This window comes from Lepidochelys kempii, chromosome 3 (assembly GCF_965140285.1).
Source record: "Lepidochelys kempii isolate rLepKem1 chromosome 3, rLepKem1.hap1, whole genome shotgun sequence".
NCBI lineage: Eukaryota > Metazoa > Chordata > Testudines > Cheloniidae > Lepidochelys > Lepidochelys kempii.
Window position 1 is genome coordinate 95101883 of NC_136382.1, and position 535277 is coordinate 95637159.

Sequence of the window (535277 nt, forward strand, 5' to 3'; positions counted from 1 at the left end):
CAGTCACGTACCCTTCCCCAGCAGAGTGGGCTTGTGGTTTTGGTCTCCCAGAGCAGCTGGCAGAGAGATAAACCACTGTGGGAGTGGGGGGAGGGGGCGGGGGACACCCTAGCCAGTGGGTCCTGCCCTGTGCCAGGATCAGCTGCTATTCCTGGCTGGGCTGGGGGCAGGGAAGGATGGAACTTCCTCTTCCCCTACAAGAAGCGGCCCCCAGAAACCTCCCCCAGCTGCAGGAAGCTCTGCATCCCCCCTCTCTGCTTCCTGCCCCATCACTCCTCAGCCGTGGAGGAAGGGGTAACTGTACGGGGAGTTGGTCCCCCATCTGCCCAACCTCCATGCATCCAGACCCCGCCATACCCAGACTCCTCCACCAAGCCTCACCCCTGCACCCAGACCTCTCCCACTGAGCCCGCTGAATCCAAACCACCCCGCTAAGCCTCACCCCCTGCATCTGGAGCCACACCCCTGCACCCAGACCACCCATTGCTGAGTCCCCTGCACTTGAATCCCCACCCTGACAAGCCTCACCCATCTTGCTCCTGGCCCACCCCAGCAAGCCTTCCACACCTGCACCCCTACCACACTGAGCCTCAACTAGCTGTACCGAGACCTCTCCCCCAAGCCCCATCCCCCCCACAAAGTTCCCTCCCCCCTGTTGAGCCCCAACCACCTTCTCCTGGACCACCCTGCAGAGAATCATTCCTCCTGCACCCAGATGCCCTGCCGAGCTGCCCTTCCCAGATTGCTCCACACAGAACCGTCTCACTCCACACCTGGTTCCCCCCACACTAAGCATCTCCATACTTTGATCTTGCCAGGCTGAGCCTGCCTGCCCCACACCTGGATTGGGGGCCAGGGCTGGATGTGCGTGCAAGATTCTGTCCCTCTTGTTTGCTATCTTGCTGCACCTGGCGTGGAGGGGCAGGGTCCCGAGGGTGTTTCTGGGGCAGGCTTGGCCATTGCCCTATGTCACCACTGAGTCTGTGTCCTGAAAGGCTGCAGGGTGACCTCCCACCTCTGTGCAGCCAGTGGCCTGTACTCCCCACTGCCATGCTGGAGTCTCCACATTTATTTATTGAGAAATACAATATGAAGAATTTGTAATTTTTTGGAGCAGAATTTCCTCAGAAGTAGTAAAGGATCTTGTGGTGAACACATCTGGTATGTATCTCTCTCAGAATTAACTCTGTAGTCAGTCTCCATCTGATACAGAAGTCTGACCTGGTAGTAACAGCCCTGCAAACTACCGTGTACAAGAAGTACATGACAGAGTTCACGAAGGCGGCCCTCTCTACCTGCACCAAGCCACACTGAGGTCCCTGGGGCTCTCTGCAGGCATGTGTTCACTCATGCAGAGCCAATTGCAAGGTCTGGACCTTAGATAGCAATGTTTATGTACAATAGTCATAGTTGTCATGTTCATATTATTATATACAAAATCCGCTACAGTGGGATCAAATGGAAATGTGCTAATGTAAGTAAGCCTTGCTTCTACATGGAGGACAGTTTGCTCTCAACTCTGTCATCATTGTGGAGTACCAAGTTTGGATTGCAAAGTCATATGAAAACATGTCACTGGTTTTGAATGCTTCAAGAGAGATGCTTTCCCACAGAAAACTGCATCTCTGCCTTAATTCTGTCTTTATGCCATTACATGAGGTCATGCATTGCAGCTACTTTTCCTTGTGAGTTCAAAATAAAATAAATAGTTTGAGCTGCACAATGCTTAATTCCCCTTCCAAGACCCCTCATGCATTCAAAGTCTCTTAATTATTTTTTTCTTTCCCTTCTGAAGGTAGGCTGGGCATGGGAAGATCTTGTCCTTTTGCTCCAAGCTCAGAGTGAGTTGTACCAGTATCTCAGGACTTCCACAACTTTCATTTCTGTTTCAGGCAGAAGACTGTTCCTGTGTTGCTACAAATGAAGCATCCTGTTGTGAATGTGCCTGTGAAATCCCTGCTGTTTTGTATGTTCAGCTGATAAACTACTTTCAAACTGCTTGGGGGAAAAAAACAGCACTCCACATAATAAGGCCCAGTGCAGACTTTGGCTCTGTACATTCTTGTCTGTGTTCTGCTTGGAGAATGATCCCCAGTTATTCCGAGTCAGGTGCACAAAGCACACTTCTATTTGTATAAGAACATGTACTTTATGCTTAGGAGCTTCGCAGTAACTCAGCTGCTTGTGTAATTATATTTTGTTCAGAGATAAACAATATAAAAACCCACATCTGTTTACAGTGTAGTCTTAAAGCACACATTTCCACGAAACAACATCAGCAGCAAGAAACAATTAAATAATAATTTACCCATGAAAACTGACTGCAGGTCAGATCATCAGCTGGTGTAAACTGGCATAGCTCCAGTGAAGTCAAGCTGAGAATATGACGCTATGTATCTTAAGCTATTTCTAAAGATAAAATATTGCACCGGCTGCATATTACATTGGGTGGAAGGGGCTCAGACATTTTTTATGAACGTGTGTGCAGGAGGGAGGGGGAAGACTAAGCAGAATCCCATGTGTGCCATATAAAATTACTATAAGTAGCTTTTATTTTCATCCTTTTCATTGTAGTACTTATCCAAGCCTTTGGTTGTGCAGTTAATTTTGATCCTATTCCATTCTGTTCTGATTCTGATACTTGTTTTGTGCCCATCACTGTGGTATTTGACCTTCAGACAAAACCTCCTAAAATATGCTTTTATAATTTTTATTTCAAATCATTTTTCACATATATCCTTAGTGAGGCTTCATCACCCATTACTTTGAAGAATTATCGACTAAATTAGCCAACTGAAGTAAATGGGGTGAGAATATCATGAACTTGAAACAAACTGTTTATGAACTCCACAGCTGGTCCAGAGTTATATGGGGTACCGTTTAATATGTCATGAGAACCACACTCGCTTTATAACCCTGGAAAATGCAGGGCCCCCAGGTGCTGAGGACCAGGCCTGTCAAATTCCACTTTACTGTAAATCTGATACTAATTCATTTATCTAATTTTTTAGTTTTACTCTCTTAATTCTCAACTCTTTTAAAATTATGAGTTATTAGCTTTATGAAGAAGGCAGTCTATTCCTTTTAAACCTAGTGGAATATCATTTAAGGTTTTTTTCCACCCCTGGCAGAAATCAGTCCCTTGAACAATACAGCCTTTTGTTTGCTAGAAGCAGAGTAACAAATGAATTATGTGTAACAGCCATCCATAGTGCTTTTGTTTAATCCCCATTCAGTCTCTACACATTTAGCATTGCTTCTAATGAGGCTGCCTGAACTATGGTAACCTCATGGCACTTTGTAAGCAAGAGAAATTAGATGGATCAGTCCCTTCTAGGGCTCTGTTATGAGGTAATGGGCTTTCATGACAGGATTTATTTTCTAGGTGGTGGTTCTCAGTGAGAAGACGCTGCAGGCACAGGGAGCACTTATTTACTCCATAAGGCCAAGTTCCGGGTCTCTGTGAATGTGACGCTGCTTTCCCACAGCCCAGTTCCAGTTGGTTGCAAGTCTTGAAATACAACCTTTCTTGCACATGACCTCCCCTTTGCTCCCCTTCCAAATCAGTCTCATACTGGAATGATTGACTATCCTTTATAAAATACTCAAGAAAGAACTGTTTCACTCACAAATCACCCCAGCATGCAAGCCTGGATCCACACAGAGAAAATGAATGAAAAACCAAATATCTCACATCAGAATTAAAAGCCCCTTCTTCATTTCCCCCTTTCTAATGTATGGAGATTTCCTCTCAGGAGCTAAACATTTTCATTCCTATGGGTATAAAAACACTGTTGGCAAAAACAAGCAAACATAAAAACCCTTCTATGTGTTCACTGAAGGCATATGTGGGTTATATGTATTTATATACCTATATATAAAATTGTTGAACACTTATCAGTAGAAAACAGGCTTCAGGTGCAAATGTATTTAATGTTCAGATCTTTCTTATGTTAATAAAGCCTCAAGATTTTTATCATCTCTTGTTTCTTCCTTCCTGCTCCTGGTCAGTCATTAACAGTAACAACAAATGTGTTATTTCTCCATGGGAAATTTTATTATACCTGATTTATATCAACAGCAGGTATTTATTAAAAAGCCACCTGGCAGGCCTAAAGGTCCCACTGCATTTCTTTCAATAGACATTTACTACTTGTTACATGCACTTCATGTTTTACAATCTTTTTAGTCTACTTGGTGCTTAAATGTCATCATGAGGGTTTACCTTTACCTACAGGCTCATTAAAACCAGTTGTTAAAGTTGTGGTCTGAGCAGCTAGAGGAAAGCAGGAAGGGGAAGTCAATGTGATAGGCTGCACAAAGCAAATGCTGGTGGTAGAAGGAATATGCTTGCAATGCAGGGGTCTCAAAGCAAGAGCAAAGCATCAAACTTTGAGTAGGGATAAAAGGGGACTGGTGAGTGAGTTTTCAGTTCCCACAACTGGAAGGGAGGATTCAGTAGTGAATTGCCTTCCTTTCTGTCCTGTTGTCAGCAGGAGAAAATGAGGTCAGGCTGAGCATTGCCATGTCTGAACAGAGTCCTTAGGGTATGTGTGCACTGTCGCTAGGAGTGTGCCACCCAGCCTGGGTAGACAGATTCACATTAGCTGCTCTCAGTGCAAAAAATAGCAGTGTGGGTGCTGCAGCATGGGTTGTGGCTTGGGCTAATCGCTTAAGTCCAAGACTGGCGGATCCCCTGGATCTAAGCTCAGTGTTTAGCTCAAGCTACTGCCGGGGCCCCACTGTCCACACTGTTATTTTTAGCATGCTAGCTTGAGTAGAGCTAGCATGAGTCTGTCTACCTGGGCTGGGAGTCCCAGTCCCAGCTGCAGTGTAGATATACCCTGAAAAGCACGTGGCGTCGAATAGTAGCTTCTGTTACTTGTAGCTTTTGGTAGCTAGCAGTGGTAGTCTGAATGTTAGTACAAATGAAATTAGTAGCAAGACCATAAAGTTGAAGGTGCCTTGGAAAAGAAGGGATAGGTCTTGGAAGACAAGTAGTGAAAGATAGTGAAAAAAAAAAAAGGCTTGTAGATGGGAAGAGAAGTTAATTCACAAAAAGAGCCTGGAAGGAGAAAGATTTTGAAATTTTCTGGGGTGTTTTATTTAAACCAAAATGAAACATTTTTCAGTTTTTGATTAAAAAGTTGGCGTGTTTCAGCAAAATATTTAGAAGAAACCCAAGCACTTTTCAGTTCTTTCAAATATGGTTGCAGAAAATACTTTCCATTTTCCAACCAGCTCTAATTTCAAACTTTTGATGGCTGCTATTGCTGTTGCTGTTGCCCTCATTTGGGGTATTTTCCCCTACTGCCTTCTGTATTAAGACCTACTTCAGTTATTGAGAGCTATGAGAGAGTGTGTGTATGTGGTGTGATTTTCTTAACTAATGATGGATGAATCTGAAAGGGTCAGTCTGGTAGTTTGGTTTGCTCTGGATATGTTGGAATGTTTATTCAAATCTTTGAACATATTGAAGCCTTTGAAAATGAAGTCCTGGAGAGTGATAAACTTAAATGAAGAAATTCCCATGGACCCAAAGGATACATAAGTGGTATACAAATAAATGGGGCCTTTATCCCCTAAAATTTCAAGGCCCTTCAAGAACTGTGGGCTCCCTCAACAGACTCTTCCTCTCAGCCATCAGCCTTTCCACCTGGATGGACACGTTGCCTGTTCTCAGGAACAGGGAGGTGAACACAAACCTATTTCCTTAGCATGGGGGGGGGCAAACAGAACAGCAGTGGGAGCTGCTAGTCTCATACTGAGGGTGGCAGATCATGAAAGTGAAATGCTCTGCTCTCCCAGATTCTAGCACTCCATGGATTCTAATTTAACCTGCCACTGACAGAAACAGATCATCTAACCTCTGCTAACTCTTACAATAGAGGTGCATGGGGCTGAGGAGATGTCGGGCAAGAAGGAAGAGCAGCTGGAGCAAGGCAACCATTCCTCCTTTTCTTTTTGCGGATACAGACTAACCCGGCTGCTACTCTGATTCCAGGATAGAGGCACTGTTTGGAGGCTATGGGAAGAAAAAGGGCTTCTTGATCAGTACTGTCTCATTATTTCCTTGTACTCCCCCTGTCTGTCTGTATCTGTTGTCTCTGGTCTTACACAGAGGGCTTGTCTACACTTCAAATGTATTTGGAGTCAGCTTGAGATGTTTCACATAAAAACAAAAATGTTTTGTTTCACATCACCTGGTGTTTTAATCCAATTTACCAAACCCGTTTTGGAAGTGGGTGGATGCTTAGATGCTGGATGAGTTTATCTTCAGCGAAGTAGGTGTGGATGCATCCGCATTCCATAGTAAGCATTGTGTATCTGCCAAAGCCTCCCATTGATATCCCATACTCCTTTGCTGGCTATCTGGGTCGCCTGTCTGTGTGCCAATGTGCACTCTACATATAACCCACATATTCCTTCAGTGAACACATAGAAGGGTTTTTATGTTTTCTTGTTTTTGCCAACAGTATTTTTATACCCATAGGAATGGAAATGTCTAGCTCCTGAGAGGAAATCTCCATATTTTAGGAAGGGGAATGTACTCTCCATTGCTCCATTCCATAGTAATATGAAAGCACTGCCTAACCTTCTGTGTATACAGACTACTTGCACAGCAGTTGTTGCAGAACACTTAACACAGACACACAAAAACATGCAGCAAGTTACAGCAAGAATGTAGACATGCCCTTAGACTGTAAGCCATGTGGGGCAGGTACTGTCTATTTGTACAGTGCCAATCACAATGTGGTCCTGGTTCATGGCTAGGGTTCCTATGTGCTACAATAATACAAATAATAATAATTATTAATAATAATGATTAATATTTTTCCTTGGGAAGAGTAAAATCAGAATTTAAATAATGGTTCAGGCGTGAGTGTCCGAAAAGGCTGTAGGTCTACTTGTTCATTTTTTCAATGAACCAGCCTGCAGATACCTATTCCTGGAAGTGAGATATCGGATGGCCTAGAAAGCCACCAAGGAAGTGTCAGGGATGGGATAGCTTCCCCCTGAAATGTAGAATGACAATGTGCTTTATTTTTAAGAAGCCAAAGCATGCAGGGCCACTAAGATACATGCAGCAGGCACTGCCAGGGTGCTCTTGAGAGATGGAAGGTAGGAACTGTGAACACAAATCAATTCTGAATTTCTTTCAGGGATCTGATGCCTATCAGGGGACATTTGGAATGTTTTTTTATTAGTCTTTATGGTGTGGGTGGATGGGGAGGGCACAACTGTTTTTGTCTGAGTCACAGAGATGGTTTGCTCGGTTGTATTTTATTGGCTACTTATATTCGGACTATGTTTTAATTAGCATGAAGGCATCCAGACTAAATGGATGGCTATTTATTATTTCTATTTTAATTAGAAATAAATGAATTAATTTCCACCTGTTAATGTTATTGAGTTTAAGCTTCAGTCTGGAGATGTTCTGGGACTCTGAGAGATACCCTGCATTGATTAAACTGAACTTTGCCAGAGATCTATTATTCAAGAGAAGACAACACAATATGATATCAAGTTGTATTCAGAAGATTCTTTAGAATCCAGCAAAAGGGGGCAAGCAAAAGGGGGAAGGATTCGAGGGACATACAGTGCATTTGCAGGCCCCCTTTGGATTAAAGTCTGACAACCTTTTCTGAAAGTGGAGATTTGGTTTTATAGTGTCAATGTCTTGCCTCTCCAGAAATGAGTTGCAGAGATTCATTTGATTTTCCATTTACAACAGAACTGTTAAGGGACTGCAACTCTAGCTATTGTGAGCAGTGAATGCCTAGATTCAAATGGGCCACCAATGGAGTCAGCTTTTGAGATGCTAGAGGGGGAGAGGGAATGGGATGAAAAGGTGAAGTTATTTAACACACATAACAAATCTCAGCAGAATGGTCAACACATTGTACTGACTATCTTCTGGGTGTGAGACAGCCTCTTATATTTAATAAGCCTTTTCTCTCTGGAATGTCTAGCAAGGTCATACAAGGAGAGTGTGAAAACTGTAGAATTTCTTTCCATAGTAACCCATTTATGACCTATGGTAATGAGAATGTAAATAATTTTCAAAGCTACAACTGAAAAGCCATTTATGAGAAATCACCAGGTCATTGGAGAAATGGCATCCGAAGAAAGGATTTTTGCATTTTAACATCATATACATCATTGGATACATGTGTGATGGGTATTCAAACCCCACACTGGAGAAGATGGGGTTAAGGAGCTGCTCTGGGCTCAGGTGGTCCTGCCCCACCACACCTGCAAAGCCTACATAAGCTGGAGGGAGAGCTTAAAAAGGGAAATAGAGTAGCTCAGTGGCAGTCAGGCAGGGGAGGTGAGCTGACTTGCACTTTGAACTCCTGGGAAGGAGCACAACAGGAGCTATTGCTCCCTGAAGCTTGGAGATATCTGACCAAACCTGCAAAGGAGGGATTGGTGACTTTCAAAGGGTAGAAACTTCATTTTGTATTCAGTTCTTTACCCTGGGGGAAGAGGGAGCACAGGTAAGAGGCGATTTGGGGAGGCAGCTGCATAGCACCCCAAGGTGCAGGTCTTAGCTGCCTACCTTTGGGTCCTGGATTGGAGCCTGGTAAAGAAGGTGGTCCCAGGCTCCCTTACCAGCCCCTAAAGATGGCATAATGACAGCAGCTATCTGTTGGTGGAGTACCTACTTGGGGAAGACCCTGAAGGTGCAAGAGTCCAAGAAGAAGTCCTGAAGCCTTTGCTGACTTCTGAAGTTGTCCACAGTATTGGGCTCCTTATGTGTACCCCAAAAGGGGTGAACTTGAATGTGTGACCTGACTATACAGCTGAGTTGCTAAAAGGACAGACTGCCCGCATCTGGCAGAGCTCTAGCGAGAAAGGGGAATGTTCAGACAGAAGACAAGGTGTCACACCCTGTCATGACCATTAGGAAGCACTGCTGGTGAGTGTCCCCCTTCACAACACGTTTAGAAAAAATTAAATGTTTTAAAAAAATGTCATGAAGAAAGAGTAATAAACCATTTTTAAACCCACATCCTGTAAGGACACTATAAGGAGATCATGGCTAGGTGTCTTTTCATTTCTGTGTTTAGTATCGTACCTCTAATGGGAAAACTTCTTTCAGAATCTTAGAAAGAAAAAAGTGAGACTTGAAAAATCTGGAAATCATATGTATGCAGATCTTTAAATTACTAGGTGTATAGAATTGTCAATCAACATACTGTTCAACATTTTGAGAACTCAACAGTCTTCAGCAGCCAGACAGTCTGGGTCAGAGCCTCAGCTGATGTAAATCTGCATACTGCTACTGAAGTCAATGGAACCACACTGTTTTACACCAGCAGAGATCTAGTCTTGTGTGTTTTAATATATCACAATTTTTCTCTTACCCTTTAGTGGTCTAGTGGTTAGGTTTCCGCACTCTCACCACTACGGCCTGGGGTTTGATTCCCAGTCAGGGAAAGCCGCTTTTCAACAAAGGTCTCCATTCAGTTCCTCAATTGGAAGAACTGCTGGATTTTGATAAGTTCAGGGAGGATAGGTACATCAATGGCTACTAGCCAGGATGGTGTCTCTAGCCTCTGTTTGCCAGAAGGTGGTAGTGGATGACAGGGGATGGATCACTTGGTGATTACCTGTTCGGTGCATTCCGTCTGGGGTACTGGCATTGGCCAATGTTGGAAGACAGGATACTGGGCTAGATGGACCTTTGGTCTGACCCAGTATGTCAGTTCTTATATTCTTATGTGCTCTCTTCCCTGATCTCCCCCATTTTAAAAAAATGCTACTCCTTCAACTATTAAACTGAAGAATCCTAGACTACTTTTACCACACAATCTGTACAATCTCCAGATTAGTATAAAAGCTGGAAACAATCTCTGAGCACAAGATTCCCTTTGGTTTCATGCTTCATTGATGCTTTGTTAGCCTATGAATGCTTTCCCTTTAGCTGTCTTTGTGAGGACAGCTTGGGCTCAGATGTGATTTAGTTGTAAGCTGATTGCTGTTCCATATGTGGACAGAACATGGCCAGTTTGGCTGCAGCCAGTCACTGTGGGTTTTGCACCTTACATCACTATCAGACGGCGGCTAAGCCAGACAGCACCAAACAGTCTCCTTGTTGTTTTTCTTCTTTTAATGGAAAAGAAGAAAGCCTGGGAAAAGTGCGTAGATCCCCAGACCTTTCTTGAGAACAGATGAATATTGTCTGCATGGTAATGAAGAGAACAAAAAGAATGTGTAGTTCAGGCCTCACAAAAGCAGAGTGTAGACTAAAGAGGAAGAAACAAAAATGGGTAGGGAATACTGGTGAGGAAATAACCTATTCACAGTTCCCAAATACTATTTATCAGCAGAACCTGTTGAGATTGTCTACGATGTCAAGCAGCCAAAACTTTGCTTTGATTGCTTGTTTTTCATAGCAGCAACATTAGCAATTCATTTTGTGAAAAGTCTTATATGTACTGAGTACATAAGTGTACAGCAATTATAAAAACAGGATTATATTTTTAAACTAGTGCACGAGCTCTCCAGTAATATACTAATAACAATTTCCCACCCAGAATGAGCTGAATAAGTGTCTGCTTCACTTTTATCATTGCAGGCTTCTGATGTTGCTTTGAAAGAAAGCGACACCCAGTTTCTCCTGCATAGACTTGAAATTCACAATAACAGTAACTCTCTTGTTGTGACTATAGCACTTTTGTTGTTGTTTCTTTCAACTGTGGAAAGTGTATTGAAGGGACGCTAAATCAAAGGAGAGAGTTTTGCATTTTGCATTTTGTTCTGAAAGTGGTGAGCTCTGTAGCCATTCTTATCGCTTGTGGGAGTAAGTTCCATAGTCTAGATCCAGCTCCTTTGGAAGTTCTGTCTCCTGTACTCATGTCAAGCCTCTCCCTACCAGCTGATGGTTTCATTGTTCTAGTGCAATATAGTTGTCATGGGAAGCCACAGTCATGAAAGAAGAAGCAATTTCTCATTTAGCTACGACCAGTCCTATGAAAACCTTTGAATTTCAGGACAAAGACCTCAAACTGGAATATGTATGTACTACAATATGAAGCCAGTGTGGTGAGCAGAGCATTGAGGTGAGGAGCTCAAAGTGACCTGTATTGCTCAACAGCAGGGCAGCTGTGTTTTGTACCAGTTAAAGCTTTCTCAGAGTGTGTGATTCCTTTCTAGAAGCCCCTCTCTTCCATACCCTCTCTCTTTTCCCAGCTTACCTACTCTGGCGGCATGCTATGCTCCTTCTTAGTCTGCCTGACACTTGTCCGCGAGGATTATTTCTCTAAAATATCCCACCTGTTCAGTTCCCCTCTGTTAATAGCCATGGTAGGGTTGCTAGAGTACACAACACGTTGGTAGTCATTGGAATTTTAAGCACCATGTTATGCAGACTTCCCCTCAGAAATGCTAGACAATATGCTGTTTAAAATGTGGGTGGCTGCCTGGAGTCTCATCTGCACTAGTGTTCCCATTGTCAGTGGAATTTCACCAGTGGGGAAATGTTGGGGGGGAAAAAGCCTTTCTGGCTCCCTTGTTCATCAACACAATCCTACATTTGTTCAGCATTGCTGAGCAATGTAAGTTTCCACTGCAGTCATTTAGTGCTACTGCCATTTAAAGACATAGTTGCGTCATGCCTGCACTTCCACAGAATTTAAAGAGATGAGATGGGTGAGGTAATATCTTGCATTGGACCAACTACTGTTGGTGAGAGAGACAAGCTTTTGAGCTTACACAGAGCCCTTCTTCAGGTCTGGAAACCTACTCAGTGTCACAATTAAATACAAGGTGTAACAGATTGTTTAGCATGAGTAGTTAACACATTTCAAGGAACCATTCAAGGTGAAGTGGCTCATTAACATCCCTCCAGTCAAAGAGGGAAAAGGAAGGGGGGAAGGCAACATGCAGGGGGGAGGGGAGGTAGTGGGTTACACATTGGATTTATGGCTTATTACAACAATGTCTCTACACTCAGTCCATGATTCTTAGTGTCTAGCAAAGTTATGAATTTAAGCTCCTAGCTCATGTTCTGAAGGTGTTGTGCAGAGTTCCTATGAGGACTAAGAGGTCAGATGTGGAGTGATTGCTTTGTGAAAAGTGTTCACCCACAGATGTTATGGTGCTTTGTTTATCATTTTCCTGTGTGAGTTCATTCAAGAGTGTAGTGATTGTCTGGTTTGACCCATATAGTTCTTGTTGTAGCATTTAGCACATTAAATGAGGTACAACACATATTGTGATAAGCATGTGTAGGACTCATAGATCCTTAAAGGGGTGTTGTGGTGGGCATTGATCACTGTAGCAGTGGAGATATGTCTCCAGGTTTTCCATCTAAGTCCTGGTCTACACGTGGAAATTAAATCAGTCTAACAAAGTCACTCAGGGGTATGAAAAATCCATATCCCTGAGTGACACGTTAAACTGACCAAAGCCCCAATGTTGACAATGCTAGGTCAAAGGATTTTCCCTTTGACCTAGCTACCACCTCTCGGGGAGGAGATGGAGTATCTATGACAACGGGAGAACCTTTCCTGTTGGTGTAGGTATTGACTTCAGTGAAGCATTAAAGTGGTGTAGCTGCACCATTACAGTTGTGCCACTGCAGTGTTTTAAGCGTAGAAAAGCCCGGACGTTTCCCAGACATGAAGAAGAGCTCTGTAAGTTCAAAACCTCGTGTCCCTCACCAACAGGAGTTGGCCCAGTAAGACGTATTATCTCACCTCCTTGTATTTCTAATATCCTGGGACCAACTTGGCTACAAAAACACTGAATACAGAATTTAAAGCCATTTCAGAACAAAACCTTATACATTTTTAGTGACTACAAGTACTTGTCAAGCCTATGGAGTTCCACTGTATGTGTAATTTACCTGAAAGCATTTTTTTCTCTTTACTGTTCAGTTGAAAATAACCCAAATCTTCCACTTAATCAAACAAGATATCCCTCACTGGTAGATGTTGAATGATGTGGTGGAGGTTTTTGCAAGAGGGTCACCACAGGAATATATCTGTCAGAACATCAGTCCACCAAGTCTGGTACCATAATTCCAACAATGGCCTGTACCTTATACTTTAGTTTCCTCTTTCTCCAGTAAAGCACCTACCTGCTTATACAATTTGCAGGTGAGAGCAGAGAGATCTAATGCATGGATCTGTTTAGCTTTACTTTAGCATGCATAATTACAATGTTACTATTGGTTACAAATTTATCTGGCCCTTTAAAAAAAAAAATCCAGCTACAGGTAAGAGAGCCCACATCCATATGTGCTTCTACAAAGAACGACCTGAGTGTCCCTTAGAATGTGTAGTGCACCTCTGCCAGGCAGAAATTGGGAAGAATTGTGTCAGCATTTTAACTACATTGTGGACTTAATGGTCATTAATTATGGTAATGAGTGCACAGCGTTCAGTTTTGTCAACAAAGATGAATTGTCCTCTCCCAAAAGGAGCCAAGTTCTGGTTTCTCTGGGAATTAAGCAGGTATATTAAAATTGCAGTAGATTTTTAGAAGTACTATGAAGTTTGTAAGCTATTATCCAAATGTTTCAGTTCTTTCATAGCTTCCGTTCAACCTCCAACAGTCTTAAAGACAGACAAGAGCAAGATTTGATGACTATATTTATACATGTTAATAAATGACTTCCACTGAATTAGCAATCCCTGAAAGTACAGTATAATATAAAAAGACTAGCATCTGTCTCTTTCTCTCTCTCTCTCTCTCTCTGTTTTGTCTCTCCGAGACCTCCTATCTCTTTTGTTAGCTTTTGACAATTATATTTTTCTATACTTGGCAGGTATACAATTAAATCCAAAGCAGAAGTTATGCTATTGGTTCAAACATCTAATATAGGCTTCATCAAGAGCTCTTTACCCATTCAATTTAATATGAAAACGTAAATCAGAATCCATGTTTTGTCAGTGTATACAAAGAGTAAGCATTGAAGCAGTAAGCAATGAATCTGAAATAATAATTTTACTACCAAACTTACATTTGGGGAAAAGCTTTGCTGAGATTATGGATCAATGTGTAACTCTTTAGTGCCCTCCCCTGTTCCAGTTTGGAAATGACTTTCACTTGTCAAGAAGTTAAACTCTTTTGTTGTTAAGGAAATACAATTCTCCTTTTACTCCCCAAAAGGAAATATTATTGAAGACACTTAAAAAAAAAAAAAAGAGTAGCTTCCCTACTACCCAAACATCAACTCATTAGTTCTTCAATCCAAACATCAACCTCGTAATTCTTCTGGAAGTGGAGAAAATCAAGAATGCCTCATTCAACAGGAGAGAAAATCTTATAGCACTGAGATCTCAAGGGATATCAGTTTCTTATTTTGAAGTGTTAGTATTGGTAGTTCTTTTAAACGAAACATTTGACAGATGCAAATGAAAAAGCAGAATAACAATTAAAATTCACTACTCTCCAAGTATGTCTGAAAGAATTCCATCTGATTTTTTTTATAGCTGCAGGTATGTATGGCCCTTTACATGCAGGTAAAAGGGCAGAGCCATGCCCTGATAAGCTTATTATCTAAATAGACAAAATACAGATAAAGGAGGAATGCAACTATATATATATATATATTTTTTTTTTTTTTTTGAGTGGAGGGGATGACAGGATGATGAAAGAATGAACAAAAATATCCACTAGATCTGTTAGGGCGGTGATTCCCAAAGTGAGGTCCCTGGAAACCTGGGGGTCTACCGGGGTTTATGTGGGGTTCTGTCCCTTGAGCAAGGCCAGAACACATTAGAATGGTGTTCAAGCACTTTTGCCACATGGAGGATTCCATTTTGAGAACAAAATGGCATCCTCCATGCAGTGTCACCTCACATCCACCATGTGTGAGAGGTCACACTGGCGGGGGCATTGCCATGCTGGCAGGGGTGTTCCATAGTACTGGAAATGAAAGGGGCTCAGAACAATTAGACAGATTTCGAAGGGATTCTCCATAGAAAAAGGTTTGGGAACCACTGTGTTTGAAGATTCCTGGAGACTTACTTCATTATTGTATCAGGGTGAAATTCACTCACAGTGTGGAGGGTGAGTTCAAGATCTCCACAGCACTTAAGCCCTGAACAAGGGCTGCATTACAATAGACTCATCGACTTTAAGGTCAGAAGGGACCATTATGATCATCTAGTCTGACCTCCTGCACAACGCAGGCCACAGAATCTCACCCACCCACTCCGTAATAAACCCCTAACCTATGTCTGAGCTATTGAAGTCCTCAAATCATGGTTTAAAGACTTCAAGGTGCAGAGAATCCTCCAGCAAGTGACCTGTGCCCACACTGCAGAGGAAGGCAAAAAACCCCTAGGGCCTCTGCCAATCTGCCCTGGAGGAAGATTCCTTCCCGACCCCAAATATGGTGATCAGCTAAACCCTGAACATGTGGGCAAGACTCACCAGCCAGATACCCAGGAAAGAATTCTCTGTAGTAATTCAGATCCCACCCCATCTAACATCCCATCACAGGCCATTGGGCATCATTACCGCTAATAGTCAAAGATCAATTAATTGCCAAAATCAGGCTATCCCATCATACCATCCCCTCCATAAACTTATCAAGCTTAGTCTTGAAGCCAGATATGTCTTTTGCCTCCACTGCTCCACTTGGAAGGCTGTTCCAGAACGTAACTCCTCTGATGGTTAGAAACCTTCGTCTAATTTCAAGTTTAAACTTCCTAATGGCCAGTTTATATCCATTTGTTCTTGTGTCCTCATTGGTATTGATCTTAAATAATTCCTCTCCCTCCCTGGTATTTATCCCTCTGATATATTTGTAAAGAACAATCATATCTCCCCTCAGCCTTCTTTTTGTTAAGCTAAACAAGCCAAGCTCTTTGAGTCCCCTTTCATAAGACAGGTTTTCCATTCCTCAGATCATCCTAGTAGCATTAGGATTCCATATCTGGAACAGCTATGAAAGAAAAACTGAGCACTGCTGCATGCTGCAGAAAGTCTGAACGCCAGTCCCACATAAGCTGATACGGAAGGCTTCAATGAGAGTAAGGGTTGGGGAAGGGCTGAGGGAGCCATATTTTCCTGGAGCTTTGGTGGGGAGAGGGACTCTGCACCTCTGTTGGCCCTATGTTAAGGAATGGGTATCAGCTCCCCATAATCTCTATACTGTACCCCCATAGAGCCTCAATACTCAAGATTTATGCAGGTGAGTGGAGTGGATTTCACCTCTAGAGAACAATATCAGCTTTAAATAAAAGATTCCTTTTAATAAAGAGCCATTCACTATGTATATTACTGTGGCCCTATCAAATTCACGGTCCATTTTGGTCCATTTCACAGTTGTAGGATTTTAAAAATAATTTCATGATTTCAGATATTTAAATCTGAATTTCACAGCATTGTAGCTGGAGGGGTTCTGACCCAAAAGGGGCTAGTGAGGAGGGGTCCCAAGGTTATTGTAGGGGCGTCATGATATTGCCACACTTACTTCTGCTCTGCAGCTGGCAGCGGTGCTGCCTTCAGAACTGGGCAGCCGGAGAGCAGCAACTGCTGGCCGGGAGCCCAGCTCTGAAGGCGGCGCCGCCGCCAGCAGCAGCACAGAAGTAAGGATGGCCTGGTATGGGGTTGCCACCCTTCCTTCTGCACGGCTGCCTGCAGAGGTGGGCCCTCAGGCAGCAGCCTCCGCTCTCTGGCCACCCAGTTCTGAAGGCAGAAGTGTAGAAGTAAGGGTGGCATAGTATGGTATTGCCACTCTTCTGCACTGCTGCTGGCGGCAGCTCTGCCTTCAGAGCTGGGCACTCGGCCAGCAGCCGCCGCTTTCCAGCCACCCAGCTCTGAAGGCAGTGCAGAAGTAAGGGTGGCAATACCACAACCCCCTACAATAACTGTGCAACACCCCCCACCGTCGTCCCCCCCCCACGCACAATCCCCTTTTGGGTCAGTTTGAGAAACACTGGTCTCCCCTTGTGAAATCTGTATAGTATCGGGTAAAAGTACACAAGACCAGATTTCATGGGAGAGACCAGATTTCACAATTCGTGACACATTTTTCATGGCCGTGATTTTGGTAGGGCCCTAGCTATAACATTTCATGAATGCTACCCTTCTCTCCCCCTCCCCCATCCTCCCCTTAAGTGTGGAATTCACTAATGAATGAAGCTTGCAGCCTCCAGCCTTTTCTTTCTCCCTTTTAGATAACCGCTAACTGGTCTATAGCTTTGGCGCATTGTATCTGAATCACAGTAGCGACCTCAGAGGTATGAGCCTATCTTATAAGTGGTTTTTTTTGTTTTTGTTTTTTCCTCCTGTTTCATTTGGTCCATAACCCTTTTTTTGGATAATTCTGGCATTCTTATCCTCTTTGATAAGGAGAAATGTAAGTCCTATTTCTCATTGTCTTTCATTGTGTTATGCAATATGTGCTAATAAGATGCTGTCCATCTGTCTTCCTTTTGTACATGGGATCTTGTAATCTACAAGACATTTATGTGGGTTAGTTTGCCTTCATATGATGTAAAGATAAGTAAATGGAAGTAAGAAAGACAATGATTAGAATATATAGATCATAGATTTCTTCATCCCCCAAATAATCTGATTTAAAAAAAGAAGAAAGTAATCCTAAAAGCAGAGATTATCCAAAGCAATTGTGAACATTGCTCCAAAATCTTGTGTATTTTGGGTTAGTTTTTAAAATAGTTTTATACATTTAATACAATCCATTAGAGCCCAATTAAAAAAAAAATCCCAAATAGCTTGCCTGTTGGCCTTGTTTGGGAATTAAGGTTTTCAGACTGTAATTGGAAAATACTCAACTTCCAGATATTTGGGGGTGATCATGCCAATGCAGGACTTAAGGGAGATTTCCTAGTCTAGTGAGAGCAGTCCAGCCAATGAGTGCGTGAATTTAGACTATGGCCCTGACCCTGCAATGATCTTTGTGCTAATCTGTGCAGACCTCATTTTAGGATTGAGGTCTTAGTCACCAACCTAGTGTGTGTACACAATATTTCAAAACTTTCAACATTACTCTGAACTAGTTGTCGTCAGTGGCCATAAATATCAGTTGGCAGCAATTCTAGCAGTATGTTAAGGGCTCTTATAAAGTGGATGGTGATCAATTGTTCTCCATATGCACTGTGGGTAAAACAAGAAGCAATGGGCTTAATCTGCAGGAAGGGAGATTTATTTTAGATATTAGGACAAGTTTTCAAACTATAAGGTTAATTAAGCACTGGAATAGGTTACCAAGGGAGATTGTTATATCCCTGTCATTGGAGCTTTTTAAAAAAAGGTTAGACAAAGACTTGTTAAGGATGATCTGGGTATATTTGGTCTGCATCAATGAGGTGGGGTGGATTAGATGATCTCTCAGGGTCCTTTCCAGCCCTACATTTTCTATGATTAGCCAGAAGAAACAGCATTTCTTAAAGGAAAAGGCTTTCCAAAAAACACAAAGGGATCTGACGATGTGAGGAAATTGTTTAGATCAGTGGTTCCCAAAGCTGGTCCGCTGCATGTTCAGGAAAAGCCCCTGGCATGCCGGACCGGTTTGTTTACTTGCTGAGTCCACAGGTTTGACCGATTGCGGCTCCTAGTGGCCGCAGTTCGCTGCTCCAGGCCAATTGGGGCTGCGGGAAACGGCACGGGCCAAGGGATCGGCTGAACCTGCGGACGCAGCAGGTAAACAAATCGGTCTGGCGCGCCAGGGGCTTTCCCTGAACAAGCAGCGGACTGGCTTTTAGAACCACTGGTTTAGATGACATTTTAAAGCTGTTTAAAATTGTGGGTTTAAAAATGTTCTCTTTAGAGATTTGAACTTTGTTTATTATAGAAAGGAGGGAGTTTGAACTTCAGCTCACTTCCCCATCCATCCATCCACGGTAAAAGGCTATAATGAAGATGATGAGGTAGAAAAAGTATCTCACAAGCGTCCCTGACATTACTACCAGCATTTGACTATGTTCTTACAGGGTGAAGTTCACCCTGTGCAGAGGACCTATACAAGATTTATGTACCACTTAAAAATAGGCAAAATAGGGCATTGGTCAGGAGCGGTCCAAGACCTTGTGCTGGTCTTCTGCAAAAATGTAAATTTCACCCCAAATCAGTAACATAATATGGACAATCAAAGGTTATATTTGCAGCACTGAATTTTTTGTTTGTTTGACAGAAATGTCATAGGGCCAGATCTTAAACCTATTGAAGTAAATGGGTATTTTCCTACTATCAATTCCACTTGGCCAGGAGACTCCATCCCATCCTGACAGATGATAACCTGGCCTTTTTTATACTTGTTTTAATCACCTTTTGTCTGGACTTGGGCATGAAGCTATCAGCCCTTAGGAAATTTCAGCCAGTACAAAATGCTGCAGCATAGGTGAATGTGAGGCCATCAGACCTGTCCTCCACTCCCTACACTGGCTTCCCATAGAATATTGAGTCAAGTTCAAGCTTTTGATGCTTATCTTCAAGGCACTCAATGGCCCAGTCAGGATATCTAAAAGATCACCTAAAGTTCCAGCATGAGGACTTTGTTATGTGGGCACAGTTTTGTTCTGCTGGCGCAATGGTGCTTCCCACAATAAGAGTAAAGCTCATCTGTGCAGGAGACAGTGCAATGAACTCCCCTAAAAACTATAGATCATCACAAACCTCCCCACCTTCTGCTCTAAGTGCAAGGCAAACTTCTCTTACCTGCCTTCTGTAACGTAAACACATAACATGTACATAACAACAAAACAGAAACCTAACAAAACACTCCACTGCAAACCCAATTCCTCCCCCCTGCTCCCCACACAAACTCCCTACCCCCAGGAAGAAGATGAGAGAACAAACGACATGTGACAGATATTAGTTGTGTTGCTTAATGCTCTACTGGAAGGTGCTTGGATGCTATTGTGAAGAATGGTAGAAATCTATATAGAATAGGATAACATAGAATACATTTGATTGAAAGCAGGATCAGGACCATAGACCTCACATTTACATAGTTATACAATTTTTTTTTTGGAGACCAGTTCAAAACTTCTTCTATTCATATAGTAGATAGCTTGCTTATAAAGAGCATATTCAATGAGGCCTTCAATGACATGGGCATTTTGTTAAGGATCCACTGATTAGGCTGAAGAGAAAAAATCTAATCAATTGTTCATGGGTAGAAAATACTTCATTTGGTTGTCCAACAATAAATGAGGCTGTCCCAGATTTTAGGCAGTGTTCTTGTTCTCAAGTAAATGAACACACTGAAATATTGTTACTGCTGCCATCATCTAAAGGCTTTTCTCAGCATTCTACTTGTTCTATTTTGAAATATTGTGCCAGTTCTCATTTGTACTTTCTTGTTTTTAGTTTCTCTGACTCTCACTCACTTGATTTTACATATTTAGTTTTGTCTTCGTTTCATATGAATGGTGATGCCACTGTCACAATCAGTCTGAGACTAAATCAGCACTGACACTATATACAAATGTATTTCAAATAAGTGAAAATGCTATCATTTGGATAGCATTGTGGACAACCTCCCTCTAGTGTTCAGAATCTAGATCTGATCCTACAGAATAGTTTTTGCTTAATATTGTCTGTTGTGGCTCATTGATTCTGTCCTCAAATATGTTTTTATCCTTATCTCCCTTCATTTCAGTAGTCAATAGTCTGGAGCTGCAAAAAATCAACACTTTAGCCATTCATTTATTTTTATATATATTAGAGTAATACATATATTAGAGTTATCGATTTATCCCAGTTAACTCGCACGATTAAAACTGTGATTAATCACAATTTTTTTGAGTTAATTGCATTTGTTAAACAATAGAATATCAACTGAAATTTATTAAATATTTTTGGATGTTTTTCTACATTTTCAAATATATTGATTTAAATTACAACACAGAATACAATGTGTACAGTGCTCACTTTATATTTTTATTAGAAATATTTGCACTCTAAAAGGATAGACAAAAGAAATAGTATTTTCAATTCACCTCATAAAGTACTGTAGTGCAATCTCTTTATCGTAAAAGTGCAATTTACAAATGTAGACTTTTTTGTTACTCAACTGCACTCAAAACCAAAACAATACAAAACTTTACAGCCTACAAGTCCACTCAGTCCTACTTCTCATTTAGCCAATTGATAAGACAAACCAGTTTGTTTACCATTATGGGCGATAATGCTGCCCTCTTCTTATTTACAATGTCACCAGAAAGTGAGAACAGGCAATTGCAATGCTGGCTAAAAAAATTCCATTCAAGGTATCCACGTGCCAGATATGGTAAACATTCGTATGCCCCTTCATGCTTCAGCCACCATTCCAGAGGACATACTACCATGCTGATGACACTTGTTAAAAAATAATGTATTAATTAAATTTGTGAGTGAACTCCTCAGGAGAGAATTGTATTTCTCCTGCTCTGTTTTACCTGCATTCTGCCATATATTTCATGTTATAGTAGTTTCGGATGATGACTCAGCCCATGTTCATTTTAAGAACACATTCGCTGCAGATTTGACAAAACGCAAAGAAGGTATCAATGTGAGATTTCTAAATATAGCTACAGCACTTGACCCAAGGTTTAAGAATCTGAAATCTCTTCCAAAATCTGAGAGGGATGAGGCGTGGAGCATGTTTTCAGAAGTCTTAAAAGCGCAACACTCCTAAGCGGAAACTACAGAACCTGAACCACCAAAAAAAAAAAAAATCAACCTTCTGCTGGTGGCATCTGACTCAGATGATGAAAATGAACATGCGTCGGTCTGCACCACTTTGGATTGTTATCAAGCAGAACACGTCATCAGCATGGATGCATGTTCCCTGGAATGGTGGTAGAAGCATGAAGGGACATACAAATCTTTAGCTCATCTGGCATGTAAATATCTTGCAACGCCAGCTACAACAGTGCCATGGGAATGCCAGTTCTCACTTTCAGATGACATTGTAAACAAGAAGCAGGCAGCATTATCTCCTGCAAATGTAAACAAATTTGTTTGTCTGAGAGATTGGCTGAACAAGAAATAGGACTGAGTGGACTTTCTAAGCTCTAAAGTTTTACATTGTTTTACTTTTGAACAAAGTAATTTTTTGTACATAATTCTACATTTGTAAGTTTAACTTTCATAAAAGATTGTACTACAGTACTTAGGTGAATTAAATACTATTTCTTTTTTTACAGTGCAAATATTTGTAATAAATATAAAGTGAACACTGTACACTTTGTATTGTGTTATAATTGAAATAAATATATTTGAAAATATAAAAATATCCACAAATATTTAAATAAATGGTATTCTATTATGTTTAACAGTATGATTAATTGAGATTTTTTTTTAATTGAGTGATTAATGATTACTTTTTTTAATTACTTGACAGCCCTAGTATATATACTAGGAAGAGAGCCAGGGATCACTGAGACCTAATTGGCTGATAAAGTCTAGTTGGGGGAGTAGCTGGGCTAGGTTTATAAAGCAGGAAGCTGGCAACAGGAAGGGGGCTGCAGGGAAGTAGTTTGCAATCACTCCTTGGGAGAAGGGAGGTGTGTTTAAGGCTACAGGGATCAGTAGTCTGTAGCTACTCCCTGGGAGGAGGGAGTTTGAGCTTGTACACCTGGCGGAGTGGGGCGAGAATGACTAAAAGCTGTGGGAAGGAGCAACACGGTCTGAGGGAACCCACAATAGTCCCTGGACTGGAGTAGTGTGTGGGCCCAGATTCCCTATTGGCCACTGGGAAAGTGGCACCATCAGGGTAGTGCCATAGAAGAATACTGGTGACTGTTTGTGTGGAAGGACTTTGGGTAATCCCAGGAAGGTGAAACCACATAGTGACCCAGCTGGAAGGCTGAGCCATGAAGAGGAGTCAACGACTCCTGGAGTGAGAGGAGCTGCAGAGGGTGAAAGACAGTGTGACAGAGTGCAGCTGCAGGAAGGGGCATTGGCCTCGAACAGCTAATCCTCAGAACCATCAGGAGGCTGTGCCATCAGGCAGTGAGTAGAGCTCCCATCACAGGACCCTTCAGCTGGGTTGGTATTTTGTAAAATGAAACCCACAACATTCTGAATGCAGGTGGTTCTGTCTTGTTTTTCATAATTACTTCAAGTATTATCAAGGCATTTCTTTTTCTCTCTATTATGATATGTATTTTTATGTCTAGCATGCTGTGAATGTTAAAACGTTTTGCATTTAAAAAATCAAACATACTGTAAGAAAAATATGAATTCAAACATAAATGCAGTAGGACAGAGATTATACAGTAAGAGAAAATACTACATTTAATGATTTGATTCACTGTCCCAGAAATTTTCTAAAAATATATTCATTTCTGATAGTATACTCATTCTAATGCAGTTGTATTCTTAGATGGTCTACTACATCTTGTTTTACAATTTGAAGTTTCAGTAGTATTCAACCTGATGCAAATATCGCTTCACATCACAAAACTTTACATCTACATCTGAGTGCTTTAGAAGTACTCAGAATATTCTGATATAAAATCAAATAATCCATTGTTTCTAGAAGAGCAAAATAAGTCTTTAAAGCACTTAATATATTTTACATTAGTAATTCCATTTAAAACTGTTTCCGATATTGTAACCTTTTACATTTTCTTTGCATAAAGCTACTAATTGTACAACACAGGAACAACAAAATTATTCCACATGTTAAAATATAAATAGAATATTTCCAAAATTATTACTATTTTGGATGATTTAGATATTACTACAATTAAATTCAGTATATGAATTATTTGGAGTATTTATGTAGGATTGATTAAATAAATGTTTGAGAACTAAAACTGACCATTGGTAATTTTACCAATGGGAATAACTCCTAGTGTTCGGGAAGTGGAAGGCCTTCTGTATCATTACCAGTCCTTTACCATATGGATTTCTACTGATCAAAGTAGCATTCATATGGCAGAATTATAACAAATGTTTAAAAAAACCTGTACTCAAATTTGTTCAGTGCTTTAAAAGCTCAGCTAAGAGGAAATACTATACAAAATATACAAACTTTACATTTTAATTGAAAGCTTAGATTTTCAAATACACACAGCATTCCCGAGCCTCCTATTGCCATTGTTTAAAATTGCTTCTTGGAATAGTCTAGGGCCAGACACTGCATCTCAAATGCGTTCATCAGTTTCTTAAAACCAACATAATAATGTGCATAACTACAGGAAATGGAAGAGCTGCATTTTAGATTGCACTAAGATCTAAGTAAATTCAACTAAATGTTCAAAATGGAACTTTAGCTGTGTTTCAAAAGCAATACAGTTAATTAGACATAACTATATTCCGATCTCCGCTAGAGAAAACTAGAAGCTGAATGTTTGTTTGGACATGGTGGGAAAGCATACAAGCCCACTTCAGTGGGGCTAGGATTTCACCCCTTCCATTTTTAATAGAATTCAACATTGTGAAACCTTATGTGATATGAAGCATTTTTACCAAGTGAATCAGGTTGAATCCTATTCAAGATGAAAGCACTTGAACTTGATGCCTTTAAACACCCTTTTGCTGAACTGTGACACATTTGGGACAGTGGAAGTATGGCAGTCCCTTAACCAGATTGTAAACTAGTGTCTTTAAAATCTGCTATGGAGGGGTGAAATCCTAACCCCACAAAAGTCAATGGGAATTTTGCTATTGACTTCAGTTGCATCTGGATTTCACCCCACATACTCTATTGGTAAATATTTTTCTTTATATATTGATCAGTAGCATTCTTTTTACTGTTAAATCAGTACGGGTGAAAGATTCGGGGTAGGGGAGGAAGATTTAAGTCTCGGACATTAGTCATACATCTATTCTATCAAATGCAGACATGATAGTAGAATAGTGTTTAAAAAAATAAACTACACCCAAATTTGTTCAGTGCTTGAAAAGTTCAGATTTTAAACAGTTGGGGAAACACCCAGACAACAGAAATAGAAATAAAGAGAACTTTTGGATACATGCATGATCAGTATGAAAGCACTCAATCTTTATACAATCAGGGTCAGATCCTCTATCTGTCAATATGTGGAACTCCCTATTGAAATGAACACTTTTTTTAAAAAAGCATATGACTCACAGTAAGAACTAAGTGAGAACTCCACTGTATTCAAGCACTATCAGAGTCAGAAAATACCTGCAACCATAGAATGGTTAGATCTGGCATGATTCATGTTTAACCTACTTATGTAATGTTTTTCTCACTGAATATATGGCATGATCAGGGTATTTATTAAGTGCTTGAAGGCAGAAAAAAACAAGTTACTTAACATTTGGGGACGTTGCATTATTCAGTTCTTGGAATCTTGGAACCTAGACCTTTGTTATTATGGTTTTATGTAGCATTAATACTGTAAGATGCTTTACAAATGCAGATTAAGACAAGGTATCTGCCCATGTTTTCACACTGTGTGCTTGCAATGAGATAGCATTCGTGCTTTTTTAGTATCCTTTTCTGGATTTCAGCAAGATCTACTTTCTACATTAATCAGTGAAATAGTATAGATTCTAGGTGACCCATTTTCAGTTTATAAACAGAATACAATTGCAAAATGGTGCACTTAAATAAAACATTGTGAAATCCTTTAGGCCATAATCCTATTGAAAATGATCAGTGCATTTATGAGACACACCCAGGTTAAGGGTGAAACCATTTTAGTGTAATACAATGCAGAATTCTAGACAAGCCACAAAATGAATGTATTGCAAACCATCTTTTTTAGCACAAGAATGATTGCAATTTTTCTTTTTAAGTCTTACTAGATCCCTTTATGAAGACTTCCATTGTGATGGACTTCTAAAGCCATCTAGTCAAATGAATGGCTATTAATCAGTTCTCTCACTTTTTCTCTCAGGTCATAAGATGCTCTGGCTATTTTTCTAGAGTTTTCAACAGCAGCCCCCTTGTCCCTTAAAATTCTATTGGTTTTTTCTTTCCTTTTGATGGCTTCCTGAATTTCCTGTAGGTGACATTTTTCATCATCTTCAACTTTTTGTTTTTGAAAGTGGTGGTTTCTTTCTTTTAAATAGTTATTTTCCTTGCTACTTTGTGCTTTGTCTTGGATATTTTTAGACATAATTTCTCGGGCTTGCTGGATCTTCATCTCCGCTATCTGCAGCAACATATTTTTACGCCTTCTTTTTTCTTCCTCTGTCTCTTTTGCTCTAAACTTGGCCAATAGGCCTTGTCCTTCATCCCTTAGAGATTTTTCTTTTAATTCTTTGTTCCTTTCTTCCATCAGCTGATCAAGGATTTCTTGAGATCTTTGAAGCTTTTGTTCTATAGAAAGCCTCTTATAAAGCTCATCAGCTTTGACTTGGTGATCCATTTGCGCTTTCAGGGGCCTGGGTCTGTTTTTTTCATAATGGTTCAGATCTTGACTCCTTTTCTTCCCCTCCATTTCTTTCAACAGTCTTTTTTCAAAGGCCTGTGCCATTTTCTCCTTTAATAGATTATAGTTGTGCTGCTTAGCATTCTTCTCAGCCATTCTTTTAGCTCTCAGTTGCTTTTCTTGACAGTGTTTCCTGTACTCAGCCTGGACTTTAATTCTTTCACGTTTTTCCTTCCGCCTCATTTCTTGCTCCTGGGCTAGCTTCTCCGACTTCTTGTGCTGTAACATCATTTCTTTCTCTCTGGCCTTCAAAAGCTGTTGCTCCTCCAGCCTGAGCCTAGCTTTCCTGTGCTCTCTGTCGCTTTGCCACTTCTTCAAGCTTTCAGCAAGATGGTGCTGCCTTTCTTTTTCCAGGTTTGATTTGATCTTCTCCTTCCCTCTCATCTTATCCCAGACATCAGAGGTCTTCAGCTGCCTCTCTTTCAGCTCCTGCTCCTCCCGATGCTTGGCCAGCATCAGAGCTGCAATCTTTAGGTCCCTTTCAGGGATTAAGTCCTCATATCTCTTATCAGTTAGATCCTGGAGGCTGACCTGGGGCTCTCTCCTTCTTGACCTCGGGGGATGGTGGACGCTGTCATTGTGGTAACGGTTTTCAGCTTGTGTATCCTCCTCATCCTCATCTTCATACTGTCTGGCAAAGGAGTGCACCAGGTCACTCAGGCTTGGGCTGCTCTCACAGGCCTCCTGCCAGCCCCGGCTTTTGCGCTCTTTCTTCCCGGGTTTGCTGGGGGCCTTCTCCAGCTGGCAGGAGGAAGAGGAGGCGCAGGCGGAGAGGGGCTTGCTGGCCTCAGAGGTGAAATCCGGGCCATACTGCCGGCTCCTCTGCACAGGGCTGGCCCACCGGTCTTCCCTGAGCACCTCCTCCAGCCGGCTGCCCCTGCCCGAGCGGCTGCTCTCGGGGTGCCCCGGGCAGTCCCCCCGGAAGAGGCTGGTGCAGGAGGGGTTCAGGGAGGTCGCATACCCTTCCCCCGCCGGGGGCACATGCCGCTGCCAGGAGGAGGCGCGGCGTGACGGGTGGGGGACCCGGCTCTTCTGCCCCTTCCTCAGCCCCGCTTTCTGGTACGTCGGGGCCAGGCTGCAGCCCCCTTCCCCGCCCGCCGTCTCCGGCTCCGAGCCGTACGGGTCCAGGTCGTGCGGCGGCGAGAAGCGGCCCGAGCCCGGCCGCGACATCTCCGAGCGGGGCGCGGGGCAGCCGGGCTCCGCGCGCTGGAAGCTGCGGGGCGCGGGCGGCTTCCTGCTGCCTCTGGTGGACTCCCGGTCACTCCGGGAGACGCCCGCGGGGAAGCGCCCGCCGCTCTCGGCCCCGAGACACCGCCCCGGCCCTCGCCGCCGCGGCCGCTGCATAGCCCGGCCCCGGCTCCCGCCCCGCGGCGCGTCTGCACAGTGACCGCCGCCGGCGTCACAATGGGCCGGCAGCTTTTAGCCCCGTGCCCGCCTCAGCTCACCGCACACACCGCCCGCACCTGCCCCAACACTGCCCCAGCCCACCGCACACAGCCCCCCCCCCACACACCGCGCCCGCCTCAGCCCACCGCACACACCTGCCCCAACACTGCCCCAGCACTGCCTCAGCCCACCACACACACACACACCCAGCACCTGCCTCAAACCACCACACAGACCTGCTAGCATCTGCTTTAACCCCCACCAACACCTGCTCCAGGCCCACCACACACAACCCCCCCCCCCACACACAAGCACCTGCCAACCCATCACACAGTCCCAGCACTTGCAAAACCACCACACACAGCTTCCCCCACACAGTAGCACCAGCCCAACCTTGCTGATGGCAATGGGCCCGAAGGCATAAGGGCTGCTGCATGACCCATTTTCTCCAACTATGCCCAGAGATGCCACATATGCATCAATTACAGAAGCAATGCAGGAACATCTCTCCCCTATCTCACTGATCATAGCAGAATTATATTTGTTACATCAGTGACACCAGGGAAGTGGAGAGTCAGTAGCATAGTTCATGGCTACTCAAAGGAAGTTGTCAGAGCACTGACATCTTGAACAAACATTAAGCGTTGCACTGCATGACCAATTTGTCTCTGGATTATGCAATGACCAGTATCGGTGCTTACATTCAAAAAGGCTAAACTGGATTCTCTGAAATTTAGTGTGAAGTGAGAAGTTCACCTTCTGAACTGGTGAGACAGAAGATCATGAAATGAAAGGAATTTCCATGTGGCCATTGTGCATACACTACACATGCTGAGAAGGATTGCAGGGCACACCAGGTCATCTGCAAAAAGTGCTAAAAGAAAGGATACAACACTGACCTGTTGCACAGGTCGGTGACCACCAACACAGAGTAATCATCCATCCACAAAATCACCTATAAAGACTGAACCTAGGAAAGGACTGAAGTCAGGAATTCATAATGTGAAGACAGAACTCTAGTGACACTGACCAAGACCTAATATTGCATGTGTTATCAGGAGTCAGAAATGTAATCTGGATGATACCCTTGATCCTACCAGAATGGGGCTTGATACTGGAGGTGCCATCTCACTGATTTCTGTATCTACCTATTTCCAGATATTGTCACAAGTTCCTCTGGAAGAAATCTCTGTAGTTTTGAAGACTTATGTCTTGGACTAACTTTTCTAAGGTACACTCCAAGTGAAAGTTCAATTCAATGGGCAATAAGATGTTTTTCCCTCGTTTGTATCTGAAGGAAAGTATCAACTATTATTTGGCAGATCTTGACTTAAGCTAAGGTGAACAGAGATCAAGGTGATCAAAAAAGCACCTTGAAACTCTCAAAAAATACTGGATGGACACATCAAATATTTGAAAAAGAACTTGGGACAGATAAGCATGTATCAGGGAAGCTCACTATTAAGTCTGACAGGCAGTCAAAATATTGCAAGCCCAGAATTGTGCGTTATGCTCTGAAGCCTCTGGTGCAAGCTGATTTGGACCATTTAATGAACACCAGAGTCTTGTCACCAGTTTCACATAGTGAATCGGCTACATCCATCGAACCAGTGATCAAGAAGGATGGCCCAGTCCAAATTTGTGGAGATATCAAAGAGAGACAGAATCAATTTTATATCCAGACCAGTATCCATTATCTTGTATTGAAGATTTGTTTGCTTCTCTCAGTAGTGGACAGTGTTTCAATAAATTGTTTTAGCTCAATTCATACCTACAAATGGAGATTGATCCGGCATCTTGCAATTATCTCACAATCAACATGCAAAAAAGCTTATTTTGGTACAACAGGAGGCGCTTAGGTAGCACATTTGCACCTGTTGTGTTCCAGAAAGCCATGGATGAGTTTCGAAGGGACTGAATGGAGTTTGCAGCTATTTGGATCACATCCTTATTGCAGAAAAGGATCAAGAGGATCATGTTTGAAATTTGGATGCTGTATTGCAATATTTGGAAGACCATGGACTGAGAGTACATTGATGCAAATGTGAGGTTTTTCAAATATTCAGTTGAATACTTTAGACATGTAATTGATGCTATGGGCTTCAGGAAATTACTAGAGAAAGAGAAGGCGGTTCTTGAAGTGCCCCCTCCAGAGAGTGTGTCATAGTTACATTCATTCTTAGGACTGCTTTACTACTACAGTAAATTTCTACCTAAGTTGGTGCCTTTACATGAACTGTTACATCCTTCAGTCCATTTCCATTTTTTCTTTGCTTGTAAGTGTGTATTTATTTAAGGACTCAAAAGAAGCTGACATCAGCTGAAGTTCTTACACACTTTGATGCCTTGCTACCATTGCAATTGGCTTGTGATGCTTCACTATATGGAGTGGGTGCAGTTCTTTTCCACTTTTTCCCTTATGGCATTGAGAAACCCATTGCCTTCGTTTCATGAACACTCACCACCCCTGAGAAGAACTAGGTGCACATAGAGTGAGAAGCTGTCAGCATTATCTTGGGAATTGGGAAGTTCATACTTATCTGTAAGGTAGACTTTTTACTTTGCTGATAGATCATTACCCTTTACTTTCAATTGTTTGACTGAAACATTGAATTCCATTATTAGCTGCTGCTCATATGCAATGATGGCTACTTTGAGATCATTCCTATACTGTTCAATTCTTTAAAGGGACTCTGCACAGCAGTGCTGATGGGCTGTCACCCCAAAAATTTGAAGACAGTTTTATATCAATTTGATGAATAGGTTACATATTGTTAGCTCAGACACCTACAAAGAAACCACTAACGATGATGTGCTTTCTCTTGTGAAAGGAATGGTATTACAAGGTAGTGCTGAAGCATAAGAAATTCTCAGTTTACACAATTCATGTCATGCAATCATGATACACAGATAATTCATTTTGACATCCTATGGGGAACGCAAGAAATCATTCTGAAATCACTTCAATCTCAGGTTTTGGAAGCTCTTCACAGTGGTCATTTTGGCATTGCAAGAATGAAGGCCATAGCCTGGAGTTAGGTCTGGTGGCCATAGATCAGCAACGATATTGAGAAGAAGGTGAAGTGCTGCACTACATGTTGGCAAATACAGCATGATTCTGGCCCAGCTCATCTACACCCTTGGTTGTGGTCTCAGTGTCCTTGGACATGTATTCACAAGGACTTTGCTGGATCTTTAGAATATGTTTTTGGTCATAGTCAACACCCATTCAAAATGGCCAGAAGTTTTAAAAATGATTTCTGCTAGAGACAATTGGACTTCCTTGTACCAATTTGTTTAGCCAATTTGGTTTACCATTACAGGTGGAGAGTGACATTGTACCTCAGTTCTATTCTGAAGAATTTCAGAGGTTCCTAGTTTCAGATGGAATTCAGCACCAATACTCTGTTCCTTACCTTCCTGCTATGAACAGACTAGCAGAACTCTTTGTAAAAACACTCGAGTCAGTTGCCTTAAGACCTCGGCAGAAACTGGACCATTTCTTGCTTGTCTACAGGACATACACCACATGCTACTACCCTGGAGTGACCTGCAATTCTTTTCTTGAAGCGATTTTGCATGCCTGTTGGGACTTGCACCATCCTGATATTGTCTCACCTGGGGCAAAATCTCAAAGTATGCACATTGATGTGAGACTCATCATTCTTCAAGCGGGAGACTTAGCGTGGACTTGTAGTTATGGTTCTGGAGTGAAATAGGTACCTGGAAAACTTGTAAAATGCATGGGACCTGTTTCATTCATGGTAAAACTATCTTATGGTGTTTTATGGAAATGACATGGACCAATTACAGCCTTGACAAGTGTTAGAGGGCTTATTCCTTCACCCACTTACTTCCCTGGTCCTTCTCACATGAACAGAGAGCAACAATACCCGAAGTCCAAAGGTGCAAACAATTCGATGTTTATTGGGGTGAACTTCCAGCAAGCATGATTTCAGTTTCCTTCCCTGGTATCCTCCTTCCCAGCTCTGACACCACAGAGCCTTACACCTGTGTCCCTGTTCCCATTCCTACCCTTAGCCAAACATGATTCCAACTTCCTTACTCCCATTCCCATCTCCCCCTTTAGCAAAACATGATTCCAACTTTCTTACCCCCATTCCCTGTTCCCATCTCACACACCCACATGTCCACCCCCACCCACACCCAATCACTTCCTCATTGACTACAGATTATATAGTAAAACTTGAGTTCTGCTTAGCTATACCTTAACCAATCATTTTCCTGAAATTTAACTAACCAATCCTAACATATTGTAACATGATTATGTAACCAATTATATCCCACCACCTTAATTAGTTTACACCCAGCAAAATTAATTATACAGCAGACAGGAACAATCACAAAACCAGACAGAGATTATACAGACAAACAACAGCAAAGTGGGAACTATAATGACAAGACAATACAGAAGTGAGGATTTCACATCCCAGCTATTGATAAGTGAGTTCTTGCCAGACAGGATGCTATCAAACTAAGTTTCCTTTTACATTTTCTAGGCATTTCCCTTTCTCTGGAGGTGATAGGAACTATCAGGACAGGATTGTATTCCTAACAGCCGAATAGCACCTTATTTCAGTGTGACTAGTTTGGAATGTGAGGATGTGACTGTTTGCTTCCCAGCTTATGGCTGCCTCTGCTGCTTAGCCAAAGGCCTTAGCCTAAGAACAGGGCCTCAGACTGTCACAGTAAGAGAAGGCCCTTACAGCAGCAGACAGTGATTTTGATTCTTTCTTTTATACCTCTATCACTAGCCAAGTGATAAGAATACACCTAAATTCTTAGAGTATAGGCCTTTACAGACAGGCCTGAATATCTATATCCTAACAAGAAGTACTAGAGTCCAGGGATGTTGCAGTAGGACTTTCTATTCCTCCAGTTGAATCTCCTCCATTACATTCCTCCTCCTCCATTACAGCTCATAATTTTGATGACATGGTAGGAGAAATTTTGGTACCAGATCCAGTTGATTCCTTACCACCAACTGTTCGTGTTCACGACATTGCCACACTACCATCCGAAGAGAGTGAGAACCATTTGTGTGCCTGTATTTATAGGGTTTTAGTTAGTGAGTTGCTGTTCCAGGGCAGACAAATCCTTGCAATTTAAAAGTCTCTGGTAGTCCATCTGCAACTTTTAGTTCAGTTATACAGTGCTTAGTGTTTAGCCATGTAACCAATAAGGTATATGTGTTTGGAAAGTTTTTATAAGTAGGGTTGGAGGAATGTGATGCGCTGTCCTTTTAAATGTTTGAGTACTTTCGCCTCCTCAGTGCAAAGCCTCACTTTTGTGTTAGTTTAAATTTTGCAGCTAGAACAATAAATTGAATACAGCACACAACTTTTTCTATCTCCTTCTCTGCTGACTCCAAATATAACATGCTGAATTCCTCCTTTGCTGATACTTCAGTTCCCTCTGACTGTTCACTGTCAGTGCAGGCCACAACTGACTTTGTGCTTGTATGATGCCAACATGGCTGCTTCCCCCTCAGAGGGCACTGCTTTGTCTGCAGCATCTCCAAAATTGCAGCTGCCTCCTCCTTTGTTTTTATGTTTTGTTGCTTACTGCCTCTCTCTTGCTGGCCGGCCCATGCTACTCCTGCAGCAAAAGCAGCAGTCTGGCAACTTGTTTCTAGGTGAACTTTTATTCTTGTTCAGTCAGTGAGACCACTGGACACTCATAGGATAGAAGATCTTTACTGCCATTGTTATAGTTGGACCCAGCAGAGAAGGATATAAGGGGAGCTGATTTAAACACAACTATGATTATCTGCTGTGGTGACTCTTATTATTCTGGCAACAAACTGGAACAAATGAAAGTAAAGCTGTGCACAGAGTACATTGAAAGGGGCAGGGCATCCGCAAAGATGGAATTTACTGTGTAGTGAGAAGAGCATTGGGGTGCTAAGCTCTTAGTAGCCAGTGTTTTTAAAGGAGGCAGGAGGCAGTGTTTTGAACCAACTGAAGGGGTTTTTAACTCCACATTCTCATTCTGAAGTACAGTGAGAAGCAGATTAGACATCATGAAGCTGTGCATGACTGACCAGGTTATCAGTCTACAGTTAAGGGGCACAACTTTGTTACAAATCCCAATTGGAAAGGGCCATATTTTTACATCTATTTCTAATAGTGAGCCATTTTAAAATGTATTTTAATATTAGAATATTTGGTTTTGATCTGTGTTGACAGTCACTGCACTGTAGGTACTCTGTGCTATGTTTTAACATTCTCTTAAACTTTATTGACTTTATTTCCTATTTTCTTTGTTCAAAGAAGCCTGGGTATAATCAGAAATCTGTGGTAATTGGTAATTGTATATTAACTTTAGACTCACCTTTTTAGGCCATTTGGACACTACATGCCTACATCAAAACTTTGATTAGGTTTACTTATATAATGTCCTGTTTAAAGTATGATTGAAAACTGCTGCTTTCTGGATTACACTGGTATGTCTCTTTTATTCACGCAATTTGTTAATTGTGGAAAACTCAAGTGAACAGTATTGCATATTCACCACCCTGCCTTGTGTATGTACAACACTCTCGTCTGGTAGCAGATAGAATGTTTCATAAATAAACAGATTTCTAGTCACTCTTTAAAGTGACAGAATTTGCTCTTTGGGTTATTTAGCATCTGCTAGACATAATGTACTTGAGAGCATAGAGCATATAGAGAATAATGTAAATGAACACAGACAGCCTTCTAAAACTATTTGTCCCAGTTCATAAAATGAATTATGAAAATGCAACCTATGCAAATCAATTACTGAAAGGACCCATTGCATTGTATAGATTTCAGTAAAAAAATCACACACACAAACAGGTGAAGAGAAAATAAACTACTTCTGTTATATCTACACCTAAGGGTTGGTTTTCTTTCAAAATTTGATACATCCTTTATAAATACAATGTACTCCTTCTTATCCAAATAGCATGGGGAATATGGATTTTATTCAGTTAACTGGGAATCTGGATAATCGAAAGGTCAAGAACCTTTCAACATTGGGACGGGGGCTCATTGTCCTCCTAGGGGTTTCTGCTCTGCCCCACTCACTCACACTCGTGACAGAAGAACCGCAGTGTACTCCCTGCGCTGCTGCAGAGCCAGTGATACCTGATCCCTGCAGGCACCCAATCCTTGCAGGTGTAGGGTGTGGCTTTCTGTGGTCCTGGTGGGTCACAGGAGAGATCCCCTAGCCAAGACTCTGCTTTGCCACACCCAGACTGCAGCTTTCCCTGCACTTTCTACCTGCTGAGACTGGCCCTGCAGCAGCACAGCGGGCCCTCTGCAGCTTTGCTGTCATGGTACCTCTTGCTCAGTCCCATGACAGCAGGGCTGCAGAAGGCTCTCTGCATTGCCACAGAAGCCATTCATAGCAGGGTGGCCTCCCCTGTGGCCATGGGCGACAGCTCCTCCTCCTTGCTGCAGTCCTGGCCAGGGCCTCTACTCTATTATCTGAACCTCTGCATTATCCAAGTCCCTTCCTTGTTCCGCAGCATGAGATATGTGCTGCTGAGGGCATGTACTTGTGCTAGTGGACAAGGAAGGGATTTGGATAATGCAGAGGTTTGGATAATAGGGTTTTTGGGTAAATGGGATTATACGATAGAATACGTCTCTTCTCCAGAATAAGCAAGCCAAATTCTTTTAATCTTCCCTTATAGGTTGTTTTCTCGACCTTTAATCATTTTTGGTGTTCTTCTCTGGACTTTTTCCACTTTGTTCACATCTTTCCTGAAATGCAGCACCCAGAACTGGACCCGATATTCCAGTTGAGGCCTAATCAGTGCGGAATAGAGTGGAAGAATTACTTCTCATGTCTTGCTTACAACATTCCTGCTAATACATCCTAGAACGTTTGCTTTTTTACAAGGGTGTTATACTGTTGACTCATTTAGTTTGAGTGTAGATCAAAGTAATGGTTAGATGTATAAGAGTATATTGGGTGTTTAAACTTCATGAAAACTGAGACATTATTTGCATTGTTTTTACTTATCTGTTCCTGTTATAATGTAATAAACTTTTACATTGTGTATACCCTTGTAACTAAATAACCCATCAAAGAAATCTTGTGAAGTGATAATGAAGGTCTCTTACAGAAAATGCTAGTTTCAAAGCAATTGGCCATTATGTATGATGGTCTAAGGTCAAAAGACAAGCCCATGTGGGTAGCTTGTCAACTTGTGTTGTCAGAAGAAGCTATAAATATGGATTCAAAGAAAGATCTTATATCTCTGAACTGTTCGGACTCTTACAGAGAAATGCACCAGATGCAAAGAGGAGATCCCCAGAGACTGTCTGGGTACCTTAAGACTTTTGGGAAACTGGCGGTTTGTTACATCACTGTCACCATTTAGAGTTACAAACTGATTCACCTGTACATATATTTTGCTTTAACCTCTTTTTTTTTCTTAGCTAATAAACCTTTCATTAGCTTACTACAGAATTGGCTGCCAGTGTTTTTGGTATAAGATCCAAAGTGCCAGCTGATTTAGGGTGAGTGCCTGGTCTCTTGGGACTGAGAGAAACCTGAAATGATGTGATTGTTTTGTTTAAGTGGCCTTTTATCACAAAGCTCAGTTTGTCTGAGTGGCAAGATAGTCTGGAGAGTCTAAGGGGACTGTCTGTGACTCTGTGGTAAGACTGGTATAGTGAACCAGGAGTTCACAATTGTTACTGGCTTGGTGAAATTTAAAAGTCCACCATGAGGCAGGCACTCACAGTTGTGATCCATTCCAGACAGCATGACAGGTCTCATACCCTGGGGCCCTAAAAGACACACATGTATAGGAGCATGGTCAGCTCTGACCATAGTACCAATACCACCATCAGAGAGAGAATGGTCAAGTCTTGTGACTCTAAGAAATAGTCCAATTTTGAATACGTTGAATGAGCTGCAGAACACCGCCCCCCCACCCCCCCGCAATAATCTCTGGCTGTAGGATTACCCAGCCTCCACACATTGTGGGAGCAGGATTTTATATTTGTACTATAAGAATTAATGTATGGTTTGATCATCCTGCCGGCCTCCCTTTTTGAATAGCAGAAAGGAATGACCCTCTGGAACATTGGTAGAAACGCATCTGACAGACTGCCAGTGTCTGTACTGATGTTAAAGCAGGGACAGACCAGAATAATCCTTATGACTGATTATGGTCACCCTTTTGTTTTAGGGTAAGTTATGTCTACTATGGTTTCCTATATTATAAATTAGGCACTCTAGTTAAATATACATTTCTTTGTTTTAAGGTTTAGTAAGTAAGAGACAGGATCTTGTATTGTGTCTGTTAATGAGATTAGAGGAATGTTGAAGGCCCAGGCCACAATGAACTGTTTTGATTACAAGTCTTAGTAAGGTTTAATTTACAATGCCTTTCTTGCTCAACATAAAAACTGCTGTATACCTTTGAAGGTCTCTGTAAAAGACTGTTTGTGTGAATGAGGAATGTATGCATCAGGAAAAGATAAGGTGTGAAGGCCATTGTTGTAGCCAGATCTTACAGATCTCCTCAAAAATAACAGTGCAAAGAAGATCCAGTGGACTAAGGCTTGTGAAGAGGACTTTCAAATCCCTAAGGCCCCCCTCTGCTGAGAAACAACCTTGTATAGCCCTGACTTCACCAGGGATTTCTTGTTACAAACTGATGCTTCTGATGTGGGATTAGGGACCTTCTTATCCCAGGAGGTGGAAGACAGCGAGCACCCCATCCTCTACATAGCCAGAAATTGTTCTCAAAGGAGGGGGCTTATTCTGTAATAAGAGAGGCCTGGGTTATGTCATATGCTCCAAAGGCATTGCTGAATATCTGGGCCAAAGAGTTTACTGGCTTTATCTCTGTTTTACCTCTGTATTTGGCAGTGGGGTGACCAATGCTGGAATACTGTGTCGAGTTCTAGTGTCCATAATTCAAGAAAAATGTTGATAAATTGGAGAGGATTCAGAGAAGAGTCACAAGAATGATAATAGCACTAGAAAACATGCTTTACAGCAATAGAGTCAAGGAGCTCAATCTGTTTAGTTTAGTCTCTAAGTAGCTACATGGGGAACAAATATTTAATAATGGGCTCTTCAATCTAGGATAGAAAGGTTTAACAAAATCCAATGGCTGGAAGTTGAAGCCAGACAAATTTAGACTGGAAATAAGGTATAAATTTTTAATGGTAAGAATAGTTAATCATTGGAACAATTTTCCAAGGGTCAGTGTGGATTCTCTATAACTGACAATTTTTAAATTGAGATTCGATTTTTTTCTAAAACATAGGCCCTAGGAATTATTTTGGGGGAAGTTCTATGGCCTGTGTTATGAAGTAGGTCAGACTGGATGATCACAGTGGTGCCTTCTGTCCTTGGAATCTATGAATCCTCAAACTTACATCCCTGTATTAAAAGATGATAGAAGCAAATACATGCTATTTTAAGGTCGTAGTATTAATATAAATGGTGCATTAGAACACAACATTCATAAAACTAATGTAGGTGCCACTGTATTGGATGGTCGTCCTGTTAGTGTACAAAATGGAAATGGAGTTACTAGTGATCAAAATGTATTTTTAAAAATGTATAAAACTGCTGTCTTTGTAGCCTGCTTATTTGTAAGATGCCATATTTTCAAGATGTATAGTAAAAGCTGTCATTCAAACAATCAGTGTTTAGAAGCTTGAATACTAAAATAACACAAAAAGAAAGGCCAGGGATTTTATTTTCTTATTTCTGGAAATCAGAATGACTGATTGAATACAATGGTCTATTTTTTCTCACATTTGTTTCTAACATATCAGTTTAAGTAAGAGGAAAATCAAGGCCAGTATTCCACTGACACAGCATAGGTTACATGTTGTGATAAATGAAGAGGGGGGTAGCTTCCTTTTATGGACCCAGCCAGCCCGTTGGAGAACTACTAAAAAGGATTTTATAGCTATTTGCTTTACCTGTAAAGTGTTTAAAAAGTCTCCCTGCATAGGTAAAAGGAAGCAAGTGGGCACCTGACCAAAAGAGCCAATTTTTGGAAGGCTAGAACTTTTTAAAATTGGGAAAACTTCCCCTTTGTCTGTCTGTGGTGTTCTCCCGGAAAGAAGAGACAGAGCAGTTATGCTGTAAAAGCTTGGGCCAGGTATGAAAAATCATTAAATCGTACCTAGAAACTACTCATTTAAAACCCCAGATATGTAAGTAGATCAGGAAATGTCTAGGAAGACGTGATTAGGTTTATCTCTGGTTAGTTCTTTTTGGCTTGTGGACTCCTCTGTGCTAACCCCAAATGCTTTTGTTTTGCTTGTAACCTTTAAGCTGGACCTCAAGAAGGTTATTCTTGATGCTGAATTTTTGTAAGTTTTTTTTTTAAATATAGCAATAGCCTGAGTTTTCAAATATATTTTCTTTGTTTTTAAATAAAATTTACCTTTTTTAAGAACAGGATTGGATTTTGTGTCCTAAGAGGTTTGTGCACATGTTTAATTAGCTGGTGGCAACAGCTGATTTCTTGTTTTCTTTCTCAGCTCTTCCCCAGGGGAGTGGGGGTGAAAGGGCTTGAGGATACCCCACAGGAAGGAATTCCCAAGTGCTCCTTTTTGGGTTCTCCAGGGCTTTTTTGCACTTTGGTGGTGGCAGGATCTACCCATCCAAGGTCAGAGAAAAGCTGTAACCTTGAGAGTTTAATACAAGCCTGGAGGAGCCAGTATTAATTTTTAGAATCCTTGTGGACCCCCACCTTCTGCACTCAAAGTGCCAGAGTGGGGAATCAGCCTTGACACATGTACATCCCAAAGTGAAGTTGGTTATTGTGGATCACTGTCACTCTGTTAATGTTGTTTAGGAGAAATCTCTTGTGTTTCACCTGCATCACTTGGTAGATCCTGTCATATGGCTGTTTTGCAGAACTTTAAGTGTAGAAATTACTTTCTTCAATATATACTTTGAGCTGCATTTAACAGGCCAGAAAGAAATGGTTGCAAAAGTCAGGCCACAGCAGGGATGTATCGTTCACAATATACTCAAATGTTGGGATGGAGGGTGTGAATGCATTAAGGACACTTGACGACCTTTCTTTCTCCCTAATGGATAAATTAAGCAAATGGATCAGTTACCATCTGGTGTGAGAAAAACCAAAGGTGAAATGTTTTCAAGCCTCTAAACAAAAGTAAGGTTCAGAATGGACTGTGCACATCACATATGGAAAGCAGATAATTGCAAGAGTAAGAAGAAAACAAATGTCTGACAAGTTTCACAGTAGAGAAAAATAGGCTAGATCATTAGCTGGTGTAAATAAGTATATCTCCATTAATTTAAATGGAGCTACACTGATTTACACTAGTTGAGTCCCTGGACCAAGGAAGTTTTATGTTGAACTATCACTGAATGCTAAAAAATATACTTCATAGAGGTGGAGTTGACTTGTAAAATTCATACCTGACTTTCGCAAAAAAGAAAAGGAGTACTTGTGGCACCTTAGAGACTAACCAATTTATTTGAGCATGAGCTTTCGTGAGCTACAGCTTTTGCGAATACAGACTAACACGGCTGTTACTCTGAAACCTGTCATACCTGACTTTCTTCAAGATATACTTAGTCAGGGTTTTACTTCAACTCATGGTAGAGAAGAGGTTAGCTCTAATGATCAGATCCAGATCTGAACTTCATCATAGCTTGATTGAGTTTGGGTCCTCCTCTATTTTCATTGAGAGGTAGATACTACAGAGCTTGTTCTTACATCTGGCTCAATGCCGACAAAAACTGTCTACTAGAACAAAATGAAGTTTCTCCCCCTTGATGATAAACTGATATGAATGATGAAAAGATGATGACCAGATACTCAATACAATTAACAACAACAAGGGGGAAAGAATGAAAGCTAAAATAGGGAAAGAACAGGTTAAATTTTAGGTAAGTTAGATGTATTCAAGTCAGCAGAAATTCATCCTAGGGTACTTAAGGAATTAGCTCAAGCAATCTCAGAAGTGTTAGCAATTATCTTTGAAAACTTGTGTAGAATAGGTGAGGTCCTTGAAGACTGGAGAAGGGAAAACATAACACCTGTCTTTAAAGAGAGAAACAAAGAAGACCTGGGGAATGATAGACCATAATCTTGATATCTGGCAAGCTACTGTAAAAACATTAAACAATGAATTTGTAAGCACTATTATAAAAAGGAGCCAGCATGGATTTTTCAAAAACAAATGAAGCCAAACCGACCTAATTTCCTTCTGTGACAGGGTTGCTGGCCTAGTGGATGGGAGTAGTAGATGTGATATCTTGATTTTTAGTAAGGCTTCTGACACGGTTTCACATGACATTCTCATAAGCAAATGAGGGAAACGTGGTCTAGATGAAATTACTATAAGGTGGTGTCACGGGAATGGAGGCTTTACTCCCGGCTGGAGTGCCTCTTTCTGGATGCATCTGCGGATTAGCTCGCCAGGCCAATGCCCCTTCCTGCAGTTGCATTCCATCGCTTTCCCTGCCTTGCTTGCTTGGGACTTCACTGCTCCCACTTCATGGGACCCACGGTCTCAGGCAGTCTTTCCTCCCACTGCTCCTTAATGGTGCCACTGCCCAGGGGCTGATAAGGGAATCCAGGCCCATTCTCTACAGTGGGTTCCAGCCCATGGACCCTACCACAAGCAGTCAATGTCTGCACAGTCCTGAACCATACTGGTATATCCCTAGGCTACTCCCTATCTTGCCTTCTCTCACTCTGAGAGTAACTGCTGTTTCTTTCTGCAGCTCCCTTCTGCTCTCAGCTACTGGGCTTTATACAGGCCCCTCCTGTTCCTGTCCAGCTGAGCCTCATCACTAATTGGTCCTTGCTTCCTGGCTCCTCCTCCATGTGCAGCCTAGGTGGTTAATTGGTCCACCTGGGCACCTTAACCCCTTCCGATCTTGTGTGGGTCGGACAGCTCATCTCAGGTGGGTGCACAACTTGTCAAAAGACCGTACTCAAAGAGGAGTTATCAATGGTTCTCTGTCAAATGGGTGGTGGGGGGAGGATGTATCTAGTGGGGTCTCACAGGGGTCAGTCCTGGGTCTATTATCAATATTTACATTAATGACTTGGATAACGGAGTGGAGAATATGCTTATAAAATTTGCAGATGACACCAAACTGTAAGAGGCTGCAAGCATTTTAGAGGACAGAATTAGAATTCAAAACAGCCTTGACAAATTGGTCTGAATTCAACAAAATGAAAATTTATTAAAGACAAGTGCAAAATACTTAATAGAGGAAAGAAACAACCAAATGCACAACTGCAAAATGGGAATAACTGGCTAGGTGGTAGTACTGCTGAAAAGGATCCTGGTGTTCTAGTTGAGCACAAATTGCATGAGTCAACAATGTGATGCAGCTGAGAAAAAGGCTAATATCATTCTGGGGTGCACTAACAGAAGTGTCCTATGTGAGGAACAGGAGTTAATTGTCCCGCTCTACTCTGCACTCATGAGGCCTCAGCTGGAGTACTGTGTCCAGTTCTGTACACCACAATTTAGGAAAGCTGTGGACAAACTGGAGAGAATCCAGGGGAGAGCAACAAAAATGAAGGAGGGTTTAGAAAACCTGACTTATGAAGAAAGGTTAAAAAATCTGGGCATGTTTAGTCTTGAGGAAAGAGGACTGAGGGTGGGTCTGATAAGAGTCTTCCAATATGTTAAGGGATGCTGTTAAGAGGTCTGTGATCAATTGTTCTCTGTGTCCATTGAAGGTAGGCCAAGAAGAAATGGGCTTAATCTGCAGCAAGGGAGACTTAGGTTAGATATTAGGAAAAACTTTCTAACTTGAATGGTGTAATATGCTTCCAAGAGAAAAAAGAAAAGGAGGACTTGTGGCACCTTAGAGACTAACAAATTTATTTGAGCATAAGCTTTTGTGAGCTACAGCTCACTTCATCGGATGCATGCAGTGGAAAATACAGTGGGGAGACTTATATACACAGAGAACATGAAACAATGGGTGTTACCATACACACTGTAACGAGAGTGACCAGGTAAGATGAGCTATTACCAGCAGGAGAGTGGTGGGGGGGGGAAGGGTGGAAACCTTTTGTAGTGATAATCAAGGTGGGCCATTTCCAGCAGTTGACAAGAATGTCTGAGGAACAGCCGGGGGAGGGGAGGGATAAACATGGGGAAATAGTTTTACTTTGTGTAATGATCCATCCACTCCCAGTCTTTATTCAAGCCTAAGTTAATTATATCCAGTTTGCAAATTAATTCCAATTCAGCAGTGTCTCGTTGGAGTCTGTTTTTGAAGTTTTTTTGTTGAAGAATTGCCACTTTTAGGTCTGTAATGGAGTGACCAAAGAGACTGAAGTGTTCGCCAACTGGTTTTTATTCTTTTACGTAGAGACTGTCCAGTTTGGCCAATGTACATAGCAGAGGGGCATTGCTGGCACATGATGGCATATATCACATTGGTAGATGTGCAGGTGAACAAGCTTCTGATAGTGTGGCTGATGTGATTTGGCCCTATGATGGTGTCCCCTGAATAGATATGTGGACACAAGTTGGCAACGGGCTTTGTTGCAAGGATAGGTTCCTGGGTTAGTGGTTCTGTTGTGTGGTGTGTGGTTGCTGGTGAGTATTTGCTTCAGGTTGCAGGGCTGTCTGTAAGCAAGGACTGGCCTATCTCCCAAGATCTGTGGGTGATGGGTCATCCTTCAGGATAGGTTGTAGATCCTTGATGATGCGCTGGAGAGGTTTTAGTTGGGGGCTGAAGGTGATGGCTAGTGGCGTTATGTTATTTTCTTTGTTGGACCTGTCCTGTAGTAGGTGACTTCTGGGTACTCTTCTGGCTCTGTCAATCTGTTTCTTCACTTCAGCAGGTGGGTATTATAGTTGTAAGAACGCTTGATAGAGATCTTGTAGGTGTTTGTCTCTGTCTGAGAGGTTGGAGCAAATGTGGTTGTATCTTAGAGCTTGGCTGTAGACAATGGATCGTGTGGTATGGTCAGGGTGAAAGCTGGAGCCATGTAGGTAGGAATAGCGGTCAGTAGGTTTCCGGTATAGGGTGGTGTTTATGTGACCATCACTTATTCGCACCATAGTGTCCAGGAAGTGGATCTCTTTTGTGGACTGGTCCAGGCTGAGGTTGATGGTTGGATGGAAATTGTTGAAATCATGGTGGAATTCCTCAAGAGCTTCTTTTCCATGGGTCCAGATGATGAAGGTGTCATCAATGTAGCGCAAGTAGAGTAGGGGCATTAGGGGACGAGAGCTGAGGAAGCGTTGTTCTAAGTCAGTCATAAAAATGTTGGCATACTATGGGGCCATGCGGGTACCCATAGCAGTGCCGCTGATTTGAAGGTATACATTGTCCCCAAATGTGAAATAGTTATGGGTGAGGACAAAGTCACAAAGTTCAGCCACCAGGTTTGCTGTGATATTATCAGGGATACTGTTCCTGACGGCTTGTAGTCCATCTTTGTGTGAAATGTGGGTGTAGAGGGCTTCGACATCCATAGTGGCTAGGATGGTGTTTTCAGGAAGATCACCGATGGATTGTAGTTTCCTCAGGAAGTCAGTGGTGTCTCGAAGATAGCTGGGAGTGCTGGTAGCATAGGGCCTGAGGAGGGAGTTTACATAGCCAGACAATCCTGCTGTCAGGGTGCCAATGCCTGAGATGATGGGGTGTCCAGGATTTCCAGGTTTATGGATCTTGGGTAGCAGATAGAATACCCCTGGTTGGGGTTCCAGGGGTGTGTCTATGCGGATTTGTCATTGGAGGTTTTTAAGAAGGGGTTGGACAAACACCTGTCAGGGCTGGTCTAAGTTTACTTGGTCCTGCCACAGTACAGTGGACTGGACATAATGAAGTCCTTTCCAGCCCTACATTTCTATTATTCTAATTCTATAGAAGATGCTATAATTGCTGTTGCTAACATTTGTTGAACAGTTGGAAATTCAAGATGCCAAAAATTGAACAAGAAGAGGATTTGGGCGATTATTATAACTGCAATTAATTTTTCTAGTGTGAGATCTTCAACCCACATGAAGTTTGCCACTTTAGCCACACATTTCCTGTCAAAGCTGCTCCATGAGAGCAGGAAGCATTCTTTAGGGAGTTGTCAAGGTTCCTTCCCCACTCTGAATGCTAGGGTACAGATGTGGGGACCTGCATGAAAAACCTCCTAAGCTTATCTTTACCAGCTTAGGTCAAAACTTCCCCAAGGTACAAAATATTACACCCGTCGTCCTTGGATTGGCCGCTACCACCACCAAACTAATACTGGTTACTGGGGAAGAGCTGTTTGGAAACGTCTTTCCCCCCAAAATACTTCCCAAAACCTTGTACTCCACTTCCTGGACAAGGTTTGGTAAAAAGCCTCACCAATTTGCCTAGGTAACTACAGACCCAGACCCTTGGATCTTAAGAACAATGAACAATCCTCCCAACACTTGCACCCCCCCCTTTCCTGGGGAATGTTGGATAAAAAGCCTCACCAATTTGCATAGGTGACCACAGACCCAAACCCTTGGATCTGAGAACAATGAAAAAGCATTCAGTTTTCTTACAAGAAGACTTTTAATAGAGATAGAAGTAAATAGAAGTAAAGAAATCCCCCCTGTAACATCAGGATGGTAGAGACCTTACAGGGTAATTAGATTCAAAACATAGAGAACCCCTCTAGGCAAAACCTTAAGTTATAAAAAGATACACAGACAGAAATAGTTATTCTATTCAGCACAATTCTTTTCTCAGCCATTTAAAGAAATCATAATCTAACACATACCTAGCTAGCTTACTTACTAAAAGTTCTAAGACTCCATTCCTGGTCTATCCCCGACAAAGGCAGCATAAAGACAGACAGACCAGACCCTTTGTTTCTCTCCCTCCTCCCAGGTTTTGAAAGTATCTTGTCTCCTCATTGGTCATTTTGGTCAGGTGCCAGTGAGGTTACCTTTAGCTTCTTAACCCTTTACAGGTGAGAGGATTTTTTTCTCTGGCCAGGAGGGATTTTAAAGGGGTTTACCCTTCCCTTTATATTTATGACAGGAGTCCAGTAGGTGCACTCAGAGGCCATCACAAGTGTGGTAGTGGGAAATTGCACTGAGATCAAACACTCTAGGGATTACTTTGTTGTTATTTTTCCCCCAAGACGACTGTATTTAATTTAAAAAATCTACTCTTTTATATGATCAAGATGTTTTATAAGAAATTCCAGCAAATGTAGAACTACCATGGAGCTGCATTTTACCGCTTTCGTAATAAAGATATTTTAAATGCAATTTGATTCTGAGAACACTCTATAACTGCAGTAGAATCATTTGAACTTGATTTAGATTAGGGATTTTATCTCAAAGTAGATCCTATTTGGCTTCATATGGTAGTGCTGGTGGGTAAGGTTCTAATTATGTTACTATACTGTGAATGGTTGGTTGAGACAAAGAAATCTCATCCCCATCAGTGATGCATTCAGTCCAGCAGTTACTCTTGTTTTGAATTGGGCCTGGTAGCCTCTAGGGTTAATGACTGACATGTCAGTGTGTTGACATGAGCCAGCACCAATTCTCTGGTCTGACACCTCTTCTACCTCTGAATATTAATGATGAGTGAGCCAGCGGAACAAATGAAAAGTACACAGATCCCTCTGGGCTCTGTGCAGCTGCTCCAAGATGACAGCAGAACTTGCCCAGGAGGGGACACAAACCCATAAGGCCATCTGGTAATATATAGTAAACTTAATCTGTTCATTGGCTTGGCCAAATATTTGGCAAATCAAAAGCTGACAAGAAAGGATTTTGTGATATTTATGCTTAATGTAATAAAAGCATCACAGAGAGAAGCAGCCTCCATTGATGTATCATGCCAGAATAGACAAGATTATGAGATGGGAGGGTGGGGTAGAAAAGTTTACCCCTGATTTAGTCAAGTACACATAATGGTAGACAAAGCTAATAATTAGTACAGAATTAAAGTGCAACAAAATTAAGTTCAAATAACGTAGCGTATCAGATATAACCTTGGTGTTTGTGGGATTATAATTCAACTTCCTAAAACATCCGGTTGTGCCCAGTTCAAGAAATCACTGCAATAGAGCACCCTCAAATCAGTGATGAATGAGCTAATCATTGAGATTTGGCTGAACTGTATGTATTATTCTTATACAATATTTTTGAGAGGAACAGTATGCCTTGGAATAGTATGGATCTGTAATATGTAATGTTATTACATATTGGAACAGTATGCAGTGTTATTTTACAGATTCATACTACTGACTGCCTAGTGAGAGTCTTAGGAATAGTAGTTACAGTGCGTGCCCAGTCAGTGGATTTTTAAATGTCAATGTCTCAGCCATCCTTGTTTTGATTGTTCTTCAAGTAAAAATGATCTCATCAGTATTATGGCATTAAAGATTCCTTTTCCTCCACCAAAACATGTGCTGTGTTTCAATCAGCAGCACTGTTGCAGTTCTGCAACAGCAGATAGTTTGGTGAATGCCAACGGAGATACAATGCAGAGCTTCTCATGGTGAATTTTCCATCTACTGCGCAGACAAGTCATTTCTTTGATGTCCTCTCTGTCACTTCTTATTTTTCCTGTATGTCCTCCTGCCTGTTCAAGCTCAACATTTCATAAACTGAACTCCTCCTCTTTCCTTTCAGAGTCCCTTACCTCTTCTGTAGCAAAGGGTTACTGCCATGTTTAGTTCAGCTCCTCTTTCATCTCCTATAGATACCATCTCTACATTTTCCTGGTTGTATCTCCACAATAGCTCAAAAATCCACCTGTTCTTTTCCATTCACACTGGAAAATCTCACATCCATTGATTATTACAGCTTCCTTCTCTGTACCCTTGTCCACTCGTTCCCCTCCAACCTATCCCAGACTTTGCTAAAAAAATTATCTATTTGCTGCAGAAATAATTTAATTTGGCCCTTCTTAAAATTCTTTCACTGGTGTCCGTTTACTTCCCAAATTAGATTCAGGTTCCTCATTCTCATTTTCAAGGCCCTTTGCAATTCATCACCTTTGTACCTCTTAGTTGTTAGATCCTTCTGCTCCCTCTCCATCTCCCCATTCTTCATTAGATCTGCTTGCCTGGATGTCCTCTTTATGTTCTTTTCCTGTTTCTACCTCCTTGGCTTCTTTCCTGCTACTCCTTATTTCTGAAACTCACTCCTTGACCCCCTCTGCCACTTCTGTTCCTTTCCTCATTCAAGTCTCTTATCAAAGCCCATTTCTTCCTCACACTATTTTTGTAGATGTACATTTTTTAAACAAATAGATAATGTTTAAAAATTGCTTTGTTACCCCCTCTGCAAGGTGGCTTCTTAGGTTACATTGCTTCCAATGGGTTTAATAAAAGTTGTTGGTTTTAATCTACAAAGCTTCTTATAATATGAGTCCTGTGTATCTGAAAGATTGTCTCTTTCCTCATCTTATGCCAGAGCAATTGAGATCAGCTTGGGTGCACAAGCTTACAATTCATAGCTTTATATGTCTTGGAAATGATGCTATTGCATTCTCAGTAGCCTGCACTATGGAGCTCAATTCCCCACATATGTATTGGGGAAGTATATGACATGTTTTGGCCCTCAAGATACATTGAGAAGATTACCTGCTATCTAAGATATTAATATTGGGTGAACAAGGTCTAAATTTGTGTAGGATACAGTGTATTCCAGAGCCAGAATCGTTGTTGTCCTGTGACCCTCAGAAAAATATATTTTATACCACTTCAAAGAGGCAGGTGTAACATCCAGCTTCCCCCAGGTTCAGGAATTAATTTGACTATTAGTGTTTCGATGTAGCACATAAAATGTGATGGGTTTTTAAATAATTGTATATACCCACAAAGTCCTATAAATGCATTATAGAAATAATAATTAAAATAAACCATGAGAAGGACTGCAATATTTTATTTTAGAAAAAAATATATAATTTAAACCATTTAAAGCTAGTAAGAATACTTGTTTTTTACATTGTTGAATCGTAAAAAGAGCTAACTGATTATTTCTGAACATTTCCAAAGAAAATCACTTGTGGCCTGTAGACTGAATTTTAGCCTAGAGCAGTATTTTTTGTTTAAATTCGTTTTTACTTTTTCAGACATAAATAACAAACTAATTCATGATTGTACTATAGATATATTCATCCAGGGTCCATAAAGAAGGAGGAACAGCAATGCACAGGATTTATAATGACAAGTCACTGATCAATCTCACAGAAAAGCAAAGAAGGATTTTTTCAATCATGGTTTGCAATCTGGAGAGCTGAACTTTCCCTGCATAGCTAATAGAAGACAGCAAATCTCCAAATGTTAGAATAATTGTCAAATTCCTGTTTGTTAATGTAAGTACATTTTCCCAGCTTTGAAAACATATCGTCCATCCAATACCCTTGGGCAGGGGTACTATCCTCTTCATTAGGAATATTTGCAGGGCAGGGGTAGATTCTATTACATATTTTGTATCATACTAAGCTTTGGAGCTCACCCAAACATCTTTATAGTCTCCTTGCAAAGTGTTCATAGTTCCCCTACTTTATCTTTGTTGCATCTTAATTAGCTTCCCAACTTTCTCTCTCTCCTCTAGGCTTACTTGGGTCCTATGGCAGGGCTACCCTCACCTTTGAAGCCTGATATGTTCTATTAGCCCTGCCCTGCCACACCTGGGCATGGTGTGAGGTTTTTTTGGTTTTGTTTTGTTTTTTTAAGAGGAGGAAAGGCCCAGCTGTAGGAGAGTGACTGGGGACGACTGTTTGTTTTCCCCTGAGGGTCAGGACCCTTTGTAGGGGGCTGAGTGAGGAAGAGACCTAGGGTAGAGCAGATATTCTCTCCACTGGATGACCTGAGGGAAAACAGATGTGGCTGTTATATCTCTTTTGATAAGGGCCTTGTAAAGTAACCTGAGTGAGCCTAGGCCCACAGGCAGGGCTAACATTTGATATTTGTGCATCACTTGAGCTAAGGGTGGAGTAAAGAGGACTTGTCAGCATAGAGTATTCCTAAATTGTTACAGCACAGTTCCACCTCCATCAAAACACACTTAATTCTAAGTGTGAGTAGTCCCACTGAAGTAGTCAAATGGCCTTCTCACAGCTTTAAAGTTAAGCATGGACTTAAGTGCTTTGCAAACATCACTTCTACTGTAACTTGTGGCTGTACGACTCTTAATTAACGTGGTCCTGACAATAAAATCCTTGTTGCAGCCCATTCAGGTTTCTCACACTAGCCTGTGTGAGTAGGTTGTTAAATGCGTATACATGTAGGTAAGCCCATTATTCTGTCTGCACAATATTCACAAAGGAAAACTACACAAAAAACCTGGCAGGAGAACAGAGTTCACTCTCTGAAAGCCTTTATCAAAACAGAAGCTCTAGAGACCTCAAACAAAGAGACATTATTACATCAGCAACAAATTATTGAAGCCAAAGCTGGGTCAGTCACTTATTAGATGCTGACCTGACAATTGATGGCTGAAGAGTTTCTTCTATAAGGAATATATTCAGAAGACTCTCCTGTTCTGAGGGCCCAAGCAGAGAAGGTTATGTAGATAGATTAGGCCTTTAAATGATTGTCCCTCTCTCTGGCATGAATGACAGTGGTCATGCTGATCTGTGATGGACATTCTAATATCACGGAATACACCCCAGTTGAGCCATGAATGGTTGACATCCATTGTCAAGGGTGTTTGAGGGAAAGAGTGCATTCCAGAATGCAGCTGACCGCAGCCCAGAATGGTCTCAGCTGTCCCATCAATGGGACTTACGCACATGATTAAGTGCTTTGCTGAGTTGAGATCTCAAATAAATCATCATGAGGCTGCAAGAAGGAATGAGGGGTCACTGTTGAAGCAGAACAGGAATGGAGTCAGGGCCATTGCTCCTTACATTAAACTTCTCGCCCCATATGGGAGCATGTACATGACAGCAATATACTCACTGCTTTCAAGAGAACTGCTACTCTGCTACTCGGTATTGAAGATGTACACAAATGCCAGTAATGGAGATCTGTATGTGTGATACCCAAAGAAAATTGGATAATGATAAAATATATTCTGAAATATGGTTAAAGAAAAGACAAAATAAAACAATACAGTATGTGTGCTAGAGGGAGAAACACTGCCCCTCCCCCCCATACTGTCTTCCATTGCTTAGTAAATATGTTTTGTGGTCTGGGGCCCTTTCAGGATTGCATCTAATACATTAAATATTGACAGTTATGAAGAGACTATTTGGAGTCATAAATGAAAATAATTTATTTGCTGGATGACTGGGTAAGATGATCTCTAGAGTTTGTAATGAAAGAAGAGAATGCCATGCACCAGATGAAAGGAATCTGTAGTAAAAACAAAGTAGAATAGGAGAGGGGAGGAGAAATATTATTTAAATATTTCGTTATTAGGTTTTTTTAATTGAACCTTAGTGGTCACGAGAGGCACTTTTGGAAAAGGAAGCTATCAGTTTACTAGCAAAACCAAGTATCAAAGGGGTAGCCATGTTAGTCTGTATCCACAAAAACAACGAAGAGTCCGGTGGCACCTTAAAGGCTAACAGATTTATTTGGGCATAAGCTTTCGTGGGTAAAAAACCCACTTCTTCAGATGCATCAGTTGCATCTGAAGAAGTGGGTTTTTTACCCACGAAAGCTTATGCCCAAATAAATCTGTTAGTCTTCAAGGTGCTACCGGGCGCCCCGTTATTTCAGCAAAACCAAATCACTGCAGGTTTCCCCCACACTGAACTACCTATTTGTCCAATGGCACAGTATTTATTCCTGTGAAGTTCAGGCATGTAGGGCCACTCTACACTACTATCCCTGGCCAAATCGTTCCTAACATTTGGTCAGCTTTTTGACTGCTACTGCACTTTGAGCAGATGTTTTCAGAGAATTATCCACGATGACTTCAAGATCTCTTTCTTGAGTGTAACAGCTAACTTAGACTCTGTCATTTTGTATGTCCCAGATACAGTTGGATGCATTGTCACAATGTACTGCAGACGTGCCTGCTGACATCAGAGGATGCATGTCTGCAGGGGGGCTTTGGCACGAACCTGTCATGTTTGCACCGAGCAGAGATGGCACCAACAAGGCATCTACAGCTGAAAGTAAGGTAGGGACTTTAACCCTGGTGCTGAATACCCTGGGAAAGATCTCATCCCAATGGGATGGGACGGAGGTGCAGTAACGTGACCCTTTTCCTGGTCTACCAGTACTGGCTTCACTCTGTACTACCCAAAGAAGTTGAGTTTTTCTCAGCAACATCCTTTGCCTCGGGTAGCTAGGTGCAGCTGCTGCTCTGCATCTTCGCTGCCTGTGCTTACCATCATTTTCAGGGTTCACGTTGGACCTGTCCACCACGCATAATGCTCAAGGCGATATTTCGGACAAGCCTTCATTGCTGATGGCATAGCTCCAACAAGCAATCCCCTACTTCAGATGTAACACTCACTCCACCATGATGAGGTACTAGTCAGACTTGGGGATAGGGGGAGGAATCCAATGATCTACGACAGTCCAGCAAAATTCCAACTTGGAATGTTGCAACTCTTCACAGGCATGGTTATCAGGTCACTGTCTCACACAAAACGGACAATCTTTGAATATCAATCACAGGACTAACAGAAGCAAGGCTGATAGATCACGGACGTCATGAGGTGGAAGATTCTTTACTTATGTATTCTGGCAGCCCCAATCATTTATATGGGGTAGCAGTGCTACTGCAAGGTGAGGCCATGTCCTCCCTGACAACATGGACGCCCGTGTCTCCTCATTTACTTACTGCACATCTTAAACATCAGCACAGTTACCTCACTTTTATAGTAGTCTTTGCACTGACAGAGGAATCTGTTGACTCAGTTAAATATAATTTCTATGATCAATTGGAACATCAAGTATGCACAGCTCTTCCACACAAAAATCTCATGATCCTGGGTGACCTAAATACAGTTACTGGCTTCCTTTGAACTGGGTTTGAACAGGTGATTGGTCATTATGGTTCAGGAACACCCAACGATAACTCTCGCCACTTGCTTACATTCTGTGACTCCCAGAATCTTTCCATTCTTGGGTCATGATTCAAGCGACGACGCATACGCCAGATGTCATGGATCTCTCATGATGGTGTCACTCAGAAGGAGCTGGACCACATCATTACAAGCAATAGGCATCTCTTCACTTCATGTAGAGTATATTGTGGTGCGGAATGTGCAGCGAACACAGATCACCACCTAGTGGTCGCCTGTATGGTGCTGATGCTCCAATGAGCAGGTAAACCCTCTGCGATGATGAAGAAGTTTGACATTGATGCACTCCATGTGCCAGGTTTAGCCAACAGGTTTTGTATTGACATCAACAACAGATTCTCGGCTCTAGCTAATCTGCCAGATGACGTGGAGATTTCCTGGTCCCTGTTCACTTCTACTCTCAACCAATCTGCTGAGCAGATGATTGGCTATAGGCATTCAACACGCCAACCATGGCTATTGGAGGAGGCCTTCCAGATAATTAAATTGAAGGCCACAGCCTGCCAGCATGGTGAGAAGCGCATTTGTAATCAGCTGAAGCAAAAATTTAACACCTTGGCACTCCGCGAGGCATATTATAACCAAGTGGCGGATGATGTTGAATTTGGCTTAGCCAGGGGCAACTTGAAGCCAGCATTCCATGCCATTTGCAACTTCAGCAGTCAAGTAGTAGTCACTACAAATGGCATCCTGAATGACAGTCAAGCCCATCTATGTAAATCAGATGATGACATTCTCTCATGCTGGGTGGAACATTATCATAGTGCTCTGAACCACCCTCCAGCTGCTGTTTGCTCAGAGCTGGATGATCTGGCAGTCATTGCAGTTCCAGATCCAGACATTTGTACTGATGTACCAAGATTGGATGAAGTGAAGTGTGCCATCTCTAAACTAAAAAATGGACACGCAGCTGATGCTGATGGCATCCCCTCAGAGCTGCTAAAATGTGCTATTGATCCTGTAGCAAAATCGCTTTTGGCCATATTTCGTCTGATGTAGAGAAGTGGAACCCTGCCAACCACCTGAAAGGACGGTATAGTGATCTCACTCTATAAGGGCAAGGGACCGCGCAGTGAATGTAAGAGCTGCAGGCCGATCACCTTGCTCTCTGTTCCAGGAAAGGTGTTTGTGCACGTTTTGCTGGCATGCCTGGAGCCTTTGCTACACCAGAAGCGTAGTCCCCAACAGTCAGGTTTTACGAGGAAAAGGTCCACATTAGATGCCATTTTGGCCCTTTGCTTGTTGTTGGAGATACCTCACGAGTTCTGCATGTAGCGTATGTTGATCTTAAGGCGGCATGTAATTCAGTAGACCATGTCATGTTATGGAAGACCTTAAAGGGCATAGGTGGACTTGATTAGAGAGCTTCATAATGGAACCACTGCCCGTGTTTGTCTGGGGAACTGGATGTCAGAGCCTTTTACATCAGTATCTGGTGTTAGGCAGGTTGTGTTTTGGCCCCTGCACTCTTTTGTCAGGCAATGAATTTCATAATGCAGCATTCCATCAGGTCCATAGGCATTGAGTTCGGTAATCTCTCACTCACCGACCTTGACTATGCTGATGATGTTCTTTTACTACAGAGCCCCAACAGGTTTTCTGAGGCACTCCAGCATATGGAGTAAGAGTCAGTGAAGATTGGTCTCCATGTTTCATGGTCAAAGACAAAACTGCAAAATCTAGGACCAGGTCCACCCACGACTCCAATCTCTTTGAACAATGAAACCATCGAATCAGTTTCCAGCTATTGCTATCTGGGTTCCATACTTACCAGCTCCTCCAATTCTCACACACAGTTTCTCCATTGGATTTGCATTGCAGCATCTGCCATGGGCCGTTTACAATTGATATGGAATGAACATCATCTTGCTATGATAACTAAGTTCAGGATTTATTTGAGCTCTATCCTTCCCATACAGTTGTATGGCTGTGAAACATAGACACTACGTCTTGCAGACTGGACAAAGCTGGAGGCTTTCCACACAAAAGGTCAATGTCATATATTGGGCATAAAGTGGAATGACTTCATCTGTGAGGCAGATATTTATGGTCATTTGGGTCTACAGACTACTGGGGCCATTGTCTGCAGGTGGTGCCTTACGCTTTTCGGAATGTCGCAAGGATGCCACAAGACGTTCCAGCGAACACCATTCTCTGGGTGGCTTGTAACATCCAGGATAAAATTCCTCCAACCGAGGGGTGGAGGCAGCCCAGAGACAGACCCCCTATTACATGGGTTCATCAAATCTGTTCCGATGATGGACATCAAGCCTTAGCGGTTGTGCAGGAACGGACCAAATGGTGAACGATTGCTATGGCCGACTGGCTGGCTAAGCATTGAAGAAGATTTTGTATGTATAGTTGGAATTATGTTTTTCTAATGTTAGTTACTGTGCACTTATCAACACTGAATTTCACCTGCCACTTTCTTGCCCAGTCACCCAGTTTTTTGAGATCCCTTTGTAACTCTTTGCAGTCAGCTTTGGACTTAACTACCTCGAGTAATTTTGTATCATCAGCAAATTTTGCCATCTCATTGTTCACCCCCTTTTCCAGATCACATATGAATATGTTGAACAGCAGTGGCCCCAGTACAGATACTTTGGGGACCTTACCACTTACCTCTTTCTACTGTGAAAAGCGACCATTTATTCCTACCCTTTGTTTTCTACCTTTTTAACCAGTTACTTATCCATGAGAGGACCTTCCCTCTTATCTTATGAGACTGCTTACTTTGCTTAGGAGTCTTTGGTGAGGGCCCTTGTCAAAGACTTTCTGAAAGTCAAAGTACACTGTGTCACCTGGAACACCCTGGTGCACATGCTTGTTGACCCCCTCAAAGAATTCTAACAGATTGGTGAGGCATCATTTCCCTTTAGAAAAGCAGGGTTGACTATTCCCCAAAAAACCATGTTCATCTGTGTGTCTAATAATTCTGTTCTTTACTATAGTTTCAACCAATTTGCCTGGTTCTGAAGTTAGGCTTACTGGCCTGTAACTGCCAGGATCACCTCTGGAGCCTTAAAAAAATAATCAATGTTACATTAGCTTTCCTCCAGTCATCAGGTACAGGGGCTCATTTAAGTGATAGGTTACGTACCACAGTTAGTAGTTCTGAAATTTCATATTTGAATTCCTTCAGAACTCTTTGGTAAATATCATCCGGTTCTGGTTACTTATTACTGTGAAATTTATCAATTTGTTCCAAAACCTCATCATCTTTGAGTGCTGCTTTAGTACCTTGATTGTCCAGTGGCTGCACTGATTCTTTGGCAAGCTTCCTGCTTCTGATGTACTTACAAAATTTGCTGTTATTGTGACAGAATATACCCCTATATTTACACCCTACACACTTTTGTAATAATCTTTGTACCCAGTATGCCTTGTAAGTTATCCTTTGAAAACTCATAATTTGCTGGTCAGTATTGTCCTGGTAAAATATGTGTGGCAACATTGTGTGTAAAGTTAAAAGATTCCCCTGTATGGTGTTCTTAACACATGTTCCAAACTCCACAGTCCTGCCCAAACAGAAGTTAGCAAACTGGTCTGTCCTAAACAAGTGAATGTGTGCTCTGCTTAATTTGCATCTAAGCACTAAACAGAGTCATCAAGCAGGAAGGGAAACAAAGAAAGCTTAAAAAAACAAAACCAAACAAACAAAGAAAACACCAGCAGGGAACATCCTTCCACATAGACTCTGTGTCCTAGTGCCCAGCTGGAAATGTTTTCCAAGAGGGGGACTGAAACTATAAAGAGAAAAGAAATATCCCAAAGGACCCCCCCGTCTCTCTCACTGCCTATCGTATTCACTGGTTTCAGAGTAGCAGCCATGTTAGTCTGTATTCCCAAAAAGAAAAGGAGTACTTGTGGCACCTTAGAGACTAACCAATTTATTTGAGCATAAGCTTTCATGAGCTACAGCTCACTTCATTGGATGCTAAATCTCCCCACGGTATTTTCCACTGAATGCATCCGATGAAGTGAGCTGTAACTCACGAAAGCTTATGCTCAAATAAATTGGTTAGTCTCTAAGGTGCCACAAGTACTCCTTTTCTTTTATCGTATTCACTGCAACTGAAGAGATAAAGGAAGCAGGTATTGTACTCTGGGGGGAGGATTCCTGACCTCAGAATTTGGTCAGAAATCTGCTGGAGCATGTGGTGAGAAACTTTGCTTGAATTAATAGTTTAAGTTGGACACTAGTAAACATCTTATCTTTATTTTTTTGTAACCACTTCTGACTTATGCCTCCTTACTTGTACTCACTTAAAATCTCTTTGTAATGAATATATTTCTTTTACTGTTTTATCTAATCCAGTGTGTTTAAATCGAAGTGTCTGGATAACTATTTGAGATGATAAGCTGTCATATTATTCCCTTAGAGGAATAATGGACTTGAAATATTTGTTCTATCTAGGAGAACGCTGAGCAGTACTTAACATACGTGTCTGGGGGGAAATCTGAGATGGAGTGGGTGTTGGGTCACTCTACAGTATAACCAAGGCTGGTGAGAGCCAGAGTCTAACCCAAGTGTGGCTGGCAAGCTGCAGTTACACACAGACACTCAAGGCGTGGCTTGTGTGTTGTGAGTGGCCCAGGCGGGAGCTTCTTCAGCAAGGCATTGTAAAGCACCCAAAGGTTGCAGGGCAAGGGTGACAGAGCCCGCCCCCACCACACACACACACACTGGTCTGGATGTACCCTGGTATGTCACAATTTGTTTTTGTGTCTTTTGCTAGTAGCTCTTCAAATTGGATACTGTCAACCATATCCATAAATGCAGTATACAAAGGTTCCTATTCACCACAAAATGCATGTTATGTGGAATCTGCTCCATAGAAAATTCTGTCATAGCACCTGCTAAATCTAGTTTCAAGTCAGCAACAAAGAAATCCTTTACACACTGGCCCCAAAGAACAAAATTTGCAAGCTTGGGTAAAGCTCAGCTGATATTCTTCTCAGTCACAAACCACTCCTTTGCACAAGTCCATATATACTAGATGAAGTCAGAAGGATGGAAATGAACATGTTCAGAGATAACAACATTAGGGGAGCTGCAAAAGATTCTTAAAGGGAAACAATTAGGAATCTAAGTTATTTTTTCCCTCATAACCAGAGGCTTGTACTGGTTCTTGCCAGGTCACTTGCATATTTTGGGCATAACTCCATTCTTCAGAGACCTGAACTGAGATTAAGAGATCTCAAAACTATCCCTTTTGACATTTATCAGCTACTATGTCACAAACTATCAGAAATGAGTCTCTTGCAAAAAATTAAGATTTTTGTCTTGGCCTCCCAGGACATAAAAAAGCACACCTTCACCTCTAACCTTTGCAGTTATACCCCCATATGCTCTTTCAATAATTTTCCTGTCCAGTGCACAATTTTTTTCCAGAATTGGGCTTCTTTGCTTCAGTCTCCCCTATGTATTGCTGTCTGACATAGTTTTCAATACACACAAAGGGACAGGTAGCCTGAGAGATCTGTAGAGTTTACACAATCCCCTGCTGTAATGGATACTCTGTGAACCCTAATTCCAAATTAATGATTTTGTTTCCTCCCATCAGACATAGGTGATTACTGACCTGGAGAGATTGATTCAGGAGGAAAAAATTAAAAGAGCGAAATATGAATGGCGTGGCAATGTTATCACTAAGGCAGATAGGACCATGATAACAGCCTGCAGAACAATCTTGGGCAAGGAAGACTAGGGCCTCCAAGGAAAGGAGAGAGAAAGAGCCTCTAAGTATGGTCTTGCCAGTGGTGGCTCATTCTGAGTGTTCCCCATGCCACTATAACCATTAGGGTTAAGGGGACACACATGGCCATTTTACATACTGCTTTGAATTTAAAGAAGTCATAAGAACATAAGAATGGCCATACTGGGTCAGACCAAAGGTCCATCCAGCCCAGTATCCTGTCTACCAACAGTGCCCCAGAGGGAGTGAACCTAACAGGTAATGATCAAGTGATCTCTCTCCTGCCATCCATCTCCACCCTGTGACAAACAGAGGCTAGGGACATCATTCCTTACCCATCCTGGCTAATAGCCATTAATGGACTTAACCTCCATGAATTTATCCAGTTCTCTTTTAAATCCTGTTATAGTCCTGACCTTCACAACCTGCTCAGGCAAGGAGTTCCACAAGTTGACTGTGCGCTGAGTGAAGAAGAACTTCCTTTTATTTGTTTTAAACCTGCTACCCATTAATTTCATTTGGTGGCTCCTAGTGCTTATATTATGGGAACAAGCAAATAACTTTTCCTTATTCACTTTCTCCACACCACTCAGGATTTTATATATCTCCATCATATCCCCCCTTAGTCTTTTATGAGTCTTACCTCTTTTATGGTCTGTAAGGAGTAGGGAGTTCTCTTACCTCTCCCCATTAAGCTTGGGAGAGAGTAGTTCTTCTTTTAGTTTTCCACAAGATACAAAGAAAAGAGTTTTTCTCCTTTTCCCACCAGAGTCTGGTGGCTGCTGGGGGGAGAGGTCTTTTCTTTTTTTTTCTCCACAGGGCAAAGATAAGAAATTGCCTGAGGTGTATATATTCTTCTCTCCTCCTTTCCTCATGTGTTTGAAGGAATAGGTAAGGTCTTTCTAACTCTCTCCTAGCACAGGGCTGGTGTTCTTAGCAGCAGTCGTAATGAGAGAATAAATATTTGCCCATCTGAATGTAGCTGGAAATTATTTGGCTGAATGTAAATGGACAAATATTACTGATGTTTAGGAGATTCACAAGCATTATATTCGTTCTGGCCATTCCAACTATTGTACCATATGTGAAAGGCAAGATTAATCTTCCTCCCCTGGAGCAAAAGATGACTTACATGGTGGGACCTGGCAATGACAGAAGTCAGAACAGTTAACCAGCAACAAACGAAAGCATAGAACTAATTTCTCTTATTTCTGGATATTGTTACAGTAAAACAGAGTGCTCTGATATAAAGAAGACAGAATAAATAGTTTTAGAAAACTATGTTGTAAGAACAGAGGATCCTCTGAAAGGAGCACACACTTCAAGGAGTGTCTCAGTACTTCCTACAGCTTTGTTCCAATCTTCTCATCCTGTCTATGTTAGAAGGCCTTGCTGTCTTTGTTACAGCATTTGGAAAGCAATGAATGTACGAATGTGATTTATAGACTTGCAGCACAGACAAAATTGTTACTAACTGGATCTTGGCATACTACCAAAGCTTGGCTGCCAAAGGAAAAATGTAGGCAGTGTCTGATCACAGCACTGATATGGTTTTCTTTAAGAGTATGTTTATATTTTAAGAATGTTGGCTAAATATATGGGCCAGATCCTCAGCTACTGTAAATCAGTTACTTCAATGGAGCCACACTGATTGACACTAACTGAGGATTGTGCCCATTGAGGCTAGTATGTCTGAGGAAATTGAAAAGTAAGTTGCTGGTGTCTAACTTTGCGGTTCTGGAAACAGAGGAGTGGGCATTATCATCATTCGCTAGTAAGCAGTCACAATGACAGGAAGAATGAAAGAAGCAGAACCATGGTATAGCTTGTTTGTGCTCACACATATATTGACATTGTACATATCCTATTATAGATGGCTTTTGTTGACCAAGTTGAAGGGATGACAGAGGTATAACAGGATGCCCATATATTTTAGCTGGTCTTCACTATTTGGCCCCTACGTCAAGGATCAGCTTAAACTAAGCCAGTGACATTATGTCCTATACTTTGATTTTTGACTGTAAGGAAGACTGGGAGGACAGCATCTTATGAAATCATCTGATGGAAGTCTGCTTTCTCTCTTGTGGATTTTGCCTTCGCAACCCACCATCTAATGCTTTTGGAGAAATACAGATAGGCTAGTTTTAACACTGTAGAGTCAAGCAAGAACTTTAGTGTGATGGAAGATATTCATTAGAATAAACTATTATCACAGAGATGTGAAAGCAAAGTGTCAACCCTCTGTGTGGGTTTTGGCTGAGATTGGCAAGAGCCTTGTCTACAAGTCTACAGATTTATTTTTAGTGAATAAACCCTATCAATTTGAAAATCAGTTTGCTAAAATCTGTTCTATAAAGGTACTTTGAAGCTAAAAGAACTGGATGTTCCATTTACATTAATATCTTCCTAAACAAACAGAACCTGAATAAGAACATGTTCTCTCTCAAACTAAATCTTTTGTGTTCTAGGGTATTGCTGAGATTAGAAGAATGTGGGGATTTGAGTAAAAGACTTTTAATGTACTCACATACTTTGCGCTATTCAGTAGCTATTTTGGCATATTTTTAAAAATGGATGTTCAGATAATTAAGATATTAATATCAATATCTCCAACTATAAGTTGAGTTTGGTAGGTGATGTGACAGATATTGCAACCCCACTCAGTGTTGTTGGAGTCTATTGTTTTTAATGAGTGGTTTATGTATGACTGTGTTCTACTTCTTGGGGTAGGGCTACTACGGCTCCTCCAGGAACTAAAAACAGTGGGGGGTGATTAAGGAAAACCAGCCAGCTTGCAACCCTCCCAGAGGGGTGGCATATCTTGGGGAGACTCTCATATTCTAGTTCAAACTGGATTCTCCACAGGCAACAGACAAAGAAAGGAGTTTTGGATAAATAGTCTGTGTTTAAATTGAATCAAGCTCCCTCAGGCCTAGTTTGATTGCTATATTTGGGGGGGGGAAGCGCACACATGTGCATGCTGAAGCCATTTCCCTTGGTTCAGTGGCTCTCTCCCCCCACCTGGAGTGGTACCTGGGCTGTCATTGCTGGGGGTGAGGTGGGAATGGTCTGGCTTAATGGGGGAGCATCAGCTGCTGCTGGAGGCCACTCCGGCACCTGCTGCTGCAGGGATGTTACTGCTCTGGTACTCCTGTGGCTGAGGGGATGTCACCATGCCGGGCTCCTGCTTCCTCCTGCCTATTCCCATATCCCCTTCTCCTACCCCATCCCATCCCCCATCCCCTTCTCTTGCCCTCCCCTATGCCATCCCCTTTCCCCACTGTCTCTTCCTGCAATTTCACCCCTGTCCTCCCTGTCCTGCCCCCACAGGCACTCACCATTCTACAGGAAACAGATGGGCACTAGGACCCAGAAGGCAGTGTCCAGCTGCCAAGGCAGCAACCCACAGGGCAGGAGAACAGCTGCTTCATCCTGCCACCTCCTCTGCTCCCCATGAGCTGAAATGTGCCAGTGAGGTGGTGGTGGTGGTGGTGGTGTGTGGGGGGGTGGAGGCGCAGCATGGGAAGAACAGAGCCACCCCCCACAGTCTGAGCAGAGCAAGCCCTGCAGGGCAGCTTGGCACTTGCAGAAATCAGGGAGGGGGGGAGTGGTGCCTCACCTCTGTGTCCCCCCCAGACTACTCCCCTGTAAGGCCCTCTTTCTGATCCAGCAAAAGGACAGGACCCTCTGTCCAAGTGGGGGCCCCAACCCTTGCGGAAGGGTTGGAATTACTTGACCTGCTAGAGCCCTGTAAGATTGATGGTTGTCAGAAGGGAATGAGACATGGGTCTCTGCCCAAGAGAGGTGATTGCTGGTAGCCAAAAGTTTTAAGAGGTTGCCATTGAGGGAGAAAACAGGTGCAGCAGTCACCCAGAAACTGTGACAGGTGAAACACAAAGACAAAAAATGGCAAGAACTCACTGATCTTAAAAAATGCAAGAGGTGTATGCAACTTGATGATGTCACTATGTGTTCATTTCAAATTGTAATCTTCTGGGGACTCTCCAGCAAAACACAGTGACCGTCTTTCCTTAAATATACAAGTTCATCTCCCACTGATATCCATGGGGGCTACATGCCCATAGTGGAGGGCACAAGTTTGTTCTAAGAAAATCTAAAAGTTACTCAATATGAAATATTACACAGAGTCCTCCAGTATAATTGCACTTCATATGAAATGCTGAATATGAATGAAATTTTGAACCAAAATCACCCTGTAGCTCAAAATTTTGTCGCTTTTAGCAACAGAAGTGGATCCAATAAAATATCTTACCTCACCCAGCTTGTCTCTTAATACACAAATATGAACTCTTAGTAGAGCTTTTCTTTTACAGTACATACATTGGATAAAATTTTGAAAAGCAACTAGTGACTTTGGGTGATTAAAGAAACCCCCCACTTTTCAGGGTAGAACAACACTTTAGCATTTATGAAATATTGTATAGAAAGTAAAGTTGCTTGGCACATTTTGAGTTAACATTTTTTATTTGAAAAAAAGACATTTCAGCAGATTTTTTTGCAAAACATATCTTTATTTTCTGACCACCTCTAATATCACAGAGTATTTAGTGACAGAACATTGGTTAACTCCCAGAACAACCTAGCTTCTCTGAATATGGCATATTTTTCTCTAGTTAAATTATGATTCCAGGACTTCTTTTATGCATAGCATGTGAGTGGAGTAGGATGCAAAAATTCCAGTCTAGCTATCACTTAAATTCTGTGATATCATCCACTATCTAGCCTAGGAAGCCAAGTGAGGCAGACACATACTGCATATACCAATGGCCTCTCATGTGGAGGCCTAAATTTACTCACTTGGATCTGGAGTTATTATTATTTAGATGAGAAATGCTGGATTATGAAGCTGATCCACATTGATCTCTTCTTAGGTTAGAGAAAATACATGAATTTGCTCTACAGTATTTTTGTCCTTCATTTTGGCTCTGTATTACATTGTGTACTATATTTAGGCTTTGGCAAGGTGATAATTCAAAATGTGAACCTTCTGTTGAACTAATAGATAAAAAGTAGCATTTGGATGTTGAGTCCATAAAAAAAACCCAAGGAATGTACTTTGGAGTTTCAGGATGGGGCAAAGCATGCAAATAGAAAATCAAAATGCCAGAAATGCATGTCTGTTCTCTTTCTCTAATAATAAATACATAAAATACATATACATAAAATTGTTGCTAATACAGTGGATCAAATGGAAAGCACCAAAGGCAAGGATCCTGGGGCACTTTTTTGAAGCCAGGCTGTCTGAAGTGTTAAGTTCTCAGTGGAAATCTGGGAAACTGAAAATAGAGCATTGACCTTGAGGCTGGCTGATTGGAGTCACCTTAGAGCCGTGATAGTCTGGTTAAATAACTTTCAGGACTAATAAATGCTAGCAATGACAAAAGGCATGTATATGGCAAGTGACAGAAAAGAGATTCAGTCTTTCAAGGCTTCTTTCAAGTAGTGCTTAAAGAGTGGGCAGAGTTTTACAGGGTGCAACTGCAACACTACACAAGGACAGACAGACAGACACACTTTGACTTATCTTGCACTGGTTTTGGCTGCCTTTCAATGAAACAGTAACTGGTTTTACTGTGGCTAATGCAACATGGGTGATCCTCAGACAGACCCAAAAAGGCTCCTCTCTTCCCAGGTACAGATAAGCCGATTTTCCCCAAATAAAAGCAACTTATGCAGTTCTTATGGTTGTGTTCCAACTGTTTTCTGGGTCAGCTGCTTAAAACATAAGCATCTGTGCCACCAAATGGGAAAGGACAAGCAGACATTTCCATGTGTGGCCTTATTTACATGTGTCTTACACTTTCTTGTGGTAATGAAAGAAACAGCTGCTGAAAGCAAAAGTAATCATAGTTACTACTCCCTGAAAGAATTAGCATGATTTGTATTTTAGAATATTTGTTTTACTACAGAACCTAGATAATAATAGTAAACCGCAACAAAATTTTCTGATAGCAGTTTCGATGGTAACTGATGCTTGAAAAAATGGAAAGTACATAATAAGCCTGAATGAATTAATCAAATATAGGTGTCAGCATTTGTCCATATGGAGAATTAGTGCATGGCAAGCTGGGGTGTAAATCTAGAGTGCACTAGCCTGCCATGCAGTAACTGGCTGTGTGGACCCTGCAGCTGCACTCGACAAGTTCAATAGTGTGCTTTGACATACTGCTGTTTGAACCAAGCCCTCAGTTCTGCAGCAACTTGTTCACAGCAGACCTGACTCAAAGATCATTAAAGTCAGTAGGAGTCTTTCTGTTGACTTTGAAGGCCTTTGGGTCACACCTAAGAGGAATCCTTATTTATACAAGTAGTCTGTGACAGGGTTGGGACTCACCACCGCAGTGCCTCCTTCTGTTCGTCCTTGGGAATTAGCTGAGTTCATGCAGAGCACCCTCTGCCGGTGGTGTCCCATCCATCTCTCGCCCTAGACTAGCATCTTGACCTGAGTTGCTCCCAGCTTGTGGCATCCTCTTCAGGACACTGCCCTCTGGCAGTGCCCACTGCTCCGGTCTCACCCCCTTTTCTCAGGGCCCACAGCCCAGCAAGTACCAGGCAGGAATTCCCTTCTGCTCCCTCACCTGCATAGCACTGAACTGTCCCTGGTGCTAGTCTCCTCACACAGGATTCAGACCTTCCAGGGCAGCCTTTATATAGGGCCTAGCCTAGCCCTGATTGGCTGGCTGTAATACTGGCCCTGATTGGCTCTCTAACAGGCCCTCCCTGATTGGCTGCTGCCTTGTGCAGCCGCTTTGGCATGTTGTATCCCAATCTGGCATGGGGGTGGGGCACCGCCCCACCACATAGTCCAATTTATGTAAGTATTTCTATTCATGTGTAATGATTGCTCACCTTGAGAAACATTTAAGACTCTTAGCAAAGGTATCATTCCATCTATATAAACAACAGAATACATTTTTGGAAATAGGATTATGCTTTCTGGATATGTGTGCTTAATATCATCTTGTATCATCTGTTTTTGATGTATCATTGTTAGTATTTAAAATGTATTCTTATGCCCTGAAAATAAAATGGAAGAGAATAAAATAGTAACATTGCTTGTTAACTATATTTACCTTTTTTTCTTGTTTTTACAGAATATGTTTTCCTGCAGAGCAAAGCTTAAAAGGCAAAATAAAATAATGCAGTTTTCAAAACAAAGCAAGTTATGTTGACTGGTGCCAAACAATTCAGAAGGCTTATGTGAAAAGGGAAGGGAAATCCATATTTTTCTTTCTGAGGCAAAGCATGTTTCTTTTATTTCCGGTTCTCTTCCACAATAACCGCAAAGACTTTGAAAGTCTTCTGTCATTTTGCAGGCAAATAAAGGGCACAAAACATTCTTGCATTCTAGTTCTTTTTTCCCCTTGTCCTTTTTCTTTTTTAAACCAAAAACACCTGTTTAAAAAGGAGATGTAATCCTCTCTTAGGGTGAAATATTGGTCCTATTGAAATCAGTTGGAGTTTTGCCATTGACTTTGGGTGGTCAGGATTTCACTTTTATTCCCTAGCATCATGGTAGTTGGTCTAACTACATGTACATAAGAGCAGGTATAATTGATTAAACTAGTGCTAAGGTGGCCATTGCTTCCATGCCTTACACCTTTAGTGCTATTTGAAAACAGAAAAGTATGAAGGAAGGGATTTTCAAATGTACCTAGCTGATTTTAAGGGCATAAAAATTGAAAATCATTGTAGAGCTTTTGAAAAATTCACCGGAAGTGTTTAAGTGGTGAACAAGGCAAAACAAGTAGAAAAAAGTCATCAAGTATAGTTCCTTGGAAAATATGGCTTAAGGCTGGAATTTTCAGATACCTGGGGAGGTAGGTACTGAAAGTCAATGGGAGTTAGACACTTAGGTGTAGATCTTCAAGCATATTTAAGAGCCTAACTCCCATTGAAATAAATGGAAGTGAGTCACCTAAATAGCTTTGAGGATCTGGGCCCTAACCCTCTTAAGAGCCTTGGAAATCTCAGCCTTAAGATGAGACACTTGTGAGAAGCCATCCAGAAATGGGCTAAATAATGCCAAGAGAAAAGTTTTTATTTTTGGTTAGCTGCCAAGACTTCAGAGGCAGTTCTTATCTGTGGAAGTCTATACACAAGGGAATTCTCTACCACAAGAAAACAAGTTTAGCCCAAATCTTGCTACCTTCAGAATGAAATACAAGATGCGTCTCTTGGGCTAAGCCTTCCCTCCAGAATGTCACTGCAGTAGAATCTTTCATGGAGGTAAAGAAAGAACATCCATCAGAAGAAAGCAGAGTAAACAGAGGATAAATGGCAAGTAGGGTCCTTATAGAATGAGCAGATACTTTTAATTTGTATATGTAGGGCATGATCCTGTCATCATTCCCATCAGTGGAAAAACTTTCATGCTGCAAGATCAAGCTCATAGTGCTTTAAAACTACAGTGATGGACACAAAATACCAATGATAGATATGGTACATATACAAAATAAAAAGAGTAAGGATACATTGGCACTCAAGATACTGCACTAGCCTTTCATCTTTGGAGAATGAGTAGGATAGAACATTAGGCTGTTCACCTCTGGTACAAAGGAAATGGATCTGGTGTCTTCTTTGTGGTTCCTTTTGGATTTTTGTTCACCTCAAAAATTCATCAAATAATTTGACACAGGTCCCTGCCAGGACTAGAATACTGAAATGGTCATAGATCAAGATTAAGATGGGGGACTTTTTGTGGAAGCTTGCATATTGTCTGGTTAGTGTCAGGTTCATTTCAGTGCTATCAGTCCATCAGTTTACTAAGAGCCAAAATATACATAACATTTAAGAATGTAGAGATTGAGATTCAAGGATTATTAAATAGTTTAACAGATTTGAATTCTTACACATCCCCTCAGATTTATTGTCTGAGTAGCAGATAGTGATATGGTTAAGTGTGTATATTTAGATTTAGTTCCATCTGCAATTTTCCATAGCCATGGGGCACTATATAGTAGATTTAGGACCAAGTTTTAAAATGTTGCTCTTTTGTATGAATGTATCGGTGCACATTTTCTTTTGGAAACTGTCACTTGTACAGACAACTGATAATATTTGCTCCTCTACACTTCATTTGCACATTCAGCATGAATGCAAATGGTGTTATGCATGTTCTTGCACATACAATGTTGCACATGCACAAATTGAGGCCAGGCAATTTGACAATGTGACTTATAATACTATTAGCTTTGAGTCTTTTTTAGGCTTTAAGTCATTTCAGGTAGCTAGTCCCATTGAATTTAGTAGATGGACTGAGGTGTTCTCCCTTTGGAAGAGGTCTTCTAAAGGTGTTTCTTTTTGCTCTCATGTATAGTGATGTTTGTAATGTCACTTGTTTTATGAATTGCTCAAAATGTTAGCAACTAAATTAATATTTTCTGCTTTGTATTTGGCAGTGTGTTCTGTACTGTAAAAGCACCCTGATAATACCACTTGCCACTTCTACAGCACTTTATATTTCAAAAGCAGTGTGCAAATAACGTATTCATCTTCACAATGCCTCTGTGAGGCAATTAAATTGTATTCCATGCATTGTACAGAAGGGAAATGTGGGCAGGGAAACTGAGAGACTCTCCTGCAGTAACAGTGAATGAATGGAATACTTGTGGCACCTTAGAGACTAACCAATTTATTTGAGCATGAGCTTTCGTGAGCTACAGCTCACTTCATCGGATGCATCCGATGTAGTGAGCTGTAGCTCACAAAAGCTCATGCTCAAATAAATTGGTTAGTCTCTAAGGTGCCACAAGTCCTCCTTTTCCTTTTGCGAATACAGACTAACACGGCTGTTACTCTGAAACCAGTGAATGAATGGGATTATAATGTAGGAGGCCCTGGCTCCCAGCTCTGGAAAATTTTCAAAAGCATCTAAGTGACCCAGAAGCCTAAATCCTATTGACTTAAACACAGTTGATCATTTTTCCCAGCATCTTCTTTTTTCCCCAGAGTATGAAGGCTGTGGGGCAAACAGTTGTTTTTGGGGTCTGTCCAAAAGAATATTGTGTTTTGGGTTTCATTTTGAACTGCTAGTTGTGACTCACAGAGATGCATATTTATTATATTCCTGGAACATATATGTAGGAAACCACCCTTTGCAACTGGAAAAAAAAATGCACCTGCCTTTGAGAAAGGTAATGTTCATATTTCATTTCCTCTAGAGACAAATTTGACTTCAGGGGAACATGATAATATGAAAAAGGACTAAGCAGATTATTACAAGAGCATGGGGTTGTCTTCATATAATTCCAGACATTATTGCAAAGTTGAAATGTTAAATCTCACATTGTAGAGCAATGGATATAGATCGAGGGCATCCTGGAGGGAAATAAGACTGAACTAATGAAAGTTTGTGCTCTCAGTAGTATGTAAAGAATTTCTACAATATTATCCTAGCTAAAATAGTGTCTTTAGGTGATGTGAATGTTATCACAGATAGACATTTGAGTACCCTTCTGAAATCCTGTGGATAACATACATATCATTTGTGTCTGAGAGAGTGCAATATGGGTTTTCAGCCATGTCTGTCAGACTGGTTGGATAATATCTTTATTTCATTAGACTATTAATAGTTGTTGAAATCTAAATTAATTTGCACATTTATTGTGTCTTTGTGATATGGTCTGCTCCTCACACTCACCCTGAAGGAGTTAACATAGGCCAGATGGGCCAATTAACCTATTAAGCAGAAAACCGAGGGACATTTAGGCTGAGAGGAAAGTCCTAAGGAAGGGAAGCTCACCTGTGTAGGAACAGGTGAGGCTTCTGTAAAGCCAGGGAGCTGGTAGCAGAAAGGGGCTGCAGTCACTGTCCTGGAACAAGGGAGAAAAAGGGATTTGGACCCAAGAGGAAGGTTTTGTCTAGCTGTCTAGCAGACCGGGGTTTAACTAAAAGGGCAGAGAATGAGTCTGGGATAGGCAAGGTAGGAAGTAATCCAGGGGAGTGGCAGGAGGGTTCATAATATTACAGACATTAGCTTGCCCCTGTGCTGGAACCCAGCCAGTGAATGAGTGGCACAATCTGGGCAGTGAACTTGAAGACAGTCCGGGTCCATTCATTCTAGCCATTGAGGGAGTGGCTCAGTCAGGGCAGTGGACTTAAGGACTGCCTGGGACAGTGTGGAAGACTTAGGCCATGTCTACATTACCACTTATGTTGGCAAAACTTGTGTCACGGGTATGAAAAAACACACCCTGGAGTGACATAAGTTTCACCGGCATAAGTGGCAGTGTGCACAGTGCTATGCTGGCAGGAGAGCTTCTCCCACTGACATAGTTACCATTGGTCCTTGAAGGTGGTTTAATTAGGTCAAAGGGAGAGTTCTTTCCCATTGGCATAGAGCGACTACACAAGTGATCTTACAGCGGCCCAGCTGCATCGGTGTAGCTGTGCCACTGTCAGGTCTCTAGTGTAGACATAGCCTTCAATCGCACCCCAGAAGCGGAAGACTATTGTGACTTGGCTGGAGGGCTAAGCCATGAAGATGAGGTATGGCAGCTCCTGAGGAGCAAGAGAGGAGCTGCAGAGTGAGTGAGAGAGAGAGACGATGAGCCAAAGAACTGTGAGAAGAGGGTATCAGGTTGGCAGAGCTAATCCCCAGCTATAGCCAGAAGGAGGCACCACCAGCAGAAAGTAGAGGTCCCCATAACAGTCTTGTTGCAGGTTTTGGGATACAGATACTAAAGCAGGGGTTCTCAAACTTCATTGCACCATAACCCCCTTCTGACAACAAAAATTACTAATCAACCCCAGGACGGGGGACTGAAGCCCACCTGAGCCCCGCTGCCTTGAGTGGGGAGGCCAAAGCCCAGTCTGCACTACCCCGGGCCAGGAGGCCAAAGCCAAATGCCAAGGTCTTTACCTCCAGGCAGGGGGCCTGTAACCTGAACCCTACTGCCCAGGGTTGAAGACCTCGGGCTTTGGCTTTGGTTCCGGGTGGTGGGGCTCGGGCTTCAGCAAGTCTAAGACAGTCCTGGCTACCCCATTAAAATGGGGTCATGACCCACTTTGGGGTCCTAACCCACAGTTTGAGAACCACTGTACTAAAGCAATGACATTTGATTAACTTCCTTCTGAAAGATCCAGGGGTAAAACTGTCTTTGAATGATCACAATAAAGTTTATGTCAAGAAGAAATAACCTTTGACAGTAACTGTGTTACTGTGGAAAAGGCAACGAAATATAGATACAAAGATGTGTGTTTTAATAGCTTTCCGAGTTCATAGGAAAGAGATCATAATTACAAATCAAAACTATATTACAAACTATTATAGTAATCAGAAAATGTGTTATGGCAAAAAGGACATTAAGTTACTGGAAAAGTTGAATGTACTAAAATTAGAGCCACTCCTCCTTGATCGTCACGTGGATAGCTGAAGTGAGCATAGTATTTTCCCAGCAATTTTTTTTTTAAGCTGGGCAAATTCCTAAAAAGGCTGAACAAGAGGGAAGCACTTTCCACTGCCATTATTTTCATAAAGGATAAGTTAAAATTAGCTGCATTAAACCAGCTTTCAAATGGTATAGAAGAAAAATTCAAATTCTTATCGAGATGTAACTGCTTGGGTGACATGGTGACAAGATATCTAAGTTCTTAAGCATCTAAGTAGCAATGAATAATTTATAACAGACTATAGGCTTGGTGCCATGAAGCAAATTGTCCCTAAGGATGTTCCAGTGGCTGCAATAATAGCTATATAAATGCTTTTCACATAAGCTGCCACAACTCGTGTGAACCTCTTTGCTGGCTGCTTGTGTCAATGAAGAGTTCTTTAAGGGGATTTTACTTCAGCTCTTCAGATACTTCATTGTTGAAACTGCCTCCTGCTCATGAGAAAACCCAACTCTTCCTGGGGATCTTTTTCAGCTCATCATTATGAGCTATGCATTACCTTAGTGTCCTTGCCACTTCATTCATTTTGAATCTCCAGCTATTTACCCATATCTGTCTACTTTTAAGTCCACTGACTCCTAAACTTTTCTTTTCCAGAGTTTCTTCCATCCACTATACGGTGCAAACTTTTTACTTTATTCCCAGTGTTTGAGATTACTCATGTTCTGCAGTAAAAATGACGTAGGTTATTAGACTCAAATAACACAGTCTCTCAAAGAACAGAGGATATGCAAAATCTTTTCTTGGGTGATTTTTAAGTAATACTACTCAGAAAGGAAGCTTTTCCCCTGCTACCTAATTTCTTCCTCCCTATATAAATACACTTTTGATCTCCATAATCAGTGAATACTAAGCTATTTTTTGAAAGGACAATAACATCCCTTCAGGCTCTTTTAACTGAAATTGCGGGTGTCCCCATTGCAAACCATCCAACCTCCAGAGCTCCTAGGACATGCTGACCACTCCATCCAGCCAAGTACAAGCCATATAGCATAATCTACACCAGTGTAAATTCAGCTCTCCTATGATTGACAACCTAGCTCCCACATGCATCTCCCATAACACATTTTTTCCCTACATTTACATGTAAAGTATTGTGTCCTTTGCTTCCATTTACAATGAAGATACAACATGACTTGATTACACTTTCCTTGCTAACAAATCAAAGCAATTAGAAATGGGAATATTGACAAAGTCATAGTTTTCTATTTCACTTCCAACAACTGCAAGATCAATAATTTCTCCATTGTGTCCCTCAGCAGGGTTTCTGAGATATATCACTAGCACCAAAACTGGCATCATCACTTTCAAGAATTCAATTCCAGACTAATTGTTACTAATGTCTCCTTTTTTTTACAATACAATGTACCCTACATGTGTTCTTGCACAGCAGTGTATACTTATTCTTCTCTTCCTTGTGTCAGTAAGTGCTTAGAAAATGTGTTACATTGTTACATACAAGAAAAGATAAACATGCCCTGGATTGATCAAAATGATACATCCTGTAAACCACTCACTGTGGTTTCTGAATGGAGACAACGTTGATTTGGCCGGGGGTATGATGTGTAGAGAAACTATTGCAGGAGGCGGTACTGGTGTAACCACTCTATTCCTATTGGTCCATTCATCTTCTATTAGCTACATGAGACTTTTATAGTCCCATTTTCACCATGCTTGACTCAAGTACAAGACTGAAAATCTTTCATTACAAGAAGAAAAGGAGTACTTGTGGCACCTTAGAGACTAACCAATTTATTTGAGCAGAAGCTTTCGTGGGCTACAGCCCACTTCATCGGATGCATAGAATGGAACATATAGTAAGAAGCTATATATACATACAGAGAACATGAAAAGGTGGAAGTTGCCACACCAACTCTAAGAGGCTAATTAATTAAGATGAGCTATTATCAGCAGGAGAAAAAAACTTTAGTGATAATGAAGATGGCCCATTTTCAGACAGTTGTCAAGAAGGTGCGAGGATACTTAACATGGGGAAATAGATTCAATTTGTGTAATGACCCAGCCACTCCCAGTCTCTATTCAAACCCAAGTTAATGGTATCTAGTTTGCAAATTAATTCCAGCTCAGCAGTTTCTCATTGGAGTCTCAGAGTAGCAGCCGTGTTAGTCTGTATTCGCAAAAAGAAAAGGAGTACTTGTGGCACCTTAGAGACTAACCAATTTATTTGAGCATATGCTTTTGTGAGCTGTAGCTCACGAAAGCTCATGCTCAAATAAATTGGTTAGTCTCTAAGGTGCCACAAGTACTCCTTTTCTTTCATTGGAGTCTGTTTTTGAAGCTTTTCTGTTGCAAAATTGCCATCTTTAAGTCTGTTACTGAGTGACCAGAGAGGTTGAAGTGTTCTCCTACTGGTTTTTGAATGTTATGATTCCTGATGTCAGATTTGTGTCCATGGCAAACTAGATACCATGAACTTGGGCTTGAATAGAGACTGGGAGTGGCTGGGTCATTACACAAATTGAATCTATTTCCCCATGTTAAGTATCCTTACACCTTCTTGTCAACTATCTGAAATGGGCCATCTTGATTATCACTACAAAAGCTTTTTTCTCCTGCTGATAATAGCTCATCTTAATTAATTAGCCTCTTAGAGTTGGTGTGGCAACTTCCACCTTTTCATGTTCTCTGTATGTATATATAGCTTCTTACTATATGTTCCATTCTATGCATCTGATGAAGTGGGCTGTAGCCCATGAAAGCTTCTGCTCAAATAAATGTGTTAGTCTCTAAGGTGCCACAAGTATTCCTGTTCTTTTTGCGGATATAGACTAACACAGCTGCTACTCTGAAACCTGTCATTACAAAGTGTGTTAACCCCCTGCCTCTCACAATGTATACTGCCTTCTGCAGTAGTGTTTGCTGAGAAAATCCCAAGAATACTATACAAATTGAAAACAGTATTGTTTTCAAAGTAATACATTCCTCTCTTGCTCTCTGCCAAATCTCCAATTGTTTTAGAGCTTGTGTTAACCTACACAGTTTGCTTGGTGGAACCCGTTAACACTTGTATAACAATTATCTGTACTGAGATGCAAAGGCGAAATATGGTTAATGGGCCATGAGAGCTGCTAAGAACCAGCTAAGATCATCTAGATGTATTTATGTGCTTGCAATACAAAAGTCCAGCCTGAAGACACTTTTTCTCACCTAAGAGAGATCTTTTTCCTTTTTGCTAATAGTCTAACTGGCCTCTTTCTAAGTAACTATGAGTGGAAATCTCAGTCTATCCCCATTTGTAACTATCACTGCTGCAAGGAAACTTACAACTAAAAGAGAAGAGAACAATAACCAAGTCACAAATGATTGTGTTGTGTGGCTGTAATGGAGTCATGCTACTCATTGCTCTGCAGCACCTCCTTGTGGTTCATCTGTGGAATTCTCACTTCTGTCTGCACCCTGTCCAGCAGTCGCTCAGCCTGTTGCCTCAGTCACTCACACTGCAGTCCCTCTCTCACTCATCAGGAACTGAAGTGTCTCTCCTACAAGAACTGACGTGTCTCTCCTACAAGCTTACAAGAAGTGGAAGGTTGGACATATGACCAGGGAAGAGTATAAAAAGAGTATAAAAATATTGCTCGGGCATGTAGGAATGAAATCAGGAGGGCCAAATCGCACCTGGAGCTGCAGCTAGCAAGAGATGTCAAGAGTAACAAGAAGGGTTTCTTCAGGTATGTTCGCAACAAGAAGAAAGCCAAGGAAAGTGTGGGCCCCTTACTGAATGGGGGAGGCAACCTAGTGACAGAGGATGTGGAAAAAGCTAATGTACTCAATGCTTTTTTTGCCTCTGTCTTCACTAACAAGGTCAGCTCCCAGACTGCTGCACTGGGCATCACAGCATGGGGAGTAGATGGCCAGCCCTTTGTGGAGAAAGAGGTGGTTAGGGACTATTTAGAAAAGCTGGACGTGCACAAGTCCATGGGGCCGGATGAGTTGCATCCGAGAGCGCTAAAGGAATTGGCGGCTGTGATTGCAGAGCCATTGGCCATTATCTTTGAAAACTCATGGCAAATGTGGGAAGTCCCAGATGACTGGAAAAAGGCTAATGTAGTGCCCATCTTTAAAAAAGGGGAAGGAGGAGGATCCTGGGAACTACAGGCCAGTCAGCCTCACCTCAGTCCCCGGAAAAATCTTGGAGCAGGTCCTCAAAGAATCAATCCTGAAGCACTTACATGAGAGGAAAGTGATCAGGAACAGTCAGCATGGATTCACCAAGGGAAGGTCATGCCTGACTAATCTAATCACCTTCTATGATGAGATTACTGGTTCTGTGGATGAAGGGAAAGCAGTGGATGTATTGTTTCTTGACTTTAGCAAAGCTTTTGACACGGTCTCCTACAGTATTCTTGTCAGCAAGTTAAGGAAGTATGGGCTGGATGAATGCACCATAAGGTGGGTAGAAAGTTGGCTAGATTGTCGGGCTCAACGGGTAGTGATCAATGGCTCCATGTCTAGTTGGCAGCCGGTGTCAAGTGGAGTGCCCCAGGGGTTGGTCCTGGGGCCGGTTTTGTTCAATATCTTCATAAATGATCTGGAGGATGGTGTGGATTGCACTCTCAGCAAATTTGCGGATGATACTAAACTGGGAGGAGTGGTAGATACGCTGGAGGGCAGGGATAGGATACAGAGGGACCTAGACAAATTGGAGGATTGGGCCAAAAGAAATCTGATGAGGTTCAATCAGGATAAGTGCAGGGTCCTGCACTTAGGACGGAAGAACCCAATGCACCGCTACAGACTAGGGACCGAACGGCTTGGCAGCAGTTCTGCAGAAAAGGACCTAGGGGTGACAGTGGACGAGAAGCTGGATATGAGTCAGCAGTGTGCCCTTGTTGCCAAGAAGGCCAATGGCATTTTGGGATGTATAAGTAGGGGCATAGCCAGCACATCGAGGGACGTGATCGTCCCCCTCTATTCGACATTGGTGAGGCCTCATCTGGAGTACTGTGTCCAGTTTTGGGCCCCACACTACAAGAAGGATGTGGATAAATTGGAGAGATTCCAGCGAAGGGCAACAAAAATTATTAGGGGTCTGGAACGCATGACTTATGAGGAGAGGCTGAGGGAACTGGGATTGTTTAGTCTGCAGAAGAGAAGAATGAGGGGGGATTTGATAGCTGCTTTCAACTACCTGAGAGGTGGTTCCAGAGAGGATGGTTCTAGACTATTCTCAGTGGTAGAAGAGGACAGGAGAAGGAGTAATGGTCTCAAGTTGCAGTGGGGGAGGTTTAGGTTGGATATTAGGAAAAACTTTTTCACTAGGAGGGTGGTGAAACACTGGAATGCGTTACCTAGGGAGGTGGTAGAATCTCCTTCCTTAGAAGTTTTTAAGGTCAGGCTTGATAAAGCCCTGGCTGGGATGATTTAATTGGGGATTGGTCCTGCTTTGAGCAGGGGGTTGGACTAGATGACCTCCTGAGGTCCCTTCCAACCCTGAGATTCTATGATTCTATGACTCTATGATTCCTTCAAGGCTTAGCTATCTGGCCAAGTCCATATCATCCTCCCCTTCTGGGGTATTATCAGAGTCTCCTTCCTCAAAGTCTCAGGCAGTCTCCATCTCCTCTGTGCTGACTGCACCACTTTAGATTGACTGCCCTGTACTTTGGATTCCAGTCCACTGACCCTCAAACCAGCAGTTTAGGTCTATCCCTCTCAGACCTTACTGCTCCTTCCCTGGACTGCTTCTTACTCTGCCTTTCTTGGGCTCCTACTTTCCCCCTTATATCAGAGAGTGTGACTGCAGGCTTCCTCACTGCAGCCACCATCTACTGCCAACTTCCTCTCTTTATAAACCCTGGCCAGCTCCTCCTGCAGGTGGACTTAGTCAGAAATTAGGCTTTAGCATTCCCTGGTTTTCCTGCAGGTGCAACCTGTAAGTTAATTGGCCTAATTTGCCCTTCAGGTCTTGTGTGGGGTGGACACCCTATCACAGTCATATAAAGAGAGTACTTTGTGTATGGCTGTGGTAATAATATATCCTTTCATTCCATGTATCATAGATATCCAAGCACTACTTACTCATTGCTTTTCCACACTTGAATTATGCAGTTATCTCTAACTCATGTATTAATAAGGCATATTCACTGCCAAAACGGTACAGTACTTTCTTGAACCAAAGAAGTCTAAAAGGAATTGGACCATATAACCTGGTGGTTCTCAAGTTATGGTCCCTGGACCGTGGTTGATTGACAGAATGCTTGTGGATGGTCTCATGTTCCTGGCTCTCCTTCTTGTTTCCAGTGTTAAGTAAATTAAAAGATTCCTAAAAGTCCATATGTTTTCCTAATATCACTTTTCCATATAACCAGTTGCTGTAGCTAGCAGGTGGACATTATGCAACTGAAAGTGGGGAGACAGTTTGCACAGGAGTAGCGGTGGTATGTGTGATCACTAAGAGGTATAGAGCAGCTTCACAATCCCATCACTATTAAAATATGGTCCAGACAACAAAATAGTTAAGAACTCCTCTTATAGCCCATTTCCTACCAAGTGTAGCATGGTTTTCTTCACAATTTTCTAGTCCTTTGTCCAGTCTAGTTTTAAATATCCTAAGCAATGGGGGACTTCTGCCACATCCCTTGGGGAGACTATTTCATTAACTGTCAAGAAGTATTTCTTGAGTTTTCAGCCCAAATGTTCTTTGGCTTTATTAAATTACATCAATCCTAGGGCTTGTCTTCACTACCGGAGAGATTGATGCTGCTGCAATTGATGCAGCGGGTGTTAATTTAGTGAGTCTGGTGAAGACCCATTAAATCAATGGAAGAGCGCTCTCTGGTTGACTCCGGTACTGCAGCTCCCCGAGAAGATTAAGGTAAGTCAACGGGAGAGTGTCTCCCATCAACCCAGCGCAGTGAAGAAACCTAAGCTATGTCGACTCCAGCTCCGTTATTCACACAGCTGGAGTAGTGTAATTAAGGTTGGATTTACCCTGGTAGTGTAAACAAGGTCCTAGTTATAGCTCCTTGAGGCACCCTATCAAGTCCTCTTCCTCCTTGCTATTTACACCTTTAGTGCTTGTAGATGATTAGCATATCTGGACAGTGTATGCATGTCATTTGCACTTTTGAATTTTTGAGGAAAGCCTTGTGACCGGGGTCCTAGTGGGGGCCAGCTATGCTTACTCAAGTACGGTGAACTGCAAAGATTGAGGCAGACAGCCCCATAAAGCTGGTGGATATTCCAATATGCTGTTTTAAATTTACCAAGACAACATAAAACAGCTTCTTTATTACCTTACTGGTTACTCAGAAATCCAAACAACACAGTTCCCTTAAAGTGATCCAGCCTCAGGCCACCAACCAGGTACCCACATCAAATATGATGAAAATTTCTGTATATCTTATTCCATCATATAAAAGAAAAGATTCTATCAGTCCCAAAGTATTGGACACATTACCTCCCAGGTTATTGAATATTCCAGATCTTACCCAAATACACACTGCAGCCAATTCTCATTAACTAACTTAAACTTTATTAAAAAAGAAAAGAGAGAGAGTATGGTTAAAAGAGCAATATACATACAAACATGAGTTTAATTCATTTAGGTGCAGAGCCATAGCAGGGATGGTAAGCTTTGTAGTTGCAAAGAGTTCTTTTAGAAATAGTTCATTGATTATAGTCCAATGTCCAAATATCATATTCAGGGTGTACCAGCATAATTAGGACCTCAATCTTGAGACTCAAACTTCCCCTGATGAAGCCTAAGCAGATCTGAGATAACAGAATCAGGACCCAAGGATCTTTTATCCAATTTCATGTTCTTTTCGACAAGTTGGAGTTCAAAAGGTAATTAGCATGACTTTGAAGGAGGTCCATCATTGGTACTTAGCTATAGAATTAACATAAGGTAAATTACTTGTTCCTCCACCATTCACAGATTATTTGCAATACATCTCAAAGAGAGATGAATACAGAGATATCCCATGTTTACAATTCATTTAAATGCTAGGATGTTCTTTTGATCTCTGAATTATCAGAATACACCATAGACAGGGACTGTTGATTATACTGTGGATCCTACTCAGACATATGTAAATACACAAAAACGCAAACATTATCACCCCACATGTCTTTTGAGAGTTATTTATTTTGCAGAATGTTTAACCCTTTCTAGCCATATGTCACAACCTCGTTCACCGGGGAATATGGCTCTTGTATGCATTTTTAGTGATTTTTAAAAAAAACCCACTAACCTATGATTTCAGGGGAAAGTTTCAAAGGCAAAAAGGCAGTTAGGCACCCAACTTGCTTTGAAAGTTTAATTCCAGTTCGTGCCTTTGAAAAAATCTCTTCACAAGACTTTCCCTCTCTTTTTCTGTTACCTCTGCTGTCATAACATCAAGTTGTCAGTTTGAGACTGGCAGAAAAAACAAACAAACCAAACCAATACATACCAAAAATGCAGTTTTACAATTAAACTTGAGACATTTTTAGGATTGTCTCCCTTGTTTCCTTTTCTATAATTTTGTTTCTATTATTCTGACAAGGACTTCTGTAAAAAGCCCAAGCCACCAATCTGAAACTGACAGGAACAGTGGAATAAATACCCAAAGAACAAATTATTTTGACAGAACTAACAGGACTGTGTCATCTCTTGGAATCACCTTTCACTTTTCTTTGTGAATTTCTTTCTGCTGGGTTCTCTGTATACACCTCCGTGTCAGCTGAAGGTTGTCAGACATAAATCTATGAAGACAAAGAAAAGAAAAACAAGAGGACACATTTGAGGAGGAGACTGTTTTTCTGACCTAAGATTAGTTTAAAATGCAAACACAAACATTAATTTTCAATGGTGGGAAAGTGGTCTGTGGGTTCCTTGACTCCTGATTGATTTTGCTACTTCCAAAACACAAATCTGTTTCCAAGTGCTCCTTCCAGTAAGCTGGAGAAATATCTGCAGTAAGGACCTGATCCGAGACCCACTTCAGTGGACACTGTATCAGGCCTGGAGTCAGCAGAGGAGTGCTCATCCTTGCTGCTGTTATGAGTTCTTTCGAAAAGGTACATATATCAGTAGCTTTACATGTATTTGTTGGTGGTCTTGCCTCCGCCCAGGGGGCTGGACTAGATGACTAGGTCCCTTCCAGTCCTACATATCTATGATTAATATAAAAAGCCCCATCTACTGTCATGTAAAAATCTGTAGCATTGTTCATAATGATGTAAGTTCTGAAAAGTTGTTATAGAAGTCACATGGCTTCATGAAAGCAGCTCTTTACAGGTATTGCTGCTGCCATCGCTTCTACTATTATGGAGCCAGTGCTGCTTTTGAAATAGCTCCTCGGGCAGAAGAATATGTTAGTGGTACGACTGTCTCTGATAGGTCAACAGTTCACAAGAGTGGCCCAGTAAGTTTAAGTTGCAACGTCCAAGTGAAAAGGAGGTGAGTGTACAGTGAAACAAGGGATCACAACTCAGAGATGAAATCCTTAATTTTGATAACACAGGGAATGCATTACTTAGCAATCACCGGTCATTTTAATGTTTTGCCATCAGGACTGAGCCTGTAGGCCTGTCTCAAATACTCAAACCTCACCTTCAAAAAATGGAGCGTTGGCCTGCTGCTTCATTATCTTCCCTGCAGTAGTAGCCATAGCATGGATCCTCTTCTGTAGCTCTTCTTTGTCATGCATGCTTTGAAGCCCTTCACTGAGACATATTAATGGCACTGGTCATTTCAGCCAGGTATGCATTTTCTATTTATAAACCACCAGTTGCCAGCAGTATGTGAGAGTGCACAATTTTCCGTATTCCTTACCCAACAGGAAGTAACTGAAATAGGAGTGTGGTAACTACTAATAAATACTGACTTTTTAATGGCAGCCACTGTATCAAGTTAATTGCTGATACTCCTTGTTGTTTTCCACTGTATCAGCGTATAGGGCTCATGAATGTAAGAAGTCACAGTGTGAAGTGTTGTGGTTCCGTAAGTATTAGGATCAGAGAGGTCAAGGCTAACTTTCAAAATGGCTTCAAGCAGGCCCTGAAAGCTGCACCAGCAAGCAACATTTGCCTGAACAAACTGGGCAGTTGGGGGTGAGATTCACAAAGGCACTGAGATACCTAAGTCCCATTTTCAGGCACCACTGCAATCCACAAGACTCCTGCCTAACAACTGCCTAACCTTGTAGGCACTAAACTTACTCAGTGCCTAAGCTTTTGCCTCTGGACCTGTGCAACACAGCCTCACTTAAGTCTCCCAGGCTTCTATCTCCTGCCTAACCACATGCAGTGCTGCCTCCCTCTAGGCATCTGGTCACCGATCTCCAACCTAAGTGCCAGAACAATGAACAAACCTGGGAAGATAGGCATTTGGCCACCAAAGTCACATGTGGGGACCCAATCAGCAGGTGTATTATCATACACACTGTAAGGAGAGTGATCACTTAAGATGAGCTACAGTGTGTATGATAACTCCCATTTTTTCATGTTCTCTGTGTATATAAATCTCCTCACTGTATTTTCCACTGAATGCATCCAATGAAGTGAGCTGTAGCTCATGAAAGCTTATGCTCAAATACATTTGTTAGTCTCTAAGGTGCCACAAGTACTCCTTTTCTTTTTGCGAATACAGACTAACACGGCTGCTACTCTGATTCCTCAGTTATAGGGCTTTCAATATCACTTTCATAACTTACGCTTCACTCCTCAATTTCTTCTGCACTGGGAAGATTGCTACTGCCTGAAGCGTGGTCTATGTTGTTCTGTTTCAGATATTATTCCCATCAAATTTGCCCCTTGCTGCTGACTAGATTGCAATTGAGCTTTTTGCTATATTGAGCTCTTGAAGTCTTCTTCAGGGGCATCTTTTATTTTCTATGGGGGAAGACAGGTGGTATTGGGGAGAGCAAAGGTCTATTTTCCCCAGTCTTAGAAAATCATCAAACATTACTTGTTAAGAATGGCAAAAGAAGTAACATTATTTCTTTTATACTATTGCATAAAAAGGGATTTGATAGATATCTCTGGCGTCTCGTTAGGTATGCCTTTATTAGTCACTACTTTCACTCTTCAAGTCTTAATACACAAGTACACTTTCACAATTACCCAAGTTTTACAATATCGCAGCTGGGCTCTCACTTCACTTCATTTCATTCTTACATCTCACGGACTGACTGGCAACACCCTGCCCCTTATATCTGCGAGGGCATGGCTGACAATCTTCTAGGAGGTTCAGGGAAAATGTAGTTCTCAGAAAGTCTGGAAGGTTCCATGCGATTCTACAAAGGTCCAGAACATTCTAGGTGGTTAGTGACGAATGAATCCACACGCAGAATACCTGAAACATTTTATTTCAAACATTCTATTTTCCCTTTTGTCACTAACAACTAAAACAGCAACCGAAGACTGGGGGACCCAAGCCCCCATACCCCAGGTGGTCACCTGGGTGGCCTGCCCCTAAATTTGGCCCTGATTTAATCTTCTCTTCCAGTATTACCTCAGACTGGCAGACATGCACTTTTTACATGACAGATTAATTGTTCCAACCTAAAATTAACCTCTGGAAGATTTTCTGTTTCTGTTGTGCCTGGCAGAGTGGAATATTTATTTTTACTTGTGAAGTTTGGGTCTGGTGCCACCCCTTGTATCCTCTAAGACTATGGAAATGTGTTGAGCACTTTTGAAAATCTGGCCACTTAGGGTCAATTTTTCAAAAAGCATCTGAATGACTTCAGAACCTGAGTCCTATTTTCAAAAGTGTTTTGGGCACTTCAGAGCCTAACTCTCATTGACTTTCATGAAACTTGGACTCCTAAATTCCTAAATTGTTTTTGAAAATGGAGTTTAGATTCCAAAGTCATTTAGGCACTTTTGCAAATGTTACCGTTAATCCCTGATCAAAGCACATGGGCATGTAGTTAACTGTAAGCACATGCTCAAGTGCTTAGCTGAATAAGCATAGATTAAAGCATATGTATGAAATGGGCTATCTGAACGTGGTGAAAATTAAATACATTTTTTAGACAAGCTCAATAATAACAGGATGCAAGCAAACATCACAATTAACGGCCAAGCTGTAGAGCCAGTAGACGAATTTAATTATTTATCATACATATCCAACCAAGGAGGCTGGGCCAAATAAATTAGAAGACTAGGGATGTCTCGCTGAGCCATGGCCTCCCTTATGGAAGTATTGAAAAACTGTGGCATCTTTAAATCTACAAAGGTTTGACATGTCAAAAGCATAATTTTTTCCATAGCGACTTATAGATGTGAATTTTTGGAAACTAATGCTGCTGACAAGAAGAAAATAGAAGACTTTGAGATGTGGTGCTGTTGAAAACTCTTGCATATGTCTTGGATGGAAAAGAACCAAACGTTAGAAATATTACTGGAGAGAAGCAAACTATGCTCTTGGAAATGAACAGGCGCAAACTTATATACTTTGGTCACATCAGATGGAAACAACTTTGAGAAAGTTATCATGGAAGGAATGGTGGTGAGTCACCATAGTAGGGAAATACCAGCAATGAGATAGATAGACAGTGTGTGGTGGATCACTTGGAGATCAGCTGCTGAGTCTGTGAAGGCATCTGAAAATTCTGCTGTGATGTCACCAGTGTTCAGACATGAATAAATGGACTTTAGTTACTCACTTGCTAGAAATTAAGCTTAGATTTACCTGCATTGCTGAATCAGGACTTTATTGGTGCCTGATAGATGAGCTCTTTTGAAAATCTGGCCTTATGTGTGTAGCTGCACTATGGTAAAATCAGGAGCAGAAATGCTGCTGCTTCTAAAACTTAGAATTACTTACTTGCAGCAGTAGGAACGGCCCGAAAGCCTTGATCCCTTTCCACAGAGGGAAAAGGCATCAAGGAACCCCTGGTGTAATTACTTCCTTATAAGCCCATCCATTATTTCTTTTATCTAGTTACACATTCTTACATTCTTGTTACAGCTCCTACACTCCTCTGTATATTAATTTTGTTAAACAATTTCATTCTAAATGAGAATTAGCATCTCTGAAGACATCTTCAGTAAGAACCTCTGCTTAATTGACTTATTTTTGTTTCAAATCTGGTAACTGATTTGTAGTACTTGTAGAACTGTTGTGATCCTAATTTTTAATTGTACGAAGTTTGGGGCTAAAGTGACTCTAAAAGCATCAAGGAAAAATAATAGTTTATAAATGCAACAGGAAATAGGCTTAGATTTACATAATGGATTTATTCACCCGTACCATTTTACAGAGGGAAAAGTAGGGATGCATAATAAATAAATTACATCATGCCATCAATATGTTACATTTAACTACACTGCTGGCTCTGTTTTTCTTACTGTTTAGGTTGGGTGACATTGGAAAACACATGTTTCTTCATTACGCTATTTTAAATGGGTTGGTAAATCTGCTTTCAGATGACAGTAAAATCCCTTATTGCTTCTAGCAACTCATTTATTTTAGAACAAACCTTTCACATTTTTATATACAAGAATTGAAAATAACACAAAAGCACTGTCACCGTGAGCCCCTGCTGTGGCCCATCTGGCTCAAGGAGAACATGTCCAAGGCTGTATTCTTTAAGCATCCTCTGGTTTCAGGCTGCCCAGCTATGTGCATCTTTCTTAATGTCCCTGTTCTGGATCCATTCAGTCCAGGAAGGGCCATCTGTTTCAGTTATTTTGAGGACATTTCGGTCTTTGTCTGTACAATTCACAGATTTTTATCAAAATGCTTATAACAGGAAGCTTGTGAATTGCACTTTACTGTGGTATAGAGTGGTTGAAAATTTTTGAATGACAATTTTTTAAATAGAAAAAGGGCCTTTGCTAAAAATGAAATGCTCACAGAGCATTTTTTGTTCTGGGAATTTTTTTTTGGACAAAAATCAAAACCATTTTTGTTTTCTCTGTCTCCTCCCCCCCTCACTGATTTTTCCCCTACCCCCTGCCTCTTTTTCAGTGATAAAATAGAAAAAGGGATCAAGGGGGTGTGGGCTGAGAGAGGAGAAAGTGAGGAAAGAAACTGAAAAGCTCCAAATTATTGAAAATTTTTAGGAAAAAAATTTGCAAAAAATTTCTAAATCAGTTCTTTTTTAAAAAAAATTGAAATGTTTCAAAATATTCAACACTTGTAGCAATTTTCTTCTGTTTTTCAATCAGCTCTACTCTGGTATCTAGATACAGGAATGGTGAAAACCAGGATAGTAGGGACCACTGATGTATGGGTGTTTGCCATTGCAAAAAATAGATATTTTACAAAATGTGGTGTTTTCTTATGATAGGTCGCAACTAGTGTGCATAATGGGCCTGATGTTACAAGGTGCTGAATAACTTCTTCTTGTGTTGACTTGGATGGGAGTTTGGGGCACTCATCACATTCCTGTACTCCTGCGTTGGTTTACTGAGAAAGGTGTTATCATTGCTGTTCACTGTATATACTTCTATGTTTACCTGTTTCTTTACACAGTGATGAGTATGTTTTGAGTATCTGAGTGCTATTTGTTCACTGGATAGAGGATTTGGTTAACTGATTGGGGGAAATTGATTTAATTTAGAATTTTGGGTGGGTTTTTGGGGTAATTTAGATCACTTTTTTCACTAGCTCAGGAAAATCTGAATCTGGCTCAGATTCACAGAGCTGTTAAGGCTCCTAATTTCCTTTGATTTCAATGGAAGTTTGCCACTTAAACACCTTTCGTAGGTCTGGGCCTCTCTCCTTGCCCTTACCATCCTTTCCATTGCTTTTCCTCTTTTGCCTTTGTACCTCTTTAAGTTTTGGATTTTTAACTGGATAATCTTGCAAAGAAAACAGTGTAATATTGGATTGGGTAAAAGAACTATGTACGTGTTGTAGTCTTTCATGCACACCCAATGACTTTTAAAGCTTAATAAAATTTATTTGCATACTAAGGGCCCAGTCATGCACTCCTTTCTTAAGCAAAGCTCACATTAGCTTCAGTGGGGGGCTAGATTCACAAAGGGATTTAGGCACACAAGTCCAAAATGTAGCTCCTCAAAACCATGGCATAGCTGCTACTTAACCAGGTAGGTGCCTAAAGTCCCTAGGAGCCTAAGTTTCTGCTGCTAAAGTCCCTTAAGTACCTAAACATCTGCAGCTGGGCATGCACATAGGCACCTCAGTCCTGTTGCCTGGACAACTAGCTCACTCCTAAACCCTGGTGGGATCCTCAAACTAGGCATTCCTTATCTATCTCAACTGTGGGGCCCAATACAGTAGGTGTGTTTAGAGGCTAACCGATCAAACCTTGCACAAAATGGCATAGGAAGAGGGAGTACTAATACCTCCTTATAAGTTGTAGCTTAGTGGTTAGTATAGTCACCCGCATGTGGGAGAACCAGGTTCAATTATTATCTCTGCCAGATGTGGAGACTGGATATGAACCCATAGTTCCCCCTCTTAGCTGAGTGCACAAGCTATTGGGCTATGTCCTCTCAGTCTCTCCTTTTGAAACTGTTCCACTTTGTGTAAGTAGTCATTGGAACAGGGACTTGAATTTGGGTCTTCTACAGCTTAAGGGAGTGCTCTAACTGATAGGCTAAAGGTTAGAAGGGTGCATCTACTTCTTTGGGTTTTTTTTTGTTTGTCTGTTTTTGTGTGTTTTTGTTTTGTTGCAAAAAAGGACTTTGGCAACTAACTCCAGGAGAGGGTTCATAGCTGTGTAGTCCAAGCAGAGGGAGGAGTTTTCTTCCAACCCCGATTTATGCACCTAACTTCCTTTGAGGAAAGAGGCCTTAGACCACACCCTTCTCTTTAGCATTTTCTATTGGCTAATTTAGGCAAATCCATGCTCATCCTGCTGGCTTTTGTGGATCCCATTCATAGGCATCTAACCTGCCTGTGCATTGTGTAGGGAGCTACAGCACCTAACTAAGGGCTGGGAATTGAGTTAGGTGTTGCAATGCTAAGGAGCTAGAGCTAGGAGTTTAGCCTGAGTAAGAAGTGCAAGCTCATGGTGAAAGACACCAGGGAAAGACAGTAGTCTTCACTAAGGGCTAAATCCAATTTTAAGAAGCAGAGTATTCCTTTGTAATATAATGAATTCAAAGAGGAATGGCCTGTAGCTCAAGGAAAACTGGGAGTTTTATTTATTTTAATTAAATGGAGGCTCTTTTCCCTTAACATTTCTGTTTTCAGAAAACTCAACCAAAAAGGAGTGAGTATAACTGGAGTATAAAACCAAAAGAAACAGCCAGATAAAGAAGAAAAACAAAATTCTGGCACTGCAACCAGGACTTGATCCTACAAAGATATATGCATGTGTTTAATTTTAGAAATGTCAGTAATCTGAAAGGATTCAAAGAGATTTGCATTTGCAGGATTGAGGCCTAATTTGGGATTGTGGTTTTTCTGTGTATTTCTATAATCAGAAAACCACAGTCAAAAGAAGCCGTGTTTGAGTTGTCAGAGTGCAAATCATCATTGAAAAAAAATCTTAACAGAAAACCATGTTCAAATGTCTCAAAACTGGCCAATCTGAATTTTACTGAACTTTCCAAATACATCAGAAGTCACTTTTAGGCTGAGAACAAGCAAGAATCATTCTCCACAAAGGGTCAATGGTTTCCCCAGCAGTTGTGTGTTTCTGAATTAAAGAATTTACAATTAGAGGGTCACAGGGGCTGCTATAATTTACCATTGCTGAACCCCCTTTCTCCATCCCATACACACTGCCAAGTAGTTCTGGATTTCTCTTCTAAACTTTCCTGCCGCAAATGCATTTTTAATAACCCAAAGCCACCAATGTGTGGGGGTTGTTTTGTTTTTTTGTAGTATCTCAAATGCATTTAGAAGAGGGATGGTTCCTGTAGGAACTAGACACTAATGAGTGTCAATATGAATCGAAATCAACAATAGCTGCTAATTCCACTGCAGTTCGGCTCTCTGTACACAAAAGAGTGGGAAGGACTAGATGGGTTGGGGGAAAGGGAGGGCAGGGGGGCGTTTCTCAGCTGCCGAAATATAAATATTCCATTGCAAGAGGCCTGCTGGTGGCCCAAGGAGGGGCAGGGGAGCAGGTGCAGGGGGGAACCGGGGGCATGGGCTGGAGCGATCTGGGGGCTGCTCTGTGGGTTTTTCTCTTTCTCCCGCGGACAGCAAGCAGGGGGAAGGGCGTGAGCGAGAGAGGGGCTGATCTGAGCTGGAGTCACCGGCAGCAGCCGCCTAGGGAGCCCTGATTGACGCAAACCTGCCAGCAGCCGCGCACTGAACACGAGGCAGAGCCGCAGCAGCCGCACAAGAAGCCGCCGGCTTGCTCCAGCCCAACACAAAGGCGGCGGCGGCGGCGGCGGCGCGGAGCCCGCGCTCTCTGCAAGCGGAGCCGCAGCATCGCCCCGGCCAGACACCAGCCGGGCTCCGCCGCAGGTCCTGGGCTCCGGGCTCCGGGCTCGGCGACTCTGCCTCTCCTCCCAGCTGCCTAGCTCCGGGCTTGCCGGCGAGAGGAGCTGCTGTTGCTGATGGATGCCGGGAGGTGCCGCATTGCCTAGGTTTTTGTTTGCCTGGCGAGCTGTCTTCCCAGCCCTTTTTTCCTTGCTGCTAAGTACCGTGCGTTTTGCAAAGCGATTGAATTCAGCCGTCCGGGAGAAGGAGGAGGATGGGCTGGAGACCAGTCCCTCCGAGGCGGCGTGCGGTGCGTGGGAAGACCTGGCTGAGATAAAAAAAAAAAGAAAAATAAATAAAATAATAGAGCGGGGGTGGGGGAAATACAACAACCAGCACCAGATCCTGCGGGTACCATCTGAGATCGCTGTGTACGTAGGTGGGGAGAAGGAAAAAGCCCACCCCAAGCCATAGGCAGTTTTTTTCTGGAGTCCTTGTCTGCGCTCAAGAGGATCTTTAAATATAGACCAGCAAACGAACGACATGTAGCTTTTTTCCTTTTCTTTTTAAATCAAAGAAAAATGCCTCTTAACCATGGCAGTCCTTGGTCTTAAATAAATGGTCCTTCTTTTGGAAAGCAACCTCTACCGGGAACTCTCAGTTTGAGGCACCACCTTTATTTAATTTATTTATTTATTATTATTATTATTTATTATTATTGGTGTTGTTTCTCTAGTGACTGCAGCATCAGGGGTGAGATCACTGTTTGCACGGGGGAGGGATAAAAACCTCATCCCAAATCCAGAGAGAGTCCTTCATCCTGCTTTTTGGACTCGCTCTCTGTGATCATGTGGCTCTTAAAAAACCACCACAACTGCAGCTTTTTATTACACCGATAAAATGCCTACTTAACCAAAGGGGCAAACTTGGGTCTTCTGGGGGAAAGAACCCTCCCCCCTTCCTGGAAACTCTGCTGGGGATCCACTTTATTAATTATTATTACTAGCTGTTGCTGGGCTTCTTCCCATAGTGATTTGCAGCAATAGGGTGTTTGTGTGTGGCGTGGTGTTATTGTTATATTGGCTTTTCTCTCTACAGTGACTGCAGCATCAGGCTATTGGGGTTCTGGGGGAACGGTTATTTGCCAGGTGGAAGAGGGGTCTCATAAGGGACAGGAGCAGCAGGTTGCTGGGGCTAGGGGATACATTCTACAAGGAAGAGGAGCAGCAGGTTGTGGGGAGATTTAGGGAGGGGGGTACATGTTCTAAGGAACAACTGCATCAGCCTTTTGGGGTTGTGTGGGGGTGCATCCTGTAAGGGAAAGGAGCACAGTTAGCAGCGACAGAGGAGGGAGCAGCACTATGACTCATTTGCAGGCAGGTCTGTCCCCAGAGACGCTGGAGAAAGCCCGGCTGGAGCTGAATGAGAACCCGGATACCCTGCACCAGGACATCCAGGAGGTGCGGGACATGGTGATCACTCGGCCAGACATTGGCTTCCTCCGCACAGATGATGCCTTCATTCTACGCTTCCTGAGAGCCAGGAAATTTCAGCACTTCGAGGCATTCCGCCTGCTGGCTCAGTACTTTGAGTACCGGCAGCAGAACCTGGACATGTTCAAGAGCTTCAAGGCCACTGACCCTGGCATCAAGCAGGCACTGAAGGATGGCTTCCCCGGCGGGCTGGCCAACCTTGACCACTATGGAAGGAAGATCCTGGTCCTGTTTGCTGCCAACTGGGACCAGAGCAGGTAAATACTGAGCCCAGACTCTAACACATGCCCCTTCCCACCTGGCTGAGATGCACTCATTCATTAACCCACCCACCGCCATTGGACTGCATATCTTATGGTCCTAAAAGCTCATGCTTCAGGGTTTCAGTTGGCCACCAGCCAGGGTCAGGAAGGGACTCTTCCTCCCAGTGTATTCTGGGTTTTTTTGGGGTGGTGGTAGTTGTATCTCCTTCCTCTGAAGCATCAGGAATGGCCACAGCTAGAGATGAGACTTTGGACAGGGTGAGCAAAGGCTGTGAGATGGCACCAAGCATTTTCTCTCTCAGGTGCTTGGCTGGTTCATGTGCTCAGGGTCTAACTGATCACCATATGTGGTACCTGTAAGGAATTTTCCCCCAGGTCAGATAGGTAGTGACATTGGCGGGCCATCACCTTCTGCAGCGTATGGGTGCAGATCATGTGCCAGGATCATCTGGGTGTATCTTCCTTAATCATTTCCCTGCCATTGCAGGGGCCTTGGACACTGGTGCACCTAAGTCCCTCCTGTGGCACAGAACAGTCTAGTCTCCTTTGGGCTGTAATGCTTTTGGTCTGATTTCAGTTGTTGAGTTTAGCATGTAGGTGCTGAGTGTTGGTGGTGGCCTGTGATATACAGAAGGTTGAGATGATCTGGTGGTCCCTTCTGGCCTTAAACTTTATGACTTTATGATTGAAACCTCCCCCCACCACTGATGAAATCCAGTAGTTACAGGATGATGGGGAGGGCAATAGGGACACACCCTGCTTTACACACAGCAGGACTGGACCGCAGCATGGAGCAGGAAAAAGGAAATAGCGATGACACATTTTGACTTAAAGCTCCCTCTGTGCACTGCCCTGTATATTCAGGGCGGAGGATAGGGACTCCTTTTTCCCTTATTGATGGATTAGGCAAAGGACATGCTCCTTGATTTACATTCCTCTGCCTCTTCCCCAGCTGAAATAATGATGCATTTAAAAGAGGCAAAACAGATAATTTGTCCAACTGGCCTGACAAATATTTATTAGATCTTGTCTCAGCTCCTTTTGCTTAAGCACACAATACATCTCAAGTAATGAAAGAGAGGGCTGCTTGGTAGTGCTCATTTGCATATCAGTAATACCCACAATGCTCTTCCAGCTCAGGGCTAATTCCCATTTCTGAAGAGGAACTGAAAAGTCTGGACGCACATGAAGCTCAGGCTCTGACTACTTTTCCTCAGCCAGAGAAGGCAAGATTAGTTACTGAACCATCTAATTATGTATGTGTCAGACTGATGTTAAACATCTCTTCCCTTCACCTCTCCTACTCTGCATCTGACGGTCTCCTTGGTGAAATTATCAGTGAGATGGGAGGGGTCTTTATACAAGTTTTTTGCCGCAAGGTTTCAAAACTGAATGAGGCTCCAAGGGCCCTAAAACTGACTGTGGTCCGTTCTGGCGTGAGGATGGCTTAGTGAGCTCATGCAAGTGCTGTGTATTATTATCAAGGCCGGGTATGTGAGCAACGGGCAGCGTGTTCTGTGGGGGGGGGGAAATTGGTTTAAAAATGCATCACTGGGGATGCTATACATAATTTCCTTCTGTTATTGGTGGATCACCTATAGCCTTCAAATTACAGGCAGTTTAAACATTGTTTAACTTTCAATACAGATCTATTCATGGATTCCTTAGGTGCGAACTATTTATGGCCCACTCCTGCAAACTATACTCCTGCGAGTAATCTCATTAAAATCACTAAGGTTACCCAAGAGAGCAAGTACTATTGATGTGTGCAAAGGTTGCAGGATCAGGCACTGCCACAATAATAATAATAAATAGTTACGTCACTATAGCTCCTTACCCTGTAACGACAACCTCAAGCCTTTTCTTAAATTAAGAAGCTGGTAATATCCTAAAAGAAAGAGCAAAATGACAGGAATAAGTGGAAGGACATGACAAGTTAGACATCTTTTTGAAGTTGTACTTCTGCTATGATGAAATTCTCTCACCAATCTAGTCTGGCCTGTCTCGAGTATGATCAATTTTCTTCTTCATAATTGCACTCTGGTAAAATAAGTTTTATGTGGAAATACGCAGAGCACTAGTTCTTAGTCAAAGTACAAAAAAATAGCACTTGTTAATCACTTGTTTTTAATGTGGCAAGAGTGGGTTTATTCTCCTGTATTAATAGTGAGATGTGTTCTTATTTGATTTAAATTACATGAGATCATCTGGGAGAATATTAAAAAGACAAAACATAATTACAATTTTATGTAAGTTTAACTGAACACATTATTATTTATATTACAGTCGTAGTGTGACTGAGATACCCCAACTGAGATTGAAATCCCACTGTCCTTGCCCTAAAGAGAGAGTTATTTGTCCACAGGGATAAGACAGACAAAGGGAGGAGAACAAAGGTACAGAAAGGGGAATTGACTTGCTGAAGGTCACACAGCAGGTCAGTGGCAGATCTGGGAATAAAACTTAGATTTCCTGACTCCCAGGCGAGTATCCCATCCAAGGGACTGCACTGCCTCCCCACGAATGCAGCTGACCTGATATTCATTTAGTGCCTGATCCTGAGTGGTGCTATGCACCCGTCTCTCACATTGATTAAGCCCTTAATGCGTTAACAGTACGCAAACCAGTGTGCTTTTTACTTATAACAAGACTTTTCAAAAGCTTCTGTTCAATCAGTGAATTTCCTGCATACTTTCTTGACTAAATTAACAGTGCGCTACAAGCCAATAAATATAATTTATCATATGTGTGCAATTTATTATAGCCAACATATTAACAGTTCCAACTAAAAAGTGACAATTGTTTTTTTAAAATGAATAACAGCCACAGATCAGAGGATTTATATAGCATCAACAGTCATTTATATAGTTCCAATTACCATCAAACCAATTAAAGGACTTAGGAATAGGAAAAGAATGAAACAAAACATTCCTATGAGAAAACAAGCCCATGTGCCAAACAAGACATTACATTCACTAAATTAAAGCAGGGCCTGAAAACTCTACCAGATGCCCTACAGTCTGAAAGACTAAACCAGAAACCTATAAAAAAGATGGGGTGAGGTTCTAGTGCAAGGATTAAGGGGAATGTCTTAGTGAGCAGTCCACCACTTCTCTCAGCAGTTGGGTAGGGAAAAGGTGATGGGATTCCTACCAGGGGCTGTGCCTGGGTTGTACATAGGGCTCAATCTTTCATATTAACTTCTGATTAATATGAGGTATATGATTACATTTGGATAATAGGTGTATAATTTATCTATTTTATGCTTCCAACTGGTTGCTGGAAGGGAGATTGTCTTCTCCTCCCGCACCCCCCAGGCATAGCCTTTTGATTGTTGGGAGCAAGGATCTCTATTATCTTACTCCTTCCAAAAATTTTCTGGCTATTGCAGTGGGTGAGGGCTTTTTTTTTGTATCCTCATCCTCCACTACCCTTTGTGGGTATTTTGGAATATCTTCCTAGATAACTACCACTAATGTTTGCTTCAACTATCACTCAGAGCTTTCCCAAGAATGGCAGAATAAAATTGGCATTATTCCTGTCAGTTTCACAGCTGTCTGCAGGGTTCTGAATATCAGCGGTGAAATTGACCAGACTTGTTAATTTTACTCTGCTGTCCCCTGGGGAAATCTATAAGCTGAATCAAAGGCACTGGAGCGGTCTGTTGAGGACTCAGGAACAAGACACTGCACGGGTTCACATTCAAAAGGCTGTTTTCACAACCACATGGGTTAGAAACTTTTTTAAATGGCAGCTTAAATTCCTCAAACATTAAAGGCTCATCCTACTCTGCGACTCCCTAGTCACCAGATGAGTTAGCAAGTAGATTTTTGAAGCGATGAGTTGAACAAAATGTCAAAATAATTATGCAAATAAATAGTAACACTACTTGGATATTAAGGTCAGTCTATGTGTGAAATAATATATTTTTTTAAAATATGAATTATAATTAATGAAAACACTATAATAGAAGTTTGTTACTCTGGGTATTAATGGCAAATCCAAAAGATCAAAGCTGTAAGATCTTTGGGGCAAAAGCTATACTTCCCTATGCTTTGTACAACGTCTAACACAGTAGGCTTTTTGATCTTGATTGCGGCTTCTGGGTGCTAACACAATAGACATAAAACAAAAGATTTTTAACTTTAGCTGACTTTTATGAGGTCTCCTCTTTTGTCAGTACCCACACCTGTACCCAGATTGACAAGAGTCAAGGAGATCTGAGGCATCTCTTGTAGTTGAGTTGTCTTGCCAAAACCTTCTAAAATTATCTACCATTGTTGGTTAACTAGATACTAGATGCTAGAGACTGAATGAAGTGATTTTTTTTTTGGAGCAGTGACTTTACAAGAGCTTCTTTAATGGAAGCCTTCACCAGCCAGGGTGGACATGATTCTAAAAGGTTGTGGTATGATTATATTCCCAACACATCTAGTACCTCAGGAAGCTACACTGACCTAAACTCAAGTGGAGACCACTTTGCATCCACAGAAGCAGACTGAATCCACACAAAATTTCCTCATAATGGTAGGGACTCACGTCAGCCATAGAGCTAATGCGACATCTCAGAGGAACCAGACTGTCTGCTATTCAAAACAAATGGGAATTAGCTGATGCAAGATTTGACAGATGCTATGGTAAAGGCAAAGAAACTCTACTTTGCTTCCCACATAACTCTGGCATAAGATGTTAAAAACATCTGACATAGGTGATTTGATTTGACATAAGACTTCTGCTACCAGTGATCTAGCTGTCTTCTTTCTAGTTTCAGTTGTTGCATGAGGATGAAGCCAGGGCACAGGATGGTTGCTCTTCTTCCTCCTCCTCTCCACCCCACCCCAACTTCTTGCAAAAAATGCCATATGCACCTAATTCTAAGCAAGGGTTCACATCTGAGAATCCCATGCCAAGAGAGCTGCTTCCTTCCAGCCTATATTGTAGGTGCTGAATTCTGTGAGGGAGTGAAGTTTAGGACACACCCCTCTCCTCAGCATCTCCCATTGGTTGGCTTAGGCAAGGAGCTGCCTAGCTTGCTTGTTTTTTGAATTATATTCTTAGGTATCTGTCTCTCTCCATTCATTGCACATAAAGCCTGGGCGCCTAACTCAGGCCTTGTGTATCTCAGTGATTTCCTAGGTGCCTAAAAATTGGACGTTGTGATGCTTTTTGTGAACCTAGCCCACAGTGTTCATTCAGTACATGATCACCTGTTTCCAGCTTTGTTACTTTTAGCCTAGAAAAACGTATCAGTATTGTATAAATCATGGTTGTATAAATAGGAGGCAATAAATACAGTTACTAGTGAATTCTAGATTATTTAAAAGAATTAGTTACACACTACTAGCTACTGTATGTCATGTGAGAGGCTATATGAAAAAGTGTGACTGTCAGCCATTAATAAAACAGGATTTATTTCTCCAGCAGTGGGGTGCAGGTTAGCTCTAGGTTATTGTAAAGCCATACATCATAGCAAATCAGACACAATGCACATTGCTCACCTGAAACCACTGTCGCAGTAATTGGAAAACTGGGGTCAGAGGAAAATAAAGCACTCAATGTCCCCTCAATAAACAAACACCCTGAAAGCTGAAAGGCCTGGAGGTCAAAATAACTTAATCTGCTGGAGTCTTTGGGTCTTGCTGTGAAGAATGGGCACATGCTACTTAGCACGCACACTGAGCTGGCCAATGGCTGTAACAGTACAGATCGGTGGAATAAAATGATGGCTTCTTTCTTTCACGCTGTACAATGGCAGTAGTTAACAACTAGCAACTGCAACAAATCTCATCTCGTTCCAGTTATATTTTGTGCTAATGCTTGCAGTTGATGCTACTTTTCGTTTTTGCTTTGTGACATTTCTCTAGTTAAACTGAAAGTTATCTGAACACTGCACATGGATCTTAGCAGTACAACCCAGGGGGTAGGATGGGCACCTACGGAGGCTTTTATAAATCCAAGGAAATCAAAGAAATTGTATATAAAAAAATTGTAAAATTGGGGGTACGCAGAACACTAAAATATCAGCCAAGTCTCAAAATTCCCATTAGTTAGCTTTCTTTTTGCATCTCTTTATATAATACTTTTGATGTCAAATTTTTATGTAACTAGAGCTTAATACATTTAGACTAGTGCACCTGTTTTTGAACAATGCTTGACCAGTGCAGCACCAAAGTCAAGGGTTTTTTCATAGGATCTGGGGAGGAAGAAGCATTGATTGGGGCGATGACAAGAAAAGGAGAGAGCAGGCAAGCAATAGGGAGGAAAGGGAGAAAGAAGAAGAGAGAATCAAGAAAGAAAAGGAGTGGTCAGGAAAGAGACAACAATTAATAAAGGGAAAACATAAAACAGGAAAGGGGTGGGGCTGTAAGGAATGAACGTGTGTGTATTTATCAATCTGCAATGAATAGAGGAGACTGAAGAAAGATTGGAATAAGGAGAGAGGATAAAAAGAGGGTAAATGAAATTAGAGAGAGAGAAGGTCAAAATAAATGTAATCCCATGAGAAACACATTTTAGGTTAGCAATACTTAAACAGTTCATTTTGGAGGGCTCTGTCTCAGGAAATGCTTGATCAAATGGCCTCTGAGGTGCACCACAAACTCTACCCGGGCCCCTGAACTGGCCTAACAGTTTTCAAGCTGTTCAGATTTAGAGAGGATTCAAAATTCCTTTTTAAATGGAAACAATGTTGCAATCTGAACTACGGAGCTACTAATGGTTACTCCATAATACATCTTCTAGAGCTGCCCAGGTAAATTAGTCCACAAATATTGCATTATGGATTGAAGAATGTATGGAACAAGAATATTTGACTAGCTTTTGAGGTGGTTGAAAACTGGATGGGGGGGCAGGTTATTCATCCAATGATTTGACTAACAACTACAAAATAGTTATCCAGCTCTACATTCCGTTACATTTCCTAATAAGTCCCTGGAAAATGTTAGGAAATATGCAAAGATAGAATGTTGTTGCATGGGACTTGAATTAGTTTGTTATTGGCTACTGGGTATGTAGCTGCATGATTATGGGTATCCAGTTTTTAAAAAAAAATTGCATGTCTCAGTGGCAAGTAATTTTCTACCAACCACAGTCACACACACTTCAAGTCCAGATGAGAATGGAACATGTGGTATGGTTCATCATATAGCAGGACAAGTCTGTCACAAGCCTGTGACAGGACTTCAGTTTACATGTATTGTGTAGAGTGGACTAGAGATGAAGCTTTATGCAAATAACTCCGTGCTATGTAACAACTGTAATATAGCTCCTTTATTCGTATTTCATTTTATAGAGCTTTTCTGCTTTGACTTTAATACACAACTTGCAATTTGCAACACCTAAGGTTTCTTCTATCATGTTGGATTTAGATTTCTGGGTAGCCTCAGCATTTGCTCAGAGTAAAAACTGTGTTAAGTGGCCTATAATTGGTGCTTAATTTGTAATGAAAGAGGTGCCAGGGCACAAGCTGGGCGGCCAGAGAGCAGTGGCACTGGCTGGGCACCCAGCTCTGTAGGCAGTACCGCTGCCAGCAGCAGCACAGAACTATGGCATGGTATGGTGTAGTGCCACCCTTACTTCTGCACGGCTGCTGGGGGCGGTGCTGCCTTCAGAGCTGGGTGTCAGAGAGTGGCAGCTGCTGGCTGATAGCCCAGGGCTGGGGTTATGAACTGCCAAGCTCACAGATGCCAGAGTTCAGCCCAGCAAAAACTAAGCACTGCCCATAATGGATTTTTCTTTCTTTTGTGATTTTCAGCAATGTAGCTGACTTAAGTAATATAGCAAAATCAAGAAAGAAAGCCCAGTATAGATAAACTATCTTACCCTGGCATTTTGATTATCTCTTATTTTCAGCTAATTTCCTATCAAGGTGGTGTTTTTTTTGTTTGTTTGTTTGTTTTTAAAACATGAACAAGTTCCTGAATGGTTCTAACTTGATTTATTTTATTTCATGGATAAATTGGGTGTCTTCTCCTGATAGCAAGTGAAAGCATTTTCTGGTAGTTCTATCATTGTTCTTCTTCATTGGAGGGAGAAATCCTTGCCTTTTTCAGCTGAGAACCATGAAATTATAAGTTTTATAGGCCAAATTCTGAGACTCATACTCACATTGAGTACCACCTTAATGGGACCTTTTTGTGGAATAAGGTACTATAGAATGTGAGTAAGGGTATCGGAATCTAGCCCTGTAGAATCACCGCTCCTTCAACACTAGGGGTGAAATCCTGACTCCATTAAAGTCAATGGGAATTTTGTCATTGACTTTAGCAGGGTCAGGATTTCACTCTCTGTGTCATGATAGCTTAAGGGTCTGATCCAGCAAACAATATATATGTGGCATTCTGGATCCCTGACAGACTTGCTTTGTAATGGACTAATGTGTTCAGAAGAAATGTTGTCTGTCCCCCTGAATGAAAACAAATCTCCGCAAACCCAGCTCAGCCCACTGGAGACTTGGGCAGCATCTTGGCATTTAATGTAAATGAGCTGCCCACATTCACGTGGGATTGCGTAAACCAAAAGGGTGCCTACCATTTTAAGGATGGCATATTCCCAGTGCATGGCCCCAACGGAAGAGAGAGATGCCCTAGCCATCTTTAAATACCTTATGTACTACAGCTAGTCAGATAACCTTTTTGGTGAACATTTTCATGGAATATTTTCTCTTTTTCATCAAAATTTTAACTTTTCTGATCATCCCTAATACAAGTTAGTGTGCCCGTGGAAGAGTATGCCTGTGCCTCTTCCATTCCCCACCACTGGAAAGGAGTGCGGGACACTCTGTCAAAGTGGAGCTCTCATGCTCCCAAACAAGAGAGCTGCAGCTGCTTCTACAGTAGAAAAAAAGTGGGAGTCTTTTATAGTGCTTGTGCTACCAACAGTGCAATATAGACCGTACTGGGTGTTTTCAAGACCACTTTGATTGGGTGTCCTGCACCCCTTTCCAATGGTGGGTTAGGAGACAACTACATAGGAAGATGCATGATGTCTCAGATTAACATATACATATATCTATCTGTCTGTCTATCTGACACACAGGATTTGATGACATGGTGGTAAAAACTTGGTGCTTGGTCTACTCTGTGGTTTATACTGAGCTTTGGGATAGAGCTGACAACTCAGGTTCCGTTTTTATTTTTAAATGTTTCCTCTTTGACTGAAAGCTCAGTGGTTTGAGCATTGGCCTGCTAAACGCAGGGTTGTGAGTTCAATCCTTGAGGGGCAAAAATTAGGATTGGCCCTGCTTTGAGCAGGGGATTGGACTAGATGACCTCCTGAGGTCTCTTCCAACCCGGATAGTCTATGATATGGCAGTTAGGCTGGGTGGAGTCTATCGCTCAGCTTCTGGAAAGTGGCCAGTTATGGGTGGCTGTGGAATGCTGAAAGTCTCAGCCCTGCAAAGGGATCTGCTGTAGTCAGCTCCTATGGTCATGCAGGGCCCCACTGACTCCAAGAGGACACGTAGGGGTGTAAGAGTCCATGAATAGCTGGTTGAAATGTTTTTGACCATTTTGCATCAAAAAATGGAGTTTCAAAGACTGCCTCCCCCCCCCCCATGGAAAATTTCATTTTATGGAAACTTTTTGTCAAAAAAATAATTTTTTTTGGCAAAAATTGAAAAATTTCACCTTTTGCAATCTTTCATTTGGAAATTATAAGGCAATTCCACTTTTCCCCTTTTAAAAATTTCCAGTGGAAGTAAAGAAAGAGCAAGTAATAAAGTGAGAGAGAGAAATTGGTTTTTTCCCCAGATTTCTCTTATTACCATGCCCGCTTTTTACCAGCGTGGAAAAAAAGGGGGAAAGTTTTAACATATAATAGAGAGTGGGATTTATCTCGACAAAACAACATGAAAGATTTCAAAATGAAAATTTTTCAAAATAAAAAAAATCATGAAAACAATTGAATTAAATGAATAATGTTTAATTTCTTTCAGAAATTTTCATGAAACATGCTTACCATTTTCCCGTTTGTTTTTTGGTTTGCTAGCAGATCTCTTTACAGACCTGGGGCCTTTACCAGTATTGTTCAGCTTGCAGAATAATTACAAGGGAAGAACCCCCTAGCAGCCTACTCTGGAAAGTCCACAGTTTTTGTAGGCCATACTAGGCTGTGACTCAGAGAGACCAAATTTAGGTGGTGAGATCAGCATGGAATTATCATTTCTATTGCATGTTTATTTATATAGGAATCTTTATATTTATGTGTGTGTGAAATACATCATTATATTCTATTTCTAGATGCAGCGTGTACACATTGTGCAATCTCTCTGTACTAAAATTTAATGTGTACCGTAGCAGAAGAAAATGATCATCAGATTCTAAACTGAGTATTGAAACTGCCTTGCTAGGGGGTAAAAGTACTCAGAAGGTGATTAATTAAATCTTAATAGGCTGACATTGCCTTTAACCAGAGATGTTCCAAAGCAGTGGTGTGTTTCTTTTTTTGTTTTCATGAAGAGACTCTTTTGTTGTGCTTTGAAAATTCTACAGTGTACTTTATGGATCTGAGAGTAAACAATAATGAGAGAGAGAGGTGTTGAAATTCCCTTTTGTTAGCAGTTGAAGACTGGGGAGTTGTAATCTCTACCTTTGGAAAGTTATGCCAGGGAACATTGGGTGCATGTTTGTAGTGTCGGACTGTAATGATCTTCCATGCAGCTATGATCTTAAAACAATAGAAGTTGCACAGATCTTACAGTGTATACATTTGATAAATGGGAAAATAATTAAGCAGATCAGAAGGTTGTCACTTTCTATGGGAAAATTTACATTTGTTTTGGCAGTTTATATTTTTGCTGCTTATATTTGATAGCTGATTTTATCCAAGGTTACCTATATGGTAAATATAAAATCAAAATCCATCCTTTGGTTTACGTTTGATAAATAACATGAGAGGAAATGATTAGAAGTTTTTTATCTCATGTTTTTGCATGCCCTCATCATTCCCTTCTGGTTAGCCTAACCCAGTTCACCCTCTATTATCGACAGGTACACACTGGTGGATATTTTGCGTGCCATACTTCTTTCTTTAGAAGCCATGATTGAAGACCCTGAACTTCAAGTGAATGGATTTGTTTTGATTATAGACTGGAGCAACTTCACCTTTAAGCAGGCCTCCAAACTCACACCAAGCATGCTGAGATTAGCTATAGAAGGCCTTCAGGTAAGGTTTCCTTTTTCACTCCTTACTCTATTTCCTTGGCTCCAGGTTGAAAACCTGCATATTCAAAACAAACAAAAGAGGCACATTTGTTTAAAATAGGGACATTTTCGCCTTTTGAGATAATCGGGTTGCCTCATCATTTTAGACAGCACTAATGAACTCTTGGTCTGCCCTGGCTCCCACAACAGGAGTTTTGTCATTGACTTCAACGGCAGTAGAATCATGCCCTAGTACTTGGTCCTGCAAGGTGCAGGGCACTCTGGTTTCACATCTGACTTCACTGGGACTGTGCCCTGGCTTAAAGTTAAGCAGGTGCTTAAGTATTTTTTGGATCAGGATCCAAAGTGCTCGGCGCATTGGAGAATTGAGACCCTAAATATTTACTGTAATTTACAGCTGCTATAGATGCTGATCATTTTAGAGCATTATACTTGGCCCAGAGACCTTGTGAAGGATACTACACAACTGCCAGTTGTTTTCTGTGGTCTTTAATGACTGTTAAAATGAAAAACTGTAATCTGTGAAATAATTGCTCCCTTGAACGTAAGCAGGAATCTTTATGGAAAAATACCTATGATTCACCCTTGTGGCAGTGTGCTTTGCTTTTATAAGGCCATATATTCCTTTTCTTTGTTTTTTTCTGATTTTAATTATTTAAACATTTTCATTACTTATATAAAACAAGAGAACAACCTTATCTTTGCATTTTACTCACTTGGATATTGCTAGCTTTGCAGGAACTGTGTAGTGCTGGGTCAAGTTTTGATCTAATTCTTGAAATGCCTTAACCAGAGCTCAGTCTACTACCACATTGGTGAATGGTGAGAGCTGAGAGACTGTGATCCTGATTTTCCCCTCACTTACTCTGGTGGAGCTCCCTGGTCTTGACTGGAATGCAACAGTGTAAGTGAGAGGACAATCAAGCCCCATATATGAAACAGTGAGCTAAAATGAACAGTCTGTGTGTAAGCTGGGCTGCGAGGACAAAGAGCAAAGATGCAGGTTGGGTTGTTATGCTTTGAACAGAAATCACATAAAGTGACTCTGTGGCACAAGGTATTTGAGAGACTAAGGGCACCGTGTGTGTTTTATTTGTGTGGGGGTTTTCCTCTTGTTTTTGGAAAGTTTGGATTTAGTATGTGATTTTTATTTTGCAATATCAATCAGCATTTGAAATAATTACGGGGGACAACTAATGAGATAACAGGAATGGGAGTGAGGTCATAGGGCTAAACGAAGGGAACCTGACAGGGACACCAAGCAGAGAACCCCGGACAGTGCCCACTGCTTCTTGAAGGTGTCAAGGGAGCCAGCGGACGCCGCCCAGAGGAACTCTTTCCGGATGCGTGAACGGAATGAGGAGCGGAAATAGGCCCCACAGTTGTAGCAAACCCCATCAGCCAGCCTTCTCTCCCTGGTTTTGTAGATGGCCATTTTGGCCAGGGCTAGGAGGAGGTTGACAAGGAGGTCCCGCGATTTTGTGGGGCCATGGATAGGGAGTGTGTAGATGAACAGGTGAGGGGAAAAGTGCAACCAAAAACGTAATAGGATATCCAAGAGGAGCCGGAATAGGGGCTGCAACCTGGCACACTCCAGGTACAAGTGCACCAGGGTCTTCCTCACGCCGCAAAAGGGGCAGGTGTCTGGGAGGGGAGTGAACTGCGCCAAGTACACTCCCGTGCTCACAGCTCCATGAAGGATCCGCCAGCTGATGTCCCCAGTGGGCCTCGGAACCAGGGTGGAGTGTAGGCTGGCCCACCGGGGTTCCTCACCCTCCAGAGGTGGCAAGAGGTCCTGCCATTTTGTGTCAGGGCGGGACGCAAGGGTGAGGACGTGAAGAGTGTGGCGCTCGAGGACGTGAAGAGTGTGGCAGGTATTTTCTTGGCGCAGTCCAGAACCAAACCGGCTGCAAGTCATGCAGCTGGCTCGCGGTAAAGGGGTGGGATGGCCTGGCAGGTCCATGGGGCAGGAGCCCGATGAAAAGGTCCGTAGGGCCTAGAGTGGAGGGTGGGCTAGGCATGTCCTCTCGCAGGACCCAGTCAAGGAAGACCTGAGCAGTGGGCGGTAAAGCGGCCCTCACCTCCTGAAGTACGCGCTGGGGAGTGTGAGGCATGGAGAGCCCCATGCGCCGAGCGAGCGTCAGGGGATGCAGCCAGTCTCTCCAGTCGTAGTCCAGGAGGTCTTTGACTCTGGTGAGGAGGGAGTGAGAGGCAGGCATCATCCCCATTTTAATCACTCTTTACCTGTGTTTCCCATCTATAAAGTCAAAAGTTCCCATTAATTTTGCATGCCCAATATAACATGCCTATGATCTGATTTTTTTCAGACAACTTAACATTTAACTCAATTCAGATGTTTTGTAACTTCTGAATGCTTGACTTTGCAACATTATTAATGTGTTTTAACATTTTTGGGGGTGAAATTTCTTAGGTTTTAAAAAATCAGACTGAAAAACCCCCAAAAGTCCATCACAGAGCATTATAAGAACACCCTTATCGGTCATCAACAAGGTTGGAACCTTTAGATCTACCACATAGCTTCTTCCTTAAACACCTCTTCACTTTCCACCCTTACGCTGCCACAACGTCTAACTGGATTGTAACGGGGTGGCTTGCCGTTGGGCTGGAGAGCCTGGGGCTAAGCCAGCCCTGGTTACAGGCTGAGCCCCACCTGAGATGAATCAGGTGATTCAAATTTAAAAGGCAGCTGGAAGCAGTAAGAGGGTTGCATGGTTGGGAGAAGTAGCTGGGATGTCTGGAGGCATGACAGTAATCTCAGGAAATGGGGCTGTGGAGCTGGAACTGATGAATGACTTTGTGTTTGTTTTGGGACTTTTGAGTTCTGTTTTTGACGAAGTGTGCTGCCAGCCTGCTTAAGGGTAAACTAATGGATTTTGGGCTGAGAAGGTGACTGGAAGCTGAGTGAGTTCTTAAAGGGGCCCTGCTGAAGGGGAAATAGAACTGGTGGTGGCCAAGGTGCTACATGGTATCTAACACCGCGGACTCCAAGAAATACAATTTCATTCATAATATAGCACTTTGCTGACTCCTGGCATAGGTATGTTATGGTGTTAATTAATTGTCTTCTATGCTCTATCTGTTTGCGTGGCTCTCTTGCCTTATCAGCGCTGTTATGTTGTGGTCACACCAGTTATAGACACAGTTGTATGCTTTAATAATTTTCCAAGGACCAGTGAGACCACAGAATTACTGATCTGAATGTCAGGTGCTGCTTATAGCCTATGTACGCAATGAGATTAGAACGTGTTGAAATTCAATATCTTTAGTCAGTCAGGAGAAGCCATGCCTTCTCAGTAACAAACTTGCAGTCTGGGTTTCCCTTTCTTACAGTATGTGGCCTGGTTGACATTTTTATTTATAGATATTTCTATTTGTATGATTTTTTTTTCCTGTTAGAAAAAAAAATGAGTACTTTGCACAATTGTGACCAGGTGACCTAGTGAAATCTAGGAAGTCTGCGTTACAAAAATAGGCCAGCTTTAGTGTACAAGGTCTCTAACAGCAAATGAAACATCTATGCCACCCATTTGGTGGTGATACCCAGGTACTAAGTTGCATTTGTCACCAACTTTTCGCCACGTACCTACCCTCAACTCATTCCTCTGGTCTATTACTAATGCTCCAAATTTCTGAGAAGCTTTCAGAATGCCACCATTCTTTTTAGAGATAAGGTGGGTGAGGTAATATTTCTTGTTAGGCTAACTTCTGTTGGTGAGAGAGATGATTTCAAGCAACACAGAACTCTTCTTCATGTCTGAGAAAGGTAATAAGTGTCACAGCTAAATACAAGATCAAACAGTTTAGCCTAAGTAGAACAGGAGTACTTGTGGCACCTCAGAGACTAACAAATTTATTTGAGCATAAGCTTTCATGGGCTAAAGCCCACTTCATTGGATGCATACAGTGGAAAATACAGTGGGATGATTTTACATACACAGAGAACATGAAACAATGGGTGTTACCATACACACTATAATGCGAGTGATCAGTTAAGGTGAGCTATTACCAGCAGGAGAGAAAAAAAAACCTTTTTGTAGTGATAATCAAGATGGGCCATTTCCCGCAGTTGACAAGAACATGTGAGGAACAGTGGCAGGGGGGTGGGGAGGGGGAGAATAAACATGGGGAAATAGTTTTATTTTGTGTAATGACACATCCACTCCCAGTTTTTATTCAAGCCTAATTTAATGGTGGGAATAGAATGAAATGTGTCTGATTTGATAAAGGGGTGAGCTGTTGGCTATGATAGGGTTCCTCAGGAACAACCCTTATCTTAGTCAAAGCACATCGGTACATGATAGGCATGTTCACTATGTAGCTACTCCCCACCCCCTTGAACTCCCATCCAAAAGTGGGTATGCCGCCCTACATTCATTCTAAGCGTCTATAAAATAGCTTAGTAAATTAAGAATCAGAGCCAAGGCTAGAACCCACATTAGTTAGCTGCACAGTCAGTGTGTAACCCACAGGGCCTCCCAGCCAAGCTGTTGAAGCTTTCTGATCCTTAATTACAATATCTAAAACTGTAGTAGCTAATAACACTTTTCCATCTGTAGCTCTCAAAGTACTTGGCAAAGGTGAGTCAACATTGTCACAGCTGGCCTAATGAAGTGCAGACACCTGAACCAATTTGTATGAGAGGCAATAAGCTAAGTCTGCAATACCAACTTGGAGCCAAGTTTCCTAAGTGACTTGTCACAACTTAGCTACTGCCAGTTCCTTCACTGCATCATCCAGAAAACATACCTAAGCAGACTTCCCCTTAGGCTCTGGTGGCACTTGGGAGGTGGGGTGAGAGGAATTCAAGAGGAAGCAGCATTTTACCTGGAGTTTCCTTTTTATTTATGAAAAGTAGTCTTGGCTTGTCGGAAGCCCATGAAAATATTCTGTTGCCATGGCTCTTCATCAGCTGTACTGCCAGAGAACAATGTCAATTGTTCAAACAATACGAATATTGGAAACATTTCATACTTCTTGCACTTGAAAACTACCTCTACATTAGCCAATGTTAAGCTCTAACCATGTTTCACTTCTCTGATTGAACAAATTAAAACCGAGATTGCCTAGGCTGAATAATGTTAGCAAACAAATGGCGCTGATTAGGCCATCAAGTTCACATTTCATTGAGGTGGATGGGGTGCTGCCGGTATTGGAAGAAGAAGTCCTTATGGTTCAGGCTTAGGGCTGGGAAACAAGAGCAGGGAGTATATTCCTGGCTGTGCCACTGAATTCCCAGGTAACCTCTGCCAATTCAACAAAGCACTTTAGCATGAGCTTCTGACCTTCCTGACCATACAGAATTATTTCCTGCATTATAGTTTCTGGTGTCTTGATTTTAGAAGGCCAAAGTAGAGCTGGGGGGAAAAAATGGGAAAGTGTCTCCAGAATAGCCAATAGACTAGTGTTTTGGGTACTCACCTGGGATGTGGGAGAACCCAGAATCAAGCTCCTGCTCTTTCTGATTCAGGGACTTTAACCTGGGCCTTCCTTGTCTAAGGTGAGTTCCCTAACCACTGAGCTATTGGCAATTCTGGGGGCCTGCTTTCTCCCTGGCCAGAACCGTCTCCAATTTATCATCCTTCTTGAATTGTGGGCACCAGAACTGAACACGGTATTCCGGCAGCAGTCACCCTAGTCATAGATTCATAGATATTAAGGTCAGAAGGGACCATTATGATCATCTAGTCCGACCTCCTGCACAATGCAGGCCACAGAATCTCACCCACCCACTCCTGCGAAAAACCTCTCACCTATGTCTGAGCTATTGAAGTCCTCAAATCGTGGTTTAAAGACTTCAAGGAGCAGAGAATCCTCCAGCAAGTGACCCGTGCCCCATGCTACAGAGGAAGGTGAAAAACCTCCAGGGCCTCTTCCAATCTGCCTTGGAGGAAAATTCCTTCCCGACCCCAAATATGGCGATCAGCTGAACCCTGAGCATCTGGAATTGACAACAATATGACATACCAGCATTTCGCTCAGAACTCTTCTGGCACTCCAGTGATGGAGTAGAGCTAGTCACTTCATTGTGGCGTATGTCGGAGCTAGCTTTCCTGCTGTAGCGCCTCCATAGGTAAGGTGGAGTTCTGCTTCTAACAAGGGGTTGCTTCTAAAGCAGGGATTCAACCTCCTTGTTTTGTAGGAATAATTCAGTATGTCTTCATCAAATTTATCACATCACCTGTGACAGGATTTTCAGGTAAATAATTACTTTGCCAAGTTAAAATGATTTAAAAGTGAGCCTCTTTAAAAAAGCTTGAGTCGTTTTGGGGCACCTGTAGCTGACAATTTGATACTCAAGTTTCAAACTTGCCACCTTGTTAAAACTCACTGAAAACTGTGCTATGCTCCTCAGTCTTGAAAGGGGACTCTCTGAGGGTATGTCTGCACTGCAGCCTGCTTCCTAGCATGTGTGGATTGACACATGCTAGCTCTAATTGAGCTCGGGTGCTAAAAATAGCAGCCTGTCAAGGTCCCTTCCCCACTCTGAACTCTAGGGTACAGATGTGGGGACCTGCATGAACCCCCCCACCAAGCTTATTTTTACCAGCTTAGTTTAAAACTTCCCCAAGGTACAAACTATTTTACCTTTTGTCCTTGGACTTTATTGCTACCACCACCACGCATCTAACAAACATATAACAGGTAAAGAGCCCGCTTGGAAATGTCTTTCCTCCCAAACCCTTTCCTGGGGAAGGCTTGATAAAAATCCTCACCAATTTGCATAGGTGAACACAGACCCAAATCCTTGGATCTTAAGAACAATGAAAAAGCAATCAGGTTCTTAAAAGAAGAATTTTAATTAAAGAAAAAGTAAAAGAAACACCTCTGTAAAATCAGGATGGTAACTACCTTACAGGGTAATCAGATTCAAAACATAGAGAATCCCTCTAGGCTAAACCTTAAGTTACAAAAAGACACAAAAACAGGAATATACATTCCATTCAGCACAACTTATTTTATCAGCCATTTAAACAAAACAGAATCTAATGCATATCTAACTAGATTGCTTACTAACTCTTTACAGGAGTTCTGACCTGCATCCCTGCTCTGGTCCCAGCAAAAGCAACACACAAATAGAGAGAACCCTTTGTTTCCCTGCCCTCCAGTTTTGAAAGTATCTTGTCTCCTCATTGGTCATTTTGGTCAGGTGCCAGCAAGGTTATCTTAGCTTCTTAACCCTTTACAGGTGAAAGGGTTTTTCCTCTGGCCAGGAGGGATTTAAAAGTGTTTACCCTTCCCTTTATATTTATGACACAGCCTAACTGGGGAATACACTGGTGGTGTCGTGGGCAGCTACTGAAGTATGTAGCCAGGGAGTCTGGGCAGGTTTGTACTCAAGCTGCTGCCCGCAGAGCTATAACTAGGCATTTTAGCGCCCAGGCGAGCAAGCATATTTGCACCCCCTACTGGTATTTTTGACATTTTTCCACCCCAATCAGAGGTGATACATAACTGTTGATAATGTGGGGGCACAATTTAAAGGTTCAGGGGGCTAGCCCACAGAGGTTTTCAAACTGTGGGGTGTGCTCCCAAGAGAAGCGAGGCTGGATCGGGACATGCCTCTACGGGAGCTCGGAAAGGGAGTGTCACCTTCACCTCCTGACTCACCTCAAGGGTCAACCAGCCTGTCTGGGTTGTAGTGTGTAATCAAAAATATTCGGGGGGGGCATATGACCCCCCAGATACCACATTTGAAGTGTACACACGTGTTGCCTCTGGTCCCATTTTTCTGCTCCTCCGGCTTTGTGCCCTGGGTGGCTTCTCCACTCACCCGTCCTATTTATGGCCCTGGCTGCCCTTGCTACCCCCTCTCACTCTGTCTACACTGGTATCTTTAGTATGCTAGGTCAAGCAAAACTACTGCATGTGTCTACCTGTGCTGGAAAGCATGCTCCTGGCTGTGGTGTAGACCTACCCTTAGGTATATAGTAGAGGGGCCAGGAGCCTGGTGGGACATTAAAGGGAAGAAGAGTGCAGGGAACCAGGGACAGTGGATGGATGTGAACAGAGGGGAGCGGGGGATTGTGGGTCATGGAGGTGAGGTGCAGTGGAGGCTTGAAGGGCTGGGGGATGGGGAAACAAGTGTCTTATCCACCCAGTTAAATTATAAATGCTTGTACAACTTCACTTCATAAGCAAAGAATCTATTTCCAGTATATAAACACATGCACTGTACTACAATGTTACTGATGTACCTTTTTTGTTTTTGGAATGAGTAGATACAAAAATCAAGACCCAGTCTTGTGAAACCATACACTTACATATACTGGCAATATGACTGAATCAACCCATTGCATACCACCAAGCTACTCCAGTTTTATTCATAAAAATATTTTTCTCTTCCACCAGTGCATCACACTGTGGCTCCAGCAGTGGTTCTCAACCAGGGGTCCGGGGCCCCCTGGGGAGATGCAAACAGGTTTCAGGGAGCCACCAAGCAGGGCCAGCACTCTCTGGGGTCCAGGGTAGAAAGCCAAAACCCCAACCCGTGGGGCTGAAGCCCAGGGCCCTGATCCCTGCCACCTGGTGCTAAAGCCGAAGCCTGAACAATGTAGCTTTGCCCCTTTTGGCATGGGGCTCGAGGCAGTTGCCCTGCTTGCTACCCCCTAATGCCAACCCTGGCTTTTATATGCAGAAAACCAGTTATTGTGGCACAAGTGGGCCGTGGAGTTTTTATAGTATGGTGGGGGTGGAGGGCTCAGAAAGAAAAAAGTTGCAATCTCCTGGCTTATAGAGTGACTGACCTTGGGACTAGAGTCCTTTCAGAAACTTTACTGCACATGTAAGCACGATATGAAGCCAACTGTGTACATCAACAGCATATTTCCATTGCAGAAAAGAGACAAAGTTAAGTGACAGTTACTGATGAGAATGGGGAGGAGAATTATCCGACAGTGAGGAACTGGCTGAATCCCTTAACTGTTCACTTCCAGATTCCTTAATATTTGGGCTTTTTAAGAGCTAGTGGGGGTTTTATTTGGAACCATTTATTATTGATTTGGGGCATCATCTGGACTCTGTTGAGGCCCACTTCCAACCTTGATTCTTTCTTGAAGCTTTTCGTTTGGGAATATTGAGCTGTTGATTCAAACTTCCACATTTCCGTTAGAAAACCTGAGGGCATCTTCATACCTTTGCTATTAATATACTCAACCCTATTGCTCACAACAAGGAACCTCAGGCAGTGAGTGCGGGTGCAATATAATGAAAACACTGAAGAGAAACTGACCACCCTATATATAGCACGTTAATTGATCGCGGTAGCCATGGAAAGGGGAAACTTCAGAGAAAATCAATGCAGGATCAAATGAAGGCGACACTCAAACCTCTGAAGAAACCAGTATGGAAAGCCAATTAAAATAGAATCCATTTGATGACACATGGGAACAGCTAAGGCCATGTGTGCTCTTATTGTAAGTGGTAGAAATGAAGCCAAAATAATTGGACTGTCACTACCCTTCATATACACTTTCTTCTCCTGCCCAATTATTCTTTTTGATGAATCATGTTACCATTGTATGGTCTTGATGTTGCTTTTCCCCTCCTAAATGTCCTCAGCTGCAGGCTTGACAACCTGTTGCTTTTTTGCAGCAGACTCTGATGTCCCAGAGGTGACAGCAGCACCGGATAACTGAATGGTGCAGTCTGTTGTCTCTGGCTTTGTGGAACTGCAGTGATGACTGAGGAATACTGCCAGGGTCTGGGCACACTGCTGTCATAGATAAGCAAATGGAGAAGATGTTTCTATTAACACTTTCATTTCTGTTCCCTTCAGCCAGGTACTTCCTACTATAATAGTAAAGGCTTGTATACCTTCTAATATTTGTTACTAGTGCCCGTCAGAGGTTGCGTGAGAGCATTTGTGTGTTTGCCTTCAGTGTACTGTTTGTGTGACTGGCTAGAAAAGGTTAGCAGAATCTGCAGGAAATTTTGTGTTTGTGGGGGGCGGGTAGGGTGTTTTTGTTCTGACCCTTTAATGGATAGACAACTGGGACTCAAAAGGCCTTGGTTTTACTCTTGGGTCTGCCACTGGCTTGCTGGGTGAGCTTGGGCAAGTCACCTTGCCTCTCTGCCTCAGTTTTCCCATCTGTAAAATGGGGTCAATGATAGTAACATGCTTTGTAAAGTGCTTTGAGACCTACTGATGAAAGTGCTATATAAGCTAAGTATTTATTTTTTCACCAGCCTTACTGGCTTGGTATGGGGCTATTTGCCTCTGAATATTTGTTACTGAGTATCCTATAGAAAGATGGAGCCAGTAACTCCTAACTGCTGCATGGTTATTGTAGTGATAGTATCCTCCAAACACGAACATCCAGCTACGCACATGCACTGAAGCAGCCTAAAGAGGTGTGTTTGCTTTTTATATTTGTACCCATAAACAGAACAAACAGAACTGTATTTAGTCTAAAAAGGATGACAAGAAGTGAGTGAGGGAACAAATCAAATGTTTGTGCCTCATATGCATAGTTGTCTAAGCTAGAAACTTGTACCTCCTTTCCCTTGACACCTAAATGTGATTGCATTGAAATGGGTAAAAACTCAAAGTTGTTTCTATTCACTGAATTTTGTGAAATAAACTTAGCTACTGTATCTTTTGAGAGACTTGCCATATGTTTGTCTTTTCTAAGTGACACCCACAGACATACTATCTATCAAACAGATACATAAATAATTCTCTCCTGTTTTTTCTCAGTGGTGTTGAATGGTAAAGAAGTTAATCAACTATGAACAATTTGTCCCTCTTCACTAAATTGATATTAAAACCATCAAGAAACTGTATTAAAAGCATTTCACTTTCTATTCCGCCTTGGTTAACTGAGTTTGTGCCTAGGTAGCATTGAGCAGCCCCTTAGTTATGCTGATGAATAATAGTGGAAATATTGTCAATTATCAACAGCTCTTCAATTTTTCTGTAATCCCACACAATTCCTAATGATGTTAACAGTTGCCATGGTGAGCCTTCATCAGACAGTCTCAATATTTCATTAAATCACAAAACAGGAAGGCCAATATAGGAATTACATTTTTAATTAAAACTGAGATTTTTTTTTCAGCACTCTGTACAGTTTAAAGAAGGAAAAGATGGTAGGGATATAGGAAGTCTCATTTCAGCATAACTGTTACCTGTATGTTTGTACCCCCTTCAATCTACATGCTAGAATGATCTACATCTTCAAACAGTATATGTGGAAACAGGAACCAGTGAACTGCAGAGCACCATTTGGAGTGGGGAGGGAGGAATAGATTTTATTGCACCCCTCCCCCGCATCCAGATTTGAGCGAGTGGTTTGGGCAGGGCTCCAGTGCCACTGAAGTTCAGCCCAGGGAAGAAGTGCTTGGACAATGGCCCGGGTAGCCTCCACACCAGACCTAATGGAGCAGCTCTGAAGGCAGTGCCTTCACCAGCAGCAGCAATCCCATACCAGGCCACCCTGACTTCTGCCCTGCTGCTGGTGGCGGTGCAGACTTCAGAGCTGGGCTCCCGGCCAGCAGCTGCCCCGCTCCAGCTGCCCAGCTCTGAAGGCAGTGCAGAAGTAAGGGTGGCAATACTACAAACCCCCTACAATAGCCTAGCGACCCCCTTTTGAGTCGGGCCCCCCCAGTTTGAGAAACAATGACTTAAAGGCTTTGCCATTTTTAAATACATATTCATGCTTTGTTACAACACGGGAAGTTTAAGATTTCAGTATCTGAAACCATGAAATTCAAATAACTTACCGCTTTGGGTAGCACTAAGAAAATATTGTCAGGAACAGAAAAGATCCCTTCATCCCTCAGCATTTCTGTGATCACGTATCCTTGAATGCAGTATGTTTGTAGTTGGAGTTTTGTACTTAGGAGCAATGCTGCCTAGGGACTGTGTCGGCCTTTGAACCGTTAGAAAGTTCTGGGCCAACTTGCTCCATGCATATAGCTCCTTTTCTTTCTGCTCTTTGTCCCTCTTTCTTTTTCCGCCTCTTCCCTTACTTCACAAAGTGAAGATAAAAATAAACTATTGGAGTTTCTACACATCATGTTCTGGCCTATGTTTTAATCAAATTAATTCATTAATTTTAAAAGAAACCCATTTGGGGGAGGTCTCCATGCTTAGATACCAGGCTACTTTAGACACACCTGGGAGAGTTTGTTTTTGCAGTGGGCCTCATTGAGAGGACATTCATGAATGAAGAAAAAATAAATGGGGTAAGTATTTAGCTCTTGCTAAGTCTTCCCCACTTCCAATTGAGACCAGCCTTTATTTTTTTAGGTTTTGCAACAAGCATCTTTGCACTCCTCCCCACCCCCGCAATAATTCCCCTTGTGTGGGAGGGGAAAGAAAAATTAAATTTTTCTCCAAAGCCTCCCCATTATCCTCCTTGTAATGTCTCCTTAACACTTCTATCATGATGCCTGCAATACTCTGAACACTGGTTAGGCAGCTGGTGCGCAGTGGTCACTGCTTATTATAATAATCATGATTGGCTGTTAATTTGTATTTTTCTTATCTCATATCCACATGTTATTGCTCATTGTATACTTGGATGGTAAGCTCGTCTGGGTCAGAGACTCTCCTTTCATGAAATGAGTATGCATAGTGTAATGGGACCTGAATCCTGATTGGGGTGTCTAGATGCTACTGCAATACAAATAATAAAGTAGTCTAATCCCTGTAGGATGTTTTGGGGCCTGGGTGTGGAGAAAAACATAACTGGGTAAGAGATGAATTATTATAATGTGGTTGTTCTTCATGAAGAATATCTTGTATTTTACAGTTATTTTCATTCTGCATTCCAATCCCAACAGATTGTTTAAATGTAAGTTTCCGCAATAGACTATAATGGCTTTTAATGAGATGAACATCTATGTGATATGCATCTTTTTTTAAATAGGGATTTATATGGTAGATGGGAATAGCTCCAAATCTCCATAAATATGTATTTAAACAATAGCCTCTAATAGCTTCAGAATAGCCATTAACGTCTATCTAATCAATAATATAGATCATTAAAAGTACTAACGTAAAGACAAATTTAAGAACTTGTAGAAGTCCATATGTTTCCATTTTTATGAACTATGTTTATTCTTTAATTGCATTTAATTTTTTTAAAGTGCTCTTGGTTTGGCTGGGAGATTTTTGCTGTGCTGTAACTAACTTGCAGCTGCCACTGGGGAATGCCTGTGAAAGATGCTGTACCTCAGAACAAGTTACTTGTTGGATCTGAATATTCTTTTTTTTTTTTATACACTTCTATGGGGCAAGTCCTGCTCCCTCACTGGAGACTGTGCAGGGCTCTTGATGCAATGGAACCAGTGCAATTCTGGACATGTGCAAGATCTGGGGAGTCTGACTCTTGGGGAAGACAACTTTGGGAGTGTTCTGTCCCTAGGCATGCAGCCATATTGTGGGGGAGGAACAGAAAAACAAGATTGAAATGAAACCAGTGGATCTACCAACGCTTCTTCTCCATGGATCTTCCCAGTCAATAGTGTTTATGATGACAAGCCTATATTTTGTATGACTACAAGGATCACATCCTCCATCAAAGAAATACAGTAATCTCTTGGGTGGAATGCAAATCTGTTTAACAGTGTATAACTACTCCTTAAGGTAGTTTGACTTAAAGTAAAGAATACTGTAGCACAGTGGAGACTATAGGAGGAATTTAGGTAGGCAGAATGTGATAATACAAGTTGGAATTTGGCCAAGGCATTGAGGCTAATGCCCTATATCTCATACAAAGGGTACCATGGGATCTTTCACAACCACAAGTGGTCAAGTCCTCAGTATGACATCTCATCTGAAAGTAGGCAACTCCAGCAAGCCCAGTACCCTTGTAACACTGATTTGGAGCATTATCTCAGTTGTGTCCAGAAGAAAGAGATGTTAGGGGGCTTATTCCTTCACCCACATACTTCCCTGGTCCTCCTCACATGAACAGAGAGCAACAATACCCAAAGTCCAAAGGTGCAAACAATTTGATGTTTATTGGGGTGAACTTCCAGCAAGCATGATTCCAGTTTTCTTCCTTAGTGTCCCCCTTCCCAGCTCTGACACCACAGAACCTTACACCTGTGTCCCTGTTCCCACTCCTGCCCTCAGCCAAACATGATTCCAATTCTCCCCCCCCTCCCATTTCCCCCTCCACTCACTTCCTGATTGACTGTGGACTATATAGTAAAACTTGAGTTCTGCTTTGCTATACCTTAACCAATCATTTTCCTGAAATTTAACTAACCAATCCTAACATATTGTAACATGATTATAAACCAATTATATCCCACCACCTTAATTAGTTTATACCCAGCAAAATTAATTATACAGCAGACAGGAACAATCACAGAACCAGACAGAGATTAGCAAAGACAGACAAACAATAGCAAAGTGGGAACAAATGACAAAACAATACGACAAAACAATGACAAAACAATACAGAAGTGAGGATTTCACATCCCAGCTATTGATAAGTGAGTTCTTGCCAGACAGGATGCTATCAAACTAAGTTTCCTTTTACATCTTCTAGGCACTTCCCTTTCTCTGGAGGCGATAGGCATTATCAGGACAGGATTGTATTCCTAACAGCCCAATAGCACCTTATTTCAATGTGACTAGTTTGGAATGTGAGGATCTGACCATTCGCTTCCCAGCTTATGGCTACCTCGCCAAAGATCTTAGCCTAAGAACAGGGCCTCCAACTGTCACAGTAAGAGAAGGACCTTACACCGGCAGACAGTGATTTTGATTCTTTCTTTTATACCTCTATAACTAGCTAAGTGATAAGAATACACCTAAATTCTTAGAGTATAGGCCTTTACAGACAGGCCTGAATATCTATATCCTAACAAGAGCGCCACTTACTGAACTGCCAACACCAATTCAACAGCACTAACTTTCCCACCAAAATATTAACTTAGTTTTGCCTTGTTTAGTTTGTGAATTCTGACATGATCATAGCTCAAGGTGATACAGTTTCAGGCAATAACATTTTTTCGGAAAGCAAAGCAATCTATTTGGCAGCTGAGGGCTTTGAGCAGTGAAGATGTTTTGGGACATATATAACACTTGTAAATTGTTCGCTTCATCGCGTAACTGACCAAAATATAACTACATGGCATCCAATTTCTGATCATAAGATTGTTAAAATGTTTTCCCCTGATGCATTTATGTTTACATTTAAACAGAAACGTTACAGCTTTTGAGAATGCATGGGATCTTTAATTCAAAGCAGGTTTTGAAATACAGCTATACTGCCTCATAGGAGTTGTTGTTCAGTTGCCTTATGTCCCCATTTTGAACCATGGCCAGGGGCTCCCATGATGAACTGCCTCTTCTCTCCACAAGGAGACTCTCTGGCAGATCATTGGATGTGGAGTTCAACCAGAGAGTCCAGCCTATGGAGGAGAATGGGAGATTGAGTCACCAAAACTGCAACTCCCATGAAGTGTAGCAGCAGCATTTCCAAATTTAATATATTCCAGTTAAATTTTTTGCTTTCCCTGTGAAAAACCCAGTTTTGACCCATTTTAATTCTATGGTTGCCTTTTGCCTTTTGCATATTGGCAGCTTTAGTCTGTGAAACTGGAAGTCTTTTTAACAATACAGCTTGCTGTGAGGACTTAAACATCTGCCTCTGGCTTGATCCAAGTTAAATGGGACATTTCTTTAAAATATATATTTTAATAAACATAAATCCAATGACCCTGCAAGCTATGCCAGTGGGAGTTTTATCTCTTGGTACAGCCACGCAAGCTGGACAAATCAGAGAATAGGGACCGGTGAAAAGCAGTCCACAAGCATCCAGGTTGGGGATTGAGCTATCAGCTAACAACCGATCGTCGTTTTAAAAAGTTATCTCATAGAAACAGAAGAAGGTAGCCATTTTGGCAAACAACATGATTGAGAGAGCAGGGTCTTGTATGTACATGTGCAACACCTGTGGAAATGATTCAGAATAAACAGAAACCCAGGTCCTTATGTCTAACTTTATGCCTAGCATCTCCTATCAATAGACAAGCAAGAAATAGTATTCCTTTGGGAGGAGAAACAGCGTGCTACGCCCGCGATGCTAAAACATGCTGTATATGCAGGACCGGCTCTAGGCACTAGCAAAGGAAGCACGTGCTTGGGGCGGCACATTCATAGGCGCCGACTTTACCCGGCGCCGGCGGGCGCTCATGCCCCTCGCCCCCAACTCCGTCCCTTCCACGCCCCCATTCCAACCCCTTCCCCAAATCCCCGGCCCCACCTCCTCCCTCCAGGTGTGCCGCATTTCCCCTCCTCCCTCCCAGGCTTCGCGTGGCAAGCCCGGGAGGGAGTGGGGAGAAGCGGAGCGGTGGTGCGCTCAGGGGAGGAGGCGGAGCAGAGGTGAGCTGGGGAGGGGGGTCACAGGGAGGGCTGCAGGAAGTAACCCTCGGGGGGGGGGAGAGAAACCGCTCCCCACCCCAGCTCACCTCCGTTTCACCTCCGCCTCCTCCCCCAAGCACACCACTGCTCCACTTTTCCCCCTCCCTCCCAGGCTTGCCGTGCGAAACAGCTGTTTCACGGCAAGCCTGGGAGGGAGGCAGGAGAAGCGGAGCAGTGGTGGTGTGCTCAGTGGAGGAGGCGGAGGCAGAACAGAGGTGAGCTGGGGAGGGGGGAGCTGCCGGTGGGTTCAGAGCACCCACAGAGTCGGTGCCTATGGGCACGTTTCCAGGGGCGGCATTCCAGCCAAAAAGGGGGGGGGGGGGAACCAAAATTGTTTTTGCTTGGGGGGGCAAAAAACCGAGAGCTGGTCCTGTGTATATGTCAGCAGGTTCCTCTGCATGAATAATCACTGAGTATAGTTAACAGTGCTGGATTTTAAAATGATTTGATGTACCTTTCAAATAGAAGTTATTGTGTATCAGAGAGTCTAAATAAATAATCTGTGCCTTTCTTATTTCTCTGCATCCAGGTGGTAGGTAGTGTCCTTTCTCATGGCTGGTGTTCTGCTGAGTAATTGCCCTTTTGCTTTGGCTGTGTGTGCTAGGTTTTGGTTTTGGGTGGATTGTTTTGTTTCATAAGCATGATCTGGTTGTTTCCCTTTTTACTGTGGTAACATCAAATTTGTCGTGTGTGTGTGAACTATGTAGATTAAAAATTAAACAGCTACTTTGATACATTGTTGATCTACCAGTAGAACGCTGAGGCCTGCCTGCTCAATCTGGTGTATAGATAGGAAATTCTATCTTCATGTCTTATGCGGATAGTCTGACATCTGAAATCATTAATCTTTAATTTGTAGTAATCCATTAAGTGTGTCTTTTTTTTTTTTTTTAAAACAAATTCTTAGGGTTGCCAGGTGTCTGGTTTTTGACCAGAAAGTCTGGTTGAAAAGGGTACCTGGCAGTGGTCAGCATTGCTGACGGGACACTAAAAATCTGGTTTCTGCGATCAGCTCCCAGCTGAGAGGGCAGAAAGACCAGCACCTGCTAATGGAGAGCCTCAGTGGCAGCTACAGGGGGCCTCTCGCTGCCCGTGGAGGTGGCTCTGGCTGAGGAGGGGGCAAGCCAGGGGCTGGGGAAGGGGAGCACCTGCAGGTTCGCACTGATGCTGCAAGCAGAGTGGGTGAGGTGAAGGCAAGCTCCAAGCACACTGGAGAGGCCATGGGAAGTAAGAGGGCAGCCCGCTACCAGCAGGGCGCAGATGTCTGGAGAGGGCCATTTGGAGAGCAGCCCCTGGTCCCGCTCCACTAGGGTTACCAATTTTGGTTGGACGTATTCCTAGAGGTTTCATCACATGACATATTTAATTAAAGATTAATCTTTAATTCCTAGAGACTCTAGCACAATCCTGGAGGGTTGGCAACTCTACTCTCTGCTCGCCCCCCACTGTCCACAAAATGGCTCGGGCTCCGCATGGGGCTGCTTTCCCTAAAGGGCTGGGTTTTGACTCCCGGCTTCATGCATGGTGCAATCACCATGCAGGTAGGAGCCCGGCTGCCCCTGGGCGCCACTCCCTGGGAACTCGGGAGCCTGCTCGCTCCAGGTGGCTGAAGTTGGCAGGCTCTGCCGCTTTGCAGACCACCCACCCTAGCTGCAGTCAAGGAAGCATGGTAGCCGGGGCCCCAAGAGCTCCTCGCCATGGGGTGTGGAGGAACCAGGAGTGGAGGATCATTAAACCCCTCGGGAGAAGCGGAACCAATATTTCCATGTAAGTTTTCTTGAGCCAGCCACGGCGAGCGGGTTGTGACTACAAACAATGGAAAGTTCCCAAGATGGAAGTGAGCAGCCCTCTGCCCCCAGCTTCACAGTCCCAGATGGATAGGGGATGCCTGAGCATGTTTAGGACTGTCCCGTGCCTTGGTGTTGGAGGTCTATGGGAGCAGGGAGTCAGGACTCCTGGGTTCTCTCCCTGGCTCTGGGAGGGGAGTGGGGCCTAATGGGTTAGAGCAGGGAGGGGCTGGAACTAAGGGCTCCAGAGCTCTATTCCTAGCTCAGAGAGGAAAATGGTGTTTTGTGGTTAGAGAAGTGGGGGGACTGCGAACCAGGACTCCTGGGTTTATCCCTGGCTCTTGTCTCTGGGAGGGAAGTGGGGGCTAGTGGGTTAGAGCGGGGAGGTGGGGAACGGCTGGAAGTCAGGACTCTTGAGTTCTACTCCCAGCTCCTCCACAGACTTGTTGTGTGACTTGTGTGAGTGGCTTATGAAGAGAGCCTCCCCCAACCCCCAACAGGTAACTGGTGGGATGGGGAGAGTGCGATGCTTCCCGGGGTGGGGTGGAACCTTGAGGGAGTGGGTGGAGCAGGTTGGCAGGACCTCAGGGGCAGGGGGTGTCCAGTTTTCAGAAATTGGAAAGCTGGCAACCCTATTTCTACATGGTCCATTATCTTGGATGTTTCAGTTTGGTAAATGGAGGTATAATGACTTTTGCTATCTATTTCTTAAAATAAGATCTGGTAATACAATTCATGAATTTATAAAGCTTAGAATTAGCACGTCGGACATAATTTTTTTTTTTTTGGTCTCCTATTGTGACCTGGCTGCTGCTGTTGCCTGACTAAACCTCTTCCTTGCTTGGTGTGTTGTTTTTCCTCCTCCAGAGGTATGAGAGTAACTCTGTGACATGGTCTCCAGATTGTCTTGCCACCTTCCTCCTCCATCAGTGGACAGATTGAAACAGGCCATGTCTACTCACATCAAGGCAGAGTGGCTCTGATTTTGTTTCAGCTTGTCATATGGCTTCACTGATAGAGGGTGCAGCCGATGAAAATAATTCTGTCTGCTTAGTTACGAAGGGAAGGTTCTTGAATGATCAGTTAAAAGATGATAAAACTCATTCAGGATTTAATGTTTACTATCATAGTTGCTGCAGGGAGGTCTTCTCTTCTGTCAGTCTTTTTTAATACTTGTGCCATTCATCGAGCTTGGTACATGAGTGCACATGAGTCTTCTGTTATATATGGTGCAAATCAGCACTACTGGTATAAAACTAATGTAAGTAGAGAATCCCAGGATTTGGAATAAACCATCTACATAAATATTATGTATGCATATTCTCTCCACCAAAAATATGTATATCTATACTGTGCTATGTCCACATATATACCATCCTGCATATTGAATGCAGACCAAAAGTAGCTGCTTGTGAGTTTCAACCAGACATTATATAAACAAAACTTATAAAATTATAGGGAAATATTTGGATCCAAATATTATGGAAAATTGCTGAGATGATATGCAGAAATAATAAATGAAATCCCATATTTTTCCTGTGATTTACTTACACGGTGTTTGTAAACAAATTGTATGTGGTGGGAATCTAGTTAGAGCTCTACAAAATCCATTAAATGTTTAAAATTCATTCTGAAATAAATGGACTCTTCATGAAATACTGCTTTTCCATTTTCTTCTTTCCTATCTCCCTGTGTGCAATTTTTGGAAAAGCCTGGTTGGAAGGGGCATGTTATATTGACTTGAATATTTTATATTGCCCTGCATGTAAGTAGGGACACATCTTATGTATTCCTCCCCAAATTAACTGCTGTTTGGTCATTTCCATTCTCTTCTCCATTCCCCACTATTACTATATCTTTCTCAAGTTTCTCCCATTTCATTATCTTTTCATTTTGCCGTTATCAGAAGCTCTTTGTTTCCTTCCTTGCTAGAAAGTGGAAATTAGATGGCTCATGAGATTGGTATATTATAATGGGATATAGAGACTTTCACCTCTAGGTAACCAATTCAAATTTTATACAGCTAAATTCTGGAACAATCACAGCACAAGGTAGAGGCTATCTGTGGACTCTGTAAAATGTCCTTAGTCTCAATGGACTGGGAAAATGTCCAAATCACTAAAACCATCACAACAATTGGCCCCTTTTGAGTAGCCTCAAGCAGAGAGATCAAAGACTGCATGTTCATGGTGATAAAAATATTCCATCTTTCATAGAGGTGGTCCCTTTGGATCAGAATTGAGGCACAGAGGTGGTGTAATGAGAGAAGACTGAATTGCATTTTATCTGTCTATTTGATATGTATTTTGTTGAGAGAGACTTTTTCGTCTTTAGCAGTACCAATATGGCACCTTTCATGAGCAGTAATTTCACACTGATTATTCAAAATGCTAGGAAAACATTGTTGCTATATTTATGCACAGTGCAATTTTCAATAAAATCTGCCTGCTATATAATTTAACAAGATATTCACAACTAAAGCTAGGTGGAAAATGGAATTTTTTTCCCCATGAGAATTTTCCTAGGAGAAGTCCCCCATTGGAAAATATCCTATTGATAAATAATTGTTTTCCCACAGGAAAATTAAAAGAAATTTGTGTGTGGAGCAACCTGCTTTTCCCCATTTTCTTACCATTTTCCAAGTAGCAGAAGTGTGAAAAGTTGTGGTGGGGTTCTACGTTGCAAGTAACTTTTCGAGAGCGTGAAATGCTGAGACAGTTGAAGTGAGAAACTCACTTTTTTAAAAAAAGAAAAGGAGGACTTGTGGCACCTTAGAGACTAACAAATTTATTTGAGCATGAGTTACAGCTCACTTCATCGGATGCATTCAGTGAAAAATACAGTGGAGAGATTTATATACACAGAGAACATGAAACAATGGGTGTTACCATACACACTGTAAGGAGAGTGATCAGGTAAGGTGAGCTATTACCAGCAGGAGAGCGGGGAAAAAAAAATCTTTTGTAGTGATAATCAAGGTGGGCCATTTCCAGCAGTTGACAAGAACGTTTGAGAAATAGCGGAGGGTGGGGCGGGAGAGATAAACATGGGGAAATAGTTTTACTTTGTGTAATGATCCATCCACTCCCAGTCTGTATTCAAGCCTAAGGTAATTATATCCAGTTTGCAGATTAATTCCAATTCAGCAGTCTCTCATTGGAGTCTATTTTTGAAGTTTTTTTGTTGAAGAATTGCCACTTTTAGGCCTGTAATGGAGTGACCAGAGAGATTGAAGTGTTCTCCGACTGGTTTTTGAATGTTATAATTCTTGATGTCTGATTTGTGTCCATTTATTCTTTTACGTAGAGACTGTCCAGTTTGGCCAATGTATATGGCTGAGGGACATTGCTGGCACATGATGGCATATATCACATTGGCAGATTTCCTATTTGATATCAGTTTTGTTTTTTTAATTTTTTTTAATTCTGCAGTTTTTGACCCACCTGTCTGGATTGGAAAGGTGCTCAGGGTACCAAATAAAATATCACTACTGTCTAAATCTTCCAGATGAAGGCTTTTTCTTCTACAGTAATTGTGGTTTTTGCTTCAGCCCTGGATAGCTTTAGATATGTAAGTGTATAAAGGATCAGGACCTTAGTGCAGATATCTGGGGACACTACAAATATTTTACAATATACAGCACACATTTCACTGCAATCTATTTGGAATGCCTTGTTGTTTGGATATCTTCAATGAAGGTTTATGTTTGGGAGCAGGTCTAAGGTTTATCCATCCCTAATGTGGGCAGTGGTGGCTCTCAGTTCCCAGATTAGTTCAGATTTTCTGCTCCGGGGAAAAAAAATCCTTGGCAGGTGTTAACGTTTTGGACCAGTCCAAATTTTTCAATTGTTCCCCTGTTTTTCCTTCAGTTTCCTGTTTAATGTCCTAAAAATGAAGCTTGGGAACTCTGTGCCTTATATCGGGCAGAAACGTTCTAGTGTCTTGATCAGGTTTCCAGTACAAAGATACAGCATATATACAGATATTGCATAAAAAGTATATTGTAGTGTGCTGTTAGACACTGCTTAAAACTGTATTGACTCCCCTCCCTCATCCCCTGCCCCCCACCCTACCCCACCCCCCCAAAAAAGATGGACTCTTCTGAATAGCTGTAGGAGATCTGAATTTTTGTCTGCAGGAAGAATTATCAAACAAAGCACTGATAGTTAAGCTTTTAATAATGTAATATGGTAATTTTGGGCTTGTGGTTTATTAGAATTCAGTTGCCCCCAGTTTTGGCTCTACGTTCCACAGGGCTGGTCCAGCTGGTCTCCTTCAGATGCTAGGGCTCTGATTCATCAAAGCACTTTAACACATGCTTAGCTGGAAAAGACATGAATAGACCCATTGACTTCAAGGCTGAACTGGGGCCTAATCCGTCAGGTACTGCACTGTACTTCTCCGAGATGGCTGGCACCCAAGGAATTCAGAATGCAGGCTTTGGAAAGACCCTTTTTCTAATATGAAAGAAAGCTGAGCTTTCCTATAGATAAAGGTGCTGATGCAAAGGGTGGGATTTTCAAAAATTCCTAGAGTTCTAATTTCCTTAACTCTAACTGATTTTCAATGAAAGGTGGGTACCTTACTGTGCTTTTGAATATGACTCATTATTACCTGCATTATAGTAGTGCCTGCAAGCCCAGTCAAAATAAGTGGGCCCTGGTGATAGGCCTTGTACAAACACACAGTAGGTGACAGTCCCTGCTTCCAAGAACTTACCATCAAATTTAAGGCCTGGTCTACACTTAAAAATTAAATCAACCTAGCTACATCTCTTGGAGCTGTGAGTGCATAGTTAGATTGACATAACCCCGGTGTAGATGCAGCTAGGTCAACAGAAGAGTTCTTTCATCAGCTTAACTACCTCTTCTTGAAGAGGTGGATTACCTACGCTGATGGCAAAACCCCTCCCATCAACGTAGGAAGCGTCTATATTATGGTATTACAGTGGCACAGCTGCAGCTGTGATAGTGTAGACATGCCAAAAGACAAGATGCAAAGTGGTAACAAGTAACTGGGGGTGGGGAGGAAGGGTAGAAAGAGAATTAGAGTAACAGTTGTGGGAGCATGGGGTAACAGACTTGCTGTGTGCACACCTTGATGGTGTTGAGACGTTTCAAACTGAATAAGAATTAAATAAACAAATATCAGTAATACCTGAACACTGGTGGCATAAAGTCAATTGAGCACATCCAAAGAGGATGATTACGTCCACACGCAGTTGAAGTAGAATGATCCTGGTTATTTGTCCGTGGACCCAGGCAGTGTGAGTTATGGGTAGCAGTCTTTATTTCTTCTCTTTGAGCCTATGCATATAGCGATAACAGCAAAATCTGAACTGAAGAGAGTACTGAACTAGAACACTGTGCCAATGCAACTAGAGAGCAGAAACCTGGCTTCTCTGGCATGTGCCATGGCCTAGAAGTTGAAAGCAGCAGGTTGCTGGAAAAGAAGCATGTAAAGACAGACCATACAAATTATGAGAAGCAGCAGGGGGTGGGAGGGGCAGGGGGAACCACTATGCTGTGAGTAAATTAGGGTTCCTTGGACTTGGATCTGAAAATGCTGTAATAAGGCAGTTTGTTCAGGACCATTCCCCTTAACTGTCTTGGTGACCTTAGAGAAGAGGCTAGTTATCATAGAATACCCGGGTTGGAAGGGACCTCAGGAGGTCATCTAGTCCAACCCCCTGCTCAAAGCAGGACCAATCCCCAATTTTTGCCCCACATCCCTAAATGGCCCCCTCAAGGATTGAACTCACAACCCTGGGTTTAGCAGGCCAATGCTCAAACCACTAACAGTCATGATCAGGCAACCTTACATGAAAACATGTAGGGCTCTATCTTTTATCTGACCGCACACTATTAACAAGCATGTGTAAGCCTTGGCTCATTAGGGCTGTGAACAATACTAATTAGCAGTACTACTCATCATACATGGAATGACTGTATTTAGAATTGATTATTTATCAGATGTGTACTTATCTTGCACTATTCCACACAATCAGTGATGTTTCTCAGTGGTTAATATGAAAAAATCCACACAAACAAATGTAATTAGTTGCCGGTGTTGTGAATAAAGGAAGAGATTAAGTACACTCTGCTTAACCATTCAGTTATGCTCCATCAGCTGGCTAATCACTTCTCCAGTCAAGTGCATAGCTTGCTTCGTGGCTCCTTCCTAGATACATGTCTCTTGTCAGTTTTTGGCATGGGATTTCTTTTTCATAGAGTCCATGAAGAATGTGATTCCTGGGTTACAGACAGCTCTGCTGCCATGCAATATGTCTCTAGGGGCACTTGCAACTGTCACCGTGTCTGTGACTTAACATATATAAAAACACAGGAATCGTTGATTTGGAAGAATTTCTCACCTGCTGATTTGTAGGATGGCCATCTGTCTGATGGATCCCTGGTGTAAAAGTTAGTTATATGTGAGTAGTGCCAGAATGTCAGATACATTTCAAGCTCCAGAGCTACACTCCTTAATACACCTGTTCTTAGTGTTCCTCCAGCATCTGCTGCTACTTATGCTGCCTCTTTCTGCTCTTATAAGGCAGTATGTTCTACTGGAGTGAGCATAGGACCTGAATTCATGAGTTCTAGTCCCAGCATTGCTGCTAACTTGCTGTGTAACTTTGGTCCAGGCACTTGAGACTTAAAAATCGGAGTCTAAGTCACTTTGGAAAATGAGGCTTGGAACCCTAAGTCAGTAGGGCATTGCAAGGCTGAGTGGAACACCACCTAAGTCTTTATGGGTTCCTCAAGTTTTGGGTGCCCAATTGGAGACACATTACAGGTGCCTGATTTTTAGAAAGTACTGACCACCTGCTTTCTGAAAATCAGGCATCTCAAGTTGGGCACCCAGAACTTGAGGTACCCAAAATCATAAGTCACTTAAAACCCCCCTCACCCCCCCAAAAAAACCTTAAAAATCGTTGAAACCCTTTGAAGAAATCTTCAGTAGCTCTAGGGTATGCTTACTTGCACAGTGAGACAGCAGCTACCATCTCGTATCCAATGACATCGATTATGTCAGTGTTACTCCACACATATCCGGGGCCTTCAGCATAACCAGATTCAAAAGGAGGAGGAGGTGGTAATTGCATTGCCCTAAGTGGCACCTTCTCCAGATACTCCTTTTATCTGCAGGGAATACAGTGACTTGACAGTTACCCGAAGGATCAGGACGTGATCCATTTTGAGCTAATGTTGGATTACATATACCTGTCATACTGAACCAGAGCATGTGCATAGATACCTTTTCATTTAGGAACTCCTCTGCCCACTACTTGGGGCATTTTCTAAGCAATAAACCAGAAATATTTAATAAACTCGATGATGACTGATACACCCACCCACCATGCTTATTCACTAGTCTGAGTGTTTCTGAGTTTGTTTTGGTGAGTGTAACTGTAAATGGGGGGGGGGGGGGGGGAGGAACAACAGAAATAGTTATTCATGCACTGAAGTCCTGTGTGGCTAGCTTAGTTCAATGTCTTACATATCTCCTGCATAAGGATAAGTGCTTGATCTTCTGAAATGTTCTGGAAGATAATGGAAACAGTATAGGGACCATAGGTAGTATTTCCTACCTTTTCCTTGTTCCATTCCACCCTTTGTAACTCCATCCCCCACATCACACATGCCTGCTTTGTCTGAAGACCTGTTCAGTAGCTCTTGCACAGTGGGACCCAGCATGCTGCCCTTTGCTTCTATGCTGGAATGGCAAACTGGATTAACTGAGTTCAATTTCCTGTGGATATGTAGAACCCCCTGCAACTACTGGGGCAATGTCACCAAACAACTTTTCCTTCCAAAATATTTCTTCTAGTTTCTCTGATATGTGGATAATTTACTATCTTTTAAACATCACAATGTATCTTTTCAGCATGGTATATGGGGATTTATTTTAGTGACAAGGTGTATTAGGGATCCAAGTTCTCACTCATTCTGCTGTAAATCTTCTCCGTGTTGGCAGGACCTAGGTGTTTGGCAAAATGTGTAATGATCTCTTTGTGGCACAGCCTTTCTGTATATTTATGACAGTTCTTGCAGACTTTCCTGAGGAGCTGTGATCATCATGTGTGTACATTTGACTTCTGAGTTGTGGAAAGACAGGTGTCAAAGGTATAAATAACAGGAGAAGAAAGGATTGGGTAGCATGCAAGACTTTAGAACAAATTTGAAGGAAAGAATAATTAAAGACTAAATAAAGAAAGATTCTAAATAAATAAATCTAAATAAAGAAAAGAAAAAAAAGGGAAATTTAATAGATTAAATCTATCTGGACTTCAGTGAAGGATTTGACATGGTACCATATGGGAAATTATTAGTTAGTATAAGAATTGAAAGGTGGGTAAGGAAGTGACTGAAGGGGAGATGTCAGTGGGTGGTGCTGAAAAGAGAACTTTCACCCCAGAGTGAGTTCACTAATGGAGTTTCTAAAAGATCTTTCCTGGGACCAATCTTATTTAATATTTTCATTAATGACCTTGGGACAAAAAGTAGGAGTGTGCTAATGAAATCTGCTGATGACCAAGTTGGGAGGTATCAGTACAGAGGAGTATCAGAGTCTTTTACAGGAAGACTTGGATGACTGGAGTAGTAAGTGCCCAGTACAGAGTGCCAGGGCCATGCATGTAGGGACTAAAAAGTACTTCTGCTATCAGCTGGGGTTCATCAGTTGGAAATGACAGAGGAGGAGAGAGACCTGGGTGTAAGGTGGATCACAGGATGAATGAGCCACTAACATGATGTGGCTGTGAAAAAAAGACTGGATCAGGCAACGGACATGGGTTGCAAAACCCAGTGAATTGAGAGAGACTGGGGACAGGTGTGTGTACCTGGTAGTGTGTGACTCTTCTGAGGGCCTGAAACACTATTTGGCTCTATTAGGAGTCCTAGGACTGTATTAGGCAAAGTACTTACAGTGGAGATAGGGAAGTATTAATGCATTGTACAAGGCAATGACAAGACTTCATCTGGAATACTGTGCACCGTTCTGGTCACCCATGTTCAAGAAAGATGATTCAAACTGGAACAGATGCAGAGAAGAGCTACTAGGATGATTAGAGGTACGGAGGAGAAGAAACTAAAAACTTGGCTTGTTTAGCCTAGCGAAAAAATAGGTTGACATGGGATATGATTGTTCTCCATAAATACATTGAGAAGTAAATCCCAGGGAGGTAAAAAAGCTATTTAAGATAAAGGACAACGTTGGCACAAGAACAAATGGATGGATATACACTGGCCATTAACAAATCCAGGCTCAAAACTAGAAGATTTCTAACCGTCAGAGGAGTGAGGTTCTGAAACAGCTTCCCCATAGGATTAGTGGAGGCAAACAACCTAACTCATTTTAAGATGGAGTTTGATAAATGTATGTATGGGATTATATGCTGGAGTTGCCTACAATGGACACAATGACCCAGAAGCTCCCTTCCAATTCTGTGGTTCTGTTTTAGCTGTTTTCATCCCTGGAGATTGAGCCAGATATTGTGATATGGAGCCTAGTGATTTTGATCAAATAAAAGAATTAAAGAGTAAAGGAATTTAATAATTGCTTGGGCTGAGATCTGCAAGACTGACGAGGGAATTTTGTGTGTTCGTGCATGCACGCGTCCTTCCTTTGACGTTACTGGTTGTGGTAAATGGTACCTTTTTTGCTTTTATAAAGATGAGACTGGAGTAGGGACTCACTCTTTATAGTATGGGTCCATCTTGAGTGGAGCTTCTGGGAGGAACAAACCACCTCTCATGCTGCATTTTATTCTCTCACAGGATCAAAAGTCCTCTTAGGGCTAAAGAAGTTTCTCAGAGCTCAGCTGGTTTTTCCCTCTGGGGATCTGAGAACTGGCTAACATGGGCATTCTGCACAAGACAAACAAATGATGAAGTAATGAAATATAGTAAGGATTCAAGTGAAAGCTATTATATAGCTCATCAATGTACCTAAATATTATCTAGTGTAAAGAAACCGGTACTCCTCCTGCAATGTTTTTATATATATATATATATATATATATATATATATATATATATATATATATATACACATACACACACACATATAGGTGAAACTGGGAGGCACTTGAAATTATTGGTTTCAGAGTAGCAGCGGTGTTAGTCTGTATCCGCAAAAAGAACAGGAGTACTTATGGCACCTTAGAGACTAACAAATTTATTAGAGCATAAGCTTTCATGGGCTACAAACCACTTCAACGGATGCACTGAATGAAACATATAATAAGAATATATATATATACATACAGATAAGTTGGAAGTTGCCATACAAACTGTGAGAGGCGAATTTAGTTAAGATGAGCTATTATCGGCAGGAGAAAAAAAATTTGTAGTGATAATCAAGATGACCCATTTAGACAGTTGACAAGAAGGTGTGAGGATACTTAACTTAGGGAAATAGATTCAATATGTGTAATGACCCAGCCACTCCCAGTTTCTATTCAAACCCAAGTTAATTGTATCTAGTTTGCATATTAATTCAAGCTCAGCAGTTTCTCATTGGAGTTTGTTTTTGAAGCTTTTCTGTTGCAAAATGGCCACCCTTAAATCTTTTACTGAGTAGCCAGAGAGGTTGAAGTGTTCTCCTAACGGTTTTTGAATATTATGATTCCTGATGTCAGATGTGTATCCATTTATTCTTTTGCATAGAGACTGTCCAGTTTGGCCAATGTACATGGCAGAGGGGCATTGCTGGCACATGATGGCATATATCACATTGATAGATGTGCAGGTGAATGAGCCCCTGATGGCATGGCTAATGTGATTAGTCCTATGATGGTGTCACTTGAATAAATATATGGACAGAGTTGTCATCGGGCTTTGTTGCAAGGATAGGTTCCTGGGTTAGTGTTTTTGTTGTATGGTGTGTGGTTGCTGGAGAGTATTTGCTTCAGGTTTGGGCGGCTCTCTGTAAGCGAGGACTGGTCTGTCTCCCAAGATCTGTGAAAGTGAGGGATAATTTTTCAGGATAGGTTGTAAATCTTTGATGATGCACTGGAGAGGTTTTAGTTGGGGGCTAAAGGTGACCGCTAGTGGCATTCTGATATTTTTTTTGTTGGGCCTGTCCTAGTAGGTGACTTCTGGGTACTCTTCTGGCTCTGTCAATCTGTTTCTTCACTTCCGCAGGTGGGTATTGTAGTTGTAAGAATGCTTGCTAGAGATCTTGTAGGTGTTTGTCTCTGTCTGAGGGATTGGAGCAAATGTGGTTGTATCTTAGAGCTTGGCTGTAAACAATGGAGCGTGTGGTGTGGTCTGGGTGAAAGCTGGAGGCATGTAGGTAAGTATAGCGGTCAGTAGGTTTCCGGTATAGGGTGGTGGTGTTTATGTGACCATTGCTTATTAGCACAACCTCTTGCACCTATGCCTAATGCAAGAGGTGTAGCTTAGACATCAGAGGGAAGTAGACTATCCCAGTAGCTGGGCATATGCACACACATGGACATAATGAACTCGGTGGCAATATTCCAGAACAGGGATAGTGAAATCACTTGCCTCTTCAAGTTTTCTTTCTGGCAGTAAAAGGGAGGGTGTCTGTTGCCTGCTATATCAACTTTCAAAAATAATATGCATACTCGATCATATAATAGTATTGCAGTTTTTGGCCCTGAGAACCAAAATACCGCATGCAAATAACCATACAAATGAATTCTCCACCCTCTTGTGTTTCTTTAGTAAAGGTGTCTGGCGAAACAGCCAAAACCAATTTAGAAAGAAATGGTTGGCTCAGTACAGAAGCTTGCTCCATATACTTCAGCTCACAGCTTCTGAATATGTGATGAGAACAAGGCTCATAAATATTGTATGATCATGTTTAATGCATTTTAATCTTGCAAAATGTAAACAATATTGTATACATTTTGACTTGCAGCTTAGGTTTACATTTGATTTTTAAGACTGGAACAAGGAAATAGGAACATTTCTACTGTATTTCAGCAATACTGACAGAGATGGGAATGTGTTGCACTACTATTAAGATTAAAGATAAATGAAATTGAATGGAGAAAGGCAGGGGAAAGCATGTTGTATTGGTGGATTCTGGGCAGATCATAAACGTGTAAAGTATACCTAGGGGACAAAAATGCCCTCTTTATTAGAATGCTGTTCATAGAATCCTAGGAATGCAGGGCTGGAGGGGACATCAAGAGGTCATCCCAGTGCTATGAAGCCCTTTATAATCATTCTGTCAGGAAATTGTGTGCCTAAAAGTATTGCTACTCTGGAATGGAATGTTGGACCATCATTGAGTGGACACCATTTTGGAAAAGAGTTCTTTAAGGTTAAGTAAGCAAATGAATGCATTTCAGCAACAGAAAATTGAGTTGACACACACAATATGTCTTCTCTTAAGAATCTACTTTACTCATGATGTATGTTTGTTTTATGTTCTATAGGACAGTTTTCCAGCTCGGTTTGGAGGAATTCATTTTGTCAATCAACCATGGTATATCCATGCCCTCTACACAGTTATACGGCCCTTTTTAAAAGAGAAGACGCGGAAAAGGGTATTCTGTTTGTTTTTTATATTGTTAAACAATTATAGTCTGCAGATGTATCCTAGTGTATTGTAAATAGACATGCTCAAAATCTCCAATTGGTATTTGTGTAATGTATTTCAATATAGCTCTTAAAGATTTCTGTTATGAAGGGCTTCTCTCCTGCCTCCAAAAAAAAAAGATTTAAAAAACGACTTCTGGGTTTTTTTTTTAAATACGTAGTGCCATATTCTTCCCTGATGCAACTGCATTGACATCAGTGGAGTTACTCCAAAGATACGACTGCCGCCAAATGCACATACTGTATAAAATGTTCAGTATAAATGCCTATGGAAAGGGATTTGTGTATGTGCATACCACACTAACTTCTGAGATGTAGTTTTAATTTGCCTCATGTACATCATTTGTAATTAAATCAGAGTTAGATTGTCTGGTTTCACCCATATAGCTGTCCTGATCTGTGGGGAGCTTGCTTCTGAAGTTGAGCTATGGAGTGGGGACAGGGTGTTTGAAGGCCAGAAGAGGGTTGGGGGACAAATAGGGGTGTGCAGTCAATGGGGTTCTTTTTTCCTGTGTGGAAGTAGGCTCTCTTGGGGTATCCTTACACAATTACGACCATATCCTGAAAAATCTTTTCCAACCCTCCTCTTCTGGACTTCAAACAACCCCCCAGCCAACTGGGCTCATCAGAAGCAAGCTCCCTACAGATAACAGAATGCCAACTGAGTGTAGTACTTTGCACTTGTCCTTCTTGAAGCGGAATCAGACCCTGCCATAACAGATACAAAACCTACAGACGTATTTCCACTGCTGTGATGACCAATACCCCCCACAACACATTTTTCAAGATCCATGGGTCCTACACATGCCTATCACATGTGGTGTACCTCATCCAGTGCATCAAATATCCCAACAGCAATTATGTCAGTGAAACCAGACAATCACTATACTCTGAAATGAACTCACATAAGATGTTTTTGTCTCATCGTTTTTCTATCACACATGGACAAACACCTTTCACAAAGCGATAACTTCACATCTGACCTATCAGTCCTTGTCCTCAAACGGAACCTGCACAACTCCTTCAAAATATGAACCTGGGACCTGAAATTCTTAGAAAGTCAGAGCTGTAGAACTGGAAAGGACCTTGATAGGTCATTGAGTTCAATTCCTTGGACTTAAGTAAGATTAAGTAGTATTCTAGATCATCCCTGACAGGAGTTTGTCTAACCTGTTGTTAAAAACCTCCGGTGACGGAGATTCCATAACCTGCCCAGGTAACCTGTTCCAGCAGTTAACTACCCTTACGGTTAGGAAGTTTTTCCTAATGTCTAACCTAAATCTCTTGCTGCAACTTGAGTCCATTACTTCTTGTCGTGTCCTTGGTGGTTAAGTAGAACAATTTATCACCCTCCTGTTTATAACAACCTTTTACTCACTTGAAGATGGTTATCATATCGCGCCCCCCGCCCCAGTCTTCTCTTTTCCAGACTGAACAAACCAATTTTTTTTCAATCTTTCTTTGTAAGTCGTGTTTTCTAGACCCTTTAATCATTTTTAACGCTTTCCTCTGGACTTTCTCCAATTTGTCCACATTTGTTCTGAAGTGCAGCATCCAGAACTGGACACAATACTCCACCTGATTCCTGATCAGTACTGAATAGACTGGAAGAATTACTTGTTTCTTGCTTACAACACCCCTGCTAATACATCCCAGAATGTTGGTCACTTTTTTTTCAACAGTATTACATTTTTGACTTCTCTTTATTTTGTTATCCACTATAACCCCACTGATCCTTTTCTGCAGTACTCCTTCCTGAGCAGTTATTTCCCATCTTGTATTTGTGTAACTGATTATTCCTTCCTGAGTATAGTACTTTGCACTTGTCCTTCTTGAATTTCATCGTATTTAATTCAGACCCTTTCTCCAGTTTGTCAAGATCACTTTGAATTCTAATCCTGTCCTCCAAAGCCCTTGAAATTTTCCCAGCTCGGTATCATCCACAGACTTTATAAGTGTACTTTCTCTGCCATTATCCAGGTCACTTATGAAGATATTAAATAGAACCAGATCCAGGACCTCCAGGGATCTCTCTGTGGGACCCCACTCAACATGCCTTTCCAATTTGACTGTGAGCCATTGATAACTGCTCTCTGAGTACACTTTTCCAACCAGTTTTGCACCCACCTTATAGTAGGTTCATCTAGGCTATATTTCCCTAGTTTATTTGAGAAGTTAATGTGAGACAATATCAGAAGCCTTACTAAAGTTGAGATATCAGGTCTACTGCTCCCCCCGTCCCCATCCACAAGCCTTATTACTCTGTCAGAGAAGGAAACTGGGTTGGTTTGACATGATTTGTTTTTGACAAATCCATATAGACTGTTACTTATCACCTTATTATCTTTTAGGTGCTTCACAATTGTTTTGATTATTTGATCCATTATCTTGCCTGGTGCTGAAGTTAAATTGACTGGTCTCTAATTCCCTGTGTTCTTTTATTTCCGTTTTCCAGCCCTCTGGGGATCACTCCCATCCTCCACAAGTTCTCAAAGATAATCGCTAATAGCTCTGAGATCTCTTCAGCCAGTGCTATTCTACGATGTATTTACTCAGGCTCTGCTGACTTCAAGACACCTAACTTGTCTAAATAATTCTTAACATGTGTTTAGACTCAGATCCTACCCCATTTATACTGATGTTCACTGTTAGTCATCAGATAACTGTTAATCTTGTTGGTGAAAACTAAAACAAAAAAGGCACTCAACACTTCAGCCATTGATATATTACCTATTATTTTCTTTCCCTGCTCATTAAGTAATGGGCCTACCCTGTCCTTGGTCTTCCTCTTACTTCTAATGTATTTGTAAAATGTTCTCTTATTACTCTCTTTGTATCTAGGTAGTTTAATCTCATTTTGTGCCTTGAGCTTTCTAATTTTCTCCCTACATGTTTGTGTTGGCTTTTTTTTATATATTGACTCTTCATAAATTGACCTATTTTCTAGTTTTTGTATGACTTTTTGAGTTGCAGGTAATCTAAGATCTCCTGGTTAAGGCAATGTGGTCTCTTACCATACTTCCCATCTTTCCTGTGCATTAGGGTAGTTTCTTCCTGTGCCTTTAATAGTGTATCTTTAAAAAAAACAAAACAGAAAACTCTCTTGAATAACTGTTTCCCTTGACTTGCTTCCCATGGGACCTTACCTACTAATTCTTGGAGTTTTTTCCCTCCTACAATTCCTTAGAAACATGAACACTTCATTTCATGATAACTTTCGCCCAAGCTGCTTTCCACCCTCAAATTCTCAACCAGTTCCTCCCTATTTTTCAGAATCAAAGGTAGAACAGCCCTCTCCCCAGTCACTTTTTCCACCTTCTTCAATAAAAGTTGTTCCCAGTGTGTTCTGAGAACTTGTGAATAATTTTGTGCTCCTGCAGTATTATTTTCCTAACACATGCCTGGGTAGTTGAAGTCCCCCATCACCACCAAGTCCTGTGCTTTGGATGTGTGGGGGTTTTTGTTTTTTAAAAAGCTTCATCAACATCTTCCCGGTTAGGTGGTCTACACTGGTTCTCCGCCAGTGGTCCATGGTCCCCAGCAGGTTTCCTGGGATAGGCCTAGTTAGGAGGTCTATGGCACTGGCTCTCAACCTAGGGGTCTGTGGCCCCCAGCAGGTTTCAGGGGTTGGCCAGAATAAACTGGACTTCAGCCCCGGACGGGGGCACTTGGGCTCGGCTTCAGCCGCAGGTGCAGGGCTCGGGAAGGGAGCACCACCTCCACCCCCTGACTCACCTCAGCAAGCCACCCAGCCTGCCTGGTTTGGGGGTGCAAAACCAAAAATTGCAGAGTCAGTGCAGAAGAGAGCTCTTCCCCTGTTATTGGAAGGGATTGCCTCACAGTCATTGACAATGCAAGGAGGCAGCGGCTCTCCAAGGAGACACATCACTGCTCTGCCCTGCTACATCAGCACTTGTAATTGTGACACGCACACACACACCCATCCCCCAGATGTGTCACCTCTGGTTGGGGAGCTGCAGGTTTGAGTCTTTAGATTTAGGGGGTACCTGGGTAAAGAAGGGTTGAGAACCACTGCCCTAAACCACTTTTGTTTCTGATAGAACTCAGAGAATGTTTGAAGGCTAGTTGGTAAACGTCAATATTAATTTCTTATGGAATTACAACACTTAAAGAAAAAATATGTATTGGATTGTGTCTTCTCATTTTTTGTATGCTTGTCTTCTTAGGCACTTGATCTTGCAAACTCTTTAAGTGGAACTGTTCATATGCTTAAAGTGATTCACCTGTGTATTTGTAGGCTCATAGACACAAAATGATAGCTCAAGGCAGGGATTCTGTCTGCCTCTGTTGGTACATCACCTAGCCCAATGGGACCCCAGTATAAACATTTATTTCCAGTTATAATCATTATATTATTTTGAGCTGTGTTGATTTGTGTCACTTCTTTGGCTTTATCCTCATATGTACAGATATTTCTGCATGGTAATAATCTCAACAGTCTGCATCAGCTAATTCATCCTGAGATCCTACCTTCTGAGTTTGGAGGGATGCTGCCACCCTATGACATGGGCACATGGGCGAGAACTCTGCTAGACCATGAGTATGATGATGACAGTGAATACAGTGTGGATTCCTACAGCACTCCTGCAAAAGAACTAGAAAAAGATCTCTCTCCCAAATCCATGAAGAGGTTTGTTAAATCAGCTTCTGGTGGTGTTAACACTTCCCAAATTCCTTATAATAGTTGTTCTTGATGCCACAGATAATTTCCCCCAAACAATTTATAATCTGGGAAATCATTTGAAAGAAGTCTGCTACACTGATTTTCATAATAATCATAATCGGTGTAATTTCTACAGTAGGTGTACATGGCACTTTATAGATAAGAAACGAAGGTCCCTCACCAGGTTGCTTACAATAGGTTAGACTACATAAGGACCAAGTAGTGGGGAGAAAAAGAGAGAACAGAAAGTGCCAAATCTCTTGGTATGCTGCGATTTCTTTGTGTATGTAGTGTAATTTGTTATCTTACAGTTATATAGCACGAGGACAGGACCAACTGGAACAAGTCAGTTTTTTAGGAAAGAGCTGAAGGAGACCAAGAGGGCTTGGCACATTAGAGGAGTGATAGTATGGAAAAGAAGTGCAAGACTGCAAATGGAATGATAGGAAGGCAGAGTTGTCAGAGTGCAGGGCATAGGTGGGTAGGAGTCGCAAGAAATGAGAGCAGAAATATAGGCAGGAAAGAACAATGTAGAGCCTTGAAAGTGAGGATGAGGGGGCAAAATCTGCTTTCAGCAACTGGTTCAGATTCAGACTTGAAGATCTAATTCAAAGAGTTTGAGTTTGGTGTAGAAAGAGAGAGGAAACCAGGGGAGGAATTTTAACAGAGGGAAGTGTTTTCAGAGTTGTGGACAAGGAAGATAATTTTGACTGCAGAACATTGTGTGCATTGGAAATGGAAGGGATGAGAGCTGTAGAAATAGAGAAAAGGGAAGACGTTAGTTTATTATTATTTGTATATTGGGAGAAGCGATAATTCTCCCTCACTTTACAAGTTTTATGGGAGTAGAGAAGAATGAACCTGAGAGACAGAGACAATGATGGAGTTATTAAAAGAGATGGAACAAATAGGATGGTATAGGGCTTGGGTGGGTGAAGATGAGAAATTTGGTTTAGCTTGCACATGATTAATGAGGAGTTATGAGACATAGATAGTTATGCAATCTTGGACAGAGGGTGAGAGCAGAGGTGGAGATGTAGATCTGCAGGACTCATCGTTATAAAGATGGTATCTGATGCCATGACAGCAAATGATCTCACCTAAGGGGGTGAGTATAACAGGAGAAAGTCAGAGGGCAGACCCCCGGAGGCAAATCTCTAGTGTAGACTAGAGAAGCACAGCAATGAATTGACTGACTTTCTCATTTTGTTTTTCTAATGTAGAATATGCATCTATTTTCTTCCCATTTTATTCCTGGCTTGAAAAACCCTTCACTTTTAGCCTCAAATGAATCTTCAGATTCAATGAACGGTATTCTTTCCATCTGGGTAAGTGTTGTAGACACATGAGAACAGGAGAGGGTATTCAACAACAACAAACACTTTTTATTTCTGTGTGCATGTAACTTAACTGAATGTGTTGCATCTGAAATGCACGCCTTCAGATTTCTGCATAGTGCATCTGCAGTGTACACTGGAATTCTCCTTCCCAGGCTGTTGAATACAGAAAGCCCTAAGTGCAACTTCTGCAGAAGAGAGGAGCAGTCAGGATGCTGGACAGAAAGCCCTGGGGCTTTGGTGTATTAAATATAAAGTTGAGGTTAAGATAGAAAATGACAGAAGTAAATAATTAAATTCAGAATTAAGGCTGATGCCCTCTCCTTGACTGACTTGTTTTGCCTCGGTATCACACTGGTATGGTATCCAACAGCACACATGCCTGATTTGTTTTGCCTTGGTATGCAGCAGCACACACTGTTGTCTGACATCTCTAGTAACAAGAGAGCAAACGAATAGTGGAGTGACAGCCGTATCTGAGTTTCCTGGCTTTTATATGTATCTCAAAGCCAACTATTTTCTTGTTTAACTCCTTTTGCTATTTCAGTAACTATTGCCCTCACAAACTAAAATCCTGCCAAGAATGTCATTACTCTGTCATTCAGCTTGCTCCTATACACCTTGTTTAAATCCATAATGTATCCTTCAGAAATGCCTGGGAACTCATTCAAGTTCTCGGGGATTAGGTGAACCAAACTTGAGAAGAAGGATGATCTGTTGGTAAAGAAACCTGAGTTCTAGTCTCTACTAAACTTCCTGTGCCAAATTCTCATTTGTACTAAGGCTCCTTTGCAACTCAGCTTTGTGCTTCAATTCACCATCACTAAAAGGGGGGTTAACAATACCACCCTATTTCACAGGGGGGCTAGAAGATTTTTTTTGAAATATTTAAAATACCTTCCATCTAAGGAAGAATGATTACAGAAATGAAAAAGTGCTGCTGTTGTTACCTTGATGTGTCACTGAAGTACCACAGCATGGAGAGAGAGAGAGGTGCTTTAAAGAAGCAATAAACATTGAGAGATGAGTACAGCAAAAGCAGCCACAGATTTTTAAAGCTAACTTCATTGATCTGGATATTAAGGGGAGAGGTTACATTTTACTGGAACATGTCTTTCCCTTTGAAGGCTTATTCAGGTTTTTTGTGGGTTTTGGGTGGGGGGCTCTCTCCATGCCCATATGTGGCTTGACTGAAGTCAGTACATATATGCCCTCAGTGTCCTCATCCTCTCTCTCATTTATAATTATTTGGTGACAGTCATGGTGCCTTTCCCTGCCACCGCAGGGCCCAACAAATTTCAATGGCCAGCGTGAAAGGGATGCTGGTGATGGATTCTTGGCCCCACCCACTCCATTCCCACCTTGCTCACTTGCTTACAGTGGCAAATATGGGGTATACAGCTGGTTGCAGGGAGTGGGATGGAGGGAATGTACACCCTTGCAAGGCCACTAGAGTCAGGGCATCATTAAACCCTTAAACAGCATAGCAAGAAACTAGTGAAGGGTGACTGTCATCTCTGTATTCTCTTCCAGATTGTAAGCATGTCAGCTCTGTGTCATACTTGATTGTTTACTAACTTCATGAGCAAAAGGGTTCACTGAAATTCAGTATGGTTCCTTAGAAATGACAATCGCAATGCCATCTGTGTCAGAGGGTTTTTTTTTAAATTGCCTGTTGAGGAAGAGTGAAATATAACAGAGAAATTAGCCTTGCACTCAAGCACACCAACTTATTAACACTACTGAAGGGTTCTCCTCCTGAACCTGGGGACAAGTGCCGAGTTCCAGCATGTACTTGGGAACAAGTGCATTATTTTATTATTACTATTATTAGGTAAGAAATAAATATTCATGTAAGAATAGAAAGATAAACAAAGGGGTCTCCAGAAGATATTGTAGTCAAACATTTTTATATTTTCCCGTTATTTGTGAGCTATTTTGCCTACACCACTTTTCTCTTTCTTGTTCCTACCTTGTATATGAGTGCATGCATATACACTCAGACACATATAGGGTTATGTGTCTGCCACCAAAATATTTCCTCCTTCCATCCCACAATGTGAAGGGTCTCTCCCAAAAGTACAGGAAGTTGTGACCGAGGACAGGCAATATTTCAATGCCATGCCACTGATAGGTTTAAGGGATGAAGGTAGAAACAGCGGCTTTATACAATTGGAAAAGAGAGATTTCTGTTTTTTCATTGGGAAGAATTATTATTTATTTACATGTATTGCAGTAACAGCCAAAGACTTGAACAGGATCAAGACCCCATTGTGATAGGAGCTATATAAAACAGACAGAATTCCTGCCCTGAAAAGCTCACATGATTATTATTATTTATTGACTGTACTTGACGAGAAAGATAGACCAAATTCTCTCCTGGTGTAAATGCATAACTCTGTTGACTTCCTTGGAGCACTGGTTTACACTGGTACAGCATTTGCCCCAGTATGTTTTATTTTTTACCATGTAAGAAGTGCAGGATTCATAGTGTTCTTAGCTTCTCGTTAGGTGCCTGAGTTCTGTAAATGGTATAATAGGGAACTAGACGGCTGACGCTTCACAACCTTTACTGGCTTTTGAAATGAAGTATTTTGGTTTTGGAATGAACATGTAAGGCTGGAAGCCAGACCTTTTCTGGAAGTGATGCTGTCCAGTCTCAAAAGCCCAGCAGGGTGAAGGCTAGTTAGTACATGGATGGAAGGTTTCAATGGAAAACCCAGGGAGCTGCAGAAAGTAGTGTTAGAAAGTGCCATCTACCAAGCTGCCCCCTTAATCAAGGCTGCAGCAGGGTATTCTAACACCAGCTTTGCACTTTTATATTCCCTTCCATCTGAGGATCTCAAAGAGCTTCACAATTATCAGTGACTTTAGCCTTACAATCCTTCCCTGGTTAGCCCTGTAAAGCTGATAATGGAGGTTGAGGGATGTGTTATCTGCTCTGGGAGGCCTACTGGCCACGGCAGGACTCAGTGGGACTGGCTTAGTGGAATGCCCTGCCGGGTGCACTTTTCCCTTCTGAACAGTAGTAGAAACTTGTGCCTCTAACTAAAATGTGCTACCAACTGCAGTGTTCCATTAGCCAGCAGGCTCTCACTCTTTGGAGGAGTAGGTCGGTACATGAGCTGGCAGAGTAGACAGCTTGCACTATATTGCGTGCTAGGGAGAGATCCTGCCTTGTTGCTCTGTTCTCTACTCCTACATCAGCAAACCAGCACTGGCCCTTCCCTGCATTTGTTTCATGAGGGTATTTCTGATCACTTGCTGTGATAAGATAGTTATGCCGCCTGTACCATTATTTCTGAGCCCTTTGAAAGAACTGGTGTACTTTTGTTTGTCTCAATCAAGAAAAGTCAAAACATGTTTTCCTTTTACAGATCTCAGTCAGTCGTAGATCCTGGGGTGCCAAAACGTCTGGATAAAAACGAGGAGGAAAACATGCAGCCTCTGCTTTCACTGGACTAACGGTTTCTGAGCATTGAACGTGAATTGGGGTGGAAGGCACTGCTTTTCAGCAGCAAGCAAACCATTGGGAAGGCATGTACCAGCTGGAATTCTATTTATTCATGTTAATGTAGCATAATGTAATCAGGCAGCAGGTTATGCTAGTCTGTCTAAAATATGGGTGCCCTGGGTTGAAAAAAAAAAAAGAATTTATTCTGTAAGTGCCAACTTGTTTGTAAATATTATGTAATCTTCCACTTTGAATTTGTAAGTTATGGTAGGCGAGTAATATGGAAAAGTGATTATTAAAATTTGTCTGTGAAAAGCACTGTAAAAAGGGAACACACACACATGGGTAATTAAGTTGTTTGTCCTTTCTATAGGAAGCCATCTTGCAGCTATCATATTGACTGTTTTTTTTTCTTTTCCCTGTCATGCTCATGCAGCATTCAAAGATAAGGGAGAATATAAGAACTTGGAGATAGTGTTGTAACCAGTGTGGTTTTACCTATCTACAGGAATTAATTTCACCAGTAACCTTGTGGTTTTGGGTGGTGACTTGGGATAAGTCATGCATTATCAGGGAAAAGAGGTAACAGATGAGCAGGGAACAAATGCCTCTCTTGCCCTGTTGTTTGGCTGTATGGATTTGTGAGTTTTTGTTCTGTTTAGTTTACAAGAGAAGTTTGGGGGTTTGGAAGCTGCTTGGCTCATTTGCCTAATTTGGGGCTTTCAGTGTGTGCCATATTGCAGTCACTTCTGTTGCATATTGTGTTCACTTCAAGAATTTTTCCAGAACATTCTCCTCTCTTGGAGTGAAAAAATATTCATCCCAATGCAGTGTAATAACTAGTATTTTGAACTGCAGCTGCAGACTCAGGGTTAATTATGAAACCCTGTGCACTCGGTGACTGAATACATATATATTTTTACCAATCTCTAACAAACATATAAAGTGGCATTGTTAGACAAGTATATTTAATCAAGGGTTTATAAAAATAAATCATACCTATTCAATGTACTTAGAGATATTATAGATTGTATATTGAGACTGTGATCATTAACATAGTAGAATCTTATGTACAGCATCCCACTTCAAGCACGGATTAATATGAATGAGGCATAGTCAAGCTACTCAACATAGACATTAAAGACATTTTTGTTTCGGTTGTGGTGTAATTGTATATATGAAACATGTGCCATATTACAGAAATTCTCTTACCTCATAAGAGCAACCAGTTTCACTATGGACTGAACCAAGCCATCTGAAATCTGGGGGCTATAGGTTCATGTCTGTTGTGTTGATATGCATATGCATCAACATAAGAATGTGCCCATGAAATTAAAACTGCACTCAGACAAGGATGGGAAGACACAGGAAAGCTAAGACAATACTGCTGAATAGTAGGGGTACTGTAGGAACATATCAGAATCAGTTAAGGTATTCTTACTTGATCCCTAACAGCTGGGAAGAACCTTGGGATCCCCTAGAAACACCAATATTGAGGTGTCTGTGATTCAAGGAAGATCTTCCACTACAGCAATGATGACTTTTCTATTTAAAACGCAAAGATATTATTCACAGGTCACATATCATTTCCAGTGGTGGCTTTAGAGCAAAGAATTAATATAGAATTTTAAGTAAGAAATCCCACAAGAGAACTGTATCTTTCAGCACTAAAGCTATAAAGATACATGAATGTTGGTATTGTCAGAAGTTTGTCCTGCCCTTTCCAAAATGGCATCCTCTCTTTTTACCCAGAAACCACCATAAGTCACCTGACTAGTACAAGCAAAACAGAATCATAGAATATCAGGGTTGGAAGGGACCCCAGAAGGTCATCTAGTCCAACCCCCTGCTCGAAGCAGGACCAATTCCCAGTTAAATCATCCCAGCCAGGGCTTTGTCAAGCCTGACCTTAAAAACCTCTAAGGAAGGAGATTCTACCACCTCCCTAGGTAAAGAGAGACAGCTTTAGTACTTACTTATTGATTGATTAGTAAGATTGCTGAGAGGTATATGTCTGCACTTAATGCTTCAACATGTGATTATATTCCAGGAATCTCTTTGAACAAATCATTGCATTTCTACACACAAACTATACCCTGAAAATATAGTTATGAAATGAACAATATACAGGGCCTGAATTTCAAAAATGTTGAGCCCTGACAGTTCCAACAGAAGACTGTGGGAACTGTAGGTGCTCACACCTTTGAAATCCACCATCTCCCAGATTTTATAGAAACCTCATTTTCAATGGTAGAAACAAGTGTATTTATTACTATTGTTACCCTTTTAACAGACTACGGAACCAAGTTATGAATTCTGTGCTATTACGCTATCACAACCAGAGTAACACCATGCGATATATCCAACTTACACCCCGAAGGCTCATAAAGATGCCATATTTGGATGTATGCTGCACATACTGGGCACTCAGGGATAGCAAAATCGTATGTTCACATAAATCCTGATCTTGAAATCCTTACTCAGGCAAAATTCTCACAATAGAAGTTTTTTCCTGCACATGGGTTTCAAAGTTTTGCTCAGAGTTAATGTTCCTTGTCTCATCATAACTAAAGATAGCGATGGTCCAAATCTTGGTTGAAGCTTTGTGGAGACAAGGCCAGATCCTGGTGTAAATCAGCATAACTCTTGATTTTAATCTACACCAGCTGAAGTGCAGGCTCACTAGATTCTGTTAAATGTAGGAATGAGATCATTTGCCTCTTAAATCTTTATGAAGCTTCATGGTAGAAAAATATGTAACTTTATGAAACTTCTTATACCAACTGGCTAATTGTTTTTTGTTTTTAATTCTTTACAGGATGCACTTAACTGCAATTTATGTAATGTGTTCTGATGCCTAATCTAGTCCTTACTTTAATGAGCATTTATAGATTCTTTCCAAAAAGTAAAACTAGGATACAGTATAGTGCTTACATACTGGAGAACTCATCCTTTTGCCAAGAATCAAGCTAACCTTTCCATGAAAGAGTCTCATTACTGAAGAATTGAGCTTCAGTGCATTTTGTTTGGTGTCTATGTCTAGCAGAAGCAATTTCATGTTACAGCAGCAATTCCTGACACTGGATAAGAATCTGAGAGTGAATAAGAAAAAAACAATTGTTGCACAAAACTTTTCACTTAACTTGTCAGCATCTACAGAGAAGGAGTTTCTAGCTTCTGCTTCTTGTAGAAAATATTCTTTAGCAAAAGGAAAGCCAATTTTGTCTAAAAATAGGGTTAATTTGTAATAGTTTTCAGTCCATTTTTCAGTCTAAATTTCAGCTACCTTCATGATTATGGAAGATGGATGATTCGTTTTTGTACTGTATCATTAATGCTTTAGTTGTATAACTTCAAACATAGGTTGGAATCTTGTGTTCCTGCTTTTGTTTGTTTGGACAGTATTAACCCAAGTTCTGTGCTATTTTGCTTAAATGTCAGGAAAAAAAGAAATCTTTCATGGAAAAGGAATTAGATAGCAGTATTAAATGCAGCTGGTCAGGTGGTTAAGTGAAGAAGACATATGGTTTAAAAATGATAGTTACAGGTCTTAAGCAGGCTTTAATAATTTCCCTTAAACTATGTCTCTGTGTGTAAAACTGATGCTTGTAAAATACTGAGAATTCATGGAACCTTTTGTGCTCAAAAGACCTAAGCCAGTACCCAAGGAACTCAATGGGGATCTTTTTGTTCACTTCACTGAGCATTGGATCAGGTCAGAGTAACCTCTTATAAATACCAAAATTTACATGGTTTCTCAGATCCAAAAGTGATTACATGTAACATGGTTTTTATTTCAGTTACGTCCCAGAAGGAGCGTAAGTTCCTTGTACAATATAAAAAAGAATTGTTTTAGACTCCAGTGAGTATATTATGCCTCTTCACAGAAATAAACCATTGTTTTAGTTTAATCAAGTCTACATGCTGAAGGAAATATATATTTTTGTGGTGTACATTTACAAGCATTGTTTTACCTCAGTGCTTTACATGGAGAAATGTCCTCTGTGCTGTTTAATCGCAAGCTCAACAAATTCTAAGTATAGCACTAGACAAAATTATACCTTTCCTTTTTTGTTAGTCTTCTTACTTAGGCCTATACTATAATGGTGACTAAAAAGGTTTCCAAACCTTCTGAGAACCATCATGCAAAAGGGTTGGGAACACTTAACAAAAAGAAAGACCATCTGACTGCATGTCCTCTTCTGCTCTGTTGGTTTTGGCATTACCTCAGGATTTCAGGAAAGGGTAGGTTTGGGGAAGCAGGAGAAGAAATGCCCTCAAATCAGGCATCAGAGATGGATGTGATTTTCCTTTTAAAAACAGAAAAACCCTTCAGTTGCTTTTGGGGGATGATTTGTTGGGATATCACCAGTGCTGGGTAGATGGCCGTAAGGTAGATGTCTATGTGAAGGATAAGGGAAAGCAACACATGGGGTTGGCCTTGAGAAGTTACTTCATTTCAGGGCTTCTAGTCTGGTATCATAGGAGTGGAATGGCATCTTATTATGATATGAAAGTATTCACATCATCCTGCATATCGTATTGTGCTGGCAGCTTAGCCTGCATTTTTGTGGTACTGAGAATAGTGCGTTTCATCCATAGATCTCAAAGAGCATTACAAAGGCAAGTAGATCGTTATACCCTTTTTTTTTTTCAGATAGGGAGGCAATGGGAAACAGAGTTAGACGTGTGCGGTTCCTAAGAGAAGGCATATATATGGTACTGGTATATGGTAGGAATGATATTTTTGGGGTGTTTAGCTCACATTAATATCTCAGTAATTTAAACTGCCCCTATTTTCGTTTGAGAAAATTATCAGATGATTAAATCTCAAATTTCCTTAGAAATTCCCTAAACATTCTAGCTTGAAAGCCTTCGAACCCAGAAATGACCTGCATTCCAACATTCCTTGGTGAATTAGGGGCACAAATAGATATATACTTGCTGCTGCAGAAATGAAGAAGAAAATGTTTCCCACAAACTGTTGTGGCCCTAACCCTTGATTGCCTTGAGAACATGTAACAGGCCCGTACCTGGGATTTAAATTTAGCGTACATATTAACGTTGAGATATCTTTCAGCCAGGTTTTCATATCTTAATTCTCCAAGAACATGTCCATATCAGTTTCTGAGATCCTGACCAATTTTTCCACATAGGGGTTTAAAACCACAAAACGATATTGGTCCCTGGTTGGATGATTATCATACAGCCCAGCATACAGTTTTGTCATTTTTATCTTTTCCATAGTATGGCAGTTGTTGATGTATGGTCGAATCACAGCTTACAAACTCTCATTACTTTTTCTTTCATGCCTCAGTGCTACTTGTTCCTTGTGAATAAATTGGTTAAATTTATACCAAATGATGTTTGGGAGGATAATAATGGAATAAAGGTTCTACACCGACATTCAGAATAATTTTATGTTGTGGTGGCTGTCCACTCTTTTGAATGATTTGCCACCTGAGTTGTTAATACTGACTTTGAATGGGACAGAACAATTACAAACAAGCAAGGAAATTCTGAAAAGTGAGCTCATGGAGCGGCAGGGACGGATTTGACTTTAGTTTTTAATAATACAGCACAACAAACTGGTTTAAAGTGAGGCCAAAGTATTTTGCCTATGAGAGTCCTTCCACCAAGCCAACTACTTGCTTGACCCAATGACTGGGAGTGCATATAACTACTGTATTGGTTTGGTGCCAAAACAGATCAAAAAAGCACATGAATCAGAAAGATTCAGTGCCATTCATTCACAAAAAGACTTCTCCAAAAAGTTGTAACAAACAGTGTGCTATTAACTCAGAAGTAGATGATAGCATTTGAACAGAAAACAAATGACAGGTTAATAAGGTGCCTATTTTGGTGTGGAAATGCTGTTACATTTCCAAAGAGAAGTTGCTGCACCATGAACAACGCTCGGTATTGCCCAAATGCAAGGATTTCAAATTGGGTCCCTTGCTTAATAATAAAAAAAAAAAAAAGAGAAAAAGCAGGAGAAAAGGTAATACAAAAAGATAAAATAAATATATTCAAATAGCAGCAGTCCCAAACTTACAGCAAGATGGATGTCAAAATGCTGTAAAGAAACATTTTGTCTGAAGGATTATCGCTTCCAGTAAATAGAATATAGCTTTTCTTGTGCCCTTTGCCCATGTTTCTGGACTAGCAGAGTTCCGTTTTTGCTCTGTTTGGTATTGATGGAGTTTCCTGAAGCTTCACAAGATGGCTTTAATTACAGTATATAATATGAAACTATGTTGCAATGACTGATGGCCTGTGGATGCTATGTAATGGTTATAGGGTCCACAACTGCAAAGGGGAAAATATTCCTTCTCTCAAGGGGAAAATTCCCACTTTGTACAGGCCCTAGGAACCTTGAACCCAATTCAACATCTGTTCTTTTCTCAAGTATTTAGGCTTGGTGACTCTCCCCATCTCAAAAAGAAAAGGAGTACTTGTGGCACCTTAGAGACTAACCAATTTATTTGAGCATGAGCTTTCGTGAGCTACAGCTCACTTCATCGGATGCATGCCATGGAAACTGCAGCAGACTTTATTTATACACAGAGAATATGAAAAAATACCTCCTCCCACCCCACTGTCCTACTGGTAATAGCTTATCTAAAGTGATCATCAGGTGGGCCATTTCCAGCACAAATCCAGGTTTTCTCACCCTCCACCCCCCCACAAAATTCCACTCTCCTGCTGGTGATAGCCCATCCAAAGTGACAACTCTTTACACAATGTGCATGATAATAAAGTTGGGCCATTTCCTGCACAAATCCAGGTTCTCTCACCCCCCTCCCAAAAACCACACACACAAACTCACTATCCTGCTGGTAATAGCTCATCCAAAGTGACCATTCTCCCTACAATGTGCATAATTAAGGTGGGCCATTTCCAGCACAAATCCAGGTTTTCTCACATCCCCCCCACCCCCATACACACACAAACTCACTCTCCTGCTGGTAATAGCTCATCCAAACTGACCACTCTCCAAGTTTAAATCCAAGTTAAACCAGAACATCTGGGGGGGGGGGGTAGGAAAAAACAAGAGGAAATAGGCTACCTTGCATAATGACTTAGCCACTCCCAGTCTCTATTTAAGCCTAAATTAATAGTATCCAATTTGCAAATGAATTCCAATTCAGCAGTTTCTCGCTGGAGTCTGGATTTGAAGTTTTTTTGTTTTAAGATAGCGACCTTCATGTCTGTGATTGCATGACCAGAGAGATTGAAGTGTTCTCCGACTGGTTTATGAATGTTATAATTCTTGACATCTGATTTGTGTCCATTTATTCTTTTACGTAGAGACTGTCCATTTTGACCAATGTACATGGCAGAGGGGCATTGCTGGCACATGATGGCATATATCACATTGGTGGATGTGCAGGTATACGAGCCTCTGATAGTGTGGCTGATGTTATTAGGCCCTGTGATGGTGTCCCCGGAATAGATATGTGGGCACAATTGGCAACGGGCTTTGTTGCAAGGATAAGTTCCTGGGTTAGTGGTTCTGTTGTGTGGTATGTGGTTGTTGGTGAGTATTTGCTTCAGGTTGCGGGGCTGTCTGTAGGCAAGGACTGGCCTGTCTCCCAAGATTTGTGAGAGTGTTGGGTCATCCTTTAGGATAGGTTGTAGATCCTTAATAATGCGTTGGAGGGGTTTTAGTTGGGGGCTGAAGGTGACGGCTAGTGGTGTTCTGTTATTTTCTTTGTTAGGCCTGTCCTGTAGTAGGTAACTTCTGGGAACTCAGACTAACACGGCTGTTACTCTGAAACTTCCCATCTCAGTCACTATATAGAGTAAATGAGCTCTTCAGTATGACTTTAGGGGTCAGTGTGTCTCACGAAGTAGACAGGTCCCTGACTGACTAAACATCAAAGACCTGGGGGAGTAAGTATTGTGCCCTCCTTGGTTGACAGCTCCATTTCAGAGGTCATGAGGCAGAGAGGCGGCAAAGAGACAAAGTACCATTGAGAAAAAGAAAAGCCAGGTGCCCTGCGAAAAGAATGGCAAATTAGGAAATGGAAGGGCTGCCCCAACAACCCTAGTGTGATGGTGAGAGAGGCCTTCCTTTTACTTTGTATGCTGCACAGCAGTGGTCAGGAGGGAGGGGAAATGTTTTCTCCTCACTCTAACACAATACCTTATTTTTAACCTTGACCCGTATGCCAGTCTGAGTCTTTTCTTATCTCATCTCTTCTCTCTATTTCTGCTGGAATATTTCCCAGCAGCCTATGCAGTCATTTATAGCAGGACAAACAACCAGGCCTGAGATTCTCTTGTAGTGGAACAAGAGAGCTGGAGATCTCTTTTGCATGAAATCAGTACCTGGGCCTTCCCTGTTTAAAAGGCTGCAAATATATATGGGGTGGGGATTATCCTTAAACACTTAGAAAGATGCTCGAGCTCTTAGGAAGCTATAGTTGATCTGTCTCCGGTATTAAGCAGTTCTGCAAGTGATGTTAATTGGGCTTGGAAGGATTAGATTTTTATCAGTAAGTGTCCGTAAATGTTGATTTCACTGTGCGCACACAAACATGAAAAATAATTCGATTGATGATCATTGAAATCTACAAATAGGCAAAATAAGAAAAATGGTACTTGAGAACTTATTTAGGAACAAAAATCCAGTGATTTTTAGATGCCTGATTTAGGCTTGTTTCAAATGGATTAGTAACTGAATAGTAAAAAAAGGTAGTATTTGTTGTATATTTTGACAGTTGATGTTGACAATTTGTGTTTTAATGGGTTATAAAGCTTTAAATTGTTGAATCTCAACATTTAGTGTCATTAAATAATTGTCTTCCCCCCACCCCCAATGTCCCACAATTATGAAAATTTTATTTGATAAAAATCTTTAAAAATAAACATCAATATTATCCATTGAAATTATGTAAAAAAAAAAAAAGAGTAGTACCAGGCTTAATGATGATGATAGATATTAGTCACTCAGATGCTAGATGACTTAAAGGAACACTAACAACTTTGAACATCACACTTCTGTCTGTAAAAGTATTACCTATTACTGTTGCAAGTAACACCGAAGATTACTGTAATTGAAATCAGGGCTTTCCCTCTTCTCTTCAGCTTCAGAACTCGTTTGCTTCGTACCTTTGACAACGCTTCTTATATAATCACCCTCACTGTTTTCCCCTATATGTGGTTTTTCATGAGATTTCTTTGGGTCTGTCAAAGAGCAACAGGGGAAAAATATATATTTTAAATAGGAAAGCATTTGCAAAACCACAAACATTGGCAAGGGGATTCAGAGACAGGTGTAGTACCTGAAACTGCTTCTCTTTTTGCAGCTGACTAGATTTCAGGTTGATAGTGCTTCTTTTAAATTGGTTCTCCTCCAGTTTTTTCATTCTGTAGACCATATTGCAAAAGAGATACTGAGATCCTTTCCCAGGACTGCAACTTTTCTCCTTCCTGCCCCCTCCCATCCCTATACCATCTTGGGTTCTCAAAATATTTCATTGAGTGAATCACTGAGGAACAGGGCTCCATAGTCCACTGGTGATGTGCAGACAATAGTTTTGAGAACTATTTTAAATGTTTCCCTTATATAAATCTATGGTAACAGGGTGAACTGGTAAGTTTATAACAATAGCTGACCTCATCCACAGAGGAATACAGGTAAGGTTCCAGCTAAGGGTCACTAAGGCTCTCGTGTTCTGTACTTCTCAAGTAGCAGTAACCACTAAATACATTTTTCTCATGTAACAATCTACTTTGGAGCAATATAGAAAATACGCATCAGCATCATATCAAATATACAAATTACAGAACTAATTTACAAATAGTGCTTGTATCCTTGGGATAACTTTGTTTTTTATTTCATAGCCTAGAACTATTAGGATTCGGTGGGGGGTCTGAAACTTGTAATGCCAAGACAAAACTATCGATCATGTTCTCTCTATATATATTTTCAGTAAAAATTCTTTTCACAAGTGGTGCTCCGGTTTGAATTTCATTCCTGGGCAGTAATAACATAGTTTTGTTTTTTAATCTGTTGTGTTCCGCCCTATAATCTGCAGATTTAACAATTTTGTGAAACATTGTCACTGTTTATATTGTATATTTAAATATCATCAGTTCTCTGTGATCAGTGGGCTACTTTGGAAAGCGAACGCCTTTAAATCATTGTTGGTTACTAAGGAAGAATGACATTCTGTTAAATAAAATATGACCAAATGAAAATTAAAATACATATATTTTTGTTTGTACACAAGGGTGTTTGTCAGCCTGCTTGTGCTAAAATGTGTGAGGAGGAAATACTTTGCTTGAATGGGTTGTAACTGACTTATGTTAAGAACAAGGAGATATAATTGAGTGGAAAAATCAACATTTGTGTTAACTCTGGTGATACTGGATGACACTTTAACAATTCAATAGTAGGTGCTGGAGAGGTGGCACATTTTCACATTCACAATACTGTTATGTGCTGACACTTATTGGAAAAGTGTGCAATCTGGTCATCAGTATATGCACAGATGAAGAATGCCAGGAAATGTATCCCAGGAATAGGTCATGCTTGTCAATAGAACTAGCTCCTGCATCTCTCAACCTGCTCCTTCCTACTTCGCTGCTGTGTACCGTATCTTATCTTCCTCTCACATTTATTGGCGTTACATCTGGGTAGGAGAGCCAGGAAGGGCGGAGTCTGATGTGACACCACTTTAAAGTTAGAATAACTCCACTGAAGTCAGCTTCTCCAAGACAATGATACCGTTCCTATGAAAAGGCAGTCACAACATAGCAGTAGTGAGGAGGTTGAAACAGTGTTTGCACAACATCATCATCACTCCAGATCCTCTTGATTCGTCCCAGATTCCAGGGTGCTAGTGATGGCTGATTTTTTAAAATGTAGTCATGTTTTTGGCTGATGACTTCAAGCATTTATCTCATGTCACTTTTGCAGTCCTCTTCCCTTGAAGCTTATGGATATCTAATCAATTTTTTTTAACTTCTTTTATCTAGGTTTTTACCACGCAGAGATCAAAAAGCTACTCTTTGCAATTTTACATTGTGACTGTAAGCTCAACCATATCCTATATTTAATGATGAGCTTCAGCAGCATTCCTTGTTTAAATGTTGGTAAGGTACAATTTCCAAGGGTCAGTTCTGATTGCCTGGTTACTTTAAAAAAAAAATTATAACATCCTCATTACCCTTCCAGACTAGGAGATGCAATGGTGCAATGATGCAATTGCCACACCAGTGTTTCCTGCCTCCGTTAGAACTGCAACAGTCCAGGATAGTACAGTGGAGAACCTTGTTTTGAACAAATGCAATTGCAATGGTACTGGCAAGCACTCCTATGTGAGGTCATAAATCATGATACAAGCATGGCAGATGCATGCACTGCCAAAATTCTCTAATAGAGGCAAGGATTTACTTTAGCCTTATCAGCTGCATGAGTAACCTGATGATGCTGGTTCCATTATCAGTGAAGTTCCTACATGCTGGGCTATGGAGAAAAATAAATTTAACACATCAATACTTCTTCAGCGTACTTGTACACGGTTGGCTGGTTAAGAGCATTTTTAGTTGCTGAACCTTGACTAATCACCCCTTCCCTCTGGATAGATTACCAGACTGTTTTTTTCCCCTTCATCTATTATCTTAAACAGCTGATGCTAGCCAGCCAGCTCGACACCTGAAAGAATATCCATCTGATAACATTATCATGAGGGCCAAGGTGGGAGATTTTTTAAGGACATCAGTCCTCAGTTAATGGGACAAGTTGTTGTCCCTCCTCCCATATCCACATAAGCCTCTGCTCTATTTACTTGTACACTTCTTTCATGTAATTTTAATGATGCCTCACCCACCCCAAGCTTGCAGAAGAGAAGTCAGATTATTTCCTTGTAATGAAAGTTTGGTTTGTGTGCTATTTAAAAAAAAATCAAAAAAATCAGTGAACCAAATTGTATTTTCCAATGAAGCGCTGGTGACTTAGTAATTTTATGTGCTATGAGCAGTCATTTGATTGAATAGTAACATTTTAACCCCACATCCTTCTATCAGATTATTTTTTTCTGTGGTTGATAATAAGCCCTATACTAATTTTCAAAAAAATTGAAATCTAAAAGCAAATTTACTATGTCTGTGTTTGCACCTGTTTTGTGCTTGTTATTCTCAAACATTCTGGGTAATTGAGTGTTGTTTGCATGAATGTTTATGGAACGCACATTCTAGGCTTGTATGCTTGAGGATATGTACAAACTGGTTGATTCTTATATGGGAAGAGACATTGCTTGACAGAGCAGGGAACCAAGTTCTCAAAACACCACTCCAGAGCTCTGATAAAAAGATGAAACAAGAACATAAGAATGGCCATACTGGGTCAGACCAAAGGTCCATCTAGCCCAGTACCCTGTTTTCTGACAGTAACCAATGCCAGGTGCCCCAGAGGGAATGAACAGAACAGGTAATCATCAAGTGATCCATCCTTTATCACCCATTCCCAGCTTCTGACAAAGAGAGGCTAGGGACACCATCCCTGCTCATCCTGGCTAATAGCCACTGATGGACCTATCCTCCATGAACTTATCTAGTTCTTTTTTTTAACCCTGTTATAGTCTTGGCCTTCAGAACATCCCCTGGCAAGAAGTTCCACAGGTTGACTGTGCACTATGAAAAAATACTTTTTTGTTTGTTTTAAATCTGCTGCCTATTAATTTCAATTGGTGATCCCTAGTTCTTGTATTATGAGAAGGAGTTAATAACACTTCCTTATTTAATGTCTCTACACCAGTCATGATTTTATAGACCTCTATCATTCCCCCCCCCCCCAGTCATGTCTTTTCCAAGCTGAAAAGTCCTAGTCTTATTAATCTCTCCTTATATGGCAGCCGTTCCATACCCCTAGTCATGTTTGTTGCACTTTTCTGAACCATTTCCAATTCCAAAATATCTTTTTTGAGATGGATCTACCACATCTGCATGCAGTATGCAAGATATGGGTATACCATAGATTTATATAGAGGCAGTATGATATTTTCTGTCTTATTTTCTATCACTTTTGTAATGATTCCCAAGCCAGACCTCACCCATGGCTGTGAAGAAGGAAGTTTACTAATTTATCTGGGGAGGGACAACTTTCCCACTTCCTTTTACTACAACCTTCAGGAATGCTGAGTGACCACCACCTTCATCTCATTCTGTCAGGGCACTGCTAGTCACTGGCCTGTTGCCTCGATCTACAAAAAGTTCTCAGAATGGGAAACTCCTTCTGCTTTTCCCTCTCCCCTGTCCTGAAGCAGTGAGAATGGGGAGCAGTTCACTTTTTCTGAGCTCTGGTCCTGAGAACCATCCCAGAAACCCTTGCATGGTTAACCCACTCAACCAATATAAGTGTCAACAATTTTTTATTTCCATTGTTAGGGGATAGTCACATATAAGACAAAGCATTTTACAAAGTTTTAAAATTATGCCAGATGAAAATGTTGGTGATACCAAAGCATTGTGTTTCCCTTGGGTTTTTTTGTATGTTATATCACACTTTTGCTGCTGATGCCATGCTAACTAGAAATAGCAAGAACAGTCTGACAGCTTGAAGTGATCTAGATAACAAAGTATTACCTACAGCAGAGAAACTCTCCTGTGTATTGGTCTATCAGCTGGAAATTTTTTGCCCATAAGGGTTTTACATTATTATTAGGTCCACTTAATGGTCATATTACAAAGGCCTAAAGAAGAAATAAAGAGTGAGCAGCATGTTTCCACAAAGAATCGGGGGGGGGGGGAAACTAAGAACACATTTTGTGTTTGCTTTTTCCTGCCTGCGCTCTGCATTTCTTAGAGATGTTGCTTTCTTTTCTTATCCTTTAAAAATCATAGCCTTTGCCCATGCCCTATTCAGTAACATAAAGATGATTTTACTTTTAACTATACAAATTCCAGGTGCATAGGCACTCTCAAACCTAATAGCAGCTTATGTTCATGTCGTGCTTTTCCTTCTAAAGAACCCCACAGCATTTATTGACTAAACCTAGCCTTAGAGTAACCCTACAGGAGGGGTGAAAGTGTTCGGGAAAGCTTTGCAAGGAGACTGTTGCGGGGTTTCCAGTCCACTCTCACTTAAAGAAATGAGGTTTGTAGCCTCCCTCAAGCATCATGATCTTCAAATCCCGGAAGTTAGGATAGTAGAAGACATGGAAGGGTAGTGAAAGCTGCTAGGAGTTTATGTAAGTCAGTTAGGCTTGGAATCAGTATGCTGTGGAAAAGGGATAGCAGCCTCTTCTCAAATCTGTAGACACGTTCATTTCTTGTGGATGGTATTCTGTGGACTTGCAGGGAAAGGGGGAATATGCTGCAGTCATTGCTCCTTCTCTTCTGCTGGTTTCAGGGCCATTCTGCCCTTTAATTCTTCTTCATTGGCCCCCTTTGTGCTGCAGTATGGAAGGAAATAATTAGAAGATAATATAATTGGAATTGCTTCACTCTCCAGTGAAATTGAGCTGCCTCCCTGTGATTTTTTTTTCTTGTTTCATTTGGGGTGTGGATGGGGTGAAGAAAGTGGATCCCTTCCTCCACTTTTGCGTAACTCATGGAATGGCGTTTATGTAATCTAGCGGACTCTGAAAATCATTTTGACTGTATTATTCAAAGTTCAGCTGTTTGAAAGGATTAAATGTGAGAATCTCAGAAATGCATAACAATGCCAATTTTCTGTCTAGTTTCCTTTCCCTGGAAGCACCTTATCAGTGTAACATAAAATCCAGGTTGACAGAAATTTTACACCTCCGCAAAGATAATAAAATGCAAATAGCGTAGTTTAGCTTGAATATTTTCCCCTAGAAAATATAATTTTACCTTCTCATTATTTTCCCTTAAGCAAGAAATAAACACAAATAACATGATTGCTCTCACTTTGGGCTGAAATAATAGGTTGCTGATTACAAATGACCAGCAGGAACTGGCATGCATGAGCTGAATGCTATATAACTGGGCGAGATAACTGCCCGTTGCATTTCACCACTGCATATTTATAGAACATCAATTTATAGAACATCAATTGAGGTGGATGCAATGGGGCCTCTTTAATGGGAGGAAGTGGCAGCAACGAAGTTCTCAAACAATGAGGGACCAAGGAGGCCAGGCAAAGCATAACTCTGATTTGGGCTTGAGCCCCCCAAACCTCTTTTTTATAAATTTTGCCTTCAGTGAGGTACATTTAAGTGAAGAGAGGATTCCATAGGGTCTCTCGCTGACTGACATATTAGCCCTAGAAAAAATAATCAGTTCATTTACTACCATCTTATATTGAAGTCAGCCTACTAAAAAGCCTAGTTGGTGATTGCACCTTCTTCTTTATAAATTTGATCAACCTTCCTTATGCTGATTTACCTCCATGATGTCTCCTGGCAGTGAGTACCATATTTCAGCCAGCCTGTGTTTGATGGAACGTGACTACCTTATGGCAACATAGTTCTCCACATAGGGATCACCAGGAGGTGTCTGGCTCAGGAGAGAAGGGAGGAGCTTGAGCCCTTGAGCTTCCTTCCATTCCCAGGCTTTAGGGTTTTAATACTAATTATTGATAGGTACATTTGAACAAGGTTAAGAGCTTTTGTCTTCCTTCTTGGTCTCTAATTCTACCTCCAGCCTTCCTTTGTATCTAACTAGATACTTCTCTCATCACTTGAGCCCATCCTCAGCTTCCCCCAGCCTACTCCTAGCCAGGTCCCTCTGGTGGTGGGGTGGGCACTTCACTTCAGCAGCTCCTCTAGCGCAACCGAACCTCCTTTGGGGTTGTGTAAGCAACTGATTGGGCCTTCATTAATACCGAACGTTTTGAAAACATTTCACCCTCCTATAAGAAGTTGCTGGAAATGGGCAAAGTTGAGGGGCAGAAGGGCAGAGAAGAGAGACAATATTAGAAAGAGGTGTAACAGGAGAGGTGATCCAGCTTATAAGCCATATGTGAAGAATAGAGAAGTGAAGAAAATGTTACCTTTAAAAAATTTTAAACTTTAAATTAATTTTAAATGGTTTACATATTATTTTCAAAAAGTGGAACAAAATATTTCCTCCCATCCTGCCACTATGAACAATTTGTCATGAAAAGATAGAGAAATATTTTTAAAATGAATTTTTAAAAAATTAAGTAAGTCCTGATCCTTCAGTTTCTCCCAAACATAGTGTCATTGATTTCTATGGGATTATGCATGGGAGTAAACACATAGCAGTGACTGTTTGCAGGCTAGGGCCGAAAGGAAGTATTTGTATTCTAACAGCATTAAGACTCTCAAGTGGGTAATTTTATTTGTCCTATAATACAATACATCCTCCACTGGTCAAAGGCAGGAGTGCTGCAGGTCCTGCTTCACAAAGCAACTGATCTGTATATTTATGGGTCACTAAAACACAGGCCTAGCATGTTTAATGATATGATCAAGCATGACTGCCTTTTGAATTACCATACCATGTGCACATTTAATACTAAATTAACATCTTGGGCTATAGTACACTGTAATATAAATTTCCTTTTTCTTAAAAAATAGAACCCTCTGATTACAGCCCCCCATTAAGAATTTAGGGACCCACTGCCTAGATCCCACCAGAGTCATTTTTTGGGGTACCATATATTTATCAGCGGATGAGGGGGCATGTCCCATGAGAACTCTGTCTCTGTTCAAGTAAGGAAGAAGCTTCCTTCTAGAAGCTTTCTCAGGACTGCACAGTACTGTTTGCTGCTTGATAATTTTGTATATAGTAGCCTGGGCAGGATTTTCAAAGCTATCTAGGTGCTTACATTGGAATCTGTTATTCACCTAAGTGAATGTAGTTTTCAAAGGGGGCAAGAGGCGTGGCCAAAGCCTCGAGGTGCTTAGAATTGGCCACATCCATAGTTCAAAGACTCGGTAGCCAGTTGGGTTTGGTTGGACTGTCAGGGTAGATTACAAAAGGACTTAGGTGTTGTGATGCTGAGCATGCTCTAGGAATTATTTTGGGGGAAGTTCTATGTCCTGTGTTTTACAGGAGGTCAGACTAGATTATAAGAGAACAATGGTCCCTTCTGGCCTTGGAATCTATGACTATAGTCTGGTGGTCAGCGCACTCACCCATGATGAAGACAATCTAGGATCCAGTCCCGTTGCTCTAATGACTCTTTACTTATTTATTGAAGTGGAACAGCTTCAACGGGAGAGTTTGAGGGAGCCCCATATCAGAATACCCCACGCCCCAGTGGTTAGAACACTAATCTGAGAGTTGACAGATCCCTGTTCCACTCCTTTCTCCTCATCAGCTGGGAAGTGATGGGACTTGAGCTGCTTGTCTCCAACATCCTGAGTGAGTACCCTAACTACTGGGCTAAAGGTTATAAGGTAGGCCGTTGTTATTAGATGTGCTCTGAGCCGATCTACCAGATCAGGCCCCTCACGCAAGTTAAGCAGAGGAACACCCATCTTCTCCCAGAAAATGGAGGTAACACAGTTGCCTAGGGAACTTTGACTGCAAAAATGTATGTGCTGAGTGAATGTAGGCATCTACAGTGCTTGGCAACAGCTGAATAGGGGTTTTGTGAAGACCACTGGTGCCTAAATCTGGGACTTTGGGACCTAAAATGGCAGTTAGTCACCTTTGTGAATCTAGCCCTCAAATGCATTTAGGCACCTAATTTGTCCTTTATCCTTTGAGGATGATACCATTCATCTATGAACCTATGCAACTTTCAAAGGGGGAGGGCACAAGAATGAGACTGGATGCCTGGAGTCAAATTGTGGGGATAGTTGAGTCCAAGTCATTTTCAGAATGGATGTGGGTAGCACAGGGAAAATATGGAGCCTGAAAGCCAGATGTGGTCAGACCATGTCTGTCTCATGCGGAGCAGGACCAGCTGGAATCAGAATCTACTTTCTAGTGGCTGTTGGCTCAGTGCCCTACTTAGCAATTTTAAAGCTCCTCCCCTATATCTTTTAGGGCTTCTCTTGTTCTTACAACACACCAAGCAAGTCCCTGACTCCTGGAGCCACCTGCTTATTATCCTCTCTGGGCCAGATTCTCCTTCTGGCTCCATGAGTGCAAGTTTCTATTCCTGTGAGGACATACTGTACCATTCGTGCCTGCTGCATTCATGTGGAAGGGTGAACTGTGACAACAATTAAAGTGCTGGGTGGAACAATAGTTTCTTGGCTTGTTATGAGATTTCTGTGATAGGGCCGTCTAAGGTTAATGAACAAGAAATAAATGGTGCCAGCAGCGGTTAATAGGCGATTTAAGGAACTAGGAGACACAGCAGGAAAAGGAAATGCAGTGCACAGACTAGCTCAAAAAATGCCGGCATTCCTCTCAACAGCAGCAGATGGCAGCTCCCCTGTTCCCAGCCCAAGGCTTTTATTGGAAATCAGTAAATTCCTTCCTTTGGAAAAGTACTAATCATAACAGTCCATTATATTTCACTGATTTTAGCCCAGTGCATATCCTCCTGGTCTCATATTTACTACTGATTTAGGATGGCTGGCATCTATTTCCAAATTAACCAGACTGAAGAAGCTGAACTTTTACTGAGCGTACAGTCAGGCATCAAGGTGCTGTATGCTAATCACAGTTTTCCTCTCGGAATACAGTAATCAGATCTGGGACATCTGGCAGTAGACCAGGCTTTTATTCCACAGGAGTGGGGAGAAAATTAGTCATAAATACGAAGGAGTGAGGGGAAGGGGAGGGGGAAGTCCTGCTCACATACAATAGATTAGAACAACATAGCCTCAGATGAAAGAGAGAGAGAGAGCAGGAATACAACAATGGTTCATCTCTGAATGTGTAAGCCAATTGGAGGTGACAGGTAGAAAGACCTTCTGAACCACCCTTCCTGCCCCCCCACTCCACATTCTAGGAGCTTGGTTTATGATAAACTTGCCATAATGTGCAGCCTCTTGTTTCTGACTGCTGTGTCCTGAGACTGAAGTGATGTATGATGATACATAAAGCAAGGAGCACGGCCCCTTCTGAAGGTGATTTTACTGTTTCATATCTCGGGGAGTAAAGAAATTATTTTTTACAATTAGTTTATCACCATTCCCTTTAAATCCCTCAAGTGCAAGAGATTAGAGAAGCCATTACCTGAAAGAGTGTGTGCATGCATCCTATAAATAGGGTAAGCTAGCATTCCTCTCAGATTTCTTCACTTATCCCTCTTAGGGCCACACACTTAGAAGACATTCCTCCATTCTCAACTGAGGCATCCCATCTAACCAGTTTTCTCCCACTCATGGAAAAGGAAATGATGCTTCATCTTTGATCCATAATCCTTAGTGGGCTGCTTCTTTAATGCTATCTTAAACATAGAACAGCTCCTGCACATTCCAGAAGTTGAAAAAGCCACTGTCCTGCATAGATAGACCAGCGCTGTTCTGCTCTACAGTACAGTAGGAGACATACAAATGATAAGGGCAGGGAACAGCAAATTACTCCAGGTAAGAACTTTTTTCTACAGTTAATGAGACAATGTTGTGTGTGCAGCCTTTCAGAACCAAATTAGCTCTGATGTTTTCCTACTCTCATAATAAACTGTCTTTACTAGGAGAGGTCTCCTCTGGCTGCTCGGGCAGTCTTGCTTAAATATGCCATATCTGTGTCCATTTCAGGCCTAGCCAAAAACTGCAGAGAGTTTGAGCAGCCTGTAGGAATGGAACTTTAAACTTTGAAAAAACAGAGGACCACGTACAGTTCAGGACAGCCTATCTGTGCCATGGATGTAGTACCCTCTCCAATTAAAGTGCTGGGTACTGTCTCAGTGTGAAGGGTGCTATATTTGGACTCAGCAGAGAAGGATATAGGCAGACAAAGAGGAGTTCATTTAAGCACAGCTAATTACTGCGAAAACTTTTATTGTTCCTGCAGCAAAACTGAAACCAACCAAAAAATAAGGCTTTGCACTGGGGAGGGGGACAGTGCTCAAACATTTAAAGGGACAGGATACCACAAAGGGGAACTGGTCAACTCCTGGTCAAACTACTGTGCACTAATCTTCCACAGTCTGATGCTGGAAGCATCATAAGAAGTTGTCAAGGAGATTATACCACTGAGATTGATGCAAAACTGGCCACTGACTCAAAGAGCCAGTTAGGTGACTCCCTGACTGCTCCTGTTCTCGGTAGCTCTCAGTGGAGGATCCGTCCCTCAATTTCCTGTATATTTGCTATCTTCACAAATATACTTGCTCGTAAATGCATTCCTGAAAATATTCACTGAAAGGGGACACAAAACTTAAGCAAACAGAGAAAATTAAAAAAAAATTCAACATTCACTATTTCCCCACCCCAATATTTGTCCCATATTAACGGTAAACAAATGACATCAGGAAATAAAGAAGCTATTCCAGGAACAGGCAGTCCATTGGTTAGTTATAACGTTAGACCAAGACAAAAATGTAAAGGGACTCCTTAGAAAATAACAGTTAACAAGAAGTATTGCCTGTGTATAAATAAAAGGTACAGAGGTAGCTCCTAAAAATGTTTCATCTTTACCTAAGCTAAATAGATAAGGTTACCTCACTATCTACACTACTTTCCTGTGATTCCCTGTACCTTACTTACTGTAAGAAATACCTTAAATACTTCAAATATTGAGATTATCAGACTTCAGAGACTTATTTAGGATCAGATTCTGCCATTCCTACTCAAATTGTGTAGTTCCTTATTCTCAAAACAATCCCACCGATTTCAATATAATTCAGGTAAGATCAGGACCTTAGTTAGCTAAAGCAATCAGAAAGTTATTGAGGGCCACCACTGTAGAAGGAATAAAAGATCTGTAAATTTACCTAGCCTGAAAACTAAACATGCAAAATAACAATTTTATTCTCACCAGAGATGTACCCTGTTTGCATTCAGAGCCATAACATTGACCAAAATATGTGTTTTTACTACATTTTGCTCTTATTCACCCTAGAACCAACACATCTGAAATCTATTCCAGATTGAGCATCATTAGTACCGTGACAGGGTCGGGCCAGATGGCTGTAGGAGAGTAATAGAAGGCCCCAGACTAAGTAGGTCCCTTTTCCCTGGGTAAGGTAACAGGGATGGTTCCAGAACAATCACGAACCTTCTGGAGACAATTAAGACAGGCTGATTAGAACACTTGCAGCCAATCAAGAAGCTGCTAGAATCAATTAAGGCAGGCTAATCAGGGCACCTGGGTTTTAAAAAGGAGCTCACTTTAGTTTGTAGCGTGCGTGCGAGGAGCTGGGAGCAAGCGGCACTAGGAGCTGAGAGTGAGAACGCAGACTGTTGGAGGACTGAGGTGTACAAGCATTATCAGACACCAGGAGAAAGGCCCTATGGTGAGGATAAAGAAGGTGTTGGGAGGAGGCCATGGGGAAGTAGCCCAGGGAGTTGTAGCTGTCACACAGCTGTTCCAGGAGGCACTCTAGACAGCTGCATTCCACAGGGCCCTGGGCTGGAACCCGGAGTAGAGGGCGGGCCCGGGTTCCCCCCAAATCCTCTCAACTCCTGGTCAGACACAGGAGGAGTGGACCTGGACTGTGAATTCAGAAAAATGGCCAAGCTGAGGCTGCCGTGAAGCTCCAAGGTGAGCAAATCTGCCAGTAAGCTCAAGACCCACCAAGGTAGAGCAGGAACTTTGTCACAGTACAAAAGTTTTCTAAATCCCAATTAGAGAGCTAATCAGTTACATCTGAGTACTCCCTTCCCCCCTTCTTCTCCCCCCCCCCACACACTGAAGACCATGGAATTACACAGGTGTTCCTCAGGATATAATCTGAAGGTAATGGGGTTGAATTGGTTTCACAGGGAATTCAGTTTGGCCTGCAGAAACTTTTACTGGTAAGACTGTGCAAGAAGGAAAGAACTCAGCTGGAACTTCAGATCCTGAATTGAATGTTCAGGGGTCAATATTATGAAAACAATGTATTTTAACTGTTAACCGAGGACAGTTTCATCTCAATCACTGACAGACAATATAAATGGAACCCCATAATACCATTAACCCAGAGCCACTTTAAAAAATATAATCACATTAAAAATCTATCAACATAATGGTTAATGAAATGAGAAGTGAATGTCAATTGTAATTATTTGAATGTGTCTATTGTACCATATTTTCTGTTTTCCTAAACATCATTTTTCAGATTATTTAAATCCTGCTATCATAGGAGTTAAAATACAGAGTTAAGTTATACCACTGCAGAGCTACTTAGGTTTTTTTTTTTTGTGGGGTGAGGGGGAAGTATTTTACCCTGTGTTAAATTGCGTGGGAGAGAAAGAAGTATGGAAAAACAGTCATTTAAGTTCAAATATTTGGATGAAAACATTTAAAGAATTTTTAAAGAAAATAGGTAGTATTAATTTGGTAATAAGGAGGGAAATTGCCTTTATATGCTCATATTTATGTTGAAAGTCCAGTAAGAGAGTCTTTGGAATGATATTCCAATTACACATTTGATCTACTATTTTTTTCTTCATTTATCCTACCTGAAGAGGTGCCTGTTAACTGAAAGCAGTAATTTTATCACGCTTATAAATATTAATAGGTCAGAAATAACTATTAGGGTATTCCTTGTTAATTGCTATATTATACAAAATAACAGCATGCAAGGAAAATCATGCAGACTTTTGGGGACAATAATAATGTGTTATCAGATCTATCCAGCCATCTAAATCATAATTTTAAAATATACTTCCATTCTGTCACACATCTAACAGTTTTATGAGCTTTGTTGTAATTTAATTCTGCTGGTGTTGGAGGATTTAGAGTGATTGTCAAACACTATTCCTTCAGGTAATCATTGTCACTTGAATGGAGGGGAAGGAAATGGATTTAGATATAATAGGAGTTACACCAAAGATTAATTTGGCTCCTTATACAACCCAGCCTTAGTTAACAGAAAACAAGATCGTAAAATTTTGTACTTACCAAGGATCTGAACTACATTTGAGAGTTTAAACTGGTGCCAAAGACTTTGAGGCAGATTGTCTCCTATTCCAGAGTTCTGCTTAGCACAGGAGAGGAGGGAAAGTCAGGGAGCTGGTTTCAGATCCTTGGTTCTGAGAGTCAACCCTGCTCCCGAAGTCACTTAGTGCTGCTGCCAGGCTGATCAAGCATCTGGCTTATGGTCCCCAATGAGCCCCTAAATTACTGGAGGACTGGTATATCAGAGCTGCGCCTCTTCCACTTCCCACTCCTTACTTCCTGCCCCTGCCAACATGGCTCCCTAGACTGAACTGTAAGTTCTGTAGCAGGTGCACTTGTGCCATCATACAGTCCCCCTTTGTCAGGGAAATGCTCTGCTGGTGATTTGCAGCTCATTTTCCCTCCTGTATTGTGCAGAGGGGCCCAATCTCAGTGGGGAATCTGGCCCATAAGGCTGAGTACTGAAATCTGAAGGCATGAGCTAGACTGTTTTGTCACATTAATAATTTTGTGCTAGGTTCTTGCAAACCCCCTGCTTCTTCATGGTCAGATTTTCATGTTAGCATTAGCATGTGGGGCACCTTTTTAATTAACTATAACAACTCAGTAAACAGAGTGCGTGTCGTTGTAGACAGATCAATAAAGATCTCTGCTCAATGTGCAGCTGCAGTCAGAAAAGCAAACATGATGTTAAAATGGATAAGGAATGGGATGGATGATGATTCATACAAAAATGTCATTATATAAATCAGTGGTGCATCATCGTCTGGAATACGGTTTGCAGTACTGGTCACCACATCTCAGAGGATATTGTGGAAATAGAGGGCATTCAGAGAAGTGCAAGAGAATGATAAAGGGCATGGAAGAACTCGCTTATGAAGAGAGATTGAAAAGATTGGGATCATTTTCTTTAGAAAGGAGATTAAGAGAGGACATCACAAAAGCATATATAATAATGATTTGTATAGAGAAGGTAGATTAGTAGCTTCTGTTCTCTCTGTCTCATAACACAAGAGCAAGAGAGCATCTAATGACATTAAAAACTTATACTTTTTCACATAATGTTTGATTAAACTGTGGAACTCATTGCCACAGGATGTTATTGAGACCAAAAACATACCAAGATTGGATATTTGTAGGGATAACAAGAATATCCAGAGTTGTTACAATTAATGTTAATAAATTTTGGGAGAGATATTAAATCTCATGCTTCAGGTTTCAGACAATCTCTAACAATTAGGAGGAGACTCATATGGGGAGCATATTATCTTACATCTGCTTAATGCAAGGTTTCTTGCAACTTCTTTTAAAGCATTTGGTGCTGGCTACTGTCAGAATCAGGCTATTGGACTGGAGGGACCGGCGTCTGATGCAATAAGTATTGCAAATCCTGTGTTCCTATGGACTAAGCATTACATTCTAGTCCCATTGATGTCAATGGGAGTTTTGCTATTGACTTCAGTGGAGACCAGAATTCACCCCAAATATTTTCTCATGTCTAATTTAAATGTACAGATATGCATGCTCATATCAGGTATTTGCATGCATGCAGAGCCTGTCAGACACATAACTGGCTAAATGTGTGTACAAATACCTGATTTGTCATCGCATATCTGGTATTTATGCACATAGGTCAGGCATCCATAAACATCTACATCTGACTGACATTGAAAATCTGGCCCTTAGTGAATTAAATGAAACCCTAATTGAAAACAAAGCTTCATGCTGTTCAGACACACAAATGGAAATGCATGTGCATAGTACAATCTGTAGGTCCCAGTCATAAATTTATATGGTACTACTGTGTTTACTTTATTACTGTCAAAAGTCTAATATACGGATTAGATTGTTGCAGAATAGTGTCTATAAACTGAGAAATGAGATAGGGTATGTGAAACTGGCAGACCAGGTGCCAACTCTTCCCAAGGCTTTAGGCCTCAGCTGAGCACTGACAAATTAATTGCTGGAAACCAGTCCGTTTCACTTAGTATGGCATATTTGAATGAGTAACTGGGGTAACTGTGCATGCAAGTAAGGTAGGTTTTTTGCTTCTTTGAGAACCAGAATAACACTTTGACTCCCCTGATGTTCAGCATGTGATTCTGACTAAGTTTGTATATTTTAGTAATTACTTATCCTTCTGTTGGTCTAGTAGCACGCACATTATTGGTTTACATGGATATCATTAAAAAAAAATCACAGTGACACAGTCAATTACCATCTCTATTTTTTTCTTGACCCTTTAAATCAGGGATTATTTTTATAAGCATAGTGGCTCAGTAAGTTTTTCTCTTTGATGGGGTGTGTGGGAAGAAGGAGAATGTGTGGTTCAGGAGATTTGTAATGGACAACAGAACCCCTATGGAAGTCATAGCGTTTTGAATAAACAGGCCTGATTCTCTTCTTATTTACACCTATTTCACATCAGTATAATTCTATTCACGTCACCATGGTTATTCCTGATTTACACTTGTGTAAATGCATGGAGAATCAGACCCCAGGACTTTAACTGTTTGAACACTGGCTAATCTAGGTAGTCAACACTTTTGGGGACTGGACAATTCTCACAGTTGTCAGGGCAGCCCCTTGAAATCAATGTGATGCAGGGGAAAGTGTTTCTGGTCATTCTATTCTATACTGTAAAGTACCTTGTACCTCCCTCATCACCGTAGTATCTGAGAGCCTTTGGAAAGTGGACCTGGCTCACTCAAAAGAAGCCAGACCCAACCTCACCTCCCTATTCCCTCAGCCTGCTCTCCTGCTGCCAGTTTCTGATACCATCATCAGGATATGATCCAGCACGCTGGAGGTGGCCCAGATCAGGCGGTGAATATGGGAGCAGAAGGGGCGTAGCGCTCCACAGTGGGATGAGACAACAGACGAGGGTCTGGAGTTGAATTCATCTACTTGTAATCCTTCAGTGGAGGCCCATCAAAACAAATATGTTTGTCATTAGGGCTTAAATAGTTAAAGATGTTGAATTTTGCATACTCAGACTCAAAGTCATAGGTATATTGCATAAACTGTTTTTCATATCTCTTCAGGCCTCTGAAAAGCTGCATCATTAAGAACGTATTTTCATCATAAATGAATTTACCCCAGAATGCTTTTCAAAATACCAGACAAAACACCCTGCTGTTAGAAACTCAGTAGCATAATTTTCATGAGCAGGAATCTTTTTATACTGTGTCTGAATGCTGCTTTAAATCCCTTTAGAGTAAGCACAATTCTTCCTTATGAGAGCATATCTACTTTGGATGTAAGCAATTAAATTGCAACGATGGTTTAGTTTTCACAATGATGCTGAAGACGAAGACAAAACTTGACACATGAGATTTCTTGCAGTGCAGTGGTGTCACTGTGGAAACATTTCTGCTCAATTTGCAGGTGAGGACAATCTCCATGTGATTATTTCAGGGAGGCAATGAGAGCTGAAGCACAGAACTGAGTTGCTTCTTACTGAGACAGATAGAGTGCTGCTTCCCTTCTAACTCTTTAGTGGGGATATAGCCAGGGCTCAGATATCACCACCACAAATTGACATCTTCATTCTCTTTTATATTATACAATTGTATGCACAGGGCCAAATCCTAGTCCCTGCTCTAGCAGCACAAAGCCAGTCTCCCAAGGATTCCTCCTGTGTGTATAAATCTCCAGGTGAGGTAAGGGGTCATAACAGTTCCCACGCCACTGTCCTTCTAGCCCTCAGCATAAGAGAGATGTCCAGGAGAAAGAGGTTGTGGTCAGGGCATCTCTATAACCTCAGCAATCCTCAACTGTCAGAACAGCCCTTTTGCACAAAATAGGAAAACCCTAAGACTGCTTTACTTCAGGCCAGGAATAGGTCCTGTGGTTGGATGGCTCCAGGATCAGGGGGACCATAAATGTGGCTTAATTGTGTCTTTGATATCTCAAGGGTGAGCAACAATCAGAGTTTACTACACAGTCCAGAATCTGGGCTATAGCACGTGTAATACTGTATAGACATTTTATCATATGCTTTGGGTTAAAAAAAAGTTTTTAACATGTCATTTGTTTTCAAGAATTAAGTTAAGTAAAGCAAATCATATGGAAGACTGGTGTCACTTAAAAGGGCCATTGTCAGGTTTCTACACCCCCAATTTGTCTGTCTTACTCAATTTTAGTCATGCCTTAACTCCTGCCCATTCTTTTGCCTCTGTGCATAGTAGCACCACGTTTTTTGTTTTTTTTTCAGAGAAGGCCACTGCTTTCTAAAGAGCCAATGTTAGGTTGCTTTGCGTATGCCATCAGCTACAGGTGTAGCAAAGTTTTTTGGGGGGAATAAGAAGAGGGTTGCTCGTTCTACCATTTTTGTCCTCCTCCATTTAGGAAATATTTATTTCCCATATTTCTACTATAAATTGAAAATAATACAACTTTCCTGTTTACTTTTTTTATTAATGCACTAGCATGAATGGTGCCCATTAGTGGTACCGGCAGTGTTGCCCATTTACACAATTTTATTGGCCATATTGCTATATTTGGTATTTTTCTTAAACCCCAGTTCCTGCAGTTGTGAGCTGGAGCTTTTCAGTTAAAAAATAAATGAGTTTCTAGCACTCGTGGCTGCAGAGAAAAGCATGCGAATGTGGCTCTAATGTAGCTTATAGAATCCACATCAATAAAACAAACAATAAGAATCCAAAATGCATAGGTGCTGGAATTAGTGTACTGGGTGCCACAGCCCCCTGGCTTGAAGTGGTTTCCATCATGTACAGGGTTTACAATTTGGTTCAATGGCTCTCAGCACCCCCACTATACACATTTTGGTGGGGGTGCTGGAACAATTTGTTTTATTTTTAAAAAATTCTTGATTGGCTCAGGATTTTTTTAACTCTTTGGGTTGGCAGTACTGAGCAGGATATACTTTCCAGTAAGTAGCTCTGATAGCCTGGGATCATATGATTAATCTCATTGGCTACCCTAGCAGTCAGTCCTCTCCTCATAGACCTTAAGGTCAGAAGGGACCCCCATGACCATCTAGTCTGACCTTCTGCACACTGCAGGCCACAGAGCCTCACCCACCCACTCCCGGTGCAGACCCATAACCTCCAGCTGTGTTACTGAAGTCCTCAAGTCATGATTTAAAGACTTCAAGTTACAGAGAATCCACCATTTACACGAATTTAAACCTGAAAGTGAGCTGTGTCCCATGATGCAAAGGAAGGCAAAAAACCCCACAGGTTCTCTACCCCTTTCACCAGCGGGAGAACTCCTTCCTGACCCCAAATATAGTGATCAATTAGAGCCTGAGCACACGGACAAGGCCCATCAGCCAGACACCTGGGAAAGAATTCACTGTAGTAACTCAGTAACTGTAGCTCTCTGTATCCAGTGTTCCATCACCAGTCATTGGAGATATGTGCCGCTAGGAGTTGCAGACTGGCTATGTGCCATTGTCAGCAGTTTCATCATAGCCATCCTCTCCATAAACTTATCAAGCTCAGTCTTGAAGCCAGTTTGGCTTTTTGTCCCCACTGCTCCCCTTGCGAGGCTGTCCCAGAACTTCACTCCTCTGATGGTTAGAAACCTTCATCTAATTTCAAGCCTAAACTTGTTGATGGCCAGTTTATATACATTTGTTCTTGTGGCCACATTGGCGACTAACTTAAATAACTCTTCTCCCACCCTTGTATTTATCCCTCTGATGTATTTATAGAGAGCAATCATATCTCCCCTCAGCATTCTTTTCATTAGGATAAACAGAGCAAGCTCTTTGAGTCTTCTCTCAGACGGGAGGTTTTCCATTCCTCTGATCATCCCCATAACCCATCTCTGCAACTGTTCCAGTTCTCCTGTAGCAGTTACAGTAACTCCATCCTTTTAATTTTAGCCCCCGCCATTCAGAAGATATTCTGGTCAGCCATTTTTTCATGGTCAGGAATCCAGAAAGCCACAGTTAGTTGTAAATCACTTAAAATATTGCTCTCCCAAGCTGATCGGCAGTCCTCTGGGGCTGACTTTAAAAATATAAAAATTGGAGAGCTGAGTGATTTGGAACACTGATATCAGCAAACATTTTGGAAACAGGTTAATTAGATAATGTATTCCCTTCTGCTGTCTGTACATCTGGAGAATACAAAGAATTGGAGGTCCTATGTAAACAATTCTTTACATGTTGTTTGGTTTTGTTTAGTATGCCGGAGATAGTTATGGATTTTCTTTAAAAGTTAAATTGGATTGCATTTCCCACCAGATTATAATAATTGTAAGGTAGATCAAATTTGGGGTTTCAATAAGGGGACCGTAGTTCTTTAAGTGAACTTGTTAAATATTTTGTGTGCATAATCTTATTCTTGATAACTCATCAGACAAAAATCTTTCATTCTTTTATCCTGAAGCATATTATGAAACATTAATACAGAAATTGTGAATCAATTTACAAGTAATTATAAATTGGTGACTTCAAAGCTGAAGCAGGTTAATACAATATTTAAAAAAATACTCAAAGATAATTTCTCCAAGGTATTGTTCATGGAAATGTCATTCCCTGCCAATTCCAGCTGAATTACACAAGTGTCTTTAGAAGCCTCACATGATTTGATGTGGCAGTAGTTATAAAATTAAGTAGCCCAATGGACTGTGTGGCAATGCTGTGGAGTAGTGGCATATCACAAGAGCTAATGATTAGCTATCTTAGCACATCCAAGAAAGTCAAGTTTGAAAGTAATGCATAGCCCAATATGTTTCAGAATGGGTGGGTGTAATATATGTGTAGCCCATATGGTCTCCTCTCTGGGTGTGGGAATAAAGTAGGAGACAGAAGCTCATTACAGCATGGAGCAGGCTCTTGAAAAGCCAGTTCTAAGGGTAAATCTCAGGAGTGATCTCAATGAGTATCTTATGATACACAGATTTAGCTAGTGCTTTTTTTTATTCAGAAAAGCACACAGTAATAGTGGCTTTGACTTCAGTACATTGTTCCTTACCTCATAGTGTTTGCTTCCCAGCAGTACTTGTTCCCAATTCCAACATTACTTGTAAAGCCACTTATTTGGAGCTCCATATATGGTTAAGGTGAAAGTTAAAATTAATGTGAAAGAATAATGCCACGTTCTCTGTCTTACCCATGGCAATCATAAAACTCAATACTGTCCTCAAATCACTGGTGTGAGATTCAAAACTTATATTTCATGACATTTTTGAATGTTTGAAGTGTGGTGATCATGATTTCAGAGGCCTCAAATTTTACTTTGTATGAAATTTGCCCCCCACCCCAACATATCTTCATTGCAAGGCCGTTTTCACTCAAACTGCCCCATGTTCTCTCCAAACAAATTCTTGGGAATTCATAGAGTAAATATTTTTTTCCTACACACACACAAAAATTGGTCCATTTTCCAATTCCTAGCAAAATGAGAAAAACGTTTGGATTAGATTTGTATTTCACAGTAAATATTTTGTACATTTTTATCTCAAATGCACAGACCAATGTCACATTGCTTTTCTAATAAATATGAAGTTTCACAACACCACAGGTCAATACACCTTTTACAAAAATCACATGCATACAACCATCCATACAAAGGATGTATTTTATATGAAACCTTGTCACATCAAAATCAAGTTCTAAATATATTTGCATAAATTCTAAGGCTAGAAGGGACCATTATGATCATCTAGTCTAAACTCTGCATAACACGTGCTAGAAAACTTCCCCTGTGTCACACAGGAGGTCAGACTCTCCAGAGCTGCAAGTAGCTCTATGAATTCAGTGATGAACCCTCTCTTAGGCCCCTTCTACATCAGGCTAACAGTCTTCAAGACCATTCTGGCTTGTACAGAATCCGTATATGCAGGAATAAAGGACTACTATGTCCCTTACTCCCAGGTAACTGGCCATGGGGATCTGGCTATTACTGATGTCACAAATTCACCTTGTGTTTGTGTTATTTCACTTCATTATCACAGAAGTGACTGTGAGATCCCAAACAGTTCAGTACATTCAGTCTCCACAGTCAATTACACCAGAAAAAAGTTTCCTCTGGATTATTATTTTTTATTTTGTACATAGATATCTTTTTGTGAATGGTGACAAACTATCTGGCTGCAAATTCATAATGTTTGGAGACTGCAATTTTAGGGTTTTTAATTCTTCTTTCTCTGCTTGGTCTAATTCACTCAGCATCTAATCTCATGCAGATGAGGTAATTAAAGGATTACATTAAAATTTCTCCATTAACTGTTTCTTATTTTCCAGACCTTTTTTTTTTCCTCACAAGGGTAAACAGGCAGGGTCTCTCTTTGCAAATGACATTTTAAATCAAAGCATTTAAGACAGTGGGCTCTCCCCTCAACATATACACATTCTCTTCCCTTTCACTCCCCAAGGAGTGATACATTAGCTGTTGTCCCATTCTTTGAAATCTGAACAAAGAAGCAATTTGTTATTGTTAGAGACACTGTGTGCTAATTGAGCCCCAGAGTTTAGCTTTGATAAATGTGTAGCTTATGTAACGTAACATTAAGAGAAATATTTTTACTAATTTAATTTTTGCCTTTAACTCTTGGGATTTAAATATTCCCTTACAACCCAAACACTGGTTTCAGAGTAACAGCCGTGTTAGTCTGTATTCGCAAAAAGAAAAGGAGTACTTGTGGCACCTTAGAGACTAACCAATTTATTTGAGCATGAGCTTTCGTGAGCTACAGCTCACTTCATCGGATGCATACCGGACGGTATGCGTCCGATGAAGTGAGCCGTAGCTCACGAAAGCTCATGCTCAAATAAATTGGTTAGTCTCTAAGGTGCCACAAGTACTCCTTTTATTTTAACCCAAACACTGCGGCATTATGCTGATGCATGAGATGCTCTGCAGATACTCTAGGAATTCTGAGCCCGATGGATAGGGAGGGATGAGGTCAACTGCTGCTTATGTTATTTCATCTCTCTGTCAACCTTTCTGCGATTCCAGGCATATGTTAGTGAGGACACTGTCAATATTAATTTAAATCATCTGCCCCACTGTTGATTGAAAGTATTTAGGGGTTCTAAAGGCACTAATGGGAAGAAGTGATACTACTAAGGAAGCATGGGGAAGCCAGAAAACAGTGTGGAGCCACACAGCCTCTATCACATATTAAAGGACCTCTCAATTCAACTCCCTCTCAGTTGGTAAAAGAGCAATTTCCCATCAGATGAAGACTCTCTTGGTCAAAATTCCCAGAGGTTGCAGTCCCCTGTATGGGACAACCCCATAAAAAGATCACTTTGACCCAAGACATGTAATCTGACAGTATCTCCTTTAATCCTGACAGGAAGTCCTAAATTCATGCGCCATTTTTTAAAAAATGAATATTTCTCTGGCAATAAAGCAACTTGTTGTTTGTTTTTAATGAGGATTTCACTCAGGTTGAGCCACCCTTAGATGGCTTTCCCTGTAGGCAGCAACTCATGGAAACTCCTTTAAAGGGGATTTACTGCACGGAGGGCGCAGTTGAGAATCCTGAGCAGGTTTTCCAGTACTGGGGAAACCAATGAATCCCTCTGACTCTGTGCCTAACTTTCCAACTTTTCCTCACGTCTGAGGACCTTGTACCTTGTAGAGACACCTTTTCAGGCCGCAGGCTGGCACTAGCATATGGGAACAAATGGGTGCTCAGCTGGGAAGCTTCTTTGGGAGGGAACACATTTTGTTGCTTATAAATGCTGGGCTAGGCATGGCTTCTCTGCCATAGCTCAGCTCTTGTCTGCTTTGCCCTCATCCACTCACGACATTTCAATCATGCTTAGCAGTTTCATTCTCTTGAATGCTAAGGGTGTGTCAGACATTAGACTTTTTCTGAAAAATGTCTCACAGTTGTTAACACCAGCTGCACCAGTCGTAGCAATAGTAGGAGTGCCAGTAGATAGTGTAGGGGCAGCTCGCTGTCATTTCAATCACGACTTCACATAGACCTGGCCTGAGCAGCTACATAAGACAGTGGTTAAAAACCCCTCCAGTAGCAGGCTCCTCTTTTACCTAAGCACCCCCACGTTTGTGGCCATGGAACTGCACTGATGCTAAGTGTGGTATGCAGAAAAAAAATGCTAGTGTAGACCAGGCCTGAGGCATAGCATGCACTGTTGCTGTTCCAGTCACTCAGGATATGCAAGGAAAATGTGTACTCTTTTTTTTTCCTGCAGTGACACTCCACCGGTGTAACCAATCATAGAACCTGTAGCATGAAGAGGGCATACTTGGAGGTAGTTTTAACACAGTAACAGCTAGCCCTGCGGTTGACAGTGTCCCCTTAACTATGTTAGCATGCATGTACACTGGTGATTCTCTCTCCCATCGTGGAAATTACACCAATAAACGAAGGAAGCTGTTCAGCATACTTAGAGACACCACAGAGAGAATTCATTCTGATATGTTCTTCCTCCTCCTAAAATACTGGGATTAGGTCTGTGACTCTCTACATTTGAAAGAAGGCTTTGGCTATTATGTTCAGCCCTGAATTTGTTGTTGTTTGTACATTCATCACTCTGAAACTAAACGGGCATGAAGGAGAAAGCTATTTCTGGCAGCTGCACACTGAGTGTGGTTAACCTCCAGTCTGAATGAAAGATTATATTGGATAAGATTCCTCAGTTATGTCCCTCAGTAAGTACAATCCCCCTGTAACTACAGAACTGTGCTGCCCATCTCTTAACAGTATCTGAGATGGGCCTTTGAGCCTTTTTTTTCACCACAGCAAAATATCATATCTGGGGATTGTGACATACCCAGGGTACAATCTGGACTCATGAACAGCTGTGTCCTCTCAGTTTTACAACTTGGGCTGCGAGTCCAGCTTCCTGCACTACTGAAGGATCATGTAAACCTAGACCATCCCTGACAGGTGTCTGTCGAACTGGCTTTTAAAAACCTCCAGTGATGGAGATTCTACAACCTCTCTTGGATAATCAAGTATGAGAGTCAGAATAGGTTACAAGAAAAATAAAAATAAAATGCATCTAATGCCTAACTAAGCAAGCTAACTGAATACAAAGCAAAGTCTCTCTGACCATATGTTTCAGCAGTCTTACTGGCTGAATTTCTGCATCCCTCCCCCAGACCAATGCTGCTTCTTTTGTTCTTCAGGTGTTGTGGATTCTGTGGGGAGAGAAAAAGGGAGGGATAGTTTGAGATGTCTACTCTCCCTTCTTATAGTTTTTTCTCTCCTTCAAGACACATCTCCAGATGAGATTCCTGTGTGGATGGGAGCCGCAAGCTCTTTCTTTGTCAAGACGTCAATTTTTCACCCATAACCTCTTTCCTGCCAAAGAGCAGTCCCTTAGACAGATGATGGTCTAGTCAATTTTGTTGACACCTGACTTAGGTGTCAGCTTGCCTTTTGCCTTTGTGGCCACTCCCCAGACTTGGAACATGTCTTAGTTATACCATACAGAGGAATCTTATAACTTTACATACAATGTTGCCACACATATTTTACCAGGACAGTAATGATCAGCAAATGGTGAGTTTTCAAGACATACTTTTTACAACATGTATCATAATCCTGTGAAAGAGGTGAACACAGGGGTACAGACTGTCACAGGGACTATACATGCCAACCCTTTAAATGTATCAAGGAACATGGCTCATTATAGCGAAGTAGGTCTGTGTGTATGTTTTGTTTATTTTTCATCACAGAAACATAGAATTTGCCATATTGGATCATATCACTGGTCCATCAAGTCTGATATCCTGCCTCTGATGATGACTAAGACCTGATACTTCAGAAGAAGTGGAGGGGAAAAAACCCATAATGCATCTGGACTGTTGTGCAGTGCTCTACATGAGAGAGGGTGTAGTACAGGGATTCCTTTCTGACCCTTCTGGCAATCCAGATATGTTCTAAACAATGAGATCTGATGATCATTTTCTTTGCATGCATCACTACTGCAGTGTTATAATGGCCACAAAATTATCCAGCTCTTTCTTAAAATATGTCTATAGTATTTGACTCAATGTAAGCAGAAAAATATAAGAATCAAGGCAAACCCTTAATAAGGATCCTGTCAAATGGGCACAGCTAATGGAGGTCAGAAATCACTCTGCATGAATGTACCTAGAGATGCTGAAGTAGAAACAGCCTAATTATTACTAGCTTACTCCTTGATTTTGAAAACAGCTTGTCATTTTTGTCTGTGGTTCTTTGCTTTCTTGATCAGACTCTTTGTGTTCAACTAAAGTCATTCTGGTTTGCTGTACATCATAAAATAACAGAGATCTGCTCAAGGGGATTCGCTTATATTAGCGTTACACAGCTGACCTTTAGTAAAGAACATAAACATATAGTCAAGGATAAAGAAGGAAAATAGCGTGGGCGTAACACAAACACAAGACATTATACTGTGAAGTTTGAAAGGTGTCCAAGATGTAACTTTTAAATTATAACTGACTACATTCAAATATATCTGGGTTTTTAGCAGCTTGTCAGGCATTATTTCAGCAAAATTGTTTGTGTGGAAGAAAGACCCTCAATAGCCTTCCTACTGATGGAGAGAGAGGAAGGATAGTCCACTGGTTAGGCTACCAGCTGGGTCCTCAGAATTGGTTTCCTCCTCTTCCAAAGACTTCCTGTGTGACTTTGGGTAAGTCTCTCTGTGCCTCAGTTCCCCATCTGTAAAATGAGGGCAATAGCACTGCCCTCCCTCACAGATGTGTTGTGAGGATAAATACATGAAAGTTTGTGAGATACTTGGACATTACGGGAATGGGGATCATATAAGAACTTGAAGTACATAGATCTGGATGAAGAGAATGTTCTCCAAATATGTCACCACCACACTGTAAACCAACTGGGTAGTACAGATGGGTCTGGTGGGTGGTAAAGCAAAGTGAGGGAAATGAGAAATCAACCGTAGACCAGGGAAATGTAACAGGTTTTTTTGTTTTTTTTTTTAAATACAGCAGTGATGTTTTCTCAGGATCCGATTCCGTTACACATATTCCTTTGAACAGCACCTTACACCATGAGTCATCCCATTGAAGTCAGTGAGACTACTTGTGACTAAGGCACTACTGAGTCTGAGGGAGAGTACCAAAATCTGGTCCTCAGCTGACCTATGTACTGAATGATTTCCCATAGCTTATTGTGGAAACCTGGGGGCATCAGGCTGGCTTTCCTCTGTGACTGCAGAAAAGATGCAGAAGAACTCAATGGGTGCAGTGACTCTAGCATCCTGAAGTGTTGGGCAAAGCAGGAAGCAGCAACAGGAGAATTCCAGAACCGGTGCTATCAGAAACTGATAGAGCAGTGATACTCTGACACTCTACTGTCTGAGGAAAGGGACTGCTTCCTCATTGTGAGCGCATCAAATGGCATGGATTTTCAGTGACAGTCCCCTTCCCTGCCCCAACTCTTCTATACATCAATAATCTACAGGGTTTGTAGCTACATGATACTCATTGTGTACAGTCGAACAATTGTCAGTATTGATGTTCAGATTCTGTGTTCAGATTGTATCCCAAAATTATTTGTTGAACACTGAGCATGTCCATGCCTCCCGTACAGAAACATTCAATGCTGCTGCTATTTATTTTTGAAGATCTTTTTGATTTCCCATAAGCACCCACCTAGTGGGTGACATTTCATATGTCTTGAAATGTGTCCTGGAGGTTAACAAACTAGGACCATTTTTGGACCCAGGTGTGGAGGAAGTTACAAAGTTGAGGGGCCCACACAGAGAATGCACTGACAGCTCTCCCCGCTCTATCATATGAGTGCGATTTCTGCTCCGGCACCTACTCTGATGACAGCTGTTGCAGTATGGCATGGGGAGAAAGGAGGTCTTTCAACTAAGTAGGTCCCAGGCTATTAAATCAAATTAAATTCCACACAGTTTCTTATAAGAAGTGAGTGCAGATCCTAATGCATAGTGTCCTATGCTCCCAGAATGATGTATCTCATATCAGCGGAGTGCTGATTTCTGCACCAGCTTCAGATGGACTTCAGATGTAGCTCTGTGTAAAATGAATTGCAAAATCTAACCTAGAGTTAACAAAGGAATGGATAAAGTGGGTCAGGTAATATCTTTTAGAACACCAACTTCTACTGGTGAAAAAGACAAGTTTTGAGCTACACACTCTTCTTCAGGTCTGGGAAAGTGTCACAGCTAAATACAAGGTGCAACAGATTGTTTAACATAAGTATTTAATACATTCTAAGGGACTATTGAAGGTGAAGGGGCCCATTAACATTCCTCCAGTCATAAGACAAAAAACAGGGGGTTAGTGGATTACAGATTGTTGTAATAAGCCCTACATCCAGTGTCTTTTCAGACCATGATTTTGTGGTGTCTAGCAAAATTATGAATTTAAGCTCCTAGGCTCTTCTGAAAGTGTTGTGCAGGTTTCACAACAGGTTTGTGGGGGTGGTAGGTGACAACTAGGGGTATGTAGTCGAACGTTGCTGGGTTTTTTTTTCTACATTGAAGCAGGTTCTTTTGGGGAATTTGGGTGGCCTGTTCCATTATGTGATCTACCTCTCTGGTGAAGAGTCCTTTATTTGGTGAGGGAATGTTTAAGTGCGTTAAAGTGTATATTCTGGACCGTCTTCTTGGAGGATATTCTTTGGTATCTGAGGGCCTGGCAGTAGATAACAGATTTCTTGATGTGTTCTATGTGTAGTTTGAAAGCTTGGCTCTTTCACCAACAGAAGTTGGTCCAATACAGTGTATTATCTCGCCCACCAGGTCCTCAATGTCTTGGGACCAACATGGTTATAATAACACTGCAAAAAAAATGGATGACCGTTTCAAAGTTTTTGTCTGAAAGAAATGGGAACAACTACCTGGCTGTATGTACATGAAAAACGTGCGGCCTGGTTGTAGCTGTCACTTGATTTTCTAATAACTGAGACAAATCAAACTTTTAGATTACCCACCTGCCCCAAAAATGGTGAGAGAAGCTTTCAGTCAAAGGAGACAGTATCTCCCCCGTCTGTTCCAACATCACCCCATTCTTTCCTGAATTGAGTCTTGGCCAGCTAGCTCTCGGCTGAGCCCCAATCTCATCCAAATGTTAGGTAATCGATTGCTTTGGGTGGTTCAGGAGATATACAACTGGGAGTTATTGGCACACTGAAGACACAGCAACCCTCATCTCCTCTCTAACCCTTACATCAGTTCTATGTACACATGGAACAGGAGGGTCAAAAGATGGTACCTTGCATGTTGTGCTCCTCTCTAGTATCTTGTCCACAGAGAATAGAGCAACCTACTATTGCTTTCAGTTAATGGAGTTTCTCTTTTAGCTGAAACAGCAGAGGTGGGTTCATTGGAGATTCGGGTGCTGAGTTCAAAGCTCATTAATGACCCATGCTGAGCAAGTACTCAAGTTGCTATTGGATGTTATGTGATTATTAAGAGGACTGTGCAGTGGCAAATAGGAGTGGAGGTGTCCACCGGACAATCTCTCTATTAAGATATGGTCCAGAAATATGAAATATTTGAGCACCGCTGCCCCAGATTTGTAGTAATATAAGTTGTTACAGATATTTTTTTCTTTTCATTTTATTATTGCCCATTCAAGGGACTTTTTCCACTACTGAGATGCATACTTCAACTTCTTTTGCAGCCATTGCAAAAGGCTCCTATATTGTGAGTGAACGTGCATCTGATGAAGTGAGCTGTAGCTCACAAAAGCTTATGCTCAAATAAATTGGTTAGTCTCTAAGGTGCCACTAGTACTCCTTTTCTTTTTGCAAATACAGACTAACACGGCTGCTACTCTGAAACCTGGAAGAAAACACACAGCAAGCTATCAACACAAATCTCAGTCAGTTGAAAAAGACTGAACAGAGGTTAATTCAATTATTTAATGGATGTCTCCTTCCACAGCTTGCTTCAGGCAGCTGTGCTTTCTTGTGTTCTGTTTTTCTCTCCCAACATATTTCTTTTGAGTTCTTTCCACCTCAAATGAAGAAAAGATTCATCTTATTCCCTAAAGATAATTCTTTACCATTATGGGTATCTGGCCGTGCAGATAGTATCTGATCATTCCATGCTCAAAGAAGCATTGAAGCCCACCATTTACAAAGAATATTTAGTTTTCATTTAGAGTAAACAGTCCACTGATCTTAGAATTTTTTTTTACTTATTTTAGTGGCCGGAACTGCTTACTAAATTAAATTTACACTGGTAATTGTGTGCTCTGATCAATAACTGTAATATTGCATTGTAAAAGAGGTGACACTGCAGTTTGCAGCACAAATAGCAGTGGGAGTCAAATAAATATACTCAGGACTACTCTAATGGGGACAAATTTTAATGAGCTCCATGTATGTGTTTTCACTATTTTTACTTTAGTAACATCTAACTCCTGCTAATATCAGCCCACAGGGAGTTTAATGCACAACCAGTAGGATGAATAAAGTGATAATTTGATCTGTAAGGAGGGAAGTGCATCTAGCAAATTGTAGATGATAAAACGGGGACATTTCACCTTTAGCAACCACATAACTTGTGAAATGTTCCTCTGCGGTTAAGGGTGTGCCAAAATGTTTAAGAATAGACTCCTGTTAGCCAGGCCCACTTTTATAAGCTTGGGTGCAGGACAGCTGCTTGTGGTATTTACAAATAATGTCAAATACACAATAAAATTTACTTCATAAAATCACAGAGCTAGATTGCTCCCTCACACAATAAAATCTGCAGGAAGAAACTAGGCCCCATGCAGGTCCTCTGCAATCATTTGTTAGGATATGGTTTTGTCTTCCCCACCAATGGAATGAACCACAGAGCCTGCACCAAAGCCTGAAGGATCCCGTGGGATCTGAACTTGATCTCAGGAGATCCATAAGAGACCCTGTGCCTCTGTGCCAGCTTTGTTACTCCCATAAACCTTCTCATTCTCTGCCTGCATGGCTACTCTACAGTCACATTACTAGGGACTCCTGGAGTTTTTCATTGCTGAGGGGGCTCCACGAGTCTCAGGCCACGTTACCTGTTCCACATACAGATAAGTTTCATGGCCTTGGAGTGTGGAGGAAGTATTTCTCCCCTCTAAGCCCCTCCCATCAGTCAGTTGCCCACTCCACATTTCCTGCCCTTTCCCCTTCATGGAAGCCAACCCCATACAGAATCCTCTTTGAGGTCCAAGGAAAGGAGTGATGGTAGTGTGGAGGTAATTAACATCCTTGACACACACGTACACATACAGATGGAGAGTTCCCACTGATCATGGATTTTGGCAGCACAATGTAGAAAAGATCTGGTTAATCTTTTGTGTCTCAGTCATGCCACAAACAAATCAATAGGAGTTTTATCATTGATTTCAAAGGGAAGAGGAGCAGACCTTTACTGCACCATCTCCCTTCAGTGCAGTAAAGGTCTGCTCCTCTTCCCTTTGAAATCAATGATAAAACTCCTATTGCACCATCTCCCTTCAGCGCAGGAAGCTTTCTGTTAATTAACAGCCTATTTTAGTTATCAATAACATTGTCTTTATTGCTAAAAGTAGGTGTATTTCACTTTCATTTGAATTCTGAGTATAGTTCCTGAGTCCTTTTGCTGTAACTTTGGATGATGTGCTATACAGAGTTCAGGGAAGATGTGTTTCAGGGCCCAATCCTGCACCCACTGGAGTAACCTGGTATCATGCCATTGATTCCATTGGAAGTATCTGGCCCAGAGTTTACTGCAGTATTGAAATAAGAACACTTTTATTGTTAAATGAAAGGCAAAAGTTTTTTTGCTCTGTCAGTTTTTAACTTTCATTCCTCTAGGAAGTAAGAGTTTAAGACATTAGGCAATATGAAAAAGGAAAATTTAAATGTACTTCTATAGCCGTCCAATCCTACTCCTGTTGAATTCCTGCATTATTGAAATCAATAGGAGTTTTAATATTGATCAGATTTTATAACAGCAAATCAGCAACAGCGTAGTACAAAGATATAACACCTTTGTGTATCCTGGTGACAAACCACAAAAGTAGAACTTGTGTCTTCAGACCATCAAAATAGCATTTGCTTGTAATAGCATTGTTAGATATTTGTTATATTTTTATAATAAATAATTATATAAAGGGACAGAGGAATGCATGCATAGAGACCTATATATTTCATCCAAGAGTGCGAATGTTTGTTAGAAATTGTCTCCATTCCATACTCCAAGAAAATCACTTCGGTTTTTAACAAGAGTTTGTTATAATAATACTAATACAGTACAGTCTATTATGTTGTTGTTTCTTCTAGGGGAATTTTCAGGAGCTCTAATACAATGTAAATGTCCAAAAGACTTCCCAATGGGAGCAGGTTGTGGGGCCCTAAGCCTGTTGTAATAGGCTAGCTGTACAAATCCTGAAACCAATGACTTTACATGGCTTTGATCCGAAACCAAGTAAAACCTTTGCACTCGTGTTTCACTTTGAATTTTTAAACCTAGAATCTGAATAAAGCTAGAAAACCAGTGTTAATCCTGCACATATTTAAAAACAAACCAAAACACATGTTCATACTACCTTGTGAATTGAAACTGCTGCCTTACAGAGGGCTCTGCTTGCTATCTTTAAGACTTGCTGCTTGAACTAAGGTTTTTATGATTATAGTATGATTTCTGTGTAACGCTATTTTGTCATTATGCTCTATTGGCCCAGAATATTTCTGGGTCTGTTTTAATGTCCTGCAAGATAATGGACAGTAAAATTCAAGACTGTACTTTGTGGAAAAAAGTGATAATGGAGAAAGTGAGTCCTGGACCTTAATTTTATTTCATGAACCATATTTATCTGTATTGTTCAGTGCACAGTATATCTGTCTATCAAGCTATGGGATTCTGCATATTGTTTAACTGCTGCTTCTGCCCGCCTTTCACGTTTATGTTACAAACTCCTCTCCCAGATCTCCAACTCCCATGCCTATTCAGTTCAGGCCTTTATGGAACAGCTAAAACTTTGAAAGGATATTCATAGTTATCCCACAGGCTTGTACTAAATGTACACAATGGAACCCCTTAGGCAATAGGACCCTGATTCAAAGTCTCCTGTTAGTCACAGCTAATGAGGAGCAAACTGATCTGTAGATAATGGTAATGGTGAGCTGCTTTTCAGAGCTGCACTGAGTGAACTCCTACAAAATATTATACAGTCAAAGAAGATTATAGTTAAAAGGTCAAATTCTGCTATACCACGTGTGCTATTCTGTTAACCTCAGGGAGCTACACCTATGCAATTCATGGAAGAAACTAATCCATGGCATTTATTTTACAATAAAAGAGGTCAAAACCCAATACAGTAACTCCTCACTTAACATTACGCGAAATGATGTTCAGTGAATCCAATTTCCCCATAAGAATTAATGTAAATGGGGGGGTTAGGTTCCAGGGAATTTTTTTTTTTTTTTGCCAGACAAAAGACTATATACACACACACAGAGTATAAGTTTTAAACAAACAATTTAATACTATACACAGCGATGATGATTGTGAAGCTTGGTTAAGGTGGTGGAGTCAGAGGGTGGGATATTTCCCAGGGGATGCCTTACTGCTAAATAATGAGCTAGCAATTGGCTGAGCCCTCAAGGGTTAACTCATTGTTGTTAATGTAGCCTCACACTCTACAGGGCAGCAGGAATGGAGGGAGGGGAGACAGCATGGCAGAGAGAGACAGAGACACACACCCTGTGTGTGTGTGAGAGAGAGAGAGAGAGAGATGAGCATTCCCCTTTTAAGTACGCTGACCCCACTCTAAGTACACTGCCTTTTTAAGCTAATCTGCAAGCTGAGAGGGCAGCTGCTGCCAGGAAGCTCCCTCCATCCTGAGCCCTGTGGTGTGAGTCCCCTGCTCTATGGAGACGGGGTAAGTGGGGTGCAGGAGCAGGGGGGAGGAGGACACCCTGACACTATTCTCCCTCTCCTCCCCCACACCCACAGCAAGCAGGAGGCTCTGGAAAGCAGCTCCAAGGCAGAGGGCAGGAGAAGCACATGGTAGTGGGGGGAGGGACAGCTGAACTGACGGCAACTGATAGCCTGCTGGGCGGCTGCTGCACGGGGAATGGCGAGCTAATGGGGGGCTGCCGATCCACCCTGGTTCCAAGCCCCCACCAGCTAGCTGCAATGGGCTGCTCTTCCTGCAAGCAGTGGACAAAACAGGCGGCTGCCAAATGACATTATAAGGGAGCATTGCACAACTTTAAATGAGCGTGTTCCCTAATTGATCAGCAACGTAACAACGAAACAACATTAACCGGGACAACTTTAAGTGAGGAGTTACCGTAGAGGAAAATGCAAATAGAAGTGAATTATGCAGAAAAAATCTTACTAAAAACTAACTAAAGACTTTTAGTAAAGCAGGCAGAGAACCTAGGAAGAGTCTGTAGCTAGAAAAGCTAACATTCCATATACCAAAGCATTTCCCCTAATATGTCCCACCATTGCTACCACTAGTTCAGCTCCAATCATGGGATCAGTGACAGAAGCCCAAAGGCTGAAGGATCTTTTGTGATGGGAGGGGAAAGCATATTTTACCCAGGGAATGTCACACATATCACACACTGCACTGGAAAAAAGTTTTGAGGGGGTCCTTTGTTAAAATTCTGGCAGTGCATCCCTGGATAAAATTATTTTCCCCTCTCTGTAGAAAACAGAATAAGATACTATATCTCCGTAGATCTCTTCCTTTTCCCCTGCAGTTTGAATTGCTCCTCATGTATGTAGTATCTGGGCTTTTTCTTTTCACAGGTAAGGTTGGAACAAAGGGCTTGAAGAAATAGTGACACCAATTTTCAACTAAGATAGGCTTTGCACTAAGAACTTTTATAGCAACCTGTGAAGTGCACAGGTGAAACTATATAATATTAGAACATAATATATAATATAATTACTTAAATTAACCTACCTTCCTTTCTGAATAGATTTAGCAATTTTTACTGGGTCACTTAAATGAAATAGATTTTACTTATCAGGTATCTCACTCTCTTTTCATTCCCTAAGTGTATTTTCAGTAAGATATGTATTCTTCTCTTTGAAAATGTTCCCCTGGTTCTGGAAAGCAGAGAGAGAGAGACAGGTTCATATTTCAGAGAAATTGTAACAGGTTTGGATTCCATTATGGTTAATCACAGAGTAATAGACCTTAGGAAAGGTGTCCTACATATCCGTTCCTGGGAAATTGACTTGAACGATGTGACATAGGTGAAATAAATTTCTGGCAAAGACTTTATCTCTGTGATCAAATTGCCTTGCCCCTAGGAGCCAAAACCATAATCCCAGACACACATTTTGGGTAATTTTCCGGAAAACAATAGATGGGGACTGATGAAGAACTATTTTTAAGGTACAGGATCTGGGAGAAATTTTAGCTGCTATTATCATTTTAAGACCCAAAGCAAGAAAGTGTTCCAGTTAGACTGTTAAATATTTCAGAAAAAAACACACATTTTAGGGAAAGGAACTGCAATGTCACACTAGGAATCTAATAGCTGAATCTTTCTTTTCCATGAAAGGAGCAGGGTGCTGTTAGGGAAATTATCTTAGGGCCTGTCTACACTTACCTCCAGAGCGAGCGACCCAGCGGGGGTCGATTTATTGTGTCTAGTGAAAACATGATAAATTGACCACCGAGCGCTCTCCCATCGAGTCTGGTACTCTACCAGAGCGAGAAGTGTAGGTGGAGTTGATGGGGAAACATCAGCAGTCGACCTACCACAGTGAAGAAACTGTGGTAAGTAGATCTAAGTATGTCAACTTCAGCTACGTTATTCACATAGCTGAAGTTGAGTAACTTAGATCGATTCTTCCCCGCCCCCCCAGTGTAGACCAGACCTTAGTGTTTGTTTTCCATTTTGCTTCCTTGCCTGGTGGGAGATGCAAAGGCTGGAGAGGGAGGCAGGGATGCTTGGATTCCAGGGAGGAAATCACCTCATCTGTTCAATACATAGAACAGCATTAATGGGGCTTTAGCCATCTGGGGACTGAAGTCCTGGAACACCTTCCAAGGGGAGTAGTGGGGGCAAAGAACCTAATTTTGTTTTAAGACTGATCTTGATAAATTTATGGAGAGGATGGTATGATGAGATTGCCTACTATGGCATTTGGCACATCAGTGACTGCTAGTAGAAAATATCTACAATGGCCAGAGATGCAACACTAGATGGGCAGGGCTCTGAGTTACTGCATAGAATTCTTTCCTAGATGTCTGGCAGGTGGATCTCGCCCACATATTCAGCATGTAACGGATTGCCATATTTGGTGTTGGGAAGGAATTTTCACCCAGGTCAGATTGGCAGAGACCCTGGGTTTTTTTGCCTTCCTCTGTAGCATAGGTCTTGGGTCACTTGCTGATTTGAACTGGAGTAAATGGTGGAGTCTCTGTAACTTTAAGTCTTTAAATCAAGATATGAGGACTTCAGTAACTCAGCCAGAGGTTATGGGCCCATTACAGGAGTAGGTTGGTGATGTTCTGTGGCTCCTGATGTGCAGGAGGTCAGACTAGATGATGATGATGATGGTCTCTTCTGGCTGAAAAGTCTATGAGTCTATGAGATGGGCCCTTCTTCATTGAAGCAAAGTTCACCATAGTAATGGGCAGAAAAATGGAGGATTCCAAAGGGCACTTCCTAATGCTGCTTAAAGTTAAAAATCCACTTCAGACCAATGACTAAATATGACCAATGACTGCTCATTTGAGTTTGACATCTCACCCCCTCTCTCCAACTATCTGCTTTCACAGATCTCCTCTTGGATACCCATCTAGCATTTCAAATGCAATCCCTAAAAAACAAAACTTGATATCTTTCACTCCTGATCCCTCTCCACCGCTTCTGTTATCTACTGCTATGAACAAATGTGTGATCCCTCCTTTCTCCCCGACTTGAAAGCTTGCCTAATTTCAACTCTTCTTCTTCTTCCCAATATTAAATTAAGTCATTAACATGATTTACAAAAAGTGCACCTGTCCAGTACTCTTGATCAGAGGCTATCACCCTGACAAGGTCACAAATATATCTTGGGGGTATGTCTGCCATCTCTTTCTTTTTTAGTTAAGTGGGAGGGAAATCCTGAAACTTTTTGCAACATGGGGTCATGGTATAGAAAAAGTTGAGAGCCACTGATCAAGGAGCAAAGAATCCAATTAGTTCATGACACATATGAACAAATATAGATTGACCAAATGTTAACATTTTCCCCTTCCACTGTTTTGTGACATTCCCCACCTACTCAAATTAAATGTGTTCATTAATTTCCTATCTCTCATTAAAACAAATTCAAGTTCCTCATTTTCATTATCAAGACCCAAATAATCTTTCCTACACCTTCATCTCTGCTCCCATATCCTCTTTTTCCATCCCTAGGTTTCTACTCTGTTTCACTGCTGCCTTTGTCTGTTGGCTTCACACATTCTATCATACGTCCCTCTTTTTGTCTGCAACAATCTTCTTTTTTTCTCCCTCATCTCCCTTCTTAAAACTGATTCTTTCAGACAAATATTCCTACTTTGCTTTTCATCACCAAATGTTCTCCATGAATTCCCTTTCTTAGCCTACAGATCTGTGTCCTATTTTGAGTTGATCTTCAAATTTGAATTCTTCCAAGCAGGGAACATGTCTTACTATATGTTGAGTGTTATGCACTCACCAGAGTGTGATTTAGCATTTGCAAAGTTAGAATACACATTTGTGACTGCTCTTGTTTTAGTTCACTCCATGCTTCATGGGTATTTTATTATTTGTGTTTGAGGGTTTTCTGAGGTGGAGGGAGCTTCTAAAAACTCTGTTTTAGGCAGATTCCATGGTTTTTGGAGATTTCCCACTCTGAACATGGAACACATGCAGTCTGATTGTACCAGAAAATTAGGGGCTTTTGTTGCTTAACTTACCACGTATCTTATAGATTTGGGTCCTAATTCCTCTCTTGCGCACAGTGGTATAAGTAGGGAGTAACTTGATTAAGGCAATGGAAGTACACCAATGTGAAATTGTGGTACAATGAAGGAGATTCCCCTCCCCCTTACAGGCAGTCTTTGTGGCCTTGATTCCCAAATGACTTTAATGGAGTCACACCATAATCAAACTGGTGTAATGGAGTGGAGAATCAGGCCCCAAATTTGGCATCCGTAAGCACGATAACTGATTATTCTGATATGCAGAATTAAATCTGATATCTACAGGTTATCATATGGGTGGTGGTTTATGCTCTTTAACAACCAAAACGGTACTGAAGATTCTGTGTTTTGATTAGTCGGTTAAGATAATTTGAGAATTGAGATCACAGTAATCCCATGTCCTTTACATTTCCCCAAGCCAGTGCATTCCCATTCTCTTAATTCAATGAAAACATAGTTTCTTTATTCAGGAGTCAAGCTTCAGAGGGGTAGCCGTGTTAGTCTGGATCTGTAAAAGTGGCAAAGAGTCCTGTGACACCTTATAGACTAACGGACATATTGGAGCATGAGCTTTCGTGGGTGAATACATGCATCCAATGAAGAGGGTATTCACCCACGAAAGCTCATGCTCCAATACGTCTGTTAGTCTATAAGGTGCCACAGGACTCTTTGCTGCTTTTATTCAGGAGTAATTTTCGATGGAACTTACATAAGAAGAGCCATACTGGGTCAGACCAAAGGTCCATCTAGCTCAGTATCTTGTCTCTGACAGTGACTGGTGCCAGATGCTTTAGAGGGGAATTAACAGATCAGGGATTGAGTGATCCATCCCATTGCCCAGTCCCAATTTCTGCAAATTCAGGGACACCTGGAGCAGGTGGTTGTGCCCTGACCATCTTGGCTCATAGCCACTAATGGTCCCATCCTCCATTAACTTATCAAATTCTTTTTTGAACTCTGTTCTACTTTTGGCTTCCACTGGCAATGAATTCCACAGGTTGACTGTGCATTGTAGGAAGAAGTATTTCCTCTTGTTTACTTTAAACTTGCTGCCTATTAGTTTCATCAGGTGGTTCCTATGTCTTCTGTTATGCAAAGGGGTAAATAACCATTCCTAATTCATTTTCTCCACACCAGTCCTGATTTTACAGATCTCTATCATATCCCCCTTAATTAGTTGTCTCTTCTCTAAGATGAAGAATCTCAGTCTTTTTAATCCTTCTATGGAAGCTATTCCATACCCCTCATCTTTTTCATTTCCTTTTCCTATTCCAATATATCTTTGTTGAGGTGGGTCGACCAGAACCTCACTCAGTATTCAAGGTATGGGCATACTATGGATTTCTGTAGTGGCATTATGATATTTTCTGACGTATGTCTCCCTTTCCTAATGGTCCCTAACATTCTGTAAGCCTTTTTGTCTGCTGCTGCACATTGAGCAAATGTTTTCAGAGAATTATCCATGATGACACCAAGATCTCTTTCTTGAGCTAATTTAGATCCCATCAAGCCCCCTTGACAGTTCAATATATATTTCAGTTGAGGGTTTTTTTTTTTGCTTGTTGACATCCTCATTTTGTGATATGTTGAATCCAGAAGGATTCTTTTGTTTTGGATTTTAATTTCAATCATGGAGTCATTTTAAAACGGAAAGCCAGTGTGTGTGTGTGTGTGTGTGAGAGAGAGAGAGAGAGGCTACCATCAACTGAAAGAAAGTGTTACGAGAGAACTGGATTTGACATGACCTGCAGCTATCTTGTGCACTTAGCCACCATAAGCTGAAAGCGAGGACATGATGTAGCAAGGAAGAATTTGGTCTTGCTTAGACAGACAAAAACAGCTGCACAGTTGCAGTATTACTAACACAGATAGCTGACCTTAAGCCTGGGTGTCTGTAATTATAAGTTTCTTACTTCAGTTGCTTTACTGGTATGTAGAAATTATGAGTTCTTTGCTGTTGCTAGGGAAATGGTCAGCTTATTAGAAGTTACTTTGAGTTATTATTTGTTTTGAGTTACTTATTAAAAGATTAATTGGAAAGAGTTTGGATTTTCTATGAGCAAGAAGACACCAACAATCTCCCCAGCAGCTCAGAGGAAGGCTCACCACCAGAAATCTGCTGCTCCCACTCAGCACCACCTCAGACTTTCGGTAACTATATTCTATGGTTCTCTAGACTATTGCTACGTTAGATGTGTGCTTTGAACTCAATAAACACAAGTATTTGGGGGTGGAACCGCTCTTGTGTGTACCAATCATTTATTAGACGGAGGTGCTGTGTACCCTGCTGATTTATTTTCTTATACAACCTGGAAAACAGAGACTAGTTGCCAGAGCTTTGGGTTCAGATAACCCTGGGTAACAAAGGAACCATTTTTGTATAATATAAGCATCAACTCCCATTAGGACTCAAGACCATAAGATGAGGAAGGGGAAGACCATGGGAACTAATACTTATTCTGCACTTGGCTTAAGCCTACAATCAGTAACTTAATGAATAAAACTCACCATTTCGATCTGGTTTAGGTGGTTATTACTATGTCTCTTGAGGCTTGAAAAATCCACATCCTTGAATGACATAGTTAAGTTGACCTAACCCCCAGTGTAGACAGTGCTAGGTCAATGGGAGAATTCTCCCAGCTACTGCCTCCTGGGGAGGTGGAGTACCAACGCTGACGGGAGACTTCCCTTTGGTGTAAGTAGTGTCTTCACTGAAGTGCTACAGTAGCACAGCTGCAGCGGTGCAGTGTTTGAAGTGTAGACAAGCCATTAGTTACGAATCACATGAAATCCACTTTGGGCCATTTTACCATAAGTGTTTCAATAGATGCGTCACATCTTGGCTCATAAATAATTTTGTTTCTTTTGTTCTTAGGCTGCTAGAACTGCAAAGCCTGGCAGTTCAGTTATAAATGAAACAAATCCCAACTATTGGAAAGAACATACTGATGGCAAAGAAAAGTCTGCCTCATGACCCAGACAGAACAAATGCTCATTAGTCAGCTCTATTAGAACAATGTATAAAGCTTCTGAGAGTGAAGGTGGCCTCGCTTAAGACTTTTTGACTCAGGCTGCTTTGTCAATTTAGGTCAACAGCTCTGCTAGTAAGGCTAATAGCAGTATGTCTCCAGGCGTTGTCAGTCTGGCACTTTGATCTTGACAGAGCAGCTGAACGATATGCAAGAAAAAAGGGGAGTTGGGAGGGGGAGATCGAATCTCTGTTGAAAAGCAGCAGTCAAAAGACATTGTCTCAAGAAAATTTCTCAGTTGCAAGAAACCTAGCACAGCTTGAACCATTTCCCTGAATTATTTAACTGGTGAAAAATACACCAAAAACCTCCTTCAATAGAAAAGTTAAAGTGCACGTGATGTGCATGTTCAACAAAATTAGGTAATTGGAGGTTTATTTGCTGAATGTCCTAAATAATAAGCAGGAAACCCAAGAAGAAGGTTACAATGTAATAGCTTAAGGGAAAGGTTAAAGTGATCTGGATGGCCCCACACTGAAGAGTGGAAAAAATAAACCATTTTGATGAAAAACGGATGCCATGTCATTGCTCAGGTTGAGTGAGTAGACGTGAACCTATCAAATAATGACTTAATTACAGAGACCCATAACATTAAAAGAATTGAATGATTGACCGTATCATGTTACGTCTGCAAAACTATCCAGATTTACAGAGGGTCATTACTGAACCACTATGCTGGAATAGATTTAGTAGTGCGTGCTGGGAAACCTACTTTAGCTGTCTGAGATATCTATTGTCTGGACTCAGAAACAGCGTGATCCAGTGGACAGAGCATTTCACTGGGAGTCAGGAGACCTGTTTGGGTTTTTTTAATTCTTGATTCTACCACTGCCCTGCTGTATGACCTCGGGCAAATCTCTTCATCTTTCTGTGCCTCAATTTCCTATGTGTGAAATCATGCTTTCTTTTGAAAAGCACTGAGATCTACAGATAAAATTGTTCTCAATGAATTACTAACACCTCGAAAATATGATTAAGGGAAGAATAATTAGAGATATTTACAAGTGTGTAAAGGTGACATTGGCACAGTTTAGGATTGGCGATCTTACATGAAACCTAAATAGTTTGTATGTCACAGGACTATTTTTAAAAGTGTATGCTTGTAAGAATCTTATGAAACTATCCACTTTGCAATAATGTATATTCTTAAAGCTTTCTTGCATACAGAAAATGATGGTTATTGCAGAGCAACCTGAATTGTTCAAGTACCAGAAAGAACATGAGCAGCTGATGAAAGAACTGAATGTATGGACAGAAGGTGGGTGACGTAATAGCTTTCATTGGACGAACTTCTGTTGGAGAGAGAGCAAGACATGCTTTCAAGCCACATAATGCTCTTCTTCAGGTCTGTATAGGGGTATCAGGCATCAGATGTAGGTATAAAACTCAAAGGAAACCAGCCTGGAATAACAATATTCAATTAACCATACTGGTGAATGCATCGTTACTGTTTTTACAAAACTTCTGACAGGTTTTCTTTATTCTCCCTGTTCTCCTTCTAAAATTAGATACAGAGAGCTAGGTTGCAACTGGCTTTAATGAAGTTGTACAGGGGAGAAAAGAGGTATGGGTGCTCTCCCACCTCCCTGCAAAGCCTATCCAGATTGCCATTGTGTGGTTGGGATAGGAAACAGGCTCAACAGGGCTCCTTCTTCCCCACTCTCCCTGTAGGTGGGTGGAAAACAGGAGAGGAAGGGAGTGCCTTGGCTCCACTCACCAATAAGTTTAACAGCTGAGCTGGTTCAGAGTGGAGGGAAGTGGACATGTTGCTCCCTATGAAAAGGCAATCAGAACTCCCTCCCCCAGAACAGGGAAGCTAGGAAAGGAATGGTAACTCTGAAAGTCACATTCCTTCTTTGGACTATTCTTGGGGCAGTGCAGCCCTCAGACAGGGTGAGATATGGGATGTTAAGTCTCAGACAAGCCAAGTATGAGGTAGAAACATCATTAGGTCATCTCATCCACCCCTCAAGGGCCAATGCAGGAGTGTCTCCTATTCTATCCATCCTTACATGTGTCAAGCAATGAGGCTCTTATTACTTTGGGGGAGATAGTTGTATTGTCTGATAAATCTCACCATTAGGTATTTTTCCTTGATATTCCCTTTACACTTTAACTATATTCTAACAGTGAACCAAAGAAAGGTTTGGCATGTGTAAACAAAATTGAGCGATTGCAGTTTGATATACCCTTGGGTGATGGAACTCAAGATCTCCCAATAGCAAGGTCAAATGCAAAATGTTTTAGTTCTTCATTTAAAGACATCCCAACTGCTGTATAAGGGGATAAATATGAAGACTTTCCACTCTGTCTGAGAACATCAAGATGAATCAGAAGCCAGACTCGTTTGACCTTGGAGGCTGCTCAAGAAGATACATCCTTCATACAAATGAACAATCTTTTCCTGGCAGTATGACATTGTTGTCTGTTTCACATGATATACTGGTTTCCTATGTCATATTTAAGTGCCTTCAAAAAGTTATATTAGTGCTAGTGTGGCTTGATATTTGTACAGTAACTGGCTGTGTCACTTCTGTTAATACTCTCTCAGGAAGCCAAATAAATGGTGCCAAAGAAGAGTCAGAATTTGCTATAGTATATTACATTATTTTACAAACATATAATGAAACAAATAAAACAAAAATGTGTCAATGTCAACACAAGGAATGGATAATAGGAAATATACCTATGACTATTCAAATATCTTCTCTATCTGTACAGGACTCCTATTCTTAAGAAAGGAAAAAAAGTGTGATCCGGGTAACTACAGGCCTGTTAGTTTGACATCTGTAGTATGCAAGGTCTTGGAAAAAATTTTGAAGGAGAAAGTAGTTAAGGACATTGAGGTTAATGGTAAATGGGACAAAATACAACATGGTTTTACAAAAGGTAGATCGTGCCAAACCAACCTAATCTCCTTCTTTGAGAAAGTAACAGATTTTTTAGACAAAGGAAACACAGTGGATCTAATTTACCTAGATTTCTATAAGGTGTTTGATACTGTGCCACATAGGGAGTTTTTAGTTAAATTGGAAAAGATATGGGGATCAATATGAAAATTGAAAGGTGGATAAGGAATTGGTTAACAGGGAGACTACAGTGGGTCCTACTGAAAGGTGAACTGTCAGACTGGAGGGAGGTTACCAGTGGAGTTCATCAGGGATCAGTTTTGGGACCAATCTTATTTAATCTTTTTATTACTGACTTCAGCACAAAAAGTGGGAGAGTGCTAATAAAGTTTGCGGATGATACAAAGCTCGGAGGTATTGCCAATTTAGAGAAGGACTGGGAAATCATACAGGAAGATTTGGATGACCCTGTAAACTGAAGTAATAGTAATAGGATGAAATTTAATAGTGAGAAGTGTAAGGTTATGCATTTAGGGATTAATAACAAGAATTTTAGTGATAAACTGGGGATGCATCAATTAGAAGTGACGGAGGAGGAGAAGGACCTAAGAGTATTGGTTGATCATAGGATAACTATGAGCCGCCAATGTGATATGGCCATGAAAAAAGCTAATGCGGCCTTGGGATGCATCAGGCTAGGTGTTTATAGTAGAGATAAGAAGGTTTTAGTACCGTTATACAAGGCACTGGTGAGACCTCACCTGGAATGCTGTGTGCAGTTCTGGTCTCCTCTGTTTAAGAAGGATGAATTCAAACTGGAACAGGTACAGAGAAGGGCTACTAGGATGATCCGAGCAATGGAAAACCTGTCTCATGAAAGGAGACTCAAGGAGCTTGGCTTGTTTAGCCTAACTAAAAGAAGGTTGAGGGGAGATATGATTGCTCTCTATAAATATATCAGAGGGATAAATACCGGAGAGGGAGAGGAATTATTTAAGCTCAGCACCAATGTGGACCCAAGAACAAATGGATATGAACTGGTCATTGGGAAGTTTAGACTTGAAATTAGACGAAGGTTTCTAACCATCAGAGGAGTGAAATTTTGGAATAGCCTTCCAAGGGAAGCAGTGAGGGCAAAAGACCTATCTGGTTTTAAGATTAAACTCGATAAGTTTATGGAGGAGATGGTATGATGGGATAACATGATTTTGGTAATTAATTGATCTTTAAATATTCATGGTAAATAGGCCCAATGGCCTGTGATGGGATGTTCGATGGGGTGGGATCTGAGTTGTTACAGAAAATTCTTTCCTGGGTATCTAGCTGGTGAATCTTGCTCATATGCTCAGGGTTTAGCTGATCGCCATATTTGGGGTCAGGAAGGAATTTTCCTCCAGGGCAGATTGGAAGAGGCCCTGGAGGTTTTTCACCTTCCTCTGTAGCATGGGGCATGGGACATTTGCTGGAGGATTCTCTCTCCTTGAAGTCTTTAAACCACAATTTAAGGACTTCAATAGCTCAGACACAGGTGAGAGGTTTTTTGCAGGAGTGGGTGGGTGAGATTCTGTGGCCTGCGTTGTGCAGGTCAGACTAGATGATCATAATGGTCCCGTCTGACCTTAGTATCTATGACTTTTGCTAATAAATACTCCAAGAGAGGTGAGTTACCCATTACTGTGACAGTTACCTGTCTGTAGATCAGAAATGGCCCTGAACTAATCCTCTGGATCCGAACATCCCTGGATTTTAGAAAAATATGAATCTGTACTGCGGGTCAAATTTTGCAAGACAGCCATAGCTTTATAATAAGATAGATCAACCAGCTAATTCAAACAATTTAATCCAAATCCAGATAGGTATATGTATTTTTTGACTTGAGCCTGTCTCTACTCTGGAGGTGTGATGTCTTGCTTCAAGAGTGAAAAGAGTCGTGGTGCATCAATAGAAGCATTACTATGAGAGTGACACAGCAGTGACACTTGAGCTAAGGTTAGAATAATAGAATTGTAGGACTGAAAGGGACCTCGAGAGTCTTCTAGGCAGGCAGCAGCGTGCCATTAAAAATTGGCTCGCTTGCCGTGTTTGGCACGCATGCCAGAGGTTGCCGACTCCTGATCTAGACCATCCCTGACAGTTTGTCTAACCTGTTCTTAAAACTCTCCAGTGATGGCTATTCCACAACCTTCCTAGGCAATTTATTCCAGTGCTTAACCACCCTGACAGGAAGTTTTTCCTAATGTCCAACATAAATGGCCCTTGCTGCAATTTAAACCCATTGCTTCTTGTCCTATCCTCAGAGAACAAATTTTCTCCTCCTTGTAATAACCTTTTATGTACTTGAAAACTGTTATCTCCCCTCTAGTCTTCTTCAGCCTAAAGAAACCCATTTTTTCCAATCTTCCCGCATAGGTCATGTTTCCTACACCTTTAATAATTTGTGTTGCTCTTCTCTGGACTTTCTCCAATTTGTCCACATCTTTCCTGAAACGTGGTGTCCAGAACTGGACACAATACTCCAGTTGAGGCCTAATCAGTGTGGAGTAGAGTGGAAGAATTACTTCTCGTGTCTTCCTTACAACAGTCCTGCTAATACATCCCAGAATGATGTTTGCTTTTTTTTTTGCAGCAGTGTTACACTATTGACTTATATTTAGCTTGTGGTCCACTATGACCCCAGATCCCTTTCTGCAGTGTTCCTTCCTTGGCAGTCATTTCCCATTTTGTATGTGTGCAACTGATTGGTCCTTCCTAAGTTGAGTACTTCTATTTAAAGATTGACCATTCTAAATTCTCTAAAATCAACATGTTTGGTTGGCTTCCTATGAAATTTGGTGTGCCTCAGGGGATGCAGAGTATGGATAGTGACCCAGATTTGGGATCCTTTGAGCTGGAGGTTGCAGAGATATAAGCCCTGGAAAAAAAGAGCCATTTTAAAAAATGTTTCAAAGTGGGTTTCTTTTTGCCCAGAGCTAGAGACTATTGCAGGTCAAAATGGTCTCACTCAATCTGTCAAGATTTATCCAAAGTAGTGCATGGCACCACTACATCTTTGGGGGAATTAAAATGAGAATGGTATTTCAGAAAATGTACATTTATTTACAGTGAGCATGGGCCAATGAAGAAAATGGCTAGAGGGTTTCAAACCCCTCCAGTTTATATGCTTTAAATAAGTGGTTCTTAACCTATTTAACATTGTGGGCTGCATATGCAGGTTGAGAACCACAGTGTGCCCACTTTTCCTCCCCAGACTCCTCCTCCCCAGACCCCTATGTCCAGGACCCCTCCACAGAGTGGGGCCAGGAGCGGAGCCCTGGACAGGGGGATGGGTGGCAGGGACGCGGGACCCCACTGTGCGGGAACCTTGATCCTGGACCTCGCTGCACATGGTCGGGTGGCAGCCTGGACCCTGACCCCGCGGGGCTGGCTGGCAGACTCAACCCCAGATCCTGCAGGGCCGGGCCGTAGCGGGATCACGTGCAGCCATGTGCCATGGGTTGAGAACTGTTGCTTTAAACCTTGACTCTTGTAAGTGCTATAAAAACTGAATGCTTACTCAGATTGCTTTGAAATTTGGTGCCTCCTCCTCCTCCTCGCTATTGTAAAAATCTCAGTAATAGGCTAATTTAACAATTTCTGGTCAATCCATGAAATTGTGATTCATACAAGGCCTCACTCATGGGTGGCAATTTTATTTTGGGGAAAATATAATCAAAGTATTGGGAAGGAATGGACAGGTGAATGATTTCTGAGAGGGGAGCAGTATTAGGGGGCAGAGGAGCAGTGGAAGAGGGGTTAGGGGCTGCAGTAAGGGGAAGGGGTTATCAGGAAGGGATGGGAGAGAGGTTGTGTGCTCTGATGACAGAGGCATGGGGGTTAGGGGAGTGGAGAGGTGGGAAACAGGGAAGGAGGACATAGGATTGAGAGGCAGGGGAACTGAGGGAGAACGGGGCAGAAGCACCTGTCAGCCACACATTCTCCCCTCAGATGTGTGCACCCAGATCTTGGGGGCCCTTGCTCCTCTGGGTGCGTCTGAGACTCTCTTGTTGTCCCGAATGTGTGTCCCAGGATCTGGGAAACCTGTGCCCATTTACAGGAGTTGGTCCCCCTCCTTACCCTTCTCATGTGAGCTGGGGTAAGGGGGAGACATGCCCTTTTGGGAGAGTCTGAGCCTCCCCTACAAGCCCTTCATATGAGCCAGGATCTCAGGAAGTCCTGCCCCCTGGATGGGGGAGCTGAGAATGGGCATACTTCATGCTTGTCACAGGCTCTACAGCACTTAGGAGGGGGATGGGAACACCCACTGAGATGAATGGAACAGTTCACACATCTCAGAGCTGTTGTTTCAGGCAGTATTCATCCCCATGGGGTGTTCTCCCCATGAGGTTGTTAGAAAACACTATTTCACTAGGAGGGTGATGAAGCACTGGAATGGGTTACCTAGGGAGGTGGTGGAATCTCCATCCTTAGATGTTTTTAATACCTGGCTTGACAAAGCCCTGGTTGGGATGATTTAGTTGGGGATTAGGTCCTGCTTTCCGCAGGGGGTTGGACAAGATGACCTCCTGAGGTCTCTTACAACTCTAAGGGTATGTCTACACTACAAAATTAGGTTGAATTTATAGAAGTCGGTTTTTTAGAAATCAGTTTTATACATTCGAGTGTGTGTGTCCCCACAGAAAATGCTCTAAGTGCATTAAGTGCATTAACTCGGCAGAGCGCTTCCACAGTACCGAGGCAAGCGTCGACTTCCGGAGTGTTGCACTGAGGGTAGCTATCCCACAGTTCCTGCAGTCTCCGCTGCCCATTGAAATTCTGGGTTGAGATCCCAATGCCTGATGGGACTAAAACATTGTTGCGGGTGGTTCTGGGTACATATCGTCAGGCCCCCCTTCCCTCCCTCCCTCCGTGAAAGCAAGGGCAGACAATCGTTTCGCGCCTTTTTTCTTGAGTTACCTGTGCAGATGCCATACCACGGGAAGCATGGAGCCTGCTCAGATAACCGTCACCGTATGTCTCCTGGGTGCTGGCAGACGTGGTACTGCATTGCTACACAGCAGCATCAACCCATTTCCTTGTGGCAGCAGACAGTACAGTATGACTGGTAGCCGTCATCGTCATGTCTGAGGTGCTCCTGGCCAGGTCATTCTCTTTAGTCCTGCAGTCAGTCCTATTGAATCATCTTTTGGTGAGCAGGCAGGCGATACGGATTGCTAGCTGTCCTACTGTACCATCTTCTGCCAGGCAGGCAAGAGATGAGGATGGCTAGCAGTCCTACTGCACCATCTTCTGCCGAGCAGCCATGAGATGTGGATGGCTTGCAGTCCTTCTGCACCATCTGCTGCCAGCCAAAGATGTAAAAGATAGATGGAGTGGATCAAAACAAGAAATAGAACAGATTTGTTTTGTACTCATTTGCTTTCCCCCCTCCCCCGTCTAGGGGACTCATTCCTCTAGGTCACACTGCAGTCACTCACAGAGAAGGTGCAGTGAGGTAAATCTAGCCATGTATCAATCAGAGGCCAGACCAACCTGCTTGTTCCAATAAGAACAATTACTTATGTGCACTATTTCTTATTGGAACCCTCCGTGAAGTCCTGCCTGAAATGCTCATTGATGTAAAGCCACCCCCTTTGTTGATTTTAATTCCCTGTAAGCCAACCCTGTAAGCCATGTCGTCAGTCGCCAGAGCAACGGCAGACAATCGTTCCGTGCCTTTTTTCTGTACGGACGCCATACCAAGGCAAGCATGGAGGCCGCTCAGCTCACTTTGGCAATTAGGAGCATATTAAACACCACACGCATTATCCAGCAGGATATGCAGCACCAGAACCTGGCAGAGCGATACCAGGCAAGGAGGCGACGTCAACACGGTCACGTGAGTGATCAGGACATGGACACAGATTTCTCTGAAAGCATGGGCCCTGCCAATGCATGCATCATGGTGCTAATGGGGCAGGTTCATGCTGTGGAACGCCGATTCTGGGCTTGGGAAACAAGCACAGACTGGTGGGACCGCATAGTGTTGCAGGTCTGGGATGATTCCCAGTGGCTGCGAAACTTTCGCGTGCGTAAGGGCACTTTCATGGAACATTGTGACTTGCTTTCCCCTGCCCTGAAGCACATGAATGCCAAGATGAGAGCAGCCATCACAGGTGAGAAGCGAGTGGCAATAGCCCTGTGGAAGCTTGCAACGCCAGACAGCTACTGGTCAGTTGGGAATCAATTTGGAGTGGGCAAATCTACTGTGGGGGCTGCTGTGATGCAAGTAGCCCACGCAATCAAAGATCTGCTGATATCAAGGGTAGTGACCCTGGGAAATGTGCAGGTCATAGTGGATGGCTTTGCTGCAATGGGATTCCCTAACTGTGGTGGGGCCATAAACGGAACCCATATCCCTAGCTTGGCACCGGAGCACCAAGCCGCCGAGTACATAAACCGCAAGGGGTACTTTTCAATAGTGCTGCAAGCTCTGGTGGATCACAAGGGACGTTTCGCCAACATCAGCATGGGATGGCCGGGAAAGGTACATGACGCTCGCATCTTCAGGAACTCTGGTCTGTTTCAAAAGCTGCAGGAAGGGACTTTATTCCCAGACCAGAAAATAACTGTTGGGGATGTTGAAATTATCCTTGGGGACCCAGCCTACCCCTTGATGCCATGGCTCATGAAGCTGTATACAGGCAGCCTGGACAGTAGTCAGGAGCTGTTCAACTACAGGCTGAGCAAGTGCAGAATGGTGGCAGAATGTGCATTTGGACGTTTAAAGGCGCGCTGGCGCAGTTTACTGACTCGCTTAGACCTCAGCGAAACCAATATTCCCACTGTTATTACTGCTTGCTGTGCGCTCCACAATATCTGTGAGAGTAAGGGGGAGACGTTTATGGCGGAGTGGGAGGTTGAAGCAAATCGCCTGGCTGCTGGTTACGTGCAGCCAGACACCAGGGCGGTTAGAAGAGCACAGGAGGGCGCAGTACGCATCAGAGAAGCTTTGAAAACCAGTTTCATGACTGGCCAGGCTACAGTGTGAAAGTTCTGTTTGTTTCTCCTTGCTGAAACCCCCTGCCCCTTGGTTCACTCTACTTCCCTGTAAGCTAACCACCCTCCCGTCCTCCCTTTGATCACCGCTTGCAGAGGCAATAAAGTCATTGTTGCTTCACATTCATGCATTCTTTATTCATTCATCACACAAATAGGGGGAAGACTACCAAGGTAGCCCAGGAGGGGTGGTGGAGGAGTGAAGGAAAATGCCACACAGCACTTAAAAATTTTACAACTTTAAAATTTATTGAATGCCAGACTTCTGTTTTTTGGGCAATCCTCTGTGGTGGAGTGGCTGGTTGGCCGGAGGCCCCCCCACCGCGTTCTTGGGCATCTGGGTGTGGAGGCTATGGAACTTGGGGAGGAGGGCGGTTGGTTACACAGGGGCTGTAGTGGCAGTCTGTGCTCCAGCTGCCTTTGCTACAGTTCAACCATACACTGGAGCATACTGGTTTGGTCCTCCATCAGCCTCAGCATTGAACCCTGCCTCCTCTCATCACGCTGCCGCCACATTTGAGCTTCAGTCCTGTCTTCAGCCCGCCACTTACACTCTTCAGCCCGCCACCTCTCCTCCCGGTCATTTTGTGCTTTCCTGCACTCTGACATTATTTGCCTCCACGCATTTGTCTGTGCTCTGTCAGTGTGGGAGGACAGCATGAGCTCAGAGAACATTTCATCTCGAGTGCGTTTTTTTTTTTTTTCTTTCTAAGCTTCACTAGCCTCTGGGAAGGAGAAGATCCTATGATCATTGAAACACATGCAGCTGGTGGAGAAAAAAAAAGGGACAGCGGTATTTAAAAAGACACATTTTATAAAACAGTGGCTACACTCTTTCAGGGTAAACTTTGCTGTTAACATTACATACATAGCACATGTGCTTTCGTTACAAGGTCGCATTTTGCCTCCCCCCACTGCGTGGCTACCCCCTCAACCTTCCCTCCTCCCCGTGGCTAACAGCGGGGAACATTTCTGTTCAGCCGCGGGCAAACAGCTCAGCAGGAACGGGCGCCTCTAAGTGTCCTCTGAAGAAAAGCACCCTATTTCAGCCAGGTGACCATGAATGATATCTCACTCTCCTGAGGATAACACAGAGAGATAAAGAACACCAGCAAACATACACTGCAATGCTTTGTTGTACAATGATTCCCGAGTACGTGTTACTGGCCTGGAGTGGTAAAGTGTCCTACCATGGAGGATGCAATAAGGCTGCCCTCCCCAGAAACCTTTTGCAAAGGCTTTGGGAGTACATCCAGGAGAGCCATGAATGCCAGGGCAAATTAATCCTTTTACATGCTTGCTTTTAAACCATGTATAGTATTTTAAAAGGTACACTCACTGGAGGTCCTTTCTCCGCCTGCTGGGTCCAGGAGGCAGCCTTGGGTGGGTTCGGGGGGCACTGGCTCCAGGTCCAGGGTGAGAAACAGTTCCTGGCTGTCGGGAAAAGCGGTTTCTCCGCTTGCTTGCTGTGAGCTATCTACAACCTCATCATCATCATCATCATCTTCTTCGTCCCCAAAACCTGCTTCCGTGTTGCCTCCATCTCCATTGAAGGAGTCAAACAACACGGCTGGGGTAGTGGTGGCTGAACCCCCTAAAATGGCATGCAGCTCATCATAGAAGCAGCATGTTTGGGGCTCTGACCCGGAGCGGCCGTTCGCCTCTCTGGTTTTCTGGTAGGCTTGCCTCAGCTCCTTAAGTTTCACGCGGCACTGCTTCGGGTCCCTGTTATGGCCTCTGTCCTTCATGCCCTGGGAGATTTTGACAAAGGTTTTGGCATTTCGAAAACTGGAACGGAGTTCTGATAGCACGGATTCCTCTCCCCATACAGCGATCAGACCCCGTACCTCCCGTTCAGTCCATGCTGGAGCTCTTTTGCGATTCTGGAACTCCATTATGGTCACCTCTGCTGATGAGCTCTGCATGGTCACCTGTAGCTTGCCTCGCTGGCCAAACAGGAAATGAGATTCAAAAGTTCGCGGTTCTTTTCCTGTTTACCTGGTCAGCGCATCTGAGTTGAGAGTGCTGTCCAGAGCGGTCACAATGGAGCACTCTGGGATAGCTCCTGGAGGCCAGTACCATCGAATTGTGTCCACAGTAGCCCAAATTCAACCCGGCAAGGCCGATTTAAGCACTAATCCACTTGTCAGGGGTGGAGTAAGGAAATCGATTTTAAGAGCCCTTCAAGTTGAAATAAAGGGCTTCAGCGTGTGGACGGGTGCAGGTTTAAATCGATTTAACGCTGCTAAATTCGACCTAAAGTCCTAGTGTAGACCAGGGCTAATCTTCTGTGATTCTCATTCAGCTGAGAACTTCTCATTGAGATGAATAGGCCACTTCACACCTTTCAGAGCCTCTGATGCTGCAGATGGATGGGTAGAGGAGCCCTTTCCCTCCATTGTCCCTCTATCCTTCCTGTTTAAAGAATGACGTATCCAAGCATAGATGACTGGTGCCTCCTGATATTTGGAGGACACAATGTAAAGGGGGACACATGTTAACCCCCACACCTCACCTCTGGGAGGAACTTCCAGCTTCACCTCCCTGGGCCAGGACAGCCAATCCTGCTGGCTCCTGGCCTGTTTCCCTCTCCATCCCAGCATATTTATGGCTTGTTCAGCCCCTCTCCCCAGCAGCCAGGTCCAGGTGGGGAACAGAGTGGGCAGGCCCCTGCCACCACCCCAGCTGGGTTCTTGCAGGCAACCACCACACTGCACAGAGCAGCAACCCAGAGCAGCCACCTTCAGCCAGCATGAGAAGCAGCTGGTCCCACCCTTTCCCCCTCCTCCCCATCCCAGACCTGTTTGCCAGGGACAGGAACGTGCCAGGGGGTGCAGGCATGGCAGGAGAAGAACAGAGCCCCTCTCCCTGTCCCTACCCCGCAGGGTGAGCAGAAATCTGGAAGGACACTTAACCCTACATGCCCCCCGCTACACTTCACTTATGCTGCCAAGTGCTCTAAAATCCACACTTTAGGGCTTTAGTTCAAATTAGCTACCCTCATGGGAATGCAGAGTAGGGTTAGTGAGGTCATTTGAGCCAGAGGTTCCAGAGACATAAGCCACAAGGTCCCCAGTCCCCTGCAGAGCTAGAGATCAAATTGTTGCTGTGATGCAGGTCAAATTGGCTTCAATTAGTCATTTTTTACCCAAGGTATCGCATGACACCCACTAAGTCTTTGGGGGACCCAAACTGTGAACAGTATTTAACAACATGTTCACTTCTTTGCTGGCGTATATGGGCAGTCTGGAAGGATGACAGTGCACATGTGCTAATAAAGAGAAAAACCCACGAGAGGAGTTCTATGCAGCTAATTTATGCTTACCTGCATAATTCAAGGAAATGTACCAATGCCTTTGCCCTGGTGACACCCTGCCACTGAAATGTCTAGTCTGAACCTTCCTACACCTATGCAAAAAAAAAGTAATAACTCATGTTGCTTACTACAAGTTGTCTGTTACAATGTGTTGTTATTTTATGGGGATGTTACTGGGAGCTGAATAGTCAGCAGCTGGTCTAACCAACATTTTTCTTATATTGGGTTGGAAGGAGCAAGAGGACTTTCTGTGTGAGGGTGGGATTGGGACAGAGGGATAGGGCAGTAGCCATGGAGGAGGTAGGAAATGAGAACACATTGTTCAAGAAAATTTATTTTACTAGACCCGAGGGTGGGATGAGTGGCAAAGAATCCACTTTCTGATCTTTGCGCAGATTACTGTGGTGTTTCCAAAGACACATAGCCTGAAGGTTTGGAAGTAACAGTGCAAGTACCATGACCACGGAGGGAAAAGAAATATGTGTGGTTTCTGGGTGTCTCCTGGATCATTAGATTGCAGGAGAGCATGGAGTACACTGTGATATGGGAACTGATTTTTGCCCACTCTTTGGCGTCTACCTGGTGACTTAAGAGGTTGTGATCTACCAGACATTGTGGTGATTCATTTTGAGGGGCTTGTTCAGGGCCTTATTCCTGATGTACACCTCATACAATCTATGACAGCAGATTTGTCCCGCATCAGAGATCTGCGTTCAGGCTCTGATAGTTTTTGCTGTTTTGGTTGAGTATCTGACGAATCACTACAGCGGCGATGTGAAAGCTAATAATAAGTATTGGAAGTACATTAACTGGGAAATTGGAGGGTTCCTGGATGACTGGAAAAAGAGTACTGTGTGGCATTCTTCCGCCCCCCCCCCCCCCGCACACACACACCTGCTTTTTTTTGTCTTTTAACAGTATTAGATGGAATTCTGTGGGTGAGTGTGACTCAGTTGTAAAAGGAGGTGAATCACTTGTACATTTAAGCAACTATGGGGTTGGCAGACTATGTTTGTATCAATGGGCATTGCTGAAAGAGGGCAGAATTAAGGTTGCCTGGGCAACATTAGCTGTGTATTTCCTGGTTTTCCGAAGTTTGAGTTTTGCTTGACTTCATATTCTGCAAGGGGACAACATACCACCAAGCAACTTAATTCTGCATTAGCGTATTTTTTGTCAATGAATATAAACAAGCACAAGTCACTGAGACAAGCTGCAAGCCAAAGCAGGCACCGAGATGACAAATGTAGAAATGAAACACTAAAGCAAGCACCAATACACCAACTGGATTTTGAGGTTGCCTAACAAAAGCAAAGGGAAAAATGTAGCCGTGGTATCAGCATAGTTATACTAGTATAATCTCCCATGTGGACACTCTCTTTCTGATATAAAAGTGGCTTTTGTTAGCTCAGCTTAAACCCCTTCCCAAATGACATATGCTAAACTGACTAAAGTCCCTTTTATACTGGCATAAGAGTGTCTACATGGAGGGAAGCTAAATAGCAGTATAATTATCTAAGTTTAAATCACAGCTCATTGGGAGGGGATGGGAAGTGTTTAAAAAACACCCAACCACCTGGAGAACATGGAGCTCATACTTGAGGCTGAAAAACACTGACATAGGGATGTAAAAAAATAGCCAAGCATCAGATCTGTATGATCCAAGGCAGGCACTGAATCACCAACAAAAACTAGGCACGGAAGCCCGAACTGAAAACAGGTATCAAAGGGACTTGTAGGAGCACTTAAAGCTAAAGCCTCAGGAATTTAGGACTCTGGACCATAGCTGACTGGAAGGCATGGTGGGAACCAAGCAAGGACACATGACAAGTGACAGTAGAATGCTGAGAAAACCTGCTAGAGCAATAGCCACTGTTCTGCATCTCCTGCCAGGGAGCTTCTTCGCCAACTGTGGTCAAGAAATAACTGATGGAGGGGCACTTACACTCAGCAGGAGTGGTGCCTGATGATCCATACAAGGCTTGGTGTGTTCGGTACCCTTCTCCACCCCAATTCCCACACCATTCCTTTCCAAGGTCTCTCCCCTTGAGAACCAGGGGAGTTCCACCTTCTTGCAGTTAGAACCCAGGAGTCAGAATCCTGCACAGATGAGATCCTTAGGGAAAGAAACACTCAAAAATGTGAGGAAAAAATGTGTGTGTTTTTGGTGCAATGAGCAGAAGAATTCATTTCAATACTTCACCTGTGACATGGTCATCAGTCCTGTTACTCAGTGAAGTATAGGAATACGAGCAACATTTAAAAGAACTTGGATCAAGCTTAAACATCTTCATCCCGGTAATTAATAGCACGGACGATGTTGTGGCTAATTACAAATTGACGGGGTAATTAAAATGAATCATTCAGGGATGTAAAGGTCCATCTGAACATGATGAAAATATGATGATAAATTAAATGTAGGGTTGTTCATTAATCTCAGTTAACTCACGCGATTAACTCAAAAAAATTAATCACGATTAATAGCAGTTTTAATCGCACTGTTAAACAATAAAATACCAATTGAAATTTATTAAATACTTTGGATGTTGTCCTACATTTTCAAATATATTGATTTCAATTAAAACACAGAATACAAAGTGTACAGTGCTCACTTTTTTATTTTTTATTACAAATTTTTCACTGTTAAAATGACAAACAAATGAAATTGTATTTTTCAATTCACCTCATACTAATACTGTAGTGCAATCTCTTTATCATGAAAGTACAACTTACAAATGTAGATTTTTTTGTTACATAAGTGCACTCAAAAACAAAACAATGCAAAACTTAAGAGCCTACAAGGCCACTCAGTCCTACTTCACTAAGAGAAACAAGTTTGTTTACATTTATGGGAGATAATGCTGCCCTCTTCTTATTTACAATGTCATCTGAAAGGGAGAACAGGCATTCACATTGCACTTTTCTAGCCGGCATTGAAAGGTATTTATGTGCCTGATATGCTCAACATGCATATGCCTGATTCATGCTTTGACCACCGTTCCAGAGGACATGCTTCTGACTTATCTCTCCCTTTCCTAATGTACATACTGTTAAAAAAATGTGTTAACTAAATTGGTAACTGAACTCCTTGGAGGAGAATTGTATGTCTCCTGTTCCCTGGTTTTACCAGCATTCTACCATATATTTTGTGTTATGGTAGTCTCGGATGATGACTCAGCACCTTGTTTGATTTAAGAACACTTTCATTGCAGATTTGACAAAACGCAAAGAAGGTACCAATGTGAGATTTCTAAAGATAGCTACAGAACTCGACCCAAGGTTTAAGACTCTGAAGTGCCTTTCCAAATCTGAGAGAGGCGAGGTGCTGAGCATGCTTTCAGAAGTCTTAAAAAAGCAACACTCCTAAGCAGAAACTACAGAACCCAAACCACCAAAAAATCAACCTTCTGCTGGTGGCACCTGACTCAAGTGATGAAAATAAACATGCGTCGGTCCACACTGCTTCGGATCGTTATCGAGCAGAATCCGTCATCAGCATGGAAGCATGTTCTCTGGAATGGTGGTTGAAGCATGAGAGACATAAGAATCTTTAGCACATCTGGTATGTAAATATCTTGTGATGCCAGCTACAACAGTGCCATGCAAACGCCTGTTCTCACTTTCAGGTTACATAAATAATAAATGGGCAGCATAATCTCCTGCAAATGTAAACAAACTTGTTAGTCTTAGTGATTGGCTGAACGAGAAGTAGGACTGAGTGGACTTGTAGGCTCTAAAGTTTTATGTTGTTTTATTTTTGAATGCGGCTTTTATGTACATAATTCTACATTTGTAAGTTCAACTTTCATGATAAAGAAACTTCACTACAGTACTTATATTAGGTGAATTGAAAAATACTATTTCTTTTGTTTTTTACAGTGCAAATATTTGTAATAAAAATAAATATAAATGGAGCACTGTACACTTTGTATTCTGTGTTGTAATTGAAATCAATATATTTGAAAATGTAGAAAACATCCACATATATTTAAATAAATGGTACTCTATTTTTGTTTAACAGCACGATTAATCACAATTAATTTTTTTAATCTCTTGACAGCCCTAATTAAAACCAAATAGGAGTGTTCTTTGCTCTCTCAGCTCTTCATTAACAATTTAAATAATTTTAAGATAAAATAAAGTTCAACCAGGGAGCTGTGGGGTTTTTTGAGTTTAAAATTCTCATATGGGAAAGCATATGAAGAGAATATTAATGTTACTTTAGTCTTTAAAAATTAATCACAACAATCTTTTTAAACTCTGGAGATCATTAAAGCAGTGCACATACACATAAAGGGCTTTTCTATGCCCAGAATTCCTATTCAAATAAACAGCACTTCCATCTGTGCAGCGGCTACAGAACTGCAACCAAGTGATGTTAGATTTAGCCATGCTTTAATTAAATGTCATATGCCTAACACAGCACTATTCCTATAAATTCAGCCTTAACTCTCCAGCAAGAACAGCCTGGTGTATTTTTCAGTGATGCCAGTTTGATAGCTCTTGAGATACAATACAACAAGCATTTTTTGAGTCTGGGCTTTTCTTGAAGCAATTCAGGGGAAGCATCAATAGTGGTACAAAACCAGATACTACAATGACAATGCAAGTTTGCCATACTAGCTCACCAGTGCAATTCATGCCAGATCCCAGAAGGATCACTGGCACAATAGTTCAGCCTCTTTGCCTATTTAGTCTTTGGCTTTGCTGCTGAGACTGTGGTAATGTGATGTGGACTTCATTCCACTGGAAGTCAAACTGAGAAGACAATTCATTTCACACTGGCCACTAAGCAGCAGTCAGATGGAAATAATGTTCATTCACTGTCAGCCAGACATGGATTTGAACTAGTGACCTGGAAGTTATTACCACGCCTCTGAAACCTACAGGCTGTTCAACTACAAGGTCCTGTGCTGACACAAAGTAGGCTCTTTCTACCTCACCTCTCAGACTTCCACTGGCTTAGCAGGGAAAATTCTCCATATATTGAAGGGCCTAATGGAAACTAGAGCCCTCAATCTTTATAAAAATGTATAATTGTTATCATTAAGTCCCCAGGCTGATGGACAGCTAACTTCCATGGACATCTGTAGGTCCAATTCTGAAGATATAAGAATGGCCCTACTGGATCAGACCAATGGTCCATCTAGCCCAGTATCCTGTCTTCCAACAGTGGCCATTGCCAGGTGCTTCAGAGGAAGAAGAAGAATATAGCTCAATTTCTTCCTGTATCAAAGAAGTAGTGGGTTATATCTAAGGCATGCAGCTCTACCAGGAGGATTTCAGCAGTAGTCATGTCATCTGGACAGAGAAGAGACAACGCTTCCATGTTAAATCCTCATAGGGTTTTTAATGATCAGCAACTGTTCAATACCATTCAGGTAAGATAGAAACACAAGGTAATATAGAATGTTTAATGTGGTAATGCATAAACACAGAGAGGTAATATACCTTAACAGATATTTCTTCTGAAACATGTTTTGGTTTCATGGGTGCTAAATAGCCTATTAGCTGTTTATGTCCACCCCACCCCTATATAGCCCACAGGGATTTGCTTCACCAGGGGCCGCTGGGGCAACTTTTGAGGTGAGACCTCTTTGGCGGTATTGCTTCAACAAGCTTCTAGGGAAGCATAAATGGGGCCAGTGCAGGTCTGGAGTATTGTGCAGAGTATTAAAAGGTGAGGAGGGATGGGTACGCGTGGAATTTGATCCAGAATGAATAAGAGCGCTGTTTAACAGGCACGCTGTAGCAACAATAAAGTCTCAGAGGAAAACATAGTTAAGCGTTTTATTCTTCTGATTGTGTAGACCACTATTGCACCATCGTGCGGAACACTACTGCACTTAGTACTTAGTTATAATTTACCATTGTAATGGTTATGTACTTTAATAGAGAAGTAACTACATTTTAATGTTTATGCCACTGTATGTATGCCCATTTCAGTGCCATCCTCATGGAGACGCAAATACATGTTGGATGTTAATTGGCATCTAATAAGAGAACAACTGTAAAATGACATAGTCCGTTCATGTAATAACACTCAAATGACTGCTGTAGGCTCCTTTTCAATTTTTAAACCAGTTCACGTATGCCAGTCCAATTACTCACAAACATATTAGCTCAGAGACAATGTTATTAGAGTACTTTTCATATTCAGTTTCCAAGGAAAGAGTTTCCTAGGTGGATGGGGCAGCATGGAAGTAGGCATGAAGATGAGACTGGTAGAGAACATGAAGTGAATGTTAATTAAATGGCTGGGCTAGAGTGAATGGAGAAGTGAAAACAATGGGAGTGGAATGGTGCAGAGCCTGAAAAAGGTAGATAAGGGTTTTAAATGTGATGCATTAAGCTAGGCGAATCCAAGGGAGGGATCTAAAGAGGGAGTAGGTATGGTCAGATCAGCAAGCAGGGTGGATGATATTGCTTCTGCATTTTGGATGGCCGGGATGCAGTGGGGTGAGGTGAGAGTCCAGGAGGCCAGGGAGAAAAAGGCTGCACCTCAAGGTTAGAAATGATGAGGTGATGGCAAGAGATTTTGTGGTAGAAATGCAGAGGCACCCATGAATTTTGAAGACACAGAGAGAAAATGCAGAGGCTGTGGCGACAGCATAGATGTTGCAATGGAAGGAGACAGAAGAGTCAAAGATGACACCAAGACCCTCAGTCAACAAATATGTTCAGTTTTAAGCATGTGTTTTGCTGAATATGGATGGACAGAAGCACAAGCTTGAAGGCTTTCCTGAATTGAGCCCAAATTTGCACAAGTCTAGGAGAAGTAATTCAGATCTAGGTTTTCAAAAGGACGAATGGGTGCCTAACTCCCACTGAAATGCAGTGTGTGGCAATGTGGTTAATGGGCAGGTGTCTACTGTTGTTGTTTTCCCAGTCTCAGAAAGGATGTCCATCATTTAAATTTCCTTACATTGCCTGTGCCCCTTTCTGTTCTCTGTTCCCCTTTCTGAAATGATGAATTTGGACATGGACTTGGAGACTCCCTGACTAATTCAATATAAAAATGCACACAAAATGAACAAAATAAATAAAACAGGCGAGACAGAATGATGAAAAATTCCAGTTCTGAACATCTTCGCCTGAGGGCCAGAAGCTTGCATGTGTCACATCAATACTCTTAGCAATGCTTAAATAGACTTTGTTGCCACACAAATCACATAACACCTCTTCACATATATGTTCCTCAGAACCCTCTCTCCCCGTTTTTATATGTAAAATGGATGATCAAAGCTTGTCTATAAGCTAACAGATCTTCTTTACTTGCTACATTATAAATGTAGAGGCCCAAAAAATATTACAGTCTGCTTTACAGTTTTATGTTAATCAGTGAGTCACTGACTGAAAGATAATTTCACCACACATTCCTTATTTTCATCACATAAATCCTAGCTTTTGCTAAATTGCCAATACAAAATGTCTTTTTATTTATTAGAGTATTCTTGTCAGCATGATTTTGACTATAGGTTTTTATTTAAATAATAATTTAATTGGATTTATCAACGAGTTCAAACCCTTAAAAATCACTTTGTAATGGAAATCCTTTCCCAGATGTCATTAAAGAGATCCTCACTGTGTTTTAAACATTGGGAAAATGTGCATTCAAAGAACACATTAAAACCACAAATGCATTAAATTAACTACTATAGTGACACTGTGTTCTGTATTTACAGTACAAGCCTCTATTTTAAGAGGTTTTCGACTTCCATAAAATTGGTTCCATGTTGAAAACTTATAGGCACAAAGGACATTGAGTTAGCTCAGTCAGAGGAAATCAAATATTTGTACATTAAACCACATCTTTTTCCATTTCTTAAGCTGGACAAGTCCATCACTGGCCATTCTACCTGTCCCAAAGTATACAAAACTCCAATTTGACCCACACATGCTAAAGAAGTTTCCATTTTAATCACTAATAGTTAAGGGCCAGATCTCGATACCCTTGTTTGGATTTAATTCATTTGTATTGTGGGAGCACCTTGAGACCAATCATATCAGTGACCCATTGTGACACAAATACATAGCACCTATATAAAATAAACGAAAGTCCCTGCCCCAGAGAGCTCACAATCTAAGAGGGAGAGACACATGGTGTTCCTTATGTTCATGGCAACCTAAAAGCCTGATCCTGAGAGATGCTGACCAACTGGTGTGAGGGAAGGGGACAACTTCAGTTTCCAGTGGAAGGAGCGGACCCTCAACACCTCACAGAATCATGTACTCTCTGTCTAGTAGCTACTGCATCAGCATTTATCAGGTTTCTTCAGCTTTGCTTTCCTAAAATGCATTGGGAACAGCCAGCAGAGGGAGAGAGAGAGAGAGAGGGAGCTCTCATCTTTCTGGAGAAAATAAAGTCCTAGGAAAATGTAAATGGCACTCAGCACTTGAATGGCCAACAGAATTAATTAACAAATATCTCAGTAGGACATATTTTATTTTAATTAGCTTCCACTTTAAGGAGGCTGATTTTAATCAATAACCAAGTTTAACCAATCCTCACACTGAACATAGTAAATTATTTTCTTTAAGGTGGTTGGAAGCATGGATGAATGTTTTCTGAGTTGGTAACAATTTTGCCTACTAAGTTCACAGGGGCTGGAGTGTAATTGAATGCGCTTGCTAATTTAATTTTAGGAAACGTTTCATCTGCTGTGTCATTAACATAATAGTTCCCTCTTTGCTCTATAGTGATTAGACCAAATTGAAAGAAACTCTTTTCCCCTAGTTATATGGGCATCTGAGACAATGGATACTTGGAATGGTTTAGGGATTACAAGTGTGTATTGAAATGACCTTTTAAAAAAAACCCTTATATAACGGCTGGTCAGAGCCAGCCAATTGATGCAATACTTTGTGGCAAAGTCTGTCGATCAGTATGACAGCAGTGCAGTGTGGAGGGAGTGGGAAAGAAAAAGAGAATGTTAATTTTAAAGAAGAGCAGAAGCCTCTAGTACCATACCAGCAGATTTATTCTGGGTACGTCAATGGATTTGGTCTGGGGCTGATGTCCATCAAAGCTATTTTACTTAAAAAAAAAACAAAAACAAAAGCAGATTCCAGTCTGCAAGCTGCTTGCAAGAGTAGCAGAGTGGATACCCAAATAGAAGACTTGGGCAGCGGCACTGTGAGTCCAGCCGCCGCCACTGGGCTGAACTTTCTGAGGGGAATCAGGAGGAAGAGTTTTGGAAGATGTGACCCAGGGACTTCTTGAGGCCAACTGGCAGAGAGCACAGGGATGCATAGAGTTTTACAGGGGTCCACTGGATCATATATATCAGGGGTGGGCAAACTTTTTGGCCCGAGGGCCACATTAGGGTTGCAAAACTGTATGGAGGGCCAGGTAGGGAAGGCTGTACCTCCCCAAACAGCCTGGCCCTGCCCCTATCCGCCCCCTCCCACTTCCCGAACCCTGACTGCTCCCTCAAAACCCTCAACCCATCCAACCCCCCCCTGCTCCTTGTCACCTGACTGCACCTTCCTGGGACCCCCATCCCTAACCGCCCCCCTGGGACCCCACCCCCATCAACCCCCCCGCTCCCTGTCCCCTTACTGCCCTGACCCCTATCCACACCCCCTCCCTCAGACAGGCCCCCCTGGGACTCCCATGCCTTTCCAACCCCCCCCTGCTCCCTGTCCCCTGACTGCCTGCCGGGACCTCCCAGCCCCCTTTCCTTGCCATTCAGAGCAGCATGTCTGGAAGCCGTGCCGCCCGGCCAGAGCCAGACACACTGCCCTGCAGGAGCACACAGCCCTGCCGCCCAGAGCGCTGGCGGCGCCGTAAGCTGAGGCTGCGGGGCAGGGGGAACAGCGGGGGAGAGGGTGGGGGCTAGCCGCCCCGGCGGGGAGCTCAAGGATAGGGCAGGATGGTCCTGTGGGCCGGATGTGGCCCGCGGGCCGTAGGTTGCCCACCTCTGATATATATGCACAATAATTCACCAAAGGGTGGCATGTAAGATCTCTAGCGAGAGCCAGTAGCCCACTGGCCACCCTAATCAAGGTGAAATGTATGTATGGCTAATATTTAAGAAGTTATGTATCTATATTGGAATTTATGTTCTTAAAACCTGAAATTAATTTCACGTCATGAGGAGGTGTAGTGCCTTGGACAGGTTCCTTTCAGGCAAATGAGGGTAATAGATGCTTATCTCTCTGTCTGGTCATTGTGTATTGTGTGGCTCACATTGTAAGTCTTTTAGGATACTGAGTCACCAGTTAATCAAGATTCTGAAACTGAGGAGTTTGTGAAATTTGCGCAAAGGAACACACAGCAGGAGGGTGTCTGGTTTATGAATAAAGAGCAAAGGACCGTTTTAATATATCTGGGGTTGCAGAGAGACACCCAGGATCCTTTACCTAGGGGGCAAACTAGTAGAGTGTTTTATCTCATGAAAAAAAGATCACAGTCAGGCCTGGCTGAAAAATGCTGGAAGGACTTTGGGGTGAGCTTTGCTGTATGTGACATGAAAGTATCTAGTTAAATAAGTTTAGCTTCTCGAATGTGTGTTCTGATTTTATTTTATGTAGAACCATTTGTTTCCAATACTTCTACTTGCTATCACATGAATCTTTTCTGTTTGTTGAATAAGTTTTTGCTTGTTTTCCCTACAATCATATCTAAGTGCTGTGTGTTAAGTGAAGTGGTGATCTGAGGTGAAGCTGGGATATACTGCTTCTTGGGAAGCAGCACATCTATGAATGTCCAACGGAACAGGGGCAGAACAGGAAGACACCTGGAGGGCTTGGAGGTTGGAACGTGCCTATCACTAACTTGAAGAGGGACAGTGGAGCCTGCATGGGCGGAGAGGGGTGTTACCTGTGGCTGGTGGAGCTGGGGAGCTGACCCACTGCAGGTAGACAAGGTTCCTCATGCTAAGGGCACATGGTAGCAAGGTGCCTCACAACCCTGGATATCCCCAAGAAGCATCACAGAAAACTTTATTTTAAAGGACTGCCCAATCCCTTGACCAGTGCACACAGTCCAAAGCTGAGATCTGGTACTGGAGCCTATATCTCATTATTCTAAAATTAAACACTTCTGCAGCCATCCCACTTTCCTTTCCCCTAAAAGAGTTCACATGAATGAGTCACCTTCTGTTCTTTATCTCTCCAGAGCCATCACAAAAGGCGAAATCCAGTTTTGGGAATGTATACATATAGCTGGGATTCTTGGACTGAAGCCTCAGCCAGTGTAAACTGGCATAACACCCCTAAAATTAATGGAAATATGCTATTTACACTAGCTGAGGATCTGGCCCACTAGCAAATGTACTGAACTCTGCAGATTGACATCCCTCATTTAGTCAGAAAATATGGACAGCAAGGCAGGAGAAAAGCAGACGACCCTAAAAATATCTCACAGGCTGGCCCTACAGGCTCTTCTGCAAGTTATTCTTTAGCCACACACAAGATATTGGGCTCAGTCTAGGTGTAACTGGCTGAAAGTTTATGGCTTGTGATATATAGGAGATCATGCTAGATGATCTAATGGTCCCTTCTGGCCTTATTCACGATGAATGAAGTGAGAGAGTAGTTCGTTCTTCATGCAAATGCCCCTGGAACTGCATACAAAGTAGCTAGTCAAGACAAATCAGACCCAAAATGTCTGGGTTTTTTTTTTTTGTCTTTTTTAACCTCACTTTGTATGGAGAGCCTTGTTTTTCTAACAAAATGACATTTTCAATTCTCCAAAATATTCCAGGTCTCTGGCCCACATTCTTCTTATAGAAGAAAAGAATCAAATGAAAAATGTGCAGGAGGTTTCATAGAATCAGAGGGTTAGAAGGGACCACAAGGGTCATCTAGCCTAAACCCCTTCTCAGATTCAGGATTTGTTGTGTCTAATGATCCAAGACAGGGCACTCTCCAGCCTCCTTTTGAAAACCTCCAGTGAAGGAGCTTCCACAACCTCCCGAGGCAGTTTGTTTCATTGTCCTACTGTTCTTACAGTTAGGAAGTTTTTCCTGAGATTTAATCTAAATCTGCTGTGCTGTAGGTTGAACCCATTGCCTCTTGTCCTGCCCTCTGTGGCAAAAGAGAACAACTTTTCTCCATCTTGCTGATGGCAGCTTTTCAAGTACCTGAAGACTGCTATCATATCCCCCCTTAATGTCCTCTTTTCCAAACTAAACATACCCAGTTCCTTCAGCCTCTTCTCATAGGGCTGGCATTCCATCCCTTTGACCTTTTTTGTTGCTCACCTCTGGATCCTTTCCAGTTTCTCTACATTCTTTCTATACATTGGTGACCAAAATTGGACACAGTACTCCAGCTGAGACCTAACCAGCACTGCGTAGAGCAGTACTATCACTTCCTGTGACTTACCTGCTATGCTTCTGTTCATGCAACCTAAAATTGCATTTGCTTTTTTTGCAACAGTGTCACATTGCTGACTCATTGCTCACAACTCCCAGATCCACCTCACCAATGCTGCTGCCAAGCCAATTTCCCCCCACTCTGCATTTGGTTTTTCTTTCCTCAGTGTAGCACCTTACATTTGTCTTTGTTGAATTTCATTTTGTTGTCTATAGCCCAATTCTCCAAGTTATAAAGATCCCTTTGAATTTTAGTTCTTTCCTCCCAAGTATTGGCCTCACCCTCAGCTTTGTGTCATCTGCAAACTTGATCAGTATGTTTTCTATACCTACATCTAGGTCATTAATAAGGATGTTAAACAACACCGGCCCCAGAACAGATCCCTGTGGAACTCCACTTGAGACCTCCCTCCAACCTGACAGCATTTCATTAATAATTACTCTTTGTGGCTGTTTAACCAATTATGTAGCCACTTAATGGTAATTCTGCCAAGCCCACATTTCTCCAGCTTACTTATCAGAATGTCATGTGGGACTGTGTCAGAAGCCTTGCTGAAGTCCAGGTATATTATATTCACTGCATTCCCCTATGTACAAGACCAGTTACCCCCTCAAAGAGAGAAATCAAGCTGGTTTGGCATGATTTGTTCTTGGGAAATCCTTGTTGCTGCTAGTGATTTACCCCTTCATTCTCCAGGTATTCGCAGATTCAATGTTTTATACATTGCTCTGGTAGTTTCCCTCATATGGAAGTCAGGCTGGCTGGTCTATAATTCTCTGGCTCCTCCTTTCCCCCCTTTTTAAAGATGGGTGCTACATTAGCCCTTCTCCAGTCTTACAGGACCTCTCCATTTTGAATTTTGAATTAGAATGACTTAGCATTATTATCACTTCTCTCTAGTTGAGGCTACAGGATAGCAGCAACCTGCTGTAAACCTGCTTTAATTGGTTTTTCTTAAATTACAGTTTTACAGCATTTCCAAGCAGAATTAAATGTACCCAAGAGGCTTTTTTGCTGAGGTCTAAAGCACACTAGCGTTTAATTTTCTGAGACATTTAGCATTTGGTAACTTCATTGTCAATGGTCACTAATTTGCTGAGTGCTTTTTATTTTAACTTTGAGAACAAAGTTGTTAAAAAACAAAGCAAAAACCCCAGAGTTCTTTTCTGATGCTCAAGTTTTCTCCCCTCTTCCCCCTTGTTTATAGCTGCTTCCCAAAATGATTAGTGAAATAATTTATTAATAATAATAATAATAATTTAAATAAGAAATAATAATTAAAAAAAGAAAAGTGCATCTAGGAGCCAAATGCATAGGTGCTGGATCTAGGGGTGATGCCGCACCTCCTGGTTGGAAGTAGTTTCCATCATATACAGCAGAGGTGGGCAAACTACGGCCCACAAGCCACATCCGGCCCATGGGACCATCCTGTCCAGCCCCTGAGCTCCTGGCCCCTCCCCCACTATCTCCACCTCCCCTGTAGCCTCAGCATGCTTTGGCCTGCTGCTCCTCCGGGCAGCACAGGCGGCAGGGCTGCGAGCTCCTGCTGCTCTGAGCAGCATGGTAAGGGGGCAGGGAGCTGGGGTGGGGGGTGGATAAGGGGCAGGGGGTCCAGGGAGGCAGTCAGGGGACAGGGAGCAGGGGGTGTTGGATAGAGGGTGGGGTCCTGAGAGGGCTGTCAGGGGGAGGGGTGTGGATAGGGGTCAGGGCAGTCAGAGGACAGGGAGCAGGGGGAGGTTGGATGGGGTGGAGGTGCTGAGGGTAGGGTCAGGGGACAGGGAACAGGAGAGGTTGAATAGGTGTGGGAGTCCCAGGGGGACCTGTCTGGGGGCAGGGGTGTGGATAGGGTTTGGGGCGGTCAGGGGACAGGGAGCAGTGGGGGTTGGAGAGGGGATGGGGTCCTAGGACGGCAGTTGGGGCGGGGGTCCCAGGAGGGGGGTCAGGGGACAAGGAGCAGGGGCGGGCTTGGATGGATCGGGAGTTCTGAGGGGGTTAGTCGGGGGCGGGAAGTGAGAGGGGGCGGATGGGGGCACGGGGCCAGGCTATTTGCGGCGGCACAGCCTTGCCTGCTCAGCCCTCCATACAGTTTCACAACCACGATGTGGCCCTTAGGCCAAAAAGTTTGCCCACCCCTTAAATACAGGGTTTACAGTTTGGTTTAATAGCTCTCAGCACCCACACTGTACAATTTGTTCCAGCACCCCTGAAGTCAATAGAAGTCCACTGACTCCAATGGACACTAGATTGGTCCCAGGAGAGGCTAACCTCTTCTGTGGTATATCCTGAAAAAAACAGGCTTGACAATTACAAGGAGAGGATTTGTTCATGCTAAACAAGAAGATAACAATATTTTTAAAATTACAAACAAACCCAGACCTTTTCTTAGAAGCTTTCTAATTCTGCTGCCTTAAAATCATTTCTATATTTTGCTACTTTGTTTAAAAGAACGACCCTGCTAAATTAATTTGACTGACAATTTACAGTTTTCTTGTTCTGCTTTACAAACTTCCTGGATATCTCATTATGCCAAGGTGGGTACCATCATTCTCACTGGCTGACCTTTGGTTATATATGTGTGTATAGCATCAGAACATACTGTTAAAAGCCACATGCTTTAAAATCTCCCATGCAGCAATGGCTCATTCAGACCTTGGAAATTGAGACTCATCACAGTGATCAAAGAAAGACAGATCCATCACTCATCATTCCCTCCTCTACTCCCAAAAAACAATCCATTGTTTGAAGAAAGGGTGGCTGTGTCAACTCTGACAAGATAAGCTAGTTAGAGAGAGAGAGAGAGAGGCAGAGAAAGCTCTCATCATTTTGGCTTGTTGGTGGGTTGTTTTTTGTTGTTGTTGGTTTGCTTTTTGTTTGAATGCTACAGCCTGGCTCTAGTATAACAGCATGGAGTACTGGGCTTCCACCATGCCTTGTTCATCTTCTGAAAGGAAACGCATGGAAGATGGCTGCTATAATTAATGTGCAGTTCCATCTCCATAGTCCCATCACCCCATACAAATATTTTAAAATAGAGGTGTGTAAACATCTCTACTTTATTCTTCTTTTAGTTGGTCTGATTAATGCTGCAGGGCCATCATTGTGTGGTGCCTGTCCATGAATAAAGCAAGAAACGGATGGGATTGTTTCAGTTTTTCCTCCACACTAACTGCAATTATTCAGTTTGGGGGGTTGATTTCAAAAGGATTTTTCTTTTTTTTTTCTTGTCCTGTTGCATGTCACTTTGCTTACAATAGCTAGAACAAATGTACTTCCAATTAGGAACAAACTGTGAGATAGTTTTAGCATTGCACCAATGAGCTATATCACACACCAGGAAAGGTCACTCTCTTAGTCGCTAATCTTGTCCAATAATTTGTCAGTCCAGATTGAGGGTAATACAACCTCCTGTCACTAGCTGGATAAATGCTGTAGAAATATCGAGTGCAATAACCAACATAGGGCACGCACATGACATGTGCAGGGATGTTGACAGACTGCTGCCTGGAGGATGTGGCTCCTCAGGAAGAGACCTTCACAGGCCTCCACACACCAAGCCTGTTGTGAAGGCAGGAAGTGTACAAGGATAGTCATATATTTGCCTTATCTAATTCAAGGTATGAGGCATCTCTTGAGTGACCTTTGATGGCTAAGGGAGGCTTTTTACCCATAACTGATTAATCTGCTTCTTCGCCTATGTGGCTGTACAAAGGTTTTCCAGCTCTTTTGGAGCCCTCCATGCAGGATGAACAGATTGTCTGAACTCCTGATGTCTCGTGTCCTTGTCAGGTATATGGAAAACACTTGCCTCATATTTAGGAATCTTTTCTCTTTCTTGCTTCTGGAAAATGGATAAAAAGACAGACCACCTCCTGAGCTGGGTTGAAGTTGGAAGGCCCCTTCGAAAGGATGTAAAGGGCTCTTTTGCTCACTGCTTTGTCCTAGTGACAAATAGATGCAGTACCAGAAGCTCGTAGGGTGGGATTTTTCAAATGTATCTAAGTGATTAGAAGCACCAGTTCCATTGACTTTCAATGGGACTTATGCTCTGAAGTGAGTTTGGCACTTTTGAAAGTCCCGTTCCCCTGCCCCCGCCCCCCCACGACCCATTTGGCAGAAAGGGGCCTGTAACTCTGTCACCATCCTGGCTAAGATTTCACCAGGAATGTTTTCTTTAAAATGAGAAACTTATTTGGTGCTTTAATCCAGGGTTTGGAGGGATGACAAGTAAAGGTCCTATAGACTGTTGACCTGAATTTATAGGGCTAGTTTATTACGGCTTGCCAATGATCTGACCAGAAAATATAGCAAGCTAGTCTCATGGGCTTCAGGACAAGGTTACAGTCTGGGTTGCCTACTGAAGTCTGGAACCTCAACTTAATTTTGTTAACTGCTAAAGGACTCTGGCTACTTCCAGATTAACTCTGCTAAAACATACAATGACTATTCAGCCTTTCTTTGACTAACGCTAACAGCAAAATCTGGAACCATAACAAATTTGCGGTCAGTCCTTGTCCAGGACATTCTGGAGGAATTGCAAAAGGTCAGTAAAGAAGCCAAGGGGACTCATCTGTTTTTCTCTGGATAGGCCCTGAAAACAAGAAAGGTCTTGTAGCATAAATATAGACTTCTGCATGTACCCAGTGTTGTGGTTACCACCTGCTCCAAGGGACCAGTTTCTCTCATGCCCAACCACTCAAGAGTCAAGCTGGCAAATACAGATGACCAGGGTGGGTACTCATGGAGAACTGCTTGTTGAGAGAAAAGAGATGAGTTTTGGGTTCCATGATCCCAGGCCCAGAGCTACCAAATTGAGCATGGATTTGGACAGCACTATTACCTTGAGAACTTTGCTCTTCAGACAGAAGGTCATGGAAGACAGGTGTCAGGTTTGACCACCATAGGTGAAAGTAGAGCAGCTTCTGCTGCTAGATACTCTTAGACCTAGCAGAAGGCTGGAATCTTCTATATGTAAATTAGGGATAGTGATATCTGTACAGTGCGTTGAGATCCTTGAATAAATGGTTTTATGAAAACCATTTTTATTATTGTTCACCGTAGTGATCATTTGTGGCATCTGAAATATTAGGATGAACTCCAAATGTGGCATCTTCATTGTTTTGGTGGAGCTGTTCGGAATTCAGCCACTGTGCACTATAGTTCAGTGCTCATACACTACTGATGGGGTGAGCAGAGTGCTTTTGGCCTAGCAGACTATACAGGGGGCCTCAGTGACTATGTCCCCGCCCGTTGTGTTCCCTTGGTTATATATACAAATTACTATGGTCACACTGTTAATCTCAGTTCTCGCCACCCTGCCCTGCAGTTCACGACTAAAGAGTAAGAGGGCATTCCTGGCTATGGTGTCTAGGTAATTGATTAGCATCATACTCTCTGCTTGGGGATAACATTTTTTTGTGCCACCATCTACCAAGTTGAGTTTCTTGGACTAAAAGGCCAGCCTACATGGTGATATGTGTGGACAAAAATACTTCATTAGCAATAGGGTGAACTAACACCAGTGGAACTTGCATGGCCCTACCAAAGCAACTGTTCATTCCAGGTCCTAATGAGGGAAGAGGTCAGTGGCAGTGGGAGAATCCTGCTCAGCAGGAAGGCGTGATGGTCCATAGCACTCTCCCTCTCCTAAAAGCAAAATCTCTTGCCTGAGAAAGGGGTGCCAAAGGTAATCCCATCATTTTGCAACTTCTAGTTTCCAGTCTGGTGGAGGAGACAGAAAGGCTGAGTGCAGCCCTAGTTGGGATAAGGGTACCTGTGCAAGTGAGTGTATGGGATCACCAATGGTACAGGATGCACAGAGCCCACCACTTGGAGTATACCTAGCCTGTAATTATGGCCAGTGGCGCAAGCCGAGCTGTCACGCTCCGGGACATATGGCTCGGACAATAAGACAGACTTGCCTGCTCAGTGCTGAACTGAACATTCAGATATACCAGCTCTTGAAGAGCAGACAACAAACTTTAAGGATTGGTGATTATCTAGTTTTGAGCTGTCAGTGGGGACTCAGTCTGCTAGATGGAGACAAAGACTCAGACCCTGGAGAGGACCGGTGAATAACCATAACACCGCTTGTATCTAATCTGCTCTTCTGCAGAGGTGCCTGTTTTAAAAGTCCTCTAAACCAAGTCTCCAGTCTCTGTGCTGGAAGGAGTTTGAAAGTTGACTAATTTTTGTGGCCTGTTTGTTGAGAATGATAACCACGTCTGAGGAGCAGGAGACACAGACCAGCAGCCCACTCTGTATGGAGGTCTCACAGAGATCCCTCATGGACTGGTTTCAGAAATCCTGTGCACCAACAGCTCCAACTAACCTCAGCAGATGCTCTGGGGACTGAGACCTCTAAAAATAGAGGTCTAATCTTACTGACAAAAAAGAAAGTAACAGAAAATATATATATTATATTTGGTCAATAACAATATTGACAAGATAGAAAATAATAGACAAAATCCTCCTTAGTGGAAGCTTCTACCTAGTCAACTGGATTGATACAGTTCCCTTCATAAGGGCAGATGTCACAAAGTTTTGTTATCCTTGTCTCTCTCTGTCTGCTGGTGAGAGACCATACTGCCCATTGTGGGGACTACTGACTAGTCACTGGAAAGAACATTTGTGTGTGGTTTAATATGTTTTATATGAACATTTTAATAATATTTTTCATTTATTTGTATGATTCTTATGTAGACCTTCTGTCATTAAGCCTTCTACAAACCAAAGCGGAATCCAGGAGTGATGTATGGTAGAATGGATTCATCTTGCAATGCCTTGTGAGGCTGATTTAGTTGGTGTTGGTCCTGCTTTAAGCAGGGGGTTGGACTAAATGACCTCCTTAGGTCTCTTCCAACCCTAATTTTCTATGATTCTAAAAGGAAACTGCCCATCAAGCATATCCCCCATGCTGAACGATACTCTTTCCCGAATTCAGAAGGCTTGTGTGCACCCAGAACATGGGTGAACCAAGTTACCTTTACAAATCCTTTTTCCCCATTCTTGGATTCATAAAAAAAAAAAATCCCATAGCCAGAGGCAGATATGTTTTATTTTCCAAAACTGATGAGAATAAGCATACATTTTAATAACATTTCAATCTGATTTAAGTAAAGCCATGCAATTCAAGTAATGCATTGTTAAGGTTTCAGATAAACTCAGTTTATGAAGGCCCAAGAAAAAGGACTGCCATTTTGACTGAGGAGCGTCCAGTAGTTTTCACGTCAGTGGCCAAGATTAGGAAGTGATTGTCTTTGGTCAGATTTACATCACTTGTCCATTGAAGCAAGGATCAAATGTTTTACTTCTTCAGAGCCAATCTGATATCTAATTGAAATGCTAGAACAGTGGTTCCCAAACTTGTTCCGCTGCTTGTGCAGAGAAAGCCCCTATCTGGCCAGGCCGGTTTGCTTACCTGCCGTGTCCGCAGGTTCGGCTGATCGCGGCTCCTAGTGGCCACGGTTCACTGCTCCAGGCCAATGGGAGTTGCTGGAAGCAGTGCGGGCCAAGGGATGTACTGGCCGCCACTTCCAGCAGCTCCCATTGGGCTGGAGCAGCGAACCGCTGCAACTGGGAGCCGCGATCGGCCGAACCTGCGGACGCAGCAGGTAAACAAACCGGCCTGGCCCGCCAGGGGCTTTCCCTGCACAAGTGGTGGAACAAGTTTGGGAACCACTGTGCTAGAGGAACAGGCCCTTAAAAAACATTGTACTTTCCCAAATTAAATCACAATGGGAGAAACAGCCAAGTCATCATGAGCAAAAAGGGAAATTAAGTGTCAAAAAAAGCTAAAAAACCCAACAGCTTGTGACTATATAAAAAATTAAAATGTCATGCTGATCATTTGAATTGGCTAAAGCTATGAATTAAATGAGCTGACCTTCTGAAAGTTATAATCCCTTCATTAAGACAGCCTTAGTAGGAAAATCATAGGACAGCAACCTGTGTAACGACACACTGAAATACACACAATTTGTGGTGAGACACAAAAGGTACACTGAGGGGATGGGGACCCAGGGGGGCGGGGGAGAAGGCCTGCTGAAAAAAATCATGGGAGTTGGCTGTTCATAGTGGAAGGTTCCAAGCTTACAGCTCTGGTTACTGCAGAGTCAGAGCACTCTACACCCACACCCCCAGTGTGACCCCTTCCTGACTGGGAAGAACAACCCCCAGACACAAGATGGGAGTTGAGTTTCTAAACGGCTGCCAAGGACATCTAGTGGGATGGTAGATTTTGAGAGGCAGGTACCTGCATAACACAGCGTGTGCTAAGACCAAGAATTCATTTCACATAGGCCACTGAGCATCAATCAGAAAGTAACAACTTTCAGCCATTACCAATCTGACCCAATGACCTAGAGGTAAAAAACTCCACATCCCATTATAAATTGCCTGAGTCCTTCTGGGACATAGTTATCTGAAACCCATGTAAGTCAATCTTCCTATCGAGATAAGCATCGGTATTATGGTGATGTTATCTTGCACTATACTGAAAAAAAAAAAGCTATATATGGGTTACCAGGTGTGAGTAGATCTATTTCATGAGTTACCAGGTTAAAATTCATGGTATTTCAGATGGTAACTATGAAACTGGGATCACAGCTGCATGTTTCACAGATTAAATTCATAAATATAGTAAGGAAGAAAAATAGCAGCTTGCAAAAATGCATTATTATTTACATTGCTAGACATGTACAGACAATCACAACACTGATTTACAATCAGACACCTTCACATAGGTCAAGTACCAGGGCATCCATTTTCTTTAACAGATAATCCACGCTATCAGAAGAAATAAACAAGATGGTTGAGGACTGGCATGTTTACTTGCAGCACGCATCCTAAAAGTAACTGACAATACAGTGCACTTTGACGGAGGCCCAGCTATTAACTTATAAGGCTTTCCAGCTCATCTAGTAAAATTAACCATAAAGATTTCTTGCACGTGCCCTGTTTTTGCTGATTACTCCAAGATTATATCATGTTGGCATTTTACTTGAAAATTTGATTTTGTTTCACAAGTAGTGTCTGATAATATAGCTTCCTGTCTGACTTTTTCTAACAAATGATTGGCCAGCATGATCTATCTGCAGTCTGTGCTGAATTGATAATGACTTTGTCCAAGAAGAGACAGAGGAAGTAAAAGAATTTCCTTCCCACTCATGAGATCTTCACAGTTTACCTCCTTGCTTCACCTCTCCTTTGCCAGCACCACCTTGGCTCACTTCCCCAGATCTCAAAATGAGAGGGAAAGTGAGGTGTTACGATTTTACATATACATAAGGGAAAAATATAGCAAGTTTTTATTGCTTGCCTTCAACTTAAATGTAAATACTGATCATTAATAGTTTGGATAGTGAACCTTACTATGGTATACTGAGCAGCTTAAAGGTAAGATGTGAGCTTCATTCTTAACTGGTCAATTATACATAAAAATAGTACAAGTCATGGAGCACATTTTTCAGATTTACTGAGGCTTTTTCCATGTCAGAGATCTGATTGAACATTGACAGGATATGACTTCGGATTCCAGGTAATCTTGCAAAAAATATTACTGAAATAAGCCTTGCATTTATATTTTTTGCTCTTTAAAAATTACTACATGGAAAATAGATGTGATGAACAGGTAGGGGAAAAATAAGAAGAGCAGAAGAGGCAGGAAAATGCACATGCACAAACAAACTGCACAATCTGACAAACACTATTTCAACACCACAGCCTTCCCTCAAGAACAGTATTAGTATTGTTTGGATGAACAGTGTTCATCCACCACTGCTTTTCCCTCAGCACCAGAGAGTAAAAAACGCTTCCAGGTGCCTGAGATCTGCTGGATCACATTTCTACAGTACCAAGTACCACTGTAGTTACTGTGGACCTCAGTAGAAGGGATAAAGTGCAAAGTCTCAAAAATACACAGGTCACATGTCTCTCTACTGTCCTGGTGTCTTTGACTTCCGCCCTGAAGTCTTTGCATGACCAGGACTCTTTTCATGGCCGGGAGCTGGAGTAATGGGGAATTGTAATCCATATCCATTGTATCCATCTAGGAAAACACATTGGAAGAAGCGGACTGGAGCTAGGGAAACACAGAAGACAAACAATTTGTTAATATGTACAGTTTCCAGATGGTAAACCTGACTCACCACTGTGTTACTCCAGTTTAATGCTCGTGTAACTCCATTAACTTCAACTGTGTTACAGTGGCATAACATTGGAGTAACATGGTAAGAAATTAGACTCTAAGTCATCAAGAGCAAAAGCTGAATGGGATTTTTAACTAAAGTCAATATGTTCTGAGTGCTTTGAGACCTTTATAGCATAACTGAGAGTGGTCCATATTATATTCAACATTCCCACATAAATCTATTATTTCCCTTAGATATACTCTGTCTAGCTGTCCGAATATTTGTTTCCTGGAATGGCTTCACTGTATGTCTTTAAAGGCCCTTCAACTCAAGCATCCATTTCATGACTCTCTAATTCAGTGACCCATTCTGAACACTCTGAAGAGTTCTATCAAACGTTCATGGTCGGAGATACGCAAATAACTGTTCCAAATGACCAGCCCTATCATTCCTTCAGAACTTTGGCATCATATGTGGAAGTATTTCTTTTCCAGGGTTTTAATACGTAGGGAATTTTTGCTACCCTTGTGCCACTTGAGACTCAGCCTTTTATAGTCATGCTTTTTTTCCATTACCTTCTCAGCTCTTTTAAAGGATCAGAAGAATATGGTCTTCATCTCAAAGTCAAAAGATGAAATACCAAATTTGTCAGGAATGTTGAATTTTGTAACTGCATTTGAATGTTAATTGCACTCTGGAATTAAAGTTTTTCATGGAATGACTATTAGTCAGTTACATGTTTGGGAAAATGAAAGGAGAAATGCTGGCACTAGATAGAAATTAGTTCTCATACAATTGATTTTCTGATGCCTATATCTTATTCTTTCCTGTTCATTCAATATAAGAAAGTTTAGCTCCTCAGTGTAACTGTCTAACATGAAACAGACTGCAGGGCTTCCCCTAATAGAAACTCAGATGCAAAGTCTGTTTATTGACTGCCAAATCCCATCAAATGGAGGAGCACAGCACGGTTTGTCACAAATGCAAGTGTATTCACTCTAGTGATTTTTCCCTCTCTGGTCTTTTTGCCTGATGCACAGGAAGGTTAGTTCTTTATCCAGCTCAATACCACACTTGATAACTGTGCTAGATACATTTGATGCTTTGAAAATGACTGGATTGCCTATCCAACAAAATATCCAGTTGACGCTGATTGTTATAAGGAAAAATAATGTTCAGCAAGGAAGTCACCAATTATAAACTTACCTTTGTCTTTTTTAATGGAAATTATTTCTGCATATTCTTCTAATGGATATAAAAATAAGAAAGTAAGTCAATAGCTGGTTCTTTTTGTTTTACCAAGCAAGGTAATAAGGGTGTCATACACTTGCTAGTTCCAATAAATATTATATTTAAAGTGACAAAGTACCCAACATGCTATAAATACTGAAATTTAAACTCTCTTGCTTTATGCATGTTTCCAGGTGTAAGTATGGTCTACCACAGGGGTAGCCAAATTGTGGCTTGCGAGCCATGTGCAGCTCTTTTACAGTTAAAGTGCAGCTTGGCCCCCTCCCCCATGCCCTCCTCCCCCATTCTCCACCTACCACACTTTGGGGGGTAGCTCAGGACCTCTGCCTTGCAGCAGGGTGGTGGGATAGGGGCTTCTGCCAACAGGAAAGGGGGGTCTCAGGGCTTCAGCAGGAGTGGGACTGAAGCCCTGAGCTCCAGCAGGTGCCTCTCATGGGGCAGAAGCCCCAAACCCCACCAAACGTGCCCCGGCTCTCGAACTTCTGAATATTGTCCTATGTGGCTCAGAGGATCAATACGCTTGGCCCCCTGGTCTATGATAAGAGTCATTTTACACAAAGCTCTTGTAGGAGCAGAGAAAATAATACAACAGAATTTTCTGGTGAAGTTATACTAAAACTGATCATTCTACAATCATCAGCTCTTCCGATTTATATGGTCATTTCACTTAAAAGTCTGATTTACAAGCTATAGTTAGTAGCCACTAAATTACTGGGGGACAGAGGGACACCCCTAGAAGAATTTAGATAATCTGGCCTTTAGGAAGAGGTTAGATAGGATGTGCCTTGGTACTAAACATGAAAAGTAGCAGCTGAAAAAAAGAATGGTAAAGATCTCAAAGTGCTTGGAAGAACTGTCACATATTTAGGATCATTCTGAATCAAATGCATCAGACAGCATGACAATGGCCTAGATTCTGTTATTCCTGAGTTCCTTGTTAAGTTGGTTTCTTCTGTTTAGTTAGCAAGTTTATGCTGTACTCAACCTCAAAATGTTGTATATTTTGACCAGAGGTCAGGTGTTCTGTTATTTATTGTGTTTAAAAAGCTTCAACAAATTTTAGGCTAATCAAGGAACTCCTTGCATGTAAAGGACCAGTTCTTGTTCCTCTAAATCAGGTATGGCTAGCATGCCCTCCTCCCCAGCTGTGCAGAAGATTAGGCGGGTTAAGATCCTTCTTTTGTGACTGTAAAAAAACATACCCAGATTGTGCCTCTGCATGTGGAAGGGAGAGCAGAAGTTTCTGTGCCTGACACTCCCTCCATAAGAAAATCATTGGAGCCAGGGCTCCCTTTCTTTCCCCACATGCCAGACAGACAGCAGAAGTGGCTGGCTATAATAGTAGGAGGAGCATGCTGCCCCCTGTGAAGTGCTACTGCAGACTACCCTCCACCCCACTAATATGAGAAGTTCTCTGGAGGAATTGTGTTTCTGAGTGGTTGGCACAATGCTTTGTGGGGTTTCCCCTTCAGCAGCACACTGCCTCTTGCTCAGAGGGTAAAGTCAAAGCAGGAGTAAATTAAGGAGATTTGGCCCCTAGAAGAAAATACATACATTCCAGTGTGAATACAGTAAGCTAGTTCACACCTTAAAGGAGACTTAGTAGATATTTTTATCAGTGTACAAGGTTTAATAAACCAGGAAGCTATACAACTGAATTAATATACTGCAATATGAGGATATTTCCAGTGGAACTTTTTCCCCCTCCAACATGCCTTTCTGGGGCTGGCCCTTTAAATTTGACCAAGCCAATCAGCAGCAGCCCTAAAATAGTCATTTTGCAAATGACTGCTATCTCTCTTCCTCCTACTTTGCTGGTAAGTATCTGTAGCGATTTCTGTTTTCTTTTCCTTTTCCCATTGTTGAGCAAATAGCACATTTTCTTACTGTTCAATCAATGAAAAATTGAGTTCTCTGCCTTTGCATACAGCGCCATCTTTCACATTTGTTAGGCAAGAAAAGCAAGTGTAAGCAAAGATAAGTGTTAAGCTCAGATTCTCAAAAGTATTTAGATGCTTAACCCTCACTGAATTCAGCTGGAGCTAGGCTTCTAAATACCTTTAAGGACCTGGGCCTTATAGTAGGAACACTACTCCCGAAAACAGGAGTGAGGGAAGTGGTTTTCAGAATGATCCTTTTTGTTGGGTGTATTGTTTTAGTGTTTCCCTTTTTTTCTACACACAATACTATAAGCTACAGAATATCTATTATACTAGAAATGAGATCATGGCAACATTCTACCTTTGTGCCAGGTGCTGCTGTATCCATAATATTGCTACTAAGTCCTAATATCCTGGTGTGCTCTGCTCACAGGAGCAGCGCATCCATTTCCCATTTCTATGTTAGTAGTAAAAAACAACAAAGACTCCTTGTTGTTTTTGTGGATACAGACTAACACGGCTACCCCCTGATACTTGACACTATGTTAGTAGTAATACTCCAGTACATGAGACGGGGTGCTCCATCCACATGTGATATTCTGTTCCTGACCCTCCATGTTAGCGTTTGATTTTTTATTGGTAGTCTTCAGAAATAAACTAAAACTAAACCTACCATTAAGAAAACAAAAGCAATCAACACAGTAAGAAATTAAATGAATATTTGGGGCTAGGTTCACAGAAAGACTTAGGCGTCTAACTGCCACTTTAGGCACCTAAATCCCAGAATCAGACCGCTCTATTTATCAAGAAATCTAGATTGCTCTGTATCAGAGAACCTCCCCTCTTCATTATTTACCACTCCCCCAATTTTTGGGTCATTTACAAACTTTACCAGTGCAGAATTTATGTTTACTAGATTCCCTAGGCACCTTTGTTTCCACCTCCAGGCATGTGCACTGCTACCTTCAGAAGAAGAGCTCTGTGTAAGATCAAAAGCTTGTCTCTCTCACCAACACAAGTTATATATAAATGATATTACTTCACCCACTTGTCTCTCTAATGTCCTGGGATTGACACAGTGACAACAACACTGCATACTAGATATAAGGTCTCAGTCCTGGATCCTCAAAAGTATCTAGGATCCTAACTCCCATTGGACCAATGGGAATTAGGGGCCTAAATACCGTTAAGGATCTGGGCCATCATGCTAATCCATTGTAATTTTAAATAACACAGATTTAACTCTGTACTTTGATCCGTCGGAGACATACAAAATCTGCAAAATAAAAGATGCCTAGATAGTCCTGCCATGAGAGCAGGGGACTGGACTAGATGTCCTCTTGAGGTCCCTTCCAGTCTGATGATTCCATGAACTTTAATTCTACAGCTCTACCACTGAAGTCCTTACTCAGGTAAGGAATGAGAGCTTTGTCTGTGTAAGGACTACAGGACAGGCACTGTGTAATTACAGTGGAATAAAACAAACTGATTTTTTCTTCATGGTCTATTCGGTGTTCGGTTGATACCGGAAGAAAAGACAAACTTCCCTAAACTTAAACTGAAGAAATGTTGTAGCATTCATGCAAGGTTCATGCACTTGGCAACATTCAGGGCACACCCGGAGTGTTGTGTAGGAGCAGTGCACACACGGCTCCTCTCAAGGGCATGAACCTTGGAATCTCGCCCAGATGACATGAACCGTGGGAAGCCTCCCAGGACTGGGCTCAAGGCCCGAGAGCAAGGAATGCGGTAGATAGAAATTGGTAAATAAGAATGTTAAACAAAGCCAGTGTATTCCTTTTATCTGTTGGAGAATGTAATGCGCGGCGGAAGAGAAAGAATAAAGGAGAGGGTGGAAAGCTGACAGGAGCAGCCCGTTGGCAGACCAGCCTGCTTCCTTACTTAAAGCTTTGTGCTGTCTTGTATTTGGACCGCAACAAAATGTTTGTTTCTTTGACACAAAACTAGAACTCTCAAGATCCCTTCCAGCCCTACTTTTCTGTGATTCCAGTCCCATTTCTTTGTGAATAAGAGCACTGCGTGAAAGTGAGAAGCAGGTCATGTAGGAGAAATAGTCTATTAAAGAGAAGTAGTTTTGTTCAGAGGAAATGGTGGTAGGCTTATCAGAAAAAAAAATTAGAGACTGTATGAGGGAAACAATCATTACTAGAGCCCTGACATTTGAACCAAATTATTCCATTATGTGGTTTCCCTAATAATATTAAACAATTCAACAAAGCACAAAAAATCATAGCATTATAGAAATCATAGCATTAGAAGCAACTAATTAGTAAGCAATTAGGAATATGAGGGAAGAAGGGATAATTTCACTGGTTTCTTACTGATCACTTTCCATTTATTATGAATGCAAATACTGTATTTTGATTAAACAATGTAGAAAAATTAATTATGGCATGTTAAAATTAACGGTTCTTCTAAGGTACTGATTTGGCTACCCAGTGCAGGAGGGCTGGGGGAGATTTGCCTCTGTTTTGCTACTTTGCCTCTTTGGGCTCTCTCTAACACCTCAATGAAAATACAGGCTGATCACAGAAAGCACTGTAGGAGGTGGATACCTAAAGGGGTCAGGAATCCTCTTTGAAGAGCATGAACTTCACCACCTGCTTTCTCATATATCTGCCAAAGTGTGTGCACGTACCTATTAAACATAAAGGATGGCTTTATAACTGTCAATTAAATTTGATCTTGAATACCAAAAGCTAAATGTTAAGGGCTCATGCAATAGCAGAAATGTTGTTCCCTTCAGATCAGCATATGGTGGATATTTAGACACTGGCTTCTCAATTTAAAACAAAATGGAATTTTTTAAATAACATTTGACATACGAGTTCACCATTTTCTTCAATAACAAGAGTGTTCTTCTTAGAGCATTCGCCCCTTAGTTCTTATTGCTCAATGATACCATAAAAACAAGCTCAGTCTGCCCTCCAGGAAACAACCAACATGCTTTAATGGGGATGGGGGAACATCATACACATCAGCAGGAAAGGTCAGAAGCTTTCCAAATCAGTTCACCCATCCGCTCTAAAATGACATTTTTCAGCACTGTAATGTTGTATCAGAGACAGCAGCAGAAAAACTATCCCTCATGAGTATATTTCTTCCACATCTCATTTTCTGTCTTGGCTACACAGTAAAAGAAATGCAGGCTGTACCTGAATGCACATCCTGAAAATAAACTGATGCCTTGTAACATATTGTATGACAATTACAGCTGGAACTTTCCCTATATGCTCTCTCTCCATCATCTTGGCAAACACTGTACTATAGTTCACATATCCCACTTAGTAGATGTACTCTAAAGATAATTTAATTTATTTAATTAAAAACTGCTATAAAATTGGTATTTGGGCTGGCCTAGTGATTGAATAGTGGCAATGCTATCACATGGAGTATGAGAGCTCGAATCATATGTTCGTGTTCAGTGACTCTCTCTCTCCTCCAAACCGCATGGGCTGATGCACCGCAACTTGTTTCAGTGTTTGGTACCCACTCTGGTCAATTCCAAGACAACAATAATGGTCTGTAGAGGCAACTAGACTCCCAAGACCCTCTACTCAAGGGAAGGTCACAGTGACATGATAGTTTGAAGGTAGCAATGGAGGAAAAATGGAATGGAACCAAGAGGACAACTACAAGCCTTATTCATCAATATAGGAGGTCAGAGATGAGCAGTGGGGGGGACCCATAAAATTACTATTCACTGAAGCGTTCTCAAATCTTCACAGAACCTCACTATCAGGTGCAGTGTTTTTATGCCTATGACTCCAAGAGTCAGTTACCAAGTCCCACAATTCTGAGCTAGCTCTCTGTTGGACCACATGTAACATAGCAGCATACAGATTGTATTTTAGCTTTCACATCCTGTGTTCTTTTTTGACTTAGCAATGTACACCTATGAAGACCGGGCAACTCTCTGGAGAGCACCATACAGAGAAAATCCACACCCAAAATAAAAATGATAAATAAAAGAGTGAGACAAAGTGGGTGAGGTAATATCTTTTATTGGACCGACTTCTGTGGGTGAAAGAGTTTTAACTTATACAGACACCTGAAGAAGATATGTGTAAACTGAAAACTCTTTCACCCACAGAAGTTGGTCCAATAAAATACATTACCTCACCCCCCTTGTCCCTCTAATATCCTGGGATCCATGCGGCTACATCAACACTGAAAATAAAACAAAATTGTAGGCTAGAAAAGGGTCCAATGGAATACATGTCAAAAGTACAGCGGTGTCCTTCAAGCTATATAAGAAAAGGAAGGAAAGTTTCAAAGCAGGTCACATTTGGAATCTTTACACGTGTGAGGTTTATGCAACAGGGTTTGATTAGCATATGTAAAAAAACCCTTAATGGTTGCTGTATAAATGTTGAGGCTTATAACGATATAAATCTCGAGGCTGGCAACAAACACTGTTCGAAGTCACCACTGAATGAAGGAAGTAATATGACCATTTTTCAAAAAAATAGTCATGGTGGAGACAACCATTTCAATAAAGTTCTCTCAAATATCAAGTTCTGGTAGCAAAAGACACAAGTTTTAGCATTCTTAAACAGTTAAAAGGTTTGCAGTCCTAGCTTACCTAGCAGAGTTTCTAGACTGAGCTGAAGAAATAAGCTTTGGAGTTTGAGTAAGGATGGGACAACAAAATACTAGTAGTACAGTTATCAATAAAATACACCTTGGCCAGGAATTTAAAGGGGACTACCCTTTTTTAATCTACAAAACATGGTGTAAAGCAGATCAATCAGCAAAACCTGAAGGCAGATTTACCAGCGCACACGCACACATTCATATACATGTAACTCCCAGTAATACTGTACTTGAGATTACAAGAAATAAGTGCTTCCAAAGGGGCTGTCAGTTTAATTAGGACAAAGGCAATGTTCGTTGCAAACAGCTGCTTTGTTTAAAGAGCAAAGGAGATGTTCAATGGGATATTAATTCTAACAAAACCAATGGCTGGAGGCTGCAAAAAAACAACTAATTACTCTTTACTAAAGCTGCACTGCAGCAAGTGCTAAGTGGACATCAAAGAAAGTGATATGCGAATCCAGCTCAACCAATAAGATTAAGAGCCACATCCACCAGTGAGATGTAGAAATTCTCTGATATACTGACTGGAAGATTCTAGTTGTAAAGCTGCTTTAGCCAATCATGGTGGGATGACCCTGGTATGGTCCCAGTAGGAAAAAGCTCCTTCATCACTCCCTATTGCTGTTGGCATAGGTAGTGTGGCCACAGGAGAGGGGACATGGACAGGATTTCCCTACGCTGCATCAATCCACAGATGCAGTTTTGGCCTCATGGGGCCCTTAGTAGCTGCTGTAATTTAGAGCAGCCCTCATGCTGCTCTAAATTGGTCCTCAGACCCAGCCTGGTACCTTGTGGCATGAAGATCAGGGAGTCTTAATGGAGGCTTACAGTCCCCTTTCCCCCTGGTTCCCACAGAGTTCACCATGTCCAGATAAAAAGAGGGCTAGGATCTGGCCCAAGATATCTGTCTACCAATCACATCCACAAATTTGGTAATTAAAATCTAAATTCTACCACAGGTGCCTCTAGTTGATGGAGGTAGCAAAACTGAAGGGTTGGTTTGAGAATGCTTTCATAATGTATTCATAACTATTGTAATTTAAAAATATATAATAGTTATTTATAATTAATACTGTATTATGAACCGTAGAAAGCAATTTGAACAGAGAGCAAATACATTTTTTACATCTGCAGATCTTATGTCCCCACAGAGAGGGGAATCTCTAACTGATTAGCAGCCATAATGCTGAACATCACATGTGGTATCTAAAATGTCATGCTGTGGACTAAAAGATTCTAAAGCTTGCTAACTCACTCTGGAACCATTTCATATGAAGGTTTAACTCAGAGGATGTATGGTTTGCATGTGTAGAGAAATGCACTATATTCCATCCTTCAATCTCTTATAATCAGCCACACAGCTACCATGTGTGTGTGTGTGTGTGTGCATGAACCAAAAGTGCAACACTCCCTCCAAACTAATTAAACACTTCTTCCTGTTAGATAATAAACCATGCAAGACATAATAACGTAACACCTAACTGATGAAAACAGACACCGTTCAACAAAGCATACCAATGATCAGAGAACACAGTCTGAAACTGAGTGCTACAGTATGATTGCCAACATCAAACTTGCAAAAAGCTTCTTCAAGAGTGACAACACATGGCCATCAGACATGTTTCATTTGTGAAACGGAAGAATAAACTAGATAAATCATTCCCAGAATTATTTCCCCACAGAACAAAAGTAAATTTAGGTCCCAAGCCAAAGCCCTCGGGAGTCAGTGGGAGTTTTTCCATTAACTGTAGCAGTCTTGCAGTGCTGTTGATTTCATTAGTATTTGTTCCTCACAAGAAGCGCTATAGTGATTTGATAGAGCAAGCTGTGCTCTGATCATGTACTTTAGACATGTTGATGTGACAGGTCTGTGCACGCTGATTCCTATGGCCAGCATGATCAGCTAATGTTTTATATTAACATCGTATTTTCTGAAAAGCGGTTAGATACTGAATGATTAAATATTTATTTTTTTGCAACATGAAAATCAAACAGTAAATATCCCATCAAGGTGACAGTAATAGATATCAACTAAATGGAAGTTAATACCAGATATATTGTTGGCCAATGTAAAACAAAACCTTACACTTTTAACTTTCTAATGCAGGTGAATTACTCCTCCCACAATAACACCATTTCTCTTTGAAGGTATAGGTAAATTTAAGAAACAGTGCTGGAATTATGCCAGGGATAAGACCTGGTACTTTCAAAGAGGACCCTCAGTCCTTCTTATAAGGAAAGGTGAGACTGAATTAAAATGGCCTCCCCACCCTGGGTTCTCACTGTAGAATTCCAACAATAGGAATACTGGGAAAAGTACTGTAAAGTCTAATTTAAATAATTTAAAAATATTCTACACTATCTCCAATGGTGTTTGTGGTCATTACTGGAGCAGAGTTGGACCCATTGGGTTGCATGGTGTAACTGAAATGGCTCTAATGGGTTCAACTTCCACTAATAGGAACTTTGGAAACATAAGATCAGTCTTGCTTCACTGGGTCTAGGTAATTTCTTATGAACATGTAGAGACACAAGATCTATGATAAGAAATTTTTTGGATTGTCATTCTGACCTCCAAACAAGTTATGTTATTAGAAGAGATGGAATAAAACACTGGAACAGTTACATTTCAGGGGTGGCAGACGGATTGTTCTCATGGACATTCACCTGAAGTGAAGATAAGTAATCTCTGGCATTAGTTTATGTGCCTAGAAATCTTTTGGAGGAGAACAACATTTTATACACAGTGTCTCTTCCAGAAGATGCATCATAGCAACGTCACAATGGATACATACATACATACTTTTCTTTCCCTCTATTTACCAATGTGATTTAAGAAGATTAATCAGCCAAACAAAGGGGTAAGAACCAACTGTGTAATAAAGAACATGAAGACACTTGTTATTGTTGTTTGCTTTTGTAGCAGAATCATTCAACTCTAGAGATATTTTTAAATAGTTACTTTGATTTTTATCTTCTGATCTGCCACAAATTCTGCATATTTATTAAATACATATAGCCAATCAGTTTTGTTTCTGAGAAATGTTTTTTGACCTAGTTATAAAGGGGGGAAATTAATTCACTGTCCAATAGGCATAAACAACACAACTATTTAAATTCTTTCTGCAAAGTTAGGCAAATCAGAATCTCATTACTGGATCTAAAACTGCATGTTAAATAATTCCATTCAGATTCTCTGTGCAGCATTAAATCTGTGACTTGCATACAATGTTTGGTTATAAAACTGATCAGTTTATCCCTAGAGTTATAGTAAATGTGGTGAGACATTCATTTTTATACTTAACATTATAAGTAATGCTTAGTAACATCACTAGTATGAATAAGTCATTGAAAACAACCTTTGTCCCCTACTCAACTTTACTTTTTCTCATGCTGTGCCATATGTTTGAAAAACCTTCTCCTTCCAAATGACCTCTCTTTCTCCTCCTTCAGATCTCTATCCATGGGCCTGATTTTCCATTGCATTCACTCTCATCCACTAGCATTTTCTACCCATTTCACATTCATTTTGCAGTGGTGTAAATGACTACACAAGATTCAGGACTACGGATTATCAGGCCGTATGCGTTTAACACAGGCTTCCATTGCTGATAAACATCAACTGCTTGCTAGGGTTACCATATGTCTGTATTTTCCCAGACATGTCTGGCTTTTTGGTTCTTAAATTGCTGCCCGGGAGAAATTTTTAGATATCTAAAAATGCCCGGGATTTTGCCATTATTATTTTTCCCCAAAGAAGTTTTGACCATTCAAGAAAGAGAGTGAATGTTGATCATTCGAGAAAAAAAGTGAATGTTGATCACTCGAGAGAGTGCCCACTTTCCCCCCCTAGCTCCCAGTGCTTGCGTCGCAGAACAGCTGTTCCGCGCGGCTGGGAGAGAGGATGGGGAACGTGGTGCACTCAGGAGGCGGGGCTGGGGCGGGGATTTGGGGAAGGGGTTAGAATGGGGGCGGGGAAGGGGTGGAGTTGGGGCAATGCTGGGGGTGGGGGGGCATGAGCAAATCCCCCCCCTTCTGTGGAGTGTGCTCTTTGTTGAATGTTCAAATATGATAACCCTACTGCCTGCTCCCCTCCTTATGATTTATCTTTAATTAAACACTGTGGAGCAGGATCCAACCATGTGCTTTGTAAAGCACATTCACAGCAGTATTATGTAAGTATTGCAAAATAAAATGAATAAACTAATAATTAAAGGAAGTAACTAATATGTACTTTCATGACTGGAGGATTGAACAAGTAAGGTGTAAGAGCTGGTACAGAATAGCAGACTCTGAGATCCTGTAGAGGAGTACAGTAAGTCTTCTGTTGACTCACCCTAGGCTATGCTAAAACCCTATGTTAAAATTCTAAGTGGTCACTACTGAGTTGTGCTGGCAGACTGGTTCAATTAACTCCAACCATGATATAAAGCAGGGTGGGAGGACCTTTTTGGGATAGAAGGAACTATGGAGCTGGGAGAGAGAAGATCCTTTAGAGAACCCTAGGAACAATCAAATTGTGGTTGATACTGTGTTATTGCTTTTGTTTTACCAATAGATCCAAGTGAAAATTTTTATTTGATTTTTTAAAATTTGTTTTTGGCTGAAAAATGTTGATTAGGTTGACAGAAACATTTAGTGAATTTGTCAATTTCAATTAATTGTTTTGGGTAAAACGAAAAAGGGGGAAAAACTTCCGAAATATCAGACTGAATTATTTGGACATTATCAAAATGAAATATTTCAATTTTTCTTGCTAGAATCACAAGGGGATTCAGGAGCTATTAACAAGACAGTGGAAGATGAGGACTTTCTGCCCAGTAGCTCCATTGTAAGAGCACTCACCTGGGATGTAGGAGACCCAGGTTTGAATCCCTACCCTATATCAGTGACTTGAAGTCAGGCTGCCTCTACCCCAGATGAGTGCCCTAACCACAAGACACTTGGCTATTCTACAGTGAGTCTCAATGAATCTCTCCTGTTGAATCAAAATACTTGAATAGTCATTGGGCTAGAGAGAAAGAGTGGGAATGACTCATAATTATTGCATGCCCTCCGGAAGGGGAACACCTGTGTTTCATCTTGGCTTCAATTACTGTTTAAAGATTTATGCAAAGTGTAACAGCATTAGCACAAGAGTTTGAGAGCACCTTACCTTAGAATACTCAATAGCCTAGTGGTTAGAGCGCACACCTGGAAATGGGGAGACATGAGTTCAAGACCCCACTTCCAAAAGGGGGATTCAAACTTGGGCCTCATTGCAGTTGGAGTTAATTACACTATAACAGGGTTCAAAAAAGAACTAGATACATTCAAGGAAGATAGGTCCATCAATGGCTATTAGCCAGGATGGGCAGCGATGGGGCAGAAGCTGGGAATGGGCGACAGGGGATGGATCACTTGATTACCTGTTCTGTTCATTCCCTCTGGGGCACCTGGCATTGGGCACTGTTCGAAGACAGGATACTGGGCTAGATGGACCTTTGGTATGATCCAGTATGTCCTTTCTTATGTTTTTACACCAATCTGCCTGCACAACTCTGCAGTGACCACCCTGAAGTTTAACATAGGGGTTTAGCACAGTCTAGGGTGAGTCAACAGAAGAGCTCTGCATTTATATACAGGCACATAGAGTATGTCTACAGTGCAACTGAAAACCTGTGGCTGGCTGGCTGATTTGGGCTCGCAGGGCTCAGGCTAAGGGTCTATTTAATTGTAGTGTAGATGTTTGGGCTCAGGTTGGAGTGGGTTTTTAATTGCAGTGTAGACATACACTTAGAGTCTGCTATTCCATAATAGCTCTTAACCTGGACATCTCAGGTGAGTGCCCTAATCATTGGGCTATTTGGTATAATAAGGGCTCTTCAGTTTTGTGACTCTAGCCTTTCATTTCCTTTGCTTTTATTTAAAAAGGTCAAAATACCCAACACAGAACATTTCATTTCAGGTTGAACAAAGCATTTAGTTCATCCTGAAACATTTTTTCCCCAACTTTTTTCAGTTCACCAAAATGTTGAAAAGAACTCAGTTTCAGTTGAAATCAAAACAATCCTCCCCACCCCACCCCCTAGCTTTTTGGAACTGATTTTTGTTGTTGTTGTTCACTGGCAGTTATTTGCACAGCTCTAGTTACCAATAAAGCCAACCCCCAGAAAGGGGGTTAGTTTGGACAAGAACTCAGTATGCGTGTGCACTTGTAAAGGATCCAGCAGGGATCCAGCCCGTGCCAGCATTCGCTGTATTTGTACTAAACTTGCAGTCTTCACAGGGATTTACATGTTTCAAAAGGGTAGAACAAGTCTCATGTATTGAGATATTAAGTGTGTATCTTATAATAGACTATGATGGTACTACAGAGACAGGCCATTGATTTCCTTATAATTAAACCAGGCATTGACCTTTTGTTTTTAATCTTTCGTATGTGTGTTCATTTTGAGTCTAATCCAAAACTCACTGAAGTGGGAGACTTTCTAGTGGCTTCAATGCGCTTTGAATCTGGCCCTAAATCTTTCATTTTATCTACATACATATCTCACAGAGATTGTTAGTTTCTCAAGATGGTTTCATAGAGGATAACCTCAGAAAAATGGAACTACTAACACAAAGTTACTGGTATTCACAGGTCAGATGAAGTACTAAATATTAAAACAGTCAGTCAAAGATTCAGTCAGATATGTTATATGGGCAGTACAGATCTTAAGTATAAAACCACGATGTACCTCAGAGTATGAGCTCATTCCATTACTTTTTAGGAAATGGTGTGAACTCTCAAGATCCAAGAAGTGAAAAATAATGTTAGTGATTTAATTATGAATTTTGGTGAAAAAAGAAACAGGGGAATCTTTAATATACGTTTTTTTGAATTTATCATTTCTCTGAGTCTCAACTGTTACTGATAGTGTTCTTTTTAGTTATCCTCATTTCCTTTTTTGAGAAGGTCATGTTTTTTCTCCTCAATATTTTTTGTTAAGCTTCAATGAACTATAATCGAGTTGCAGTCAAGTTACCAAATTCAGAAGTTTGATCTCAACAACTGATTTTTTTTAAATAAAAAAGGGGTGGAGCTTTGAGAAGAAGCTACTGCCAGGATACTAAATCCATCACAAATTTGCAATATACAAACAGTCTGACATACAATAGGTAAGATGTAACACTGGATTTTCAGTAGGTGAGCTATCACAGTTGAGAGCTATTTATACTGGTGTTTGTCCCTCTCTCAGCTAGTTTAAGTTTTCTTTTGTGGCAGTTGCCTCGTCTGTTGTAGAAAAGTTCAATCTTAAATTTAATAAAGTATGTAACACCTTCCCCCCACCCGCCAATCCTCTAAAGGTTTCAGGGGAGGGGAAAAAAGACACATTCCTTGTCAGTGTGTCAGAATAAATAACTTTTGAAAAATCTCATATGCTCCAGCATTGACAAGTATATGTCACCTGAACATCAAAGATGGTCTCACAAATGGCTATAACACTAAATAGAACTTACTTGCTGTTTTTGCAGCTTTAGAAATCTTCTCTGCAAGGGAAAAATACATGACATGTAGACACTAAATGCAAGACAATAAAATAACTTAATAGTAACTGTCAATCTCTACATGTTAATACAGACTCGAAAAACCTCAGCAATCCCAGCAGATGAATTCATTATAAGTGGTGATTACTATGTGCCCTTGAATATCTTCTGGTGATAATGTGATTGGATCAACCCTTTTTATACAGGAAAACATCTGAGAAATTACTGCAATCTACCACAGTAGGAGCAAAGGATAAATTATTTGAAAAATGCTTCCTTCAATAGAGATGGTAGTATAATTTGTTTGTATAAAGGATTTTTCTATCATGCTTAGTGATAATTTAAGTTTTCTCTGAGATTCCACCTCGACTGGGCAGCAAGCATAAATTTCTTTGACATGAGGACTTTAAGACCTCCCAAAATTGTAAAACAAAGATACAAGACTTGTTATTCTACTCCTGAAATGAAGGCTGCTTGTGAAGCTACCTTTCTATTGCTAAATATATTTGTTTTACCTAGAAAAGAATCACTCTTCCCATTAGTCTGAACATTGAAAAAATGTATGTTATATGTAGCTATTATCAGAGTTCATGGTCTCACTGTTGTAATCTCACCCTCCATTTCTCCCTCACTGTATTGTTGCATTATTTGTAAATAATTAGAGTAAAATAATTATAATATAACAATGACCTATACAGTTGTTTAGCTTTTCAAACTCAATTGTAAATGTTAACACCTACAGGACAGTCTTATAAAATAAATGAAATAGTCCCAGTGACAAACTGGGACCTGCAGAGTTCTGAGTTTTCAGTAGTATTTGACTCTAGGTGTGTGTCTGAACTTCCCTGCTTGTGCCTATTTCTGTATAGATTGAGCAAAAACTACAGAGCCAAATATTCCTGAACTTTATGGAAGATCATCTTTGACATTTAGACAGGCCCATATCTACTGATATAATTTTTTTAAAATAATTGGTGTGCAGGTTTACTAAGGAATATGTTATTGTCTACTGCGAGTATCAATATTGCTTTTGCTTAGCAGGGTTCTGCTTAAATCCTTGTATATATGAATGTTCTAAAATTCAAGATATATACGGATTTTAAAATTGCTTATTGCTCTTTATCTGATTGCATTATAATATCAAGAAACAGATGACAGATTCAAATCCAATTCTAAGAACATGAAACTACTCTATTTAAGCTTTAGAGGCCAACAGAAGATTTCTTATTAAATTTTTTACATTATCCCAGAATGCTTAAATACTTTTCAGCTTTGATTATTCCAGTACAAAGTACTAGTATTTAATACACTGGGCTTAATGTATGAGCCTTAACTGGAAATACATAGGAAGCAGAACTGAAGCTCAAACTCATTATACGATCTTAGATTTGGTCTCAGATTTTAAATTCTTAGAGTTCAGCTAATACTGAAATACAAAACTGACAAGTGTTTGACTATAATTCACTTTGATGTTATTTATAAAACCTTTATTTGTTGTCTGCAAATACACCAACAAACATTTTTGTTCACAAAAACAGTGGAAAGAGACAACGTAAAATACTTTTGTGATTATCTGTTTGTATTTATGGAAATATATTTGCACAGCCATCCTGAGACCTCTTTAAGGGCTAGGATTATCGAATCAGAGAGCAATAATATCATGTGACTAAACTGATCTATCACATAATGTAAACAAAGTGGTTACTAGAAGAAATAATCGTAGTGAATAAATTTTTGCATTATCCATAGTCAATGTAATTTTTGTGTAAGTGAGGGCTGTGGGCCAGGGCTCCAAATCTAGGGGCTTTTTAATACATTGACATGTTTTTTTATCTTGAATTTGGAATGTTTCCCGATTTTATAATAATAATGAGTTTTTCCTGTTGAAGCATGTGGTTTGGTTTTACAAGACATAAGAAAAAAAATCATTAATGTCATTACATATAACTATGTTAAAAGAATAAGAAATTTCAAAAACCAAAGTCAGAAAGTGCCAGAAGTAAAGTAGCTTGTCCAACTTTCATTTGTCCCCCTGGTGTGCCTGCATTATGGTGCAGTCTTTAAATACATGCTCACATACTATTTTTTCTACAGGACCCCCTGCCTCATTCAGTGCACAGAAGGGATGCTGGTCAATTAATCAATATTTTCTCTCTCTCTTCCTTGTTTGGTATGTGACTGATGCCCCGATTTACTGCATGGTTTTCAACCCCTGTTCTGAAGATAGAAATATTAATTTATCATAAGTTTTTCTATAGTGCTCATCACGATAGTATTTAAGTCTTTCACAAATATTAATGAATTTATTTTCATACGTCTCTGTGAAATGATGGGGAGCTGAGGCAAAGAGAGATTAAAGTCAAATCTCCTCCAATTATCCCCTGCCCAATCTGAGTTTTCAGAGTACTTAGCATTATATAGCACCTCATATGTTCAAAGCACAACTCCCATTGACTTCATCTGTGAGCAGTCAGCACTTTTGCAAACCAGACCTGTAGGTCTTAGGCACCCAGAGAATGAGGAACACACAACTATTATCAATCTGGGAAAAGTTTAGTTTAAGTGACTTGCCCAGCATCACATCAGAACTCTGTAGCAGTGACAGAAGCCAGTTCTCCAGGACAGCATTCAGCTGCCTTAATCATGAAACTGTCCTTTCTCTTCCTGCAGTCCCCTTCCTTATTCACTACACACCTTCCAACATCTGCAACAAATACAGGTCCGAGAGGAAACAGTCTCCTTGACTATACAACCCTGATTCCCTCCCAGAACATAGTCCAGGAGGCAGAGGTCCTGTCAAAAAATGAGTATGTAATCATGTAATTAATGTATATATAATGAGTATGTAATCACGTATCATAAGGCATATGTACGAGTGAGCTGAATTAATATTGCAGAGTCAATTTTAATTCTAGCCTAAGATCTCTCTAAACAGCGTGGCTGTGCAGCAGCCTATTAAGCGCCATGCAGGCACCCAGGGCTGCGGCAGGGAGAGATGCCTCTCCCCCAGCCCCAGACTTGCCACGGTGAGGAGAGGTTCCCCTCCCCTGGCCTCAGCCTAGCCCAGCCATGGAGCTGCAGTGGCGGGGAGAGGCGCCTCTCCCTCCCAGCCCAGTTGCTGCTGAAGGGAGAGAGAGCTGGGGTGGGGTGGGGGGGAAGCCTCTCTCCCAGGGACAGCCTGCACCCCAAACCCCTTATCCCCAGCCCCACCACAGAGCCCTCCCCACCTCAACCCTCTGCCCCAGCCCTGAGCCCCTTATTCCCAGGGCAAACTGAAGAAAAATTCGATCACCTGACACCCACAGGAGCCATCGTCAGTGCTGGAACCTTTATATCCACCAAACAGACCTCTGCCATTTGAGCTAACAGAGTAAGTGATAGCAGTAATAGGGTGTCATCCTCTGTGTGGTTCAGCACTAGATGGGGAGGAGACTCATACTTTGTCAGTGGCTTTCACAAAGATTTGCTGGCAGCAGAAGAATGGGGAGACTCAGGAATCTCGACTCCATTCCAACAATGGATCCTCTTCCCACTGACATTCTCCATCACCTGCCTGGTCTCAGTCTCTGCTCCTCAGACTTCTCAACCCAGTCCCAGTCCTTGCACAGGGAGTCCTATTTATACTCCTCTGGACTCTCCACCACCTCTTTCTTGGCTCCTCCTCCTAGTCTTTGCCTAGTTAATCCCAGTTCTTCATCAAATCTCAGGATTCCCTCTCTCCCACCAACTGGCTCCCAGGCCCTCTTGCCCAGCTCCCACTCCCAGTTTCCTTGCCAAGAGAGTCCCAGTCTCCCCCATCCCAATTCCTAGTCTCAGTTTCTGGATCCAGCACAGCCCACAGCAGAGCCCAGAGCTGCAATTGCAAGGAAATCCTGCTCAGCTCTAAGATAAAGAATGCCCAGTGTGGACAGAATCTTCAGGGAACTTAGTTTCTAACATTCAAGAAGTTTCTATTGAGCTGTGTGAACTAAATTTTTCCCCAAAGGCTTGTAACTTGGCCAAATTTGGGTGGATGTTCACATAGATGGCAAAAGACATCCCTGACATGAAACTCTCACTCCCTGCTAAATATCAAGTCCCTGCTTGAAAGCATGGGGATACAAGTGCTTTTCAAAGGATTCAACATGGGCAAACCAGTGTATTTCCCTAGCCACATTCTTAGAAATGGCTGAACCAATTTTGGCTGAAGTTTTTCACAAAAATATAGCCTGAATCAGGCATGGAGCATTAAAATTTTTAACCCAAATGGTTAAAGTTTGGCAAAGTTATAAGCAACTGAAAACAGGGTCTTATAATGGGAAGTGTCAGGCAACGTTAATAACTGGCAGCACTATGAGCACTACCTATATTTACGTGTTGAGCTGCAAAAGTGAGCATCAAATAATGAGGCCTGTTTTGCAACACAGATTTTATCTCCTGAATTTCTGCATCTCTTATTCAACTACAGAATTAGCAGGAGTTACAGTCTGTTTGTTGAGCCCAGGACTCACCATTCCCAATGAAAGAAGAACAGATATATTCTTATGTGAAAGCCGATCAGTCCTGATGCAGCAAAGCATTTATACATGTGCTTAATTTTAAGCTTCTGAGTAGTCACATGGAAGCGGACCAGCATTCCATGTGCTTGCTTTTAGTTTGTTTTGCTTTTCCTTATTGTTCATTTTGTGTTCACTTGTCTTGCACATTTTGTTATAATTAAAAATATTTGACCTCAATTATAGACACCACAGGGTGTTTTAAACAACTTGGGCCAAATGTTGTTAGCAGTTAAAGTGGGGCAACCTCTTTGAAGTCCACAAAGTACAACTCAAGGTGGATTTGACTCCACAGTTTCTACTTCAGACAGCTATTACTCTCTAGTGAGATTAAAGGCTTATATCCTCAACTGACATGAATCAGTGTAACTCCACTAAACTCACATGCACTGATTTACAGCAGTCAAGGATCTGGCCAAAAGTAGAACCAATTGATGACCTGTATTGTCATAGCACTTGTGAACCACAGCCATGGTCCAGGACCCCACCATACTAGGTGCTGTACAAACTACGAATAAAAAGCTGGTCCCTATCCCAAAGAGCTTACATGACAAGACACTGTAGGCAGACTTCTACTGAAATATCCCACCCTTCTTTACATTGTTTGCTTTACAGGGATAGATCCCCATCGTGAGAAACCAGGTGAATGAGCAAACATCTGTCCAATTCTGTGCTATTGAACAGATTTCCCAGGAGGAACGTATTTTTGTTCTAAATCACACATCTCCAACTTCATAACAGACCACTTGGTCTAAAAGGTAACTAGCTGATAATATGTTTGGGTTAAGGACAGAGATACAGTTCAAATACAGCAGTCTACAAATACATAAATATGGTCCTGATTCTGTCAGCTCTCCCCTTGTGAAGCTCCGATTGACTTTAATGAGAATTGTGCACATAAAGAGCTTGCAGGGTTGGGCTCTCTTTAAAAATATAAGACTAAGGAAATATTGATTACCTGTTGTCAGGTTGTGCTGTCTTAGAATTTCTTTTACTGTTGGCATTGCTAAAGAAACACATTAGATACTAAGTAATGAAGTTTTAGCATTTAGGTAAAAACACACAATTGATAGGTTTTGAACTGGTTAACACTTTACAGTTTATAGAAACAAAACAGATCAAAGTGGATTTTGCAAACAAACTTTTTAAAAAGGGAAATTTCAGAACAAGGAAAACTGTGCTTCTGGATGTTAGTTTAAGAAACCTGCTTTATTAAAATATTACTAATAGCTGTCTTCAAACCGACCATTTGAATCCTCAAAAAAATATGCCCCATCATTTTGTTTGGACAGATCTCTCTCTGATTTTTGTGGATCAGTGTGTGAAGATCTGGCTCTACGCGGGCCTTCCAGATCTGCACTTCTATGAAAAATTATCTCTGTTTAACTAGCACGAATATCCATAAATTGGTCTCCATATATGTGGTTTTATGCCTTTCAGTACCTTAGTCTGTCTGTCCAATGCTACTAATTATTTTACTTGGCATTACGTAAACCATCATTTCAGCTACAAATGACTATAGTGTTTGGTTGAACAAACCAGTGTTTGGTTGAAACTGTGGAGCCCAAACAGCTTAGCCAGCAGGTATGTGATCAGGAAATGTTTTACATGAATGATAATTATCTTGAATTGCAAATGCAGTCACCACAAAATATACAGGTCAGCAATTCAAAATATCCCATGCACTGAGGAGATGGAACCTACGCTAGCTCCAAATATGCTGTCCCAGCACGCAGCATTATGGCACCCGGGAAGGGACCACTACACTCCTGTGTAAATACAGTGGCTGGGAATCCTGCAGACAGGCTAATGTGCTACCTGTGGAGGGCCACATTGCAGCCTACCTCCAGGTTCGAGGTGTTGATTTCATCCCTCCCCCTAATACACAGAAGGCCCTATATGCTGAATTACTTTGCCTTCATGTGCAACTCCAGGGCTTTCCCCTACACACATTAGAAAGACTAATAAAGCTCTCCATTCTAATCCACATAAAACCTGATGTTCTCATTTTAAATTACTGCTTGCGGAGCTTCTCTTCCCTTTATTACCTTTGGCTTTTCCCTCTTTGGGATGTTTCTTCTCTGTTTTTTCTACAAAGGAGAAAGAAATATAACAGTTTAGGGAAGGGACAATTTAACTTTGTAACAATCAGATTATCAAGGTCAGTCTTCAGTTGAAACTGGGGCAAACTTTTCAGAGATTGTTTCAAACAACACTAATAAGAGTTGAAACATTCACAACAAGGACAATGAGATTACTACTATGGTGATCTTATATCACACACACACACACACATATACCCACACACTTCTCTAATAGTTGGCTTTTACCTTCTCTTTCCTTTGCAGCCTTTTCTGTTTTTTTCTTGGCTAGAAAGATTTGCAAGGAAATATCATTAACTAAGAGGCCTTTATTGGGGATTCTATTTTGGACACCTAGAGCAAATTGATCCCTGGTGTGACTATTAATGTTCCTAAATTTACAGCAGGGATAAATCTTGCCCATTTCAATGGACTGTGGGTCTAGAGCACTATATTATTTGTATTAAGCTTTACACCAAACAAACATACTTGTCTTAGCATGATATATGTATATGCCCTTTTTCAGCATTCCTTTTCCAACCCCCCAGAATACAGCTAGTCAGTTAAGACTATTCTCAGCTAAGCGCACTGAAATTAACTACAGTGGATAACTGCAGGCATCTGCACCATTCCAACATTCCCTGGTGAGTACAGCAGAGATCTGGCAGTATGCCTTAGAACTGTTCATTTTCATTCCATATGATCCAGCCAGCTGTAATAAGGATTCAGTGTCTCTTGGTGCATGTGCTATCTGATTAACGCAAGATGGCTTAATGCTAATCACCTCTGTCTAGCTCACCCAAACACACACACTTTAAAATAAATACAGTGAATACAAAAGTGAATACAGTTCATCAGGCCAGATTCTCAACAGCTGTAAACTGGCGTAGCACTAATGATTTCAGTGGAGCTATGCCAGATTACACCAGCCAAGGATTTGGTTAATCATGTTTAGTGAGGTTGTGTTTCACTGGTTTACTTTGCTAGATGCTAAAAAACATGGCCTTAATGAAGGCACTGGATTTATGGCTTATAACAACAATCTGTAACACACTAACCCCCTTATTTCCCTATGACTACAGAGGAGTTAATGGGCCACGTCACCTTGAAGGGTCCCTTAGAATACGTGGTTTCAGAGTAACAGCCGTGTTAGTCTGTATTTGCAAAAACAAAAGGAGTACTTGTGGCACCTTAGAGACTGACCAATTGGGTTAGTCTCTAAGGTGCCACAAGTCCTCCTTTTGTTTTTAGAATACGTGCTAACTACTTTTGCTAAACTATCTGTTCAGTCTCCTATTTGGCTGTGACACTCTTAGTACCTTTCCCAGACCGGAAGAGGAGCTCTGTGTAGCTCGAAAGCTGGTCTCTCCCACCAACAGAAGTTGGTCCGATAAACTATATTACCTCATCCCCCTTGTCTCTAATATCCTGGGATGAACAAGTCTGCAACAACACTGCATACAACTGGTCCTGTCTGTTAGACATTTCAGAGAAGTGTAAAATTTACCTGCTACTGTCATTTCAGATGCTGGTTCTTCAGAAAAACAATCAGAAATAAATAAATAAAAATGAAGAAATTCAGGTTTGATGTTATTTTATTTTTAGAAGTTGACAGTTTTGATAGATCTTAACTTTCAACTGCAACTATCTTCACAGGATATTAATTTGGAAATAAATAAATCCATGCAATGGACATGTACACAGAAATTAAACAGTGAAAGCTGCGAATCCTACCCTTTGAAGAGCTATAAGCCAACATGCAGATACTGTGCCAATGAAAGCTTTTCTGACCAGTAAGTATTTAAATGGGATTCTTTTCAGATAAGCACTCAAGGTTATAGCTACCTAGCATCTTTTTTTCTGTAAAGCGTGTTTAAGTTTAAGTTTTCACCTCTGCTGTCCTACCAGCCATGTACCCTAATTAAGGGCTCTGACACTGACCTGCTGTCTGACCTAGGACAAGTGCCTTCACCTCTCTGTACCTTTTCTTTCCCCAAACTATCTGCCTTGTCTTTTTAGACTGTAAGCTATTTGGAGCAGGAACTGTCTCTTGCTATGTGCACCTTGCACAATCATTTGTGGTCCCTAGGCACTGCTGCAAAAAAAAAAAAAAAAAAAAATACACAGCAGATACAATAGGCCAGCTCCTTAGCTGGTGTAATTTTGACATAGCTCCAGTGAAGGATCTGCACCAATTTACATAGGGCCAGATTAATCTGTTGTGAGCCCCCCACCCCTGCTCCACCCTGAGACCCTGCCCCTGCTCAGCCTCTTCCCCCTGAGGCCCCGCCCGCTGCTCACATGGGGGTGGGGGAGGGCAGAGAGGAATGAACAGAGGGAGGGGGGAAGAGAGGAGCGAGTGGTGGGGTGGGGAAGGGGCCACAGTCCAGGCACTGGGGCCCCTTCTGAGTGAGGACCCGACGGCATGGCACCATTGTAAACCCAGTACTGAATTTACATGGTTTGAGACCTGGTGACTGGAAAATGAAACTCTCTTTTCCCCTCTGTTTCATTAATGTTCATTTTATCCTATGGATTTTAAGATAAGATAAGAAAAGACAGAAACCCTGCATGCCAGACAGAAACGTAATCCCTTTTAACTAGAACAGTACAGAACTGGATGCATTCAGGTTGCAGGGATATATATAAACTTTTCTTAAGGTTCCACTTTGGGTGAGCTATCACCTTTTGCTTCAGCTGAAAATGATGTGTTTCATCTGGTGGCCCTCTGTATCATAAACAGGATTGGCCAAAAGTTTTCCATCAAAACTGGTTTTTTTTTGGATGGAAAGTTGCATCTTCAACTAAAACTTTTTACAAAAGATGTCCATTTTCTTTAGAAAATTTGGACTTTGTTTAAAAACTGAACATCCAAATAATAATTATTATTATAATACATTTGAAAATGCTGCATGGTGCCCCATGGGAGTTGTAGTTTGGGGACCTCATGCCCCAATTATCATCTGTTGTCCATTTTCTGAAGCTAGACTACATCTCTCCTTTGGCCGTTGAACAGGAAACTGTCTGACTCCATGGTTGGCCCAGGTTGGGGGGATGGGGAGGAGGGGGAAAGTGAAGAAGAGGGGCAGGCGTAAAGAAGACTTAGAGTCACCTTTGTCTTCTTCCCCCTCATCTGCACCAAGACAGAAAAGCTGGGGATTAAAACCAGTGTTAAAACATTGACAGAAATTGTACCCCAAGGTTGGGAATTTTACTACTGAATTCTACAGGGGCAGTGAAGGGCCAATGTTGAGATCTTTTGAAAATTCCACACTAAATGTTTCTCCCACTGTATGTTAGCATTTCATATCATTAAACAATTACTTCTTATTTAAGAAAAAATACCACCAGCTTTGTCTGTTCTAGGTAACCAGTCATAATTTGATAGCCTTTAAAGTAATCAGTATGCAGAAACTGTGTTTTAGATTTAATGAAAGCCTCTGATTTGATAAATGACCAATTGCCATCACAGACACCGTTTCACACTAAACTGGAGATGATGAAAATAGGATGGTTTACTAATTATTTTAATGATCAAATGCTAATTAATTTTGGTGATTACTATTAAAATTTACAGAGATAATTTTGGAGTACTTCAGACTTAGTTTTTTATTTATGTTATGGCCTGCCTTTCACATAATGAGCCAAATTCTCCGCTGATTTATGCCCGATCCATTGATTCTAATGGGATAGCACAGGGTACAAATTGGAAATAAATTTGACTCAAAATACCCGTACACATTTAGCATATAGTTGTGCTACACACAAGCCCTGAAGACCATAGATTACTCAGTAACCATGGCTTTACAGTGCTATAATGTACATATAAATTAATTAGAAATATTTGCAGTGAAGTCACTTAGTACTAGGATTGGGCAGCTGCTATCCAGAATAAATACTCCTTTTTGAGTGAAAAGATCAGTTAAAACCAAGAGATATTCATGTAAATGAAGATGCTATATAAAGCTGATCCAGAAAGTCTTTTAACTAGAGCTACACAGGGATTACTGGATCAGGGTATAAATTGTAGATAAAGATATTTAGGTACACAGTTGGATATCTGTTTGTTGATATTTTTAAATTAGAAACTATTTATCTAGATCAATACGATCATTCCAAGCAGCAAAATGCAGATTCAAGGATTTTTCCCACAAAAGTCACATTGACACATGTTGACATGCATCCGATGAAGTGAGCTGTAGCTAACAAAAGCTTATGCTCAAATAAATTTGTTAGTCTCTACAGTGCCACAAGTACTCCTTTTCTTTTTGGCTATTGTTTGTCAATGGCATGTGTCAGAACAGCATATGCTTTAGTAACATCTCCCATGATGCAACACAGTCTTCCCTCTTGCTGAGCTGTCATGGTGCATCATGAAAATTCCATGGCCACATTGCATCGTGGGAGCTGTATTCTAGCTGGAGAGCCCACTCACAGAATCATAGAATCATAGAATATCAGGGTTGGAAGGGACCCCTGAAGGTCATCTAGTCCAACCCCCCGCTCGAAGCAGGACCAATTCCCAGTTAAATCATCCCAGCCAGGGCTTTGTCAAGCCTGACCTTAAAAACCTCTAAGGAAGGAGATTCTACCACCTCCCTAGGTAACACATTCCAGTGTATCACCACCCTCTTAGTGAAAAAGTTTTTCCTAATATCCAATCTAAACCTCCCCCACTGCAATTTGAGACCATTACTCCTCGTTCTGTCATCTGCTACCATTGAGAACAGTCTAGAGCCATCCTCTTTGGAACCCCCTTTCAGGTAGTTGAAAGCAGCTATCAAATCCCCCCTCATTCTTCTCTTCTCCAGGCTAAACAATCCCAGCTCCCTCAGCCTCTCCTCATAAGTCATGTGTTCTAGACCCCTAATCATTTTTGAGAAATGAGAAAAGAGAAAAGAGTCATCAGATACCCAAACTACAAGTCCCCCGGGACACCGTAGTAGCTCAGAAGGATGTGGTCTAATGTCAAACTGAGCAAAAATGAAACATTTTGATTCAGTTCCACACACCAAAATTAAAGGCTTGCATTTCTGAATTGAAATTTGTCTGTTTTCTGCTAAAACTTCTAGACTTTGGGTGATTTTTTAAAATTAAAAGTTGTAATTTTTCCACAGAAAGCAGACCCTTTCCCCCAAGAGTTTTGTTTTGTTGACAAAATTTTTGTTACAAAACAGTTCCAAAGGTAGATTTTCTACCAGCCCTAGTGCTGAGGGGCTGCTGCCACCTGCTGACTTCAGTGGGAGTTGAAGGTAGTCAATACCTCTCAGGATTTTGCTTTATAACTTTCATTCATACATATTTGTATCACAGTAGCAGCAAGAGGCCAGTGCCGCATTGTGCTAGGCACTGTACAAGCACAGAACAAAGACAGATCCTGCCTCAAAGACCTTTCTGATACCTTATCTGCGAAGGTATGTACTTTAGTTATTTTCTCAGTACCCAAGCACTCATCTTTTTACAGGTTTTCCTTCTCTTCTGCTGACAGACATGTCCCTCCAATAAAACTATATTATTATAGTTCACAATTTGTAACATGAACAAAGTTGTATTAACATGTTTTTTTTAATGACAACTTGTTTCAGAATCACTCCTAAGGTGGTAACTATTTTTTCATGTTCTCTGTCCTCAGTCTGTTTTAATTAAGTTCAAATATTACTTTATCTGAATATTTCTTTAAAGTATTGCTAAATTATTTCAGCAGTGCAGCTTTCTGTAAAGAATATATATCTGTATTGTCTACATTAGAAAATAATGGACATTAGTCCATGTGATCTGAAATGACTTTCAGTTTTGAAGAGATATCATATAATAATGTCAATAGATTATTTTAGTTTGAAGGATTAACCTCCACATATAGTATGGGCCAGATCCTGCCTTTGACCTCAGTGGGCTTTGGCTTTCAATTGACTTAAATGGGCTTTGAATCAGACCTTCTATGAACTACATCTATGTATTTTACAATGCTTTTAGAATGTATTAATTAATTTTCACATTTCATAAGCATAAACACTGATCTTTATTAAAAGTATTATTGTTGTTTTAACACAATGTGCAGTACGTAACATCTAATTTCACAATGCAATTGACACTAATCCAATCCTTCTTTACACAACCAAAACTCCCATAGTCCTCAACAAGGAGAATTTCTGGAGTGCAAGGAAGACTCATTCTGTGTGTGTTGTCTAATTTCTCTTCTAACTCACTTAAACATCATGATCTTTCATTCTTTTCTTCATTTGAATTGGGTATCTTATTCTGTTAGATGTAAAAACTACAGGCTATTGAAAAGGCTAGCAAACATGCCTGGTTAATTCACTATACAAACTATTTCCAAACAGTACAAATAAATTATATAACATTTTCTTCTAATTCTGTTATGCTAAACATTATTTAACAATTCTAATTGATCTATACTTTATCAAAAATTGATCTGACCACACCCACCTAAAACCACACTAATCTAAATTATGCTACTAGGATAATTTACTTTACTTATATAAAAAAATAATCACAAACTAGCTGATCTGAGTGTTGCAGCTGCACAGTATTAGATCACTTGTAGCTTTGGCTCACTCGCTTTTTAGGCAGAATGAATAAAATCCACAATGTATCACTTTTAGAAAAAAAAATAACATTCTCTAGCATGACAAAGTTGCAAAAATCAAAACCCAAACCAAGGCATCATGCATCTAAAGGCAGGCTTATATTCAGTAGAAAATGTCTCTGGCACATACTTGCAGTTACTTTTGATCTGGCTGAGAAGTAAAAGAGGGAAGAATAATATTCAGAATGGAGACGTATGGAGAAGGCTGGTATAATATTTTCCCGGCCCAGGGTTGCTTTATTAATTCTCACATATAATTAAGCATTGTTTTTAGTGAAGTTACTATTGTAACTAACAACATTACAACTATAACAATAATGATAATCACTTTGAGAAAGACAGATAAAATGTACTCTGTAAGAATGAAATATAATTATTAACAGCAGACGCCTTACATCTACACAGCTTCTTTCACTCTGCAGTCCAGAGCAGAATCTCTCTTTTATAGGGGTGATCATCTCTTTATAGTGTAATTGTACTGTACTGCTTCATACTGCTGCAGTAAATACATTACACAGAGATACTTCATACTAATGATAATATCCAAAAGTCATTTAACAAAATGAAAATGGATAGTCCAATATGATGGATTGAACAAGCTAGTATATAAAATGCTAGTATAGGGAAATAACGATCCTTGAAGAAAACGGAAGTGTACCTGGTCCTGAGAATTTGAACCATGCAGGAGTTCAATGAAATCCAAATGAATAGCAGAATAATACCAAAATTATTTTGTAGGTGAGAGTATTCAAAACAAACACTTTTCAGACTATGGATCAAACTCTGCTGACATAACCGAATGGCTAGGCAGCAGTTCTGCAGAAAAGGACCTACAGGTTACAGTGGACGAGACGCTGGATATGAGTCAACAGTGTGTCCTTGTTGCCAAGAAGACTAACGGCATTTTGGGATGTATAAGTAGGGGCATTGCCAGCAGATCGAGGGATGTGATCGTTCCCCTCTATTCAAAATTGGTGTGGCCTCGTCTGGAGTACTGTGTCCAATTTTGGACCCCACACTATAAGAAGGATGTGGAAAAATTGGAAAGCATCCAGCGGAGAGCAACCAAACTACCTGAAAGGGGGTTCCAAAGAGGATGGCTCTAGACTGTTCTCAGTGGTAGCTGATGACAGAACAGGAAGTAATGGTCTCAAGTTGCAGTGGGGGAGGTTTAGGTTGGATACTAGGAGAAACTTTTTCACTAGGAGGGTGGTGGAGCACTGGAATGCATTACCTAAGGAGGAGGCAGAATCTCCTTGCTTTGAGGTTTTTAAGGTCAGGCTTGGCAAAGCCCTGGCTGGGATAATTTAGTTGGGGATTGGTCCTGATTGGAGCGGGGGGTTGGACTAGATGACCTCCTGAGGTCCCTTCCAACCCTGATATTCTATGATTCTATGAACTCTCTTGACAAGAGTGGAGTCAAGGAAGCAGGAAATTGTCTTTATATAGCTGAAGAAATGGACATAAGAATTCTAGTAACATGTAACGGCTATTTGCCACACTTCAAAGCCACAGTATGCTTCAAAAAGTTAAACAGTGCCATGCACTTGTACATTTTGGCATTTGTCATATGCAGTTCTATTGTGACTTATCTAAGCAGTTTCAAATGTAGGGATAACTGAACATACAGTAAAGCCTACCTGATTTTGTTTGTGGAACTTCTTTTTCTTGTCTGACAGCTTCGTGCTCTATACAAAAGCAGCAGCATGAAAAAGCTAATTCAATCATACCTTTTTTAAAGTAAGTAAGAGCCGCGTGCATGTTTTCTTCAAGAGTAAACATTTGTCTTATATTGTGCATGCTGTTATTGTGGAAGAAAGCCAAATGACTAGCCTCTAGCAGTCTATTCATTATAAAGTCTGCAGCAAAGTAGTAATAAGTAATATTGCATCTAGGTGTCAAGTCTCCCCATGATGCACATGTATAAGTTCTATTAATGTTACCGGGAGTTATGCACATACATCAAGGGATGAAAAACCCTGCAAAATGGAGATTCAAAGCATATGCCACAAAACCAACAAGGGGGTAATTTTTTAATAGTATAAATTCAGTACTTATGGATATAGTCTACTCTCAAATCAGTAGCACAGATCACAAATAGGTGGATCATTGAAGTATTTTGAGGACTAATACACATCCCTGGGGATCAATGGGAACTCATCTTCCAAACAGTGGTTTGTATCAGCTCTGTAATTATTCTATTGAAAGTTCTGAATTCTCAAAAAAGGAAAGTACTGTGCAAATTTACCATCCTTTCACCAAGCATTTATGTTTGCAAATCAGATACTTAAGCTGAACTCCAAAAGTTCAGAATACATCCCAGTTAGGGTTGACAACTCTCCTGGTTTGGCAGGGAGTCTCCCAGAATCAGGCTCTATCTCCCAGAGGCTACTGAAGCCAAACCAGGAGATTTTAGGCACTAAAAGTCTGGCAGAGCTAAGGCAGGCTCCCCACCTGCCCTGGCCCCATGCCTCTCCCGGAAGTGGCCAGCACGTCCCTGCTGCCCTTGGGGAAGACAGAGGGTCTCCACACGCTGTCCTCGCTCTGAACGGCACCTCTGCAGCTCCCATTGGCGAGGAACTGGGAGCTGCAAGGGCAGGCCCTGCCCTCCCCAGGGGCCGCAAGGATGTGCCAGCTGCTTCCAGGAGTGGCGCGTTGGAAAGGGTAGAGTGTGGAGACCACCACAGGGGCTGCAGAGACATGCCGGACACTTCCGGGAGTGGTGCAGGGCTAGGGCAGGCAGGGGCAGCCAGAGGTAAGCACCGCTTGACCAGAGCCGGCACCCAACCCCCTGCCCCAGCCTGGAGCCCCCTCCTGCACCCACAGTCCCTCTGGGAGCCTACACCCCACCCCCGTCCTGCACCCCAACCCCCTGCCCCAGCCCTGAGTCCCCTCCAGCACCCAAGCTCCCTCCCAGAGCTTGCACTCCACACCCCCTCCTGCACCCCAGCCCCCTGCTCTAGGCTCAGCCCAGATCCCCCTCCCACACTCTGAACCCCTTGGCCCCAGCTCAGAGTCTGCACCCCCTCCCAAACCCCAACCCCCAACTGCCCCACCCAGTGAAAGTGAGTGAGGGAGGGGGAGAGCAAGCAGCGATGAGTGAGTGGGGCGGGGCCTCTGAGGAGGGGCAGAGTAGGGGTGAGGCAAGGGTGTTCGCGTTTGTGTGGTTAGACAGCTGGCAACCCTAATCCCAGAGCATATGAATAGACTATATGTCACTATGGAGAATAAAGGAGAAAAAGCCTCTTCAGCAGCAATTAACGTTTCCTTTTTTTGTTCACTTGCACGATAATTTCTATCAATTTGTAAGTTGCATGGCATTTTGAAGGCAAGAGAAGACTGAAGAGAAACACTCATTTAAGAACAGACGACTAGCATTGCATAATTTGTAGGAAATAAACACACCTGCCTAAATGAAAACTGCAGCAACCCTAAACTCTCACAGCATGGTAGTAGCTAGGCCAACGGCACGCAACTAGGGGCCAGAGGCATTTTTAGAGCAGGAGGATCAGGTGAGTGCTATGTTGGCCATTGTTTCCTTCTCTGATGCCCCCGACATTGTCAGAAAACAGTGAGTACCAAGACATACTCAAAGGTGAACTGCAAAGCTAAAAAAAAATTAATGATTCCCAGAAATCAATGCTAAATGCCTCTGTCCCATCCCTGTTAAGATTACCAGGAATTCCATGATTAACTGTGATTCCACAGAATGATGCATTCTGGGAAATGCCTAGAAAACCAGGAAGTGCCAGGGACTTCACACAGGAGGTGATGAATATAAACAATGAGCTAAAACTTAATTTTGTGCTGAATGACACCTCCTTCCACATGCACAGGAAACTGAATGGGCTGTCAATTAGGAATGACAAACAAGTATGTTAAATCAAAGCAATAGCAGAGATTAGGATTGCTGGGATAGAGAGAATGTAGCTTTAAGCAAAAAACTAATAAGTTACCAATACAAAGTTTTTATTTGTTAAAAGTAAAATAGTCACAAATCCAACTATATTAAAGGACTTATCCTTAGCAAGGTATATACTACATACTTGCTGGCTTTGACTTGACTACAGAGGATAAAAGAAGATAAACATGTTATATTTAGGCATAAAGAACAAAGAAATACATTGTAAACATTTTGCCTACTAACTTTGCTCCCTCCCTTTTGTATATTCCCTCCTCACTCATTCTTAGCTGAACCCTTTCACTCCCTTCACATGCAAAGATGCATAAGTAACGTTACTATGGGCCAGATTTACAAAGGTATTTTTTTAAAAAAGGTTGAATTTAGTTGTAGAAAAGACTGAAGATACACGGATGCTATGGTTTTCCTTCCCTAAGTTTTCTCATTTAACAGTACTTGTAGATATGATATGAGGGTCCCAATATTCCATATAAAAATACCGCAGTACTGTATTTTGTATTTTCCCCAAAGCTATTAATACACTGATATAAAAGTTAAACTGTTTTGGACTTTACTGTGGAAATCTACAGTAGTATATTTGTATACTGAATATCAAAACAATATTTTTACTAGATGTGCAGACCTATGTATCATCACTTTGTGTTGAAATACCATTGTTGTGCAAATTCCTAAACAGTGCAACATAAAGACAAACGATATAACTAACAATTACTATTTAAAGAAAGGAACTCTTTTCAAATATGCACCATATCAATGGGTATCTAATTTGCAAAATAGGTCATGCACCAAATAAGAAGCATATTCAAAATAACACAAAGGAATTATGCAATAAAAATATCCACAAAAGACTTTATGTTTGATAATTTATTATTATTGTTATTATTATTATTATTTGTTTTGCTGTACCACCTAGAAGCCCCAATCATGGACAAGGACCCTAAAGAGCTTATAATCTAAATTGCTGATATACTTGATCAACTCTGAGGTACATAGCATCTTCCTAAAGAAGTATGCTCATGGGGATTGTCTGGATCTAAATGCCACCAGTTACAGATTTCAAAATTATTCTGAGAAATAACTGCAATGTAAATTTAGTACATAAGTGTGAATTCTGAACAGGATTGAAAAAAGCATAAATCTAGAAAGGAGGACACCTCCCTTACCTGATTTTTCAGTGGGAACTGTCTTTTCTTGTTTGATTTTTTCCTCTGTATTAAGAAAAAAGTATAAAAGATAGAAATTCATGTGATGTTAGCACAGGGGTATAACTAGCAATATATTTATAAATTCAGCATATTTTACATAAGCCACCATGACTTTTTGCATCACTTTTATTGTAGAACTGTAAAATATGTATTCTGACTGCCTGGTGAGATATTTCATGGCAGGACAAATTATTAGGCCCCAAGCTTTAGCAATGGGAAAACAATAACACTCTTGATAGTGTCTTCCAATTAGCACTCAAAATGAAATTGTTTTTCCACTTAGCCAGTGATAACAATTTTGGGAACCCCCCCTCCGAAATCTGTGCTGAGCATTGGCTTCCAAAGAACTAAATTCTCAGTGCTCTGGGCACGTTCATCCCTAGCATTGGCTTGCCAAATCCTCTTTGTTGCATCAGTTTCTTTTTGGATCACCTTGAGAGGCCACAAAGAAGTGAGTGAGATTTGCCCCTAAATGTATACAATAAAATAACTGGCTTATTTCAAAGGGAATTAACACTGATGGAATAAAATCTAGCTCTGAAAAATACCTTTATTGTATACTGAAAACAAAGAAGATACAGAACTGAATGGTGAAACTTTTTACCAAAGTAGTTGGTAATTTCTGTTCATTTACATGCAATTTAGTTTTTATTACTGAACTATATTTTCTTCCCTTGCAATGTGACTGTCAGCTGAATATGAGCGCTGTACACTGAAACTGACTCAGCTCCATCTCACAGCTACCTTTGAAACTGACAGGTCCATTTGGGCACAATGAAGCAGCAGCTATTTTAGATAAAGCAGCTCTTTTTAACATCTGAGCTATGTTATGTGAACATTTTAACTCCAGTGCATTTCCATTCATCTAGGGTTTGTATATTAACAGTTTCATATACCAATACAGTAGGGAAAGGTCTAGTTGACTTTAAAGTTGGACTATACCATCCAAATGGATGAGTGATGGGTGAACCTCAGAAGTTTGGAGTTTCCATTTGCTTTGGATAAGCACCAAAGTCTCAATGCTTATGTGAGTCTTAAACTGAATGGTTTTTGCTTTCCCTAGTTATGATGGAAATCTCACAAGAACATTTTCTCCATGAATCTTTCACTATATGCTGCCTCTTCAAGTAAGAATACAGGGAGGACAGCTCTTTTAATACATTTGTATGTTGGGATATTCTGAGGTTAGCACAGCATTCGATTATAGTAAGACTATGGCTGTGACAGTGCTGTATATTCAAGTGCTTTTGCAAGATGTGCAATGAAGTTAATTTAAGGCAAAGGGCACAAATACACAAATCTCCAGCTTTCTCTCCTGATACAGGAGAGTAGAACACCATGTCCGAACGCTGTATGGCATATTGACATCAAACAGTTCAGCTGAATTAAGCTTTCATTAAGACAGTTACTGAATTAAGACAAAAAGAAAAGGAGTACTTGTGGCACCTTAGAGACTAACCAATTTATTAGAGCATAAGCTTTCGTGAGCTACAGCTCACTTCATCAGATGCATACCGTGGAAACTGCCGCAGACTTTATATACACACAGAGACCATGAAACAATACCTCCTCCCACCCCACTGTCCTGCTGGTAATAGCTTATCTAAAGTAATCATCAAGTTGGGCCATTTCCAGCACAAACTGGCTGGAGGTATTGTTTCATGGTCTCTGTGTGTATATAATGTCTTCTGCAGTTTCCACGGTATGCATCCGATGAAGTGAGCTGTAGCTCATGAAAGCTCATGCTCAAATAAATTGGTTAGTCTCTAAGGTGCCACAAGTACTCCTTTTCTTTTTGCGAATACAGACTAACACGGCTGTTACTCTGAAACCTGAATTAAGACAGTCAAGTGAAATAAAACCTTAGTTTAAACTATTTTCGTAAAAACAACAATTGAGTACCCAGAAATCAAACCATTATTATTTGTATTACTGTAGTGCCTAGGAGACCCAGTCATGCACAAGGACCCCATTGTGCTAGGCACTATACAAACAAACAGTCCTTGCACCAAATAGTTTACACTCTAAGTATAAGACAACAGACAACCGATATAGATAAACAAGCAAACAAAGAGACAACAGACAAATCTTTGTGTAGGTTTGAACATGATTTGTTAAGAGTGAGGACCCCTCTCCTGTAGTCACCCACCTACCAGATGCCCTTAACCTAGTCTTCCTCAGCTTATGGATCTGCTCATACTCCTGGTGGCAGACCTCCCTGTTATGGATGTAGCCCTCCTTCTCACGTCCAGTCAGATCTTCAAAAGGTGGCTGAATAACCCTTTTACCTGCATCTCTAAGCATTGAGTGAAACCAGGTAGGAAGATAGAGGGACTGGTTTAGGGAAGTCTTTGAATATCTGGGTGCTTACCTAAGCCCAATACATCCCCCAAACTTTTGAGTAGAGGTGGTTGGAAAAACTTTGAGGGAACCATTTTCTGTCAGGGTATTTAATATCATTGAAATCAAAACACTTCATGAAGTCATGCTGAGTTAGTAAAAATTCCATTTTGGGGAAATAGTTCTGAATTCTGAAGTGTCCCGTTTTAACATTTTTGGAATGAAACATTTTGATTTTTCATTTTGAAATTACTTTTTTCCCCCATTTTTTAAATGCGAAAAAAAGTTACAAATTGATTCTTGTATGTTTCCCCTGATTTCAACAGCGTTATACCAGGGATGAATTTGGTTCTCTTGCTTTGGCTGGTCACAACTATATCTGAATTTAAATTTTTCCCTTTTTGGGTCAACATGTTTTTGTACATCTGTTGATTTCTCAGTCTTGTAATACCTCGGAATTTGGTGGCGTGAATGATAAGAATTACATTATGAAGCTGCTGTAAATCAAAGTGAAGAAAGAGGCCACTCCCCTTGAGAGGTTTCTTATCATTCAGTCTGCAAGAGCACTCACTGGCACCAGGCCTGCTGATGGGGGAGGGGGGACAAAGGGGGTAATTGCCCAGGCCCCGGGCTATTTAAAAGGGTCCAGGGGCCCCGGCCACGGCCAGCAGGAGCCCCAGCCACTTTTAAATAGCCCAGGCAGGCCACGGGGCTCCTAGGTATGTGTGTGGGGTGGCGACATCTCCGGGCCCCGTGCTTTCAGGGGCCCCATGGGCTGGCACAATTGGCCAGAGTGGTCGGTCCTGGAAGTGACAGATTCATCACTTCTGCCCTGGGCCCTGCAGCCCCCTAGGGATGACCCTGGGGCCCGGAATTGTTGTCATTGGGCCTGACTGGCACACAGCAGGAAGAAGAACAACTGATGTTTTCAAATAAGTACTTCCAGTCACCAGCAAACAAACTGCCATACTTCTCCAAAGCAACCATGAATCACCCGAGAAAAGATCTCTTATACAAAAACAAATTCAACAATCCATTGTTCTCATTAAGGGTTTAAATTCCAGGGGCTCTAGCCTAGTTTGTAGTTGTGCAAGCTTCTGATCACCCCAACAGAACTTTGCAACTAGATAGTTGTATTGGCTGTGTGATATTCAAGAACCATCGCATTCAGAAATTGAACTACATCTGGAGGAGATATGGCTAACCATTAAGTCAGTGCTGATTTCACTGTGCTCACAGGATAAGTATTCGTGCTGACTGGATGTGTTACATGCAACTGAGCAGCCAAGAAAAAGCCTCCTACCCTCCATCAGTGTGCAGTGGACTGGAACTGGATGGTTTTCATTGCCAAGGGCAGGAGACTGGCTCAGCAGAGGCCACTTATGCTGACATGCTAATTCAACTATCTCATGAGCTGCTGCTGCTGTCTTCGTAGGCTTAACTCAGCTCAGGATCTATGCTGGAGTCCAACCATATAGATCCCGATGGAGGCCCATACAGGTGAAAATTCTGCCAAAGGGGAAGGTTGCAACAGTGGAATGTGGCAGCAACCACCTCGCTGCTAGGAGGCCTGCAGGGGTCAGAACTACTTACCAAGTGGGTGGCTGGTTAAGTCAAAGAGAAAATCTTAAAGCTGCCCATCCATGAGAGGATGGTGGTACCATTGCATACCCTCTCTTGGGATAAATCCTCCCATAGGATTCAGGACCAGACTGAGGAGGAAAAGGTATTTTATACCTCCCTCAACCAGCTTCACTAAATGTGGCCCATAGTCTCCAGTATCAGTAAACAAATAGTGGACAATGAGGTAAAAAACAGATTCTGGATGTTCAAAGACTGGGATGAGGAACATTGCCTGCCGGCCCCTCCCCGCAAGAAGGCAGCAATAGAAGATCTCTAAATATCACCAGTTGCTCTACGCAGTAGAATCTTGCAGGGAGATCCTACTCATATCTATGATATTCTACATCTACTAGCATGCTCCACTGTTATACAAGGGAGATGGGGAAAGTAACATACAAAGAATGAGGATTTCCAATGAAACTGTCACAACCACAACAAAAATGTTTGTTCAGACAAATAGGTGAGAAAGAAAGACCTGTCTGCCTGATGCTGAAGGAACACATGTTTGTAAGAAGTATATTAGTGAGCTGATTCAAGAAGAGTTTGTTTTTATGCAAAGCTAGTCCCCATGATAACAGCAGCACTGTCAAACAAGATCAATGAGACTCAAATATCTGCTGTTTCAGGGCCTATTGCACACAATAAGGCTATTCAGCAGCAGCTTAAACTGAGCACCAAATAGCTGAGTTTTCTATCAAACAATCATCTTACCATGAGTTTCTCCTATTGGGCCAGACTATGAATCCCCTTGGTGTCTCAGTGGGAATATTCATGCAAGTACCTCCAGCCCAGTGAGAGGAAACGGATTCACAATCTGGCCCACGATGATCCTCACAATGGGTGAAATTCACAAATCACCCCAGTGCACAGGATCAACACAAGTCCTACTAAGTGCTGAACTCCTTGTTGGTAAGTGATTCATAGACTGTATGCTGGTGCTCTCTCTTTTGGACTTTGACCATTTTAGGTAACAACTGATCGTGTTAGGGAAAAGCTTAGATGGGGTGATTCCAAATATTTACCTTGGCTCATTGAGGGCCAGGTTATAAACACTTTACTCCCACTGGTGAGGAGAGTCCCATAAATTGTTCCACTGAAGCAAATGGGACTACTTGTGTGAACAACAGCTCACCATCATTAAAAAGATATTCACAATCTGGCCCCGTGGGAAATAAATTTTCCGCTCCCCTGAAGCAAAACAAACCCCTTCCCTGAACCAGCAGTACCCTCCCCTCCAATTCTGTATAGCACATAAAACCTATTAGAAGAGGACCCTTACATGAACCTTGAAACTGAACACAAAAGACTACCTGGTTTGGCATGGGAAACAGCTTTTTCTTGTTTAATAGATTCATGCTCTGCAAATAAGAACCATAGGATAGAGATTACACGTTAGCCTAGATTACGGTATTTCAATTTAAAACTGAAATGCTCCTTCCAAGAACAAACCAGTCCAAAATCAGATGAAAATGTGTAACTGTTGGTGCCATAATTGCCATGCTAGATTCTGACCTCAGTTACACCAGTATAAATCTAGAAGAACTCCTTAGCCTTCCATCTCACTCATTTCCTACGCTTATAACCCTTCTCTGACAAGGAACATGTGAAGATGCCTTCCTCATTCAAATGTAACTTTCTCCATTGATATAATACTTACTGTGTTCATGAGGTTTCACTACTGTCACTAGAAAAAAAAGAGAAAGAAAAGTATATTTTTAATATGTATGTCACTACAGTGTATGTTTTAGTGAATTTGTTCTATTTGGGTCAATAACACAGAGCTTTGATAACGTATAAAACAGCCAGCACACTGTGTACAAATAACATGTACATTTGCAAAATCAGAAAAGGAGAGCACTGTCATAACCGAATAGCTCCTGACAACTCATTTTAGGCCAAATATGAAGTGATGTGTAAGACAGTCTAAATTAGGCTCCTGTAAAATTCCCTTAGAACTAATTACACCCACTCTAGCAGCTCATGAACAATTCTAAATTGGTGGCAATTTAGATATGGGCAAAAAATTTCACACAAACCTTTCTTTGGGGGGAAGGAGGGAGGAAATGCAGATTTGTCAAAACCAAAATATTTCATGAATTCACATCAATTTTGCCTGATTGTTTCAGTTGAACAAAACCAAAAACAAACTTCTGAAAAAAATCAAAATGTTTTGACTCAGGATTTTCAAAATGGATAATTTCAGGGTTTTTAAAATTTTGAAATGACTTTTCATTTTGAAATGTCCTTTCATTTGGTTAAAAAAAAAACAACCAAAAACATTTTAAAGTGGTCAAAATCTAAACAAAAAAATGTCCACTCTTTGATTTGCCAAACATTTCAAAATTATTTGTTTTTGATTCAACTCAAAAACTTTTTTTTCCCCCCAGAATTGCCAAAGAATCCAAAAATCCATTATTCACCCAGCTCTATGCCAATTACACTACTGGCTAGCTATTGGGCGGTAGGGGTGGGGGAGTAAATTTCATTCCACAAAGGGGTGTAGCAGTGGCTTCATTCTGCCTCCATGGGTTCACTCTCCATCACTAAACTGCAAAAATGTTTCCCTGAGTGCTGTATTACCCCAGTTCATTGGAGAACAAGGTCATAGGGTTATCAGATGTCTGCATATGGTTCAAGAGAGCAGTTGGAAAGGTTGCTGGCGAATACGTTGGTCCAAATCTCACATCCTAATGGGGACATAGTCTACCATGTAAGGTTTTAGCTTCCCCACTGGTTAGGCTATATGCTGCAATGCCCAGCAACAAATAGGCAGGGGGAAAACAGTGCTCCTCTTAAGTAGGCCAGCAAAGCAAGCTATAGAGCAAGTCCTAACCAGGAGTCGAATGTAACATGTGATCTTAGCTGGTGTAAATGGAGCTACTCAATTTACACCAACTGAGGACTTGGCCCCTTATGATTCGCAGGATACCAGGCAGCACTCAGCATAGTTTTTCCACATGGAGGGAGAAATACATGTTTTCAGTGTGAAAAATTCTCTCAGAGTGAAATACTAAAAGAAATCCAAGATTGCTGGGCTTATTTCACAGTGAAGCAGAAATGTGTCTTCCTTCACAGAGCAGCTATGCTACAATCACCCATTCCCCACTTGTGCCTGCTATTGTTACCCTGGATTAAAAGAGACAGCAACAGGAGCCAATACTCAGATCACAACAGAAATAATGGAGCATTTTGTGTTAAGAGGGAACGTAGGATAAGAATTCTAAGTGGTGGCAAGCACAGAATCAGCAATGTGAAGGAACTTAACATGGTGACAGAAGATATCAGTACTCCTGCGGCCCCATTTGTCATGGCTGTGGAATTCACATATCAAAACATTTGGCCCCGGCAGTGTTAAGCTACAGTCTTTTTACAACAATCTTTGAAGATGCTTGCTGCACATCTCTTATTCCAGGGGTTCTCAGACTTTTGTACTGGTGACCCCTTTCACACAGCAAGCCTCTGAGTGCGACCCCCCCACCCTTATACATTAAAAACACTTTTTAATATATTTAACACCTTTATAAATGCTGGAGGCAAAGCAGGGTTTGGGGTGGAGCCTGACAGCTCATGACCCAGCCATGTAATAACCTCACGACCCCTTCAGGGGTCCCAACCCCCTGTTTGAGAACCCCTGTCTTATTCTGTTATGTACATTGACAACATACTTGGTAGTTTGGCCTCAACTTTTTTGCCTAAAAATACAAAAAAAATCCATTTTCAGTACAAAATAAGCTTTCGATAAATTCTACTGTATTAGATGACACATTTGAACTCTGAAGGTGGAACTCAGACTGTATGATGCAAAAAACCCTAAACTAACAAAAAACAAAATTCCTTCTCAGCTATGAATTTTAACTGAGCAAATTAAATTCAGAGCAAGTGTCAGTTTAGAATATTAATTTATGGAGCTGAAATGATGACTGGTGCAACCATAACAAGACAGCATTTATAACACTAAGTACTATAATTAACAAATAATAATAAATTGTTACAGCTAGGCAAATAAAACACAAATACTGATTTAAGAACTCTTGAAATTCATCAAATAATTTGATGGACATTATTTGACCATGTCTATAATCTCAAAAATAACGGTTTATTATAGCACAGTCTATCCAAGGTTCTCAAATTATCTTCAGACATTACGAATTCAGCCTTAACAGTCCTGTGAAGAAAATATTATTTCTGTTTTAAATGATGGAGGATGGAGCTAGGCTGTGCTCAGTGGTGGCAGATGACAGAACAAGAAGCAATGGTTTCAAGTTGCAGTGGGCGAGGTCTAGGTTGGATATTAGGAAAAACTATTTCACTAGGAGGGTGGTGAAGCACTGCAATGGGTTACCTAGGAAGGTGGTGGAATCTCCATCCTTAGAGGTTTTTAAGGCCCTTTGCTTGACAAAGCCCTGGCTGGGATGATTTAGTTGGTGTTGGTCCTGCTTTGAGCAGGGGGTTGGACTAGATGACCTCCTGAGATCTCTTCCAACTCTAATCTTCTATGATTCTATGTGGAAAAACTGTGACACAGAGAGGTTAAGTGACTTGCCTTAATTCATATGACTTGCATGTCATGATCAGGAATAGAACTTGCGTCTCCTGAGTGAGGTAGGTAACTGTGTCCTTTTCCACATTTGACTGATGGAAAAAGGCAATGACACTTAACCAAAGCCAGAGGGAGCCAGTGTCAGAATGGAAGCTGAATTTTTAAATTCCTGATTCCCAGACTTATGCTTTAACCTTTGGATCATGCCTTTCTCTAATCAAATACACCAAATAATAATTAGATTGGTCAGGAATTTTCCATCTGAATGTTATTTGACAGAAAATGCAGTTTCTGCAAAAATGATATTTTACACAAGAAAATTCTGATTTTGCTGAAGTGTTTCAATTTTCTGTTGGGAAAAATCAAAACAAAATATTCAGTTTTGGGTCAAGTTTACCTGACCCAAAACAATTTACCTGACTCAAAACTTAATCAAAATGACATGGGACAGCTGGACATTAGCCCGTCTCTGCCAAAGCTGCCATGGTGTCTCAAGGAAGTTGTAATTCAGATGCCCCACATTGACATTCTCCTTTATAGGCCATCCTCTTTGGCCAGACTATACCTCCCATGATGCACTGTAGTTTTCCCTCTGGCTGCCATGTGCATCATAGGAGTCTCATGGCCAAGGTGCATCATGGGAGATGTAGTCCAACTGTGCAACCTGGCCTACAGCGAGGCCTGGGGGCAATGAAGCAACTGTACTACACTCATGATGCACTTCAGCAGCTCAGGTGGTCACTGATTAATGTCAAACCAAACTGAAATGAAGCATTTTGACAATCTCTGAATTGAAAATTTTCAGAATTTTCCATTCCATAAAAACATTTATATTTTCACTTTTCCTCCTGATTTTGGATTGCGGCAGATTATACCTCTCTAGTGACCCCTTAGGGAAAGGCTGGGCACTGAGTCTCAGAGTCTAGGCCACAACCCTCCAACTGTGCTGTTCAGGCCATCTGCCCTTTGCAGGGTGAAGGTAAATCAGTCCAAACAAAAAAGTCAGTATGCTTCTGCAGACCACAAAATTAATCTTGGTACCAGACTTGGCAGTTTCATCTGTTACTATTTTTACATTGAATTCAAATTATGTTTGAATCTTGCCTGCTCTTCTGAATGCCAGAAGGGTATTAATTATATACCGCATATTCCTGTAAATTAGCTTCAGATAAGGATTGAGAAGAAAAATCCTTCAGTTTATTGAACCATAAATTGGTAAGGCTGAAAGCAGAACATGCTTACTGATTATTGTCATCTAGATGGAAAACTTGACATGTTGTTTACTATTCAGATAGCGAACATATTTTTGTGTTTGTGTGTGACCGAGTGAGACTGTGAACACGCATTATAAAAAAGAATTCATTAGTAAGTGAAATGGATGTAATTCTAGAACCATTTATTGTACTAAGTGATAACAAAATAATACAGATGTTTTATAGCTAGAGAAATTTATTCTTTGACTGCACAGTTAAATGCATATTCTAAACAAAGAAGTTACCCAACAAAGACTCCTGCTGACTTTACTGGGATTTGGATTGGACCCTAAACTCACACTACCCTGACATTTATCTGTAACTAAATGACAAGTAAAGGGCCAAAAGGGAAACTGAGATCAACAGAAGTCTCTTTGTGACATCCAAAGGCAGAACTTGTTCCCTAGAATTTGCACCTCAGACCTCGACGCACAAAAGAACCAAATTCTGAGACCCTTACACATGTTATGTAGCACTTACTCCACAAGAAGTCCTGTTGACTTCAGTGGGGCTACTTAGAGAGTAAGGTACTATTCAGCATGAGTAAGAATGTCAGAAGCATCCTCAAGTGTTTAAATAGAGTCTCTCTTTAAAATGTGACCGAAACTTTAAAACAAGAAATGAAGACATACCTTCAGCATCAGGATGAAGGACTACTTTAGCATCTTTCACCTTTTTGGCTTCTAAAATCACTGTAAATGAATAAATAATATCAAGATGCAATACAAAAACAAATCCTTCTCCAAATAAAATGTGATGTTTGAGACTATGCAGAATCCCAAAACAAAGTGAGAAAAGTAAAAAAGACCTAGAGTTTTTAATGCCTTTCTCTCTCTGATGTCCCTATTAGTAAAACATTTAAGCATTTGCTCAAATCCATCCCCCTCCACAAAAGCACATGAGCACATGCCTAAAGTTAATCATGTGATCAAGTCTAAGTGCCTTGAAAGGAATTTAAGAACCTACTTAAATGCTTTCTTGAATTAGGGAATTAAAGCTTCTCTCCCATATGAATGTGATTTGTTCCTTTTAAAATTTCCAAGGAACATACTTCAGGGAGCAGTATGAGTTAACATGTGTCATATGATTCTGCTTAATCTTCAGTACAGTTTTAATTTAAGGTTCAATGAAACAGCTTTATCCTTGTTGGTACAAGGTGCTTCAGATTGTGAAATACATGTGTTATCAACAAACCGGCAGGAAAATGAAATTAATTATATTTGGACAATTTCAATATATCTCAGACTAAATAGATTTGAAAAAAAGCTTTAGAATGGAATTCATCAGGATTTATCACCTTATCCTAGACCAGTTTACCCACTCTTGTAAAGTTATTGCCTACTGATTCAAGGGGGGCAGCACAATGTGCCATTTTCCCTCTGTTTTCAACATTAATGGATCTGATCCATCAAAATAAATTGTTCTCTTCTGAGCCCTGGCAGGCCTTAGGAAAGTAGATGCCAGTTAAGCAGCAGGAAGACTGATTCTGCAGAAAGGCCTGCCTGTCGCGCATGCAGCTAAATTATAACCCACAAAGTAGATCAAAAGCAGCAGGTTGATTGGAAAGAGAAGAAGTTGTGTCCTCCTTGCCCTGCTCTTCACTGTACTAGTTAAGATTGCTCCAATAGCCCTTGGGCAATAGTAACTCAACTGAAGGGATACAGGTAAGAGGGAAAGAGAGTGGTGGTTGGTATGCTAGACAAAAGAAAACCTGTGGACGGAATTTGAAAAAAGCAAGATTACCCACTAAAACAGCTCTCCTTAACATAGAATGGCCTTTCAACCTTCCTTACAACTCCTATCTATCTTAGGTACTAATATGGTTCCCATTAATACAGTATCTCAACACTTCACAGTTTTCAAGGTAATTATCTTCACAGCATCCCTGTGAGTGAAGGAAATATTTATCTTGTATTAAAATGGGGAATGCAGGCACATGCCTAAAGTCACACAGAGTCTGTGGTGAAGCAGGAAATGGAGCATAGGTCTCCCAAGTCCCTGGCTAGCCTTGTAATCACGAGACCATCCCTCCTCTTACTTCCTGTTTATTCTGGTAGGCCTGTGCACAGCTAGAAAGCTCCATGGAGGAGAATTTCACCACTGTTCTTCTCATTAACCACGATGACGTGGTGCCGTGATGAAGGCAAATCTCCTTAAAGAAGCTCTGCTTTACCATTATAATTAATAATTGGCCAATGCTATTAGGTTCTACAGGGCATTAAACTACAGTAAACCAATCCTTATACTGTAGCTCTCCAACAAAAAACAGAGTGCTCAAATGAAAGCCATAGTTTTTTCTATCCTACAGATAGAGTAGAGAAGCAGCAAAGCCAATTCTGATATATTTGACTCCATATAATTTCTACTTCTGTGCCATCTCCATTTGGATTGCCTTATATATACACTCCAAACCTTAGTTTTTTGGTGGGGGTTAAGCTGTATTCTCAATTTTAGCTCAGGAGCACTCTGTAACACAGAAATATGAAGAAAAATAGAAACTTTCTGCTACTTCTTGGTATGAGTGTAACAATAGGGGTAGAGAAGAGGTATAGGCTACTTAGAGATATTTTATGAGAGGACCCACTTCAGCTTGAATCTGAGCTGCATGCCTGTGGGGAACGGAAATAATGGTTCAAATCTTCCCTCATTTCCTACACTCAAGTTTGTCAGATGAACAATAGAAGTGCACTGGGAAATGCAGATCTTGTTGAAACAGAGTAATTTCATACAAAGGTATTAAAAGTTAATGGCTTTAAAGTACTGTAAGTTTCAAACTCCCAGGAGGACAAATCTTCCATAGAGGGAACTGGAGAGATGGAATTACAGCTAAAGCCCGATTTTTTTGTGCACTGTATTCGCAACTTAGGCACATGTGTTGAAATGCCTGAAGAACAATTATTAAAGCCTGACCTTTAGATGCAATTTTCCTGATGTTATATAACAGGAAACATACAACCCATATAGAACATACCTAAAGTATACTAAAAACAGTTTTCAGGGAAATCATGGTACATCATTGGGGTCAAAGGCATCATTCTTCTACAGGGTGCCCATGCATCTGTGCAAGCATTGTTATTGTTTAGAGATGAGCTCAGACCAAACCCCCAAAATGAAATACATATTTCAAGGCACATTTCACAGCTGACAGTTATCTCTATAATGCACCAAATCAAAATCTGACACCCAAGCCCCATGGAAAAAGTTTAGATCTGGTTCTGAACTTCACTGTTCAGACCCTTCTCTATTACTGACTAATTTCAATTAAGTGTAAAAAACAGCACCTTTGTGCATATGCTTCAATAGGCAATTTAATTAATGTGGAATAGAGGATTTTAAAATGTGGAGAATGCATACATTTATGGAAAGTAAGAACATACTGATGGACTTCAGGGGAAAAATATGTGCATATGATATTACTTGAAACACTGACATTTAATTAACTTTTGACAATGCTCCTGGGATTTTTTTCTATAGTGATAGCCAAATTAATTGTGAGGTAAGATACAGGGATAATGACTGGTCTGTAACTCCACTAACTAATTTTTTCAGCATTAGTTACAAGCTTTCGAAAGCACATTTCAGAAAATTATGATCACACAGTTAAAGTAGGGGATTTTTTAAAGTGTCAAATCCAAGACTCATTAACTTTGGAATGGTATTTCAATAGTCAGTCCTCCTCAAAGCATTTACTTGCAGTATTTTTCTGCATGTTGGAATATGGTAATAGTTTCCCCAGTGGGGGAATTTGTTTGGCTAATTAACTATGTGTTGTAAGCACACCAAAGTCTTTCAATACGTTGTGCTGATCGACAGTTAAGCAGAATAATGATGAAAATGCTGACATTGTGCCACTGCACATATATTACACCTAGCAAACGGTGAAAATACAGTTCTATATAGTTGGTGGCCTCTTATTTTAGCAATCGCAGCTATTGCATCATCATTAAAACACAAGCTTAACTGTGTCTGTAACTAGGACTGAATAAATTACTGTTGTATTTTAACACAAGCAAAAAATGCTTAACATATTGTAATAATAACAGTAACTAAAATGATATAGATGTAAACTATTTTAAACTGGTGTTACTAAATAAATACATGTTTTCTTTAATTTAAAAGTATGCCCTCAATTTTCATTTAAGTGGGGTTACAAAAATGTAACCAATGGCAAGGGTTTGGGCTAAGTCATTTTGGGTAAAAATTTCAAAAGCTCCTAAGTAACTTAAAAACTTAAGCCCCATTGAGAGTGGGTCCTGTGCTCCTCAATCCTAAAGGCAGTTTTGAACATTTACCCTAGATGCTTAAATATGGATTTAGGAACCTAACTTTAGGCACAGAGGACTGAAAATTTTGGCTTTGGTCCCTAATTTAGGCTCTGGTGAGAGTAGATATTCTGTATGTATCACCCATTGAAGTCTATAAACTATTACCTGGTTTTGCTGGCTTTTCTTCTTTTTTGACTTCAGGTTCTGAGAAAAATATTAATAAAAAGATTTTTAGAAGTTAAAATTTCAAAAAACAAAAAATTCCTTCATTTCAATTTGTGTCCTATTCTTGTTACTCAGTTTTTATACCATCTCTCAGCTAAAAAAGTCTGTTATAACTGACAGTCCTGTAGTACTTCGAGTAAGATAATTAATCGTAATACATACTCTATTGTAATAATTTTATGTACATAACAATTGACTTATCTGAGGATATCAACGGTACTTGAAGTTATTAATTCATAAAGTCTCTCACAATTCGGTAAAATGGGTATTTATGTGTACCCATATTACAGATAGAGTAAAGTACACAAAAATTAATTAGAACTTGCTACTGAGGGCTATAGAGTATTCAGTAATTTTCCCATATTCATTGCAAATTCTACATATATACAACTAGAACTAGGCAGGAAATGTTTTTTTCTGTCCTGCAAAATTGTTTTTGCTATTATGAAAGTTTTCCAGTTCCGCACTGGGGTGAAATTGAAACCTGTCAACAAAAAAATCCAGGGAGGGACTTCCCACAGAATAGCCACTCTCCTGGGAGAATCACACAGAGCAGAATGAGATGAGTTACTTCAGAACCTGCCTAAACCAGAGTTACCTTTGAGCTTTTGCCTGCTTAAGCCTGATAAGTCATTCCTAAACCAGAGAGTGTGAGGAGTCATCAGAGGCAATTACCTGCAAGTCTTGTGATAAGCCCCACACCATTCTGCCAGGGGTCAGCCAACCCACAGGCAAGGACCCACCCAGGTGATCCACAGCAGGTATCTAGGCTCCTAAGGGAAGCAGTTTCTCCACCCTACTCACAGTCCCTACCTGGCTGGGAACTTTCCCCTATTGCCAATAGTTCCAACAGACTGCTCTTACTGCAGCTCGAGCCCATGCCTGTTTCCATGCTGACCAACTGCTGCTCCAGCCTGCATCTGTTCCTGAGTCAACTGGCCATCTGGGATTCGGACAGCTTGAATCTGTGTTTCTCAGGTCCCTCTGAAAATTTGGTAGAAACTAACCCTTTTGCAAGAAAAGTTTCAGTTTCAATGAACTGGCACTTCCTGGTGAAAAGCTTTTCTCAGAAACTTTTGGACTGTAATGCCCAGGGATTAGGCAGGTCAAAGGGCAGTCCAAATCAGTGGTCAGAATTCATGCAAGCAGTCCAATAGCCAGAAGATCCAATCCAAGGGAAACATACAGTGAGGTAGCTGGCAGGATCAGGGAAAGCAGGGTCAAACAGGGTCTGAGTAGCAACTAGAAGGCAATGGCTTATTACTCAAACAAGATTAGAAAGGAAGCAGGAAGTTTATATATGGTCACCAGTCAATGAGGGTCAAGATCATGTGGCCAAACAGGGTACAGGGTGCAGAACCCAGGTAGCTGGCTCACCCAACTCTGTGAATTCCTAGGTAACTGCCTGAGTCAGTGTCGTGTGAGGGCCTAGACTGCTTCCCAAGAACAACATTTCTTGAAAACAGCTATGTTTTGATCTTTCAGCATGGAAAAGCATTGATTTTTGCACTTTCTGAGTACATAAGAAAAGCCACCTATTAAATGAAATAACTCTTTTGGCATGAGTAGATTTGTACAAAAGCAAAAATAAACATGTTCCGGTAACTGGAATTTCCTTGCCAATAGCATAGATTTCCTGGAAAATGTCCTCTTATAGTACAGACAGAGTTACTATGCTTTTTCTCTGACTTAGCTAGAATGACTACCCTAACCTTCAGTTCAAGTAACCATATGAGTTCTATCTGGTGGCTGTTGTTTATTGTCTGTTGTTTATTTTTTATATTTAAAAAAATAATATGCTGCCTATATTTTAAGAGAGGAATCCCAGAAAGTTTAACTTGATGATTAAAAGAATACACGTTTTCTCTCATGAGCATGTGTAATACATGTCTCAGTAGTAGATTTAGGTATTCCACTTTGTAGCCCAGTGGTCTAGCTGGCCTTTATTATATTTTCTGCTTTGCATTATATTCAGCAGTAATGCAAGGAACCTACAGACCTGTATCCTGTAAGACATTAGCTTCAGCAAGTTAGAGTAAGGCTTGAGGCCTATGACTTTTGAACAGATAAACTTTGACAGATCAGCAGCCAATGGAAACAAGTATTGGGGAGCCAAAAATAGAGTGTTTAAGAGGAAGTTCCGATGACAGGTACGTGATCCAACCATAAGAATGTCATGACAATGAGTTGACTTATATAACAGGTACATCAACTACCTAACCACAAGAGGGCCATGGTAACGAATCAACACATATGATAATAAGTTGAGATCACTGAGATACTAACCTATAGAAGAAAGACACTCCAACATTAATAAGGTAAGGAATACAAATAAAGAAAAGGGGCAAATCCCCTACACCATCCCTGTTCATCCTGGCTAATAGCCATTGATGGACCTATCCTCCATGAATTTATCTAGATCTTTTTTGAATACTGTTATAGACACTCCAACACTAATAAGGTGAGGAATACAAATAAAGAAAAGGGGCAAATTCCCTACACCATCCCTGTTCATCCTGGCTAATAGCCACTGATGGACCTATCCTCCATGAATTTATCTAGATCTTTTTTGAATACTGTTATAGTCTTGGCCTTCACAAAATCCTCTGGCAAGGAGTTCCACAGGTTGACTGTGTGTTGTGTGAAAAAATATTTCCCTTTGTTTGTTTTAAACCTTCTGCCTATTAATTTCATTTGGTGACCCCTAATTCTTGTGTCATGAGAAGGAGTAAGGACTTCCTTATTTACTTGCTCCACACCAGTCATGATTTTATAGACCTCAATCATATCCCTCCTTAGTCGTCTCTTTTCCAAGATGAAAAATCCCAATTTTATTAATTTCTCCTCATATGGCAGCCATTCCATACCCCTAATCATTTTTGTTGCTCTTTTCTGAACCTTTTCCAAGTCCAATATATCTTTTTTGAGATGGGGCAACCACATCTGCACACAGTATTCAAGATGTGAGCATACCATGGATTTATATAGAGACAATATTTTATTTTCTGTCTTATTATCTGTCCCTTTCTTAATAATTCCCAACATTCTGTTCACTTTTTTGACTGCCACTGCACATTGAGTGGATATTTTCAGAGAACTATCCACAGTGACTCCAAGATCTATTTTTTGAGTGGTAACAGCTAATTTAGATCCCATCATTTTATATATATAGTTGGGATTATGTTTTTCAATGTGCATTACTTGGCATTTATCAACATTGAATTTCATCTGCCATTTTGTTGCCCAATCACCCAGTATTGAGAGATCCTTTTGTAGCTCTTTGAAGTCTGCCTGGGACTTAACTATGTAGAGGAATTTTGTATCATCTGCAACTTTTGCCACCTCACTGTTTACCCTTTTTTCCAGATCATTTATGAATATATTGAATAGGACTGGACCCGGTACAGACTCCTGGGGGACACCACTATTTACCTCTCTCCATTCCAAAAACTGACCATTTATTCCTACCCTTTGTTTCCTATCTTTTAACCAGTTAACAATCCATGAGAGGACCTTCCCTCTTATCCCATGACTGCTTACTTTGCTTAAAAGCCTTTGGTGAGGGACCTGAAAATGCTTCCTGAAAATCTAACTGGATTTGTCCCCTTTGTCCACATGCTTGTTGACAACCCCCGCCACCCGCTCAAAGAATTCTAGTAGATTGATGAGGCATGATTTCCCTTTACAAAAATCAGGTTGACTCTTCCCCAACAAATTATGTTCATCTATGTGTCTGACAATTCTGTTCTTTACTATAGTTTCAACCAGTTTGCCCGGTACTGAAGTCAGGCTTACCAGCCTGTAATTGCCAGGATCACCTCTGGAAAAAAATTGGTGTCACATTAGCTATCCTCCAGTCATTGGGTACAGAAGCTGAGGGAGAAGATGATGGTGATGAGAAAGATGATGGCTAGCATTTCAGGTTGTTCTGCAAGGAATGGTGTGGGTATATGGATGTGCAGATGTACATTCTGTAGTATCTCTATCTATCTTACTGAGTTGGAGTGTTTGTGACTGTGCTAAATATATTCATAAACTATTTGTAAATACAGAGGAGTTCCTCTAGTGTGAATGTTGCAACTGTGCACATCGGGGTTCCCAACTACACAATAATTTGAATAATACTGTGCATGATTTTGGGATAAGAACCTGTCAACTCTCAAAGTGATAACTAAGGATTCTTAAGTAATCAATATATACATAATCTATAGATCTATTTACAACTTCCTATCTATCACCTTTTAGAGCAGTGTGGCATGTTAGGTAAATACAGATATAGTAAACTATACAGAATGTAGACTTAAGTCGTATTACTAAACTGCATGTTCAACTATACTGTATCCCATATTGTCATGGCCAGGTGCTTCAATAACAGGAAGACTGCCTTTCAATTTATCTGGTCAGCATGGGAGCTAAGCATTCCTAAATCCATTACAGTCTGGGTCTTCTTCAGTTTGTGGAATATCTTGATTTTTCCACATAATAAGAGGGGATAGTGTAGTGTACTTGCCAGTTGTCTAACCAATGTATATTTATCAGTGTGCACCACTAATCTTGATTAGTTGCCCTACAAAGGATAAAAGCCACTAGTAGTAATTGGTAGGGATTGACTTTTAGCTCATGTGGCAGAGGCTTGCATTCTGGAGCTGGAGTGCCTGTGTTCTATTCCTCATACTTCACTTGTGTGGTATTAGCTAACAACAATAACTGTGGTTTCTGTAGATTTACTATGCCATCACATATTCATTATAACAGGATCAAAATTACATCCCACATATTTTCCTATTGCCTCCTCTTCTGTGTTACATATAGCTGGGCCTAATTATTAATTTTCTTAACTATTTTTAAATGAATTTAATGTTGGTGAAAGATGCTAGACCAATAGCACTGAAGAGTGAAGTCCTCTTTTTGTTCACAAAGGGCTAGATTCTGCAACTATTACTCATGTTGTTGAGCATTTACACTGTTAAATTCCTCCTTACAAGGCCTGTGCACCAGTTGTGTCCTGTTTAGGTATTCCAATATGGCTCCACTGGGGATCACAGGGGTTGCACAATCCCTTGTACACAGGGATAAATTTCAGCTACAAGTAGTCTTATTGACTTTAATGGGACTACTCATGAGAGTAAGTGCTCACCAACAATGTGAATATGGGTTACTCAATCTAGCCCCGGTGCAGCGCAGATGGTCAATGCAAGACTTCCTAAAACGCCCTGCTATCATGCCCTAACAAAGACCTGGAAAGACAACATTGTGAATGTGTCACAGTGATTCAGCTGCCATTCCTATTCAGTCCTGAATACTGTCAACAAATGTATGAGTGATGGGGGTGCTATAAAATGGACTGAGATTAGAGCTGTGTGAAAGTTGGAAGTCCTGTTGTGTGAAGCACTGAAAATTTGGCTTAGTTCCGAATGAGAATGAAAACTGAAAATTTGGAAATTCTCCATGAAGGGAAATTTTTGAAATTGTCTGAAATTCAGATCATTTGAAACAATGTTTGGATATCAATTTTCTTTAAAGAAATTGTATATTATAATATGTAATAGTAATAATTCAATATGTTCAGAATGAAACATTTTGATTTTTTGTTTTGAAAGGACTTCACATTTTTGTACAATACATATCATTTAACACAAAATTTAAAACACTTAAAGAAAGTCACTTCAAAAAGAAAAATCAAAACATTTCATTCTGAACGTTTTGACATTGTTGAAATATTTTCTCTTTGGTTTTCTTCCAAAACAAACTGCTGGCCAGACTGACCCAATTTCATGAAGCATTTCAGTTCTGATGGAACTGCATATTCCAACAAAATATAGTTCTGTCAAAGTTTCTCCAGTCCGATCTAACAGAGATTGGTGGTCTGTGTGAAGTGATGTTTCAGAGTAGCAGCTGTGTTAGTCTGTATCCGCCAAAAGAAAAGGAGTACTTGTGGCACCTTAGAGACTAACTCATTTATTTGAGCATAAGCTCATCCGATAAAGTGAGCTGTAGCTCATGAAAGCTTATGCTCAAATAAATGTGTTAGTCTCTAAGGTGCCACAAGTACTCCTTTTCTTTTTGTGTGAAGTGAGTTGCTAAAGACTTGCTGTATTTGAGCTGCATTTGGAAAGGTGCCCAAAAGATGAAGTACTCTATATCCCATCACCAATCTACTGGACTGTCCCAGTTCCCCTGAACTGCAACTTTCAATGCACTGAGATTTGAAAGTTGGGCTTGTCTTCACTACTGCATCGATGCAGCGGTGTTGATTTAGCGAGTCTGGTGAAGATGCGCTATGCTGACAGGAGAGCACTCTCTCGTCGACATAATTACTCCACCTTAATGAGAGGCAGAAGCTATGTCAATGGGAGAGCATCTCCCACCAACACAGCATGGTGTAGACAGCACTTTAAGTTGATGTAAGTTACTCACAGACTCGTAGACTTTAAGGTCAGAAGGGACCATTATGATCATCTCGTCTTACCTCCTGCACAACGCAGGCCATAGAATCTTACCCACCGACTGCTGTAATAAACCTTTCACCTATGTCTGAGCTATTGAAGTCCTCAAATATGGTTTAGAGACTTCAAGGTGCAGAGAATCCTCCAGCAAGTGACCCATGCCCCACGCTGCAGGGGAAGGCGAAAAACCCCCAGGGCCTCTGCCAATCTGCGTTGGAGGAAAATTCCTTCCCGACCCCAAATATGGTGATCATCTGAACTCTGAGCATGTGGGGAAGACTCACCAGCCACATACCCAAGAAAGAATTCTCTGTAGTAACTCAGATACCACCCCATCTAACATCCCATCACAGGCCATTGGGCCTATTTACCACTGATAGCCCAAGATCAATTAATTACCAAAATCATGTTACCCCATCATACATTGCTCATGGGGGGAGTGGGAAGTTCACACCTCAGAGGAAAGTAAATTACATTGACTTAAGCTGTAACATGGACAAAGTGGAGAATTAAGAAGCTTTTTCATATGAAGGGTCGGAATGAGGTGTTGCCTCATTCCCTTTAGAAACTGACATGGTTAAATGCTCATCTCACTGATCCAGGAACTCTTTCACTGAAATAAGTCAAAGTTCAACTGTGAACTGCACAGCTGAAGTGGAGTCCATTTTCCAGGGCTCAGGTCGCACAGGTCTAAGATAGATCCCTTCTTTTTGAACTGAAGTGGTCAGAACATCATTCCCATGCAAAATCTGTGCCTCAGAATGCCATGTCAGTATTACTCACACTTGGAAGCACAGATGAATTACTTTAGCTTTCACCTGCCTAATTCTGCTCCTTTCTGTCTTTCCTATTCCTTCCTATTTGATATATGCTATACACACTATGTATCATCATTAGAAAGTGTCACTCCATCTTCACCCCTTCATTTTTTATGACTACTCGTCTCTCGGTAGGTCTCATTATTCTTGCTTTCCTAGACGAAGGGTGCGTATTGAAATAAGGAATAATTGGAGAGGGCTGCATGTACATATGGTTTATGTTTGCAACGTGACATACATGCAAGCTGATATAGTCCTAATTGAACTCAAGTGTGTAGGGAGCCAGATACATGTCAGGTAATGAGCCCCTCGATTTTAGATCACAGGCTAAGCACATCTATTATTTTTACAGCTGTGGAAAAAAATTATCCTTAAGCCAAAACTACCAAATGCCCCTGAATGTTATTGCTAGTCAGAGAAACACATTTTTGGCCTCTGGCAAATTTTGGAGAATGATAGAATAAGCAAAAAGGTGGTAATAGGTGGGAGGTTGCCACTAAAAGACAATGTTCTCCATGTAGGCATCACAGAGCAGCTGAAATTAAAGTATGACAAGAGCCAAGTGGTCTCTTTCAAGCAACGGTAGATATCTGTTGGAGGTAACATCTCCCTTTTCCTTCAGTTGCAAATTTTGTTTAGTACTGGCAGTTGTAGCAACAGCCTGTCCGCTCTCCCTACTGCTGTTTCTCCCTGAGCTGCCCTAGCTGTTTGACATTCTAAAACTGAGGAGAGACTTAATGGTGGGGTCCAAAAATATCTAAAGCAAAAAGAGTATTTAAAAGATGAAGACGAGCCTCTCCTTCAACTTGATCCTCCATACTGGTGAAAGGTAGGTCAGTGGAAACAGCTTGCTCTTGTTCAGATACCTATCTGAGAATTTCTCCATCTGCCCTTGCTGCAAAAATTATCTCAGTGAAGGAGAAGATATGAGGACAGAGTAGAAGAGGAAATAATCAACAGAAACAGGATATAAAAATTACAAAAGGAAATGAAATGTGAAGGTTTTTTATTTGACTTAAGGATAGTCTGTAAAAAATGCATATTTTCTTATTTCTGTGGGGAGAGACCATGGAAGGGGAGAGAAAAATAATTGTGGAAAAAGAGGGGAAAATATTAAACTCTTTGAAATGGGATTCTATATAGCAAATTCCCCGAACATTTCTTTCTAAATGATAGATCCATAACCAGGGGCAAGTCTCACAGCATTAGTATCCTACCTCCCAAGGCAATTGCCTTATTCCTGTCTTTCAGTTCAGGATCTAGCCATGAATGTGATAAGTTCAAGAGTGTGATCACAGCAAGTGTTCTGATGGCTTAAAACCAAGTGCTGTAAGTACTTCTGCTGCTGCTCTGACTCTCCCTCCCTTGAGCTACTTTCACCCGTTGAAGTCTATGAACTGTTACCTGGCTTTGCTGGCTTTTCTTCTTTTTTGACTTCAGGTTCTAAGAAAAATATTGATAAAGGTTTTTAGAAGTTAAAATTACAAAAACAAAAATTCATCCTTTTCAATTTGTGTCCTGTTTTTGTTACTCAGTTTTTATACCATCTCTCAGCTAAAAAAGTCTGTTATTACTGACAGTCCTGCAGTGATTCAAGTAAGTTAATTAATAGTAATACATACTCTATTGTAATAATTGTATGTACTTATCAGTTGACTTATCTGAGGATGTCAACAGTGCTTTACAGTTAATTCATTAAATCTCACACAATTCTGTAAAATGGGTATTATTTATTTATACCCATATTACAGATAGAGTAAAGTATACAGAAGTTAATTAGAACTTGCTACTGAGGGTTTTCAGTAAATTTCCCATATTCATTGCAAATTCTACGTACCTACAACTAGAAGTAGGGAAGAAATGGTTTTTCTGCCTGCAATGTTATTCGCTATTTTAAAAGTTTTCCAATTCTGAATTGGAATGAAATTGAAACCTGCCAATAACAACAACAAAAAAGGGAGAGCCCTTCCCACAGAATAACAACTCCCCCTTTTATTTTTTGGTTTGCAAATATTTTTGTGATTTTTGACTTTTCATCCTGATTCAAGATGGAAAAAACATTTCAAAATCTCAAAACGATTTACAGGATGGAAAACCATTTTCTACGCAGCTCTAAATTAAAGTTCTCTCAAGAAACTGATAGGATCATCTCATCAAACTAACTAGCTTAATCTTCAGGGGAAGTTATTCTTCCACAGACATTAGTTCATATATTTAGAGCATTATATTTGGCATTACCTATAATCCATTTTACCCACAGTTTTTAACCAGAAACTGTTTACTCTCTTGAGGCATGAACCTAAAAACCAGATCCTCAGCACAGCTACACAGAAGGCAATGGTAATTTACCACAGCTGGGAATCTGTCACATAGTGCAGATGGGTGAACCAGATCACAGAAGGAAGCGAGGAAGAGAAAAAGCAAACATCACTGTCCAAAAACTCAAGTGAACTAAATAACATACTATTTTAAGCTCAACATCGGTGCAGATAAATACCCTCTAACCAATCTTCAACATCCAACAACCTATGCTAATATCCTGAAGTCTACTTTGGGTTTCCAAGCAGGCATTAATGTCTCTGCTAGGCTGGCAGCTACCTTCAAATCTCTTTGGGCTGGACTTAGGTGGCTAGAGAAGCATGATGTATCTTGTAATGCCACTGATCAGCTGAAACCCCATTATGTATGATATATGACAACAGCAGCCAGCCCTAGACTATTAGATATGCCAAGACCCTGGAGCAGACTGTGTGTATATCTGAAAAAATATCCTGTTAATCTATTGGCTACTGCGTGGGAAGCTGGGCAAGAATTGAGAAACAGCATCCTTATTAATAATGTACAGGAGTTACTAGGCCAGGCTGGAGGATTAGCTCGTGATCACTGTGTTTGGAGGTGGAATGCCGGCGAGGGTTCTGGAAGCTGAAGTCACTACCAGGTCAGAATAAATGTATCTGCCAGGTTCAAGGCTTTTGAGAGTCAGACGATTCAGAGCTTTGGTTCAATCTGTGAGCACAATGACCTTTGTACATATGTGATCTTATATCCACTCCTATTGTGTATTATACTCACCTACTTTGTTTTAAGATTAGAATTCCTTTGGGGGTAAAACCAGCCTAGCAGACTCTGGTCCTGATTCTGATTTGGGCCTCTAGGCACTATTATAATACAAATAAGTGCTAATGAATTAATGGAGAATATGGTTGAATTTAAGTGGAAGAGAGAAGGATGGAAGAAGGAGGGATGGATGTGTTGAGGTGGAAGAGAAATGTTTGCATAAATTCAAATTAGTTTCAAATAAGCATCTGAAGTTTGGAGGATTTTTCTGAATTGAATCTCTGACTCTTCTGAGTTGGGGTCTGTCTGGCTATGCATTTAATGCACTGCATGCATTTACACCAGTGCAAAACTAATGCAAAATTGGGGTACAATCTTTTACAACCACTAGACCAGGTCCATGAGTCTGGCTGAGCAGCACACAGGACAGGGCTAGAGGGGAAGGGACAAAATTGGCTGTATGCCACTTTTGCACTCCATGCCCAATATCTGTGGCTGGGAGATAATGAATGAATCATAGAATCATAGAACATCAGGGTTGGAAGGGACCTCAGGAGGTCATCTATTAATGCAAAGCTCAATCAGCCTTTGGCCCAATTCAGTGCAGCCTTAGCTATGTCTCTAAGCTATGTCACCAGGTAATGTCCCTCTGTCCCAAGGGACCATTATTAGAGCCAGACATATCCCAGATATAGAAGATATAAGCTACCTGAATATTCCTCTGTATAAGAAAAATGTTTGTGTAGCAGGGAAAGCTGGTTATAGGGCTGCTTAGTGCTGCTGGTGTAGTGTAAAGTAGCCTTATGGAGGGTGGCACAATGTGGTCCAGTTTCTATTCACTTTGCTTGAATGTAACTGACTGCACACATTTTGAAGCATTGGAAATCAGGCTCTTGCCTTTCAGAAAATATTCATTACTGTTGATTTTATTCCCTCCTCCGCCCCTCCCCCCCACCCCGCAAAGATGGGGTATCATATAGTAAAAACCTTGTTTGTTATCACAATTACCACAGATATTTCCTAGTCTAAATATAGAGTGAAAAACTGTTGTATTACCAAGATGTGGTATCTGTTTGCAAATGCTATATTTTAACAGTGACCAGTATATAAGGGAATCAACTTTTTTTTCTCTGATGATACGTACTGTAAATGCTCTACAAATCTCATGAGGCAGAAGAGACCTCATGCTGAGTACCATTGCCAATAGCATTGCTCTGACCAAATGCTCTCACTTAAACTTATAATGACAAGGAATAATGACAGAGTGCACAAAGACCATAATTCCAGAAGCTGAGCAATGCGTTTGTATCTTTTAAGAAATGGATGGATTATCTAGGGAATTTGGTCTACACCGGATAAAAGCCAGCTTAATTTCTGAGAGCAAATGTGGGATAATACGTCTTTTCTGAACATGAAATTAGGGCAGGGGAGGGAATTAAATAAAGCAGAATAATGAATTGGGCAATACAAAACCTTTACCAGAAATGCTGTTGCCTGTTTTTATTCTTCCTTGATAAGACTATTTTGAGGAAGAAAATCCTGAGTTTAACTGTATCTAGCAAGCCCCATATATATCACAAAGGAGTAAGTAGAGATGGGGTAAGGAATCTTTCAATCCTAGCATCTCCAGCAGATCACCAATCATTCACTCCTCTTCCAAAACCATACAACTTGCTTATCATTCCTCCATTGATGGAAATACAAACAGAACCAGTTAATTTAGACTGGATACAAAAGAAGGTAAACTTTATATAAGAGCACACATTCTATTCTCAAGGCTCCCTAATCTACATGCATGTCTAGCATGTACCACTCAGGAGCAAAAAACATAGGACCCCCCTCCTGTATTTCTTAGGAACATGGGAATTTTCATACTGGATCAGATTCAAGGTCTATCTAGTCCTGTATCCTGTCAGTACCAGAGACTTCAGAGGAAAGTATAAGAAATCCACAGTAGGTAGATGTGGGATAATTTACCTCTACCTCTAACATAAATCCCATCTTGATCTCTAATATTTAGAGATTGGCTTAAACTGTGAAGCATAAAGTTTAATAATCTTCCAAAAATTTGTTTTAATTAATTATGAAAATTCTGGATATTCTTGATATCTGCATAAGTATCCAATCCCTTTGTGAATATTTTTAAGTTATTGGTTTCCTGCAGAAATGAGTTCTCAGGTTTACTTACATGTTTCATAAAAAAGTATCAGTTTTGAATTTCCCAACTTTTACTTTCATTGAATATCCCCTTGTTCTCATGTTATGAGACATGAAGAACAGAAGTTCCTGGTCTCAATTCTCTATATCATTCATTATTTCATATACTTTTACCATGCCCCCTCTTGTTCATTTCCTTTCTCTGATTCATTTCCTTTCTGTCTTCACAGGAAGGTGTTTCTTCCCTTCCTCTCACTCTCTCTGAACCCCATTTAGGTCAGCACTGTCCTTTTTGAGATGCAGTGATGAGTACTGCATACAGTATTCCAGATGAGGCTGCACCATTGGATTTATTCAAAGACATTGTTATACACTTTATAGTATTCACCATTCCATCCCTATGCATCCTAGCATTTTGTTTGCCTTTTGACTGCAGTTACACATTGAGCAGAGGTCTTCACCAAGCTGTCTATAAATGATGCATGGGTCCCTTTCTTCAACTGATAGAATTAATCTAGAACCCTGTATATGAATATTTTAATACAGCATGCTGTAGTATGGCCTAGAGGATAGTGCCAAGGACTAGGGATCTGGGTTCTATTCCCAGTTCTGCCACAAGCCTGCTGAGTGATCTTGGGCAAGTCACTTTTCCCACTGGGTGCTTCAGCTTCCCTATTTGTAAAATAAGGATGATGAGACCTCCTTTTGGAAAGCACTTTGAAATCTATTGCTGAAAAGTGCCATGTAAGAGCCAGGAATTACTATCGTTTTCCCTCCAATGTGCATTAGGATGAATTTCATTTGCCATCATGTTGCCCATTCATGTAGCTTGTTTACATCTCTCTGAAGTTCCCCAAAGTCTGTTCTGGTGCTGACTAACCTAAATAACTTTCATCAGCAAGTTTTGCTACATCATTACTCATGCCCATTTCAGATCATTAATATTTATCAACATGGGATTTAATACAGAACCAAGGAGCATCCTGCAGTTAACCTTTGGCTATGATAAAAACTGACCATTTACTCCTACTCTTTGCTTTCTGTTTCTGAACCTGTTTTTGATCCATGACAATGCATTTTATGGCTAAGGAAGTCATTGTGGTGCATTACATAACCTGACTGTCCTATTCTGATCATTTAAAAGATCCAGCTGCCACTGCCAGATATACAGAGCTAAATTTTGTACACTGGAGTAGAACATGAAAAGAAATGAGCCTGTGCACCTGCAAAACACTAATGATAAAAATGATAATTGCATGGGCATTAAATTGATAATCAGTAACACCTGATACAAATGCATTGCAGATCCAAATAACAAAGCTAAGGTAACTATGTGACCCTGGAGCTGTAAGCATCTAGGTAATAATGGAAGTGTGCCAATAATTCTTCAATTTAGGAAGCACATTTTGCTCCCAAACTGATGGTTATATTAGGGGCATTAAAGTCAACTAAAAGAATCTGACTGACTTCAATGAGCTCTAGATCAAGCCTTAGACGAAGGAGAGGTCACTGGGAACTTTTCTTTTCATTGCTTCTGCAGAGCAGACAGCCATCATGGTCAGCACTCCTTAAGCACTGGCAAGTGACACTAACACTGCTTGCTGCATTCAGTACCTCAGAGGTGGCATATCTGTAAAGTGGAGGCCTGGCCAAGGCGCCAACCCCCAGTCTTCACACTGGACACCATCTGGAATGCTGTGCTGGAGGACCACATGCCACAATTTTTCAAAAGATGTAGCAAGGGCTACTAATGAGCACCTTTGCTCCAGAGCTCCTGGAGGCATGATGCTTGCATCTCCTCTGTGCAGATATGAAGTCTCCAGCTGTGCACCTCAAACAAATTTTTTTACAGTATCTACCCTGTTCTACAGAGAATTTTAATGCTCTCTCTCAAGTTCCTATCTGATAAGCCAAAACTTCACAGGTCTCACATAGTGTGAATCTGTCACCATCTTATCATTCTGAGTGCTTTTTTCCCTATTCTAGTATTACTACACTGTGTCACCACTGTAAGTTCTATGTCATCCTAACGATAATGTGGGAACACATGTTATGTAACAAAAGTTAAGTGTGTGTGTGTGTACACATAGACTATATGCACACAAACACATGAGTTTTTCAGAGTAGCAGCCGTGTTAGTCTGTATTTGCAAAAAGAAAAGGAGTACTTGTGGCACCTTAGAGACTAACCAATTTATTTGAGCATGAGCTTTCATGAGCTACAGCTCACTTCATCGGATGCATTCAGTGGAAAATACAGTGGGGAGATTTATATACACAAACTTCCTCATGGCTGGACTTTACAAAAACTAGACAAGCCATTTACACCACACATTTTGCTTCTCTACAAAAGAAAAAGGACACTAAACTATCTAAACCACTGCATGACACAAGGGGCCACAATAGTGGTTCCCTTAACCCACCCAGCAATATTGTTAATCTATCCAACTATACTCTTAGCCCAGAAGAAGAATCTGTCCTACCTCAGGGCCTCTCCTTCTGCCCCTCCACCCCCATGAACATGATACAGTTCTGTGGTGACCTAGAATCCTATTTTCGACACCCCCGACTCAAGGAATATTTCCAACAAACCCCTGAACAACATATTAACCCACAGAGAGCTTCCTACCAAGACTACAAAAAGAAGGATTCTGGGTGGACTCCTCCTGAAGGTCGAAACAACAGACTGGACTTCTACATACAGTGCTTCCACCGACATGCACGGGCTGAAATTGTGGAAAAGCAGCATCACTTGCCCCATAACCTCAGCTGTGCATAACACAATGCCATCCACAGCCTCAGAAACAACTCTGACATCATAATCAAAAAGGCTGACAAAGGAGGTGCTGTCATCATCATGAATAGGTTGGATTATGAACAAGAAGCTGCTAGGCAGCTCTCCAACACCACTTTCTACAAGCCATTACCCTCTGATCCCACTGAGGGTTACCAAAAGAAACTACAGCATTTGCTCAAGAAACTCCCTGAAAAAGCACAAGAACAAATCTGCACAGACATACCCCTGGAACCCCAACCAGGGGTATTCTATTTACTACCCAAGATCCATAAACCTGGAAATCCTGGATGCCCCATCATCTCAGGCATTGGCAGCCTGACAGCAGGATTGTCTGGCTATGTACACTCCCTCCTCAGGCCCTACGCAACCAGCATTCCCAGCTATCTTCGAGACACCACTGACTTCCTGAGGAAACTACAATCCATCGGTGATCTTCCTGAAAACACCATCGTGGCCACTCTGGATGTCGAAGCCCTCTACACCAACATTCCACATAAAGATGGACTACAAGCCGTCAGGAACAGTATCCCCGATAATGTCACGGAAAACCTGATGGCTGAACTTTGTGACTTTGTCCTCACCCATAACTATTTCACATTTGGGGACAATGTATACATCGCCTTTTATGATGAGATTACTGGTTCTGTGGATGAAGGGAAAGCAGTGGATGTATTGTTTCTTGACTTTAGCAAAGCTTTTGACACAGTCTCCCATAGTATTCTTGTCAGCAAGTTAAGGAAGTATGGGCTGGATGAATGCACTATAAGGTGGGTAGAAAGCTGGCTAAATTGTCGGGCTCAACGGGTAGTGATCAATGGCTCCATGTCTAGTTGGCAGCCGGTATCAAGTGGAGTGCCCCAAGGGTCAGTCCTGGGGCCGGTTTTATTCAATATCTTCATAAATGATCTGGAGGATGGTGTGGATTGCACTCTCAGCAAATTTGCGGATGATACTAAACTGGGAGGAGTGGTAGATACGCTGGAGGGGAGGGATAGGATACAGAAGGACCTAGACCAATTGGAAGATTGGGCCAAAAGGAATCTGATGAGGTTCAATAAGGATAAGTGCAGGGTCCTGCACTTAGGACGGAAGAACCCAATGCACAGCTACAGACTAGGGACCGAATGGCTAGGCAGCAGTTCTGCAGAAAAGGACCTAGGGATGACAGTGGACGAGAAGCTGGATATGAGTCAGCAGTGTGCCCTTGTTGCCAAGAAGGCCAATGGCATTTTGGGATGTATAAGTAGGGGCATAGCGAGCAGATCGAGGGACGTGATCGTTCCCCTCTATTCGACATTGGTGAGGCCTCATCTGGAGTACTGTGTCCAGTTTTGGGCCCCACACTTCAAGAAGGATGTGGATAAATTGGAGAGAGTCCAGCGAAGGGCAACAAAAATGATTAGGGGACTGGAACACATGAGTTATGAGGAGAGGCTGAGGGAGCTGGGATTGTTTAGCCTGCAGAAGAGAAGAATGAGGGGGGATTTGATAGCTGCTTTCAACTACCTGAAAGGGGGTTCCAAAGAGGATGGCTCTAGACTGTTCTCAATGGTAGCAGATGACAGAACGAGGAGTAATGGTCTCAAGTTGCAGTGGGGGAGGTTTAGATTGGATATTAGGAAAAACTTTTTCACTAAGAGGGTGGTGAAACACTGGAATGCGTTACCTAGGGAGGTGGTAGAATCTCCTTCCTTAGAGGTTTTTAAGGTCAGGCTTGACAAAGCCCTGGCTGGGATGATTTAACTGGGAATTGGTCCTGCTTTGAGCAGGGGGTTGGACTAGATGACCTTCTGGGGTCCCTTCCAACCCTGAGATTCTATGATTCTATGATTCTATGATTCAAACCAGCGGCACTGCTATGGGTACCCACATGGCCCCACAGTATGCCAACATTTTTATGGCTGACTTAGAACAACGCTTCCACAGCTCTCGTCCCCTAATGCCCCTACTCTACTTGTGCTACACTGATGACATCTTCATCATCTGGACCCATGGAAAAGAACCCCTTGAGGAATTCCACCATGATTTGAACAATTTCCATCCCACCATCAACCTCAGCCTGGACCAGTCCACACAAGAGATCCACTTCCTGGACACTACGGTGCTAATAAGTGATGGTCACATAAACACCACCCTATACCGGAAACCTGCTAACCACTATTCCTACCTACATGCCTCCAGCTTTCATCCAGACTACACCAAACGATCCATTGTCTACAGCCAAGCTCTACGATACAACCGCATTTGCTCCAACCCCTCAGACAGAGACAAACACCTACAAGATCTCTATCAAGCGTTCTTACAACTATAATACCCACCTGCTGAAGTGAAGAAACAGATTGACAGAGCCAGAAGAGTACCCAGAAGTCACCTACTACAGGACAGGCCCAACAAAGAAAATAACAGAACGCCACTAGCCATCACCTTCAGCCCTCAACTAAAACCTCTCCAACGCATCATCAAGGATCTACAACCTATCCTGAAGGACGACCCATCACTCTCACAGATCTTGGGAGACAGGTCAGTCCTTGCTTACAGACAGCCCCCCAACATGAAGCAAATACTCACCACCAACCACACACCACACAATAGAACCACTAATCCAGGAACATATCCTTGCAACAAAGCCCGTTGCCAACTGTGTCCACATATCTATTCAGGGGACACCATCATAGGGCCTAATCACATCAGCCACACCATCAGAGGCTCGTTCACCTGCACATCTACCAATGTGATATATGTCATCATGTGCCAGCAATGCCCCTCTGCCATGTACATTGGTCAAACTGGACAGTCTCTACGTAAAAGAATAAATGGACACAAATCAGATGTCAAGAATTATAACATGCATAAACCAGTCGGAGAACACTTCAATCTCTCTGGTCACTCGATTACAGACCTAAAGTGGCAATACTTCAACAAAAAACCTTCAAAAACAGACCCCCAACGAGAAACTGCTGAACTGGAATTAATTTGCAAACTGGATACAATTAACTTAGGCTTGAATAGAGAGACTGGGAGTGGCTGTGTCATTACACAAAGTAAAACTATTTCCCCATGTTTATCCCCACCCCCCACTGTTCCTCAGACATTCTTGTCAACTGCTGGAAATGGCCCACCTTGATTATCACTACAAAAGGTTCCCTCTGCCCCGTTCTCCTGCTGGTAATAGCTCACCTTAACTGATCACTCTCGTTACAGTGTGTATGATAACACCCATTGTTCCATGTTCTCTATGTATATAAATCTCCCCACTGTATTTTCCACTGAATGCATCCGATGAAGTGAGCTGTAGCTCACGAAAGCTTATGCTCAAATTAATTGGTTAGTCTCTAAGGTGCCACAAGTCCTCCTTTTCTTTTTACATGAGTTGTTTGTTTGTTTTGAATCCTTTTTTTTTTTTTGCAGAGGAGAGTAAGAGAAGATCAAAGTACTTACATACAATTTGTAGTTCACATATTCTTTGCCTTTCTTTTTATACTTGTGTGAGCCAACACTTTTTTGGAACTTAAAAATTCAATATGCTCCTTTTTTTCTTTTTCGAGGTTATTATAGTCTCCAGCTATATAAAGGGATGCTTTCTAATCTTGTTCTTTTTCTTTAAAGATATATTCAAAGTTTCTCGCAGCTGGATGTTAACTGCAATAATGGGAATTTTACACCTTCTAATATATATATCTCTATCTAGGTACTTTTATGGACCCTATCACTTTAATATCTGAGCACTGAAGTAGCTGCTGTTTCTGCCAAGCATCTGGTATGGGCAGCTGTCAGACAGGCTGCTGGATTTGATGGACCAATGGTCTGATCTGGTGTGGCAATATCTATGTACCATAAACATTTGTCTTACTGCAATATCTGGTAATGCTTTATTATTCTGGATTACATAATGCAGTTTAATACGCTATATGAATTCAACCGCCATATTGCAATCATTAGTTTAATTTAGCAAAGGTATGCATATTGAAGTCACTTACATCTAATGTGCTTAACACACTGAACTAGACATCTTCTATCTAATGTGACATAATGCTACACAAACCATGATGTTCCTTTGGTTGTAATGACATTATCTATTAAAATAGTTCCCTGTTTATTGAATACTGTCACTCTGACTGAAAGAACATCAGTAGGAGTAAATGGAAACTTCTCTTCCTGGTTTCCCACAGCGCAATGGGCCCACAAACTCACTGGAACAATTTTCTCTTACGAAGACTTTTCTCAAACCCTGTTTGTATGTTCTGTGTTACGTCACTTTTCATGTTAAGAAAGAAAGAGCTAATGATGCACAGCATTGCATATGGATGCTTAAAACCACTTTACACACTGAGGTTACACTTTTCTGACAAAATGTCAATGTCCTGCCATACCCATTCAGCATCACTGGGTTAGTTCCATTTGCTTTTGAAAGCACTGCTTATATATGAATTCCAGAGGATAAAAATGATTTATGAACTCTGTCACACAGAACAGCAAAAACAGAAGCAACTTTTAGGAACCTGAAGCAATTGAACTGAATCCCAATCTTTAAAGACATCATGAATAAGATTTACCTTCTCATAAACTTGGGTGGCTGGAACATGACTGGTTTCAGAGTAGCAGCTGTGTTAGTCTGTATCCGCAAAAAGAAAAGGAGTATTTGTGGCACCTTAGAGACTAACAAATTTATTTGAGCATAAGCTTTGTTAGTCTCTAAAGTGCCACAAGTACTCCTTTTTTTTTGTGGAACGTGACTGTTTTTCATCTCATCTGTTTGGGTTGCTTCACTGCATAACATATACAACCTGAGCCTGTTCCCAATGAAGTCAAATGGGAGGTTTGCAATTGCCTTCAACAGCAGAAGGACTAGCTCCAAAGGAGAGGGTTTATATATATGCAGCTCTGCCCTACTTTTCTTTAAAGTTGCTTTTTTAAAAAAAAAAAAAAAAGTGCAGCGCTCTATAGTAATGATCCAAAACATGCATGCTTCTGCAATGGTAAATGGGAATCTTTCTGGCCCAAGTGTATAGAATATTATTACACGTCATTTGTTTTTGTTAAAGATGATGTTTGGGTTGCAAGTTTGGCAGACTTGAAATGTGGCCATTCCTTTTTTGGTACATTGTGTCAAATTCACTATTCACCATTCACTAACAAGACTTAAGTTGGGGTAAGACAAAGCAAATTTCTGTTAAAATAACAAAAGTAACATATTGCCCTATAATAAAGAGATGCCCTATAATAAACAAGTAACATATTGCCCTATAATAAAGAGAACAAAAACAAGGCTGAAAGTACTACTTTTTGTGAAATTGAGTCTACTGTTGCTTAATTACGGCTTTTCCAAAAGAAAAAAGAGGGACAGTTTTAAAAAAGGGGAGGAGCCATAAATACTTTAAATCCCAAACTTTGTGATTAAAAATGGCATTTGAAGTCAAAATTAAAATGAAAATTTGTATTTCACTTAAAAAATTCTAATTTTTTATTCAACGCATTTCAAGAGGATTTTTTCCAGCAGGAATTTCTGTGGGAAATAATTCCCTTTTCCAACTAGCTCTTATTATTACTCGTGATAATTATAATATTTCCACATAACTGTAGGGGAAATGTTGTATTTATTATATCAGCATAAGCAAATGATCACTAGCATACCAGATCAGACCAGCAGTGCACCTAGTCATGCATGTCTCACAGTGACCAGTAGCAGAGACTTCCGAGGATGGTGCAAGAAAGCCCATAATTTGCAATCACAGATTAACCTTCCCATACAGGAAGTTTCTCCCTATTCTTAGGCCAGGTCTACACTAAGAAACATTTGTTGGTACACTAATGTCTGGTAGAGTATGTGATTACTTTGATGACTATTTTTCACAGGGGCAAAAGCCCTAATGTAGAAGCAGTTATACCAGCATACATATTCTTGCCAGCATAGTTTATTTCACTCAGGGAATTGGTATAAGCTATACCACCAAAAGTGTACTCTTGCCAGTGTAAACTGCATTTGTACTAGGATGGTTTGGCGGCTCAGCAATACCGGTACAGCTACCTTGACAAATCTTTTCTAGCTTAGGCCTTGCCTAAGGCAGTTAGTGGTTGCGTTGTGTCCTGAAGCATGAGGATTTGTATCTTCCGTTTTTTCATTTTTTCTAATATAACTATCAATGTGCTCATTGACATAAATGTATTTAACGCTTTTTTTTTTTTTGAATCCTACTAAGATCTTAACCCTTATCTCTTGTGGAAGAGGAGTTTCAGAGATTAAAAATAATACTTTTCATGTAATACATAAATAATCAGTTTCATAAGCTGCCTTTCAATTTAATTATAGGTGTTCTCTTGTTCTTGTATTAAAGGAAAGGTTAGTAACAGCACCCAATTTATTTCTACTTTACCACTGATTTCATGTTTCTCATTTCTCCCCTTCCTTGTCTTCTCTTTAAACAATCTTACACTTTCACATGGCAGCCTTTACATGCCTCTGATCATTAGTTGACCACCTTTGTGCCCTTTTACATCTGCTATATCTTCTTTTGGAATATATGGTGATCAGTACTGAACATATTAATCAAGGGGATACTTATACTATGATATTTTAATAATATGTAACATTTTCAGCAATATTTTCTGTCCTATTCTGGTAACATTTTGTTTTCAATGTTGCTTGCCATTGCACACTGAACAGGTGTTTTGAATAAGGTGTTTTCTTCGTTTTCAGATTTTGCATCCACCATACTGTAAGTCTCACATTCATGACTCTTGACTGATTGCAAAATTTGGCTATGATTTAACAAAAATATTTCCTCTTTCACCTATCTACTGCAGGGAGGAAAAAAACAGAGATTCCAAGGCCAGAAGGGATGACTGTGATCATGTAGTCTGACCTCCTGTATAACCCTGACCCAGGTAGTAACTAGATCTATGTTCTGTGAGGGTTCATTGAAGACATGCTTTCCAATGATATATATTATGGGCGAAATTCTAGCAAAAATTCCATTGACTTCAATGGGGCCAAGATTTTATCCTATGGGTATAATAGTCTGACCAAATACTCTAGCTTCTGTGAACTGTGTAGCATGCCATGGATCTGATTTTCAAAGGTGATGAACATAAGCAACTCCAGGAAAAGTCAATGGGGCCTGGAGTATTCAAATGCCCCTTAGTCTGACTTTGAAATAGGCCAAATTAAGCCATGGGTGGTTTGAAGGAGCTTTGTTTTGTAAGTGATTCACTGCTAGCTGATGAAATGGAGTTAGTTTATTTCTACTTGAATCTTCGGGATGTTTTATGATGTTAGATTAATTGTCAGGACACCTACAGCTCTTGCATAGGCATTTCCTTTATTATTACTTACATAGAAAAAAACAAACAAATATCCAAAGATCAGATCTGAAGTATTTACGGAGGGCTGATCACTTGAAGGCAAACATTCGGGACATGTCAAATGCTGCTAGATCCATATAATGGATTCCCACAGCATTCATAGCCTTACAAGAGCAGAAGCAGAAAGTAACAGTTCAAATATCTTAGGCACAATATGCTACATCAGACTTGCCTTTTTTAAAAAACAATACATTTTTAATTCTAACTCACTTCTGCCGAGAGCAGACCAATGGACTGATGCAATGAAGAACATCCCCCTTTGTTCTTTTTTTGTCATGTATCTGGGGGATGATAATTCAAGACCATTTCTCTTTGCTAGGTTTTAATTCTGTGTAAAATAGTTTGAGACTATTTAAGCCCTGGTGCCTTTTGTCATTACACATCACTAGGGCCCTACCAAATTCACTGCCATGAAAAATGCATCACGGACCATGAAATCTGGTCTCCCCCTGTGAAATCTGGTCTTTTGTGTGCTTTTACCCTACACTATACAGATTTCATAGGGGAGACCAGTGTTTCTCAAATTGGGAATCCTGAGCCAAAATGGTTATAAACTGTTGGATGGTTATAAACTGTTGGATGGTTATAAACTGTTCAGGAAGGACAGGCAGGGCAGAAAAGGTGGGGGAGTAGCACTGTATGTAAGGGAGCAGTATGACTGCTCAGAGCTCCGGTACGAAACTGCAGAAAAACCTGAGTGTCTCTGGATTAAGTTTAGAAGTGTGTGCAACAAGAGTGATGTAGTGGTGGGAGTCTGCTATAGACCACCGGACCAGGGGGATGAGGTGGATGAGGCTTTCTTCCGGCAGCTCACGGAAGCTACTAGATCGCATGCCCTGATTCTCATGGGTGACTTTAATTTTCCTGATATCTGCCTGGAGAGCAATACAGCGGTGCATAGACAATCCAGGAAGTTTTTGGAAAGCGTAGGGGACAATTTCCTGGCGCAAGTGCTAGAGGAGCCAACTAGGGGGGGTGCTTTTCTTGACCTGCTGCTCACAAACCGGGTAGAATTAGTGGGGGAAGCAAAAGTGGATGGGAATCTGGGAGGCAGTGACCATGAGTTGGTTGAGTTCAGGATCCTGACGCAGGGAAGAAAGGTAAGCAGCAGGATACGGACCCTGGACTTCAGGAAAGCAGACTTCGACTCCCTCAGGGAACGGATGGCCAGGATCCCCTGGGGGACTAACTTGAAGGGGAAAGGAGTCCAGGAGAGCTGGCTGTATTTCAAGGAATCCCTGTTGAGGTTACAGGGACAAACCATCCCGATGAGTCGAAAGAATAGTAAATATGGCAGGCGACCAACTTGGCTTAATGGTGAAATCCTAGCGGATCTTAAACATAAAAAAGAAGCTTACAAGAAGTGGAAGGTTGGACATATGACCAGGGAAGAGTATAAAAATATTGCTCGGGCATGTAGGAATGTTATCAGGAGGGCCAAATCGCACCTGGAGCTGCAGCTAGCCAGAGATGTCAAGAGTAACAAGAAGGGTTTCTTCAGGTATGTTGGCAACAAGAAGAAAGCCAAGGAATGTGTGGGCCCCTTCCTGAATGAGGGAGGCAACCTAGTGACAGAGGATGTGGAAAAAGCTAATGTACTCAATGCTTTTTTTGCCTCTGTTTTCACTAACAAGGTCAGCTCCCAGACTGCTGCGCTGGGCATCACAAAATGGGGAAGAGATGGCCAGCCCTCTGTGGAGATAGAGGCGGTTAGGGACTATTTAGAAAAGCTGGACGTGCACAAGTCCATGGGGCCGGACGAGTTGCATCCGAGAGTGCTGAAGGAATTGGCGGCTGTGATTGCAGAGCCACTGGCCATTATCTTTGAAAACTCGTGGCGAACCGGGGAAGTCCCGGATGACTGGAAAAAGGCTAATGTAGTGCCAATCTTTAAAAAAGGGAAGAAGGAAGATCCTGGGAACTACAGGCCAGTCAGCCTCACCTCAGTCCCTGGAAAAATCATGGAGCAGGTCCTCAAAGAATCAATCCTGAAGCACTTGCATGAGAGGAAAGTGATCAGGAACAGCCAGCATGGATTCACCAAGGGAAGGTCATGCCTGACTAATCTAATCGCCTTTTATGATGAGATTACTGGTTCTGTGGATGAAGGGAAAGCAGTGGATGTATTGTTTCTTGACTTTAGCAAAGCTTTTGACACGGTCTCCCATAGTATTCTTGTCAGCAAGTTAAGGAAGTATGGGCTGGATGAATGCACCATAAGGTGGGTAGAAAGCTGGCTAAATTGTCGGGCTCAACGGGTAGTGATCAATGGCTCCATGTCTAGTTGGCAGCCGGTATCAAGTGGAGTGCCCCAGGGGTCGGTCCTGGGGCCGGTTTTATTCAATATCTTCATAAATGATCTGGAGGATGGTGTGGATTGCACTCTCAGCAAATTTGCGGATGATACTAAACTGGGAGGAGTGGTAGATACGCTGGAGGGGAGGGATAGGATACAGAAGGACCTAGACCAATTGGAAGATTGGGCCAAAAGGAATCTGATGAGGTTCAATAAGGATAAGTGCAGGGTCCTGCACTTAGGACGGAAGAACCCAATGCACAGCTACAGACTAGGGACCGAATGGCTAGGCAGCAGTTCTGCAGAAAAGGACCTAGGGGTGACAGTGGACGAGAAGCTGGATATGAGTCAGCAGTGTGCCCTTGTTGCCAAGAAGGCCAATGGCATTTTGGGATGTATAAGTAGGGGCATAGCGAGCAGATCGAGGGACGTGATCGTTCCCCTCTATTCGACATTGGTGAGGCCTCATCTGGAGTACTGTGTCCAGTTTTGGGCCCCACACTTCAAGAAGGATGTGGATAAATTGGAGAGAGTCCAGCGAAGGGCAACAAAAATGATTAGGGGACTGGAACACATGAGTTATGAGGAGAGGCTGAGGGAGCTGGGATTGTTTAGCCTGCAGAAGAGAAGAATGAGGGGGGATTTGATAGCTGCTTTCAACTACCTGAAAGGGGGTTCCAAAGAGGATGGCTCTAGACTGTTCTCAATGGTAGCAGATGACAGAACGAGGAGTAATGGTCTCAAGTTGCAGTGGGGGAGGTTTAGATTGGATATTAGGAAAAACTTTTTCACTAAGAGGGTGGTGAAACACTGGAATGCGTTACCTAGGGAGGTGGTAGAATCTCCTTCCTTAGAGGTTTTTAAGGTCAGGCTTGACAAAGCCCTGGCTGGGATGATTTAACTGGGAATTGGTCCTGCTTTGAGCAGGGGGTTGGACTAGATGACCTTCTGGGGTCCCTTCCAACCCTGAGATTCTATGATTCTATGAAAAGGGAGTTGCAAGGGGGTTGGAAGGTTATTTTAGGAGGGTACAGTATTGCCACCCTTACTTCTGCGCTGCCTTCAGAGTTGGGCGGCCGCAGAGGAGCACCTGTTGGCTGGCCGCCCAGCTCTGAAGGTGGTGCCCTACCAACAGCAGCACAGAAGTAAGGGTGGCAATCCCATATCATGCCACCCCTATTTTTGCGCTGCTGCTGGCGGTGTCTCTGCCTTCAGAGCTGGGCGTCCGACCAGCAGCCGCTGCTCTCCAGCTGCCCAGCTCTGAAGGGAGCACCGCTGCCAGCAGCAGCGCAGAAGTAATGGTAGCAGTACTGAAACCCTCCTATACTAACCTTGAAACTCCCCCCGCAAACCCCTTATTGGGTCAGGACCACTACAAGTACAACACAGTTAAATTTCATATTTAAATAGCTGAAATCATGAAATTTGCAATTTTTAAAATCCTCTGATCGTGAAATTGACCAAAATAGACTGTGAATTTGATAGGGCCCTACACATCACCTAACTTTCATGTTGTTTTTGAATGACATCAGAATCAGTGTGTGGAGTAATAGCTTGCTCTCCTATTATTCTAAGTATTACCTACATATATTATGTAGAATGATTGCCCTTAAAAATGTACATATCTTGCCTTTCATAAACTTTGCCAGAGAAAACATTACCTCATAATTTGCAGTATCCCCTACAGAGTACCCAGCGATTAGGAGGGAATGCTATATAGTTTTCTGAAGCAGCATTAAGGCAATTGGCAGTTTCAAAGAATGACCTCTGTATCTTTGTTTCAATTGACTGTTATTACATTGCTAAGCTATTACTTATTATCTGCTCTTAAAGTATTTACCCATTTAATCTGAGATACTGCTTTTTTAATAAGTGATCTTTAATCATAGAATCATAGAATATCAGGGTTAGAAGGGACCTCAGGAGGTCATCTAGTCCAACCCTCTGCTCAAAGCAGGACCAATCCCCAACTAAATCATCCCAGCCAGGGCTTTGTCAAGCCTGACCTTAAAAATATCTAAGGAAGGAGATTCCACCACCTCCCTAGGTAACGCATTCCAGTGTTTCACCACCCTCCTAGTGAAAAAGTTTTTCCTAATATCCAACCTAAACCTCCCCCACTGCAACTTGACACCATTCCTCCTTGTTCTGTCATCAGCTACCACTGAGAACAGTCTAGAGCCATCCTCTTTGGAACCCCCTTTCAGGTAGTTGAAAGCAGCTATCAAATCCCCCCTCATTCTTCTCTTCTGCAGACTAAACAATCCCAGTTCCCTCAGCCTCTCCTCATAAATCATGTGTTCCAGACCCCTAATCATTTTTGTTGCCCTCCGCTGGACTCTTTACAATTTTTCCACATCCTCCTTGTAGTGTGGGGCCCAAAACTGGACACAGTACTCCAGATGAGGCCTCACCAATGTTGAATAGAGGGGAACGATCACGTCCCTCGATCTGCTGGCAATGCCCCTACGTATACAGCCCAAAATGCCATTGGCTTTCTTGGCAACAAGGGCACACTGTTGACTCATATCCAGCTTCTCATACACTGTAACCCCTAGCTCCTTTTCTGCAGAAATGCTGCCAAGCCATTCGGTCCCTAGTCTGTAGCGGTGCATGGGATTCTTCCGTCCTAAGTGCAGGACTGTGCACTTGTCCTTGTTGAACCTCATCAGATTTCTTTTGGCCCAATCCTCCAATTTGTCTACATCCCTCTGTACCCTATCCCTACCCTCCAGAGTATCTACCTCTCCTCCCAGTTTAGTGTCATCTGCAAACTTGCTGAGGGTGCAATCCACACCATCCTCCAGATCATTTATGAAGATATTGAACAAAACCGGCCCCAGGACCGACCCTTGGGGCACTCCACTTGATACCGGCTGCCATCTAGACATGGAGCCATTGATCACTACTCGTTGAGCCCGACAATCTAGCCAACTTTCTATCCACCTTACAGTCCATTCATCCAGCCCATACTTCTTTAACTTGCTGGCAAGAATACTGTGGGAGACCGTGTCAAAAGCTTTGCTAAAGTCAAGGAACAACATGTCCACTGCTTTCCCCTCATCCACAGAGCCAGTTATCTCATCATAGAAGGCAATTAGACTTAATCAGGCATGACTTGCCCTTGGTGAATCCATGCTAACTGTTCCTGATCACTTTCCTCTCCTCTAAGTGCTTCAGAATTGATTCCTTGAGGACCTGCTCCATGACTTTTCCAGGGACTGAGGTGAGGCTGACTGGCCTGTAGTTCCCAGGATCCTCCTTCTTCCCTTTTTTAAAGATGGGCACTACATTAGCCTTTTTCCAGTCATCCGGGACTTCCCCGGATCGCCATGAGTTTTCAAAGATAATGGCCAATGGCTCTGCAATCACGTCCACCAACTCCTTTAGCACTCTCGGATGCAGTGCATCCGGCCCCATGGACTTGTGTTCATTCAGCTTTTCTAAATAGTCCCGAACCACTTCTTTCTCCACAGAGGGCTGGTCACCTCCTCCCCATGCTGTGTTGCCCAGTGCAGTAGTCTGGGAGCTAACCTTGTTCGTGAAGACAGAGGCAAAAAAAGCATTGAGTACATTAGCTTTTTCCACATCCTCTGTCAAAATCAACATGCACCTAGTGTCTAAATATAAATCTAATTCTTGCCTGAACTAGTTTAATATGAATACATAAACTTGAGAGCTCTCAATTAGTTATAATTCCTATTTTCTCTGCCTACAAAATTCCTTTTATTTATCTTTTTATTGAGAGGATGTGTGTACCTTAAGTACTCTTTATTTGAAGGTAAATCCTGATCATTATATATAAGGCACAGTACATGACAATGGTATGGTGCTTATATTGGGTAAGTGATATGAAATGGCAAATGCAACTAGGAACATGGGGTAAAATTAAGAAAGGGGAAATGATGAGCAATAATAACTTTCTGGTTGTGAGATCTATATATTATTAGTAGGTAGGTACCCCATGAAAGTGCATGTCACTTAATAGACAGATAAGAAACAGAATCCTTGTACCAAAGAGCACACAATTTTAAGGGTCCGTGGCCCAGATCCATAAAGCATTCATATTTAGGTGCTTAACTTCCATTGATTTCAGTGGGAGATAGGAACCTAAATACCTTTGAGGGCTGGGGCTCTTGTGTCTGCACAAAGGGAGTGGGATCTGATTTCAGGATCAGGGCCTCAGTTATGGCATAACTTGACAAATACTTTTTACCTTTTTCTTTGACAACTGGAGTCTTCATTGCTTGTTTTCTTGTGGCCCCTGAAAAAGTGACAATTTTGTATACATTATGGGAAGAGAAGGAATGAAGGACCAGGTACAGCAATAATTTCATGCAGTAGCTTTGGCTGATGTTTCATGTATCAAAAGCTCATAGGCTTTTAAAAATCTTTTATTCTATGTGACACTGTTCTTTAAAGGGAAACACTAGGGTTTAGAGGGTTTGTGGAAGGAGGATTTTTTCAGAGGGGTTTGAAGGAGAAGCTGGAGTGGTGGAAATATGATTAAAAGGGGATCAAGGCATAGAGTAGCGTAGGATCTCCAATCACAGGTAAGGAGGCACAGAAAATAGTGGGAAAAGGAAATAAAGGGAGTATCTAAACATGCACATTACACGATGTAGTAAAGGGAACAGGTGGGAAGAGAAAAAAACCCCAAGAGTAGACTATTAGGCCTTCTTTAAGATTCTTCCCCCTCACACACATGTTTGCCAGTAAGAATTTTAAAGGAAAAAGTCTGTTGTAAACAAGATCTTTTACTGTGGAATAATCTCAGAGGGTAAGCAGTGGAAGCTTAATTGCCTGGGACATTTAAATGGAACAAAACTCGAACTAAGATGATTTTGTGGATCTTTTCTATCGCTACCATCTAGTACTCCATGATTATTATTTCTACCCTTTAAAGTAGACTGCAGGTTATATGGCAATCACTTTAGGACCAACTAAGTATCATTTCCAGAAGCATGTGATTAATTAAGAATCTAGGGTGAGATTTTGAAAAGCCCAGAATGAGTTGGGCACCAAATTCTCCAGGTGCTTTAGAAAATCCCATCTCTAAATATGGACTCTTAGTCATTTAGAACTTCTATTTTTCTATTACATATTATTCTATTTTTACCTCTTTCTTTGACAAGAACTGAAGGCTTCACCTCTTTTTCTTTTGTAGGCTCTGAAAAAATTATCAGCAAAAATTGAAGCAGGGAGGTAATTATATTATCATGCCTTTATACAGTATCTGGAGCTGTGCAACAGTTTCACAAAAAATACCAAACTAGACAAGGGTTGATTAGCATTGGGTTTTGTTAAGAATCCAAAACTCAGTTTAGTTCAGCAAGGGGTTCAGTCTGGGATCTGAAAGGCAAACTATGCTCTTTCCTAGTAGACCATTTTAACCATGAAAAGATTCTATAGGATAAACTATGCCCTTAGTACACCTGAGCTCCCCCATTGTCTTCCATGGGCTTGCACAGGTGTCAATGAATTTAGCCAGTAACTGGAATTTAGTTAACAATTCTGCTAGTGAGTGATGCATAAGAAGCAGCAGACACCAGCTCTCTCTCCAGTAGGTGCACTAGCTCTGCAGATCAGACAAGAGTCAAAAATAGTAAAACCTTATTTTTATTTCTTAATCACATGTGACTTCAGAAACACAAAGGGCTCAGATCTAACAAATAAGAAGGTGCCGTTTTTGTAACTTTTCGCAGAAGATCTGTAATTTAAGGTTAAAAGGAATTGTGTGCACTGAGGCAACAATGCACTTGTTAGTGTGAACAACTGTATATTTAATAAGGGAATAGGTCATTTTTACATGTGACTAGGAGCCATTACCCTTTTCCTTTAAGGCTTCTGGAGGCTTCACTTCTTTTCTTTTAACAGGCTCTGGAAAGAAACATTTAACAATTATCAGAAGTCAGGTTAGAGAAAAAAGATGACACATGAGAAGGAAGTGAGTCATATATTTTGATATGAAAAGAGAAAATAAGACAGATGTGATAATCAAGTGGCTTTAATAACATGGAAGTAAACAGGACAATACAAAGATGTAATTAACGGAACCTTTTAGACTTAGTTTAATAAGTAACAAACCTATAATATGCCATTAGTTCTTTTGTATTCAGAGAAATTGTTAGGTTGTCTCTCAAATAGAAAATGAATAATAATGATTTATGAAGAGGAAAGTAATTTTATACATTGGTTGGCATCAGCAATGGATTTTTCCACTGCACTAAAATACAAAATGAGCACACACAGCTACAGTTCCAGTGTTAGAATTAAAACCCAGAAGATGCCAAAGGAGGCTAAGGAGAGGTTCTTTTTATCTCAGACTGACAAAAGATATGGAACTAGAGCTGGGCAATTTTTTTTCAACAAATAGTTTATTCATCCAAAAAAGCCATTTCTATCAACCCGAAACTATTCTCAACTTCATACTGAGTTGACCAAATAGTTTGGACCAAAACCAAAAAATTGAAGTGTTTTGGGAATGTTGAAACTAAACTGTTTGTTTTGACATTACTGAAACACGTAGATTTGTTGGGCTAGTTTGACAACATGACCAGAGGAGGAAGTGACAGTGTCACCCTCCTTGTCACTTTCAGCCCAGTGGTTAGGCCACTCACCTCAGATGAGGAGATTCAAAATTTCTCACAGCATGTAAAGTTCTGAAAAAATTTGATATTTCAACTTTTCCATCCCAATTTAAGACTAATCAAATTTTGAATGATCAGAATTTCACACAGCATGCAGATTCCAATTTTTGACCAGCTATGCCTTTTAATTTCAGTTTTGATGACCCTGTTGGGCATTTAATTTTGTTATTTGACACTGAACCTACAGTATATCTTGTATGTGAGCATTTAAGATAACCTGAGTGTTAGAAAGTAGTGAATTTAGATCTCATGAGAGATTATGAATCATACCCACGTAACTCCATTTGAGACTCTTTTCCAATATTGCTATTCAGACATTTAGTTGTTAAATCTATGAATTTATATTTAATTTGTGCCCTTACCTTTGTCCTTTGGAACTTCTGGCGTCTTCACAGCTTTTTGTTTTACGTGTTCTATAGCAAAATACAGTGGATTTCAGTTTTAGTGACTAAAAATAATAGATGCACACATGATGCATTTTTAAAAAATGAAGAACTAGCAGGTAACACATGGTAAAAGCTAACCCAATATAACCCTTGTTCTCTCTTTACACCTTATGGCATTTTGTCTGCAATCACCTCTCACGTTATGTCAGATTAAGTCCCTGATTCTTGAATACGATTCATTAGCACAGACTGCTGTTCCCAAGCAGAGACCTACTGAAGTAAATGGTACTTTGCATGGATGCAGAGATCCATGTAAGTGGATCTGAATGTAAGATCAGATTCTTAGGGCCTCAGCCAAAGCCTGTTGGAGGTTAACAGGAATCTTTCCATTGACTCTAAGTTGGCTTTCAGTCAGGCCCTTCAATTCAATACCTTAGGCGGGGAATATGTATTTTGTCTCAGGAAGAGTACTGAGCACACTTATTACATTGTATAAATAATATTATATGGCACACATCTTATTAATAACCATTTCCTACTGGTGCTAATCTGTTGGCCTCTGAAGTATACAGGTCAGTGAGCATTTGCAGGGATTAAATAGGAAATGATGTTTTCAAAGGGAGGAAACAATTTTGGACCTTTTTGAATGTCACTTGTTTGGAGTGAAAGAATGTTATCATTTGTAGGAATGTGAATTAGAGTCAGTCATAATCCTTCTGAGCTGATATGGCACTTAAATGCCTAGCAGAACTACATCTCCTTGCAAAGATTACTGTAGGCTCTGGATAAGCCAATGTTAGCTAAATCCACTGTGTTAAGCCAACAGAAAATTCTCTCTAAACTAGATTTAAAACTAGTTTCCAACACTCAACAGCTGCAGGCCCTCCAGACTTCCAGGACTAGATCCCAAGGATCTGTCTTAATCCACCACTATACTCAACCTGACTTAAGACATGAGCTTTGCTAATACAAATTCATTTCCAGTGGGGACAGAGCCTTAAATTACCTGCATGCATCTGATCTGGGAGACTTAGCAGACACTATCAGCAGCACCAGAGGTTAGAGGGAGGGTGCTAGATAATCCTTCTCCCAATGTGAAGTGGGGACACACAGCCCAACAGTCCATCCCTCCCTGCTGCAGGGGAGCTCCATGAAATTTCCTAGGCAGAATGGCCCTTGAAGAAAGTCCCAGCATTCTCTAGCAATTAGGGACTAAGCAGCAGAAGCAACAACTAACAGCAGCACCAGGGAGCTATCCAAGGTGTACCTGTCCCCACTCTTCGTGAGCCAGGGCTTTAGAGACACATGGCCCCAACAGCTCCCCTCTCTTTCCATCAGCCACAGGGAGCAGTGAATTTATATCATCAAATGGTCTAAATGATGTCAACCTTCAGGCTGCTCTAATTTGTGTCAGGGACTGACCTGGTCCATGATGGCCCCAGGATCAGGGAGACATAAAAATAGCTTAAAGCCACCTTTCCCCTCTCTGCCCCACACTGGTCCTCTATCAAGCAGAGATTAATTCCAAATGAGAAGCTGTGACCCTATGATTTTAGGATAGGAACAAGCAGCAGGAGTAGATAAATTCATCAGAACAAAGATCTTGTTGTTATACAAATAATCATACTCTAGCATTAAAACAGGAGAAGAAAAGAAATAGGACATATAGTCTGAAAAAGTCCTCGCTGTCTGATTCTTTTTATTAGGCACCAGAGGACATTTACATTTACATACCCTAAGTTTCCATTTTAAAGGAAAATACAGGCTATCAGAGAAAACACTCCACTGAATGCAAAAAACAGGATTTTTTTAACTTCAAATGAACTACACACAATGCCTAGCAAGTGAGATAAAGGACCAAAGAGCAGCAAACAATACACATCTGTTTCTTTAAATAACATGTAGTGTAAGTACTGTGAAAGGGATACAAACTACTGACTTTTTTCCTTGTGTAGAAACATAAAAATAAATAGATCGCTTAACTAGATAACTATAAAATATATGCACAGGAAAGTATGCCTCCTAAGTTTCTTTGGCCTCAGACTAATCCAACAAATCAAAATGAAACCAACCTGAAATTGTTGAAGCGGCTTTCTTATTGCAGCAAACAATTGAAGATTTAATGTTACATTTTTAAATAAGTCTCAGATTCTGCCCCTAATAGGAACATATTTCTTCCGTAGAAGAAAGTAAGTTCCTTTAGTATTGTCCTTAATTGGAATTTATTAAACCAGAAGTGGACCTGACCATAAGGGTCAGGGACATTTGATTCAGCCTTTTAACTCGACAGGGAACCACTGTTACGTTCCTACTGGCAGACTATCCACACCTGAAATTCCTCCACCTTCAACAAAAAAACACTTCATGCTATAGCTGGTCTCAGTCAATGCGCCTCCTCACTCTTTCCTGCCTTTCTATCGGTGGCAGTAATAAGGAAAACGTTCACACATACTGACTCATTTCATAGCAAGAGTTTTGATTCAGAGAATCTTCGTCTTTCTCTGGTTAGCCCAAAACTCACCCTGTTGCCCCAAAGAGTCTGAATTAGATACCAGGATCCCTCTTTTCTTGCAGGAGTGTATTGATCACAAAAATGTTTAAATATCTCATCCAAAACTAAAATCAATGCCTTTATTCCATTTTCCAAGAACACCAACATGGAGCTCACAAGCTCCATAACAGAGATTTGTACTGGGCCTGAAGTCCCTCAAGCCTGCCATTTTGCTACATATGATTGAAACCTGAATTTGTGCAGTAGTTTCTTTTTTTGAAATCATGGCCTTCAAATGCTGAATTGATAAAAGCTGTATCAGTTCTCTCCTTTGCTTTCTGTTAAGTTGATTTTCATTAGCATGCCAAATACCTACGTAGTGTCTGCCTTTTTCTTTCCAAAAGAGATTCAGCAAACTTTTCACTATCCCATCAAAGACTGGTTGGATGGAAAGCACAGGGATATTTTTGGTTCATTATGTTTAAACTTATATACGAGCTAGTACTTATATAAAATGGATGTTTACCTCTTAATTGAGAGGGGTTTTTCACAATTTTACCTTGTATTTCTTTTACTTGTTTATTTATGTAATAAAAAAATAAAACACTTAGGCGCTGATCCCGCAAACATTTACACACATACTTAAACTTCAAAAAGGAGTGCGGCCTGACTGACTGGAAGAACAGTTACTGATCCTATTGAATGCACCTACTGACTGCATCCCACACACATAAGCTCTGATTCAGAGCTGGTGCAACACATACAGCAAGAACACACATGCAACCAACAACTGACAGCACTGAACAGGCAAAAGAGAATACAGTGGGGAAGCAAAATGTTGTCCCTGAAGGGTTACTGCGCTCCAGTGAGACTGAGTGGATATGGGACTTGTGCACACTGCATGCATTTGGTTTTTTTGGATATTAAGTTTAATAAAACCCCAGTTTTAAAACCATCCCTAGTCTGCGAGTATAACATGGCCTTTTGAAGAAAGGAGCAACAGATAGTCATGTCCCTGACAGAGCATCTGTCTCCAAGGCAAAAAAGGTACCTCTCATCATTAGACAAAATAGCTGCATCACAACAGGGGCAAGTTTTAAATGCTGGGGAGTTTGTTTCAGGCACAGCAGCTAAATCCCAGTAGCTGACAATTCCCTAAACATACACACACACACACATCTAATGTCAATGGACATGAAAAAAAAACCCTACATTCATTATATGATCTAATATATTTACAAGTCTAAGAGAAAAATGCTCAGTGAAGCAGATTTCTGTCTTGCTGTTAGGGATGAGGAGAAGAAACTGAAGGACAATTGGACCTGCTGTGCCCTTTATAACCTTGGATGGGAGGGAATGAGGGATCCAGGGAGCAAGTGTGGCCCCAATGGACAGTGCTTGCTGAAAGACTCTAATCTCGTCCAATGGGATGCACCATGCATGCACACTAAAAGTGGAATTCACATGGACAATCACTTGAAGAGAGGGACTATTCATGTGTGAATGTGTTTGTGGGATAGGGGCCCTTATCCAAAAGAAGCGGTAAATCAGCATGATTACCAGGGCTTGAGTATATATCTAGCAATTCGATTGCTGTCTCTTTCTCTACAGTTCACTAATTTACATGTGGTGTTACTCTACGTAGAGAACATAAACTAAATTCCTCAGTTACTCCTATTTGAAATAATACAAAATAGTTACTGTAATCTAATATAGGATATTATTATATTTGCATACGTGGTGGTACTTCTTATCCTGAAGAACATAAAGCACTTTTTAAACTACGTACATACACATATTGTTTCACCCTTGAAATGCAAGTAACTCTGGAGTGGAGGGTAGCAATAAGGTGTATGAAGGGGGAACGCCATGCTGAAAAACAGTGACTCAAGGGAAATTTTAGTTGAGTTAACCATCTATTCTTACAAAAAATGCCATAAGAAATTTTAAACTAACATGAGAAAGAAATAGACAGACTTGCACTTCTAAAGACTCAGGTGGTTGAATGGTTGAAGCAGTGAGCTTTTAACCTCAGCCTTTACAAAGCCCTGAAGGCATGTCACTATCTATCACACTTTCATACCATTTCATATGCTAATATTTTACTTTATTCATGTTACATCTACAGGTTTATACAAGCAGTTCAATTCAGAACTTTCCAACTTGCCTCTAGAAGACACTAACAATTCTTTATCTTGAAGAAGTTACAGATCCTAATCACTGATGAAGATAGTTTTCATAATGAACAAGCATTTGTATATTAATAGTTCTGTGGCTTCCACACACTAGTTAGATAACACTGCTTGACTCTCCTTTCATGGCATATATGGTAAACAAGATTCTGACAATTTTAACATTCAGATTATTTTTAAAGATAGAGGAAAGCCCCTCCTAGATTCAGTTATAATTATAATAAAGTTAGTTATGATAATTTTAAATCAACAAACATCCTATTACATTGTGTATAATTACCTTTACCTTTTAAAGCTGCAGGATGCTTTACTTCCTTTTCTTTGACATGCTCTGTAAAAATATGTAGTGTTTAATTATCAAACCAAAGGGTTAAAGGCTAAAATCTGATAACTCAGTGACAATGCTTGATAAGACAACTGATTGTTTGAAACAGTCCCCAAAACCATTTCAAAATGCAGTCAAAGACACTGATTTTGACCAGATTTAATATGCATACAAAATAAAACAACAAATTTTATGTAATTACAATGTGAGAAAAAAATCACTTAAAACTTGTCACATTTTTTCTGAAATCCTTTGCAAACCTTATCAAATGTTTCTTGATTCTGAGGCTGTAATTCTGAGTTTCACTGTAAACATTTTGCATTGCCTCAGCTTTGTTCTTCACATACAATTCAGGGAGTAATATTTAGTCTGAATATTTCTTAAATTCTGAAAATTTATTTTCTCACCAATCCAAAACCATGTTGTGTTACAAATAAAGACATCCATATATAGTGGGGATTTTAAAAAAAATCGAAACCTCTGGCAATTATAGTATTTTATGCTGTTATTTTATCCTTTGTTGCAGCTGGAGGTTTCACTTCTTTCTCTTTTACAGGTTCTGTAAATAAATATTTAGCACAGAAACAGTGACAGTCACAAGCAAAAGCCTGGTTTGTGAAATGCAGAGACTGAATCTTATCAGATAATGAACCAGTTAGACAGTATGAGACTCTAGCTATACAATGGCACAAATGGCAAGAGATGAACTGATAGAAGAGTTGTGTGAAACCTGCCTGTTTCAGGTCACAGTGTATGTTATGAAACTTGCAAGATTTATTAAAGTTTAAATAAGCAACCTCCCACAGGTCCAGGATACTCTTTTAATCTTAGTTGCCATCTGAAGGGAGCAAACTGACCCATTGCCAACTCTCATCTCTTCAGATAATGTTTTGCTGACCCACTTTCACCATCTTCATTTTTCAAAGGGTCAGCAAAATAAGCTGGATACTTTTGAATCCTCCCAGTATCTTCTTGGGAACAGATAGTCTGTCCACCCTCCTCCATTCTTTTTTAACAGGTCAGGAAAGATACCTCTGCTCCTAGTACTAATTTAATGCTTTGAGGTGCCTCAACCCCTTAGTGAAAGTGCATTACATTACATGGCCAGCAGAAACAAGAGAAGGACTAACAATCAAAAAAGAATCCTACTAAAGGTGGAAACATGGACAAATTGATAAGGAGGAGAACAAAAAAGAATAGCACAACCATGTAGGAACAAAATCAGAAAGGTTAAGGGATAAAATGAGTTACCCTAGCAATGAACATAAAAGTCAATAAAAAGAAGTTCTTTAAAAACATTGTAAACTAGAGAAAGATGAAGGAATATAGACCCTCTATTTAGTGGGGAAGAGAGGTAATAACTGATGACAACAAGAAAGCAGAGATGTTTAATGCCTATTTTGCTTCAGTCTTCACTAAAATGGTTAATTGTGATCAGATACTCAATGCAAGTAATATTAACAACAGTGGGGAAGGAATGCAAGCCAAAATAGGGAAAGAACAGGTTGGAGAATATTTAGACGTTAGTTGTATTCAAGTGGGCAGGGGCTGATGAAATTCATCCTAGGGTACTTAAGGAACTAGCTGAAGCAAACTCAGAACCATTAGTAATTATCTTTGAGAACACCTGGAGTATCAGTGAAGTTCCAGAAAACTGGAGAAGGGCAAACATAGTACCTTTCTTTAAAAAGGGGAACAAAGAGGATCCAGGGAATTAAAGATCAGTCAGCTTAACTTTGATACCTGAAAAGATACTGGAAAGAATTATTAAGCATCTGGAGGATAATAGGGTCATACGGAATAGCCAGCATGGATTTGTCAAGAACAAATCATGCCAAATCAACCTAATTTCCTTCTCTGTCAGGTTTATTGGCCTACTGGATAGAGAGGAAGCAGTAGATATGATATATCTTGATTATAGTAAGGCTTTTCACAGAGGCCCTCATGACATTCTCATAAGCAAATTAAGGAAACACATTCTAGATGGAATTACTGTAAGGCGGGTGCACAGCTTGTTGAGAGATGGTACTCAAATAATAGTTATCAATGGTTCTCCATCACACTGCAATGGCATATCTAGTGGGGTTCTTCACAGGTCAGTCTTGGGCCCTGTATTATTCAATCTTTTCATTTGTGACTTGGATAATGGAGTAGAGAGCATGCTTATGAAATTTGAAAATGACACCAAGCTGGAAGGGGCTACAAGCACTTTGGAAGACAGGATTAGAAATTAAAAAAAAACTTGACAAATCAGATAATTGGTCTCAAATCAACCAGAAGAAATCAATAAAGAAAAGCGCAAAGTACTTGACTTAGCAAGGAAAAATCAAATGTACAACTACAAAATAGAGAGTAACAGGCTAGGTGGTAGTACTGTTGAAAAGGATATGGGGGTGTGAATGGATCACAAATTGAACTGGAGTCAACAATGTGATGCAGCTGTGAAATAGGCTAACAACAGCCTGGCATGCATTAATTGAAGTGTCATATATAAGACATGGGAGCTAATTGTCCCACTCTGCTTGGCACTGGTCAGGCCTTAGATGGAGTACTGTGCCCAATTCTGGGTGCCAAACTTTAGGCAGGATGTGGACAAACTGGAGAGAGTCCAAAAATGATAAAAGATTTAGAAAACTTGATCTATGAGGAAAGGTTTAAAAACTGGGCATGTTTAGTCTTGAGAAAAGAAGACTAAGTGGGGATCTGATAACAGAGTACAAATATGTTGAGGACTGTTATTAGAGGATGGTGATCACTTGTTCTCCATGTCTACCGAAAATAGGCTATGAAGTAATACACCCATGAAAGGGTGCTATCAGCAGCACCCTGATCACTGACAATGCTGCAGCCTGAGGAAGGCTGCAGGCCCAGCTGAGGACAATTATACACTTTCTGGTGGGGGATTGTGAGCAGCGGGGTGACAATCATTGGGCTAATAAGGTAACAGGGGAGAATAAAAAGGGAGGAAACAGGAAGCAAGGGAAGTTCAGGAGATGGCTCTGGAGATGAGTCTTGGCTGGGGAGTGAGGGCTGCAGGAAAGCCTACCCTTGCTGTAAGCCTATATTGCATGGTATTACTACATAAGAGGGGAATAAACACACACACACCTTGGTGAAAAATAACCAGCCCAGTGTGTGTTTGTGATTGTGAAACCATCCAAACTGGCCAGGCAGTGCAGTTCACTAGGTAGTAACAAAGGTGCCCTGTGACAGGGCTTAACCTGCAGCAAGGGAGATTTAGGTTAGATATTAGGAAAAACTTTCTAACTATAATGGTAGCTAAATTCTGGAATAAGCTTCCAAGGGAAGTTGTGGAGTCCCCATTATTGGAGGCTTTTAAAAACAGGTGGGACAAACACCTGGTCTATGTTTATTTGGTTCTACCTCAGTGCAGGGAGATGGAATTTATGACTTCCTGAGGTCCCTGACAACCCTACACGTCTATGATTCTATGACTTTTTTGTTATGTGGTTTGTACAACTCCTAGACTAATGGGATCCTGATCCATGACTGCGGCTCCTTGTTACTATATAATTAAATAATAATTTGCAGACAAATAGTGGTGGTGGGAGGTAGACCACTGACAGAAGACAAAATATGTAGGAAAAGCAGGCCTACATTGCTCTCTGCCACCCTTCCCAGCCCTCCTAGGAAAGTGTGAGAAAGATCAGTCATTTGGCTTTCCTCTAAGGAGCGGGCCAAGAGTTCCAGTGCTTGAAGATGCTGGAGAGCACCGTGGCAGAAGACAGCCTAGCTTTCCCTACAGAAAATAACAGGCCTGGGTCTACTGAGGGAGCAAAGTTGTGCTGGGAATAGGAGTGCAGGTCTGAAACTTCCCAAAGTTTGCTGAAAGGCATGAATAACCTCAGTGACCTTTATTGGCAGACTGAAATCACACTTCACTTGTTCTCATTATAGTTTTCTAAAATGTGGCATACCTCCAATGTTTAGTGATTTATCAGTGCAACGATGAAGCTTTTTGTTTCTGTTTTAGTACCGTGCTCTTTGTAGGACAAGTCTAGTAGCTGTAAATGTGCATATAGGGAATTCAGTTATAATGAGACTTTGCTTATTGCAAAGTTGACCAAAAGTTGATAAAACCTCATTTCTGGTTATAGAATCAGAGAATAGTAGGGTTGGAAGAGACCTCGGGAGGTCATCTAGTCCAATCCTCTGCTCAAAGCAGGACCAATACCAACTAAATCATCCTAGCCAGAGCTTTGTCAAGCCGGACCTCAAAAACCTCTAAGGATGGAGATTCCACCCCCACCCCCAGGTAATCCATTCCAGTGCTTCACCACCCTCCTAGTGAAACAGTGTTTCCTAATATCCAACCCAGACCTCCCCCACTGCAATTTGAGACCATTGCTTCTTGTTCTGTCATCTGCCACCACTGAGAACAGCCGAGCTCCATCCTCTTTAGGAACCCCCCTTCAGGTAGTTGAATAGTTTTGACACTGTCTCCCACAGTATTCTTGCCAGCACGTTAAAGAAGTATGGGCTGGATGAATGGACTATAAGGTGGATAGAAAGTTGGCTAGATTGTCGGGCTCAACGGGTAGTGATCAATGGCTCCATGTCTAGTTGGCAGCTGGAATCAAGTGGAGTGCCCCAAGGGTCGGTCCTGGGGCCAGTTTTGTTCAATATCTTCATAAATGATCTGGAGGATGGTGTGGATTGCACCCTCAGCAAGTTTGCAGATGACACTAAACTGGGAGGAGAGGTAGATACACTGGAGGGTAGGGATAGGATACGGAGGGACCTAGACAAATTGGAGGATTGGGCCAAAAGAAATCTGATGAGGTTCAGCAAGGACAAGTGCAGAGTCCTGCACTTAGGATGGAAGAATCCCATGCGCCGCTACAGACTAGGGACCGAATGGCTCGGCAGCAGTTCTGCAGAAAAGGACCTAGGAGTTACAGTGGATGAGAAGCTGGATATGAGTCAACAGTGTGCCCTTGTTGCCAAGAAAGCCAATGGCATTTTGGGCTGTATACGTAGGGGCATTGCCAGCAGATCAAGGGACGTGATCGTTCCCCTCTATTCAACATCGGTGAGGCCTCATCTGGAGTACTGTGTCCAGTTTTGGGCCCCACACTACAAGGAGGATGTGGAAAAATTGGAAAGAGTCCAGTGGAGGGCAACAAAAATGATTAGGGTTCTGGAACACATGAGTTATGAGAAGAGGCTGAGGGAACTGGGGATGTTTAGTCTACGGAAGAGAAGAATGAGGGGGGATTTGATAGCTGCTTTCAACTATCTGAAAGGGGGTTCCAAAGAGGATGGCTCTAGACTGTTCTCTGTGGTAGCTGATGACAGAACAAGGAGGAATGGTCTCAAGTTGCAGTGGGGGAGGTTTAGGTTGGATATTAGGAAAAACTTCTTCACTAGGAGGGTGGTGAAACACTGGAATGCGTTACCTAGGGAGGTGGTGGAATCTCCTTCCTTAGATGTTTTTAAGGTCAGGCTTGACAAAGCCCTGGCTGGGATGATTTAATTGGGGATCGGTCCTGCTTTGAGCAGGGGGTTGGACTAGATGACCTCCTGAGGTCCCTTCCAACCCTGATATTCTATGATTCTATGATTCTAATACTGCTATCAAATCCCCTCTCACTCTTCTCTTCTGCAGACTAAATAACCCCAGTTCCCTCAGCCTCTCCTCATAAGTCATGTGCCCCAGAGTTATAGTTATAGTGAAACTATAATCTGTAAAATAAATTACTTCAGTGTATTCATGATCATATAGAGAAAGAGCCTCTTTCTCTCAAATAGTTACATTTACAAAAGAAAAGGTCAGGAGAAAGTTTGCTGAATGAGGGTTGGGAAAAAATCATTTTATTGGGATAGGTCTTTATTTCATCCTTTAAATATACAAATTGTCTGTCCCTCTTCTGTTTTTCAAATGTCAAACTCTGCAGTCGCTGTTTCAGCCATCTGATGCTCCAAGCATAGAAAAGAAATAATTCAATGCCAATGCTGTGAAACATAGTGTTGCCTATCTAATATTACTATCAAAAAGTCAAATACTAAATATATGAATATTTAATACTGAGTCTAATATAAATGTTACCGTCAATGAAACATAGAGCTAAGATTGAAAATTATTACTACATCTTTGTACCTCTATATTGTAGGAGTCACCCAACGGCAGTCCTATATACCATGCTACATCCTGCAACACCCCAAAGTACCAAATGGGTGGGCAAAAGATGGAGTTTCTGTCTTCCGAATCAGTGTCCTTACTGCTGAATGCTTTTGTCAAGACCCCTTATGTGATTTGAATGCAGCTTTTGTGGTCAATTCCAGCAATGACAATAAATTTAATTATATTAGCAAAATAAGCCAGCCAGCATCACACACTGCTAAACCCATTAAGTTCAGAAGCCTGCTTATAAGAACTCAGGCAATGTGCATCTCCATTACTAACAGCACCGTTATTGCATTATTCCAAAAGATGTCACACCAATGATTTGATTTCAAGAGATCAAACACTTGTGAATTCAAAGCCTGAATCGTTACTGACTAGGCCTTACATTCCAAGTTATCCAATAAACCAGAAAGCCATTCAGAAAATGCAGCTGAGATTAATGCCATCTCCAGGAAAAGCTTAACTTTTGGGATAGTGCTGGATCTGATATAGAAGTCACTCACGAATTAGAAGAAAGCTAGGAAATACTAGCTTAAATTATAAATAGATATAGGACATATTGTGACTAGATGAGCAGTCTGAGATCTATCCTATAGTTGCCATTGAAATACTATATTATAATTATGGCAAAATTATAGTCTGGTATGCAGGATAGCACCACTAATTCACACCAAGGCCTCTGTTATTTATTCTACACTGGTTCTCAGAATTAAACATCTACTGACATCAGAATACACAGCTGATATACTGAAACTAACGGAGTCTCAGTGACAATCAGAGAGAAGAATTTGGTCCATAAAATAATAAGTTTTTGTAATCTAGGTTTGGCACAGCAGTGTTACAAAGGGGTGAGAAATCTCCTCATGGCCAAGAGAAGTAGAGAGTAAACATAATCCTCTGCACTAAAATAGAAAAGAATTGCTTAGCATTTCCATATGAATACCTCTGTTTACTTGATTCTATTCTATCTAATCAACCATTCATCCATCTACCCCTCCCATAATAATAATTAATAATACTTGACTCTCATATACTACTTTTCATCTGTAGAGCTTAAAGTGGTACTGAGTCAGTTATAGGGAAAATGTATGATAGAGCTTACTTGTTTCTTTAGGCTTTGGTTTATCTAAACAAAAACAAAAACAAAAAACGTCTTTAGAATAACCTTTGTTTCTTGTAGAAGCAAAAATTTAATTCAATAAAAATGGGCTGTAATAGAAGAAACCTATAAAAATGTCTTTAGTCAACAAACAAGAGAAATTAACAGCTCAGGATTAGATTGAAAGTCATTACCATTTTATGATTGCTTGACAGCATATGTGAAATGAGTTGATGTACTCAGTCCAATTTGTAGCAGACATGTAACCACCCTGCACGCACAAAAAATATCAAAACAACCTGTACAATTTTCTACTAATTAGCCACCTTTGTAGCAGTGTCCAGTAATCCAGGGAGTATTGTGACTTGGGGTACTTCTACACATCAAGCTGAAGGAGTAATTTCCAGCTTGAGTAGATGTACGCACACTAGCTCTAATCTAGCTAACCTGCTAAAAATAGAAACGTAGCCCTGACAGATGAGCTATCTGCCCAAGAACATACCTAAGGTCCTGAGCAGGATTTTATTTGGGATGGCTAGGCTGTCCTGCCATGCTCGCTACACTTCTATTTTCAGTATGCTAGCTCGATCAAAACTAAAATGCATATACGTACTCAAGCTGGAAATTACCCCTCCAGCTCAAAGTGCAGACAGACCAAGAGCAAAGAGGAAGTAAGGTAAGTAGTAATTCACTGCTAGCCTCTACTGATAACTTAATATCCTGCCCCTCTCCCCTGCTCCTCACTTGCTCAGCTACTTTTGGACACTGAATAGGGGGATGGAGTTAAAGCTCTGCCTGTTCCCTGAAGCTCTCCAACTACCCTGCTCTTCCTGCTCTCCTTTAAACGTTTTGCAAAGGTTGCACCAATCTCTACATTTCTACTGACATGAAAACAGGTAAATATTATCAATAATATTTTTCCTACCACTATTTTGCCCAGTTCCATATACTAGTGATTTAACATCAAAGGCAAAACAGTTTTAATACCTGAACATTTTATTTTGAAACACCAGAATTCTTGTTAGGGTTGTTAAATTAGCAATGCTGCTAACTCGTGATTTTATTACGATTCCCAGTATTTTGTGTTGCTCTTAAAGCCCCAGCCCCTAGAATCACACGAGTAGGTGAGAATCTTAAAATTAAAACTGTATTTTTAGCCCTCGTGTTTGTGGAGAAAAGCTTGAATATATGACCTAAGCAAACCCTTAAGGCTCAAAAACCAAAGGCAAATAAATAGAACCTCAAATGATGATTTTTTTTAACAAAAAATCTCATGATTTTTAACCCATCTCATGATTTTGGGGCCTCAATTCCTGAATGTTTGGGGTTGGCAATACTGAACTAGCATTACAGTAGGATGGATATTTTTCCCTTCCTTTTCTTACTGAACACTGGAATCTGACAACTAATATCACAAGTGATGTCACAGCTCAGTTTTAGATGCATGTGCGGGATGGTGCAGCGAGTGAGCTGCTAGATCTACTACAGCATAGTCCACCATAGGAGGCCTGCAGCAGGCCTCAACCAGACTACTCAAGTGGCCTTTGGCTCATCTCTAGGGTGAGAGATAAAACGATGTCTCCTAGCATCCAATGCAAAGCCCTTTTACTGAAGTTTTTCAAAAAAAGACCAGAACTGTACTCAATGGGTTTTTACATGAGTGTAAGGCTACATCTACTGTTGGAGCAGGGGGTGTGATTCCCAGCTTGCACAGATGTACTCACAATAGTTCTCATCAAGCTAACACACTAAAAATAGTAGTGTAGCCAGGGTAGAGGGCAGAGGCAAGTGGCAACATAGGCTAGCCACCTCCAGTACAAACCGCCTAGACCTCATGCAGGTACATACTCAGGATGGCTAATCCATGCTGCTGCTTGTGTTCCCCAGGCTACCTTGGCTACACCACTAATTTTAGCATACTAGCTCAATGAGAGCTACTACAAGTATGTCTATGTGAGCTGGGAATCACACCCCCAGCTCCACTTGTAGACGTAGCCTAAGACGTGCCTCTTCTGTTCATCAGCCTTCCAGTTTTTCTTAGGATGCAATGCAATCTCCAGATCTTCGTCAAGACATAGCGCTACATCCTCAGTGGTGTAAGCTGGCACAGCTCTGTTGATTTCAATGGAGCTACGTTCATTGATCCCAACTGAGGATCTGGTCCGCAGATGTTTGACGCTCCACTTGCCCTACCACATGATTGTCTCTCTTATTTTTAAACGGGGACCCCATGTTGCTGAATGAAAGTCACCCTGCAGGACAGGAAATCTTCTATGGGACAGGTGAAATATTAAGACGCCAGAATGGTTCAGTCACTTGAAGCGTCTGAGTGTGTTTTGTATTACATAAGCGAGAGACTGAGCCAGAATCCTATCTGAAATTCTCTCTTCTCTGGCAAACTGAGCAGATCAATGGCAGAGACTGATAGAGTAATTAATTTAAAGGTTATTGCCATGAAGCTGTCTGGTTTTCCCCCTGAGCCATTGTCTTTCTAAAGCAGATAATGTCAAAATATTTCAAGTTTCTCTTTACCTTGCTCCATTGCCTTCACTGTTTTTTCTTCCTTCTTTACAGGTACTGCTGCAAAACAAAGATAAGGTTTAAGGAACACTTCCAGTCAGAAGTGCCGCCCCACACACAAAGCCTTTCTCAAGTAATTAAATGTCTACAGATTTCTTTGAAGGAAATGATTTCTAAGTCTTGTGACCACAAGAGAACCTCTCTTCCTCACAATCAACTGGTAACACATTTTTGACCTAACTTATAAAGAAAAGGAGTAAAGTGAAAGGGGATACTTCATTTCTTTCAAAAACGAATAATACAACATTTCCTTCTTTGTCTTGAAAGAAACCTCAGGCCAGGTTGTGATGAGCCTGGCGCGACTGCACAGAGAGCCACACCAGAGGCTCTGCTTTGCACAGTCATGCAAGGGCCTCCCCCAGTAGCAGTCCCTATACTCCATACTAATGATGAGTGCCCGTACAAAGCCCTAAGATACGCGGCTTGCTGAATCAGGGCCTAAGCACATGTTTCACTTTAAGTATGTGAATAGTCCTACGGACATCAGTGGGACTATATCACTGAAATACGTATTTAACTCCCTTGCAGAATGGTGTGATAGATAGAGATTATTTGGTCCCTGTGATTATTTAGCAAATCAGCTAACAGGTGGATGGCCAGGAAGTGGGGCCACACCCACACAAGAAGGTTACGATCCCTCCTGGCACATGCCCAAATAGAGGCCTTCATGTTTTCTGAAATTTAACATGACATATTTGGGAATAAGTGTATTTAATAGAATGTATAAGTTCTTGTTATTTAGGGATGAAAAATTTGTTTAGCGATAAAGTGCAGTGCCAGTTTAAATCTGGTCCAACATTTAACATCTGTAAAATGCAGTTCTTACAAATCCTTAGGTCAAATGAAATCTCCTGCAGTGTTTGAAACACAAAATCTGAGGCACTAAGAAACTAAAAGGGAAAATGTCTTAACTGAATTTCATTGAACAAGTTGAGAGAAATGCAAAAAGTAAACAAAGGATAAATTGCAAGAGGTAAACTGTGTTCAGAAAATTATTTTACTTTCAACAATCTAAGGCATTTTTGCTAACATAGGTAGGGTCCTACCAAATTCACAATCTATTTTGGTCAATTTCATGGTCATAGAATTTTAAAAATCATAAATTTGATGCTTTCAGCTATTTAAATCTGAAATTTCACGGTGTTGTAATTGTAGGGGTCCTGACCCAAAAAGGAGTTGTGGGGGAGTCACAAGGCTATTGTAGTGGGGGGTTGTGGTATGGCTACCATTACTTCTGCGCTGCTGTTGGTTGCGGCACTGCCTTCAGAGCTGGGCGCCCGACATGGTATGGTATTGCCACCCTTACTTCGGCCCTGCTGCTGGCAGGGTGCTGTCCGCAGAGCTGGGCGCCTGTCCAACAGCCACCACTCTCCGGCTGCCCTGCTCTGAAGTCAGCAAAGAAGTAAGGGTGGCAATGCCGTGATCCCCCTGCAACTCCCCTTTGGATCAGGATCCCCAATTTGAGAAACACTGGTCTCCCTCCTGAAATCTGGAGGTAAAAGCACACAAAAGACCATATTTCATGGTGGGAGGCCAGATTTCACGGTCCGTGGCACGTTTTTCATGGCAGTGAATTTGGTAGGGCCCTAAAGATAGGGAAATAAATTTATTTCTTTGTATTGATAGTGTTTTCGTTGTTAGCAGCATCCTTTTCATTTGGTGTTTTTCAACCTGGCACAAGAAAACATTCAGTATAAAACTTTGCAAAAAAAAACACATGCAAGGATTTTGTTTTTAAAATTAATGTAAATACTAATGACTACAGTCTGCCATATTTACTCACACTGAGTAGTCCCTGTTGAAATCAATGGGGCTATTTACAAGGGTCTTGATCCAGCAGCATGCTGAGGACTCTGACCCCGCTTCACCAAAACATGCCAGCAAATGCTCAACTTTAAGGCCTTGTATACACTACAGAGACTATCATTCATAACTACGGCATTGTAGCTATGCTGGCACAGGTGTAGTGTAGATTCATCCTACAGCATCAGAAAGGTTTTTTTTCCTGTTACTGTAAGAAAACCACTTCCCTTGAGCGATGGTCGCTAGGGCAACAGAAGCATTCTTCCATCATCCGAGCTGCATCTACACTGGAGGTTAGATCAGCAAAGCTACAGTGCAGGTTGTAGATTTTTCACATCTGTGAGCACAATAGCTATGTTGATTTAAATTCTAAGTGTAGGCCAGGCCTAAGAATGTGAGGAGTAACATTGACTTCTATGGAACTTAAGCACTTAGCAAACATGAAGCACATACTTATGCAGGGCCATCCCACAACATTTTGGCACCTGAGGCAGGGAGCTCAAATGACGCCCCCATGCTCCCTCGCTTGGGCTAAAACTTTGAAAAGTCTCAATTCTGCCTTCTTCCTGTTCTACTGCTCTGCTACCTACCCCAATAAAGGAGAACTAACAACTTAAAATGCCTTGTTCAAAAAATTTAAGTAACACTTAACTTTCAAATGCCTGAACAGCAAATGTAACTTTTCTTGTCTGCATAGTAAACCCTGGCATTTTCATCTGTTTGAATAAACAGAGTGGTGCTTTCCGTGCCTTCTTGGTTGCAAAGATTTGAACTGCTTCCTGAAGGTCCACAGTCTGGGCCAGCCCATGCTCTATTGAGATGGCTGCAATGCCGACCAGGCTCTCCTATGTCACTGTGGAGCGTACATGTGTTGTTATTAACTTCAGCTTGGAGAAGCTGCGTTCTCCACTGGCAACTGTTACAGGAAGTGTTAGAAGTATGCACAGAGCAACAAAAGCATTTGGAAAGAGGGTGGTCATCTTACTTGTGCACATATATTCCAGAACAGCCTTTGGAGTTGATCCTGCTGAAATGTATCTTAAAAGGGCTTTCAGTTCATATCACCTAAATCACTCGCATCAATATCGCACGTGTCAACATGTGTCAACACTGTCTCTAGTGCCCTGCATTGCTGGTGTAGGTCTTCTTCAGGTATAGTGAGGAGTTCTGGAATATCATACAGCATCTCAAATATACTGCTGTGTTCCTTGAGCTGCATGAAATGTTTTTCAACTGACTGCATTGCACAATCTAGCACCTGGTTAAAGAATTCAACTTTGAATTGTTGTTTGGGGTTTCTTATGGGATTATCCCATGCCCCGTAATCAAAATGTCATCTTCTTCGGTGACTCTTGTATTCTTAAATGGGTGGGAAAATAGCTTCAGTGTGAAGTTCCTCTGGCAACTTCTGTGCACTCTTCAGAATGTTTTGAAATCCTTCATCTGACCAGTAAGACCGTAGGTATGACTTTGCTTTGTCCAGTTGTTCCATTGCTCCAGATATATCAAGGTCAGCACCTTGGAGTCTCTTGCTTACAACATTTATTTCAAACAGTACGTCATGCCACAACACTAAGCCACACAGAAATTTGAAGTAATGTATGTTTCTGGTGATTCCATTTCCCTCTGCCACTGTTCTCCCACGAACAGTTCCTGTCAAAGCATTATCCTCCATAATGGCAACTATGGCATCATCTATCTTCCCAGTTTGGTGTTTGATAGGCTTTATCACCTCCACTTGACTTTCCCATCGTGTGGCACTCAGTGGTTTCAGTGTCAGAGAGGATGTTCCCAGATGTTGCTTCCAAATTTGCTTCCAAATTTGCCATCAGTGAGTTGATGCAGAGAAAAATACATAGATGCTTTGAATTACACTAAAAAATTCAGCAGCCTCACTAGAAGCTGATGCTGCATCACTGACCACCAAGTTCAATGAATGAGAACTGCATGGCACAAAAAAAGCTCAAGGATTTAACTCTCGGATCCGTGTCTGTATTCCTCTGCTCTTTCCTCTCATGTTGGCACCATTATCGTAACCCTGACCTCTCATGTCAGCTATCACAATTCCCGTATCTTCCAGCTTTTTAAGAAGCACATTTGTCATACCAGCTCCTGTAGTATCATCAATGTCAATAAATTCTAGAAAATGCTCTCTGACAGTCACCATTACAGGGACATTTCACTAGGTTCTGTTGTTGTTACAAAATGCACCATTAAAGTCATTTGTTCCATATGGCTGATGTCAGGTGTGCAGTCCAGAATAACAGAGTAATATCTTTCTGACTTCAGCTCTGCCACAATCTTCTGTTTGACTTTTGTTGCCAGTAACTGTATGATCTCATTTTGAATTGTTTTTCCAAGATAGTGGTGTGTGTACGTTTCTTGGGTGGTGACTTTTCTTAGACGCTCCTGGAGTACAGCATCAAACTCAGCCATCAGCTCCACAATTTGAAGGAAGTTTCCATTGTTTGGCACATACAGCTGATCTGAAGTGCCACACAGTGCTAGGTTTTGGGTAGCAAGCATTCTCACAATGGCAATGAGCCTTTTCAGAACATTTTGCCAGTAAAGAGACTCTGTTGCAATCTTCTCTCGAGGCTGATCATCTATGGTGGCCTTTAACCTTAGTCTCATCTCAAGCTCTTTCCACCTATAGAATGCTGTCTGGTAATTTGCTGCCTTCTCATGGCATGCCAGATTTCTAGCCAGATTTTTCCAGTCCTTTTGTTCCTGTAGAACCCAATGTGGCTGGAACATTAGACTGGAAGAGTTTGCAACAAAAACAGTATGCAGCATTCTGGGTTTTTGAGTACATAAGCCATGGCCTCTCCGCTTTGTCACCATTGGGGATTTCACGCCAGTAACGTGTTGGATGGAAACTTCTATTTTCATGGTCTTTGGGGAACATGAAGTTTTTCACTTGCTAGGCCTATGCAGTACAAAGAAGTCCCTCAGGCTACTGCTCAAGTGGGTCCACAGTCTAGGGTCATCTAGACTTAAGGAACTAAACTCAGCAGCAGCTGTTTCTTGCGCCTCCACCACACTCTTCTCTGATCTACACTTTTCTTCAGGTTACATACATTTGAGATGGGGATATGGATGGTGCAGTAGCTGCCAGGTCACCTGCACTCTGACTAACTGGAAGATCAGGCATCTCCTCACCACTCACATCCTCACTAGGGCCAGAAGGCTCACCGTGAACATTTGTGTCTATGTGTCTCAGGACAGCTCCTTCCTGCTTAGATAGAAAAGCTTCCTTTGCTTGCTTTCATTTTCTGAATGCTGCCCCAGAGGAGCGTTTTCTTCTTTCACTCATGACTGCTGTTCTGTGCCAGCTATAGTGGCTCTCAACACTCAATTAAAGGGGACAAATAAGCAGGCTGGTAGCAGGGCCTGAGTGAGGGAAGATATCAGCATCTTAAGGGCCTAACTGGCTCCTACTACTTCAGTTGACTGCCTGTTCTCCTCAAGTGGGTTCAGGGAAGCAGCAGGAAACAGGAAGCTCCCTGAGAAGCTGGTGTTAATCAGTCCAGGCTCCTGGGGGTGCTAGAGAGGTACATAAAAGGATCCTCCTCCTCTCTCTCCCTGCAGCTCCTGCTGCTTTCTGTTATTCCCTCTCACCTTTTCTCCTGCCTGTCTCTTGTGCCTTCCTTCCTCCAGCACAGCACTCCACCATCTCTGTGCATCTAGAGCAGAGAGAATGCATATGCACCAGCAGCAGACACAATTTTCTACACTCTGGGTCCTATGGCGCCCCGCACAGTCTGGCACCTGAGGCGGCTGCCTCAGTTTGCCTCATGGTAAGGCCAGCCCTGTGCTTATGTGCTTTACTCGTTTAGCAGGATTGTAAGGTACCACTCGCTGTGAACAAGAGCAGTGGAATCTGGTACTAAATGAATTTCAAAATGAACATATAGTCACAAAACTACTATGATAAGGACCAAATGAATTTTTAAGCATGCTTGTTTTCTCCAAACTACATTTACCTTTCTTAGCTGAAACCGCAACAACTTCCTCTTTGGCTTGTCCAGTTTCTGAAAATTCAGAACAATAATGGAATGAAAAACAGTCTGCAGAAATATTTCAAAGATACCAGACAGCAACCCAAAACAGCATTTGCTATGAGCAAGACTAAAATAGCAAAGGACAGTAAAACTAGCTGTAGAATATACTGCAATATAAAGTGCTTCTGTTAATGAAAACAATCTTTCTGATAATCTTTCATTTATCGAATCAGGGGAAATACATGGCAAAGAGAAGAAAATGATGAGAAAGCATACAAATGAAAAAAAATATAGATGAAGTCATTCTAACCTATATAATCTGCACATGAAGGCCTGAGAACCAAGAAGTTGATAGTAAAATACATCTACTGAAAATAAATGGACTTGACTAACTCAATTCACTCAGCAGGCATATAACAGGCTAGACACAAGTTTAAGTTTCCTCAAAAACATTATAAATCTATGCAGAAGAAACTTTTGACCTTTTGATACCTTGTCAGATAAATCCTAAAGGAACTGAATAGCAAGTGCCAGAACTTTTCAAGTGTTAAGAAAAAGATGAGCCTGACTTGCAAAACTCGGATCCAGATTTCCAGGCTCCCAACATTTGAGGGCGTTTGGATTGAAGGTTTTGGCTAAGTCCATTAAAATAATAGAGGTCAATCATGAAATTTGATCCAGATGCCAAACCTTACTTCCCCACTTCCCCACATTCTGTCCCCACCCTGCAAAAAAGATTTGGTGGTATCTAGACTCAAGGGGTTTGGTTTGGACCTGTCTTGGGTTAGGAGACTAGCTTTTCTCCATCACTGAACAACAAAGCTTAAAAGCAAAAACAGTAATAAACTTCCCTACTCTGTCATAATTTTCACTTTAAGATTCTTTGCCCACTGGGAAATCTCTTCAAAATTACCAAGTATCACTCAGAGCTAATTAATTTTCAAAGCCGCTGCATTGTCATTTCTATACTAAATGGGTATAAAGCACATTTTTTATTCCAGAACATAGACAAAGTTCATGCTGAAATTAAATGTGTTCCACTGAATGTAAGAAATCCATGTAAACATTCCACTAAAGGTATGGAGATATTTTGATATATGAAACACCAACATGGCTGCACTCCTCAGGGACAGTGCAGATCACTAAGCCCACGTCAAAGCATGTGACATCTGGGAACAAAGTATTCTCAGTCACCTCCTGCCTCCTAAATCCCCCGCCATCTCGCCCCAAATAAAAATCAAAACAAAATCAATTTTTAAAAAGTAAACTAAAAATGTAAAATGTCAAAACACCCCTGTAATCCAAGCAGAGTTTTGACCACAAAAAGGGAGGGTGACAGAGACGTCATGAAACCTACTACAGATATTGCCATTTCTATAGATTTTATTTGGAAGATGCCCAGATACTACAATGATGGGCAGCTGTATAAAACTCTAAGATAGGTAAATGACTTGACAGACACTGACATTACTGATGCTCAGAGCGTAGTGTTGCATAAAATTCCCTAGGTTTGCTACATTCATTTTGGTTTGATTATAACAGAATTTTTATAAAAACGTGTTATATTCAGATCAAGATCAGACATGTCTAGAATAATAGAAATGTAGGGCTGGAAGGGACACCCTGGTCTGTGGCAGGACCAAGTAAATCTAGACCATCCCTGACAGGTGTTTGTCCAACGTGTTCTTGAAAACCTCCAATGACAGGAATCCCACCTCTCTTGGAAGCAAAGCTGAACTGCCTTAATAGTTAGAAAGCTTTTCTTAACATCTAACCTAAATCTCCCTTGCTACATATTAAACCCATTTCTTCCTGTCCTACCTTCACTAGATATGGAGAACAACTGATCACCATCCTCTTTATAACAGTATTTGAAGACCATTATCATTCCCCCCCACCAGTCTTATGATCTCAAAACAAAATGTGCCCAGTTCCTCATAGGTGAAGTTTTTTATAATATGTGTTGCTCTCCTCTGGACTCTCCAATTTGTCCATATCTTTCCTAAAGTATGGTGCCCAGAACTGAATGCAGTACTCCAGCTGAGGCCTCACCAGTGCTGAGTAGAGTGAGACAATTACCTCCCGTGTCTTACATAGGACGCTCCTGTTAATATACCTCAAAATTATATTAGCCTTTTTTGCAACCAAATCATATTGTTGGCTTATATTCAATTTGTGATCCATTCTAACCCCAGACTGTTTTCAGCAGTACTACCACCAATATTCCCTATTTTTAGTTGCACATTTGGTTTTTCTCCCTCCTAAGTGCAGTACTTTGCACCTGTCTTTATTGTATTCCAACTTGTTGATTTCAGACCAATTCTCTAATTTGTCAAGGGCATTTTGAATTCTAATTCTGTCCTCTCCTCACAGTTTGGTCTCAACTGCAAATTTGATGAGCAAACTCTCCACCCCATTATCAAAGTCATTAATGAAAATATTGACTAGTACTTGTCCCAGGTCTGACCTCAGTGTGACCCCTCTGGATACACCCTCCCAGTCTGAGAGCAAACAATCAGTAACTTCTCTTTGAGTTGTGCATCTACCTCACAGTAATTTCATCTAGCCCACATTTCCCTCATTTGCTTATGAGAATTTCATGTTGGGCCTGTGCCAAAAGCCTTGCTAAAATCAAGATCTATCATCCCTTCAGCCTCCCTGCTATCCTCTAGGCCAGTAACCCTGTCAAAGAAGGAAATTATGTTGGTTTGGCATGAGTTGTGCATGACAAATCCATGTTGGCTATTCCTTATAACCTATTATCCTATTATTACAAACCATTATTTATTAATTTGTTCCAGTATTCTACTAGGTATCCTACCAGGTATCAAAGTTAGATAGACCAGTCTCCCTCTGATAACTCACCAGAAAGATACTAAAATAGTAAAGACTAAATATGCCCAGGTTTTTGAACCTTTCTTCATAGGTCAAGTTTTCTAATCCTTTTATCATTTGTGTTGTTCCCATCTTAGAAAAGAGACAACTAAGGGGGAATATGATAGAAGTCTATAACATCATGAATGGTATGAAAAAAGTGAATAAGGATGTGTTGTTTACCCCTTCACATAACACAAGAACTATGAGTCACCCAACGAAGTTAACAGGCAGCAGGTTTACGATAACTATAAGGGAGAAGTTCTTCACACAACACACAGTCAACCTGTGGATCTCATTGCTGGGTGATGTTGTGAAGGCCAAAAGTGTAACTGGTTCAACAAAGAATTAAATAAGTTCATGGAGGACATGAACTCACCAAAATGGTCGGGGACACAACCCCAGTTCTGGAAGTCACAAAACCTCTGACTTTCAGAAGCTGGGACTGGACAACAGGGAATGGATCACTCGATAATTCCCCTGTTCTAGTCATTCCCTCTCAAGCATTTGGCTCCAGCCACATGCTGGACAGGATAGTGAGCTAGACTGACATTGGTCTGACCCAGTATAGCTGTTCTTAATCTCCTGAACTGGAGAGAGTCCAGAGGAACTCTTTTCAATTACTGAAGAAGAGAGTTAAAACAAAAAGTCCCCTCGTAATCACATCATGATTGTTCCCCTCACTGAACATGCTTCAGAATTTTCAGGCTTCGGCAGCAGTTACTGAGTTTGGTAGCCAAACTGCATCCTGATAGATGCTAAGCCTGAACTGTTTTCACAATGGGAAAATGCTAAGTAAGCGGATGAAGAGCAGCAAGGGGCAAATAAATAGGTATGAAAGGCAAGGGCCATATTTAGTCCTAGTTTAAGGTGTATCTACTTCAGCCTAAAGGAATTTAGCCCACAATACAAAGATTTGGGGCATACGATACAAAAGAATTCCACCTTTGAGTCTTGCTGAGCAGTGAAGGAAACAGTAGCAATATTTTAATCATTACAGTCTTTTCATTATGAAACAAACCACGTGGGGGTTTCAGAATTAGGATTAAATTCATACTAAGTGTTAATAAGTGAAACTCCACTGAAATTTATAGATTTATCCCAGGGTGGATTTTGGCTAATTTAATCTAATATAGATTGCTAACTGACCACAACAAAGAAAATGTAAAAGAGGACTTTTCTACCTTCTCTACGTGTCTTGTAAGAAACCAGAAGGTCCGTTTGTGTCCTATCAACTGGGTGGCTTCTTGCTCTGCGTAGATAGATAACAGAGCAAAACAAACCAGACTAATGTGTAACTTACTACCCAGATGAAAGGTTTCAGAGTAGCAGACGTGTTAATCTGTATTCACAAAAAGAAAAGGAATTTTTTGGCACTTTAGAGACTAACCAATTTATTTGAGCATAAGCTTTCGTGAGCTACAGCTCACTTCATCGGATGCATTCAGTGGAAAATACAGTGGGGAAATTTGTATACACAGAGAACATGAAACAATGGGTGTTACCATACACACTGTAACCAGATTTCAGAGTAGCAGCCGTGTTAGTCTATATTCGCAAAAAGAAAAGGAGTACTAGTGGCACCTTAGAGACTAACCAATTTATTTGAGCATAAGCTTTCGTGAGCTACAGCTGCATCCGATGAAGTGAGCTGTAGCTCACGAAAGCTTATGCTCAAATAAATTGGTTAGTCTGTAAGGTGCCACTAGTACTCCTTTTCTTTTTACTGTAACCAGAGTGATCACTTAAGGTGAGTATTACCAGCAGGAGAGTGGCGGGGGGTGAGGGGGAACCTTTTGTAGTGATAATCAAGGTGGGCCATTTCCAGCAGTTGACAAGAATGTCTGAGGAACAGTGCGGGGTGGGGGAGGTGGGAAATAAACATGGGGAAATAGTTTTACTTTGTGTAATGACACATCCACTCCCAGTCTTTATTCAAGCCTAAGTTAATTGTATCCAGTTTGCAATTTAATTCCAATACAGCTGTCTCTTGTTGGAGTCTGTTTCTGAAGTTTTTTTTGTTGAAGAATTGCAACTTTTAGGTCTGTAATCGAGTGACCAAAGAGCTTGAAGTGTTCTCTGACTGGTTTTTTAATGTTATAATTCTTGATGTCTGATTTGTGTCCATTTATTCTTTTACGTAGAGACTGTCCAGTCTGACCAATGTACATGGCAGAGGGGCATTGCTGGCACATGATGGCATATATCACATTGGTAGATGTGCAGGTGAATGAGCCTCTGATAGTGTGGCTGATGTGATTAGGCCCTATGATGGTGTCCCCTGAATAGATATGTGGGCACAGTTGGCAACGGGCTTTGTTGCAAGGATAGGTTCCTGGGTTAGTGGTTCTGTTGTGTGGTGTGTGGTTGCTGGTGAGTATTTGCTTCATGTTGGGGGGCTGTCTGTAAGCAAGGACTGGCCTGTCTCCCAAGATCTGTGAGAGTGATGGGTCGTCCTTCAGGATTGGTTGTAGATCTTTGATGATGCGTTGGAGAGGTTTTAGTTGGGGGCTGAAGGTGATGGCTAGTGGCGTTCTGTTATTTTCTTTGTTGGGCCTGTCCTGTAGTAGGTGACTTCTGGGTACTCTTCTGGCTCTGTCAATCTGTTTCTTCACTTCAGCAGGTGGGTATTGTAATTGTAAGAATGCTTGATAGAGATCTTGAAGGTGTTTGTCTCTGTCTGAGGGGTTGGAGCAAATGCAGATGAAGACCTCCCTAGTAAAACTGAATCGGGAAAATAGAAATTTACTAACAGAATTAGCCAACAAGCAATTCCAAGGCCATAAGAAGCAGATAAGTAAGAATGAGACAATTGTTTTAAGAAATAATGGAATATGTCATTGAAAGCAATGAAAATACAGCTGGACTGAATAAGAAGGAAGATAGTAATGGCTAAAAAAATAGTTAAGGAGGTATGAATTATAGTTTTAAGAGGATATGTAAAAAATTATCAGTTAAGAGGATTTCAGATTAGTGTATATGAAAATATGCTTAGAATAGAATGTTTATAGATGAGGTAGTTTTCATAACCTGCACTTGTGTAATGTTATGAAACAAGGTATAAAGGATGTGTTTAATAAAGAGGGGTGGAGCAAGGTAGGATTTACACCAGCTCGGACCAGCATGGATCTGCTGATGACAAAAACAGCGTACCTGCACCCAGAACTCGGTAACTGATGATTATACTATCCTCATATCTGCTTTATTTAAGATTTATGCTTGATCAAGATGGTAATATATTGTCCTAAATGTTCTTACTAAAGCTTTAAATTGGTTAAGTTTAGTAACTGGTATGGACTGTGCTTTTTCACCCAACAGTATAGATGCACATCTCAAGCTAGATGTTAATTTTTCAGACCTACTGAAAAGTGCAATGGCTGGGATCAAACTAACGTATGAGTCTCACTAAATTATTTGATTGATCGATTTCTCTTTTCATAGCAGAAATGACACAAATATTGGTGACGGACACAATACAAAAAAAACAGGCAATAATATTTTCAGCACTGAGCCATGAATCTGCTGTAGAAAGTGTCTTCCACTACAATTCATAGATGCATAGATTTTTAAAGCCAGAAATGACCACTGTGGTCATCTAGTTTCAGTGACACTCGTACATTAGCACTCCTCTTCAAATTCAGTGTTAAAAGCAGTTTTCGTGAACAGACAAGCTGTTATTGTCTAATTTTGCAGCACAGAGTTCACAGGAGGATTTTGTACCCAGACTTGGAACACAGTTTAGAACAAGAAAGTACTGCACCAAGAGCTCTGCTATTTCAAAAGCTGTGTTCTTTCTGGATGCCAGCTGATCAGCTTTCCATATAATCCAAATTAAGAAACCAGTAAGAAAAGGAAAGACATAAGCAGGGGGCTGAACTTGATAACCTCTCAAAGTCCCTTCCAGTCTTAGGATTCTAAGATTCTATATGATATGATTCTATGAGCTGTTCTTACAGCACTTCACAAAGAGTCCAAGAGAACATTTTCTGAAAGTCGTCAGAAGAAAACCTCGTGTCCAATCCCACAAGGTGCAGATGCTGCACTCTTTCAACTCCCATTGATGCTGATGGGTGCTGAAGATGTTCAGAACCTGGCAGGTCTGGCCCAAAGATGTTGGCATGATTCACATAAAAATGACCTCCCAAAGATGACATACAGTATCACAGGAGCAATAATCATGTATAAAAAAGCATTTGCTCAACAGCTCCAAGCAAGGAGGAAAACAGCTTTTTTGATTGCCCATAGTTACAAAATGACCTTTATTTCTCACTTCAGCTTTCTAGAATTTGCCAAAATGCAAAGGCTTTATTTAACATACTTGTTTTCATTAGTTTCTCTAGTTTGGCTGTTGGAGGCATAAAGAGAATGTCTAAATTAGTCTAGTTTCTGTTTTGTTTAACTGCAAAATTATAGTAGCGTTAAGAATTTACCCTTTGAACCAAAAACGTTAAATATGCCCGATACAGAGAATTCTGTCAGCTTTGATTTTCTTTACATTACTGACAAAGAGTCTGATTCTGCAACATGTCCTCACAGTGGAGAGCACTGAAGTGAGTATCCCTATTCAGTTGAGTTCAGTGAGACTATCTATGCAAGTATTTACCACTTACTGTGAATAAGGGTTTCAGCTGGGGCTCTAACTGAGGGAATGTTCTCTAGTGGCTAAAGCAAGGGACTGGGAATCAGGTGTTCTGGGGTCCAGTCCCCTCTCTGTCACTGATTTGCTATGTGACCTCAGCAGCACGAGTATGTGACACCCTCTCCCATACTTGCATAAATGAGCAGTTATTCTCACAAATAGTCCCGTTCATTTCAGTGGGACTATCCCTGTAAAGCATGATACTATTCAAAATGAATAAGTGTAGCAGAATCTGATCCACAGGGCATTAGTTTTCCCATCTGCTAAACAGGATTACTAGTACCTACTTAGTTCTCAGGAGTGTTGTGCTCTTTAATTGATTGCCAATTGTAAAGTGCATAAAGGTGATAAAAACATGCAAAGTGGCATTCTTATAAATAGACTCTAGAGAGAAACAGAAGTTCAAAACACTATTTAATTTTGGATTCAGATCCTTCAAAGTGGACCTTTAAATCTGTGCTTTATTTTTAATCTGTACAGATGTGATTTTTTTTCATGCTTATGGAAATACTGTAGCATACTTACATAGTGCTTAAAGTTTCTATGGCCCCTCATACTTCCCTGTCAGCTGTGTTTTGCTAAGAGGAGCAAACCCACAGAGAAAGCTCCAATGGATCTAAGCCTTTTTTACCCACCTATCAACAGTATTTATGCAGAGATAACAATAATAATAATTGGAAGACAAAGCTGCTAAATAGGACGCCCCCTTTCTCGCTCTGTACACAACCTTGTCCCACTCTGTAAAGAAAACAACCATATAGTCAATAGGTCATGCAAAAAGTGGGCAGGAAAATTAGAGAAGTGTTTCCCTTCTCACAATATCTTGTTTCAGAGTAACAGCCGTGTTAGTCTGTATTCGCAAAAAGAAAAGGAGTACTTGTGGCACCTTAGAGACTAACCAATTTATTAGAGCATAAGCTTTCGTGAGCTACAGCTCACTGCATCTGAGGAAGTGAGCTGTAGCTCACGAAAGCTTATGCTCTAATAAATTGGTTAGTCTCTAAGGTGCCACAAGTACTCCTTTTCTTTTTACAATATCTTGTGTCTATGTAAGGAGTTGGGTGGAGCCACTTCCTGCACTCCTTAAGATCCTTGACCCAGATTCACAAAGGAACTTAGACATTGGGCTTTAGGTGCTTAAGTCCCTTTGTGGATCTAGCCCTTTATGGATTTAGGCTGGGTAGGCAATAGCTCCTGAATCTGAAAGACTTAGGAATCCGCCACCTGGAACTCTATGGAGTCTTCAGGGAAAAGACAACTGGCTCTTGGAGCAGCTTGTTAGGTGGAGAAAGTCGAGACATTGCTATTCTTTAAAAAAAAATCCATATGGCTCTAATGAAGTCAAATCTTTATATATTTCTAATGACAGTGATGCAGTACTTTTGTATTAATAACAATATAAATACACATTCTTCCATTTTTATTTTAAAAACACATGCAGTCACTTACCTTTTACCTTATGACTTTCCGCAGATGCTGTAAAATAAATGAATATATTCTAAGAAACAGACTTTACAATATGTACAAACAACATTTGTCCCTTGTTAAGACATTCTCGTTGTACCTGGTTAAAATCTACAGAAAGCAAGGCTAGCCAGTAAGGTATATATGGAGCTTGAAAAATTCCACTTATTTCAGCAAGCATGTACACTGTGCATGGAAAACTCGCTTTAGAATGTGCATATAGCATACACACAGGAAAGGGAAGAAACAATTCAGACAATTCACAGACATCTCAATAAGTCTGGCACCTCAGTAAGTCTGGCATTCTAATACTGACACACACAATGAAGTCTAGATACAAAAGTAGTATTGAAAATATCACATATTTCAATCTATTTCAATCATAAATATTTCAATCATAAATATCTAATTTATGTGCCAGTGTTTGATATTTAATTATTGGATAGTATTTCTTTCTAAAGCATCATTGATCAAAATATCATAATTTGATTTGGTTTTTGAAGGAGGGGGTGGGGGGGAAGCCCTGACACACTGTTTCTTCTTCCAGACTCAATTTATTTGAATCCCAGAGCCAGACTTCCTTCCTCCCTTGGAGGAAAAAAAAGTGAGGAAGCTGAAATCAAAATCTAACATTCAAAAGAATAATGGTGTCCTGCTTAGCTACACGTAATTGGCTCTCAAGTACAACAGAATGACTAGGTTATCATGCTCCATAGCCATTCTAATACATTTGAGTAAGCTGGCAAATCTGTTCTCTTCTAGCACAGTGCAGTTCCCATCCCTTCCCCTAATGGTGACTTGAATTCATTTAGGTTTAAGTTTAAATTAAGGAAATGAGTCTAACATAGACTTTTACAGGTTTTACCAGGTACTTTTAGAGGTACTACATGTATTTCCTTCTTCGATGGTTTGGCTGGAACAAATGAGAAAAGGTTGGTTATTACAATGTGGGAGTTGCCACTAAAACATTCAGTAGCTCAGATGAAAAATAAGACTAAAAAATGGGAGCCATTTACCAGTTTCCACCAGCTTTTCCTTCTTGGGTGATTCTGAAAATTAAAAAAGAAAAATATTTTGGCTCTACTTTTGGTACTGCTGTTACATTTACTCCTCCTAAAAAGTATTTTTCATGCAGTGACTAATGGAGTCAGATTAAATGCTAATACCGGATAGCTAAAAGATAATTCCACAGTCATATTGTTAGGTAATGAAAGGAAATGTTAACAGCAATTAAAGAGAAAACATGTTTAGACTTATTCTGTGTTATTTGATAATCTAAGATGTGGTTCCCAACCTTTTCCACCCTGAGATTTTCCCAGAACACCACTCCCACAACCTCCTCTTCAGGACCACTTATAGCCACTTCGCAAAGATTCAAGGCCATGGGGCATAACCAACCAGGGAGAGGGGAAAGAGATGGAAATGTCTATTTGAAATGGTACATTCCATATTATCATTGACTAAAATTCGTAACAAATAAGAAAAGGGATGAGTTAATGCTGCTTGCAAATAAAGTAAATATATTATCACAAGACATAAACAAACCAAACTCTCTCTTTTTTCTTTTCTTTCTTTCTTTTTTTTTTGTATGTGGGGCTGGAGGGGAGGAAGGAAAAAGGAAGAATGGAGACTGGAAGACAGTTACTTTGGCTGATTTAACCAGTCATCTCAGTAACATCTGCAACATTGCAGCACACTCATGTTTTATGTAGCATAAGTGCTGCTCCAGAGTTCATTTATATATATTATATATAAACACATTTTGTAAAACTTTTTTTCCCCACCTATGCTTGCTTCTCTGAAACTGAAGGATATCTAATTATGGTTTCTTTGACTCCAGGGGCATCTGACTGCTTCCTGTTTTCTCACAGTCTCCCAACCCTTAGACAAGGGAAACAGGGGCAGAAGTTGTGTGACACTACCAACTTTCACTTTAAGCATTTTTGTGAGACCTAAAATTTCATTTTCATTAAGCAAATTCAACAAGGTTCTTCCAGAAACATGAAATCCAGTTTACAAATATCTGCAACTTTCCACAGGGAAGTTTTTATTCAATAATTAACAAAATTAGTTAGGAAGTTTGGATCAGAATCTGAATTTATGGCTGACTCACTTCTACTGTACTGTTATAATGTGGTACACCAAAACCTTAGATCCCAACAACCACAAGCTTTGAGAAATTTCAGATCTGGATCTTGCCTTTATGACTCATGCCACTTTTACTAATTTAGAAGAATTTTCTTCTATTAATTAATGGTCAATCTGACAGAACAGAGGATTTTGTCCTATTGTACAATATACATGTTAGACATTTGTTATAGCACTTGTAAGATTTTTAACAGTGAGAGTTGTGCATGTATTCATAAGAATTTATTAATTTATCAACCAGGCCAAAATACCTTCATCCAGGACACAGCCTGTGGCTGAGAACAAATAAATATTCTATTATATGTGCAATTGAGATTTTTTTCAAGATTCGCTCAATTCTGAAATTTCACCATATTCTACACACACTGAAGTTTTCACTAAAACATTTTTTGCCTTTGTGAAAGCCAGTAAAATATTTATTAATTGTTCATGAAACACCTAAATGCATTTTTTTGTTTTGCTGGTAGTGATGCGCTCACTGGGCAGATGTGGGACAGAAGAGAATCTCTGAGGTTATTTTTTATGCTGCTCCATTCCCTAATCTGCTAGTGGTGCTGCAAAACATTGAAGCTGGCATAGTCCTGCAACGTGCCTTAGATCTTCACCAGCAGCAAGGTAATTCTGAAACCGTGACCTTCTCTCACCTGCTAGCCTTGGAACAGTCACATGTTTCCATTTTTATTCTTTGTCGTTCTCTCGTGACATGTATGCCTTTCATTTAATTCAGATAAAGTATTCTAATCTTAAAGCAGTAGTGTGAATAAGTGAAATTCATGCCAAACCAGTGAGAAAGTTGAATTTCTATGAAATTGCCTATCATCTCCACTGTGTTCACTGTTCTATAGTATAAATTATACGATAATCCATGTCATTAGGCTATATTCATTACAGTTAAGGGGAAACCGTTTTCTGTACTAGAATACTCAATTTCTGATACAAGGATTTTAATAAATCCTATGTTACAGTCAGTAAAACACAGAACTGTCAATCCTGTGCAGTCAAACACTGCAAATCCTTAGGTTGGGGAAGCTAATAGCGTTGAATCTTTTTGTTTGTTTGCCTGCAATTTTCCTGTTGGCTTGTTCAAGTTATAGAGAGGTTCATTACAAGTATTTGTTACCCCATATTTCTTCAATTTCTAAAGATCATGAATATAGGATGCGGATTCCTTTGTTCTCTGAAATAAGAAACTCGGGGGAGGGGGGGAACCGCCTCCCCTACTAAGGGTTTGGCACCAGCTTTATAGCTCCCTGTTTGTAAATGAAAGCTGACGTTCATTCATAGCAATTTCTCTTCAGAATGATCGCTGAAAAGAGATGGAGAAGGAAGAATGCGTTTTTGCATATCCTCAGACTGGAAACACATGCCTATGATTGGCAATCTCCAGAATTCATTAATCTGAAGAGATTTCCTGCCATGCCTCAAATAATTGCGGCACATATTCTTCAGAGGAATACAGCTTTCTTTCAAGGTCCTTTGGCAAGCTTACACAACTCCTGCTTTGCCTGGCGTTCAGGAAATGATGGCCACACATCTGGTCTGGTCTACATCATAGAATCAAAGAATATTAGGGTTGGAAGAGACCTTGTGAGGTCATCTAGTCCAATCCCCTGCTCAAAGCTGCTGTCCTGCTCGTCTCTGTAAGGTTTACCAGGATGACTGGATTTGAATCTCTCAATGAAATGGAAACCCTCCCCCCGACCCACACTGCCCCAAGAAAAAAGCTAATACTGATCCATCTGATATCAGAAACATGAATGTTTCTGCTCAAAAAAAAAAAAAAGGCCGTCTTAAATCTAGAGAAGATCTGGTAATCTGGGCACCTTCAACTTCTCTGAGGTCTCATCAGTTCTTGAGTGGACAAGGTCAGTTACCTCAAATGGCAGGCCAAGTACCTATGCCTTCTGATTCTTCCCATATCACTCTATGTCAACTCTAAGACAGAATTTTGTAAGGAAAAGTGTCCATTTGCCAAAGACTGGGATTCTGCAAAATCCATGTCCTAACAGTCACTTGAGGAGCATTTTGCAACCTCTAGATGAGGGATTCTCAAACCAGGGGTTGTTTTATTTTTGAATGCAGTTATTTTTTGTACATAATTCTACATTTGTAAGTTCAATTTTCATGATAAAGAGATTGCACTACAGTACTTGTATTAGATGAATTGAAAAATACGATTTCTCTCGTTTTTTACAGTGCAAATATTTGTAATAAAAATAAATATAAAGTGACCACTGTACACTTTGTATTCTGTGTTGTTATTGAAATCAATATATTTGAAAATGTAGAAAACATCCAAAAATATTTAAATAAATGGTACTCTATTATTGTTTAACAATGCGATTAATTGTGATTAATTTTTTAAATTGCTTGACAGCCCTAATATATATACATTCTGCCCTACAGCCAGTATATGTATATATATATCGCCACTAGATGGGACAGAACACTAAACCCAGAAGATGTGTGTGTTATACTTGCCCCCTCTTACTCTTAGAAGAACAATGCTCCCTCACTGATCCGGCATAGGCCTAAAGCCTCCAGACCAGAAATAGCAACACCAGACTACTCCCCAAAAGGAACCTTCTGCTTCCTAATTTCCCACCAATTTCCATAGGTCTGAAGCCTATGCAGAGGTTTGGAAAACAAGGAGAAATGGCTCTAGAGAAAACTCTGTTAATTCTTCAGGTCTGATAGGGGAACAACATGGGGTCACAGCTAAGGAACTACCCATTGACAGATCCTTCCCTAAAGCCAGTCAGGGTCACAAACTTAGTGTTGAAGAAGATGTCAATTCTTAATGCACAACAAAGCAATCAGCCATCTAGGACATAAGCAAATCTCATCACCCTCAAGACCTTACAATTTAAACAAACCATCTATGCTGAGGCACAACTGAGGATAAAAATCTGCTATAACTCCTTCATAGACCAGAGGATCATTGACCAGAAGTAGATCTCTCCTGATGTTTATGCTTCCCCTTCATTTTCTTTTTAGGAGGAGCTGCAGAGGGATTTCTGGTGTATTTCCAGCCCTTTGAGGATCTGACTTAGAGCTCTTCAGATGCAATCATTTCCATTGCTGCCTTGATGGGCTTGGGGACAATTTATTGGATTTAGAAAAATCTCCCAGCACTGTATCCACCTGTTTTGAACCCACAATGTCTTCTGGAACACAGCTTTGCTTAAGTCCATGTGGCTTATAAAACCTTTCATACAGGATTTATTACAAGGAAGGCTTAGATTCTACACAATCTTTCAGGTGATGGTGTAAACACTGCACAAGCAGCATACCTCTTTTACACTTGAGTAGTGTCCCCACGCACTTTAAACACTGATCTGAAATAGAGATTTCTGTGGGACAAGGAAGTCCCTCTTAAATCCTGGTTTCTGCACATCATCTGCTATGTGATGACTCGATGAGCAGATTAACTATCAATTCTACAGGAAAAACAATTAATCGTAAAAACTAATGATCAAAGCTGCTTCAGAAATAAATACATTTGAAAATTAACAAATGTAACAAGAAACCTAGCATTAAACCCTCACAGGGGAGGGCTTACCACTCAGGCCAGCAGAAAGAGAAGGAATGAAGAACAGTAAGGATTTGAGTAGGGATCGGCAACCTTTGGCATTTGGCCCATCAGGGAAATCCTCTGGTTTGTTTACCTGCAGCATCCAAAGGTTCGGTCGATCGCAGCTCCCACTGGCCACAGTTCGCCATTCCAGGCCAATGGGGGCTGTGGGAAGTGGCGCGGGCCAAGGGATGTGTTGACCGCTGCTTCCCGCGGCCCTCATTGGCCCGGCACAGTGAACTGTGGCCAGAGTGAACTCGATCGGCTGACCCTGCGGACGCTGCAGGTAAACAAACTGTCCCGGCCCACCAGCAGATTTTCCTGATGGGCCGCTTGCCAAAGGTTGCCGATCCCTGGAGAAACTGTTATTAGAGCTGGATGGGAAATCATTTTCCGGTCCCATAAGAATTTTCAAGATATCAATTTTTTTCTCCAACCTGAATCAAGATGAAAAGTCAAAATCTCAAAAAATTGAGAGCCAATCATCCAATTTTTATTTTCATATTTTGATGATTTCAAAACATTATGTTTCAGTTTCAACCTTTATTAAAGAACAAAACAGAATTGGGAGAGTTATTGAATCACAGAAAAGTGGGGCTGGAAGAGACCTTAAGAGGTCATCTAGTCCATCCCTCTGCACAGAGGCAGGACCATGCTTGATAGATGTTTGTCTAATCTGTTCTTAAAAACAATGATGATGATTCCACAACCCCCCTAGATAACCTGTTCCAGTGTTTAATGGTCATCAAAACTCACCCTCTTTCATGAATAGGTTTGGTTTCAATGAAACTGCATTTTCTGATGAAAAAGGTTTTGTTGGAAAATTCCTGATCAGTTCTAGTTTTTTAATACTTTGGTTCCTTGGCTCCAGAACACTAGATTCAAAGGGCATGTACGTGATCCCCTAATGGTTAAATATGCAGACAGGGTTATGTAGCTGCATAGCAGGGCACACATCTCCTACAGAATTTCTCAGCAAGGGCAAAGACATGAAGGACACTACCAAACCAACAAAAAGCATCAGGAGAGCTGTGCAGCTCTGACAGTCAAAAAAATGCTGGAAGCATTCTAGTGTGTGCAACGAAATACAGCATGTCAGCAGCAGCTATTTCTGAATATTTAATGCTCTCAACTTGGGCATTCAAAGATGATGCAGGAACTGTTGTGTAAGAGCAAAATGCTGTGCATTATTTGTGGGCACCTTGAAAGAGAAAATGATAGATTTTACACATTATATTGCAAAGAACTTGTTTGCTAGACATGTTATTGGGCTCAACTTTAAAATCAAAACTCTCAGTATATAAAAGTAAGGGATTTGATATTAAAAAAGCACTGAAGTATGATGAACTGATGAAAGTAAAGTTTAAATAATGTCACAAAGCAAGTGATATACACCCCCCCACACACACACACACAAAATGAGATTTGCTATAAACTGGTTCAAAAAAGTCTATCAGTTACTAGAGATCATAATAAATTCACCATGTGCATTCTGTAATTTCTTATAGAAAAATCTCCTGCATCCCTGCCACTTTTGACCCCATTTCCGCTCCTGCTCCCACTTATGTCAAATGAAATTTTGCTAGTGATCTTAACAGGGCAGGATTGGACCCATTTATTCCTCTGCAAACTGCTTATTCAATTTAATACAAGCTCAGCAAAGGTAGCATTAACAGCAGATGCACTGCCTGAGAAGCCAGTCACACATTAGGTATTCCTTATGGCCCCGATTCAGCAAAATACTTAACACATGCTTAAATGCTTTGCTGAAGAGGGATGCACTTAAACATGTGCCTAAGTGTTTTGCTGAACAGGTCCCCAAAACGTTACAAATCAACAGTTCATTGTGAATATTTGCAGTGCTTTTATAGTTTGTCAGCTACTAGGCTAGCCCATTAAAAAGCCTCTCACATAAAGAGCAGATTCATAGATATTAAGGTCAGAAGGGACCATTATGATCATCTAGTCTGACCTCCTGCACAATGCAGGCCACAGAATCTCACCCACCCACTCCTGCGAAAAACCTCTCACCTATGTCTGAGCTGTTGAAGTCCTCAAATCGTGGTTTAAAGACTTCAAGGAGCAGAGAATCCCCCAGCAAGTGACCCGTGCCCCATGCTACAGAGGAAGGCGAAAACCCCCCCAGAGCCTCTGCCAATCTGACCTGGAGGAAAATTCCTTCCCGACCCCAAATATGGTGATCAGCTGAACCCTGAGCATATGGGCAAGATTCACCAGCCAGATACCCAGGAAAGAATTCTCTGTAGTAACGCAGATTCCACCACATCTAACATCCCATCACAGGCTATTGGGCCTATTTACCATGAATATTTAAAGATTAATTAATATTTTTAAGTCATTTAAATCAAACTCCCTTTTAACTATCAATTAGTTTAGATATAGTTCTCCTTTCATCACTGTGGCTAGCAAAGATAAAAGCCTGAATAGCGACTTCTCTGTTTAACAGTTAGCTTGCTCCCCCTGCCTTGTTCTTGAAGGAATGTCATAATCCAATGTTAGTAACACAACAATACTTCCAATGTAGTAAATAGAATCATAGAATCATAGAATATCAGGGTTGGAAGGGACCCCAGAAGGTCATCTAGTCCAACCCCCTGCTCGAAGCAGGACCAATTCCCAGTTAAATCATCCCAGCCAGGGCTTTGTCAAGCCTGACCTTAAAAACCTCTAAGGAAGGAGATTCTACCACCTCCCTAGGTAACGCATTCCAGTGTTTCACCACCCTCTTAGTGAAAAAGTTTTTCCTAATATCCAATCTAAACCTCCCCCACTGCAACTTGAGACCATTACTCCTCGTTCTGTCATCTGCTACCATTGAGAACAGTCTAGAGCCATCCTCTTTGGAACCCCCTTTCAGGTAGTTGAAAGCAGCTATCAAATCCCCCCTCATTCTTCTCTTCTGCAGGCTAAACAATCCCAGCTCCCTCAGCCTCTCCTCATAACTCATGTGTTCCAGTCCCCTAATCATTTTTGTTGCCCTTCGCTGGACTCTCTCCAATTTATCCACATCCTTCTTGTAGTGTGGGGCCCAAAACTGGACACAGTACTCCAGATGAGGCCTCACCAATGTCGAATAGAGGGGAACGATCACGTCCCTCGATCTGCTCGCTATGCCCCTACTTATACATCCCAAAATGCCATTGGCCTTCTTGGCAACAAGGGCACACTGCTGACTCATATCCAGCTTCTTGTCCACTGTCACCCCTAGGTCCTTTTCCGCAGAACTGCTGCCTAGCCATTCGGTCCCTAGTCTGTAGCTGTGCATTGGGTTCTTCCGTCCTAAGTGCAGGACTCTGCACTTATCCTTATTGAACCTCATCAGATTTCTTTTGGCCCAATCCTCCAATTTGTCTAGGTCCTTCTGTATCCTATCCCTCCCCTCCAGCGTATCTACCACTCCTCCCAGTTTAGTATCATCCGCACATTTGTTGAGAGTGCAATCCACACCATCCTCCAGATCATTTATGAAGATATTGAACAAAACCGGCCCCAGGACCGACCCTTGGGGCACTCCACTTGATACCGGCTGCCAACTAGACATGGAGCCATTGATCACTACCCGTTGAGCCCGACATTCTAGCCAGCTTTCTACCCACCTTATAGTGCATTCATCCAGCCCATACTTCCTTAACTTGCTGACAAGAATACTGTGGGAGACCGTGTCAAAAGCTTTGCTAAAGTCAAGAAACAATACATCCACTGCTTTCCCTTCATCCACAGAACCAGTAATCTCATCATAAAAGGTGATTAGATTAGTCAGGCATGACCTTCCCTTGGTGAATCCATGCTGGCTGTTCCTGACCACTTTCCTCTCATGCAAGTGCTTCAGGATTGATTCTTTGAGGACCTGCTCCATGATTTTTCCAGGGACTGAGGTGAGGCTGACTGGCCTGTAGTTCCCAGGATCCTCCTTCTTCCCTTTTTTAAAGATTGGCACTACATTAGCCTTTTTCCAGTCATCCGGGACTTCCCCGGTTCGCCATGAGTTTTCAAAGATAATGGCCAATGGCTCTGCAATCACAGCCGCCAATTCCTTCAGCACTCTCGGATGCAACTCGTCCGGCCCCATGGACTTGTGCACGTCCAGCTTTTCTAAATAGTCCCTAACCACCTCTATCTCCACAGAGGGCTGGCCATCTCTTCCCCATTTTGTGATGCCCAGCGCAGCAGTCTGGGAGCTGACCTTGTTAGTGAAAACAGAGGCAAAAAAAGCATTGAGTACATTAGCTTTTTCCACATCCTCTGTCACTAGGTTGCCTCCCTCATTCAGTAAGGGGCCCACGCTTTCCTTGGCTTTCTTCTTGTTGCCAACATACCTGAAGAAACCCTTCTTGTTACTCTTAACATCTCTGGCTAGCTGCAGCTCCAGGTGCGATTTGGCCCTCCTGATATCATTCCTACATAATAGTTATGTTGAATGCTTGACTAGGACAGACATGCAAGAATCAGTGGTATTTATAAAGGGGTAAGATTCTATTTTAGCATAGACACCTTCACAATCAGGAATAGCACAATAGGAATTATTAAAATTCATTTTAAAAATGAATTTTGTTGAAATATATTTTAAAGTATGGGTGGATATGGTGGTAGCTTGCTTCAGAATAAGCCATAACATGCTAACTGGGTGAGTGTTTCAGAATCCTAGCAAAAATGATGAAATGTCTTGAATTCTATTTTTTTAAAGTCTGTCATAAATTAGAAGAATAAGAATTGGATATCAGATTAGCAAACTAAATTGCTCTGAGAAAAATCAGTTTACATGCCATTAAAAAAATCCTATGTTTAAAGATTTTACGGTTCTAAATTGAAGCATTCAAAAGTTGGAAGATGAAAAACAAAATGCCTTTGAAACCTTAATTCTGCCCTCTTGTGTGTATACATTATGATACAGATTACATATTAATTTTTCCTTTCCTATTCAGAGTCAGATCATGGCTTACCCTATACCTGCCCATAGAGACATAAGGGGACTGAGGCGTGAGCCTCTGCATAGCCTCCCAGGCCTATTCCTTCTCCCAAGAGCAGATAGGTAGGAACTGGGCAGAGCCTTGACTCCACCACCCAATATGTCAATCAGCACAGTTTCTTCCATGTGCTGTCGCTATATAAGAAGGAGGTAAGGTCTGCACAAGAGATGTAGCGATGTTGACTGATTAAAAAAAAAAGACAGATCTTGGAAGTGTTATGGTAAGAAATGGTAAGATTAACAGGTGGATCTATAGAGCCACCTGCTGATGATTGACTTGAAATATTTGCACCTCTTATACATACATTTTTACATTATTCCTGTGATTTAAACAAGAAATAGATCTTAACATTTAATGGTAGTTGTGTGTTTTATCGATGCTTTTAAGCATTTCCCATTCCTCTTAATAGTTTCCTACAGATGACCAGCAGAAAAATATTTGCTAGCACTCAGATATTTAAAGGACATTTTTTCCCCTTCAAAGCATATTTTGTAGTCCCATAAATTTTGTTTATTTGCTACATTTCTTCCCAAAGAAAGCAAAATTTTACAGGTGAAAATGACCTGCAAAGATGTCTTTTCTTACCTTCTGCTGTTTTAGCTGCTGCTGCTGTCTTGGAAACTAAAAATAAAATAATTATGTAGCTATAATCAGTCAACAGTGGAGCTTTGGCAGTTTAGACAACAATCACTTTTACAATCTAGACATGTTCGGCTATTGAACATCTCAATAATTCTTGCAAAAACTAATTAAATTTTCTTGAACATGTAAGTGTTGATTTTATATTTCCTAAGGGAAGATAATGTTCCATATGGGTAAATCTTTTTGTTGTTGTTATTTCAGAATTTGTACTGGGGGGTGGGGAGAGTTTTTTGTAAGATGGACTAGTGCTGTATCGACTCTGTTGACATGTAGTGCTATCAAAAGACTTAAACCAGGTTTATAAGAAAGTTTCTCATTTCCACTCTAGCCTGGGAAATGCTAAATGCACAAAGAGGTAGCATATTCCATTTTTAAAGAGAGTGAACGTTCAGTTCTGATAAATGCTCATAACTCTGGAGATTTATCAGAATGATCTGAGTCTATAGAACTGAACTGGAAATCTGGTCACAACAGGCCCTCTTACCAGATTTCCAGTATTCCCTGCCTCCCATCAGACTGTAACTACCTCAAAAACAGTCTTTCTTGTCATATTTCATCGCTTTTTCCTTCTGTTTTGGGCCAAAATCTGGAAGAATCAGGGGTGCATGAAAAAATGAAAAAACATTTTAGAACAATTATCCAAGAGAAACCATGGCAAGATTAAAAGCAACCAACTGCATTTATATATTTGAGCATCTGAAGTAGGCCCCAGCTCTGAGTTTTATTTATTTTATTCTTTGAAAGACCTGAACTGATGATTCCGCACTAAGTAATCAGGGAACTTCGGGGCTTGGGAGGAGTCCCCAAAACAGCACTCAAGAGGGAATCGGAGCTCAGCATTTTCTCTTTAATAAGTGACACCATTTACATGGGTTAAAGTGGAAGATGGGAAAGATCAAGGTTTACAAAGTAAAGTCATCAAGCAGGTAAATGACAGTACAAAAGCTACTGAGTAATATGCAACAAGTTTCTTCAGAGGCTATTTTAAAAACAGCCAGGTCTTTGTAGAGCTGGATTGAGCAGAATAATTTGGATCCAATTCCCCAATTTCAGTGGAATTTAATTGGAGCTAGGATTTTGGTTTAGGACTATTACTAGTTTTCAAAGCAGGCATCAGAATATGCATCATTTGGAATGTGAGGGCATTTCATTTAAAATGCCACATAGAGGCTGGTTTGGTTAATGGTAATTGTAGGTTCACTATATGTATTGCATTCTGGTAGTTGTTCTGAATTGAGAAGACTGTCAAGCAATAGTAAAAACTCCATTCTTGCAAATCTGTCTGATCCAGCTGAATCTCTATGTTTGAGAACTTAAATGCAGCAACAACACTTGCATGTATATAAATCTCCCCACTATATTTTCCACTGAATGCATCCGATGAAGTGAGCTGTAGCTCATGAAAGCTTATGCTCAAATAAATTTGTTAGTCTCTAAGGTGCCACAAGTCCTCCTTTTCTTTTATTCAGAACATACTCTCCAGGAGCCTTAAAGATCTGTTTTGCAGATGGTTTCCTGTCCTTCGGGGTGAATTTCCATTGAAAAAAACGAATTCTAGTAAGATTCCTTTCTGCAGTGCAGAAGAAATATTAATGCTCCAGGCCTATGTAATACACCAGAGACAGATTGCAGGAACTGGGATTTTACTGCTGCTTTAGAACCAGTTTCCTTAAGTACTGCTGCTTCTCCTTTCACAGCAACAACAATTGCACGTACCCATCAAACTAGTTTTCATTTCCTGTTTGAAGCCAAATGCCAGACAAAATTCTGATAGCTAAAGAGAGTTTGTACAAGGAACACCAGGAAAAATTTGGAATATTAGCTTTGAAAATCAAATACTGTATATTTACTGAGCTTGGTCACCTAGAAGTGCCATCAATTTCCTGTTGAGGAACTCTATTAGGCTTCAAAATTACCTCAACATTTTTTTGCTTTTTCTGTTTAAAAATACAAGATTCAAGCTGTAAAAATAATCAACTTTTAATTATGCGAATTAATATTCAGAGAGTGGATTTTCTTTGTGGGGTGGGGATAAGGAAAAATATAGGAGAAACAACACAAACCAAAAAGAGCAATACAGAGATATAGGAATATACCAGAACTGACCAGATGGTTTTATTTCTCAATAGTAAGCCGTACCAGTTTTCCCTTTTATCAAATATTTACCTTAAATTTCACAAACATTCCTGTTACTAAGCTCATTCATTAGAAATTTTTTGAAAAGTGAACACAAATTGGGTGAGATAATTAAAGTGAGGTAGTTAAAATTCAAATGAATATTTTGGTTTTTATACTTTGGTTTACCTACAGTTTTCACTTGAAAATCCCCATTTCGTTGTTGTTGTAACATAACTCAAAAGAGTGAACACTGAAAAAATACCTGGTTGGGCGGTAGTTTTATTAGGTTTTAATAATTTAAACTGAAACCCAAAACTCTAGGTGCAGTATTTAGAAATGGGCATGAAATAAAACCTACTCAATCAAAATGTGTGGGTTTTTAACATCCAGCCTGGATTCAGATATGAATTTTGTCGAAAAAAGCTGGGTGTCTAACTTTGGGTTCCTAAAGTCATATTTAGGCACCTAAATAAATGGATTGGTTTTCAAAAAGTTCTGAGGACCCAGCAGCTCCTGTTGCTGTCTGTGGCAACTGTTGGTGATGAGCAGTTTTTAAAAATTAGACTACTCTTTTAGGTGCTTAAACATGGATTTAGGAGCCCAACTTTTAGAGACTATGGTTCAAAGTAGGTTTTCAGGTAGCTTTTATTTTATGATGAAGTGCTCTAAAACCCTGAATTCACAAATCTCTGGTCTTTGGCTTTTCACATCCTATATTCTGATCCAAATCTACTTTCTAGGCTTCCGCCCATTTCTCTAATACTGCTAAAAATACATCCTTGCAATTTTGTAGGTGCCATGAGAGATTCAAGATATTCTTGCAACTTTCAGAGCACTGCTGAAGTAGGTATCAGAGGCCATTAGATCTTAGTGTCTTAGGGATCTGCCCTATGCCCTGTTCTCTTTAGAGAATTGCTGTAGCTCATGAAAGCTTATGCTCAAATAAATTTCTTATTCTCTAAGGTGCCACAAGTACTCCTGTTCTTTTTGCGGATACAGACTAACATGGCTGCTATTCTGAAACACATACATAGTGTCACAGCAACTACATCAGTGGCCTTTTGTATAATCCAGTAGATGGTGCTATGATGCAATAAACAAGCTTTACAAATATGTGAAATACACTGAAAATAGAGAGAGAAGGTTATTCTTTATCCTTTACCTGGTGCTGCTACTTTTATAGTGACTGGCTTGGCTGTGGGAGCTTTTGCTGGCTCTTAAAGAGAACAAATTAAATAAATTACTGTAAAGTGTTATAGCATGAAAATACAGAAGTATAAAGGAAGTCTGCAAATGAAAAATATACCCCTTGGCATATTTCTTAGTGAAGAATGAAGAAAAGAGATCATCAGAACAATAGACGTGCCCAGACACACTCCACTAATTCACAGGCATGAAAACAATCAGCAAAACTGGGTTTTTTTCGAGTAGCCTGTCATATATTATCATGAGCCAGTGGCTTCCTTCTCCCCCCGCTGAAGAGTGATCCTGGAGCCACTGCTTTGTTGCTACTGCATTAGACCCTGCAGCTGCTGAGTCTCTCTACACAGAGGAGCAAGGCCAGTCAATCCATGTAACTGTAGCTCCGCTGGTCTTGTTCCTCTCATAGCATATGGACAAACTCTCTCTGGGTTGGGGCAAAGGAACCCCACATGGAGCATACTTCAAAGTTGTGAAAAGAAAGGGTACCTCTAGAAGCGCTCCAATAATCTTGTCCAAACACTGTACAAAAGAACCAGACTGAGTCCACTGGGTTCATCCACTGTGTACTAGAGTTTAATTAATCCTTTGCATCCTTAGCAACTGCTAGAACAGATTGTGCTTAAACCAAGATAATTTAACAAATAGTCATAAGCCAAAGCGTACTGGTTTTCCTAATGGAATTTGGTTTGTCAACTAAAACAATATATATATATTCTCTGATTTACAGTTCACATTTTCATATTGCAAAAGGAAATAATTAATCATTTTAATCATAATCTGAATTACAGAATGCCAACAAAATGTTAGTTAATCCTTCACATCTGTCACAATGTTATTAAAAAGAAAAAAAAACTATGGCTAAATCAGAAATTCAATTTCCAGTTCTTCCTCTCTAGTATATTGAGAAGTTCATGAAAGATGCATCAGAATGCCTTGTAAAACATAATGAAAACAAAATATAAAGTTTAATGCGTGTGGGATTGGTATGTTTGTATCCATTTAAAACTATGCAGTAAATTAGTTCTAGAGCACTATAATTACTCCTGGGGGATCATCCCTCCTTTATTAAGATCTACAGGAGGAGACCTTGTTTGAGGGTTTTCTTAGCATTTCTATCCAGGTCCCCACTCCTGCAAAAGAAGAGGAGGTTCAATCCACAAATCCTACAGATCTCAGGGATTCACTAGAATTATAGGTCCTCCCCATGGGCTCTGATGATGTCTTTGCTCTCCCTCCAATTCTCAGGCAATGCAGCTCCACTGGAGCCAGGCTGCCAAGATATCCCATAAAGGCAGCTGCCTCTGGAACTACTCTTTAAGGGGATTCGCAAGTCAGAGGGACTATGTGCTGTGGCAAGGCACCTCTTCCATCTCACCAGGCTCAGCGCTTCCCCCCTGGCAGTGGGGGCCCCCCATGCCAGATGGTGTTTATTTTCCCACTTGAGGTTTACTTAGGGTGACCAGACAGCAAGTGTGAAAATCGGGACGGGGGTGGCGGGTAATAGAAGCTTATATAAGAAAAAGACCCAAAAATCGGGACTGTCCCTATAAAATCAGGACATCTGGTCATCCTAGGTTTATTTCCCAATATTTTCCAGGAAGGACTTGGGGCCAGCCCAGGAGCACTCCTCCGCCAAACAAAAAGAAACAAATTCACAACATAAAACAAAGGGAGATACTTTTTCCTACCCCCTCCATGGGGGCATATGCAGTGGTGCTGGGGACACGGCAGCATCCTATGGCTTGAAGTGGTTTCCATCATATATAGGGTTTACAGTTTTGTTCGGTGGCTCTCAGCACCTCCACTATACACATTGTTCCAATGTCACTAGGCAGGTGGCCTGGTTATTATGCCAGTCCTCTCCCTAAACAGGCAGTCAGTTACGTAGCTTCCCCTGTAGGGAGGAGGGTGGCCTTCCACCCTGGAGAAGCCTTTCTCCGTGCTGTCACTAGCCCTGCAGTAACTTGTCTCTCCTCCTCTCTCACTGGAGGTGGGGTTTTTAAAGGTGTCAGGCAACCCTTAATTGGACTCAGGTGTCCCTAGTTGACCTGAGGTAACCTCTTTTCAACTTATAGGGAAAAGGACCTTTACTGTTCTAGAGCTAATATACCTCCCTTCCACCACTGTCTTACGTCTGTCCAGCCTGACTTTGTTATAGTGAAAAAAGTAATACAGCAAATAGGCACATGAGTAGTTTTACTCCTGTGAGTCATCTCATTGATTCAATAGGATAACTCGGATGAATAACGTTACCCACATGCCTTGCTATTTGTAGGACTGGACTCTTGGTTTGTATTATCTGATTAGTTTTCATGCCAGGCTTGGGCGGGATCATGATGAACGGGCCTCCTCAAAGCATGGATCTTGATTCCCAAGGGAGATACCTCCATAAGGTGCTGGGAAGATGGGAGACACTTGCTGCAGAATGGTTGAAATCCCTTCGACACAGCCCAGAAAAGATCAGGCATGGATCTGAAAGACTGGTTGGGCATTCCCGAAACCATGAGTATCCGTGAAATTTTTACTCATAGGTAGCATTTGAGACAAGCATGATCCTTCAGAGATTAACATATTCTATAATCTTTAAAAATATACCACACATTCAAGATTAAGCAGTGTCAGATGAGCTCCACCCTGACATCTGGTGGTGAGGTGTGGCAAGTTGTGGAAAAGAACTTTAGGGGCCGATCTCATTTGCATAGGCACACCCACCCCGCCTAGAATGAGGCTATAGCTGCCCAAATGGTCACTTTGGCTGCTGTGGGACCCCCAGTGTCTCTGTTATTGGGGCAGGAAGAATAAATTGTTATTACCCTGATTATGGGAACTGTGCTTGGAACTGTACTTGGCCTTTTGTTATGATGGAGGGACTCACCATCAACTAAGTAGCACTCGCTAGGCAAGGGTCATGGGTTCCAAAACTCTGTGAATTGAGAGAGGTTGGGGACAAGTATTAATACTTGGTGGCATGGGCCCCTTACATGCTAATTGCACTTCCTCCTCTCTCCACTGTGGAATATCAGAGCTAATTTTGATTTCATTAGGAGTCTAGTTACAGGCTGCTGAGCTCACTTTGGGCTAACAGTGCACCAGCACTGAGGCTCCCCTACTACAAGCTGAATTCACCTAAGAGCTGAAATCACTGAGCGTTGTGTTAAGTAGTGGGGGAGCCTGAAGATATATTGTGGAGCAGTTTGCGGGACGGCTGGAGTGCCTTGTGGACAGGCTGGTGCAGCAGTTCGTAGGATGGCAGGAGCTGCTTGTGGGACGCGGAGCAGTTCGTGGACCGGCTGGTGGAGAAGTTCGTGGGACAGCGGGAGCTGCTTGTGGGCCACGGAGCGGAGCTGAGCAAAGCAGTTAGTGGGGCGGCTGGTGGAGCGGAGCGGAGCGAAGGCCTATGGAGCTGTGGGGCGGTCAGCTTCAGATCATGTAAGGTGCCCCTTACCCCCGCCCCCATCTCCACCCAGGCTGGGAGGTAAAGCTCTGCAGATAAACTTTCGAACTCTGGGGCTGCCTTGACCAGGGACAGAGACTTTTGGGTCATTGGACTTTTGGAACTTTGGGTGATTTGGGGTTGCTGGACTCAAGAACCAAAGGGAAAAGGGCATGCCCCAATTTGCTTGAGGTGGGTTTTTTTGCTCATGGGTTGTGTTATGAATCCTGTTGGTGGTGTTTCCCCAACATAATGCCACATTGTTTCTCTCTGTTATTAAAAGGCTTTTTGCTACACTCAGACTATGTGCTTGCGAGAGGGGAAGTATTGCCTCTTGGAGGCGCCCAGCGGGGGTGGTATATATTTGTCCCAGGTCATTGGGTGGGGGCTCGAGCCAGTTTGCATTGTGTTATTGGAATGGATCCCCTAGATATTGAACCCGGCCCTTGTTGCTGCCAACTCTGACGGGCAGAAGGGTTACAAACACAAAGAATCTGATCACTTGAAGATTGACCTCTATAATGATGTATGATAAGTGTGTTAACTATGGGGGAGCACTACTTGTTACAAGCCTGTAGAAACAAAGGTTCCTGGGCTACCCTGTTGACTATGCTGTTTTCTTGAAACATTGTTTTGAGATCATTGCGCACTCAGAACTCCTTCAAATGCAAGGTTATGATCTATGGGGTTGTGAATAGGCACCATTTATTTGGCAATTTGAGAGTACTTGGGCATTTCTCTGGAAACCTGTCAGCGCATAAGCCTGCTACCAAGCTCACAGCCACTGAGAACACAGTGCAACTGAGATTATTTTTGACATTTCCTTCCCTGTTAAAACCTTGGCTACTGTAGACATGTGATTAAAAAAATGAGGGAGGCAAAACTGTCAGCGGCAAGAAAGAGCATGGAATTAGAAACAGTGTGTGAATGGGTTTAGAAAGGAGGAAGCAGCTGAAGGCTAAACATGTCATTTTTCAATGGTAAATGGTGAAGCTACTTTCTTCTTTGCATCTTCAACACTTTTAATAACCATTATTTGGGAACACTGCAACATGTTTAAAACAGTTGATATGGAAAAAAATATCAAATCATGTAAGAGAGTCTTACTTTTAGGTTCTTTGGACACGACAGGTTCTTTCTCACCTGTAAAGTATTTTTTTAAATTATAGTATATGCACACAAACACAGACAGACAGACAATTACAATAGAAGTGGCTGCTGTGGGGTTGAGTTGTTTGGATGTGCTTTGGGATGAGTTACTTAGGGTCCTTTTCACAAGAAAGTTGCACCAATTTAACATCAGATATAAATTTAAACTAAACCAGTGCAAAAAGTGGTGTGAACACAGTTTTTTTGGTTTAATTTAAGAGCACGAATCTATTTAAGAGTAGGTAAAACCTGTTACTGATTGACTTAAACAAAATCAAAATAAGCCTGACCACACAGTTTTTTGCACTCATTTATCGAAACCTTAAGCTTGTCATACCTTTAGTTAAACTGGTGCAACTCTGCACACAGATAAGATTTTATTCATGATGAGTGAGTAAAGGGGATGTCTTGTGGGTTGATCTGTATGGTGTGTGAGAGAGCTGGACAGAGAGGTATTTGGTGAAAGGTGGCCTATTGGTTATAATGAACTGAACTACCTGCTTTGAGGATTTTTAGTTGGGCACCCAGCTATGGCAGTTACGTCCCATTGACCACCTGATTGGTAACACTTAAATACCCTCTCTGCTATTTTAATTAACCTGTGACATATGAAACATGAAGAAACTGCTGGAGTGACAGTAGGAAAATAGAAAGAACTAGTGTTTAGATTGTTAACATAAATAAATTATATATTAATTGCTTCCTTAAACACTAACACTAGAAATATTATTCCAGCATGAAAGCCATCAAAATAGAGTAGACTTGAAGCTGCAAAACAGGACTAGACCATTACTAACAACAATACAGAGTTGCTTGAGTTTAAATTGATGTCTCAATTGTCATCAGAAGGTTGATATGAGATAAGCTAACATCAGTGACTGCCAAGCATTCTAATAAAAAGTCTCAAAAATTCCAAGAGAAACACATTTATATTTGGGTGATATGCTGCTCTGAACCAAAATGTTTCTGGGTTAATCCTCTGCTTCCACTAATTTTCTGGGAAAGCGTGCTTTGCAGGCGTTACTTCAAAGCATAATTACCACATTTAGATGAAATTAATCATGAAGCAGCTTACAGCCATGTTATCTAGCTAAGGGGTCTACTGAAGCCTTTAAGAAGTGCCTAGTCGTTGCCAGATATGGAAATTTTAAAAGGTGTATATTGCAGCGATATGAATCGTTTATCATCATAATCTGCCATTGCTATAGGTTATAAAAAAATAAACAAACTGGAAGCATCATTTACAACAACAGACACGATCTAAATAAAGCCCCCAAGCTCTCGCTTTCATTTTTTCTCCATATAAGGCATCATTTACTAGGTCAACATTCCTTAATATATTTTAGAGCAGCAGGTTACAGTTAAAGGCATCAATGTGTTTTTCCACTCATCTTAAGTATGTAAGAAATAGTAAAATTTAAGCAAATATCTAAATTGTTTTTCCATTCAGAAATTGTTACAATTTGTTCTTATGTTTCAGAGCAGAAAAATTCAAGATGGCTGATTTTAACAACATATAGCAATACAGAAGCAATACTGAAGCCAAGATTTTCAAACCAGGTAGCTTGAAGTTACACTCCTAAATCCATATTCAGGCACTTGGGTTGGAATTTTGAAAGTTAACGTGAGTTGGAGGCAAAATTCTCAAAAGGGATTTAGGCTCCTAAGTCACATAGCTGCTTTTGAAAATTTTTCCCTAGGTACCTAACTCCTATAGGCCACACTGAAAATCTCAGTCCTAACTAAGTGGCCTAATTTTGCAAAGTGCTAAACATCCTATAGTTCTCACAGAAGTTTCTGAAAGTGCTCAGCAGTTTTGAAAATCAGGTCACTTATTCAGGTGCCTAAATATGCATTTTGTGGCCTCGATTTAGGAATCCAATTTTTGGAAAGCTTGTCCCAACTGTTTCTTAAGCAAGTATAATTCTCCTATATGACTGCAAATGTCAGGATGAATGGATTCTGAAACTCTTAAGGAGAATGGAAAACAGGAGAATGGAAAGGAGACCAATAAATCAGGTCAAATCCTGGTGCAATTGAAGTAAGTGAGAGTTTTGTCACTCTCTTTAATGTGTCCAGGAGTTAGCTTTTAGAGTATTGTAATACTCGCTTATAGAAATCAAAACATTTATTGGGACACAGCAAGTAATAACTCCAGCACACAGGAGCAGGACTTAAGTTCCTGCTAACCCTTCCATCCCTGTATCCAGGCAACCCGTAATATCAAAACAGGACAACAATGTAACACTAAAATAAAGATACAGAACAACCTATTGATAGAGATGTTGTCAGCCTTGATCATGACAGTATTTTGTTGCAGGGGGAAAATAGCCTTTCATTATTTCTGGCCCTCACAAACATAATTGCCATTTTTTCCTATTAGGCTTTTTTTACTGATCTTCCCTGGCTGACTGATTCTCTCTTTCAGGTGTTCATAGAAAAAAAATTAGCTTATACTTCTCCCCATCAGTATTAGGTGATGTATAGGTGTTCGTCTATATTCCTCGCCTTTATTGGATCTCTTTGCCTATCAGCCCAGGAAGAGCTGTCTGGAGAACTTTCACATTTGGTCCCTTTAAATCTTTCCTTATGAATGTGTGTTCCTTACATCAGAAGATGGTTGAGTATGCTTCCTGGAAGCTATATAATAGCATCAGGAACCATGGCCATCAGGCTGGCACAGAGTGGGAATACTGTTCCAGATGCCTATTGGACATTCCTTGATCAGCAGATAGATTTAGCAATAAGCAAACTGTCTTTTATGTTAGCTGTAGAGACTTATTGATCTCCAGCAATAATGAAAATAGTTTTTGTTTCTTTTAAAAATGATTATTTTCAAAAAGATGGTCCACTGATACTTTACATTAAGCAATAAAGTGGAAATCTTGATAGAATTTTGTGCAGCAGTTAAAATATAGAGCAAGATTTTCAAAAGTGATTGGTGCTTTTTCCTTTTTTTTTTTTTTTTTTTTTTTGGTGCCCAACTTGAGATACTTTAAAAGGGCCTTTTATCAGAAAGTGCGGAGGACACCTTTGGTAATCCAACCCCTTCTGTTCTGACACTGGAACCTGCCGAACACTAAAGCACCCAAAATCCCAAGTTACTTCTAACAATCTTGGCCATAGCCTTTCCTATAAAGACCCCTTAAAAATTTTACAATCAATAAACCACAGCTAACAGAATCACTTGTCAGTTTTGGAGGCTTGTGAAACATCTCCACTGTAAGTTTACAGTAGTTATTAGTGAATATTTAAAGGCAGACATATTCCAGTATAGGTTATCAATATACCAGCATGTTGTAGAGTAAGGAGACAACTTACCTTCTTTCTTTAAATGTGGAAATGAAGGCTTTTCTTTTACTGGCTCTTGAAAAGAATTAAAGTACAGTTAAACACATTTTTATTTTTTAAAAAACCCAAATATTTTAACAAACATGATCTGGTTTTATTCTTATCTGTACTGGCTAAAAGGATCAATTTTGAATTCAAACTAGAAATAAGCATCTGGCAGCTAGCATAGGTGTATCTCAGTGAAACAGCTAAGCAGTGCTTTATTCTTTTACCCCTTTCTAGTACGGGTAGCTCGAGCTTTTCCTCAGGCCTCGATCAACATTCTTTTGAAGTAAACTAGAAGTACACAGTAGCTGCAAATAACAGCTAAACTACACACAGGGTGATAAAAAAACCTTAAGCTTATATAATGCCTTTCATGCAACTGTATCCCTAGGAGGTTTATAATAAACCATTATACAAGAATGTCCCAATATTCTCTTTCAGAGCATGGTAAGTTTGAGTTTAAGTTAATTGACTAAATATTTCAAACCTTGGTCTGGAATGATTCTACTTTCAGGGTTCGTGATAACTTTACACAGCTTCTCCATAGATTTTTAGCATAATGTATATCTTAGAATAGCTTATAGGTCAACTTCAGATATGCTGAACAATCTAAATTTATACACAGGCAGCAATTCAGGTAAATACATAGGTTTCAAATTGTTGACTATCTTCTCTTAGGAGGATGCTCTATGCAGTTTGTATCTATAAGTCTCCTGTTAATTTCAGTGGGAGCTAGGCAAGTATATCAAGGAGTAAAAAGATCCCCAAAGCAAAGCAGCTTTCAACTCAGCTCAGTGGAAATGTAATATACTCTGGTTCTAATGCTAATGCTGCACTGACATGTCAAGTCCACCTGGAGTCAATTCTATTTTGGGAGGCATCATTTTATAAACTGAAGCTAATGCACCCTTTTCTTGGGGAGGCCATAAAACAAAACATTACTACAATCTAACCTAGAGGTTACAAACATAGGCTATAGTCTCAGCATCTGTGGATAACCATATTCTTTGAATCCTGCCTCTATATGGTAGATGATATGCTAACCACATATCATGTCAATCCAATGACAGAGTTTAAGGACGCCAAAGTATAGGACATATATTGTGGTCTGCTAACTAGGCTGGACTTAAACCAGCAGGACCCACTATAATCTTTAGATGCTTCAACAGGATCCTTGATTCACAAATTTAAGATAAAAAGATACCAAAGTAGATGCTTCCCATTGTAAACCCAGATGAACACTAATCATATACCTTACTCTCCCTTAGCTGGTGGCCAGATGCTAGCATGGACTTAACCAGGTCCTATGGCTGTACTATGCTGTGTATGGGTCTTGTACAGAAACACAGCAGAATCAAAGGTCTCATACAACGTGCAGAAGCTCTATCAGGTAAGCCAAAAAAGAACCCTTCCTTCTGTCCAAGCCACGCAGAGATTTGCAAACCTTGCCTCGGATGGAAGTTGCAGTTTGCATATCTTATAATTTCTTCTTACTTTTGCTCCTTATTAAAAAGCTAATTGGAAGCTAGAGTGAGAGAAAAGATTAACAGAAATGTCAGATATCAAAAAGCTGCATACTGAAAGTGGTCATTAGACGTTTTTTCAGTATTTTACATTCAGAATGGTTCTTGATCAGCAGAAGAGGAACTACTGACCATGCTATTATTGGCCAAAATGTAACTGAGAACAGCATTTGGCTGCTTGACTTGGGTCTTGCACATTTGACACAACAACAGGACTTTTAAGCCAATGTGTCTTATATGGATGACAATTAAAGTCCCATTTGCTGCCCGTAGCAAGGGTTCAAAAGAGTGGAAATAGGGGAGGTAGCAGGTGGCATCTGATGTGTGAGAATTTCCATCATCAGAACAAAAAAACACAATTAAAGTCACTGAGAGACCAATCTCCGTGTAGTCTGTTGTCATGCTAGCAGATGTACCAGAATTTAAAAACAATTAGTTGAGTAGGGAGATTTACTAGCTAATATGAATTACTATAGTAGAAGAGTAAGACACCTCAGACAGTTGAGCAATATGCAGTTATGAATGAGTGTATATTTCATTGTGATTAAACAAACATTCCCAGTCTTCTTCCAGCGCACACAATTTTTAAGTAAAACAATTAAGTTTCTGATATATTTCACAGATTAATCTTGTTAACCTTCCCTCAAATCCTCTGTATAATCATGTGTTAATCATGAGCAGAGATTTGGGGAGGAAGCAGCAAAATATTGTTTTGCTAAGGCCAGAGCTGCCTGTTCACATCTTTCTCATGGAGCCCACTACTGCCACATTCTCAGTGGCTACTAGCAAGGGAAACTGCCTCCTTCCAAGTGCCTCTAGGTGTGCATAAGGAATGTTCCAGATAGTCCTAGTGGTCCCCTCCCATCCCATCAGCCACTCTAACAACACACAAGGAGAAGGCAAGGGCCAAGCTGCTGCTTCACTGAGTTAAGTCCCAAAGACACTGGAACCTGCCTTTCTCCCTCTCAGTGACTGCCTACATAGCCCTAGCCCAGAGTTTAAAGAGCTTCAATTTGGAGTAAGTCTGGACTTCTTCTGCTTCACCTACCAATCCAGGAAAATCCACTCCTTCTCAAAGACCACCATCATTGCTCCCTCCTTCCAACCAATCAACGAGGGGAACCTCCAGCACTTAGGGAGACCTGATTACCGCATAAACCAAAGGGGATCTAAGTGACCAACCACCCCACAGCCTAGAACTCCTGGATAACTTACTTGGACAAGTGCTATTGCTGTGATGAAACTGATAGAGGAGGGCTCTAGAGGGGCTTCAGTGAGCTGAAACCATGAGTGGTCAGGAAGTATTAGACTGAGTGGCAGGGGAAAGACTTGCTAGCGAGGGGATGTATGGAGCTGATAGGATTTCTGGGAAAGACAGAGAATAGAATTAATGCACGGGGGGTGGTTTAGGATTGTGTGGTAGTACGTTAACCAGGGAATATCACATGCATCACTGATGAAGGTGGAATTTTTTTGATGGGGCCTTGATAACTTTTTGACAGCACATCACTCATCTAAACATTTCAACTGCAAGTTGTTGGGCAGGGAGCATATCTGTCTGTGTGTTGTCTGAGATGTCTCAATACATCACCAACAATAATAATTCCCTGACTCAAAACAATTGCTTGCAAGTAGTTCCTGTTGATTAAGAATGGCAACATATTCTCTTAGGGCCTGAATTTCAGGTCTATATCAGTGCCCACCATGGGGTCAATCCACTGGGAACAAAGGTGAATGGACTTGATAATCTAATGGGTATGGGCTAGATAATTGTATAGTTTTTTTCTTTCTTTAGCTACTACAATAATTATCAGCTGAACAGCATTCAACAGGAGTTTTAAATACAATAAATAAAGACTTCAATGAATCAGAGGATTTGAGTGGCTGAAATTCTAAGCCATCTTGCACCATATTTTCAGTTACGACTTGTAAATGAGCTCTACATTTTAGTGAACAAGCATGAAGCCTGTCTGTCCTGATCGGCACCATGCCAGAGGAGGGTAATAGCCTCAAGCCTGTAGAACACTTCAGACAGAAGCAGAGTGAAATGTCTGTGAATGCATCCCATCTACAGTAAATGCTACTTCAAAGAAAGCAGATGACCCCATGAGAATTCAAAAAAGTTCCACCATAGGAGTCAGATGTAAACCAAGTAAGAGAGAGGAATGAGCAGGCAGGTGATTCACCTACATGTATAGGTGAACTTTGGGAATCTCCAGTTGAAAATATACCAGTGACTCATGTTTTCATTTTCTTTAATGCTTAATTCTTTTCCACTTAGGAATTATTAAAATGAAATCAGCTTCTCCCACTAACAGCATGGTCCACAGCCATCTGTGGCCATTGGGGATGTTAACAATAGATTAAGAGTTTCCATATGAGATTATAATCGTACAGGCATCAGAACTACACATATTTACACAGGCTACAGTCAATTGGGGGAAGGAAGAAAAGGTATTTTGTAAGATGTGTGATCAGAGGTTCCTAAACAGTGCTATATGTACTACTGGTGGTACGTGAGCTATATGGTCTAGCCATTCATTTTGCAACAATTTTTTAAGGTGATGGTATGTGAACCAATGAAATTTGGGAGCTACTGGTATAGATAACAACACTACTCCTTAAAATAAACCACCACAGGCCAGATCATCTATGCTATAAATTGTCATGGTTCCATTGACTTCAATAGATATTTACAACAGACCCTATATTTTCAAACATTGGAGGATTTGTGAATTCTCCTAAAACAGGGGCAATCCACATTTCTTTTGAACAGGTTGAGCACAAATACAGTCCAAATTGTATATTTGCAATGGGTTCAGCAGTTTTGTGGTGAAACTTTGGCTGTAAATACTTATGGGGAATGAATAAAGTCTGGTGCAAACTTAAAAATGTCTGAAGCCATTACAGAAAAGGAGCCTGAAATAAAGATTATATTCCAAACTGCCTCATGAAGCTGACAAATTCTTTGAGCATGAAATATCAGACTAGGTTTTGTTTACTCTGTGCTGCAAGTTGTGCATGATGTCCCTTTAAATACTCCTTATTACATTTCCCTTACTTCCTTTTGCTGTAGGTTCAGATATATAAAGACTTTTAGGTGAAGTTTTCTAGGATGTACATTTTAGTTGTATTTCTGAATGTACATAGTCAGCATTCTCACTGTGTGTGAAAAGGGAAATCTGAATAATGCAATGTCCATTCACTCATCTTTATCGGTGACATACAGTACTCTAATTACACCCTAAAAAGTGCAGCAAAAATCTATGAGGAAGCAACTTCACACAGAACCTACTGCAATCAAGATAAAAATCAATGCATTTGTAACCATGACTGTGTATGGCTCTTCCTCTCAAGAACATCTGCCCATTCTATTATCCTAATCATTTAACCATATTTCTCTCTGAGTTAAGTATAACAAAGCCACAAAGCTGACTCTGCGTGTTAAAAACCAGAGCAAGAATGCCCATTAGGTATATTTTATTAAAAAGTTAAACAATCATAACTAAGAGGTCTAGATTATGTCCCATTTGTTTCCACAGCAACTGTGACCTCTATGAACCTCTCTAGGAGAAAGACAGCCAGGAAATTCTGCAGTGTAGCTGGATGCATGATAAACAGGACTAGACTGAGGAAGTGCTCATTATGGACTAATAAAAGATTTAAGACAGTTTTCTGAGGTCAAGGGCCTAGAAAATGAGCCTACTCTACTCATGTAAGTGGACTCTTACCAGCATTTTGTGCAAGGTCTCAAGAAGTAACAGAACATCCTACCAACTCAGACCTATGGGATTTACCAATACTAGGCTCACCTTAGCTTTTTGCCTGCATGAAGAAGGTAAAAAGAGCTATGTTGAGTATGGATTTTTCATATATTGTGTATCTATCAGTGGCTTGAAAAATTACTACAGGTACTGAATGGGTATAGACCAAAAGATACGTGAAGTGATTGTACTGTATGTGCTCATGCTAGTAATTACACTTTAAAATATTAAACCTTTAATAAAAACACAATGTAATTACTTCTGGCATTGCATGGATTTTAATAATGACCATTTCTTTTATGTATTCTTACCTGAAGTTTTTTTTTTTTAATATTGATTTAAATGTAGTTGAGTTAAGAATGGCAATTGTAGCAGGTCCTGAAATCTATGGAGATTTTTAGTCTGCCTTAAGAGTGTTTTTAATATACATATATACACACCTATACATACAAACACATATATACACCTATAGAAACACACACACATGCATATATATATATGTGTGTGTGTGTGTATGTGGTTCTATAGGTGTATATATGTGTATACACACACACAGACACAAACACAAATATATTCTTCATTGTTGTATTGTGTAATGGAATATTGTTGATGCCATTTGTAGTACTGTAAAAGCTATGTTATCCAGCACTTTACCAACTGGAAAGCTTGAGAAAATGGCATTTTGGGCTGCTGGATCCAGGCGGCTCCTCACAAGAAGCAACATGTCCCTGCTGCTCCTAGGTGGAGGAATGGCCATGGGGGCTCCATGCTCTGCTCCCACCCCACCCCGCCCCAAGCACTGGCTCCACAGTTCCCATTGGCTGAGGACTGCAGCCAATGGGAGCTGCAGGGACAGCACCTGGGGGCAGAGGCACCATGCAGAGCCACCTGGCCACACCTCTGCCTAGGAGCCGTTTGCTTGGAGCCACCCAGCTTCACCCAAGGTGAGCCACTGGGATCTGGCACCCCAAAACCCCTCTTGCACCCCAACCCCCTGCCTGAGCCCACTCCTGCACCCAAACTCCCTCCCTCCATTGGTTAACTAACTCTTAGTTAACCGGAATTTTTGACTGACCAGCACCCCCCATTCTTCCAACATGCCGGATAACAAAGCTTTTACTGTATAATGTATCAAATTTGAAATTCAATAAAACATATCTAGAACCCAGAAGTCATTCAATGTGTCATTTATGGTACAGTATTCAGGAGCTGCTGAATGATCATCTTTGTATTGTCATGGGAACTTTCAGGGAAAATGACATAGTCAAGGACAAATTTTAGGAATGAGAAAGATGCTTTTTTAATGGAAAAAGTAAAGGATTTCATATGGAGTCTGATCCAAAGCCCTCTGAAGTCAATGGAAATATCCCGCTGACTTCAACTGGGTCAGGTCTGCAGTTTGTCCATACAATGCCAGCAGAAAATATATAACACTGACTAGTTTACCATTTTAACTTGGCTGATATTCATTGATGTTTAGTATAGAGTAATTATTTTAAATATCAGGCCTGGTGATTCAGACGTGCATCTTATTTTGAGGGAACAGTATTGTTTCCCTTCCTAAAAAGATTAACTTCGCATTGCTTGAGTCATACGCATAACAACTAATCCTGTTATTTCTGAATGTGACTAGACAAATAAGCATTGCATTATTCCACAGACCAACACAAACAGTGCAGAAGCAATCAGATTAGAATAATTAATTAAAGATAGGCCAACCAGCTGGTAAGAAAGTGTAGATAATTCACTCAACACTTTTGAAGGGCAAGAGGCAAAGTGAGTATATAGTTACCTGCATAGTCGCTACATTCAGTTTGTACTAACTCCAGGGTTGTTCATTCCCAGTTTGCCATTCCCCCAAGGGGGTTTTAAAAGAATGATAATGTAGCTTCAAAACAGACTGACTATCAGACACAGTCATGTCATTCTAAAATATGCCTATATGCTTTGTTTGGGCAGATTCCCCAGCTATCACATTAAATAGTGCCTGGGTATTTCAAATCCAGCTCATCTCAATCTTCCATTTATTCTTAAAACCTTGGCATTCCTTGTTCTTGTCTGAAATGATGAACACTGAGCCCAAGAGCACTTGTTTTGTTTTGAACTTGACTTGATGGGGATCCAAATCATCCCACAAGAGATTCAGCTGCAGAAACAAAAGTGGTATGTGCATCACCCTGTTTGTCCTCGCCCATCCCTCCCACCTCTGCAGGTTCAGGGATTAATTTACAAGAAAGGATTAAAGAAATTAACTATACATATCTGAAATAATCAATGCTTAAAGGGTGACAGAGCAATACTGTTATCTTGATGAAATGTTCAGTTGCTCTTGCAAGGTTCAACAACAGGTTCTCCATTAGGAGAGCAGATTAAAAGTTCTTCCTCTGCTGAACTGACTAAACCAGCCAGTCAATCAGTCACTGAGAGGGTGCTCACTCTTCCAGAGAGCAACCACCTCTCAACAAGTAGGCTTGTTTTCTTAGAGGAGCTTTAATTCCACAATACCAATTGCAATGGAGAAGCAGCCATATGCTGAGCCAGTTGTCACTGCAAGGTGAGTAAGTAAACTGTGGGATGGAGGGGAAGAGGAAGAGGCCCTCGAATTGAGCAGCTTCTTACATAAATGATATCACCATTTCCACCTTAAGAACCCATTCATTAGACAGTAGGGATAAAATTTTCAACAGTGTCACAGTGACTTAGGAGCCTACGTGCTCGTGTCAAAAGTTATGTAGGCACTTTGGAGATAAGTCTAATTGAAAATCAATGGGAGTTATGTGTCTAACCATCTTAGTTGCTTTTGTAAATCTCAATCTGCATCTGTAAATGCCTAAATACCTTTGAAATTTGGGCCTAAGATACTTTTGAAACACCAGAAGGGATTATTGTGGTAACACAGGCCATAGAACTTCCCCAAAATAATTCCTAAAGCAAATTTTGTAGGAAAAACATTGAATCTTGATATACAAATTACCAGTGATGGGGAATCTACCATAACCTTTGGTAAATTGTTCCATTGGCTACTTACGATCAGTGTTAAAAATTTACACCTTATTTCTAGTCTGAATTTGTCTAGCTTTAACATCCGTCAACTGGATCATGTTATACCTTTCTTTGTTAGATTGAAGAGCCAATTATCAAATATTTTTCCCCACATATGTACTTATGGACTGAAATCAAGTCATTCAATCTTCTCTTTGTTAAGCTAAATAGATTGAGCTCCTTGAGTCTATCACTATAATGCATATTGTCTAATCCTTTAATCGTTCTTGTCTCTGATCCTCTCCAATTTATCAACATCCTTTTTGCATTGTGGACACCAGAATTGGACTCTGTATTCCAGATGCAATAGTTACACCAGTGCCAAATGCTGTTTGCGTCTGCTCAGATACGTGTAACCTCATTTTTACCATAAGACCAAATTTGACTATGTTTGTCTCTTGCTGAGCTGGGAAGCATCAATAAGGTAAGTAGGCTTGTTTGTCATTTTCTTAGAGTATAGGGAGCAAGTATCTACATAGGGGCCTCCAGTATTTAGTTTACAAAGGTATGTGCAAAGTAAAACCAAAAGGAAATATTCTTATATCCCATAAATCCACTATTTATTACAGTCCAAGACACCTAGCACCAAGAGCCTGATTCTCCATTGCCTTCTGCTGTACATTGTCATGTAGACACCTGTGCGAAGTGAGTATGAAATACTACCAAATCAAATTCTCCATTCACCTACACCAGTTTTATATCTACTTTGCACAAGTAAGTGTAAATGGCAATACAAGGAGCAAGGCAATAGGGAATTGGGATCTAAGGCTTTAGGGGGTAAATTAGGATGTCACATGGGGCTATAACTATGAGTAACAGGGAAAATTAAGCAAAGGAAAATTTAGGTGGAATTTAATAAAAAATTTCTTAACTTTGAAATCTATTAAGACTGAGAATAATCTTCTAAAGCGATTCAGACATTTAAAACTAAGCTAGATAAAGAACTTGGAGAGATACAGTATGGAATCATTTTGCATTGTGAGAAGGATGAATTAGGTGACCTAATAGGTCATCTCCATCTCCACTTTCTATGATTTTATTATACAAAGCCCCACAAACAGGAAATTTTAAACAACGTTGAAAGATAGAGGAAAACCAGCACATAACATCACCAGCTGGCAACAATGTAAATCTTAACTCAGACTTTCTATGGGTTAATAACCATAGCCCCATCTTCACGGTAGCCTGCATAGCTTGTGTCTGAAGGGAAAAGCAGCTATTAGTGGAGAATGCCAGGAAACAGCAGGTGAGTCATAAACAGAACCCAGGGGAGGATAGAAAAAGAAGTAAGGATGGGTCTGAGATGCTAATAATGCCAGGAGCAAGTTATTAGCTAGGAACGAATCAGTCTGCAACACAGGAGACGAAGCCTAGAGCTCCAGTAAACCAGACAGGGAACCCAGATGTTCAAAATGAGAATTGTGGGTTTTGCTCCATGGATAATAAAATAATGATGATGATGATGATGATATAATACCACAAGCAGAAGCAGAGCCCTTTTTTGCTGAGGGCTGTACAAACACACAGGACATCCTGGCTCTGCTCCAATATGCATAGGGTATAGAGACAAGACACAAGTGAGTGTAACAAACAATCAATCAGAGGGAAGCTGTTGAGGGAGTACCAGGGTAAAAGCAATAAGCAACTGCAAGTGCATACTCTTACAATGTGTACAACTCCAGGTTTCTGACTCACATATTTTTTTGGCTTTAAAATTATAATTTTAAAAATTCCCTATCAATTCATAATCTTCTGTCCTCCCTTAACTTTTGCCCTTCACATATACATCTCTGAGTAAGGCAACCCTAGGCAACTCACTGCTGGTTATCTTTCTGTTATTTTATTTATATATTTGTTTCCCCCATTTCTCTCTCTCCTAAGCTATCCCCAGTAAGCCCCACTCCTCCAGCATTATTAGTTTCCTCCATATACAGCTACCAGCCACCTCTTGGGGAAGAGTCCACACTTGTAAAAACCCTGTAAAGGCCAATTTGAGGAAATGCCCAATTAAGCTATCCTTCTTTAACACACCTTAACCTCCACAATCATATTTCATCAATTTCACAGATAGAATTTGCTGCTCTACAGATAAGTCCCATGCAGCTCCAAAATGTACAGTAACACATGTACATCCCATATTCTTCACAGTCGCACTATAACAAAAAAACAGCCTAACTCTGGCCTCAGTACTATCAATATACAGGCCTGTTAAGCATCCATGGACCAGTGAATGGTATGAAGTGTTATTTTCTGGTAGGACAGTATGACGTTGGCATTTAGTGGCATCTCTCCTTTCAACTGTGCATAAGGTTTTCTCTGCTTATTTTCTTTTCAGTTGATCTGGGACCAAAAGCCCCTGCCCCCCATTCAAGCCTCTTGTAGTAGTGTGCTGTGTCTTGGCTCCATCGGTGGTGCCAAGAGTGTTTCTATCAAGTACAATATTATGCCATTCAACCATGGCTAGTTCGCTGTTGTTTGCTGGCTATACTGGAAGTACTGCCCAGGAAGGTGATACTTCTCAGAAGGGTTTCATGTTTGGCTGGCATTTTAACATTGTTCCAGAGTGTACCACCTTCCAGGAGTGACCATTGCAGCATGGTTGGCTGGGAGGGGAACAGATATAAATAATAGCTACAGATCTCAAATTCATTCCTTTAAGAAAGGACACTTACATATGGTAATGTTCAGGAGGAGAAAAAGCAGGCAGACAAAAGAAAAGAACAGATAATTGGCCACCAGATGTCACCACTATTTCTCTTATCAGTAGAAAACAACTATGTAACATGAGGAATGCACCAGGTAAATGTGGGCAGGGAAGCCATACAAATGAAGGGTTTTTGTGCAGATCAGGAATTTAAAAACTGGTCATAGGGATTTCTTTGTCTGCCTCTATAAAGCAGAGTAGCAAAGGCCAAACTGTGGGAGAATAGAATGGCCTTTTCTCCTCATTTCCCCTGGATCTGTGCCCTTTTGCAAGTTGCAAAGACTGGCATTAAACAGCACAGAGTGAAGGACAATACACCTGCCATCAGACCATGCAAAAAAGGCAGCAGAGAGGCCCTGTCCCCTCATCCCTGAGTATCTCAGTTCTACTCCCTGCACGGCTATAATAACATCCCTCCTCCAAACACAGAAGACACAGCCATTCCTCCCACGGACTATCAGGCATGTCACCTCCAGGCGCTGGTAGAGTGCCTCACTGAACCCGCATAGGTGAATATTTCAGATACATGACAGTGTCAAGGTAATAATTTTAATCTTTACATTTGAGGGCAAATGCAGCCTCATCGTTTAAATGTCCCCAAGCAGGTTCACTTGAATGCAACAAAGGCAGGACTAAAAGACATTGGTATTCTGAGAGCAGGCAGCACACCAGATTATCCCTGTCCAGTACAGGAGTTTAGAGGGACCGCTGCCGTGTCAGGGATGTCCAAGTACAAACAGGCACATCACACACACTAATCTATGATAAGCAGCTTGTTGCACTGAGGACCTCCCTTGTTCCATCCTGGGTTGTTGTTGCTTTTTGGTGGGTACCTGTGCATGCCATGCACAAAGGATTTGTCTGCACAGACCAGATCCTGAGAGGTTCTAAGCCCTTCCTGAGCAGATCAGTCCCTATATTTGTAAGCAGTAGCTGTTTTCACTAAACGCCATTTGTACGTTCTGTGTAATAGGCTTTCTTCCAAAAGGATGGATTTTCAGAAAGTACTGAACACCTACCTTCCAAAGGATAAAAATAAACAAGCAGGCCCCTTTTTCAATCACGTTTCAAGTTGGATACCCCAAAACGGAGGCACTCAAAATCACCGCTCACTTTTGAAAATCTTGGCCATTACTCTTGTTACCCCATCCAGACTTCTCTCAGCAAGACTCCTTCATGAATGTGTGCAGATATGGCTCTATATTTGTCCAGCCTCGTGGAGTAGGGGTTTTTAAACAGGATTTTGCAGACCCTTATTTCTGCCAATTATGTTTGTTTAAGAGAGACCTCTGAGTTTATAACAACAGAATTATCTGTTTTTCAGAACAATTAGCACAATGTTTTTGTACTAACGGAAGGTCAGAGGATTAATGTGTTTTATCTACAATACACTTTTAAAAGCTAATTAAGAATCCTCCAGTTCATTTTGTACTGAGCACATTCAATATTAGTCTACTCTGCAGCAGAGAGAGAGAGAGAGAGAGAGAAAGAGAGATGACAAGAGGGGGTTCAGAAAGAGAGAGAATTTGCCTGCAAACAAATGCACCTTAGAGAGACAGTTAGCAGGGGTGCTGTAATTAGGGGTGCTGGGGATGCAGCACGGTTTAAGGTTTTGTTCACTGGCCTTTCAGCACCCCTGCTAAAAAACGGCTCCAACACCACTGGCGGTTAGTACAGAGCTGTGCAAAAGTACATTCACGTAATGCAAGGGGTAAAATTGCAACACGGACCAAAAAACCCACAACACCTTTCATTTGCTAATTTGCATTAATCTAAAACATTAATCAGAAAATATAAAGGATATGCTGTGAGGTGTAAAATGTTTTCCCTTTAGATGGGGAAAAGGTGGGAGGGAGGGGCAGAGTTGCCCTCAAAGCATTATTATGAGGCTCTCTCTGCCTCTCAGTCAACCACACATGCAGACCATCATTTCACTATAGGAAGAGACTGTGTTAACAGGCCTTGTGGAAGCTGTGAGTTTTATGGAGGGATTTGAATGACAGGATGAAGCCCAGCTTGGGGGATAGGGTTTCAGGAAGTAAGTTCCAGGTATAAAGGGGCCTTGTAGAGCAGACAGTGCAGAAACAAGCATGGAGGACACAAAGGGAAATGAAAGAGTTGATGGGAAACAGAGAGAGACAAAGTCAGAGAAGTAGGCACTAAGAGAGGTAAAGCAGGGCTTTGAAGGCCTGGGCAAGGAGCTTATATTTAATGCAATAGACACTGCCTGTCCTTTTAATTAGAAAAGGTAAAAATAATTAAATAATCCTGCTTTTGGTTGCTTATTCAGACTGAAAGTTCAAGCCTTCCAAAGTTCACCACTCTGCAAACTCTGCTGTTTCTGCCCAAAGCATGTAAATACAACCACACACTGAGATTGCTCATTTTAATCAAATGTGGCAATTATTGCAGGTTTAAAACCTTCTAGGGATAACAATATATGCTGCCACTCAATGCTAAAAAAGAGAACATAAATTCAAAGAGCAAGTCCAATGATACATAACAGTGACATGTGTAACTAGAATATATTATGGATTACCATCTTCTAACACAGAGACTAGTAAAGTCTTCAAAAATGCATCAAACTAGGGAGCGAAAAAAAAAGGACAGAAATGTGGGACTGTCTTGCTCTGTTTAATATCTCTCTCTCCAGCATCGTTACGATGACTCACAAGGTTTAGTAATAGAAGATGAACATGTTAATAACTTTATACTGCAGTTTGACCATAAAATGTAATCTTTTAAAACTCTATATGAAAAGCAAGTTTAGAGTCAGGATAAAGTTATAAGGGTCTTTTTGAATCACCATCTTAAGTTATGATATTTTATTTTTAAATCTATATTTATACATTTAAAGATGCAATTTAACTTTATACTTCAGTAAACTTTATGGAATATATATCCTCTCAGTTTATGATGTAATTTAACATGAGATCTGAATAATTAGAAAGCATAGATCGTGCCAGGAATACCTGAGTTGTAGGCCTGGCTCTGATAATGCTTCCTGTGATCCTGGTTTTAACCCTTTCAGTGTGGTGTTAGGCTCTGTTCCATTCTATTCCTATACTGTGATCATCACCATTGGATCTAAATGCCCATTAACTGTTATTACAATTGTGAGTACTCAACACCTCTCAAAAAAAAAAATCAACCCTGGCTATCACAAGATGAGTATTCATAAATGCTTTTTTCTGAGCTCCTCCTCATAAGGTTTTGCATGAATAGATCAGCCCTATTTGTATACATGACTAATAGAGATGTTATTGTAAGTTCTACTATTGTCTTTTGAGTGGATATGTCTTCTTTAAGAATTAGTATAAAAGTTTCTGTCTTTGTTACTTTAATCCTTTGCATTTTGGAGTTCAGAAGCCTTATCAGTAACCTCCTTCCTATTATATCACATTAGCTTACATCCACAAACTGCAAACATTAAAGATCCTTATGTGTACACTAGAACAATACTGCTAGAGTTAGTTGTCCCAAGTGTTCAAAAATCATAAATTAGACCCCCAAACTCATGAGATTAGCTTGGAAATTACAATAATGTTAAAATAATAAATTGTGGGTTCTTTTTATTTGCCTTCTGGTGTTTGAGCCTTTAGGGTTCCTGTTTTCAAGCCTTTCTCCCTAATCATGAGAGTAGAAAAGTACCTTTTCTTTAATAAAAAGCTGAGATACCCCCTTAATCACATGACTCCAGCAGATGGGACTTTAAGAAAAACACCAAATAATGCATGACGTGTGATAAAAATAATAAGAGTTGGCAACACTGTAAACTGTAGTTTGTCTCCTCCATTATGATTTCCTGCTTTTAGGGGTTCAAAAGGAGATAGCATCAAAACCAGATGTTTCATTTCTGAATTACATGGCATGTAATGTAGTTTCCTTCCCCAAGGACTATGCCTTGATGTGGTGGGACAGCTTGCATGGTGCCATGACCCTGAAAACTATGCTAGTGGGAATATAACTGGTAAGGTCACCTATGCCAGGCTGAAGACTAGAAACCAGACCAAAGGCAGTCCACCAATCCTCCTGGTAGGGCCTGGTTGGGAGTGGGCTAACAACTGCTCCCATAAAAAAACAAGGCTGTTATGGAAACCTACACTACTGCTCAGCTCAACAAACCGAACCTAATTCAACTTAACTCATCTAGACCTAAAAGAGAGAAGATGATACAAAGTGGCCAAACCTGAAAGGAAGCTACTCCTCTGACAAATCTTCTCCATCCTAAATCCGTAACTAAAATGGGTATCTGGAACATGTAAACGCTATATAAGTCTGGTAAAACAGCCCAAGTAACAAAAGAAATGGACAAATATAAACTAGATATACTAGGCCTAAGTGAAGTGAGATGGGTAACATCATGACAAATAACTGTCACCTGGACACATCCTACTATATTCCGGGCTACTGAATGCCAATGTCATGAACCGGGATATGGGGTCAGCCTTAGCAGTCAGACCAGAAATGGTCAGGCCTAGCACAGATGTGGTCAGAGCTGGAGTTACAAGCCAGGAACAGAGCCAGAGTCAGGACCCAGGGACCAAGCAAGGCTGGAGCAGACTGGAAGGACAGTAGCAAGGTTGGGAATAAGCCAGGATCAGGGCTGGAGTAAGGCTAGTGAGGCAAGGAGAGATTGCAGCTGTGGGGGTATGTATAGAGCAGCCACAGATCAGTTGTTGCTGTTAGGCTTAAGAGCAGGGTTGCTGACTTTCTCAGCCAAAGAGGCGGAGTAGTCAATCAGGCAGCCCTGCTGTGGCTCAGCTGTGCTCATAGGCTCCCAGGAGACTGGGCAGGTACAGCGGCAAGTCCTCATTCCTGGCAGCGGGTAATGTACATAGAGATGGCATAATCTGATACTGTCAAGGAGGGCAGCTAAAAGCCTGACAGATTTATAACACCACAATTTACATCAAAGTTTCAGAAAGTGCCCATTATTCAGTGCTACTCTCTAACAAATCTAGCTAGCCAATGGGAATAAGAAAACTTCCGTGAACAGAAGTAGCCAAGGTCCTGAAAAGGGATGTCCTCCTGGTAACTGGAGACATGAACACGAAAGTGGGGGTGGGGGGGAAGCAACAATACAGGCAGGGAAGTAATTATGGGAAAATAAGGCCTTTGTTAAATGAACAAAAATGGGGAAATATTTGCTGATTTTTGTGGAATGAATGATCTGGTCACTGGAGGAACTATTTCCCCTCACCGTACTATTCACAAGATAACTGGCAGGTAGCCAGACCACAGAACAGGGAACAAAATTGATCACATTGCAATTCTGCGCAAATGGATAAGAACTTTAGAGTCTGTATATAACAGGAATGGAGCAGAGACAGTAACAGATCATCAACCTGCTGACCCATACTCATGGAGAAAAGCAAGCTAACACAAATTATCTCCAACCTATGCACAATTAGTCGGGCTGAAAATCAACACAGAGAAAATGAAAATCATGAGAATCAACATCCAACAAGAAATACCAATAACACTTTATGAGGTTGGCATAGAAGAGGTCCAACACTTTGCAATTCTTGACAGCACCATGAGCAAAAACGATGGAACAGATGGAATAGCAAAAACCAGACATGCCTCTTCAACCCCAAAGCCAATCTAGGGAAACAGAGTCTTTTCCCTCCTAACTAAGCTTTGACTATTTAACACCATTGTAAAGTCTATCTTACTGAATGGTGCTGAAATCTAGAGACTTATCAAGACCTTATTATCTAAACTTCAAGTTTCTCTAAACAGCTGCCTTAGACAAATCCTCAACATTAGATGGCCAAAAAAAAAAAAAAAAAAGACAAATAAAGAGCTTTGGAGGAGGAAGAAACAGAAATTGATAGGACAGAAAATTATGGAACAAAAATAAAGATGGCGAGAACACACATGAAGGAAAGAATCAAACAACATAAGACAGGCACTGGACAGAAATTCCCAGGGCAAGAGGGGATGCGATAGACCAAGGAAAACTTGGAAATGCACAATAAAAGCAGAAATGAAAGATATTAAAATGACATGGGAAGAAGCTTCATTTGAATTTTAAACATGCTTGAACATGTGTCAACACTAAATCATTACTACAATGATTGCAAATTCTAGTGTAGACAGGACATTAACATTTGTTCCTAGTTATCACTTTAAAAAAACAGCCCTGCTTTTGTCTACACTCAGTAGTGCTGACACAGTATTCTTGTCAGCAAGTTAAAGAAGTATGGGCTGGATGAATGCACTATAAGGTGAGTAGAAAGTTGGCTAGATTGTCGGGCTCAACGGGTAGTGATCAATGGCTCCATGTCTAGTTGGCAGCTGGTATCAAGTGGAGTGCCCCAAGGGTCGGTCCTGGGGCCGGTTTTGTTCAATATCTTCATAAATGATCTGGAGGATGGTGTGGATTGCACTCTCAGCAAATTTGCGGATGATACTAAACTAGGAGGAGTGGTAGATACGGTGGCAGGTAGGGATAGGATACAGAGGGACTTAGACAAATTGGAGGATTGGGCCAAAAGAAATCTGATGAGATTCAACAAGGATAAGTGCAGAGTCCTGCACTTAGGACGGAAGAATCCAATTCACCGCTACAGACTAGGGACCAAATGGCTAGGCAGCAGTTCTGCGGAAAAGGACCTGGGGTTACAGTGGACGAGAAGCTGGATATAAGTCAACAGTGTGCCCTTGTTGCCAAGAAGGCCAATGGCATTTTGGGATGTATGAGTAGGGACATAGCGAGCAGATCGAGGGACGTGATCGTTCCCTTCTATTCAACATTGGTGAGGCCTCATCTGGAGTACTGTGTACAGTTTTGGGCCCCACACTACAAGAAGGATGTGGAAAAGTTGGAGTGAGTCCAGCGAAGGGCAACAAAAATGATTAGGGGTCTGGAACACATGAGTTATGAGGAGAGGCTGAGGGAACTGGGATTGTTTAGTCTGCAGAAGAGAAGAATGAGGGGGGATTTGATAGCTGCTTTCAACTACCTGAGAGGTGGTTCCAAAGAGGATGGTTCTAGACTATTCTCAGTGGTAGAAGATGACAGAACAAGGAGTAATGGTCTCAAGTTCCAGTGGGGGAGGTTTAGGTTGGATATTAGGAAAAACTTTTTCACTAGGAGGGTGGTGAAACACTGGAATGCGTTACCTAGGGAGGTGGTAGAATCTCCTTTCTTAGAAGTTTTTAAGGTCAGGCTTGACAAAGCCCTGGCTGGGATGATATAATTGGGGATTGGTCCTGCTTTGAGCAGGGAGGTTGGACTAGATGACCTCCTGAGGTCCCTTCCAGCCCTGATATTCTATGATTTCATGTTAAAGCATGTTTGTTAATATTATTTCTAACACAACTCATTTCTCCCAACATAGAGAAAGCCTTAGACAACTAACTACCTATTTCCCCTGCTACTTGTTACCATTTGGACCTAAAATTATTTGAATGTGAAATAACTATCCCTGAAAAAATTATGGCCAGAGCTGAACCCCACTTTACATATACTACTTTTTTAAAAAAAATCAAGCATCCACCAGCTATCCCAAACATGGAATACGTTGAGTGGGGTTACTTATGCCACAGTTTAATTTGGTGTCAGGAGTGGGGAGAGGGTGACTTATTTCTGTCCAAATCCCAAATCCACAGAATAAGGGAGAACCCCGCAGACTTAAGTAATGGGAATTTAAATATTAACCTACTTTAAATGTATAAACACTGAAAATACATATATTAAATAATCAAACGTCTATTGAAAAACCCGACATATTTCAATTTCTTACCTGCTTTTTTTATTTCAGGGACAGTCGTCTCAGGGGATTTCTTTTTTTCTTCTTCTTTTTCTAAAATTTAATTAAAGAAAGTCATTTGATATGATAGAACTATGAATCACACATTCAAATATGCAGTCAGCCAAGCCCTGGTGGGCACATACTGAAAAAATGTGACTTATTTTTGAATTTAGATCAGATGATTCTAGCCATTGCCCACACCTAGTCACAAAGCAATCAGATAAAAAATGAAAATTAATCAGTCAGCATCAATTTTGGATAATCTGGATACTTAATAATTCATGAAAGGCCAGGCAAGACTCATCAGTGCAGGAATGTGGTACCTTTTAATTTAAGTTACCAGTGGTAGCTGCAAATCTTATTCATTACTATCAAAACGACATGGTACTGATGTCATTGAAACTGGCATGCAGAGTCCAAAGCTATATGTCCCACCATTTTCACATATGGCAATATAGCCATGTCCTGTTATATCAGGGACAAACATTACAATTGCCATGGACAGCTTCACAACCAGGGGGCTAAACCACCAGGTTTGCCATTGGTTCTCTGGCTTGTCAACCAGGAAAAGCCTTAAAATATTGACACTAACTGAAAAAGTAGTAAAACATGGGATGGTGATGTTACTAAGGTATGGGAAGATCGTCCAATAGGAGAGCATTGTGGTACTGCAAGTTTAGGGTTTGATCTGCCACCATTGAAGTTAATGGGAATTTGGCCATTGATTTCAATGGGAGCTGGATCAGCCTCTCAACAAACTTTCTAATTCCATGCCTTTCTTTTTAGTTTCAGGAATAGCTCTCTTCTCTTGAGTTATCCTCTTTTCCTCTTCTGTTCCTAAGAAAAGATTTAAAAGAAGTTCAGTTGATTTTTTATATCTTACTAAAGAACAATGACCCACATTTTATAAAACAATAAGGTAAGAGACTTGAACAAGGCCCAATACTTAAACAGAGAGTGAGGCAAAAAGACAGCATAGTTGTGGGAGGACTTGTCTACCCAGATGTGTCTCATCTCTATGGCACCCACACTGGTAAACCATGACTACTTGTGACAGATGTTTATACTTATATTAGGCCAAACTGTGCCATTGGGTAGATCAACCTGTTTCAGATGGTACATATTCCCTCCGTGCTGTGTCTTATTAAATCTACCCAGTTTTGGCCAACTGAAGTATGCTTTGGAAGATTTGCCATCACAATGCAGAAAACGTATATCTGGAGATCAGTCCATGCAACGGAGAAGACATGCAAATCTGGACCAATTAGTCACTTATTAAAAACACTACTGTCATCCCCTCAAATATATAAACATGCTCTATGTTCCAGCAAGTCCACACAAAGCTGAGGATAGAATTGGAGCCAGTGTGTGCACCAGGTAATTATTTAAGAAATAGGCACTTATTCAATCAATTATACCAATTAACCTATTATAAATACAATTTTTGAAGTGATACAGTAACCCTGCATTTGTTCTGACTTAGTGCTTCCCCTATAAATCCTGACTGACAATAGAAAAACTTGCAAGAGATACTCAGCAATAAGTGCAGAATACCATCAAAAGCCTATATAAATAATATACCCTCATAACATTTTTATGAATTGGACCTTTAAACGTGTCATTACAAGATATCTGCTATTCATGGTGAATTGCAGTTAAACCATTGTCTACTAAAGAACATGACTATCTTTTAAATTCATTTGTCTCTATTTTATGGATTCACTGGGAAACTTGGAAATTAGCTTTTTCTCTATGAAGGCCACAACAATTTAATTACTTATTGCATAAGTGTTATTAATTGGTAGAATAGAATTAGGTATGAGCCATCAGGAAACTCCTTTCCTGTTGTCTTTCTCTCTCTTTGTTAGGGAATGAATTCCCATTAAATGCTAGTAAAATAACAGCAAACATATTTGCCCTTTGTATTGCCCACCCCACAGCCATCCAGGTTTGGCCTTTCAAGTTGTGTAGTTATGGGTATCAGCTGAGTTAGCAGAGCTATAGCTTTTTATTTTGTGATGCTTTGCTATTATGAATATGTACAAGAAGCTAGCCTATATTGTTATACAGAATAGCACATGCAAAAGATCATGAGTCCATAAAGTGAGACTCTTTCTTTCCTTGAAAATTGTTCTGGGGTAGAAGAAGCTTTTCTGAAGCTAGCAAATCCAAGCAACAAATATGCTATTAGCCCTTGCATAAATTCACATCAACAGAAAGAAAAAATTAAGTTACTTACTTTTCACTTCCTTAGCTATCACAAGAGGCTTTTCTTCTGCATGAAAACATATATAAAAAGAATATTCTTAAAACAGGGAATGCAAAAAAGTTAATTACAATACGGCACAGCATGCTTTCAGAAATTAAAGAAGCAAACAAAAATATGTGTGACTGATACAAAAATAGACACTTTCTTAGACGTTATAAACCCCTTGGTCTTTGTGAACTGGTTTCACAAATACGAGTACATTGCATAAAACAGGGGGACTAGTTTATCAACATGAAGGAATCTTACTGAACCAAATTGGCTCTGACTTTCTAGCAGACATGATAAATCCCTGGTTAAATGTTGAGCAGTATCTCAAGATTTAATCAATTTTAAATATATTTGGTCATTTTCACCCTTTTTATTAGCTTGGGAAAACTAAAGACGAGTCCCTAGTGATTCTTCTACAAACTGTTTCACCCAGCTGCTTTTATGTGCCTCATATTCCCCCATTTAGTCCCCAGTTAATCATGATTAAGTTTAAGCTGACCATTGGTTACAAACAAAGTAATGATTTGCTTATACGTACGCATATGGTTAACCAGGGCACTGATCAAGCAATGCAAAGTTCAAAAATTGTGTGCAATCAGCAATATGGACATTAGTAGAGGTAAAGAAAATATGCATAACAACATAAAAACTGTGAGCATATGACTTTTTATGTTGGGCCACATCCTCATCTGTGCCCAGCTTCCACTGATCCTGGGGCTGGTTCTCTACTAGTCCCATTCCCTCTGCTCTAAAACAGGGGCAAGTGGGACCCCTCACTAGGGAAACTCGGTTGCTTGCTGTCTCATTTCAGCCACCAGAATGATCCAAAGGAGATCAGGCTGCCTCTCAGGATCTGGCCTATTATCGAAACCACTGATGCTCAATTTGGAAGCACTGGAAAGTGACTTGAGCACTACATGAAGTGAGAAAAGACTAAAAAAAAAATCATGTTCAGCCATTGTGTTAATGTTTCCTTTGTGAGATGACACAGTGTGGCTGCAACTCAGTTTCACCATATATCAGTGCTATCAGTGCTATCAGTGCATCAGACAGCACAAAATCCCCTGTCTTTGGTGCTCTGTTCACTGTTCCTGAGGGCAGGAAGAGTAAGCGGCGCACCAATCAGATCTGCCATGTTCAGAGATTCCTGCAGTGCTCTGAAAAGGCAACCTGTGCCTTGACAGGCAGGAAACAATAATCGAGCCCCAACTGCAGATCCCAATTCTAGAATTCTTACCAAATCAAAACTATATGCAAATGTGCTCCTGTGATAGGGTGCAGGGTAACTGCTCCACAATGGAAAAGGAGTTAACTCCAGCTCAGCTTTCCTTTCCCCTTGCACAGGTTTCAGAGGAAGGGCCCTTAGAATATCTGCATAAAAAAGGGAGGGAAATGCCTTTGGGAAGTCCGGTTTCACAATGGGGGCCTGGAGGACTGGGAGAAATCCCATACTGAACACAACTGTTTGCTTTGCAAAGTCATTCCACCAATGTATTCTACTATAATAAATTGCCACTGCCACCCTTCTCCAGCGTACCACATTCTGAGGGATGTCATTCATTGTAGCCCCAACATTATCTAAGTTTCACACAGATTTGATGTCCCTTACTATTATTGTTGCAAATTATAAGGAATCATTAAACTGAGGTTATAGAAAGAGTTATTTACAGTAAAAGAAGGAATCCCACCTAATTTTAAGTGTCCTGCATGAGTACATTTTCTGTGTCCTACATACTGTCTTTTTTGTGTATCACATTCCACATTTGGACCATGACAAGTTAAGAAGTATGTCTAATGCCAACAGAAAACTTGCCACATCTGAAGCATAGAATGGGTGAGCTTCTTCCAAGCATAAACTTAACTAAATGGAACATGAAGGGCTAAATGCCGCGCGAGGGTATATGAATCAACAGGTAGCTTTTGGTACATGGCCCAGAAAATAGAGATATAGGGAATTGTGAGAATGGCAATGGAGGACTATCTAAACTTGATACAAAAACACATGGTAAGACGTGGAAAATCTGCCATGTAGACGTACCATAACATAGCAGGCAGAGAAAATAAAGGAAACTAGCCAACCCTGTTCAGGCTGTATGCAGGGTTTGAACTCATGGCCTTTAGCACTAAAATAATGAACCCCTTCTGTTAATCTAAAGGATTAATTCCTATAACTAGAAGCTATAGCAGGCTCATAAACCTCTGTGGACCAACCACTTATGGGGGATATGTAATAGACACTGAACAGCAAGTTACACAATCAAATTCAGAAGGATTTTGATCATTCAGAAGCTTACTCTAGCTGTCCTCAAATATAATTCAATATAGACAAATATAAATAATTAGTTGGAAAATCAGGAGTCAACCTAGGAAATTTATGCTACAAGAAACAATCCTCCAGGAGACTGACCAAGAAAAATGACTTATGTATTATCATTTACTAAACAGTAGTTCAGCACTACTCTACCGAAGACAGACAGTAGATTTTCTCAGAGAGATGAAGTTCAGAATTTATTTTGTAAAGTACTTTTTAGACCCCATCTGGAATGTCATCTGCAGCACTAGCCCCCATACCACTAAATGGGAAACCCAGGCAAAACTATTACATATGAAGGATAAACAACATACGGAACAGGTTACTGGAAAATTGATTGATGCAAATTGATTGACGCAAAGAAAAATTCAGTATTAGTTTAGATTTATTTCTGAAGAGGAGGGGACTGAAAGATTTGCTGAAAAAGCAAGAAGGTGGATTTAATACAAACAAAAAAAGATATAGTGGGTTGAATTGCCTTCATCGGTTTCTACAACTTCTCTTGTTCTCTACCTGTGATGTCAAGTACTTCTTGAAAGGCAGGGGGAGGAGAGGTTACAGTATTATTAACATGCAAAAAGTGTACCACTTCAAACTAGGTTTGGGAGTAACAACAGCCTGTTGCTGTGCCAATGCTGGGGAGATCTAAATTTAGGAATGCACTTGAGTTACAAGGCCTGGTGTTACACAAGCGATGCAGTCTGTCTGGAGGAGGAAGATATTGTGAGCGTCTCTTATCCACACATACCTTCCCAGATGCTCCAAACAGTCACATTAGTGCTGACTCTGAAAGAACTTGTCTGCCCATCCATCACCTCTAAGAAGAGGAGGTAAGGAAAGTGCCAAAATACTGCCATCCATATTGTGTGTTGTGGAGAGGAATATGTAGAAGTAAAAATAACTAGTGGGAGTGAATGTCAAAAGGTTTGGAAATGGTTTGGTTCAGATAACATACCTAAAGTTCAGATGCTTATACAAAGTTTATCTGCACTTATCAAAATCCCTGCTGTCTGGAAATCCCAGGATAAAAGCTTTCATGGGAGACTTGATATTGTCTGGTTTTGTGAAATATTACAACAGCCTTTCTTGTCTAATGATTCTGGTCTTGGAAGAAACGAGGAAGTACACAGAGATGTACAGAAAAAAGAAAACCAAACTGACTAAAACAAAAGTTAATTTAGTTTATCGGAACCTCAGAGAAAATTTCATTCAGTTTCAACATAAGTTTTGGGTAAAAGTCTGCACTTAATTTTATGCAAACCAACTTGCACACCTTAAATTCACATAATTTATGTTTTTAAAGAGACATGAGAAACAAAAAAGTATATTTTAAAAATAAAGCAAATTTCCTTATCTGTTAAGAATACTTTTCTTCTTTAAACCAGAGTGAAATCCTGGCCCTTGTAAAGTCAATCAGAATTTTACAATTGACTTTAGTGGGGACCAAGATTTCACTCTAAAGGTTAAAAGACTAATTATATTTTTGCTCTTTATGCTGTTCCATTCCTTTTTTGCATTTCTCTTAACATGGAGAATAAAATTAGACTGGTCAGATGAACTTTGGGTTCTAGTCGTTTTCACATGCATTAGCTGCAAAATGCTGCAGTGTTGGATTGAAACACTGAAGGGGAATTAAAAGAAACTTCATGGTAACATTTCTATTGATATTAAGTTTCATGGACACTTAGAGGTTTTTTAAATGAAATCTAAATTTGGGGTCAAATTTGACTTGAAAAGTCCCTTTAAAAAGCCATTTCTTAAATGAGTTTGTCCTTTTTGATCCAATTATTTTCTCTGAGGGAAGTAACACTGTCTGTGTTGATCAAGTTACTGAAAAGTCCATAAAGGTCACAAAAATCCAAATCAAATTGATCTGATGTTTGCAGAACTGCTATTTTTAACATGTAAGCCTTTTTGTTTGGCTTACCTGGGCATGTCTGGGCCAGAATTAAGTTCAGTAACCACTGCAAATCTTTTTTACACTGTACCTTTTCATTTCAGTCAACCAGCACAATATAATGTTTTCTTAGACTAAGCAAGTGAAGGAATAATGAGGCACAGAGGTCACTGATGACACAGTAAAACTTGAGCTCCTGGTGAATTTGTACTGATTTTGTCTTTGAAGCTATTTTACTGTGCTCAAACCCAAATCTCAAATATTATTTGGAAGCTTTGAAGATTGCTACATGTAGACATTTGCTAGAGCTGTGGAAAGTATGCAAGTAGCACTATCACATCTGAAATTCTTGGTGCTTTCCTGTGACCCACACAAGAGTTCGTGATTTCCCCATGGGGTGATGACAGACTTTCCATTTCATGCCTGTGTTGAATTAAGCACAAAAACTGTTTGTTAATAACATGGAGCCATATGCTCTCCTCACTAAAGAACACAGAGGGGAGCAAAAGAACACAAATACCAGTTTAATGAAGCTAGACAGTACACACAGGGGAAAAAGATAGGTGGCATGCTAGCCTCAACTATGTAGCCAAGAACAGCCCCTTTACTTGCACAATGGGAAATCAGGGTGTGTGGCTGGTGGGGAAAAGAGCCAGAGAGGAGCCACTGTGTGTGGCATGATCACCATGATCATAAAGTACACAGAAAATTGCTGCAGTGGCTAATGCTGATTGGGTTTGCATTCACCTTGTTTGTGGCTACAGCTCCTACTCAGGAGGGGTAGGAGCGCACGGCCAAGTAAGTGAGGCAACATCAACACTGTCTGCATTTGGGCAGCACAGGGGACAGGCTGGGAAGGGTATGGAATGACCCCTTGGAGGGTGTATGCATCTGATTAGGAATCTCTGTGGTTTGGGAAAAGGAGATGCCTGGCCACTAGAGGAATTGTAGGCCTTGACTCCTGCTCCGTCTGAAATGGTGCTATCCTTGCCTCTCTAAGGAAATATGGCATAATTGTATCTCAAAGAGCAACACATCTTTATCCAAGTAAGTTTTTCTCAGTCATGGTGCTTTTACATGGAAGGAGCTGCTAATTACGTGTGGCGATTTGGAAAACTTAAAAAAAAATCCCACTTATTTAAAATACTTGTTTTGGCTTTGTTAGGTAAATTTTGGTGAATGCTTATTTTTAATGTAGTTTGTCTGCCATGCTAATCTGAACAAAAATAAAGTTAAATGATTGAAATCTGCATAATGAAACCCTATGCAAATATATATGTATTTAAATCCAGTGTTCTAAAATTTAGTAGGTTCTTTCCAATGACTGGTTAATTTTTTTCTTCTCATCACTAAAATAGAAGAATTGCAGAAGTGCCTCGTTTCATTAGATAAAATGTCAAGGGCTTTCTGAAACAGTGAAGAGTTAGACTTTTCCTCATCATAGCTAAATCATTAGTGTTCATAGCTAAAACTTGTAATCTAAACCAATGAGCATATTGCTTTGAAACCTTGTTCATATCATCTCAAAGTTTTTGCTATCTTTACAGTGGATTCAGGGAGTTATTAAAATAATTTGTTTTATATACTCTAAAACCCCCAAATGAACCTTTTAAAAATCACATTTATTTAGTAAAAGATATTGCTACAGGATATCTAGTTAAAGATTTCTAGATTATTTCCAACAGATTCCTTGTGAAAGGTGGGCTAAAGCATAACACACTGCATTATGGTATTTCCAACAGAGACTTTCCACTATCTCTTGGCCTGGAACATTTAAGATCAAGCTTAGACTCATTTGCTGTCTTCTGTGCCACATAATAGAGAGGAAAATATGAACCACAACAAATACTAGCTGATATGAGCACACATTACATACAGTATATTGATTTGGAATGCTTTCTGTTGTATTTAAACTGTTGGTTCACTTCCATTAGAATCCACTTGTTTTAAACGTAAATGATTTCATTGTACAAAAGGAAAAAAATGATGTACTGTATTATGAAGTACCATGTGTCTGAAGGAAAAAAAGGTCACTGATAGATGGTGCCCAGACACCAGCACGGTGATTTATACAAGAGAACCACACTTCCATATATCAAGGAAGATTTATCAAAGTTTGTATTGGCTTTAGTAATGTAGATATCCTTAGTTATTTCTGCCAGTGTTATATTCATGGACTGAGGCTGTAAACTGGAATTTCTCCTTGAGCCAGTTAGATGCCATATGTCATATACAGTATGTTAGCTAGATGCACATTTCTAACAAAAGCCACTCTCATGCTGAAACTCAAGCATGAGTTTCAGCATGAGAATCTGATGAGGTTCAACAAGGACAAGTGCAGAGTCCTGCACTTAGGATGGAAGAATCCCATGCACCGCTACAGGCTGGGACTGACTGGCTAAGCAGCAGTTCTGCCAAAAATGACCTGGGGATTACAGTGGACGAGAAACTGGATGAGTCAGCAGTTGCCAAGAAGGCTAACGGCATATTGGGCTGCATTAGTAGGAGCGTTGCCAGGAGATCGAGCCAGCGTTGCCAGCAGATTATTCCCCTCTATTTGGCACTGGTAAGGCCACATCTGGAGTACTGCATCCAGTTTTGGGCTCCCCACTACAGAAATGAAGTGGACAAATTGGAGAGAGTCCAGCAGAGGGCAACAGAAATTATTAGGGGGCTGGGGCACATGACTTATGAGGAGACGCTGAGGGAACTGGGCTCATTTAGTCTGCAGAAGAGAAGAGTGAGAGGGGATTTGATAGCAGCCTTCAACTACCTGAAGGGGGTTTCCAAAGAGGATGGAGCTAGGCTGTACTCAGTGGTGGCAGACGACAGTACAAGGAGCAATAGTCTCAAGTTGCAGTGGGGGAGGTCTAGGTTGGATATTTGGAAACACTATTTCACTAGGAGGGTGGTGAAGCACTGCAATGGGTTACCTAGGGAGGTGGTGGAATCTCCATCCTTAGTGGTTTTTAGGGCCAGGTTTGACAAAGCCCTGGCTGGGATGATTTAGTTGGGGTTGGTCCTGCTTTGAGCAGGGGGTTGGACTAGATGACCTCCTGAGGTCTCTTCCAACCCTAATCTTCTATGATTCTATGATTCTATGAAATGCAATTTGTGGGAAGAAAACAAAGCAAACTGGTGAGCAGAAACAAGAAAACCACACACAGAACAGCAGGGAACTGAACACATGTGGCAGAACTTCTATTTCAAATGAGGATGCACAGAAGAAGAAAGTAAAGCAACAGAGTTAGAGGAAGTGGGCGAGAATACAAGAGACAGAAGCATACTCAGGTCAGAGCAAACAGGGCTATGGATAATGGGCTTGTTCAAAGCACAACCAGTGCCCCTACTTTCTCTAGATGGCAATATATGGAGTTGAGAGCAATGCTTCAAATCCATATGAAAATTCCAAAGGCAGATAAAATATAAGATTTAAAAGGGGCTTTGTCATTTCATGCCATGGCTGAGGAAGCTCTTGAAGTACATAACACTAGTTGACTATGTACCTACCAAGACCTTCATATTTTCTGATTTTTTTTTAAAACTCAGTGTTGTTTTTTGTTCCTCAGTCCTGGTTGCTCCACTGCCTTTGTAAAACTGGCCTGAAACTGTCAATTTCAAAATCCCCCACTGCACTTTGGGGAGTATTATCCATAATAGCATTAACTTTTTAAAAAGAGCCAGCCAAATCAGCAGAGTAATTATTTGGTCTTTCCCTTCCAGACTGGATTAGCAGCCTGGTCAGTTGCACCCAGAAGTTAATATCAGAGGGGATTAGCAATGCCCACCCTTGAAGAACATAGAAGGGTTTGCAATGCCTAGCCTTATTTCCCCCACATCTGAGACTTGCAACAACAGGTTAGATTTTTGTCGGGGGAGGGGAGGACGGGAGAGGTGGCAGTGACAGGCAGGGATGGATAGAATTTAATATATAATAACACTTAGTAATTATCCAAGGTCCACTGAAGAAAGTGGTCATTCTTTTCCAGTGGACACTGGATCTGGCTGAGACAGAGATTTTCATCTGAAAAGATCAAAATGCTTGACAAAGAGGGGTAGCTACATCCATTTCTTCCAGTGAGGTACCTGAAGTACAAAGAGGTTGAAACTGGGGCGAGATCACATAGTATGTCAGTGGCAAAACTGGGGACAGAACATAGATACATACCGACCACCTCAATCTAGGGAATTCATAAACCATATTACTTCCCATCAACTGTTGGATTGCCCCATGCCCCTCTTCCGGTGCTGTCTTTATCCTAACATTGACATTTCAAGCCCTGAACAATGGCTAATCTACTTCCAGGCATAAACAATAGTTTGGATGAGTGGATTCTCAGTCTCTCTGAACCAGTGTGCTCAGCCCTACAGTGTGCTCTCTTTACATCCTGAGAAATTGTGTTAAATGAAGTGGTAGGGTGGGAGATCCTTTTATGGATGCCCAGCCAGCCAGTTAGCTATAAAATTCCTCTTAGTAGCTGTTCTCTACTTGCTTTACCTGTAAAGGGTTAACAAGCCCACAGGTAAAAGGAAAGGACTCAGCACCTGACCAAAAGGTAAAAGGAAAGGACTCAGCACCTGACCAAAAGAGCCAATGGGAGAGCTAGAACTTTTTAAAATTGGGAAAATCTTCCCTTTGTCTGGGTGTTGTGGGTCTCCTGGAAAGAGGGGAACAGGGAGCAGTTATGCTGTGAGAAACTGAAGGCCAGATATACAAATCATCAGATCATATCTAGAACTACTTATTTAACAACCCAGATATGTAAGTAGATTAGGAATGTTTAGAAAGATGTGATTAGGTTTATTTCTGTTTATTTCTTATTGGTTTGTGGACTCCTCTGTGCTAATCCCAAATGCTTTTGCTTTGCTTGTAACCTTTAAACCAGATCTCAAGAAGGTTATTCTTCATGTTTAAATTTTGTAAGTGGGGTATTTTTAATCTAGCAAAAGCCTAAGTTCCAGATGTATTTTCTCTCTTTTTGGTTTTAATAAAATATACCTTTTTTAAGAACAGGGTTGGATTTTTGGTGTCTTAAGAGGTTTGTGGATGTTGTTTAATTAGCTGGTGGCAACAGCTGATTTCCTTTGGTTTCTTTCTCAGCTCTTCCCCGGCGGTGGGGGGGTTGTGCGGGGGGAGGTGAAAGGGCTTGAGGGTACCCCACAAGGAGGAATTCCCAAGTGCTCCTTCCTGGGTCCTAAGTGGTTTTTTGCCCTTGGATGGTGGCAGCATCTACCCATCCAAGGTCAGAGAGAAGCTGTAACTTTGGGAGTTTAATACAAGCCTGGAGTGGCCAGTATTAATTTTTTAAATCCTTGCGGGTCCCCACCTTCTGCACTCAAAGTGCCAGAGTGGGGAATGAGCCTTGACAGATGTATTCCTCTACTTCTACTCTTTTTCTTTGTTGTCAACCAGTTTTTAGGTATATTCCTGCTAACTGGCTAACAAATTTCCTAATCTGCTTCCTGCGTACCATTTTATCAGAAGTCCTACATTAAATAAATGATGCACTAATTCTTGTTTACGCCAACATCTTAGTTAACACTTGATTTCAAAGAATTAATTATCATTTGCAAAGGCCTCTCTGGTTTTTCCTTATCATATAACACTCATGAATTGGTTAGTGCTTATTCAAGTGCTTTGCAAATTTAAAGTCCTAAATTTGTACTAGTTATTCTTACTGTCACCTAGGTCAGTGGTTTATTACTCAACGATTTCCTCCCAGTTCTGGAATAAGATTTCATGGACTACAGTCGCCCTGAGCACCACTATCTCCTTTCTCAAACATAGATACCATACTGGTGGCAAAATATCAGCTATTTATATCAGACTTTTGTTAGTAGCTCTTCCTTCTTCATTTCCTTAAAAATTCTTGAATGAATACCGTTCAGTCCTGGTGACCAGACCCTAAGCCTTAAAAAGAAATGAGTTGTGCAATTCTGTGCATACAATATGTCCCCAATTTGTGTTTGCCAAATGGGTGCCTAATTTGCACTCACAGTTACTGTAATTGTATGCGTAAATGATCTAATGACACACACAAATGACCGGTGAGACACATAAATGATCATTTCCATGTGCAATCTCAGTAATTGCTCATAATTTTGAAAATGAGGAACTTAATATTAATTTGATCCTAGTTCATGTTGTACAACAGTTATATTTAAAGATTTCCCTTATCACACAACAAATGGAGCAGTCTTTTTCCATTATATCTTTTTTCCATTATTGTTAATTGGTGGATAAGGGCATTTAGTGCTTAACACAATAGGAACCTCTTTTTGCTGATAAGCAGGGTTCAAATGTTTTGACTCAAGTAGGCAGGACTGCAATCCATTTATACACTATAATGTGTCTCAGAATAACCACAGATTTATACTCTTGTCAAACAAGGGAACAGTGTATTTATAGAGAAATACTCATCCAACTTCATTTGGGGCAATGAGATAACAAGTCACTTGACTATTTTTGGCCAATCGTTTTGACTAAGACTAATCATAAGATTACAAGTATCTGTCTAATCAAATTTAACTCTTTGTTCTAGCCATAAATTCCACAGAAACCATTCCCTAGCTTTCTATTTACTAAATTTAGGTAAATTTTAATATGATTTTGTAGTTGTTGTAAGTCATGAGGCTTCAGTCCCATCTGTTTTTCTCTTACACTGTGAAACTTCTAGATAGTATAAAAGTAAATCCCCTTTGAGAGATTATCAGGAAGTGCCATGGTGTGACTGAATGACTGCACAGTATTTTGTGAATGCTGTTATGGTCTTGCTGCCTTGTCAGTTTTAGCATGCTATATCAGGCAACAGAAGCCAATGACATGGAGTTTACTGGTTTCAGAGGCTTTAGACAATAATTAGAAGGGGAGACAGAGAAGTGGTATAGAACCAGAAATGCAAGCTATGGTAATATTTTCAAAGTGATTGAATATAGTCCCATTTTAATAATAGAATTAGTATTACATCAATTTTACTAACATTATTATTAGGTGAGTAAATTACAAAATGCCATGACAGAACAATTAAAGATGATCTTTTTTTAGGGGGGCTGACAGTTTACTTTTACTTAGTGGGGTTAGCATTATGGGGAGGCAGCTGATGTGTAAGTCTGTAAATTTAATAAACATAGAGCAAGATATATTGTTCTCAACTACAATGGATTATATAGTAACATTCCTAAATAACAATTGCTGAAATAGTAATCCACCATTGTCATTTAATAATAAGGATGCTTGTTTACATTTATACAGCACCTTACCTCCTGAAACACCCCAATGCACTTTAGAAATTTAGCCCCACTCCTGCAATCTGATTCAGGCAGGAAGCCCCTGCTGCCCTCTTGTAGACTCACTGAAGTAAATGATCCTCCACACAGGGCCCTGGGCCAATCCATGCAGATCTGATTACACACAGTCAGAGTCTTAGGTCCCAATCCTGCAAACACTTAATCCCTTGAGTGATTTTGGTCTATAGGCTTGAACCTGCTCCATCAAAGTCAATGGGACAGTAGAATCAAGACCAGTGAGTGAATTGACGAAGAAAAGAATCAAACTTGCCTTCAACAGCTGGTGCTGCAGGCTTCTTTCTTGGATTTTGTTCTACAAGTAGATGAGGAGACACTGTTTCCTTTTGTCCTGCACATGAAGGGGTACAAGTTAAACAGTGTAGAAAATGAATCAAAACATTATTTTATATTATTTAGCATCTGGGTCTTTAACCACCATGTTTCCCCTCACAGTGTGTATTATTCGTAACTTGGGGTATAAGCTGACATTTTAACAGAGCCACTAGCAAACTAATTTCTCTTCAGAGCTGTTTCTAGCTAAAATATTGCATTTTGCATAAAAATTGTGCATACCCGACAGACATCACTGAAGGAAAAGCATATCTTAACAAACACAACAATCTATTGAAAGAGACATTCTAAGTCTCTGAGGGTGATGTCATTCTAGCTGAGTGCAATCCTATATTTTTCAATATTTACAGTTCAATTCTTCTTCATTAGACTAAAAACAACACAAAAGATTAAAACTTTAATGAAAAGGTCATATATTCATAACCCTGTGTCTATAGTAAAAACATATCTTCTTCTACAAAACAAATGATCCTCAGTTGTTTCCTCATGTCCACTTGTTATGAAAACTGTTTGAAACACTGTTCAAAAATATTGTGTATTTTATCCTCAATTAACCAACATCAGTTGGGTCATGCAGTGTAAACATTATCTAGCTTTTGATCCTTACTGCCTACTGAAAAACCTTCACTAAGGTTTTTGAAAATAAGTTAGGTCTGAGAAAAACTTTGACAGAACACTATCTGCACACAATAAAGTAGACTTACTCTTAGTCCTATGCCTAACAGGTAGGCATAGAACTAAGAGTAAGTCTACTTTATTGTGTGCAGATAGTGTTCTGTCAAAGTTTTTCTCAGACCTAACTTATTTTCAACAAGCATTAACAACCAAACACGATTTTCCTCCCCTTGTTATTACTTATATTTTATCTTTTGTTTTGCAATATTTGTTTTCAATTTGCTTTTTACCCCATTGTTGCTTTTTCCAGGTACATATTCCTAGAACTGGTTTTTTTTGTACTAGTTCATAATAATTGTGAAAACCCCTTTGATTTTGTATTGTGCAAAATAAATAAATATATTATAATACTTACATGGGCACATCCCCCTTCAATTAGCATATCAGCAGCCATTCATTGCTAAGATGCCCAGCCTTATGGAGCTGTAACCTTAGCACTTCCTTTTGGACAGGGTGTCTCAGGGCAATGCTATATGAGCTATAAAGAGTTAATCTAGTTCAGCTCAGTAGGGATTAAAAGTTGTTCCTTCTATTGGATACTTGGTGGCCCCTTAGGTAAGATGAGTTGGGTGGGTCTCCATTCCAGCTTCCACGTGACAACTCACAGCCACTCGTTGCACTAATTGATAGATTCAGAAGAGAAGCCAAGAACTGCATGGGACATGGAGACTTTGGCCTTCTTTGCACAGTGCATTAGCGCATGCCAGCTGAGGTGTAAATTCTAGTGTGCACTAACTGTCCATGATGACCCTGATGGTGCGCACTAAAGTTCCCTAACGCATGTTGATGTAGTACTGTTTCAAAGAGTACTACGTCAACGTTCACCAGGGAACTTTTAGTATGTACTAGCAGGGTGCACATGGACATGTATTACAAGAATACATCCAGTCAAAATTCACAAGCCTATCAGCACCTTTCAGTAGTGCAGATACAGTAGACTGTGCAGGGGCACCAGTCAACCTTACAAGGTGTTTTGCGGCTGTTACTTCTAAAAAGAAAAAGTTAACTTACTCTCAGCAGAATGGGTACCACTGGATATATAACAAAGTGACTGTATTGCAGCCTTACCGTGCTAAACAAGGAAAGTATGACTTTGTTTCTAAGATTACAACAAGTAGTGGTTATTAAGAATGTTTTGTGCAATAGCACCAAATAGCAGTTATATAGCCTAAAATGGCCTATACCCTTACATTAGCTACTTACTATAATCCTCTTCTCTAATACCCCTGGGCCCACAGGCACTGCCCCCACAGCTCCCATTGACCACAGTTCCTGGCCAATGGGAGCTGCGGAGTCGGCGCTCAGGGCGGGGACAATGTGAGGAGATGCCCCCACACAGGAGCTGCAGAGACATGCCGGCCACTGCTGGGAGTGGTGCAGCGTGGAGAGAGGGAGGCAGCATGGACAGGGAGCTGCCTTAGCCCTGCTGTGCTGCAGCTGGCATGTCTCAGCGCACCCTTTAAGAGGAGGGGGAAAATGGGTCTCTGTGCGCTGCCTGAGGCCAGGGCAGCGCGCGGAGCCACCTCCCCCTGCCAGGGGCATGCACAGACATGCCAGCAGCCAGCTGCTTCCGGGAGAGGCTTGGGGCCACCAGCTGCGCCACCAGCCGGGACTTGCGGGCAGGTTGTCAAATGAGATTTGTCCTGCATTTTGGGGGGGCCCTGTCATTGGGGGCCCCATGCCACCACACTGTTTGTTTCATGGTAAATCCGCCTCTGCAGGACAGTCCTATTTCTTCACTGTTCCTTGTTTTACCAAAAGTTCTAATGACTGCACCAATGTTAGTTAGTACAATCCCAATGTTATACCATTTACCACTAATGACTCGTCAAGTTCTTTTTTACAAGTTTTAAGCAAATCAGTTATTAAAATTGACCACCTGACCTATGTATGAGGGTGTTTAAAACACCAAAGCTTCAACTCCACAAATCAGAAAGTCTCCCTGAGGCCAGAATGTTTGTTCCAAGCAGATTTCCATATATCCTGATAAAAAGCTACTTTAATGTTTCCATGTGTTATTAAATGTCTATCTATTCACTTTGATGGGAAGGCAAAGGACAGTAGCCAAATAAATATTTCATCCATTCTTTTGATGAAATATGTTAAAGAGAAATCTAAGTCAAATTTCTTCTTTTCTCTGTCTCTGTGGCAAGACATAAAACAGAAATTTTGCTACTGCACAGAGAACTCAGAAACAGTAATGCAGAATTGGTCATATCTGATCAGACCAGTAATAATTTTTCAAGGACCAGTTATAGTTGGCGGAAACCAGAGTATGGTGAAGGGTTCTAACTTCCTGCATGCAGTGGAGTTCTTGTAAATTCACATAAAACTCACCTATCAGAAACACTGTGATTTAGCAATAACATCAAGACATTAGAATGTCCTTCTCCACTAACTGAAAGGAAGAAATACTACTGCAAATGTAATTAGAGATGTCAAGATGCTAACATGGGTGGATCAGTCTGATTAAGCTGAGTCCTGTACTCTACAGTTCAAGCACCTACTTCATAGTTTATAAAGACTTTTAAGGTTAAAAAAAAGGATAAAAAGATGTCTGTGATTGGATTTATGACTATTTCTAAATTTAAGTAATAAATACAAGACATAATTTAATTATACTAATTTCCTTAATCTAGGGAACAGCTTCCTAGATGTGTGAAAACATTTCATGTCCAAAGCAATGATGCCAAACTTTACCTCCTATGATAGTAGTGAAATTTGTTTTTTGCCTACCCTGTTCTCGTGTGAAGCCAGTCCCTTTTCCATCACATGGGCCTTAGCTGGCGCAGAGTGCAGCCTCTAGAAGTACTACCTAATTCAAAATATAATTAACCAAAGAATCTTTTCTCCTAAGAACAGGCAACAGCAGAGAGCATTGCTATTGAATCCATCACTCCCAATAGCTGACACCAGCACCAATAATGCCACAAGTAAAGCAGTGTTAAAAAACACCTCTCCTACTCCTGCCCTGCCATCTCTCTCTCTCTCTCTCGTACTCAGGCAAATGCTCGGCCCAACAGATGCAACCTTGCAGTGTGCCCTACAGGTCACCAAATCAGGGCTTTGGCACAAAATCTCTTTAAAAGCCTGGTAAAAAGTTTTAAAATATATCTGTGCTTTGCCCACCGGGGACATTTTACATTTAACACTGTGGAAACAGGTGATCCAGTTTAACTGACATAAGCATTCACCTTGTACCATCAGGCATTATTAGAGCAAAACTCACACCAAATGTTTGCCGATGCTTGGAATTAGACATGCTAGAACTAGAGAGCAATGAAATCTTGACGGACTCCTGCTGTTCTCACTGGATTTCTAGTTTTGACCTGCAAGTTTCTTAAACTCTCTTCATAAGGCTAGTATTTTCTCCTTGAATGTTAGAATTGTCACTGTTCTGAGGAATGGTTTCTCCATTCAGCACATGTGTGCATTGGGAAAAGTGACTGGGGCAATTTGGATCAGCCTTAGGAAAGTACAGGCAAGTAGAAGTCACTAAAAGTATGTAATTACTTAGAAAAACATATATATGTATAGATTTGGGGGGAGGAGAGGACAGGAGGTAGGGGAGCCAATGAAACGTAATAAGAGGTCCACTAAATGGCCATACTTCTGTTAACAGGCAAGGCTTTAACTGGCATTAACATTACACTAAAAAGAAAATGCAACAGTTTACATCACATTTTTAATGAGTGACCATAATACACCATGAGCTTGATTCTGCACAACGTTGCATGGAATGACAGCACTGTAAAACTGGAGTGATGGGTTAGAGAATGAAGTCCTGTATTTATGGTTGGCTCCTCAGAGCTGCTGAGCACATATGACCCCCTCTTGCAGCCATTAGGAGTCCAATTTTTCAATACCACTCAGGATCAGGCTCTTAATTAAATACGTAATTGCCCAACAGCCAGTAAGCCTCTAATGTAGTATGAGGTCAATGTTTCTGGAGGATAAACACTGTCATAGGACTAGTATTTTCAGCAATTATCAGTAGCAATATAATTAATACTTTAAATTTCATAATGTTTCATTGGCTATCTACCAAACAGAACTATTATGATGTGTCAAAAGAGTGATTATACATTCAGTATCAAATCTAAATGTTCAATATATTCCACTTTAGTTTAAAATTAATTTAAAACACCACACTCAGCTTTGGGATGCTGCATAGAGTCCAGCAGATATCTTTTACTTAAAGCATGCTACCAAAATTTAAAAAAAAACTAATATAAATAACATAACAGCCTTGGGAGGTCATCCATCTATTAAGCTAAAAACAAGGGGCAGATGGTATGGGAAAGACGTGTGCAGTTTTGGAAATGTGATATGCTGAATGCTTTTTAAGGGAGGAGGGAAGGGAAAACCTCAGTGATCATCTCCTTTATAGTCATTTCACAATATGCTGAGAGTAGAAAGGAGTAGCAACAAGACCAGCTTCTAGTTTTGATATTGTACAATTTTTGTTTTCAAATATGTTTTTAATGCAAACATACTGAATTAAACAGAAATACTTTATTGGAACCCTCCTCCCCCACCATGCTGCAATCAGTCACCTGGAATCTGAATGGGCATAAGTTTCCACCCTCCCACAGATCTGACTTGGCCTTTATATGCACATTAGATGGTCCAGGAGGTCAATGCACTACCCTTTCACCTAGCCACAAATACTGATTAATGGGAATTAGTTTGGTGGTTTCATCCTACTCTCCAATGGACATTTATCCCATACAGTTTGGCAGACTCTGCAAAGGCAAGGTTCAGGGTATTTAAGAAAGACAGGCTTAAGATGCATTGGCAGACCTTCAGATGAACCTTTCACCAAGCCTGCCTTTAGCTAGTGCCATCAGTCATGACCATAAAAATATCTAATCAGTACAGCGTTGTGCAGCTAAATCTCCTTAGATCAGTATGTTCTTAGAGCTACTTTTTTCCTGAGGTTTTTAACACCGAGCTTCCAAAGTGCTTCCTTGGCTCAAATCAAATATTGTGAAAGCTGTAGGAGATTTTGCTGTTCAAAAGAGTGCAGAATTCTGAGGAGGGCTTTTGTCAAGATATCGGAGTATCAAATCATACATCCTTCCTTGACCTTAAAAAAAAATAAGGCCAAACTGCTGAGAGACATACACATTTCTAGCATCCTGTGGGCCCAGTTCTGTCTCCATTACTCAAGCTGAATATGACTGCTCCACAAGTAACTATTTTATACTGATTTCAATCTAGCTACTTACCGAGTAAGGTATTACTCAGCATGAGTCAGGGTGACAGAACTGGTCCTATATGAGGACTTTGATACAGACATCCAGGAAAGGGTTCTTGGAAATTGACTAACAAGGTCAAGGTATCACTTTTAAAGGAAAAGTACACATGTTTCTGTGACAGGTGTTGCACTGGGTTAGCATCTCACTTGTTGAGATATTATATTCCAATCTTGGTTCATAGCACACAAGTTAAAATTAATTTGGTTGTCTTATCCGAGTTACCATATCACAAAACCATTGCACAATTTAGCTGGTCTTAGAAGAGAGTCTTACAAATTATGTTTAGCAATGCATTTGCAGTTAGATCTTGGAGAAATAAAAAACATGGAAACTGAAAACTCTGTGCTTGTATAGTTAAAGTCATTATGATGTGTTGGTCAGAGGGGAGGAACACACAAAAACTCACACAGTGATTGGTAAGTGAAAAGTTACCTTTGCCCAGTACAGGATGTTTGAGGATTTGGCATCATACAATGAGCCATCGTATAAAACACAAGAAATTCAGCACTTTGCACATATGCATACTTTTCATTATATGACATCTAGCACTCACTATCAGCAATCAAATAAGTAAAGCAGAAATAATAGACAGTCTTGAAATACTTAACTAGTAAAAAATAAGCAGATTGGAGGAGACCCATGCCTTGCTGTGATGCGGTATAATATACATCAACTGATATCCTACAAAATCACCTCCCTAACAATTAATGATTTGTTTGCATTTGAGTTTGCCTTCCGCATATCATCAGTTAATAACACAATTCATTAGTCCAGTCATAACTCAGAAACAGCTTAATGCTAAACAGATGCACCAAATCCAGTATTACCCCAGGAACTCTAAAGCCTTACCTCACCCTGAAGAAAGAGTTTGTCTACAAATTCCTGATGGGCAATGCCAGCCTGGCACTATCAAAGCCAAGTGATGCACACCAAATCCTGACTGGTACAGCTGAACAATGGAGGAATATTTAGTGGTAATAAGCAACATTTTCTCAAATCAAAATAAGTTAATTTGAATCCATATGATTCTGATTATGTCAAGAATTTCTATTTTAAAAACTGTTCACACGGTTTGTACAACATCTCTGACCAAGCTTAGTTGCGAGAAGCAAGAGAGGAACCAAAAGATAATGGTAATTATGTCACCTATTCTGTCCATATTTTAAAACTACCTGAGAGACTGAATCTATAATCTGAATAATTTTCTGAAATTAGTATTTCAAAAATGTCAATTTTGAGTTAAATAGCAATGATCTGACTCAGTAAGCATTCTTTTGCTTCTGAAAGACCTAGGGTTATAGTATTATTGGAAATCATCAGATGGCAGTGTTACAGACAACCCTACAAGCTCTGTTTAAGTGCCGTGTAGGAGTCAGATTATGGAAAAAATGCCGTGGTGCTAGTTGAGACGGAATTCTTTTTAGAATTGATTGCAGAAGTAGAATGTGTTCTCCCTGAATCTTTCAGACAGGACTATTTCCATACATGCATTGCTGCTGCCTACAGGATATATACCCACCCATAAAAAAGAAAAAGTTGTACTCTGAATGGTAGGGAGGGTAAGGAGAAATGTAAAGGCACAGAAATAGCTCTTTGAGGATATAAATGGTACTTGATTGCAATAGAGTTTATAGTAATTTCTCCATGTGCTGCTAAGCTTCCTCTTGCAGAGCTCTCCTTTCTACAAAGGCCCATCACTAAGGAGGACGGTTCGGTGGTTAAGGCACAGCATGGGATTCAGGAGACTGGAATTCAGTTCCTTGCTCAGCCAAACACTGATGATGTGACCTTAAGAAACTCAGTTAGCCTCTCTGTGCCTCAGTTTCCCATTGATTAAATGGGGATAGCAGCACTTTCCTAACTCACAGCCTTGTTGCAAGGATAATACATTAAAGATTGTGATGAGCTCAAATAATATGAATATGGGGGCTATCTAAGTTCCCAAGATGGAAGAATCCATTCTGAATCTTGATTTGCTTTGAAGCTCTTTTATTTGGGCAAGATTACCCAATAAAGTGGGTAAGTCCCCTAGATATATTAAAGGACCTTATCTCACCACACACCTGCTGCATCCTCTCACAATTTTAACATTTTCCTTTGGTTGAACATGATTTTAAACTTACTTCCTGGGTGTGACCATTACTACACTTCATCTAAATAAATGAATACAGTACTGGAAATATGGCCTCACTCTTTGGCCCTACCCAAAACCATTATGTGGTGTCAAAATATTACAGGAGTAAACTCTGAGGGAAGTGGATCATTTTTGCACAGTATAACTGTTGCCTAGTACCACAGTGCATACAAAACCCCCCTAGCAACTACATGAATCAATAGCATTTGGAAGGACAGGGTTCTGCTGTTAAGCGTAAGTCAAACAGACAAGCACTGTTTAGGTCTAATGCGATGTGTGGGTGTAAGGAACTTTTGAACTGTGCAGGATGCTAACTGCGTATAGTAATATTGAGTGTTTTACAGGAAGAGTAAGGACACTGAAGTACTGAGGAGGAGGACAGCATTTGGTGAAGAAGATGAAAACAAACTTGACATTTTTTGGATAGGTATCAAGCTGTAGTGACTTTCATTTCAAGAGGCTGATGTAAGCATGTGTGCTAGAGAGTAGCTGGACATCTCCTAAAAAGTGAATGGAAGAGCGAGTGGGTGACAGATAGAAAACAATAATAAAGCCTGCAGGACAGATGTAGGAGGAAGAGACCTTTAAAACAAAGATGAAAGCAACAGAAGACAAGGCAGTGAAAGAATGTGTTACTTCGGCAGGGTAATTTTTCCTAACTCATTTTCTTTGGATGGCACGCCCCCACAGGATAAGAAGGGAGGAATTTCTGTACAAAGGGAAAATGTTTTAAGAAGCACAAAAGATGGTATTTGGTTTGGCAAAACCGTATGTCAGATTCCTTTTTCAGGATTTCGCCCCTTCAAAGTTAAACCCATGTATTATACCTCTCCCTTTTTAATTGACAGCTCTCTGGCCCTGTGAACAGAGACCATATTCTGTGCTGTTCCTTCTGGGCCTGACCCTACACCAGCAAGGAAAAAGCAAGCCTTGCCATTGACTTAAATGGATGAAGAATCAGGTTCTTCATGCAGTAATGAAAATGTAGGATGTGCCTGTGTAAGCTGAGGCTGTGAACAAGGCCAATGGGAAATTATAAGCAGGTAGCTGTGCGGTCTACGTTTTTCATGCTGTCCCGCAATATTCTGGCTTTGAAAGACATGCTTTAAAGATAAATTTGCCTAGATTCTAGCAATCTTCTTCCCTATTCAACTTGAGGGAGACCTTGTGTCATCAGGAAGCTGAACTTCCTTAAGTCAATTTCAGCATGAAGTTGCAAAGTTAATGGATTGGATTTGTCATGACCTCACCTACCTTTTTAGGCAAGATTTGCCTGCATTTTCTTCTCAGTTTCTGGATACGTTTCTTCTCTCTACATTATTCTTCTAGAAAACGGTCTAAATTCTGTAATTTCCATATACTTTTTTTTCACAAATTCCTAATGACCCAATATTCTTCAGAGAATACTGTATGGATATACATGTATGTAGCCCACTAGTGAGTGTGTCTTAGGTGCCCCTCTATATTGATCCACAGAGGATATGAGTTGTCACAGCCACCACCTATGGAGCTTTAAGGCAAGCTTTAGCAGCTCATGAAGTCCCCAGTTCAATTCCTGGTGCACTGCAGCTGTCACAAACATACACAAAATGTAGTTGTGAAATAGTGTAGGTTACACACTAATATACCTACCACAAAACAAGGACTTAAAAGGTTAAGCTTCCTGAGCGTACATATGTCCTCTGGCCACAAGCACATAGCTTATAACTATCAAAATTTATTTAACAATCTGACGGCAGATGTTGCCAATGGATGGGGTTATTATGGACAAGTTCTCCGAAACACTTCCTACTTCTTACCAGTATCACCTCAACTTCAGCTAGCTGCTCTTAATGTAATTATTGATCTCAGAAAGCCATTCAGAAAGCATGACTATGATCTAAAGTTCACAGAGCCAGACCCAGGAATCTCAGCAATCCCAGGTGCCACTATGAGCCTCTGAGACCAATCACAGTTAGTGTCAATTAGAGCAACCCTCAGGCAACTCTCATTCACATAAAGTGACCAGCCTGGTGTACAGCCATTTCAGGATCTCTTACATGAGCACAGCCACTATCTAGACCACTCATTATAAAGCCATCAGGTTAGAGAGAATCCAAAATAGCTGAAAAATTAAAAGATGTAGAAATAGCAAGAAAAATTCAAAGGTGTAGAAGCAAAGGTGGACTACTCAGAGATGTACATTGGCATTTCAATTAAAGAGAATATATTCCTTCATAGAAAAGTTGAATTATTAAGAATTTTTTCTCAGATAAATAACATGCAGATGCTGTGTTTTCCTGAGGATTTCTAGGGGGGAAGTTTGGTATAAATATATTATATTCAAAGAACTGTGTTAAAATAATATGACTATGGTTGAAATGTCAATAATTCAAAAGTTAGTAAATGTCAGAATTAAGGTTGCCTCTGCAACTTTACTTCAGCCCCCTTGAGGGTATACATTATGATACAGTCTTTCATGTTCACAAATTATTTTTTCCACAAAACCCCTGCCTCGTTCAGTGCACAGGACATACAGTGTTCACTTCCTGAGCAGCTATTCAATATTTTGTTTTATCCTCATAGTTCAGTGTGTGGCCCCAACCCTTACTGAACACTATTCAAACCCTGCTATGAAGACAGAATTATTAATTTCCTCATGGGCTTTTCCATGGCACTCATCACTTTAGTATCTGAATGCTTTACAAACATAAATTTATTTATTTTCACAACACCCCAGTGAGATGAGAGGATGGGATTATCCTCAATTTACAGATAAGGAGCCAAAGCACAGAGAATAAGGTCAAAAGTACCCACTACTTTCAGGGGCTGGGGAGGGGCAATTTGGGACACCTAAGACTCGATTTTTCAAAGTACTTAGCATTATATAGCACTGTATAGACTGAAGCAGAGATCCCATTGACTTTAGTTGCAATTGTGAGTGCCACCCATAAAATGCAGAGCATGCAATTATGATCATCTGTGAAAAGAATGGCTTAAGTGACTTGCTTAGCATTTCATAGAAACTCTGTGGCAGCGGCAGAGATAGAATTGAGTTTTCCAGGGTAGTATTCAGCTGTCTTAATCATCCATTCTCTGCCTCATTCACCACACACCTTCCAACCCTTTAGTTATGGGAAAGCCTAGACCCACCTGTCCTGGTAGTACTAATAGTACACACCTTCCAATTTCCAACAAATGAAGCAGAGATCTACAGACAACAGCCTCCTTTACTACATTACCACATCCTCAGAGCAGATGAATCCAGTGCACAGAATGAGGCAGGGCTCCATGGAAAAATTAGTACGTGAGCATGTAATTACAGATTATCAAAATGCATACGCATAAGGGGGTCAAATTAAAGTTGTACAGACAATCATAGTTCTGGCATTTTCTAACATTCAATTGTTTGACTTAATAAACTTAATGTTCTTCTAATTTGTTTGTATGTAATTTCCGAGGTTTTAAAAAAACATCCACCTCCCTCCCCTCATCCCAAAATTCCATCATGTAGCTTTGTATTGACATCCATAAGGTTCATTGGCAGGTTTGGAACCTTTAGATCCATCACATGTACCTCTGCCAGTTGAGCTAACAGAGTAACTGATAACAGTAGTAGGTTTCATCCTCTAAGTAATCCAGTACTAGAGGAGGACAATACACACACTTTCACAGGCATTTGTTGACAGAAGAGGCATGGCGAGACTCAGAAATCGTTGGTTCCATTCCAGGCTCTAGAAGGGGAGTGTGCATTAGTAGATGCAGGTTCTTTTACCAGTTTTCCCTAATCTGGATCTCTTTGCCCCATCCCATCGAACTTCTCCCAGTTCTGTCTCTTTCCCATCTCTGGTTCCTTGTTCCAGTCCCATTCTCCTTCTCTACCCATTCCTAGTCTCCATGCCTTAGGCTACTCATGCAAGTCCCCATCTTCTTGCCCACCCAAGCCCAGTTCCCACTTCCCAGCTCCTCGTTCAATCTGCCTCTCCCGCCACCCCACTCTGCCTCCCAGTTACAATCTCCTTTCCCAGTTTCCTCACCCAATCTCAATCTCCCCCCACCTGTTCTCTGGCCCTTTGTCCCAGTCTCCTTGCCCAGATAGTCCCAGTTCCCCCTCAATAGCCTTACATCTTGTCAAATCTCTCTCTCCTTCCCCCACCCCATCCCTCCACTGGTTCCCAGTCCCAGTCTCCTTACTCAACCAATCTGAGTTTGTCCCCAGTCTTAGTCTTGTCCAACCACTCTTAGTCTCCCCCTCCAACTTCATCAGTTTCTCCTCTGCCATCCAGTTTCACCTGATGCCTTGTCCCACCAACATCTTTCCCTCCTCCCAGTCCATCTCTTGTCCCATTGCATTCAAATCAGATGGCTTTCTCCTGCATATTGCCGGGACACCTGGGTAGAGAGTCATTGAGAGCAGAGGAGGGACAGGATCCCTGCTGTGAATCTTATGCTTGGCTTCACCTTGACCTGGAACAGCTGGGAGACGCCCTTTTGAGCCCTCATAGCCCTGGGTTGGAATTGTACTCAGTTTGCTCGGTGGGATTGGTACTTGCACACCAATCTGGTCAGCACCAGGAGCTGTGAGTCGATGGATCATGCTCAAGGAGGACGGACTCTTCAGAAATGTTAGCTGCTTCTCAAGTCTTGACTGAGCATGTGCAACTGTGATTTTTTTAAAGGCTTATAACTTGGCCAGATTTGTGTGGGTTTTCACATGAATGGCAAAGGACACATCCCCGACACAAAGGCCTGCCAAACTGCAAGTCCTACCACCATGCCTGAGAGCACTACAACATTTCAAAGAAAAGGCCTCCAGCATTTTTGTCACACAGGAAAAAGTAACATTGTTTCATTATCCTCATTCTCAGAACTACCTGGACCATTTTGACTGAATCTTTTTTTTATTTTTTAAATAATCAGCCTGAAGCAAATACTTGACGTGGAAAATTTCAGCCCAAATTGCTAAAGTTTCGCATAGTTATAAGTAACTGAAAATAGGGCCTTATAATGGAAAGTATCTGGCAACTTTAATAATAAATGGTGCTACCAGCCCAGCCACTAATGCCCAATTTAAATTCTATTGGTGACCATGCTCCATTCCTACAAATATCAAAACTTTTGTGTTCCAAACAAGGACACTGGCAGCAAAGTGCACCACACCACAACTATTGATGTTGGGGGTTTTTGGCAATCTACTAATCCTGAAATATTACCAGATTTGGGATAGAAAAAGAGGTAATATTTCCTTTGAAGGGTCATATGTTTCCTAATATACTGAAGACTGCTCAGATTTGTGAAAAGAAATGTATGATCTTAAGTGAAATTTCTATCTTAAGGTTTTATGGCCTCAATTTTGTTTCCTTGAAAACTCTGCCTGAGTGAATACGGAGAAAAATAACTTTTAAAAAATCTGATGAAGCTACAGCTATTTTCTGTTGTCAATTAACCTGTCAAGATAATACTGAGTCAGGTATTGAAGACAAGCAATTTAGCTCATTGGTGCCTCCATTTGATTGATTTTTTTAATCCATTTGAAATGCTATTATTATTTGTATTAATATTTCTTGCCAGAAAGCAGTACTAAGAATGAATAACTATTTAAATTTAACGGTGACTTTATATGGCGATTGTCAAGGATTATTTAATCTCTTTAATGTAAACACAGAAATTGTTTATTTCTAGAGCTTTATGGTTTGTTTGGTTTTGGTTTATAAGGTTTGGTTTATATTTTATATATATATGCACTTGTTCTCCTTTTACCGTCCTCCTCCTCCCCTTCTTTCTAAAGAAGCTGGGACGGGGTGATGGGATGGATCATCACTTGACAATTGCCCTGTTCTGTTCATTTCCTCTGAAGCATCAAGCACTGACCACTGTAAGAAGACAGGATACTGGGCTAGATGGGCCATTGGTCTGATCCAGTATGGCTGTTCTTATGTTCCTAAACGATTTACTTTAAAGACCAAGATTTTTGAGGCCTTTCATATTTTGTTCACAATGTTTTGTTGTCTATGCCATTGTTAATTAATCTTAACTGAAATGTGACCCTGAATTTCAATATTCCTTATTAGGTGATTTATCATATCATATCTCTATATCTATATATATGATTTATTTAATAAGTTATGCTTATTTTGGCATGTATTCCATGCTTACGTAAATTGTTGTATGTCTACTGACTTCAATAGAGCTGCAACAATTTATACCAACAAAGAATTTCTCTCTCTGACTGCTAACTCATAAACAGAAAGCTCTGAACTTCTCAGAGTGAACTATTAAAGCAAGAGATCGTTCTCCTCTACGGAAGCAGGATGTGAAAGATTCCCTGCGTAGTTGCTTCTGAAACAGTGAAAGTAATTTAGGGAATTTTGGCATCGTTACACAGCAGTGCCATGGGAGTGCTGATAGTTATGGCCTAGCGTGCTAGCATCTGGATTGGATTCAAGATGGAATGACATAAGCAGGGAATAATGGGTGTCTGTTTTGTCTCTGTGGGATGGTGTGGGGATCATGCACTGATAATGTTCCATTAAGGGATCTGTGTCATGTGAGAGACCTCCCAAGCAGATACAGCCTTTGCAGGGCGTCAGAGAGAAGAACCCAGTTTAAATAGCTTCTCTAGGTTTTTGCATAATTGAATCAGAAATTTAAAGAGAGAATATTTGGTTCTGACAGCTGAAATTATTGCAAGAATGGCTTATTAATAAATAACACCTAATTAGACAGAAATTATTCAATGATTAAGCCTTAATTTTCCATGCTTCTCATGTAGGTATTTAAATTACTCTTTAGTATTTCTTCCCTTTCAGACTATTTTAGAGTGTGTTCAGAATTATCCCAGCAGGTTCCTAGAGGAGTAAAAGACAGCTTTGTGTCATCAAATCATCCCCAATTATGTCATCAGCAGGAGCGAATACATCAACAAGTGCTCCATCAATCCAGCATTCTTTGGAAATTGATGTACAGCTACCTACTTATTCAAGGAGATGAGTCTAGTGAGGCCTTTGCAAATTAGGGGGAACCCAACTGCTCCCTGCAAGAGAAGATGTGGAAGTTCTCAACGATCATTCACATTTTCAAAAGAAAAATGCGGGGAGGAAGTTTGCTGTTCATTGTATAGGTCTTAGCACCCCGTTAAGCCCTGCTCCCAGTCAGCCATCTGCCAGGCCCCGCATCTGCTTTAGTCACTCTCTAATACAGAGGTGGGCAAACTGCTGCCCGCAGGCCACGTCTGGCTCGCGGGACCCTCCTGCCTGGCTCCTGAACTCTTAGCCTGGAAGGCTAGTCCCCGGCCCCTCCCCCGCTATTCCCCCTTACCCGCAGCCTCAGCTCAGTGCACCACCGGCACAATGGGGCAGCGCAGCCGCAGAGCCCGGCCTGACCGGGTGCTCTGTGCTGCGCGGTGTGTGGCTGGCTCCAGCCCGGCGGCACGGCTGTAGCACCACCAGCCACCGGTGCTCCAGGCAGCGCGGTAAGGGGGCAGGGAGGAGGGGAAGAGGGGTTGGGCAGAGGGCAAGGGAGTTCAGAATGGTGGTCAGGGGTATGGATAGGATTCGGGGCGGTCAGAGGGCGGGGCACAGGAGGGTTGACTGGGGGCAGGCATCCTGGGGGGGGCAGTCAGGAAGGAGGGGGAGTTGGATGGGGTGTCAGGGGACAGTCAGGGGACAGGGTTCTGGGGACAGTCAGGGGACAGGGAGCAAGGGGATGGATGGGGCAGGGGTCCCAGGGGGGCCATCAGGGAACAGGGTGGGTTGGGTGGGGCAGGAGTCCCGGGGGGGGCGTCAGGTGGCGAGAAGCAGCGGGGGGGGGGGATGGATGGGGGACAGGGGCTGGGCCACGCCTGGCTGTTTGGGGAGGCACAGACTCCCCTACCCGGCCCTCCATTCAATTTCCGAAACCCGATGTGGACCTCAGGCCAAAAAGTTTGCCCACCCCTGCTCTAATATGATGGGTGGGGGAAGTGGATAGGAAACAATATAGTGTACATTTGAAGAGAAGAAAAATATTGTCTCTGGCGTTCTCAATGAAACACTGGTTTCAAACAAACAAAAGCCATGTAAAGCTGGTGGTAGTTTCATCATGCTCGATTTCACTGACCAAGACATCCAAAAGACAAGGGGGAGAGGGTGTTGGTGGAGGAAGAGGGTCTGGCCAGAATCTACTGCCCTTCAGCGATCCTTGGAGATCATTGCAACTCCTGGGAGTGTGCCATTTTACACCAAGAGCCAAAAAGACCCTTGCAGCCTGAAGCTGCAAAAGGTGGCAAAAAGGCACATTTTCTACCTCCCCCTAGCTCCCCTTCCAGCTCTGCCTACTGAGAGGTGCAGCTCAGAATCAAGAAGTACCACTTTCGCCCTGCAGTGCACAAATTAGACAGCTCTATTTCAAACAGGAATTGATTCAGAGAAGTTCTATGGCCTCTTCTATACAGGAGGTCAGAATAGATTACCACAGTGGTCCCTTGTGGCCCTGGAATCTATGACATGCATTGCCATTGGCATGCAGAGACAGAGGGGAATACAATAAGCCCCTCCCCTTGGATGACTGCACAAAGGCATTTCATTATAGCAACCCTTGTTCTCCCTGCACTCTGCAGAGCACATGACATGTCCATTGGCGCATCCCCATGGGGAACAAGCAGGCAAAAAAGGAGGTGAGGATGAAGTGAGGACATGGCACCAGACAGAGCAGAGCAGCGCCAGTGCATGAAGGGGAGTAATCTGCTCCATTTTAAGAGAGCAATCCATTAGACTACATGTGTGCGCAAGTGCCCATCCACATGAGTGAGGATTTCACCCTCCGTAAGGACATAAATAAAAGGGAAATCAAAGCCAAGTGAAGCTACTAACCCTGAACATGAACTCTAGCAGATGTGATATAAAACTCCGAGTAAGTAATAGCAAAGGTGTTATTCAGAACAAAGCTCCATTAATATAAAACTAATTTCAAGTGCATCAGATGTCCTGTAGGTAACCCACCCTTTGACAGTCAGTGGGACCCTGATACGACGAGGACTACGTTGTGCCTGATAGTCACTGGCCTGAATGGAATCTGGTACAAAGAGAACCAATGAGAACTAATGTTGCTCAGCATCTCTGAAAATACAGCCACATATTTAGCTACCTAGCTTCAGACGCACCTGAGTTTGAAACTTTTGGCCTTAATTGTCATGTGCTATTCACCTTTAGACGTCTACTATAAGTAAATAGTTACCCCCTCTACATTAGCAATTTATTGAGGACCAGATGATGGACCTGTATTTATGCTAAATAGCACCTTATTCTATGATAGTCCAACAAGGATCAATGGGATATTCTTGGAGGAAAAGGCTACTCAGCGTGAATAAATTCAGTAAAATCCACTAGTAAACAGTGACCCACTACACACATATGACACTGACAATTACAAAGACTCTCATGTTTCATGGAGCAAGCTCATCAACTAAGGTCAGGAAGGAACTTCCCCCTGTGATACAGTAGCACACAATCGGATAGATGTGTAGATCTCAAATTTTCTCAGAAATATGTAGTCTAGATCATTTTTGGGTACAAGGTACTGCATAAGATGGACCATTGGTCTCGTCCACATAGCTACTATAGAGATCTGATCCAGCTCCCATTTAAATTAATGGCTAAACTCCCATAGATTTCAGCTGTGCTGGACTGAGTGCTATGTTCCTATCTATGGCATTTTTTGAAAAAAATCTGCACAGACTAGAAACTGGTTACAGCAGCTATAGATGAAACCTCAGTTACTAACTGACAGCAGTGCAATTCCTGAAGTAGAATCAGGATTAGGACCTAAGACAGTGACTGACTAGGGCAACAACTGACCAATTTGGGGGTATAGCCATACTACAATAGAAACACAGGGAAGTCAGCTAAGGCACAATGGGAGCAGCCACCAGGGAGTGGGTGGGGAGGGGAGAGGGAGAATGTATCTTGGCAAAATATTTTAGTTTCACCAAGAACAGAAGTGTCAGTTTCACTCACTTTCTAAGCCTCCAACTGCAAAGTCTACAGGAAATTGACAAAAGGGACCATGTTTCTCTCTCATTACAAAAATGCCACCTTACAAACTGCAGGGAGATTGCACAGATGTAAAAAAGGGAATACGTTTTTCCAGTATATCTTTAGATAGCCAGTCAGGAGGTTAAATTCAAGACTTAGTATTATTTAATTTTTATTTATTTGTCACACTGTCAAACTATATTGAAGGGTACAGTTTTCGCTGTTCATTCTAGTATAAAATTTTAAGAAAACAGAAATCATTTTATATTGCCAGTGCTTAACATATTTGCCACCTAACCAGGTATATTAAATAAACTATATATTTTTCTGTACATAAAAATGTCCCATTATAATAAAAATAGACCATTTGGGAACACTGTTGGTATGAATGAAGTCCTCTAAAGCAACAACAAATATTATTAAACAATAATAATGTTTACTATTATTATGAATCCATGTAGTCCACATGATATCTAAGGATAGTACTCTGCTCACACTAAACCTAAGTAGATGAAAGTTCAAATTCAGCAGACATGGAACTTCCATAATATAAATACTAAACACAATTTTTTCTCTTCCATAAACATAAATATTGGATTTGACAGAAATTAGTTTTGGGCTGAGAGTGCTGCTATGCTGGGTGGAGTTGCAGTTAAACTCCTTAGTTTAGCTGTGCTGAGGTCCCCTGGTTAGGATAACACATCAGCTATTCAATGTTCTAAAACATGAGCTCATGTGGAGATTAATTAAAATAGGTTTTAAGGTTAATTAGATAATAAGGACATTAAAGTTACTGATAATGTGACGCTGTTATTACTCTATATTTCTATACAGAAAAGGAATTTAAAAGACTGGTACAGTCTGACCACTGTGAAATGAACATGTTGGCTTAGGAAGAGACTATTTGAGCTGCAGCCGGTAGTGCCATTCTGGATGCTTTTTGTGGAGAGTACAGAACTCAGCATATCTGACCTTTACCTTGAATCACCTCATCAGAAAGAAGTGAGGTATGTGCTGGATGTTTCAGTGTTTTTCTTCACTGACTGTGAATGGAATGGCTTGTTTTATGGGAAATGCCTTATTTTACTATTCACAGATACAATTAAAATTGCTTAATAGCTACAATTCACTGGGTTGTACTTGAGGTGGTAAATAGATTCAGCAGGACTAAAAGTAATTGCCACTCAACCAGTTGTGAGGGATAGAGTACAGAACGAATCCCCTCTTAGACACCCTTTAATAAGGCAATAGTCAACATTAAAGAGCTGTAGAGTAACTTCATGAGTGATAAGAGTCATAGAGAAGCTCAAAGTGTATAGCTACCTGACTCCCCCCCAAAAAACATGTTTACACTGTGATGCTGCATCAGTATGACTATCATGATATTTTGAGACAATGCCATGAGGCAAACATGGCAGAGTAGCATCATGCCACATTTTGGGGATTTTCAAAAATTCTACTTGATGCAGCCTCCATCTCCTCTCCACCCACTCCTAACCCTTCCAACTTCCTGGATGTTGGAAATGTCAAAACAAATTTACCTCAACAACCCTAGTTCCTTTACAGGGCAACCCTGCTCTGCCTCAGGGGTGTGTCAATCAACGTGGGGAGAGCTTCTGTGAAGGATGTTCGGCTTGAAGAGGAGCAGACAAAGCAAAAGAAGCTGCAATCATCCTTGCAAATGCCAGGAGAGCCATAAGTGAGATTTTGAAGAACCCCAGGAAGCTGTCTTAATATTAAAACTTATCAGGGTCTCTGAAACAATGATCAAGTTTTGCTAACCTTTTTGTCAACGTGATTGCAGTTCCAGACCAATGCCCTCCACTTGGATCTGCTTTCCCTGACAGGACCTGGGCCAATGTAATATTTTCCTGTCTTTTAATGGGAACAGGCTCTCTTTCCAGCTAGCCTTCTCCCCATCTTCATTTTTTTTTGGAGAGGGGGGGCAACAAAGAAAGGAGGGATGGGGAATAATAAAACAGACCCTCTCCCCATTTCTCCAAAATCCTATGAACTTTGCAGGGAACTGAACACCCTACCCCTTCCCTTTACCTAGCATGAGGCAGGATATCCTGCACATATTCCTCCATTTCTGCTGCTGCCCCTTTTCACTGTCAGTTGCCTCCTTCTGGGGCAGCTCAGCCCCATAAGGAAAGCACCTGTGTCAGGAAGATTCCTCAGGGCAAATAACGAAACAACAGGGACAATGCATAAAGCACTATTTGATAAATCTAGGTCTAAAGTGGATGTGTAACCTCTTGAACAAATAAGCAGTTACACAAAGCTTGACTGAATTCATATCCCTGGATATTCAAACGTTGACTGTTCCCATAAAAACTTCAGCAAATTTTGTTTCATTTAAAGGGTATGTGTCCTCTCTCTGAGATTATGTCCTCTCTGAAATAGTGCCACTTCTATTGTACACTTGGCACCATGATTCTAGAAAAAAATATCAGTTAAATAAGATTAGGACAGTTGAACTGACTTAATGCCCTAGGACCAACTCAGTTCTCAGTCATCAACAATGGTTCTCTCTTCATTTTGCTACGAAATGAGTGTGTGTTTGAAGAAATGAGTGTGTGGTGTGTGTGTGTGTCAGAGGGGAGATAAAGCAAAAAAAGTGATAGATCAGATGAGAGATTTCATACATTAAAAACAATGAAGGTTTTCAATGCAGTTTCAGTTCTTGTGAAAATTAAGTATCCTGGAGTTATTGTTTGTGGAAAAAACATATTAAGATATTACTCCATTGTCCTGCACCTTTCTTGGCACAAAGGGATTATGATAGATTTTAGCATTTGCTATAGTTTCCCATGACTACACTTTTTGATTACCCTTAATTTTAATTCATGCAATTGCAGAATGAAAAGTTAAAAGCTCTAATAGTACAGCCATTAGTTCTTATGCTTTATTTAAAAATTCTATTTGCACACTGTTGCCATTTTGCATCTTTAAAAAATACAAAACAAACTTTAGTGCATAAAAAGCAGAACTTCTCAGAAAAACAAAGACTAGTAGAACAGAGTTCAACGATGTATAAAAATACCTGTATAAAAATCCCCTTGCGCAAACATGTCAATCACATAGCGACAGAACGCATATTGATCTAACAGAGCAGAAAGGAAAAAGAGCAATGAGGAAACTAAGTTTAAAGGCCTTTTTTTCCATGCAGCAATGAAGATAAAGCTTAGCAGTGACAAATCACATTTTTGGCTATTTTTGTGATGTTTTCTCTGGGTATTTTTTTCCAGCCTTAAAGTAATTCTCTCTCTCTCTCTCTCTCTCTCTCTCCCACACACACAAACACACACACACACACACACATGACTGTTCAGGGTCTTATTTCAGGCCACCAGGTCATAGACTTCAGAGTTAAAGCTGGAACTCTGTCTTTAAGTCCTCATTCTGTGTTCAGGTATTGAAGTACAGTTAGGGGTGATATTCACCTGCATAAAGTTTGAGTAGTATTAAGGTTCTAAGTGGGGGAGGTTAGAGAAGTGGAATTCACCACTAACCCAGCACCAGCTGCACAGCTCCCCATGCTGCTATTCCTGCCTTTGAACTAGAACAACAGTCATAATCCTTCAGTGCTGGTTTCAATTTTAGGGCCCAATCTGGCAAACACTATCAAGTGTTATGCTTGTGAGCCAGAGTTTTGCTTATGAACCAGAGTTTTTCCATTAAAGTCAATGAGACTACTCACAGTGGAAAGGTAATGGCAGGAGCACACTCTTAGTTCTGAATTTCCTCACTTCAGTGGATTTAAGACAGAACCTTTATATCATGTCATCTTCAATTTCTGAACATGGCTTAGTGAGGAATTTAAATTTTTTATTCACTGGTTACTTTTAAACAGAAGAATCCAAAGTTCACTCTCACAGGCATGTTTGAAAGTTCAGTCCACCTGTAAACTGAGGAGCTGATTTTGCCGATAGACCCAATGGCTTCCTTAGACCCCATAATATTCCATGTTAAATTTTCTCATTCAATAACATTTTAGAATCATAGAATATCAGGGTTGGAAGGGACCTCAGGAGGTCATCTAGTCCAACCCCCTGCTCAAAGCAGGACCAATTTCCAATTTTTGCCCCAGATCCCAAATGCCCCCCTCAAGGATTGAACTCACAACCCTGGGTTTAGCAGGCCAATGCTCAAACCACTGAGCTATCTCCCCCCCCCTTTTCTAACAGAGTGTTTTGTTAATATGATTTTAGAACTTTTCAAAGTCCAATAAAAGAGAAAAAGAGAGAGAGAGAGAGAGTTTACTCAACAGGAATATAAACAGGGCCCTGTGTACACTGCAATTCAACAGCTGTGGAAGTTGCCACAGAATCATGTTCCAGATGCTAAGCTTTAATTTTTTTTTTAATGAAACTAAGAAGGTCAGGATACCTGGCATTAGGCTTCTCAGGGTATATCTACATCACACATTAAGGAGTGATTGCAGTGCAGACTGGCATACCCACATTAGCCTTAATCTAGCTGGTGTGAGGAATAGCGGTAGTAAGGCCATGGTGGCATAGGCTTTGGTGGTGGCTAGCCATCCTAGTATGAGCCCATCAGGGGCTCTGGGTACATATTGTGTTTGCTGGCCTGTGCCAGGTTCCATGCCACTGTTTCTTCACTGATACTGTCTTGTTACCTGTGCTTGTTAGATTAAAGCTATCACACCTTCATTTGTGGTGTAGATGTACTTTAAGTCTAAAAAGTGACCAAGAAATGCTAGCACCAATTGATTTCAACTTTAGGCACCCATTGTGAAAAACCTTGGTCAAAGTTTCTAACATTTGCAGGGGTGAAGAAAATCGTTCAGTTGTGGACTGAGTGCAAACTGATTGCAGGGATGTCTGCTTAAGTCTGCAGTTAGCTTGAAACAATAGCTCTAATGGAAAGGTAAACTGCCCCATTCATCTCAAAGATATGTTAATTTTGAAAGGTAATGATGACAGTTTAAATGTCAACATTGTTTAACCATTGATGATTTTAGGACTAACATCCAGTTAGCGTACTTCTCCAATAATCCCAGACCGCCTCCAAACCTTCCTAGCCTAGGAGACCAAACAAAACAAAAAATCCCATTTATCCCCTACTCACCTATCAAACCGAGCAGCTTTGACAACTTCTGTTATGTAATTATGTGTTTTCCAAAAAAAAAAAAATAAAGATTACGCAAGCTTTTGAAAATTAAAAATGTAGAACCAACATAAATTCAATTAGAAACTTACATAACAGAAATTATAGAGTGCTGATGGTATTGTTTATGTTCATACTTAATTCCCCCAAATCTCAATATTTAATTTATCTCAAGCTGCTGCAAGATTTCCTGCCACTGCCCTGGAGTGCCGCAGAATTCCAGTCCCTTGCTGTAGAATTCAGGTCAAGCTTCCCATGGAGTACAAAGATCCTTGACTATAAACAGTTCTTGTGAAGCCTTTAAAGTCTATTGTATCATTCTGTAAAGGACCGCAAAAAAATAAATGTTTATCTGATAAATCCAAAAGTGGCTGGAAAAACTATTTTCTTAAAAAAATTCTACATATGAATTTATAAAGATATCATTTTGATTGAAAACCTAATAATCCATTCGGATTGGGTACAGTCTGTCTGTCAACAAACACATAGGGACTTTAAGGTATTTGGCTGGCACAAGTGCATTAAGTCTATGCACTAAAATAAAAATATTCTGTGAAACAAGAAAAGGACACATGAAAGAAAAATGAATCCTCCCAAAGGGCCCATCCAAAGCCTAATGAAGGCAATAGACGGGCTCCCATTGACTTCAGTGGATTTGAGATCAGGGCCTAAAGGCATTAGTCCATTATTGACTAGAAGCCTGCAACATTTCATATATATGAAAGACCATTTTTTAACCTGAGGAAGGCAAAAACAGATCTGAACTAGTTTCTTTCCCCTTTATGTTACTTTAATTTTAAAACAGTCAAAAAATGTTTAATTATTCCTAGGTAGAGATATTTTATGCTAAATTTCAGTCCTCAGAATTTTTTTTTTAGTTACTTTGCCCCTGAAAATAATGTTTTGTAATGGAAATGCAGTCATAATGTTGAATTGCCATAACACAAATAACACTACTGTTGTATATGAAACAGTAAGATGATCATGTTCCCATTTATGTCAATGGGAAATTTTTGTCAACGATATCAATGCAAGAAACATGCCCTCAGGATTTCAAATAAAGATGCAATTTTCCATTGATACTTGATACTTCAGGGCCAAAGATTCATTTTAAGTGAAGGTTTCCTATTGAAAGAAGGATTTACTTCAGGGTTTCCACCTTGTAACGCCATCACACTGGAGGTGAATTGATTTGGAAACATCTGATATTCACCAGTGTTCTCAGATATGCTGCCGTCACTTTGAATCTGAACCAATTTCTCAGAGCCTGAGCTTGAAAAAAGTGTTGAGTGCATCCTGCAATGTGCCAAGCTCCTAACATAGTGAATAGGAACTGAGGTGACTGACGCCTTGCAGGAAAAGCACAGCACCTTGGTGGATCAGCCCACTGGTCAAAACAATCAGGGTGCAGGAAGCTGCTTTAATCTCCTCACGTTCCATTATGCCTAAAAGGTTCCAGTGATTCAGGTGAAAACTAAATTTAGCTGGAATGTAAACAAATGTAAAAAATGCTAACTCAACAGATAATGAGTGTCAGGAAAGGAGCCATGTTTTTCCTAGGCCTCCAAATCTTTTAACAATTATTTTCAGAAGTCTAAAAATGTATATTTTAGGTAAAAATATTCAGTAATTGTGAACACTGGTCCTTGTTTTCTCAATGAAACATTCACATGCAAAATGAATCTTTAGCTGTGTCACTAACAGTTGTCATGCTGGCGGCTTAGCTTAAGCATCTTTGTTTGTTTCGTTTCCATTTAGTGATCTGAGACCCAATGGGGATTGGCAGATACTATTATTTTTTTTCCATGTCTGCAGTTTGACTTTGATCTCTGCCAGCTTTAAGTTCACTGTCTCTGTTTCTTTCCCACTACTCTTTTAGGATCTTCAGCTGATTCCTCCTGGTTTTGTTTACCTTTCTTTTCTGATTTTGTTTCAGCCTTCACTGCTTTCTCCTCCTTCACTTTCGGTTTGGCCTTTATTAACCCAATGTCCTCTACTTTTGCTTCTGTCTGCTTGCCTTTTTCAGCTGTCTTTGTTTCAGCTTTTCCATCTTTCACTTCCTTTTTAACTTTTTCTTCAACTTTGGTGCTCTTCGCTTTCTTCTCTTCTGCACGTAATAAAGAAATGTGTCAAAATCATTCTTTCCTGAATAAATAACATCAAGCACTTTTAAATTCAATTAATCATAATGTATTATTTCTTTAGTGCTAACAATTTACACAACAACAACAAAATACAGGTAGTCCCTGTCCTGAACAGCTTACCGTCTAATCAAGATGGACACAGAGAACAAGACAGAATGGAACAAAGGCATATAAATCACTCTAAACAAACTAGTGGATAAAATACTAAGAAGTTCTATTCCTTTTATAAAGTGTATTAATGATATACAGTGCCTTTCATTATGAGGAGGGAAATAATGTTCTTCCTGCCATAGTAATGAGTCAAGTGACTCATTCTGGTGATGCCATGATCTTATTCTGTTACTATGGGCAACTCACAACCAGTTTCTGCCTCAGCTACTCTATATGTAACATTGGATATAAGGACAGTGCTCTGCCTTGCTGGTATATTACATGGCTTTGTTGTTAAGGTTTGTTAAGTTCTTTGAGATCATCAGATGCAAGACGCTACACAAGTGAAATGTTTTCACTCTATCTGAGAGCACTTAGAGCTGAGCAGGAAATGATTTTCGCATTTCATCGGAATTTGAGATATTGAAAATTTGTTACATTCTGAGTTGGGACAAAAAGACAAAAATCTAAAAGAAAATTGCAAACTGAAAAGCTGAACAAAATTTCAGATAAATTAATCGACACATTTCATTTTGATAATTTTGAAATTCATTTTGACTGACTTTTTCAACTTTTTAATTATTTTTATTATCAGTTAGTTTACATTTCAATATGAAAAGCCAATTTTTCAAACTTTTTTCCAAACCAACCCTTTCCCACAGAAAGTTTCATTTTTGATGAATCAGTGTTTTCTGATGAAAAAAAATTTTCATGGAAAATTTTCTGACCAAGTAATGAATTAAGCTTCACAACACCTGCCTGTTTGGGAATTAGAAAATTATTATACTTCTTTCAAATATGTGTAAAAGGAGGAACACACAATGATTAAAGACCCTATCAATCACCCATTAAAGTCAATGGAGAGATTCCCATTAATTTCAGTGGAGCCGGATCAGGACCTACATGACTTGCCCACGGTCAGAGTAGCCAGTCAGTGACACAATCAGAAACAATCAGGTCTACTGGATCCAAGCTTTGCAATCCAAGCGTATATGTAGCCAGTCATTAAGAGGAAAGCATCTCTAAGAACTGCAATACGGTACAGTTTCTAGTTTAGTTAGGTCAGGCTGGGTCACACCTACAATACATAAGCTGCAGTTTTCTACAACATCTTATCTTAATAAAATCATTGTGATTATTAAAAATATCTAGCCTTATCTGGTGAAGAACTGTTTTTCAGAGTCCTTTTTTATTCTTAAATGGCTCCCTCTAATTAAGAGCACCCGTAGTACACTTCTGCCAGTGCACAAGTAACCTTGCCAACCTTATGATACCTTGAATCTGGAGAGTGAGCCCAAGTTTGGTAATAATGAATCATCCATGATTTTGTGTGGTAATGTTGTGACATCATCATAGGTGATGGCTCACTAACTATCATCATCAGGTGATATTCTCACTGCAGACTGTATCAGATTGGCCTCTAGACAATTACACATTAAAGATTGTGGAAGCTACTAAAAACAGTTTTCAGATGCAGTCATCCAGGGGCCAATCTGATACACAGTCCTCAGTGGAAATGTCAGGCACTTTACAGGATGGGGCACCAAATAGAGAACAGGTCTAATCAAGCCACATGCAGCTGTAGCCAGGTCAGTCCTAGGATATTAGAGAGAAGATAGGTGAGATATCTTTTATTAAAGCAACTTCTGTTGGTGAGAGAGAAAAGCTTTCGAAGAGCTCTTCTTCAGATCTGGAAAACTAATCAAGCCATAAGCAGACACTTCAAGCTGCATCAGGAGCATAATAAGTAGTGTGCACTAATTAACTTATTTGAGCATAAGCTTTCGTGAGCTACAGCTCACTTCATCGAATGCATTCAGTGCATTCAGCTGTAGCTCACGAAAGCTCATGCTCAAATAAATTTGTTAGTCTCTAAGGTGCCACAAGTACTCCTGTTCTTTTTGCTAATACAGACTAACACAGCTGCTCCTCTGAAACCACTAATTAACCTGGTTTTTCAGAGCCCAAGCTCCAAATTCTGTTTATGTGCCTGTAAATGAAGTTGATGGGAGCTGAGAGCATGTGCCTGAGGGTAGAATTTAGCCCTCTCCAAGTGTGCTGCTTCTGAAACTCTCAAGGTTATTTGACCTTGAGGCAGAACTCTAGAAGTTGCTGCAAAATTCATGTCTCCCATAATGCGGTGGTACAGCAATTCCAGCTAAACCAAGGGTGGGCAAACTTTTTGGCCCGAGGGCCACATTGGGGTTGCAAAACTGTATGGAGGGCCAGGTAGGGAAGGCTGTGCCTCCCCAAACAGCCTGGCCCCGCCCCCTATCTGACCCCTCCCACATCCCACCCCCTGACTGCCCCCATCAGAACCCCCGACTCATCCGACCCCCCTGCTCCTTGTTCCCAGACCGCCCCCTCCCGGGACCCCCCGCCCAGAGGTGAAAGTAAGTCGGTACGGTTCGGTACAGCGTACCGGCAAAAGCTGGTACGCCGTGCCAGACAGGCTTCCCTGGCAGTGATTTAAAGGGCTGGGGCTCCAGCAGCTGCGGGGAGTCCCAGGCCCTTTAAATCACCGCCAGAGCCCTGCCGCCACTACCCCGAGCAGCGGCCGGACCCCTGGCCCTTTCGGCCACTGCAGGGAACCCCGGGTAGTGGCAGCAGGACTCCCGCGGTGATTTAAAGGGCCCTGAGCTCCCAGCCGCCTCTGCAGCAGGTAGCTCCAGGGTGATTTAAGGGCCCTGGGACTCCCAGCCACAGCTGGAGCCTGGGGGCCTTTGAATCTTGATTTAAAGGCCCCACCTCTTCCGGTTGAGGCCACACCCCCGCTCAGTACTCCAGCATACCGGTAAATCCTTTCACCCCTGCCCCGCCCCTATCCAACCCCCCCCCCCCCCCCCCGCTCCCTGTCCCCTGACTGCCCCGACTCCTATCCACACCTCCACGCTCTGACAGGCCTCCTGGGACTACCATGCCTTTCCAACCGCCCCCTGCTCCCTGTCCCCTGGCTGTTCCCAGGAACCCCCCTGACCCCCTTACCATGCTGCTCAGAGCAGCATGTCTGGCAGCTGTGCTGCTGCCTTGCTACCCTGCAGGAGCATGCAGCCCCGCCGCCCAGAGCACTGCCCGCATGGCTGCAGGGGAGGGGGGGCATCAGAGGAGGGCCCGGGGGCTAGCCTCTCTGGTGGGGAGCTCAAGGGCCAGGCAGGACGGTCCCATGGGCCGGATGTGGCCCGCGGGCCGTAGTTTGCCCACCTCTGCGCTAAAATTGGGACTGTCCCTAAAAAATTGGGATATCTGGTCACCCTACCTGGCTTGAAGTGGTTTCCAGTATATAAAAGGCTTACAGTTTGGTTCAATAGCTCTCAGCACCTCCACTATAAAAATTATTCCAACACTCCTGCTAAAATTCTTGGCTGATCTTGTAAGTGACATTTAGTAAGCCTGCTCTCGACTTTCTCTGTGATACAGTTACACATGGTTTTATTCTGATTATCTTCAGCGATCTATTTTTTGTACTATCTTAAAGAAGATCAACAAGTATATTTTATTTACTAAAAATTCCCAGTATATCGCTTACTTTCATACACATTCACTCTCTGCTTACTCAAAATAAAGGTTAAACTTTTCAGCATAAACTGTTGTAAAATTAAAATGTAATGAAAAGGAACAGTTACCTTTAGGAGGAGCTTTCTTTTCAACTTTTTCCTCTCTTTCTGGTTTGTCTTTTTGAATTACTAAAATGAATAAAAATTATACTTTTCTTTACAAAAATTTTTGTGAAAACTGATGAAAAAGAGTTGCCAAAACACAACATCACAGAATCATGACACATCTTGCGAACCACGTCTATTTCATGTATTTACAGTTTACTTCACATTTCCCTCTTTTAAAAAAAGGTTCTGGGTTGTATGAGTCAGTTACGCACATATAAATTGGTGATGTTTTAGCAGCTATCAAACAGAACTCCGAGGTGGCATGCAGATTTAAATCACTTTTCCATGAGGCTTCATTCTGCAACACAGAAGCATATCAATATTCTACTCTGATACTTCTCTCCTTCCTCTCCCTGATTACCATTAAGCCATATTTTACGGGAACAAAACAGCGCTGAAAGTTATCTTCACTTCATTCAAGTGGCAGCTAAATAACAGCAACATTCTCTTTTAACACATTCCACTCTGGAATGGACATTCAATGCTATGGTCTCCTGGGTGTATGCTTTTTAGCTGATGTGTTTAGATGGTGTTCTTGCCAATATACGTTCTTTGGCCCCTTTATCAGGGAAAAAAAGCTACCTTGAAGTCTGCTTACTCAACCTTCAGATTTCAGAGTAACAGCCGTATTAGTCTGTATCAGCAAAAAGAAAAGGAGGACTTGTGGCACCTTAGAGACTAACACATTTATTTGAGCAGAAGCTTTCGTGTGCTACAGCTCACTTCATCGGATGCATTCACCTTCAGAGGATCTCCTATGAGTAGGGGGAATTTTAAATGGTTTAGAACCATCATAATGGCTCCTACACCACAATCTCTCCCTGCAGCTAGAATTACATTCATTGCCTGGGCATCCTCATGCCCCAGTGATCCCCAGCTGCTGGAATGACCCTTAGCACTACTGGCAGCTGATGTGACACAGAACAAACCTCAGATAAGATGAGAAGTGGCCTGACACACACTGATGCAGGAAATGTGTTTGGGGGAGGGGCGGCTAAAATGAATGAGATGTGCCCTAAGCAGATCCACAGGAACTGTTGATGCACAGAATCCTCCCTCAGGATTTGGGGCTGGTCTACACTAGAAAATTAGGTTGATTTAATTACGTCAGTCAGGGGTGTGAAAAATCCACACCCGAGTGGTGTAGTTAAACCAACCTAAGTCCCCATGTAGACAGCGATTTCATTAAGCTAGCTACCACCCCTTGGGAAGATGAATTACCTATGCTGACGGGAGAATCTCTCCCATCAATGTAGATCATGTCTACATTGCTACAGCTGCAGTGCTGTGCCACCGCGAGCGTTTTAAGTGTAGACAATCTCTTAGAGAGAAATGGGATGGAATGTCTCTACCTCGCTACTAATACAGCCAAAGCGCCAACCACTAACCAAACAGAACTCTTCACAAAATACATTGACCAGTCACGGGCACATTTAAGACATCAAAAAATAGAAGGATAGACAGGCAGAGCATACATTAGGGATGTCTGAACCTCATGGAGTTTGGGATGGAGACAGCTGGGGTTTTTTGCATTCTCAAGACTAAACTGAGTTTGTGAATTTTTATTTTCTATGAAGACCACCCCTGATTTACTTCAGGGCAATTCAATTTTAAAAAACATACTTTTCTAGCTAAGGAAAAGTTTGTGCTACACATTTAGGATAGTATATCCCAGCCGTATCCCTTCCCCCAAAGAGATACCAGATAGTAGCTGCCTTTTATTATTATAGTCACGTTTTCATTCACATTTTTCTCTCCATTCCCATTTCCTTTTTCCACACCTTTCCTTAGTGGAAGGTGAACCTAACAAAGTCTGATTCAAGCATTCCAATCCACTGTGTCACTGTGTTTGAACAGCTTCAAAATCAAGCAAAATTAATTTCCGAGAGCCCATTTTCACTCCATTAGCATATTAATGGTTCCAGATCTAATCCTAGTCTGACTAAAAAATAAGGAAGAGACAAAGATTAGAGACTACGTCTTCATTACAGAGTCAACTTGGGTGATCAGCACCAAAGTCTAAGCACCTAGGTTAATTTAGCATGGGTGCGAGTGTCTGCACTACAAAGCCCTACCCACGTTATCATGTCCTCACTCATTCTGCACTCACTTGTGTGTGTCTGGGGCATATCCCATGGTTCTTTGGATACACTCTAGCATTCATTTTCACTCAGTTGTGCCAACTGCAGGAGACACTGTCTGTCCTTTGGAGGGAATTTTGGGAAGGCCATTGGAGGACAATCAGTACTTGACGGATTTTGATTGAGTCATCACGGCGAAATAAGTGGGTACCAGACAGAGTTAAATCAGAGCCTAGGCTCAGTCTAACTGATATTCCCAGCCAAATCAGATAGCCCTGAATTAATGCACGTCTAACCCCAAGTCAGCTGTTTTTCTGTGTGGATGGGAAGGGAGAGGAGATGCGGCTAAAACCCGGTTATGAGCCCAGCTTGTCTATGCAGTGAAGATGTACCCTAACCCAACCCAGTACAGCAGCATCTGGTCCCCAAAAAGCAAAGTCTTTAACACAAAAGTAAATATGCAGGAACCCACAGTCAATCATCAAAGATTTATAAATGCTATGGTCAACAAAATGAATTGGTGGAGGAGGCTAAATGAATTCGGAAAGTCTCCTATCTGAAGTGTATTTAAAGATAGGATTTTCAATTGAAAGAATACCAAAAACCCACCCGCACATGCCCTGTTGCCCCAGAATATGTGTGGTAATTGGAAGATACGTACATTTTATCCAAGGCATATTTGCCTTGCTAGAGAGAAAAAGTGCAATTTCTATCAGTGAAAAACTGCACAGATCATGTGCTGGAACAAAAAGGTTGTTGCAATAAATAAAAGCAAGAAAATGAACAGCTATTTTTGGATATAAGAGAAGACACAAAGCAAGAGATGGTAAACACCATCTCAGAAGAGTCTCCACTAAATTGAAAACTGATACAAGTGAGAAAGCCTTTGTTACAGTCAAATCCCTGAATCCAGTTTTGGAGAAGAGGACAAGAAGAAACAAAAACACAATACTCAGTTGCTCATTACTCTAGCTACGCAAGAATGGTTCATGGACTCCTTGTATTACACAACAGTAGAACTAAGCAAGAAATATGTTGTACAAAACTTAAGATAGGAACTGCTCAAGGCCTTTAGCCAAATATAGGGTTGCCAAATTTCTAATCGCACAAAACCGAACACCCTAGCCCTGCCCCTTCTCTGAGGCCCTGCCCCTTCCCCGAGGCCCCTTCCCCTGCTCACTACATTCCCTCTCCCTTGGTGGTTCGCTCTCTCCCACCCTCACTCACTTTCAATGGGCTGGAGCAGGGGGTTGGGGTGTGGAAGGAGGTGAGAGCTCCCACTGGGGGTGCAGGCTCTGGGGTGGGGCTGGGGATGAGGGGTTTGGGGTCCAAGAGGGGGCTCCAAGCTGAGGGATTTGGAAAGTGGGAGAGGGCTGGGGGTTGAGACAGGGGGTGGGGTGCAGGAGGGAGTACAGACTCTGGGCTAGGGGTGAAGGCTCTGGGGTGGGGCCAGGGATGAGGGGTTCAGGGCATAGGAGGGGTCTTTGGGCTGGGATAGGGGGTTACGGAGTGGGGGGTGAGGGCTACGGCTGGGGGTGTGGGCATCTGGGGTGGGGCAGAGGATGAAGGGTTAGGAGTGCAGGGGGGCTCCAGGTTTGGGGGAGGCTTAGGTCTGGGACTGGGGCATGGGGTTACCTCAGAAGGCTCCTGGTTAGTGGTTCTGTGAGTCTAAGGCAGGCTCCCTGCCTGTCCTGGCTCCGCGCTGCACCCCGGAAGCGTCCAGCAGGTCCAGCTCCTAGGTGGGGGGGCTGACAGGGGGGCAGGAGGCTCCACGCATTGCTCTCACCAACAGGTACTGCCTCCCCATCTTCCATTTGCCACAGTTCCCAGCCAATTGGAGTGCAGAGCCAGTGCTCGGGGCAGGGGCAGTGCGCAGAGCTCTGTGGCCCCTGTGGCTAGGAGCCAGACCTGCTGGGTGCTTCTGGGATGCAGTGCCGTGCCAGGACAGGTAGGGACTAGCTATTAGACTTTTAACGGCCTGGTTGGCGATGCTGACCAGAGCCACCAGGGTCCCTTTTCGACCCAGCGTTCCGGTCAAAAACCAGACACCTGGCAACCCTAGCCAAATAGGCCCAAGGAAAGATTAGTTTATCATCAAAGAAGTCATTCTGAAACAACTACACACTCTAAACAGACCTCCACACTCCAAAAAGGAAAAAAGAAAAACCATAAAATACTAAATCTAAAACTAATCAATAATTACCTTTTGGAGGTGCTTTTTCAGCTTTCTCCTGTTTTTCAGGCTTGGTTTTGTGAGCAACTGCAAATAAACAGACACAATATTGTACTTATTTAAAAAGACAAAGAGTTCAGATGAAATGAGTAAGCAAAAAACTATTTCAACTGACACCTGGATGCTGGGGCCTGATTGTGTGAAGAAGGAACAGGGCACATTCAGCTACCATTCACTTCAACTCACAAGGTTGTCCCCAAATTAGAGAGCTCACATTTTGTTACATTTATGGATGTAGTTCATCGGAGTTCTCATTTAAAGCTCTACTCAGGAGGAAAGTTATGTTTCACTGACATTGCATGATCCTTTGCAAGAGGGCACACTGAAGGCAGCCTTGGAATAGAGTTCCACGGCCTGAGACACCTCACAGCTGAGAGTTACACTCAGGGCTTGTCTTCGCTATCGGGGTAAGTTGACCTAAGTTACGCTACTTCAGCTACGTGAATAACGTAGCTGGAGTCAACATAGCTTAGGTCGACTTACCCCAATGTCTTCACTGCGCTGCATCAACGGGAGATGCTCTCTGGTCAATTTACCCTACACTTTTTGGGGAGCTGGAGTACCGGGGTCGACTGGAGAGCGCTCTGCCATTGATTTGGTGCGTCTTCACTAGACCCACTAAATTGACACCCGCTGCATCGATTGCAGCAGCATTGATCTCCCCGGTAGTTAAGACAAGCCCTCATTTTGGTTGGAAGTAGTGCAAAGTAACAACAGTCATATAGTACATCATTAATATATGGAGATGGAGAGAGAACTAGCCATAAAGAGGCCAGGCACTACATGGAACTTCTCTTCTTTTTCTTTAGCCAGTAGCCCGAGTCACATTCTGTAGCCCCAAAGGTAGTTGTAGAGTTGGAAGTTCCAGTGTGGTTCCTCTCTCTACCAGCAGCCAAAAAACCCCTTGTGGCAGTTTTAGAGACTTTCATTTCACTGTCCATTTACATTATAAGATTCTTATAAGGACTGAGTTTTCCCCCAGTATTGAACAGCACTGATCACACAATTGGCTTAACAAAAAAATAAAAAGTAAAAGGATTTACTAAGGAAAAAGATTTATTGATATTGTAAGTCAAGTAACATGAAATTGGACAGTAGGTGTTTGTAGGACAGAACCATTACACTGTAAGCTCTTTACAGGCACACAATACAGGCCCCTACTCTAAAAGCACCAAGCACAGTTTGGAGCATAAAATAAATGAGTAGTTCTATCTCAACTAGAAGTTATGGGCCTGATGCAGGAAATTCTGAGTGAAATTCTATGCCCTAACTTATGCAGGAGGCCAGACTAGATGATCATAATGGTTCCTTCTGGCCTTAAAATCTATTACAATCTTAGATCTGCTCCAATAGTAATAATAGTAAGAATGCAAACACTGAGGTTCATGCAAAGTTTGACAAATTCACAAATTGTGCCCAGATTGCAATTTTGCCATTCTTACCACCGCATAGACACTTTCGCAATAAAAATATTGGGAAAATGAACACATTTACCTCAGGACATCATTGTGCTATTTTCAATGTGTAAACCCATGTTAAATGAAGATAATAGCAAAGCTCTGTCTCAGGCTGACTTGTTTTTAGAAGGTGAAAAAACAAAAAGTGGAGGTGAAATAAAAGAGTGTTTAGTTTTCACCAGTCGTGCCAAAGCCGAAGATGTGATTCTACTAAATGCCAGCTTCACTGCTGGTGAGACTTGTTGACTCTTGCTAAGCTTTGTTTATGTGTTCAAATTATTTCAGCCAAAAGCAGTTTTGTCAATAGCACATCCATAGCTGGTTAACCTCCAGGTGAAGATCTTTAAGAACTGAAGGTCCATGAAATCACTGAAATCTAATTATACTGGAAGGTACCTATACATTTTTATATGGAAAAAATAGAATAATCCAGACGTACAAATATTACCTTCCCACTCACCTCAGGCAAGTATTTTTTTGGGACTGTCAAGTATAATAATGATCGGGGATTTATTATTATAACTCATCAACATAAAGGGCATGTGAGTAGATTTTGTACTTTGGATTTATTTTAATGGCATTTTCATAGAACAATCATCTCCTGGAGTTAAAAGGTACCAATGAAGTAGTTCATATGACAGTGGGCATCTGGAAAGATCACGGAGACCACTCAAGATGTCAAAATGTATGCAGCATGAGAGTAGAGTCTGTAAACAGATGTACGCACCATCTCTAAGGTCTCCCGTGTTTGTTTTCATTTCCCATCCCTATCGAAATACAGCCTGCCTTGATGGCACAACAGTGGTACCATGAGAGTAGCTAATCAAGAAAAGCGAAGCTAACAGAGTTGACAAGTTGAACAACTGCCCTAGGAATGCTTCAGTTGGGTAATTTTGTTGTTTGTTTTTTTTAATTATGCGGTTGCTTCTGAAGCATGGATAAAAAAACAACAACATTTTTTATTGGCTACTAATGATAAAATCACCCTCTGCTTAATTACACATGTAATTGTGAGGGCATAATAATACCATGCTTTGTTTTATTTTAAGCTTCCATTTCACAAATAAAAATAAAGTACATTCTTATGAATGGGTTTCTGTCTCTCACTTCTCAACACATCCAGGTCAGGCAATAACACAGGGAGTTCTGTAATTTGCTGTTGGCATGGGCCACATAGGTGCTGGAACTAGGGGCACTGGGGTGCTGCCACACCCCCTGGCTTGAAGTGGTTTCCATCATATACAGGGTTTACAGTTTGGTTCGATGGCTCTCAGCACCCCCACTATACAAATTGTTCCAGCACCCCTGATAGGCCAATAACAAATTACTATCCCCCAGTGCAAGAATGAAGAAAGGAAGAAATTCTTCCACAGAGGGATGTTGTTGAGGCACAGTGTCTCCAGGGGCTACTGCTATAATCTACTCATCATCCCTAGCTCAGGACTGGGCAAAAAGGCACAATCTAGCACTTAGATTTACAGGAACTCTTAAAGTCGTCCCAGTTAACGTCGTTTCATTGTTATGTTGCTGATCAATTAGGGAACATGCTTGTTTAAAGTTGCACAATGCTCCCTTATAACGTCGTTTGGCAGCCTCCTGCTTTGTCCACTGCTTGCAGGAAGAGCAGCCCATTGCAGCTAGCTGGTGGGGGCTTGGAACCGGGGTGGACCGGCAGCCCCCCATTAGCTCCCCATTCCCTGTGCGGCAGCCAGCCACCCAGCAGGCTATCAATTGCCGGCAGTTCAGCTGTCCCTCTCCACACTGCCATGTGCTGTTCCTGCCCTCTGCCTTGGAGCTGCTCTCCAGAGTCTCCTGCTTGCTATGTGGGGGAGGGGGGGAAAGAAGGGGGCTAATGTCAGGGTGTCCCCCACCACCCTGCTCCTGCACCCTGCTTTCCCCATCTTCCATAGAGCAGGGGGGGCACACAACAGGGCTCAGGACAGAGGGAGCTTCCTGGCAGCAGCTGCCATCTCAGCTTGCTGATTAACTTAAAAAGGCAATGTACTTAAGAGTGGGGTCAGCATACTTAAAGGAGCAATGCGCATCGCTCTCTCTCATACACAGGGTGTGTGTCTCTGTCTCTCTCTGCCATGCTGTCTCCCCTCCCTCCATTCGTGCTGCCTTGTAGAGTGTGAGGCTACATTAACAACAATGAGTTAACCCTTGAGGGCTCAGCCAATTGCTAGATCATCATTTAGCACTAAGGCATCCCCTGGGAAATATCCCACCCTCTGACTTCATCACCTCAACCAAGCTTCACAATCATCATCACTGTGTACCAGTATTAAATTGTTTGTTTAAAACTTATACTCTGTGTGTGTGTGTATAAAAAATATAGTCTTTGGTCTGGTGAAAAAATTTTCCCTAGAACCTAAACCCCCACATTTACATTAATTCTTATGGGGAAATTGGATTCACTTAACATTGTTTCGCTTACAGTTGCACTTTTCAGGAACATAACTACAATGTTAAGCAAGGAGTTACTGTATATAGTACAAATGAAATAGAAACCTATATATTGTTCTAGGTACCATTTATATAAGAACATAAGAGCAGCCACACTGGGTCAGACCAAAGATCCATCTAGCCTAGTATCCTGTCTTCTGACAGTGGCCAATGCCAGGTGCCCCAGAGGGAATGAGCAGAACAGCCCATTCCCAGATTCTGGCAAACAGAGGCTAGGGACACCATCCTTGCCCATCCTGACTAATAGCACTGATGGACCTATTCTCCATGAATGTATCTAGTTCTTTTTTGAATCCTGTTATAGTCTTGGCCTTCACAACATCTTCTGGCAAAGTGTTCCACAGGTTGACTGTGCATTGTGTCAAGAAATACTTCCTTTTGTTTGTTTAATTCATTGGGCAACCCTTAGTTCTTGCATTATGAGAAGGAGTAAATAACACTTCCTTATTTATTTTCTCCACACCAACCATGATTTTATATACCTCTATCATATCCCCCCTTAGTTGTCTCTTTTCCAAGGTGAAAAGTCCCAATCTTATTAATCTCTCCTCATATTGAAGTTGATCTATGCCCCCAATCATTTTTTGTTGCCCTTTTGTGAACCTTTTCCAATTCCAATATATCTTTTTTGAGATGGGGTGACTGCATCTGTATGCATTATTCAAGATGTGGGCATACCATGGGTTTATATAGAGGCAATATGATATTTTCTGTCTTATTATCTATCCCTTTCTTAATGATGCCCAACATTCTGTTTGCTTTTTTGATCACTGCTGCACATTGAGTGGATGTTTTCAGAGAACTATCCACAATGACTCCAAGATCTCTTTCTTGAGTGGTAATAGCTAATTTAGACCCCATAATTTTAGATGTATACTTTTAGATGTATACTTGGGATTACGTTTTCCAGTGTGCATTACTTTGCATGTATCAACACTAAATTTCATCTTTTTTTTGCCCATTTTGTTGCCCAGTCACCCAGTTTTGAGAGATCCCTTTGTAACTCTTCACAGTCTGCTTTGGACTTCACTATCTTGAGTAGTTTTGTATCATCTGCAAATTTTGCTACCACATTGTTTACCCCTTTTTCCAGATCATTTATGAATATGTTGAATAGGTCCCAATACAGACCCCTGGGGTACACCACTATTTACCTCTCTCCATTCCGAACTCCTACCCTTTGTTGCCTATCTTTTAACCAGGTTACTGATCCATGAGAGGACCTTCCCTCATCCCATGACAGCTTTGGTGAGGGAACTTGTCAAAGGCTTTCTGAAAATCTAAGTACACTATATCCTTTGGATCCCCTTTGTCCACATACTTGTTGACCCCCTCAAAGAATTCTAATAGATTGGTGAGGCTTGATTTCCCTTTACAAAAACCATGTCGACTCTTCCCAAACAAACCATGTTCATCTAGGTGTTTGATAATTCTGTTCTTAAACCTGATACTGAAGTTAGGCTTACTGGCCTGTAATGGCCAGGATCACCTCTGGAGCCTTTTTAAAAAAAATTGGCATCACATTGGCTATCCTCCAGTCATCTGGTACAGAAGCTGATTTAAATGATAGGTTACATACCACAGTTAGTAGTTCTACAATTTCACATTTGAGTTCCTTCAGAACTCTTGGGCAGGGGCTGCAGGTTTGTAGAAATTTTGGTGGTACCCAGAATATGCAGAGCCTGCACCCCTAAACTCTGCCCCCCACCTGCCTAAGGCTCTGGGAGGGAGTTTGGGTTGGGGGGAGGAGGTCTGGAGTGCAGGTCCTGAGTGGGGGCAGGATATTGGGGTGCAGGAGGGGTGCAGGCTCTGGGAGGGAGTTTGGATGCAGAAGGCGTGAGAGGTTGGGCTCCAGGAGGGAGTTTGGGTGGGGAAGGGGGTCTGGGATGCAGGCTCTGGATGAAGTTTGACTGCTGGGTGCAGGCTCTGGGCTGGGGCAGGGGGTGAGGGGTGCAGCCTCCGTGCTCTGCTACCCCCGGGCACTGCCCTCGCAGCTTCCCTTTGACTGCAGGGACGCTTGGAGTGGGAGCAGTGCAAGTAGACCCAGACCCACCCCACCCAGGGGCCACAGCGATGGGCCAGTAGCCACATGAAGCTAATAGGCAGGAAGCCACTCAGCTCCACTGCGCTGGTGGTGGTGGTGGGGGGGGGGGCATTCTAAATCGCTCGGGGATGCGCAGGGTGGAGTGCCTGGGGCGGAAGGTCAGGCCAAGGGAGAGACACGGCCTCAAATATTGCTGGAGCCAAGCCCGGGCCAGGAATATTCCTTGTGCCCAGGCACCGCGGGCCCATAGAACTCACCGCCTATGCTCTTGGGTGAAAACCATCTGATCCTGGTGACCTATTACGGTTTAGTTTATTAATTTATTTCAAAACCTCCTCTAATGACACCTCAGTCTAGGACAGTTCCTCAGATTTGTCACCTAAAAAGAATGGCTCAGGTTTGGGAATCTCCCTCACATCCTCAGCTGTGAAGACTGATGCAAATAATTGGTTTAATTTCTCCACAATGGCTTTATCGTCTTTGAGTGCTCCTTTAGCACTTCAGTCGTCCAGTGGTCCCATTGGCTGTTCAGCAAGCTTCCTGCTTCTGCTGTACTTAAAAAAATTTTTGCTATTACTTTTTTGAGTCTTTGGCTAGCTGTTCTTCAAATTATTTTTTGGCCTTCCTAATTATATTTTTACACTTCATTTGCCAGAGTTTATGCTCCTTTCTATTTTCCTCAGTAGAATTTAACTTCCACTTTTTAAAGGATGCCTTTTTGCCTCTCACTGCTTCTTTTACTTTGTTGTTTAGCCACAGTGGCACTTCTTTGGTTCTCTTACTATGTTTTTTAATTTGGGGTATACAATTAAGTTGAGCCTCTATTATGGTGTCTTTAAAACGTTTCCATGCAGCTTGCAGGGATTTCACTTTTGGCACTGTACCTTTTAATTTCTGTTTCACTAACTTCCTAATTTCCATATAGTTCCACTTTCTGAAATTAAATGCTACTGTGGTGGGCTGTGGTGGTGTCTTCCACACCACAGGGATGTTAAATTTAATTATATTATGGTCACTATTATCAAGTGGTTCAGCTACATTCATCTCTTGGACCAGATCCTGTGCTCCACTTAGGACTAAATTAAGAATTGCCTCTCCTCTTGTGGGTTCCAGGACAAGCTGCTCTCAGAAGCATTCATTTAAGGTGTCAAGAAACTTTATCTCTCCATCCCGTCCTGAGGTCACATGTACCCAACCAATATGGGGATAGTTGAAATCCCCCATTATTACTGAGTTTTTTAATTTCATAGCCTCTCTAATCTCCCTGAGCATTTCACAGTCACTATCACCATCCTGGTCAGGTGGTTGGTAGTATATCCCTACTGCTATATTCTATAAGTTTAAAAAACAACATAAAGCATCCATCAATCCATCAGCATTCATATTGCACTCGCCATCAGTACCCGGCCTGGGCTGGGGAAGCTAATGATCCAACCAGTGGATCAAATTCAGTGATGAGTCCTGGTCACGTGCCACCTGAGAAATGCTGCACATATGATAAGAAGAAGATGATCTCAGCCTTTATGTTCAATAAAACCATATAGATAGTTGATATATCCAAAAGTCCTTTAAAATCTCCACTCTCCATAGAGTCATCCTTCATTATACTTCCTCCCTCCACAAAAACAAATGGCCTTTGCCCTGAACATCAACAGATGAGGCTATTTTGGACCAAAGAGGAGCCAGGATGAATGCCAATCTCAAGCTCTGGACACCTACCTTTTGGCTGTTCCTTCCGTTCAATCTTTTCTTGTTTTTCAGGTTTCTCTTTGTGAATTACTAGAAATACAAAATAGCGACATAGTCATCTCTGTTACATACGCCACAAATCTAACTATTCCTTCAAAATGATAAAGGGAAAGTATTTGCAAGATACGCTAATGGATTTCAGCTCTGAATCACAGATGCTAGCTTCTCATATATAACAGCAATCTTTCTTAAATTTTCCTATTTGCTTACATGTACAACAGAGATATAGATCTTTTTTTCTAACAAATGAGCCTGTTTATGCTTGTGAAAATTGTTGGATCGTGTATCTGCACCGTAACTGACTATTCAGCTTAATCTCATTTGCAGGATTTGGTTTTGCTCCATTGCATAAGCATGCTGCTCTCAGATCCCAATGTGGGAAACTATTTTGACAGCAGCACTTTCTATTCTTAACAGAAAATGGCTCACACATTGCCTTCCAAGCTGTTCTTTATTTTTGGATGTTACTTCAACCACAAAGACGGATTAGCAAGGATACACGTCTGTAATAAGAACATAACATCAGAAGAATAGCTGTTTAAAACACAGTTAGCTGCACATACCTCCTTTAGCAGAGAGACTTGATGCCTGTAGATAGCCAGCTGCTGACCCACAAGAGTTTGGATATCAAGAGTTTGGATATCATAGTATCCCAGCTCATAAAGAACTGCATGTAAAAATGCCCACCACCACAAAACCCCCATGAAGGACTAAATTGGTGGTGTTTTATGGAAAAAGGAAGAGACATTTTCTCTCCTCACCTCAATTTTCTGGCAAAAACTAAAATAGAGTCATGCCAAGTGGATGACTTGTCACTTCTGCATGCATATACGTTCCTGCCCTGCTCTACTCGCAATTATTTTTTAGCAAATTTTACTTTATCAGAAGTGCTAAGAAGCAGCACAAATGACATGATTTTCTTGTTTAAATATTTCTTCCTAAAATCATGACTCAGTGCGTATTTCGTTAAACCAAATGTTTGTTGCAAATGTTCCCTAATTTCATCATTTCCTCACATGTGAAAATGTTAGCAAATAAAATGTCAATAACAAGCAAACAATTTTTATTACTACTCACTAGTGTAATGGGAAGAAGTAGAGGACTTTTCAAAGCCACCTAAAGGATTTGGAATCCCAATTTACACTATAATGAACGGGAACTGAGGATGGGATCCAACTTTTAGGTGCCCAGAAAAATCATAGGAACAATATCATGATCCACAAAGCGAAGTTAGGCACCTAGGCTCCCTACACAATGAATGAGGAAAGATAAGTGCCTTAGAATGAATCCACAAAAGCCCACACACTAGTTGGGGAGCCACCTAAGCTAACCAATGGGAGCAGCTGTCAAGAGGGGTGTGTCCTAAATCCTATTCCTCATTGGGAGACAGCCCCTAAATTTGGGCTGCAGGGAAGTGTCTATTTCTGCTTAGTGAACAGGAACCTCCTGGACTCAGGCAGCTTAGGAGTCTCTTGCAGGAATGAGGAGAGGTGGTGGTGATGCAGCTGCTGCCATCCACCTTATAACTTTTAGCCCAATGACTAGAGCGCTTGCTTGGGAAGTGGAAGCTCGAGGTTCAATTCCTCTGTCTGCCAGAGGTGGGAGACCCCTGTTTAAATCCTAAGGAGAGTTCTCTAACCATTGAGCTACAAGGCGGCCCCACAGCTGACTGTCCCAATCTCTTATGCTGAAGCTGTTCCACTGTGAATGTGGATAAATAATAAAAGTGGTTGGAGCAGGGAGATTGGACCCTGGACCTTCCATCTCCCAGGTGGATGCCTAACCCCTGAGTCATTCTCACTCTCTCTCTGGCCCAATAACTATTTAAGTATTTATCCATAGTGAAACAGTCATTTGGGCCAGAGAGAGAGAGAGAGAGAGAACAAGCAAAAGAACGACTTTGTAGTCCGGTGGTCAGGGAAAAAGCTTTCACAAGGGAGATGGAGCGATTCCCCACATCAGACTATCCAATAGTTCACAAGTTAGAGCACTCTTCTGAGATGTGGGAATTGAACCCACATCTATCACATCCCAAGCAAGCATCTACTCACGATGTTAAAAGTTTTTAAAGGTGGGCACTGGCACCTCCTCCTCCAGCCAGATTTTGAATGGGACCCAATCCAGTAGGCAACCTCTGAGCACAGCTACCAGACTGGGGCCCGTATGTGACTTAGACAGACTAATGTCCATCTTTCTTCAGAGGGGGAAATCACTCTGAGGCTTAGTGAGGAGATATACATCCAGACACCTAGAGGGAGGCAGCAGGGCACACGCCTAAAGGGAGAAACATAGGTGTCTAGGGAACTTTTATCCTAAAAACTTAGGTGCCAAGTGAGTTTAGGTGCCTAGTGGGTTTGGCAAGAGTTCAGTGGAACACAGTGGATCCAAAACTGGGACTTAGATGCCTATGTCTGGGGTTGAAGTGCTAAAGTGTCTTGATGGATCTGGGCCAGGGTGTCCAAATCCCTTACGTGGCTTTGAAAACCACATAAGTAATGTACTCTCACAGGCTTTTGGGATTCAGTGTGTGTTTTAGGATGCTCAGTCATGTAACAAGAAAAAGTAAGATGGTGTCCCCTGTCGTTACCCCTTTTGGCAGGGGTAAGGATATTGAAGCAGTAACAGGAATACATGCTCTTGCATGATGTTTGCATGTGAAAAAAGTAGCAAATTCAATTAAGGTGCACAACTTTTCATAGAGCTGTGCTGCCAGCTTTTGAGAGAAAGTCAGCACAATTCTGCTACTGACAGCTTTCCTACTGGTTGTTCATCCTCTGTGATGCATGAGCTTTTTTCATTTGATGACACTCCTTGTAAATGCTAGAAAGAATAGCTGAACTATGTAGACAGGGTGATGACCATTCATGTGCTTTTTTAGCCATCAATGAAATGGCTGCATATGACCTATTAAGACTACTTAAGGTGTCATACATGTATATAGGAGACAAATCATCCTTCACAAAGGCCCCTTTCACTCCACTTCCCTATGGCATCTCCCTATTTCATGTTTTGGCATCAGAGACCAAAATGAACCTTGAAAGAGACATGCTGAGTACAAAGACACAAATTATGCAGAGAGGGCCTGTTTCTGATTTACACTAAGGCCCACGTACACCTCATGGTAGGCTGCATAAAGGATCCTTAAAGTAGTTATGAATGTAATTTATGCCCATTTTAAAATCCTTTTGCATTACCAGAGTGGTACAAAGTGACCTTAGCATAAATGAAAAATATGTATGCTTCTGTAGGCCGCAAGGTAAATGGGGAGTGCAGACAAATTGGCTCCTTTGTGAGGGATTAAAAGTAGTTTGATGAATCTGGGCACGTAGCCTGGAATGTGGAAAAGCATTGTGGAAGGCTGGCATAAGCATAATTTGTTGGGTTTTTTTTACAGTAAGCTGAAGGAATGTTCTAATTAGTCTGAGAGTCTTATCCTCCATGCTGGTATCACAGTAGCCTCAGAATATGGTAATCTCAGCTTGTAGAGTTTAGCACTACCTCATATGGAGACGGTCAGAGCTATGACTTCAGGCAACAAATTTATCTGGGAAGGGCAGGTGTTGCCAAAATTAAAGTGATCACATTCCAGGGCTGTGGTGATGAGGCATTTTTGACTCCTCAATCACAATGAAGGTCTGCAGCAGTCAGGCCACCTGACTCCACTGAGGCCTTTTGATCTAATACATTTAAATGTCACATTTTCATAAATTAATCAAATTAAAATAAACTCATTGCTTTTTATGGAATCTCTCATGTTCAACTTTAGAAGGGAGGCCTCAAAGCCATATTACATACAATATCTCAAGTTCTACAGACATGGAGGCCTGGATGGGTTGGTGCCACATTTTTTCACCACTAGCAGGAGTCAGACTAGAATAATGTGAGTATCCTTCTCTTCTAGCATGCTTAAATCATCCACTTAACAAAGCTCTCAGTCTCAGTCTGACCAGGGCTGGGCAGGTGCTAAAATCAAGATTGAGTCTTTGCATAGCAATGCAGTTATGCTACTGGGAGACACATCTGGATTTATATACAGCACTTCTGTATACAAAATTGGGAAATGCCAGGTTTAAGGTTGCCTGTGCAATCTTAATTTGGCCCGCTTGTGCCTAGGGATTATGATATAGCCCTGGATCTAAAAAGGGACTTAGGTATTGTGTGACATGTAGCACCTAGAAAAATGACTGGACTTCACAAAGCTTGAGTTAGGTGCCCAGGCTCCATATAGAATGCATGGGGAGAGCTAGTCATTTAAGAATGGGATCCACAAAGACCAGTGAGCTAGGCAGCTTCCTGCCTATGCTAGCCAATAGCAGATGCCGATGAGAGGGTTGTGTCCTAAACTCTGCCCTCTCTGGGAGTAACGCACCTAAATCCAAACTGCAGGGAGGTGTCTAACTATGCTTGGGATCCACAACTAGGAACCCTCTCCTGGATTTACACAGCTAAGCCATTTTTTGCAAGAAAGACCAGAGGAAGAGGTGGTGATGGTGCTACGGCTTCCCTCATAGCTTTTAGTCCAGTGGTTAGAGCACTCAGCTGAGATGTGTGATCCAGGTTCGATTCTCGTTACGTCTGACAAGGAGAAAAGATTCAAACAGGGGTCTCCCACTTCTCAGGCACATGCCCTAACCACCGGGCTATGGGATAGTCTTGTATAAGTGTCTCTCAATCTCTCTTGTTGAATCTGGTCCACTTTTGATAAATACTCAAACAGTCATTGGGCCAACAAAAGAGACTGACTCTGTAGCGTGGGGGTTTGGGCACCCACATGGGAGAGCCAGGGTCCAATTCCTCTACTCTAATGACTAGTTAAGTATTTATCCAGCCTGGAGCAACTTCAACTGGGGGTTGAGAGAGAGAGAGAGAGAGAGAGAGAGAGACTTTACTAAGCTCTGTGAGATTCAACACCATTGTTTTTCTTTTTGCTGTTCCCTGACTTGCTCACCTTCCAACTTCTGCCACAAAGGAGGTCCCACAGACAGTCTCCTTCATTACACATCCCTAATACATCATTCCCTGAGCACCATCTGTCCTGTGTACTGAATTCTTGACTTTTCAATTTTAACATTCCTTTCATGTAGTGTTTGGTAATAGCTTATGAACAGTAGATATAGGCCCAAAACAGAAACACTGAGCAGGTCCCACAAAACTTTGGGAAGATTACTGATCCAGATATGTTTCAGCAATCCTGATTCAGCATTCAGGATCATCTCTATAATAAACGTACATTAGGACCCCCAAATCTAAACACTTCTGCCAAGGAATGTGCTCCCTAGCTGGGGAGATAGGTTGGCTGCCACAGAGCTGTGGAACTTGGAAACCCAGAGAGCCCTGTTTCTCAAGCTCCCCACCAGCCTGGCTGCCAAGAAGCTGCAGAGCTCAGGGAGGCAGGTTGATGAGCTGTGAGGAAACCAGGCTGTCTGGCCGGCCAGCCTGTCTGGTTTCCATCAAATGTTTTTTAAAAGATTTTCGATCAGCTCTAACATTAAGGTTGCAAAGTCAAACCCTCAGAAGTTAAAAAAAGCCAGCATTAAGCCTTACTGTACAGCCTTAACTAAACTCCTTTGTGCATGTGCCATTATCATATGGTCTTCAATTATATGATCACATCCTTTTTTGGGGGGAGGAGGTGAGGACAAGATCCCTAACTCATCCAGTGCACAATATATTCCGAAAATTAAGAAGCAAAAGCAAAACTAGTTCTGCTGCATTGGCACAAATTGTGATTTCCCATAGTTTGGGCAAATCTGGCTGATTTCCATGTGAATAGAAAAAAAGCACTTTTTATTTTCCTCCTGCCAAATTTCAAATCCCAAACCATGGAGATGTTGGAGCTGTTGAGAAAAACAGCTGGAATGTGTTTTTAATAATACTGACAACATTTCCTCTGTCCCTAGTCTCATTTTTTGAAATTGCTTAACCATTTTTGATGAAACTTTAAAAGAAAATTTAGACTGGGGCAGAGAGCAAGCATGGAAAATTTCATCCTGAATGGTTAAAGTGTGGCAAACTTATAAGAAATTGAGCACAGGAGCTTATAATGGAAAGTGTTAAGACTCCTTAACTACATACTATTCTAGGCATTGCTACCCACTTCACCGACAATAAAAAACAGATGTGAGGAGCACATTTCTGATATTTTCCAAAACACTAATCATCTGATAGTATATTTAATCTGCACCAAATGAAAAAAGAAAGTGCAGGGGAGTCAAATTTAGTCTGCTCAGTTAAAAAGTTGGAGAGAGTGTTGGGTAACATTTCTGTGCCCAAAATGAGCAAGGGAAAAAAGAGATTAAGGAGGCATTAATTCCATATCTTAGCAAAGTAAAAATAGTTCTCAGCTCAGTAAGACTTAGGGTGATGAGTGTAGTACTGATGAAGAAGAAAATGTTTGCGCCAATTAACTGAATTAGGGCTTGTCTACACAGGGACATCCAGGAAATGCTGAATTAACTAAAGCTGTGAAGTTAAAGCACATTAAACCTCTGTGTGGACACTCCATTCAGAAGTAAAGCAGCCTTAGTTCATTATAGCTTCTTTCTTCAAGATTACAATATAGTGAACTAAGGCCACTATACTTCTGAATGAGAAGGTGCACACAAGGGTTTAATGTGCTTTAATTTACATGCTTTAACTTCAACACCTTTAGTTAATTCATCTTAACATTCCTGAATGTGTCTGTGTTGACAAACCCTCTAATGAAGCTTAAAATTAGATTTGTGCGAAAGTCACACTGAATGTGAAACCCACTTGAACTGAGACTTGGGCTTGAGGACAGATTCATTTGTGAACCGCAGTGTATTCTTAACAAAAGTTTATGAATTTACAGTCTTGGATTTTGTAGCTGTGCATACAACTTCAGAATCTCTCTTTCTCCTCCCTTTTTAAATTAAAGTGAGAGCCCTCTTGCTCTTTTCCCTTGGGATACCTCCAACAGGTGTTCAAGTGGAGCTGGTTGCCAACTCCTAGCATGTTATTATTCAGAGGGTTGCCAAGTTACGGCTGATGCCTTCTCCTCAGTCCTAACATATCATCTTATGAAGAGGGTAAAAATTTCACTGTCATCATAGGAAGTGAGAATAAAGAAAGACCCACTTCTCACACTTGGCTTTATTTGAGGTAGCCTCATAATCCTTAGCATAATTTCTACTTAAAAAGCAAACATACCCATTGCCTAATATTGTGGTTATGAGCTTCCATGTTAAGGATTATTGATGTTCTTTCAATCCCACCCAAGTAGAGCCTGCTGGCAGTGAGAGCAGGAGTGGTCATTGTGCTCCTGCTTCTCTGCTTTGGGAGCCAGAGGGAAAATGGCAACAGCCCATTCTGGTGGATCCTAAAAAGGGCTGATGAGGGAGAGAAAAGCCCTGGTTCCCTTAAAGTCCTTAGGAGATGGGAGTGGGACATCAAGTCCCAGGAAGAAGGTACGGGAGAATGAGAAGTAAGAACATAGAATCATAGGACTGGAAGGGACTTCAAGAGGTCATCTAGTTCAGTCCCCTGCACTCGTGGCAGGACTAAGTATTAGTTAGACAATTTCTGACAGGTGTTTATTTAACCTGCTCTTAAAAATCTCCAATGATGGAGATTCCACAACCTTCCTAGGCAATTTATTCCAGTGCTTAACCACCCTGACAGTTAGGAAGTTTTTCCTAATGTCCAACGTAAACCGCCCTTGCTGCAATCTAAGCCCATTGCTTCTTGTCCTATCCTCAGAGGTTAAGAACAATTTTTCTCCCTCCTCCTTGTAACAACCTTTTATGTACTTGAAAACTAAAACTGTTATCATGTCCCCTCTCAATTGTCTCTTTTCCAGACTAAACAGAACCCAGTTTTTTCAATCTTCCCTCATAGGTCATGTTTTCTAGACCTTTAATCATTTTTGTTGCTCTTCTCTGGACTCTCTCCAATTTGTCCACATCTTTCCTGAAATGTGGCACCCAGAACTGGACACAATTCTCCAATTGAGGCCTAATCAGCGCGTAAGAACATAAGAACATTTGTTTCTTAAAATAAAGACAGGTTTAGCCTGTGATGTTATCTGGTTTATCTTCATTTGCTATAGTTGCATACTGCTACTCTGTGTTCTGCAAAAGAATTCCTCTCTATGAGCCAGGTGTTACCAGGGCACTTACCCAGCTTCTGAGTTTGATGCATTTGAAATTTAGTGAGTTTCCTGTCCATGTCATATAAAAAGATCTTCAGTTTTTGTACACCCATTATTTCATCACAACTCCAAATCAGAGTTGGATTGAATTATTTTCATAAATCAGAATGGTCTTGTAAAGGAAAACTCTATATGGATGCTCTCAGTATTCTTACTATACAGCCTTTCTCTGATATTTTGAGTTATATCATTCCTAGGGAGTGTGCCCCACAACATGGGTATATTCCATAGAAGGACAACACAAGCTAATGCTAATTAATAAATACTGTGACATCATTCCTTAAATCACTGTGTTGTTAAGGCACTACTGTCAGAATTAGTGCTTTGTTGGATCTGTTCTCAGATTATTTCCTTTCCTTAAAATACATTTTTCTAAGTACAGTAACTGTATTTTACTTTGCAATTAGTAGTTTCAGAAAAGATTTGAATAAAATGTTTAATTATAGGCAGAGCTAACAGTGTAAGGTTGCCTAATACTTTTCATTATAAGACCCTCTTTTCAGTTGCTTTTGGCTTTCCCAGATTTTAAATATTGGGCTGAAATTTTCCATGCCAAGTGTCTGTTTCGGGCTGAATTTGTTTTTGAAAATTACAGAAAAATTGGTTCAGTTGTTTCAAAAATGAGATTATGGAAAAATATATTTTTTGCCCATAATAAACAATTCTTACAACCATTTTTATTGAGAAGTTGTAATGCCTCCACATGCTTCAGAAGAGAGACTTGAAATTTGGCAGAGAAATTTCCCTAGTATCAGAAAAGTGTTTTTTACTCTCTCCATGAAAATTCACAGAAATTTGGCCAAGTTATAAACCTCTGAAAATTGCCACTTGCACATGCTCCGGATAGGTTTGTTAGAGGCCGACAGCAACATTTTCCAAAGATTTCTTTGCACTGAACATGCTCCAGCCTGGGGCTGCAGAATCTGAACAGGACTTTTCTGGCTGCCAGGGAACACTGTGGTGATGGCCGTAAGAACTGAGAGTAGGACATCTGTCTTTCCTGTAACATAGTATAGGATCTTGTCAGTAAAAACTGAATTTTAATACATATATAAGAGACCAAATCAAGGCTGCCTGGGCAATTTTTATTTTGACAATTTTTAAACTTCTGAGTGCTTGACTATGCAACCCTAATGTTCTTTTAATGTAGGTTTTTATGTAATTATATTTAGAGACAGATGAATAGGTAGACTGGGACCTACTGGGGTCAAGGAGTATGTCTTTATATGTGGCCATACAATGCATAGTTCAATAAGCCCCTGATCCTGATTAGGAACTTCCTGAATGCTCCTGCAATATACTATAATTTTAATAAATATGTTATCTATTACAAACACATATATAAATAGTAATTACCTTTTGGTGCTGGTTTTTCAAGTTTTTCTTGTCTGTCAGGCTTGTCTTTACGAATTTCTGGAAAGAACACAATTAATAGTTTATTTATTGGGAGGGGGGAATTCTCAAATAGCAATAAAGAAAATAAATTATAATAAAAATAACAAATAAATTATAAAGATATATTAAAGATTCATGGATCTCTAAGCTGTATATTTGGAATCATATGTGACAAAATTCTGGCCATATAAAAAGCATTATTCTCAGTGTGTACTATTGTTTCTATAATTCATAGCTTTTTATTCATTCCTAAGAGTAGGAAAAAAGTATATCCTTGTTTTAAAAAAGATCTTCCTGCCATTAACTATTATGGATTCTACACTGTAAATACCTTGCAAAAGGTCACACTTAATATTAAGTGCCTACAATAAGGATTCAGTTTTAAATATAGTAAAACAGTTATCAATTGTTTTGTTTATATGTAAAACTATATAAAAATACATAAAGAGTTATTGAATTTCAATAAAAAATGTTCTTACTAAGCATTTGTGATTATATTTAATAAACATTGAATAATTACTGAAACTAAATAAACATCTTAGATTGATCAAGACAGACATTTCATGTTAAATATGAATTCCATTCACTTAGGTGTATATTTAAAATTCAAGTTCCTTTGGGGAGAGAATGTAGTTTTTCTGTAGTTTGGATAGGCCCAGGACACCATTAACATTGGAATAACAGGTAATAATGTTTAGATTTTATAACATATAATAGAGATAAGTTTCCAGAATTGAGGGTCAGAGCCCATAGCAATGACTAAGGATATAATATTATACCATAATGGGCAAACTTTACTGATTAATTTAAATTAACTGATTGCCTGGGACTTGTTTTGATTGAAAGAGTGAAATGCAGTGATAGGAAATTCAAAGAATGCAGCTGTATCAAAATGTTTAACTGGTCTGTCTTCAAGTAACTTTTAAAAACTGCAATTAATGTTGAATGGTTGATTATTGTATTCTAATTTATACATCCCAATCAGGACAGGCTATACTACATTTTACCTCACTTTTCTATAATAACTCAATGTACTGATCCTAGAATTATTCCAACACTATCAAATCTTAAAAATCATGGGCAGCTTGTTATTGTACTTGTCTTGCCCACACGAAAACAAACACAAATTCAGAAATACCTCACAACATTACCTTTTGTGTGCTTTCCAGTATTTACACTGGAATATCTCCTTCCCCAAAATCGGCATCTTCCACTTTTTTGGAGGGCTTGTATAACCCAAAGAACAAAGCACAGCCCTGTTCCAAGTCTACATCATAGGTGCTGAGTCTGTGGGTTCTCCAGGGCTCAAACACCCACAGGAAAAAATAGACAGTGCTCTGCAACCACCAGCCACAGGTGTTCAGCAGGGCCTGGGGCTGGCCACCGATCAGCTGTTCAGTGGCTGATGGGAGGCACTTGGGGGAGGGTGGAGAGGAACCAGTGGCGGGCGGGGGGGGGGCCTTGTGGGAGGGGCTGAGAGCAGCGAGTGAGGGGCAGGCGGGGGAAAATCTGGGGGAGGGGGCAGAGCAGGGTGAGAAGAGGCTGAGAGAGGGTGGAGCCTCAGGGAAGGGGTGGAGTGGGGTGGGGCCTCCATCAGGAAAAATAAGAGTCAGCACCTATGGTCTACATAATTTAGAAGTTAACTTATTTAGGAACTGGACTGGAGAATGCTTGTGTAAAACCGACAGACCCTGGTTGTCGGCATGCGGGATCGAACCAGGGACCTCAGTGCACGAGCCTCTACTGCATGAGCTAAAAGCCATTTGGCTCTTAGCTAAAGCTGTAAAGCAGACTCATTCATCACTCTCTCTCTAAGTGCCACTAGATGGGACAGAACACCACACCCAGGAGGTGTGTGGATTACACTTGCTTGTCTTAATGTTTTAGCAATTGTCTGCTCTCCTGTCAGCCCACAAAATACTGTGCCATTTCTTCTGTAGAAAATTTCATCTGTGACTTTGGTACTATACTAGTGCCATAGGCCTTATACTTGATTTAATCTCATGTATCAAAAATACAGTCATGGCAAACAAAGAACATTTATATTATACAGACTTTAAAAACAGATCTCCCCCTCCCGCCAAAAATCAAGGTTCTGGTTGCTAACATTTGGGAAAAAATAACAAGTGATATCAAAGTGGACATTTGGTAAACCCATTAAGACTATGTAGACTGTCTGCATTAGTGTAATATGAGCACACCTCCTGGAATGTGAAACTGATATCAGACACTAGACCAAATTAATCCCTGATGTGAGCAGGTGCAGCTCCTACTAAAGTCAATGGGAGGTGCATTCCCTTACTTAAGGGCTAGGTTTGGCTTTCCTGTTTCCAATTACAAGATCACTCACCACAAAATTAATCCAACAGAGAGACAGAGGAAAAACATACTGCATCTACTGGACAGTAAGGGCCCAATCTACTGCTCTCTGAAGTCGGTGGGAGTCTTCACATTGTCTTCAATAGACACTGGTTCAGGACATAAAATCATGTGCATTGCTTAATAGGGTAAATGGGAAAGATAAATTTCTATGTTCCATTAACAGATTGATCAGCTGCACAGATTTGTCCACAGACTGCTGAGAATCAATACCTATCCGTCAATTTCAAGCAGTATTTGCTATCTAAAATAGAGTTTGTGCCAGGTTTAGAAAAAAGCATAATAGTGCTATATCACCAGTCTCTACTGCCTTCAACTCAGCACTCATTCTTTCTGCAAAGAGGTAGAAATACCTATTAAAGAGTAGCAGAGGCTTAGATATGCATCATTACCACTCATCAATGCAGAGTAAGAAGATAAATTGCCATAAGATCCCAATGACCCTGTACTTCCCGTCTTCATATGTAGAGCATTTTGGTTGTTCTATAGGCCTCCAAATTCTGACTACAAAGAAATCACCCAATTTATAGACTCCTGTTACAACTGAGTTTGGTTTGTTTTCTTCCTGCAATTATATCAGTATTTTTATCCCAGTCACTGCTATTGTCGACAAGTTTTACACATGGCTTCTAGTGCATTCTAACTTCTAGTGCTTCTAAAATGCTTCTAGTGCATTTTTGGCTCTGTTTTTACAGTTCTTTTGATAATTTAATGTACATGAAAGATGTTAATGGACACCATTAGAGACATGAAATCTTTGAATCTATCCACAAATTAAGGACAACAGGGACAGAAGGTATTTAACTTGCTCCACACAGTCTCATCACTGTCTCTCAGTCCTCACATGTAGGGACTATCTCTAATCATGAGAGGATACAAAGGATGAACTACCCCATCATGTTTACAGAAGAAAAAAATTATAAGTTAAAGTAACACCCACCCTAATTTAACTTACATCTTCTTGCTTTTGTGATTGCTCCTCAGCATGTTAGATCAAGTGAGACTTCCTTACGTGTACAGGATTGTCTACACCAGACCTTTTTTTCTCAAATTAACAAAAAGTAGGCAACACACTGATAAAGTCTAGTGCAGACAATTCCCCAAAAGTTGTTTCCAAGATACATTTATGCTTTCCCCTAAGCTAAGTCTAGTGTAGATATACTCAGGGAGAGCAATGGGGATCCACAAAGAGACTTAGGCATTGCAGTGCTTAGAAAATTGCTGGAACACCACAAACCTGACTTAGGTGCCTAGTCTCCCTATAAAATGCACAGGTAGAGATAGGCTTCTAAGGTTACGTCTACACTACAAGCTAGGGATCTGGTTCCCAGCTCATGTAGACATACTCATGCTAGCTCTCATCTAGGCTAGCATGCTAAAAAGAGCGGCGTAGCCACAGTAACACGGGCAGCGGTAGCATGGGCTAGCCGCCTTCAGGACATACCCACAGAGCTCAGGTGAGTTGGCGTTGGGGTGGCTAGCCTACGCTGCTGCTTGCTCTGCCTGTAGTACTACTATTTTTAGCTCAATGCAAGCTATCATGAGGATAGCAAACTGGGAATCACTCCCCTCGTTCCTAGTGCAGATGTAGCCTAAGAATGGAATCCACAAAACCAAGACACTAGGCAGGGAGCCGCGTAAGCCAGACATGGGAGATGCTGATGAGAGGGATGTATCCTAAGCCCCACCTCTCTCATGGAGACACACAGGTCCAGGCTGCAGGGAGGCACCTCTGTCTGCATGCAATCCACAGCCAAGAACTCCTCTCCTGAAGTCAGACAGTTGAGGCATCTACACGATTTCTTGCAAGAATAAGTTAGGTACCTACCTAACTCCACCTACACCAGCCGGGAGCAGAGGTAATGACACCCTTATACCCTTTAGCCTAATGGTTAGGGTATTCAATCTGGACATGGAAGATCCCAGTTTAAATTCCCTCTCTGGTTGATAAAGAGAAGGAATGTGAACAGAGACCTCCCACCTCTCAGGTGAGTGTTCTAACCACTAGACCAGTATTTTGCAGCCTGGCGGATCACAAACCCCAGGGGCCTTGAAAGTGCATGGCCAGCATGACTCCATGCCCCATGAAGCTAATTTACATGCTTGAGCCCCCCACAGTGGGGCTTGGGGCTGTCAGTCCCAGCTAGCCAAGCTGTGATCCCCTCAGTGGCCGGGCTCCAGGTTGTGAGCTCTGGGCAGCAGGGCTCGGGCTCGAGCTGTCAGCCCTGCAGTGGGGTTCAGACTGTCAGCCCCCATGAGGCAAGGCAAGGCGAGGTGAAGCTTGAGCAGCAGCTCAACCCTCCCCCCCCCGCCACGGTGGGACTCAGGCTTCAGTCCCAGGTAGTCGGGCTCGGGCTTCAGTCCTGGCAGCAGAATTTTGGCTTCAGGCAGCAGGGGCTTAGGGAGGAAGCACCACCTCCACCCCCTGACTCACCTCAGGAGGCCACCCAGCCTGTGGGTCAATACACCTCGGTGCCCAATACTGGCTCCATCTCCGAAGATCTTCACATGTGCCTTCTGTGAGGCCCCAGCAAGTTGAAGGCTGGCCCTGCTTCAAGCAAACATATAACTTCACAGAACCACATGCTGCTTCCCGTCCAGACAGCGTTGTTGTTCTTCGTGGCTAGCAAGTAGTACTGTATGCACACTTTTCAGCGAGACCTTCTTGTGCAATGGATAAATTTTTAAAGACAGCTCAACCAAGTACTTCACAGAATGAAGGAGTAAAGAAGATGAAGTGCAGAAAATACGATTCCAGCTCTTCAATGTACGGTTTTACAGCAATTGAAAATAAACCTTATTGTGTTGTGGGTGGTGAAGTGCTAAGTGCTGAAAGCATGAAACCTTCTAAATTAATTCGGCATTTGGAAAGTAAACATCCATAATTAAAGAACAAGCCTCTTGAGTTCTTTAAGAGAAAACTGAACAGCTTGAAAAGACAGCAAACACTGATTTGGAATACAAGTAATGACAGTAAGAATGCTCTTGAAGCTTCATATCTCGTGTCCCTTCTCATATTACCCAAACACGTAAGAAATATACAATAGCTGAGAATCTCATACTTCCTGTTGGCATTAGCTGTGCTTACCAGCCTGCTCGGCCTGAAGAGGCAGATAAGCTTAAAGCTATTCCTTTATCAAAGATACTGTTTCGAGGCGTATTAAGGAAATGGCTGGTGACATTCATGAGCAGTTGAAAGAAAAGTTAAAACTATGTTTAGTTTGATGAATCAACAGACGTTTCAGGCTTAGCACAGTTCTTAGCTTTCGTTCAATATAATTCAGATGCTACCATTGAGGAAAACGTGCTCTTCTGTAAACCACTGCCTAGCCACACAACTAGTGAATGTCTATTTAACCTGTTTGTTGAAGCTACCAAATATATTGAAATAGATTGGGGAAAACATATTGCTCTATGCAATGATGGTGCCAAATCAATGACTGGCAAGAACAGCGGGCTTGTTTCGAGATGAGAAACCATTATGCCTCATGCCATTTGGACCCATTGCTTTTTACATCGGCAAACACTCACTGCAAAAGGAATGCCTTCTGAGTTGTGTCAGGTGCTTGACGAGTCTGTAAAAGTTGTGAATTTCATAAAAAGTCAGCCTCTATCAGCTTGCCTGTTTGCAGTTTTATGTGTGAAATAGGTGCACTTCATAAAATTCTTCTCTTGCACACTGAAGTGAGAGGGCTTTCATGGGGAAAGCGTTAAGCAGACTTTGTGAATTGCGAGCTGAAGTACTTGTGTTCCTACAGGATCTCGGGTCTCCTTTTGCTAAATTGTTCAGTGACCCACCATGGGTTCTTCAGTCAACTTACTTAGCAGTCATGTGAATGAGTTGAATATGAGTTTTCACGGACCACACAAAAACATAATTGTGTTGAGAGACAAGGAAAGAAGCTTCTTTGGAAAGAAATTTGGAGCCTGGTCTGCTCAGCTTCAGAGTGAAAACTTCAAGTAATTTCCTCTGAGATGTGAGTACATGAAACTGATTGCTGATGACAAGATTGTGGACATTAAACAATTAAAACCATTATGATTGAACATATATTTAAACTTAATAAGCAGCTCCGGGATTACTTCCCACCTGACGATGAAGAACTTGGCAGGAGGTGAATAATTAATTGGTTCAACAAAAGAGTAGTTGAGTCTGTCGAACTCACAGGGAGCCTGCAAGATAACTGGTCAAGCTTTCATCTGATAAAATGCTTCAGTGTTCATTTCCTTCAAAAGACATGTGCATATTTTGGATGGCACAGAAGCATAAGTTTCTCAAATTTGTAACTGAAGCTTTGAAAGTTTTAATCCTGTTCACAACGTCATAGTTATGTGAATTGTGATTCCCATCGATGGTTGCAATAAAGAAAAGCAATTAAATAAATAATCTGTGGAAAATGACCTGCTGCTGATTGTCTTTAATTCAACCCACCATAAAAATTTAGCTGGTACAAAAGCACAAGTGTTTCATTGAAGGACTCTGTAAGACTTGTAATTTGTAAAAAGTGAATTTATAGTTTCTTTCTATGTAAAAATAAACTTTGTCTGGCACACGCATTTGTTTTCTAACCTTCAATTATTTGCATAGGTTTTAAATATTAGTTTATTAACACTAGTGGGCCAGTATTATTTATAATTTACTTAATGCTATTTAAGGTATGGGGTCACAATTTTTTCAAGTCTTAGTATGGGGGGGTCCCAATTTTTTTTTTTAAGTTCAAAGGGGATCGCCAGCACAAAAAAGTTGAGAAACACTGCACTACACTATGGGACACTCTGATGTGGATCTCTGTCTCTCTTCTTGAAGCTTCTCCACTTTAATTAAATATTATATGGGCCACAGAAAGTGTGAGAATGCTTTGTAGCCCAGTGGTTAAGGCACTCACCTGAGAAGCAGTAGACCCTATCCAAATCCTTTCTGCTCGTCAAGAAAAAAGAGGAATTGAACCAGGTCTCCACATCCCAGGTGAGTACCCTAACCCAGTGTTTCCCAAACAGCAGGCCCGGACCTACCAGTGGTTCACGGGAAATTCTAGAAGGGTTGCTGGATTAACCCGTCATTGTTCAAACATACACGTCTCCCAGCCCGGTGCAGAGGGGAAGCCCCAGGGCAAGGGGAGCCAGCTGGAGAGCAAACCCGCCCTGCAGTGGCAGTAGGATTGTCAACCCTCCCGGTTTCACTGGGAGTCTCCGGGAATCAGGCTCTAAGTCCCAGAAGCTACTGAAGCCAAACTGGGAGATTTTAGGCACCAAAATTCTGGCAGTGCAGCAGAGCTGCACCTCCTCCCACACCCCAACCCCTTGTCCCTGCCCAGTGAAAGTGAGTGAGGGTGAGGGAGAGCGAACAACGGAGGGAAGGGGGATGGAATGAGCAGGGTGGGGCCTCAGATAACGGGAAGGGCAGGGTGCAGGGCAGGGATGTTTGTGTGATTAGACAGTTGGCAACCCTAAGCAGCGGCTTCTGAACTATGGGGTTGGGCCCAGCTCCACACACTAAGTATTGTGACCTGGTGCACAGGGCCATAGTACCACTCAGGTTTAGCCCAGCCACTCCCTCTATCATGAGGAAGAGGTGGCCAAGCCAAATCTGAGTGTCACTGTGACCTGTATGCCAGGTCTCAATGCCTGGAATGGGAAGGCAGGCCCAGTCGTGCAGGACAGGACAGGACAGGACTGTGGGGTGACTGCTAGTCAGGCTCACTCTCCAACTTCTCCCTCTCACCCCTCCATTCAGGGCCTCCCCTCCACACCAGGATAAGATTAGAGTTGTAAAGGATGCATGTACATAATGGTGGTTCACAAAAAGAGATGAAACACAGCTGGTGGGTCATCTTAGTAAAAACTTTCTGAACCACTGCCCTAAGCACTAGGCTAGAAGTTAAGGGAGGTCCCCTCCTCTCCCTGGTCATTTTGTGTGGAGTTAGGCAACCTCGAAGCATGACTACCTGACAGGGCCCTGAAGGGAAGATAGGCATTCCTCCACCTAGCTCCCCCCAGTTTGTGGTTGCTCTGGGGCTTAGGCCTGAGATAGGAATTTGGATCCCTACAGTAAGGCACCAGTGCGCACGCCCAGAGGCAGGAAGTTATATGCCCAGGGAACATTTACAGCACAAATTAAGATACTAATGACCACACTGCACCTTTAAGCAGGGGGCGGGGGATTTTTCTGGCTGGCCAAATGAAAGGAACAGTGCTTTATGGCCAGGCAGTGGGAGAGAGTTCAAACTGATGCAAAAGGGTAAAAGACACCAGTGTTTAAAAGGGGCAGCCCTGTGTGTGAAGCCCCATTTTACACAGAGCAGGCAGAGGCAGCATCCACCTTCCCTCCCCTTTAGGTGTTGAAATACCAGGTTTGGTAAGACCTGCTATGGGCACTGCATTAGCCACCCCTTTTTTCAAGGGGGGCTGAGAAAGAATTTTTCCCTTACCACCAGATTGACCTTTGCCATAGTGGGTTAGGGAAGGCTTTGTTGACTTGTGGCATGAAGAGCGGTAGACTGTATGTCACAACTCATGATGTAAGTGTAGGGCGGATGTCCAGTGCAGGTCCTCCATAGAGAAGGGATACAGTGACCAGATATATGGCTTGGTTCAGGACTTAAAAAGGAGGTGTTGGTTAAAGGAATGGAGCTGAGGGGCAGTGAGGTTAGGATGCATGAATGGTACAGCAGTGAACCAACTCCCCTGTCTTATAGCCCACCTTAACCCTCCTACAAGGCAGGTGGATGGTAAGGTCCAAGGAATGGGTTGGCTGGGGTACCTAGATGGAAAAAGTGGGCACTGGCAGAAGCCCCCTAAGTGGTTATTGAATGAACTTGGGGTTACCTGCACTGTGCATTTTTATCTGCCAGATAGTCCCATCTAATGATAAAGTCGCAACCTGTTAAAACCACATCAAACATCTCCTGTCCTTTTTTCGGTATAGCTGGACAAGTGAGTTTAGACACCTACAGGGTTAGGCAGCAGCTGAATGGGGCAGTTGTGGATTACAGTGGTGCCGAAAACTGGGCCATACAAGCCTAAATCCCTTTGTAGATCTGAGCCAGCATGTGTACGTAGCTCTAGAGCAGTGTAAGGAGAGCATATTTTACGTAGCTTCACATAGCATTTCTGAATCAGGCCCATAGACTGATAAATTTTATGCTATTAGCAGAATCATGCACACAGGTTCAAACATTGCGGACTGTTAAGAGATCCTCAACTGGTGTAAACTACCATAGCTCCACTGACTTCAAATTATTCAAATACATTGCTTGCCTCCCCATCCCATCCCTGTCAAAATCCAAGGAAATCCTTGTGTTTCAGATATAGTCTTTGTTTGGTTTTCCCATTGTAATGGTTTAAGTGGATCACACAGTAATTTATTTCAAAAATGTTCATATACCCAATATACAGCAGATAACCTAAATTGACCCCATGACATATCGGAGGCAGATCCAATCTGACATGAATATTTCTGAACAAACTATTTAACTGAGATAACTCCCAACAAGAAACATTCAAGATTTCTGAATGGATTATCTAACCTACAGCAACGCTTACGACACAACATATGCAAAGTCCTTAAAGAAATTGAATATATAAAATACACTCTGAACTTGCAAAATTTGCCTTCACTAGGATTTTTTCCTTAATCTCTGTAGGCAGTTGGAGCCAGCAGAAAATATGACACTCTAGAATACATTATTTCTGCACATTACAAGTTAAATGTTACCAGCAGAAACAAGTATACGTTTCTATATTGATTGAATTTGATTAATTTACAAGCCATAAAATGGTAACAGCTAACTAACTCCAAATATTTAAAATAGCGAAACATCAGATTTTTCTACTGAGGATTTTTTCTCTGTCGTTTTGATACTCTGTGTCTTCCCTTTATGACAAATAGTTTTAATTTTCTAGTAATCACATCATATCTTATTTCTGAGTTGACAAAGCAGCTGTAATATCATAGAAGACTTACATGGCCAGTTTAAAGCACACAATTTATCTCTATCAATGTGACATACTGTTAATAAATCCTAAATATTATGAATTCATGTTGAGAAAAATGACAGAATCAAGCAGCAGCAAGGATAATCTTTGTCACCAAGGCAACCATCCTGATTCTTGATGAGATGGCAGCACAGTTTATTAAATTATTGCAAAGGAATATGTATTTTAAAAGATTTATTTCATTGTTAGGTTTTTCTAGTTATCAAGCAGACTTTAAAAATTATCATTTTCCCCATGTTGCTGGCTTTTAGAAGGGACAAAGAGTTTATTTCCTAAAATGTGGGCACTGCTTGACTTATCTAGCATTCTGAGGATATACAGAACATGCAGTACAATTGTTTTAAATGCCTCCGAGAAGAAAAGCTAGCAGCCTGCTCGCCAACCATTTTCAAACTCTGACAGGAGCTACATTCACTGACTATATTGTTAGGAGGTCTGCACAGCTATATGCTGTTGACCCAAAAGAAGCTGATAGTCTGATGACAGTCAGATTTACATGAGCTAAATCTGCAGCTTGATTGAAAATCCCTGCTGAACAAGCAGTTTAGAAGCTCTGCTTCTCGTCCCTCCTTGCTTCCTCTCCACCCAGCCTTTACCATGTTAATTTTCTTTATCAAGAGTTTATAGTGTCTACTAACAGCCCTGCTCTCCCTGTGCACTACAAAGACCAAGCATTAGTAAGAGGAGGGAGGGGGAAGAGAAGTAAATTATAGTTTCCTGAAGCACTTTATACTAGAAGTGCCCTCTCAGCACAGTTCAGCCTCACATTAGTATGAATAAAGACCCATAGCCTCTTCATGATGAGGCAGGAGGAGGTTTTTACTCTTCCATCAACAAATGGTTCATTTCCTGTCTGCTTATTTTACTGTGCTCTTGTTTGGCTGCTCACTGTTAATAAGTATTCAGTTGTAATAACGTGCATTATGGTACCACCTAAAGGACCAAACTGAGGACAGGGCCCATCATGTTAGGCACTGTACCTGCACACAGTGAGAGACTGTCCCTTCTCCAAAGAGCTTACAATGTAAACCAACCAAACAAAAACAAAGAAGAAGAATATAGTTGAAAGGAAATATTATTGTTCCCATTTCTTAAATAGGGAGTTTTATGATTAAATGACTTACCTGTGGTCACAGAGGAAACCAATATCAGAGCTGGTGACTGAACTCTGATCCTCTGAAGCCTAGTCTGGTCCCTTAACCACCATCTCTCTGCTTTAATATTAGCCAGTCACTCTGAGAGTGAATTGGGGTTTTAATATCAACAATTGTTTTAAATTTCATCAGTAGAGATTGGACTGATTTTAAGGGGTTATATTTGTATGTGTCTTTTGCTGAGTACACTATACCAACTGATCCTGGTTTCAGGCTGTGTTTGTTCTCCCCCCATACCTTTTGCTATACAAAACAAAACTGCTTTTACAGGCAATGAGGGTAAACATTTTGGCCCAGATCTACAAAGGTGTTTAGGCTCCTAACTTCCACTGAAATCAATGGAAGTTAGGAGCCTAAACATCTTTGTGGATCTGGTCCTTTGAGTGTTTAAAACCTTCAGTTTCTCAAAAATGTACATATGTGAAAAGGGGAATGGACCCCACCCAAAGGGCCTGCTAAAATTAGGGTTAATTACTCTGCCTCCTGCAGCCAGAAGCCCTATAGCTGCTGCCCACAACTAAGCTGGACTATATCCCTGTCGGTTTATCTAGCCTACCTAGCATCAGGTGCATGATTAACTTGGCAAGTTGCTGGGGGTGTAAACGAACCACAAAGCGAGAGCTGGAATGAGCTGGGTTAGGAGCTTCAGAGGGGTCATTTTTAACTTGCTCTTAGACATTGTCTTTATAGAGAATTGTAGTCAATTCTCCCCTTGTTAGTCTCCTTAGCAGACATTCAAATCTGTACAGCTGTGGTCTAGCTCTACTGTAGGTGGAAGAGGCTGGTTAGGATGAAAGCTATTTTAATCAGGGGGGGTAGGGGACAAATATTTTGTACAAAAGACTCATTCCCAACAAAATGTTAACATTTCATGGAGCCACAGTCTATGCAAAACACCAAGTCTTTATAGTAGCCACAATACAAAAAAATAAATTGCAAATATTTCTGCCTGTGAGAATTAACTCTGAGATTACGTCTACCCTATGGGCCTAGCTTTTGGGACTGGCCAAAGAGTTGATGGTGTAGACTTTAAAATAAGCTATACCTTTTATGCTCCCCAATCCTTGGAGCTGCCAGGATTAAGTTGAAGTTGCCTCACACATGCTCTAATTTATAGCGAAAGACAATAACTCCTGGAGGGCTTTTATGGCAGCTGGAGATAGCCAGAATGCAGTAGTGATCGAGCTATGCCTCCTTTCCTTGAGATAGTCCCCTCCACTTAGTGGTGTAGGGCCAGACCTAGAGGCTTTGTGCTACTGTACACTTTAAACAAATCTTCAGATGGCCACTGAAATCAGAATTAGGCCTGCTTTGTGCTGCAGAAACAGTGCAAAACAAATTTAGCATCGATTAGGATCTGACCCCACACATTTTAAGTAATCTCTTAGCATTGGTGGAGCTCCACCCAAGCTATCCATGGTAAAAACATTAGCATAGACTGACCAGCAGCATCTCTATCATCAACCCAAAAGAGTTTTGATCATGAGGTGATATTTTGATAATCGCCAAATTTTCCAGCTTGTGGCGAGAGAAACATAATTATCCCCATTCCCCACAACCTCTTGCATACCTACGGAGAAACTAAAGCTAAATTTGATATGACCATCTCTGTTTATACGCTACTACTATGGGATCAATGAAATATATGCCTTTTTCCATCTGCTATGACTCAAATCATATTCTTTCTGCTACAAAATAAAATGTTTTTGTTCTGGAGTCTCAAGGACAGATGGGGTGATAAAGCAATACATTGCTATTTTTAGTCATTAAAGGAGAATTTTATTATTAAGTCATGGAACATTGGCACTGATCTTTTACCATGGTAATGATGTGCCTGGGCATTTTAGAATATATAGTAGGTCAGTCAAAAATGTTCCACTCTAAACGGTTTCCATGAAACATTGGGATTTTGAGTAAATACAATTTTTCAAAGTGTCTACTTTCCATGGAAAATATTAGATTCAGCTATACCGCCTTGGTGTCTCGTGGAAATTGTGTTTCATCATGATGTACCACCCCCCCCACATCACAAAGTGAGAACATGGTGCATCATCTGATATGTAGGCCAACTAGGGAGCCTGGCCTAGAGAGGGGATGCAGCTTGAGGCACCACTGTAGCATTTCCAAAACTATTTTGTTTTTTGGCCAATCAATTTTTGATTTTTCAACAGGAAAAAATCTTCTGATCAACTCTAATATATAGGGCAATTTTTCATCTAAGGGAAGGCAGCATTTTACATTGTCTCTGATTTGAGTAATCCCTTCTGGCAGATGTTCAAGAGCTCTGATGTCCAGCAAGAAACATGTAACCTTTCTCGTATGAAGGAACATCACAGTGATTGAAGGCTTTGAAAGGATAAATTAGGGAGAAATGGGGGATACTAGAAGAACTCTTAACCCCAATTAATTTTTAATATAGATTTATTCCTCCCCCCAACTCAAAAATATATAAATCTTTTTTTCTGGGACCCTGCTCAACATGTCCAACGCAATGTACCTCATTCTGGGCATGCTTTCAGTACTTTCCTGATGTTCTAACACTAATAAACTCTGAACCTGTGTCCAACAGAAGAGGGCAGGAAGAGGAATAAAATTCCTATAGGAATTTTGCACTGTGCCTCTCAAATGAAGAATTAATGAGTCACAGATGGAACCCTGGGTCCAACCAAAAGTTAGTTAAATTTTCCCAGGGAAAGTAAAGTTCATTTAGAGTCTTTTCTTTTTCATGAATTCTATCTCACTGAAGAGAGATTGGACAAGTTATTACAAATTATGGGTTTTGTAATCAATCTAGAAATAAAGAGGCTATTTTATCATGGTCTGTGGTTAATTACATCTAACATTATATTCTGTCTAAAAGTCTCTTTTGAGAGCATTTCTGGGGAGGATAAGGCTTTAAAAATGTCAGCTTTATTTTCTTTACAATACTTAAAGTGAGGAAAAAATGGTGGAGGGTCTTCAGTTAAGCATCAGTGCCAGAGCTCTTTTACCTACCCTATTGCAGATGAAAAAAAATCTTACTCTGATTGAGGTAAAACAATGTGTGTGCTAATAAAATAGCTGCTAAGTTTTGTTACCATCAAGGACTGCTCTTCCATTATAAATCCATTCAATCTTCTGTGCTATATAAAAATATAGGACCAAACCTGAAGAATATTTCTCAAACTCCTGTCTTTTGAAAACAGCAAGAACATTTGTCCTACCCTAACAATTTTCTACCAAATACCATCCGGAGTATTACCATATCTCATCCTTCTTAGATTATTAATAAGAGTACAGACATCTGGCAGGGTCCTTGTTTTGTGGCAGCTACTCAACTGGAAAGTCAATGTAAACACACCACTGTTATTGGATTCACTTACCTCATTCTTGGGGCCTGATGTGCAGAATAAAGTTCCTATATATGCTAAAAGAAAAGGAGTACTTGTGGCACCTTAGAGACTAACCAATTTATTTGAGCTTAAGCTTTCGTGAGCTACAGCTCACTTCATCGGATGCATACTGAAGTGAGCTGTAGCTCATGAAAACTTATGCTCAAATAAATTGGTTAGTCTCTAAGGTGCCACAAGTATTCCTTTTCTTTTTGCGAATACAGACTAACACGGCTGTTACTCTGAAACCTATATATGCTGTGCATTCTGGGGTACAAAAATCTGGAGAGTAAGAGAAGAGACTGCTTGCCACCTCTCCTACCCCTGAAATCAATAGGAGGAGGTGAAGAAGAGCCATTGGGTTTGCTCTGTAGAAAAAATACAGGACCCCAGGATCTTCTGAGAGAGGATTTTGATCAGAAGGACGCACATGTTATTCTTATGGAAAGTAAGACATTTCTTCATGTCTTCCCCTAACTCCCACCTACTAAGTCTGATTTTCAGGCTCTCTTCATTCCAACTGTGGCACAATGGACCCCCAACCAGAAAAGAGATCAGACTCACATCCTCCTCTTCCCTCTTTAACAGCAACAAACTCAGCTACCCTCTGCTGGGGCAGGAGCATAAATTAAAAGAGCTCAGTAGCGTCATTTGGACTGTGATATGCTGGAGGGAAGCTAAACGCTCTGAAACCCCAAGTGCTACTACATTTCTATCCAAAGGATCTTTAATGACCTTTGGAGTCAGGAACTCATTTTTTGTGCATCTTTCACAAGAAAGCAGCACATTGTGGATTGGAATGCCCTGTGATATCATCCCAAGTTAAAAACCTTTCTTCCCACAGCGAAAAGAAAAAAGAAAGAAAGAAAAAGAAAATCCTGGAATTGAAAATTCACTCTTGCCTAAGGGTAGGTAGTTGTGTTTTCTTTAGATAATCTGAAAAATATTTTCTTCATATTTTAAAGTGTTCCCCTTATAGTGGATATGCTATTGCTGTTTTGATCAGTATAAATAGCAAGATGGCATTGTCAAGAGAACGTTCATAACAGAAATTGATGATAACAAAAATCAAATAAAAAACTATCTGGGGAAGTAGTTTTTTTGTGTGTTTTTGGCATTCACCCAGTTCTGAAGATATTTTTTAAAGACATTGCTCCTTACACAAAAATTCACAAAACACTTTATAGTGAGAAGAAGCTTAGAGAGAAATAGACAACACTTTACAGAGCTGGGAAAGAAGAACTCTTATGCAGAAAAATGAATATTGCCATATGGAGATTCAAAAGAAAACACTAAAGATGCAAATAAGTATATACTCTAGGGATGAGTGCATGGAATAATTAATTTCCCAAATCACAAACTTCAGCCATATAGGCAAATTCAATAAGGGGCCATACTTTTCAGGTTGCATTCATGCTATTCAAATATTTGCTTTCCTAGCCTATTTGCAGCTTGAAGGAAGAAATTTAGGTTTAGAAATATTTTTATTTTCTAGTCTAAATATTTATGAAGCATGAATATCATCCAAAGGATTCTTGCCCATCCTCAATATTCTTCCAGATGAGCTACTGGATAACATTTTAAAAAGTCACTATATGACTTAAGAGCCTATGGTCCTAATCTCAAAAGTCTATACTAGAAAAGTTATACCATGATAAGTAAATTGGTTAGCAGTGTGAATTTTTACCAGTATAAACTCTGATGTGGCTGAACTTATATTGGCATAAAGGTACCTTACATTGGTCTGGATTGTTTTGCTTCCTGAACTGGAATAAGCCATATTGACATATCACTTTTATTGCATATAAATGAGTCTACAATTTTTTTTATGTTGATAAGCTCTTAGAAGAGGGAAAGACAAAAGGGCATGGTTAACTATCAGTTATAGCTATGTGAAATTTTTGGAAAAAAAATTGAAATATGCAAAATGTCTGCTTTCAAATCTTGATATGAAAACTAACTGTTCACAACAATCTAATGAGATAGTAGTTTCACTCACCTACTGGTATTTATACATTGAACTTTTGGCCCTGATCTTGCAGTTCATAGTATGTGGGCAGGCAGACTGTATCCATATAGCGCATAATTACTAAGACAGTTCTCTAGTATGTTTTTAGTCTCCTAGTATCCTTCTGTCCCACCCCCCAAAAAAGCATGTTATTTCATTAACTCATTTGAATTTGGAGAATTCCAACTAAGCTGGTTGTCAAGGAGCTTTATTTATCTGCATAATTAGACTAGTTTCTCCCAATTTTCATGAGAAAGTTCTAGTGTTTCTTGCTTCACTACTGTGAAAAATCAATACGTCTAGAGAACAGGGAGGGTGGAAATCCCTATACCATATCTTTTCTTCTTCTCCAGATAAATCACTGCCTAGAATTTGAGGTTCTACAAACTAGGAAATCACATGATTATCACACCCTGAAGACTAATATGAAACAGAAACGTTGCCATTTTCCTCTATTTGATATCTAAAATTTCTATTTTTAATGTACTAGGTGGAATGTGATTTAGTTTTTAGAAAGACAGGGCTAATGTGAGTTTGTGTCTGCATAAGAACAATAGGATCAGGCCCTTGCATTTATGTATCTGTCTAGGTATATGTAGCCTCCATTATCACAGTATATCTGAGTGCTTCTGTGTGTTTCAGAAATCCCAAGTTTCCTCTGTTTTTATGTATATCAACATCTGTTACACCAATAAAAGTCTACGAAATAATATTCAACCAGTGCCAGCATCTACTGCCATGTCAATGCTTTACTTGCATAGATATTTCTAACTTAATTTATTATTAAGCTCATTCTTTTTTATTAAACTAAGATTGCTTTAAAATTTACTCACCTCTTTTTTTGCTCGCAGGGTGAATTTCAACTAAAACAAAGGAAAAATGTTAAGTTAAAACTGTGAAATATAAAATAAACCCTGATCAAAGACCTATTGATTTCAATGACCTTTGGTCATATCCTAAATTCCAAAGATTGAGAATAACTTCCATATGTAAAAATATTAATTTGTACATAGTATCACTAATCTATATATTCGAAAATTAACTTTAAATTAGCGTTATGTAAACTATTATTCTATTCTACAGTTCTAGAATGTTGAAGAGTAATAACATTGCTCTCTCCCCCATCCCAAAGATTCAAAAGATTATCAGTCTCATTTTGCTTTCATCAATAAATATCCTCATAGAAACAGACTATGATACCGGGCTTAGACTGCAGAGGCATAAGCATATAAGATGTGATGAATAAAACTCTCCTGTTATAACAAGAAATTTTAATAAAAGAAGCATACAAAAAAACTAAACATACAGTTGTCAAATAAATTGATTTGTCCATAAATGTTTTACTAACCCTGAAACATAAATCAACATTATCAACTATAACCATTGATTTAGAAAAATGAAAGCTAAAACATATTAAGTCTTGTAGAAACCATTATTAGACTTCTGAATAGTTTTCATGGAAACGCTGAACAATTTTAGCATGCACTGAGTACACATTGTTAAACATTGCAAAGCTCTTTACAGAATACTTTTTCACCATGTCACCTGATGGTTACATTTTTTTTTCTGCACAATATAAAATGTTCAGTCTTCTCCAGTGACTAAATATAAATATCAGTGATAATGCTGAAGAAATTAATTTTGGCAAAGAATGTACTATGATAAGCCTTTCTAGTGGCTACTGACACCAATATTAGCCCTGTTACATGTACCACCTTCATTGTCATTATTTGTATCCCTATTATCTTTGCCTGCAATTTGCATCCGTGTCAAGGTTATCTTTGCTTTCTTCAGGCTCATAATTATCATAATTATTCTTCCTTTCTTCTTCTTTCCTTATCATTACTGTGGTGTCCTTACTATTCCCTTGAACATTTTCTCAGTAAATAACTTGACTGTGGTATCAACTAACTTTTAGCGTGTTTGCAATTATGGTACATCCAAAATAGTGAGAATTTTGTGTAGACTGTTAGTGCACACAAAATACGCTGGCTGATAGACCTGAGAACTGAAGAATATTCAAGGAGCTCACTGAGGAGATACGTGAGCCGTTAGCGAGTATCTTTGAAAACTCATGGCAGACGGGAGAGATTCCAGAGGAGTGCAGAAGGGCAAACATAGTTCCAATCTATTAAAAAGGGTAATAAGGACAACTCCTGGAATTACAGACCATTCAGCTTAATTTCAGTACCCAGAAAGATAATGGAGCAAATAATCAAGCAATGAATTTGCAAACACCTAGAAGATAATGTGATAAGTAACAGTGAACATGGATTTATCAAGAACAAATCATGTCAAATGACCCTAATAGCTTTCTTTGACAGGGTTACAAGCTCTGTGGATGTGGGGGAAGTGGTATATGTGGTATGTCTTGACTTTAGGAAGGCTTTTGATGCAGTCTCGCATGACCTTCCCATAAACAAACTAGGGAAATATAACCTAGATGGAGCTACTATAAGATGGGAGCATAACTGGTTGGAAAACCATTCCCAGAGAGTAGTTATCAGTGGTTCACGGTCAAGCTGGAAGGGCATATCGAGTGGGTTCCCACTGGGTTCGGTTCTGGATCTGGTTCTGTTTAATATCTTCATAAATGATTTAGATAATGGCATAGAGAGTACACTTATAAAGTTTGTGGATGATTCCAAGCTGAGAGGAGTTGCAAGTGCTTTGTAGAATAGATTTAAAATAAAAAGGATCTGGAAAAACTGGAAAAATGGTCTGAACTAAACAAGATGAAATTCAATAACGACAAATGAAAAGTACTCCACTTAGGAGTAATCAATTGTACACATACAAAATGGGATGTAACAAGGAAGGAATACTCCGGAAAGGGATCTGGGGTTATAGTGGATCACAAATTTGTAAGTTTCAGAGTAACAGCCGTGTTAGTCTGTATTCGCAAAAAGAAAAGGAGTACTTGTGGCACCTTAGAGACTAACCAATTTATTTGAGCATGAGCTTTCGTGAGCTACAGCTCACTTCATCGGATGCATACCGTGGAAACTGCAGCAGACTTTATATACACACAGAGAATATGAAACAATACCTCCTCCCACCCCACTGTCCTGCTGGTAATAGCTTATCTAAAGTGATCATCAAGTTGGGCCATTTCCAGCACAAATCCAGGTTTTCTCACCCCCCCCACCCCCATACACACACAAACTCACTCTCCTGCTGGTAATAGCTCATCCAAAGTGACCACTCTCCAAGTTTAAATCCAAGTTAAACCAGAACATCTGGGGGGGGTTAGGAAAAAACAAGGGGAAATAGGCTACCTTGCATAATGACTTAGCCACTCCCAGTCTCTATTTAAGCCTAAATTAATAGTATCCAATTTGCAAATGAATTCCAATTCAGCAGTTTCTTGCTGGAGTCTGGATTTGAAGTTTTTTTGTTTTAAGATAGCGACCTTCATGTCTGTGATTGCGTGACCAGAGAGATTGAAGTGTTCTCCGACTGGTTTATGTATGTTATAATTCTTGACATCTGATTTGTGTCCATTTATTCTTTTACGTAGAGACTGTCCAGTTTGACCAATGTAAATGGCAGAGGGGCATTGCTGGCACATGATGGCATATATCACATTGGTGGATGTGCAGGTGAACGAGCCTCTGATAGTGTGGCTGATGTTATTAGGCCCTGTGATGGTGTCCCCTGAATAGATATGTGGGCACAGTTGGCAACGGGCTTTGTTGCAAGGATAAGTTCCTGGGTTAGTGGTTCTGTTGTGTGGTATGTGGTTGTTGGTGAGTATTTGCTTCAGGTTGCGGGACTGTCTGTAGGCAAGGACTGGCCTGTCTCCCAAGATTTATGAGAGTGTTGGGTCATCCTTTAGGATAGGTTATAGATCCTTAACAATGCGTTGGAGGGGTTTTAGTTGGGGGCTGAAGGTGACGGCTAGTGGCGTTCTGTTATTTTCTTTGTTAGGCCTGTCCTGTAGTAGGTAACTTCTGGGAACTCTTCTGGCTCTATCAATCTGTTTCTTTACTTCCGCATGTGGGTATTGTAGTTGTAAGAAAGCTTGACAGAGATCTTGTAGGTGTTTGTCTCTGTCTGAGGGGTTGGAGCAAATGCGGTTGTATCGCAGAGCTTGGCTGTAGACGATGGATCGTGTGGTGTGGTCAGGGTGAAAGCATGGAGGTATGCATGCCTCCAGCTTTCACCCTGACCACACCACACGATCCATCGTCTACAGCCAAGCTCTGCAATACAACCGCATTTGCTCCAACCCCTCAGACAGAGACAAACACCTACAAGATCTCTATCAAGCATTCTTACAACTACAATACCCACATGCGGAAGTAAAGAAACAGATTGATAGAGCCAGAAGAGTTCCCAGAAGTTACCTACTACAGGACAGGCCTAACAAAGAAAATAACAGAACGCCACTAGCCGTCACCTTCAGCCCCCAACTAAAACCCCTCCAACGCATTATTAAGGATCTACAACCTATCCTAAAGGATGACCCATCACTCTCACAAATCTTGGGAGACAGGCCAGTCCTTGCCTACAGACAGTCCCGCAACCTGAAGCAAATACTCACCAACAACCACATACCACACAACAGAACCACTAACCCAGGAACTTATCCTTGCAACAAAGCCCGTTGCCAACTGTGCCCACATATCTATTCAGGGGACACCATCACAGGGCCTAATAACATCAGCCACACTATCAGAGGCTCGTTCACTGCACATCCACCAATGTGATATATGTCATCATGTGCCAGCAATGCCCCTCTGCCATTTACATTGGTCAAACTGGACAGTCTCTACGTAAAAGAATAAATGGACACAAATCAGATGTCAAGAATTATAACATTCATAAACCAGTCGGAGAACACTTCAATCTCTCTGGTCACGCAATCACAGACATGAAGGTCGCTATCTTAAAACAAAAAAACTTCAAATCCAGACTCCAGCGAGAAACTGCTGAATTGGAATTCATTTGCAAATTGGATACTATTAATTTAGGCTTAAATAGAGACTGGGAGTGGCTAAGTCATTATGCAAGGTAGCCTCTTTCCCCTTGTTTTTCCTACCCCCCCCCCCCAGATGTTCTGGTTTAACTTGGATTTAAACTTGGAGAGTGGTCACTTTGGATGAGCTATTACCAGCAGGAGAGTGAGTTTGTGTGTGTGGTTTTTGGGAGGGGGGTGAGGGGCTGAGAGAACCTGGATTTGTGCTGGAAATGGCCCAACTTGATTATCATGCACATTGTGTAGAGAGTTGTCACTTTAGATGGGCTATCACCAGCAGGAGAGTGAATTTGTGTGTGGGTGGGTGGAGGGTGAGAAAACCTGGATTTGTGCTGGAAATGGCCCAACTTGATGATCACTTTAGATAAGCTATTACCAGCAGGACAGTGGGGTGGGAGGAGGTATTGTTTCATATTCTCTGTGTGTATATAAAGTCTGCTGCAGTTTCCACGGTATGCATCCGATGAAGTGAGCTGTAGCTCACGAAAGCTCATGCTCAAATAAATTGGTTAGTCTCTAAGGTGCCACAAGTACTCCTTTTCTTTTTGCAAATTTGTAAGTGTAACACTGTTGCAAAAAAAGCAAACATCATTCTGGGATGCATCAGCAGGAGTAGTGTAAGCAAGTCACGAGAAGCAATTCTTCCACTCTACTCCGTGCTGATAAGGCCTCAACTGGAGTACTGTGTCCAGTTCTGGGCACCACATTTCAGAAAAGATGTGGAAAAATTGGAGAAAGTCCAGGGGAGAGCAACAAAGATAATTAAAGGTTTAGAAAACAGGACCTATGAGGAAAGATTGAAAAAAATGTGTTTGTTTAGTCTGGAGAAGAGAAGACTGAGGGGGGACATGTGTGTGCTGATGTTTTATTTTGGTAGAGTTTGGGGATTTTGTTTCTAAAAGTACATGCTATTATGTGTTTATGTTAGAGAAAGCAGGTCAAAGAAGCACATCTTGCACTTGCAGCAGATGGCGAGTAGGTTTCTGATGGTCTTTAGTTCTTGGGGGAGTTCATTCCATAGTCTCAGACCAGCCCCCAAGAATGTTTTGTCTCCTGTTCAGATGAGCTTTATAGCTATGATACAAAGTTCCATAATGCCCAAGGAGCAGAATTGTCTGCCTTTGTCTTCATCCCAGAGCTTCTGGCAAATCTTTCAGAAATGCTGGGCCCAGGTCATTGAGCACGTTGAAGATAAGGATCGAAACCTTTAACGTTTGACTCCATATTCCAGATGAGAAGCCAGTGTAGACAGCAGAGACAGGTACGATGTATTCTTGGTAGACTATGTTGCTGAGGAGACATGCCACAGCATTCTGCACTGGTTGGAGTTTAAGGGCTTATGGCTTTGGTCCCAGGTATATTATATTGCTGTAGTCCACACGGGAAGTGACAAAGGGGTACATAACAAAGTCCAGGTCAACATCCACCTGGGACAAAGTCTCCTAGCGAGCTGGAGATGGTAGAAAATATTGTTTGTGGATGCTGCTAGCTGAAAGCTTAGTGTCAGTGAGCAATCCAGGAGCACTCCTAAACTATGGACTGAATTAACTAATTGTGAATATGTCCCCTTCAGCCGAAGAGGACTGCATGATGGGGTGCAAATGCTTCACAATGCTTTTCTGCACCCACAAGCATTACCTCTGCCTTGCTGGGGTTCAGCTTCAATCAGCTGTTTTTCATCAAAGGCGTTGGTGGTAGCGCGATAGTCATATCAGTTGAAGGATAAGTAATGCTGTGCATCAGTGGCCTAACTGCTTCAACTGAAGTCAATGGAATAATTCCCAATGGTTTCATTGGGAACTGAGTTAGTCCAACGCTGAAAAAATCCCACCCCTAAATCACAGGTAACAGGAGAGCAAGCTTTCCCATACTGCCTACCAGTTTGCCATAATTTTGACAGGAAGGGATCGCTCATAAGGATGAGTAGATGATCCTGTTCTCCATGCCCATTCAGTTCTTTACCTCTCTGCTGAGACTGCCAAAAAAGGTGCTAAGGACTTAATACAACTCCAGGTAATGCAGAGAAAGCTGGATTGCACCCTTAGTGTGGCAGTGATAGTGTCTGTGATACGGACATTTTTTCTATTGGAAATTTGATAGATATTAAACTCTTATCATGTAGATCACTGAAACATCAACAGGTGGTAACGATTTGTGTTATTATTACAAAACTGTGCTCAGTCTGAACAGTAAACTAGAAATGAGGGGCTCTATATCCTATTAACAATATCCTGGGTCTTCCAACAGATTTTCCTTTTGAGTTAACAGAAGCTGAACTTAAGTTTTGTGTTTCTACATGGCAATATTTAGAAAGATTTGTATCACAGTTCTACTTGCTTCCTCTTTGTTTTCTACCAAACTCCAATGGTAACTATACAAGTTATTTTCAGAAGTATACAGACAGCCCTTACTTCAGCTTTTACTATAAACCTGGCCAAGAGGTGAATACTTTTATATTCCCTACTGCTTCCTAACAGGTGTCTGTTCTTTCCAGGCATGTATGCAACACAAATGAACATTAATACAAGTCAATAGGCAGAGAATACATTTAAAATAACACTGTAGTAGTGCTGTTGGGTTTTTATGAGCATTTTTAGATGCACAGCATGATGAAACAATTAAGACTTCTCCTAAACACGCTGCACAGCAACAAACAATACTTCAAACCGTATTGTAATTTGACATTCCTAACAATTTCAATTTCCATACAGCATATACAGTTAGTAGAATAACAAGCAATTAGTGACAGAACCAGTGGTACAGAGACAGTAAGTTTGTACTAATTTAATAAATTTAATAATAAAAGTACCTAATAACATTTAACACATCAAAGCGTGTGTTATTTATAACAATGAAAACCAACCTTTTTTCTTCAATGGAGGTTCCACTTCACCTAGATGGAAAAAACACAACAGTCAGATATAACGGGTAGCAATGCCACTAATTTTTTCCATGCTAGTTTATTTTCATTTTTAAATGCATTCAAACTTTATACTGAACATGTGGAGTAACAAGAACTCTATTCTGAGATTTTAGATTTACACCCACACTTCTGCTTCTATGTGGGCTTTCTAAGAAGAAGGATGGATACGTTAAATGTATTGTAGACACCAGAAAAAGTTCTAGAACTTATAGTTAAACATGTGGCCGGATACTGACATGGGAGTGGAATTTGTTTAGTTATAAACCTGAATCCATATTTTAAAAATGGGCACAGGAATTCCATTTTCATTGACCACAAAGAAAACATTCCAAATGACACTTCTTGCGAAGTTCAGAACAAAAGAAACCTAATAATGCTTTGGATGATGTCAGTGGCAAAAGTCCCATTGACTTCAGTGGGAGCAGGAACAGTCTGTTGCCAAAGTCTAATGCTGTGGCTCCACTTGTGACGTGGCTTTAAGCATTGCAAAGAAGCAGACCCATACACCAGACTCTTAGGGCCTAATACTGAGAGATGCTGAGTCCCTCCTGTGATTCTTGGGAGGTGCTGACTGTTCTCCACCCTGAGTACTGTCAATGGAGTTAGGGTTGCCGAGGTCCTCTCAGAAGACATTCAGAACCTTGCAATTTAAATGATTTAACTTTTTATATAGGAATTGGTATAGGCTAGCTCATTTTATGATCCTTTCAAATCCTCAGGTAGGTGTGTCCACTCTGACGCAATCCACTCTCATACTCAAAAATGTTTCTCATTGCATGGTTTTGACCACCAGCACAATTTCAAAAAAATTGACAAAGAAACAACATTGCACCCTTTTTATTGCTCAACAACACAAAGAACTGACCTTATGGTGGCTGTAAATCACATCTCAGAATAGGGTCCCCAAGTCATAAAGCTACATATAATAGCATATCTGTTAGTATTTGTACACAATACTAATATGAAAGCCCATGCAGACATCTTGCAGTGGCAGAAATTAGGTGATACTTCTAGTTTATGAATACAGTAGGTGAATGATTCAGTTTAAGTTCCTGTTGGGTTTTAATCGTCTTTGTTATGATGGAATGCTACACAAAGCAATAGGAATATGGTATGACACTGTTATGAGCATCATGCCTAACTGCATATATGCGTACAGGATGATAAACATAATATGAAGTACTTGTGCATCTGTTACCATACCACATGCTACTGAACTGATTATCTGTTTACAAAAAGATGGTTCTTTCAAAAACTATAAAAATAGACTAACTGTTGGGTGTTTGGTTTAAGGTATCTGACTGCTCCATGAGATGATGCATATTAGTAGCATTTCCAAGACCATACTGTTAAATTATTGATGTTTGTTATCCAAACTTCCCTTCAGTCCAGTTACAGTGTTTTGTCCACCAATACTATCCCCCACTGTTCAAATATCAAATAAAAATGTGTCGTCGTAGATTTCTCAAGTTTTGACTGTACGTTTAATTCTTTCATTTTCTAGATCCTTCCATTCTTATAGAGTAGAGAGAAACAATGTAGAAGAGCTGCTGCCATTCTTTGAAATATCATCTCGGCCTAAATTAGTCCTCTTTACTTGGAAACACCGCTAGTAACATTTAAATCTGACATATTTTCTGTAATTGCCTATGAAATGAGAGATGAAAGCTAACAAAAGACATCAGTTTTCTAACCCTAGTAGCCAGCTGATTCCTTATTAGCAAAGGTGTTCACTTCTATTTGCTTTCCCTGACTTCTTTGACTGTGAGGTTAAAAATTAAGTAAGTCAACATAATGCAGGTAAAACATGAGTTAGCACAGTTACACAAGTCTGTATATCACAAATACCTTCATCACTGTCATCATCATCAGTTGATACGATGTCAGACAGTAAAGAAATAAAACCATAAAGCCAATCAGTGGATTCTTCTACGGTCTGATGTATGATTCTCAGTGGCTCCTTGCTGAGCTTGTTAACAGAGCTTCCTGAGTACATAAGTTAAAACAGAAAACATTTGAAAAGATATTTTTCTGCGGGTTAAAGTGATTCTGCTTTATTCTTCAAATACAGTGCTAATTATGCCAATTTCTTCACCAAAAACAAAGGTTGTGAATGTTAATTTTGTATTGCTCAAGAGCTTAAAGCACAGCTCTCTTTCCTCTGAAGAATTATGTTCTGAACACTTTCAGAGCAATACTTTCAATTATCAGAGTGGCCAGGAGGATAACTCAACTTTCACACCCCCTTCTTGTGCTTGTGTGGATTAGATTAAATTTAGACCTGGATCTACCAAATGTTTTCCCCTCAGACTCTCTTCCAATGCCTCACTCCGACATAGACATCCCCTCCATACCATACAAGATCTTTGTCTCCTTCTCATTCCCAAGTCCATAACCTGCCTCTACAGTGTGGAAATTCAGCACTAATTCACAGTCTGCCAATCAACAGCAATCAGTTGTGTGCTGTGCTTCCACCTGCTACTCTGCCTGACTCAATGCTCCATCTGTCTCCACTTCTTCCTCCATATATCACCACAAGGATCCTGCACTACTGGCCCAGGAACTTGCTGCGGCTTGGTGGCAGTGCAGGCTGGTTGCATCGTTCTTGTGGAGTACACAGAGAGGACTCAAGGAAGAAAGGATGTACATAACTGGGATGAAAAATGGAGATTACAATAAAGAGGAGAGTGAAAGCCCCAAATGCTTCTGGCACATACATACATACATGCACACACACTCTTAATGTCACTTTATGAAGATGTAAAGTACTTCCCCTTGCCATATGCACTAGTGTGCAGGGAATCACACATGGATAATAAGAATATTTTTAAATGTTCATCCAATTAAGCTTTCACTGGCTTTCTTTTTCTTTACCCACAATTGTCCTTTTGGTCTATTTCAGGAGAACTTTTCAGCTTCTTACAAATCATTTCACCTTCTTAGTCTCTCCAGCAAACCTGAATTATCCTAAGATCTATATCAAAGTATTGTTTAAGAAAGAGAAAGAAAGAAGTGTTTTATGCTAAAACATACTTTTCCATTAGGAGTGTAGCCACAGTCCAATTAATATGGACAGAAATCCGGTCCAAGCTATTGTCCTCTTTATTGCAAATTAACTGATAGACTGAAAGGTTCCCCTTATCTGCCTGGCACTAGTGGAGACTATTTAATATATTTTACCTAAGACAGTCAAAGTTAAATCATGAACAGGATTGTTATGCCATTTAAATGGATTTGTATAATACGATCCGGCTCCTATTGAGTTCAACAGAAGTATTGCAATTGACTCCTATTGTAAAAAGACTAGGCACCATAGCCTTGGTTACCACCACCTGTTTTTCTAACAGAATTATAATGTTATCATGTAAGTATTTTCATAAGTCAAATTAAATTTAATACAACTCTGTTTACCACCGTTTCTAACTGCAGAGTTTGCTGGTAAGGTTTGTGCTGGCAAAACACAATCAGAAGCAGACTTACATGAAAATTTCAGTTACAAAGGTAGGCAAAGTGCAGGCTTTAAGCAACCTCATTGCTGGCAACAATCTGAACAATGATCTATAAGTGCTACAAATAAAATGTACGAGGAAAATAATTATTTGATGCATAAATAAGACAGCTTTCCCCCCTTATTATATTTATCTTATTACCAATGAATTAATCTAAAAACACACTATACCACATAGAAGACCAGGACAGCTTTCTATAATTTTAAGTTTGTCTGTGAACAATGTGTAAAAAAAGCTTTTGACTTTGAGCAGTAGTTAGATTAAGTATATTTGGAGATATATCTAAGTTACATTATATCGCTCATATCATACTATAAATTCAACATGTCACATTGACATGGTATTGCACAGAAATGTGCAACGTTTTTTCACTTTTTGCCCAGTACTGTTTTATACCCTGGGCCAATACAAAAGATTTAAGAGCGAATTTTAGCGGTATAAAGAACCACAAAGTATTTACTTTACTCACAAAAATTTCTTGCATCTGCCCCATCCGCCAAGTCCAGAGATTTTTCAAATGAATCATCACAAACATCCCTCTCAATAGTTTAACACTTTTACTAGACAATCAAAAAATAAACACCAACTTGCCTCCAAATAAAGTAGCCTCTGAAATGTAATTAAACTTCTGGGGGCTTATTGTCATTTACACTGAGACTTACTTTTGTACCAGTCTGGCAGTATACAAGATACTTCAAGTGAGTAAACAATTTACACCGCCAGAGTGGTGTAAAGAGGTTACTGCATACCTGAGAATCAGGTCCTGGTTTTTAATTAAGCACATTTTTATAGAAAACCTTTGTATAATGCTGTGAAAATGGACTAAAAATTTTAAGAGACCAAAGGCAAAATTCCCCATTCTCATCTCCACTATGAGGCACATGTTGCAAATCCTCCTTACATTAAGGTGTGCAAAAAAAAAAAATCTATTTGGGTTTGCAAAGATGTTCCTTTGGTGACATTTGTAAAAATCTGAAATTGGGCTGGCGGGGGGAACCACTGCAAGTTTCGCTAATATCCCTTGCAGTGTGATGCTTTTGACACAATTGTGCCAACTAGCCTCCTATACACCTTTTGTTATGCTCTCTTTCATTTAAAAAAACAGTTTTTTTAGCGGTAATTATGCATCTTAATGTACTTAAAATCCCATGCCAGATATTCATGAAGTATAAAGAAATTACTGATCAAATCCTTGCTCTCAGCTTTCCCCAGAACTTTGCCAATATCAGGCTGGTGTTTTCCTATTAGAATAAAATACATATGAAATAAGGAAAGGAAGAGCAATCCAGGGTGAATTAAACAGAGAGGGAGATGCTGTTTGCCTCAAGAACATGCAAAGAATTATGTCTGTTTTCAGTGGATTAGTGTGTTCCTTGCATTCCTGAGCATGACTGACAAAATGCAAGCTCGCAAAACAGCTTAAGCTTGTTATTTTGATATTATTTAGACCATTCTGTCTTTTTTTGGTCTAGCAAGAGAGAATATGTTGATAGTTTATTAGAATACATCTGAAACCAAGTACACTCAAACTGGAATAACTACCCCCTGCATATCACTTGGGAACTTTTCTCTCTTTGGCCACACACAGAATATACTCATGCTTTAAACCTGTGCTACACAGCACACTACATAATACAGAATGTCCAGTGACCTCAGTGGGAGCTGCTAGGTGCTCAGCACTTTTGAAAAATTGGACCACTTATTTAAATGGCTAAGTAGGACTTCAGAAGCTTAACTTCAGGCATCCGGTTTTTTTAAAAAAACCTGGCCAATATCATTAGGCAGCTTGAACATTTCTCCATTCTATTTCACATGGTCACACTCTTGGTTATCTCAGATAGGGACCAAATCATGGGCCTCTCTTATCCCCTAAAGGAAGCCAATTTAATAGCTGAGTGGGTGGCAGAGTGAATTTGAAGGTGTCATCCTCTAGATTCAGGTCAGTTGCTAGACTTACCATAATTTGAGTACTGAGAATAGCCAGTGTGAGTGCCTTGAATTTAATCTGCATGGTGTCTTTACAGGATTGGAAGGTTGCTGAGGGAGAGGCATGCTTTGAAATTTGGCATTTTGTTGAGCTGATGAACACTTTACAAACTGAGCCAAAAAAAAAACCTAACATTTTTCTCTAAGACAATTTAATACTGGAACAACTGTTTTCCAACTGTTTTGTTGAGGGGAAAACAAACCCTGTACTGTAGCTGAACTTTGTCTGAAAAGCACATACAATTAAATGTGTAGAGGCTTGTTTTTATTGATATCTGCTGCTGTTTTTAATAAGAAAAACACACACACACACACACACACACATACCTTGGTGACTTTTGTTTTACATTAAATTCTCTTTTAGTCCTTGTCCTGTTAGGTCCTGATCCTGCAACACTTACACCTCTGAGTAACTTTACACATATGAGTAATCAGAGCTCAATATGACTATTCACATGAGTAAATTACTCTCATACCTTAGTGACTGTAAGATTGGGACCTCAAATAGAAGCAAACCACAGCATTTGTCCATTTATTGTTTGCTACTGTATAAAGGCTGTCTTTCAATTCATTGAAAGCGTAGTACTACTGGTACCTACATCTCCATTGCTATGAGAATAATAGCTCATTTCACCTATCTTCTCTCATATTGACCCTAATGAAGCAGTTTATCACTTGCAAAATTGTTTTGCAGATGTTTAAAGCTGGATGACTTCCAGGTGACTGAAGCTAAATCCCAGTCAAATGGGAAGATTTTATACATTACTTAGCAGTAAAACCTTATCTAACCAAAACCCAACTGAATTCTCTAGGAGGGTCTTTGATACCCGTTTTATATATCTACAAGAAATTTGGGAATTTGCTTGGATTTTCTTTGATAAACACATTTAAAATGTGATTAAAATAGCTTATTTTATCCTCTAAGAAGTGTTGCAGGATTAAATCCTGCTGAGCCCCCCATAGATTTGGAAACTGGTTTTCATGCTTATTGCATCCAAACTGGATTACTATCATTCTTTGTTTGTAGAGTTCCAGCATCAGTGTTGCTGGAATTTCAGTTTGGTCCAAAATGCAAGAATAAGAATTATCGCTTTTACTCATAGGAATCAACAGATTTACCTAACTCTGAATTCTCTTTGGCTTACAATTTCTGCTCTCATTGATTTGAAAATTGTGCTTGTGTCTTTTAAGGTAATTAGTAGCTCTTGCCTGAACTATATGATGAAACTTCCATGATGATACTTTGAAGTTGATGAAAAATCTTTTGCTTTCTGAAATCAACCCGACACTGGATTTTTACATGTCCCTCAATATCTTTTCTATATACCCTTTGGTCATAAAATGCTGTACCTGAAAGTGTTGAAGTAATTTCAACTGTGTCAAAAATTTTAGACAAGCTTTTGAGAATAGATAAAACCTTATTTCTTATCTGAACTGATACTAAGTTCTGTAACAGTGATTTTTCAGTATATGAATGAAGTGTATGATATGATTTGCAGTAATGATTTGAGCATATTTGTTTAAATTTTATGGTTGGTGTTACTATTTATTGCTGTAAAGCACACAAAAGGTACTAATTGACTTGTCTGTGCAGGTTGCTAAACTACTTCCTACTTCAGTTGTTTGTCTAGTTCTAATAACAATGCTAATAACAAGGTCTGTCATCAGTCCTTTTGCTATCAAGTAGTTGTACCAATCATATTTTAACCTATTTAATGGATTTGTTTACCAGTTGTGTTTTTAATTCAATTACATGTGATGGCAACAATATACTGAATGTAATTTGAAATCACTGTACAAATAAAGGTAATTATCTGGTGTACAGATTGATTGATTTATGAGATATCTAATTCATTGATAATGACAAGGTACAGGATGTGAAAACTAAGATTTTCTGTCATGTTTGATAATATATAAAAGCCTCACACTAGTTTAAATGCTCATAAAACATATCCTAGTTTGAGTAAAACATATGTACATGTCAGAAAGTACTGTAATTTGACTTCAGAGTTTGCATATTGCCTAAGGGTCTCCAGACTGCTAGTTGTCTTTGAAATGAACTTTAACTTCAGCTGCTACTGCATACTTCTATTGCTTCTGAAGACCAGAAAGAAATTATATCAAAAAAACTCTTAATATAGCAGATGAGACATACACCTTGTTTCCCAACACTAACACCAGAATCCATTCAACTCAGGATTCCTTATGGATCACTTTGGTATTCTAGGGCCCTGATTTTCTTCGCACTTACTCAAGTGTGAGTCAGGATAAACTCTGGTATGTATCAATGATTTACACTGATATAAAGCTGCTGGGAGAGAAAACTCAGACCCTCCATTTCCCTTACATGCCAATTTATAGATATTGAAAATGTAAATATGAAATTAACAGTCTACAATATAAAACCTTCTCTGGTTACATTATTTGCCTTTCCTCCCACCATTGCCCAGTAATTATAAAGAGGTTCAGCTCAAGGATATAGCAAAAACCTCAGTTGAATGTAGAAAGAGGCATTTTCATCCAAAATGAATTGCAAGCAAAAAAACAGTTCTATTACAGTAAAATACACTTAATTTCCCAACTAAATAGTATGTCTGCTTAATTGGGATACTTGCCAGAAATTGAAAATAGACTAAAAATAATTCTACAAAGTGCTATGCAACTTCAACTATCACAGACTTGGCTCACACTGGCACAACTATACATATATGTTTAGCCTTGACTCTACAAAAATAGTTAAATGACTCGAGGGGACTTAGACGTCTATTGAGTTCACTTGGAGTGGGTCAGGTTCTGATTATACAAAGTTTGCTTAAATGTCATGTCATGTATTAGTCACATTGTAGTGAAGCAGAGTGGCCTCTCTGCGAGCCTGAGACAGAGGGACCATTACACTCTTCTTGGTGGGTGGAGCCAAGCTGACCTCCTCCCCTGCACCAAAAGTAGAGGGGTGGGACAGGAAGTATAAGAGGCAGGCCCTTCAGCTCAGTTGGGCTGGAGCTAGCAAAGGAGGCACATATATCTAGCCCACTGCAGAACTCTGGGTCAGACCCTGAGCTGTGCATGCCCTGACCCTGCAGGAGTCTGAGAGGGAGAGGAACTGCTGTCTACCACTTACCCTGAGGAGACTGAGAACCTGCAGACCACAGAGCCACACCAATGGACTGGAATATCAAATAGCCCAGCGGAACCAGACATTAGTCAGGCTGTGCTATCACCTTACAAGTCAGTGTGTTTTGGCAGGATCCTCACTGACCCACAGGCAGGATCCCCTGGCACTGTTAGGGCCCTGGGCTGGGACCCAGTGAAGTAGGGTGGGTCCAGGTCCCCCTACTGCCAACCCCAACCCTCAGATGGCAGCCTATTTACCCTAGGGTGAAAGGCCTGTGCCTTGTTTGTGGCTTGCCCGCTTCCAGCAGGCCGCAAGCCCATAAACGGTGTGTGCTGTCTGCCTTAGCCAGGAGGCTAGGCTACAGACTGCTTAATTGCTTATTGCTCTGCCCTGCCCACAGGGTTAGAGCCACTGACTGTGTTTACTGCCTGCCTTAGCCAGGAAGCTTGAGCCCAAAGATTGCTTATTGCTGTGCCCCGCCCAGAAGGTCAGAGCCCACACTGTGATTACTGTCTGCCCCAGCCAGGAGGCTTGTGCCAGAAACCACTAATTAACTTCTATTTATTGCCTGACACAGTGAGTCAGACAATGGAAAATCCTGATATGGAGGGACCAATACACACATGTTTTTGCATAATATTTTAAAGTTATCAGCTAATGATTTGTACAAAGCTTCTTTTTTGAAGCCATTCATGAAGCAAAAGTGAAGATCTCCCAGCATATCAGAGCCTCCTGAGAATCTGTTGATTGGGACAATATCTTAAACTGACAAATCTGCTTTGACCGGATGCTACTGTAATTAACTTCATTCATTATAGTCAGCTAGATTTAGTTGTTAGCAAAGAAGTGGCGTTACTGCTTGCTGGCGGTCAGCGATTGCCCATGCTTTGTTATCGTAGTTAAGTAGGCCACACACACAGACACACACACATATTTAGAATACTGCAGGCAAATGTCTTTACCAGGTGGTAAACAGGGATCATCACAATGTTGTGAATAGGTGGCTATAAAGGATGACAACAAGATGTACCAAGGAATGGCCAATAAAAAAAAAAGTGAAGAAACATTATTAGCAATAATGAACGTTATAGGATGGCACTTGACTAAATAAAGCAGTTATGTCATGAGGATTTATTTCATCCCTGTGCTATGAAGTAGAAATTGGATTTCAGAAAACAGAAAAAAAATACACTGTAAGGTAATACAGCAAGAGCCAACCAATGTAAAGGTACAATTAAATACTACTGTACAAAATTATTCACAAAGATTACAAAATGCAAACATTCTTTTGCTCAAAAGAAACAACTGATTAATTCTACTGAATTATTCTTTTCAGAGTAACAGCCGTGTTAGTCTGTATTCGCAAAAAGAAAAGGAGTACTTGTGGCACCTTAGAGACTAACCAATTCTTGGTTCCCTCACCATCAAAAGACCAAAAAAATTATATCACTGATGATACCTTGTGCAGTTGTTACCAGTGTGACTTACCATTATTTGTTTAAAATTAGAACGTTAATAAGCATGACCAAGGACCTGAAATTTGGTTGGCATTTTGTAGTAATCTGAAACACTTAAGCATGAAAGACTCGTTTCTCTTCTTAGAGCCTTCCCTATTATCCAAGTCAGTTTCTGAAATTTCATGTTTTCAACTTCATGAGGTCTGTCACAATTTATCATATTGTACACTAGACCCACTGGGATAATAGCAAATCTAGCTAGCACCACAACAGTACTTCATGGTCTTGTCATTGTTTCCAATATAAACTCCATTTTACAGGGGCTTATAACTCAGCTGTAAAATTTGCTACAGGGTGAAACATGGCAAATAACATGTCAGCTGGGCAGCCCTTTTTTAAACCTGAATTTGGTTTAAATCAGTTTGACTGGTTTTAGATTGGGGGGGGGGGCTGTAATTTTTGTGGATTTAGGGGACATTTGTGGAGTTCCCATATAACTCAAAACTGTTTCAGTTGAGAACTTGGATATTTGTAGGCTGTTCATTCATGATGTGGACCGGTGACATTGGGTACAGTAAAAATGGTCTTTCAATAGGCTGTGATACTGTGATTTAAAGTTACTGCACACAAATAAGGCCAAACCCTACTGTTCTAACTCAATCCTTACTCCGGAAAAATTGTCCAAGCCCTTCTCTATATGGCAAAGTTTTTTTTTTAACCAGTTTTTCCAGTGCAGTTATAACAGTGTAAGTCCCTGCGTGGACCCTCTTATTGCAGTATAAATGTGACTTTTTCCAGTTTCTTATGTTACTTGGGAAGAGGTTTAAGCTAAACCAAAAAAAAAAAAAAAAGAAAGAAAGAAAAGTCATTTCTACCAGATTAAGAGTGTGTACAAGCAGAGTTATACCAGTATAACTATAAATTCACATCTTAGTTTATACAAGTAGAATCTTCCCATGTAGACAAGCCCAATGCAATGATTGCAGGCTTTGCCCCCAAAGGAAGCCCATTCTCTGCGCATGAAAATGCACAATTTGCCAATCATACTTACCAAAGAAAAATACTCATTTTATTTACTGCTGAATTCAACATATCTTATATAAAAGGACACTTTATGGAAAGCAGCTTTTACACGTTGTCCTGTTATGAGCACATGTAAACCGAGGATTCCACAATTCTTAGTCTTTCTGCAATTTTTGTTGTTTTTTTGCGGAATATATGCTTTGGTTAGAAAAAGCTAGATTTGTTTCTTTTTTTCTCCCCTCATTCCCTTATCCACTATCAGGATAAACCCAGGCCTACAGGAAACTGTCAATGACTAAACAGCAGCACCAGCGGTGATTGTGAACTAATTTAGGAAGATGTTAACTTCAAAGTGTTTTTGAGTCAGCAGCTGACAGCTGCTATCCTAAAGTAGCACAGCCAGGATTCAGCTGCTTTTGCCATTGTACTGCAGGAAGCACAGAAGAGTCCCCTCTGTGATTGGCTGGGATCCTGGGTATTTCCCATGGTTCCCCAGCATTCTGATGCCTTTTCCTGGCTCCACCCACAGCCCACTCTTCACCCATGCCAGTCACACAGACACAGGAGAACTGGAGAGAATGAACCTGTGCTGTAGTTTTCTTAAGAGCCTCCTCATGCATTTGTACCAGAAATGAATGAATAATTCACTGTGAATAATTTATTCAACAATGATAGGCTATTTTTCTGGTCATGAAACAACCAAAAGAAGATTGAAACCTCTTCACATGTTTTGCTTCTTGAAATTACTGAGATTATTTTGTGAGGTTCTTTTTGGTTATTTGTTTTCTTTATGGATGCCTGAATCACTACCAATTCACTGTGAATATGACACTCAGGAGTTGAAAGCAGAGCTGTGCTGATTAGCTGTGATTGGTCACATACATTGTTATTGTTATTATTAGGAATGCTGAAAATATTCAAACATGTTGTAAGTAGTCCATTTATATATTTGGATCTTTGGCCAATTCATCTTTGTAAGGGTTAAAACAAACTTAAATCATGTGGTCAACTGGACCAATTAAAACCATAACCAGTTATTTTGTTTTGTAATGTGTAATACACATTAATGACTTGTAAAACAAGTCAGCAAACTGCACTTTAAAAGACTGCAAAAATCAAGCAGGACAGTGCTGCAAGGCTCAGATCAAACCAAAAATGAATAATCTTTTTTACATTTTTGAAGATACAAGTATGAAAGGCAATTCCTAATACAGTATGCTAGTCACTTATTCATATCATATTCACACACTACATAATGCATGAAATTTGTAGTGTCTTATCTCAGACTCTTGTAGCACATCAGCTTCATATTGCATTAGAAATTTTTCAGTCATGTTTATAACTGTACTATAAAATGTAGTAGGAATATAAGCTTTCATTTTTTTCCCTTTCACATGAATGAGTGTAAGAATGAATCTGAAAGACTGAAAAAATTGAATTCCATACCTTTGGAAAGAAGGATTTGGAAAAAAGAATTTACCATTGATCTAAATTCTTGGGTCATCACAGGATTCTCAAATCACATAGCCAGACACAGTTGACTAGAAGGTGGCTCTTATTTTCCAGCCCCTGCACGAGCCCACTGGAACACATAGAATCATAGAATCATAGAATCATAGAATATCAGGGTTGGAAGGGACCCCAGAAGGTCATCTAGTCCAACCCCCTGCTCAAAGCAGGACCAATTCCCAGTTAAATCATCCCAGCCAGGGCTTTGTCAAGCCTGACCTTAAAAACCTCTAAGGAAGGAGATTCTACCACCTCCCTAGGTAACGCATTCCAGTGTTTCACCACCCTCTTAGTGAAAAAGTTTTTCCTAATATCCAATCTAAACCTCCCCCACTGCAACTTGAGACCATTACTCCTCGTTCTGTCATCTGCTACCATTGAGAACAGTCTAGAGCCATCCTCTTTGGAACCCCCTTTCAGGTAGTTGAAAGCAGCTATCAAATCCCCCCTCATTCTTCTCTTCTGCAGGCTAAACAATCCCAGCTCCCTCAGCCTCTCCTCATAACTCATGTGTTCCAGTCCCCTAATCATTTTTGTTGCCCTTCGCTGGACTCTCTCCAATTTATCCACATCCTTCTTGAAGTGTGGGGCCCAAAACTGGACACAGTACTCCAGATGAGGCCTCACCAATGTCGAATAGAGGGGAACGATCACGTCCCTCGATCTGCTCGCTATGCCCCTACTTATACATCCCAAAATGCCATTGGCCTTCTTGGCAACAAGGGCACACTGCTGACTCATATCCAGCTTCTCGTCCACTGTCACCCCTAGGTCCTTTTCTGCAGAACTGCTGCCTAGCCATTCGGTCCCTAGTCTGTAGCTGTGCATTGGGTTCTTCCGTCCTAAGTGCAGGACCCTGCACTTATCCTTATTGAACCTCATCAGATTCCTTTTGGCCCAATCTTCCAATTGGTCTAGGTCCTTCTGTATCCTATCCCTCCCCTCCAGCGTATCTACCACTCCTCCCAGTTTAGTATCATCCGCAAATTTGCTGAGAGTGCAATCCACACCATCCTCCAGATCATTTATGAAGATATTGAATAAAACCGGCCCCAGGACCGACCCCTGGGGCACTCCACTTGATACCGGCTGCCAACTAGACATGGAGCCATTGATCACTACCCGTTGAGCCCGACACTCAAAGGGTAAGCAATTCTATTCATACCTACTGCAGTATTGGCCCCCATTAAGGCTATGTCTACGCTACGAACGAAAGGTGGGATTCCTCTGTTCGTGTACACTTTTGTACGAGCTCTCATTCAGCTAGCACAAATATAAAGAGCAGTGGAGCCTCAGGAGCATGGGTAGCCACAGCAGAGGCTCAGCTTAGCCATGCAGAGTGCACACCCACTGGTTTCAGGTGGGTTTATATGTGGCAGAGCTAAGCGGGGCCTCTGGTGCAGCTCCCCAAGATACCGCGGCTACCCTATTTTATACTCATTTTAGCGCACCTATGTGTACACGAGCCAGGGAAATGTCACCTTTACCTCGCAATGTAGATGTGACCTAAAATCATATCCATCCAAACCACCGCCTTCTGACTTTGTAGAATTTACAACAAAATTAGTCTTGCCGGATGTATACAGTTACAATATACACATATACACGCACACCTGATCCATATGATATGCGTTGGACTTGTGTAATAAATTCCAAAAAAGCAAAAACTTGCTACTTTGTTCCTCTCATCAAGGATTCGAGACCATGGTAACCAAGAACAAAGATCTATGGGCATTCTTTTTGGAGAGTTGCAACAAAGGTTTTGTTCGAAAAGTGAATAAAAACAATGTTATTAAACTGAATGCCCTGACATTTTCAGAATCTCACTGTTATTTTTCTTCAAGATACTAAAAAAATATCATGAAAGCAAAATTCAAGTTAATCTTTCAAATAAGAAGTCATATTAGTTCAAATTTAAACTGCCTGCTACTCCTTTGAGGCTAGATTCTCTTATGATTCTGTTAGTCCCATTAAAACAAATATATCATCCCACTGAAACTAACGGAACTGCTCATAATGTACTACACAATGGGTGAAATCCTGGTCTCATTAAAATCAACGATAAAACTCCCTTTGATGTCAATGGGGCCAGTTTTTTCACTCAATGATGTTTAATGGTGGGAGAATCTCGCTTTTACTAAGACCTCTGGACAAAAGACACATAAACACATTATAAGGGCTTTAATAGGGCTTATGCTGCAAAGAGATAGTTTAAACCATCTTTTGGGATAGATGCTGTATATTTGTAAGCTGTGCACAACTCCCAAAGGCAATCTTCAAGTGGATAAGGAAATAAATTGGAGGGAAAAATCTATAAAACACAAAAGGTACTAAGGAAAAAAAGACAGGCAATTGTAGAATTAACTCTATTTTCTACTCTACATTTCATATGTAAGTGGTAGCAAATTAATGTAGATCATGTTTGCAAAGCTAAAGCAACAATACTGAAAATAACAATTCCCATTTTATACCCATGCCTACATGCTTCAGGCAGAGCCTCAAACCAAAGGGAAAATATAGTGCATATTCCTTAAGAAGTCTGTCAGTGGTGCCAAATTATGAGCCAAATCACAGTACAATAATCCCACTGAAGTCAAGGGGCCAGATCCTCTGCTGGGTAAGTCATTTCAGCTCTGTGAAGGCAAGCAGGTTGGACTATGTGACACCCTTTTTACTATTACACACAGATTAAGCAGCATGATTTACTTAGAGAACCAGGCTAAATAGGAGTCTAGTAGTTGAAAGCCCCAGCTCCGGCTGAGGAGAAATATGTACCCATTGTTACATTTCTGTAAATAAAGAAACCTGGTTAATAAATCCATGAGAAGAAGCAAAGGAAGGAGAGGATTCCTCTTCCTAATAGTGCACCATCTGACATCCAGTTTAAAACTTGTGTTGCTAATGAGTCAGAACACCAAGTCTCTTCTGAAGAAAAGAGAAAGACTCATCAACTGGAAGCACTAAGGTACCATTTTTCACAGAATTCCACAAAATATACGCAGTCACCTTTCAAATAAAATTTTACATTATTTTATTCCAACTGCCTGAAGATGTCATTTTCCATTAATTCATTTGGAACCACTCACTTAATCAGTGAAGCAGAAGTGTCAGATTTCCATTTGACTGATTCAGCTTCCAGTATGAACATAGTTATCCATGTCTTAATGTTTCTTCAACCAATCTGCCCCCCTTCCCCAGTAGGCACAAACTGGCAGCTAAATCCTTCAGTTCAGTCCTTCAACCTTACTCGAGAGCCTGGACTGAGACATGCTCAAGGACTGCAGGATCGGGATTGCTAAGTACTATCAACTAGGTATATTTAATTGATGATTTATGCAAAAGAAAAAAAAACATTTTAAAATAGTGCTTTATGGATAATACTAGTTTGTAGGTTTAGATGAAATTAAATATAGAGACAATCAAATTGTTATGTATCCTTTAGAGAAATCACTCAGTAAAGATACTTGTTGGGACTGAGGTTGCCATTGTTTCCATCTGGAAACCAAGGAGGCCAGATGACAGTCAAGGGATTCCAAAGAACAAAATACAGTTTCTCTACATTCTAAGCTTATTTGCCATCCATTAATCCAACATTGGAAGGTTTGTGTCAGGCACAAAACCTTTAGGTCAGTAAATCAATATTGATATTTAGCAGGGCAACATCAATATATCTGTCAGTAAACCAATAAACTCTGGGAAATTAACTTTGAATCTTAACTCAATTTGTTCTGACTAAAAAGACTCAAGTTTGAATTTGAACTCCTAGTTAAAGACAGATGTTGTAACATTAGAACTGGAGTTCTCACTTAAGAAAAATAATTCTTTCACCTTTATTGGTTTTTCTTTCTTTATTCTTATGTTTCCCAACCACACCACTGTATTTACCCCTAAAAGTCTTACTTTTGTAGTAGCTTACTTCTCACTGGGACTCTTCAGAACACAAAAAACTTTTACTTTGTTAACAACATATTACAAGAGTTGTGTGTATAAATTTAATGTATTAAATTGCTAAGCACAAACCATAAATAGCAGGAAGTAATGAGTTCAGTAATTCAATACCTCTTCTAGACTTCACTTCCTCTTCTCAACCTCAATTACCATTCTTCCACCACCCTCAGAGGTCATGTAACCCCACTCTCATCTTGTACAACCAGCTTGAGCTTGGACCATACTTGGACCAATACTCTTGAGCTTGGACCATATTTACTGGTTATTGGCCAGATCCTAAACTGGTGTAAATCAGAGTTGCTCCATAGAAGACCATGTAGCTACTCCAATTTATGCCAACCAAGGATCTGGTTCTATATGGTAAAGTATTAAAGTTTACATGGATTGCATAAATTATATTATATGTGTGTTTTTATTGGTTTCTCTAAGTGTCAGATTGCATGTGATTGCTATATTATGTTTTCTGTAATATTAAGGAAAATGTATGTGAATGAATGGTCTGTTAGTGAATGTTCTATGTTTAGTAGTAATTTTTATGTAGAACTGAAATTTTAATGTGTTGCATTTATGCTCAGAGTTAAGCTACACACTGTTTCATAGCTCAGATATACCCATGCTCATGCTGAAGAACCAGAGGGGTCTGGGTCCTGCTTTAAATGCAAATCTCAATGCAGCTTTAACACTATCATTACTAGCAAAGCCTCCATAAAAACAAGGTTTACAAATGCCCATAGGATGAGTACTTCAGCATAAATTGGATGGCTAAGAGAATGACAAACAAGACTTTTAAAGATTACAATTACTTTTTAAAATTTAATCTCCTTGCAATTTAAAAATGCAAAGCTGTATGGAATATAAACTGAATATATGGAATATAGTCTAGCATTTCTTACAAGATCAGGGCTTTCTTTTTTCACCTGACTGGATCAAAGAAGCTGAGGTGCATCCAAGTGTATATAATATACAGTGTACATAAAATATAAACAGCACATTTTGGTCATAAATATATGAGATGTTAAACAGAATTTGAGTGGCCTTACCTGCAAAGGTTTTGTAATCCACCAGGTCAAACATGATAATAGCTACTGCTGACCAGGTAACAATCAGAGCAACAACAAGAAGCCATGCTGCTGGCGAGCTGAATGTCATCATTAGGTCCTCTGTAACTGACTTCTTTCCCACTTTCACTGGTGGCGTAAGAACTGACCCATTCTTGTTGTCCATCACTGTAGTGGTGGTTGACATATGTCCTAGTCAAACATTAAAAAAAAAAAAAGAGCAAATAAATATATTAAGCTAGGTACCTATCAGTCTAAGCTAAAGAACATGTATGTAGCTTCTGGTCTGTTACAGTTGTTATTAGCTGTCAAGTTTTCTAACAACTTAGGCCTTCATTCAGGAATGCACCTCTATTCAGAACAGTAGTTAAACATGTACTTTGCTTACATGCTAACCTGAACAGGGGCAGAGTTAAATACATTGAATCCTAAAACGGGGCTTGTTTACACAAACATTTTTAGTTCATAACAAGATGGGTGGGGGGGTGAGTCCAACCTGCACTAGCCTTCCAGACTGTGTGCGTGCATCCTGGTGAGCTAATCCTCTTTGAAACAGGACAACATCAAAGCACATGAACTGTTAATGCACATTAGCAGGGCCCACAGGGACAGCTGGTCCATGGCAGGATAGTGCAGAATAGATTCACACCCAAGCATGCCTCAGACTGTTTAGAAAAGCCCTTATATTGCTTTCCTGAACAAGGCCCATAATTAATCATTTAAACATATTCTTAAATCCATACTTATTCAGTACAACACTTAAGCAAGTGGTTAACACTGACTTCCATGGGACTTACGTCTGTTCTTTCATTTAAGCACTTGCTTTTAACTGAATAAAAATGCCTTCCTGAACTGAGGACACAATCAAAATAAGTTAGGAGAAAACATATAATAACCAAAGGAAAAAAAACAATATATAGCTTCATTGCTCACCACAAGCCACTTTGCTGTGACTAGCTACACACCTAAAACAGTGGCTGATATCATAGCCCTCTAAAAGACTGACTTGTTATGGACTGTGATGAGGCGTCTGCCCCACACTGGTGGAGAAAAGCAGCCCTGGGGAGGCTGCACAGCAGACAGCCAATCAGAGAGGGGCTGCAATGAGAAGCCAATCAGGTCAGAGCAGACCCATATATAAAGAGAGCTGGAGGGCAGAGGAGGTAGTTCCTGCTTTGGAGCCTAGGGAGAAAGGACTGGGTGCCTGAAGGGCTGAGGGAACCACCAGTACTCTGGATGGAGCAGTGCTGGGCCTGGTCTGGGGAGTGAGAGAGAGCTCCAGCTTGACTGGCCGAAAGACTGAAGCCCTGATACAGGGGCAGAGAAGGTGCTAGGGCTACGGGGAAGTGGCCCAGGGAAACAGACGGCAGGGGTTGAAGGAGACTCAGCACGTGGCTACCGCCTACAGGGTCTCTGTGTCAGGACCTGGAGTAGTAGGCGGGCCTGGGTTTCCACCATGCCTCACCCCCACTTGCCACTGTGGGGAGTGGCCAGTGAAGGGCTGCAGTTTGCCACTGAGGGGAGTGGCTGGACAGAGGACTGCTGTTCCCCCGGAAATGGGGGAGAATGGAATGAAATGGCTGGAGGGCTGTGTCCTGAAGAGGATGCCATGATCTTTGAGGCAACGTGGGTCTGGAACAGAAGTGACAGTGGTGAGACACCACTGGAGGAGGGTGCCCTGTGAAAAGACTGAAATAATTCCCAAGCAGGAGGCACTATGGTGGTGAGTCCCCGCCCTGTTACATGGACACTGTGCCAGATCCACAGTAAAACAGCCTACATCCATGGAGCTATGTCAGTTTACACCAGCTGAGTATCAGCTTTGAATTCTGCTGTCAAGGACACGTGACAATGAGTGTGTTTTATACTATATTCCATCTCGCCAGTCAATAGCAGAAGAAATGTTCTATAGCTGTGCCATGTCTTTTCTAGACAGTGTCATTACAATTTGTGAAGAATCATATTTTTGTAAATAAATTTGTTTTGAGCATTTTCACTTTCATGAGATGGCCTTCTAAAAGCCCGTCTTTTCTCCCAAGAGTTGCAGTGTCAAATGGGCTTAACACTGAAAGCTAAAGGCTCTTTAGTAGGAAACGGAGAGCAAGATGAACACCGATGTCAATTCTCATTCAGCAGATACCACCTGTTTACTGGTGAATAGCTGCATTTTTAAATACAAACTACTTAACTAACTTCTCTGTGGCTGTTAAGAACATCTTACACTGCACACAGCTCAAAACAGCTTTTAGAAGCTTAAGGTTTCATTATATTATGTTTCAAATTGCTGAAATTTAAAACCTGAAAATATCTGAGAAATTCTTGAACTCAAACAAATAATAAACGAAATAATCATTGCTTTTGTTTGATATCCAGATATGAAGCTGCAAAAAATCAAATCATTCACTCCTCCCTAGTAATCAAGAGTGAAATGGCACTGTTACATGCTGAGCTCCCTCTTTTGGGAGACACCAGGCTGCAGTATGGGAACTAACCCTTGCATCCCACATGCTTTTAAGCCTACGGGGTCAGCGTTTGTATGCAGACAGTTTCGAAGTCCAGCCTTTTTGACACACTCATGAGGTACCGTTCTCCCGTCTAGCACCACTTTCTTGGGAAGTGGGACCCTATGGTCTCTCCTATACTGAAGTCCACCAGAGCTCTACCCTTGTGGGGACTTTGGTTTATTATTTAACCACTCAAGAAACTCATGACAGTTAAATCAGGGGAACACACAGACTTTGCCAAGGAACCTCTATACCAGACAACTTTACTCAGACCAAGCACGAGAGTTACAGACCTACGCAAAAATAACAAACAGCTGCATGGAAAACCCCTCCCTTCAGTGTCTTCAATGCTCCAAGATCCTTTTGCATTTTGGTTAGTGACCTTTCAGGGCCCCAAGACCCCACCTGCACCCCACTCTTCCTATTGTAAGCTGATGGATGGCTGGTGAGAGGGTCCTGGCTCAAGAAGATCCGGGACTTAAATAGAGTTCTGGCCTCCTATGTCAGGTGCCCCCTGCCAGTGCAGCTTCACCCCCGCCACACACATCAGATCAGTTGCTCGACTCCTGCTTTCCTACCCAGCCTTGTTCCCAACTGGGAAAACTAGTTTTCCTGGACTACAGCCAGTCTGTTGTTCTAGGGTGTATTCATTTGAATGATGGACCATCAAGGCTGAGGCATGTTGATGGTTTTGCCATTGTTAGCTCCTCTACTAGGTGTCAGGATTTCATCTAATACCTCCCAGGTGTCCAGCTCAAGATGGAGGCTACAGTGAAAAAGTGAAGGGCACAAGACAGTTCGGAACACTGTTTCAGATTGATATAGACATACACAGACATATAGTAATCTGTATCTGTATCTTTGGGGTAACTTCTCTAGCAGCTAAACTAATGCACTATTTATAGTGGTCACCAAAAAAAGGAATCCAAACAGATGTTACATATTTGCATAGTTTGGTTAAATTCATCCTGATCCAATTCTTATTAAAGGCTCCTCATTGAGTTCAGGGGGCATTAGATCAGGCCCTGTGTGATTCTGAATTTCCAAAGAATCCCTTTTATTGCTAAAAGAATTAAAGAACAATGCAAATATGAGAGTGAACTTGTACTCAGTCCCTATTTATCACCAAAGCAAGAGCAAAGTGAGTTTTATATCAGAGTAAAGTAGTGCTGCCTCTGTCTGGGTGTTCTCATGCTAATGCTATAAAATTGCTGCCTTTCTGGTTGGGTCACTGAACATTCAGATAAGAGAGAAAGGGGCATGTGATGAAGCTCTAACTAAACAAAGATAAGCAAACTCAGTCTGTTTCTGACGAATACTGATCTGGAATCTCTACCCTTAGAGACAGGTTACAAGAATCTTGAAGAGAGAGTTTAAGAACCCCAGACGTTGTGCACACTGTGAGTAGGTTTTATTTCACAGTCTATCTTGAGATACCTACAGAAATGATAAATACATAGGTTGTGGTGAATGAGATCTTTTGTTTTGTCCATCAATTTATATTTTTTTAAAATTAGAAAAACGAGATGGAGCACAAACTCTCACAAGCCTGAGACTGATGAAAAAACTCTTTTGTTCCCTGTACAATGGAAAATCAGTCCAAGAGCGATGTGATAATGAAATCATCATTACATGTCTTGCAATGATTTGTACTGTGAGCAAGGTCAGTGTCAGCTTCAGCAGTGATATGATTTACACTCAAACACCATACATTAGAACAGAAACTAAAATAATTCACACCCTTGACTGTTCTACACTTTTTATTCATTGTGATTGTATACAATTTTCCTTATTTTTGTCCCCTTTTTAGATTGCATTCACTCCAAACTTCCCTATACTGATCAAGTGTCTCATTTCAAGCCCTAGAAACCTGCATTGTTACATAGTAATGTTGTATAAGCAGCACAAAATTGGCATGTTACATGATTTTTGTAACTTACATGAAATTTGCTTTAATTTATGGATAATGTGTTCAGTTAATGAACAGTGTCATCTGTTAAGATGCAAGTTATACACTTTTCTATTTTAAAAACATCACTGCTTCCATTTCCCTGAACATAAATATTGGATCAAACATCACACTGCAGGAGAGAAAAATCAAGTTGCAAAGATCAGCTTCCTAAAATCAAATTCCAAATCAATAGCATTATGTTATGTAACATTCAAATTCATTCATACAAAAATAAACGAACGTGTGCATGCAACAGGTCATAAATGACACATTATGCATTTTCTTTCCTCTGGAGAGACCAGTAGGAGTTTATGATGTAAGGGGGAGAACAGAAAGGTACTATCTTATCTTGACAAGTCTGATTGGCATCATAACATAACTCAAATGACATACTAATGAAAGACATTTGCACAGTAAAAGCAAAGGCAATTAAAACTACATTGTAATGGGGTGGTCACCCCATACTAGCACTGAAAAGGTTAAGGAAGCTGAGAAAGAACGAGTTAGGCAACACGTGAGGCGACTAGTCTGGAGAAGCAACCCCTGGTGAAGCTGAAGATGAAGCTCCGCTGAGCAGGTGTGGGCTGGACTAGTATAAAGCCAGGAAGCTGGCAACAGAAAGTGTGGCAGTGAGGAAGTCTGCAGTCATCCTCTGTGCATTGGAGAGGGAATGAGAGAATCCAGAGAAAGAGTAGAACCCTGGGACCCTGGCCCTGAGGGAAGGGTGGATAAGAAAGCCCATGGGAGTAGGAAGTAGCCCAGGGAGAAAGCACTCAGGTTTGGGACTGCACAGACCTTGGCTGTGTGTTGTAGGATGCCTGGGCTGGACCCTGGAAGAGTGGGTGCACCTGGGTTCCTCTACCAGCTACTGACAACAGGTCCCGTGAGACACTATACCCTGGAAGGGGAAACCATATAGTGATCTGGCCAGAGGCCTGAGTCACGGAGAGGAAGCTGCAGCTCCTGGAGTGAGAGGAGCCCTGGGGTGAGAGAGAGGATAATGGGTTAAGATATGCAAGGGTAGGTTTCTGACCTGGAAAAGAGCTAATCCCCAGAATAACCCACAATATTATTATATATTTATAGTATATAATTACTATATAAAGTGCTGTTTTACTGGGGAAAGTGACCATGTAAAAATAGCACCTTTTAAATTCAATAAATCTACACCTTTTGTATTTGAATCATATCTGTTTACTTTAATGACAAAATAGGTTATCAAAACTTATCAGTCTAGTGAGCCTTCCAGAGCTAGTACAGTTACAGTTGTTATTATGAAAGGGCCTAATGGTTACATTAAGTCGCATTGGTCATTGTTGTTACCCACTGTAAGAAAGCAGAGATGTCATACAACCCTGCAGCCAGAGAGCTATTAAAGGGGTATTGTGTGACTATTGATCCGGGTTGACATCACAGCCATCACAGCATTGCAAGCTAAGGTACATGCAGCTTTAGGGTTTCCCAGAAGATTCCTGACACAGGCACTAGTTGTTAGAAGCTTCTTCTTAGGGACATGGCTGGCTGGGAGGGGTCGCTTGGGATTTCTGAGTCAGGAAACTGCCTGTGTGGTTTTTGCCCCCATGGGGGTTCACCTAGAATCCATCCTAGGAATGTGAGAACAGGGCAGCTGGGAATAGTGGCAATAAATCAATTTTCCTACTATATATAGGAAGGTGGCTGAAAGTGGTGAAAATCTCATGGAAGGAAGTGGGGTTGGCTGACAGCTGGAGGAGACAATAGAGGACAATTAAAGAAGCTTGAGCCCCTCTGGACAAGACTTGGACTCCCACTAAAAATATCTAATAGCAAGATGATTGGTAACACTATCTAAAATACTGAGTCAAATACTATATTATCTATATTGTGTGGGCCCTAAATGCACATTGGGCAAGATTTATTGATTGCTGAAATTTCTATATTATCTTAACACATCTTGAAATAATTAATCTATCCATAATTTAAAGATAAAGTTATTAGAATATGGTGTATATACTTGAACCTCTTTCTTGCAGTAAAAAGCATATACATAGCATTCCCTTTGAATGGTACTTTGCTTTACAAGTTACCAGTGCAACCTTGTGAATGGAATTTCTTTGACAATCTGTGCACATCGCCACCCACAACACAGCCTCTCCACAAAGACTTGTGCTTCTCCCTGTCTTCTGCCATACCCACCTCTACAGCTGTAGTGTCAGAGGTGCATATATCACATTTGGATCTCACTACCTATGCTGTACATAGCACATAGGCTGAAAATGAAGGAACGGGAACAATCTAGAATGGAAAGGCTCAAATTATAATGGAAATTTCAGGTCTGTTCTGGAACTGTCAAAAAAATAGAAATACTGGGGTGTTCTACTCACAGTTAGTTTAACAAAAGCTTCAAGAGAAAAATCCCCCAACACCTAAAATGTTTGTTAGCAGAGAAAGTGGCATAAAAAAGCTGCATAAATATTAAAATAATAGAAAGAGGTAGTGGGCTTGCTTGTGAGGGAATGAATTACAGACTTATCAGTGACTGACAGTTATAAACATGTAAAATTCATTATAAAATAAGGGGGGGGATGAAGAGACTATTTCTAAATAACAAAAGAAATAGAATCAAGATTATAGAACATGGAAGAAGATGGTACATGAAAATTAAATGAACTGAATACCAAAAAAGTAGTGACAACTGTGTACTGTATTGTGTACTCAATTTCCTATTTTTCTTATTATTCCTGCACTGGTTTTATTTTTGATCAATATAAAATATGTAATGGCATAAAAATTGTATTGTTTATCTTGTCCATTCATACTCAGAGATAATGTACATCAATTTTTAAAAACATCACATTGATTTCAATGGGAGTTTGTGGAATAAAAGTCACATCTTTCCTAAGCATTCCATTAAGACATGCAGTTCAAAGGAAATGGGGAATCAGATACAATGTTAATAACAGAGCTACATGTACTGTATGTTATGAATTGGCATAGGTATTAATTCTAGATCCTTTAAACATGTACATTTAAGGATCCCAACAATGGTGATGCTTCCCACAAAGTAGTAATGACTACTCCTGCAGAGTCATTACACAATCAATCACTTAATGTGGAGCAGAGGGGAAGAAAGAAAAAATTCTCTCCAAAATAATTGTTTATACTTGTCATAAATATAAAGAGAAGGGTAAACCCCTTTGAAATCCCTCCTGGCCAGGGGAAAGCTCCTCTCACCTGTAAAGGGTTAAGAAGCTAAAGGTAACCTCGCTGGCACCTGACCAAAATGACCAATGAGGAGACAAGATACTTTCAAAAGCTGGGAGGAGGGAGAGAAACAAAGGGTCTGTGTGTCTGTCTATAGTCTGTCTTTGCCGGGGATAGACCAGGAATGGAGTCTTAGAACTTTTAGTAAGTAATCTAGCTAGGTACGTGTTAGATTATGATTTCTTTAAATGGCTGAGAAAAGAACTGTGCTGAATAGAATAACTATTTCTGTCTGTGTATCTTTTTTGTAACTTAAGGTTTTGCCTAGAGGGGTTCTCTATGTTTTGAATCTAATTACCCTGTAAGGTATCTACCATCCTGATTTTACAGGGGGGATTTCTTTATTTCTATTTACTTCTATTTTTATTAAAAGTCTTCTTGTAAGAAAACTGAATGCTTTTTTCATTGTTCTCAGATCCAAGGGTTTGGGTCTGTGGTCACCTATGCAAATTGGGGAGGCTTTTTATCCAACATTTCCCAAGAAAGGGGGGGTGCAAGTGTTGGGAGGATTGTTCATTGTTCTTAAGATCCAAGGGTCTGGGTCTGTAGTCACCTAGGCAAATTGGTGAGGCTTTTTACCAAACCTTGTCCAGGAAGTGGGGTGCAAGGTTTTGGGAAGTATTTTGGGGGGAAAGACGTGTCCAAACAGCTCTTCCCCAGTAACCAGTATTAGTTTGGTGGTGGTAGCGGCCAATCCAAGACAAAGGGTGGAATATTTTGTACCTGGGGGAAGTTTTGACCTAAGCTGGTAAAGATAAGCTTAGGAGGCTTTTCATACAGGTCCCCACATCTGTACCCTAGAGTTCAGAGTGGGGGAGGAACCTTGACATGAACAATCCTCCCAACACTTGCACCCCCCCTTTCCTGGGAAATGTTGGATAAAAAGCCTCACCAATTTGCATAGGTGACCACAGACCCAAACCCTTGGATCTGAGAACAATGAAAAAGCATTCAGTTTTCTTACAAGAAGACTTTTAATAAAAATAGAAGTAAATAGAAATAAAGAAATCCCCCTTGTAAAATCAGGATGGTAGATACCTTACAGGGTAATTAGATTCAAAACATAGAGAACCCCTCTAGGCAAAACCTTAAGTTACAAAAAAAATACACAGACAGAAATAGTTATTCTATTCAGCACAGTTCTTTTCTCAGCCATTTAAAGAAATCATAATCTAACACGTACCTAGCTAGATTACTTACTAAAAGTTCTAAGACTCCATTCCTGGTCTCTCCCCGGCAAAGACAGACACACAGACCCTTTGTTTCTCTCCCTCCTCCCAGCTTTTGAAAGTATCTTGTCTCCTCATTGGTCATTTTGGTCAGGAGCCAGCGAGGTTACCGTTAGCTTCTTAACCCTTTACAGGTGAGAGGAGCTTTCCCCTGGCCAGGAGGGATTTCAAAGGGGTTTACCCTTCCCTTTATATTTATGACAATACTAGTATTAATTAAAAACCCATACAAAAACTTAGGTAAAAAAGAGTATTTCACTGACCTGCAAAGCACTTCCTAATAGTTTATGGTCAGATTGTGACACCTTTCCTTACACTGAGTAAGTACCTTATTACACAAGTAGCCCCACTGACTTCAACAGGACAGTTCATGGTTTAAGATACTGTTCAGTGTGAGTAATATCACATCACAATTTGGCCCATAGCAAAAATTCTGAAAGTTTTTTTACATACTTTATATTCAGTGTTGCTTCTCCCTTGTACCTTATTTTTAAACATATTTGCATGGAAACAGTGTCTTTCTTCTTTAAGAGTTCATCAGCTCCTGCTGCTTATACCCCACTGGAGTCATAATCCTTCTTTTGTGATATCACAATGATTTCCACATCAATCTATTGTGAAGATTATGATGACTTGAAATGAGAAGGAAGCAGCAAAAGAAGATGAACTTTTAAGAAACAAATATACTATTTTCATGCAAATGGCCTTCATAATAAAAAGAAAAATAAAATATATGGGTGGCATTTTTCTAAAAAGAATATTTTTCAAAGCCTTCGTTGAAATGGCAGGTGCTGTTTAAAATAAAAGCAATAAAATTCAGGGAGAAGGCTCACAACTTTCTTTTTTTTTAGTTAGACTCACATTCTAGTCAGTGAGTTCTTATGTAAACTAATTTTATCATTGAAATTAACTTTCTGAACTATTTAAACACAAGAAGAACAGTTGTTATTGGCCTCCATTCACAGATTTCAGAGTAACAGCCGTGTTAGTCTGTATTCGCAAAAAGAAAAGGAGTACTTGTGGCACCTTAGAGACTAACCAATTTATTTGAGCATAAGCTTTTGTGAGCTACAGCTCACTTCATCGGATGCATACTGTGGAAAGTATAGAAGATCTTTTTATATACACAAAGCATGAAAAAATGGGTGTTTACCACTACAAAAGGTCTTCTCTCCCCCCACCCCACTCTCCTGCTGGTAATAGCTTATCTAAAGTGATCACTCTCCTTACAATGTGTATGATAATCAAGTTGGGCCATTTCCAGCACAAATCCAGGGTTTAACAAGAACGTCTGAGGATGGGGAGCGGGGGTAGGAAAAAACAAGGGGAAATAGGTTATCTTGCATAATGACTTAGGCTTGAATAGAGACTGGGAGTGGCTAAGTTAATTGTATCCAATTTGCAAATGAATTCCAATTCAACAGTCTCTCGCTGGAATCTGGATTTGAAGTTTTTTTGTTGTAATATCGCAACTTTCATGTCTGTAATCGCGTGACCAGAGAGATTGAAGTGTTCTCCGACTGGTTTATGAATGTTATAATTCTTGACATCTGATTTGTGTCCATTTATTCTTTTACGTAGAGACTGTCCAGTTTGGCCAATGTACATGGCAGAGGGGCATTGCTGGCACATGATGGCATATATCACATTAGTGGATGTGCAGGTGAACGAGCCTCTGATAGTGTGGCTGATGTTATTAGGCCCTGTGATGGTGTCCCCTGAATAGATATGTGGGCACAGTTGGCAACGGGCTTTGTTGCAAGGATAGGTTCCTGGGTTAGTGGTTCTGTTGTGTGGTATGTGGTTGCTGGTGAGTATTTGCTTCAGGTTGGGGGGCTGTCTGTAGGCAAGGACTGGCCTGTCTCCCAAGATTTGTGAGAGTGTTGGGTCATCCTTCAGGATAGGTTGTAGATCCTTAATAATGCGTTGGAGGGGTTTTAGTTGGGGGCTGAAGGTGACAGCTAGTGGCGTTCTGTTATTTTCTTTGTTAGGCCTGTCCTGTAGTAGGTGACTTCTGGGAACTCTTCTGGCTCTATCAATCTGTTTCTTCACTTCCGCAGGTGGGTATTGTAGTTGTAAGAATGCTTGATAGAGATCTTGTAGGTGTTTGTCTCTGTCTGAGGGGTTGGAGCAAATGCGGTTGTATCGCAGAGCTTGGCTGTAGACAATGGTTCGTGTAGTGTGGTCAGGGTGAAAGCTGGAGGCATGTAGCTAGGAATAGCGGTCAGTAGGTTTCCGGTATAGGGTGGTGTTTATGTGACCATCGTTTATTAGCACTGTAGTGTCCCGGAAGTGGATCTCTTGTGTGGACTGGACCAGGCTGAGGTTGATGGTGGGATGGAAATGTTGTAATCATGGTGGAATTCCTCAAGGGCTTCTTTTCCATGGGTCCAGATGATGAAGATGTCATCAATATAGCGCAAGTAGAGTAGGGGCGTTAGGGGACGAGAGCTGAGGAAGCGTTGTTCTAAGTCAGCCATAAAAATGTTGGCATACTGTGGGGCCATGCGGGTACCCATAGCAGTGCCACTGATTTGAAGGTATACGTTGTCCCCAAATGTAAAATAGTCATGGGTAAGGACAAAGTCACAAAGTCACAAAGTTCAGCCACCAGGTTAGCCGTGACATTATCAGGGATAGTGTTCTACAAGCCGTCAAGAATACTATCCCCCATAATATCACAGCTAACCTGGTGGCTGAACTTTGTGACTTTGTCCTTACCCATAACTATTTCACATTTGGGGACAACGTATACCTTCAAAGCAGCGGCACTGCTATGGGTACCTGCATGGCCCCACAGTATGGAGAAAACCTGGATTTGTGCTGGAAATGGCCCAACTTGATTATCATACACATTGTAAGGAGAGTGATCACTTTAGATAAGCTATTACCAGCAGGAGAGTGGGGTGGAGGGAGAGAAAACCTTTTGTAGTGGTAAACACCCATTTTTTCATGCTTTGTGTATATAAAAAGATCTTCTATACTTTCCACAGTATGCATCCGATGAAATGAGCTGTAGCTCACAAAAGCTTATGCTCAAATAAATTGGTTAGTCTCTAAGGTGCCACAAGTACTCCTTTTCCATTCACAGACTGTCAAGACAAATAAAATACAACTCAAACTTGAATATTCCATCTGTCTGCATCTCCATATGAGTTTTGGTTGGGTTTTTTTGGGAGGGTGGGGAGAGAATCATTGTTTAGGGCAACTGCACCTGTATTTCCCCCTCATGGTCCAGCAAGGGCACTCTCGCCCCGGCTTCCAGCTCCCCAAATGTTGCCTCTCTTGGTCATAGACATGTGAGTCTCCCTCCTGACTGGGGTATTTCCAGGCTGCAAAGGTCCCTGCTTACCCCGTGAATCCCGCAGCAAAGTCAGACTGCCTAAGCAGGTATTCTTTACTTTTCTCCTCAGAGATAGTAAATGGAGCAATTGCCACAGTTAAGTTGTCACCCAGCTCTTTCTTAATAAGCCCATTTATTAAGGTAAAATGATTACAGAGAAAACATAAAACAATCAAAGAAACTTCACGCTTGCTAATAAGCTTACCAGAGATTACCTCAACTCCAGCAAGGGCTCTGGCCTGTGAACAGTCCTTCAGCCCCTACGAAGTGGTTTTTCTACGGTTTCCAACCATTCCCAGGAAGAATTGGGTGGCCCTGCTTGAACAGAAGGTCCTATCCACTGGTTGCAGCAGAAAAGGCCTGGAGCCAGTTTTAACTGAAGCTCTTTAACCAAAAGTCCTTTTTTTCATCTGTTGGTCCCCGGAGAATCCAGTTTGAATAAGTGTATGCAAGTTTCTCTCCATGTGCACATGTTACAGCCTGAGTTAATTTGACTAACCACTGCCCACTGTTCTGAGTTCCTGGAGCACTGTGGTCCCTCTTCCCCATGGAATTACATAAAGTCCCTGGCCCACAATGCATAAATTTTACATAAATACATAAATTTTATTCAATAAGGTTTGCCCAGAATATTGCATAAAAATGTCATACCTGTCATAGGGGCATATACAGAATGGGTGAGTGTCACAGTGTGGGCTAGCCCTTTAAGGGATATGGCTTCAGCCCCACCTGTGCTTTGTCATGTTGTCCCAGGCCATTGGTTTGCACCAGTGGCTGAGGTCAAGTGATCTGGAAGCATATGATGGTAGCCCAGATAGGAGACTTCAAGCCAGCTCCATCTCAAAGGGGAAGACAAAGAGCTAGAATGTAGTTAGGGGGAAGGCTTCTCCAGAGAAGTCCAAAGTGGATCTGGCTGAGATTCCCCTACTTAGAAGGATCTGGGGAATTGAGAGCAAGCTGGAGTCTGAAGCCCAGATACAAGGATAACTGAGGAGAGAGAGCTGTGGTGGACCCAGGAATCACAGAACACCAGGAAAATTGCTCTCCACAGCAAGCAAATAATAAGGCCTGCCTGGAACTACCTGGAGGGAAGGAGGTATAAGAGGAATAGAAACCTGAAGACACTTGAGGAAATGCCAGCAGCAGATCTTGTATTTTTGGAAAAAATCTGTTACCAGAATAGGTGCTGGAACTAGCATTGCGGGGGTGCTGCCACACCCCTGGCACACTCCATCATATACAGGGTTTACAGGTTGGTTCAATGACTCTCAGAACCCGCACTATAAAAATTGTTCCACCACCCCGGTTACCAGCCAGGATCTGAAGAAACTGTGAAGCTGGGGAAAGACTAGTTTTGGTTTGAGACAAAACATAAACTGTATTATCTAATAGACCAGACCCAAAGAAGAGTCTTGGGGCAGTCTGAGAAACCCAAATTGGCACCAGTTTCCCATGGGAAGATGACTCTACAGAGAGATTTTTCAAGAGTATTCAGCATGAACTAACTCAGGTCCCACTGAATTAACAGGAGTTTTATAATTTATTTAAATGAAAGCAGAGTTAAGTCAATACAGAGTAGTTTTGAAAATCCCACCCTACATCTACATTGTGGCTTTACAGCTGATGAAGTACAGATTAAAGTTTCAAATGTGTGTGTGATTTAGGAAATCCCTCTGAAAGTCAATTCTTGAAAATTGGACAGGTTTCTAGCATTCTGAAAATTCTGCTCTAATTCACCACTCTTTCTTGCCTAGTAGCATCCTATATTCTCAATAGATCACCAATCCAGCGTATATTCATAAACCCTTAAAACCCTGATATGTTTTCTTGTTAGAAAATAGGGCATACATATTAACTCAGAGAGATGATTTACAAGGATGTCTTAACTTAAACTATGGGAAAAGAAGTCTTTTGTGTCTTGCAAGAGATGGTAAAATTTTTTTTAAAAAATAATAAAAAAAAAACCCTACCCTCCCTTTATTCTGAATTTGTTTGTAAAGGCCATTACGCCTTCAAGACATTTAGCCTTCTCCTTGTGTGGTTGTTTCTATTGTGCGTAATTTTAAAGAAAGCTTTTATGTGATTCAGCTTATTCAAGCATTATAACTAAGGAAAGCATTAGCATTGAAAAGTCTTCAGACGATATTGTTGATCCTGTCAAAATAAGTCGTGTGTGATTGAGATTGCATTGTAATATCCTACACAGTAATTTATACCTTAAGTCACTGCAGAAAGAAGGAAAGTAGGGAAAGTTGTAAAGGTCAGATTTCAAATTCTTACAGAAAAAGGTAGTGGATTTTAATGGGATATTTTATACAGCATATTAAATCTACAGCCATATCCCTTTATGCAGTAATTTTCTGAGAATTCAAAAGACCAGCAATATTAACTATGAGAACATAAGAATGGTTATACTGGGACAGACCAATGGTTCATTTAGCACAGTATTCAGTCTTCCAATAGTGGCTGATGCCAGATGGTTCAGTAGGAATGAACAGAAGAGCACAATTTATAGTGTAATCCATCCCTTGTGATCCAATCCCAACTTCTGGCAGTCAGGTTTAGGGACACTCAGAGCATGGGATTGCATCCCTGACCATCTTGGCTAATAGCCACTGATGGACCTATCCTCCACGAATTTATCAAATTATAGTTTTAACTCAATTATACTTTTGGCCTTCCAATATCCTGGCAATGAGTTCCACAGTTGACTATGCATTGTGTGAAGTAGTATTTTTGGATGTTTATTTTAAATGTATTGTCTATACATTTCATTGAGTGACCCCTAGTTCTTGTGTTATGTGAGTGATAACACTTTCTCCACACTGTTCATGATTTTATAGATCTCTATCGTATCTCCTTAGTCATCTCTTTTCCAAGCTGAACAGTCCCAATCTTTTTAATCTTCCCTCAGATGGAAGTTGTTCCATGCCCCTATTCATTTTTGTTCCCCTTCACTGTGCTTTTTCCAAATCTAGTATCTTTTTGAGATGAGGTGACCAGAACTGCATGCAGTATTCAAGGTGTACGCATATCATGGATTTAGAGAGGGACATTATAATATTTTCTGTCTTATCTTTCCCTTTCTTAATCGTTCTAAGATTGTTAACTCTTTTGACTGCTGCTGCATATTGAGCAGATGTCTTCAGAGAACTATCCACAATGACTCCAAGATCTCTTTTTTGAGTGATAAAGCCAATTTAGACCACATAATATTGTATGTATAGTTGGGATTATGTTTTTAAAATGTGCATTACTTTGCATTTAACAACACTGAATTTTATCTGCCATTTTCTTGCCCAGTGACCCAGTTTTGTGAGATCCCTTTGCAAATTTCACAGTCCACTTTGGACTTAACTATCTTGCATAATTTTGTATTGTCTGCAAACTTGCCACCTCACCGTTAACCATTTTTTTCAAGATCATTTATGAATATGTTGAACAACACTGGCCCCAGTACAGATCTTTGGGGAACCCTGCTATTTACCTCTCTCCATTGTAAAAAACTAACCATATATTCCTACCCTCTAACCACTTACTGATTCATGAGATGACCTTGCCTCTTATCTGATGACTGCTTACTTTCCTTAAGAGCCTTTGGTGAAGGACCTTGTCAAATGTTTTCTGAAAGTCCAAGTACTCTATATCCACTAGATCACCCTTGTCCACTTGTTTGTTTGGCCTCCTCAGAAAATTCTAATAGATTGGTGAGGCATGATTTCAGTTTACGAAAGCTGTGTTGACTCTTCCCCAACATACCATGTTCATCTGTGTCTCTGATAATTTTATTCTTTACTATAGTTTCAGCCAATTTACCTGGTACTGAAGTTAGACTTACCAACCTGTAATTGCCAGCATCTCCTCCAAGCTTATTTAATCAGTATGTTACATACACCAGCGAGTAGTTCTATAATTTAATATTTCAGTTCCCTCAGAACTCTTGGTTGACCAATATAGAATATGAGACCTCCAAAGAATATCAATACTAGAACTGCGTGAAGTTTTTAAGCCAAAACTCTCCCAACAAAAAGATGCAGATTCAGGTTGCCCAAAACATTTTGCAAATTTATGTTGAATGCACCACCAATATTTTGGTAGGAAAAAATTCCAGAAAAGTCAAAGTTTCATTTTTACGTTTTCTAAGTAAAACACTGATTGAAAATTACTTTTCTTTTTGAAATTTGCTTCAATTTCATTTTAAGTTAAAACTCAAAAAACGAAACATTTAGTTTGACCCAAACCACATTTTTGCATTTGTTTGGATCAGTTAGTGAACAAAAAAAAATATATCAGTTATTTTGTTTTGATTGGAGCAGTGTGAATAAGTGGTCAATACATAAGCAGAGACTTTCTAAGAAAAGGCAAGGTGTTGCAGTAAGTGAGGTTGATTATACTGAGTAAGAAGGGTGCCACTTACTGCAAGTATTGAACTGCCCAAGTATGGTGCTAGGTGGCACTGTGCTGCTGGAGGTGTTCTTCCTGCTAAGTCAGCAAACTCCTGACTTGACCAATTTTTCTTTTCATTTAAGATCTGAGGAATGGAGTTTATAGCTTCAACATCTTGGACAAACTCCAATGTGCATTATCGCATTGTCTGTCTAAATTCCCTCTATAGCTAAACTATATTAAACAGCTTTTCATTCCAGGCCAGACATGGATGCACTTCAGCAATGGATGAAGTGATCCCTGCATATGTTCTGTAAAGCAGTTTGAGCTGATCAGAACGAGAAGTGTTATGTACCTGGTAGATACAAATGGATGAGCACTTTGGGGCAGGAAATATGTATGTGACCTTTGATCATTGTACTTTATTTCATTTTTGTGCACCTGCATTCTTTATATTTTCTATATGCATACTTTACCTTCTTTCAAGTTCTGAAATAGTAACAGGAATACTCTCTCTTAATGCAGATCTTAGATATCTGACATTTCTGAGGAAGCCAAAGGGATATTCAGATGTATTTGTGAGATGATAAAATGTATCTCACTTTGTATCTTTTGAAATGTCAAACTGAATGTTGGAGGAAAGTGGATTTCATTCATCTTTAAATAGCATGAAATCTTTTGGAACAGGGTACTGTATATATTCCCTATGTTACTAATGTGTGTTTGGAAACTAAACTCTATATAACTCCTAAAGTCCATATAATGTTTCGGAGTGCAAATATTTACTTTAAATGAGTCAGAATAAATAGTAGTCTAAAAATATCACTCTCCACATTTCAGCAACAGCCTGGACAAGTAGATAGGGCATAATACAAAGCCAAAGTGTAAAGAAACACTGAGAAGAGATTTTCAGAGACAAGGATCCTCTGCTGGAACTATTCTGCCACCAGTCCCCAGACATACAGATGTAGGGACTGACAACAGGGTCCGGTCACTTGATTTCCACTACTGGGAAAGCAAATGGGGAGAGATGCGGCCTTCCAAGAAACTAGGATCCAAACTGTATGTCTTTAAAGATCAATATTGACACCGTGAATTACATCCAAAAGTAATTGAGTGCAGTGTAAGGTCTGCTGATATAATAGACTTTCCACATCAGATACCACTAAGCAGTTGGTCTAACATACTATGTACCTGCTGAGGCTTCCATGTGGAGTTTTCATGCGGAGCCCCATGTAAAATGTGTTATAGCACTTAAATCTGGAGATCACAAATGTTTGGATAACTGTGGAAACTCCATATTTGAGAGAAATGGTCATAAATTATTACACTAGGTACAGATGAAAAAAAGCCCTTGTGACCCAGTGTGATGCTGTATGATTGCAACAAATCTTGTACAAATTGTCATGTAAGGTGTCACTGGAAAAGTTATGATTTCCTAAGGATATGTCTTCACTACCCGCTGGATCGGCGGGCAGTGATCGATCCAGTAGGGATCAATTTATCGCATCTAGTCTAGACACGATAAATTGACCCCCGAGTGCTCTCCTGTTGGCTCCTGTACTCCAGCGCCACGAGAAGCGCAGGCGGAGTCGATGGGGGAGCGGCAGCAGTCGACTCACTGTGGTGAAGACATTATGGTAAGTCAATCTAAGTACGTCTCAAATAAATTGGTTAGTCTCTAAGGTGCCACAAGTACTCCTTTTCTTTTTGCGAATACAGACTAACACGGCTGTTACTCTGAAACTTCAGCTACGTTATTCATGTAGCTGAAGTTGCGTAACTTAGATCGATTCCCTCCACCCCCAGTGTAGACCAGGGCTAAGTGTGTGTATATGCATGTATCATCTTTGTGTCTAATGTTATGAATATTGGCCCTGGACCTGTATCTTATACATGTGTTGTATTCCTGGGTAACACCCACCAGCTTAGATTTGCATCAAGGCCAGACAGTTATGTGTTAATGGCCCATTAAGGACACTTCACTCTAACAATGGCCATAGAAGAAACTCATCCCACCTAGTAAGCCTTCCTGTGGATGCCTCAGCAAGAATATGGTCAATGGTTGCCCCTGTGAGTCATCAAAGCATGTAAGGACATGTGATATGTTCATGTGACCCTGGAGTTCATCTGGGGCCAGTATCTTTCCACAAACAGAGGCTGTGGACTTTGTTTGGGACAGTAAAATTCCATGCTCATGGCAGAGAATGTAAAAAGACACATGAAACATCTCTATGGTGTCTTTATTTCCTGCTTCATTTCTATGGACTGGATTTTTAACAATGAAGCTTTGAACAAGGACTGATGTCCCCCTGTCCCCCCATATGTTTGGGTAATTCCAGAGGGACATTTGCAAGATAGCAGTTGATTACATCACTGCTGTGATCCTGATCTATGAACACTAAAAAGTCACTTGTATGTATATGTACCATTAATAACTCTTTTCTTTTATTATTATATCTTTAGCTTTTAGTTACTAAAGGATTAGCATCAGCATGATTATTGGGTAAGATCTGAGTTATATATTGACCTGGCTTAAGTAGCTGATCTTTTGGGATTGGAAGGACCCTATATCTGATTAAATTGGTTTTCAGTAACCACTCATCATGTAGTCCAGTTTCTGGGTGGTGAGCCAAGGGCTGGGATGCCTAAGGAGACTGCAGTTTGGGCCTCTTGTTAACCAGTGTGGTGAGAACAAGTTCACTTTTGTTACTGGCTTGGTATAATCTAATGATAGAATAACCACCAGTCTGGGGCAAGTCTGCCCTATGTCTCAGCAGTTTGTCCTGAATTTGGCATTTTCAGCTCTGACCCACTGAGGCATAGTGACACTCAGGGGGCCATTGGTGCCAACAGACAGAGTACCCAGGGGTGCACAGAGTTTTACAGGGATCCCCTGGGTCAGATATCTGCATAATAGTTAAAAGGGTGGTCTTTACTGAGTCAGTAGAACCACTGGTCATCAATCACTGCAAAAGGTATGTACAGTTATTATTTAAGGAGATAGATAGATAAAATTATGGTTGTAAGGTCTTGGAGTTAAGGCAAGTTACCAGGAAGTGACATACCTCAAAGATGTTCCCTTCAGGCAGGAGGTAACTGACTCCCATCTCCCTGTCTGGCCATTTGTGTATTGCATGCCTTGTTGCATACTGACCCAGGTGTGAATGGAATGGCTGTGAAATCTTAAAAAGTGGAAATCTGCAGGAAGAAATAAACACAAGGGGCTGTCTTGTTTATGAATAAAGACAAAGGATTGGGCTGGTATATCCTGGAGTGCAATGGGACACTGAATTCTTCACCGAGGAGGCAAACTGACAGAGTGCTTGCCTCTTGCAGCCAGCCCTGTTGTAAAGCACTGCAAGGATTTGGAGTGAGCAATATTCTGCAAGATATGAGTATCTTGTTAAGTCTAGGCTCTAGAATGGCTGTTATGATTTTATTTTATATGTAACCATTTATTCCTAGTACTGCTGCTTGGTACTACTTGAATCTCTAGGCTTTGTTAACTAAACTTAGACTTGATTTCACTATAAGCATCTAAGTGCTGTGTGTTTAAGCAGAGAGGTGATCTGAGGTGGAACTGGTAAGCTTATGTGTACTACTTCTTTGGAAGCTGTGATTCTGTGAATACTGAGTGTGTCCACTGGATCAGAAGGTGGACATTCTAGGGAGACCCTCGGAAGGCTCAAAGGTTGGGTTGTGCCAATTGCTAACCTGGAAGTGACAGTGGGGCTTGAGAGGCCTAACAAAAAGTGCTCGAGTTGCTGTAGCTGGGGAGTTGGGGATCTGACCCCTGGCAGGAATAGACCAAGGCTACCTAACGCTAAGGGCAGGTGGTGGTGAAGTGCCTCACAACCCTGGATATCCCTGGGAAGTGTAACAGAACTCTTGGGCAACAAAACTACATGAGACTGCAGCAACGATCAAGGATAATATACTAACTATATTACAAACCAAGCTTGTCAAAACCTCTCAGCAGTAGGGGCACACCCACTATCCCCACTATTCTCCCCATTGAACCATCCCTGAATCAATCAGCATCAATTCAGTCTTGCCTACGCTGACCCTCAGCCCATCTCACTCAAGACTTTATCTTGGCCACATGCTGGAAAAAGAGAAACACTGTTCAATCCAGGTTTGATGGGGCAAAAAGACTGTTGCATACCATGCAGGTACAGTGCCACACAGCCCAAAACATCTCACTTTCTTCCCCACTTGCTTCAGAATGCCAAACAAGAACACCTTTAAGAGAGATGAGCAATTGCCAGCAGGACCCTATGGGATCCCTCTGATGGGAGAAATAAAGCAGAATCACTCAAAAAAAAATAATGTCCACCCCGGTAACAGTACAAAATCAGCAATAGAGGGCTGTGAACAGATTTAAGGAATCACAGTGGACATCTGACCTTTGTCCATTGCTAAGAGATCATCAGCAAATGAGACTACCAGGCCATGTGTGTCCTATTCAAACCTGAAACCTAAGGAATTCAGATATTGCGAGAGTTGCATCACTTTCTCAATAAACTTATGCAAAAGGATCGGTTGGGGCAAGAGTTACCAAAAATCAATGGCCTCAAGAACATTCATTTCAGGGTTGCTGTTACCTGTGTCCCACCCCCAAATATTTCCTCACTTGATTTTACTGGGGCATAGGTCCCGCTCCATTAGCAATCTGAAGTTCCTCCAGCACATTTAACATCCCAGTAAATTCAACTGGAGAAAACAAAAAGATGTCCTAGTGTGGTGCTACTCAGATTGCAGCTCATGAGCCACAAGGGGCTCTTTAATGCGTCTCCAGTGGCTCTTTGCAGCACATGATATTAAAACACTGTGATTTAATTATTAACCAATCTAAGTTATTAACCAATAAGGATGCTCTTACTATGTTATTAACCAACTGTAGTTGATAAAATAACAATAATACTTGGTCTATCATAGAATAGAATATCAGCGTTGGAAGGGACCTCAGGAGGTCATCTAGTCCAACCCCCTGCTCAAAGCAGGACCAATCCCCAACTAAATCATTTTGCTGTGAGAATAATATATAAATAAAAACTAAATATTTCCCATCATATTGTTTAAATATGAATATATAGTACTATAATAAATGAAACAATGAGTTCACACTACTGTGGCTCTTCTGGGTAATGCTGATCACTAATTTGGCTCCTGAACCACAGAGGTGTGAATACCTCTGCTCTTGTGTTTGTTCCTTCCATACACATTGCCCTAATTGATATTAACCCAGTCTAATTCTGAATGATTTAGGAAATCCATATCAATGAGATACTCATCTATGCTACTGGAAAATGATGACCTGGTTTCACTAAGCTATCCAGAACTGGAACAGTTCAGATAGAGGAGATTTCTGGATGTCATTATGGAGAAGAGAAAATAGTCTTCACTTCCATGTCAGATCCAAAACAGGATTTTAAATACTCCCTTTCACACTTGGCCAGTCTCAAAAATCATAGAATCATAACATTGCGGAAGGGATCTTGAGAAGTCATCAAGTCCAGCTCCCTGCGCTGAGGATGGATTAAGTCACCCTAGACCATCCCTCAGGTTTGTCCAACCTGTTCTTAAAACCTCCAATGATGGAGCTTCCACAACCTCCCTTGGAACCCTTTCCAGAGCTTAACTATCCTGAAAATCAAAGTTTTTCCTAATATTCAACCTAAATCTCCCTTGCTGCTGATTAAGCCCATTACTTCTTGTCCTACCTTCAGTGTATATGGAGAACAATTGATCACTGTCCTCTTTATAACAGCCATTAACATATCCAAAGACTTATCAGGCCCCACTCAGTCTTCTTTTTTCAAGACTAAAAATGCCCAGTGTTTTTAACCTTTCCTCATAAGTCAGGTTTCCTAAAACTTTTATCATTTCTGTTAGTCTCCTTTGCATTCTCTCTAATTTGTCCAATTTCCTAAAATGTCTGTGCTCAGAACTGGGCACACTACTCCAGCTGAGGCCTCATCAGTGCTGACTGGAGGGGACAATTACCTCCTGTGTCTTACATACAACAGTCCTGTTAATCAACCCCAGGGTGGTATTACCCTTTTTCTCAACTGCATCACATCATTGATTCATTCAGTTTGTGATTCACTATAACCCCCAGATCCTTTCGAGCAATACTGCCACCAAGCCAGTTATTTCCCATTTTGCAGTTTTCCATTTGATTTTTCCTTTCTAAGTAAAGTACTTTGCATTTGTCTTTGTTGGATTTAGACCAATTCTCCAATTTGCCAAGGTTGTTTTGAATTCTAATTCTGTACTCCAAAAGTGCTTGCAACCCCTCCCAGCTTGGTGGCATCCACAAATGTAAATCATGGCACCAGTATTGCCTCTGAAAGCAGTAGGAACTTTGGATTAGCAGATGTATATATGCAAACATGTAACTCTGTACATCTTCTTCATGGACTACCCATCTGAAGTAAATGTAAAAGCCATGTTACTCCTTTCAGGTTCAGCTGCATCATGGGCATTCAAAAAAGGGGGGGGGGAGACATGATGGGCCATAATTTGATAGATGACATTTGGAGAAGTCCAATTTTTTTCCTGTTTAAAGTTCTGAAACTACTGATTTAGAAAGCTTACACAAATGGAGTTTTATAGTGACGCCAACTTGACTGAGAACGTGTGAAAAATAACCTGTGAAAATATGTGTGGGAGATGCCATTTTATGAGAAAGCATTAGAAATCAGCTTCTTGCCTGAGATTCACAGTAGAATTTGGTCCACAATGTATACATAAAAAGCATAAAAAGGCACAGAGATGTTTCATCTCACTCTTTCATGTTGTAATTTTAATGTAGAACACTTTTTGAGCTACACTACATCAAGTCCTTTGGCTCTATAGAGAACATGACTAAGGTCCTGGTCACAGAGCCATATTCATGCTTGGTGTAACTCAATGGAGTTACACCAGGCATGAATTTGGCCCAATTTATAACGCCGCTTGCTCTTTCATAGCTCTGTCAGAGTACATTCAAATCTAAAAATAATGTATTTTTCTTTACAAGTTTCTGTCACAAGACATTATATGCACATATGCTACAAGAGGTGTTGTGAGGATAAATATATTAACAATTATAGGGCATACCAATACTATGATAATGGGAGCCATATAAGAACCTAAAATAGAAACAGAATTTGAGTTTGAATATGAATTTGAGATTATATGGGAGGTCATTAAATAGTACACATTGTCTGTATATGGTATGCTTGAGGATCACCAGAAGATTTGCATAATGCAGCAAGCAGGACTCTGAGATTAGTATATAGACTGAAAAATGCTTCTTTCATTTGACGTCATTTGTATTTCACCTATGTGGTACAAAGTGAATCAAGGAATGAGGGAAATTTTGAGGGGACGAGGATTGAGGGAAGTAAGACAATTGTGCAAAAGATCTTTTACAAAATCAGCAGGTTTGAAGAAAGGAAGGAAGAGTAGCCTTATAGTACAAATATACATATTCAAATCCTGTTCTTCTCTTTCCTTTCCCCATTGGGAACCAATCGCCTTGAACACAGCAGAATTGGCGTCGTCGCGCAAAACAGGGGTGCTGCACGCCAGAGGGCTCATAGTGGGGTTCTCCCTGTGAGTCACTGACAAGAGCTCTCAAGCCTGGAAAGCACTTAGAAGGGCTTCTTGGTGTGGATCTGAGACTAGTCGATCTGCCAGTGCACAGATCCACCATTACAGTGCACACAGGACACTACATCCTTGAGGCTACATTAGAAGCAGCAGACTGGCTCTGCAGCAGATAACTTTTGGCCTGAAGGAGTGGATTTATTTTCCATCCCCCATGGCATTTTCATTTTCACAGTTTGAGGTAAAGATTGGTCTTGTAGTCAGTGATATGAGGAAGATGGAGGAACAGGCCTTTTCGTCAAGGTAAACCATCTTCAAATGATCTACTCTTTCAAAACTTTAAGTCCTGGACTTCACTAGGAAAATAGGTTGGTATAACTACATTGCTCAGGGGTATGAAAAATCCACACCCAGGAGCAATGCAGTTAAACTAACCTGAGCCTGGTATAGACAGCGCTAGGTCGACAGGAAAATTCTCCCATCAATCTAGCTATTGCCTCTTAGGGGAGTGGACAGGAGAAGCCCTCCTGTCAACATAGGTAGCATCTTTGCAGCTGTACTGCCGTAGCATTTCAGTGGAGGTGTAGATGTGACATACCAAGGGTACAATCTAGACTAGTAAGTAGCTGTACCATCCCCACCCTCTAATCTGGGGTGCCCTTTGTACTGTTTTGCTGCTGTAGCCTCCAGTCAGGACTGCTCTCAAAACAGCCTCCAGCAGGCAAGTCACAATCCCAGATCAGAGGGCAGGGATGGCAGAGCTATTCATTAGTAAGGCTGCGTGTCTGTCACGGAGGTCAAGGATTCCGTGACTTTCTGTGACATCCGTGACTTCTGCAGTGGCCGGTGCTGGCTCAGGGGCAGCCTCTGGGCCACCAGCAGCAGTTTGGGTGTGGGAGGGGGCTCAGGGCTGAGGCAAGGAGTTGAGGTGCGGGTGGCGCTTACCTGAGGGAGGGCTCCCTGGCTCCCATGGGCATATCTCTGCAGCTCCTAGGCGGAGGGGCCATGGAGCTCCAGGCACTGCTGGCACCCGCAGGCACCACCCCTGAAGCTCCCATTGGCTGCGGTTCCCGGCCAATGGGAGCTGCAGAGCTGATGCTTGTGGCGGGAGCAGCACGCGGAGCCACCCTGGCTGCCCACCCCACTAGGAGCTGCAGGGACATGTGGAGCTGGGTAGGGAGCCCTGCCATCCCTCTCCCAACATACCCAGGGGGGTCCCAGGCCTCACGCTGCTGCCCCCCCCACCAGCACCAATAGGGGTCCTGGGCTGCGCACCACCGCCCACCACCCCCAGCACCAGTGGGGGGTTCCGGGCCATCCCCCCATCACCCGCGGCATCACCCTGCCCCCCAAGTTTTAGTTAGGGATATATAGTAAGTCATGGACAGGTCACGAGCTGTGAATTTTTTTTTACTGCCCGTGACCTGTCCATGATTTCTACTAACAATACCTGTGACTAAAACGTAGTAATGTAGTCTTACTCATTAGTCTAGACTGTACCCTGGGTATATCACAGTAAACAGGCCCTAACATTGTAACTGCCTTTCAGACTGACTGAGTCTCTTAATTTGGAAGGCAGTCAAGCATTATTTTTATTATCCAAGTTAGGTTTGCAAACCACTTTGCTGAAGTCCACTCAGTAGCTATTCAGTCTTTTGGACTTATGTAGAATGCCAATCTATTTTGTCCAGGGTCTTATTTTTTTATTCAGGTAATGGAATCTAGGGAGGCTACGGATTTCAGAAAAATGCATGTAACTAAAGTGTAAGTAAGTGGATGCCCCCGTTTGTGAATAGGGCAATTACAGCCAGGTGTTGTTGTTTTAAGCATGGAGTTAAAACATGGAGTTAAGCATGGAGTTGTTTTAAGCATGGTCTATGGCCTCATATGCATGCTAGTGCAGTTTAGATATACACCTGATGAAGTGAAATAATTAAATAACAATTATTTGGTAAGCTCTCTATTCTGCATAATTATGTAAGGTTCGGATGTTTTCAAATTTTTAAGTAAATCAGTTATTCTTACCATATGAACACTATTACATGAGGATGCCATGTATTTGGCATTATTTACTATACCATGTATGTTGAAAACTTTCTTGGACTGGGGTATACATTTTAGAATCTTAATTCAAGTACTGTAGAGAAAGTGATGTTTTAGATATGATATAATCATTAAGATATTCAAAATAAACCATCTTCTATTTTAGATATATTTGAATTCAAAGGATTTTTATCTTACCTTTCACTGAATGTGTTTAAAGCTTTGTTATCCTACCAATAAACCTTCCAGATTAATCTCTTTTAAGATTAAAATGTCACTCTTCTGAGTCACGCCTACATTTAAACTGGATCATAATCTTTCTTTCCTTTCAAAGGACTGAGTACTGTAATGAAAACTTCTTCCTAAGGTAACACGCCTTTTAAATAGATAAATATTTAACTGTATTTTGGAGAAAAAACATACATTGTTTACTTTCTATGATTCAATGAGTCATGACTTTTTGAGAAAGTGAAGATGTTAGTGAAAAAATTATATTTCTTAGTAGTTCATTGGTAGTTCAGAAGTGTTGCTTTATAACTTTGGCATTCTATTACTTGTAGCATATGTGCATATAATGTCTTGTGACAGAAACTTGTAAAGAAAAATACATTATTTTTAGATTTGAATGTACTCTGACAGAGCTATGAAAGAGCAAGCGGCGTTATAAATTGGGCCAAATTCATGCCTGGTGTAACTCCACTGAGTTACACCAAGCATGAATATGGCTCTGTGACCAGGACCTTAGTCATGTTCTCTATAAAGCCAAAGGACTTGATGTAGTGTAGCTCAAAAAGTGTTCTACATTAAAATTACAACATGAAAGAGTGAGATGAAACATCTCTGTGCCTTTTTATGCTTTTTTATGTATACATTGTGGACCAAATTCTACTGTGAATCTCAGGCAAGAAGCTGATTTCTAATGCTTTCTCATAAAATGGCATCTCCCACACATATTTTCACAGGTTATTTTTCACACGTTCTCAATCAAGTTGGCGTCACTATAAAACTCCATTTGTGTAAGCTTTCTAAATCAGTAGTTTCAGAACTTTAAACAGGAAAAAAATTGGACTTCTCCAAATGTCATCTATCAAATTATGGCCCATCATGTCTCCCCCCCCCCCTTTTTTGAATGCCCATGATGCAGCTGAACCTGAAAGGAGTAACATGGCTTTTACATTTACTTCAGATGGGTAGTCCATGAAGAAGATGTACAGAGTTACATGTTTGCATATATACATCTGCTAATCCAAAGTTCCTACTGCGTTCAGAGGCAATACTGGTGCCATGATTTACATTTGTGGATGCCACCAAGCTGGGAGGGGTTGCAAGCACTTTTGGAGTACAGAATTAGAATTCAAAACAACCTTGGCAAATTGGAGAATTGGTCTAAATCCAACAAAGATGAATGCAAAGTACTTTACTTAGAAAGGAAAAATCAAATGGAAAACTGCAAAATGGGAAATAACTGGCTTGGTGGCAGTATTGCTCGAAAGGATCTGGGGGTTATAGTGAATCACAAACTGAATGAGTCTGTGAGGTAAGGAAGTACTATTACCCCCATGTTATAAATGGGGAACTAAGGCACAAAAAGGCTAAGACCCTGTCTACACAGGGACGCTCTGGAAAGTTTATCCAAACTAACTACAGGCGTGAACTAAAAGTGGATTAAACTGCATTAAAACTTTGTGTGCACACACTCATTCAGAACTAAAATGAACTGAATTAAGACTATTTTAAAATTAAGCTAAACTGAATGAAGGCCACTTTCTTACTAAATAAAAGTCCACACAGTCCACACAGGAGTGTAATGCAGTTTAACTAATCTGCTTTTAATTCACACCTTTAGATAATTAACTTACCAGAGTGTCCCCATGTGGACAAGCCCTAAATCAGTAGCTCTCAACCTTTGCAGACTACTGTACCCCTTTCAGGAGTCTGATTTGTCTTGCATACCCCAAGTATGACCTCACTTAAAAAATACTTGCTGACAAAATCACACATAAAAATACACACGTGTCACAGCACATTATTACTGAAAAATTGCTCACTTTCTCATTTTTACCATTATAAAATCAGTCAACTTATATTGTACTTACATTTCAGTGTATAGTATATAGAGCAGTATAAGCAGGTCCATTGACTGTAGTTTGTAGTTTGTATTGACTTTGTTAGTGCTTTTTGTGCAGCCTGTTGTAAAACTAGGCAAATATCTAGATGAGTTGATGTACCCCCTGTAAATACCCCTGGTTGAGAACCCCTGCCCTAAGTGACTTGTCCAAGGTCACAAAGGAAGGCTGTCATTATCCCCCCACATCTCAAACCATTTGTACCTCCCCCCATTTTTTTTTACTAATATGCATAGAAGCAATCCTTAAACTTTCTATCTTTAGGATTTTAAAATATCAAAGATACTGGCATGTATTCTTCATTGTTTCAGCAAAGTTTGAAGCAGTTCTCTGAAGTTTCCTTAATATTCATATAGCAGTCTCAGGCTCATATTTTTGCCAGTATAATGAAAACAGATATATATATCCTTTGCAGATTTAGAAGTTGATAGTCCTTTCTGAATTTTCAAGAAGCTTCAGAGAGATACTAAGTTATTCAATTATTCAATGTACATCTCTAAAAGATTTCACAGCCTGTTATAGTCTGGTCAAGGGACTATTCATCATCGGACCTTTCTGTATTAATTTCCTTTTCCTTTTCTATTATATAAATAGAGTGCAGTTCCAATGGTAATTAGATAAGTGCTAATAACAAATAAAAAATGCATACTTCCAACTTTATTGAAGCTGAGCATTTACACTACAGTTGTTATTGCAGCTTTTCTTGCATTGACTATAACCATACAGTTACATCACTGACAATTTCTCTCACTAATACAATTCTTCATCGCTGCTCCTAAAAAGGAAAACAATTGGGAACTAACAAACACACCAGATACATGAGTCTTACAGTGGCTGCATGGAATATACAACATGTGTGAAGCAAAAGTATGAGTGACTAGTGATCTGTACAATAGGTACAGTGTAAAATAACTAAAGAGGTGGGGATTTATTTCCCAAGCCATTATGTTTTCTTTTATCAATTAATCCTAGCACAATTACAATCAAAATAAAAACACAAATAACAACTAGCATACAGGGAAGATTTTGATATAGAAGTAATCAAGGTATCTGAGTATAGCAAATCATAATAGAGTGCCACCATTTGTAATTTATAGTTACATATTTTAAGAAAGTCTGGGAATATCAACATTAAAAAAAGGTGTAGGGCTTAGGCAAGTATATTTTAGATGATTTTTAATTAACTGATTTGCTGAGTTCCGCACAGAAAGCAGTAGCACATAATTATTCAATGCCTTAAAAGAACTGTTCCTAGATTCTTTATAGTAATAGAATACTACCTGCTGGGTGCTGGCTACTGCAGACTCACTCACCACAATTGCGTTGGATCAGATTACTCTGATAGCTGTGCCTTTTTCAGGTCTTTGTTCTGTCTGGCCCATTGGGTTTTTCTATCTCACTTTCAAGTGTTACATCTGTTTTGCCTCCTTCAAAGTCTTGGTCTCTGGTCGTTTATTACAATGAGGTCTGCAAGCTCATGTGAGCTAGCTGTGAATCTGTAACTTCTCTTATCCCATGACTTAGCAGGGTATTTCTGTTGTTTTGGTGTTGTTGTTTTTTAATTTGATCATATCATATGTTAACACCCAGATAAGAATAAGTTATTGATTAAAGTCTTAAAAATGTTTAAAATATATTCTAATATCTGTCCATTTTTAGAACTCAGGTGTAAATTAAGAGTACATAAAAATGTACTAGTATTTTGTTTAAACTGAATTCAGAATGAAAGGTACAAAATTGAAAGCACATTAGACTGAAGTCTTCTGTGTCCGTGACAGTCCAGCCTTCCCTATGCTTCCTCTTAAATGTGCTTAACTGTGACTACAGAAGCAGTGTTTCCAGGGATGACAGGATAAATTCAGTTTCTACATCCATTTGGCCCTTGTTCTCCCAGCTGAGATTGCAGACAAGATAACCAAGTCATGGTTTGAGATGTGGACACCTGTCCACAGGAACTTGAATGAGAATCAATACATTTCACAAAGTGATTTTCAAACATCTAGATGGATAAAATTTACTATCAAAGAAATCTGAGCCACATTCAAACCAGTTCCCAACAGCTAAAAGCTGTTATATTCTCTATCAATGTCTTCAAATGTTTTTTTTCTACAATGGGAGAAAAATTCTATTTGTTCATCTGACTTACTATACAATATTATGAAAAAAGAAACCATAATTTGGTGCCTCTTCTTATCAATGTGTTTGCAAAAACACATCTTAGGTTTATGTTCCACACAGTGGTCATCAAAGAAACCAGAACACTTGTTCTAGCTATCATTGAAGAATTGCCAATCAGTCAAAATCCAAGTGCTCAGTAGTCAAAGCCAAGACATTCATTAATAAGCAAACTTGTGTTTTCATTGTGAATTTGCATAGATACAGAGAAAAGCAAATTAAAATAATATGATGAAAATGTAAAGAGCAGAATTAAGTGGCTAAAGTCAACTATGGAATAACTGGAAAACAGATGATGATTCAGTCCAAGAAAATTTGCAATTAAAGCTGAAATTATGCCTTTCATATACCCTGTGGTGGTTCTATTTTACAGGGAAACACAGGTTACCTTAGATTGCAGATGTCATACAAAACTTGTCATGTCTATGAACAACAGGGCACAGCATGAAAGAAGTTTTAGGCCTTAATCCTGCAAAAATGTATGCATATCCTTAACTGTAAGCACATGAGTAATCCCACTGATTAATTATTTGCAGGATCAGGGCCAAAGTTTCTAAAATTCTAATTAAAGACGAACAAAAGAGCATTTGAGGAAGAGCTTGGTGCAGCAGGAAGAACAAAATAATTGCATTAGGATATGGAGATTTTTGAGATTTAAGATTGGAGTAAAAATGACATTAATTACTGGAATTGAAGCACCTGGTGATAACCATACATACATACTTTCCCTCTGCTGGAAGGATTGACTTCCCAATGGCAGGACTGACAAATACATGAAGTTATTATTTTTTTATTGTTAGTGGTAGGTTTCTATTAATAGGATGTGATCCAGCGGATGTTACCTGCAGCTTTCTAGGTTATGAAACCATTACAAGATTAATAATTTTGCACTGATTTACAGTTAGCATAAATCCTCAGGAACTGAAACCATGTCCCCGTTCTTGAATTCACATGCCACCTCTTCTCATGATCTTTCCAGGTCTACTGAAATCAGGGAGCAGTGGAAACTGATAAAAGTCTGTGGTTTACACACTAAAGGCCAGTTTATGCTCCCACTGAAATAAAACAAAACTCCCTTTGATTTCCATGAGAACAGGAGCTGGACCCAGGAAGTTGATAGGACACACGTCTGAATCTCATAAGTAATAAAGTGGTTATTAATAGCAGATCTGCCAAGTCATGTCATTTGATCAGGAATAACAAATATAGTTATATATTATTATTTTTATTAGAGACTCAGACCCTGGTGTTCTGTGATTATATGAGCATCTCAGCTTTCACAATAAGTTTCTAGGCCTCACTGTTGCATAAAGATTGAAAATGTGAACTTTATAGGCTCAAACACCAGGTAGGGGGAGAGGGCAAGAGAAGAGACCCAGAATTTATTATTTGTTGGGCCTGACTGTATAAAAAGCCAGTCAGCTGCGAACCAGCTGAGCAGCGAACAGCAGAGTGGCTAACAGAGGGAATTTGCCTGGGATCTGCCTGAGAGGAGGTACGCTAAAGGCTGCATGAAGGGGGCTGTGTTGGTGAGTATCTGAGTGTCTGTTGTGGGGACAGTTTGACCGTGTGGTTTGAAAAGTGTGAATTGGGAGTGCTTGGTTCCAGGTGAGCCTTGAGTGGGCCTGACTGTATAAAAAGCCAGTCAGCTGCGAACCAGCTGAGCAGTGAACAGCAGAGAGGCTAACAGAGGGAGTTTGCCTGGGGAGAGCGTGCTGAGGCTTACATCTTGCCGGCTTCTCTGAGTAGTTACTACAACTCCTGAGGAAGCTCGTACGAGGAAGGTAATATGGATGGGGGGGGGTTCAGCTGTTGTGACCTGCACTGGATGTGCTATGTTTGTCTTTCTTCCACAGGACAGAAGCAACTTTGTCTGTACAAAGTGCAAGCTGGTCTCCATATTGGAAGAGAAGGTTCAAGGTCTGGAGCAACAGGTATCAACCCTGCGTTGCATAAGAGAAACTGAAGATTTCCTGGACAGACGTCAGGATATGCTTCTACGGGCACAACGTTCTGAAGATTCAGAGCAGGCTGCGCAGCGGGGACAGGAGGACGGTGAAGAAATTTGGCAGCATGTGACCTCCAAAAGAAGAAAGGGGAGCGTCCATGTACCAGCAACGCAGATACAGGTAAGCAACCGTTTCCATGTTCTCTCCACAGGTACTAATGCAGAGAATAGACTAGGTGATACATCCGAGGGAAGGGAACAGAAGGAGACTCTGCCGATTGGAAGGCATGAGATGCACTGTCCTAGAGATGGGGGATCCATGACCACCGCTCCCACGAGAAGGAGGCGGGTGGTGGTGGTCGGGGACTCTCTCCTCAGGGGAACTGAGTCATCTATCTGCCGCCCCGACCAGGAAAACCGAGAAGTGTGCTGCTTGCCAGGAGCTAGGATTCACGATGTGACGGAGAGACTGCTGAGACTCATCAAGCCCTCGGATCACTACCCCTTCCTGCTTCTCCATGTGGGCACCAATAATACTGCCAAGAATGACCTTGAGCAGATCACTGCGGACTACGTGGCTCTGGGAAGAAGGATAAAGGAGTTTGAGGCGCAAGTGGTCTTCTCGTCCATCTTCCCCGTGGAAGGAAAAGGCCTGGGTAGAGACCGTCAAATCGTGGAAGTCAACGAATGGCTACACAGGTGGTGTCGAAGAGAAGGCTTTGGATTCTTTGACCATGGGATGGTGTGCCAAGAAGGAGGAGTGCTAGGCAGACACGGGCTCCACCTAACGAAGAGAGGGAAGAGCATCTTTGCAAGCAGGCTGGCTAACCTAGTGAGGAGGGCTTTAAACTAGGTTCACCAGGGGAAGGAGACCAAAGCCCTGAGGTAAGTGGGGAAGTGGGATTCCGGGAGGAAGCACGACCAGGAGCGCGTGAGAGGGCAGGGCTCCTGCTTCATACTGAGAAAGAGGGACAATCAGCAAGTTACCTCAAGTGCCTATTCACAAATGCAAGAAGCCTGGGAAACAAGCAAGGAGAACTGGAAATCCAGGCACAGTCAAAGAATTATGATGTGATTGGAATAACAGAGACTTGGTGGGATAACTCACATGACTGGAGTACTGTCATGGATGGATATAAACTGTTCAGGCAGGGCAGAAAAGGTGGGGGAGTTGCACTGTATGTAAGGGAGCAGTATGACTGCTCAGAGCTCCAGTATGAAACTGCAGAAAAACCTGAGTGTCTATGGATTAAGTTTAGAAGTGTGAGCAACAAGGGTGATGTCGTGGTGGGAATCTGCTATAGACCACCGGACCAGAGGGATGAGGTGGACGAGGCTTTCTTCCGGCAACTCATAGAAGTTACTAGATCGCAGGCCCTACTTCTCATGGGAGACTTCAATCACCCTGATATCTGCTGGGAGAGCAATACAGCGGTGCACAGACAATCCGGGAAGTTTTTGGAAAGTATAGGGGACAATTTCCTGGTGCAAGTGCTGGAGGAACCAACTAGGGGCAGAGCTCTTCTTGACTGCTGCTCACAAACCGGGAAGAATTAGTAGGGGAAGCTAAAGTGGATGGGAACCTGGGAGGCAGTGACCATGAGATGGTCGAGTTCAGGATCCTGACACAGGGAAGAAAGGAGAGCAGCAGAATACGGACCCTGGACTTCAGAAAAGCAGACTTTGACTCCCTCAGGGAACTGATGGGCAGGATCCCCTGGGAGAATAACATGAGGGGGAGAGGAGTCCAGGAGAGCTGGCTGTATTTTAAAGAATCCTTATTGAGGTTACAGGGACAAACCATCCTGATGTGTAGAAAGAATAGTAAATGTGGCAGGCGACCAGCTTAACTTAACAGTGAAATCCTTGCTGATCTTAAACACAAAAAAGAAGCTTACAAGAAGTGGAAGATTGGACAAATGACAGGGAAGAGTATAAAAATATTGCTCGCGCATGCAGGAGTGAAATCAGGAAGGCCAAATCACACCTGGAGGTGCAGCTAGCAAGAGATGTTAAGAGTAACAAGAAGGGTTTCTTCAGGTATGTTGGCAACAAGAAGAAAGCCAAGGAAAGTGTGGGCCCCTTACTGAATGAGGGAGGCAACCTAGAGACAGAGGATGTGGAAAAAGCTAATGTACTCAATGCTTTTTTTGCCTCTGTCTTCACTAACAAGGTCAGCTCCCAGTCTACTGCACTGGGCAGCACAGCATGGGGAGGAGGTGACCAGCCCTCTGTGGAGAAAGAAGTGGTTCAAGACTATTTAGAAAAGCTGGACGAGCACAAGTCCATGGGGCCGGATGCGCTGCATCTGAGAGTGCTAAAGGAGTTGGCGAATGTGATTGCAGAGCCATTGGCCATTATCTTTGAAAACTCATGATGATTTGGGGAAGTCCCGGACAACTGGAAAAAGGCTAATGTAGTGCCCATCTTTTAAAAAAGGGAAGAAGGAGGATCCTGGAAACTACAGGCCAGTCAGCCTCACCTCAGCCCCTGGAAAAATCATGGAGCAGGTCCTCAAGGAATCAATTCTGAAGCACTTAGGGGAGAGGAAAGTGATCAGGAACAGTCAGCATGGATTCACCAAGGGCAAGTCATGCCTGACTAATCTAATTGCCTTCTATGATGAAATAACTGGCTCTGTGGATGAGGGGAAAGCGGTGGACGTGTTGTTCCTTGACTTTAGCAAAGCTTTTGACACGGTCTCCCACAGTATTCTTGCCAGCAAGTTAAAGAAGTATGGGCTGGATGAATGGACTATAAGGTGGATAGAAAGTTGGCTAGATTGTCAGGCTCAACGGGTAGTGATCAATGGCTCCATGTCTAGTTGGCAGCCAGTACCAAGTGGAGTGCCCCAAGGGTTGGTCCTCGGGCCGGTTTTGTTCAATATCTTCATAAATGATCTGGAGGATGGTGTGGATTGCACTGTCAGAAGTGTGCAGATGACACTAAACTGGGAGGAGAGGTAGATATGCTGGAGGGTAGGGATAGGATATAGAGGGCCCTAGACAAATTAGAGGATTGGGCCAAAAGAAATCTCATGAGGGTTCAACAAGGACAAGTGCAGAGTCCTGCACTTAGGACGGAAGAATCCCATCCACTGCTACAGACTAGGGACCGAATGGCTCGGCAGCAGTTCGGCAGAAAAGGACCTAGGGCTAACAGTGGACGAGAAGCTGGATATGAGTCAACAGAGTGCCCTTGTTGCCAAGAAGGCCAATGGCATTTTGGGATGTATATGTAGGGGCATTGCCAGCAGATCCAGGGACATGACCGTTCCCCTCTATTCGACATTGGTGAGGCCTCATCTGGAGTACTGTGTCCAGTTTTGGGCCCCACACTACAAGAAGGATGTGGAAAAATTGGAGAGAGTCCAGCGGAGGGCAACAAAAATGATTAGGGGACTGGAACACATGACTTATGAGGAGAAGCTGAGGGAACTGGGATTGTTTAGTTTGCGGAAGAGAAGAATGAGGGGGGATTTGATAGCTGCTTTCAACTACATGAAAGGGGGTTCCAAAGAGGATGGATCTAGACTGTTCTCAGTGGTAGCTGATGACAGAACAAGGAGTAATGGTCTCAAGTTGCAGTGGGGGAGGTTTAGGTTGGATATTAGGAAAAACTTTTTCACTAGGAGGGTGGTGAAACACTGGAATGCGTTACCTAGGGAGGCGGTGGAATCTCCTTCCTTAGATATTTTTAAGATCGGGCTTGACAAAGCCCCGGCTGGGATGATTTAATTGGGGATCGGTCCTGCTTTGAGCAGGGGGTTGGACTAGATGACCTCCTGAGGTCCCTTCCAACCCTGATATTCTATGATTCTATGAAAATATCACAATTTTTAAGCTAATTTCATTATTTGGGGGAAGGGAGGGCGCCTCCATGATATTTGAACACTTGGGTGGGCAATACAATTAAAAACAAAAAAATCACAATGGAATTTGAGTGAGCCTGACACTACATCTTTGAGGACTCCGATGTACCCCAGCATAGAAGCATTTTGATTACAGCTGCGGAAACTATTTATAAAAATTTGAGGATTTTTGCCTCCGATCAAAAATAGCAAAATTCTGAAATGTAATCACTAAAAAAAAGCTATATGTACATTTCTTGAAAGGATCTTTTGCTTTCCTCATCATCCAGAGCAGTTCATAATGAATATTTAAAATTTGTGCATTACTAGTTAGTTACATGTCACGTGATATTGTCTTTGTTTGGATGATGTATGCAAAATCATCCAATCACCAGACAATAAGAGTAACACAACATATATAGAATGAGCAACAGCTCAAACCACAAATATCAGATTCAATTGTAAAATTCAAAATTTACAATTTGCACCATGGGCTAGTTCTGCAATTCAAAGTTTGCTGTCACAGAATATTCAGGCTTAAAATTCACCTTTCACAAGACTATGCATGTACAAAGTTTATTCATTAGGATACTGAGGAAAAAAATTAAATACAAGAGGGATGAAAACACAGTTAAAGTAAATCTGTGCAAAATTTTGAATGAATACTCACAGTGAAGTTTGGTTTTGTAGTACTACCATAATTAATTATGATGCCCTATATGGCCATGGCCTGTTTTAGGATCTCTGAAGTGTGGTATTTATTAACAACAAGTTGAATACATTTTAAGCTCTTTAGGGCAGAGCCTGTCTTTGATATATATCTGTACTGTGCCCACCACAACAGTGTTCTGGACTTCTAGGCACCAACATAATACAAATAATATATAATAATAATTTTGAAATGGATCGAGTAGTTTTTGTACTCTTGGCAATTTCTGCCAGGCAATGTTATTTCTACTTATTTTTAAAAAATGAATATAGAATGCGGATGAATGGGTGGAAATGGAGAAGTACAATTAACTGAATCAGTTAGACTGTTTATATCTTTATATGCAGATGCCTTCAGCACTTCTCAGTGTGAGATGCGTTAGCCTACACAAGATGACAAACACAGTATGGCAAATGTAATTTAGCAGGAAACTTTTTTTTCAGTTTAATGAGAAAAAAACTAATCCACATCACTTCTTTGTTTCTTAAAACTAAAATTATTTTTAAAAATATCATCGTAAGAAAATCATATTTTTTTTAGCCTGAATTTAGTTTAGCTAAAAATCTGGTGCTCATTGAGGGCTGGAGTCAGGAAAGCACTTAAAAACTTAGTCCCTATTGGCAACATGTGCTTACAGTTAAGCATATTTTAAGTGCCTTTCCAAAATACAGATGTTTTCCTGAAGTAAGGTCTGACTTATTTGTAGTTCTTTTCTTACAGGGATTTTCAAAATCAATAGGGTCCCTATTTGACTGAATTGTTTTTTGTTTTTTAAATAGTTGTTTGCAAAATCTTCTTAGTCCTATATTTATAAACTTATCCTTTTTAGCATACTTCTCTGGTCTTTAAAAGAAAACAAAAATAATCCCACCAGCTGCCTAGGTTTCCTGAGCAATTCAACAACAAAATGATGTATGGAGAAAAAAAAAGAAAGGAATCTTTTTCACTTCAAGCACAGAAAAGGTTATGAAATAACAAAAGAACATATGTAAATCCTTTTGCTTTATGCCCTTTTACATGTTTACTCAGGTAGGAAATGATCTGTTGAAAAAATATGCTTGTCATTTATTACATCTTTGGCCCTAGCACAATATATCGCCATCTCTGCAACATAGATGAGTGGCATATAATGTCTATAGCAATCAGTTAGCCAGTAGCTCTCACATTTAGGATTAAAATCATACCACCTCATCCCCATAAATCCTTGCCAAAAAAGATGGTCAAGTGGGAGCATAATTCAGACTGCTTAAAAGTCTATGTACTTCATACTGCAGCTAACACTCTGAAAGGTCTAAAGGGCCTGGTGAGGTCTGGTGTAAAGGGTCCATTTTAGCATATATGCTTATGGACCTTGAGCCAGCAAGCACCTATCTCACATGAATTGTGTCTGTTTTGGGATCTGGTTGCAAGGTCGCAGTAGCCAGGACATGAGTCCATAAAAATAAGGCTTTTGTGGGGTTAGTTTTTTCCACCTAAGCCACAAAACAAAGAATTCCTGAATTTGCTCATGACTACCTTTTTGCTACAAAAGCCTACAGTAGGTTTACAAACATTCTATATTAAGATGACTCTCTCCTGACAAGACAATCTCTACCCGCAAAAGGGTACTTCTCCACTGGCCTTCACCAGGCACCACAGGCTGTGGCACAACGGTCTGTCAATGCATCACATTAGGAAATTCCCACTGGGATTAGGGTTACAACACTATTTAAAAGACAAAACAACAACATAAACAGTAAAATGCACGAGTGATGTTGTGTAGGTGTGGCTTTGCTTTTGCACTGTAGAAATCCATAGTTGTACACATTTTTGGCTGCTACTGTGAAGTGCACAAAATCTCTAAGAGCATGATTTTTTTACTTTCACTTTTTTCTTAAAAACAGATATATTAATATGTATGGTTGCAGTTTTAAACATTCCAGTTGATTTACCAAGGGTGTGTAACCTATGCTCACATTGTATCATACATGTGGTCTTTTAAATTACTAGTTATCCTGTTAAATGTACAGCTTTAAGTCCCATTCTGCCTTCAGATAGGCTTGCACAGCAGTTGTAGCAGGAATTGGCAGGTGACCAGATGTCTCGATTTTATAGGGACAGTCCCGATATTTGGGGCTTTGTCTTATACCGGCACCTATTACCCCCCCCCACCCCCGTCCCGATTTTTCACACTTGCTATCTGGTCACCCTAGGTGAGTCTAAAGGTGAAACTGGGTCCTATATGTAAAACATGTGCAAGTTACAGGCCATATGAGTGCCATAACTTGATATATAGATATAAAATTAGATCTAGAAAACAAGAATGGAATATTTATGAGAAAACATTATGATAGGTTTCTCACAATCAACATAACTATTTGCAAAGATTGAAATGAGATTCAGCTGTTCTGAAGTGCATAGAAAACCACAGCTTAAGTCTAGGTAGTAGAATATAGGAAAGATATTTCATTTACATACCAAAGGATCCAACAAAGGCATAGATTCATTGTGCCTTTGAGAATTTGACTCCAGGCAAAGGTATGGGGATACTTTTGATGTTGAGAGAACACACGCATGTACAGGGAGTAGCCAGTCTTTATTCATTACACATATGCAAAGGATTTCTTTAAACTATCTTTGAAGATAGAAAGCAGAGGCTTCTCCAGATAGAAAGTTTGTCTACATTTCCATTACTTTATATTATCCTTTTTTTGGAAAATGGGTTCGAGTAGCACTAAATGGAACTTTAAGTCTAGAGACAAACTCATACTGAGCTCTAGAGCAGACTTCAAGAAGGCAAACTACAGAACTGAACTAGGGCTAATTCTTTCATTGCCTGGCCAAATTGGGGGTTTAAACCAAGAGGACAAGAGACTTCCTGAAACCTGGTTTCTAAGGGCCAAATCCAACACTAGTTGTAAACACAAGCAACTCCACTTGAATGGAGTTGTGCCGGGGCTGAATTTGGCCCTAAATGGATTTTACCAGATTAGACAGTTTGATGTAGACAAAGGCTATGTAATTCCCAGTATGGGCAGACGTACATGTGCCAGCTCCACTTAAGCCAGCACACTAAAAATAGCAGTGTGGCCATGGCGGTGGCTCAAGCTAGCCACCCAGGTACAACCCTATCCAAGCTGCCACCGCCAAACTGCTACTTTTAATATGCTAGCTCAAGAGGAGCTAGCATATGTATGTTTACCTAGCTGGGAATTACACCTCCCAACTGCTGTGTAGATATACCCAATGAATGAGTATATTAGCCTTCCCTCGCCCCACAGAGAGGGGTCTCACTCCTTGTGTTAGATCACCTCTATTTCTCAGCGTTTCTAGTGAGTTTGAAGGATTATTCAATTGACTACCACTTGCCCAACCATACTTCCCTGATAATCCCTGTATTTACAACATGCAGCTGTGGTCTTTCCTCTGTTTAGGGAGTTGCACTACTCTCTGTCAAATCCTGGATGGCGCGTCTAGATTACAGAGCAAAAGATGGGAGAATCTTCTATAAAAGAGATCAGAGGAAAAGGAAAAATATAGAGCCAGACCCTCCACTGGTGTAAATCTTTCTACCCCCACTGCCTACCATGAAGCTACACTGATTGGCTGAGGATTAGTCTCAGTGTCCAGAAGAAATTTAAGACATAATCACACATTACGTTCTCGTTCTGCGGATGCTTGCATGTAACTTCTGGTACGTCCTTTTAGATCAAATTCCACCCTTAGCCCTGGTCTACACTGGGGGTGTGTGGAGATCAATCTAAATTACACAACTTCAGCTACATGAATAACGTAGCTCAAGTCGACATACCACCGTGTCTCCACCACAGTGAGTCGACTGCTGCCGCTCCCCCGTCGACTTTGCCTGTGCCTCTCGTGGCGGTGGAGTACAGGAGTCGACGGGAGAGTGCTCGGGGGTCGATTTATCACGTCTAGATTAGACACGATAAATCGACCCCTGCTGGATCGATCGCTGCCTGCTGATCCAATGGGCAGTGAAGACATACCCTAAGATGCACATGTGCATAAAGTCAAGGGGTGGTGTTAAACCCACACAAATGTGAACGAATGCACGGAGGCAAGTTACTGGATGCAAACATTTACTGATTCATCCTCTTGCCTAATGGACTAATACATAGTCTTGAAATAATCATGATCCCTAATAAAAATATTTAGAGCAGGTCAAGGACCATGAATGTGGGATAAAACAAAGGAAGAATATAACTGACTGCTGATAGTTTCCAGCTAAGTCCTTAGATGCACAGTTCATATCTGCTTATTCACGTCATGTTCTCTGCTACCAGTTTGACAGGTCAATGTAAAGCCAACAACTAAAAAAGGATAAAGAACATTAGGTTTGTTCTCCTCTGTTAGCTTTTGTTGGCCGTACTTTTTAATTGATTTCAAATTAGTAAAACACCAAAGAGCTCATCATTCTAAAGTCTTTAGGGCATGGAACCACTGCTACTGTCGCTCATCCATCTCTGCATCCTCCTCAGTTTTAAAAGACTGTGGGAGACACCTCTGAATCACAGATTTGACCCTCCTTCATGCACTTCTCTAAAGATGCTACCTTTTGGTTTTACTATTTGGTTGTGTATTTTATGCTATTTGAACTTATCAAACTGCGAAACCCTCAGAACAACTCAACAGGGATGTTGGCAGGGTGAAGGGTTTCTAAATAAAAGTTATTACTATTATGCTATTTCCTAGGAATTAACTTTCTATATTTAGACCATGAGTTTTAATCATAAAACAATGAATAAACAAAAATATATAAAGTAGGAATGAAATTCTGGTCCTACTGAGGTCAAAGGAAGTTTGCCTTTACTTTCATTGGGGCCAGGACTTAACCTGGAGTGTTTAAAAAGCATTTAGCTGATAAAGTGAACATTGTCCACTTGTTCAATCTGCTTAAATAGAGCAGAAACTAGGCAACATTAGCCTCAAAAAGAAAGAGAAAGCTTCTTTCCCTCTGTAAGCAGCTGACCTGCCTCATCTAGGGCAGCTCTGGTTTCTCTTACTTTGATGCAACCTGGACTGAAGCCAGCCCTGTGTTATGAAACCTGCTTTAAAACAGAACTGATTTTTTTACTTTCCCAGGTTTTAGCTCTCAACATTGTCACTAAAGCAGCATGGATCAGCTTCAGTCTCAAACCCGTTTATGCTAGGGGCAATGGGTAATCATTTTTTAAAAATGCTTAATGGACAAATGTTTAAAGGTATTTAAGCACCAAGAGATTCTGTTAGGCACCTCGTGGGGTTTTCAAAAGAGCCTATGCACTATGTTCCACTGATTTTCAATGAGTCTCCTCAGCTCCTAGGGTAAAATGTTCAAAATCACCTATGTTACTTAAACACTGAAATCCCATCAACTTTCTCTCCCTTTTGTAATAGCCCAACTTCCATGTTCAGACTTCTGCCAGCATAGCTAGGTTGATCAAGGGTGTAAAAATAAAAAGTGTGATCCCTAACTGATATAGCCATGCCAGCAGGTGACCCCACTTTTACCAGTATTGTTTCACTAAGAGTGGGGGGGTGGAGGGGAGTTTTACTACAAAATACAAATTTGCTGGTAAAGCTGCATCCACAGTAGAAGCATTTTGCAGGAATAGTATATTGGTATTTCTATACCAGTAAAGCGCTCCTAGTGTAGACATGGTTTCAGGTTCTGGAGTCACTTAGGTGCTTTTGAACATATTCACCCACTGTGTTTAAAGTAATGCTGGCACCCGGGAGTATCTACAGTCAGTTGGTGGTGGAACTTTTTTTCGTGTCCTTACTGTAAGGCAATGCCTTAAAAAACAAGCTGGATACATCCTCAGTATGTTTTCACCCAGAAAGAGTAGATTTAGCTTTGGATAAAGTTTATAGCTTTTAACATTTGGGGAAAGGAATTTTTTAAAACTTTATTGCTAGTTATTTTTGATTACTACTCTGAATTTAACAGTACAGACAATTTTACAGTGCATAAATACATTGCTGGTATATAGACAGAACATGGAAAGCTTCAGGATTAAAGAGCTCTAAGAACTCTAGGGATTTTCAATTAATTTTAAACTAAAATATAAAATTTAAAAACACTAGGCCAGATGTAGAAACACTGTCATATGTGTGTCTGTCCACAAAATGCAGATTCAAGTTTGCAGCTACAATTAGTGTGTAAGCATTATTAGATGCTTGGAAGGAAGTTAATTGTTCCCTTGCAAAAAGGGAGGCAGAGTCTCTAAGGTGCCACTAGTACTCCTTTTCTTTTTGAGAATCAGGCCCAATATTCCAAAATATATTATTCAGTAATATATATGTTACAATCTGATTAGTCAGACAGAAATATCTACTTCATCCCTTTGCATGGGCAGGATATGCCATTTGCCTCCTAATCAAGGATATATCAGGTAAATTGAAAATTTTAATAAAGCTAATGTTAAAAAAATTATATCATACATAGGTTGAGAAAAGAGTGTCTGTACATCTGCGTATAGTGCTTAGATTATCCACAGATACAAAGTTTGTTTTTAAAGTCATAAGATAGTGCATAATCAGCAATAACCCAAATTTAGGTGAATGAATTTAAGAATACAGTTTAGATATTTAGCATCCATGCATTCGGGTACATTACTCATGAAAAAAGTTATACAGAGAGTTGGTGGCGGAAAGCAAAATATATCAATGAGTGAAGATTTCCCCTCAGTAATTGTGAATTTAGGATAATTTAGAGAAAAAACAGTCCATCAGGAAAGTATTTGAGTTACTTTCCCAATTACGCTTCTTGTGATCTTAGCCGAATGAATAAGGAAGCCATTCTTTCATGATATAAAATATTGTTAAACTCATTTGTTTTGAACTGAGAACATTTAGAAATGTCTTTTATGCATTTAACACTTCTGAGTGAGCAGTTGTTTGAGTATCCTGTGTGTGAACTTCTGGGCTATTGAAGGTTACGGGTAGCTTCTGGCGTAAGCACACCCAAAGGATGTGTTGCATATCTTTATGGCTCTGTACTCCAGCCCCTCATGTGTTATTTCTCACACATCACTGTGATGACCTACATTATTTTTAAAGTGTGCAAACCTTGTTAAACCTGCCTTTCCAAATGCTTTATGACTATATAACTTTTCTTACTTGTCTACTGAACTGAGCACAGAACAAAAATCCAGGAACTAATCCTGATTTTCTCACTGATAAACTGTGGAGCCTCTAGTAAATCACTTAAGGCTAAACTGGCTCATTGCAATCTGCCCTGACTAACGGGCAATGTACAGATGCATAGCTACCAGGAAGACACTAGAGACTGAACTATGACTGAGCATTTGTGCCTCTAGCATCTCAGACAGGTACATACCCTGGGCAGCTAGTGCCTCAGCCGCTGCAGTTACACTCTATTTTTAGCGTGTTATCTAGATCAGAGCTAGTGTGGGTATGTCTCCTCAAGCTGGGAATTACACCTCCAACTCCAAGTACAGACATACCATCAGAGAGACAGTTCAGATCCGGTTTCTTACTAGCTCCGTGGCATGCCTAAACCCAGCGTAGACGACTCCCCCTCTGTGTTGGATCAGCTGTGCTAGCTAGCGCATTGGGGTACCAGAACAAAAGCTCTCTTCATTCTTTAACCATCTGGGGAGGTAGGGACTAAGCTGGTGGCAGCTTCTCTCCCTCCCATTTTATGACTTTTAATGTCACAGTAGTCAGCACACCGGAGTATGATCCCCTTTATTATTCCCCTGAGCATGCTCATAGTCTGGTTCACAACTGAGCCCCTAACCTGTCAGTATATTTTCCCATTTGGAAATGTAAGGTTTACCGTGCACACAGGTGTGTTGTGAGGATAAAATAGTCAATGTTCGTACTGAGCTTTGAATCAGACCTAGGAATGCTACGTATTGCTAAATAATAGATTTTATAAAGTGCATTTCTGTTTCTAATATTGCAGATAAATGTTATTAATTTCAACAGCATTACATTTCTGGGGTAAAACTGAAGTTATGTAGTGATGAATCATGCCCTAAACATCCTGCATAATTTACGCTAAGAAGGGCATTATCTTGAAATGGAGTGTCACAGAAAAGATGTCTAGATATTTGCATCAAAATGACATGACCCCAGCCCACCAGATCTAGAGAACCTTTCCTTAGTTCAGTGGGCAAAATGGCAAAGGTAGCATGAAGGCCTTCTCTTCAGTCATAGAACATATGGTTCCATGCTCTCTGCTTGCCATGCAATGCTAACATTTATGTATGATATTCCATGAGGCAAGTTCTGACTGACAGCCTGGATGATGTGAGATTGTCAGTATAACAAAGATAAAAGGAGCAGAAAGTTTAATACTATTAAGGGCAGGAAGTCACTAGCAGTTCATGCACTGGAAAGTTGTAAGATTTTGTTGCACTGAACTTACAAGCTCCCTCATTTGCAACAGTAACAACTCAGGAGAGATATACTCCACCATGAAACTTAATTATACCCTCAAATTCAAAATATAGTATGCTGTCATGGATTAAAATTTTACACCACCTAATGAACCAGCTGTAAAAAATCAGATGATCAGTATAACCCTCCTCCACACACAAGGGAGAAGATGGCTTCCACAGCCCTATCAACCTATCTACTTAAGGTCAGTCTGCTATGGAATTGACGTCTATTACCACCTGAAGCTGCCGCTGCTTTACACAGGGCCAAAAGATACACATCATTACAGCTGAATAGAGCCTTTAAGTTTGATACAGGGATGTTTAGAGTCTTCTTAACAGTACTAGGTATGATTTTTTTAAAAGAACTTTTCATTTCAATTACCAGATGCCAGATTCAGCAACACAGAAAAGCTATATAGATGTGTAATACCACGAAATGACTTATGCTATTGAAAAGCCTTGTGTATTTCATATTAATTTTGAGCCAGTCTTCATTAGAGATAGTTAGGAATATCTACCATATGCAAGGAACTTCCCACAAGAACAAAAAACAAATCAAAAGCACTCAACCAGATCTAAGCACATTCTGCCCTCATGCATACAAGTCCCTTTAACACCTGCAGTACTGCCCAGCACATGTCTGAGGACAAATATAATCCTCCAGATAGCAAATACAAAATGAGCAGTGTTTTCACCAAATTTGGATAAGAATTCCTACTTGAACTAGCCCCAGCATTTGGGATAGAGCTGTCTGGCTATGTCACCTGTTTTATTACTATTTGCTGCCAGGAGCAATATATATACGCTCATCCAAGCACTGATGATAAAATAAAAAAAAGCCACATGCTCCTCACCCACATCAGCCTTACGTTTGCTATTGCTAACATCGAGCAAGAACACTGCAAGTTCTGACACTGCTAATTTTGCAGCCTATGGGAAAGAGATTCATTCATCAATAGTGAATAATGCCAATCCTCTCAAACAGAATGGTTAAAATTGAAGGATGAAAAGTACAAGTTTAATATACTGAAACACTATAACAAACAAAATACAAATAAACTTTCGGAAGACTGTCAATAAGCCTATTTTTTTAAAAAAAGTCATTATTGAACTTGAAGATGATCAGTAGAGTGATGCACAATGGAAAAAAGCTGGCATGAAATTCCACTAAAAATATTCAATATTTGAGTAAAAAAGGTGGAATTTAAAACAGCTTCCTTCTTGCGCTGTTGTTGATAAAATATTGTTGTGCATCTAAAAGTTATTTAAATATGAATGGCCAGGAAATATTAAAGAATATGAAATATTCATGTGTTAGGATAAATGTTTTGTGGTTTATAAGATTACTTCTCATTCTTTGGGCCTAACCCTGGAATAGTTATCCAAACAACGCTCTCATGGGCTTCCATAGGAGCTTTACCTGGATAAGGCTTGCAGGATCAGTACTGTTTACTTTCAATTAACATTAAAACATAGCTTACAAATTTAGACCCTGATCCTGCAAGTGTACCCATGCCTCCACTGAGCCAGATGTAGGATCAGCACCACAGAGCTGATTTCTGATGTTCTGACATGGGTGAAACTCTGACAGAGTTCACTGTCAATTTTGCTGATGGGAGATTTGTCTGCGTAGGGAGTTCAGGACTGGACCTATTGATATTAAACCCAATAGCTCCAGTTCAGTATGCATTCCCCTTCTTGTATCACTTTAGGATCACTGTCTAAGCTATGGTTGCTCAGGTTACATGACCAATGCTATTTTTAGAGGCATGTGGTGATCTAGCTTCACTAACTAGCAGTGGAGTCTCCAGCTGCCAGACAAACACTTCTTACACAAAAACCCACCCTTCAGGAAAACTGCTATTCCCAAAAAAGCAATAAATCACACTGACATGCTGACTCAATCACACTGTCAAAGTACAAATTGTTTTCAATTAATTATATTTGAAAATAGTTACAGTACCTTCTGTTGTAATCTCAGCCATAGCGGTGATGGTAAGAGATATTCTAAACAGGTCAAGTTATACTGGCAGCTTAGATACTTCTGGGTCACTGACTCTATTAGGAGATGCAGAAATAAAAGGTAGGAGGTCCTCCTCTTTTCCTATTCTGTTTCTTCTTTTGGTGCCTCTCTGAACTTGTCTCTCTGCAGAGTCCTGGCCCCCCCAGAACAACCTAAGCTTTTCTCAAGGCAATGCCTACAGCTCAGACTAAAGTATCAGCTTCTAACAAAAATAGCCCAGCACGAGAACCACACACCCGATAAATAAAAATAAAAATTCCCAGATCCAAAGGGGACAGCAGAGCAGGGAAAGGCAGCAAAAAGCAAAGGAACTGGAAAGAGCTGTTTAAAGCCCCTGCAGCTTCTCTAATATAATTACAGTTCTTTGCAGGCGGGCAGGTGTAGGTCAGACAACATGAAATATGGAGTTCAAAGTAACCTTATCCCTATCCTAGCTCAAATTTATTCTTAGCACACTTAATGCTTGGCACATTCTTCCTGGCCTTATTAGGAGTGGGGAGGGTCCTATGACGTCTACCAGTCAACAACAGAGGGTAAATGTAGGTAATTTTCTTCACTTTGATTCCCAATCCTAGTTACTGAGACACAACCAGTAAACTCATTTTATAGAATAGGATATCAGGGTTAGAAGGGACCTTAGGAGATCATATAGTCCAACCCCCTGCTCAAAGCAGGGCCAAGCCCCAGTTTTTGTCTCAGATCCGTAAATGGCCCCTTCAAGGACTGAACTCACAACCCTGGGTTTAGCAGGCCAATACTCAAATCACTGAGCTATCCCTTCCCATAGCACCTCACCCATTAAAAACTTTACCTTGGTTTTTTCTTCAATTACTTCACTCACCTCCAAAGTTATTTGAAGCATTACAGAATGTTTGTAAATAAAATACTTGGATTAAAAGATATAGGTTATATCCATTAACCTCCACAGTTATTAAGCAGATCAGATTTTATTTCCCAGGCCTATTTTCCAGGATCTCTAGCAAGTCAAATTTGGTGCAAAATGTGTTTAGAAACAAACTTTTACAAAACTCAATATCAATAAATTTTTTAAAAAGTTCTAGTGGATTTATTTAAAAAAAAACAAATACACTATCCACTGTGGCGCTTGAAATGCCAAAACTGGAGGATTATACTAGTGGGCAATAACATGAAATTGACAAAAAATTGTCCTTGAACCAGCATTCCTCAGCATGTAGAGACAGAGTCACATGACATCAGAAACTGACTCTATCAGCCTTGTGACTGGTGAATCTACAGTCATCTCTATTGCAAGGGCTGGCATTTGCACTTCTCATCTTCCCTGCACCTGAAGTAAGCACCTATTTATGTGGCAAGATGCAAGGAAAGAAGTCTGGCATGGTGGGTGAGAAGCAGAAGGGAAGGCAAATAATTTAGAATGAGTAAGTTAGGACTCCAAAGAGGAGTCAAGCTGTCCCAGCCTCATTCCTGCTTACTTCTCCTAGAACTGCACTGGCCAGCATGAGACAGGGTAACAAAGTCAAGGCTCTGCCCACTGTCCACCCCTTGCATTGGAGGGGAAGTAGCAGTCCAAGAGAAGCGAGTAAGGGATACATTTGCACAGGGGAAAAAGGAGGCTCTCTATGGCCCCATTGGCCCCTGCATGACCACATACTGCAAATCACAATTTCGCTGGAAGTGAGATTCTGAGCAGCAAATTGTAACAAATCAAGGTAGGTACTTCATTTGCAAAACCAAGGGCTTTTACTATTTGACAAGCTTTAGTATTAATTCCTATTTCAGATGACAAATTTTATTGCTCATATAGTCAAATTACTAGTACACATCTTTCAGGCGCTGATTTCCAGGTTGTCATGACAATAATGCTGAAGGAGGGGGGTGGAGGCAAAAAAAAATTCAGATTATATTGGGGGGGATTGAGAGAAGGGAGAAGAGACTTTCATACTAATTAAAGGAAACATCTGGAGAGCCAATCAAGTCAGTTTTTGTTAACAAAGAAATACAGAATAGGATTTTAGATTGTCTGCTAACAAATTACACATTTGGAGATTTTCCCTAGTTTTTTCCCTCTTCCTTCTCTTCCTCAAATTATAATCCTGTATTTATGATATCATAGTTTCCGTAGTATTTTATAGTGATGTCACACAGGATTAGGCCTTCCTGTAAACAAGAAACAGGAGCAGATGAATTCTGAAAACCCAATCCTACAAAATGAAACTAAGGTCAAGCAAAGTTTCTTGTGTTGCGGTAAATGCACAGAAACGCAGCAGGGTCAGAGACAAAAGCCTTAGCCCCAGCTCATGCTTCCAAATTTGCACTATAGAAAAATTTGCAGAACTGGTGTAACTTGATGGACCCTGGGACTATATTATCAAAGTCTTACTGCACACTTAGTCAAGGATGTATACAAAAAACAGTATATGTTCATTCTGAACATAAAAGGGGAGTAAAGGGAGGGTTAGGTGGGTGGTGTACATTGGGAGGGACACTAGTAAGTGGTAAATGCATATACAGCAGAAAGAAATTGATTAGATGCCTTAACTCCTGACTTTCTAACATTTGAGTTTTCTAGAAGGTTTAGAAAAAAAAATGTAAAGAAAAAAATACTGATTTAGAGAATTAGCTGGATTTCAGTGATATAAGCTTTCAACTTTAAAAACCTAGTGTGTATGTGTGTGAGGTTTTGTTTTGGCTTTTTTGCTAGAAGTACTGCTACAAATAGAAAAGATTTTCCTTTAGCTCCAGGTCCTGGGTTTTTCAGCCACAGGATTGGAATTCTGTCCCTGCTTATACCCATGACTGGTTACAATTAAGTTTTTTGTGATCCTTTTGTAGTCCTTGGTGTCACAGATCCTTAGCTAGTCAAACTTCAATAACATGCACAGAGAAAAATTAAACAGAAAAGGAAAAAGACATAAAGCATGAAAATAATTTAAGTGGTTATTAATTAGGGAAGAAAGTCACTTTTTAACCAGTTTTGATAGCAACAAAATTTCTGAAAAGGTACGTTTTAAAAAAAAGACAATAGTATTTTC

General features: G+C 41.0%; 3 protein-coding genes across 6 annotated transcripts; 1 reads left to right on the forward strand and 2 right to left on the reverse strand.

The window, feature by feature from the left end:
- Positions 1-23547: 23547 nt before the first annotated feature.
- Positions 23548-27671, reverse strand: LOC140908235 (coiled-coil domain-containing protein 185). Its single transcript, XM_073335186.1, has one exon. The coding sequence runs from the start codon at positions 27669-27671 to the stop codon at positions 25743-25745; it is 1929 nt and encodes a 642-aa protein (XP_073191287.1). The 3' UTR covers positions 23548-25742.
- Positions 27672-87832: 60161 nt separating this feature from the next.
- On the forward strand, positions 87833-142431 carry CLVS2 (clavesin 2). Of its 4 annotated transcripts, none has more exons than XR_012158040.1 (7): positions 87833-88419; positions 89486-89859; positions 100854-101028; positions 131635-131745; positions 136228-136448; positions 137705-137809; positions 141196-141281. XR_012158040.1 is itself a non-coding variant. In XM_073337199.2 (7 exons), exons 1-6 carry the CDS (start codon positions 88384-88386, stop codon positions 137770-137772), a joined length of 927 nt encoding a protein of 308 aa, XP_073193300.1. In that variant the 5' UTR covers positions 87834-88383; the 3' UTR covers positions 137773-137809; positions 141196-141281. The 4 variants fall into 4 exon arrangements, 3 of the variants coding, with proteins under 3 accessions (XP_073193300.1, XP_073193297.1, XP_073193298.1); XM_073337199.2 differs by having other exon boundaries at positions 87834-88419; positions 137763-137809; XM_073337196.2 differs by lacking the exon at positions 137705-137809 and having other exon boundaries at positions 87837-88419; positions 141196-142431.
- Positions 142432-224192: 81761 nt separating this feature from the next.
- On the reverse strand, positions 224193-484931 carry TRDN (triadin). The gene is made up of 43 exons (XM_078852185.1): positions 484727-484931; positions 468991-469128; positions 467083-467112; positions 460072-460101; positions 442293-442349; positions 432737-432796; positions 425021-425077; positions 420698-420757; positions 416693-416887; positions 391509-391586; positions 379725-379760; positions 378260-378322; positions 377477-377536; positions 358675-358719; positions 350731-350784; positions 347394-347429; positions 337115-337147; positions 336964-337011; positions 336084-336110; positions 327104-327151; positions 321267-321314; positions 318738-318761; positions 311449-311493; positions 306456-306506; positions 305273-305323; positions 304563-304613; positions 303660-303707; positions 283183-283221; positions 274455-274493; positions 270657-270716; positions 267897-267923; positions 265889-265915; positions 265542-265589; positions 260227-260271; positions 256782-256829; positions 255272-255292; positions 250042-250068; positions 248784-248822; positions 248502-248543; positions 247412-247459; positions 241892-241921; positions 227865-227903; positions 224193-226609 (listed from the first exon to the last, which is right to left on the reverse strand). The coding sequence occupies exons 1-43, from the start codon at positions 484929-484931 to the stop codon at positions 226464-226466; spliced, it is 2403 nt and encodes an 800-aa protein (XP_078708311.1). The 3' UTR covers positions 224193-226463.
- Between the last annotated feature and the right edge of the window lie 50346 nt (positions 484932-535277).

Coding starts and splice junctions, on each gene's coding strand:
- LOC140908235 (XM_073335186.1), bottom strand. CDS start 27,671: ATGCAGCGGCCGCGGCGGCGAGGGCCGGGGCGGTGTCTCGGGGCCGAG.
- CLVS2 (XM_073337196.2), top strand. CDS start 88,384: ATGGGCTGGAGACCAGTCCCTCCGAGGCGGCGTGCG. Junction 88,420..89,485: donor TCCCTCCGAGGCGGCGTGCG/GTGCGTGGGAAG, acceptor ACTCATTTGCAG/GCAGGTCTGTCCCCAGAGAC. Junction 131,746..136,227: donor AAGAGAAGACGCGGAAAAGG/GTATTCTGTTTG, acceptor TCATATGTACAG/ATATTTCTGCATGGTAATAA.
- TRDN (XM_078852185.1), bottom strand. CDS start 484,931: ATGTCAACCACCACTACAGTGATGGACAACAAGAATGGGTCAGTTCTT. Junction 377,537..378,259: donor TCCTGAAACTAAAAAGAAAG/GCATGGAATTAG, acceptor ATTAAATTTTAG/AAAAAGAAGAAGAAAAAAAG. Junction 270,717..274,454: donor AGAAAAGCCAGCAAAACCAG/GTAATAGTTTAT, acceptor ATTCATTTACAG/TGATTTTAGAAGCCAAAAAG.